The sequence below is a fragment of the Schistocerca nitens genome, chromosome 1 (assembly GCF_023898315.1).
Source record: "Schistocerca nitens isolate TAMUIC-IGC-003100 chromosome 1, iqSchNite1.1, whole genome shotgun sequence".
Lineage (NCBI taxonomy): Eukaryota > Metazoa > Arthropoda > Insecta > Orthoptera > Acrididae > Schistocerca > Schistocerca nitens.
Window position 1 is genome coordinate 1309091895 of NC_064614.1, and position 522930 is coordinate 1309614824.

The following is a 522930-nucleotide window of genomic DNA, read 5'->3' on the forward strand; positions in this document are numbered from 1 at the left end:
CAGTGATCACAGTTCCGCTAACGAACAAGAGTATCAATCCGAGGAAGAACTTCAGGAAAGTTGTGATGGGGATCTGTCTGTTTTTTCAATGAAATACTTAAAGTGTCTGTTAAAATCGAATGTGTTCTGCGTGGTGATACGAAAAATGTAGTTCCCAGCAATCCCTGTGAATCTGACAGAGTTTCTTTTTTGTAGCTATCGGGTGGAATCTTTATGCGCAAATTTAAACCTTGGAATTTAATTCTATATGGAAATTTATGTGCTACAGAGATTGTATAATTTTTCAGAATGTAAAATTCAGTACTATAACAGTCCACTTATATGTACTACTTAAAATAACCACACAAAATTATGAGCTTTTATGTGATAAATAGTAAAATGCTGCAGGCTTTGTTTAGTGCAATAAAATAAACAAATACATTTCATACGATTTCAGCCTTAAATATCGGTTTAAACATAGTGGTCCCAGAGACTCTGGCACTCTGGAATGTAGTCCGTGTCAGTGGCGCAAGTGCTGGCGATCGGGAAGGTTACGGCGCCGCCTCTCCTCTCCTTCCCGGCGAAATATTGGCAGTGAAGGTCTCATCCGCCACCGGTATTCGAACCCACTTATCTCAGAGTCGAGCGCAACCACACAGTGCTCGTTAGCGAACTGGCCCACGGTGGCGACTACACCGCTGTAATATGTCTGTAAACGGAGAAAAGGTCGAATTTAGAACAAAAAGACGTTGTACATCATTTATAGAGCAAACGTTTCTTCTTCTGTGGTTTCGTACGAGGACTGTTTGCACTCGCCTAACGGAAATCGTCTGCAACGCCAGTCGGTTAGACGATGCCGGACTGACACAGACTGGTATTGCTCACATTCAGAGGCAGTTTAAATGTTCAGCCACGCAGTGGAGATTTTCAAAGGGGCAATCAAAGGCTTCTGACGTTTCGTATTTCCGAAAATAGGTCTCTGTGAGCTATGATACGTGGAGAGACGGATAGGCGAAAAATTTTTAAATTTTATGGCTCTGAGGTCATCAGTCCCCTAGAACTTAGAACTACTTAAACCTAATTAACCTAAGGACATCACACACATCCATGCCCGAGGCAGGATTCGAACCTGCGACCGGAGCGGTCGCGCGGTTCCAGACTGTAGCGCCTAGAACCGCTCGGCCACAGCGGCCGGCTTTAAATTTTATACCATCAGAATTAACTTGAAATCAATCTACGTTATTTATACAAAGAGACGGAAACATTAAGTTCGATTCACACCAAACGTTTCTCTCAACTTTAAAGGAAATTAAGCAGAAAACTCTGTGGGCTGATTTTGTGATATCTGGCAGTAAACACTCGAAATAAGCGATATTCTGGTATGGGGATTGGACACACGTGGAGTCAGACGAGAAACTTTCCATTCTGCGTGTTTCAGGAGCAGTGACGGTCGCTTTTCGAGGCTGGAGGGGAGAAAAAAAAAAAAAGCTCATAAGTCACCTACAGTGGCAGGACGGAGCAGGGGGTAGCGAAGTGAAATCTGGCGGAATTTCTAAACTTGGATGTAAGAAAAAAAGCACTTCGAAGATAATAAACTCATTCTGAACGGGTTCACGAAAATCATTCGACTGAAACACCATTATCTTTTTACACACACACACACACACACACACACACACACACACACACACACACACACACACACACACACGCACGTGATATATGACAAGCAGTAGACACCGAAGAACAGATACGGCGGGAGTTCTGACATTACAACAGTACCCGCAGGTAACGTGATTATTTACCTGGGAACGATGTAGCGTACACTCTCAGACATGTGGAGAAATCGGGAAATTTTTGACTGCTGCAACCAAGTACGACATACTGGCCGCAGAATAATCAGCGTATTACAAAGTCGATCACCCGCTTCACAAGAGGTTACAATAGGACACAAATGTTTTCAGAGCAGGTAGGTGTTTCAGCAGAGAGCACCGGCTGCTTCCTCTAACGCAGCAGAGTGTCGCCGGTCTGCCGACGGCAGTCGCTGTCTGAAAGTACGTCAGAGCAATAATCACAGCCGTAAGAGTAGGCGGCTCCCGCTGCTACTCCTGCAGCTACATCTACTCTGCAAACCACACTTACTTGCCTGGCAGCGGGTTCATCGAACCACATTCACACTAATTCTGCTATTCCACTCTCGAACAGCGCGCGGGAAAAACAAACACTTAAATGTTTCCCAGCGAGTCTGGTTGCCTTTATTTTATTATGATGATCGTTTCTCCCTATGTAGGTCGTCTTCAACAAAATGTTTTCGCTTTAGGAGGAGAAAGCTGCTGATTGAAATTTCGTGAGAAGGTCACGCAGCAATGAGAAACGCTTTTGCTTTAATGATGGTCACCTCAAATCCTGTATCACGTCCGTGACACTCTCGCCCCTGTTTCGTGATAATACAAAATGTGCTGCGTTTCGTTGAACTTTCTCGATGTACTCCGTTACTTCTATCTGGTAAGGAACCCACACCGTGCTGCAGTACTCCAAAAGAGTCAATCTTGAATGCCACATATGAATGATGAAGGAATTAGCAATTCCCCTCGGTGCATTGCGACTGCTACTACAACTCTCCACAGTGAGGGTAGATGCTTGTTGGAAAACATGCTCCTCCTCTGCACTACCCCTCTCCTAAGACCACAATTCAAAGCAACCAAATTAAAATGTGTGCACTGTGCTTACTGTTGGTAAATCACTTGATTGTTCGACTTTTTACTTTGGCAATGGAACAAACCGAAAGACTGACGGTGTTAATGCTTTGTGTCTAGGGGCTACAATAATAATAATATTGTGTACAGCATTATAGTAACCCTTATGCAGTTACTGTTGTGTCATGCTGCCAGTTAATACTACCTGTTTTGAAGTGAGCAATGAAGCAATTTATGGTCTGTTGCGTGAAATATCTAGAACATGGAGAAGAATTTTCATCATATATCTACAGTCTGTTATGTATAGGCCTCTGTGTCTCGACGTATGGTAGAAAGCACAAAGTGTGTGTGTACTTGGTGGAGCCTAGGAACCTCCACCACGTAGTGCCGTGCATTATTGCTAGTGATTGAGAAAAAGTAATTATTGATAACTCACATAATTAATATTATCTTTTTAAAAAAATGTAATTCCACAAATGAAACACGATAAAACCCTTTCGTTTTCACCCCTCACAAAATTTGATTTTACCCTTCAAGGGGTAATTACCACCAGGTTGGAAACTGTTGATATAGAGAGAAGGGAAAGAAGGAAAACCAGTACAGAGCAGATAGACTTCACTGATCTGAGCAGAAAACGTGATCTCTGTAGCGATCCGTTACATCTGCAGTAACCGTGCTAAACACCAACCGTCCCATCACAAACATCAGAACCAACAGTCCCAGATGACCAAGCATGCACGATAATTGTCAAGGAAAACCGGATGGCAGTAGATGGCACACTTACTGAAAACACTATTTTATCTGAAGCCTTTACTAAAAAAAAATGAACAAGGCTACAAATGCGCTGGAAACGAGTAAGGCAGCTGGACTTGGTCACGCGTTTTCTGAATTTATAATAAATCTGGGAAACCCTGCTTGAGGCTGGCTTACGTGTTTCTATATTGACATTCTAAGACTGGGGCAGATGCAAGACAGTTTAAAACAGCTGAAACTATCGTCATAATAAAGACAGTGAAGACAGAGCAAGCAACTAACCAATAACAGTCTGAAGTGTCAGTTATAAACAGAATGTACAAAACGGCTGCCAGTGGTAGTCCTCCTTAACAAACTGGAATCGCTGTGCACAAGCCATAGCTTTGACATTTAACATTATATCGGGAATCCAGACAGGCCTAATAACAGTAGTTATATTAGTATACTTGACTGCCTCATACCTATGACATAGCACGTCTAGCTGAAAAACAATGGTTCTCTGCTCAACGCTTACCAAGTTCATGGAGAAAATTTAGAGTCATCGTATCATAAAAATATAGCAAATCATCCCGTATTTAAAATAAATGGACCAGCATTATTCCCAATTTTATTTAACTTTTGTACTTCTGAGAGGCCAGATGATATGCACAAAAATTAAAGAACAAGGATTAAAGGGAGTGTAGGTGAAGTGTCCCTGCCTGAAGCACTTTTACAGTAAGACAATGATTACACTCACAAATCAATTTATTGACACGATCAGTTTACTTTAACAAACACGAGTTCTGTGCTCTGTTAGCAGTTCAAAACAAAGAAGAAAAATTCTTCTTGAAAATAAAGGAATGACTTCTTTGACAACTAAAAGTTCTTGGAAGAGAACATAAATAAATCCTTGCATGAGGCTATCCTCTGAAAAGTTCTCTTGCAAATCAAACTGGCTACCTTCTTAGACATGCACAGTAGGCAGACAAAGCCCCATCTCACAGGCAATACAAGGATTTGCAGCCTCAGCTGCAGCAGGGGGTCGCGATGCGTGGCCAGGCGGTGGCGTCGCACTGCCTGCTGCTTGCCGTTATGCCCAAGTGGCAGAACGAGAAGTGTATCTCGGGACGAAATATATATACACGAACGTTGTGTGTTTCACCGACCGCGTAAAATTTTCATGTTTTATAGCAAATAGTAAATGTAATCTTAGTATTAGTAACTACTATGCAATTAATAAGGGATCAGAAGGCTCCTAGACTGGAGCTTCTTTCTAGTAATAGGAAGCACACATATTGTACTACGAAGATAAGAGGCAGTTAATATAGTACTTTAAAGTTTACATGTGAGGTATTTCGATGTACAGTGAGCCTTATGTCATGTTCTTTGCATTGAATTAATTTTTCTTAAGACGTTTACAGATCCACAATTTTAGCGACCGCTGCTACAACGGACGCCATTACGCGTCGACGTAAAAAGCGGAATCATAACGGGAACGCAGAGATCACCCGCTTTAAAATTTAACAAACATTTTTTCACAGCAATGGTCTACAACGTAGAGCAACATTAATTTTAAGATTTTACTTTTCAGCTTGAGCCGAGAGCCAGGATTGAAGTACCACAGCCTGAATATGATGGTAAGAGGAGTATTCTTCGAGTGTAGAGTGGGTTCACAATAATTTCAATATTTGAGTCCATACTCTTAAAGTACAAATAGGCTCAGGCTAATTATAATACTGCTATATTTTCATTTTCAAGTAATATCCTCGGAAGTAAATCAGTGCATTATGTTTGGTGATTTTACTGCTCAGTAGCGAATAACGTAAAAGTAAAACCAATTTTGAAACAATTTTCTAAAATAGTTAAATATCTCAAAAGTCAAAAATCAAAGTGTATATATGAATGATAGATTCCAAGTAAAAATCATTTAACAATTTTTGCATATTGGACCAGACAATTACACTCGCGCGTGTATTTAAAGACACAGAACATATAGGAAAAATATAAATAAATAAATATACTCCTCCGGAAAAGCCACTTCATTTGGCGCCCAACTTTGGCGCATGAAAATACATATCTGTGTGTGCGTGTGTGTGATTTATGTACTTACATCACCATTGTGCGACATTAATGCCTAAGTGAAACATTTTTTTGTGGACAACAAAAAACCCCCAGAGACGAAAGATAAAGGAACTGAAGCAGCAGAACCTGTATAATAAAAAGGTAAGGCTTAAAGTGGAAGAGTCCTGGAAGAACTTGTGCGAAATACCAAGGCCATACACACGTGAAGAATCCTTGATAAAAGCAGTAAGCAGCTCTAACAGTGTACTGAGTGCATTTGTGCGTTGTATTTTGGAAGGGATATATATATATATATATATATATATATATATATATATATATATATATATATATATATATATATATACATATGTGTTAATGTTTGAACTTCTAGTTGTCCCAAATTGAATCCATGATGGGTAAAGCAGGGGAGGCAAAGGTACCTGTATCTGACGAGCACCATTTGGCTCGATATGGAAGTAGAAAAAGATGTTCAGAATGGAAATGAATCACATGCCACCGCTTCGGAAAACATACCTTCTGAAACGGTTGGCGGGAGGGGGTGGGGGGGGGGGTGGGGGCGAGGCTCTCTCTGTGAATACTAAATAATGCACCACAGAGTAATGAACACGTGAGATCTATAGCTCCACTGTGTGTGCAGGGTGGGCTAGTCAGGTGGTAGGAACACCAGTGTGTTCACCTATTGCTGATCCCTTCGCAGAATTTTTGCTTTGACTTTCAGTAACTTGAACAAAATTTAGAGAAAAACTGAGTAGCACACATTTTGAACTTATGGAAATGCGTGGTGTATGCAAAGAAATACCGGATCTAGTCTAAAACTTAAGTAGTGAGATGCAAAATTTAGAAATAGCTCACGCTAGCCTTAAAGACGAGGTTCAAAACTTGACAAGTCGTGTGGAAAATGTAGAGCTTGAGGCACCTCAGAACACAGACACATATCTAGACGCCCAACCACTAAAGGTCAGAGTGGCTATCTGTAAAGGATCGCGAAATCTCATCAAAGATCGAAGTAAACATAAAATCAGCTGTTGAACAAGCGACAGCGGATCTGGGCGCCAAAACCGACGCCAGCGTTGCCGCAATTCAAACAGAATAGTCCAGCTAGATTCACGTGTACCACCGGTACCTGTTTGGCAAAGAGATGTCGTGCGGAGACTAAGTGAGCTGGAAAAGCAAGCTGAGAGTCGAGGACCAGTAGCCAATCAGGTCCCTCGGTTGACAACAGCAATTTTCAGTGCGGAATGCCTTATGGTGCACTGCCCGATGTGAGGATGGAAACGGACAGTGCTAATTCACTGTACCGTAAAGAGGATAATGTAATTAAACACAGGCAGTTTCAACTGTTCAACAGTGAAAAGCGTACCATACATCCCGTGGTGTTCATTAGAAGTTTCCGTAGTGTTTTTCCACGGGGATGGACGGAAAGGCAAAGAATTCAAAAATGGTTCAAATGGCTCTGAGCACTATGGGACTTAACATCTATGGTCATCAGTCCCCTAGAACTTAGAACTAATTAAACCTAAGTAACCTAAGGACATCACACAACACCCAGTCATCACGAGGCAGGGAAAATCCCTGACCCCGCCGGGAATCGAACCCGGGAACCCGGGCGTGGGAAGCAAGAACGGCAAAGAATTCATTTCATTGTATCACTAATACAAGGTGACGTGGCACTCAGGGAAACAGACGCGGCCGAGAGATGCCATACCTTGCAGCACTTTGAGTAGGCATTTTTAACAAAGTTCTGGTCAGTCCAGTTGTATACAGGAAAGACTAAGGAAGGAGTTGTACAGTTCTGAGATGTTCAATTCAACACTGGGAACTCTCCGCAAGTATTTTGAAAAGGCAATATACTGGGATGAACCACGGGACATAATAAGGCTAATTACAATGAAATTACCCAGTGACATAAAAAAAGTACAATGTATCGGAATATGACACTGAACAGTTTATGGAGGTTGACTCTGTAGATCTGCTTATCAAAGACATGAAACGTGAAGGTAAACTTATTCATGCAGGTTGTTCTCAGCAAAAAGTTGAAAACAGCTGCGACAGTATTAACCAAACACCTAACGGTAATGGTAACCATAATGAACTGAGGCAACCAAATCAGGGGTCAAATAATGGTAACTGGTATACGAATCAAAGTAGTAAAAGGCGTCATGACGAGTGCATGAACAACAGATACAATGGTCACGGTAACCTGCAGTGGCGGAGTAACCATAACAGAGGGCGCGAGTCCAATGAACAACCAGCGCCGTGCAACCAAATATGGCGCCACAACAGGTACAGAATTCCAAACAACCTCCGAATACGACAGCTGGTTATAGCAACCAGAAACAGTATCAAAATAATACGACTTATAAAACTACACCACAGGGAAGGCAAAACAGCAGACATGGCTCAGCACTTGCTAGCTACGCACATGTGTCTTGGAAGGATCTGCAGTTCTTGGCTACAGTTAACTATCCTCAATTCACCAAATCCGTTTTTAAATGAGACGACAGAGGCTGGGATGTCCAAGTTATTCTTCAGTGGTATGCTTCTTTTACATTCCACTGTGAGGCCAAGCGATTGATGCATGGTATAACACGCAACAGTTACCTTTCTAGTGCTCACTGCAGGAATGATCACTTTATTCAGCACACACAGTCTCCACACACTTCGATGTGCATCTTCCTGTCCACATAATCTTCGAGTGACCAAAATCTATAACTGCCTCAGAAGCTTTCAAAAAATCCCATCCGAGAATGATGTCATGACTACACCCTTGTAAGATGATGAATTCTAAGGGCTGTGTATGCCCAGTTATACCCACACGAATGGTACACCTTCCTGTAGGTTTTACATATTTCCCATTAGCCACCTTCAGCAGAGATGTTTTGTTGAAGACGAATACGGTTTTGTGCAACTGACGACAGTACTTCTCCGAAATGACTGAATATGATGCTCCAGAGTCCACAAGAGCTTGGGCTGGTCGGCCATCCATGAGGATATCGACATAGTTTCCTATCATTTTTGTAGTGATCGACAGCAGAGGATTGTGACCTACGTCATATTGCACCCACATCTTCTTGTTCATCTTCGTCGTCCCGGAGTTGGCGTTGGCTAAGTTCAGTCTGCTGTCTTCTGGCGTGGGCATCATCAATTATCCGCCACCTTTCTCGACAATAGCGCACCACACGTCCCGGTCTTCCACAGTGGAAACATACTGGTTGGTTATCCTGAGTCCTCCAGATGTCAGTCTTCCTTGGTGCCCAAACAGGTTCCTCAGGCAGCATTGTAGTAATGTAACTCCGCCTGGGTCTCGACTTTGTCACCGTTTTAAAGGGAAATGAAGGACGAGAGATTGGGTTCAATGTCTGTTCCACTTCCTCCCATATGACCTCTTGAAGCGTCTCGGTTTTTTGCTCGCCGTGCAATCCAAGTGCCTTCTGAACTTCCTCTCACACTATCTGACGAAGAACACTTGTGAAATGAGTTTTTTCCTCCATCACAGACATCGATACGACATTTGGAAGCCGATCAAACTTCTTGCGTGTAATTCTTTTTTGATGTATTGTCTCGATGTACTGGCATCATTTTATAAAGTCTGCTGTCGAAACCTCCTTCAAGAGTAGGGCTTGATACATGTCCTCAGCAACACCCTTCATGTGATGTGCAACCTTATCTTCCTCCTTCATTCTAGGAACCATTATTTTACACACCTCCAAGTCGTCTTGAATGTAGGATGCTGTAGTTTCACCTGGACGCTGTGCCCTGCACTTTAATTTATCTTCAGCCTTGCACTTCAGTCGTTGTGTGTCGCCGAAATACTCGCGCAGTTCCGCCTGGAATACTTCCCAGTATGTGAACTTCTCCTCGTTGCTCTCATACCGTTGCTTGGCAGTGCCCTCCAAGTAGAAAAATAAGTTAGCCAAACACACGGCGTCATCCCATTAGTTAAATTTGGCTATACGCTCGTGTACCTTCAGCCACTTGTTTGGATCTTGGTCATCGTCACCAGAGCACCCGGGAGGATGTCTCATGTGGTGGCACACAGTTGCCGTCATCGTAGCATCCTCTTCTTCTTCTTCTGTCTCCGATAGATTGCGATTTATTGAATATGGCTCGAACTCGGGTTTCTCGCCACGTAAAAAGCGGCTCTGTCGTGGCTTGATGGGAGCCACTGTGTCGTCGATAATGTGCACTATCACGAGTTCCAATACCCAGCGTCTCCACCAGAATGTCACGTAGAAGACGGTGTAATTAGATGAATGACGAACACTAACTTCACTTAACGAAGGTTTATTCAGCACTTGCACATACAAGAATGCGGAGCGAATTGCCTCCGGCCAGAACACACACAGTTTATACGAGGTGTGTCAATAAAGTAATGAAACTGATGTGAAAAAAAAGTTGCTTACCGTTTTAGTCAAGTTTATTGTTGTGTCCTTCAAAGTAGTTCCCTTCTGATTACACACACTTCTTCCAGTGCCTCTGCATTGATGGTAACATTTCTGGAACTCATCTTCTGGAATATCCTCCAAGACCCTCGTCACAGCTTTTTGGACATCTAGTGTTGTTTGAAAATGGTATCCCTTGACCGCCACTTTGACTCTTGGAAATAGAAAGAAGTTGCACGGAGCAGTATCTGGTGAATAAGGTGGTTGTGGTAGTACTGAAACTTGTTTTGAGATTACAAATTTCTGTACTGACAGAGGAGTATGGGAAGGCGCATTATCGTGATGCAGAATCCAGTTGTGATTCTTGAGTTTCTCCCGGCGTAAACAGCCGAACTTTGCCCGGCCTGCAGGAAGCAGACTAATCCCCTTGGTTACACACAACAGCCGTAAAGGCTGCCACATACACGGACCTTTTGCTGCATCTGCTGCACCACTTTCCTCGGCAAATACAAGCCCACATAGCTAGACCATGAAGTGGCTCTTCAGGATGAGTATATTTATTTATTTATATTTTTCTCATTTGTTTGGCGTCTTTAAAAATACGGGTGAGTGTAATTTTGTGGTCCAATATGCAAAAATTGTTAAATTAGTTTTACTTGAAATCTATCATTCAAAGAGATTTATATTCATACTTTGATTTTTACTTTTCAGTTATTTGACTAATTTAGAAAATTATTTCAAAATTGGTTTTACTTTTACGTAATTCACAACTGAGCAGTAAAATCAGCAAACATAATGGACTGATTTACTTCCAAGGTTATTACTTGAAAACGAAAATATAACAGTATTATAATAGTTGTTGTTGTTGTTGTCTTCAATCCTGAGACTGGTTTGATGCAGCTCTCCATGCTACTCTATCCTGTGAAAGCTTCTTCATCTCCCAGTACTTACTGCAACCTACATCCTTCTGAATCTGCTTAGTGTATTCATCTCTTGGTCTCCCTCTTCGATTTTTACCCTCCACGCTGCCCTCCAATACTAAATTAGTGATCCCTTGATGCCTCAGAACATGTCCCACCAACCGTTCCCTTCATCTTATCAAGTTAACCTCGACGTATTTGTACTTTTAAGAGCATGGACTCAAATATTGAAATTATTGTGGACCCACACCACTCAAAGAATACTCCTCTTCCCATAATATTCAAGCTGTGGTAGTCGAATCTTGGATCTCAGCGTAAGCTGAAAAGTAAAATCTTAAAACCAATGTTTCTCTCCGCTGTGGCTCATTGCTGTAAAAAAATGTTTGTTAAATGTTAAAGTGGACGATCTTTGCGCTTCCGCTATGATTCCGCTTTTTGGGCTGATGCGTAATGGCGTCTGTTGAAGCAGTGGCCGCTAAAATTGTGTAGTTGTAATCGTCTTAAGCAAAATTAATTCAATACAAGGAACATGAAAGAAGGCTCACTGTATATCCAAATAAGTCACAAGTAAACTTTAACATACTATATTGTCCCAGAAGAAGCTGAGTAGCTCTGTGGTGTAGTGGTTATGATACTAAACTGTTGCATGTAGGGCTTTGAGTTCAAAACTCACCTGGACTGTTCAATTTTAATTTCTATATTCGGTTCAAGTACATTCTAGAAATATCCACAAATGTCAAGAATCATTGTACTGGAATGTTCTGTAGCTGTATACGAGGTGCGACAATAAAGTACTGAGACTCATTTTCTTTGCGAGATATGGCAACCCTGCAGGCTTGCGTAGGCACAATATCTTTGACCTTGATCTATAAGTTGTTTCTAGTCCAAGTGGCACATCAATGCAACTGCTCCGTCGTGAGTTGTGCTGTAATAAGTTAAAATGTGTTTGTGTCTCTCATCATGGAAATGGAACCGCATAATGTTGCGCAACTGTATGTCATTTCTTTTTGCATTAAATTGGGTGAAAATGCGATGACAACTTATGGTAAGTTTCAGAAGGCTTTTGGAGAGTAAGTTATGTTAAGAGCTCAAGTTTTTCGTTGGCATAAAATGTTTGGTGAGGGCAGAACAAATGTTGAAGTGGACGACCATCAACCTCATGGACGGATGTCAACTTTGTAAGGGTGCGTGAACTCGTACGATCTGATCGAAGATTATCTGTGAAAATAATTGCATAAGAACTGAACATCAATCGAGCAACGGTTCGTCTAATAAATATTGTGCCCGTTGGACACTGTAGACCGGCAGTACACCCGTGGATATTTTGATTATCAGAATCCAGTTATCAGCAATGTTGGCACCGATACGAAGAACTCTTTTAGGAAGTCTTTCTAAAATTTCTTTGTATTAATATTGGTTAACTCTTTGTCCTGGAGGCACCCACTCTTTATGAACAATTCCCTTGGAATCAAAGAAGTACACAAGCATGTATTTCACTTTTGACATGCAAGCTTCTTTTGGTCTGGGTGAGCACCATTGCGAACTTTGGCGTTTTATCTCCGGATCCTACTGAAAAAAACAACTTTCATTACCATTGATAACAGGGCTCAACAATTCTGGATTGATTTCCGTTCGCTGTTCTTACAGATTGGCTGCCTCATTTTTATGTGTTTCTCTCTGTTGTGATGTGAAATTCTTGGGGACCATTTTTGCATAAATCTTTCTCACACCAAGATCTTCAGTTATTATTAGACGAACCGTTGCTCGATTGATGTTCAGTTCTTATGCAATTATTTTCACAGATAATCTTCGATCAGATCGTACGAGTTCACGCACCCTTACAAAGTTGACATCCGTCCATGAGGTTGATGGTCGTCCACTGCGGTCTTCATCTTCAACATTTGTTCTGCCCTCACCAAACATTTTATGCCAACGAAAAACTTGAGCTCTTAACATAACTTACTCTCCAAAAGCCTTCTGCAACTTACCATAAGTTGTCATCGCATTTTCACCCAATTTAATGCAAAAAGAAATGACATACAGTTGCGCAACATTATGCGGTTCCATTTCCATGATGAGAGACACAAACACATTTTAACTTATTACAGCACAACTCACGACGGAGCAGTTGCATTGATGTGCCACTTGGACTAGAAACAACTTATAGATCAAGGTCAAAGATATTGTGCCTACGCAAGCCTGCAGGGTTGCCATATCTCGCAAAGAAAATGAGTCTCAGTACTTTATTGTCGCACCTCGTATACAGCTACAGAACATTCCAGTACAATGATTCTTGACATTTGTGGATATTTCTAGAATGTACTTGAACCGAATATAGAAATTAAAATTGAACAGTCCAGGTGAGTTTTGAACTCAAAGCCCTACATGCAACAGTTTAGTATCATAACCACTACACCACAGAGCTACTCAGCTTCTTCTGGGACAATATAGTATGTTAAAGTTTACTTGTGACTTATTTGGATATACAGTGAGCCTTCTTTCATGTTCCTTGTATTGAATTAATTTTGCTTAAGACGATTACAACTACACAATTTTAGCGGCCACTGCTTCAACAGACGCCATTACGCATCAGCCCAAAAAGCGGAATCATAGCGGAAGCGCAAAGATCGTCCACTTTAACATTTAACAAACATTTTTTTACAGCAATGAGCCACAGCGGAGAGAAACATTGGTTTTAAGATTTTACTTTTCAGCTTACGCTGAGATCCAAGATTCGACTACCACAGCTTGAATATTATGGGAAGAGGAGTATTCTTTGAGTGGTGTGGGTCCACAATAATTTCAATATTTGAGTCCATGCTCTTAAAAGTACAAATACGTCGAGGTTAACTTGATAAGATGAAGGGAACGGTTGGTGGGACATGTTCTGAGGCATCAAGGGATCACTAATTTAGTATTGGAGGGCAGCGTGGAGGGTAAAAATCGAAGAGGGAGACCAAGAGATGAATACACTAAGCAGATTCAGAAGGATGTAGGTTGCAGTAAGTACTGGGAGATGAAGAAGCTTTCACAGGATAGAGTAGCATGGAGAGCTGCATCAAACCAGTCTCAGGATTGAAGACAACAACAACAACAACTATTATAATACTGTTATATTTTCGTTTTCAAGTAATAACCTTGGAAGTAAATCAGTCCATTATGTTTGCTGATTTTACTGCTCAGTTGTGAATTACGTAAAAGTAAAACCAATTTTGAAATAATTTTCTAAATTAGTCAAATAACTGAAAAGTAAAAATCAAAGTAGGAATATAAATCTCTTTGAATGATAGATTTCAAGTAAAACTAATTTAACAATTTTTGCATATTGGACCACAAAATTACACTCACCCGTATTTTTAAAGACGCCAAACAAATGATGGTGGTGGGTAGTGTTTAACGTCCCGTCGACAACGAGGTCATTAGAGACGGAGCGCAAGCTCGGGTTAGGGAAGGATTGGGAAGGAAATCGGCCGTGCCCTTTCAAAGGAACCATCCCGGCATTTGCCTGAAACGATTTAGGAAAATCACGGAAAACCTAAATCAGAATGGCCGGAGACGGGATTGAACCGTCGTCCTCCCGAATGCGAGTCCAGTGTGCTAACCACTGCGCCACATCGCTCGGTGCCAAACAAATGAGAAAAATATAAATAAATAAATATACTCATCCTGAAGAGCCACTTCATGGTCTAGCTATGTGGGCTTGTATTTGCCGAGGAAAGTGGTGCAGCAGATGCAGCAAAAGGTCCGTGTATGTGGCAGCCTTTACGGCTGTTGTGTGTAACCAAGGGGATTAGTCTGCTTCCTGCAGGCCGGGCAAAGTTCGGCTGTTTACAGTCGGTGCAGCTGCAGAGCTGGAACGATGACCCGTGTACTGGTGCAACGTTGTGGGTCGGTGCGTTGTAGGAGACCCCAGAAAACCACCAATAGGCACAACGGAATAAATCGACTTCTATCAGAAACCTGCACTCGGCACCTACATCTTTCATCTTGTTACGGACATCCTGTCAGAAGGTATTCTGAGATCAGGCCCTCCAGTGCACGCTATTTGCTGAGAATGTTGTTTGTATGTGACACAGTTTTGAGCACCACCACCAAATCTGTTGTTAAGGGCAAGACTGTAGGCTTAAAATCAGTAGAAGAACAATGGGGTATTTATGCCTGGGGAAAAAGAGGAAGATGAATGCAGTCATAATGAATTCAGAGAGCCAAAAGAGAGTAGATCACTTCAAATACCTCGGATCAACTACGGCAAGTACTGGAAATTCAGATTCTGAGAATGCGAGGTGAATGGAAGTAGGAACTGGAAAAGGATACCTGAAGTCCTTTGTGACAAAAATAAAAATGTCAAAGTCATGAGAGGTATACGGAAGTCTGTTGTGCAGTGGAGAGACAATGCTGAAGGAAGCGAATAAAACTTGTATACTTTACATTGCAATTATTTTACAATCACTTGATCAAAACACAGGTAACAGTCTGAAAATGAATAGAATCTTTCAAAATCTATGAGGGGATATGTATGAACCTGTGACAGATAACTAAATAATCAGCAAATCATAGTTCCTGGTCCTTCACGATGGGATTATGCAAATCGGCAATTACACGTTTATCGAATAATAAGTTCAAAGGTCGGATGTTCGACCCCTTGTGAGTCTTAAGATATTTTTCTCTGGCTCTTGTCATTTCTTTCATGTTTAGCAATGGGTGTTAACATTTGCACCATGCTTCAGAGCATAAGTCAGTACCACATAAAACTGCTCCCCCCCCCCCCCCCCCCCCCACCACCACCACCAAACAAAAAGTAAAGTTTTCAGTCTTGACTTAACAGCCCTACTATTCAGTGAGGTGTTATCTTTATTAACTTTTTTTTTCCATTTGCTTTTTACTCTATATGCAGCTGACTGTTTCAATGTCAGTAACGAGGAAAACAATGAGTTCACCAAATTTCCTGCAGAAGACCGAATTAGACCTTGGAATTAATAAAAACAATGTAAATAGAGATTTAGTTTGTACAAAAATACTGTGCAACAATTTAGAAAAAATAATGAGAGAACATGTAACACTAATCAAAAGGTACCAGCAGATACTGACTCCACTATGCACACTGCTCAGAGTTTAGGCTACCTTTACAACAAGAAAACTTCAATAACAAATACTGTGTGTCTCTAATGCATGCTTCATTTCTGAGATAAAAGTGTGGTAACTGTGTAGATGGGGGGGGGGGGGGGGGAGAGGGAGGGAGAGAAGGGGAAGGAGGGAGGGAGAGGGGAGGGAGGGAGAGGGAGAATCAATACACAGCTTCATGCTTTATCTAATTTAACTTGAAGACAGACAACCTTAGCTAATTGTAACTGCAATAAATTAGTTTAAAAGATGCTTCCTATTTTTGCTCACAGGTATTTGAACATTTACAGTAGTACCTCCTACTTTTCTTTTACTATTATATGGTTTTGTAAATCTGGATTCTTGCTTACTTTCAGACCATACGTAATTAAATACACTTCCAGTGTTGTTGTTACTGTTTATGATTGTCAGTGAACTTTATATTTTCTACCACATGACTGGCTACAGTACCTGGTGTTATGTATATTGCATATAACTTGGAAAGTGTGTTAAATAGCCTCCCTCCATCAATCACACACACACACACACACACACACACACACACACACACACACACACACACACAGGCCCACTACCTCTGAAGGAGTATGTTGATAAAAAAAAGCAGAAACAACATACATGCATCAATTGCATAATTATTCCAAAATACAATCAACATACAACCTACAAAAGTCTTTGGAACAATTATCCATTTGTAATTATATACAATCATTATGGTAATAACATATTTAGGAAAATAATTTTGAAAGTCTGCACAGACATTATTTTGCGCATTTAGGGTATTTCAAATTTTCCCTTGAACTTAAACTAGGCACATTGCATGATGGTGAAAAGGGCATTTTGTCCATTGTCTCAATTACTTCACACATTTTTGTGTACATTGCTGCCAAACCTTGGAACAGTTAGGACAACAAAACAACCTGATATATCTTTCAAACATTATATCAGCTGCATATTTTGTGGTATCAATGTAATAAATTCCATTCCACATTTTAAAATACCTGTCCCTGTCTATCAGAAATACATATAAAAACAAACTCAAAATTTACTGAAAAACATGTCAGTGAGACGTGTAAAATTCCAAAGCAGTCTTACATATCATGTACAAAGGTTTTTTTCTTACACATTGTCCTTTCTTGACAAAACTACATTTTATTTTAGAATCTAGTTTAAAATACCATATCACAGCTAGTTTCACATTTTATAGAGCATTTCAAAATATATCTTTTACATTGCAGAAAAAAAGATCATTGATAAAACATTTTTTATCACAATTCTAAGATAAGTTTACAGTAATATTTGATAGTTACAATACGCAGCAGTCATATCTAATAACCAAATTAATTTATAAAACTTAAATGATAAGACTGATAGTTACAAAATGCCTGTCTTATAAAATATGCTAAAAATGTGTGTTTTGAAAATATTGATTTGTAAGCAATAAAATTTATTTTTCCTCTGAACTGATAACAGTTCACAGCAAAGTAAATTATTTTGAAGATTTAACGTTTATATTTCCTAAAATTGATGTCTACACACAAGGTCCTCTGTGGCTTCTGCAAGCTAAATAACTGCTCATTTACAAAATTCTTCCATGTATAGTTTCAGGACTTCATTGCAAAACAACACAACAAGTAAAATGTATTACACACTAGAGAAACAGTGTTTTGGTCCACAAATGTTTCACGTCAAATACCTTTTAAAATCTAAAAATACGAGTAAAAAACCAAAGATAAAAATTAAAGCAACTTTTAATGTGGTTATTTGTTAAATGATTAACTTCTCTTATGCAAATACTGGTACAAATTATCAGTCATATAGCTGTGGATGTGACTAACTGCTTCAGGTAGGAAACAGTGAGACCTCTCAAAACTACAAAATATGAATATGTGACTAAAACTTTTAACCTGCAGTGCCTCTTTCCATCATCTTTCAAATCGTATTCTGCACTACATAATAGGCTTAAACAATGGAAAATCCAAGAAGGAATGTAACAGTATAATGAAAAGGACAGTTGCTACTCACCATAAAGCAGAGATGCTGAGTCACAGAAAGGCACAACAAAAAGACTGTCGGAAAGTTAGCTTTCAGCCACGAGGCCTTTGTCAAAAATAGACAGCTGGAGCCAGATGCCAGAGACTGTGGTCACATGTGTGTGAGTTGCATTTGCACAAGTGTGTGTCTGTTGTCTATTTCTGACAAAGGCCTCGTTAGCTGAAAGTTAACATTCCGACAGTCTTTTTGTTGTGCCTTTCTGCAATTCAGCATTTCCGCTTTATTGAGAATAGCAACTACCCTTTCCATTATATTGTTACATAATAGACTTACGATTTTGTAATTACTCTTCATGACTTGCAGAATAGAAGATTTTTCCCCTGTAGAGAATGAATAGTGGAAACAGAAAGTACAAATAGTAAGGGTAAAGACTTCTCTCAATTTTCACCCTGTTTCAAATAATTTCACAACACACAACAATTCTGCAGCTATTCATAAACACTGAATATGCACTGTGCATCACAATAAATGAGTAATAGACCTGTTGAAAATGATCTGGTGAGAAAGGTACAGGGGAGAAAAACTCCAAGACAAATTCTTAACAGACAAGGCTGCCAAATGCATCCAAGATCTATGAATTTCAGACCAAGAGGCTAACTAGAAGAAAGTGTATATATTTTTCTGGAGTTCTGAATGAATATAGTGTTATTGTTATTTTAAATCAAGAAACCAAGGTCCAACCTTTAGTTATATATCAGAGGTACAATTGTGTGATTCAAGTTAGTGGCCAGTAATTGCAGCAGTTGAGAACAGAACAGTAAGTTATATACTGAATGACATGACTACTCTTAAGCCTATTGTGAACATCAGAACATACTGTCTTCACAATCACAATCAATAAAATTTTCTGCACAAAAATCAGTCAAGGTGCACTAAACAATACATATTACCGGGTACTCTCCATGTCATTCCATTCTACCACACTATATGCCACCAGAAGATATTGCAGCAGTTGCCGCATACTCCGAAGATACAAATGAAAGGAAAAAAAAGGTTTTAATTCTGTCGATAAAAAAATTCTGTATTATGACTGGTTTCAACCCTCAGTTCATCATCAGGTATCACAAATGGATTTACAACAGCTTACAAGGGAATATTAAGCCTACAATATCAAACAGCATAAAGTGCATTGTAAGTCACAGCTGTCAAGTAGTAAAATACATTTTGTTGTCAATAATAAAGTTTTTTTTTTCAGGAAAAAAATATGTCATATAGCAAACAAATCCAGAATCTAAAAATTATTCTGCAAATGAGACAACTGAGAAACAAAGATACAACAGTTACATTTGGTAGATTTTAAGAAAGCATATAGTATCACTGACAGAAAATCACTCGACAATATTATGAAAGAATTTGGTTTAGATCTAAGAACGACAAAAATTATCTGAGGCATATTAACAAATACTTCATTGTAAGTGAGGTTCTGTGGAGAATTCTCCAAAAACTTTGAGATAAAAACAGTCAGACAGGGTAATGAACTGTCATTTTTGCTTTTCAACTGCACCCTTGAGAAGATATTTGAAGTGTGGAGAAAATCCAAATTGGGAAACTAAAGTCTTTTTACACTGCCTGGCATTCACAGATGATATTGCCTTGATAACAGACAGACCAAAAAATGCCAAAATCCAGGCAGAAAATCTAATTATGCAAGTAGAAAAAGCAGTTTACAAATTCCTCTCCCAAAGACAGAAAGGCAACACAAACACAAACGTTAAAAATTTTCCACAGAAATTACTCATAAATCAAAACAAAACCAACAAAATCAGCTCATACAAATGTTTAAGTGAGTAGCTAAGCATAAACAATGATTCGGACAGTCTAGAGATAAGAGCAAATACGATGAACACTACATTTCAGAACACAAGAAACATGTAAAAGAAGAAGAAAGCTTCATTATGGGACTCCAAAATTAAACATTACATTACAGTAGTGAGACCTGATGCTCCATGTTGTGGTAAAACACTAAAACTAGTGTGGGAAGGTGGCATAAACAAAATTACGAAGATAGAAAGAAGACTGGTCAGAAGCATACTTGGCCCAAGGACAACAAAAATAGAATACAAAAGGCCGCAACCGAACAAAAAATATATGAACAGGTAGAGAGAATAATACACATAATGCGCAAATCACGGATATTGTTCTTTGGAAATTTGGCTAGAATGGGCAATGATGGACTGATAAAGCAAATCTTTAGTAAAATAATGATCCTGCAAGGGCAACCATCATGGTTCACATAGACACTAAATGACCTCAAATGAGCAAACATCAACATACTGGACATATGTAATTTATTTAGGAACAAAATTCAAAGAGTGGTCTTCAGGGATGAACAACAAAGAAAATGAAGACAGCCTCATAACATACAACAGCTCTATAAACAGGGATAAGAACATATGAAACAAATGTGGGCAATGAGGTAGAAGAATGAATACAGCAAGAACTGAAATATTGATTAAAAGGTCTTAGTAAAAAATAATAGTGTTATTAGTTTACTAGTTGACAGCAGTAACTTATGAAGGATTTTATGTTTGTAGATAATAATTATCAAACTTAATAAGTCAACAGCGATCTCCTCTGAAAAAGTAATGCTTTCCAGCATCAAATCTGTGACAACTCAATGTGCCCCAAGGGGTCTAAAGAAAGAATACAGTTCGATCTGTGATGAAGCTAGTGAAAGAGACTTATGAAATTAGAAGCCTCTGCAGGAAACGAATACTACTCAACAATGTTCAATCTATAAATTTGGTCAGTATGGTCAGTGATTTGGTGATACAGCTGGGTTAAAACAGCTGTCTCCATCATAATACTGCACATAACAGTGACCTAGACTGTTGTTTTAATGCAAAGTTCAGTTTGGTGAGGAAGAATTAGGGACTAGCCAGAATACTGGAAATTAGGTGAAACACAATCAGATCCAAAATGAAAAAGCTACACGGATGAAACTGTGAAGAAAAATATAGAAAATAAAAATATATTATAACTACCACCGGGAAAAGTCATAATTTACAACTGTACAAGTAACCTTTAAATTATACAGTCCATTCCCACCAGAAAAGATTGCAGGCATAATCAATATATTACAGCTTGGCAATACAGCAGCATTGGCAGCATTCATCCAGATCAATTTGCACTGTCAGAATGCTCAATTATGTTCCTCTCAAAGATCTGAGAGAGAAAAAATCTACTGCACCAACACTGATGTGATAGCAGTACCTGTGCCAAACAGAGACACACAAGTGACACGTAAAAGGACTTCCCCTACTTTGGAAAAGCTATATTTACAACTGGAAGAAATTGCATTTGTAACTCAGGTCAAAATAGCTTTGTGAAGATGGGGATGAAATTGAACAATTCTCATACCTCAGGGCTGCCAATGATGCCGTCTGCCGAGGCTCGATAATGTTAGCCATAGTTGTTCCTATTTGAAAGTGACCGTCTTAATTAACATATCTGAGGAACAGACTCTTCCTAGGGTTTGCACAGACACCGACACTTGTCAGCTTAAAATCACATGACCGGGGAATTCATACATATTGATGAAATCACTCCAATTCGCTATGTCCACAGCTTCTTGGAAACTGGGGTATCAGTAACATAAGATGGGGGGGGGGGGGGAGGGAATGAATAAATATTGGACAAAAAATTCATTACAACCAAATCCTTAAAGACAAATTGTATGTACAGTCCAAAATATCTGGAAGTAAGAACAATCTTCAAAACAATACAGCCAAAAACAAAACCTGAGACAATGTACATCCAAAATTAAGAAGCAGCTTTTTAGCAGTAACGCCTAAACATTCATGCCTTATTAACGTATTGTAACACCAATAGTGACAGTGCTGAACTTCCTACCCACTCTACCCTCCATACATTCTGAAACTGATTAAAATTCAATAGGACGACAGTGTGTACAGCCATCACCTTCAGCATTCCAGAGGCACAGAAATGACAGTGATGAGACCAGCCTTTCATCACTCTTCACTTTAATATACTCAACTCTTTGAGATACCTGCTGGATTTGATCTGGCCAACAGGAGTGGAGGAATGTGCATTAGATTTGATTCAGTGTTGACAAATGCAGGAAAATGCTACAGGAATTAAGATGTAAGGCTACATCTCACATGATTGAGAAGAAGGGCAGCAACCAGTGGGCTGCTACCTATGAGCTTTTAAAGACACATATAAGATCCTCAAGTCATGTCCAACAAAGTTGTGAACTAAATCTTAAAATTGGACATAGCATTTTAATTGACTATAACTTGGAGCAAACTACATTTACATATCAGTTTTATTTACAATAAAAGTGTACCCAATAGGTTCTGCTTGCGTAATTCTTCCCATCCACTGCACACATTGTAACAAATAACAAGAACAAAATAGGTAACAAAATATGCAGCAGCAGTAGAGTGAAAACTATTGATGAAGAATTAGATTCACAATCTGTTGCAGCATTCTGTAATAACTTCCCCATCATTAATCTACTGCAGCTGTCCTCTCTTCTTAAGGACGAATACAAAAGAAGTACAGTGTTCCGAAATTCGCTGATTTATTAAAAGTGTGATAATTCATAATTTATGACAACATTTCCCTTGGAGAAATAGTAGTCTGGCTAAAAGTACTTTAAAAATGGAAAAAAACATTTGCGGAAGCATAACATCTGCTTCAATCACCACTACCACCTACCATTACAGTATGAGGGTCTGAAGATGGTCAGAGAGTGATTGAACCTGGTTACCATCAAAATAAATGTTTCTGTGGTTGAGACTGTTTGTTTTCCATTTTTAAAGATTGGTCACTGCAATGATGGTGCTTTTTAATGAAATCAAGTAGTATTTTCTGAATATAGACATTTTCATTAATTAACTGTTATCTGTACAGTTTAAATTTCATGTTTACTGATACACTGAACTGAGGAATGATAAATTCAAAAGGAAAACTTAATGAAAAATACATGGAAATGTTGAGAGGAAATTATGACTTACTGCCACAGAAAGAACTGTTTTTGGAATGTGCAAGTACTTAATCATTGCTGCTGCATGTATTCATTCCTAACATCTCATAATTATGTTGTTCCTCTTGAGAATCCTCTATTTAATGAAATTAAAATGTTTCCAGCAAACAATCACAACATCCCGGGGAAATCACAGATGCACTGATCTACTGCACGAACAAGTGAAATGTGTGTGACCTGTGAGGAATGTGATGAAATTTTGTAGTACTTAAGCCAAGTGAAATATGGAACACTCAGCATAACCTTTTACATTCCGTATTATTCTTCTTTCCAGTATTAAGTATAAGAGAATAAGGAAAAAGAGCATTTCCGCTACTCTGCCACTGAAGAGGTTACCAACTGCATCACTGTCATTTTGAGAAGCACAGTTTGCTTGATCTAATACAGCCTCGCATATATGTGCACACAAGCAGTGCATGTAATCTTGTTTTTTGTGTTAGTGATTTATCCTTGCAATCCTTAAGGTAGCAGGGATAAAATACATGGAACAAAATGTTATTTACAACTTGTACACAAACCAGACAGCAGTTATGAGAGTCAAGAGCCATAAAAGGGAAGCAGTGACTGAGAAGGAAGTGAAACAGGTTTGTAGCCTATCCCTGACACTCAATCTGTACACTGAGCAAGCAGTAAGGGGGAAACCAAAGAAACATTCGGAGAAGGCATTAAATTTCAGGGAGAAGAAATAACAACTTTGAGGTTTGCTGTTGACATTGTAATTCTGTCAGGGAAAACAAAGGACTAGGAAGTGCAGTTGAGTGGGATGGGCAGTGTTTTGAAAGATGATATAAGATGAACATCAACAAAAGCAAACAAAGGGTAATGGAATGCAGTCAAATTAAATCAGGTGATGCTGGGGAATCAGATTAGGAAATAGGACACTAAAAGTAGTAGATGAGTTTTTCTATTTGGGGACTTAAATAACTGATGTGGTCAAAGTGTAGAGCATACAACATGTAGACTGGAAAAGTGTTTCTGAAGAAGAGAAATTTGTTTACAGTGAATACAAATTTAAGTGTTGCAAAATCTTTTATGAAGATATTTGTCCGGAGTGTAGTCTTGTGTGAAAGTCAAATGTGGATGATAAGCAGCTCATACAAGAAGACAATACAAGCTTTAGAAATGGGATGCTACAGAAGAATGCTGACGATCTGATCGGTAGTACACGTAACTAATAAGGAGGTACTGAACTGGGAAGAAAAGAAATTTCTGGCACAACTTAACTAAAAAAAGGGATGGTTGATAAGACAAATTCTGAGATATTGAGGGATCTTGGATTTAGGATTGGAGGGAAGTATGAGGAGTAAGAATTTTAGAGAGAGACCAACAAATGAATACAGTGAGGAGGTTCAACAAGACGTACGTTGCAGCAGTTATTCAGAGAGATAAAGGCTTGCACAGGACAGAGTAGAATGGAGAGCTGCATCAAAGTAGTCTTTGGACTGAAGATCCAACAACAACAGTAACAACAATGACAACAACAATGTTATTTAATTAGTTCTACCTTGAGTTAGCATACTGAAACAATATGTAGTAATCCAGCAATTTACAAATGAGCAAATCTTTGGAAGAAAGAAGAGTAACAAATACAACAATAAAAATGCTTGCCACATAACACTGACTGGAAAACTAAAATTATCTTATGAAATGGTAATTCACATTTAAGCTAAATATAAACAAGATATCTACAAACATATTTACAGTGTTAAATTAATTATGTTTTCATCTATTTGATGTTTTCACAAATATTTACATTTTAAATTAAAATAGTAGCCTCTGGAGGAAGTCTCTGTAGTATCTCATGCCTGTAGTCTGATTCAGTCTAATTTAAGACAGTTCAAATCCTGTATTACTAGAAACTGCATATCTCAGTTTCTCTCGCAATGTACTTTTCTTCTGATAGTTTGGTAACTTCAAGAGATTGAAGCATGTAGATGAAGTCGGGAGGCGATTTTGTGGATCCTTCTTCCTTATGGTGAAAAAGCCCCGAATAACACTACCTGTAAAAATATACAAATAAATGTACATACTGTAAACAACATACCCAATTTTGTGGATCCTTTTTCCTTATGGTGTAAAAGCCCTTAATAATACTATCTGTAAAAATAAACAAATAAATGTATGTAATGCAAACAACAGAGCGAAACGTGCATGTCTGATATGTGTCTAATGGTAACATTACAGATATGCATTGAATTTGGTTAATACATGAGACAGATGGATCAGATGACACAGACACATTAAAAGTATAAGATGTTGAAAAACTAACGTTAAGTAAGAAAGTGGCATATCATCAGTGGTTTGTTACAGTGAGAGCAAAATCGTGAAGTGTCGCCGATAAGCAGAAAATTTTAGTCCAGTTAAATTCTAGTCTAGTTAAAATTAGCTCCTCACTATTAGACAGATGAGTTGCCAAAGCTACAGGGAGGGGTTTAATCTCCCCGAGCTTGTACCAATGGAGGGATGACAAGTGTTTGTGCCATAGTGATATATGTAGTAACGCTGATATCGTCTGTGTGCACAGAATATCTAAAGGGCTCAGGTAGTAGGGTGGCCGTCAGCAGCCTCATTCCCACACATGCCGCGATGTCCAGGAACCTGTACAAAAGACACAGAGGCACATGCATCGCAGAGCATACGAAGATATTCCTGGAGACGCTGTAGTGAAGGTGGTATGTGTAAATTGCACAGAGACTCTGGAGAGTCAATGCACGATAAAGGGCAAACAGCTCTGTGATAGAAATCGAGCATCGGTCTAACAGTCGACATCTAAAAACCTTTTTGCTGACAACGAGGGTGCACCCTGCACTGTGGTCATTCCTAGCGCCACTGGTGTAAATGTGTTCTTTCCCTAAACTGTGTATGCAGCTCCAGAAAAGTAAAGCTAGTTACTGAAACCAGAGCAATGTTCTTTGAAAGTAAAGTAAGTTCAAGAAGGGCACAGAACTCTGCCAGCGTGGAATGCTGCACTTAATGTAGGATGAAACAATATAAAAGTGAACTCTGGAAGTGGCAACTCAGCGACTCCCACTAAAGGCTTATAACTGGGCTGGTGGGGAATGCATCAGTAGTCAAAGAGAAATCAAGTGGTGCATCACATTAAGGCAATGTAAGATGGACAGCTGTACATCTGTAGCCCAAATTTGATGGGACTAAGGTACGATACAAACAAACAGTGATAGTACAGCCCACATCCCCTGAGGTGTCACAAAATTCAGATAATACTCGCACTAGTTGCTAAATATGATATTAGGCAGAACCAACATAATATTTGATCAATTAGTATGTAGGGATGGTAGGAGAAATTCCTCTCACTGTCAGAAACTCGTGTAAATGTTTTTTTTTTTTCCTTTCAGTGGAAAAGTGAAAGGCTTTATTTATGCTTCACAAGTAGAGATGCTTGAAATGCTGTCAGAGTTGCCGTACGAGTAAAGCGGCCTGCTGAGAGCTGCTACAGACCAATAAACTGTTGACAAAGAAAGAGCATGCGAGACTCAGTGGGAGGCAGCCAATAATGGGTGCGACCACTATAGCAAATGAGGTTTTGCTCAGCACTGAATCCGGAGATATAGTCAACTGCAGAGTGATGCCTACAAAAGCCACTATATCAGGAAAAGAAATAAAATTGATCGTATGACATTGTTGGCCGGGAGGTCCCGTCCGGGCTCGGCCGCCTTGTTGCAAGTCTTATTTCATGTGACGGCACTCTGGGTGACTTGTGTGTCTATGATGATGAGAGGATGATGGGGACAACTCAACACCCAGTCCACAGGTGGAGAAAATCTCCAACCCGGCTGGGAATCGAAACCGGGCCTGCTGCACGGGAGGCAAGCACATTACCACTCAGCTAAGCAGGTGGACACTCTATCAGGAATTTCCGTGGCTCGAGCCACCGTATCCTCTGCCCAATGATCACTTGTTTCATCACCTTGCACACACTACTGGTGACAGATATGGGGTGATATGGGGTGGTAGATGGAGGGAAGGTGTCTGCCTTTATAAGGCTTAGGTATATGTATCACAGTAGCTTTACACCAGCTGTAGAAAATGTGCCATCCTTCCAGATACAATTGTACATACAGAGAAGAAAGCACTCGCATTTGGGAGTTAGCTGTTGCGACTTCCGAAGGTGAATGTCGTCAGGTCTCTGAGTGGAGGAACGTGACGATATAAGAACGTGCTCTCATTCCTTTGTGGTAAAAACATTATTGTGGCATTTATGATTATGAGAAGTATCTGCCACTTGCTTCTGAAGTAGGAAGGGTGACAATAGTAGGGCAGAGCTCGAGGTCTCTGCAAAGTGCTGAGATGGGCTGAGGTGTGGGAGACATCACAGCATCCACTACAGTACTGTTTGCAAAGGTGAGATCGGGTAGTGGAAGAAGACCTTTTCCCCAGCACAGTGACAATGTTTATCCCAAGGAACAGTAGATGGAGTAAAATAGTCGGGAGAGCTCCATAAGTCTCTTTTGCTATCTATAACTATTCAACAACTCTTTGCACTCATCTGTTTAAACTAGACACAGTTCTCCAACACGGGGTGGTGCTCGAAGACACGGACAACACATCTCGTGAACCTAACTTTTCCCTGTACGACAGGGAACTGGGGTTCAGCGGCAAAGAGGGTGACGTACATAAGGTACTCTACCTGGTCATCACCGTTGTGAAACTGTTTGTGTAAGGGTGCCAGTGATTTTAGATGGGTGCCAAGCCATCTTAACACGGATCGTACACAGTTCAGCACGCAACTTACGCACAAGAAATGGTTGCTCGAGTGTGTGTATGAAATGTTGGGCCACTCTAGATGCTCAGTGAGCTTTGTGCTGTAGAAGGAGAGATCCAGGTGCAAAAATTAATGTCCAGAATTTGAAGGAAACACTGGTTCATCTGTGTTGAGGGAAAAAATATGAAGCTGGTCCAAACTGTTTGACAGGAATGTACCTTTTACACAGGCTCTGGGAGGGCCCAAATGGGATGGTGGCCACTGTACTCAACAAGTGGCAAGAAAGGTGCTGGGACTTGAGCAACCAGCTGTATTATTTCTGTCACAATAAGAGTGAGTGACGGAGGTACGAAGATACAGAAAAGAGAAAACGTAACTCCAGGAAGCGTAATACAGACAGCAACAGCTTACAACAGGGCGTTCAACAGAATGATCGAGCTACGGTCACCGACTCAGATGAGTGTTATTACACCCCCGTGAGCTGCTCTTCTTGCCTCAGGAGGAAGGCTGTAAACGTTCCTGGGTTAAATGTGAAAGGTCAAAGTGGTCTCGAGTCAGTATTTACATTTCTAACAGTTGTAAACTGTTTAGCAGCAGCTGCAATTCTGCCCTACATGATCTCATACCTCGTACATTCTATTGAAGAAGAGCCATTTCACAACAAGAGGTCCTCACCATGTGGTCTAGTGGTTAACGTTTCTGGCTCCTAGATTGTGGGTCCGGGGTTCAATTTCCAGCTGCGTCGAATTTTGGCCTCTCAGGGACTGGGTACTGTGTCATTCTCATCATCGTTTCACCGTCATCAGTGAGCAAGTTACCAAAGCGGTGTCAAATAAATAAAGACTCGGATCAGACAGCTGAGCTATACCAGACAGGTTCTCCCGGTCAATAATGCTACATAATTGTTTCACTTATTTATTTCAAGGGTAAGAGATGGCAACTGGGTAGGTTTCCATTTTACTCGAGATTTATTACTGCAATGGTGCATAAGGAGTACACAAAATGATTACATTTACAGATCAATAGTACAAGCGGTTCTGAGGTACCAGGTGCTGAAACACCCATATTAGTATGTGATGGAGCCTTCACGGGTGGCAATGCAGGCCCTGACTCCGGCATATAGTTGATCGTACAGATAGTGAATACTGTACTGAGATACGTTATACCCCGCCTGCTCGACCTGTTCAGTAAGAAGTAAGAGTTGTCGATTGACGAGTCACACCGATCACTCCCCATCCCGTCGTATCCCACAGGAGCTCGAGGGGAGAAAAGTCTGGAGCTCGTGCTGGCTAGGGAAGTTGCTGCACATCTTGTACTGCATGTTGAGTTTCAGGGTTAATGTGTGGGTGAGTATTACCCTGACGGAACAATATATCACCTTCCTGTTGCAATAATGGCAAAAACAATGGGTCTAACAACAATCTGCACATACCGAGCACGGTTTGCTGTTCCCTCCAGAAATGCCAAAGGTGAACGAGAGTTGTAGCTTACTGCAGTCTTATATTTGTCTCGGACGAATGCACTGTACGAGACGGCACTCAGCAGGTCTATACCGTACGCACAAACGAACGTCACTTGCCGCAGGCTGAATCTATTCTCACTGCCGAAGACCACAGTGCGTCATTCCGTCTCGCGAGTGATCTCCCGACGGCCCCAGTCGCTCTGTGCACACTGGTGTCGTGGCACGGGTGGAAGAAGCGCCAGAGGTGTGGACACCAATAGTCCCACTGCTAACAGCCAGTTCGCAACGGTTTGTATTGCCAAATCTGGGCTCACAAGTCCTATTATCTGTCCCGGGGTTGCCGTACGATCTTCTACCGTCGCCCTTACAATACGACAAACCTCGCAGGAGTCCGTACCGTGTGGACGCCAGAGCTGAGAATGCTCACGTGACCACAGATACCGGCACCGTTGCACACCTGACGCAGCGCAGCACGTACAACTTGTGTGGCAATGCTCCAAAAGGACCACCCCACCACTCAGACCCGTTTCAAACTCACCCAGTCGGCTGTAGGAAGCACGAGTGCATCACCGTGACACGGTCGCCTCACCACTCAGACCCGTTTCAAACTCACCCAGTCGGCTGTAGGAAGCACGAGTGCATCACCGTGACACGGTCGCCTGCTCGCTTCACATGTCTGCATCGTACTGAGCCTTCTGGCTGTGAGCATTCCCTATTAAAGGGTAGACACAGATAGTGCTCTGGTAGCTATGCCACTGAGCTATCTGTTGGTGGACAATACTGAAACCATTATCAGTACACCTACTATCTCCTAGGTGACACGTACTGTCATCGGGTCAAAACTGCAATCGTCTTTCCCGGTGTACTGTTTCTTTTCCTTTTTTCCAGCAGTGTGTGCTTTGCAGGTACAGCAGTGATACACGATGATGTTACTTTAGTACTTGTGGTTTTACAGTTAATGTGCTAAACTGAACGTTACAGGCACGGGTGGCCGTATTGATTTTTGGTGGTGGTGTAGCTACAATATTGCTGAAACAGTCAGATGTCGGTAAGAAGGGCTTGTGGATGGCAATTTTTTCTGAGTAGCTCCAAGTATTTTCCAATTTCCAGATCTGCCGTACAGCTCACTCATCGAGGTAAGCGGAGTACTTGCGGGACGAAGCCACGTGGTCTCCTGTGCAGTTAATGCAGTGGGGTGAAGGAGATATGCAGTCTCCTCGATGTGTACCTCTGCCACAACTTACACATTTGGCTGCATTTTTTAGAGGACACGCAAGTGTAACTGAATCGCCGACACCGGCAGCAGCACTTCAGTTTCAGCTTATAGGGTCTTATACTGTCGACCCGTTTCTCTGCCTCGAGCCTCGAAGGGAGCTCCACTCGATCAAATATACAGGAGATGGCACAGATAGGTATCAATTTGTTGTTTGTCCTGTTATACTGATGTACTGCAACTATTTCCTGATCAGAGAGGTAACCTCGAATTTCTGCCTCGGGCAGACCGTCAAGCAGATCAGTGGTAACAACACTGTGGGAGTAAGTCAGTGAGCTACGGGATTCCATATGTACGGGATATTAGTGAAAAAGTCAGCTTTCATCATATTTTCGGCCCCGTGTCGATTAGAAGGGCTACGTTACACAGGTGAGAACGTGGCTTCATTTGGCCTGCAATTGACTCCACAGTTCAATGATAAAGGGATTTATACTAACACTAAAAGGATCATAGTCGTCAATCTGACTGGTGAGCATTGTTTAATGTTTAATAAACAGTGTACGTTTTAATTTATGGGCTGCATTTTTCATGACTTTTTAATGTACTCTCGGTGTTTATAATTTCTGTAAAAGACAAACATCTGTCACAAAAACTGAACAAATTATAAACATTTTTATCTTAAAGGACCGCAGCTGGTCATTCTGACAGATGAGGAATTTTTTGCATTTCATGTGTCTAAAGGCTCAGCAATGGATTTTTTCTTCCAATGAGGTTATTTTATTTCATTGTTGTGACCTTGTCCCCCCCCCCCCTTTCTTTTTACATTTTACTTTATTTAGTAGAAGAATAGACATACTTTAGTTGCCGTTTTTCATCAATACACACTGTTGTGCTCTGCAGAAGTTTAGTGCTCCTCCTCATTATTGTGGCACACTGGTGTTTTCATAGGGATTAAGAATTACTCAATTACGTGAAGTGTTCACCAGAAGAAGATTCTGAAGGAGAAGATATTTTTAATGTGATGATTTGCACGATACAGATTATAAAGATAACACAAAATATCAGCCCCAAGAAACAGAACGAGGCCAATCGTCAGAGTCGGAAGATGAAAGTTCAGTTCCTGTACAACAACATACAAATAAGCCAGTGCTTACACATTTGATTCCAGTGGCACAAAAAATTCCTACTTGCAGCTGAGGAAGAAAACAGAAAAAATCATATCCATCTCAGCATCCGGAAGCCCGAAGTGCAGAGACTGCGCCAACAGAACAGTGTGAACTCAAATTGGGTGAAAGCACACACCTGGAAGATTAAAGCATTACAACATGTTGGTAGAAACTCCTGGGTAAGTGTGTAATGCTAAGAAACTTACAGTTGCAGGCAGTTATATGAGTGTATGGAGAGTGTTGACAGAAAATAATACTCCACACAACATAAAAAACTTTACAGATATTAGAGCCCGAGAACTTCCACCGGATATCACACGGGTACTCGATATTGCCCAATCAAAAACTGGTATAGCTAATGCATGCACTTTGAGTGTACAGAGGAAATAATTTCCCCCTGAAACTTCTCCGGTCTCAAGTGTGGGGGGCGGCATTTTTTGCTCATACTGTGGGAAGAAATAAGTTCATAGAAGTGTGATTTTGTAGTTCTATGACAAGCACACTTGTGCCAAGAGACCCAAGGCTAATGGCTTCACAGCAGCTACAACAGTCTGGAATTCATTCCAGCTCTATCCGTGGAAAGCTCTGTACACTACACGTGTAATAAATCAGACGATTTTGGTTTGAGGTTCTGACACGCATTAGACACCGGTAGTAAATATACGATGAATGAAGTTCCGTACTTGACCAACTAACATACCTGTTGCAGAGCATGTTCTCACGCATCTCGTGCAGCCTTACACTTCAAAAGGAAGATCTGTAACATGTGACTGTTTCTTCATAGCCAAACATCTTGCAGAGCAGCTAAAGGGGGAGAACATAACCACGGTGAGTGCACTGAAGAAAAATCGAAGAGAAGTTCCTCATCGGCGAAGTCTGCTGCCAGATCTTTGTACGAAACTATTTTATACAAATCCGGTGACAATTACTTCATACCAGGGGAAGACCGTGAAAAATGGTCTTCTATTGAGCACAACGCAACTGTCAGCTGCAGTGGACGAGCAAACACAGAAGAAACTCCCTAAAACTGTGAGCTTGTACAATTCCACTAAATTTGGAATTGATATTCGGGACAAGATGTCTCGTCTGTACATTCTCAAGTTTGGCTGCCACAGATGGCCTACGCACTCGTTTTCCGACATCCTAGACCTCGCTGGGATCGACACCTGTATCCTTTACAGAGAGACAACAGGAGAAAAAGTTAGCCAGCGGGTATTTCTTTTCAAATTAGCAGAACAACTTTCCTTTGTGTATGTACAATTAAGGAAATAACCTGTTCATTACATTCATTCGTGTTCAGAACATTCATTACGACCACTGAAATACGTAAGGTAGCAGTACACGAGACCTGCCAGATACAAGGATGCAAAAGTTCAAACAAAACTAAAAATGTATGTGAGCAGTGCAAGAAATTCATATGTGGTCCATGTGCTGGAAGTGTTCGCCATGTGTGTGCAAAGTGTTTTGACAAAGAAGGTGGCTCTGATTGAAAAGATGTCATAGAGAGAAAAAATGTTGCTTTCTCATTACTGCTACAGCAATGTGTGTCAATTTTTCTTTATTTTCCATAGTAAATATACATTTATGACCTGTTTGAGGGTTTGAATGAATACAAGTCATAAAGATAAAAAATGTTGTATAATTATATGTTTATTTGCATTTGTAAGTTTAGTATAAACTGATTTTGCATTTACAATTTATTCTTTGCTTCGATCTTTTTTATTTAATTAAATACAATTTCTATAGAAACTTTGAAGCGTAACACATTTTTACAATAAGCATAATGCACTATTGACCTGTAAAGACACCGTACTGAAGTCACTTAAGAAGTAAAACTGAAAACAGAGAAGGAAAACTTCACAGGTAAAAATGACCAGTAGTGGCCCTTCTATGTAGTTCGCTAATGCCGGTCCTCTTAGTGCTAAGAAAACTCTCACTTTTTTCCATATGTGACACTATTAAGTAGTGGGGTGCACATGGAATATTCATTATTTTCTCAGTTACTTTCCATTTCTGTTTGTTAGGCAAGGCTTTCGGTAGATTGGTCCTGTACTCAATGCGATTTGATTTCTCACAACTGCAAGAGTCTACGATGATTTACACTTTTGCTCTTGGGTTTCCCACACAGGGCTACTGACCCACCTCAGGTGATTGTTCATACCTCAGGACACACCTCCTGAACTCCAGACAGAGGGGTCAACTGGCCACTGGACCTGGCCTTTTAGCAGAGGGTACACACAACCCCTACCTGTCGAACTAGGGACAGGGAATTACGAATTACCCAGTCACCCTTTACCCTGTCACACATGTGAGCTGACTTTTGGTAGGGGAAGATAGGTGAAAAAAGAGAGGCTTCAAATGATACGGGGAGGTGAAATGCACAGAATAGTATAAGGAAAGACTTGCAGTACAGAAAGATAGTAGTACTACAGGTAGTGGGGCCCTGCGCTCACCAAAGACACACTTTATGACCCTGTGAGGGAAATATCATGGAATGAGAATACTGAAGTCTCCAGAGACAACGATCCTGCCACTATGGTTCAAATCCTAGTTTGGTACAAATTTTCAACTTTCCCCATTGATTTAAATCACAGCCAATCTCTGTAATTCCTTTGTGGTTTAAGTCACAGTGGCTACTCAATTAATGTCTGAAAGAATGCACCCCACATCTATAATTATGATGAGGACAACCAACCGACTACTTCAGTGCAGATGCACACCACGTTTGAACTCTTACAACAATCGGCAAAATGCCGCAAGTAATGAGGATAGTGGGCAACGGGCACTACGTCAGTACTGTGTGGACGAGCTGAGAATTTGGGTTTGACGGGAGGTGTGCTAGGGTAGTCCACAGAGTTGCGATGACTGCGCAGTGGTCAGCACATCTGCCTAGTACGCGGAAGACCCGGTTTCGAATCCCTGTCCTCGTGAATTTTTAATTTTTCCTACTGTTTTAAATCGATACCCTTTGGCAGCTAACATCATTAATTCCTTTGCGTCTTGATTCATAGTGGCTCAAGGATCAAAACTGTCTGAAAGAACATAAATCACATATAGAAAATATATCTCGAGGATATTACACCACGAACAGGAGGCTCAGTGTTCAAAATTGTATCAAAATAAATACTGTACACTCCAAGTTGTGGTAAAATGTGGTTATGCTGCAATGATACAGGAAACAAACATCTGGTTCTACCACGGTGATGTTGGTCCAGCAAAACTGAATATAACTCTATTGGAGAAAATAGCACATACACAATTCTCTCATCAACAGTCACTTAATAAATACTAATTGGACTTGCAACACCAGTCCACTCTACTGCCAGATCCCACAAGCAAAGTAAACAACGAATCTGACGTCAAATGCAGTCGTAGAGAGAAGCCGAGTCACCGTCCTTACCGTATTTACTCGAATCTAAGCCGCACCTGAAAAATGAGACTCGAAATCAAGGAAAAAAAAATTTCCCGAATCTAAGCCGCACCTGAAATTTGAGACTCGAAATTCAAGGGAGAGAAAAGTTTTAGGCCGTACCTCCAAATCGAAACTAAGTTGGTCCATTGTAATATGAGACACAATTTTGGTCGAATGAATGACGATACAGCTACAGTAGTTTGGTTCGAGTCGTAAGCTTAGCAGTTAAGCTTTACCAGGTAGCCATTGCTACGCATCACGCGCTCTGTCCGTATTTATACGGGTACCCTTCCTTTTTCACGTGCTTCGTCTGGTTTGAATCGATTGCTTATTTTTCTTTGATCTGATAAGTGCTGTTCACTTTGTTATAGGTGTTTACGACACTCTAAGCTGAAAATGTATTACTATACCGTGTCATGCATTGTTTCTCGCATTCTGATAGTGCGTGTTTACAGCCTGTCGCCGCTCGCGGCATGGCTTGCTTTTGTGCGCACTACCGGTGCTTACAATTAAAGAAAAAAAGAGAGCAATCGTCTCATTAGCGAAACAATGGCAAGAGACTGCTATTTGTTGTTACTTACACTGCTGCTTTCTTTGATAATGATCAACAAGAACCAAATAATAGACTGCGTGTGATAGAAGATGTTCTGAACGAGAGTTTAGCTAAAATTTTTCGCCGTTTGAAAATGTTTGCAGACACCTCTTTTGTACATTACATTCTGCACAGAAGTAAGAGTCATCTTAGATTTAAAAATCTGGTCAATTGCCGTGCTTCATTTCTGACAGTATCACTATTAGGCATAAGAATAATATGAATATAAACATGACATGATATGTATATTCTTCCGTGTTTGCTGTTCTCACACACTAGTTTCGTACTTTATTAGGCAGACAGGATTTAAATGAGATAGCAGCAAACACGAAAGAATACATGACAAAATGTTTATATTCGTATTATTCTCATGGTGAAGAGGATATACTGCATGTGATTCACAATTCATAAAAGTTCCTATTAGCAACCATCTCTTCTCACAGGTAGGCAAAAATTCAGAACGTAGAGTTGGCCATATTGACAAACATCCCTAACAGTCTTGCCAGTTGGATTTTCATAGTACATTGAAATGCTGCTACATTCGAAGATGAACAATATGGAATTTGTATTTACTTCGTTGGATAATGTATGAAAATGCAGTGGTCGAAACTCAGCGCGGAGAAAAAAAAAGCAGGTCTTCCATGTTGTCTTTTTTTTTTTTTTTATTTACTGACTCACAGGTTTTGGCGCCAGTATTTATCTTTGTGCCTGCAAAGCATGCCTGTGTAGCGCTACAAATATTCGACGGCAGAAGTTAGTTGTGGCGGCACCTACCAACATTTTTCAGAAATTCCGCTTACTTTGCACTCGATTCTAAGCCGCAGGCGGTTTTTTAGATTACAAAAAGAGGAAAAAAAGTGCGGCTTAGATTCGAGTAAATACGGTATTTGTCTGTGGGCACAGTCGTGTTCCACATCCGATAGCTGTCGGGCACTGCAACTGTGTGGAGATGTTTATCCTGATACCAGGTAACAACAGCCTGCTTCAACTCCAAGGCTCATACAAAGTTGCCAGAATGACGACGGTAAGGTGGAGACTCGTAGACAGTGCAGGCTCTGGGTATGAGCGAGCAGAATTGTGTAAGCCAACTACTGTCGATCACCACTGGTCCACAGATACCAAGGAACATTACAAGTGCTCCTTCTGCTGAGCACACAGAAACAGATATTTCCACGTGGTTCTCAAATGTGTGCACTATATGTTTGGCCTTCCCATTACTCTGAGGGTGGAATGAGATCAAAGTATAGGTCTTACACGTAAAGCTAATGTATCAGTGAAACTCTGGAACAGATTTCTGAAATAAACTGGAATTGCTTATGGAACACAATTATTTACTGCTGAGCACCAAAAATTGCTTCAGAGAACAAAAAGGAACATTTGATAATCATGCATTATTGACAGCTAACATCTTGTCTGTGTTTTTCTGGGACAGCTGTTTATTGCTGCACCTACATCTATACACCACAATCTACCTTTTTGTGTGTGGTGGAGGATACTTTGCATACCAGTGCCACTTCCCCCTTTTCCTGTTGCCGTTGTGGATGGTTTGTGGGAAGAACAATTAGTGGTAAGCCACCATTTGGGCCCAAATATCTATAATTTCATCTTTATGGTCTTTTTGTGAGATATACATACTGGTTGACTCTTCTAGGAAAGTATGCTTTCAGAACTTTAGCAGTAGACCCCACATGTTGTAGAACACCTCTCTTTCAATATCTGCCAGGGAGTCGGCTGACCATCTCCTCGATGCTATTGTGCTTGCTAAACAAATCTGTAATGAAAGATGCTGCTCGTCTTTGGATCTTCTCTATTTCCATTATCAGTCCTGTCCAGTTCGCATCTCAGAATAATGAGTGATATTTGAGTATTAGTAGAACAAATGTTTTATAAGTTACTTTATTTGTTGACGGACTACATGTCCGGAGCATTATTTCATTGAATCTCAGTCTTGCCTTATCTGCAATTAATTTTATGTGCTCATTACACTTCAAACCACTCCATACACATACTTCAGTGAGATAATTTATGGAAGTAACTGTTTCCAGTGATTGTTCTACCACCGTGTGATCATAAAGTAAAGGATCTTTCTGTCTAAGTACTCATAACACGTCTATTTGTTTGTGTCGAGGGTTAATTGCCACTCCCTGCACCGAGTGTCAATCGTCTGCAGGTCATCCTGCATTTAGTTACAATTTTACAACTTTGCTACTTCTCCATATACGATAGCCAGCGAAAAGCCTCGTGCAACTTTCGATGTTATCTGCTACGTCATTTATATTGTGAAAAGTAACAGTCCTGTAACACTCCCCTGGGGCACCTCCCATGTTACTTTCACTTCTGAAGACTTTCCTCCATTCAGAATGACATACAATACTAACATATAAGATTAGTATTTTAGAATTCCAGATAACTTCATCACAGGTATACTGTGGCATGTCATACCTGTGGTATTTTTATTAGGTTTGTAATTGGCTGTCGATGTGATGAACATGCCACAAATTACTACACTGGGAAATCCTATGCTATTGTACATCTGTTGGACTTATGTTCAGTTGAAGAATGAGATGTGGACCAAATGAATATCACAATGCTTCCCTTTGGGGACAGTCTTCAGCCCAATATTGTATACCTATAAACAGGGTGTTTATAAATGAATATCGGGGTTTTAATGCTTTATAATATTTATTATATTAAACTTACAGTTATAAATGATATGTCAAATGAAAGAACAACTCAAACAGTTTTACCAAGAACCTTATAAATGTCCAATTTGAGCACCATTTGTCACATGGCACACATCAAGTCTATAGCCAAGTTCTTCCCAAACGTTGATAAGAGTGTCTTCAGTGATTGTAACAACAGCTGCTTCAATCCGGTTTCTTAATTCAGGGAGATCTGCTGGTAGCGGAGGCACGTACACACGATCCTTGATGAAGCCCCAAAGGAAAAAATCGCATGGCGTTAGGTCGGGTGAATGTGGAGGCCATTCAAAGCAAGCCCTGTCATTAGGCTTGGGAAGAACTCAGCCATAGACTTTATGTGTGCTGTGTGACACATGGTGCTCACACTGAACATTTATAAGGTTCTTTGTAAAACTGTCTGAGTTGCTCTTTCATTTGACATATCATTTATAACTGTAAGTTTAATGTAATAAATATTATGGAGCGTTAAAACCCCAATACTCATTTATAAACATCCTGTATTGTCATACAGTGAGATGACATATGTTTCTACTCAATGCCCACATACTCTAGGATACTTGCAATATTGCTTGGGGGTCATCTAATACAAAATAGTCTAGCAGCATCACCTCGCAACTCCCAAGAAGTAGCGTTCACTTGCAAACGTACATATCTTCTTGCCCTATGGATGACTTTGTTAGACCATACAATGTCACCATGACCTTATATCAAATATATGACTAAAACCTGAAGTGGGACACTCATATTTGACAGCTTCTTCCAGAAAACATTCTCTGTGTGTAGGCTCATACTCAGTGGGGAACACACCCAGCTGCAATGCTCATCCTGTGCCGATCTCTGGTGCCGACTCAGAATTTTACCACTGTGACATCAAGTTTACACTCACCAGATTAGACAAAATACAGCAACATTCTGTTAGAATTTGTATCGAAAGCACTGCAAATGCCTTTCAATACTCAGCACCAGTTCCTAGCAGTCAAATTTTTCTCGAAGAGAATGCAAACCCCAGAGTCCTACATTGCTTAAAAATTAAATTGACAGCAAGCACTTCTTCAGACCGATCATAATCCTCTCTCAAAATAAAAATGTGTTGCTAAATATTAGCCACTCAGCAACAGGAATACTTCCTTGCAACTCAGTTCACCAGACAAACTGGTACTTCAAAATCCTTTCGTTCCCCACTATGTACTCTGTGCGACATCCACGTACTGAGTAAATGTGGAATGTCAAACACTAATGACACGTGCAAATGCAGGGGCCAGATCCAATTAAAATCTTCACTGAAGGCTTGAAAATAACTGATCACTTTTGTGCATAGTTTTTGTAGGCCTGACCTCCAAGCAGAATGGTTATACTCCCTCCCTACCACCCTCAGAAGACACTAGTGTTTACAGCAGAGGCAGAGACTTTCGTTTAAACTTACCCATTCCTCAGACTGCTTAGGCTAAACAACACTGTGACTGTATACTGTAGTATCACATATCGATACCACCCGACGGGAGAGATAGCAACGGAATTGCAAGTTTCCGTGAGATGTCGACAGGGATCACGTGGGATCCGGTGGACTCGACAGACCGCGCCTGCCGAGTCGTGCCTCTAGTGGCTCGGTACCGCGAGAGTAGCTCTCTGTTGCTGCAATACGGGAGGGTTGGCGGCAGCAACTCAGTTCAATCGTGTTCAGACCCACATCGCTACGTGAAGTTATGCCGACGCTACCTAGTCGCAGCTCCATCACCGTCATTGTTGCTGTCCTAATAGCTGGACTCTATTTTTTACTGTATTAGATGTATTTAGTTTCCATTCATTCGGAGAAATACAAGTTAAGTAAATCTTCTGTTTGTCGTGTTAACTTTTTCACTAGCCATTTCTGCTTCTGTCCATCTTTCCTAGAACAACAGTTGCAGCACTACTCTCTAGCCCACCTCTCCTTAATGTAGTATATGAAGCCGTACATGTCGTGTTGAGCTGTGGTACCCACGTGTAGCAGTCAAGGCTAGTTGGTTTCTCTGTGTTCTGTCATCTTTTTAGTTGCCTTCTTTCAATTAACTGTTTTCTGGGCACCTAGTGTTTGCCTCGTTTGTACTTTTTACGTTCTAGGTTCCAAGTTTGATGCTTTCGTACCTCTTTTCACTTTCTTCTTGCTTATTTGCGTCCTTTTTGATTTTCACTGTTTGTATTTGTTATTTTGTGCACTGCTCATTTACTACAGCTGCCACACTTCCTGTAGTCGATCTGACGCAGTTTTTTCAGTTTCAGAGTCAACACGAGGTGCAACTGCTTGACGTGACGAATCCTTTCGTGACAGTGCAGGTCACTTCACACAAGATGCCGCCTATATAAGTACTGCCATTTCAAGAGTTGGGTGAGGGGAAGGAAGACCAGACAGAGTACCTCGCACAATTCAACACACGTGCAGCAGCACATCGTACATAGAGTACTGACGGACATTCCTATTTCTTGGCCACGGTAGGAGTGACTCTGTACTGCTTGTGTACCAAACTTTTTACCACATCGCCACCTGAGTTGACAGACTACGAATATTTACTACTGTTGCTTACAAAGTGTTATGAGAGCAGGTTTCAAGTGGTTCAAGTGGTTGTGTTGTGTAAGTAACAAACACAGACATACCGTCAGTGGCGGCTGACTTGCAAGGCCTTTCTAAACAGTGTAGATTCAAATGTGATTGAGGCAAGTATTACAGTGATAAAATGATTCATGGTGCCATGAAACACAGTGTAGCTGACCCTACAATTTGGGAACAGATTCTAAAATACCCGGACCTTTCACTGCAACAGGTTCTGCAAGATTCTAGACTATTGGTGTTCCTGTGAAAGTGCAGCAAATAGTTTTGAGGTAGTGCCTGTTTGTTTTGTAGATAGCTGCTGCAAACAGGCCTCGCAGATAGCTCGTGATAAGTGGACTGGCCAGCCACAGTAACAGTGCGTGCGTAAACCAGTGTCGCGTCTTGACTAGTGTGAGGCTGTGCCCTCACTGTAATATAGCACACACACATTGATCTTGCCCCTCACGTGAAGCAATTTTTTGTGGCAAACGGGGATGTGTACAGTCTGTATGCTTACAGAAGCCTAAGGCACCTCTTTCTGCTACTCCTTCATACAAGTTTAAGTCACAAACAGTGTGCAGTGCGTTTCAAAGTCCTCAGTGTCATAAGTGCAAAACCACAGTGTAACAGTCATTCAGTAATGGCTCCCACCTCATTTGCAGAGGCACATGAAGACTAAAACCTTTTTGTGTCACTTACCACTGCTGGACAATCAGTCCATCTGCAACTTCACACTGGTGCTTCAGTAACTTTCTCAACAGTAGCACTTACAAATTGTTTGGCAAACTTAAGTTGTGCACATCGCACCATATGCTGACGGTGCGTACTGGCCGAGACAATTGTGTCTTAGGCACTTGTAGCCTTCTCGCATCTTTCCAGAATGTGGCGTGGACAGTGACATTCTCAGTGCTTTCCTCATAAAACAGTGCTAATATTTTTGGTCTAGACCATCTCGATTTTTTTGGGTTAAGCAATCAGGACAAACATACTTAAGGATACTTCCTTTGATCCTCGGGAGAGTGTTGTAAGTTACGTGCAGGACTTGTTTTCTATGGGTTTAAGCAAAGCTAATAATTTTGTTGCCCACGTCACAATGGTGGACAATGCACAGCCACTTTCACTGAGCTTGTCCCCTTGTTCAGGCTCTTCATGAACAAGTGGCTCATATCTTTTTGGCAGAAACCTTTGCTCGGTCACTGACCACAAAACCCTACAATCTTTGTACAGTCATTCTCAGTCAGCGCCAACTCGCACAGTGCAGAAAATGGAACGGAGGGGGGAGGGGCTCTTCTTTTGACAAATCACCAATACGAGACCGCGCATCGGCCCACTTCTAAGTATGCCAATGAAGATGCTCTTTCTTGCCTCCCTATTCGTCCAGATTCGGCATCTGATGTGCCCTCTGCTTCTTGTTGCTATACTGTTGCACAAGACACAGATGCTTATGGACTGGCCATTAGAAGAACTGCACCTCTGAATGATGTTAGAGCAATGAGAAAAGTTGTGTGGGCCACCTACTTTCATAAGTTGTCCACAGATGACCACCCCGTTCACGGACTTTGCCCTAAAGGAGCAGATTCTTGGTGAGGTTACCAAAAAGCAAAAGAAAGTGGTCAAATATACCATCATAAGCATTCTCTTCCTGAGCCTGTTATGAATGAAACAAAACCAACTTTTAGAAACCTGAGTGATCCTGTTTTGCTTAGTAAATTTCTTCATGGGCACACTCAGAATACAAATGCAAGTTTCAACCATTGCATATGGGAAAGATTACCCTAGAATGTTTTTGTAGGACTAAATACATTAAAAGTTGGTGTAATAGATGGAGTGACAGGAAGACTGGAAGTCCTGAGAAATTTAGGCATCAAATGTGGCTCTAATCTGGAAGATCAATTGCTTGCGTGTGACAGACAATGGGTGCATGAAGCTGAAAGATTCGCTCTTCAAGTTACGAAAGAAGCAAGAAGTGCTAAAACGAATGTCAAGAGTTAGCTTGAAGATAAAGAAATGCTGCTGGACGAAGACTATGCCTCAGGAATGTTCTGAGGCACAGTTAAATTGGATTCATATCTTTATTCGCATTTCCCGCAAGCTGAATTTTACAGTTTATAAAGCATTGCTCTATTTTTTTCTGTAACTTGAAATAGTTCATACTTATGTAGTAGACTAAAGTTTTATTGTAGAATCAACTAAATTATAGAAAAAATAACATTTTTATTAGGAAAAAAATTATAAAATTAAAATGTAAGAGGCAATTTTTTTTATCCTTGTAATATACATAATAGGTGGAATTAAATAGGTCTATTACCTCAACCATCATGTCATGCATATCTGGTAAAAATTTGGACTCCTTCAAATGTATAACATTGGATTAAATGGTACTTCAACTTGAGGAAGCATTTTGGAAAAAGAAAATTGCATCAATTTCTTTGTAATTTTTTTAATAACCCTAATCAGGTTCAAAAATATTCAAAATACCTCTTAACTGTTTAGAAAGTGTGCTGCATTACCCAATATCAACAAAAAATCTCTAAAACATATACATTATAAACAGTGCCTGAAAGAAACTTCCTGGCAAATTAAAACTGTGTGCCCGACCGAGACTCGAACTCGGGACCCGAGTTCGAGTCTCGGTCGGGCACACAGTTTTAATCTGTCAGGAAGTTTCATATCAGCGCACACTCTGCTGCAGAGTGGAAATCTCATTCTAGTGCCTGAAAGAAATAGGTGTTGATTTTTACATAATATTGAGCCAGAAAAGTACCCTGTATCAAGAGATGACCTGAAGTGATTGTAACTGACAACGGACATCAATTTATTGCCACCGAATTTGAATTGTTTTACATCACCTCTAGCGTCAAACACCTCACAATTGCACCGTTCCATTTGCAGTCCAATGGTGAAGCTGAACACTTTGTACAGACAAGCCTCGTGCATCCCACATGTGGGATAAAGCTCTGTTGCTCTTCTGTCTTCCTGCCACTCCAAGCCACGCAATGGACCATTGCCGGCAAAGATGTTACACACACGGAGTTGTTGCATCTCTGCTTCAGTTGCTGCACCACCATGGTATGCAGTACCCACTCTGCCCAGACAGCAAAGTATAAAATTAACAATTTGGTCTTTTACAGATTGTATGGCAGATAGAGACACTGAGAGCGAGGCACCATCATATGAAGTATTGGACATTCTATATTTCTTCTGCAGGGACCAAGAGGTCTGCTGAGATGCACCAGAATCAAATTTGTCCACGTGAATTGAATGATCCTGCCATAGGCTCTGTGCTTCCAGATTCCATGCCCGGATGGATGCAGCAGCCCTCACTGCACCTGTCCCGCGTGGATCCCGCACTGTCGGCACCAGTCCCACGGCCGACAGAAGTCGACACTCTTTCACGGTCGTCGCTGTCTCGACAGCCACTGTCGTCTACAGGCGAGCCACTCTTTCTGGCAGCTGTACCACGTGCTGCCTCACTTCCCCCTGCAGTCGTCAAGACGGCTCTGTCTCAGTTTGCTGCTCTTCCTCTGTACGGAGGTGCACACTATCTGTCCAGTTTTTTGTCCGATGTTCCCAGGCGGGCTCGAGGCACGTGCCAGGGTAGGGGCAGGAGCTCACCACCGGCCTCAGTTTCGGCCACCTGCACGGAGCCCTTCTCCCGTCGTCGTTTGCTCACCTGCACGACGTGATGAGAGGGAGGAGGATGTTCAGCTGGAGGGATGTGGTCTCACATATCAGTACCACCCCATGGGCAACAGTAGCAACAGAACTGTTAGTTTCTATGAGACAGCAATAATGGTTGTGGGGGATCCGGTGAACTCAGTGGATCGTGCCCGCTGAGGCACACCTTTAGTGGCTCGAGACCACGAGAACACTCTGTCACCGCAGCAGTGACTCAGCCCTCTCGTGCTCAGAGCCACATCGCTACACGAAGTTGTGCCGACGCTGCCAAGTCGTGGCTCCGTCACCACCACTGTTGCTGTTGTACAGAGCTGGGCTCTACTTCTTGCTGCCTATTTTGTTTGGAGAAATACAAGTTAGCAAATCTTCTGTTTGTTGCATTACTTTTTCTGTTCCTGTCCCGCTTTCCTATGAAGACAGTTGCTGCATTACTCTGTAGTCCACCTCCCCTTACCGTTGTGTATGAAGTCTTACACAAAATATCTAACTTATTAAGTATACTATTAACTCTCAGCATTTCACCAATATAAAGGGATAATAATAGTCACATTGCAAACATTATGTAGAAAGTGCTTGAGCCACAGCAGTATGGAATTCTGCTGAATTTTTTGTGGATAGCAGTGTGTCGAAGTTTCCCATAAAATGAAGCATTATAACATAAATGGACAGATAATAAAAATCTACTCACCAAGTGGCGGCAGGAGAACACACACACACACACACACACACACACACACACACACACACACACCAAAAGGTTTAACTTTTACAAGCTTTTGGAGTGGGTGACTCCTTTTTCTGGCAGATGATTTGAAGAGGCAGGAATAGAGGTGAAGGAAAAGGACTGGAGAGGTTTAGGAATAGGGGTACAATCATTCCTTCTCATCCTGTCCCGTAAGTCTCCCCTGGGTCAGGGTTCTGGATGACTTTTCTGAACTGTCCATTTTCCTGAACATCTCCAGTCCTCTTCCTTCACCCTTCTTCCTTCCCCTTCAATTATTCTGCCAGAAGGAGCCTCTGGCTCCGAGAGCTTGTAAAAGTCAAACCTTAAAGTTAGTTCAAAAACATGATGCAAGGAATGAAAACAGCGTAGACTAATTCTAGAGTTATACTGTCTTCTTGTTAAAAGACACCGAAATATTTTGTCAAGTCACTACATGCAGGTGATGCAAGCAAATGGATGATCCAGGTTTAAGAGTTACTCAGTCTGTCGACTGATATAATTTTTATTCCACGAAATAAATTAGGTTAAAAAAAACTACTGTTAGCTTACCAATAGTATCGCCAGTGTCCTCATCGTCACCAACCTCGACACAACGTATTGAGAATGGAGGTTCCAAATGAGCAAATCCAAGTAGAGGAGGCTTTGAGCAACTTGTTACAAACTGCAACACAACGAGGTCCTTCATATAGTATAGCTACAATACCAAGAAGTTCAGTGTAACTGTAGGTTATACCTTATGAAACAATGCTGTTGAAAATATGCCTAAAATCGAGGGACTGTTCTGTGAATCAGAGTCCATAATGGCCAAAGTTTGTATCGCATGTGACTTGGCAAAAATGAGGGAAAGGAGGTAAAGTTCAAATACAAAGCATTTATTTGGGAAAGCATATAAAATCTGTAGAACATTTTAAATTAGTTTCATTACAACTACTTTAGGTGTCTAGAATGCAAATCTCTCAAAAAAATCTGTGTTGCTGTCCTGCAGTCCCATTTTTTCCATATCAAAAAGATGTATAATTTTACTACAGGTATGTGTTAGTTAATGAAATATTTCAAATATAATATTTGAATTTTTAGAAAATTCTTACTAGGCTTTGGTAGAGCACACGGAGATAAGTATTTTCCCGAAAATCTGCTCATAAAAATAAGTTGTAGCACAAAAGCCACGGAGTATATTGTTATGGGTTAATCAAAACAACCCTGTGACCTAATACTCAGAAGAAATGTTTACAGCTCCTCTATTTTATGTTTCACTGAATGCGTAACAGCTCTGTATTTTATGAACCTGCCAATGTCAATCTCCCAATGGGTGCTGGGGACAATGCCACAGTCAGTCAACAGTGAGCTATAGCCATATGTAAGGAGCTAGTTGCTCATTAGAAATTGTCATTATTTAAACAATGGAAAATCACGGACGAGATAACAACAATATAAAACGGGTAGATCGTTACTCGTCAGAAAGAGGAGGCAATGAGTGGCAAAAAGGCATGTAGAAAAAAAGACTGCTAGATATTATTCAGTACAGGCGTAAGTCCTTCGTATGTTTTGTTTTGTCTATGCGTGACGAATGGCTTGGTCCGATGGCTAAAAGTATTTATGTGCTTGTTTGGCACTCAATGCCTCCTCTTTGTGTTAAGTGGCAATCTATCCTTTTCATACTGTTGTCATTTCACTCATTTATTTAAATTTGACTTGTTGAAGGTTTTGCATATTGCTGAACTACAGTATTTTATGCTGAAGGAGATCATCATAAAAGTGTTCAAATTCAATAAAACTGCATTACTGAAATTTAATTTCAACAGTGTCATTTTAATTATTTAAATTGTTAAAGGACCTATCAGTTCTACTGGACAAGGGTGAAAACAATGACTTGGGGAAATAAATTTAGTAATGATTCAGTGTACATTCTTTAAAAAAAAAATCTGTGAATAAAATATTTGTAAAATACATCAAGTGTAGGTCTAAAACAAGCAATGGAAAGTCCAGGATGGAATAACAACAATATTATGAAAAGGACTGGTTGCTGTGTGGCACAAAGAGGACAAAGAGGAGACTGTGTGTGTGTGTGTGTGTGTGTGTGTGAGAGAGAGAGAGAGAGAGAGAGAGAGAGAAAATATGTAGTGTATCTCTTTTCCACATTAGAATAAGGTCTTTTGGTCAAAAGTTTAACTGTATACCAGTGTATTTGTTATGCCTGCCCTCAATTCTATATCTCATTTGTACAGGGGAGTAGCAACCCATTCTTTTCATAATACAGTGGATCTCTGATGTTAAATTCTCTAATCTCATGTTTTTCACACTTCTACACCATAAAATTTCAGCCCCTGTGAAGAACCCATAAGATCAATGCTAAAAATTCCCCAATTCTACATTTCTTCCTACTAAGGTTTAGGTCGATTCTAAGTTCTTACTCGATGTTTCACTCGACTTCATCCTATTTTTTTCCTATTAACATTTTAAGTGACCGAATACGTTATGCAAGGCTCAAAAGACAGATTGTTCGCTTAGTGGAATTGAGGGAATATTTTAAGCTGTTGTGGAGATGTGAGAGAGGAAACACTGACATAATCCACGATCAGTTTTGCCAACCCAACTTGCAAATTTAGCTTCCCCACGCAATTACGATACAACTTCTGCTAGGTTGCAGCAGTAATGGAAAAACAAGACAGTTGACGTGAAGTGTTCCGGACCGAGAAAACAGGTAATGAAGGGGCCCAGACACTACCTTTTCTTGTGCCACTCATATTTTTGCGTGTACTTCTGATGTACTGTATACAGCAACTATATCAATCAGCAACCTTTTAAATTCAAACATCGAGTCTCGAAGAATAAGCTCGGTCATAATCGAGGAAACATCGCCGGTTTCTGACTGCTGAAATCTTGCTGGCTGGTGACTTGTTAAGTCACCCACCATACCACACTAGCTCACCTACTGGATGTGTGGAGAGGGGGAGTGGCCCTTCAATGACGGGAGTGCACGTAGGGGTGCAAGCATTTTGTGAAGTACCCGACAGCCTTAACTTCGGTGATCTGACAGGAACCGGTGTATCCACTGCGGCAAGGCCATTGCCCCAGAAACGTAACCGTAGCCGGCAGAATTAATAATTTTTAGTGACCACATAAACTCTGTAATCTCCATGACTGAAACTAATGTCTATTGGTGGTGCATGAAGTGTAAATATGCCTAATGTACCTGTATTGGCTTGTTAATTACTGGTGCAGTTATTGCCACAGTATGGAACTAATTATTGAATTCAACAATTTTAGGAGAAGGAAGTAGTCACTCACCATATAGTGAAGATGCCGAGCTGCAGATAGGCAGATTTTTGTCGTCTCTATCTGTGACTCAGCATCTCCGCTATATGGTGAGTGGCAACTTTCCTTCTCATAATACTGTTACATTCCATTCTGGATTTTCCATTGTTTAGTTATTGAATTTGGTGGACAATAATTTGAAAGCACCTGCTACAGTTACTTTCTGAAAAGCCGGTCAATGACTAAATAAACATCCATTTTAGTTGCAACTCTGGCTGTCTCTTTTCATCAAAACACAATTTCTGGTTGCTGTATGAGGCTTAAGACACTTCCACTAGTGCCCTGCAAGCTTTCAATACTCTTGAGTTTCCTGACTCATTATTATGCCAAATCATTCAAAAATTTCTTCAACACAATATTCACGAATCCCAGTATTCACGCAGTCGGATGTCGATATCAGAAACTGCCGAAACACCACATCCGAGCTGGCCGACAGATCTACCCTTCTCGTGAATTTGGCAGGTGGATTTGATCCGGGGCCAGTGCACCTAACTGAATACTGAAAGCAAAAGCTAATACACATCTCTATCTGGACGGGTCTGCAATTGGGGAATAAATATATGTTCCTGTCCTCAAGAAAGCAGTATCATGTCACCAAGCTCACACTCCCTTTGTTGACACATTCTTATGGCTAACTATACAGTTTTCTTTTGATTGTGTGATAATTCTGTTTAATTAGAATTCCATTTAAATCTAAATGTAGCTATTAACTGAAGATCAACATTCAGCTGCATTTTGTTTTGGCATAATCTATTCAACAAACTGTTTTCTTTCAGAGTGGTTCACACACACACACACACACACACACACACACACACACACACACAGCTTCCTGGTTTTGGCATAATGTAATCCATTCAGTTCCATAGTTTTAAATAGCAGCATCATTACTTATTTTTCCAATCATATGTATTAACCACTCTCTTGCACAACATGTCTCAGCTGCCGAGACATTTGCACATGTGGCCAACACAGGATGAAGATAAAGGAAAAGGAACTCCCCCTCTTATTCTACCGCAGTCCTATTGAGGGGGAACGTATTGTGAAGCGACACACACACACACACACACACACACACACACACACACACACACAGTGCTTCTCCATAATATACCTCAATTAATACACTTAACACAATACTGAATCAGCAGAAAAGTGTCAGGCATTGATATCTCACTATAATGGTAGTACAAGAAAGGCTTCTGGCAAGGCATTTATTGGGCAAATAACCACATTATCTGCAGATGAAATAATAGGTGCTGGAATCATTATGAATTGCTTAGGAAACACTAAGTGAGTTACTGCATGAAATTTTCAACAACATCAACTATTTTTCAACTTTAAATGTGCGCATAAAAATAAATGATGAAATCGACAAAAGATGTAAGCAAATTGAGACACTGATAAGATAAATAACAGGGAAAAGAAATATGATACCTGTTGGACATTAGAATGCCAAAGAATATTTTGGCAAATTATGGACCACAGAGAAAAAAATGCTAAAAGTGAGGTAAAAGCTACAGCCATTATTTGTTTTTATGAGGGCATGCAGCTCCACTGTACAGTTAAATAACTATAGCACCCTCCTAGGTAAAAAATTCCAGATGTAAAATAATTCTCCATTACTCCATTAGAATCTGTGGGGCAGGGGCTACCCACAAGGATGTAGTCATCAGGAAAAACAAAACTGGCATTCTATGGGTCAGAGAGTGGAATCTTATATCTCTTTATCACATAGGTAGATTAGAGAATCTGAAAGGGAAATGAATAAGATGAAGCTAGATACATTTGGAATTAGTGAAATGAGATGCTGGAAGGAGAGGGCTTTTACTCAGATCAGTAAAGGATTATTAAGACAAAATCAGTGGTAATGCAGGAGTAGGACTAATAATGAAACAGAAATTAAGATGTTGATAAACTACTGTGAACAGCTTTATGAACACATTGTAGTAACCATGACAGATACAATTCCAACACCCACAACAGCAGTAAACATTTGCTATCCTACTAGCTCTGCACATGATGTACAGATTGAAAGAATGTGTGATGAGATAAAGGAAATTAGCCAGATAGTTATGGGAGACGAAAATTTAATTGTTGTGGGTGACTGGAGTTCAGCAGCAGTAAAAAGAAGAGAAGGAAATATTGTAGTAACTAAATGCTACTATTAATTCAGCTGAAACAGCCACAGTAGGAGGAAAATGTTTCCCTGCAACAGCTCCTTAAAGGTAGCCGTAGCACGCTATGTTTGTTAAAAACTTGGCTGACAGGGTGCCCTACAACAGAATTGTGGCAACACAATAAGAAATAACAAATAACATTTATTTAGAATATATACATAGAATATATACATATATGGGTACAGTTTGATGCATGGCACTTAAAGTCCTAAACTTAATACAATGATATATAAATAACTTTGCTGTCTCTCTGCAGTCTATGGTATTGTATATATCACTGATAGTAATGTTTGGAGACACACTGTTACTGGTCCTAGTTTTTCAAAAAAAGTGACTACTAAATCTGAAGGCAGTTTCCAGAGCACTGTACTGAGCTGGCTGCAGGCTCTGAAGTGAACTCGTAGCCGAAGTATACGTGGTGTACCATATCTTGGTGCCCGTCAGCAGACAAATTCATAAGCCCACCAGTACACACTGTTGGTGGAAGCATATGACGTGCTGTAGGAAGTGGTGCAGTAGCAGTGAAAGGTTAGCGATTGTGAGTGTCACCTGACAGCTGCTGCCAAGAACTGAGAGACGGCAGGCAAGCAGTTGTGCTCTCACAGTATTTGTTGTGTTGTACCTCTTGTTTGATGCACCAAAAATAAAAGAAGAACACGGAACAGGGGAAGGGAATGAAAGAGTAGGCTGCCTCATAGAATTTTGCAAAGAGCTAACTTTAAACATCACTAATGCTCAGTTTGAGAATCTTGAATAAAGGTTGTATAAGTGGAAGAGACCAGGAGACACTGGAAGGTTTCAGACTAATTACATAGCAGTAAGACAGAGATTTCAACACCACATTTTAAACTATGATATTTCCAGTGCAGATGTTGACTGTGACCACAATTTATTCATTATGAACTGCACAGTAAACCTGAAGAAATCACAAACAAGTATGAAATTATAGGGATGGAATATGGATAAACTGAAAGAACCATGTGTTGCTGAGATTATCATTAGGATAATTGGGCAATGACAGACCAAAACAGGGCAAAGAATACAGTAGGGGATGAATGAGTTGCTTCGAGAGATGAAATAGTGAATGCAGCACAGGATCACATAGGTTGAAAGACGAGGCCTTGTAGAAATCCTTGGAAAACATAGGAGATACTGAATTTATGGGATGAAAGGACAAAATACAAAAATGATGTAAAAAGAATAGGCAAAATGAAATGAGACTGAAAAAATGAGTGTGATAGAAGATGCAAAATGACTAAGCAGGTATGGCTCTAGGACAAATGCAGGGCTGTAGAGGCATGGGGGTAGTGGAAAGATAGATGCTGCCTGTAGAAAAATTTAAGAGATCTTTGGAAATAAAGAGGAAGCAACTATATCAGTTTCAAGGGGTCAGATGACTAGCCACTACTAAGCAAAAGAGAGAAAACTAAGAGACACGATGAATAAATGGAGAGTCTATATTGGGGAAACACACTTGACAACAATATTATAGACACAGAATAGGAAGTAGGTGAAGATGAGATGGGAGATATGATACTGACAGAAGAATTTGATAGACCACTGAAAGACCTAAGTAGAAACAAGGCTCCTGGAGAAGATGACAAAACCCAGCTGTGACAAAACTATTCCACCTGGTTTGCAAGATATTTGATACAGGGGAAACACCTTCAGATTTCAAAAAGACTGTAATAATTCCAATTCAAAGGTGGCAGGTGCTGACAGGTGTGTATACTTCTGAACCATCAGCTTTAATAAGTCACAGTTGCAAAATTCTGACATGAATTATTTACACAAGAATGAAAAAACTAGTGGCTGGCTATCTTGGGGAAGATCTGTTCGGCTTCTGGAAAAATACAGGATAATTTGAGGCAACACTGACCCTACAAAATGGCTCTGAGCACTATGGGACTTAACATCTGAGGTCATCAGTCCCCTAGAACTACTTAAACCTGACTAACCTAAAGATTCGAACCTGCGACTGCAGCGGTCACGTCGTTCCACACTCAAGCGCCTACAACTGTTCGGCCACACTGGCCAGCGTGACCCTACACCTTACCTTAGAAAATGGGCTGAAAAAAAGCAAACCTACATCTTTAGCATTTGTAGACGTATAGAAAGCTTCTTACAATGTTGACTCTACTACTCTCCTTGAAACTTTGAAGGTATCACAGATAAAATACAGGAAGTGAAAAGTTATTTAAAACTTGGACAAAACTGGACTGCAGCTATAAGAGTTGAAGGCCAAGAAAGGGAGAAGTGAGTGAGACAGGGTTGTGTCCTATCCCTAATGTTACTCAAACTTTATGCTGAGCAAGCTACGAAGGAAACAAAGGAGAGAAATTTGGCAGGCAAAATAAAGTTCAGGGAGAAGAAATAATAAGGTCTGTCGATCACACGATATTCTGTCAGAACCAGCTGAGGACTCAGATGGGCAGTTGAACAGAACGGACAGTGTCTCGAAAAGGAATTATAAAGATACACAGCAACAAAAGTAAAATGAGGGTACTGGAAATAGTCAAATTAAATGAGTGATGCTGAAGGAATTAGATTAGGAAATGAGAAACTAAAAGTAGCAGATGAGTTTTGCTGTTTGGCAACAAAATAACTGATGACAGTTGAAATAGAGAGGGTATAAACTGTACACTCTCAATCATACAAAAGGCATTTATGAAAAAGAGAAACTTGTTAACATTTAATATAAACTTAAGCTAGGCCATTGCAGCTGAAGTGTCCCCCAGTGAGCAGCCGGGCACCTGCAAGCAGCATTAGGCAGGAGTGGGCAAACGACTGAGGTGGGGGCAGCAAGGCAGCTGAAATGTAGTGTGCGTGGCCATACTACTGTGGTCTCACACCCGCCAGTGGGGTCAGCCGAGTGGTTCGCTTGTGTGTAGAACGCACATAATAGGGACACCTGACAGGTAGCCTATCCTAGGTGCACCAGCCAGAGACTGAGTAGACAGGTGCTACCTGGCACCTGTGTTTTGAGGGTCAGTACTGGAATGGACTAATTTAAGGACCGAGAAGTCTTTTCCGAAGGTATTATTTGTCTGGAGTGCAACCATTTGTGGAAATGAAATGTGGAAGATGAGAAGTTCAGATAAGAAGAGAGTCGAACCTTTCGAAATCTACTTTTACAGAAGAATGCTAAAGATTAGATGGGTAGATTGAATAACTAGTGAGGAGGTACTCAACTGAATTGAGAATAAAAGAAATTTATGGCAAAACTTGACAAAGTTGGAGCATACGGCACATTCTGTGGCATCGAGGAATAGTCAACTGGACACTGGAGAGACTTGTTAGGAGTAAAAGTTGCAGAGCGAGACCTAGGCATGAATACTGTAAGCTGGTTCAAATATATGTAGTGTGCAGTGGCTATACAGAGATGAAGAAGTCTGCACAGGATAGACTAGCATGGAGAGATGTGGCTAACCACTCTTTGGATGAAGACCATCACCACTACTACCACAACAATAACAACAACAATAGTGAAGAAATAAGAGAGAGGAAAGGTTTCTCCAGTCTTATGATAAAATTCAACAACTTGCAAATAACTTGTTTATAAAAATATATTGGTGGGGAGGGGGTGGGGGAGGAGAGGTGTTCTTCAGAAAGAGGAATATACAATAAAATGCAGAATTGCATTGCTGGTCTTCATATTCTTGGTGATTTTAGTGGGACGTGTTTCTATGCCTAACAGTCCTCACAGATTATTAATACTCAGATTTTGGTTTCAAACTCAAACAAGCTCAGCAAGTGAAATCCTTTATACATTACTGCACAACAGTCGGACAGTCGTGGCACCAGGGGGTAAAGCCACGGTGCACTACGGAGTTTGTACCTCAGAAGTATTTGTGCTGTTTGCTTTGTTTAGTGCTACTGGTCATAAATTGTCTAATTTCAGTCTCTCTCGTTTTCAGTTGAATATGTTTTTGTGATTTAGAATTTCTATGGCTTCTCTGTAGAATGTGATGATCAGAACCCGGGAACAACGTAGCGACGGTTCCCTCCTCCCAGTGCACGATCTGGTACTGCCGACTTATTGGTCTCGGCCAGATGACAATTGTTTTTGTGTTCTTTAAGCTGGGTGTTAAAGTAGTTACTGTGCACACATGGCCAGACGTGAAGGAATTTTGCACACTCCTGCCGTGGCACACGGCAGTCGTAGATCCTCGGAAATTTTTCCAAATATTTGTGAATATTCTTGTCAGTTTAAATACTGTGTCATTTTTAGATGTATAGGTACTTAGAAAAACTGACAGAGTTACAGGGGACACAAGCTTCAGGCACAAAATCTAGACACACACACACACACACACACACACACACACACACACACACACACACACACAAAGAGAGAGCAACCACACCAAACAGAAAACAGGAATAATTATGACATTGGTGGTCTGGGCTAAAGGAATCTTTCAGCCACACTAGTTGGAGGAAGAGCTTATTTAAGAATTAGTACAGGAGGAACAGTTACACTGAGAGAGTGATAAATGGGGGTACTGTGTCTTAAAACATTTGAAGCTTCCGGCAAAAAAGAATCAGATTAATTGAAAGTTCTCCTCCCATTCATAAGAACAGTCAATCTATCACATCAGCAGAGTGCTACGAATATGTGCTACTGATAGAAAGTTTAAACCGCCAAGAAAAGTGCACAAATATTTGAAAACTGTCAAAGCTTTACAGTCATCGCTTGCCAGGGTAGGAGTAGACAAAAGTCCTTGCACATCTGATGAAGTTATTTTTCAACTAATAAAAGAAGCATCACCACCTTTGATTAAAGAACACTCGTCTGGGTAATGCAGATAAATCGGCACTGGGAACAGAGAACAATCAAGTTTGATTATCTTGTACAGTACTTTTACCGAGTTCCAGTCATTACTGTGCTAGGATGTACAGAGAAACCGTAGAAATTAAAAATCAAAAACAGAGTGAAGAGAAAAGGAGGAGGATTCAAATTAGGCAAGTTGTGTGCCTCAGTGCTAAATAAAGCAAACAGCACCAACTTTTCCCCACAAGTTACAGGTAGACCTCTTTATATGTGGATTCATTGTCCACATTTTCACAATTTTAACTTTAACTCCAGTGCTGCCATCTGTTAACAATATGCAGAAGCATTTATGCGTCAGCGCATCCTCTGTTGTGTTTGTCGAAACGTGATTTGTCAGTTCAGGTCAGCAGAGCTGTGAAGTAGCACTCGACAGAATCTGTATTTAAAATATAGCGTTAAAGAAAAGAAACTGCGGCTGCTGAGCAAAATCAGGGTGTACAAAAGTGGTATTCATTAGGAACAAAGAGAAAACTTTAGATCGCTATGAGAAAGGTGAGCAGATTGTTGACACAAAGTGTGACAACCCAGAATCATTTCGGAAAACTGCTTCCCGTTCAACTGACTTAAGTGCAATCAGAGGGACCAAATCTCACTTCGAGGTGATGGGGAAAGAATGGCAAAAATCCAAAGCCACTGGATTGAGCACAACAACCAACAGCACATGCCTCACTCTGGAGTTACTGTTCAAGCTACAGCCAATAACTGATATGCAGCATAATGAAAGAAAAGGACGATCCAGAACCTTTCTCGGCCAGCTCAGGTTGGTCTGATCACAACATTAAGATGACAGGAGAGGCAGCTGCAGCAGATGAAGTAGGAGCCAAGGAATTTGGAAAGAAGTTTAAAGAAACAGTGACAGAAAAATCTATATCGCAAAGCAGGCTTTCGACCTTGATGAAATGAGCTTGTTTTGGAAACAAATGACTTCTACCAAAGCACCTGGATTTAAGGCTGCAAAAGACTGACACAGCCTCCTTTTCAGAGGAAATGCTCCAGGGGATTGCAAAGTAAAACCCCTTATTATCATAATTTTCAAAATGCTAGTGTTTTAACAAGAGCTAGCTGGGGGTTCACTGGACACGGAATAATGATTTTAGTGTACCTTTGTGTTTCAGTGTTAAATTTTTAAGTGTTTACATTTCATATTAGAATGTGTTTCATTAAGATGATAATGGTTTCTCATTAAGATGATAATGACTTCTCTAGTAAAAATACTAAGAAACTCTTACTGTTTTGAGCTTAATTCATGAGTAAACATGCACCTAACCCCTTATTTTAGATATAAAATGACTCTCAATTTACGCAAATTCAATATGCACACTAGCTCAGAGGAACATAGCTATTGGGCCTAATGAGAACTCACTGACCTGACTCCACAATGTCAGACAGCAGTCTGATGATGCACAACCCAACTTTTGTGGGGATACACACGAACTATTTGGCACGCTCAGCCTGTTTAAGTTTGAGACTGCTATCTGAGCTTTATAGCCTCTCAGGATGTCTCCAGCATTAGCAGATGAAATGTTATGCACAGAAACATGCCTTAGGTCCACACAATACAATTGCAAAGGAATATATCAGATGTAGTTAGGTTAAACACCAATGTAGATGACATTTGTTTCTGTTTCTTGAGGTCCTGTTATCACTGCTTCCTGTCTCTATAGCAAGTGCTGCATCCCTTGTGTTGACAGGCTCTTCCCTTACTGCTCTTCAGTTATTGTTCTCAGCAAGCTTGGATGTCTCAGTAAAGATCCAGTGTTCTTATTTCGTCTTTTCTGCATGGTAGTCATAAATCTATAGTTGGTTCTAAACGAGTCTGTTGTTCCTCAATCACTGTGTTGTCTTCCAACTGTGACTTATGGAGTTTGCCCTATTTGGTACATGACTTTACAAACGCTCAGCTCACATTTGTTTCATTTGGATTTCCGTTAAGTAATCTCACTAAACTTCTGCAACTGATAATGACTATTACGTGTCTCAAAGCATCATCATCATCATCATCATCAGTAGCAGCAATACGACAACTGCTACATTCTTCCATACATTACATATGGTGTTCATCTACACACATCCACATTTTCCTGTATGTTTCCTAATGCCAATCATCAATCTTTCATTAGGTCATCCTCTTCATCTTTTCCTATCTCCAAAAGCACAACAATTAATTTTCTTTTTTAATTTAACATCCATTGCCGAGGCTATACGACCCACCTATCTCCAGTTTCAATTTTATGTTTATGCCAGTCTGTTTCCGTCTTTCAGTTCTCCTCATAATGCCCAACATGTATGTCTCCAGTTCTCGCTACTCTGCACTCAGGGTTTGAGTGAACTGCACATCTAAAGTCCACATTTCAATGCCAAGTCAAAACTGATAACAAACGCACTGACTGTAAACTTCACTCTTCAGACACACTATAAGCTTATTTTTGAAAATCCTAAATACTTTTACTCTTCTGTTCATCTCTTTTTCTGTGCATGCAGTCACTGTTTTCAACTGCACCAAATACAAAAAAATAAAAACCTTATCAACTGGTTCTTTAACTTAATTCTTAAACCGAGCAACTGTCATTTTGATGTTCTGATTACATACTATTTTAGTCCCATAATAATTTATTTTTAGCCGTACTTTCAGATTTGGAGCCAAAACATGAACACTTCCACCGCAAGATCAATTACTGGCTGGTGGTATTGTGGGGGGACATTACACAGTAAGGAAAGTATATATGCAGAGAAGAGAAATCTATACTTATCTCTACCACGTGTGTCCCATTGTACAAGTTATTACATTTTTTTCCCATTGCAGTCACGCACAAAGTGCAGGAAGAATGAGTGTTTAGCTGCATCTGTGCATGCTGTAATCAGTCAGATCTCATCTTCACTATCCTGTAGGAGCTATACAAAGGGAGTTGTCGTATATTCCTAGATTATTCGATTAAAGGTGGTTCTAGAAACTTCCTACGTAGGCATTTGTGGGAGACGTTGCAAATTTGGTTCTTTTGCATCTTCGTGTCAATCTCCCGGGCATCACAAAAACTTGTAACCATTCGTGCTGCTCTCATTTGTATCCATTTGATATCCCTCGTTAGTCATATCTGGTATAATGATACAGACTGCAAATGGAGAAATCTAGTAGCATAAGCAACTTTGACAATACGGCAGACTGCTTTGGCTTAATGCCTAGGAACGAGTATCTCAGAGTGGAACTGGCCAGTTGTTCTGTGATTACATTACAGGATAATATTGATGAAGCATCACAATAACTGGAAATTATTCTAGCAAAGGACACCTCAAATTTTTAATGGTCGTATATTATGAAGAAATCAATATGACTAACATTAAAGAAGCACTGGAATAATGTTTGCACAATTTTCTCTCTGTTATCAGTTACTGTGTCATCTTCCATCTTAACTGATGAAATTTTGTGGCTTCCCAACATAATTTCCCACTGTGTTTTATTCTCGCTCCAATTGTTTTCAGTTGTTTCTCGTATCATGTCTTAACTGTATCTTTTTACAGACTCTCCGAGAATTTTTCATATAGTGTAGTAATATTTTATATTTTCTTCCCCTTTGTTCCTTTTGGTCAAGCAATATCCTTTTGTGTTTGCATAAGTAACTATGTTTCACAACCGGTACTTTCATATATATGGGATGCTGGGCTTATTACGTAGTTTAATCTGGTATATCTCTACAGATCAGGAAATAACACAATAATAGTAGTGGATGAGTTTAGCTCATTTGGCAGGAACATAACTAATGGCTCTGAGCACTATGGGACTTAACTTCTGAGGTCATCAGTCCCCTAGAACTTAGAACTACTTAAACCTAACTAATCTAAGGACAACACACACATCCATGCCCGAGGCAGGATTCAAACCTGCGGCTGTAGTGGTCACGCGGTTCCAGACTGCAGTGCCTAGAACTGCTCGGCCACTCCGGCCGGTGGAACATAACTAATAATGGGTGATGTAAGGAGAGTAAAAAATGCAAACTGTCAATAACAAGAAAAGCATTTCTGAAAAAGATAAATTTTTCAAAACTGAATATAAATTTAATGTTGGCAATCCTTTTCAGATAGTATTTGTCTGGAGAGTGGCATTTTACAGATGTCTGTCTGTCATAGAATCCCAGAACATATTCTGAGCTCAAACGTGATGAAATATAAGTTCTGCTGCAGCTCTCATTAAATAATGAGCTATCTCTCTGGTACCAGGCATCGCAGAAGTTGAACAACCACCAGAGGACGTGGACCTCGATAGCCTACAAGGGGTACCGTGACCGCAGAGTAATCATACTGCGAGCATGCCACTACTTCACCACACGAGTGTGCCAGCCAATACCGTTGCACACAGCCGGTATCCAGGCAGCCGCGCAGCCAGTCAGTTCAGTGTTTGTGCTTGATACTTATGGACTGATCTTCACTGTATCAAAACTGTTGGATAACTACCTTGTGTGTTGCCTGGTTACTCTCTCTGGTTGTTCCTTGGATTTAACTCCCGCTACTTGTGATCTTGTCACTGTTGCGGCAACTGCTTTGCATTGCACCTCATTGTTCTAAGGTCGTTTGTCCTTGTCCCGGTTGGTTCTGTTGTCTTGTCCACTCTCTTCCTCGCATGAAGAACCTAATGAAACTGCAGGTGTGTTTGGGCAAAGTCAACTATTACTCCAATTCCCTCCCCCAGGAAAACCGTATTTCACAACTCTCAATCATTTTTCTCCTGGACGTTCATCGGTTGTGGCAGCCGACGCATCTGCCTATGGCATCGGGTGGTACTGGTACAAAGGAATGAGGATAGCTCCAAATAGTCGACTGCTTATGCATCCGAGACATTGACCCTGTCACAATGCAGTTACACACAGATAGAAAAGGAGGCATCAGACATAATGTATGCTGTTAAAAAATGCCATGTCTACCTTTTTTGGCAAAGTTCTCTCTCATTATGGATCACAGGCCCATTGTTACCTTGTTCAGCCCTCCTGGAGCAAACGGCTCAACGCTTACAGTGCTGGACACTGTTCCTGAGTGCTTACAATTATGTCATCTGGTTTAAGCCCACGGCACAACATTCTAATGCCAGTGCTTTTTAGCATATCACTGCTGGACTGGACCCCAATTTAAAAAAAAACAGGAGATACACTGACACTACACATAAATATATATTGGACAGTTTCCCCATTACGGAAGCACGTCGCCGCAGCCAGATGCTGCAATCCCATACTGTGGCAGGTCCTCCGATATGTGACCCACAGCTGGCTGACCGAACTCACTCACGGTTTGACGACCGAGCTCAAACCCTGGAAACTAATTGCTCACAGGCTCTCGGGGGTTGATGCCATTTGTCTCTCAGACACTGAGATTGCCACGAATTGGGTGGTCATTCCTGCTGAATTGCAGCAATGTCTTCTACGCTTGCTCCACCAGGATCATTGGGGGACGTCACGCACGAAGGCTTTGGCTTACTGACACATCTATTGGCTGGGTATCAACAGTGTGCCCAGGAACAAGAGAAACAACCACAGTCATCTGCACCCTGGACTACACCCCGCCATCGCTGGGACTGCAACCGCCTCGATTTTGTGGGGACATTTTTAGGGTGGATCAGGCTGCTCATTATGTGCGCCTATTCCAAATAACCAATGGTGGTACGAATGGCATCCACCACAAATGGTGCCAACCTCTCTGCCTTAGCCCAGATTTTGGCCACACCTCGGTTTCTGGTAAAGACTCCCAACTCACAGCATCTTCTTTCAAAGAGTTCTGCATGGGCAATAGCATAAAACACATTCTCAACCTTCCATTCCACCCACACTCAAATGGTGTGTCAGAACATCTAGTTTGTACCTTTAAGTAACAAATGAAGAACACTGTCAAATCCTCTGCCACCACCTCAGCCCTCACCTCGTTTTAGAGCACCTGTCACACAACGTCGATTGAAGGTCGTAGCTCAGCAGAGCCGCTCTGTGGACGCTGCTTCATCTTCTGATGCTGTCCCCTTCTGTACCCCACTCTCAGCCATCCCAGCATTACACACGAGGCGCGGCTGTGTGGGTCTGCTCTGTGGGTGTCCCAGAGCTCAGATGCCGGCAATGGCAGTAGAAGCCAATGGGCGTTAAGTTACATCTGTCCAAACACAGACGGGGCTCGAGTGCCGCCACCACCACCACCACCACCACCACCAGCTCTGGTCTCTAGCACAGATGGAATACCCGTCACTGTCCCTTCCCCCTCCGTCTACCACTTCCTCTACACCCCTCATATCGTGCAGCATGAGCCAGTGGGTCTTTTGCCATAAATACTGACAAGAAAAAGTCACATAGCAGCAGTATGTCAATCTCTGCTCCCCCTCTAAGCTAAGACAAACAGCAGACTCCAATTCTTAGTCAATTCACACCCAACACAGTTTACAAGTCCATTCATTATGTACTGTGTCCGCTTGCTTAGCTGAAAGGTAATGTGTTTTCCTACCACGCACCAGGCCCAGGTTTGATTCCTGGCGGGGTTGAAGATTTTCTCCACTCGTGGACTGGACGTTGTGTTGCCCTCTTCATCACTGATGAGCATTTTGCCCAATGTGGAGTCACCTGAAATAAGGTCTGCAACCCGGCGGCTGAACTTCCCTGCACGGAGCCTCCCAACCGACAACACCACACGATCATATAACGTCATTTATGTACTTCGTGGTTAATGACGTGACACTGAAAATCTGTTTGCGTTAGATGCCTTTACTACATTTGGTTTCTCTATTGTGGATGCTGTGCATCTGGTGTCAGTCCAAGTATGTTATCAAGAATTGGATTCCGTGTGGTCTGAGTTCTCAGATGTGCTTGCTCCAGGGTTAGGTTGTGTAAACAATTTCGTGGCACACATCACCCTCAAATCCTCCACCTGCCTTCACTTTTTTTGGTTGCAGCTGGTGCCAGTAGCTTTACCCGGCCAGGTTAGGACGGAGCTGGAATATTTAACATCACTGGCCGTTACACCGAAGGGAATTTGCTTACTGCAGCCTGCAGCAGTACACGGGTGGCATATATTGTCCCGAGAAGGCAATGTGAGGGCCTTCAGCCCCTCAGTTGTTAAATGTGTTTGGGACGTGTAAACTACTTTCATTGTTTTGTTGTTAATGTAACTCCATGACCTAGTGATTGTTTCTCTTTTAAAGGGGTGTGTTTCATTCTGTTCCTAGTTAGAACAGATATAACAATTAGTAAGGATAAGAAACAGAATGAACACACTGGCTAAGTAACAGGTAAAGCAGGTGACAGAATCCCAAGGAAATCTTACGTGTAACTTGTGTGACCCAATTAGAATAGTGATCAAGTCTTTGAAACCCATAAGAAATAAGATTAACTGGCTGTACTGTACGTACACAAATAAAGACAAGAAAAAAATGTTACAGGTTAGTTTGACTCATCGGAAATGCTGAGAAATCTAAATTAACAGATGACTGAAGAGAAATGCAAATTATCCCACAAAGGCCTACCAACAAAATTTCAGGAACCTGTGTTCAGTGAAGAATATAAATTTATTCTCAAGTCCTATGTGTATCACTCCCATGGCGAATGTGAAGACAAAATTAGACCAGTTATAGCGTGCAGATTTAAGCAGTCATTTTTTCTGTGCTCCATAAGCAACTGGAACTGAAAGGAATGCTAATGTGTGGTACGCTCTGTCACACATTTCACTGTGGTTTGCAGGTTACATATGTAGATGCACATGCCGGAGTGTCAGAGCAGAAGTAGCCGAGGGTGCCGCACGGCCACTGCCTGGTGCACAGTATCAGCATTCCGGGAACTCTCACGATACATTCCTATCTGTAATAGTAAACTGGCATGCCATTGCCCCAGGAGTTTGGAGATACATGTGAGTAGTGCTAAACCTACTCTTAGAGCAGTCTTACAGCACAGGATGAACACGACCAGTTATCGTGCCGTTTGTGTGCCGGCAGAGCCCTCACATTACCTATCAAAACCGTCACAAGGCATGCAGTCAGTATTTGTGTCACACATTGTACATTTATATATAAAAACAAAGATGATGTGACTTACCAAACGAAAGCGCTGGCAGGTCAATAGACAGACAAACAAACACAAACATACACACAAAATTCTAGCTTTCGCAACCAACGGTTGCCTCGTCAGGAAAGAGGGAAGGAGAGGGAAAGACGAAAGGATGTGGGTTTTAAGGGAGAGGGTAAGGAGTCATTCCAATCCCGGGAGCGGAAAGACTTACCTTAGGGGGAAAAAAGGACGGGTATACACTCGCACACACACATATCCATCCACATATATACAGACACAAGCAGACATATTCAAAGACAGAGACGTCAGTCGAGGCGGAAGTGCAGAGGCAAAGATGTTGTTGAATAACATGTGAGGTATGAGTGGCGGCAACTTGAAATTAGCGGAGATTGAGGCCTGGTGGGTAACGGGAAGAGAGGATATATTGAAGAGCAAGTTCCCATCTCCGGAGTTCGGATAGGTTGGTGTTAGTGGGAAGTATCCAGATAACCCGGACGGTGTAACACTGTGCCAAGATGTGCTGGCTGTGCACCAAGGCATGTTTAGCCACAGGGTGATCCTCATTAGCAACAAACACTGTCTGCCTGTGTCCATTCATGCGAATGGACAGTTTGTTGCTGGTCATTCCCACATAGAATGCGTCACAATGTAGGCAGGTAAGTTGATAATCACGTGGGTGCTTTCACACGTGGCTCTGCCTTTGATCGTGTACACCTTCCGGGTTACATGACTGGAGCAGGTGGTGGTGGGAGGGTGCATGGGACAGGTTTTACACCGGGGGCGGTTACAAGGGTAGGAGCCAGAGGGTAGGGAAGGTGGTTTGGGGATTTCATAGGGATGAACTAACAGGTTACAAAGATTAGGTGGACGGCGGAAAGACACTCTTGGTGGAGTGGGGAGGATTTCATGAAGGATGGATCTCATATATCATGTGGATCATATATGTGTGTGCGAGTGTATACCTGTCCTTTTTTGCCCCTAAGGTAAGTCTTTCCGCTCCCGGGATTGGAATGACTCCTTACCCTCTCCCTTAAAACCCACATCCTTTCGTCTTTCCCTCTCCTTCCCTCTTTCCTGACGAGGCAACCGTTGGTTGCGAAAGCTAGAATTTTGTGTGTATGTTTGTGTTTGTTTGTGTGTCTATCAACCTGCCAGCGCTTTCGTTTGGTAAGTCACATCATCTTTGTTTTTATATATATTTTTCCCACGTGGAATGTTTCCCTCTATTATATACATTGTACATTTAAATTGAGAGGGCAGCCAACTCCGATTCCCCACACAATCTGCAGAATAGTTCAGTGAGCAGCCCATCCCCACTTGCTCACTGTAACGTGATTCATAGAGACTGACACCTTATAAGAATGACAACTGCACGACACAAATGTCTAGATCTTCCTCGGCTGGTTCTCTTAACACTCACCAACTTGTTGCTCTTCCACATTTCTCAATAGAGTCACCTTTTGAAAAGTGTAATGCACATGTAGTAAATGCAGAGAATACGTTCTCCAGTGTAGCGAGAACTCATACCTGCTACCATTTTTTTTATTGAACTGTAGTTTTTTTAAATTATATAACAGTTTCTACTTGTCTCAGGTTGAACAACCAGCTCTTTTTGCAAGCAAAGCAGCTCTGTAAATTTGTTTTGTATCAAAGGTAAGAGACTCCAAAAATATGTGAAATTCTTGAGAATCTTAACTAACCAACAACAAAAAAAGCTACCAAACTGAATAAAAAGCTGTTGAAGAAGCTTTGTAAATTTGTATTGCACTGTGGCAGATGGACTGAAAAAATACACAATATTTTCAAGAAAGTCAACCAAGCTATTATTTTACTAGGAAAAGCTACCACATTTAGTTATATTGAAAGCAAAAATTGATAATTTATGTGGAATTCAAATTGCAGCTCCAGGAAATGTAGTTCCCTCTCTCTCTCTCTCTCTCTCTCTCTCTCTGTGTGTGTGTGTGTGTGTGTGTGTGTGTTTACGCGTGCGCGCGTGTCTGTTTTTTTAGTTAACTCTGAAGGACATAGTGCAAAACCTCATCAATGCTTTCGAGCCTTGTTTTTGTGGTGTTGACCACCTGTACAATTAGTGGTTACCTTTAGCCCTCACCTTGTCACTTTAATTATTTATTAGTGAATCACAATACTGCTAAATTATTTAGTCACCATGTGGGAGGTAATTAATGTGCAAATACAGGAATACTAATATGAGGTAATGGACACAGTGTCATGTCTTTTCAAGTGTGTATGTTTGTGTTTCAGTTTTTAATTAAGTAAAAAATCACTGCTTTTTCGCCTTTGTCACAGGAGTGAGTTTCTAAGACTCAAATTAATCTGCTTTCCCCTGTTAACCTGACAGGAGAACATTTCAAGCGAGCCTGATATCAGCTGTAATGTTATTTGTGACATTCTCCGCTGACAGAGACAACTACAGTCCAATTCGTACTTCTTACAATTTCTCTTCTGCCCATATTTCCACTGGATAATGGTATGCATGCACACTATTGTCTAGTACCTTACACTATTATCTAGTACCTCACTGAAGACATCTTCAGCAAGTTTTCCACTTTTGTTGTCATTTGGCGCTGTATTTTGTCTCGAATTTTGATTTCATCATTTCCTTCTTTTTTTTTCCAACAAATTTTTAACCTATTTCAGCAATGCAATGCCACATGAATAATATGTTCTCCCCGTAGTTGTTTATTTGTCCTGTCTCCCATAAGTACTCCCCATTTCACCCATTATCCTTTGAATATATATACTGAATCTCATGAGCATCACTTTTTTCTATACAGTTCCTCGTAAATTATCCTGTACTGTAGCTCTGAAAATTGTGAGCAAATGTTTCCATCTTAGAAACTCAAATGGCTTTCCAAACCAAGACATGATGAATATGAGACTGCAAAGTCTATTCAGAAGCAGCCATGAACTCAGATTACAACACTGTAAAACACAAAATTACAACATACCAGACTCTGCTACTGAATGTCAGATTTTTAATCTCTCAATCTTTTTCACTCATATGAAAAAGAAACATATAATTTAAAACTACTAACACATTTGAGCGCGCACATGCGCGCGTCAATGTTCCAGTTCTTAAAGAAATATTGAACTGTTTAAAAGTAAAGATTCCAGAGGCAAAAAATAAAGTTAAATATTACCTTCAAAAACAGCTTCCTTTCTTCATTTGTAAAGTCTTTTTCCAAAATATCCCACAACCAGCAGACAACTCTGTGGGAATCATGGAAGCCCCCATAATACTGTGTATGTTTCCGAAGATCTTTAAGATCTAATGGTACATTGTCACCTGAGATCAACCTTTGTAGCTGAAAGGAAATCAGAACACCTCATATTGTAATTAGTTGCAACTCAGATCAATATGCTACAATCTGCAAACCACCATTTTGCACCCATCAAATCATATATAGTAGATTGTTGAATATCCAGCTTGTAACTATCTGGTCTCCTTAATATCCTGCTTACTTACTCTGGTTTACATAATTAATGTCATAATAATTCCTACTCATAATAAAATGAGGATTAATTTATTGCACATACTGCACTTCTCCAAAACTTCAGCAAACAGATCTGGCTGCAAAGCTGTGTGGCCTTTAGAAATATTTAATGCATCTTTTGTGCTTCAATCACATCTGCAGACACAACTATAAGGCATATACTGTTTTTTTAATATTTTAATATTGAATAAATTATTGGAACCACTCTTCAACAAACAATACTTAGAAGCCCTCTCCTAGCACTCACAAAGAGTAACTGACACACACAGATGAGCTCTGTCGGCAATCGTGTTCATTTCTTCAGTTGCATATTACACATCCAAAGGGTGTGTGTCATGAAATTGTTCTTTATTTGGTACTTTATGTTTTAATTACAGAGTCCGAAATGGGTGATAAATAAAAGAAATAAATAAAAACTTTTCGTGGCTAGTGACTGGATTCTGGAATAGCAGCAAAAACTATTGCTTTGGATTTAAGGATAGGAAAAAATACTGTTGGGGACTGGAAAAAATACTATTGGGGACTGGAAGAAAAATCAAAGAGAAACTGGAAAGTGATGTGCTTCCTTCTGTACCTGCAGTAGCAGAGGCAAAACATAAAAGATATTCCTCAATCAATTTTTATTGGGAAAAACCAATAAAGAAGAATATTGCTGATGTTGACAAACAAATCAAAACAAAACACAAGTTAAGCAAGAAACAATGCATGGATCCCACTTCGGATCTTCTAACAGAAGAATAACAAAATAAAATGTTTTCCAAAGAAGTCCCTCACTCGAGAAAGTCCACCAAACAAAAGATAGAAACAAAACTACTTGAGAGTGGTCAGCACAGCATTGCCGCAAAGCTGTCCAGGGAGGCCAGACCACCATTACTTGACACTCTTTAGTTACAGTACAAAGCTACCACTCCTGACGATCTGGCACTACCGGCAGATGAGGCGTGCGGATTTTGCAGCCAGTGCAGCAGATCCCTACAAGTCCAGGTGGCACGTCAAACTGCCTTCTGGCCAGCAATGGCTGGCTTATAAGGCTGGTTGGCAGATGCATCTTTTAGGCTATTTTTAATCACACGAGTCACGTAGGAAAATAGACTGCTTGTCGATCCTGACCTCAGGCACTGCTATCGATCCCTGCAGCTCGGGTAGTGGACCCCGGAGGCCACTGACTGAGACACGAGGCTGTGTTTTCATCTCCGGCAGTGGTCTCGGTCGTACTCCAAACATCTGCTTCGGTTTCACTCACAGGATGAAGGCATCCCGCATCTCCGTTCTGTCAGGCGGGATGCCAATGCTGCAGGCGGATGGGATAGATGTTGCACTTCCCAAACTAGTGGAAGTTGAATAAAAGTAAGGAAGAAAATGTTGAAAGGTAAGTGAAAAGAAAGTGAGGAAGTATTATTCTTGTTGCATGAATATTTAAGAGGAAAAAATTTGCCCATTACTCTGCCTATATTTCAATTTCAACAGCAAATAGAAACAGAATAATCAGAGTTTACTGCCAAAGATGGTAGGTTGGATTGGTAATAAAAATGATTCATTGTTCACCAGATTCCCATTAGTAGAGAGGCTTTATTTGCTAACATAGAGACTGTGCCATTGTTCAAAGACTATCTTTCAAAGTTAATTGATGAGGAGGGAATTTCCGGTGTACAGTTGTGATGAGAGTGATTTACATTACAAGATGCTCCCTACAAATACACTCGCTTTGAAAAAGGAAGCTGCGGCACCTGTGTACGAGAAGAGTAAAGAATGAGTTACCGTGTCAGCTTGCAGAAATGCAACTGGCAGTGAGAAGCTCAGGCTTCCAATAGTGGAGAAATCGCGAAAACCTAGAGCTTGCGAAAACGTGACAAATTGGGAACCACTGCCCCTACATCACAACAACAAAAGAAAGCCTGGATGAATTCATAAATCTTTAAAACCTGGTTCCTAAACAAATCTGTACCAGTTGTAGACAAATACTTGAAAGAGGATAATTTACCAATGAAAGCTCAGCCGCTTCCTGATAAATTGTGCCTTCGCATCCTGTCAGTTACAAATTCACAGATGGAGATATCAAAGCATTGTTTTTACCGCCAAATGTAACCGATGGACCAGGACATCACTGAAATGTCTTTGTCGATATCAGCAACTGATAACAATGAAGACTGTGTAACCATTCTGAAGAGAACTGGCTGGCTTGTTACATGTCACAATGGGGTTGGCTGAAGTGTGGGAAGAGATTCTGAACATATCACTTGAAAGGTCTCGGAAAATGCGATGGATATTTTAACTTAGAATAAATGTGTGACAGTGAAGTTAAATATGGAAACAATGATATAGTTTCATTGCTCAAAAATGTGTCGGGCTGTGAAGATGTCAATGTAGAGAATGTCACAGAATGGATGCAAATGATGAAGTTGATGAACTAACTGACAACAATACTGTGGAAATGGTGATGCAGGAGAAGTAAAACGAGAGGAGAGGGAGAAATCCCATCCCTCATTCAGAAGGGTTCAAGACGATTAAGGCAGCACTGCAGTACACTGGTGAGCAGGAGAAAGCAACACTAGTTGATATCATGTATTTGTGTAAGTGGACAGATACTGCAGCACGGAAGAGGGCTAAAGGAGGGGAACAGTCATCTATAAAAGACCTCAGACCTAGAAGTTCCATCTTTTTGTTAGATCTGGCTTTTCACAAGTGTGTAATCATACAATCATACTTTACAATGCAGAACGTTTTCTGTGCCCTGTAATAACTTTTGAAGGGTGCAGTATGTACATAACAAACACTTATTACATAAATGTTATGAAATTGGATTTTGGTATAAAAAAGGGTTATTTAAATGGTATGGCTGAGGTCAGAAGAGAGAATTTTTTGAACTCTGGACTGTCTGGCTTTTTTGTTATCTGGCTTGACCTTATGCCACATTAGGCTGGATAGTCAAGAGTCTCCTGTACATTGCACTGTTCTACTTGTATACTGTTGTTGTGAATGACTGACTACTGAGCACTAGTACTTTCATACCACATCAGTTTATAATCCATGGTATTTACATTATTTAAAATGACAGTGTTACAGTAAAATCAAATAATGAAAAGTCTACAATGCAATAACAACAACATGCCAATGCCTCATTATCTTCAAACTCACAACTTCCTTCCTGGTTGATAAGGTTTTCCCTTACTAATGCTCTTTATTCCATACTCAGTGGATAGACAAATGGTGAACAAGAAGTCCAAGTATAGTACGGACATTACATTAAATGTGTATGTAGAGTGTACTAAGAAAACTAAATCCAGCCAGCACATGGATTTTGAGTGTCCATTGTGAAATAAAAGACAGTTAGTTTTAATTTTTTCAACCTCTAAAGGATAGAATCAATGTACGAACTGCAGTATTTGAAACTTTTGTGGGATTCAGTTGCATTGAAGAACATTATAAAGTCCACTGCCGAGACCTCATAGTTCACTTATTTTTATGCTCATCTTCATATCAGTAGATTCAAATTACAAATAATTTGACCCTATTTTTCTCACATCAACCACAATTATTACAGAAATTTATGTTATTCTGCATTGTTTTGTGATTTGACATTTGTAATGATCAACCAAACAGCCCCTCAGTTGCTAAGTGATTATTTTAACACAGTATTTAGACAGGTCAGCATGGCTGGTGGTCTTGAAGGTGAAATACATTTACAGCAACAGAGAGTGGCATCATCAATTGTTTGAAGATAGTATATGTCATGCGTGGCTCTCAGCACCAAGAAGAATGTAAAAACCCTGTCACAAATCAGAACACAGGTGACCCTTATCATGTTGTTGTGGCTGTTTCTTTATGGGGATGCTAAAAAAGATTACAGAAGTTTAAGGTACTTATTACCAACAGGGTAGTACACTTCTGCTACTAATGAACTGGAATGTAGTAGCTGGTGTTTGCTTGTTGAAACATTGCTTTCATTCAGTTCAGGGAGGGCTCACTGTATGGCTCGAAATTGTGGTTGAATACCTACAATGTCTGCTTAAATTGACTTATTTATTTACCCTCCGCCACGTACCATGCGGTGGCTTGCGGAGTATCTATGTAGATGCAGATGTAACCCTATAAATGGTGCATGCAGTTTTCCAAACATACTCACTAGTAGCTCAATATCAGAGCAATGCTAATTTATTAGAAGCGATTGTGAAACATTGGGGTCATAAGCTTTGAGTTGGTAGTTTTTTCTGTGAAAGTGGAGACTTAATGGGTCATCTTTCAAAAGAAGTCATGATGATGAACATCAATTTTGACCAGCCAATATTAAACGTATTGAGAAAATTTTGACAGAATTCTGTTTCTGAATTTTGCAGTGTCATATCCTTTGACTGCAAACATCCTTGAAAAGATTACTCTCTTGTATGGTATTGCTATTCAAAGACTCTGATAAATGCATTAGTGCAAGCAAGTCCTCTTCTATCAGTTTCTGAATGTGAAATGTATCTTCCTCTGGTAACAGCTACTGTTGGCTGCCATCTTAGTCCTTCTTCTTCAAAATAATTTCCTTTGTAACTAAATTTATAAAAGAAATGAAAAACTATGTGTATGGAATTACAAAATCCTCATAATACTTTTAAAAAGGGTCCAATATTATTATACAAAATACTCCTGTTTCAATGTCTGTGGCTGAAACAACTGAATACGGCACAGATCGCTTCCATCAACTCCAAAATCAGCATTTAATTCAGTGAGACTTGCTTATCCTTCAAAAATGTTAGGTGAGTTGTCTAATGATTAATGATGACAGTCATTCCTGAACAAGAAGTGAGCTTCTAGTAGGGCACTATCTTATCTTGCAAGTGGCTGAGGAATTTTATCAGTAAGGTATGTGTCCCAAATGTGACGGCCTCTCACAGTAATATGGAGCAATAATTGTACTGCCCTTTCACCAATCTTCGCTTTCTAAATCCATTGAAGATGTTGAGGCATAACACTTCTTTTGCTCCAGTCTCAGGACTGCAACCACAGTGTCAGCCAGCTGAAGGAGTGCTGTGGGCACTCCCTAAACAAAATCCAGCACGGGGTACAGATTTCCTTCAGCAAAGGTGTACACCCTGCAGTAAAACACAGCCTTCAAATGAACAAATCATCATTCATAATTTTTACCACAGTCACTGACATAAATTGAGTTATGTGATGACATATTACACAGCAATCTTTCCTTCCTTCTCGGGAGCTGTTCTCTCTGATGATAGGCTGTCAGCAATGGGGAATGGAAACCTCTTCATAAGCTAGTTACTTTGTGAATTGTCAAACTGCCAAATATCATTTCAGCCATTTCCATGAATGTTTTCCCACACCTTAATTTATGTGTTAGCTGCCAATCTTATTATAATAATTTACATTATATGACCTCCACCGGATCACTTTAGTCAATTTTATACAAAGTGTTTTTCAGTTACCTGTTGGCCCTGTAGCTCTTTATTCCCTCGTCGTCTGTCTCCCCACAACTTTTCTCCTTCTTTAAATACGTCAACTGGTTTCCTTCACCTCTTCTGTACGGAGTCTCTCAATGTGCCTGCCCATTTCTTTTCTGTGTCTTCCTTGTGGTCTCTTTCCAATTAGCCTTTGACAAAAACACTTTTTTTCCCCTTTTCCTTATATCTCCCATTCTCATCATACGTCTACATCAACTCAACTTTGTCGTTTACATCTTGTCCCAAAGTTGAGAGACTCTTGCCCCTTATGTGTTCTCTTCTTTTCTGATTCTATCCTTTCTTGTCTTGCCTTCAGTACATCTTAAAAATTTCATCTTTGCTCCCTTCATTCTGCTCTCTTTCCTTTTTGGTTGCATTACACGTACCAGGTTCATATGCTAGACATCACAGAATATCCCTTACACTCTGGTAAAAGCCGTCTGCTTGTTGTAATCATTTCCCAATTTCGGAGGGTATCATGCAATAATTTCTAACCATCTTTCATCAAAGTACTTGCTATTTTGACCACTTTCAAAAGTTCTCCATTCAATTTTATCTTTCTCTTGCATTTTTGCCCCTTGTCATCACTACTGTTTTGCTCTCCTTTGTCCTTACTATCTTCCCAATTCGTCTATCTCTTGGTTCCACAAATCTACTTGAATTTGCACCTGCATTTTCTCCTCACCCCATATTGTTGTGTATCTGCAAACAAGTTGGCTTCTGTACATCTCTTCCATTTTTTTTTAAATATTAATACACACTGTTTGTGATCTCAAAATTAGAGAAAGGAACACAAAAGAAGCTTACAAAAACAATACTAGGTGAGGTATATTATTTCTAACCATAATTACATGAATGGCTGTCAGGAAAGTAAGATATTCTGTTTGCCCAACTGCTTTGTTCATGTGCCATTGTTGTTTGCTGTGGGGTTATATTAATGAATGACTGTTAAGTGAGATTTGTTAACAATGTAAAATAAATTACCTATGTCCACAGTAATCAAACAATTGAAAATGGGGTGTAACAATATTATGAAAATGAAAGTTGCTACTCACCATACAGTGGAGATGCAGAGTTGCAAACAAATCTATCAGCCATTAAGGCCTTCGATCAACAATAGACCACACACACACACACACACACACACACACACACACACGACTGCAGCCTAAGGCAACTGAAACCACACTGTGAGCAGCAGCACCACTGCATGATGAGTGTGGCGACTGGGTGGGGCTAAGGAGGGGGCTGGGGCGGGAACAGGGAGGTATAGTACGGTGGGGTGGCGTACAGTGAAGCGCTGCAGAAGGAGGGGGGGGGGGGAATTAGTGGGAAAGGAGACAACTAGACAAATAAAAAGACTAGGTGTGATGGTGGAATGACGACTGTGAAGTGCTGACATTGGAACAGAGAAGCGGCTGGATGGGTGAGGATAGTGACTAATGACGGTTGAAGCAATGAGGATTATGGAAACGTAAGATGTACTGCAAGGAATGTTCTTACCTGCGCAATTCAGAAAAGCTGGTGTTGGTGGAAGGATCCATATGGCACAGGCTGCGAAGCAGTCATTGAAATGAAGGATGTAATGTTTGGCAGTGTGTTCAGCAACAGTGTGGTCCATTTGTTTCTTGGCCACAGTTTGTCGGTGGCCATTCATGCGGACAGACAGCTTGTTGGTTGTCTTGCCCACATAGAATGCAGCACAGTGGTTGCAGCTTCACTGGTAGATCACATGACTGGTTTCACAGGTAGCCCTGCCATTGATGGGATAGGTGATGGTTGTGACTGGACTGGAGTAGATGGTGGTGGGAGGATGTATGGGACAGTTCTTGCATCTAGGTCTATTACAGGGGTATGAGCTGTACCATTACATCAGTATGTCCAATATAGTTGGATTTGCTTTACGTCACGTGAGTGTAAGGGAGTCGAAACCAGTAGTGACCCATGACATCATATCAACTTGAGATTTGTTTTATACGTGTAATTCATTTCTAATTAATGATATGGTTATAATAGAGGGAAACATTCCACGTAGGAAAAATATATCTAAAAACAAAGATGATGTGACTTACCAAATGAAAGTGCTGGCAGGTCGACAGACACACAAACAAACAGAAACATACACACAAAATTCTAGCTTTCGCAACAAACTGTTGCCTCATCAGGAAAGAGGGAAGGAGAGGGAAAGACGAAAGGATGTGGGTTTTAAGGGGGAGGGTAAGGAGTCATTCCAATCCCGGGAGCGGAAAGACTTACCTTAGGGGGAAAAAAAGGACGGGTATACACTTGCGCACACACACACATATCCATCCACACATAAACAGACACAAGCAGACATCTGTGTCTGTATATGTGTGGATGGATATGTGTGTGTGTGCGTGAGTGTATACCCGTCCTTTTTTCCCCCTAAGGTAAGTCTTTCCGCTCCCGGGATTGGAATGACTCCTTACCCTCCCCCTTAAAACCCACATCCTTTCATCTTTCCCTCTCCTTCCCTCTTTCCTGATGAGGCAACAGTTTGTTGCGAAAGCTTGAATTTTGTGTGTATGTTTGTGTTTGTTTGTGTGTCTGTCGACCTGCCAGCACTTTCATTTGGTAAGTCACATCATCTTTGATTTTAGATATAATTCATTTCTAAATTTTTTTGTTTATTTACAGAGTAAAGAATTTAATTATGTATTACATTTAATAGATAATGAGTTTTAATGAGATAGATATACATATGTTTTGACATAGCAAATCACCTTGTTGCATCATGCATGATATGTTTTCTCTTTGTAAGAACAAAAAATTTCTGTGTTGTTTGAGTGCGCGATCAAGTAATCGTCACGGGTGGATCTGCTGTAACTTTCATGAATGAACATAGAATTGTTAATTTAAACCCGGAATTGATTTAAAAATTATTCTAGGGAACCACGGGTCAACTTCGGTGCAAACAAATCGCGCGTGAATTCTCAAATATCGGCGCGGAGTTTAAGATATGCGGCTGGATATCGGGTGATATCGTCGCGTGTTCTATTCAGTATTATTAACCATAATTTACAGACATTAGCTAACAAATAACTATCAAAGACTTATATGAGCAGCATAGTAATTGTCTTGATGCTTAAAGCAGATGAGAAGCAAGTTACTGCCAGGATACGACAAATATTAAACATTGCATAGTCAGCTTGTTGATATGTTGCTTAGCATCTCATAAACACACAGTGATAGAATTACTGAAACAATCTTTTAAGTATCAATGACCACTACACACACATCAGAAACTAATTACTCAAACTGTGACTGACTTCTGGATTGGATGAGTTTTATTTTTATTTCAGCTAATTGGTATTAATAAACTTCTTTCGAGGTTGAAACTTCATCAATGGTGTCACGCTCATTCAGTTTAGTAGAACGATAGATAGTACTACCTATGCTACTATTTATAGTTTTAAAAGAAAAGAGAGCACATACCTGTTTTTCTTTTGAGAAATGTTCGTACTTCAGTCATCAGTCTTCTCAAACCAGAGGCACGAGTGACTCTCCCTCACAGCACTACGATATCGTGAACCACCACACACGTGCGCCCCATTCTCTCTACATTTCTGCATTGAAAATCCTGAGATATAGCCACGGTACGAAGAAGAAAGAAAGAAGACGAAAGATCAGCGAAAGAAATGGAGCAGAGAGAGAAGGGGAGGTCACATTTGGCACCCAACATGGGGCCTGAGTACATTGCAGCACAGCAAACATCTAGCCACAACGTCGAACTTCGCATGGACCGACTGAATAAGTACTCGCTATTGAAATGCAAAACTTGCAGGTATGAATAGAGTAGTGAATTAAAATTTGTTAATGTATTCTTTAGTGGGTGTAGTAACGATGTTAGTAGCAGCAGTGTGTTGGGGGATTTAATTTGCAAAAATGCAATCTCAAAGAAAAAGAGATTTGAATAAGAGTACGAAAAATACGGATGCAGGGAGTAGTGATAAGGAAACAGAACCTGAGCTTCAGGGTGAGGCATTTCAGGAATTAAATGTGGGGCAGACATTTCATAGGCTAAGGGAGTAGAGTGATGGAATGTGAAAGAGACAGAATCACAAACACCAGGTTTGGGTGAAAGTGATGTGCATGATACTGAAACAGATAGGGAGACAGGTGCAACAGCCGGTGGCCCAAGTGAAGTAGAGATGTCCACTAGCGTGGTAACGGACAGGGATGCGAAGATATTGGATTTGTTGGTGGCATTAAACACAAACGTGCCTTCACTGAACACAGATATGAGTTCACTGAAAACCGACATGCATTCACTCAACACAGACATGGGTTCATTGAAAATGGAAATGGGTTCCCTAAATGAGAAATTTGAGGAATTACAACTTGGCTGGGAAGAACAATTAAATACTAAGTTCGAAGAATTTGAAACAAAAGTATCTAAGGATATTAACGATTTACATTCTGAACTTAAAGGAAAAATAAATGAAGTAGACAGTAAATGTGATATTATCTCACAATGGCATACCGATTTATCAAACAGAGTCAGTAGTTGCAAAAGTAGTTGTCTGAAAAACAGTGTGCAGATCGAGGATCTGTCCGAAAAATGACACATTTCAAAAAGGATATGTGTAAAGATATTGATAAGTATTTAAAGGAACAAACTTCAAAATTGGCGGAAGATCTTAATGAATGGATTGAGGTTAAGAATAAGGAGGTTGAGGAGAAATTTAATAATGCTCTCAAAGTGAAACGATCCGAACTTATAGAGAGGAAACAGTCGGAACACGAAAGAACTTGTTAATTTGTTTACTGATGAATTTCAGGCAATTAAGGAAAGGTTAATTGAAGAACTGCCGACAGGGCATCGGGACACAAATTTTAAAATGTCTATTTTATGTCGGAGGTCATTACAAAATGTTTTGACTGACAATAATCATTCAATGAACAAATCGAAAAACAGTTGACACCGTAGTGAGAGTACATGTAACTACAGTACCACGGTACCTGATAATCTTATGAACGTTATGAGAATGAACATGACCTGTTTGTACAGAGAGGGTATCTATCGTCTCTAAAAGTTGAAACTAGCATGTTTAAAAGCAGGCAATTTCTGACATTTTTGTCAGAGAAGGAGAACATCCATCCCAAAATTTTCATAATTTACTTCAAGCGTAGTTTTCCACGTAATTGGTCAGAACAAGATAAGCTTCAGTTCATCGTATCCAAAATTACAGGTGAAGCAGCTCTGAGGCCTGCAGAAGCAAGCGAGAACTGTAGTACTTGTGCAGAATCTGAGTAGCTTTTTCTGCCAAAATACTGGTCTAAGAGCAAACAGGTACGATTACGTAAGGAAGTGTACCAACTCGAATATTATAACAGTAAGCGAAGTTCACTGCCACATGTACCTGATTGTGATTTGGAACAGTTTTTGTCTGTAGTTGATTCTATTAATCTGATTGTGGAAGATGCCAGAATTTGGAATAATAATCAATGGTCTATTACACAGCGTAATGATGCTGGTATTAATAATCGTGGTGGTGGTCGTAATGATGACAACAGAGATAGGAACGCTCAACCTACACTAACAGAAGGAAAGCAAACGACGCACTATGACTATAATAAAACTAAAAATGAAAGAGATCAATATAAACGCGATGCTAATTATACTAAGAAAACCAATGGGAAAAATGGTAATTGCGTAATTTATGCCAACACGGGAAAGCCTAATTGTAAACACAGACATGATAGATATCCGGAAGAAGACCCTGATAGGATACGACTGTGGGTAGATTATTTGCAAGGTACTGCCCCAGCATCACAACTGCAAGGGCCAATATCACTGAGTGACAAACCAATACTGAATTCTGAACACAATATTCGTATAGTGGAAGTTCATGAATCACTGATGAAGACATCCACCGAAAGGTTAAACTAAAAATGGCCTCCAAAAGCCTTCCTAGGATGACCGGGGATGGAAAGGAGGGCAGGCATCATTTTTCAGTAGATGTATTGAGATATAATAATGATTTGGACTTAAGGGAAGAGTGCAGTGAAAAAGTGCCGAATATTTCGAATAAAGGTGGATAAATTTTACAAGCTGTCATGCAAGCAATAGTAAATGGTATCAATATTGAGATCTTGATTCACACAGATGCAAACATTAGTGTAATGACACAAGAGTGTTATAAACAGATCAGGAGAGGAGGGAGAGTATTTACGTTTCCTGTTACTGGATGCACTTTATCCAGTGCATTTGATGCGAAAGCACAGATAATCTCAAAATAGGCACGAATCGACATTATACGGGGATTGGAGGGGGGGGGGGCTACTATAGACAGTACCTTCCTGATTGTTTCGAAAATGGCCATACCCTGCTTTGGGGTCTTGATTTTTTTGTGTAGAGTCGGAGCAGTAATTAATTTGAAAGAAGAGACGTGTACTTTGAACTCTGGAAGCAAGCTTGTGACAATTTCTATGATGAAGGGCAAGTAGTCCCACAGTAAAGTTGTATAAAAATAATGGTTAGCTATATTGGTGTTAAATGCGATTCAGCAAATTGAATTTATTTTATCGAATCTTCTGAAGAAGAGATAGATCAAGACAAAATACGAGACAAAGTTTTTGAATCCGAATGTCTGACGTTACATCAGAGTGGAGAGTTACTATGTTTGTTAACTAATTATGCCTCAGTATTTAGTAAATGTCCAGCAATCACCAAAGAGTTCGAGTTTAATATTCAAACCTATCCTCATGAAGCCTTTTGTCACACTTCATACTCTATTCCGTGGTCTAAGAGAGAGGCAGTGAACAAAGAAATCACTAAGATGTTAGAGTGGGAAATAACAGAACCCTCTAATTCTCAATATTCAAGCCCTCTGTTGGCTGTCATAAAATCGAATGGTGATGTAAGACTAGTTCTTGACACTAGGGAAATAAACAAAATTATTATTCCAGTACAAACGAGACCCGAGAATTTAGAACTTATTCAGAAGTTAAATGGTGCCCGCTTTTTGACATCCCTGGATATGAGGAGTTCCTATTGGCAGACAAGAATATCGCCTGAATCACGGAAGTACACTGCTTTTATCTTTCTTGGGAGAAGCTATCAATTCATGGTTATGCCATTCGGTTTAAACATCAGTGGAGCAGTGTTTATTTCCGCATTAGATACCATACTTAAGTCAGATCTCCTTGACAAAGTTACTTTGTATGTAGATGACCTTTTGGTCACGACTACAACATGGGAGGAGCATCTCGATTTGTTAGAGAAAGTATGGTATTAATGAAATTCTCAGAGTACAGAGTGACAGTGAATCTGATGAAGTCAAAATTTGCCAAGAATCAAATAAAGTTTCTCGGGCACATAATTACGCCGAACAAAATTATTTCCGACCCCAAGAAGATGAATGTTATCAAAAAGTGCCCGTACCCTCGGAATAAAAAAGAATTAAAATTTTTTTTTGGCTTGGTTCATTCTTCTGTCGATTTCTACCTGACCAAATAATTAGCCAATCTGTTTACTACAACTATTGTGAAAGAACATTACTTGGAAATAGACCCAAGAATGGAGCTAAGCATTTGATAAAATCCAGCATGCTTTGATTAATGCACTACTTCTGCACCATCCGAATCTTGAACAAGACTTTTGTATTGTAACATATGCTTCAGAAACAGGTTTAGGTGTCACATTATTTCAAATAGATGATCTGTGTGACCTGAACACCATCAAAATTATAGGGTTTGCAAGCAGAACACTGTCTAAATGTGAGAGAGCATATTGTACCACTGAATTAGAGGTTTTAGCTGTCATTTGGGCACTCAAGAAGTTCAGGTATTTTGTTTATGGCAAGAGGACTACGATATACTGTGATCATAAGGCTTTATCATTTATCTTGACAGGTCGAATGTTTCATTCACGGTTAACCCGGTGGGCCCTGTTGTTACAAGAATACAACATTTTGGTGCAATACATAAGGGGAAAAGACAATGTAATTTCTGATGCTTTATCTCGACTACCAAAAGGGAGAACGAATGAAGAATGAACTATCTTTAAATTTTAAAGTAATGGACATATCACTAATTATTACAAAGAACAAGTTTCAGAGCTGTGTCAAAAGCTGCCACAGTTGCAAGAAGAAGACCTACATCGGAAGTCTATTAGGGACAAGATTAAGCACAAAAATCCTGCTGATACTAAAGATCAATATACTGTACAATCTGAGGCATTATTTAGGAAAGAATCTACCAAAACCAACTGGAAACTTTGTGTCCCACAGGGTTATATAGAGCCATTACTTTGATATACTCATTTGAAGTGGGGACATTTTTGGCCTTCTAAATGTAAAACCAAGTCGGGTGAATACTGCAATAATCCGAACCTAGAATTAGTAGTGAATAATATTCTGAAGAAATGCAAAATATCCCATCACACCAAATCCATAAATTATTGTCAAACAATCTAACTACATCCTATAATTCCTCACCAACCTTTAACACTAATAGCTTGCGATGTGAGTGGTCCATGTCCGACTGCACGAGGAAGATTTAAGTATATACTGGCTTGTTACGACATTTTTTTCAAAATATGTCAATTTATATCTGTTGTGGAGTCTACATGTCCGACCAATGTTAAGGAGATTAATCATCAGTTACATTACTGATTATGGGAAACCAAAAGTGATTCTGACTGACAATGCAGCATATTTTACTAGTGGATTGTGGAAAAGGACTATGAACAAAACATAATATCAAACATATATACATATCCTGGTTTTATCCTTGTGGGAATCCAATAGGGAGACTGTTTAGGGAATTAAACCGCTTTCTACGAGCAGATACACCACAGTGACAATACCAATGGATTGATTGGTTGCCAGAATTCGAGAGGATCTACAATGATCTACCACATGGTGCTACTGGACAGTCAACGAATCAGATAATGCACGGAAAAACGAATTTCAAAATTGGTTAGGGAATTGGCCCAGAATTCAAGAAGATGATCGAACACAAGGGGATATTCTGCAAAAAGTTTGACAAAAGTGTAAAGAAAGTAATCACATATGCAGTTGGTGAGAAAATACTATTAAGAAATCATTCAAAACTATCCAGCCAGAAGAAACTTAACAAAAGTGGCAGTATTTGTATATAGGGCCTTACAAAATAATTCAAATACCACATGAAGGAAGTTCCATATTAGCTGATTGTGACTCAGATACCATAAAGGGTCTGTTTCACCATAAAGAAATTAAGAAATACTTTCAGTAAGAAGAAAAGGGCAAGAGCATTGAAATAAACTGCAAGAAAGAAAAAGAAAGAAAGAATTTGATACTGAGTCACTACTAATGGAATGAAGCCTTATGAATAACACAAAGGCATATCATGAATGCTACTGTGTGTTGGGGGAATGAAGAATTGATTTAAGATTTGTAAATATTTTCCTTACATTTTTATATGTTATGAAGAATATGTTATTAATAATAGTATTAAGATGAAAAATAATTTCATGCGTGTGTGTGGTGGGTATGAGAGAGAAAAAGGACAGGACTTGATAAGAAGGAACATGTATATGGAAAAGGAAAAGGAGATCATCATCATCGAGAAGATGACCTGCAACAGATCGCTTCAGAGAATTCATTGTCAAATAGAGTAAATCTGAACACGAGATATATTAAAATAATTTTGTGACTATTATCACAAAAGGTACGAAATGGGAGAACAAACATTGTGTAAACACGAAAATGATGGAAACACTGGAATGGTTCACCGAAGTAATTTAGAAACAACAGCAGACATGAAAGGATTTTAGTATAAAATGGAAGAGAATTATGACGCAATATTAATGTGACTTGCAAGCAAAAACAAAATAAGTATATTCACTGTATCTATGAATGATAAACCAAATCAACATTCAAGAGAACTTAACAGATTCTTAGAATGTATCACATGATAGTGAAGTCTGTATTCAACAATGAACAAATTGAGTATAGTAAACGAACACCAGTGTTAAGATGTATTAATAATGATAATATCTCTTATTAAATTAAAGTTGTAAATCAGTTGCTGGAACAGATTATGTTACCACATGCAACAACATGTTGATAAACATGAAATGCCAAGGATACAATGCTGACACCAAAGAAAATCAAAAGACTCACTGTTAAGCAACAGAGATGACCCTATCAGCCAAACTATCAAATAACCTGGCAGTATGTGCAGCCTGTTTAAGATCTGGAATCGCCGATCGACAAGCAGCAGTACTGGGTTCATTGAACGACAGCAAGCCGAAGACTGCTTTGTGTAGTCAGTTAAAGAAGGGCTTCTCAACTAATAGTGTTGTGAAGTTAGTACAGTGAAGTGAAAGTGTAATATTTTTGTGAAAAAGTGCTTAAAAAGTTTGGCCAAATATTATACGTTTGTGGTTTACTTAATGGGCAAATCCTGTTAAGCTCCTCAGGACTTGATAAGAAGGAACATGTATATGGAAAAGGAAAAGGAGATCATCATCATCGAGAAGATGACCTGCAACAGATCGCTTCAGAGAATTCATTGTCAAATAGAGTAAATCTGAACACGAGATATATTAAAATAATTTTGTGACTATTATCACAAAAGGTACGAAATGGGAGAACAAACATTGTGTAAACACGAAAATGATGGAAACACTGGAATGGTTCACCGAAGTACTTTAGAAACAACAGCAGACATGAAAGGATTTTAGTATAAAATGGAAGAGAATTATGACACAATATTAATGTGACTTGCAAGCAAAAACAAAATAAGTATATTCACTGTATCTATGAATGATAAACCAAATCAACATTCAAGAGAACTTAACAGATTCTTAGAATGTATCACATGATAGTGAAGTCTGTATTCAACAATGAACAAATTGAGTATAGTAAACGAGCACCAGTGTTAAGATGTATTAATAATGATAATATCTCTTATTAAATTAAAGTTGTAAATCAGTTGCTGGAACAGATTATGTTACCACATGCAACAACATGTTGATAAACATGAAATGCCAAGGATACAATGCTGACACCAAAGAAAATCAAAAGACTCACTGGTAAGCAACAGAGATGACCCTATCAGCCAAACTATCAAATAACCTGGCAGTATGTGCAGCCTGTTTAAGATCTGGAATCGCCGATCGACAAGCAGCAGTACTGGGTTCGTTGAACGACAGCAAGCCGAAGACTGCTTTGTGTAGTCAGTTAAAGAAGGGCTTCTCAACTAATAGTGTTGTGAAGTTAGTACAGTGAAGTGAAAGTGTAATATTTTTGTGAAAAAGTGCTTAAAAAGTTTGGCCAAATATTATACGTTTGTGGTTTACTTAATGGGCAAATCCTGTTAAGCTCCTCATTTAATCAATGCTGTAAAGATCAATGTACGATGTTCATAACTTGTAGTACGAATCTGGAAATGACTGGTTCAAAAACAACAGTACACAACACCATATTATCATTGTTCGGAGAAACCTCCAATATCTGTGACCTTTCAAAGATGTTAAGGTTTGGGGGGGGGGGGGGGGGGGCGATGTAACATTACATGCGGATGTCCAATACAATAGGATCTACTTCGCGTCATGTGAGTGTAGGGGAGTCGAAACCCACAACTTCATATCAATTTGAGATTTTTTCTTTGTACATGTAATTCATTTCTAAATTTTACTAATTATTTACAGAGTAAGGAACTTAATTATGTTTAACATTTAATAGGTAATGAGTTTTAATGAGATAGATATAAATATGTTTTGACATACCAAATCACTTTGCTGCATTATGCATGATATGTTTTCTCTTTGTAAGAACAAAAAACTTCTGTTTTGCTTGAGTGCGCGATCAAGTAGTCGTCGAGTGCAGATCTGCTATAACATTCATGAATCAGCATAGAATTGTTAATTTACAACCTGGAGTTGATTTAAAAATTATTCTAGGGAGCCACAGCTCGACTTTGGTGCAAACAAATCGCGCATGAATTCTCAAATATCGGTGCGGAGTTTAAGATATGTGGCTGGATATCAGGCGATATTGTCACGTTTAGGATTCAGTAACATTAACCGCAATATACGGACATTCTTGATAATAACTATCAAAGACTTATATGAGCGTCACAGTAATTGTCTTGATGCTTAAAGCAAGCGAGAAGCGATTTACTGTCGGGATACGACAAATATTAATCATTGCATAGTCAGCTTGTTGATACGTTGCTTGGCATCTCATAAACACGCAGTGATAGAATTACTGAAAACAATCTTTTAAAATCAATGACCACTACACACACATCAGAAACTAATTCAGCTAATTGGTATTAATTAACTTCTTTCGAGGTTGAAACTTCATCAATGGTGTCGCGCTCATTCAGTTTAGTAGAACGATAGATAGTACTACCTATGCTACTATTTATAGTTTTAAAAGAAAAGAGAGCACATACCTGTTTTTCTTTTGAGAAATGTTCGTACTTCAGGCATCAGTCTTCTCAAACCAGAGGCACGAGTGACTCTCCCTCACAGCACTACGATATTGTGAACCACCACACACATGTGCCCCAGTCTCACTACATTTCTGCATTGAAAACCCTGAGATATAGCCGCGGTATGAAGAAGGAAGAAAGAAGAGGAGAGATCAGCAAAAGAAACAGAGCAGTGAGAGAAGGGGAGGTCACAGAGGCATGAGGTAATGGTTTGGGAGCAGAGGTTGTGTAAGGATAGTGGGCAAGTCATTTCTCATTTCAGGACACAATGAGAGGTAGGCAAAACCCTGTCGGAGAATGTAATTCAGTTGCTCCAGTCCTGGGTGGTACTGAGTTATAGGGGAATGCTCCTCTGTGGCCGAACCATAACTTCCCAAAGTCTCACCGTCTGGCCACAGAGGAGCATTCGCCTTGTAACTCAGTACCACCCAGGACTGGAGCAACTGAATTACATTCTCTGCCACGGTTTCAAATACTTCTCATCGTGCCCTGAAATGAGAAATGTCCTGCCCACTATCCTTCTCACGCCTCCCACAGTGGCACTCCTCTCTCCTCAGAACCTACACAATTTACTCGTCCATCCTTACACATCCCCTGCTCCCAAACCCATACCTCATGGCTCCTACTCCTGTAATAGACCTAGATGCAAGACTTGTCATATACATTCTACCACCACCACCTACTCCAGCCCGGTTGCAAACATCACCTATCCCATCAAAGGCAGGGCTACGTGTGAAACCAGTCATGTGATCTACAAGCTGAGCTGCAATCACTGTGCTGCATTCTATGTGGGCATGACAACCAACAAGCTGTCTGTTGGCATGAATGGCTACCAACAAACCGTGGCCAAGAAACAAGTGGACTACCCTGTTGCTGAACACACTGCCAAACATTACATCCTTCATTTCAATGACTGCTTCGCAGCCTGTGCCGTATGGATCCTTCCACTATCACCAGCTTTTCTGAATTGTGCAGATGGTAACTTTCCCTGCAATACATCCTACATCCCTGTAACCCTCCTGGCCTCAACTTTCGTTAGACACTGTCCTCACCCATCCAGCCCCTTCTACTCCCCCCCCCCTCCTGCCCTCCTCCTAACCTGCAGTGCTTCACTGTCTGCCACCCCCACCATACTATACCTCCTCCTCCTTACCCCCACCCAGTCACCAACCACATCATGCACTGGTGCTGCTGCTCGCAGTGTGGTTTCAGTTGCCTAAGGTTGCAGTCATGTGTGAGTTGTGTTTGCATGAGTGTGAGTGTGTGTGTGTGTGTGTGTGTGTGTGTGTGTGTGTAGTCTATTTTTGACAAAGTCTGTTATGGCCAAAACCTTTATTTTGTGACAGTCTTTTTGTTATGCTTATCTGTGACTCAGCATCTCCAATATATGGTGAGCAGCAACTTTCCTTTTCATAGTACTGTTACTATGTCCACAAAACCACCCCGTAAATTTGTAACAGTAATGGAACAGGGCATGGAGATCAAACACTTGTGTATGTTTGTAAACTGTACAATGTGGTTAAAAAGTACATTGAAGGTATTCTTCAAATATTTTTTTTTGAGTGATCTATTATTATCAATGCTTTAAAAATATTGCACAATCCTGCATACATAATCCTAAACAGTTTTATGAGAAGAAAAGTTGCTGCTCACCATATAGCGGAGATGCTGAGTCACAGATAGGCAGAACTAAAAGAGTTTCACACTTAAAGCTCTCTTTCTGTTGTGCCTATCTGTGACTCAGCATTTCCGCTATATGGTGAGTAGCAACTTTCCTTTTGATAATATTGTTACATGCCATCCTGGATTTTCCATTGTTTGATTTTAACCCTAAACAGTATTACTTTCAATTCAAAACTGCTAATGATTAATTTTTCCCTAGAAAACTGGTTATTATTGTTTACATCTTGACTATTCTGTGTATTTCTGCAATGTTAGTAGTTCTGAAAATGGTTTCACTTGTACATTTTGTTTTTGGTATGGTAATACCCACCACTCCAGAGGAATGAGGCATACCCCTTCATCTTCTTAACAACAAATGATACAGGCAACATATTAAGAAGATAGTAACTTAAAGTAATATAGCTAATATACAGGTATCCACATATTGAATGTTTTATTTTATTATGCACGTGGAGAGCCACGCTGATGGACAATGTTTGTTTTCAGCACAGGGTGGCTGTCACAGTGATTTAGTTGGATGCTGCAATAAGTATTCGACAGATTATCATCCTGATCTGGAGATGTGAAGACTTCTGAAGAAAATACATTGTAACAATACAGGTGTACTGTAAGCAGACAGAGTAATTTTTGCACGATAGAAATCTGTTGAAATTTGAAGCAACAGTATTTCAGATTTGTATAAGTTGTTAATATACTTGCAGTGAGGCTACAATTGGCATAAATTCATTAATTTTCAATTTTTTAGTCTAAATGAATAAAAACAGCAATGGTGACTGAGTCCAGAGGCTTGACATGGGAAGCACCCGGTTTAACTATTGTTATATAAAGGATGTGTCACGTAAGATGTAACACCCCTTTTATTTCATGAACAGTTCTAGATAACAAAACAAAGTTTTTGGCACATGATGGTATGCTGATGGGCAAATACTTATGGCATCTGATAAAGTGCCTTATCTATAGTATAGATCGAGGTATTGAAGCATGTATCTTTTTTTGACAAAATTATATACTACACTTTTTTAACAGGACCTGAAAGCACTTGAAAAGGTGATTACAGTGACATAATGCTTGCTAATATTGAGACTAAAACTCTTTGCAAATAAATCTGACAAATAAACTAAAACTGGATAGCGATGCAACCAGAATCAGCCACGGTGGTGCGAACACCGCAAATCAGAGGTCTCATGCGAGGCTCCATCGTTATAGGCACTGGGACAGGCTTATGCTACTCAGATGAAACCTCATTTCATATGCCACGTAGACAAGAAGTCAGCTATGATTCTTGTATAACGAACTATGGCATACGCTAGCTTCTCACTGAGCAGTGGCAGGAGAATACACACACCAGACAAGATTTCAAAACATGAGAGCTTAAAGGTGGAGGATGGGGTAATACACATGACAGATATTACTGCCAAACATTGTACACGGGTTAATAATAGCGGCCTGCATACTGTAACAGGACATTCTGGATCAAGTCCTGTTCCACTATATGAAGAATTGTTGCATTAGCTAAAGATGTTCGCAGTGATTAAGTAAGGTCAAATACCAATACACCTACCGTATCTGTACCTGCAAAGAGGGCACATGAGGAAGAGGTAGCCACAGTGCACAGAAGCCAAACGAATGCTGATTACTTCCTGGGCATCTGGTATGCAGTCCATTCACCAGAAGACATGCACATTATAAATGGGATTATGGAATCTCTTACGAGGAAAAAACAGGATGCTTTTTGACTGTAGTGTAAGAAAGATTTTGTATCACTGTTTGATCAGCAGCACTCTTGTTTGAGTTCTCATAGAGAAAGAATGTACTAGTGCCATGTTAGTGGATTTAATTATAAATGCAGTTATGGGATAAACATCTGGGAATGGATGGTTGAAAGTGAAAATGTGTGTTATTGTCATTTGATAAATTGGTATAATTCCTTGGTCAGAAAGCTTTAGCAATTTTCTACAGCATAGAAGATGCTTTGGAAAATTCGGTACAGGCGTGGTACACCCCTATGAGTGTTCATTTCCAATTTAAACACTAAATGCGAGACTTTGAGCACAAATTTTGAAACACTGTCTTTGAACTTACAGAGCTCAGAGGAAGATATTGTAGCTGGTAAGTTTAATGAAAAAAAGGATATCATACAAGCAATTATTACTAGTAAGGTAACTAAAGCAATAAAAGAGGACTTCACAGCTCAAATAACATAGCAGACAACAAAGTTAACAGATATTGACACAAAGGTTAACAGTCTCACAGAAAACTTACCTTATAAAGTACATCAAGTAGTAGGCAGTGAGTGTAAGCAGTATTTTCGTAACGTTAGACATAAGTTCGACAAAGTACAACTCAAAATTTTCAATAAGAATATATGGGGTGGCATCAATGGTGACAAGCAAGATGTGTCAGGGAGTGGGACGGGCACAAATTTCAGATGATCTAGGAAATGTTTGGCGTGTTTAATATAGAAAGGAGATAATGATCGACTAAAGGACTGCTGGCCAGTTTGATTCATAGGAATGGGATCTTGATGGCAGTTGTCGTATGCAGAGGTGTCAGACAGCTGATGTAGACTCACACTTACTTACTCCCAACGATCAAGTGCTACAATGGTCATTCTCTTATCCGCTGGGAGGATAATGATGGAGGCATAAGGTTTTAGAAAACAAAGAGCCTGGAGTTCTGCAGAGGACAGGTCAGGGGCATATTGTAGTGACCTGAGGAAAGTTTGTGAAGGAATGTTGGATGTGAGAAAGTCTTGTAAGGCTTGTAAGGGGTGATTCTGAGATAGTGGTGGTAGATCAAGTTGGGATCATGGTCAGAACTGTTCAACGCAAAATTCAATGTCAGGTTTACTGTTGGAAAGCTTTTGGGAATGGGTTGCAAAATGGTATTTCCAGTTGACATTATGTGTGAAGGAAAGTAGGTCCTTCACCAAAGCAGCATGATTAAATGCAGGCTTAGGGCTGAAAGAGAGACCCTTGGATAACACAGATAATTCAGGAAGGGAGAGTGCCTTGAGAGTTTGAGAACACAGTGCGTTGTGACTGGTCCTCGAGATCATGAATTATCATTGGCGTAGGAGGCCAACAGTGAAGGCTGGGGGGCTGCTAAGAAGGTTGGCCAAGATTAGTTTGTAGGAGAGGAGTGGTGGTTGATGGTGTAGCTGCTTAGGGAGTGCAGAGGGAGAGGAAGGGAAACACAACATTTGAGATAGCTAAGGAGAAGGTGGGATAGTGTTTTGACGTGAAGTCTAGCATCTTGTTGCAGGTTGAAGTTGGCTTGGTGGATGATACCAACCAAGGAAAGTTGAGGAGCAGATATGTGAAGGTACGACGAAAAACTATAATATATCCGTTTGGGTTCTGGTCGTCTTAGTTGATTCAGTTTAGTATGGTATCACCCGGTACTATTTCCCTTGCATTCTGTACCGTGCATCACAATGTTCTGTTGAAGGATTACCTCTCTTTTGATGAATTTGGTTTGTATGTAATTCCGGTTGCCGTGTAGAATTTTGTGAACCAGCTGTGCTGCGCCTCACCTGTGGGGACTTTTTCAAAATGCCTTTTCTGCTGCAGGAAATTGCTAAAGCTTTCTAACAACTTATATGAAATTATCAAATAATGAGTGAACACTTATTTTTACTTTCAATCATTCATTTTCAGATGTTTATTGCATAACTGCATTTACAAATTCAGTCCATTAACATGATGATAATACATTCCTTCTCTATGAGAACTCAAACAAGAGCACCATCGATCTAACAGTAATACAATATCTTTCTTACATTACAATCTAAAATGTCATTTTTTTTCCCCTAAGAGATTCCATTATCCTACTCATTCTGTGTGCGTCTTCTAGGTCCACACACTGCATCCCGTATGCCCAGCAAGTAGTCGGCATTCTCTTGGATTCCGCGGCACTGTGGCTCCATCTTCCCTTGTACGTCCCCTCTGCAGGAACTGTAGGTCTGTTGATATTTGACCCCCCCCCCTCCCCCCTGCCACAGTCTCCTGCTTTGGAAATGCATTTGTCCCAGCGTATGGGCAGCTATTTGACACCCTCATCATAAAAAGAACTGAGTCACGTCACCAGTAAGTAACGCACAAAGTCTTCCACACTCTCATCATCTTCAAATCATCACTCTCCTAGAGCTTCTTTAAGCGGTCCGAATAAATGGAAATTGCAGGGCGATAAGTCCAGGCTGTAAGGAGGATGATCAAGTTTAGTCCAGTGCATTTCCTGTAGCTTGGAGACAGAGCTACAGTATGGGGTTGGGCATTGTTGTGGAGGAGGATGACCTGTCGAATCAATTGGTCTTGTCTTTTCCGGTGATATGCAACTCTCACCTTGTTCAACAGTTCGCAGTAGTAAGCAGCATTGATTGTGCATCACTCATGCAAAAAATCAATCACCAAAATGCCTCGCTGATTGAAAAAAAAAAAAAAATGGTTGAAGGAACCTTGTCAGCAGACAGTCGAGTCTTGATTTTCACTGGTGCTGCCTCCCCTTTCCTCCACCACTCTGGCTTGTTTGGATTCTGGAGTGCAGTGGTGAACCCATGTTTCATTGCAGGTGATGATCTGACTCAAAAACGCATCACCTTCTTCCGCAAACCTAGCTGTAAGCCTCTGACAGACCTCCAAACATCTCAGCTTCAGATTTTCAGTCAAAAGTTTAGGGACTCATCTGAAACACACTTTATGGATTTGTAGGTCATTTGTGATGACTTTTTGTGCAATTTCTGATACTATCGCCTGTCGACTGCCGTCAGTAATGTCTTTAACTGCACGAATGTTTTTGTCTGTAATGCTTGTCCAAGGATGGCGATTGTGTTGCTGATTTTCCATACATTCTTGTCCTTCCTTGAACTTCTTATGCCAGGAAAATACATGCGTCCTTGATAATGTTTTATCACCGAACTGTGCAGTCAATCTCTGGCACATTTCCACTGCTGGAACTCCTTCATGAGCAAGAAATTTGATATTTATGCACTGTGCAATGGAGGGGTGCACCTGTTGCTCAGATATCATGAGCGTTACTGATGAAATAGTGGGAAATATCTAATAGCATGCTCTCTTCAGTTCTAACGGCCCCGTCTAAACCTCGCAGAAGCGTGGAGCCAGTCCTACCAACTGCTGATGTTCAGGAACAAAAATCCTGGTTCTATTTGATCCCCCCTCATATATATAAAAGACTTTACACATCTATTCTTTTAGAGCAAGCTACACATTTCCTTTTATCTGCATATAACACACAAAGGTTTTTAACAAGAAAATTAGTTAGTTCTATTTTTTGTTTCATTAACAACAGAGTACATCTCAAAATTTGAAGTTACATTTTAGGATATATAAATCTCCTTAATTATCTTTTCTAGTTATGTACAATGTCCTCTTATTTAGTGTGATCAAATGCTCTGCTAACTCCTACTTTTTTGTTGCATCATAGCTGAACCACCACATTTTTGGGTAAGTACCGCACAAGCTATTGTTATTCGTACATGAAAGTGACCCTCAACTATTTCGTAAAAGTGACAAAGAATGGACCAGACCTACGGTATACATCAGTCAGTCCAGGATCTGTCTACCCGCTTAATATCCAATCCCCCATGAGTCCACATTCTTTGTATGCCTAATTTTTGTCATAACTTTATTGACCAGCAATGAAGAGGTTCGTTAATACTTTTCCTCTAATTTTTTTCTATTATGATATCAACACCTTTTTTCCTCTCTGTATGTATTCTTTGTCTTGCTTGCTACTGTTGCCCTGTAGTGTCAATAACTATTTTCATCTGTATTTCTATCAAGCATTGATAATGTTTCCTATTGTGACCCACCATGTTCTTTTATTATAATTTATGTGGGTCACTTAGCGCATCATACATTATTTCACCGATGTATCCTTTATTTCCCTCAAAAACATTTTGAAGTCAGGTTACTAAAGAGTTTAGTGTGTCTTCATTATTTAAGAGCTTCTGAGTCTCTAAAGAGTCTACCCCAACTATGCCAACATCCCCCCACACATGGTCTGTCTGTGACCCTCTGATTCCAAACCTGTGACATACCTCCTGCTCACCTTACTCAGCTCTATACATACCAACAACTACTTTACCATCGTGGAGCAGACAGACGAACAGATCAAGGGTACAGCCATAGGCACCAGGATGGTTCCTCATTATGCTAGCCTTTTGGAGGGGGCTCTCCTGGGATCCGTAAGCCTTCAGCCACTTGTTTGGGTTACATACATTGATGACATCTTTGCCATATGGACGCATGGGGAGGCTGACTTGTTAGAATTCCTGGAATCTCTGAATAGCTTCTTCCATTTAAATTTCACATGGTTTTATTCTGAATCCCACGTCACTTTCCTTGCTGTTGACCTCACCATCCCCAAAGCTCAGCTGCACACGTCTGTTCACAATAAACCTGCTAAAAAGCAACTGTACTTACATTTTGACAGTTGCCATCCTTTCCATGTCAAATGTTCACTCCCATACAGTCTTGGCATTTGATGCACATGTGTTTGTTCAGATGCAGATGCCCTAAAGCAATACACCACCATTTTCACTTCAGTCTCCATTGGACATAATGACCCCACCAGCATAGTTCAAAAGCAGATTTCCCGCGCCATCACAACCAATCCTAGTACTGCTAATCCCAAAAAAAAACAACTTAGGAATACACCATTTATCACTAACAATTAGCCAGGTCTCGAACATATTACTTTGACAAGGCTAGGACTTCCTAAAATTGTGCCCTGAAATGAGGTCCATTCTATCCAACATTTTCCCCACCTCTCTATCTCTGCAATATCCTCGTAAAACCCTACACTCTTTCTGGACCCATTTATCTACCCTGTGGCTCCTACACCTGTGCCCATCCTTGCTGTAAGACATGACCTACCATCACCTATACCAGTCCCATAACTTGCAAACCATACGACTCATGTTATCTACCAGCAATTATGTAAGCACTATTTGGACTTCTACATTTGCATGACTACCATGAAGTTATCAATTAGGAAGAATGGGCATAGGCAGATGGTGTATACTGGCAACAAACAATAACTCACTGCAGAACATACTTCACAATGTGACAGTTGAGACCTCGGTGCCTGTTTCAGCACACATGCCACCTGGATTCTTCCCCCAGACTCCAGTTTCTCAGAAATCTGCATGTGGGAACTGGTATTACAACACATCCTCGATTCATTCTCACCACGTACCCCATCTTAATTTACATTAATTTCTTCGGCCTCCACATTTCTTCAAAGTAACTATTCCTTTCTTCACTCCCTTTTAGTTTACTATAGCTTTTGTTTCTTGACCTGTTTGTCACCAGCCCCCGCTCCCCCTCTCGCCCCTCCCACCTATATCACACACAGTGCACTTAGCTTTCCGCTCTTACTAAGTCATTCACGATGTTTTGGCAGTAATATCTGTCTTGTGTATTTCCCTATCTTCCACCTTCAAGCTCTCAGGTTATTCAAATGTCATCCAGTGCAGTCTCCAATAATCTTTCTTTCCTTCTCATCCCATCCAGTGCATCTCCCATAACCTGTGGTTCCAGGAAACTTTTCCGAACCCTCTCCTACTAAGTCTCAGCAGTCCTTTTCCCTTCACCCTTCTTTCTTCCCCTTCAGTACTTTTGCCAGAAGAAGGAGGTACTGGCTCTGAAAGCTTGCAAAGTTAAATACCTTTACATGTGCATAAGTTTATGCATGGTGAGGAGATTTTTTATCTATACAATCACATTAAATTTTCAAAAATTGAACATTTTTGTTGATATACATTAACTTCTAGCATGCCAGATGGAGCTCAAGAAAATTATTTCAAATGTGAGAATGTTTCCAGATTTCTATGAAAACACCCAAGTTTTCCCAGGCAGTTGTCCCTTTGAATCCTCCCTGTTGCTGCTTACTTATCAAAGCCAAAACAAAAACGTCCATCATTTATACTTCATAATGAGAAACAGCCCTATTCAAGGGAACAAAATTACTGTATTACCATATTTACTCGAATCTAAGCCGCACTTTTTTTCCGGTTTTTGTGATCCAAAAAACCGCCTGCAGCTTAGAATTGAGTGCAAAGCAAGCGGAAGTTCAGAAAAATGTTGGTGGGTGCCACCACAACTAACTTCTGCCGTTGAATATATGTAGCACTACACAGGCATGCTTTGTAGGCACAAAGGTAAATACTGGCGCCAAAACCTCTGCGTCAGTAAATAAATTAAAAAAAAAAAAGGTGGAAGACGAGCTTTTTTTCTCCGCCCCAAGTTTCGACCACTGCATTTTCATACATTATCCAACAAAGTAAGTACAAATTCCGTATTGTTAATCTTCGAATGTAGCAGCATTTCAATGTACTACGAAAATCCGACTGGCAAGATGTTTGGAATGTTTGTCAATATGCCCAACTCTGTAATACTGAATTTTTTCCTACCTGTGAGAAGAGATGGTTGCTAATAGGAACTTTTATGAATTGTGAATCACATGCAGTATTCTCTTCACCATAAGAATAACACGAATATAAACATTTTGCCATGTATTGTTTCGTGTTTGCTGCTATCTCATTTAAATCCTGTCTGCCTAATAAACTACAAAACTAGAGTGAGACAACAGCAAATGTGGAATAATATACATATCATGTCATGTTTATATTCGTATTATTCTTATGCCTAATAGTGATACAATCAGAAACGAAGCACAGCAATTGAATAGATTTTTAAATCTAAGATGACTAATTTCTGTGCAGAATGTAATGTACTAAAGAGGCGCCTGCAAAGATTTTCAAACGGAGAAAAATTTTCACTAAACTCTCGTTCAGAACATCTTCTATCATACGCAGTTTATTATTTGGTTCTTGTTGATCATTATCGAAGAAAGCAGCAGTGTACGTAATAACAAATAGCAGTCTCTTGCCATTGTTTCGCTAATGAGACGATTCCTCTTTTTTTTTTTAAATTGTAAGCGGCGGTAGCGGGCACAAAAGCAAGCCATGCCGCAAGCAGCGACAGGCCATAAACACGCACTATCAGAATGCTACAAACAATGCATGACACAGTACAGTAATGCATTTTCAGCTTAGAGTGACGTAAACACCTATAACAAAGAAAACGGCGCTTATCAGATCAAAGAAAAATAAGCAATCAATTCAAACCAGACGAAGCACATGAAAAAGGAAGGGTATCCGTATAAATATGGACGGCCTGACGCATAGCAATGGCTACCTGGTAAAGCTTTATTGCTTAGCTTACCACTCGAACCAAACTACTGTAGCTGTATCGTCATTCATTCGACCTAAATTGTGTCTCGTATTACAATGGACCAACTTTGTTTCGATTTGGAGATGTGGCCTAAAACTTTTCTCTCCCCTTGAATTTCGAGTCTCAAATTTCAGGTGCGGCTTAGATTCGGGAAAATTTTTCTTCCTTGATTTCGAGTCACATGTTTCAGGTGCGGCTTAGATTCGAGTAAATACGGTAACTTTATCAGATTTGAAAAAATAAATTTCGCCTGATCTATCTTTGCCTGGACATGCCTGAATGCTTCTTAAAGCAAAGCCACACAAATGTGGCTATAAATACTACTCAAAATTTTAATTAGATGAAATAAACTTTAATTAAACTAAAGAGTTTATTCGGACTGACTGACAACATGTCACCCACAAAATAAATACTTTTCTCAATGAAACATAGTTTCACAGTTTAGTTAAGTACACTATGTGATCAAAAGTATCTGGACACCTGGCTGAAAATGACTTACAATTTCGTGGCACCCTCCATTGGTAATGCTGGAATTCAGTATGGTGTTTTCCCACCCTTAGCCTTGATGACAGCTTCCACTCTTGCAAGCATACGTTCAATCAATAGCTGGAAGATTTTTTGGGGAATGGCAGCCCATTCTTCATGGAGTGCTGCACTGAGGAGAGGTATTGATGTTAGTCAGTGAGGCCTGGCATGAAGTCAGCAATCCAAAACATCCCAACGGTGTTCTATAGGATTCAGGTCAGGACACTGTGCAGGCTAGTCCATTACAGGAATGTTACTGTTGTGTAACCACTCCGCCATAGGTCGTGCATTATGAACAAGTGCTCGATCGTGTTGAAAGATGCAACCGTCATCCCTGAATTGCTCTTCAACAGTGGGAAGCAAGAAGGTGCTTAAAACATCAATGTAGGCCTGAGCTGTGATAGTGCCATGCAAAACAACAAGAGGTGCAAGCCCCCTCCATGAAAGACATGATCACGCCATAACACCGCTGCCTCTGAATTTTACTGTTGGCACTACACACACCGGCAGACAACATTCATCGGCCATTCGCAACACCCACACCCTGCCATCGGATCACCACATTGTGTATTGTGATTCATCCCTCCACACAACATTTTTACGCTGTTCAATCGTCCAATGTTTATGCTCCTTACAGCAAGCGAGGCATCGCTTGATATTTTCCGGCATGACGTGTGGCTTATGAGCAGCCGCTAGACCATGAAATACTTTTCTCACCTCCCGCCTACCTGTCATAGTACTTGTAGTGGATTCTGATGTAGTTTGGAATTCCAGTGTTATGGTCTGGATAGATGTCTGCCTATTACACATGACGACCCTCTTCCACTGTCGGCGGTCTCTGTCAGTCAACAGACGAGGTCAGATTGTACGCTTTGTGTTGTATGTCTCCCTTCACATTTACATTTCACTATCATGTCAGAAACAGCGTGCCTCAGCGATACAGATGGCCATACCGTAGGTGCAACCACAATGGAGGGGTATCTGTTGAGGGGCCAGACAAACATGTGGTTCCTGAAGAGGGGCAGAAGCCTTTTCAGTAGTTGCAGGGGCAATAGTCTGGATGATTGACTGATCTGGCCTTGTAACATTAACCAAAACGGCCTTGCTGTGCTGGTACTGTGAACGGCTGAAAGCAAGGGGAAACTACAGCCGTAATTTTTCCCGAGGACATGCAGCTTTACTGTATGATTAAATGATGATGGCGTCCTCTTGGGTAAAATATTCCGGAGGTAAAATAGTCCCCCATTCGGATCTCCGGGCAGGGACTACTCAAGAGGACGTCGTTATTAGGAGAAAGAAAACTGGCGTTCTACAGATCAGAGCGTGGAATGTCAGATCCCTTAATCGGGCAGGTAGGTTAGAAAATTTAAAAAGGGAAATGGATAGGTTAAAGTTAGATATAGTGGGAATTAGTGAAGTTCGGTGGCAGGAGGAACAAGACTTTTGGTCAGGTGATTACAGGGTTATAAATACAAAATCAAATAGGGGTAATGCAGGAGTAGGTTAAATAATGAATAAAAAAATAGGAGTGTGGGTTAGCTACTGCAAACAGCATAGTGAACGCATTATTGTGGCCAAGATAGACACAAAGCCCATGCCTACTACAGTAGTACAAGTTTATATGCCAACTAGCTCTGCAGATGATGAAGAAATTGATGAAATGTATGACGAGATAAAAGAAATTATTCAGGTAGTGAAGGGAGACGAAAATTTAATAGTCATGGGTGACTGGAATTCGTCAGTAGGAAAAGGGAGAGAAGGAAACATAGTAGGTGAATATGGATTGGGGGGAAGAAATGAAAGAGGAAGCCGCCTTGTAGAGCATAACGTAATCATAGCTAACACTTGGTTCAAGAATCATAAAAGAAGGTTGTATACCTGGAAGAATCCTGGAGATACTAAAGTAGTAGTAGTAGTAGTAGTAGTAGTAGTAGAGGGGTTTTGTGGGCACACAACAGCAAGGTCTTCAGCGCCCGTTCAGTATCATGGTAGAGGGAGCTAAAACAATGTAGCGGAGATACTAAAAGGTATCACATAGATTATATAATGGTAAGACAGAGATTTAGGAACCAGGTTTTAAATTGTAAGACATTTCCAGGGGCAGATGTGGATTCTGACCACAATCTATTGGTTATGATCTGCAGATTGAAACTGAAGAAACTGCAAAAAAGGTGGGAATTTAAGGACATGGGACCTGGATAAACTGAAAGAACGAGAGGTTGTAGAGAGTTTCAGGGAGAGAATAAGGGAACAATTGACAGGAATGGGGGAAAGAAATACTGCAGAAGAAGAATGGGTAGCTCTGAGGGATGAAGTAATGAAGGCAGCAGAGGATCAAGTAGGTAAAAAGACGAGGGCTAATAGAAATCCTTGGGTAACAGAATAAATATTGAATTTAATTGATGAAAGGAGAAAATATAAAAATGCAGTAAATGAAGCAGGCAAAAAGGAATACAAACGTCTCAAAAATGAAATCAACAGGAATTGCAAAAGGGCTAAGCAGGGATGGCTACAGGACAAATGTAAGGATGTAGAGGCTTGTCTCACTAGGGGTAAGATAGATACTGCCTACAGGAAAATTAAAGAGACCTTTGGACAGAAGAGAACCACTTGTATGAATATCAAGAGCTCAGATGGCAACCCAGTTCTAAGCAAAGAAGGGAAGGCAGAAAGGTGGAAGGAGTATATAGAGGGTTTATACAAGGGTGAAGTACTTGAGGACAATATTATGGAAATGGAAGAGGATGTAGATGAAGACGAAATGGGAGATAAGATACTGCATGAAGAGTTAGACAGAGCACTGAAAGACCTGAGTCGAAACAAGGACCCGGGAGTAGACACATTCCATTAGAACTACTGACAGCCTTGGGAGAGCCAGTCCTGACAAAACTCTACCATCTGGTGAGCAAGATGTATGAGACAGGTGAAATACCCTCAGACTTCAAGAAGAATATAATAATTCCAATCCCAAAGAAAGCAGGTCTTGACAGATGTGAAAATTACCGAACTATCAGTTTAATAAGTCACAGCTGCAAAATACTAACGCGAATTCTTTACAGACGAATGGAAAAACTGGTAGAAGCGGACCTCGGGGAATATCAGTTTGGATTCCGTAGAAATGTTGGATCACGTGAGGCAATGCTAACCTTACGACTTATCTTAGAAGAAAGATTAAGAAAAGGCAAACCTACATTTCTAGCATTTGTAGACTTAGAGAAAGCTTTTGACAATGTTAACTGGAATACTCTCTTTCAAATTCTGAAGGTGGCAGGGGTAAAATAGAGGGAGCGAAAGGCTATTTACAATTTGTACAGAAACCAGATGGCAGTTGTAAGAGTCGAGGGGGCATGAAATGGAAGCAGTGGTTGGGAAAGGTGTGAGACAGGGTTGTAGCTCTCCCCGATGTTATTCAATCTTGAGGTTCGCCGATGACGTTGTAATTCTGTCAGATACATCAAAGGACTTGGAAGAGCAGCTGAACGGAATGGATAGTGTCTTCAAAGTAGGATATAAGATGAATATCAACAAAAGCAAAACAAGGATAATGGAATGTAGTCAAATTAAATCGGGTGATGCTGAGGGAATTAGATTAGGAAATGAGACACTTAAAGTAGTAAAGGAGTTTTGCTATTTAGGGAGTAAAATAACTGATGATGGTCGAAGTAGAGAGGATATAAAATGTAGACTGGCAATGGCAAGGAAAGCGTTTCTGAAGAAGAGAAATTTGTTAACATCGAGTATAGATTTAAGTGTCGTTTCTGAAAGTATTTGTATAGGTGTAGCCATGTATGGAAGTGAAACATGGACGATAACTAGTGTGGACAAGAAGAGAATAGAAGCTTTCGAAATGTGGTGCTACAGAAGAATGCTGAAGATAAGGTGGGTAGATCATGTAACTAATGAGGAGGTATTGAATAGGATTGGGGAGAAGAGAAGTTTGTGGCACAACTTGACTAGAAGAAGGGATCGGTTGGTAGGATATGTTTTGAGGCATCAAGGGATCACAAATTTAGCATTGGAGGGCAGCGTGGAGGGTAAAAATCGTAGAGGGAGACCAAGAGATGAATACACTAAGCAGATTCAGAAGGATGTAGGTTGCAGTAGGTACTGGGAGATGAAGAAGCTTGCACAGGATAGAGTAGCATGGAGAACTGCATCAAACCAGTCTCAGGACTGAAGACCACAACAACAACAACAACAACAACAACAACAACAACATCAGAAACAGTGGACCTAGGGATGCTTGGAAGTGTGGAAATCTCGTGTATAGACACACCACACAGGTGACACTTGATCACCTGACCACGTCCGAAGTCTGTGAGTTCCGCGGAGCGCCCCATTCTGCTCTCTCACGATGTCTAATGACTACTGAGGTCGCTAATATGGAGTACCTGACAGTAGGCGGCAGCACAATGCACCTAATATGAAAAACATTATGTTTTTGGTGGTGTCCAGATACTTTTGATCACACAGTGTACATGTTCAAATTGTCTATCATCAACCGCAAGGCACATGTGGAATCACCACTTGAGAGATAGATGGACAGATGAATGTACATCGGACGATATGCCACTGCACACTGTGGTAATTCAATGGCGCATATTGTCTGGTGTAGATGGGGCTTCGGGACAGACTGCTCTCCTAAAACAGAAATGAAGAGGAGTCAAATAGAGAGATGTGGCTAGCCGCTCTACTGAAATACTTCATCCTATTTGACACTCAGGAAACTTTTGATTCAGTATTGGCATTGCAACACGGGAAGAGTGAGCTGGGAAGACATGTTGGAACCACACCCATTGTCGTGTATTCAGTGGTACCTCTTCGAGGGGGACAGACAAAGTTCATAAGAAAGCACGGATATGTATTTCCATTTAGCATCCGTGGGCTGAAGTAAGGTCAAATGTCTCAATAAAGTCAAGAGGAACATCCGCTGCTGCAAACAAAGCCATTGATGTTGCAAGAAATGGTATTGTGTTCGTGACAACGTGTGTACACATCTAAAAGTGGTACATATGGCAATTACATCTAAGTTACACCCCTGTGAGTTCGACATTTTTGATCAAGAAGTTCGTCAAAATGTAAGTGATCTTATTCACGATGTATTTTTGCAGCAGAACAAGAAATTATCTGTGAGTAGGAAGGTGAGTGTACCTCTAACCTCAAACTGTAAACAAAATTTGTCGCAATGCGTAATTAACTTATCGAATTTGGTTCTGTCTCCAAACGAACAAAAAGTGCTTGAGAAAGGTTTTAAATATGCTCCTCCCCACCCTCCATCAGAAAAACAACTGGATGATATTGAATATGCCCTAACGGAAGACACCACTGCAAAATATATAGTTGCCAATGCACTAAAGAACGAAACCAAATTCGTGTGTAACATCCCACGGTCTATTGACTTTCACACCCTCAAGTCCTTGAAACAGAAACTACAACACCAAGGTATCATTGCCACAAAATCTGATAAAGACAACAGTATTGTGCTTTTGAACAAATGTGATTATGAGCATAACGTTAATGATTTCCTGAATACCACAGGCTTCCAAGTCCTTCCTAAAGACCCTACTAAATTGTTCAAAGAGGATGTTAAATAGGCAATCAATTAATGCAAAAGCATATTCTCTGAATTTGAAGCAAAACTGGTAACCAATATGAACCCAGTGCCTTCTAGAATGTATGGTCTTCCTAAAGTGCATAAACAAGATGTTCCTATTCGTCCAGTTGTATCATCATTCACTGCTCCATCTTACAAACTAGCCAGTAAACTGGATGTCCTAATTAAGGGCAAGACTAAATTCAAACCAAAGCATGGTATTTCGAACTCTGTGGATCTAGTAAACAAGTTAAAGGGTATATCTGTCTCACACAGTGATAAATTAGTATCCTTTGATGTCAGCAGTTTGTTTTCTAATACACCAGTAGTAGAATGCATTGATATTCTGACAAAGCTGATACACAAGTCTAATGTCAATCCTGCAGAATTGAATGACTTGAGACTGTCCACACAGACATGCCTCGCACAGAACTATTTTCAGTTCCAAGGGACTCTTTATAAACAATTAGATGGCTTAGCTATGGGTTCCCCTCTTAGCCCACTGTTGGTTGAAATATTTATGGACCATTTTGAACATAATTTTCTAAAAAAAGAACCTTTGAGTGCAAAAATCCAATACTGGTTTAGATATGTAGATGATGTACTGTGTACGTGGACTGGTGCTACAAGACAACTCAACACATTCTTGAAAAACCTAAACAGTCAACATAAAAAAATCCAGTTCACTATGGAGATTGGCAACAAATCCATAAACTTCTTAGATCTCACCACTGACATCAGTACACACACCCTGTTGTTGTTGTGGTCTTCAGTCCTGAGACTGGTTTGATGCAGCTCTCCATGCTATTCTATCCTGTGCAAGCTTCTTCATCTCCCAGTACCTACTGCAACCTACATCCTTCTGAATCTGTTTAGTGTAATCATCTCTTGGTCTCCCTCTACGATTTTTACCCTCCACACTGCCCTCCAATACTAAACTGGTGATCGCTTGATACCTCAGAACATGTCCTACCAACCGATCCCTTCTTCTAGTTAAGTTGTGCCACAGACTTCTCTTCGCCCCAATCCTATTCAATATCTCCTCATTAGTTGTATGATCTACCATCTAATCTTCGGCATTCTTCTGTAGCACCACAACTGTTCAAACTAGTTATCTTCCCATGTTTCACTTCCATACAAGGCTACGCTCCATACAAATACTTTCAGAAACGACTTCCTGGCACTTAAATCTATACTCAATGTTAACAAATTTCTCTTCTTCAGAAACGCTTTCCTTGCCATTGCCAGTCTACATTTGATATCCTCTCTACTTCGGCCATCATCAGTTATTTTGCTCCCCAAATATAAAAACTTCTTTACTACTATAAGTATCTCATTTCCTAATCTAATTCCCTGAGCATCACCCGACTTAAATCGACTACATTCCATTATCCTCGTTTTGCTTTTGTTGATGTTCAACTTATACCCTTCTTTCATGACACTGTCCATTCCGTTCAACTGCTCTTCCAAGTCCTTTGCTGTCTCTGACAGAATTACAATGTCATCGGCGAACCTCAAAGTTTTTATTTCTTCTCCATGGATTTTAATACCTACTCCGAATTTTTCTTTTGTTTCCTTCACTACTTGCTCAATATACAGATTGAATAACATCGGGGATAGGCTACAACCCTGTCTCACTCCCTTCCCAATCACTGCTTCCGTTTCGTGTCCCTCGACTCTTATAACTGCCATCTGGTTTCTGTACAAATTGTAAATAGCTTTTCGCTCCCTGTATTTTACCCCTGCCCCCTTCAGAATTTGAAAGAGAGTATTCCAGTTAACATTGTCAAAAGCTTTCTCTATGTCTACAAATGCTAGGAACATAGGTTTGCCTATCCTTAATCTAGCTTCTAAGATAAGTCGTAGGGTCAGTATTGCCTCGCGTGTTCCAATATTTCTACGGAATCCAAACTGATCTTCCCCAAGGTCAGCTTCTACCAGTTTTTCCATTCGTCTGTAGAGAATATGGGTTAGTATTTTGCATCCGTGACTTACTAAACTGATTGTTCGGTAATTTTCACATCTGTCAGCACCTGCTTTCTTTGGGATTGGAATTATTAAATTCTTCTTGAAGTCTGAGGGTATTTCACCTGTCTCATACATCTTGCTCACCAGATGGTAGACTTTTGTCAGGACTGGCTCTCCCAAGGCCGTCAGTAGTTTTAATGGAATGTTGTCTACTCCCAGGGCCATGTTTCGACTCAAGTCTTTCAGTGCACTGTCAAACTCTTCACGCAGTATCGTATCTCCCATTTCATCTACATCCTCTTCCATTTCCATAATACTGTCCTCAAGTACATTGCCTTTGTATAGGCCCTCTATATACTCCCTCCACTTTTCTGCTTTCCCTTTTTTGCTTGGAACTGGGTTTCCATCTGAGCTCTTGATATTCATACAAGTGGCTCTCTTTTCTCCAAAGGTCTCTTTAATTTTCCTGTAGGCGGTATCTATCTTACCCCTAGTGAGATAACCCTCTACATCTTTACATCTGTCCTCTAGCCACCCCTGCTTAGCCATTTTGCACTTCCTGTCGATTTCATTTTGGAGGCGTTTGTTTTCCTTTTTGCCTGCTTCATTTACTGCATTTTTATATTTTCTCCTTTCATCAATTAAATTCAGTATTTCTTCTGTTACCCAAGGATTTCTACTAGCCCTCGTCTTTTTACCTACTAGGTCCTCTGCTGCCTTCACTATTTCATTCCTCAAAGCTACCCATACTTCTTCTACTGTATTTCTTTCCCCCATTCCTGTCAATTGATCCCTTAGGCTCTCCCTGAAATTCTGTACAACATCTGGTTCTTTCAGTTTATCCAGGTTCCATCTCCTTAAATTCCCACCTTTTTGCAGTTTCTTCAGTTTTAATCTAAAGTTCATAACCAATAGATTGTCATCAGAGTCCACATCTGCCCCTGGAAATGTCTTACAATTTAAAACCTAGTTCCTAAATCTCTGTCTTACCTTTATGTAATCTATCTGAAACCTGTCAGTATCTCCAGGCTTCTTCCATGTATACAACCTTCTTTTATGATTCATGAACCAAGTGTTAGCTATGATTAAGTTGTGCTCTGTGCAAAATTCTACCAGGCGGCTTCCTCTTTCATTTCTTAGCCCCAATCCATATTCACCTACTACGTTTCCATCTCTCCCTTTTCCTACTGTCGAATTCCAGTCACCCATGACTATTAAATTTTCGTCTCCCTTCACTATCTGAATAATTTCTTTTATTTCATCATACATTTCTTCAATTTCTTCATCATCTGCAGAGCTAGTTGGCATATAAACTTGTACTACTGTAGTAGGCGTAGGCTTCGTGTCTATCTTGGCCACAATAATGCGTTCACTATGCTGTTTGTAGTAGCTTACCCGCATTCCTATTTTTTTATTCATTATTAAACCGACGCCTGCCTTACCCCTATTTGATTTTGTATTTATAGCCCTGTATTCACCTGACCAGAAGTCTTGATCCTCCTGCCACCGAACTTCACTAATTCCCACTATATCTAACTTTAACCTATCCATTTCCCTTTTTAAATTTTCTAACCTACCTGCCCGATTAAGGGATCTGACATTCCACGCTCCGATCCGTAGAATGCCAGTTTTCTTTCTCCTGATAACGATGTCCTCCTGAGTAGTCCCCGACCGGAGATCCGAATGGGGGACTATTTTACCTCCGGAATATTTTACCCAAGAGGACGCCATCATCATTTAATCATACAGTAAAGCTGCATGTCCTCGGGAAAAATTACGGCCGTAGTTTCCCCTTGCTTTCAGCTGTTCGCAGTACCAGCACAGCAAGGCTGTTTTGGTTAGTGTTACAAGGCCAGATCAGTCAATCATCCAGACTGTTGCCCCTGCAACTACTGAAAAGGCTGCTGCCCCTCTTCAGGAACCACACATTTGTCTGGCCTCTCAACAGATACCCCTCCATTGTGGTTGCACCTATGGTACGGCTATCTGTATCGTTGAGGCACACAAGCCTCCCCACCAACGGCAAGGTCCATGGTTCTTGTTTCAAAATTTACAGAAAAACAACAACTACAGACACAGTTATACCTTCTTGCTCACAACACCCCATAGCTCACAAACATACAGCTTTCCACTTAGTGGTACACCGTCTCATATCTATCCCCATGTCCAGAGATGATTTCAAAGCAGAGTTAGATACAATGAAGATGAAATGGGAGGTATGATACTGCGTGAAGAGTTTGACAGAGCACTGAAAGACCTGAGTCGAAACAAGGCTCTGGGAGTAGACAACATTCCATTAGAACTACTGACGGCCTTGGGAGAGCCAGTCCTGACAAAACTCTACCATTTGGTGAGCAAGATGTATGAGACAGGCGAAGTACCCTCAGACATCAAGAAGAATATAATAATTCCATTCCCAAAGAAAGCAGGTCTTGACAGATGTGAGAATTACCGAACAATCAGTTTAATAAGCCACAGCTGCAAAATACTAACACGAATTCTTTACAGACGAATGGAAAAACTAGTAGAAGCCGACCTTGGGGAAGGTGTTTGGATTCCGTAGAAATATTGGAACACGTGAGGCAATACTGACCCTACGGCTTATCTTAGATGCTAGATTAAGGAACGGCAAACCTACGTTTCTAGCATTTGCAGACTTAGAGAAATCTTTTGACAATCTTGACTGGAATACTCTCTTTCAAATTCTGAAGGTGGCAGGGGTAAAATACAGGGAGCGAAAGGCTATTTACAATTTGTATAGAAACCAAATGGCAGTTATAAGAGTTGAGGTGCATGGTTGGGAAGGGAGTGAGACAGGGTTGTAGCCTATCCCCGATGTTATTCAATCTGTATATTGAGCAAGCTGTGAAGGAAACAAAAGAAAAATTTGGAGTAGGTATTAAAATCCATGGAGAAGAAATAAAAACTTTGAGGTTCGCCGATGACATTGTAATTCTGTCAGAGACAGCAAAGGACTTGGAAGAGCAGTTGAACGGAATGGACAGTGTCTTGAAAGGAGGATATAAGATGAACATCAACAAAAGCAAAATGATGATAATGGAATGTAGTCAAATTAAATCGGGTGATGTTGAAGGTATTAGATTAGGAAATGAGACACTTAAAGTAGTAAAGAAGTTTTGCTATTTGGGGAGCAAAATAACTGATGATGGTTAAACCGAGAGGATATAAAATGTAGACTGGCAATGGCAAGGAAAGCGTTTCTGAAGAAGAGAAATTTGTTAACATCGAGTATAAATTTAAGTGTCAGGAAGTCATTTCTGAAAGTATTTGTATGGAGTGTAGCCATGTATGGAAGAGAAACATGGATGATAAAGAGTTTGGACAAGAAGAGAATAGAAGTTTTCGAAATGTGGTGGTACAGAAGAATGCTGAAGATTAGATGGGTAGATCACATAACTAATGAGGAGGTGTTGAATAGGATTGGGGAGAAGACAAGTTTGTGGCACAACTTGACTAGAAGAAGGGATCGTTTGGTAGGACATGTTCTGAGGCATCAAGGGATCACTAATTTAGTATTGGAGGGCAGTGTGGAGGGTGAAAATCATAGCGGGAGACCAAGAGATGAGTACACCAAGCAGATTCAGAAGGATGTAGGTTGCAGTAGGTACTGGGAGATGAAGAAGCTTGCGCAGGATAGAGTAGCATGGAGAGCTGCATCAAACCAGTCTCAGGACTGAAGACCACAACAACAGCAACAGATACAATAAAATTTATTGCCACAGCCAATGGCTACAATCCAGTTCTTATGGAGCACACCTTCCACAGCAAACAAAAACGAAAAATTATACCCCTCCTCTATGCCCCATCTGCTTCCCCATCCACTCTCTGGAAGAAATGGTGTACACTACCATTTCTAGGTCAGGTATCACAGATTGTAGCCAAAGCACTGAAATCCTGCAAGTATAGGCTTTCCTACTATGTCAAGAACACGACAGTCCAGTGTGTTTTTAATAGCAAAGACAAGATCCAGTTATTAGCCAACAGTGGGGTATACAAAATCACCTGTTCTGATTGTGACAAATTTTACATTGGTCAGTCAGGCAGAGACATATCAACTAGGCTGGCTGAACATGAACGCAGCTGGCGGTTGCAGAATTCAGACTCTGCATTTGCTGAGCATGTACTGAGTGAGGATCACAACTACCAGCCATAGTCCCATGTACTTCACTTAGCAAACAAAGGCCATAAACTCAACCTGCTGGAAGCCCTGGAAATTAACGAACATCTTGCTCACAGTCCAGATCTCATCCTAAATTATCAGACACAGCTCAACACTTCCCCTCTCCTAAACTTCATATAATCATCTTTGTTGTTCATTACTTCCCACACTCTCTCTTCCTACATATTCCCATTTTCCTGTATTCATTAAGTTGTTTTGTTTTGTTGAAGTTGTCTTTGTATTCCACATAGACTGTAGTTCCAATAGTTAAGGCTTTCTTTTAACTGGTACTTGTATTACTGTCCATGTTTAACACCCCTTGTAGTTGTCTCATCAAATACTGTTGATATTTTACTTTGCTCATTTATTTAATGATTTGCTTTGATTATAATGTTAATATTAAAATGCAATACCACCACACTCTCAAACTGTAGGTTCCCTCAAACACCTCCATTTTCCTGCATTTATTTATTTCTGTTTATCTTATTGATATTGCTTAAGTTCCTTATGTTTTCTGTATTTACATTGATACCTGTCTCTTCTTTTAATTTGTTGCCTGTCACTCTCCATGTTTCGTACCTCCTGATGCAGCCTTGTCTAGTACTAATTTGATTTTATTTTATTAGTTTTGTTTATTAATAGAAACTGTTATTTAGGCAGGCTATTCCTATTTTGTGCTAAAGGTTTTCCTGTCTACTCCATTGTTATTTATGCAAAGTTCAGTTTTTACTTTTTCACTGCAAAGATGTTACTCACTGTATGTTTCTACTTCAGTCTAGATGTGTTACTTCTCTTCTAATGTTGTCTGCTAACATTTAACTTCTTTGGTGATAATACTCAGTAAATGTCTGAAGATGGCCTTGTAAGCCGAAAACCGGTTAACAATGAAAGTAATATTGTAGAACAAAAGCAAACTTGTGCTTTTCATTTATCAAACAAAGGAATTTCCTACAATGCTGCATCACAGGTTTATGCTTCACGATCATTGTTATTGCACATGACAAAGCCCGAGTGGATTCTCATCAGCTCATTAGTGCATGTTACATAAATTTACATTGCCACAGTTCATAAACATTGGTACGCCAGTAAACAGCAAACATTTGAAAAACGTAATGTCGTGTCCCAAGTGATGCAGAGCAAACCAACAAAATTCTATGACTTTCAAAATCACTTCCTCCAAGTGCCCGATGTAGTGACAAATTATAAGGGTGGAACTTATGTGGATGCGAGATGCGAATGGCACTTCTGTGGCTGATCCCGCATTCCCCGGCAATATATCTCGTGCCACCATTCACCTTATAAAAGCAGCACGTCTAAATTCTCCTCATAGGTGTACATGGCTGCGCGCGAGGAATCTCAAACCAGAAATGGCCTGTTGATAGACAACACAGTATTTAAGAGTTCTGGTGTGTACATAGCTGAAGGTCTAGAGACGACGATGTAGCCTGGTGTGAGCACATTTATAACACAACTGCCCTTTCTCAAACTGCCTTTCAAGTTTAGAATGTTCCTTGGATCCATTTGCAAAGAGTTTCAGTCTCAAAATTAGCAAGCATTACATCGCTGTACTCATCTTTTCATGTGCTTTTGGATTAAAAAGTATATCATTTCTTTTCAAAAATCATACTTCCTTTAATATCTCAATCTATATAAGAGTTAAGACTCTTTATCATATACAAAACTACACACCTATAATGTACTATCATTCGCCAAAAACCTCGTTTTGATATTTGGAACTTTTCTTACGAAATAAAAGGAGTTGTACATATTACTGGACTCAGGTTAGATGCAGCAGATGCACCAATTGGTTGTGTAATTGTTACAGTCTTGTAGCTATCGAGAGGCCTTTATGGTTCCACATATTCTTGATGAAATATGTGCACCACTGACAGCATCTCCACTGACCACACCCACCACGCCGCTCACAGCTATGGGAAAGATGGCACTTTTAAATCTCCCACTAACAAACCACTGGGCTAGGCCGTCCATCTACTGCTCACTGTCTCTGATGAGGGGCACTGTGCTTGCACACCACCAGAGGACGTAATATGAAATGGCGTCACTGCAAGCAACCCTGATTGACTATGCATCCTTTTAAGCAGCCACAATCCAAAGGTTGCCTCCAGATCCAGTGCATTTGACTCCACTAAGGAAAATTACATTGAAGTGCAGTGACACTACTAAGTGTTGTTAACATTCCACTAACTTATATAACTATATCAGCATTCAACATTATTTTGTTACTATCAAGAACATTACTCTGACAGCATGTAACACAGAACCACAGAAGAACCTACAGTTATGTATAACTTCAGTTATTAAGGGTAGATAGTGTAAAATAACTTATTGATGTGTATCTTTTTGTAGATGTCTTCTTGCATTTAATGGCCGCCTCACTACCAATACAACAATACACTTCTGTCAATTTGTTTATTTTGATGTTCTCTGGGTCAACCACCTTCTATCAATTTGATTAATTCTGGGTAGAGTTCAAAATTTCTCAATGTTTTCAATATTGAAACATGAACACAGTCATCTGCCTTCTTAGACCTACAGGTTAATGCCAGAGGCTCTTTTATTTCCTATAATATGCCACGAATAACATTAAGGTGTCAATTTGCTCTCTGCAGCTTCTCCAGTGTCTGAAATCTTCTCAGTTTTCACCTACTTCTTGCTCTCGTTGATGTTTAATACTATGACATAAAATTCTGGAGAAAACCCTGTCTGTGCAGTCCACAAGATATATATCATTGTAGCTTCTTGGACAGCTCTTACCACATTTTTGTGGAGTGGACAGACTATAGCCGCGGTACAATTTTCAGCGAATTTTTCTGTTGTTCATATAATTTGCAGAGCCATGGGTTGGAAGGTCTGAACCACATCACTGGCATATACCTACACCCTTCAAAACCCGGTCTTCTCTCAAATTATATGATGAGGCACCACCATCTCACTGAATGATGTAGTCAGTCTGAATATGACTGGTTTCACTAGCTTATAAGCACATCTTCAGCCTGACACAATAACTTCAAGTGTATTAGGAAAAATCTGAGATGATTTCCAAGAGCCATATGAGTTGCATGCTTATTCATATAGCAGTTACAGCCCCTCTGCAGAACAATAAATATTTTCTCACAATATAGATAACTGCTGAATTTATTATTATTAAAGACATCATTTTTCTTGAATGGACAATGTCATTATAACACATGTGTCAGTCATATATGCACCAAGGTGCAAAGATATTCTATTCTTGAGAGTTTTGTGTCTGTCTTTATATGGTCGACACCAACTATTGCTAGTGGATTAGAAACTTCTAAGATGAATTATGTGTATGTGATTACACTTAAAAATATTCCTGGGGCAGGAACATACAATATTTACAGACACTGGGTGTGTGGGGGAAGGAGGGGAGGTGGGGGGGGGGGGGCAGGGAGTATTTGCTTGTGCTCTATCATTGTGTACCGCACAGTACATGCACCACAGCTCTTCAGAGTGCTATATAAGCTAATATTGCAGCAGACAACAACAGACTCTCCATGTCTGAAGCAAGGTGTGTAGTCTGCTGCTAAAGAGATTGTGCCTCCTGAATACGTGCAAACTGATGAGCACTCTGAGAGACAGCAAAGTGGAGCGTCACTACCTGCCTGAGATCACCCATCACTCTATGTACACTGTTGTCCAAAATTAAAGCAACAAACTGCTGTTTCCCCGTCCTGTGTCTAAGTCACAATATAATCATACCAACTTTCCACAGATGTCCATATGATTGTGTTCTGCACAGATGATGACATTCCGGTCAATGGAAAACCGTGCCGGTGATGACATCAGGCCACTCATCAAATAGGGTAGTATTTGTCAGGTAGTCCCACATCCACAATCGCTGTATACACAGTCACAGACGGTGCAGTACAGCACAGAGAAGATACCTGCCAGACTCTTTCCAGTAGAGAGCCATAGGAAGATCGGAAGCAGGGCAGTAGCATATTGATGTGGCCCGATGGCTTAATGTGAATTGTTCTGTTGTTTCTTGGATGTGACGACACTTTATAGAGACCAAAGCTGTATCCCAAAGACCAGGTCAGTGCTGATCATGTGTGACATCAAAGTGGCTGTAAAGGTACAATGGTACTGCCTTAGTACTGCACACAGCCTCACAGCATCCAATGGACATGTTATATTGAGGCAAATGGTGTATAGAAGGCTTCAGCAGAGTGGCCTTTATTGTCAGAGACTTGCTGTAGGTGTACCTCTGACACATCTTCACAAAAGGGAACATCCGGAGTGGAGTCGTCAACATGCCACCTGGATGGTCGAACAAGGGGAGCTGATGTTCTTCTCACAGACGAATCCCGATTTGGCCTGGAGAGTGAGTCGCGACGGATTCTCCTTTGGAGGGAATGTGGAACACAATTTCAGGACCGGCAAGGATTATGTTGACCACTCGCACAGCTCTTCATGAAATTGTATGGATGAATAGGCAAGTTTTACCTGCCATCAGGTATCGTGACAAGATCTTGAGACCTCATTTGTGGTTCTTGCGATGTGCTGTAAGCCCAGACTTTGTGTTGATGGACAGTATTGCTCGAACTCGTAGAGCACGGGTGGTTGAAGTCTTCTTGGAAACAGAAGATACGGCACACATGACGTGGCCTGATCACTCTTCCGATTTGAATTCCATGGAGCATGTCTGGGATGCACAACAGAGGCAGGCTGCATCGCACCAGGATCCATCACCCACTCCTCAAAACTTGCGAGAAACTCTGCAGGAACAATGGCTGTTATTGCCTCAACATGAGATTGATGACATCATCACAGCATGCCCTGTCGTTGCCAGGCCTGTATTGCTGCCAGAGGTGGTCACACCGCATAATGAGCACAGTAATCAATTGTCGGAATGTGTGTGCAAATACGTTAAATCAGAAATAATGAAGAAAATTTCTCTCTCATCGTTATGCATGTTGCAGTTGTTTACATTCTGTATTATCTACATTGTATCTAATTTACTATCGCCTGTTTATATTGCTTTGTAGCTAAATAAACACAATCTTGCAAAATTTCCATTTGTTGCTTTAATTTAGGACACCAGTGTGTTTATCCTTTTTAGAATTTATTTTTGAAAATGATTTCATGACAAATATTAAAATTATATCACAAGGAGTGTTTTCCAAATTATTATTATTCAAACAGTAATTTATGTTTAGCTGATTACCATAATGCAATTACTCCTCCTGCAGAATTTGTATTTTACAGAAGAATATTATATTCAAAATTTGACAGTATCATGTGCTCTAAAAGTTATTGACCCTACTAACAATCATTAGCTGGAACAGTGACCTACATTGATTTAAAGTGTTACATTCCCTGTCATAAGAAACATGTTTCATTTTATTTAATATGAAATAACTTGGAAGCTTTGTTTGTATAAAAATGTTGTCATGAAGAGTGATTACATACTACTCAAAAAACTATGACCTGGTTAAGTTTTACAAAAAAAGATATGAATTTCCCAAGAGCTATGAAGAAATGAGTGTTAATTATGTTATGCTAATGAAAAATTAAGTCATGACAACATGTATGAAAGAAGTCTATTCACATTATTGGTGACATTATGGGATAGAAGTTGTGTCTGTCCTTTTGGGCAGTACCAAAAAACAGATAACATATATTATTTGTAAAGTATTGGCACAAATACTCTAAAACGTAAACCAATGTAAACACAGATGCACAAAACAAGATGGAGAAAAGGTTGTTAATGAATTGTTATGATTTAATTCAGGTTGTGAGTTGAAAGCTTGTGTTTTTTTAAGGCTTTTATTAAGCCTTTAAGTCTTCCTGATGTTTCTAATGAGAAATCAACATAAAATATGTAAGGGAGCAAGTTATAATTTTGTATGTATTATGGCAGTTTCAATATGTTTACTTTTCAGACAATCATTCAATAATGTTATTTACATTGAATAAATAGTAAAGTTTGTTGAACAATAACTTTGTTGTTGTCAGGCCACTCTCTGCATTAGTCTAATCTGTGCAGGTTATATCATCCCAGCATAACGGCAACCTACATCCCTCTGAAACTGTTTGCCATTGTCAAGCGTTGGTCTCCCTCTACACTTTGCTTCACTGCAGAAAAGATGACTTCTTGATGCCTCAGAATGTGTCCCACCAAGCAATCCCCCTTCTTTTATTTAAGTTGTGCCATCAATTCGTTTTCTCCCCATTTTAATTCAGTACCTCTCATTTACTACGTAATATTTAGCATGTTTAAGGAGCATCTATTATATTCTTATCTGAACTGTTTATTATTCACATTTCACTCCAGACAAATACATTCAGAAATCCGTGTCTGATGTTAGCAAATTTCTATTTTAGAAGCATTTTTCTTGTTATTCCCATTCTGTGTGTTATATCATCTCTACTTTGGCCACTGTCAGTTATTTTACTTCCCTCATAGCAAACTTCATCTGCTACTTGTGGCATCTCATTTCCTAATCTAATTCCCTCAGCATCAACTGATGCCTTTGGAATAATATCACAGGCTCCCATTTTGAACACAACACAAATTTCTTAACTGTAAGGACAGGGCCACTTATAAAAAGTGGCAACTTCATGAAAGTTGGACAAGTTCAAATAACAAAGATAAGAAACAGCAGAATTATTACAAGTAAGTGTATATAGCTTCCATGCAAATGGTGCCTACAGATGGTTCTTTCACTTCTGTGTGTCTTTATTAGCATTAATAATTGACAATTAATTTCACTACTCTGATCTGATAACTCTTTTTGAATCATGTAATTCTGTAACATGTGTCACAACATAAAAAAAATGTGGAGTTATTGTTACATCTTTATCTTCATGTTTGGGTCTATTGCTCATGTGACAGAAGTTCCAGAATTTGTAACTGTGAGCATATATAATCAAACCTGATTGATACATACCTCAGGAGTAGAAAACAGTGAGAGCCACTCTGGATTGATAATTGACCGAAATCCACGAATAAATGCAGCTGTCTGGTCCTTAATTTGTGTGTGCATACGAAAGTGTGCCATCAAGTGTATGTAATTTATTCTGCAAAACCATACATAGATACATACATACATACATACATATGCCGTAACAGAGAAAAACAATATATTATGCACAGGATGAAAAAATGAAAACATTCAAAATAAAACCAATGATCCTTCTAAGGAAAACAAATTATATACAGCAGTCGACTTTTGAAAACAAATATCCAATGCTACAAATGTTCAACACAACTCAGAAAAAGATCATTCTTTGGTGAAGTCAAATATGCAATAAGCCATACGGAACAAGTATTTAGGTATTTTTTAGCATATTACAATATGCATAAAATGTATTAACCCACTAAATTCTGTAACTGACTAAAAGGACAGAGTCAATAGTTTTATCAAGATGCACTTCCATCTGTGTCGTGAATGTCATATGATGATACACGATATTGGAGCAGGTACGCAACAATATCAGAAATGCTACTCCTTACTTATAATCAATTGTTAATATTGAAAATTTTATATTGTAGTCATTATCTGGGTACTATTTAACACAAAAATCAGGAAGATTTTTATGTAACTTTCAAAACTGATTAATATACAGGATTCCATTCTGGAACATCTAACTCCATTATTAGACAACTTGGTCATTGGATAAATAAGACTGCCCTGATGACACTTCAAGAAAGACAGCTAAAAAGCATAGTTCCAAGTAAAAAAATAGGATGCTGCTTCACTTTTTGGGACATTTGACTGACAGATAACCATCTCAATTGTGTACTCAAAGATAATTACACTCCTGGAAATGGAAAAAAGAACACATTGACACCGGTGTGTCAGACCCACCATACTTGCTCCGGACACTGCGAGAGGGCTGTACAAGCAATGATCACACGCACGGCACAGCGGACACACCAGGAACCGCGGTGTTGGCCATCGAATGGCGCTAGCTGCGCAGCATTTGTGCACCGCCGCCGTCAGTGTCAGCCAGTTTGCCGTGGCATACGGAGCTCCATCGCAGTCTTTAACACTGGTAGCATGCCGCGACAGCGTGGACGTGAACCGTATGTGCAGTTGACGGACTTTGAGCGAGGGCGTATAGTGGGCATGCGGGAGGCCGGGTGGACGTACCGCCGAATTGCTCAACACGTGGGGCGTGAGGTCTCCACAGTACATCGATGTTGTCGCCAGTGGTCGGCGGAAGGTGCACGTGCCCGTCGACCTGGGACCGGACCGCAGCGACGCACGGATGCACGCCAAGACCGTAGGATCCTACGCAGTGCCGTAGGGGACCGCACCGCCACTTCCCAGCAAATTAGGGACACTGTTGCTCCTGGGGTATCGGCGAGGACCATTCGCAACCGTCTCCATGAAGCTGGGCTACGGTCCCGCACACCGTTAGGCCGTCTTCCGCTCACGCCCCAACATCGTGCAGCCCGCCTCCAGTGGTGTCGCGACAGGCGTGAATGGAGGGACGAATGGAGACGTGTCGTCTTCAGCGATGAGAGTCGCTTCTGCCTTGGTGCCAATGATGGTCGTATGCGTGTTTGGCGCCGTGCAGGTGAGCGCCACAATCAGGACTGCATACGACCGAGGCACACAGGGCCAACACCCGGCATCATGGTGTGGGGAGCGATCTCCTACACTGGCCGTACACCACTGGTGATCGTCGAGGGGACACTGAATAGTGCACGGTACATCCAAACCGTCATCGAACCCATCGTTCTACCATTCCTAGACCGCAAGGGAACTTGCTGTTCCAACAGGACAATGCACGTCCGCATGTATCCCGTGGCACCCAACGTGCTCTAGAAGGTGTAAGTCAACTACCCTGGCCAGCAAGATCTCCGGATCTGTCCCCCATTGAGCATGTTTGGGACTGGATGAAGCGTCGTCTCACGCGGTCTGCACGTCCAGCACGAACGCTGGTCCAACTGAGGCGCCAGGTGGAAATGGTATGGCAAGCCGTTCCACAGGACTACATCCAGCATCTCTACGATCGTCTCCATGGGAGAATAGCAGCCTGCATTGCTGCGAAAGGTGGATATACACTGTACTAGTGCCGACATTGTGCATGCTCTGTTGCCTGTGTCTATGTGCCTGTGGTTCTGTCAGTGTGATCATGTGATGTATCTGACCCCAGGAATGTGTCAATAAAGTTTCCCCTTCCTGGGACAATGAATTCACGGTGTTCTTATTTCAATTTCCAGGAGTGTAGATAGCAGAGTTGGGGATTAAGATGACCTCATACACTTGATCAACAATATTTACACAAACTAGGACTTTCTACTTGTACACATCAGAAATCATTTTTGTGTGGTTGAAAGTAGGATTCTGTGCACATACATTATTGCAACCAATGCAACAGTAATGAGAAACCTGGACAAAATGGCAGATAGTAAGCACGACTGATGTTAGTCACGAAAATATTTTTAAGTCTTATGCATTACAAGAAAACAAAAATAAACTCAGCAGATGACATCGATAGTGAACATAAAAGTCCTGTGATCATCCAAATATTGATAAAAAATATGAATTTTTCCAGGACTGTGTCACGTCATTTCGATGTGCAGCAAATGTGAAGGTTAATTGAATGATAGTGGATGCCAAAAGGAAAAAAGATGATCTACACACCCTGCCCCACCACATACCGTTTAAGTCCCAACTCGAGGAAAGGACAGCAGCATCTAGGATGTTCGATAGTGTCCTTCTCACCGGTTCTTAAGCCGGTAGTTTGAAATCGAAACCTATATTGAGCTAAATGTGGAATCTACTGCACTAAACACTGTTAAATGATAAACAGCAAAGGTATATTTTCACACAGAAGAGCTGAAGCCCTAATTTTTGGGGCAATAATTGTGAATTGTCACGCAGTGCTCTGAACAAATGCACTGGTGCAACACTTGCCACCATTTCACAATTTTGTATACGAAAATTAATAAGCACCGGCAATAAACATATACGGCAAAGAAGGAAAATATTGCCGAACCTGAACAAATTCTAAAACAGCTCAAATTAGGAGTGACCACTACAGTTCTCCCCACGTGTATAATCACTCAGCTCTTTGAGGGCCTTTCCATTTTTCCAGAGGGCTCAGTTCGGGGCGAAGGAGACGAGTACACTTGTCGAGCAAGATTTTGGTTTACAGCTGTTAAGTTTTCACGGCCAGTGTATCCTCGTATTCTATACTAAATTAAGTATATTTTCGTTTTGCACAATGTCTGTGTGCAAATAATGTGTCTGAAAATGCAACAGATACATTCCACAATTACAAAAGTTTTAATCAGAAAAAACTTATGGTCATTAAGTGTCATGCCATAGTATGCTCTAAGAAATTAAATGTAATTTTTAAAAGGACTGGTGTGTGGCACACTGAAAAATGAAACAGAAAACAGTTAGGAGTAGCTTTCAAGGTCTCGGTCCTTTTTCTACGAAACAGCACACACGTTCACATACACGACCACACACGCACCCAAACGTGCACGCACACGATAGACGTGAGACCAATTATCAAATATCGATTATTGTAAGCACTTGCCCGGGGAGACGGACGTTGGAAGGGTGAAGGGAAAGACACACGGGCATCGAGGAGGTAGCAGGGTAATGTGAGGCAGGTCTCTCACCAGACGACTCGGCAGCCGTGCGACGAGACGATAGGAGTGCAGAGGTTAGAGGACATAAGGGATAGAGAGAGGGGGAGGGAGAATGAGGGGAGGAAAGGAGATGAAGATGGACCAAGGGAAGGCAGTTCCGCACTACTGCCTAACGAACAAAATACAGGTGTATGTAGTATCAGACCAACAGTATGACTGGAATGAAGAGTTTCAAGCAAACTGTGAGCCATTCTGAATGGAGAGACGTCTTTAGATTTAAAAGTAACTTCGGGAATGCCCCTGGGGAATAATACAAGACTATTACTTTTCACTTTTAAGTGACCTGGTAGACAATGCCGGAAATTTCCTGAGCCTTTTCGCAGATGACACTGTCGTACACATATGTTGAAATGAAATGCAGGCGTACAGGCAGAGGATTGATGCTTAGTGCAACAGGGTGTATATGCGGACAAGGAAAAAAGATTCCTGGATTTTTCCCGGATTTCCTGGTTAAAAATACACTTTCTCCCGGATGAGAACACACTTTTTCCATGTTATTAAGTGACCGTATATTTTCCCTCGGAACTGTAAAACTTATCAATCCTTTGAATGGTTATGTTTTATACACGAGTGTAGAATTTCCCAGTGCTTTAGAAAATGAAACTTAGGGAAGGAAACTCCTTTTGGAAAGGTTTTTGATGTGCAGCAACATGTGTGCTGCATATTTTCGTATTACGAAAGTATAAATTTGAATTCCACCAAACACCGCATGTTACTTTCCGAACCACTGTAATAGAGATTGTGATGTGCTTTTGTAATCCAGTTATAGCTCATGTCACATGATCCTGCCAGCTGGTGACAGCGTATAATCAGACCACGAGACATGTGATGTAGTCAACTAACAGCAACATCACTGTAAAGTAGGGCAGATACACAAACAGGAAAAGTTGATGTTTTAAATTAATATACATAGTGTTGCTACAAGAAAAAAAAAAGCTTTCACTTATAATATTGGTCTCTAAGGTTAATAAGCTGCAAGAGAAGCTAAGCTTTCACTTATAATGTTGATCTTTCTAGTACCTTCAGCCGCGGAAGTCGAACAAGCGCCAGAACAAATGGACGTGGTCAGCCCATAGAGGGCTCTGCCACTGCGGCGGCTATTCCGCACAGCGGCTCTCACGCAGCGAGGGCGCCACCACTACACCATGTGCAGACAGCGGCCAATAGCCGCAACCTCCGGTTTCGTATATAGAGACCCGCTCTGCCCTAGTCCAGTCAGTCTGGTACTCGCTCTGGATTTCGTTTCTATCTCGGTGGTACTGCGTTCGGGTCGTTGCTCGTTGTTGACATTTGCCTGGCTCTGGTTCCGAGTGGATTTATTGTTGGTGTTTGGTGTTGTGGTTTCCACAAGCCTCCGTTGTTTATCTCTTCCCTGTTGTGTCGGATCATAGTCGGTCGTGGTCGGTTGTTGTCAGTTGTTGTTGGTCTGCCGTCCGACTCGTCCTGTGTTTACCCAGTGGTGTGTGCTCCACCGCCGGCGGCTTCCCTGCCTGGCGTCTGCCCCACCAGGAAGCTCCGATCCGCAGCCCAAGGCGTTCCCGCAGTTGGTTTTGGTTACTACAATCTTTTTTGCGCGTGTTATACTTTATGATTATCACACAAATGTGGCAGTAAAATTTTTAGGCGAGTCCAGTGACTTGTCCTCAAAGTTTTCCACAAATAAATTAGCTACCACAGAGGAGACAGAGCTTGCCGTAGCACTACATCAATTTGCTCATAATAATGACATGAATGTATGATCTGGGCTCGAAATACTTCTAAATGGCTCGTCATCAAACACTCTGTGAGTTAAGAAATTCATTGTACATTCTCGCACATAGTTCAACTTGCATAAAAGGAAATTTATTTTGAAAGTAATGGTTTTCAAACTACCATTCACAATATTTTCCCGCGACCTGTTAGAAATAGGTTCGTTTCAGTAATCGTCAGATAACAAGTGCTCCCGCGCTTTGGCAACTGCTATGATGCAGGAAGTCGGTATGTCCGTATGTGTAAAACATTAAAAGATCTTACATTATCTCATAAAAGAAAAAAGGCATCAGAGGATACTCCAAGAGCATCAGAATTTCGTGAACCATACTAAAATGGCACATTTAAAGTGCATACTTAAAGAGCACATTTGTATGTCCAGGTTCCCAATGAAGTAGGTCTCGACCTGATATTAAGCTTTTCAGTGTGGGTTTTGGGATGTATATTTTCTTAGAGTACCAATACTGTATTAACTCATTTTTGGTTCTCTATTATGGAATAGTGCCATATGTGCTAGAAGATGAAAATGTGCAATTGAAATGCAGCGAGCAGTTGAAATTAGCCAATAGTGTGGAACCAAACACTTTGTTTCAAACACGATGCCTCAGCGTAAAAGATTAATAAAAGCCAAATTTCTTTAGCAAACCGACAAAAATAACTTCATTGTTCTACAAGGTGATTAATGCATAGCTGTCAGAAAAGTGGAAATCTCCCCCCCCCCCCCCTCCCAGCCACACCCCCGTCCCTCGAGTGTGTGAGATATGTCAAAAAGTTAAAAAATCGAATTTTCAAAAATATGTTAATTTTGTAGCACACATCTTTCTGAAGAGTCTGATACATCTACATCTACATGATTACTCTGCAATTCACATTTAAGTGCTTGGCAGAGGGTTCATCGAACCACAATCATACTAACTCCCTAGCATTCCACTCCCGAACAGTGCGCTGGAAAAACGAACACCTAAACCTTTCTGTTCGAGCTCTGATTTCTCTTATTTTATTTTGATGGTCATTCCTACCTATGTAGGTTGGGCTCAACAAAATATTTTCGCATATATAAAACATATATGTTTCGCATACATAAAACATATATGTTTGAGAAAATGTAAGACATGTTATTTGGTCTTAAGTGTGCCAGAGTGCAGTGCCACCCCTCTTCACACAGCATTCTTCTATCGCACGTCGCTGTATTTCGCTCCGTGGGATTGAAACGTGTGTATTTAGTACTGGATGCCATCAAACTATATTCAGGACAGTGGAAATTAAAATTACCTGTGGTGCCTCTCCTGCTCCCAGTCGCCCAGTTTGACATCCTGACCCCCTACTTTTTAAGACTCGCAATTAATACTGGATGGGATTATTTGTAATCGGGAGAACAAGAACTCTTCAGAAAATTTGCACTCTTTATTGCTTGTTAGCTAATAACTTTCTGTTTTGGGTGACATAAAATTAAATATAGGATACATACAACCAGTAAAGATAAGAGACAAGCAATATAGTACACATTTGTTGAATCCATAGTTGCTAGATTGTTCTCTCTGTAATCTTGCTACAGCTTTACATAGCATCATTTCCTTTCTGCAACAGAATCTATTGCCGCATCAAAGTTTGTCAAACATTTTGCTACATGAAAAATTGAAATATTGCTGTGTAATACTGTGTAAGCTGTTAACACAAATAGTACCCAAGACTGGCGTGGTTTCTCGATCTGATTATGTCTATTTTGTCACTGTCTGCTAAATAAAACAAAACAGGCCTTTCTAACACTGCAGAAATTGTAACACACACCAAATAAATGAGAATGTTTTGGCACAAATGGTCATTTTTATAACACGTCAGAATATAATTCATGAAGACCAACATAAATTGCCTATTAGGCCTACTACAAGCAAAAAGCTTTATGTTAGAAAATAATTTCACATTTCATTCATACATTCCAGTTTCTCGAGCATGAGATTGAAAAGTAGTAGTATGAGATTTTAATATACATTTGGAATCGTCATATACTTCCCTAATTTGTGTGATGTTCCTGTTTCCTCTCCTTCCTTGTTCTAACAAACAATCTTGTCATGACTAATTCTGGAACTATTTCTGCCTTTGTCAGAACTTATTTGCCGGTTAACTTCACTAACCCTGCCACAATCCCCGGTTTAGTTATCCCTGATTATTCTCCGGTTACGCATTGCTATGTTCCTACTAACCATTTTCCGTGCTACTTCCAGAATAGAACTTAAGCGGTTGCTAGACGGGGACTGTACAACTGGTTCTTACTAGTGTAGCGATTTGGCCAAAGATTTTCTGACAAAATTTTATTTTCCTGGATACACTGAGAAGATAATACATAATCTTTCTTACTTGTTATTCCTGTTAGTTGATTCTTTCCACTCTGGTAGTCTTAATCTATGTATTTCCCTAGTAATTATAACAACGCTGATCATTCGTAAACCCACTCAACCACATAATCAGACAGCGATTGGCGTTCACTCGTTCAGCTTTACTCCGCTCAGCTTGTATAGCCCCTGTCCCCTTTTGCTGCAGGGAAGTTTACTTCTAGATGCGACGAAGATTCCCCTGACAGAGACATCACGTACACTATGCATGCATTCAAAAATCAACTTATGATTTTTTTTTAGCATGGGACCAAACTGCTGATATCATCGGTCCCTAGGCTTACACACTACTTAATCTAACTTTAACTTCGGCTATGGACAACACATACACCCATGCCAGAGGGATGATTTGAACCTCCGACGGGGGGAGCCGTGCGAACCGTGACAAGTCGCCTCAGACCGCACGGCTACCCCGCACTGCTTATGATTCATTCAGAAGTCAACTTACACAGTGTGTTCAAAAACAAACAGGGATGCACATCAAAATCATATGAGGCCAACATGCGCTGGATGCTAGGCACTTTGTGAAACTACATTTTTACTCCTCAAGAATATTCTTGTCCATCCCTAGTCCTATTCTGCTCCCAGTCCAGTAGTCCATGATCATTCCCTTGTGATTGACCTGTCCCATACATCCACTCACCACCTCCCACCACAGTTCAGTCACAGGCATCTTCTACCCAATACAAGGCCACATGTGAGAGCAGCCATGTTATAAATCAGCTATACTGCAATTATTGTACAGCATTCTATGTAGGCATGACAAGTAACCAACTGACCACTCGCATGAATGGCCACTGGCAAACTGCAAACTTGACTGTGCAGTTGTCAAACATGCTTCACACCACAACACAATTTACAGCATGGGCCATTTGGATACTCCCTTCTGGCACAAGTTCTCTGAACTACACAGCACCTCTCTCTCCACCATACCCTGCACTCTCGCAAACCCCTGGCCTAAACCACCACCCACTTGTTTCTTACTGTCTGACCTTATCTTTCCCTTCTCTCTCATGTCCACACCACTCCTTCCCCATCCACATCATGTACTGCCCTCTCCCACCAGTCTTTTATTCACCCCCCTCCACCCCACCCCCCTTTTTTCCAACCATCTCTCTTATTGTCTTCTCTCTTTCTCTCCCTCTTCATCACTACCTTCCCCTTTCTCCTGCCAGTCTCCCCCCACCCTTCTCTGGCTCTCTATCCCTCACAAGTTCAGACTCCTCTTATTTTGTTGTTCAGTCACTGAGTCATATGGTATAAGATCTACCTTACACAAACCTGCTACCCCTTTGTTTCTTCGTGTGTCCTTCCCACCCTCTTCCCATCTCCATCTATCCTGACAACTGATTTCAATTATCAATTTTCAATAACCAATCTAGCCTCTACTGTGGGCATCTACATTTGGGTGCCTGTGTGGTTGGGTGTGTGAATGTGTGTACTCTTAAAAGAAAGAGAGCATGAACTCAAAAGCTAGAGTAACTGTTTTCTATTAGATGTTTTTGTGTGCTGTGCATCGGTCCCCTATATGTTAATGCTTCCCTTTCTCTCCTTTGATGAGATTTTCCACCCAGGAATTTCCATTGTTATATTTCTTGCACATTGTGTTGCTTTTACACACACACACACACACACACACACACACACACACACACACACACACACACACACAAACTTACTTGTTCTCATTAGTCACAGGTACAGCTTTTCCTCCAGGAATTAATTCATGGGTCACCAGCCTCCCAAGGCAGTCTTCATCTACTGAGAATGTTAAATCTAGCTCCTGGACATCACCCTGGTGATGTTTGATAAATGTCAAGCTTCTGTACAATTCACGATCAAGTGACGGCAACTCATCCATTGAGCTATAAAGAACTTGATTCTGCTGCCCCAGTAACTGGCTCAGGAAGAAAGATGCAAATGGGACATCTACAACAATTCCCTGAAAAATAAATAAATATATTGCTGTAAGTCCATATTCAATCAAACAAAAAGTTATATAAGTTAAAAATGTGTACACAAATACAAAGACATATGCTATGTACTAAAGAAGAAAAGCATCTTCTCACCAAATACTGAAAAGAGAGCAGTCAGGAGCCATACATCCCACCACATTTACCCACCCAAGCTTACTTGTGGCCGACTGCTCTGTTCTGTTCTGTTGCCCACACTGTGGGTAGTCAAGCTCATCCATTCTGGAAACAGAGTGCATGCCCCGTGATATGTGAGGCCTATAGCTCGTTCAGGTGCCCAGCCGACGTATCGAATTTTTATATATATATATATATATATATATATATATATATATATATATATATATATATAAAAAGAAAGATGATGAGACTTACCAAACAAAAGCGCTGGCAGGTCGATAGACACACAAACAAACACAAATATACACACAAAATTCAAGCTTTCGCAACAAACTGTTGCCTCATCAGGAAAGAGGGAAGGAGAGGGAAAGACGAAAGGATGTCAGAACTTATTTGCCGGTTAACTTCACTAACCCTGCCACAATCCCCGGTTTAGTTATCCCTGATTATTCTCCGGTTACGCGTTGCTATGTTCCTACTAACCATTTTCCGTGCTACTTCCACAATAGAACTTAAGCAGTTGCTAGACGGGGACTGTACAACTGGTTCTTACTAGTGTAGCGATTTGGCCAAAGATTTTCTGACAAAATTTTATTTTCCTGGATACACTGAGGTTGCCGCCACTCATACCTCACCTGTCTCTCAACAACTTCTTTGCCTCTACTCTTCCACCTCGACTGACATATCTGCCCAAACTCTTTGTCTTTAAATATGTCTGCTTGTGTCTGTATGTGTGGATGGATATGCGTGTGTGTGCGAGTGTATACCTGTCCTTTTTCCCCCTAAGGTAAGTCTTTCCGCTCCCGGGATTGGAATGACTCCTTACCCTCTCCCTTAAAACCCACATCCTTTCGTCTTTCCCTCTCCTTCCCTCTTTCCTGATGAGGCAACAGTTTGTTGCGAAAGCTTGAATTTTGTGTGTATATTTGTGTTTGTTTGTGTGTCTATCGACCTGCCAGCGCTTTTGTTTGGTAAGTCTCATCATCTTTCTTTTTAGATATATTTTTTCCACGTGGAATGTTTCCCTCTGTTATATTCATATCATTAATTTGAACCCAACAATGACGTTTGTTATTGTCACTGTTACATTTCGAAGTCTTTTCTGTCGTCTTATTTCCTCCTTCTGTTTTTGCCAGTAGTTTCCCTTTGTATTCACCTTCTCCTTTTTACCGTAATCCACTATACAATTTTACCCCGCCGATACATACTCAACAATACGTAATAATACGTAACCCACTTCCAAACCATAACAAAAAAATTTTTTCTTCCGCTACTGCTATAAAATCCACCGTTTCTAGTTCACAAACAGTTCCTTTCAGCTATTCAACAACCTTTTCGGCTAGTTTTAATAACTTTTGCTTTATTTCGATTTCCGTTTTTTCACATCACCGATCATTTTTAGCCGCTTCCCACAAGTTTTAACGTTATTATTTCTCCACCAGACAATTGTTAGCCTCATTTCCATAATCTGCCACCACCATACCACTACTTTTAATACATCCTCACGTAGTTTTTTCGAAATTTTCCCGAATTTCTCCACCCTTTAACGTGTTTTGGCGGCAACACAACCACCTAACCTTTATGCACATCGTTTTCTACCTACACTATTTCACCACAGGATCAACATAACCCAGCTCCAACCAACCCCTTTTCGCCTCTTTTCACACCAGATCTCCATTTGCTTTCTACTTCACCTTTATCTCTCCCCACATATTTTTATATTCATTTTCATTTCAGCCTCACGTTACACTTTCGACCTTCTAGTACCATGTCACCCGCACAACACCCCCACAACGACCCCATTAAGTTTTATTTACATTCCCTCCGCAGACATGCCTTCGCCCTAGCCAGATTACGCTCCCATATTCTATTTTCTCAGGCTTGTCTGACATTTGGCATTACCCCCAAAGGCCTCACACTTAAAGTTCCCATCTCTGGCTGCAACCCTTCCTTCCATCAGTCCCTATACCAGTTCCAAACTGAACAATCCATTGCCCTCACCCACCTAATCCTTCACCTACACATCAACTCAGCCAATAAACACACCCGTCAACTCCTATCCTTAATAAAAGTCCTTAATCTTTCCTCTCCCACATCCACACCGGCTGTTCAGAGCATCCTCCTACAGGCCAACCGTAAATTAGAACAGCATGCCACCCTCCACCTCAAAAAACTATCCAATCTCCTGGTTTCCCACCTCCGGAAAGGCAACTCACTCACCCTTCACAACCTTTCCAGCAAACCTCAACCACCTCTCATTGCACACAAACCCAGTCTCTCCCATCTACTCAATCTCCCACTTCCAGCTCCACTCCCTCCAAAACCTCAAAATTCCTTTCAACACAATCTGGAACCACAACACCCTAATTCAGTAGTTAACCTTTCCTCCAAACCTCTCTCCCAATCCGAAACCTCTGTCCTATCCAAAGGCCTCACCTTCAGCCCCACTCCCAGATTCAACCAAACAGCCCTCGTCAAAGATTTACTGTCCTACACCCGTACTCTCTGCTGGAAATATCACTTTGCCACGAAGAAAAATGATCCTAATCCTACTCCTAATGATCCAACTCCCCAAGACACCATCCAAATTGAACCCTGCCTGGAACAGTTCCGTCCTCCGTCACAGCGGGACCCACCTCCTCTTCCTCAAAATCACCCTCTCCAAACCTTCCAGGAATTTCTGACTTCCAGCCTTGCATCTCAATCCTTCTTAAAAAACCTTAATCCTACACCCAACATCACCACTGCTGAAGCCCAGGCTATCCGTGATCTGAAGGCTGACCGATCCATCGTCATTCTTCCGGCGGACAAGGGTTCCACGACCGTGGTACTTGATCGTCGGGAGTATGTGGCTGAGGGACTGCGTCAGCTTTCAGACAACACCACATACAAAGTTTGCCAAGGTAACCCCATTCCCGATGTCCAGGCGGAGCTTCAAGGAATCCTCAGAACCTTAGGCCCCCTGCAAAACCTTTCACCTGACTCCATCAACCTCCTGACCCCACCGACACCCCGCACCCCAACCTTCTACCTTCTTCCTAAAATCCACAAACCCAATCATCCCGGCCGCCCCATTGTAGCTGGTTACCAGGCCCCCACAGAACGTATCTCTGCCTACGTAGATCAACACCTTCAACCCATTACATGCAGTCTCCCATCCTTCATCAAAGACACCAACCACTTCCTTGAACGCCTGGAATCTTTACCCAATCTGTTACCCCCGGAAACCATCCTTGTAACCATTGATGCCACTTCCTTATACACAAATATTCCGCACGTCCAGGGCCTCGCTGCGATGGAGCATTTCCTTTCACGCCGATCACCTGCCACCCTACCTAAAACCTCTTTCCTCACTACCTTAGCCAGCTTCATCCTGACCCACAACTTCTTCACTTTTGAAGGCCAGACATACCAACAATTAAAGGGAACAGCCATGGGTACCAGGATGGCCCCCTCATACGCCAACCTATTCATGGGTCGCTTAGAGGAAGCCTTCTTGGTTACCCAGGTCTGCCAACCCAAAGTTTGGTACAGATTTATTGATGACATCTTCATGATCTGGACTCACAGTGAAGAAGAACTCCAGAATTTCCTCTCCAACCTCAACTCCTTTGGTTCCATCAGATTCACCTGGTCCTACTCCAAATCCCATGCCACTTTCCTTGACGTTGACCTCCACCTGTCCAATGGCCAACTTCACACGTCCGTCCACATCAAACCCACCATCAAGCAACAGTACCTCCATTATGACAGCTGCCACCCATTCCACATCAAATGGTCCCTTCCCTACAGCCTAGGACTTCGTGGCAAACGAATCTGCTCCAGTCCGGAATCCCTGAAACATTACACCAACAACCTGACAACAGCTTTCGCATCCCGCAACTACCCTCCCGGCCTGGTACAGAAGCAAATAACCAGAGCCACTTCCTCATCCCCTCAAACCCAGAATCCCCCACAGAAGAACCACAAAAGTGCCCCACTTGTGACAGGATACTTTCCGGGACTGGACCAGACTCTGAATGTGGCTCTCCAGCAGGGATACGACTTCCTCAAATCCTGCCCTGAAATGAGATCCATCCTTCATGAAATCCTCCCCACTCCGCCAAGAGTGTCTTTCCGCCGTCCACCTAACCTTCGTAACCTGTTAGTTCATCCCTATGAAATCCCCAAACCACCTTCCCTACCCTCTGGCTCCTATCCTTGTAACCGCCCCCGGTGCAAAACCTGTCCCATGCACCCTCCCACCACCACCTACTCCAGTCCTGTAACCCGGAAGGTGTACACGATCAAAGGCAGAGCCACGTGTGAAAGCACCCACGTGATTTACCAACTGACCTGCCTACACTGTGATGCATTCTATGTGGGAATGACCAGCAACAAACTGTCCATTCGCATGAATGGACACAGGCAGACAGTGTTTGTTGGTAATGAGGATCACCCTGTGGCTAAACATGCCTTGGTGCACAGCCAGCACATCTTGGCACAGTGTTACACCGTCCGAGTTATCTGGATACTTCCCACCAACACCAACCTATCCGAACTCCGGAGATGGGAACTTGCCCTTCAGTATATCCTCTCTTCTCGTTATCCGCCAGGCCTCAATCTCCGCTAATTTCAAGTTGCCGCCACTCATACCTCACCTGTCTCTCAACAACTTCTTTGCCTCTACTCTTCCACCTCGACTGACATATCTGCCCAAACTCTTTGTCTTTAAATATGTCTGCTTGTGTCTGTATGTGTGGATGGATATGCGTGTGTGTGCGAGTGTATACCTGTCCTTTTTTCCCCCTAAGGTAAGTCTTTCCGCTCCCGGGACTGGAATGACTCCTTACCCTCTCCCCTAAAACCCACATCCTTTCGTCTTTCCCTCTCCTTCCCTCTTTCCTGATGAGGCAACAGTTTGTTGCGAAAGCTTGAATTTTGTGTGTATATTTGTGTTTGTTTGTGTGTCTATCGACCTGCCAGCGCTTTTGTTTGGTAAGTCTCATCATCTTTCTTTTTAGATATATTTTTTCCACGTGGAATGTTTCCCTCTGTTATATTTATATATATATACATAAACAAAGATGATGTGACTTACCGAACGAAAGTGCTGGCAGGTCGATAGACACACAAACAAACACAAACACACACACAAAATTCAAGCTTTCGCAACAAACTGTTGCCTCATCAGGAAAGAGGGAAGGAGAGGGAAAGACGAAAGGATGTGGGTTTTAGGGGAGAGGGTAAGGAGTCATTCCAATCCCGGGAGCGGAAAGACTTACCTTAGGGGGAAAAAAGGACGGGTATACACTCGCGCACACACACACATATCCATCCACACATATACAGACACAAGCAGACATCTCACAAGCAGACATATTTAAAGACAAAGAGTTTGGGCAGAGATGTCAGTCGAGGCAGAAGTGAAGAGGCAAAGATGATGTTGAATGACAGGTGAGGTATGAGTGGCGGCAACTTGAAATTAGCGGAGATTGAGGCCTGGTGGGTAACGGGAAGAGAGGATATATTGAAGAGCAAGTTCCCATCTCCGGAGTTCGGATAGGTTGGGGTTGGTGGGAAGTATCCAGATAACCCGGACGGTGTAACACTGTGCCAAGATGTGCTGGCCGTGCACCAAGGCATGTTTAGCCACAGGGTGATCCTCATTACCAACAAACACTGTCTGCCTGTGTCCATTCATGCGGATGGACAGTTTGTTGCTGGTCATTCCCACATAGAATGCATCACAGTGTAGGCAGGTCAGTTGGTAAATCACGTGGGTGCTTTCACATGTGGCTCTGCCTTTGATCATGTACACCTTCCGGGTTACAGGACTGGAGTAGGTGGTGGTGGGAGGGTGCATGGGACAGGTTTTACACCGGGGGCGGTTACAAGGATAGGAGCCAGAGGGTAGGGAAGGTGGTTTGGGGATTTCATAGGGATGAACTAACAGGTTACGAAGGTTAGGTGGACGGCCACCAAGAGTGTCTTTCCGCCGTCCACCTAACCTTCATAACCTGTTAGTTCATCCCTATGAAATCCCCAAACCACCTTCCCTACCCTCTGGCTCCTATCCTTGTAACCGCCCCCGGTGTAAAACCTGTCCCATGCACCCTCCCACCACCACCTACTCCAGTCCTGTAACCCGGAAGGTGTACACGATCAAAGACAGAGCCACATGTGAAAGCACCCACTTGATTTACCAACTGACCTGCCTACACTGTGATGCATTCTATGTGGGAATACCAGCAACAAACTGTCCATTCGCATGAATGGACACAGGCAGACAGTGTTTGTTGGTAATGAGGATCACCCTGTGGCTAAACATGCCTTGGTGCACGGCCAGCACATCTTGGCACAGTGTTACACCGTCCGGGTTATCCGGATACTTCCCACCAACACCAACCTATCCGAACTCCGGAGATGGGAACCTGCTCTTCAATATATCCTCTCTTCCCGTTACCCACCAGGCCTCAATCTCCGCTAATTTCAAGTTGCCGCCACTCATACCTCACCTGTCATTCAACATCATCTTTGCCTCTTCACTTCTGCCTCGACTGACATCTCTGCCCAAACTCTTTGTCTTTAAATATGTCTGCTTGTGAGATGTCTGCTTGTGTCTGTATATGTGTGGATGGATATGTGTGTGTGTGCGCGAGTGTATACCCGTCCTTTTTTCCCCCTAAGGTAAGTCTTTCCGCTCCCGGGATTGGAATGACTCCTTACCCTCTCCCCTAAAACCCACATCCTTTCGTCTTTCCCTCTCCTTCCCTCTTTCCTGATGAGGCAACAGTTTGTTGTGAAAGCTTGAATTTTGTGTGTGTGTTTGTGTGTCTATCGACCTGCCAGCGCTTTCGTTCGGTAAGTCACATCATCTTTGTTTTTAGATATATTTTTCCCTTGTGGAATGTTTCCCTCTATATATATATATATATATATATATAGAGGGAATAATATATATATATATATATATATATATTCCACGTGGAATGTTTCCCTCTGTTATATATATATATATATATATATATATATATATATATATATATATGTGGGAAAAATATATCTAAAAACAAAGATGATGTGACTTACCAAACGAAAGCGTTGGCAGGTCGATAGACACACAAACACAGACATACACACAAAATTCAAGCTTTCGCAACAAACTGTTGCCTCATCAGGTAAGAGGGAAGGAGGGGGGAAGACGAAAGGATGTGGGTTTTAAGGGAGAGGGTAAGGAGTCATTCCAATCCCGGGAGCGGAAAGACTGACCAAAATTGGAGAATGTCGACCTTCACCTGTGAATGTCAACAGACGCCAAATACGTCGGTGAAAGATCGAATTTTTCATTACATTGTTGTACATTCAGACCCTCTCTGGTGTGTGTCGACAACCACAGATATGCTCTGTTGGAGGTCCAAAACAGAAGAGTCATAAAAAAAGCGACTGGCTCTCTCCTGCCAAACCCTTTGTTCTGCTCAGAGTCAATCAGATTTGTCAGTCTTATGCAAGATTTGATAACGCGAGCAATGTTTTCTTAATTTTTTATCTGATACCCTAATTTATACTAAATAGATACGGCAGTAAATCGTGATCTTTTTCATGAAAAGTTAAATGAATTAATTGCGGGTAAACGAGAAGACAATTGTTTTTATTTTTCTCAAGAAAAGTATTCTAAAATACTTTCTGTAGTGGTTTCTGCTAAAATTAAATGCAACACACCTTTGGATTACAGACAATTAAAATGTTTTGATGTTTTAAAAATTAATAATGACGAGAAGTTAATTGTTCCATTAAAACCAGGGGAAATGAACAGACAGTATTATGTTACCAATGAAGAATTGTAGAGTATACTATATGAAACTCATATCAGAATAGGCCACGGAGGAAGAACATGTATGCTTAAAGAGTTGCAAGTTAAATACAAAAATATTAAATATGAAGTTGTAATGTTGTATTTAAATTTATGCAAACAGTGTCAAATGAAACACAGTGCACTTAAGAAAGGTATTGTTGTGAAGCCAATGATTAGTTCTGAATTAAACTCAAGATGTCAAGTTGATATGATAGATCCGCAGTCAAACAGAGATGGTGAATATAAGTTCATAATGGTGTATCAAGATCATTTAACTAAGTTTGTCCAGCTACGACCTTTGAAAACTAAAAGAGCTGAAGAAGTAGCGCATCACGTTCTTTCAATATTTTTAACATTTGGTGGACTAGCAATATTGCAATCAGATAATGGTAGAGAATTTAGTAATAAAGTCACATCCGAACCATGTGCTATGTGGAAAGATGTTAAAATAGTTCATGAAAAGCCTCGTCACAGTCAAACACAAGGCTCAGTTGAAAGGGCCAATCAGGATATACAGAATATGCAAACTGCATGGACAAAAGATAACAATACAAATAAATGGTCAGATGGTTTACCCTTTGTTCAATTTGCCAAGAACCCTACATACCACGAAGGAATACGCCAAAGTCCTTACAAAGCCGTGTTTGGCGTTAAAGCAAAAAGAGTCATAGCATCGCCTTTTATGCCTGGCGAACAAATCACAAATATTTAAACTGAAGAACGACTCAAAGAAATTGCCAATACTTCTGAAACCGAAGAACACCTTGAAGAAACTGTGAATACTTATAAAAAAAAATTGAGCGGTGGTCATACCGAAAACCATATTCCAAAGAAAAATACTGAACAGGCCCTACAACCTACAACATCTTCACATCAAATTCTGTCTGAAAAACACGAGTTGATTTCTACAAAAAGAGCGGCTGTGAAAGAAAATCTTCTAGTGCAAGAAACAAAGATGTTATGAAACCCCACAAAAATAATTTCCTCCTGCTCAAATAGGTAATAATGTACAAATACAAGTCCCTGATGTCAAATGTGATCGTACAGATAGCTGAAATGTGTTAGCAGTTGTTGTTGGAATAGAAGACTCCGACTTCTATAAACTGGCAAATAAAAATCAAGCAGCTTTACACACGTAATCAGTTCGTAATTTGTATTAAAAGTTACTTTCCATAGATGAGATTTCTTTTCAAGAAATATCGCTGAGAGAAGCAGCTACAGCTAATTCGGAAAGTGGGGGACAAAGCTATACACACTGCCATTGCAAAAGTAAGTGTTCCACAAATAAATGAAGGTGTAAAAGCAAGGGCTCTTGTGCAATTCAAAGTGTCATAATAGTTTAAGTTGTTGCAATAAATAAGATTTGAATCACATAAGTAAGTAATTTGTTATAACTATTATTTTCTTTTCTCATGTAGAATGTACTGTGTATTTTAAATTCTTGGTCATTCCTTTCAGAAAGAGAGGCGAAAATGTTACGTCACACTTGTGACGTTTTATAGCGACTGAATTATGGAGAAGAAAACATAAATCTCCAACATGTTCAACATTCACCATTAGCGCATGGTGAATGTCAACATTTACCGCTGTAAGTCAGAAATAAGGGTATTTAGCAAATATTTTGGACGTACACTAAGCGACTATGTGAATGTCGACATTCACAGGTGAAAGTCGACATTCTCCAGATTTCGATGTTTCACTGTAACATATATAAGACTAGAATGGTAATACATCCCGCCAAAGATAAATTAAGCAGTTATTTTGTTGCAAGGATAATGTTTTGACACATCATTAAACATCTGTAGGAAAAAAAATAAGAAATACGCTATTCAATTTGTTAATTCCTGTATCTTCACGGTTTTGTTTCGATAAGTGGTAGTGTATGGACGTAAGCTCTGATCCGTCGTACCACCGTTGTTAAAAAAAAAAGTGTATTTTAACAGTACATTAAAAGTGTTATAAAAAGTTATTAGCAAAAGCAAAATTTATTCGCACATTTAAGACATCCACACATATCTGTTCATCATTTTGTTTGCTGCCGAGATCCTGCATCAAGAGGTTCAGAGCAGACAAGAAGAACTTGACGCAATATCCAGAGGAGCAATCCTGCATCAATATTGTCACAATTAAGACTAAGCACAATAGAATCAATGTGAAGCACTACATAACGCAAATTATAAATATTGACCTTGAATGTATTGATACTGATACTCAAGGTCTGTTGATACTGGTATCAGTTAAAGTTCACACAGGATTGTGTATAGATTCATAAATTACCTTCAAATTTCTTTCAACTAGTCTTTCCAATCAATTTTTCCAATTATTCATGCAATTATTAATCAATTTCCATCATCAAGCCACATCACTATTCATCGAGCCTGTGATAGAACGTACTTTGGTGTAACAGGGAAACAGACGGCACAGGGAATGGGGGAATGCAGCCCTATGCAGGAAGTTCAGTGCAAGACAATGTGTTAAAGCAATCCACAATTGCTTTGGATTTCTTGATAGTGAATTTGGGTTGTTGTACATTATTATGTACGAAATATGTATCGAACAGCAAAGGTCTTCCCAATGTCCGAAGATCAGATAATGTGATGAAGAAAAAAACAAGTTGCTTAGCTTGTATTTATCACAAATTTCTCACCCATCCAAATTTCCAAGCGACTGAAAAACAGCGCCGGTGACTCCTGCATATATGAAGGATAAGAGAACGGACCCACTGTATTACAGGGCAATACTCATAACATCAGTTTTTCTCGGTTCAAATACAATGTATTTCCTCGACGCCGAGATGTATATGTCCACAAATCAGCATCGCTCATGTGAATTTCAGTTTGCCCTTTTATATAATAGAGGGAAACATTCCACATAGCAAAAATATATCTAAACACAAAGAACCTGTAACTTACCAAACGAAAGTGTTGGTATGTTGATAGAGACAATATAAACAATGAAAAACACACAAACACACACACAAATTTCAAGCTTTCACAACCCAAGGTTGCTTCATCAGGAAAGAGGGGAAGGAGAGGGAAAGACGAAAGGATGTGGGTTTTAAGGGAGAGGGCAAGGAGTCATTCCAATCCCGGGAGCAGAAAGACTTACCTTAGGGGGAAAAAAAGGACAGGTATACACTCACGCGCACACACACACATACGCACACAGGCAGACATATGTAAATGCAAAGAGGTTGGGCAGAGATGTCAGTCGAGGCGGAAGTACAGAGGCAAAGATGATGTTGAATGACAGGTGAGGTACAAGCCTGGTGGGTAACGGGAAGAGAGAATATATTGAAGGGCAAGTTCCCATCTCCGGAGTTCTGATAGGTTGGTGTCAGTGGGAAGTATCCAGATAAGCCAGACGGTGTAACACTGTGCCAAGATGTGCTGGCCGTGCACCAAGGCATGTTTAGCAACAGGGTGATCCTCATTACCAACAAACACTGTCTGCCTGTGTCCGTTCATGCGAATGGACAGTTTGTTGCTGGTCATTCCCACATAGAATGCTTTAAGTAGCTCATCGGAATAAATCCGTTACCTTTCAGTCTCCTCCTCATGCACTGCCAGAAAGCATTTACAATGCGCGTGCACACACGTGCGTGCATCTGTTCACATTTGTGCATTGTATGAATAGATTTAAAAGACAAGCAACAATAGAAACTGCATTAAATATCACTGTGAAATATTTATATGTAATTGTAAGTAACAAAATCCATTTTCACTCAACCTGTGTCCTGCACGTTGGATTAACTAAATTCTTGGTGGATGAATTACTTCTAAAATACATTTGAACAATGGAAACCTGAGTTAGCAATATCAGCAAACAGAGTGCTACTTTCTGTACAGAAGACACATCAAGTTGCAGACAAGCACAAATAAAGCTTTCGGCCACAGCCTTCAGCAGTGGGGGGGGGGGGGGGGGGGGTGAAAAGAAAAAGACACACACACACACACAAAAGCAAGTGTACATCTCATGTACACTACTGCCAACTCCAGTATCTCAGAGCAAAACGCAACTATAACGTGGGATGCAACAGTCTGGAGGGGGTGGGGAAGGGATAGTAGCGCACGGGTGGGGAGAGAGATGAATGTTGTCTGGTGCAGAGACTAGACTGACAACAGGCGCAGCTTCAGGAGGTTGTGGGGGAGGGAGATATGGAAAAAAGGAGCAGAAAAGGGGAAACAGGAGAGGAGTGGGGAAGGATGAATTGAAGAGGGCTGTAAATAAACAGGGTGGGAGATGAGAAGGTGAGGAGATGATAGGACACAGGGGGTGGAACTGTGGGGTGGAGGGTGTTGGGAGAGTACGTTACCATAGGTTGAAGCTGGGACAAGTATGGGAACAGAGAATGTGTTCCAAGGATAACTCCCATCTGCACAGTTCAGAAAAGCTGGTGGTGAAGGGAAGGATCCAGATGGCTCAGGTAGTAAAGCACCCATTGGAATCAAATGTGTTATGTTCAGCTGCTGATTGTGCCACAGGGTGGTCTACGTTGCAGGTGGCCACAGTCTGGTGGTGGCCGTTCATCCTGGTGGACAGCTGATGGGTAGTCATACAAACTGTAGCACAGCTAGTAAACGACATGGCTACTTTCACAGGTGGCCCAGCTCTCGACGGTGTAGGATAAACCTGTGACAGGAGTGGAAGAGGAAGTGCAGGGTGGGTGGATTGGGCAGGTTTTGCACCTGAGTCTCCCACAGGGATATGATCCTTGTGGCAAGGTATTGGGATTGGCACAAGGATGGACTAGGATGTTAGGGAGATTGGGTGGGTGTCAGAACACCACTTTAGGAGGGGTGGGAAGTATCTCAGGTAGGGTGACCCTCATTTCAGGGCATGATGATTGGTACTCAAAGCTCTGGTGAAGGATGTGGTTCAGTTGTTCCAGTCCAGGGTGGTACTGGATGATGAAGGGGACACTCCTTTATGGCTGTTTCTTGGGGATGAAAGAGGGATTGGGGGTACGAGGGGAAACGACATGGAAGATCTGTTTGCGAGACAGGTCTGGGGGATACTGCCTTTCTGTGAAGGTATCCCTCATTCTGACATACTTTTGCATTTTGTTTTTCATATTTGCCCTTGTCACACAAACTTTTGATCTTCGACCTAACCCATCCCCTCCCCCCCACTCCCTCGCATATTTTTATGTATCTGTGCATATTTTTGCTTTTCTGTGTGTCTTTACCTATTTTCTTATGCCTCTTTACATGTCTTTTTGCTTATCCAGCTCCTCTCACAACTATCAACACCTATTTTGCTCATTTCTGCATCATTCTCGTTTCATTTGCACCATTCCTGCCACAATGGACCCTTGCTCCATCTTTCTGTGCCAGTTCAGAAAAGTACCCCTTTCCCTGGCTAAAACCCAGTCCACATCCTGTTTCTCAAATTTTGCCTAAACCACTCAATCCCCCCACCCCCCAAATAGCTTAACTAAAGATTCCTTTCTCTGTATCCCACACCTCTTTTTGCAATGACTACACCTTTTCAGATTCCACCAGTCTCTTGTCTCTCACAAAACTGGTACTGCAGAAACACACCTCCACGGCACAGGCATCTCGGAACCACCTCTGCTCCCTCCACAAGATACTACAACTTTGCAGTCATCACATCTCCGAAACTGAATCCCTTGGTCTCCAGCACCTGGAGGTGCATTCATTCCAGAAACCACCTCCATAAGCCATCCAACCTGCTAACTTCCTACTGCCACCCACGGGCACCACTACCTAACCACTGTCGTATCAACAGAGCTCCTCCTCGTCCACCACTCACTGTGCTAAACCCTCTCTGGCTGGCCTTTTCAATTTGCCACATCCACCAAAACTCCCTAGCAACCTCCACCAAATTCAGAGTCAAAACATTCCTTTAATGCTGTTGTTAACCTTTCCACCAAAACCCTCAGCTCTGCAGTTGTTTCAGTCCTACGCAACGGCTTCACTTTTAGCCCTATACCAAAATTCAGCTGTCAACCCTTTCACACCAAAAAATCCCTGCCATTTACCCTGACCAGCCACCAGGGATGGCATATCTGCAGTAACAAAAACTCCCTCATTCAGTATATTCTGTGTCTCATTGGGACATTCAGAGATAGGCTCTATCCTCCAAACCTAGTCTGCAAAGAGACCTCCTGTGCCATTTCCCCTCAAACCCCCAATCCTCCCCCCCCCCCCCCCCCAACAAACATCCTGGACCGGAACAACTGAACTACATCCTTCGCTAGGTCTTAGATTACCAATCATCATGCTCTGAAATGAAGGACACCCAACCCGAGATACTTCCCACCCCTCCTAAAGCAGTGTTCTGTCACCAACCCAACCTCCACGACTTCCTACTCCATCCCTATGCCACTCCCAATCCCAAACCCTTGCCACAGGGAGATGATCCTTGGCCCAGGCCCAGGTGCAAAACTTACCCAATCCACTAACTCAGCACTTGCTATTCCAATCCTGTCACAGATTTATCATACCCCTTCAGGAGCCAGGCCACTGTGAAAGTAGCCATGTCATTTACCAGCTCTGCTGCAATCACTGTACAGCTTTTTATATCAGTATGACTACCAAACAACTGACCACCAGAATGAACAGTCACCACCAAACTGTGGTCAAGAGAAAAGTAGACTACCCTGCGGCACAACACGCAGCTGAACATAACACACATGATTCCAATGGCTGCTTCACTTCCCGAGCCATCTGGATCCTCCCTCCACCACCAGCTTTTCTGAACTGCACAGATGGTAGCTATCCCTACAACACATTCTGCACTACTGTAATTATCCCAGCCTAACCTACTGTAACATAGTGTCCCCACACCCTCCACCCCACAGTTTCTATACCTTATGCCCTTTCATCTCCTCCCACTTTTGTCTCCCACCCTGTTTATTTGCAGCCCTCTGCCAATCCATCCTTCCTCGCTCATCTCCTTTTTTTTCCTTCTCTGCTTATTTTTTCCCCACCTCCCTGGCTCACAATCTCCTAACGCTGCACCTGCAGTCTAGTCCTTGCACACTCCACCTGATGGCATTCATCTCTCTCCCCACCCGTACACTACTGTCCCTTCCCCTTCCCTGCCCCTTCCAGATCACTGCTTGCATCCCAAGCGATAGTTGCATTCTGGCCCAAGATGCTGCCATTGGCAGTCGTGTGTGTCTGAGGTGTGCTTGCTCGTGTGTGTGTGTGTGTGTGTGTGTGTGTGTGTGTGTGTGTGTGTGTGTGTGTGTGTGTGTTTTACTGATGAAGGCTGTGGCCAAAAGCTTTATGTAAGTGTTTTTCAATTGTGCCTGTCTGCAGCTTTGTGTGTCTTCTTTACGGTAAGAAGCAATCTGTGGCGCCCTACAATGTTAAAATATATTTAACATAGAAAGTGCACTCTTCGAAGTCATGACTTGTGACAAGTGCAGCAATAAACAGTGCTGATTTGTTTATGGCAGTTGACTGACCAACACAGTAGCAGACGCTACGATATAAACAGAAAGACATCATCTCGATTCTGAATGCAATGTGTAGAGTTCACAATCTGCACATCTGTCAAGTGACCAACGTGGAACTCTGTTCACAGATTCAATGGAGCAAATGGAACAGATATCACATCATTAGTCATTAGAATATTAATCAATAATAGAATGTCCATTCACTTTCCATCACAAGAAAAAGTAACATGAGGTGATACCAATATTTACACTTCACACACACACACAAAAAACTGTTCTGACTTTGGTAGCACCACATAAGTAAATAATTTTTCTCAGAATCATATAATTATTTTCCTCCTATCATCCCATACAACTTGTTTTAGTATGACGTGAGAAAATAAAAATTTATGGGATCTGAAGCAATATATGATACAATATAATTGAATATAATAGAGGGAAACATTCCACATGGGAAAATTATATCTAAAAACAAAGATATTGTGACTTACCAAACAAAAGTGCTGGCAGGTCGATAGACACACAAACAAACTCAAACATACACACAAAATTCAAGCTTTTGCAACCAACGGTTGCTTCATCAGGAAAGAGGGAAGGAGAGGGAAAGACGAAAGGATGTGGGTTTTAAGGGCCCAAACTCTTTGCCTTTACAAAAGTCTGCTTGTGTCTGTGTATGTGCGGATGGATGTGTGTGTGCGCGCGAGTGTATACCTGTCCTTTTTTCTCCCTAAGGTAAGTCTTTCTGCTCCTGGGATTGGAATGACTCCTTACCCTCTCCCTTAAAACCCACATCCTTTCGTCTTTCCCTCTCCTTCCCTCTTTCCTGATGAAGCAACCGTTGGTTGTGAAAGCTTGAATTTTGTGTGTATGTTTGTGTGTCTATCGACCTGCCAGCGCTTTTGTTTGGTAAGTCACATCATCTTTGTTTTTAGATACAATATAATTGGATAGATAAAAAATCTACTCACCAGCCAGTGGCAGAAGAACACACATATAAAAAAGGTTTTACTTATGCAAGCTTTGAGAGCCAGTGGCTCCTTCTTCCGGCAGAAGGGTTGAAGGGAAGGAAGAAAGGTGAAGTATAAGAAACTGGAGAGGTGTAGGAAAAGGGGTACTGTTTGAAAAAGTCACCCAGAACCCCATGTCAGGGGAGACTTACCTGATGGGTAAGTCCAGTAAGTCTCCCCTGACTTAGAGTTTTGGGTGACTTTTCCAAACTCTGCCCCATTTCCTATCCAGTTTCTTTCCCCTCGTCCCTCTTTCTTCTCCTTCAACCTATCTGCCAGAAGAATGAGCCATTGGCTCCAAAAGCTTGCAAAGTAAAACCTTTTTCATATGTGTGTTCTCCTGCTGCCAATTGGTGCATAGATTTTTTATCTATCCAATTTCACTTTATTGCCAAAAATTGGTTATTTTTGTTGTTATAACACAACATGAGATTCTTATCATAGTTGACTGCAAAAAGTTGCAAGAACCAGGGACTTCCCGATTCTTTCGTTCAACAGGCTTTTTCGTTTCAGCATTACTACTGCTTACAGACACTTATTTAACAACTGACCGTGTCCTTAGCTGAGTGGTCAATGTGTCTGACTAGTATGGAGAGGGCCCGGGTTCGGTTCCGAGCTGGGTCAGGTATGTTCTCCACACGGGGGCTGAGAGTTGGATTGTCATCATCATCGACATGCAAGTCACCCATTGTGGCGCCAACTGAAAAGATCTGCAACTCGGCAGCAAAACTGCCAGCCATCAATGCCGTACGAACGTTTAATTTAAGGACTTGTGCACATTGGGTATTTCAGCAGAATGAGCTTTACGTTATTTTACAATTATGGTATGGAAGCAGGCAGCAAAGGGGAGTATCCCTTATTACAGTAGATATATTTGTGCACATCTGCATTCAGTACTGACTGACAGGTGCCACAACTCCTTCCAGAGTCAGGCAACACAGCTGTCAAAACAGTTCAGACATCACTCTGTAACTCGTCAGAAAATGGACTGAAACTCAAATTAATCATATTCAACTCAAAACAGAATATTCCTTAACATAATCAAGTGTTAAAGCAATTAAACTACAATACCCATATGAATATTTCCATAACTGTAAGGATGTATTAATGCGCAACTGTCAGGAATTATTTGGGATCAAACTGCAAGAACTCGAGAAACTAAATTCAGGCCCTGCCCTTCACTATATTTTTTTAACACGTTATTGTTATTTTTTATCTCAGTCTGAGGCGTGCCACAAACAGAAATTCTCATTCATAAGGCTATTGCTTTTCTAGGCAAAGTGTCAGTAGCAATTATGTTGTAATTGTTGCGAGTAGATGATATTAACAATTTTCTGAACAGAATGTTATGGGTGCTCGGTGAATGTGGTGGTGTTACACTGTCCACTTGGTTTGAATGACATTAGTGGTGATGCACTTACTCTAGCACTGACTACCTACGCAAAAGATGGCCTGGGAGCATCGACACTTCTTATGGGCAACAACTTTGATGAAGGGGAGTTAGAACGGAAAAAAAAAATTTTTTTCCACATTTTTTGATATTTATCTCATTATAAAATTTATATCTAAAAACAAAGATGATGTGACTCACCAAATGAAAGTGCTGGCAGGTCGACAGACACACAAACAAACACAAACATACACACAAAATTCAAGCTTTCGCAACAAACTGTTGACTCATCAGGAAAGAGGGAAGGAGAGGGAAAGACGAAAGGATGTGGGTTTTAAGGGAGAGGGTAAGGAGTCATTCCAATCCCGGGAGCGGAAAGACTTACCTTAGGGGGAAAAAAGGACGGGTATACACTCGCACACACACACATATCCATCCACACATATCCTTAATTACTGAACAAGTGTCTGCATGGTCAGACCCAAAATCCCAATGAGTCGTTCAATAATATTCTAAGGATTCGCTTACCAAAAAATGTTTTTGTTGGAATGAAGACACTGAAGTTGGGGATTAGTGATGCTGTTATTGCTTTTAATTATGGCAACATTGGTAGGATGACAGTGCTACAGCATATGCGAATTGACCCTGGAGCAAAATGCATCAGAGAACTTTAACGGATGGACAAGGTTTGCATTGATAAAATAGAGTATGCAGCACAGTTAGCCACTAAGGAGTCCAGGAAGAAGAAAAAACTTGGAAAAAGATCAAGAGGATGATATATAGTATGGTGCAGGATGCCTCTGAGTGACTAAAAATAAAAAAAGTGAGTTACAGTCTTTTGAAATTTTTGAAGCTGTTCCTGAAAATTTACATTTTCTGTTGCATGTTTCCCTAAAGGTCAGAAACCACTTTGAGTAGAGTATTCAAATTTTCGGGGAGTAATTACATACATATCCTGAGTCTACTGAACTAAAAGAAGAACATAATGTTATATAATTAAAATTATTTAGGATAACGTACAAAAAAATTACACAAAATTTTAACCGTGCAATTAAAAAATTGTTTTTACGAATGTGGAGGCTGAAATGCAATTATTGTAGTTCAGTAGACTCAGAACATACAGTTTAATGTCCTGTAAAAGTTTCATGTCAGTGGCTACAGTGGTTCCTGAAGTACAGGGAAACCAAGTCACTAAATTTAACATTGTCAGGATAGGGTGCTCCAACTCCCCTTAAGCTCTACTTACTCCTCTCTGCTCCGTGAGAAAGCCCCTTGATTTGGGACTAGGAACACCTGCCCTGCTACGATGCCTCACATTTCCCTTGAGAACAAGCAGAGAGTGGAACCAAAGACTTCTAACATTTGGAAGGAAACACTTGTCAATTTCCTCGGTCTAATATAAGAAGCATATTCATAACATATTGCAGGTGGAACAGTGACCGATACAGTAGCTCCCTGAAAAGGTATATGTGTAGGTCTACAGTTGCAATTTAAATAAATTATCACTGTAGACACAAACAGATATTTTTTCAGTAATGTATGAACTACCCGTTCATTCTGTGGTAATTACATTACTTCTGCAGATAATTCCTTAACAAATATTAACATCTGCTATGCAACTGACATGTTTTATATGTTACATTTAGTCAAGTATTGTCTCAAAAAACAGCTATATCTTAAATACCACCCAGAAAATGTTTGGTGACTGAACGACGTTCGACAGACTTCCAGGCCCGGAGCTGAACTATCTTACTATATTCACTAGATAGTTACAGTAGTTACATTTAACTTGGATAAATGATTTGGACAATCCATGTGTAATGAGCAACAGAAAGTTGGAAAATTATATTTTCAAGACCAACAAGGTAATTTTACAAGTGAATTAAAAGTCCTACCTTTGCCTCTACTGCAGTAATGACAGAATATAGAAATTTGAGATCCCTCACAAACTGTGAATAATTTAATTTTAAGTGGCTTTTGAGTACACATTTTCTGCCACTGCATGTGGTTTCCACAGTAGCCTTTCTTGCTTGGGACTTTGTCATTTGTAACTTACGAAGACTCCCTGCGGATCCTCACATTTTGCAATCAATGCTGTAGTGTTGTCCATTCATTTGTCTGTTTTGCAGATAGTGACAATGACATCAATCTAAATCAAAATATTTTCTAAGTTTATAATTATAAAAAAGATATGTCGTCTACTTGTAATGTTGACAGTATAAACACTGGAGATGCTCCAGAAATGTGAATCATATCTTGTGACAAGCTTATCAGTTTGCAGTATGCTTCAGACAAAAAAAATGCAAATAACTGTGGCAATTCTTGATGTGTAACCTTTAATTTGCAGTCAGTGTGTCTGAATGTTATTAGTAACTATGCTTTAGCCCCTAAACCTAGGTACAGAAATGCGAATAAGACTCAGTGAGATATGCTTTCATTTTTCTGACCCTATGCAGCTGCATTGAGACAGAATGTGTAGTCACTTCGCAGATGGTTCAAGGAATACAATGGCTAGCATTCTTTCTGCTAGTAGTACAAAGGAATCTTGCAACAATGTGGTATATGAAACTTCCTGGCAGATTAAAACTGTGTGCCGGACCGAGACTAGAACTCGGGACCTTTGCCTTTCACGGGCAAGTGCTCTACCAACTGAGCTACCCAAGCAAGACTCACACCCCGTCCTCACAGCCTTACTTCTACCAGTACCTCGTATCCTACCTTCCAAACTTTACAGAAGCTCTCCTGCGAACCTTGCAGAACTAGCACTCCTGAAAGAAAGGATACTGCGGAGACATGGCTTAGCCACAGCCTGGGGGATGTTTCCAGAATGAGGTTTTCACTCTGCAGCGGAGTGTGCGCTGATATGAAACTTCGTGGCAGATTGAAACTGTGTGCCCGACCGAGACTCGAATGCGGTATATGTTTGGCAATGCTGCAAATGAACATTTACTTCCTGGATGGCACAGAATCATATTACTAAATTCACTTGATCTTCTTGTATCACCTTCATTGAATAACCTGAGTGATTTGCACATAATGTGTGAAACAATGTTATTAATTTACGGTTTTGAGTCCAGGAAAGTCATTCTATGTCAAACTTGCATCTAATCTCATATTCTACATTGAAATTTAGCTATCGTAGTCCCTACTGGTGCAATAAAGGAGAAACTAATACTATAGCTCTTCACCAGCTGCGAGATAATGTGATTGCCAATGAAGCACAGGCTGCGTAGGCTTGCGTTTCCAATCTCACCGACAGCAATATTTTTATGACATTTGTGACAGACCTACACGCAGCCAAATCCAAAATCAAGAAGGAAATCTTATTTATTTGCTTATGGACTGCCATGTTTCTATAGAACTTGACAGCAACATGGGATAGCAAGTAAACATAGACCGTTTCAAAGACCATGGTGAATATTATCTTCATAAGTCATGCCGATATAGGCTCATTCATGTTACAGATTCCTTGAGTTGTATTACAGTAGACTTTTGGTATATGGTTTTCATGATAAGAACCATTAGGTTTTTATTTGTACAGTGCATAATCTAATAGCATTTTCCAACAGACTGTTCTCCAACATTAACATTATCTAAAACATGCTGACAATGCTGAGGTAGTTTACTGATTCCAAACCTGTAGAATTGTGCAGGATTATCTCTAAAAATGTCATCAAACCAGGTTTGAAGTGCATTTTTGTCCAGAAAGGTATTTTCTAGGTGGTTTTTTGATAAGGAATGGGCCTTTTAAACATTTGAGAGTATAAGATCACGAGAAAAAGTGTGTGAAGGATGACTTTTCAAAAAATACCTGGACAGCTTTGTTTGTGATATCAGCAGAATACATTATCTTGTAGTAGCAACACATGATGCAGTTTTTATTTCACTGTAACAAAATGATGTGTTAGTTGTTGGCACCAAATACCAGCTACAATAGGCACAACCCTGAGGAGAGGTTCGAAAAGCACAACACTCTTTTTCAGCCAGTGGCTGCAAAAATTATGTTCAGACTGACATTTGCTTGAGTGTATGCCATTTGTTAGGGTTCGGCCATTGATTTAAGGGGTTCATAACACATCACCAGTACAAATATTGCATAGGAATTTTCACTGAGCGAACTGATGATGTTCAAGTAAAAATGCAGCAATTGTCATCATGTTGAATTTTGTTGCTTTGAGCTGGAGCATCCAGTACCCCTACTCCAGTCTTCTGAACCTTGGCTATTGAATGCAAGTATTGCACAATGTTTAAATTGGGACAGTTCACCACATATATCTGTCATCAAGACTTCCTGAATGTTGAAAGTCATTCACGTCAGAACGATATCTCTTGAAATAAGAAAACCCTTTTCTGAAGTTTATTTTCCAAAAGCACTCATCCCAAACACAATAGAAAGATTTCAAGCTGCCTCTGCTGCCTTCACCCATCTGTTAAACCCATAGCAAATAGTACGTCTCAAATGTTAGCTCTTTTCGCACTTGCAACTCTACTGTACAATTGTTGAACAACATTCATAGGTTTCAAGCATGCAAAAACCCATACTGAGTGTAAGCTAAATAATAGAACTGCAAATAAGAAAATGACAGTTGATAACACACTCAAAGCGCCACACCACGCTTGGCTAATCTGTTGGCGCCTCGTGTTAAGCAGTGTATGGTGTATGGCACAGAGCTGTTGGCTGCTGCAGGGTGAGGAAACTCTTGAGCAAGAACTGTTCTGATCTTGATGCAGCCACGAGCTTTTTGGTAGAATAGTTTCTTGAAATGTTTGCTATTGCTTATGTATTAGAGAGTGAAGTGAGTTATCTTTGAGGTTCCACCTGACAGAACTTTAGCGGACATCCAAAATAAGACTTAAAAAATTAGGCATTGAGGGAGTTCGAACTCACAACTTTGTATCCACATTGTAGGACATTTACCACTAGACCGTGAACAGATACAACTCTGCAGCGGCTCATGAATAATGACAGCATTTACTCCATACACTTCTGAATCCTGGAGTTTTGCCAGATTGTACATACGGCCAGACTCAGGATGCCGATTATATTGGCCACCTCATGTGAACGATACTGACCTAGTCTCTACAGCAGTGGCCGACGGCCAGGTTTTATGTCTAAGTCTGTACATTACAGCAAAGGGAGTCAGAAGAAGAAGCTGCTATCACACAAAAAAGTAAACCTTTGGCAAAATTAATTTATTTACTTCCTCTTTCCTTCAATATCCTTCTTGTTAAGCTTTATAATAAAATGCAGATATCAGTTGTGTTGATCATTTATGTCCAAAATGCAGTAAGTTAACATTACATAAAACGACCACTGAGCTGCTGAATCTAGATTTCTTTATGTGAGCTCAATGTGACATAACAGTGCTCACCGTAAACAGCTGCAGAGTGTGCACATCTGACGGTGAGAAAATGTTCCGTAACTGACACGAAATAATTGTTGGAGGTCAAAATCGAGAACAAAGAAAGAAAATGTATGCAAACCCACTTCAGTCATACGCTCTAGATCTCTACAAACACATTATATGATCATATTTTCAGAGGAAGTTTATTACTGGCCATGCTGTAAAAATATAATTTTAATTTTGACATCAAAACAACGTTTTTGTAATTTGAAATAATTGCAAACACAATAACATGAGGGTTTTCAATGTGCTATTGATATCCAATGATCTTACGATTAGAAAGGGCTCAAATTATGATAAATTTTTCTTTACGTTTGCATGTTATATTACAGTGAACTGGTCTGTAAAGTGGTTCTTACCTCATATACTGCCTTGCCAAGCATTCTTCCCACAAACTCAAACAGTTGCAGGTGATTATCCTGCATGTAAGACGTAGGAGATGGATAGAGCCGCTCCTCACTCGTAACACGAAAAAGGTTGAGAGAGGGATCAAAGACGCGTTTAATGGTTTCCTCAAGAAATTCTGAAACAGAAATAAAATAACTGCACCCAAATTATAATGTTATTGTAAATGTCAGGATGGAAACAAGTGGAGCTATTTTTCTCTGATGAGTGGCCTACATAACAAATAAGATATTAAAATGCCATATCATAGCTCTCCCTGTACCGGAATATTGTCGTAACTGTTCAGTAATGGCGCAGAAATCTACATCATTATTCCCACTTTTAAAAAATTGCTGTGACAGAGTATTGCATACAGCATGCAAACTGTACCGTGCTAAGTACCATCCGCTATGTGTTATATAGTAACTTGCATAGTCTGTACACAGATGTACCACACTGACCCGAAAATATGCCACACTTTTTATCCAAATTTCACCATCAAAAAATTAGGGTCTGGTTCACATCTGCTACAGTCTTTTTACAAACAATTGCACAACAAAAATTAAGCTCATGTGCAACAATACAACTAGTAACTGTAGCCAAAACTACCAGTACTGTTTCATTACCTTATAATTCAGTTTCAGTTGGATACTGATTTGTGATGATACAAACAACTATTTAGAGAGAATAGCATCATCAAACCAAGGAATTCAGAATAGTTGTGATGTATGCTTCGAATGTACACTTGTGCATTATACTAAAACCACAAACGACAGAGAGGCTAGAAGAGAATATAGACTGGGTGAATCTAATGTGTGATGGTTGCTTCGGAAGAAAAACATGCAGAGGCAATTTCAATAAGAAAATCCATCAGGGAACTGAAATATGGCAAGTACCTGGAACTTGAAGCTAAGGCTTGTTCCTATGTGCAAGATAAAAGGAAAGATGGGATGCCTATCTCACAAGAAATTCTTCAACGGAAAATCCCGGAAACTTCAAAAGATTTAAACGAACAACAACAAGAATTTCATGTGAGTATTGGTTGGTGTTGTGGATTTATGCAGAGAAACTGCCTTACTCTCTGATGAAGTACAATACTAGCACAGTGAATGTCAGCAGATTTCGAGGAGAAGCTGGTCAACTTCCAGCATTACATCATCCAGGTATGAAAGAATCACGCATACCCTTTTTATCAGATTGGCAACACTGACGAAATGGCAGTAAATTTTGACATGCCGAGCAATATGACAGTAGAGATGAAATCGGCAAAAAGTATCTCATTATGAGGAATCGGGAATGAAAAAAGTTGAGTAACTGTGGTATTAGCTGCTAAAGCTGATGGGAGAAGGATGCCCCATTAATCATTCTAAAAAGAAACACCATGCCCAAAGAAGACTTTCCTGCAGGTGTAGTGATTCGTTGCCAGGAAAAGGGCTGGTTGACAACACAGATATAGAGCACTGCCTGGTACGAGAGCCATGACATTTTTTGTTGCTTTTAAGTAAAAGATAAATTATCTGCACAAAATACAGATCTTGTCATAAAACCTGGAGGAATGACTTCAAAATTACAAGCACTAGATGTGGCCATAAACAAACTGTTCAAGGACAAGCTCTGAAAAATGTATTCAGATTGGCTCCTGGAAGAAGACCGTGTCCTTACACTGTCTGGTAAGATTAAGAAGCTACCATTCACCCTTTTGTGCACATGGATTCTTGTTTCATTGTCCTGAATATCATCAGGGTCCATCATCAAGGGGTTCAAGAAATGATATATATTGAACGTGCTGGATGCCAGTGAGGATGATGTACTGTGGGAAGAAAATGAAGAAAATGATAAGAGTGAGAATGATAAAGTGAATACCAGTACTTTTAGTGACGAGAGCAAATAAGACAAAATATGTTGCCAATGAGTTGTATCAGTTGTTAGAACAAATGTTTATGGTACATAACAATGTCTTACAAGTAAATATAAAATACATTTTTGGTAATTTTTCTCCTCTCAATCAGTGTGTGATATATTTTCATGCAAATTCTCTCTCTCTCTCCCCTTTTTTTCTGAAAAATCCCTGAAATTTAGGGGTAAGTCTCATATGCAGTGGTGGCTTATTTTTGGGCCAACATAGTGGATGTAAATTGGGGTCATGTCAAGATCTTATGGGAGGTGGGTCACCTCCGTATTCCTCCAATTTGAATGTTAAGCCTCCAACCTGCATGTTATGGGGCAGTCAAATGAAAATGACAAAGACAGGAAAAAATTAAAGTAAGCTTTTTATTACTTAAAAAATAATTGTCGTAATTGTTAATACATTTGTTCCAGTGTGATATAAGATTGTCAACGTCCTCATGGAAAAATATTTGCAGTTTTCTTTGGAACCAAGATTGTACCGAGGTGTGCTGCACCTCTTCCTAAACAGCAAATCAATGGCCAAGAATGTCTTTCTTCAGAGCTTCAAATTATAGAAATCACATAGGGAGAGATTGGGACTTAATAGAAGATGTGCAAGGGCTTTCCAGCAAAACTTATGCAGTTTACTCAAAACAACCTTGGTAACATGTGGGTGGGCACTTCACAGGCAAAAATGCATCCCATATCACTGTGATCCACAGAACCAACTGTGCAAATGAATCTGCTTTCCCCAAGCTACATGCGAAGCATAGGAAATGCCGAGTGAATGACCAAAGCCGGAGAACTGCTATTCAGAAGTGAAGTAAGTCCAAGATGGGCAACGAGAGATGAAGTTTTTGTAGTACGTAACAGGTAAGTCGAGATGATGCTTTCATAGTAGAATATGAAAGAAGATTCCCAGAGGCAATTAGAAAGCAGAGATAGGCTCATATTGGTAGTCAAGGAATTTATCAGAAAATGAAGCATAAAATAAATGCCTGGACAGAGAGATCAGTTGGCAAATGTATTTGCAGAGGAGAACTTCTTGCCAGAATGACAGTAGTATTTGGCAGCTTTCATGTAACGCCTCTTATCTGGATTTGTGGGAAACACACTAGAGGCCAAATGGATTCTGTGAGGTTGAACTGTGTGTGAAGGCTATGTAAGATAGACAGGTTACACATAGAAACAGCGAAAGCTGTAGGATTCAGTTTTTTTATTTAACCCAGCATGCTAGAAATCCACGAGATGGATGGCTATGCAGACAAATATACTATAACCCACAATCAAACTATGATCGGACAAAGGACTGATACAAATGAAAGGGGAGTGTTTCTCTAGTCCTCACAAGGTGCCACTTAGAGTGTTTACGTCATTCACAGATTTGACACAGTGGGCTGCCAGGTAAGATATATGGGAGGAGCAACTAAGTTTTCTATCAAGTGTTGACATTGAAGTTTTTCTGATTTATGCACACAGGAGAGCAGTGACCAAGATGCATGGATGGCGGATGGAATTATTTCCATGCCAGATAACCATACACGCCATCTTTTAGCTGAAATGTGGAAGCCAATGTTTATGCTCCGTGAGCAGATGTGATTGAGACAACACTGAAATTAACAGGTCCACCAAGAGCTGCAATAGGAAATCGTCAATGGAGAGAGATAGCACGAGATGCCTGTTGGGAGAGGGTCCATAATGGGGCTGGCCGATATAGCAAATAAGTTTATGCTCAGTATGGAGCCTTAAAGTATCCTGTGCTCCTGAATAAAAAAGCTTGATGAAGGTGAAGCCACAAGTATATTACAAACATGGCCTTTTAAAAATTCCCTTACAAAGTGTGGCAGGCAGGCTCTGAAACTCCACCTGTGCACTGTATGGAGAATTCTTGTCTCCAAGCAAGTGTCGTGGACCATTTCCAGGTGGGAAGTGGGAAGGGAAAAAGGGGGGGGGGGGGGGGGGGCAACAGTCTGGTGTTTCCATAGAAAGTTATCGACAATGTGGGTTAACAATTAACAAGGTAACAAAATGGGCAAATGTACGGCAATGCCTATGAAGGCCACGCTGGACATAGCAATTTCTGAGACAAGGGCTACCATAACAGCTGCCCAGTGATAATTTATTCCATCACCTCAGAGACACTACTGGCGGAAGAAGTGTAGTGGCAGCTGGAAGGAAGGTGTCTGCCTTTATCAGGCTGAGATACAGGCATTGCAGTGGCTTTGCGCCAATATGTGGCAAGTGAGCCATCCTTCCAGATACAATTGTACACATGGAGGGGAAAGAACTAAGCATTGGGAAATCGGGGCTGCAAAATAATGAATGTGAGTGTTGTCTCGGGTTTTGGGGGGGGGGGAGACCGGGGGGGGGGGGGGGGGGGTCGACAATAAAAGAGCATGCTCTACCTGCCTCTCTAAGTAAAAACAATGGCTGCTACTTCAGAGCTTGGGTATTTTATGATTGTGGTGGTAAACTGGAGGTTACAGGTCTGTGTGGTCACATATTTTGGCTGTGGTGTAGCAACAGTAACTGCCATGTAGTGGCATGGAAGGCTTCTGGATGGCAAATATTTTCCAAGCAACAGTAAGAGAAAACTTCTTCCTCAATCACGTCTCCAGTACAAGGTGTGTTCAAACAAATAAAGGAAACTTTGTAATTCTAGTGTGTTTTATCAGTCTGATGAGTATTATTTTTTCATAGTGATGTTGGTAAACATGACTGAAAAGTCCATTAAATTTCGGACATGCAGCTGTGCAAATAAAATTTCTTCCACTGATATTTCGGCCATGTATTGTCCGGCCATCTTCAGAGTAAGTTGCAAGACTGATGACATGGTGCCAAGTGTGGCCTTATATGCTCCACAACGGCTGTAGAGCTGCATCTTTATTGACTTCATCTAGTGACTACCAAGAAACTTTTATTTGTGCATGTTTTTGTTATAAATACAACAATTTTAGAACACATTTTATACCCAAAACATGTGAAAAAATTTCTTAGCATCTGTTCTGATTGTGATATTATGAACATTCTAAATAATTTCTTTCACTCTTACCAAAATTTAATTTGTTGATAATCTGCTGGGTCCTCCAGGGCATACACCATCTTCAGCATCTTAACAGCCTTCCTTGAAATGATCATACCATTTGTAAATCCTTGTTTTACTCATAGAAGAATCACCAAAAGCAATACTTGATGTTTGTAAAAGTTCACTATGCTTTATTCCGTTCTTATAGTAAAATACAATACAAATTCTCTTACCCTTTTCTATACAAAATACTGCTAACAAAAGACTAAATAGCGAGTATGGCTAATAATGTACAAATACTTTTTAGTCGTGTGCATTTTCAACTGTTTGTGGTGTAATGAATACTGTATTTACTCAAATCTAAGCCGCACTCGAATCTAAGCCTCACCTGAAAAATGAGACTCGAAATCAAGGAAGAAAAATTTTTCCTGAATCTAAGCCGCATCTGAAATTTGAGACTCGAAATTCATGGGGAGAGAATAGTTTTAGGTCGCACCACCAAATCGAAACAAAGTTGGTCCATTGTAATATGAGACACAATTTAGGTCGAATGAATGACGATACAGCTACAGTAGTTAGGTTCGAGTCGTAAGCTTAGCAGTGAAGCTTTACCAGGTAGCTATTGCTATGCGTCAGGCGCTCTGTCCGTATTTATATGGGTACCCTTCCTTTTTCACGTGCTTCGTCTGGTTTGAATTGATTGCTTATTTTTCGTAGATCTGATAACTGCCGTTCTCTTTGTTATAGGTGTTTACATCACTCTAAGCTGAAAATGCATTACTGTACTGTGTCCTGCATTGTTTGTCGCATTCTGATAATGTGTGTTTATGACCTGTCGCCGCTTGCGGAATGGCTTGCTTTTGTGCTCGCTACCGCCGCTTACAATTAAAAAAAAAGAGAGGAATCGTCTCATTAGCGAAACAATGGCAAGAGACTGCTATTTGTTGTTACTTACACTGCTGCTTTCTTTGATAATGATCAACAAGAACCAAATAATAGACTGTGTGTGATAGAAGATGTTCTGAACGAGAGTTTAGCGAAAAATTTTCTCCGTTTGAAAATCTTTGCAGACGCCGCTTTTGTACATTACATTCTGCACAGAAATTAGAGTCATCTTAGATTTAAAAATCTGGTCAATTGCCGTGCTTCATTTCTGACTGTATCACTATTAGGCATAAGAATAATATGAATATAAACATGACATGATATGTATATTCTTCCGCGTTTGCTGTTGTCTCACACTAGTTTCGTACTTTATTAGGCAGACAGGATTTAAATGAGATAGCAGCAAACACAAAAGAATACATGACAAAATGTTTATATTCGTATTATTCTTATGGTGAAGAGGATATACTGCATGTGATTCACAATACATAAAAGTTCCTATTAGCAACCATCTCTTCTCACAGGTAGGAAAAAATTCAGAACGTAGAGTTGACCATATTGACAAACATCCCAAACAGTCTTGCCAGTCGGATTTTCGTAGTACATTGAAATGCTGCTACATTCGAAATGAACAATACGGAATTTGTATTTACTTCGTTGGATAATGTATGAAAATGTAGTGGTCGAAACTCAGGGCGGAGAAAAAAAGCTCATCTTCCACATTTCTTTTTAATTTATTTACTGATGCAGAGGTTTTGGCGCCAGTATTTATCTTTGTGCCTGCAAAGCATGCCTGTGTAGCGCTACATATATTCGATGGCAGAACTTTGTTGTGTCGGCACCTATCAACATTTTTCAGAACTTCCGCCTTCTTTGCACTCGATTCTAAGCCGCAGGTGCTTTTTGGATTACAAAATCCAGAAAAAAAGTGCAGCTTAGATTCGAGTAAATACAGTAGTCCATTAAATTTTAGGCATGCAGCTGTGCAAATAAAATTTCTTGAGTGATATTTCAGCCGCGTATCATCTGGCCATCTTCAGAGTAAGTTGTAAGACTGACGACACGGTGCCAAGTGCGGCCTTATATGCTCCACTGTGGCAGTACAAACCTGTGAGTTACAGATGCTGGTCAGAAGCAAAGAGATACATATCCTTACACATGCGCTGCCTATGGCGAAGGCATATAGGTGCACCTGCCTTATGAAGCAATAAATAGTCCTTTACAGAGCCAAGTAAAGCTGCAATCTTCGTCGGAGACTGGATGCTCACCCTAACAGTGTTTCTCAAGAATGTGGCCTATCTTCGAGGAGAGACCACCCACGTAAGGCAAAAATGCACTTTATATGAAGGAATTACTACCTTCTTCCCTATCACATACCTGCATACCTGTAACTATGTTATCTGTCCTAAGTAAAGGGCTAAATTTTGCTCCTACTCCAAAGACTTTGCTGATATCATCTTTCATCGGTGCTATCGAAGAAGCTGTCCGACCCCTATCAAAGAATTCAACTGAAGAAATCAGATGTGAAAGATGCTGAGCAATTACGAAACATCATCCACAAAGAAGTAATGTCCCCAAGGAAGAAAGATTTGCGATACAAAAGCTGCTTGAGGATACTGACACAGTCGCCCTGGGTGTTGACAAAGGTAATGCTACCATCCTTTTGCCTTAGGAAGTCTACAAGGAAAAGATATTTGGTTTACCTAGTTTTGGTGCATACCAGAAGACCAACAAAGATCCTACCAACAAGGTGACAACAAGTACTGCTGCTTTGCTGAACGCTTCATCACTACCAAAGGAAGTCACAAGAAGTTTAAAAGTGCAAGGTGCAGTGCCAGAGAGATTTTATGTGCTTCCTAAAGTTCACAAGATGGATAAGGGTGAGTGCCTAGAGGATCTGTCTATGAGCCCTATAACGAGCACTATTGGTTCACCAATGTATCTTTCTGCCAAATATTTATCTTCCTTATTAAAGCCATTAGTAGGAAAATGTAAACACCACATTCGTAATTCTATGGATCATATACTCAGTTTAATGGTGAATGTTATGAGCAGATTGATGGAGTTGCTACGGAAAGACCCCTCTCCCCTCTGGTAGCTAATTTACTCATGGAAGACTTCGAGGAAAAGGCACTGGATTCAGCAAGTTTTAAACCAAAAGTCTTCTGGAGGTATGTAGATGATACATTTGTAGTATGGCCCCACAGGATGGATGAATTACATCAGATCAAGTCTGGTTTTGCCCCATGTGGTGACCCATATTTGCAGTAGGATTTTGGAGCATATACTGTACTCTAACATTATGAATCATCTTGAAGAAAATGACTTATTGATACATAACCAACACAGATTCAGAAAATATCGCTTTTGTGCAACACAGTTCTTGTGCAACACTCTTTTATTCCCATGAAGTAATGAGTGCTGTCAACAAGGGATCTCAGATCGATTCCATATTCCTAGATTTCCAGATACCGTTCCTCACTAGCGACTATTAATCAAATTGCGTGCATATGGAGTATCATCTCAGTTGTGAGACTGGATTCATAATTTCCTCTCAGAGAGGTCACAGTTTGTAGTGACAGACGGTAAATCATTGAGCAGAACGGAAGGGACATCTGGCGTTCCGCGGGGTAGTGTCGTAGGCCCTCTGCTATTCCTGATTTACATAAATGATCTAGGTGTTAATCTGAGCAGCCCCCTTAGATTGTTAGCAGATGATGTTGTAATTTACCGCCCAGTAAAATCATCAGACGATCAATTCTAATTACAAAATGGTCTAAAGAGAATTTCTGTATGGTGCGAAAAGTGGCAATTGGCACTAAACAAAGAAAAGTGCAAGGTCAACCACATGGGTAATGAAAGAAATCCGATAAATTTTGTTTATACGATAAATTGCACAAGTCTAAGGGCTCTCAATGCGACTAAATACCTAGGAATTACAATTATGAGCAACTTAACTTGGAAAGACCACATAGATAATATTGTGGGGAAGGCGAAACTAAGACTGCACTTTGTTGGCAGAACACTTGGAAGATGCGACAAACCCACTAAAGAGACAGCCTACATTACACTTGTCCGCCCTGATGGAATATTGCTGCGCGGGTGTGGATCCTTACCAGGTAGGATTGATGGAGGACATTGAAAGAGTGCAAAGAACGGCAGCTCGTTTTGTGTAATTGCGCAACAGAGGTGAGAGAGTCACTGATATGATATGCGGGTTGGGGTGGCAGTCACTAAAACAAAGGCAGTTTTCTTTGCGATGAGATCTGTTTACAAAATTTCAATCGCCATCTTGCTTTTCTGAATATGAAAATATTTTGCTGACACCCACCTATGTAGGGAGAAATGATCATCATAATAAAATAAGAGAAATCAGAGCTCGAAAGGAAAGATTTACGTGTTCCTTTTTCCCACGCACAATTTGAGAGTGGAATGGTAGAGAAGTAGTATGAAAATGGTTCAAGGAACCTTCTGCCAGGCACTTAAGTGTGAATTGCAGAGTAAATATATGGATGCAGATGTAGATGTAGATGTAGATGGGTGCTCTTTCCTCTAAGATAGGCCATATTCTCAAGAACCACTGTGTTGACGTGATCTTCCGGCCTCCCATGAAGATTTCAGCTTTACTCTGCTCTGTAAAGAATGATTTATTGCTTTGTAAGGTGGACGTGTATCAGATTCCTTGCAGAAATTGTGAAAAATCATACATAGGCCAACCAACACGCACAGTTTATGAGAGGTGTGTGGAACAATGAAGATACACACGCTTATCACAGCCAGGCAAGTCAGCTTTGGCTGAATATTCTATTGATACAGAGCATTCCATGAGCTACAGTGATGTGAAGATTCTAATGCTGTAACCGCAACAGGAACTGTCGCGGGGTTGCCGCTAACGGAAACGTGGCAGGACTGACATGAACGGCCCGCAAACAAACAACATGGATAAACGGGGATGGTAGGGCAAGCACGATGACAGACAACCGAGCAAGACACCAAGATAAACAACAATGTATTAAGCAAAGGGGTCACAAGAGACAACCTCACGAAATCAAAACAACACCCACTCGTAAACGGGAAGTAAGCACACGCTATGTAAACATGATGTCTAAGCGAGATGTCAACTGAATCAACACGAATACCAGACTGCCTTGCTGAATGAGATGCTGCCGACTAAATACATGACAGGGTATGTCGCTATTGGCCACCAGGACCATGTGCTCCACAGTGGCGCCCTCACGTTAAGAGTCAAGCCCAGCAGCACGCACAGGTACGGCTTACGGCGTGACTGCTGCAGCGACCTCTAGTGATCATCGAGTTCCGTGCCATCTGGCGCGAATTGGAAACCTGCAGCACTCCACCTTTTCTTTTTGTGATTCTGTCTTCACGAAACCTATACAGATTAGATTAGATAATAATTTAATAAATAGAGATAATGGTTTTAATTCAGACAAAGCATGGAATCTGGCTCTTGGGATAATTAAACAGCAGAGAAGTCGTCATGGTGCCATCGCCGCCACACATACATTGATAAGCGAATCGAATGTCTGTATACCTTCGCCACAGGTGGCACATTTGTATCTCTTTGCTGCTGACTAATGTCTGTAACTCACAGGCACATACCACCGCAGATGAGCATATAAGGCTGAGCTTGGCACCATGTCGTCAGTCTTACAACTTACTCTGAAGATGGTCGGATGATATGCAGACGAAATATCTGTGCAAGAAATTTTATTTGCACGCCTGCATGCCCAAAATTCAAAGGACTATTCATTACGCCACAAAAAGTTAAAAATGCACATGACTGAAAAGTACCTGTACAGTATTAGACATATTGGGTATTAAGTCTTTTGTCAGCAGAATTTTGGATAGAAATGGATAAGAGAATTTGTACTGTATTTTACTATAAGAACGGAATAAAGTATAGTGAACTTTTACAAACACCAAGTATTGCTCTTGGTGATTCTTCTATGAGTGAAAAAGGATTTACAAATGCTATTATCATTTCAAAGAAGGCTGTTAAGATGTTGAAGATGGTGTATGCCCTGGAGGACCCAGCACATCATCGACAAATGAAATTGTGGAAAGAATGAAAGAAATTATTAGGAATGGTCACTATATCACAATCAGAACAGATGCTACGAACTTTTTGGGTAAAATGTGTTCCAAAATTGTTGAATTTCTAACAAAAACATAGACAAATGAAAGTTCCTTGGGAGTTACTAGACGAAGTCAATAAAGATGCAGAGCTAATGAAATAATAATATCAGAGAAGGAAATTTGCTACTCACCATATAGCAGAGATGCTGAGTCGCGATAGGCACAATAAAAAGATTTAGGTTAGGTTAGGTTAGGTTAGGTTAGGTTAGGTTAGGTTAGGTTAGGTGAAATGTGTCATAACAATTAGTAAAACATGAGTGTACAGATGTCATTCAAACTAAGGCTCAACTGTCCTAGTGGAAACATTCTTGATTGCAAAGACCAAAAAGTGTAGTCAAATGACTGACTGACTGTATTTTTTTTCAATTTTAATGGCATAAAGTACCACAAATCCTTGCCACAAAGTTGAATGCTATCCATCATAGAACCACAGCATTAGAAGGAACAACATGGCTTCAGAAGTAACAGATAAAAATTAGACCTAATTTTTAGCACCTGCATGTTGATAGAAAAGTATTGGGAGAAAGGCAAGAACCTGGTCATTGTATTCCTGGATATAGAAAGAGCCTATGATAGTGTTATAAGAGATAAGATCTAGGAATGCCTGAGGAAAAAGAACGTGCCTGAAGGACTAATAAGAAAAATTCAGATGTTGTAAAAAGACTGTACTAACTGTGTACAAATTGTTAGTCACTGTCCTCACCCACCCAGTCCCCTCCATGTTCCCATTCCAGCACTACACAGCCGTCATTTCACCACCACACCCAGTCTTTTAATTTCTTTTTATTTCTCTGCTTCCTGCTCTACTTACCCCCTCCCCCTTCTGTACCTTCTCTCCTGCCCTCTGTATAAACTGCAACACTTCACTGTCCGCCACTCCCACCATACTATCCCTCCCCCTTCCTGCCCCAGCCTCCTCCTTACCCCCACCCAGTTGCCACTCCCATCATTCACTGGTGCTGTTGCTCGCAGTGTGTTTTCAGTTCTCTGAGACTGCAGACGTGTGTGCATGTTGCTTGCGTGACTGTGTGTGTGCGTGTGTTTATGTGTGTCTACTGCTGACAAAGGCCTTAATGGCCGAAAGCTATGACTGTGTGCATCTTTTTATTGTGCCTATCACGACTCAGCATCTCCGCTATATGGTGAGTAACAACTTTCCTTCTCTGGTATTGTTACATTCCATCCTCGATTTTCCATTGTTTGATTTTTGCCTGAGCGCTAATGAAATGTGTCATAACAATTAGTAAAACATGAGTGTACAGATGTCATTCAAACTAAGGCTCAACTGTCCTAGTGGAAACATTCTTGATTGCAAAGACCAAAAAGTGTAGTCAAATGACTGACTGACTGTATTTTTTTTCAATTTTAATGGCATAAAGTACCACAAATCCTTGCCACAAAGTTGAATGCTATCCATCATAGAACCACAGCATTAGAAGGAACAACATGGCTTCAGAAGTAACAGATAAAAATTAGACCTAATTTTTAGCACCTGCATGTTGATAGAAAAGTATTGGGAGAAAGGCAAGAACCTGGTCATTGTATTCCTGGATATAGAAAGAGCCTATGATAGTGTTATAAGAGATAAGATCTAGGAATGCCTGAGGAAAAAGAACGTGCCTGAAGGACTAATAAGAAAAATTCAGATGTTGTAAAAAGACTGTACTAACTGTGTACAAATTGGGGAAGGACGATGATCATGGTTTGAGACCAAGAGTGGAGTTAAGCAAGGAAGTGCACTGTCTCCACTACTATTCATCGCTGTTATGGATACTATAATAAAGAACGTCAAGGAGAAGTCAGATGATTTGGGTATAAAATGTGTTCCAAAATTGTTGAATTTCTAACAAAAACACAGACAAATAAAAGTTCCTTGGAAGTCACTAGATGAAGTCAATAAAGATGCATTTGCCTTTGCTGATGACATCATGATGTGGGGTGAAACTGAAGAAGTACAGATCAGACTTGATGAATGTAAATCTCAGAAATATAACCTCAACATCAGCAAGACCAAGACAGTGGTGATGGCAGTCAACGGAGATGGAGAACCAGCAAGTGTAAAACTAGGAGACCACCAGCTAGAGTGTGTGGACAGTTTTCCTTACCTTGTAAGTGTAATCTCCAGTGATAATTTGGTCAGAAATTAAATCACCAACGGAGTGCAAAAAGAATCTGAATTCTACCAACAAGTAAGATCACTCCTATGGGATGACTTGATTCCAAAACTAGCCAAACTGATGATGTTTAGTAGCTATTTCATACCAATATGGACCTATGGTATTAAAACATGTACCCTCAGAAAAAGAGAATCAACAAGGCTGCAAGCATCAGAGATTAAATTTCTTAGATCCACCATCCAGAAGACCAAGATGGATAAGTTAAGGAATGAGGAGATGAGGAAAGAAGCCAGAATAAAGACAACCCTATTAGATCAATTGGGCGTCTAGACTTCTACGGTATGGGCATGTGATGAGAATGGAGCCAACTAGAACAGTCAAAATAAATTTTGAATGACAGGTGAATGGGAAAAGACCTCAAGGAAGACCTTGAACCTGACGGATGGACTTGATTAAGACTGATCTAGTGACCAGAGGATGGACCGTGGATGATGTTCTCCATGAACAGGTGTATTTGGACAGGATAAAGTGAAAGAGACTCATTACCAGTACCCGGGAAACTGGAACTGTCAAATGATGGTGGTGATGATGATGATGATGATGATGAAAGTTGAATGATCAATACGCAGTATATTTACAAATTCAGTGCATATGTAGTCCAGGTGGGAATGTGAGTGAGTGCGCAGGGTGAGGAGGGGGGGGGGGGGGGGAGGACAGAAGAGAGAGGGAATAAAACCTGATTTCTGACAGAACCATTTATTGGTTTTGCAACATGACAATGTACCTGCTCATACTTCACTATGTCTGCTCATGAATATTTGGCCAAAAACAATACTGTAATAATGCTCTAGCCTTCATACTTGCCCCACGTGTATCTCCAAAATAATGAAAACCTTAAAGGACCATCACAATAAATGCCCAGATTTGCTTACAGATGCATCACTGCAGGGGCTAAAGTTATTCCAAAGTTCAAGTTACACAAATGTTTCAGGGATTAGAAAAATCACTGGCGTAAGTGTACAACTTCTTGTTGGGACTATTTTAAAGGGGATAACACTGATGTAGACAAATAAGCAGATTTCACTCCAAAAACTTTCCATTAGTTTTTCAACAAACCTCGTATAGCTTGCTGCTCAAGTTAGACAAAGGACTTGCCGGATAAAGTACCATCGTCCACAGTACAATTAATGCAGTGTACGCGTGTGTGTGGTGGCGCAGGGTGCTGCAACTTCCCCCAGTGTACCTCTGCCACACATTACACATTTGGCAGTATTTTTACAGGATGTGCGAGTGTACTCCTAGTGCTGCATTTCATTCAATATACAGGGCCTTACACTGACAATCTCACAGCTCATCCGGATCTCTGATAAGCACTCCACATGATCAAATGTAAGGAGAACTGAACTGGTAAGCACTAACATGTTATCCATCTTCTCCATGCCCTCTTCACTAATGCTGTCAAGCAGCTGGATGGTAATACCTCCACACTAGTGATGCAGTGTTTGTTGGACCTCCACGTAAATGGGTACCTGTGGCAATTAGCGAGAACACAAGTCCATTGGACATGCAGTTGTTTTCAGTCCTGGTTGAATAACAAACAGATTTAATTTAACAAAAATCTGCCATTTTCCTGTGCATGACACTACTGTGCAATGAGTTGTAACTGGAAGATTTGTCAATTCCTTGGCTTCAGCCAATTTCTATTTGATTGGGTGATCGTTTTGGCGTACACGATGCAATTTTATCCACCCCACAATTCCCAGCATCTCCGATGCCAAACTCTTTTCTTCTAGAGATCCCCCACATGAGGATACTGAGCCACTTTAGATGATTTTTCATAGCTCTGGCCACACCTCCTGGATACCAGGTAGAGGGACCAATTGCTAATTTTGAAAGTGAAAGCTCAGGCAATCATCCCTCCACAGTCCCAACCTTTACTAATGGGTATGCAAGCCCTACCTGTCAACCTAGGTGCTGGGAATTATGCTTTACACTGTCACCCTCAATGCGCCCGATGCAGGGGGAGGAAGAGAGGTGGAAAGCAGAACCTCACACTCTGACACAGAGTGAGAAAATAAAAAGACAGTGAACGAGAAAAGAACAGATAGACATCCTGCACATAAAAATAGTTTGTTGTAGAGTCAGAATTGAGCAAGAAGGACCTAGAGTCAAAGATGAAGATAGAAGATGGGACCTGGCACGCGAAAGAGGCAGTGACACCAGTACAAGCTGGGGACGCAGTGGGCACCGACTACTTGCTCGCCAGAATGGCCCTCCTTATGGAAACGAAAGCAAGTGGCAACAAAGATCATTTTATGCACTCGAGGACTCACCTGAAAGTCTCATTCGGGACAGTGAAGAGAATGTTATGACATTTACCGAGGGATCAGCTACAACCAAAACATAACAACCAATGTTCTACTAGTGAGTAAGACATTTCATTAAACAATAAATTTAGTTCACAATTTTCTATCTTTTTAATAAATTAATTACTTTGTACAAGAGATTAGTTATTTCAATGGGTGCAGAACAGAAAGGATGACATGCCAGTCGATTTTAGGACTAATGACATTGCTGACTGCTCATTTGTTTTTTTCATTACTTTAAACTTTATTTTTAAGGTGCTATGAGGTATTTTTAAAAGTAAGCTCCTTTTTTACATTATAAAAACCACACATATTTGTTGAAACAATTTTATTATTACACAAAAGCGTGAAGCTTAATCTAATTTTGAACATAATTTGTACCATCATTATGGCACTTACAATAATCAGCAAGTAATTTACAAACTCCATTCCAATAAAAATCTGCCATTCAATTTGTCACTGACTGCTAAATGATTGTTTTGATATCACCACAGGTGCTGGGACACTGGCCATCTAAGTACTTGATTACAGTAACCACTCCAGAGTTTTTTGAAGTGTATACAGATAGCCGCTCTCACTTTGCCTGCAACATGTAACTAGTGGATTGAGTAGCTCGTTAACTGTTGTTGCCAGTTCCAAGCCTGGGTAAAGGAGGAGGGTGGCGTCAGGAAGGGCATGCGGCCAAAAAAAAAAAAAAAAAAAAAAAAACCAAAACAATGGTGTATACTTCTCAAAGTAAATGTTCCGGAGCAATAGTATTCCAATCAGATCTTGGGGGAAGACATTTTGTGAAGAATCCAACAAAAGAAGAGGGCACAAAAGAAGCAATGAAGTGTAAAATCAGAGTCAGAACTTTAAACATTGGGAAATTGAAGGGAAAGAGTCGAGAGGTTGTAGAGATGGTGCAAAGAAGGAAGGTAAATATGCTGTGCTTACAAGAGACTAGGTGGAAGGGTGAGAAAGCCGAACTATTGGCAGAAGGATACAAGTTGTTCTATAGCAGTGCAGACAAAGAGTCCAGAAATGGAGTAGGGATTATTGTGGATAACAATCTAAAAGAGGAAGTCTGTACAGTGGACAGAATCAATGACAGAATCATGAGCGTAAAATCATATAAAATATTAGAGGAGATGTCATCACAGTTCTAAGTGTGTATGCACCCCAGACAGGGTGTTCAGAGGAAATGAAGGATGAAGTCTGGAAAATCCTAGATGGAGTAACAATGGAAATACCAGACAATGAAAGGGTGATAATTGCGGGAGATTTAAATGGACACGTTGGTAAGAGGAGGAGTGGGGAAGATAGAATTCACGGTGGATGGAGCTACGGAGAAAGAAATGCAGCACGGCACAAGATTGCAGAATACACTGTATCTTTTGACCTAATGATCGCCAATACCTACCTTCAATCGTACAGGAGCGGAGACCGTAAAAGTCAGACAGACTACTTGTTGTCCAGAAGGAAACACACAAAGGAAATAAAGAATACCAAGGTTATTTACAGCGAACATGTGGCTGCGTAACACAAACTTGTAGTGGCCAATTGTGAAATGGTAGTGGAGAAAAGACATAAATGTATCACGCAAGGAGAACAAAGGAGAAAGTGGTGGAAACAGAAAGAAGAGGTGTTGCGAGAAAAATTCAAGGAAACAGTATTAAGAGAAGGAGTGGTGGAGTTATAATAGCAATCTAATTACAAAAGCTGGAAAAGAAGTGCTGGGTGTAACAACAGAAAAGGGACCACCAAAAGATAAGGAGGCACGGTGGTGGAACGAGGGGGTTCAGAAAGCGATACAAGCAAGAAAGATGCATAAAAAACAATGGGACTTAACAGGAAGACAGGAGGATAGGGAAGCCTACAAGACCGCAAAAAAGATGGCAGAAAGAGCAGTGGCAAAAGCAAAGGCTGAGGCAACGGAAGAGGCATACGAAGGGCCGGAAAGAAGACAGGACGGCAGGCAACTCCTGTGGATCGCTAAAGCAAGAGATACGTTGACTGAGGACATAACATCAATGAGGCAGATAAAGAATCGGGTGTAGTAGTATACGACCTTGAGAAAATCCCGAATAGGTGGTGGGAGTACTTTGAAAGGCAATTGAATGAGGAAAATGTACGATAGAAGTATGAGGATGGAGATATAAATGACAGAATGACCCAAAGTATCTGTAGGGAAGAAGTCGAGCACGCGATGAAGTAAATGAAAAATGGGAAGGCCCTAGGGGCAGACCAAATCCCAATAGAAGTATGGAGAAGTCTGGGAGAACATGGAACTGATATTCTCTGGGATCTAATGCAGAAGATCTGGAAAGGAGAAAGAATGCTGCATCCGTGGAGAAGAAAAATACTGGTTCCCATATATAAGGGGAAAGGGGATATCCCAAACAGTGACTATTATTGAGGGATAAAACTGATGTCCCAAACAATGAAGACCTGGGAAAGGATAACTGAGAAGTTGCAGCTAGAAACTGAAGTATGCGAAGAACAGTTTGGAGTTATGCAGGGAAGAGGAACAACCGATGCAATATTTGCACTAAGGCACAGAGAAGTACAAGCTGAACTGCATATAGCCTTTATCGATCTTGAGAAGGCATACGATAGAGTGCTGAGGCGAGAAGTAAGGAGATGTCTTAGAAGTAAATGCCTGCCAGAAAAATATATCAGGGTGGTAGAAGACATGTTTGAAGGTGCAATGACACAAGTCAGGAGCAGTGCAGGTGCAACAAAGGCATTTCCAGTGAGAGCAGGACTACATCAGGGATCGGCTCTCAGCCCATATCTCTTTGACCTTGTCACGGATGTACTAGTCAAAGATGTGAGAAAAGAGGCACCTTTGAGCATGATGTTTGCCGATGATGTTGTAATCTGTGAATCCACCCAGTAGGCACTTCAAGACAAGCTTGACCAGTGGAGAAAAGCTCTAGAGGAAAGGGGAATGAGAATCAGCAGGATGAAAACAGAGTATATTTGTACAAAGGATGCCAAAGATCTATGTACGAGGTGCATTCAAGTTCTAAGGCCTCCGATTTTTTTTCTCCGGACTGGAAAGAGATAGAAACATGTGCACTGTTTTAAAATGAGGCCGCTTTCATTGTCAATACGTCCCAGAGATGGCAGCACCGTACGGCAGATGGAATATTACCGCCAGCGGCGAGAATGAGAGCTGTTTTAAATACTTAAAATGGCGACGTTTTCCTTACTTGAACAGCGTGCAATCATTCGTTTTCTGAATTTGCGTGGTGTGAAACCAATTGAAATTCATCGACAGTTGAAGGAGACATGTGGTGATGGAGTTATGGATGTGTCAAAAGTGTGTTCGTGGGTGCGACAGTTTAATGAAGGCAGAACATCGTGTGACAACAAACCGAAACAACCTCGGGCTCGCACAAGCGGGTCTGACGACATGATCGAGAAAGTGGAGAGAATTGTTTTGGGGGATCGCCCAATGACTGTTGAACAGATCGCCTCCAGAGTTGGCATTTCTGTGGGTTCTGTGCACACAAATCCTGCATGACGACCTGAAAATGCGAAAAGTGTCATCCAGGTGGGTGCCACGAATGCTGACGGACAACCACATGGCTGCCCGTGTGGCATGTTGCCAAGCAATGTTGACACGCAACGATAGCATGAATGGGACTTTCTTTTCATGGTTGTGACAATGGATGAGACATGGATGCCATTTTTCAATCCAGAAACAAAGCGCCAGTCAGCTCAATGGAAGCACACAGATTCATCGCCACCAAAAAAATTTCAGGTAGCCGCCAGTGCTGAAAAAATGATGGTGTCCATGTTCTGGGACAGCGAGGGCGTAATCCTTACCCATTGCGTTCCAAATGGCACTACGGTAACAGGCGCATCCTACGAAAATGTTTTGAAGAACAAATTCCTTCCTGCACTGCAACAAAAACGTCCGGGAAGGGCTGCGCGTGTGCTGTTTCATGAAGACAACGCACCCGCACATCGAGTTAACGTTATGCAACAGTTTCTTCGTGATAACAGCTTTGAAGTGATTCCTCATGCTCCCTACTCACCTGACCTGGCTCCTAGTGACTTTTGGCTTTTTCCAACAATGAAAGACACTCTCCGTGGCCACACATTTACCAGCCGTGCTGCTATTGCCTCAGCGATTTTCCAGTGGTCAAAACAGACTCCTAAAGAAGCCTTCGCCGCTGCCATGGAATCATGGCGTCAGCGTTGTGAAAAATGTGTACGTCTGCAGGGCGATTACGTCGAGAAGTAACGCCAGTTTCATCGATTTCGGGTGAGTAGTTAATTAGAAAAAAAATCGGAGGCCTTAGAACTTGAATGCACCTTGTATTAACCTGCAAGGAGAACAACTGATGCTGGTCAATAAATTTAAATACCTGGGCTCTTACATGCAAAGTGATGGAGGACTGGAGGATACAGCACAGGATAAACAGTGGATGGATGAACTGGAGGAAACTGAACTGAGTACTGTGTGATAAGAAGGTTAGCTGCAGAATGAAAGGAGAGCTTTACAAGTCTGTGGTGAGGCTACGATGCTGTGTAGCGCAGAAACTTGGCCCATTACAAAAACCCAACAGAAAAAGATGGAAGTAGCAGAAATGAGAATGTTAAGGTGGATGAGTGGAGTGACAAGAAAGGATAGACTAAGGAATGAGTACATCATGGGAACAGTGAAAGTGGGGCCCATAGCGAAGAAGATCCAAGAAAGTGGGCTAAGATGGTCTGGACATGTGTTGTGCAGAGAAGAGGGGAGTACTGCATGGGAAGAAGAGTTGAAGACCTAGAAATCAAAGGATCAAGGAGAAGAGGAAAACGGAAACTGAGATGGAAAGACACGGTAGCAGGGGACCTAGGGGAGGATGGGTGGCTCAGAGGAGAAGCACTGGATAGGCATCTATTGAAGAGAAGGATCCAGCAAAGCAACGCCAACCCCACATGATGTGGGAAAAGGATGAGATGATGATGATGATGATGATGATGATAGTCACTCTCATGAAACAAAGAAATCCCTTGACTAATCTATCTCTGCCTTTAGCTTTGGATTGATCAACATAGTTTCTTCAGGTTTCACAATACATCTCAGAACTGATTTTGTCACACTGAATCAGAAGTTACTTAAGCAAGCAACATCTCCTGCCTATCCCAGAACACAGAGCATATGATTTTTTGGGCTGAAATTGTTTATGTGAACTTCATTTTCTTTTGTGATGTTGAATACCAGCATTCTGTGCATTTATAATTTATTAATTAAGGTTTCCATCAGAGATGAATGTAATGTTTTTATTAGTGACTCATTTTGAACATTTTCATTCACTCTCACCCCATTACCTACATTAGAAGGCACCATGTTATTAACAAAATGTGAAATCCAAAATTTCAAACATTCTGTGTGCACTGATTAATGATGTGTAATCACTCTTTTATGGTGTACCTGCATTTGTAATAGTCCACTGTACATAATACACTTGTTTTTACATCATATCAAAATAACAAATGTTTTCTAACTGCGTTACAAGTGTCTTGGTACATTTAAAATTCAATTTGCATCTTTAGTTGTTCAGGCAAAAAAAATTTACATGTGTCTTCAGTTATTTATTATGTGTTCAAATGCTCTGTCTCTCCAGAGATCATAGTGTGATAACTAAATACATAGATACCACTTTGATAAATGTCTCAGACATTATTGCACTATTTCGTAATTTACTGATATGTCGTCAGGTAACTTCTTTACTCAAAGTTGATCAAATATTATTCACGCTGTGAGACAAATTAGGTACAAGACATAGTAATAAAATTAGTGGGCTAATTAGTAATCTACATTTATAACTATATCTACATGGCTACTCTGAAGTTCACATTAGTGCCTGGCAGACGGTTCATCAAACCACCTTCACATTATTTATCTATTATTCCACTCTCAAACAGCGTGTGGAAAAAACGAACAGCTGTATCTGTCTGCCTGGACTCTGATTTCCCTTATTTTATTACAATGATCATTTCTCCCTAGTTAGAATGGTGTTAACAAAATATTTTCTAAATCGAGGAGGAAGTTAGTGACTGAAATTTCCTGAGGAGATCCCACCGCAATAAAAATGTCTTTGTTTTAATGATTTCCATCCCAAATCCTAAAGTGTGTCCATGACACTCCCTCCCCTATTTCTCGATAATATAAAATGTGCTGCCCTTCTTTGAACTTTCTGATGTACTCAGCTAATCCTATCTGGTAAGGATCCCACAATGTGCAGCAGCACTCCAAAAGACGGACAAGTGTAGACTAGGCAGACTCTTTAGTAGATCTTTTACTATTTCTATGTACTACCAACAACACACAGTCTTTGATTCGCCTTGTCTACAACATTTTCTATTTGTTCTTTCCAATTTAAGTTGCTCGTAATTGTAATTCCTATGGATTTAGCTGAATTTACGACCTTTAGATATGATTGATTTATCACATAACTGAAGTTTAATGGAAACCTATTACCGCTCATTTGGATGACCTCACACTTATCATTATTTAGGGTCAGTTGCCAATTTTCACACCATACAGATATCTTAATTAAATTGTTTCGCAATTCATTTCTATTTTTTGATGACTCTACTAGACAATAAACGACAGCATCATCTGCAAACAACCTAGTTCAGAGTGGTTGCTAAATCATTTAGATACATACAGAGCAGCAGAAGGCCTATTACACTACCCTGGAGAATTCCATAAATCAATTCTGATTTCCTTGACGACTTTCCGTCAGTTACTATGAACTGTGACCTCTTTGACAGGAAACCATTAATCCAGTCGCACAACTGAGATAATATTCCATAAGCAGGCAATTTATCAGATAGTGTCAAAAGCCTTCTGGAAATCTAGAAGTAGGAATAAATTTGAAATCCCTTGTCAATAGCACTCAACACTTTGTGTGAGTAAAGAGTTAGTTGTGTTTCACAAGAATGTTTTTTCCTTTTTTAAGTGCATGTTGACTATGTGTCAATAGACCATTCTCCATTCTCTTCGAGGCAAATCATAATGATAATGATTTTAGATGAGGGGCACTCAACATCGTGGTCATCAGTGCCATGACAAAAAGTTGGCATGCCAATCTCATAAAAGGAGGGGGGGAATCGATGCTCTCCCCACGAGCGGATCAGTTTATAATGCATTAAAGTCTGTCTCCCTTCCCCACCAATTTAAGAGTGAGGCCTGACAGTTCACAAAATTTCATCACTCTTGCAATGACGGAATCAGTATCGGCCAGGACGGTGGGCAGATCTCCGTCGAGATTGAGGACTGCTCAGATATTGGCCATGTTGGCAAAATATGCTGAACTAAAAGTGGCACAGTAGAATCCTCACAGAGCGGTGGATCCTCTCGCCAGAGGAGGAAGCTGTGTGTTAAAGGGCCATGTCTGATGCACAGCTCGGTAAGCAGAACCTTCCGACGGTGAGGCTGACACGAAATCCACCATACCTTTGTGGTCTATATGAGCAACCACTGTTTATTTTATGTCACATTCAACCATTTAATCTCATACTGACACAAGATGCGTCTGTCAGAAAATGATATGATATGGCATGCAACAAGATGGGAAACTGATGGACACCACCATCCTCACATGCTTCCTAGGCAGCTTTGTTGGCCGTGTCATTTTCCTGTATCCCAATGTGGCCAGGTACACAGCAAAAGCTCACGTCCTTACAACGGTGTTGGAGCTGCTGTACGGATACGTGGATGAGCTGAATCAAGTGGTCTACTGGATACATTTGGTGAAGTGCTTGTATTGCATTAAGCAACTCGGAACAGACAAGAAACCTCGTACAGTGACGTCTGTGAATCTCTCCAGTGCAACCATAATGCCATACAACTCAGCATCATAATTTGTAAATGGTTCCAGAATATGCACTTTGAATGCCCTATCAGGGAAAACAGAGGAACAACTAAGGACATTCTCTTTCTGGGATCTATCTGTATAAACTATGATAAAACTGTGGTATCCATTTAAAATGGAAGAAAACAAAGTTGAGAAATGCAATCTGGAATATAAGTTTTCATCCATCATGCCAAGCTTAAAATCGCTTTGAGCCTCTGAAGACACCAAGGCAGCAACACGCTGCATCTCTGGCTGTATATTCAGAGGCCTGATAGATCCAGATCCTTGAGACAGTCAGTAGTATGTAACCCCAACGGCACGGTCACATAGGGCCGATTACTGTTCAAAGTTAGGTTAGCTCACTGCACTAAATGCCAATGACTGAGATTACGCAGTGACTTTGAGTGCCTGTCGAGCTAGAAAAATACATTGCCGATGCACCCGCCCATCTTTCCCCACTACTCTCTTTTTTCGCTCCTTTTTCCCCCCACCTCTCTGCCCCATAAAGCTCCTGACGCTGTGCCTGTTGGCATTCTAGTCCTTGTACACTCTGCCACACAGCATTCATCTCTCTCTACCCATACCCTACTATCCCTTCCCCTCCCCTGGCTCTCCAGATTCCTGCTTGCATCCCATTTTATAGTTGCATTCTGAACTGAGATATGCTAAGAGGTGGCAGTAATGTGTGCACAAGGTGTGATAGCGTGCGTGTATGAACGGTGTGTGTTTTTCTTTTGCTGATGACAGCTGTGGCCAAAACCTCTATGCAAGTGTCTTAACTGTGCCTGACTGCAGCTTAACATGTCTTCTTTAAGTAGCAATCTATCTTTTCCTACATTGTTGATATTCCTACCTGCAGTTTCCATTTGAAATTAGACTCAAGTGTTCTTTGAACCTTTCAGCAATTGTATCATTCCAGTTGGGAGGTCAGTAAAAGGATCAAATTATTACTTTATTTACAAATGTTATAGCGATATTCCTAGATCTATGTTCTTCCTGTGTTCAACCTGCAACCTTTGAGACTGAAGACAATGACACGCTAGACACAGAACAAACTCAAACTCACTGTTTTACTAATAGGATAGTAAACCTAGTCAATATAGAATTTTCTAAAGAGGAAGAGCCGTATGCAATTTCTGTTAATTCCACATGAGAAAGACTAATTAACATGAATCCCACACTCCCTCCAGCCAATGCCTTCATAAAATTCTACAAAGAGAGCAAAAGTATGTACATGATTATTGATGGAAGAGAGGCTCCAATGACAGAACTGAAAAGGTTGTTGTGTAAAAAACTAGTGAGTTCACACAGATTTCCAATGGACTATAGTGTATCTAGTAGTGTAGTGACCTGCAAATCACTGACAGCATGCTACTAGCATCATTTGACACAGTAGACCTATATCCTAAAGCACAAATAGATGAAACTTTAAAAACAATAAGAAGAAATTTAACACACTATGGCACTGTGGGAAAGGACAAAATAATACAATTCCTCGAACTACTGGAATTTAGCTTGAGTTTTAATTCCTTTGAATTCAGTGAGAAAGTGTACCGACAGAAGCATGATTTGGTGATGGGCAGCTGCCCCCCTGGGACATATTTATCAATAATATAGAGACAGCAGTGTTTCAGAATAGCTCACTCCTGACAAAGAAGATAGTTACTGTGTGCACAAACTTTATACAGATGATACATTCGTTGTAATAAAGGGAATGGGAAAGGGATCTTAATGACTTTTAACCAGCAGTATTGCAGTATTACACACACAATGTAAAATCCAAGATGGAATGTAACAACATTATGAAAAGGATAGTTGCTACTCACCATGTAGCGGAGATGCTGAGTTGCAAATAGTCACAACAAAAAGACTGTCACAAAACGAGCTTTTGTCAAACAAGGTCTTTGTCAAAAACAGACAACACACACACACACACACACACACACACACACAGTGACCACAATCTTTGGCAGCTGAAGCCACATATAGAAGAAAAAATTATTACACTGAAATATTATGGCTGTACTATGGAAAAGTTAGTGCACACTTTCCTTAAGCAGTACAAAACAGCATTTGAACAGCAGGTCAATTAAGGTTTAAAGTAAAACATGAAAATGTAAAGAATGAAAAAAGTATTTAGCATCTGGTGTATTTGATGTGTACAGAATACAATGTGGAACATGCGATCGTTTCTATACAAGCCAAACTGGTCAGAATTTTATAAGTAGATACAAGAAAGACATCAGCCAAACAACAAGACTGCTTTCGGGCCATCATTTCTGAAGCACAAAACATACTGCATGTGATACTGAAAATACTATGAAAAATTTACACACAGCACCCACAGGAATGAATTTAGAGATATCCAAAGTGTGGGAAATATATAATGTGGAAGATAAAGGAGGCAGACAAACTGGTGAACAAACAGTCTGAATTTCGAATTTAAATATTAATGATTCACGATTCAGTAAATCAGTTAACTGGTGACATATCAGCAAATTGTGAAATAGTGGAACAATGTCTGAGACCTTTATTGATGCTGTATTTAGTTATAACATTATGATCTCTGGAGAGACAGAGTATATGAAAACACAATAAACAACTGAAGATGACTGTCAAAATTTTATGCATAAACAACTAAAGATGCAAATTGAATTTTAAATGTACCAAGACAATTGTAGTACAATCAATCATCATTTGTTATTTCGATCTAATGTAAAAACAAATGTATTATGTACAGTGAAACATTACAAATGCAGGTACACCATAAATGAAAGATTACACTACTGTAATCAGTGCCAACAAAATGTTTGAAAATTTTGAATTTCACATCTTGTTAATAGCCTTGTGCCTTCTAATGTATGTAATGGTTTGAGATTGAATGAAAATGTTTGAAGCTAGTCACTAATAAAAATATTACATGCAACTCTGACAGAAACCTTACTTAATAAATTACGAATATACTGAGTTGTTGATCCTTATACCAATGCAATATACGAATTACTTAAATTCCATGGGTTGTCGTTTCAATTCTGTTCACCGTATTTTGTGTTCAACAACAATTTAGCTTAGAAATTCATTACCTCTAGTACAGTATCACTCAAGGAAATTCAAAGCACTGGCCACTAGACTGCTTTTGAGGTAGTTTCAGTATTCTGTAAATATTTCACAAACACCACTTCCCGGTACTTGAGGAATAGTAACATCTGTTTTTGTGTACCTTTGGGTCAAATAACTACACCGAGTAGTTAGTGATGATAGAGGGTTGCCCTTTTGCGCTCCATCTTTAAGATTAGCACAGTCATCTTCAAGTCATTTAACCCATTTCTTTACCATTCCCTTGCTCAGAGAAAACTCCATAAGTTCACAAACTTGCTGGTGAATTTTGCTGGCTTTCATGTCTTCTACACACAGAAAATGCATCACTGTATATTTCATAATCAATAGGACTTTCAATTAATGAGGGCAATTTAAATAAGCACAAACAAATGTAAATACAAAGAAAAGATTCTCTTATGACGTTTGTGGGTAACCAACAGATGCAGGTACATAGCACCAGCAGCAATATCTAGAGATGGTACTCACTTGAAAAAAGATGCCTACTACCTTATTTACCATTCTCAGAGTTGCAAAACAACAAAATCAAATTAGATACATGAGTATTTACACAAGATTTTCACCTTTGAACACTCCGTCTTGGTCAATTCCAGCCTCATCTAAACCCTGTGCATTGATAAAACGTACTCTTATAACTCCTTTCAGTGCTTGTGATGGAAGCATAGCTAGCTGCCTGTATCCATCCTCAACAATTCGAGATCTGTGAAAAGTAAAATGATTCCCATATTAGTTAAATAAATTATCACATTTAGAAAATAAAGTACATCAAAACAAAATATTCATAAAATTATTGGAACACACCGAATTATGCCATCTTTTTGACCAACAACTGAACTGTCATCCATACGATCTTCTTCTTATTTTCTTATTTTGTGGCTCTATAGGTTCATTCTATATCACTCATCTGTGCCAAATGGCTCATCCATCTAGACTTGGTCGATTTCTCACGACTGTACTTCCTCCACGTTCCTCTTTCACAGGTCGGTCCAGTGATTCTTCGAACCATCTTTCCCTCAAAGACATCTAACATACTATCTTTTGAGTTTAATGACCAAGTTTCCGAGGCATATGTAAGCACTGGTCTCATAAGTGTTTTGTAAACAGTTAATTTGGTAATACAAGTTCCCTGACGTAAACAGTTTTTAATGCAAAATAGGCTTGCTACCGTTATTAATGTCTATTTAATTTTGTAAGAGGTGTCATTCGAGTAGGTGGTGGTCGATTACGGATATTTAAACTCCTTCACTCTCTCAAAGTGTAGCTGCCCAAAGTATTCAGGGTAACATGTTGTCCTTACATGCTTTCCCAGGAGGCATACACTGAGGTGACAGTGTCTACAGTGTGCTGAGGATACCAAATTTCAGGCATTATCTCTTACCGCAAACAACAGATTGCGAGACGGCCTTCACTTAACGACCACGAATAGGGGCATTTGCGAAGACTTGTCAGCATTTTCAGACGAGCAATACGGCAGGAAGTAACTGCAGAAATCGACACGGGACATATCTGTTAGGACAGCGGAGCAAAATTTGCCATTAATGGGCTGTGGCAGCAGATGACCAACACGAGTGCCTTTACTAACAGCACGACACTGCTCGCAGTGCCTCTCCTGGGCTCACGACTGTGTGGGTCGGACCCTAGATTATTGGAAAACTGTGGCTCGGTCACATAAGTCCTGATTTCAGTCGGTAAGAGATGACGGTAGGGTTCAAGTGTGGTGCAGACCCGTCTAAGCTGTGGACCCGAGTTGTTAACAAAGCACTGTGAAAGCTGGTGGTGGCTCCATTATGGTGTGGCCGTCTTCACATTCTCTGGTCCAACTGAACCAATCGTTGACTGGAAATGGTTATGTTTGGCTACTAGGAGACTTCATGTTCCCGAACAACAATGTGATTTTTATAGATGACAATGCCCCATGTCATTGAGCCACAACTGTTCGTGATCGGTTTCAAGAACATTCTGGACACTTCGAGGAAACAGTTTGGCCACCCGGACCACCCATCGTCAGTCCCACTGAACATTTATGGGACAATGTCGAGAGATTGTTTGTGCACAAAATCCGGCACCGGCAACACTTTTGCAATTATGGATGGCTGTACAGGCAGCACGCCTCAATATTTCTGCAGGGGACTTCCGACAGCTTGTCAAGTCCCTGCCACATCGAGCTGCTGCCGCACTGTGTTGGGCAAAAGGAGTTCTGCCGCAGAATTAGGAGGTATCCGTCACTTTTTACACCTCACTGTATATATTTTGTTTCGTGCTGGACGATATTCAATAATGTACTCGTACTGGCATCTTCGAGTACGATGAGTGTCTCCTACACTGCACCTAAAACAAAATTCACATACAAATCCAACCATCGTTCCATAAAATTCTGAGAGAACTTTTGGATGTTTGTAACTTCTTGTCACTATATTTTGCCCCAGAGTCTTCTGGCCATCTCATTTGAAAAGCATCGTTCAATATGCCTTAGACAAACGTGTTTTGAGTAAGGTCTTAAGGGATATGAAAGATCCACTGTGGTTTAATAGTCACGTTAGGAACCTGCTACGTAAACAAAGAGAGCTTCATCTCAGATTCCAGAGAAATTCACATCCCTTAAGACCTTACTCGAAACATGTTCATCTGAGGCATATTGAACAATGCTTTTCAAGTGAGATGGCCAGAAGACTCTGTGCCGAAATATTGTGGCAGGAAGCTACAAACATCTGGCAGTTCTCCCGAAATTTTATGGAACAGTATGTACACCGCGAAAGTTTTAAATCTCACAAACCCAACCATTGTTTTTAGCATATGATGGTAAGTAACCTGCCTCTTTGGTCAGCAGTCATCTTGCACTAAGGGAATACTTAAAAGTTGATTAAATAACAGTTGACAGTATTCATTTACACGCTTTCACTATTAAGAATGATCTTTGTTGTTACTGTGTTAATTAAGTTTAATTTAATGATGTATTATATTGCTTTAACACATCAACATTATAGAACCCTTTACTTAACCGATTTCTGCACTGACCGAGAAAACTGCTTTGAGATGTGATACATTTAAAACTTTGTTAGGACTGCTATATCGAGGGAAAAACTTGTGTGTTTCTTTCATCATATTTGAGCTACGGTGTACTTCCTTAATTAGTATCAAGTCATCCACATCAAAGTTAAGTGTCATAGCTTTTTCATTACATTTATGTAGCTGTTTATCTGCTGTTCACTGTAAATTTTTATTTTACAACATTGTCTACGTTGTCTCGTTATCATTATTGTGTGGCCATTTAAAGAATTTCAACAGGGGGTCGCCTATGAATTTACCCTGCAGTATTTCAATGGGAGATAAACCTGTAGACACGTGTGGAAGTTAACTAAGTACTACCTTGAACTCTGGTATTTTCTGTCCCCAACTGTACGTTTGTTTGAACAATATGTCAATGTGTCCTACATAACCTACTGATTTCTTTCATGATACATTCAGAAGGGTTGCTTTGTGAGTGGTATTCTGAGATAGCAATGCGTCTAACACTTTTCCATGCTAAAAGCTCTTCAAAGGCTTTACTCACAAACTGTGGGCCATTGTCTGTCAACAATCTCTGTGGCTTTCCTATATCTGAGAAATATTCCCACAGACATCTAATCACTCTCTCTCTGTGTTGGCATGGTTGATAGGATAGAGTTTAACATAATTGTACCAACACTCAACTAGTACAACTGGCAGTTGGCAAGAAGGCAGCTAGGAAGAGGAGGTATTCATACAGTTTTACTTTGCGTATATGCAACAGATTTGACCAACTGTCAGAGTTGAGTGGAGAGGAGCCTCACGTAGCAGTAGATGTAAGGAACATGCAGCAGTCCTCAGCAATTAGGAGGCCTAGGTTAGCTGCAAAGTCTAGCAGAAAGAAGAAGGTTCTACTACTAGGTAGTTCTCACGATAGGGGTGTGGGCCAGCAGTTGCAGAAAGTGTTGGGGAGTGAGTACCAGGTCACCAGCATTGTGAAGCCTAGTGCAGGGTTGGCTCAAGTGACTGACAGCATAAGGGAGTTATGCAGGAATTTTACTAAGAAGGGTCAGGTAGTGATAGTGGGCGGAGCAGGGAACAGTCTCGATAGGGACGGGGAATATGATGTGAGTGGTGACTTAGTTAAGACAGCTACTCAAACTGGTGGCAGTAATGTGCATTTCATGCAAGTGTTTCAGTGTCATGATCGGCCTCACCTTGATGTGGCTGTTGGGTGCGTTAATGTTGGGCTGGGGAGGGCACTGATGGCGGAGGGCATGGATCACATCTCAGTGGTGCCAGTTGGGTCTATCAGTAGATCAGGTTTCACTAGGCATGGCCTGCACCTCAATAGGTATGGGAGGGGAGGCTGGCTAAGCTTAAATGTGACAGTGTAGTGGGTGGTGGTGGTGGTGGTGGTGGTGGTGGTGGTAGTGGGGTCACTCACGGAAAAATTCCTGTAGTAGTTGGTGTTAGAGCTGCAACTTTTTTAGACTGAAGTCAGCTGATAGGTATACATAGTTAAAGGAAGTCCCTGTAACTAAGGGCTCACCTTCCGAGGATGCAATGTTTCCAAGTAGAGAAGGATTTAGCATATTTCATCAAAATATAAGAGGTATTAAAGATAAAGTTAGTGAACTGCTTATAGATTTTGTCTCTGAAATTATTGGTATATCAGAGCACAACTTAAATTTAATCTGCCAGGAAGTTTCATATCAGCGCACACTCCACTGCAGAGTGAAAATCTCATTCTGGAAACATCCCCCAGGCTGTGGCTAAACCATGTCTCCGCAATAGCCTTTCTTCCAGGAGTGCTACTTCTGCAAGGTTCACAAAAGAGCTTTTGCAAAGTTTGGAAGATAGGATATGAGGTACTGGCAGAACTGAAGCTGTGTGGACAGGTCGTGAGTCGTGCTTGGATAGCTCAGTTGGTACAGCAATTGCCCGCGAAAGGCAAAGGTCCCGAGTTTGAGTCTCAGTCCGGCACACAGTTTTAATGTGCCAGGAAGTTTCATATCACCACTTAAATAATTTGACAACGCAGAGGCTTCTTTTACCAGGATACAGATTAACTGGCTGTTTCTCAAGGAGTTCCTTCTGGGGTGGGGGAGTGGCTATGTACGTATAAAACAGTATTCCATTTGAGCCCATGTGTACCACGACACTGCACTGAGCAGACATCTGAATGTTGTGCAGGGGCAGTTGAATTTAGTGAAACTAAACTTCTAATTGTTGTTGTTTATAGGTCTCCTAACTCCGGCTTCATAGCATTTCTACCCAAGCTAGAGAGGGTTCTTGAGTCCCCTTCCAGGAAGTACCAGAAATTAGTCATATGTGGCGACTTCAATATTAATTTTGTATATGATGGTACAAGTAAAAGGATGTTGGTAGATCTCCTAAATTCATATGATCTGATGCAGACTGTGCTCTTTCCAACTAGGGTGCAGGGGAACAGCAGCACAGCCATACACAATATTTTTATTCATTCTTCATTACTAGATGGGCATTCTGTTAGTAAAAGCAAGAATGGCCTTTCAGTAAAAGCAAGAATGGCCTTTCAGACTATGATGCACAAATTTTAACACTAAAAGGCTTTTGCACTCAAACCGTTGTCATATTTAAGTACAAACTATGTAGGAAAGTTAATTCAACATCAATAGAGTTTTTTAAACCTTGTCAAGGAACAAGAGTGGCAGGATGTTTATAGTTCCGATAAAATAGATGATAAATACAATGCTTTCCTTAACACGTTTCTCATGCTCTTTGAGAGTTGCTTTCCATTAGAACATTCTAAACGGAATACTAGCCGTAATAGGCAGCCCAGGTGGTTGACTAGTGGGATAAGGATATCTTGTAGAACAAAGCGGGAATTATATCAAAATATTAGAAGTAGTCACAACCAAGCTACAGTAGCCCATTATAAACAGTATTGTAAGGTGCTTAAAATGCCATTAGGAAGGCAAAGAGTATGTGGTATGCAAATAGAATAGCTAATTCACAGGATAAAATTAAAACCATATGGTCAGTTTTGAAGGAAGTGTCTGGTCAGCAACACAAGGTCAACGATATAAAGTCAGTTCGTAGTAAAAATATTTCTGTTACTGATAAAATCACATATTTGTACAGTATTTAACAATCATTTCCTGAGCACTGTTGGTGAATTAAATAAACAGGGAATTATATAACTCTCTTGGAAAATGCATTTCTGAGACTGATGTCAGAAATACTTCTCTGTGATACAGACAAGAGGGATATTGAGTCATTAATTAAATCACTGAAGACTAAGGATTCTCATGGTTATGATGGAGTGTCTAGCAGAATATTAAAGTACTGTGCTGTATATGTTAGCCCTGTATTTAGTGATATTTGTAATTTTTCCTATAGGCATGGTCAGTTTCCTGAGCGATTAAGGTACTCAGTAGTAAAGCCGCTTTATAAAAATGGAGAAAGCGATAATGTAGATACTTTTAGAACTATTTCTATGCCATCAGTGTTTGAAAAAGTTATTGAAAAGGCTGTGTATGTAAGGATAATTGATCATTTCATATCACGATTTGCTATCAAATGTACTGTTTAACAACTGAAAACGTTATATTCTCTTTTCTCTGTGAGGTACTGGATGGGCTAAACAAAAGGTTTCAAACGCTTGGCATACTTTTTGATTTAACTAAGGCATTTGATTGTGTTGATCACAAAATACTGCTTCAGAAGTTGGATCATTACGGAATACGGGGAGTAGCTCACTTCAGCAACAGACAGCAAAAGGCCAATATTCACAATGTTGATAATGACTGTGATGTGGGGTCTGAGTGAGGTACTGTCAAGTGGGGGGTGCCCCAGGGATCAGTGTTGGGGTCACTCCTGTTCCTTATTTATATAAATGAGATGCCCTCTAGTATTATGGGTAACTCTAAAATATTTCTGTTTGCTGATGGTAGTAAAGGATGTTGTGTGCAACATTGGCTCAGTTTCAAATAGTGCAGTACCTGAACTAAGTTCATGGTTTGTAGAAAATAAACTAACACTAAATCACAGTAAGACTCAGTTATTTCAGTTTCTAACCCACATTTCAACAAAACCTGACGTTTTAATTTCACATTATGGGCATATGATTAGTGAAACTGAACAGTTCAAATTTCTAGGTGTTCAGATAGATGGTAAGCTGTCGTGGAAAGCCCACGTTCAGGATCTTGTTCAAAGACTTAATGCTGCCATTTTTAGTATTCGAACGGTATCACTTATGTCATTTGGTATTATATTTGGGGGTAACTCTTCCCATTCTAAAAGGATATTTTTGGCTCAGAAACGGTCAGTTCGGGCAATAAGTGGTGTAAGTTCACCAACCTCTTGTCGACCCCTGTTCACGAGTCTGGGTATTTTGACATTGGCCTCTCAATATATATATTCCTTACTGTCACTTCTTGTTAACAATATTAGCTTATTCCCAAGAATAAGCAGCTTTCACACAGTTAATACTTGACAGAAATCAAACCTGCATTTGGATCGGACTTCCTTAACTCTTGTGCAAAAAGGAGTGTAGTATACTGCTGCATCCATTTTCAATAAGCTACCACTCGAATTCAAAAATCTTAGCAGTAATCCATGCGCTTTCAAATCGAAACTGAAGAGTTTCCTCATGGGTCACTCCTTCTATTCTGTCAAGGAGGTCCTTGAAAAATTAAGCTGATTCTTATTGTATTGCTGATTGTGTTTACTTAAACTTATGGATTGACTTTTTTTTGGTTCATAAACATTTATTTTTATCTGTTATTTCTTTTATGTTGTAATTTCATGTACTGAAACGTTGCATGACCTTGGGGATTTGCTCCTCAATTTGGTCCTATGCAACTTGATGTGTAAATAAATAAATAAATATATGTTACCACCCTCTACTCAGTAATTGGGCAAGAAACCAGCAATCTTTAGTTATTATTGAGTATGACTTAAACATTATCGCTTGATTGTTGTCTTTCATCTTTTGGCAAGTTTCACTTGTATGTAGTACAGACAGTCCTTTTTTAATTAAGTTCTTAAAGTAGTAAAATTTTACCATATGCTGAGCATTTTCATACCCCGAAGTATCCATGCCCTTGATGGATAAATGTAATAAATCAAATTCTACAGATTTCGGTATACGCAGTCTCCATTTAAGTCCAATTTTCTTTATTCTTCAAAACTAAACGTGATTTACCATAATCCATTCTACCATACTGTTATGAATTGTCCGTCCTTGGTCTATGGTTTTCCACTTATCCCCAAAATACAGATCATCAGTAACGTCCTTCTTTATTCTTAAGGCTAGATTTCTTACTTCATTATTGGTATCACTCAATGATAAAAAATTAATGTTGAAGGTAAATGGCCGGCCGATGTGGCCGCGCGGTTCTGCCGCTGCAGTCTGGAACCGCGAGACTGCTACGGTCGCAGGTTCGAATCCTGCCTCGGGCATGGATGTGTGTGATGTCCTTAGGTTAGTTAGGTTTAACTAGTTCTAAGTTCTAGGGGACTAATGACCTCAGAAGTTGAGTCCCATAGTGCTCAGAGCCATTTGAACCATTTGAAGGTAACTCCAGAACCTTCCGTTCTTACCAAACCATTCATGCCCAATGGTAAGAGTGATAATACGCCAGGAACTACATCTTGCAAACCCTTTATATAGTTAATATCAATTTCACATAACTGTAAAAATACTACCTAATGTATTCCACTATGTAATAGTCAACTTTCTATAAGGAATGCTAGTGCCTGGTGATCTGTATACACTATTATTTTAGATCCCCACATTAGATTTTGTATATTTTTTCATACTCCACACTAGAGCAAGTAATTCTTTTTCTGTTGCTGTGTAGTTCAACTAATGTTTAGTTAGAGCTCAGCTCACAAAAGCTAGTGTATTATGTTATGTTCTCCCATGCTAATTAATATCTGACTCTCCCTGAAACAATTCACACACTATTCCATACTCTGAGGCGCCAGTACTTAATAGGTTAGTGTCCATCTACGGATGTTTTAAAATGGGTGACTCTGCTAGAGCTACTTTAATCTCGTTTAAGACATTAGACCCTTCATCACCCCCAACCCATTTAGTTTCTTTCTTCAGTAAGTTTAATAACTTAGGATTATTCATAGATTGACATCGAATATATTTAATAGAATCCTGTTAGTCCCAGAAGTGCTTTCAATTGTTTCGCACTTTCAGTTTCTGCACATTATTTTATAACTCTTATCTTGTCTGTATCTGCTTTTATTCCACTTACGCCTACCAAGTGACCAAGAAACTTAAGTTATTTTCTCCCAAAAACTGACTTTGACAGTCTTACAGTGATTTCTTTAATGCAAAACCTTTCTAATATTCTAACTGGTAAATCACAATGTTCTCCCAACGTCTTGGACACTACAAGTATGTCACCTACACAGATTATTAGTTCTGTCAATAAATCCTTACCATCCAAGGCTCCTGTGAATACCACGACTGAGGAACTTAATACAAAGTGTAATACTTTAATTGGTATGACTTACCCTCATACAAAAAAGCAATAAATTTCTCTAAAGTCTCATCAAGTCTAATGTGCCAGTACCCAGTCACAACATACATCAAGCTAAAATACTTTGCTTCCTCAAACTTCATCAATATTTCATCTATACTGACCAGTTGATCTCTTTCAGGTTCTAAATAATTATTTACAGTATGTGCGTCCAACAATAGATGTACTGCCCCCATTGCTTCATGGACTACTAATAACGGGTTATTGAATACAGTAGAACTCCTTTCTATTATTTCTCCTCCTAACATTTTATTGACCTCATCTTGTAGAGCTGGTCTTATACTCAATGATCCCGGACAGGGTTTAGAGAAGGTGATTCATCTTTTATCTTAAAACTACATATGTAGTTACCAAGTACTCCAGGTTTATCCAAGAAAACTGTACTATACTTCAACAATATATGGCACAGATAATTTTTCTGCCTCAGTTGACCGATAAGATTCATAAGCTTTCGTCCTAATTAGTTCTTGCAGTGAACGTTGTGTACACACAAAATCCATCACGGTGCTCGCTGTTACATGGTGGATGTTTTATGTTTTCATATTACCAGTAATCTTCCCACTAAATGGTACTACAAATACCTGGTCTTGATAAGTACATGTTAATATCTATACCCAGAAATCCAGCACTAGTTTAAATCTTATCAGCCAATCAATACCTAGGACAAACTGCAAATTTACACTCGGCTCTACCAAGAATGTCTGCATAAATGTAAAATTGTTTAATGCTGTTGGTAACTGCACTTCATGCTTAATTTGCCTTGCTTTGCTTCCAGTTATTCCTACTACATATACTGCAACATACGGATGTACTGGATAACATTCTTATATTTTAATACTTCAAACAAGAACTCTGACACAACAGAAATTTCACTCCCCAAATCTATCTACACACTCACTTCCTGATCGTCAATCATTCCCGAAACCATTAGTTTGCTAAATTCGATAGCTGTTACATTGTCTTCTTCAGCGAGTAAGCAATTTTTTAGTGGTGTTACCCCACTAAAGGCAACAAGCTTTATTTTATATGGGCCTACACTTATCTGGACACATCCTGGATCATGATCCCTTAAACCAGGACGTCAATCATTTTCTGTTACTATTGTTGACTGGTTTGCCAAAACTGGCTGCGCTATTCTAGCACCTTCCTTTAAGCCATTATTTGTCAACATTTTTTTATTAATGCTTCGTACTCCCCATTTTCGTGGTTTAGATTTACTATTCCAACTTTTAATTACCTGATAATAATTAATCTTCCATTTTTTCTTGCACTTAAGTGTTACATTTACCTCCTTCCTAGCATGCATCTGCATGACTGGGATTATTGCATTCATTATTCATAGTATCTAGATTTTCAACAAATGACAAAATTCATTCACAGTAGATCAACCTCTATATAAAATTTCCTTTCTACATAGTACAGTAAATGCCTTATCAATACCTTTATTGACAGTATAATATAAATGGATAGATAAAAAATCTACTCACCAAGTTGTGACAGGGAACACACACACACACACACACAGAAGGGTTTAACTTTTAGAAGCCTTCAGAGCTGGTGGATCCTTCTTCTGGCAGAAGAGTTGAAGGGCAGAGAAGGGGGTGAAGGAAAAGGACTGGAGAGGTTTAGGGAAAGGGGTACAGTTCAGAAAAGTCACCCAGGGTAGGGTTAGGGGAGACTTACCGGACAGGATGAGAAGGAAAGACTGATCCTTTCCTTCTCATCCCATCCGGTAAGTCTCCTCTTAGCCCCTTCTGTCAGAAGAAGGAGCCACTCGCTCTGAAGGCCTAGTAAAAGTTAAACCCTTTTGTGTTTGTGTTCCCTGTACTTTGTCTATTGGGTTATCTAAATATATCTAAAAACAAAGATGATGTGACTTACCAAACGAAAGTGCTGGCACGTCGATAGACACACAAACAAACACAAACATACACACAAAATTCTATTTTATTATCTAAATACTTAGATATTGTTATATGCCATTCTATATGCTTTTTGAAAAAAAAAGCCATGAACTGTTAAAATGTTTTGGGTCTAATAATTGTAGTGCCAATTTCTTTTGTGTCGTTTTATACCAAGATATTTACACTTTAATTTCTCCTGAAAATAATCCCATGAGGTAAACTCTTCCGAGTGGGCGTTTCCTAATTCAGCAGCATCCTCCAGCAAAAAACTCAAAATGAAATCTATCTTTCTAGAGTCTTCCAACTTCTGAGGTAATGACCTGGAAAACACTCACATCTGGTCTAAACTCTGGGAAATGCTTATGAAAATTCATTCCACTTCTCAACTGTAATTCCTTTAATAGTGTTGTCACACTGAAAGATTTATCTTTAACTTGACTTTCTGTTAATTCCCTTCTAGTTTTTGCCATTTCATCCCATAGTCTTTTAAACTCATTAGTGTTGTTAGTGACTTCCTTCCTAGAAAGCTGCCCATTTCCTAAAGTGCATGAAGTCTTCTGAAATTTCTGATCCAACAGTGCTTGCACTTTTTCCTCCAAAGCTGAATGTATCTCATGCAAATAGTCAGAATCTAGGTAGTCACTTCTTGTTCTAAAATTTCTATGTGCGTTTGACCATCTGACATCTGATATTTTACCAACTTACATTCTGTTTCTGCAAGGTTACATACACTATCTACATCCATATGCAAATCTTTAATATGTTCATGCATCTCTTCCCGAACTAAGTCACATTGTTTCACGATTTCAGAGCGTATTTCTTCTTTTAAGACGTTCAGTCTTTGATCTAGCTTATGTCCTAAATGAGCCTCTAAAGTTTCACGAGAGTCTCGAGTTTGCAGTTCTTGTCGCAGTCTGTTTTGGTTTTCCATTACTTGCTCATGAGTGTCTTTAATCTGATTTTTGAAGTCCTGATGTAGCTGCATGGACTTATCATCAATATGCTCTTGAAATTTACCATGACTGTCTATTACTTTAACAAAATCTTCCAAAATTTTTCCTTTGTTTGTTCTTTTACTTGTGCAAGTCTCTTATCATTCTTCAAAAAGTTTTCATTACATTGTTCTATTACTTACGAAAACTTTTCATTTGACTGCCTCTGTATGTCTTCCAGTTTTTGTAAAAACATTTCCATATTAACCTCAGTCGACATTTTCTTTGTTACGACGAGCATAAAGGAGCTCACAAGTATTACCAAATCACTGCAGTACACCCACAAAAACAATTGCGAAGTGAAATACTGGTGTAGTTCACTGTAGTTGTAGTGCACACTGGCAATGGTCTTGTTGTCAACAATTGTGTGATGACAACGCAGTGGTTTAGACTGCGTACTGGCATCACGGTTGTGTAGACAGTGTGCTGGCGATGGACCAGTCGTCAATGGCCGCATGCCAGCCGGACATCAACGGCTGCACGCTCTTTCTCGGCAGGTCATCTACAGCTGCATATTTCATTGGTTCAGAAGGATGTTCTTAGCCCAGGAGCATCAACGTCATTGTTTATTATCCCTGTAGTCCTTGACAACACATCTATTTGCTCACTTATTATGAAATTTCTTCCTTTCAATTTTTTTTTAAATTTGCCACTTTCCACTTACAATCATAAAGTCTCCACACGGAGTGTTTCTAACAGCTGATGACTGTCGTATTCAGCTTGTGTGGCAATGTTTTGACTTCTTGAGCAACATCTGTTCTAGATCTATTACTCCATGCAGCTACACCTTACACTGCTGCTTTAACACTCCCTTATTAGATTGGTGTAGAGATTCAGCCTTGCAACTCTTGTGATTTATCTCAGGGTCCACCTATGCTGTGCTCTCTTCTTCTTCAGCATCAAACTTCTTTCTTTGGTTAAGATTTCTATAAATGAAATGGCTATAAACAAAACACTGCTTCTCTATTTAAATAAAGTGTACATTAGTGCCAGTTACCTATGCGTACTGTCACAAACTTTTATACACGGTTACACATTACATGGGAAGTTACTACTCCCAGGACTAACTAATGTTACTGTCTCAAAGTCCTCTCATTAACGTGTCTGTGACTAGTATACAACAACAATCGCTTATATACATCATATTTGTCTTCCTCGGTGCTGGAGACCTTCCGTGGTACCAGAACTACTTCATAATCCACAGAGATTAGAAATGCTCTCCAGCAGCAAGACGACTCCACACCTGTCGAGTAATACCTTCCCACAGAATGTCGCCCGATGTTTACAAACTAATTGTGATCCTGCACATTTATGCTCTGAGCTCTGTATTTGATTTATGTGATGTGTGTCCATCCACAAATGGAACTGATAACTACACGTTCACTAAGACAGGCTAAAGAGCAGTTTGGCTAATACCGACCATTGAGGTAAGCCATTCTTGAGGAATTTCTGGATATTAGTTTTGTTTCCCAGGATACAATGAATTCTGTTAACAATCATGCTGTCAATAATCTTTACAACTTTTTGGCATTGGACTGTCTTAATCAGTTTGTACAGATAGCCTCGTCTGCACACGGCCCCATATGCTGCTGATGGATAGATGAAAGCCACAGATGTTTTCAACTTCTTTTGAAAGCCTGCTTACGTACGTGATGTGAAGACCAGGACTTGGTCTGCACAGCTTCCATTGGAGCAAAAGCCAACTTGTTCTACAGGGATAGCTGTGAGTATTGTTTGACCAATCCCATTAAACAGTACTCTTTCCAAAAGTTTATATACCATGCTAAACAGTGCAATGGGATGACAGCTATATGGAAGATCTCCAGGTTTATCCAGCTTTAGAAGAGTAATTATTTTGTCATGTTTATTTTCTTGGGAAAGGTTTCCCATATTTAATAGTGAGGGGAAGAATTTTGCTAATGATATCTTCATACATTTACAACATTTGATGAAAAACTCTGGGAGGATATCAACAGAGCTATGGGGTTTACCTGGTTTTTGTATCCCTCAATATAGGCTTTCAGTCTGCTACCCTCAGTTCCATCACTAAACAGATCCACATGGGATCAAATGGAAGGTTCGGAATTCCCATCAACTTTTTGTATGACTAGAATGTTCTATGTTTTTCTAATAGATCTTTCACCGGGATCTGACTGTGAAAATTATTATGTTTCACACATGGCACTTCTTCCAGATGCCTAAGTTACTATTCAATTTCCTCTATCAGTATGCCTGCACTGTGTTTTGTAGTTAGAGTGTAGTAGTCTCTGTTTCTGCAACATTCAACAAATTGAGCCATTAAACTAGGTTGGGTCTTTGTTGTTTTTATTACCTTACTGAAAACATATTCTTCCAGACCACAGTCTGTAATGTCTTTCAGCTTTTGTCACAGTTGTTCTCCATTTTCAAGAACTGAACTAAATGTGCTCATGTGCCCTTCAAATAAGCTGATAGTGACACTCTATCAGTTTGACCTTACATAAATACTCCCTTAGCTGTCTCGATGAACTTTTTTTTGCATTTGGTGATTACTGTTCCTGTGACAGCATCAGAGTCGCTACTCCTTCTCTGATCAGTGACCTTCTCGAGGAGATTTATCCCTTTTAAGGCACTTTATAATATTGAAGCAGTAATTAAGAAAAATCGTTCCCTTACAGCATGGTTTGTGCTGTGTTAAACTATTATCCTGTCACCCCTATCTCGTCCCCCCTCCCCCTTCTCAATCCAAGAAGTCCTCAGTCTGATGGCCCTAGACACTTTATGAACCAATATTTTAATGCTGAGGCAGAGGTCTATGGTGATTAATGTGGTACATTTCACCATCAGCAACCAGACTAGATAGGTACCTGAACTCTTCCTGTACTTTTTTTTCAGTTTCTTTTCCATTTTGGAATATGCCCACTAGTGGATAAAACCAGTAATGATCACCTGAATTGTTTCACAATGGCGAATGAAATAAATGAACAATATATTTCACTAAGTAATGACCGTTAAAGCACAGGTAATGTAAACAACTATTTTTCACAACTGGTTTAAGTGACAGAAAATATTTTGATTGTGTATTAATGATGAGCTTAATTTGGGAATCTAGCAATGATGTTATCATTGTCGTTCTTAAAAGAGAGGTAAATAGATCCAGGCTCTAAAATTCGCACACTGACGGTACAGAAACATAGTTACAGTCATTGCCTGTATCCAACTCACATACTTAAACCAAAACTTATAAATATATTTAATATGGTAATAGTATTGCCACTGTTTGCGGATTGTCCAAATTTGTGTCAATGTTAGAGCTGCTAGTTGATGCTCATTTCAAATGTCTTGACAATGATGTACTTCTTTTCTTTTTTTCTAGTTATGGAAAATTCTAAGACTGTCTTCTTAACAAAGTACAGATACATCCCAGACACTTATATTTCCTTCAGAAACGTGGGGACTTGTGATTCAGAAAAACATCACTGAAACAACTGTAAATCGGGCATCCATCTGTGCTTTCAGGTACTGCCCAGGATGTGACTAAACAATGTTGATGTATCTGGCAAGCAAGTACGGGTGTGCCACATATTAAATGAAGGACTTTTGTATTCCGCCTGGTACAAGCCCTCCTGGTACACACGTTAAGTGCTTCTGGTGCTTTAACTGTGACTGCATACTGTAGGTGGCCATGTGGAGAAACTCTATGGACAGTCTCAGGTTTGTGTAGTTGTGCATGGCCAAATTATTTTGAACCACCACCAGCAGCAGCAGCAGCAGCAGCAGCAGCAGCTGTCGAAGTGGTGGTATTGCTGGTGGTTAGTAGGTTTGAAAGGGAAGGAGGTACTGATGTAGCCATCTCTGAGGTGGAGGCCAACATCTAGGAAGGTGGCTTGTTGAGCTGAGTAGGACCAGGTGAAGCAAATGGGGGAGAAGTTGAGGTTCTGGAGGAATGTGAATAAGGTGTCCTCACCTTCAATCCAGATAGCAAAGATGTCATCAATGAATCTGAACGAGGTGAGGGGTTTAGGATTCTGGGTTTTTAGGAAGGGTTCCTCTAGATGGCCCATGAATAGATTAGCATTGGATGATGCCATGCAGGTGCCCGCAGCCGTACTGCAGATTTGTTTGTAGGTAATGATTGGGGAGAAGAGAAGTTTGTAGCATAACTTGACCAGAAGAAGGGATCGGTTGGTAGAACATGTTCTGAGGCATCAAGGGATCACCAATTTAGTATTGGAGGGCAGCGTGGAGGGTAAAAATCGTAGAGGGAGACCGAGAGATGAATACACTAAGCAGATTCAGAAGGATGTAGGTTGCAGTAGGTACTGGGAGATGAAGAAGCTTGCACAGGATAGAGTAGCATGGAGAGCTGCATCAAACCAGTCTCAGGACTGAAGACCACAACAACAACAATGTCTTCAATGGAGAAGTAATTGTGGGTGAAGATATAGTTGGTCATGGAGACTAGGAAGGAAGTTGTTGGTTTGGAATCCATAGGGCATCTGGAAAGGTAGTGTTCGATAGCAGTAAGGCCATGGGCATTAGGAATGTTAGTGTACAGGGAGGTCGCATCAATAGTGATGGGCAGGGCACCGTGTGGTAAAGGGACAGGAAGTGTGGAGAGTCGGTCGAGGAAATGGTTGGTATCTTTTATATAGGAGGATAGGTTCCAGGTAATAGGTTAAAGATGTTGGTCAACATGACTGAAAAATGAAGGGTTATGGTTACTGGACTTTTAGTACGTAGATGATGGTAAGCAGAGAAAAGGGTAAGCACAGAAAAGGTCAAGCACATTCACGCCACCTACAGGCTGTGTCCATTGCCACAGACAGTCTTATAAACAAAACTCTTATTTATTTTTCAGTCTCAGGCCACACAAATGGTACCACCACACAATTCTAGAAACTTCTCATACAACATCCACCTACAGAGCCAATCTGCAATTGGTAAACCAACTAAGTGTAATCGCAATGTTCGATTACCCTCTTGTAGATGATGTCTATAGGTGGCTGTTATTTAACAATTTTCTTGTATCACCTGCTGTTGATTTGTTACCAAGTTTCAACTGGTTATGATATCATAAGTGTAACATCACATGACTGACATATATAATAAAGAATTCCATCTATAACCTGAGTTTCACTTATAGCTATCACAATTCATAGTCTCTTTTTTTTTTTTTTTTTGGTTACATACCGATGAATTGTAATTAATGTAGCCTGTGGTGATGCACAAGCAGATTCTGTAAGGCCTAACACAGCCTTTTCATTTGCCACATATTTGCGGAACAATTGTACTCTCTCATCATGTGGGATAATGTGTGGCATCTTCTGGAGAAGGACCTGAAATAACCAAACATAAAAACTGCACAGATTCGACTTAGTACAATGCAAACAATTACGTCTGTGGCAGTAAAATCAGTACCTGAGTAGTTTTCTTTCCTTTTTCCAAATCATTCACAAATGAACCGACCCGCAGTTCTTTAATCAGCCAGTGATTGTCAGGAGTATAGTTCCGTCTGCAGTCTCTCCGGTACAGCACCGTTAACAAGGTATGAGCCATTTGGAAAAGCTGGTTGCCATTTAGATTTTTGACATCTATAACACATAATTGTAAGTTGCTCCTTATACTATAAAGAGCATTACAATAAATAACCTAAGATCTACATTTACTTGACAAATGGTTCAAATGGCTCTGAGCACTATGGGACTTAACATCTATGGTCATCAGTCCCCTAGAACTTAGAACTACTTAAACCTAACTAACCTAAGGACATCACACAACACCCAGTCATCACGAGGCAGAGAAAATCCCTGACCCTGCCGGGAATCGAACCCGGGAAACCGGGCGCCGGAAGCGAGAACGCTACCGCACGACCACGAGCTGTGGACATTTACTTGACAAATATGTTTGTCTCCATCTTATAAAATTACAGTTCAGCTCTGCAGTACAACCAAAATAATTAATCAGGAAAAATAATGAAAAATGACTCTCTCTTCAGCACTTCTTGTGAAACTAATAATATTAAGATAACCACTTTGTGACAGTATAATGTAACTGGGTATTTATAATATGAAGACTAATTTGAAACCAACCTCCAGTAAAAATATAGGTTCTGGATGAAATATTAGTGTTCTGGTAGCAGCCTGGAGGTAAATGGTTGCATTCCTGCTCCTCTTACTTCTCACAGTCAGAGTTTCAGGTCAATATGTCATATACAGAAAGAGTAGAAAGACAGCTGACATTGTCAATTTGCCCACAGAATGTGCTGTACACTGGTTAATAAATACACATTTAGCACTATTTAGTGCAAACAAGAGTCATATAGACGAAAAAGTTAATGTGCACTAGGGAAATAATTAAAACAATATGACTGAAATTAATCCTTCTGTATTAAGTGAATGTATAATTAAAACATACCACAATATGTTGCAATAAAATTACACTAGTAAACAAAACTATGCATCACGTTACCTGTCCTAATTAAAAAATTAAAATTAAAGTGTTATGAGCTCTCTATAACATAGTGCTGTTGACTTTTAGTTATCACAGAATCTTTGTTTAAACACTTCACAGAGAGTAATAAAATGCAGTGAGTGAGAGAGGCACTGTTATTTTTACCAGGCTTATATAAAGAAGGGGATTACCCCACTTCAGGACACCATCATCACACCTGATGGCAAATGGCTTCACTTTCAGAATCTGATCAGAAAAAAACAGAGGATGAGAACAAATTCACCTAGCATAGCCATAAGGATGAAACTGATTCTAACTTCAGGTGACACTGATGAGTCATATGCGCAATTGCAACTCAAAACACATGACTACAGTCTCAGGCAACAGAAACCACACGTGGTTTCAGTTTCCTGACACTACAGTCATGTGTGTTCATTGCATGTCAGTGAGTGTGTGTGAGTTGTGTTTGAGTGAGTGTGTGTGTGTGTGTGTGAGAGAGAGAGAGAGAGAGAGAGAGAGAGAGAGAGAGAGAGAGTCGTCTATTGTTGATGAAGGCCTTAATGGATGAAAGCTTTAACTGTAAGAGTCTTCCTGCTGTCCTATCTGAGACTCAGCATCTCCGCTATATGGCGAGTAGCAGCTTTCCTTTGCATAATATTGTTAGTACGGGTACAAGTTACACTCAACAAACAGAATCTGTATCTTTACATGAGTAATCCAGTGACCAGTACCACTTGCAGATTACCTACATAACAGCTTCCAGAGGCACAAAAATTTGATTTTTGGTATTTCGAGTCATTATTCACTGAATTTCAAAATTTTAAATGCTATTATAAACTAATCATTAAAAGGCATAATATTGAGTGAAAAGTTTAACACAATTCCACAAGTATTACAGACAGAATACTGTGTGTTTGTCTAAAGACAGCATAACTGACGGCGTGCTAATATCCGGACTTTATTCATCCAATACTTGAGAACAAGAGCACTTACCAACTAACATCAAACTTTGTGCATCATTTCAAATCTTTCCTAAACTTTTTCTGGTTTTCAAGCCTCAAGTCAAATATTTGAAACATTATCTCATTTATAAAAATAATCAAATGTTGGAAGCTGTTTTATACACTGGAATTTGATTCTTTAAAGAATCAAGTGTTTACTGGTAAACTAATAACCGATTCCTTTTACTGAATGCTGACTCAGATGATATAGTTGCTGAAACGTTGAAGCAAAACTTAGGTATTACTCTGAATAAATACCCAACTCATGAAATTGTAGCTGGTGCTGACTCTGATTCACTATAGATATTTCGGCAATAATACACTCTAAGGGGGGAAAAAATACAATGCACCACAAATGAATATATGAGGTGCACATGTACAGACAAACATATAATTACAGTTTCAGAAAAATTGGATGATTCATTCAAGAAAAAGAGCTTCACAAATTGAATTCAATAATGTATTGGTTCACCTCTGGCTCTTGTGCAAGCAAAGCAGCTATTCGAATTGACACTGATTGATAGAGTTTTGGATGTTCTTCTGAGAGATACTGCACCAAATTCTGTCCTATTTGCTCATTAGATCATCAAAACCCTTTAATTACTGGATGATCCTGCCCATAATGCTACAAACACGGAGAGAGATTCAGTGACCTTGCTGGCCAAAGTAGAGTTTGGCAAGCTTTGTACAGGTGGGCATTACCTCGCTGCAATTAAGCGTGGACGGCCTGCCCTGAAGAGCAACAAAACGGAGCATAAAATATCATCGGCATACCGCTGTGCTGTAAGGGTGCCACGGATGACAATCAAAGGAGCCTGCTATGGAAAGAAACACATCCCAGATCATCACTCACGGTTATCGGGCTGTACGGCGGGTGACAGTCACGTCGGTACCCCACTGCTGTCTGCGGTGTCTCACGATGTGTCTTCATCCTGGAATCTCACTGGCTAAGGTAGAATTGTCTTCAGTAACGAGTCCAGCTTTAAACTGAGCCCGATGACTGGCAAAGACGTCTCTGGAGATGTTCTAAACAATGGTGGGATACCAACTGGATTGTCACCACGTACAGCCTGACATCCAGGAGTTGATCGTATGGGGTGCCATTTTTTTCATAGCGTGACCCCTACGGTTGTCATCTGAGGTGTCCTTACAGCACAGTGGTACATCAGCGATATTTTATGCCCCATTTTATTGCCCTTCACAGCGAGACACCCCGGGCTTACCTTTCGGCAAGATAATGCCCGCCTGCATACGTGAAGATTTTTGCTGCTCGTTTTCGTGCTCGCCACACCTTATCTCGACCAGCTAGGTCGACAGATCTCTCCCCAACTGAGAACATTTGGAGCATTACAGGCAGGGGCCTCAACCGTCTCAGGATGTCGACGACTTTACACACCGATAGTATAGAATTTAGCACGACATTTCTCGCGAGGACAACTCTACCGACCCTGAGCCCTATAACTGCTTTGCTTGCATAAGGGCCACAGGTTGACCAATGTGTTATTGACTAGCTCAATTTGTGTAGCTTTTCCTCTTGAATAAATCATCCAGTTTTTTCCTGAAATTGCAACTGTATGTTTGTCTGCACATGTACATCACATCTAGGTGTTCCCAGGGGTTGTACGCATAACAAATAATACAAATTGTATTAAGCGCTTTCTTCGAAAATTATTTTTGAGCAATTTGTTCAGAAGCACACTCAGAGTAGAAATGGTTGCAATAACCTACTAGACCTCTTCGCAGCATATAATCCTAAAAAAATAGATACCGCTATGACATATACAGGGATTAGTGACCACAATGCCACTGCAGTGAGACTGAACACATCCAGTTCAACCAATAGCAAATGTTACATGTGTCAACTTTTTTTTTAAAAAAAAAAAAAAAAGCTAAAAATTTGCATGATGATATCCTAAGGGACAGTCCCAATCTTTCAAACAGACTATTAACCACAGACAAGATGAGGCTTAAGTTTCAAGAAATAGAACTAACAGTAAATAAAGAGTTTTATACCAAGTAAATTAATAAGAAATGGGACAGATACCCCATGGTACAAAAACAGATAAGGACACTGGAAGAAGCAATAAAGAAAGCATGCCATATTTAAAAGAATGCCAAATCTCAATGTGAGGTATTTATACAGGGTTTCCACAGCAAAAGTCTATCACGAAATCTGCCATAAAAGAGAGAGAGAGAGAGAGAGAGAGAGAATCAGGTTGCATCTACAGTACTCAGGAGACACAATCAATATGTACACTATGCAAAAGCAATGGTAGTGCTACTGTTGACAGCACCACTAAAGTGGAGTTACTAAACACGGTTTTTTGAATTTCCTTCACCGCAGAAGATGCAGTAACGAACACGAGATGCAGTAACCGACATGAGATGCATAAGCAACATGAGATAACCTCAACGTGATAAAACAATTATCTGAATAAAGGAAAGTTTTCTGGTCCAGACTATATACCAATTAGATTCCCTTTGTAGGATGCTGATGTAATGGCTCCACATTTAGCAATCGTCAACAGCCGTGCAATCAACAAAAGATCTGTACCTAAAGACTGATAAGTTGCTTATATTACAGTAATACTCAAAATAGGAAACAGAAGTAATGCACCGATTTATAGATCCATATCAAAGACATCAATCTGCCACAGGATTATGGAACGTACACTGCGTTCAAACATAATGAAATACCTTGAGGGAAGTGGTCTGTTGACCCACAGTGAAAGCAATTTAAGAAAATATTGTTTTTGAGAAACACAACGGCCTCTTTATTCACACAAAGCACTGAGTGCTACAAACAGAGGATCTGATTCCATATTGTAACTCTTCAGGCTTTCCCGGCGATCTAATGACATCTTGGGTTGTCGGGTGTTCTGCCGGATATCCGGCAGAACACCCGACAACCCAAGATGTGATTCCATATTTCTAGTTTTTCAGAAGGTGGCGCAGTGGTCAGCACACTGGACTTGAATTCGGCAGGACGACGGTTCAAACCCACATCTGGCCATCCTGATTTAGGATCTCTATGATTTCCCTAAATTGTTTCCAGCAAATGCTGGGACGGTTCCTTTGAAAGGGCATGGCCGACTTCCTTCCCCATCCTTCCCTAATCCAATGACCTCGCTCTTTCGTCCCCTCCCCCAAATAAATCAACCAACCACTCAACCAGGAGGATTTTGATATAGCGTTCCTCACAAGAAGGTTCTAATCAAACAACATGCCTATGGAGTATCAGCTCAGCTGTGGGACTGGATTTGCTATTTTCTGACAGAAAGCTCAGAGTTCTTAGTACTTGATGGACTGACATTGAGTAAAACATAACTGGTATCTTGCATTATCCAAGGAAGTGTTATAGGCCCTTGCTGTTCCTAATCTATGTAAACGATTTAGCAGCCAATGTAAGTATCCCTCTTAGATTGTTTGCAGATGATGATGATGTTTGCCATCTCATAAAGCCATCAGAAGATCTAAAAAAATTGCAAAATGATTTATATAAGATATCTTTATGGTGCAAAAAGTGGCAACTGACTGTAAACAACAAAAATTGTGGAGCCCTCCTCACAAGTTCCAAAACAAATACATTAAAAATTTTGGTTACACAATAAATCACTCAAATTTAAAAACTGATTCAACTAAATACTTAGGGATTGCAATTACAAGTAAATTGCTATTATAACATAGAAAGTATTGTGGGGAAGGCGAACCAAAAATTTCATTTTACTGGTGGAACACTTAGAAGATGCACCAAATCTACTAAAGAGGCTACCTACCCTGGATGCTCATTTGTCCTCTTCTGGAGCACTGCTGCAAGGTAAGGGATTCTTACCTGATATGACTGGCAGAAGAGCAATTCCGACAGAAGGAGAGTTCAAAGAATGCAGTTGACTTCTGTATTATCACGAAGTAGAGGACACAGTGTCACATATAAGGTACACTGTTTTGTACAGCTATCATTAAAACAAATGCGCTTTTTCACAAAATTACAATCACCAAATTTCTCTTCTGACTACAAAAATGTTTTGATGACTCAGACCTACACAGGCAGAAATCAGCATTGCAATAAAACAAGAGAAATCAGATCTCTTATGGGAAGATTTATGCCTTCATTTTTTCCATGTGTTTTTTCAAGAAACAGCCCGAGAGTGGTTCATTGAATCCTCCACCGAGTACTTGAGTTTCAATTGCAGAGTAGTGATGTTGATGCAAACAGGTAGGTGTAGGCATAGCAATACATGGCAAAGGAATAGAAATGCAGATGCTAACTGTGAAGGCGACCTTAAAACCATATTAAATACAGTGGATATTAACTGAATTTTCCATCAGTGGTTGGCAGAACATGATAATAATATATAATAGAAAAATGTTTTGTAATGATCTGCAAAATTATGTTTATTTGATCACGAACCAGCTTTCGGATTCCTAGGCTATCTTTCAGTGACAAGTGAACATAGAAAACAGATATAAAAATAATCGACGACTTATACAGGTGTTACTTGTACAGGAGTAAAGGGAAATAAAAATAAAAAAAGAAAAGAAAAGGAAAAAGAAGAGACATATTGTTTATAAAAGAACACATTGCATTTTTTCACTGATGGTTATGATTTCTGTGTTTATACAGTGTCTGTATTTTCACAATACAATGTCCTTCAGACGTGCATACATGCCTGAATGAAAAGACATTGCCACTGATGTTTACAGCTGCAGTAAACATTACAAAATGGATTCATACCCTGCAACTATACATTCTGACGTCAGCTGTTTGCGACACATGGACATTTGTGCTTGACTGAGACAAAAACCTGGGTTTCCCACTTATTGCGAGTGCTTGCCTTAACCACTTCAGCTATCGGAAGAAGATACAGACACCATAAAAACACAAACATTGTAACCATCAATGATATAGCCGTGCCTCGGCAGGCTAAAATGGTGATATAACGTCCCCCTATGTGGGAATTGCTAACTATATGAGTGTAAGGATTGTGACTATGTGACATATGGAAGTCTGGAACGGTTAAGGAGGCATGTTCCGACAGCTGAAGTGGTTAGCGTGATCACTTGCGATAAGCTGAAAATCCAGGTTTCAGTCATGGTCTGGCAAAAATTTTAAGTATCACAAACAGCTGACATCAACACATAGTCACATAATGGGAATCTATTTCGTAATTACATTTTTTTGTCACATAGAAATAATTACATTAACTAAAACCGGTGGAGGGACAAATCTCTTATGTGGAGGTATATTAAACAACTTATGAGAAATAAGATGAATTTAATATTATGCTGGTATTCTGTGTCACATATGCCAAGAAGCCAAAAGCCTGTTTATAACGAAGTAAATATAATTTTGCAGAACATTAGGAAGTGTTTTCCTATTTAACATTAGAATGGCTATAGTTATGGCAAGAGAATAACACATGAAAATTAATGTGTCTAAAACAATGGTGATAAAATTTAACTCAACTAGTTATTTAGTAAGCAAATTCACTAGACATGGAAGAAGCAGGATGCCACAGTAAAATGTGCCTTCAATAAAGAAAAGGAGATATCAACCTCAAAAAGCAACAGCCTACAAGTCAGAAAAAGATGTTTGAAAGTGTGTGTTTGGAGTGTGGCACTGTATGGCTGTTAGGCACTGGCTCTGACTACAGAGTGAACTGATTAGCTTACAAATGATAAAGTCTGTACACTGTGGGAGACGGGACGATACTATTAAATGGTTCAAATGGCTCTGAGCACGATGGGACTTAACATCTGAGGTCATCAGTCCCCTAGAACTTAGAACTACTTAAACCTAACTAACCTAAGGACATCACACACATCCATGCCTGAGGTAGGATTCAAACCTGCAACCGTAGCGGTCATGCTGTTCCAGATTGAAGCACCTAGAACCGCTCGGCCACTGCGGCCAGTGATACTATTCAAAAAAAGAAGTGTTCAAGTTATTGGCCATCTACTGAGAGACAACGTGCTCCTAAAACCAATACCATGAGGGTATGCCAATAGAAAAGGAACTAAAGGAAGGCTGTGACCGAGGTACACAGAAATAAAACAATGGAAACTACAGGTAGGAACGTCAACAATGTAGGAGAAACAGATTGCTACTTACCATAAAGAAGACATGTCAAGTTGCAGACAAGCACAGTTAAAAGACAAAAGTCTTCTTTACGGTAAGTAACAATCTGTCTCTCCCTACATTGTACATAGAAATAATGAAGAAGAAGAAGAAGAAGAAGAAGAAGACAGAAGAATGTGAAGACTGTCAATCAATTGCTATTGATGCTGTTAACTACACTCCTGCCAACAAATTCTGACACTGAACACTAATGGGGAAGATTTCCTTGTATCTCTTGTTGCAGAATGTTGGAAATGTTTCCTCCGTAAAATTTTAATGGCACTAAATTATTAATTTCTTTTGACTTCTGCAGAAATAAATTATTTTTCTGTCATTTAAACTGTACAAACTTTACTGCCTTTCTGATTATACTTCCATAATAATTTTTTTTTAAGAAAATAGGTGTAATGGTATTACCAAACTGTAAGTCACAAAGTATGAAACAGTATTACATTCTACGAAGATATTTTCAGAACTCTTCATTCATTATTTACTTCTTCTTTATGTCTATTCAATAAAAGTACACATGTTTGAGACACACATGCGTGCACGCATGCATGCATGCACTCACTCACTCTCTCTCTCTCTCTCTCTCTCTCTCTCTCTCTCTCTCTCTCTCTCACACACACACACACACACACACACACACACACACGGGGGGGGGGGAGGGGGGGGAGGGGGTGGTATTGCTACAAGCTATTTAATACTACACTAACATTTACTAAAGCACACAATGGACTAAGACAACTTACCAAATAGATTTCCAAGAATAGCTTTGTACAAAAAGTTGTTGAGAAAGCTACACATAACAACAAAATCTGTCAGCCGAAAAGGTTTCTGTTGCTCATACATTTCCAGGTCATCAAGAATTCTGCAATCCAAGAGAAAAAGCTGATAACAATTACTAGATAAAGAGAGTTAAATTATTTGCGTTCATATTAAATGAGTAAAGGAAACAACTCAGCAAGTAGTAGACACACTTGGACATTGAAAGGCACATATACAATGTTGTTGACTTTGCTAGTTTTTGACAAATCCACTGCCACTCTGGAGGCAGACTTGGGTGAGGGATTCTCTTGAACAGAGTGGGTGAGAGGAGAGAGATGTACGGAATGGTGAGTATGGCTGACAGCGGGAAGGGAGAGGCAGTAAAGATGTGGTGCCAGCACCAGTCAAGCTCATTCTCGCTGTAGGCAGGGAGAATTGCAGGAAGCACACAATGACACGGAGGATTTGATTGGGAATGGGAAATAGAATCAAAGAAGGGAAGACAGAAGAAAACTGGGTGTGGTTGATGGATGGGAAAAGTTGAAATCCTGGGTTACATACAGGTGGAGGTGTGTGAGGAGCAGGTGCATAGCAGGGATCGAGATCAGGATGATTATGGAATCGAAGCCTTGCTGCAAACACAACTCCCATCCGTGTAAATCAGAAAAGCTAATGTCACATGGTGGTGGTGGTGGTGGTGGTGGTGGTGGTGGGGGGGGGGGGGGGGGGAGTAGCCAAGGATCCAGTTGGCAGGGGTTATGAAGCAGTGACCAAAAATGAGCACACTGTGCTCAGCAGCATGTCCTGTCATTAGGCAGTCAACTTTGCTCTTGGCAACACTTTTGTGGTGGCCATTTGTTCAAGTGAACAGCCAGTTGGTGGTGGTGCCCACATAAAAACTGTGAAGAAATTGCAGGTTTCACAAGTGGCCCAGGATAAGCCTGAGAGGGACTGGAGCCTGATGTGCCAGGTAGGTGCCTTGGACTAGTCTTGCTCCTGTTTGTTCCACAGTGATATAGTCCACATGGCAAGGGCATGTGAATGGACCAGGAAGTTGTGCAGGTAGGGTGAGTGGCAAAATACCAGTATGGGTTAGAGCGGTGGGAAGGATTGGGTGTAGGATCTTCTTCATTTCTGAGCATGACGATAATTAGTCAACGTACATGATGAAAAGAAAAAAAATTCTGGTATCGGCCACAACTGGGCATTGAGATGAATTCAGTGGCATCGAGTGAACATTTGTGTCAGTCTGGGACCCTAACCCAGATCTCCCGCTTCACTTAAGTGGTCACCTTTCCCGCTCTGGCTATCTGAGTATGCTTATTGTGTGACCAAAACGTGTCCAAAACAACAGACACCACACGTACATATATAAATAATATATGGCTTGAGGCCATTAAGATCATTTCACTACAGATGCAGTCTCTCTCTTGAACTCTTGCAGGAATCGAGTGAGGCTCGGTGAGCGATGGTGGGTGTGGGGCGCTACACAAGTAGTGTGAAATAAGATGGAATTTTGGTTGGACAGAAAGGGTGCTCAGACAGCCAAAGCAATTGAGACAACTGCTCACTTAAAGCAGGAAATCCAGGTTTGAGTTCCAGTCTACCATAAATTTTCATTTAAATGCCCAACTGAGGAAGATGTCAGAATTTATTTCCTTTCATCATATATATATGCATGGCTACATGACCAAGAGACATGTCAGAAAGAACAGACACCACACATATATAAGTACAAGGTGGGATCAAATATAAATGGAATGTTCCTGAACATCAACAGTTGGTAGGACTGGCCCCACATTTTTGCTATGCTTAGGCTTAGGCTTAGAAGTGAGGAGAGCGTGCTGTTAGATATTTCCTTCCGTTTCCTCAGTAACACTTACGATGTCTGAGCAACATGTGCACCCCTCCATTGCACAACAGATGATTATCAAATTTCTTGCTCGTGAAGGAGTTACAGCAGCGAAAATTTGCCAAAGACTGACTGCACAGTTCGGTGATAAAACATTGTCAAGGATGCACATGTTTGTCTGGCACAAAAAGTTCGAGGAGAGACAAGAACATGTGGAAAATCAGCAACACAATCACCATCCTCGGACCAGCATTAGAGACAAAAACATTTGTGCGGTTAAAGACAATATTGACGACTGATGGGTGATAGTATCAGAAATTGCACAAAAATTCAGAATCAGTTATGGGGTCTGTCAAGCAATCATCACAAAAGACCTACAGTTCTGAAAATTGTGTTCCAGATGGGTTCCTAAACTTTTGACCAAAAATCTGAAGTTGAGACATTTGGAGATCTGTCAGGGGCTTACACCAAGGTCTGCGAAAGAAGGTGAAGCATTTTCGAGTCCAATCGTCACCTGCGACGATACACGGGTTCACCACTACACTCCAGAATCCAAACAAGCCAGTAATCAGTGGCTGAGGAAAGGGGAGGCAGCACCAGTGAAAGCCAAGACTCAACTGTCAACTGGTGAGGTTCTTTCAACCACTTTTCTCAATCAGCGAGGCATTTTGCCAATCATTTTTTGCGCGAGCAACGCACAATCAATGCCGCTTACTACTGCGAAGTATCGAACAAGGCGAGAGCTGCATATCGCCGCAAAACACCAGACCAATCGGTTCGACAGGTCATCCTCCTCCACGACAAAGCGCGACCCCATACTGCAGCTCTAACTGTCTCCGAGCTACAGGTTATGCACTGGACTACAATTTATCATCCTCCTTACACCCCGGACTTATCACACTGCGATTTCCATTTATTTGGACAGGTTAAAGAAGCTCTAGGAGGGCGACGACTTGAAGATGACGAGAATGTGGAAGACTTCATGCGTAACTGGCTGGCGACACGACCCAGTTCTTTTTATGAGGGCATCAAAAAGCTGCCCATACGCTGGGACAAATGCATTTCCAAAGCAGGAGACTATATGGAAAAATAAATTATAATTGCCTTGAGTTTTTCAATAAATGAATTTAAATAAAAAATATAATCTCGTTTATATTTGATCCACCCTCGTAATCAATGCCCTGGGATTGGATACAGGTCACTTGCTTCAGTCCAGGGTAATACTGGGTAATGAGGGTGGCTCTCATTTTCAGCTGAGTTTTGGGCACGGAAAGAGGATTCAAAGAGTGTGAGGATATGGCACGAGAAATCTGTTCGCAGTCTATGTTTGGGGAGATAGTGCCTGTCTGTGAAGGCCTTGAAGACCTTCACCACACTGGACAAGTAAATTCTCATCACTATGAATCCATGGGTGGCCAGACTATAAGGAGATGACTTTCTGGTGTGGAAGGTATTGCAGATGGTTAATGATCTTGATATGGACAAAAGTACAGATGGAGGAGGAGGAGGAGATTAGTGTTTAATGTCCAGTTGACAATGAGGTCATTAGAGACAGAGCACAAGCTTGGATTAGGGAATGGGCTGCACCCTTCCAAAGGATCCATCCCGGCATTTGCCTGGTATGATTTAGGGAAAGCAAAGAAAACTTAAATAAAGATGGATGAACACAGGTTTGAACTGTCATCCTCCTAAACACGGGTCATCCAGTGTTCTAGGCACTGTCCCACCTTGCTCAGTAAAGTACGGATGGAGACATCAGAGAGAGAGAGAAGTCAACGTCCAGAAAGGTGGCATGTTGGACTGATAAGGACCAGGTGAAGCCAGTGGGACAGAAGGCATCATGGCTACGGAGGCGCCTCTCCGAGCTTTCAGCCATCCTTTGTTATCTTTGCTCTTTAAATTATACAGAAGGCAGGTTTTTACAATCAATGAAAATTCGTACTTAATTTGTTAGCTACATGTGGAAATAGAGAAAAAGAGAGAGAGAGAGAGATAGAGAGAGATAGAGAGAAATATTTCCGCAATATTCTAATATCACAAGTCTCGTAATCCCACCAGACGCATTGATGGAAGCTGCTGTACTATTGACATGCTTCATTTCACTTACGTCTGGTGGAATCACAGGTTGCAGTACGACATCTACAGATGGAAGATTTAAGGCCGACTGGCTGTCGGCCCACTCTGACTTTTGTTTGATAGCTGGACGTTCTGTGGAGTGATCGAGTTATTTGTTCGTGAGGCTTACTCGGGCTCCGGGAAGAGTAACATTCTGCCTACAGCTATCGAGTTCTCCTTTGGCAGACTGTGATAGCATTCAGCCAAGTAATATATTCCCATCTCACCTACGAGTCTAAACTACCACCGTTAATTGAGTTATTTTAATTCTGATTGTATTCACTGTAGTCATGGGGATTTTACAACATCTGCTGCTCTTGAAAGCTACGCATCACTTATTTTGTGTTTCAGTGTGTGTAATGAAGTATTAATAAATGACTACAAAATTGGTGATGGAGGAGGTTCCAGTCTAATTAGAAAGCACAGCTACCATGCATGTGAATTTTTTTGACTCGTGGCAACAACAACATAGTTAACATTATGAGTTGGTGAAACACTTGGCCACTGCAGCTCACCAGCAGCTGCAATCCCCTTCAACATCTCACAAGCCATTTAACAACACACAAAAGGACTGGGACGTTTACCAAAAGTAGCTAGCACTACATATCCAGGCAAGTGACATTCAGCAACCACAGTGGCAGCGATCTTTCTCTTATTCACTGACACCACCTGCATTACTTCATGCATGAACTGGTCAGAATCCTCACTGCTAGCTTATCTGGACATTTATACTTTGCTGACAGGAAGTTTTTCTACTTAAATGCATATGGTCGCAGCTCATTTAGAATATTTGCAATGCCATAAATCAGATTCAGAAAGTTACAAATTGCTGATTGCAGACCTTCAATGATTGACCATGAATTTACATGTACTTGTGGCCTATCATACACAGCAAGTTTAATTAGGGAGATTGTAATTTATCCCACCCTAGTACAACTATACACACGTATGTCCTGCATTTGTCAGATCTGTCATTAGCAGACGTGTTGCTTATATCTCATATTTTCGAAATTTCTCGAGCCACACAGTGAACATTTTTCACTGATTTTATAGTGTGTACAAAGGGCACAGCAAAAATAAACAAAGTGTGAAGGGTACTAATTCAGTACACGTCTCACCCAGTGGAGGCCCACCAGCCCTAATTCAGACCTCACATGATCCAGAGGTATGGGACCTGACATATTCAGTTAATGCATAGTTGTCCAGACTCTTTCACTTTACCTCCACTTCAGGAATGCCCTTATTTGATATGGAGTGCGGACAGTATTTTCGTAAGGGAAACGTAGCAGAAGCACCTCAGATCTAAAAAGTACCTGGCCACAAATTTTGCAACTCAGATTGACAACATTACAGGAAGTGATTGTGTAATGGTTCCACAAAAAAATATTGTTATACATGGAAATCGGAAAAGTACCTGTTAAATTCTTATGTGATACATGTGTGTGTGTTTCTATGATCATTTGACATATTGGGAGAGTATGCAATTCAAACTGTAGTTGCACGGGCATCACGAAATTCCTTTAATAGATCACATGAAGCTCTCTGAGAAGTATAAACATGTAAAAATGATAATGCATTCTCTTGTGGTCATTGATCCTTCTGCACAAATTATTTTTTGACTTCGAGCGTATTTGTTTTTTTTTGTTTTTCTATTTAGATACTGTTAATACCATCCAGCCTCGAGTGCTGTGTGAAGAAACTTTCCCAATTTGCATTTTTGTCTTGTCTAGGAACAGCCTAAAATTTTCAGGAACATATTTTTTTAAAAACCTACAACAGCCCTCTAGAGTCTGCTGGCCCTCAGAGATGAAATGAAATTGGAATTAGACAGGTCATAACAATAGCAAGTGTTTTTGTACATTCACTTTGGTCAGGTTGCCTCCCCCTTACTAGTCACAAGTATACCAAGTGGCACGATACACCCATGTGCCGACTTTAAATTAATCGTCTGTGCCTCACCACAGTCCGATGAACTCTCTTCCAAATTATTTGGTGGCCAATTCTTTTCAAAAACTGGCCCGGCAGACACTTATTTCCAGTTTGCTTTTCATTCATTATAATGTTGTTCTACCAATAATCGACGGAAGATTCTGTTAATTTATTTCCAGCTTTCGTTGGTCCGTGAATTCAAGACAATATTGGCATTAAATACTTACTTTGGCCTTTGCCAGTATAATAGGTTGCCTTTTGGTTAGTCAGTGCACTCTCTATTTTTGGAAGTTTTGGTCGACAGTTCATTTTGTCACTCTTCTGTCACTTGCCTATAACCACATCCAAGTCAGCAAAATTACATATTATGCTCAGCTTAACACTCAGGCAACTTCCATACCCCACTTTTTAACCGTATACATCACAAAGGTATTCCTTTAAAACAGTGAACAACTTGATAACAGGCATGTCAAACTGGCAAAACTGCCTGGAGACAGCCCACCTCAGCCTCGGTTGCCATTGGTTTTGGCAGCAGATGCATCTCTTTGCAGCATCGGAGCTGTCATTTTCCATAAGTTCCCGGACAGTTCCAAGAAACCTACAGTGTTCATTTGCGGAGTTGTAAATTGGGCTCGAGAGCATTATTCACAAAATGAGAAAAAAAGCACTGGCTACCATTTTATCATTTTTGAAGCACATCCAATTTGTATTTTGGTTTATGGAAATGAATTTCATTTTGCTACAGACCACAAGCCTTTGCTGTTTTTGTCTGGACCAGAGGCTAAAATGTTGGAAAGATTGGCTTACCATCTTTGTTGTTGGGCTTTTTCTTATCCAATTACTGTTACATCATACATTATTTCCTGTCCTGTCGACATTCTAATTCAGACACCACTTATGGACTTCAATTGAGTCCACAGTTGTAATTTGACAGGCAGGAAACTGTTTTCATATTGACTCTCAGGTCGAAAAACTTTACGTGGATTTCTCAATAAGTTCCAGGAAATTCTTAGTGGCGTCCCAGTGGTATTCCACATTACATCCAAGTGGTACGGTCTGCCAAATTGCAGGCCTCTGCACTGCCGTACCTTCACCGTATTTTCATACTATGACGCAAATTCCAAATCTGCCAAGTCAACCTCATACCGATGACAAATGTCAGGGGGTGCTGCCTGTGATTGCGCAGTTACACTACCTACACCTCCTTTGTCAGTCCCACAGGAGGATCTTCTGATTTAACATCTCGCTCACTGTTACATGTACTGACCGCAAACGGATGGTGGCACACGGCTGTTTGGCCAGTCGGGTGTATCGGCCAGCACCTCCACAGTCATCTTCCCCCTGGCTGGAATCTACTCAGCTGTGTGACAACCTGCAGGCAGATTTTTGGTAGGAGTCACGTGGCTCATCCTCGTTTATTTCTTTTTCCCATTTTTCCTATGTCATTAGGTCGCAGCAGACAACAATGACGGCAACAACTACTACTACAACCACGTCTCCCTAGAAAATGTTTTTCTATTAAAGGTGCTCCCCACACTTTAGTCACAGATAATGAGCTGCAGTTTACACAGGTTGCCTTCTGACAAATCTGCACCTGTAATGGCACCGAATACCTCACAACTTCTCTGCATCATCCGATCTCTTAACTGCCTGAAGTTTTGTCTCTACCATCAACAAACAAATGGCAATGGGTATGAGGACAGCCATGTTCAAACCAGCTCTCAAAACACTTTCCTAGCTTCTTACAGAGCAATATCCTTTCACAGCCACAGGCAGAGTTGCGGCACGGGTGCCCCATTGTATGTGGCTCCGACATTTTCTGCCGCCACTTCCTTCAAGTCGAAGAAGCTATGTCTTTTTGTGGAAGTGCTCCAACCTGGTCACATACCTTGGGGTGAAATCTAGGTCAGATACAGGGGTCAGCTGCAGAACACCAAGATCATCAACTGGTTCCAGTGGCAACTGCACAAGGGTTGCCCCGCAGCCATCAGATCAACTTCGGTTGTGACATCCTGGACAGACATCTACACTATCCGAGCGACTACTGCAGCAGCAGCTGTCACTTCTGCACTGTGTTTTCAAGCATCTCACAAGGGACGTCGGGACATGTTGTCCTCCCATCTCCTTCTTACCAACTACTGGAGGCCCCCACGGACTTCACTCTCATTTCCCCATCATTAGTGTCACCAGTCCTTCCAGTGTGGGAGCATTCAATAAGTAATGCAACATATTTATTTTCTGGAAGCAGGTGGGTTTTAAGGTTCCAATACATCATTTTATTTCCAACTATTTTGGCTACAAAACCCTTCTTTTTCAACATATTTTGGCTACAAAACCCTTCTTTTTCAACACAATCTCCGTTCAGTGCGACCGCCTTATACCTCCAAACTGGGAAGACTTATGTCCACACAGTACCACTTTCCTGGTCAACATCGGATTCAACATCTTGCCGCAGCAATAATCTCCCCATAATATACGAATTGCTTCCCACGAAGTGCATCCTTCATTGAGCCAAACAAATTGATGCCAGAAGGTGTGAGATCCAGGTTGCAGGGTGGATGAGGAAGAACAATCCAATGAAGTTTCGTGAGCTCCTCTCAGGAGTGCAGACTTGTGCGAGGCCTTGCTCCGTCACAGATAATGAAAGGGTCATTAACATTTTTGTGGTGATGAACACGCTTAAGTCGTTCAGTCAGCTTCCTGACAGTAGCACAATACACTTCAGAGTTGATCGTTGCACAATTAAGGAGGACATCAGAAAGAACAATCTCTTCGGAGTCCCAGAAGACTGTAACCACGATTTCACCGCTGAGGGTGACGATTCCAACATTTATTTGGAGGAGAGGTGGTGTGGCGCCAGTCTACGGATTGCCGCTTTGTTTCCAGTTCAAAGTAATTAACTCACGTCTTGTCGCATGTGAAGGTGTGTGACAAAAAAAATCAGCATCATAACACACAAGAAGCTCTCCACAGGTGGTCCTTTGTTGTAGTTTACGGTCTTATATTAAGTGACGAGGAACCCAACGGGCACACATTTTCGAGTACCCCAACTGGTGGACGAGTGTGCAGGCACTACCAACACAGGTGTACAGTTGTGAAGTGAGGTGTTTGACTGTGACCCACTGATCATCTCGAGTGGGAGTGTCTGCACATTACAATACCGCACGAGTCACAGCTGTGTGTGGCCGGCTGGCACGTGAGAGATAGTATAGTATAGGTTTGCAGGACCTCGGTGTGACAGTGACAGACGCCTCGGTCAACGACTCACTGTGCTTTTGGTCACTGCCAGGTCTCTGTTAACGAGGAGGAGGAGAAGGAGGAGGAGGAGGAGGAGGAGATTAGTGTTTAACGACCGATCGACAATGAGGTCATTAGAGATGGGGTGGAAGTTCGAACTACGGAAGTATGGGGAAGGAAATTGGCTGTGCCCTTTCAAAGGAAATATTTGCTGAAGTGATTTAGGGAAATGATGGAAAACCTAAATCAGGATGGTCAGACACATGTTTGAACCATCATCCACCTGAATGTGAGTCCAGTGTGCAAACCACTGCGCCACCTCACTCGGTGTCTCTGCAGATGGACCTAAGAACATCTGCAATACTCTGCTATTCCATCAAAAGAAACTCAGTGACGGCTCTCTGCTTGGAACTCACCAGATGCCATTTTGAAGGCTATCATAGCACTGCCACCCACTGAAACTTCATGAAACTATAGGGGCTGAAGCAGGAATATTCTATAATGTCTTACAACAAATTCTGCATTTTTTCAACCAAAATTACTTTTTGAATGTCCCTCGGGGTATTTATTTGCTCGTTACCACTGTAAAACAGCATGTATTGTCCATAAATGTCAGAACTTCAAATAGTAATCACTGCAGAAACACTGATCCAAGAAGGGATACAAATGCTGACTAAACTGAAATAGACATGAAGAGTTTCTAAAGAACAACTCAACAAAACATGATAGGGCTCAAAGCTGGTAGCTGTACTAACACTTCTGAAGATGCATTATAAAAAAGGCTTCAATCAACACGTTAGTGTTGGCTGACTAAGTGTTGGAATCAATTCCATCAGATCATGTTCACGCGTGATTTCCTTGGAAGGTGTAGCATGTTCATTAGATATAAATGTGGTGTCACCGCCAGACACCACACTTGCTAGGTGGTAGCCTTTAAATCGGCCGCGGTCCGTTAGTATACGTCGGACCCGCGTGTCACCACTATCAGTGATTGCAGACCGAGCGCCGCCACACGGCAGGTCTAGAGAGACTTCCTAGCACTCGCCCAGTTGTACAGCCGACTTTGCTAGCGATGGTTCACTGACAAAATACGCTCTCATTTGCCGAGACGATAGTTAGCATAGCCTTCAGCTACGTCATTTGCTACGACCTAGCAAGGCGCCATTATCAGTTGCTATTGATATTGTAAAGAATGTACAGAAAAGAACTATGTTCAACATAAATGGATTAAAGTTAAGTATTCCACCAGTTACATCCTTTTTTTCTAGTCTAACTTCCTTGTCCTGTTCCAGACCTCACGCCAGCCTGCGTGAGCTAAAACGCGCGCCTTTCGGCTTCCTCTCACATTAGTGGGTTGGCCCTCTTGCCAATCCACAACAATAATATCATAAGCCACATGTAGATTAGCTCCCCCAACCTCAGACTGTTTGAATGTGAAGCCAGTTATCTTTATCATTTTTCATTTGTGGAAGTGCAGCTAAATAGTTTCTAGTAATTACACACAGTGCACTGCCAAATACTGTAGCAGCATCTCGCTGACTCCCACTTACATCATTTAGTTGGTTTTTTATGTCACAAACAGTACTGACTGCCTCCATTGCCAAACTGTTAGTGAGACTGCCATTGCTGTGGAATAGAGGCAGGTCATTCACAGATGAATGGATTCAAAAGAATGGTTAACTAAAGAGAATGGAAGGATTGAGGAATGATTTCGAAGGAATGGCCATACACTGCTAGGCCTCATTCCTTGAATGACTGTGGCTGGTCCTCACTCCAGGACGAGTCGCAGCCTGCCTCGTTCCCACCTCTTGTCTCATTCTTTTTGAGACAGTCACTCATTCCACATTCCATATAATTATATAACTTATATAAAGATTAAGTTGTATGACACACATACTTTTTTCAGGTTTCATCTTCTTAATTTAATATCTTGTTTTTAAGATAACTTTAGATTATTATTATTTTTTTTTTTTTAATTTTACTGTAAGAAATTTCATATACAATTTGCAATTTTTGCATTCTTCCAAAAATAAAACCTGATGCTTAGGGGGCCTCTCATTTTTCAAGTTAGGTGTTTCCTTTGTGCTGCCACCTACTTTAGTTTCTTTGCACAAAAAATTGACATGTTTGTGATTTATGCTCTACAAGAAAAGGGGAAGGGGTGCCTCTCCATTTGAAAAATAGTAGAACAGCATAAAATCGTACTTTCTTTTCATCTCAAAAAATGTTCACAAGCACCATTTTAGCAAAAAAATTTATTACTTTCATCTTTATTATCAATACTGTATTGCTGCATTGAATTTAATGATATAACCTGTAAACTTACTAGTTACTAAGTCTGTGAGGCAAATATAATGAGAAAATCACATTTTCTTCTAAACATACATATTCTTTAATGAAGTCTTTTTGTGCTTTGAAACCTTAAGGAGATACTCAGACACAAACTGAAGTACGTATAGCTTCTATTCCCTCTTCTTCTTCTTCTTCTTCTTCTTCTTGTTCTAAGTGTTGCATGAACTTGACGCCTGTCTTTATCAGGTACAGGTAATTTATAACGTTTAGTTTGGTGACCAGGAGTAGCGTGATGACATCTTCGTTTACATATCACGAGAATCTGCCTTAAGGAACTTGTCACACGAATCTCACTGTTTAAATATGCTCTTATTTTATTAAAACCAAGCAATTTAATCCCGTTAGTCATAATTTTTGGGATCTCATTGATTCCTACTTGAATCCGTATGTATCTTCACCTGTTGGTTCTGCTTCATGATTCACTGCTGTTACTGTTTTTACTTTTTATTCAGAGGATTAAGGTGACAGAACAAGGGACAGGAACAATTAATGATATTTCATGTTTAGTAAAGCCACTTGCAGAATATCACTATCGACAATCTGATAAATACATGTGAAGTTTTGAAATAATTCTTAAGTTCAAATACAGTTTTGACTTCTGAAGTAGCAAAGGATCATACTTTGATACACATAGTGATAAGGAAAATACAAACAAAGCAAACTGCAGTCTATTGTTGTGCTCATAATCCAGTTCATCATGGAACAGAAAGTTTTTCAGTACATAAACTGCTTACATCGTCCACCTTGCATGGTGGGCTCCTTTCGAGCACAAAAAGATACTCCATGAGCTGGTCTTTCAAGAACAGAATTCACAGTTAATTCAAAAAGTATCAATACAAGGTGTTTCACAATGATCATTCGAACCAAAAAAGTCAAGTAAACACAGTCTCTACAACACATAGTTTAAGAGCTATGAGCAATTCTTGAAACAAATCTTTTCTAGTCCAAGCTCTTTGCTTTCCATATTTTGGGAACTGATAGTATGGACCAAAACAAGAAAAGAAAGTCCAGTAAACACGTGCTGTAAAATGCATACCTTAACAGCTATGAGCACTTGTTCATTCATCATCACTACTTTGAAACACAACTCTTTTACCAAAATGTTTTCAATCCAAACACATGTACCTCTAAAAGTAGTCATATTTTATGTCACTGTGACAGAGTCAAATGATTTCACAGGAAAGTCATTCAGTGCGAGTTTCATGGACCACTTTTTCCTGTCCTTTTCCAAAATAAGTTAAACAACCGAAATATGCATAAAATCAGCAGCACTAAACGGGTTTTGGATTATTCTTTTCTTTTCTTTTCTTTTCTTTTCAAATACATTTGTACATAAAATGTATCTTCTAAGTACATAAATACATAATTTACTGATTTGTTGCTTTTCATATCTGTTTGACTCTCATCCGTTAATGGCTGCCAGTGCTTGCTCAGAAGTTCTCTTTCTTAAATAAGTGATAGGTCATACCATACATATGTTTTGGGGCACTTTTCAACTGCCAACTGGTTATCTTTTTTGATTGTTAAGATCTCCAAAGCAATGATGTGTGCTAATTCGTCAAAGATTTAAAAAATTCTTGTCTCTTTTCACTTATTAAGTTTTGACGATCTGCTGGCACATTTACGTAGTTGCTGCCATTGCCGATACAAACTTCCTCATTTTGCAGTTTCTCAGCTCCTGTGTCGGAAGGTGTTAATTTTCCATATAAATCTTCATTTCTCACACAGTATGACACTTTGATGGGTAGGAAGCCAGTAATTTCGAGGCATGGTGATAGATAATCAAAGCCCTGACAAAGGATGTGATTCAGCTGTTCCAGTCTGGGGTGGTTGGTATTGGGCGACAGAGGGGGTACTCCTATTTAGCTGGATCTTGGGGGGGGGGGGGGGGGTTGGCGTGCGAAATCTGTTTGCTGACTAGTTCAGGGAGATAAGTCTGTCTGTGAGAGGAATTTTTGTTGTGGAAGAGATGGCAGCTTTCGAAATGAAGGTACTGTTGGTGGTTGGTGGATTTAAAGTGGGCAGAGGTGGAACCATCAGAGAGGATGTGGTCAATGTCCCAGAAGGTGGCATGCTGGCCTGAGGAGGACCAGCTGAAGTTGTAATGGAACTGACAAATAGAGGCCATTTTGTTATATTATACATTAATTAAAGTTGTTTTGAAAAGCATTTACATAGTATGATATTAGGGCAGGAGTTGCGATCAATGCAAATTTAAAAATGAGTATCAATATTTGACACAGAAATTGTAAGTTCTTTGTCAATATGACTGTGATATTTGGTCAGCAACATAATTTCGGCCACTTACGTTTAGGCCACGGTCGAGAGTAGTCTTTCTAAGTTCTGGCAATAAATGTGTGTTTTCTCTAAACAAAAAAACTGTGGAATCCTGCTTCATGATTCTGGTAGTCTGGTGTTAGTCAAAACGCACACCTTTTTCATTCGGAGCAGCAAAGGAATCAATCATCGCCTAGACAACAAAGCCACATGGACAACAGATACTAAGCAGCATCAAGATAAGTGACATCATGATCATCTCTACAAAGAACTTTATATCCATTAGCCACACCTAACAGTGTCTTTATGGAAATAACTTTGCAGTGTAGTGGGGAGGGTCAATGATAAAATGGGTGGAAGAGAAGGTGTTGGGGTTGTGAAGGACTAAGGACAGGGTGTCCTGGGCCCACATCCAGATCATAAAAATGAACTTGAACCAGACTAGGGGTTTGATGTTTTGAGAGGCTACAAAGGTCTCCCATACACAGTCCATAAACAGGTTGGTATCGGAGGGTGCTATACGAGTGCCCATGGCTGTGCCGTGGATTTCTTTGTGTACCTTCCCTTCACTGGAGAAGTAATTTAGAGTTAGGAAGAAGTTAGTAAGGTGTACAAGGAATGAGGTAGTGGGTTTGAAGTCTGAAGGACATTGGAAAATGTAGGGTTCAATAGCGGTAAGACAATGGGCATGAAGGGTGTTGTTGTACAGGGTAGTGGCATCAACTGTAACTAATAGGCATCTAGTGCATAAAGGGGTGGAGATGGTGGAGGATTAGTGAAAGAAGGGGTTGCTATCTTTTTAAGGATTGTGGTTGGATTGTGGTGTGAACTGGGTGAGGCATAGTTGGAAAAATTGGTGGCATAGAAGTGTTTGTACTGCAGGGATCAGGAGAAGAAGAGTAGGTATTTCACAAGTCCAGTACAGTACAAGTTTCAGTGTGCGACTGAAGGTGAGGCCTTTGGGTAGGACTGAAACTTCTGTGTGGCTGAGGATTTTGATGGACAAGTATAAAACAGTGTTCTGGGACTGTTTCAGCACTGGATTTAGTCGAGTTGGAAAGGTCAGCTAAGCAGGGTCTGGGTTCACGAGGAGGAACTCTGTGGATGGGATACGGATTGGACAGTGGTGCCTCAAGGTGGTGATAGGATGTCGGCAGGCTGGATAACTTACGGAAGTGGTGCCTACTATTCTCATATTCTGTTATTCCCTTCAGGACTCTTATGTTCCATCTCCTCACTGCAAATATACCATATTTACTCGAATCGAAGCCTCACTTTTTTTCCGGTTTTTGGGATCCAAAAAACCACCTGCGGCTTAGAATCGAGTGCAAAGTAAGCGGAAGTTCTGAAAAATGTTGGCAGGTGCCACCACAACTAACTTCTGCCGTCAAATATATGTAGCGCTACACAGGCATGCTTTGCAGGCACAAAGATAAATACTGGCGCAAGAAGCTCTGTGTCAGTAAATAAATTTTAAAAAAAGGTGGAAGACGAGCTTTTTTCTCTGCCCCGAGTTTTGACCACTGCATTTTTATACATTATCCAACGAAGTAAACACAAATTCTGCATTGTTCATCTTCGAATGTAGCAGCATTTCAATGTACTACGAAAATACGACTGGCAAGACTGTTTGGGATGTTTGTCAATATGGCCAAATCTACGTTCTGAATTCTTTCCTACCTGTGAGAAGAGATGGTGGCTAATAGGAACTTTTATAAATTGTGAATCACATGCAGTATTCGCTTCACCATAAGAATAATATGAATATAAACATTTTACCATGTATTCTTTCGTGTTTGCTGCTATCTCATTTAAATCCTGTTTGCCTAATAAACTACGAAGCTAGAGTGAGACAACAGCAAACACGGAAGAATATACATACCATTTCATATTAATATTTGAATTATTCTTATGCTTAATAGTGATACAGTCAGAAATGAAGCACACCAGTTGACTAGATTTTTAAATCTAAGATTACTCTAATTTCTGTGTAGAATGTAATGTACTAAAGAGGCATCTGCAAAGATTTTCAAACGGAGAAAAATTTTCGCTAAACTCTCGTTCAGAACATCTTCTATCATACGCAGTCTATTATTTGGTTCTTGTTGATCATTATCAAAGAAAGCAGCAGTGTAAGTAACAACAAATAGCAGCCTTTTGCCATTGTTTCGCTAATGAGACGATTCCTCTCTCTCTCTCTTTTTTTTCCTTTAATTGTAAACGGCAGTAGCATGCACAAAAGAAAGCCATGCCGCGAGCGGTGAAAGACCATAAACACTCATTATCAGAATGCAACAAACAATGCATGACACAGTACAGTAATGCATTTTCAGCTTAGAGTGACGTAAACACCTATAACAAAGAGAACGGTACTTACCAGGTCAAAGAAAAATAAGAAATGTATTCAAACCAGATGAAGCACGTGAAAAACGATGGGTACCCATATAAATACGGATGGAGTGCCTGACACATAGCAATGGCTACCTGGTAAAGCTTAACTGCTAGGCTTACAATTCAAACCAAACTACTGTAACAGTATCATCATTTATTCGACCTAATTTTGTCTCATATTACAATGGACCGACTTTGTTTCGATTTGAAGGTGCGGCCTAAAACTTGACTCTCCCCTTGAATTTCGAGTCTCAGATTTCAGATGCGGCTTAGATTCGGGAAATTTTTTTTCCCTTGATTTCGAGTCTCATTTTTCAGATGCGGCTTAGATTCGAGTGCGGCTAAGATTTGAGTAAATACGGTAACATTTACCTCATGATAATTCTTGCAGCCTATATGGTTTCGCACTTGGCTCATTTTTACATCTTTTAAATTTTATTAGTCTGGTACACTATCCACTCCCACGCACTTTGGTGAGGATCTCAAATACTGATTTCATTAATTCAGCGTTAAGTTTGCTATTCAGGAAGATTTCCAACATTTCATTAACAACAGTGCTGCTTTAACTTTTTTTTTGTTTTGTCACTGTAACTTAGGCTTCAATACTGCTTTCTGGGGTAACTGGTTAGATGGATTTTTCTCTTTTGTCCGTAGGCAATACCCAGTAATAAGTTTTCCACTCACAAACGGATGTTATTTCAAAGCTGAAATGTAGATTAATTCCACCTTCATACCATTATTCTGAAGATTTTAAACCTTCTCAAGCTTTGCTGACTATTTCTTCAGACAATTTTTGTCAAAGTGTGTTCTCTGCTTTAATAACAAGTTTTGGGCTTGCCTTCTCATCAGAGTCATCTGGTCATTCTGTTGTTAACCACTTAGCATATACATACTTCTCTTCTCTGTGGAATCTTCAGTCTCCTCATTCCATTACTGTGCCTATCATAATTTCACAATTAGCTTTTTATCTAGGTCTTCACAAGCAGTCCATGATGTTGTTGTTGTTGTTGTGGTCTAAAGTCCTGAGACTGGTTTGATGCAGCTCTCCATGCTACCCTATCCTGTGCAAGCTTCTTCATCTCCCAGTACCTACTGCAGCCTACATCCTTCTGAATCTGCTTAGTGTATTAATCTCTTGGTCTCCCTCTACGATTTTTACCGTCCACGCTGCCCTCCAATGCTAAATTTGTGATCCCTTGATGCCCCAGAACATGTCCTATCAACCGATCCATTCTTCTTGTCAAGTTGTGCTACAAACTCCTCTTCTCCCCAATTCTATTCAATACCTCTTCATTAGTTATGTGATCTACCCATCTAATCTTCGTCATTCTTCTGCAGCACCACATTTCGAAAGCTTCTATTTTCTTCTTGTCTAAACTATTTATCGTCCACATTTCACTTCCATACATGGCTACACTCCATACAAATAGTTTCAGAAATGACTTCCTGACATTTAAATCTATACTCGAAGTTAACAAATTTTTCTTCTTCAGAAACGCTTTCCTTGCCATTGCCAGTCTACATTTTATATCCTCTCTACTTCACCCATCATCAGTTATTTTGCTCCCCAAATAGCAAAACTCCTTTACTACTTTAAGTGTCTCATTTCCTAATCTAATTCCCTATGCATCACCCGACTTATTTAGACTACATTCCATTATCCTTATTTTTCTTTAGTTGATGTTCATCTTATACCCTCCTCTCAAGACACTGTCCATTCCGTTCAACTGCTCTTCCAAGTCCTTTGCTGTTTCTGACAGAATTACAATGTCATCGGCGAACTTCAAAGTTTTTATTTCTTCTCTATGGACTTCAATACATACTCCGAACTTTTCTTTTGTTTCCTTTATTTCTTGCTCAATATACAGATTGAATAACATCGGGGAAAGGCTACAACCCTGTCTCACTCCCTTCCCAACCACTGCTTCCCTTTCATGTCCCTCGACTCTTATAACTGCTATCTGGTTTCTGTACTAATTGTAAATAGCCTTTCGCTCCCTGTATTTTACTCCTGCCACCTTCAGAATTTGAAAGAGAGTATTCCAATCAACATTGTCAAAAGCTTTCTCTAAGTCTACAAATGCTAGAAACGTACGTTTGCCTTTCCTTAATCTTTCTTCTAAGATAAGTCGTAGGGTCAGTATTGCCTCATGTGTTCCAACATTTCTACGGAATCCAAACTGATCTTCCCCGAGGTCGGCTTCTATCAGATTTTCCATTCGTGTGTACAGAATTCACGTTAGTATTTTGCAGCTGTGACTTATTAAACTGATAGTTCGGTAATTTTCACATCTGTCAACACCTGCTTTCTTTGGGATTGGAATTATTATATTCTTCTTGAAGTCTGAGGGGTATTTCACCTGTATCATACATCTTGCTCACCAGATGGTAGAGTTTTGTCAGGACTGGCTCTCCCAAGGCTGTCAGTAGTTCTAATGGAATGTTGTCTACTCTGGGGGCCTTGTTTCGACTCAGGTCTTTCAGTGCTCTGTCAAACTCTTCACGCAGTATCATATCTCCCATCTCATCTTCATCTACATCCTCTTCCATTTCCATAAAATTGTCCTCAAGTACATCGCCCTTGTATAAACACTCTATATACTCCTTCCACCTTTCTGCTTTCCCTTCTTTGCTTAGAACTGGGTTTCCATCAAAGCTCTTGATATTCATGCAAGTGGTTCTCCTTTCTCCAAAGGTCTCTTTAATTTTCCTGTAGGCAGTATCTATCTTACCCCTAGTGAGATAAGCCTCTACATCGTTACATTTGTCCTCTAGTCATCCCTGCTTAGCCATTTTGTACTGCCTGTCGATATCATTTTTGAGAAGTTTGTATTCCTTTTTGCCTGCTTCACTTGCTGCATTTTTGTACTTTCTCCTTTCATCAATTAAATTCAGTATCTCTTCTGTTACCCAAGGGTTTCTACTAGCCCTCGTCTTTTTACCTCTTTGATCCTCTGCTGCCTTCACTATTTCATTCCTCAAAGCTACCCATTCTTCTTCTACTGTATTTCTTTCCCCCATTCTGGTATTGTGAGGCCAAAAGTGCAGGAGGTCAGGTCCATGTGTAGGAGGATAAGAGTGGAGAAACTTCAGGATAAGGAAATCAGACACAAGTACATAACAGTGATCACAGAAAGGTACCAGTTAGTTGAATGTAGTCAATTGCAGTCACTGGAAAAGGAATGGACAAGGTACAGGGACACAGTACTAGAAGTGGCCAAAGAATGTCTTGGAACAGTAATGTGTAAAGGTAGGATGAAGCAAACAGCTTGGTGGAAAGTGTAATTAGCAGTCTTCGAAAGGGAGGTAAGAAGGAAATGACAAGTATTTTGGACAGGTCAGGTAAACTGCTGGTGAATCCTGTTGATGCCTTAGGCAGATGGAGGGAATATTTTGAAGAGTTGCTCAATGTAGGTGAAAATACGATCAGTAATGTTTCAGATTTCGATGTACAATGGGACAGGAATGATGATGGAAATAGGATCACATTTGAGGAAGTGGAGAAAATTGTCAATAGATTGCAGTGCAATAAAGCGGCTGGGGTGGATGAAATTAAGTCAGAACTCATCAAATACAGTGGAATGTCAGGTCTTAAAGGGCTACACAGGATAATTGAAATGGTGTGGGAGTCGGGACAGGTTCCATCAGACTGGACGAGAGCAGTAATCACACCAATCTTTAAACATGGAAACAGAAAAGATTGTAACAACTACAGAGGTATCTCTTTGATCAGCGTTGTGGGTAAAATCTTCTCAGGTATTGTTGAAAGGAAAGTGCAAGTATTAGTTGAGGACAAATTGGATGAAAATCAGTGTGGGTTGAGGCCTCTAAGAGGTTGTCAGGACCAGATCTTTAGCTTACGGCAAATAATGGAGACGCGTTACGAGTGGAATAGGGAATTGTATCTATGTTTTATAGATCTAGAAAAGGCATATGACCGGGTTCCTAGGAGGAAGTTATTGTCTGTTCTACGTGATTATGGAATAGGAGGCAAACTTCTGCAAGCAATTAAAGGTCTTTACATAGATAGTCAGGCAGCAGTTAGAGTTGACTGTAAATTGAGTCCACGGTTCAGAGTAGTTTCAGGAGTAAGACAAGGCCGCAACCTGTCTCCACTGTTGTTCATATTATTTATGGATCATATGTTGAAAACAATAGACTGGCTGGGTGAGATTAAGATAGGTGAACACAAAATAAGCAGTCTCGCATATGCGGATGACTTAGTTGTGATGGCAGATTCTAATGAAAGTTTGCAAAGTAATATTTCAGAGCTAGATCAGAAATGTAAGGACTATGGTATGAAGATTAGCATCTCCAAAACAAAAGTAATGTCAGTGGGAAAGAGATATAAACGGATTGAGTGCCAAATAGGAGGAACAAAGTTAGAACAGGTGGACGGTTTCAAGTACTTAGGATGTGTATTCTCACAGGATGGCAACATAGTGAAAGAACTGGAAGCGAGGTGTAGCAAAGCTAATGCAGTGAGCGCTCAGCTACGATCTACTCTCTTCTGCAAGAAGGAAGTCAGTACCAAGACTAAGTTATCTGTGCATTGTTCAATCTTTCGACCAACTTTGTTGTATGGGAGCGAAAGCTGGGTGGATTCAGGTTACCTTATCAATGAGGTTGAGGTTACGGATATGAAAGTAGCTAGGATGATTGCAGGTACTAGTAGATGGGAACAATGGCAGGAGGGTGTGCACAATGAGGAAATCAAAGAAAAACTGGGAATGAACTCTATAGATGTAGCAGTAAGGGCGAACAGGCTTAGATGGTGGGGTCATGTTACACGCATGGGAGAAACAAGGTTACCCAAGAAACTCATGGGTTTAGCAGTAGAGGGTAGGAGGAGTCGGGGTAGACCAAGGAGATGATGATTCCTGTCAATTGTTCCCTTATGCTCTCCCTGAAACTCTGTACAACCTCTGGTTCTTTCAGTTTATCCAGGTCCCATCTCCTTAAATTCCCACCTTTTTGCAGTTTCTTCAGTTTTAATCTACAGGTCATAACCAATAGATTGTGGTCAGAGTCCACATCTGCCCTGGAAATGTCTTACAATTTAAAACCTGGTTCCTAAATCTCTGTCTTACCATTATATAATCTATCTGATACCTTTTAGTATCTCCAGGGTTCTTCCATGTATACAACCTTCTTTCATGATTCTTAAACCAAGTGTTAGCTATGACTAAGTTATGCTCTGCGCAAAATTCTACCAGGCGGCTTCCTCTTTCGTTTCTTAGCCCCAATCCATATTCACCTACTATGTTTCCTTCTCTCCCTTTTCCTACTCTTGAATTCCAGTCACCCATTACTATTAAATTTTCGTCTCCCTTCACTACCTGAATAGTCCATAGACATATCATATCCAAGGCTGAGGCTTTTTCCTGCACTTGCTAATTTCAGTGAAACCTCATCTGAAAAAGAAATTGTTCTGAGTCATGTCCAGAGCTCTTCAGATTGTATGGGAATGTTCTAAATTTTTGACTGGTGGTTTCTCTCTGAGACAGAGGAGTGTCTGTATTTTGAAGGACAATGAATAAGGACAAAAAGAACAATGAGCCCTTTGTACATTCTCACAATACAGATACAAAGGTTTGTAATTTGTCTAATTATCACATGGTCTATTACTGATTTTGGATGACCAGGAGATTGTACTCATGTGTATTTGTGGATTGATTTATGTTCCTTCTATCCATTTTTGTTACTTCAAAAGGTTTTGTTGCCAGAGCTTGTGTTTTGGGCTATCCTCCATATAAAACATAACAAGTTCAATATTTATTCTTTGCACAGGCAATATTACAAACAGGATAAATTGCTACTCACCATATAGAGGAGATATTGAGACTCGTACAGGAACAATAAAAATAATGCTATACGTTTGAACATTCGGCCAAAAGGTCTCCTTCTAAAGCAAAAAAAACAAAAACAAAAAAAAAAAAAAAACCACACACACACACACACACACACACACACACACACACACACACACACACACACACATGTGACCAATGTCTCTGGCCACAGAGGCCTGACTGCGAGGAATTGTGCCTGATGGGAGAAGCAATCTGTGCATTGTAGGAATAAGGAGTAAGCTGGGGTGGGGTGGAAGAGAGATAACAGGGTAGAGGTGGGGAAGCATGCTGGGATGCGGTGAGGACAGGATAGGGCTGCTACACGTAGATGGGAGCTATGGGGAGGGGGCACAGGAGGGGGCGGGGGGAGAGAAGTAGAGGAAGGGAGAAGAGACTGGTGGGTGAGTTGGTGGAACAGAAGCCTGTGAAGTGCTGAAGTGGGAGCGAAGACCTACCTATCGAGGTAGGTGAAGGGCAGGGACTAATAAAGGCTGAGGCCAGAGGGGGAGGGGTTATGGGAACCCGAGATGTATTGCAGGGAGAGTTCTCATCTGCACAGTTTAGAAAAGCCCGTGTTGGTAGGAAGGATCCAGATGGTGCAAGCTGTGAAGCTGTTACTGAACTGAAGTACACTGTGTTGGGAATCCTGTTTAGCAACTAGGTGGACCAGCCGTCTTTCGGCCACCGTTTGTCAGTGGCCATTTGTGCGGACAGACATCTTGTTCGTTGTCATGCCCACAGAGAAAGCAGAATTGTTGCAAGTTAGTTTGTAGAGCACATGACTGCTTTCACAGGTAGCACTGCCTTTGATGGGATAGGTGATGCTTGTGGCTGGACTGGGAAAGATGGTGGTGGGAGATGTATGGGACAGGTTTTGCATCTAGGCCTATTGCAGGAACATGAGCCACGAGGTAAGGGGTTCGTGGCAGGAGTGGACAAGGATACTGTGTAGGTTTGGCGGGTGGGAGGGTAACACTGTGGGAGATATGGAAATGATAGTGGGTAGGATATTTCTCATTTCAGGGCACAATGAGAGGTAGTCAACACCCTGATGGAAAAGTGACTCATTTGCTTCATTCCTGGGTGGTACTGAGTCTCAAGTGGAGTGCTCCTTTGTGGCCAGACATTGGAAATGTTGGAGACGGTAAGTGACATGCGAGAATTCACACCACATCTGTCTCTGTACAAGGTTGAGAGGGAAATTTCAGTCTGTGAAGGCCTCAGAGAGACCCTCAATATATTTTGAGATGGACTGCTCATCACTACAGATGTGATGGCCACAGCTGTCTACACTGTATGGAAAGGACTTCTGGATATGGAATTGATGGCAGCTGTTGAAGTGGAGGTATTGCTGGTGGTTAGTAGGTTGATATGAATGGAGATACTGAAGTAGCCATATCTGGGGTGGAGGTCAACATCAAAGAAGGTGGTGTGTCGAGTTGACGAGGACCAGGTTTTCGTTGTGCCTGTCTGCAGCTCAACATTTCATCTACATGGTGAGTAGCAATCTATCCTTTTCATAATACTGTCACTAGTCCATCCTGGATTTTCCACTGTTTTATTCTTTGTACAGTACATTCATTAGGTCTTTCAGTAATCTTTGTTCTGTCAATTTTTTTTCCCTTAACACTGTCATACTTATTCTTTTTCTTTAGCCTTCTGGCATCGTCATTTGCAGCACCCCACCATGAAAATTATAGCATGGCAGCTTTCAACTATCTTTGTACCTCTTCTGTAGTCATTTCTAATCAAACGAAACTTCACTTTGGGCCGTGTGCTTCCTGTTTACACCAGAGTACATATGCACATACCAGTGCTTGTCTTCTGTTTGTTTACTCACTGACAAAGTCACACTATAACGTATTACGGTATTAGTGCTTGTTGCTTCAAAGCCTTCACATGCTGGAATAATATAATTTTCAGTTATATTCGACAGCATCCTTGGGTGACACACTACTGAAAATGACATTTTTCCAAACTACAATAATCACACATGATTACCAGTTTGAGTTGTCAATAGCAATCACATTCAGATCATATTACTGACATCACAATACATTAACAGATTACTATAAAGACGTGCAGATCAAAAGTGAACTGACACTGTGAACCAAAACTGGTAACTAAGTGTAAACAGAATTTTTTTTAAGACATTACAGTGATTCATCTTCATAATTACATAAATTATTGTTCTATACCAATGATACTTGTAATAAGCCAAATCACACAAAAATTATCATCCAGATACAGACATTTTCACAGAGCGCAAATCCTACTCCCGTTTTCACATTGTCTCAGTTCATTATAGGCCAATGTGCTTAGATATCAGTCACACTTTTTATATGGAGGTCTGATTTTAGCACATGAAAAGAACACTCAAACCGAAGTTAAAAATTCTTGTCAAATCTCTGTTTATTACGAAAAGAGCACTGACAAATGTGTACTGCGAGTTTTACCCAGTAGTTCACTCTTTATGTGTAGATTACAATTAACTAGTCACTTGCATTCCACTTATTCCAATAAGTTTTCAACAGAAACTAGAACTATTTTCTTTTATGGTGGAACAATTCCCACTTTTGCATCACCACTCCTTTCAACAAGAAGTCAATAAACTACGGCAAATGCAGAACGTAATCTTATGAAGAAAAATACTTACGTCACATAATGTGTCATGCAATCGCAGAAGAGAATCAACATCTGAAACTCTGGAGCATTACACTTTGTATTAACTGTGAGGAGGTCCAGGAAAGACTTCAAGCCACAGTTAGGACCTAAACTGCAAATGAACTGCCAAAGGCTGAATAAAATCTTATCCTGATAGCACAAACCTGAAATAATAAGAAAATTTATTAAGTTACATTAGTTAAATACAACTCAATATGAAGAACTATGGAAACTATAGGGTAAGGTGGCCAAACCTTTATGGCTGATGGGGGTATGAGAAGGAATGGATAAAAAAAATTATGACAAAAATAAGCCAAATAAATGAGACAGTAATAATTGCTTATATTTAATGGCAAATCCCTTAACCATAAAGTAAAGTTAGTGTAACTCACTCAGCACAATTAGTCATACCACCCTGCGTCTTTCTGAACAAGCTTGAAAGTGTCCCATTTGTCTACAAATCCAAAGGCAGAGAGATCATATTGTGTTGTGATTTTAACAAATTTTGCCAATATTTCACACACAGTGAGTGATTTGATAAGACTCTTGGCAACTTTCACCATTCTTAACATAGTAAAGGATCCAACTAGAACAAACTGCAACTGAAGCAGTTCTACTCTTTGACCCAGCGTATCACCCACTTATTAATGTGCTGAACTGATTCAGAGGACATACTGACTATCAGAATATCCTATCATGGCTTAGTAAAGGGCAAACAAAGGGCAAGTCATTGTTTGCTTCCATCAACAGAAAGTGAATCAAAGACCCTAGTAGTAGCAACATGTATAAAAATATACTGCTTGCAATGAGGATGGTGTTATTAATAAAACTTAACTATTCATAAACACATTGTATGCCAATATTGCCTTCCCAGCAAAGTTAGTCAAAATACAGGCTGTACATAAAGTCCAAGAACACTTTCAATTGTTTATTGCACAACAGCCAAACATTGTACAGATATTATGCAGATGTCATTTTGAAGAGAAACCCTGAAAGTTTTTTCTTGTATACTAGGAAAGCATAGTTTGGCAATTTGCTGATAGCGTTAGTCGCAACCGTGGCGAGTTCAGGTGCGGAGCGAGCTTTCTGTGTTTTGGAGTTCAACAAAAACAAGTGTGCTACAGCTGTTCAATGGACGTTTAGAACAAAGTATGGTAAGAAGCCATCAACAAGGAACACTGTTTACCACTGGCACAACAAATTCGTTACGACGGGTTGCTTGTGCCCAGCAAAGGTCTCAGATTTAGTGAAGTGAATGTGGAGCACATACAAGAGACATTCATAAGGAGACCAAAGAAATCGATGCGGCTTGCATCCCATGAACTCAAAAATGCTCCAATGACAGTGTGGAAAGTCCTGCAACAGAAGCTGTCTATTATACCACGACGTCATTGAGTTGATTTGTAAGGTGCCACATATACCGTCTGTATATGTATATGTGTATGTCATCACTGTCGTCTCTTCTTTACCTCGTCGATATCAGAGCATGAGAAATCTTTATGTTTGTGTTCACTTATTTGTTGTTGACAACACACAACTACACAGCCATGGTACCACCTGATTTCAGGATATTTAGCTTAATATAGTATAAAGATAGTGGGTTTCAATGCAACGTTATTTAAGTGTGATTTTATTCTTCACTTAATCTTTGAGACTATAAGAACCAGCTACTCTTAATCACGCCCAAAACTCGGCTTGTAATGAGAGCACTTACGACCAGTCTGTCACAATATTAATAATACGTAAGGCTCTACACCACTATAAGAAAATATCACTGTTCATGAAATAACAAAATATACAAATAAACTTCTTTATGTCCTTCCTTTATTCAATCAAATGCTTTCAAAAGTTTACTTCGCATCCACAAATCATTCACACCTCGATGTACAGTGTAAATGTGTGCATGAAAAATAGTACACTGTTTCTGCTGATAACCACATATCAGCTTTTGGGTTGCTAGGCTACTTCGATCAACAGGATTTATATTGGATTTTGAAATTGATCTTTCTATCCAAACTTACGTCCTCCACAATGGCCAATCAACCGTGGGATAACCATCAAATATTCTACCCTTTCGTAATGATTAAGAATTCGCATAAATTGTATTCTCGCAAGTTTGAAGCAAACCATCAGTGGCACGAAAGCAGTCTCGATATCGCGACACACTCGTGACGCTTACTAGCCTGTCACGAAATTGACCTGCACGAAATTGACCTGCATACATCTGCAATAAATTCCAAGGTCATAATTTGCTCCACGCGATTGTATGCAATTGAACTAAGTCACATCAATTATTTCTCGAATCGTAATCACTGATCCTGACACTGACCATTCATACATGCACAATTAACACACTTTTTTTTCTAAGAATCACATCACGTCATCTACATAGTTATTAAAATATTATTCCAAATGACCTCAAACATTTATCGTCATTGTATTTTAATGGTATAATCACAAAAAATATGATTTATTATCGGAAAATAAAACATAACAGATGGCAAACTGCACGTAACTAAATGACAGCTTTGCACAGCATCGGGACTTAATCACGCAAAACCATATAAAGAAATGCCCGAAATCTCAATTTCTCCCTACCAACTGACAGATTCAAATAAGATATTCAAGACTTCATAGATAAATCCCGACCTGTAACGTTTTACTATGAAACCACTCACATTGGAGCTAGTGCAGCTCATTGACGACGATAAAGACTAGCGTTTTGAGTTTTGTTCACAGTTGCAACAACCTGAATGAGGATGGGGATGGCATTGTTGATTGCTTAATTTTTAGTGATGAAGCCACTTTTCACACTAATGCGAAAGTGAACAGGCATAACTGTCGAATCTGGAATACAAAGCACCCACACGAATACATTGAACTTAAGCGTGGTTCCACAAAGGTAAATGTTTTTTGTGCCTTGTCATGTCGAAAACTGTACGGGCCAATCTTCTTTGCCGAGAGCGCTGTCACTGGATATTCCTACTTGGACATGTTGCAGCAATGGCTGATGTCTCCATTGAACTTTCCATTCACCTTTCAGCAGGATGGGGCTCGACCCCATTTTCATCGTGAAGTTTGTGGGTAGTTGACCACAGAACTGCCGCATCGATGAATTGGTCATGCTACATAAGGGGACAGCTGTTTCATGAAATTGCCTCCTGATCATCAGATCTCACTCCGTGTGACTTTTGTTTGTGGTTACACATTAAAGATCTTGTGTATGTACCACCTCTACCACGTGATGTAGCAGAGCTCTGGGAAGAGAACACAGGAAGCAACTGCCACAGTCGATGATGCCATGCTGGGACAGGTATGGCAGGAATTCAATTACCGTACTGACATCTGCCAGGTAACTCACGGTTCGCATATCGAAAGTTTGTAAAAAAACTTTCAGAGTTTCTCTTCAAAATGCAATATGTATGACATCTGTACAATGTTTAGTTCTTGTGAAATAAATAGCTGAAAGTGTTCCCAGACTTTACGTACACACTGTATTACAGTCGGTCAGGAGATCTCATACTGGTTGCATCACAAGGAGTGTAAGAACATCATGTAAAACTAAGCGGTCACTATATAGTAATGTGTAACTACAAATGATCGCCATTTCCAGTCATTTTAAAATGTACAAGAAGATCTTTTGTATGATAGTAAACAACTAGTAAATAGATTCTAAATAAATGAATCCAGTAACAAACGTACATCTGTGTGGGATCTTGTAAGAAACACTTTATAAACTGATATCATGCATAAAACATCCTCTTGAATATAAAGGTTAATAAATAACAAACATCAAACACATTTGCGACACATTTAATACACATCTTTCAGGTATATCTATCAGCCTTTCAGTAGTTGTTCCCCTTCAACAAAATATTTCCCTCCACAACACGTTGTGGAGGGAATTTAAAAAAATCCCTCTCATGCGGCCTGAACAGTTTAACTGAGTACAAATAATAAAATGTGTTGTAAAATCACTAAGCAATATAATCAACTGCTTCATCGGTACTGGGGTTTTTCCACATCTGCCAAAATCTCCACCGCAGTTCTACTAAACGAGTGGACTAACATGAAATCAATAACTAATGAGCTACTTCCCTCCTCCCAACAGTGTCCACAGTAACAGAGAAAAACTGTGTATACTCGACTAATGTCCCTTCTTGAAAGTTGGTTAGTTGGTTTAAAAGAGGGTGGAAAGGGACCAAACTATGAGGACATCGGCCCCTCGTTCCTAATAAAACAATGCCACAAGTGTGAGAATAAATTAGACAAGACACATAACACAAAACAGGAAGAAAGGAAAGACCACAAGAGCGAAGGAAAGGCAACGAACACTAAAAGGGTCAAAAGAGGACAAGAAAACAACAGAGAGAGGCAAGAAACAGAAGAGAGTAAAACAAGGAAGCAGATTACAGTGGCTGGCCGACCACGAAGATAAAAAGGAAAAGCCAGCCACCCTGCAACACATTAAAACTGCGATCCTAAAAACACTAGGGTGGAGGACACAGGCGCTAAAACTCAGATCGAATGATAAAACCCACCCCCACAAATGAAATGTAAAACCAAATCAGCCGATGAGGCGTCGTCTGCTAAAATCAATGATAACGAGTCCGGCAATCGAAGATGAAGTCGCAGGGCAGCCGAAAAAGGATAGAGCAGAAGAATACGGGCCTCTGTCAACCGGGTGCCGCACCGACACTGAGGTGGGTCTTCACGGCGCAGGAGGCAGCCGTGGGACACCCAGGCACGGGTAATGCAGAGCCTGCAGAGAACCACAGAGTCCCTGCAAGAGGTGCTCGTCGAGGACTTCCACACATTCGTGGTCCCCTTAATGGCTCGCAGTTTGTTGTGCGTACTGAGATTTTGCCATTCCGTCTCCCAAAGATGAAAAACCTTGCGGTGTAATAACGAATGCAGGTCAGTTGCGGGGATGCCCATCTGCAGAAGTGGTTTCCGTGTAGCCTGTTTGGCCAGCTCGTCAGCAAGTTCACTGCCGGGGAATCCGACGTGACCGGGGATCCGGACCGACACGACCGAATGACTGGACCGTTCTGGGGCACAGACGCGATTCCCGGACGGACGCTACCGAAGGATGACGAAGGTAGCACTCGTCAATAGTTTTCAGGCTGCTCGAGGAGTCAGTACGTAGAAGAAAAGACTCCCCAGGGAATGAAACGAGATACTGAAGTGCACAATAAATGGGGACCAGCTCTGCATTGCACACACTGCTGCCATCGGGTAAGGAATGTTGTTCAATATGGCTGCCATAAACGTAGGCAAAACCGACGCCACCATCAGCCATTGAGCCGCCAGTGTAAACCACTTCGGAGCCCCAGAACACATCAAGAAACGAGAGGAAGTGACAGCAGAGAGCCACAGGGTTAATGGAGTCCTTAGGGCAACGTGAAAGGTCCAGACAATGCCGCAGCCAGGCCTATACCGTGGAGACATACGTGAACTGCAAATAGAGATGGTAAGGGGAAGGAATCCAGTTCGGAGAGAAGGAACCGCACGCGAACCGCAATCGTTAGCCCCAAACTGGGCCGCCGATGTGTGAGATGGACTGCCGCGGGCGGGAAAAGGGGACTGTAATTCGGATGCTCGGGGGAACTATGAATGTTTGCTGTGTAACTGGCGAGCAGTTGCACACGTCTGATCTGCAATGGAGGGACACCAGCCCCCACCAGTATGCTGGTCACTGGACTCGTCCTAAAAGCTCCTGTCGCTAGTCGAACCCCGCAGTGGTGCACAGGGTCGAGTAAATGCAACACTGAATGTGCTGCTGAACTATAAACCACACTCCCATAGTCAATTCGGGATTGGACAAGGGCTCTGTAGAGCCGCAGCCCAATTGGCATTGCTCAGGCAACGGAGGGCATTGAGGTGCTCCCAGCACCTCTGCTTAAGCTGACTAAGATGAGAGAGCCGAGTCAATCGAGCGTCGAAAACCAGTCTCCACTACAGTGAGTGAATCATCATTAAGGTAAAGTGCAGGTTCCGGCTGAACGGTATGACGCCGACAGAAGTGCGTGACACACGACTTTGCGACTGAAAACTGGAAGCCGTGGGCTAGAGCCCATGACTGCGCCTGGTCCATGGCTCCCCGTAAGCGACGCTCATCACGACCAGTACAGGAGTGGCTGTACGAAATGCAGAAGTCGTCTGTATACAGAGACGGTGAGACGGAGGGCCCTACAGCTGCTGCTAGACAGTTAATGGCCACTAAAAATAGAGAGACACTTAATACAGAGCCCTGTGCGACTCTATTTTCCTGGATATGGACGGATCTATGGGAGGCACAAACTTGAACGTGGAAAGTACAGAGCGACAGGAAGTTTTGGATAAAAATAGGGAGCGGCCCCAGAGACTCCACTCATACAATGTGGAAAGAATATGATGTCACCAGGTCGTGTCGTACGCTTTACGTAAGTCGAAAAAGACGGCAACAAGGTGCTGCCATCTGGAAAAGTCTGTTTGGGTTGCAGACTCAATGGATACAAGATTATCAGTGCCAGAGCGATACTGGCGGAAGCCACCCTGACATCGAGCCAGCAAGCCACGTGACTCCATGACCCAACCCAACCGCCGACATATCATACATTCCAGCCACTTACAAAGAATGTTGGTGAGGTAGATGGGCCGATAGCTATCCACACCAAGCGGGTTTTTCCCAGGTTTGAGCATCGGAATGATGCTGCTCTCCTGCCATTGCGATGGAAAGATGCCATCGCACCAGATCCGAGATGTCGCTTGTAGTCAGATGAGAGATGTTTAATCATCTGGCTGTGGATCAGATCAGGCCCAGTAGCTGCGTTGGGGCAATGTGCAAGGGCACTGAGGAGCTCCCACTCTGTTAACGGGCCATTATAGGATTCACTGCAGCATGTAGTGAATGAGAGGACATTCCCTTACAGCCACTGTTTGAGTGTGCGAAAGGCTGGGAGGTAATTCTCTGATACAGAGGCTCGAGCAAAGTGCTCGGCAATTGGGTTTGCGTCGGTAGATAACATGCCATTTATGGTAACACCAGGGACACCTGTTGGGGCCTGGTACCCGAAAAGATATTTGATCTTTGCCCAGACTTGTAAAGGTGGTGTATGGCACCCAATGGTCGAGATGTATCTCTCCCAACACTCCTGCTTCCGTCATCTGATAAGGCAGCAAACATGGGCACGGAGCCATTTAAAGGCTTTGAGGTGCTCCAGGGAAGGGTGCCGCTTATGCCACTATAGAGATCGCCGATGCTACTTAATTGCTTCAGCAACCTCTGGCAACCACCAAGGGACTGTCTTACGCCTTGGGCACCCTACAGAGTGAGGGATCGCATTTCCTGCCTCAGAAACAATTATTGTAGTCACCTGCTCAACCATCACATTGATGTTACCGTCTCGGGGACATTCAACCGTGACAGCAGAGGTGAAAGTTTCCCAGTCCGCCTTGTTTAAAGCTCATCTGGGTAGCCGTCTGTGGGTCTGACACTGGGGCAGTGACAGGAAGATGGGGAAGTGGTCACTACCATACAGGTGGCCATGTGCTCTCCAGTGGATAGATGGGAGAAGTCCTAGGCTGAAAATTGATATATCAATGGCCGAGCCACATTGAAATGTGTGGTGGACCCAGTATTTAAGAAACAGAGGTCGGACAAAGACAGTAAAGTTTCGACATCTCTGCCTTGGTCAGTAAACATGGTGCCACCCCACAAGGGGTTGTTGTTGTTGTTGTGGTCTTCAGTCCTGAGACTGGTTTGATGCAGCTCTCCATGCTACTCTATCCTGTGCAAGCTTCTTCATCTCCCAGTACCTACTGCAACCTACATCCTTCTGAATCTGCTTAGTGTATTGATCTCTTGGTCTCCCTCTACAATTTTTACCCTCCACGCTGCCCTCCAATGCTAAATTTGTGATCCCTTGATGCCTCAAAACATGTCCTACCAACCGATCCCTTCTTCTAGTCAAGTTGTGCCACAAACTTCTCTTCTCCCCAATCCTATTCAATACCTCCTCATTAGTTACGTGATCTACCCACCTTATCTTCAGCATTCTTCTGTAGCACCACATTTCGAAAGCTTCTATTCTCTTCTTGTCCAAACTGGTTATCGTCCATGTTTCACTTCCATACATGGCTACACTCCATACAAATACTTTCAGAAACGACTTCCTGACACTTAAATCTATACTCGATGTTAACAAATTTCTCTTCTTCAGAAACGCTTTCCTTGCCATTGCCAGTCTACATTTTATATCCTCTCTACTTCGACCATCATCAGTTATTTTACTCCCTAAATAGCAAAACTCCTTTACTACTTTAAGTGTCTCATTTCCTAATCTAATCCCCTCAGCATCACCCGATTTAATTTGACTACATTCCATTATCCTCGTTTTGTTTTTGTTGATGTTCATCTTATATCCTCCTTTCAAGACACTGTCCATTCCGTTCAACTGCTCTTCCAAGTCCTTTGCTGTCTCTGACAGAATTACAATGTCATCGGCGAACCTCAAAGTTTTTACTTCTTCTCCATGAATTTTAATACCTACTCCGAATTTTTCTTTTGTTTCCTTTACTGCTTGCTCAATATACAGATTGAATAACATCGGGGAGAGGCTACAACCCTGTCTCACTCCTTTCCCAACCACTGCTTCCCTTTCATGCCCCTCGACTCTTATAACTGCCGTCTGGTTTCTGTACAAATTGTAAATAGCCTTTCGCTCCCTGTATTTTACCCCTGCCACCTTCAGAATTTGAAAGAGAGTATTCCAGTTAACGTTGTCAAAAGCTTTCTCTAAGTCTACAAATGCTAGAAACGTAGGTTTGCCTTTTCTTAATCTTTCTTCTAAGATAAGTCGTACGGTTAGTATTGCCTCACGTGTTCCAACATTTCTACGGAATCCAAACTGATCTTCCCCGAGGTCCGCTTCTACCAGTTTTTCCATTCGTCTGTAAAGAATTCGCGTTAGTATTTTGCAGCTGTGACTTATTAAACTGATAGTTCGGTAATTTTCACATCTGTCAACACCTGCTTTCTTTGGTATTGGAATTATTATATTCTTCTTGAAGTCTGTGGGTATTTCGCCTGTCTCATACATCTTGCTCACCAGATGGTAGAGTTTTGTCATGACTGGCTCTCCCAAGGCCATCAGTAGTTCTAATGGAATGTTGTCTACTCCCGGGGCCTTGTTTCGACTCAGGTCTTTCAGTGCTCTGTCAAACTCTTCACGCAGTATCTTATCTCCTATTTCATCTTCATCTACATCCTCTTCCATTTCCATAATACTGTCCTCAAGTACATCGCCCTTGTATAAACCCTCCATATACTCCTTCCACCTTTCTGCATTCCCTTCTTTGCTTAAAACTGGGTTGCCATCTGAGCTCTTGATATTCATACAAGTGGTTCTCTTCTCTCCAAAGGTCTCTTTAATTTTCCTGTAGGCAGTATCTATCTTACCCCTAGTGAGACAAGCCTCTACATCCTTACATTTGTCCTCTAGCCATCCCTGCTTAGCCATTTTCCACTTCCTGTCGATATCATTTTTGAGACGTTTGTATTCCCTTTTGCCTGCTTCATTTACTGCATTTTTATATTTTCTCCTTTCATCAATTAAATTCAATATTTCTTCTGTTACCCAAGGATTTCTATTAGCCCTCGTCTTTTTACCTACTTGATCCTCTGCTGCCTTCACTACTTCATCCCTCAGAGCTACCCATTCTTCTTCTACTGTATTTCTTTCCCCCATTCCTGTCAATTGTTCCCTTATGCTCTCCCTGAAACTCTCTACAACCTCTGGTTCTTTCAGTTTATCCAGGTCCCATCTCCTTAAATTCCCACCTTTTTGCAGTTTCTTCAGTTTCAATCTGCAGTTCATAACCAATAGATTGTGGTCAGAATCCACATCTGCCCCTGGAAATGTCTTACAATTTAAAACCTGGTTCCTAAATCTCTGTCTTACCATTATATAATCTATCTGATACCTATTAGTATCTCCAGGATTCTTCCAGGTATACAACCTTCTTTTATGATTCTTGAACCAAGTGTTAGCTATGATTAAGTTATGCTCTGTGCAAAATTCTACAAGGCGGCTTCCTCTTTCATTTCTTCCCCCCAATCCATATTCACCTACTATGTTTCCTTCTCTCCCTTTTCCTACAGACGAATTCCAGTCACCCATGACTATTAAATTTTCGTCTCCCTTCACTACCTGAATAATTTCTTTTATCTCGTCATACATTTCATCAATTTCTTCATCATCTGCAGAGCTAGTTGGCATATAAACTTGTAGTACTGTAGTAGGCATGGGCTTTGTGTCTATCTTGGCCACAATAATGCGTTCACTATGCTGTTTGTAGTAGCTAACCCACACTCCTATTTTTTTTATTCATTATTAAACCTACTCCTGCATTACCCCTATTTGATTTTGTATTTATAACCCTGTAATCACCTGACCAAAAGTCTTGTTCCTCCTGCCACCGAACTTCACTAATTCCCACTATATCTAACTTTAACCTATCCATTTCCCTTTTTAAATTTTCTAACCTACCTGCCCGATTAAGGGATCTGACATTCCACGCTCCGATCCGTAGAATGCCAGTTTTCTTTCTCCTGATAACGACGTCCTCTTGAGTAGTCCCCGCCCGGAGATCCGAATGGGGGACTATTTTACCTCCGGAATATTTTACCCAAGAGGACGCCATCATCATTTAATCATACAGTAAAGCTGCATGTCCTCGGGAAAAATTACGGCTGTAGTTTCCCCTTGCTTTCAGCCGTCCACAAGGGGTTATCGGCATTAAAATCTCCCAAAAGTAGGAAAGGTTTAGGGAGTTGATCAGTCAGTGCAACTAATACATTCAGGGGTACTGCACCATTTGGAGGAAGATATACATTGCAAACCATTATTTCCCGTGTTGTTCTTATTCTGAGAGCAACAGCTTCAAGAGGGGTTTGAAGGTGCACAGGTTCACTACAGACTGAGTTTAGGACATAAACGCAAACTCCACCTGACACTTGATTATAGTCGCAACAGTTCCTGTAATATCCCTTATAGCCACGAAGGGCAGGCGTCCACATTGCCAGGAGCCAGGTTTCCTGGAGGGCAATGCAGATAGCAGGTGTGAAGCTTAACAGTTGCTGTAGCTCAGCCAGGTGGTGGAAAAAACCGCCGCACTTCCACTGGAGGATGACATCGTGAGAATGGGAAGGCATGGAACATTCAATGAGGCAGTTTACGCCTAAAAGTCATCTGCTGTCACCGAATTATTGCCCGAGCAGTCTATATCCATTGTGTCTGAGTGTCTGGTGTGATCTAGGTCCTCAGCGGATGCCAAAATCTCCACTCCATTCTCATCCTCAGACGCAGAGCTTGTAGGTAGCCCTGGTGTGGGTGCCGCAACTATTTCCTTGGTCTTAGGGGTTTTCTTTTTGGATTTCTCTCGCTGCTCTTTGGGTTTCCCTGGCTGGGAGGTCTTCACTGTCTGTCTCTGGGACTGAGGATGAGTGTGAAGACCTGCGACCAGCTGCTTTTGGGCTCTTCGGGTGTTGTCTTTCCAACTAGCAGAAACGTGGAAAGGGAGTGACCCAAGGCACCCCTTCCTAGCGAGAGAAGCTGAAGAAGACTTATGCTTCCCTGGCTTAGAAGTGGGGATGGACGTCCCCAATGGTTGGTGGGATGTTGTTCCCAAAGTAGGTCATGCAGGAGCAACAGAGAGGGAAATGCCCCACACCATCAAGGGGGCAGGTGTAGTCTTCCGGCTCTGAGGGGTGACTCGGGTTGGCGGAGCTGACGGTGCCAGAACTGTTGTAGCGGCAGCGTAAGACTATGTCATACGCACAGGATGCAGGTGTTCAAATTTTCTCTTAGCCTCAGTGTAGGTCAGTCGGTCCAGGGTCTTGTACTCTCATGATTTTCCTTTCTTTCTGGAGAATCCCGCAGTCTGGCGAGCAAGGTGAATGGTGCTCTCTGCAGTTGACACAGATGGGAGGCGGGGCACATGGAGTATTGGGATGTGGTGGGCGTCCACAATCTCGGCATGTGACGCTGGAAGGACAGCGGGAAGACATATGACCGAACTTCCAGCACTTAAAGCACAGTGTCGGAGTAGGGATATAGGGCTTTACATCACAGTGGTAGACCATCACCTTGATCTTCTCGGGCAACGTATCACCCCTGAAGGCCAAGATGAAGGCATCAGTGGCAACCTGATTATCCCTCGGACCCTGGTGAACACACGGGGACAACAAAATGTACACCTCACCACTCTAATTTGGCGTGTAGCTCATTGTCGGACTGCAAAAGAAGGTCCCTGTGAAATATGATACCCTGGACCATATTGGGGCATGATGGTTACAAAAACAGCTTGTCACAAGTGAGTAATTCCTGTGACTGAGCAGAGGATGCTGTTTTGATCAAGACTGACCCAGATCTCATTTTGGAAAAGCCCTACACCTCTCCAAACTTGTCCTCTAAATACTCAACAAAAAACTGAGGCTTCATTTTCATGAAAGATTCCCCATCAGCTCTCGAACATACAGGGTACTGAAGCAAATAAGATCCGCTGCCATCCTTAGCCTGACGTTCTTCCCATGGTGTGGTCAGGGAGGAGAACGATTTGGGGTCGTGCTGTGCAATGAATTGAGCTCGTGATCGCTTAGAGACTGCTGGTGTTTCACCACCAGCAAGAAATGATGGACTATGCTTCATCGAGTGTCATCCGCACTGATGCCACCCACTCTGACCAGGGGCCCTCCCCACAGGTGCCACCCAGCCGCAGCAAAGGTCACCTGGTAGGATGGCCATTGCCAGGAGTCCCGATGCCCCAGGGGGGATGGGCACTACCCCTTGGCATACGTGGGGAGTTAATAGTGCAGGCATCAGCTGAGTGATCCCTTTGTGGTCAGGGGGCTGCAACCAACAGGGTACATGGCGGCCCCACCACAACAGACTGGCTACAGTGCTGGATATCAGGTGCAAAGAAGTCCACGGCAATCGTCAAGGCAGAAAGCGACACTGTATAGTGTGTGGTGGAAAACGCACCCAGGAAAGTATCCTCGCCCAAGAGATGGAGAATGGGCAGGACTGCAATGCAACGAAGAGAAATTGGGCCGAAGATCTCAACGCAGAATGGACACGATGCACCTTGTAAGGCGCCCTTTCCCAATTGGCTCAATCTTTGGGAAAATTTTGAAGAATAGAGGTCAAACCCTACAGGGGACCATCACCTAAAGGCCGAAACATGTGAAACTCCTTTTAGTCACCTCTTACGACAGGGAGGAATACCTCGGGCCTATTCTAACCCCCAGACCTGCAGGGGGAATTTCTTGAAAGTTAATACTGGCTAACAGCACAAGAGTTCAGCTTTCAGAGAAATAAATCTATGATTGAACATGTCTTTTCTTTTACTGAGTAATTGGTACATGCATTTAATGAAAAATACTAGGCTTTTGGACTTTCTATTGACCTCACAAAAGCATCTGAGCTAGTCAATTACACTATGCTCCTACTCAAACTGGATGCTTATGATACAAGAGGAATCTATAATGAGTACTTTAAGTCATACCTATCAGAGGGCAGCTGGAAGGAATAACGGTGCATGATGCAAAAACAACTTATTCAGGTATAATATCAATCATCTCAAAAGTCCTACATGGTTCAACCTTGCCCTTTCTCTTCTTTCTTTTTACTAAAACTCTCCCAGAAAACGTACCAATAACAGTGTATTTGCTGATGATATAGACCATCTCTTTTGTAAAATTTCTCCACAGCAGGTGGTAACCAACTTAGCTGGCAGCAAGGAAAGGTTCCTGTACTGGCTCTACAACAATCTCTTACTTAATAACATGGATAAAACTGCTCATATCACCTTTTTCTCCACAAAGAACCATTAGTCACAGGCAATAAAGTAACCAAACAGGTCAGCAGGACTAATTCTTTGGGCAGTGGGTAAATAACATAATGCATTGGAATATCCATAGAAATAAACTAGTGCATAGAATGAGTAGCCTCTGGTAGGCCTTTCAGGTGATCAGTGAAAGCCGTGGATCGGCTGCCATTAGAAGTGTTCTGGCGTAACCACAATCACCGGAATGAAGAGATGGAACGCAAGAGTAGAGAAGGCTGTGAGGAAATGGTGGCCAACGGTACACAGAAATGGTCCACGCCGTGCCAGGTGCGCCCTCTGTAGGGCAGGAATGAAAGCGATGCTCCTGCCAGCCTCAGCCGCTCAGATCGGGCCGAGTCTGCGACGTGATCAGTGCTGTACTGTCAGACTGCCGTGATTCGTATCACTGAGCATTTGCTGTAGTAAAGTTAAGTAGTGTGAATTTGCTTTCTAGAAATAAAACTACTAATGTTACTTGTTTCAGTTGTTGCGTAGCATTCTGAGAGCACAAAATCCTCTACGCACCCAGTAAGTAACGAGTGGGCAAGACCCCACAACTGGCGACGAGTCTTGTAACCAAACTGTGTGCCTGTCGACTCGTTTCTTATGTTCTGGTGCCTTAATTCTCTCTTGTCTTTATTTTGCAGGGGCACTTGCTTTGCTTTACCAGTTCCCTGTCATTTTTGCTAATCAGTGTTTTCAGGTGGGCGTTGCAGAACATTTCTTTGCTTTTGTCATAATTTTTGCCATGTATATTTTTTGCATTTGAGTCTTCCGACATGCCCACCAACCCTGTCTCACCCCCTGATCAGGTAGCACAGCTACAAGTGTTAGATTCCACACAGCTAATGCAGTTGCATCAGTTTCAGACGGCCCATATATCTACTCTTCTCAACACGGTGCAGCAACTACTTGCAAATACTGCGTGTTCGACAGAACAAGCACTGCCAACTACAGTGGCTATACCATCTTTTTGAAAGTTTAGTGAACAAGAAGAGGAACGGCTCGAGTGGTTGGCCCAGTTTGAGATGCACATCATCGCCCACAACGTACCAGGTACTTTGAAACTTCCCTATCTATTATCAATGGTAGGAAGTGCAGTATTCCGCCTCATTCGTGCCACTCCGAGTGAATTGTTGTACGACACAATGACAGACTCACTAACAAACTATTATGACCAACAAGTGAATGTGGTAGCAGTTAGGTATCAATTCTTTAATTGCAAATAATGGTCAAAACAAACATATTGCGAGTGGGTAACAGATTTGCAGGGTACGACAAGGAAATGCAAATTTAAATGTGCTTGCAGTGCTCAATATCCAGATGTAATGTTGCGTGATGTGATTCTGTACAATGTGCCTGATGTCAAAATCAGAGAACAAATTCTGAAACAGTCCGATCCATCATTTCAGCAGGTAGTGCAAATATTAGATAAGTATTATTCCGGTGCCTGGTCGGTTCACACATTTGAGCAGCCAGCTGTTTGTCAGGTTGAGTCCCTTAATTGTAATCGTCCCATTCCGCACCAGTGGCGTAAGCTAGCCATGCCAAGTAAACAACATTCCATGCTGCATACACAGTTTATTAAACAGGCGGCTACACAGGTGAAGACAATTAAGTCTTGCCCACGCTGTTATACACGGGACAAATGCCAAGACTGCCCCTCTCGACAAGCTCAATGTTACACTTGTGAACGGAAAAAACACGTGCAGTCCATGCATTTGCAACGTGTGTTTCATCACAAGGCCCATGTCATTAATGCAGTATATTTCAAGTTTACAATTAGCAAGCATGCTGTCTAGTTAGTGATACGTTAGCCAAACAAACTTTTTGTTCATTTACTTATTTGTGGGGAATGTGCAAAATTTCAGTTGGACGCGGCTGCCTCTGTCACATTGCTCAATCGTCACACATATGAACTATTAGGCTCCCCACACCTGTCTCAAACTGGCACACAACTGATGAATTATAATGGACAAAACATTCCCGTTCTTGGAACATGTACTTTGCCTGCCTTGTATCGCTTGCATATGCAAACGGTGAACTTTACAGTGCTATAGTCACACTAGTGCGAGAATATATTTGGACTTGACTCTTTTGACTTGTTTGGCTTCAACATTCAGGACAATGTGTTGTCAGTGTCTGCATTCAATGCAAAAGACAGTGTAGCTAGCTTGCTAAAAGAATTCTCGGAACTGTTTTCTGAAGGTTCAGGCAAAGCTAAAAATTTTGTTGCACATATTATGCTGAAAGACAATGCTCCCCCTTGCATTACGGGACAAAGTCGCGGCTGAACTTAAAAAATTGCAATATAGCGGAGTTATTGTGCCCATATCAGCTAGACAATGGGCACGTCCATTAGTTTTGCTCCCCAAATCTTCAGGTCACATTCACCTCTGTGTTGACTTTAAGTTTCCAGTCAACCCACAAACTGACATTGATACTTATCCATTGCCATGCCCAGAAGATCTTATGGTCAAATTAGGTGCTTGATGCTACTTTTCTAAAATTGATTTGCGTGACAAATATCTTCAGATACCACTCGATGAAGAATCTCAGAAAGTGTGTGTTGTGAATACTCACTTGGGCTTGTTCAAATATTTGCATTTGCCTTTTGGCAGTGATTCCGCACCTGCCATTTTCCAATAGTATTTGGAACAGCTGACTGCAAAAGTGAAAACTGTTCAAACTATTTGGACGATATTGTAGTAGTAGGTCATACACTTGAAGAACATACTGCAAATTTATGTGCTTTGTTTCGTGTGTTATTTGATGCAGGACTAAAGCACAGACTGGACAAATGTGATTTTTTTAAACCCGAGTTGCAGTATCTTGGTCATGTCATAAACAATCAAGGGGTACATCCACTTCAGTGGCATTTGCTAGCCATACGAGACTTGCCAGTTCCTCAAAATATCACAGAGCTGCAGTCAGTGTTAGGGAAAATTGACTATTATATTCAGTTCATATCGAATGCAGCACCATTGCATCGCTTGCGTCACAAGAATGTCCCCTTTGTTTGGACAGGTGAGTGCCAAGTAGCTTTTCAAAAACTTGAAGATGCATTGCTCAGTGATCGACGCTCGTTTCACTTTGATCCTGAAAAACCAGTAGTATTGCAAGTTGATGCTTCCTCTTATGGAATAGGTGCAGTACTTTCGCACAGAATTGGTGATAAAAACAGAACTGTTGCTTTTGCATCAAAATTGTTATACAAAGCTTAGTGTAACTATTCACAAATTGAAAAAGAGGCATTGGCTATTGTGTATCGTGTCACCAAATACCACCACTATTTGTTTGGCAGAACATTCTACTTAGTTACGGATCACAAGCCTTTGCAGCCTTTGTTTCATCCGACAAAAACAGTTCCTGTATGAACTGCCCAAAAATTGCAAAGATGGGCTTTGTTATTGTCTCAATACCTGTATGAGATTGTGTATCATCTGACGGCTCAACATGGTAATGCAGATGCACTTTCACACGTTCCGATTGGCCCCAACACAGACTTTGATGCTTCTGCTGCATCTTCTTGTCATATTGATGCACAGGATTCTGAATTTCTTCAGTTTTTCCACTGAACTATAAGAAAATTGCACAGGCCACGGACACTGATCCAGATTTGAACGTTTTGCTCAAATACATTCGCACATCGTGACCTCCTCACTGAATAGTGTAAAGAATTTCTGTAGCGTGCCAATACTTTGCATGTTGGCATAGCCTCACAGTGCAAAAAGGTGTGATTATTGTTCAAAATGACAATGGTCAGTCACATGTATTGATCCCTAAAGTTTTGCAAAAAGAAGTGTTGCAGTTACTTCACCAAGGGCACTGGGGGATTGTTCGTACAAAACAGTTAGCTCATTGACACTCTACTTGGCAGGGTATGGACGCCCAAATAGAACAGATGACGTTACAGTGTCACGCATGTGCAGATAATCAGTCCACTCTGCCACAAAAGTTCTTTGCTTGGCCTAAGTTGCAATTGCCATGGCAACTTGTGCACACAGATTGTGCGGGACCTTTTTTGGAACACTCGCTGGTTAATTGTAGTTGACTCATATAGCAATTTTCCTTTTGCTGTGCCAATGAACTCGACAATGTCACGTAGCACAATTCAGGTGTTGTCTTTGATATTTTGCCTAGAAGGTGTACCTAAAGTTTTCACGGTAAATGATGACAGCCAAAACAGTTTAAAATCCTGAAAACAGGTCTGACTATTGACTTCACTAAACAGTGTGATAGACGCCATTTGACATCGAATTATGAAGGTGTCTTCCTGTTCAGGTGTATTTTACTTCTGATGAAGGTATATTTATATATACCGAAACCGTGGTCAAGAATTTTAATAAATCTTTATCCTGCAACTGTTTTGGCTGTCATCATTTACCGTGAAGAATTTCACAGTTTCTGTTTCAGCCATGTTTAAAATCTTGATGTACGGTGTCACACAATGGACCTCAGTTCACGTCAAACGAATATCACACATTCTGTGAATGCAATGGCATACTGCATCTAACTAATGCGCCATTCCATCCACAGTCAAATGGGGAAGCGGACTGTTTTGTCAGAACACTCAAGCAGCAGATGGCGAAACTTCGCTCTACTCACACCAGGGATCAAGCATTGCAACTGTTTCTCGCCTCATATCGTTCGCATCCACGAGATGGACCACCGCCAGCAGAATTGCTTCACAGCCACCGCCATTGGACCTCCACCCTCCTCAGCATCCGGCAGCGCAGGAAGCTGCAAGTATCTCTTCGTGCCCCACGATATCGACTTTTATAGGGTTTTTAGCAGCAGCAGAGGGTGGGCACAAGGTGAGATCGTCCATCGACTAGGCACCTGCACGTATCTCGAAGGTGCGGGTGGTTTGCAACACCGCCATCAAAATCAACTTCGCCTCTGTCAGGTACACGACGATCTTTCAGACTCTCTTTCCCCCAGATTCACGGGTCAACAGGACAGCGCGGCCACAGCAGCTGCCGGTAGGTGTCATCACGACACCACAGGACGACCTCCTCCGCCTCCTCTCGTCCTATCCGTGGAAGTGGACCCACCCGCACCGCAGCTGTCGCCGCTTTATTCGTCTAGTTCGTGGCAGCAGGAGGTGGACGCGTACACTTCCGGTTGATTTCCAGGGGACATTTCCGCCAGAGCGCAGGCCGGACGGCGGGGTACGGCCGGAAGCCGGTCATCTGCTGCAGCCACAGATTCCGGCCTATTCTGAGAACGCTGCATTCCTTAGGCACCTTATTAGCGACGAGTGGGCAAGACCTCACAAGAACTGAGTATTTTGAACTGATTCACTGTAATTTTATAAGGCACCGCTTTCTGGGTGGCAGTACACAAGAAAATAATTGTCATGTAAAAGTGAATTACAATGATCATTATATAATTTCCACACATGCACCGACTGAGCCATTTTACAATGAACTGGAAATCTTATTTGTCTCATACACATACATTTCAGACACTGTTTCGTTTGATAATAATAATGTTCACCAAATAATGATGTACACTATCATCACACCTGTGCTAGTGGTAACAATTGTCTGACAAGCCCGAGGCTGAGCAAACACCACAAAAGTGGGAGGTACACTGGCAGCATGCTCCATAATATCAAACTCAAACTTCTCCCAGTGAATAAATTTTCAAACAAGTTGTGGGAATGTAGACAGGTAATGTCTTCCACAAACACCAATATCTAACAGGTGCTCAGCCTACCATTTTTTGGGCGTGCGCGGTTTTTGGGGTGTGCACACACGCGCGCGCGCGCGCACACACACACACACACACACACACACACACACACACACACACTCTCTGCGAACACTCGCAACACCACATGACTGGAGATGACCCACATCAGCAGCTATCAGCAGCTATCAGTAGTGAATATTTATTACCCACAGATGAGCAAGTAACATTAACTCTGAGCAAGTAACATTAACTCTGCTAGAATGAAATTTTTACTCTACAGCAGAGTGTGCGCCAATATGAAACTTCCTGGCAGATTAAAACTGTGTGCCGGACCGAGACTCGAACTCGGGACTTTTGCCTTTCGCGGGCAAGTGCTCTACCGACTGAGCTACCCGAGCACGACTCACGCCCCGTCCTCACAGCCAGCGCACACTCCGCTGTAGAGTCAAAACTTCATTCTATAAACATCCCCCAGGCTGTGGCTAACCCGTGTCTCCGCAATATCCTTTCTTCCGGGAGTGCTAGTTCTGCAAGGTTCGCACGAGAGCTTCTGTGAAGTTTGGAAGGTAGGAGACGAGGTACTGGCGGAATTAAGGCTGTGAGGACGGGGCGCAAGTCGTGCTCGGATAGCTCAGTCGATAGAGCACTTGCCCGCGAAAGGCAAAGGTCCCGAGTTCGAGTCTCGGTCCGGCACACAGTTTTAATCTGCCAGGAAGTTTTTATTAACTCTGCTGTTTTGACTAGGCAGAGAGCAGGATTTCAAGCAGAACTACAGGAAAATCCTCCGTCTCTATTTTAAGATCACTTGCTAATTTAATATCAATTGCCCAATTGCTGGAAGTGCATGCGAAAACCTCCACATTCTTATATCCGAGGATGACCAGTGCTGAGGCAAGATTCTGCAATGGCTGATCTGTTCAGATGTTGTAGGCATATTTGACACTTATGCCCTACAAACAGTTCCTACATCATCCTGACGGTCTGACAGATGTATCACATAAGGCCTTAGAAGGGCCCTAATCTTAGATGGTGGTCAAAAATCACATTCAACATAAACTTCCTAAGGAATATCACCAATCCTGTCAGGAATGGCACCTGTGTAAAGCTAAAGGCCACAGAATTTTGAGCCAGCTGGTCATTTTCATCACTCACCCAATTGACGATAAGTTGATAGCGAGGTGTGTGACTGATCAGTCCTTAACTACAACAATTCTGGCAAAAAGGTGACTTTGAGGCATACTAGCTCAGCTGACAAAGTGGGTCAAAACAGGGTCTGAAATGATGCTTCACTCGGAGCCATATGGTGACAACTATTAGCCTGAACATGCATATCAGTGTGAACTGGCTACCTAAAGACAGTATGTCCCGATGTACCACCAACCGCCCTCCTGACTGACATGTCAACAAAGTCTAGACAGTCCTCCTTCATTATTTAAAAGTGAAGTGAATATTTTTGGATGGATTAAATTAAGATGTTCTAAAAAGCTGTTTAAAATCTCACTTCCATGGGGCTAAAGAATAAAAGAATTGTCCACATATCTGAAATAACATGCAGGTTTCAATGCTGCTGACTCTGCTGCAATTCCTCAACAGATGAGAAATAATAGAGATTGAGGGCATCCAATAACAACTCCACCTGTCTGTTCATGGAACCGGTCTTCAATAAAAATAAGTGGAAGTCAAGATATGTTGAAATAAGTCAGTCAAATCAACACCAAATCTAACCTGAATTAACCGCAATGAATCAAACAGAGGAACGTAAGTGAGAAGAGGGACCACATAAAAACTTATTAAAATGTCAGCCATTCAAACACAATCATTCTAATTGACGTAAGAAATCAGCAGAGTTCTCAGTGTGATGTATTCACAGATCTAGTAGAGGGCTCAACAGAGTAGCAAGGTGATTTGCTATATGGTATGTTACTGACACCCCTTTCTTGTGGATCTTTCGAAGACCATATAATCCAGGAATGACAGAACAATAAGAATTAACATTCTCGATAGTCTCTCATGACAAGGAATTATTGCTCAATAGTTTGTCAGTCTTACTCTCAATCATTTTTGTCAAGCTAACACTGATTCTGCAATTAGCTGGATCAGATAGTAAAACACTGCATCTTTTGAATGTAAACCTACTCATCCAACACAGGCGCAGCATTGACCTGAGCTGCTGATTATAACAATATTGGAATCCACCCTGAGTGAACTCAAGGCAGCCCTCTCAAATGTCATGTTATTACTATCGGGCAAATGTGCCCCAGTCGACATACAACATGCTTCTTTCCTAAATTTCTCAGCAGCCTCAGGAGGCAGTTTAAAAACAGCCTGTTTGGCATAGCTTATAAAATTGGCAACTGCCAAATGCACAGGTGTCACGTAAAGTTTAAAGCTTTCCCGAGCACAATAAAGCTGACATCTGAAGCTTCCTCAGTGAGATTGATCGTAGAGTGTCAAAATGTAGTATTAGACTCTGAGCCACGGAAAACGTAGCCAAATATCTGGCAGTTACTGTTCTAACTCCCTCCCATACACATGCACAGACATATACCTGGAAAATCAGCATCACAATAAAATAAGAGAATTCGAAGCCACACGGAAACATTCAAGTGTTCATTTTTCCCACGTGCTATGCGAGAGGGTGCAGTTGAGAAAGAATCATGAAGTGGTGCTGTGAACCTTCTGCCAAACACTTACATGTGAACTATAGTATAGTCATGTATATGTAGACGTACATGAAGACATTGACAGCTGCCACCTCTTTCACATCACACCATCCTTTCAAACACATATACAAGGCAGTAGCTTTCTCTCACCCTCTGACTAACATAGCTTCCAATTCCAAAAAACATAAAAACCATCTCCCTTGTCACTCATCCCCAATTTCTCAAGTTGAGCACTGAAATAGGACCCCACACCAGCCACTCAAGCCTTCTGTCTCCCTCCAAATGCCAATAACACTCTTGTCAAATCACATGACATTTCAACATCCTATTCCCGTCGTAAGATTCCTACACTATAAATGCCCCCACTGTGAAACTTGCTCTGTTGTGCCATCCACCACCACTTCCTGTAGCCCTATTACTAGTACATACTATAACATAGAAATATAATTGATGAAAGGAGAAAATATCAAAATGCAATGAATGAGGCAGTCAAAAAGGAATACGAACGTCTCAAAAATGAGATCGACAGGAAGTGCAAAATGGATAAGCAGGGATGGCTAGAGGACAAATGTAAGGATGTAGAGGCTTATCTAACTAGGGGTAAGATAGATACAGCCCACAGGAAAATTAAGGAGACCTTTGGAGAAAAGAGAACCGCTTGTATGAATATCAAGAGGTCAGATGGAAACCCAGTTCTAAGCAAAGAAGGGAAAGCAGAAAGGTGGAAGGAGTATATGGAGGGTCTATACAAGGACGATGTTCTCGAGGACAATATTATGGAAATGGAAGAGAATGTACATGAAGATGAAATGGGAGATATGATACTGCGTGAAGAGTTTGACAGAGCACTGAAAAACCTTAGTCGAAAAAAGACCCCGGGAGTGGACAACATTCCATTAGAACTACTGATGGCCTTGGGAGAGCCAGGCCTGACAAAACTCTACCATCTGGTGAGCAAGACGTATGAGACACGCGAAATACCCTCCGACTTCAAGAAGAATGTAATAATTCCAATTCCATAGAAAGCAAGTGTTGACAGGTGTGAAAATTACCAAACTATTAATTTAATAAGCCACTGCTGCAAAATACTAACACAAATTCTTTACAGACGAATGGAAAAACTGGTAGAAGCCAACCTCGGGAAAGATCAGTTTGGATTTCGTAGAAATGTTGGAACAAGTGAGGCAATACTGATCCTATGACTTATCTTAGAAAATAGATTAAGGAAAGGCAAACCAACATTTCTAGCATTTGTAGACTTAGAGAAAGCTTTTGACAATGTTGACTGGAATACTCTCTTTCAAATTCTGGAGGTGACAGGTGTAAAATACAGGGAGCGAAAGGCTATTTACAATTTGTACAGAAACCAGATGGCAGTTATAAGAGTCAAGGGACATGAAAGGGAAGCAGTGGTTGGGAAGGGAGTGAGACAGGGTTGTAGCCTCTCCCCAATGTTATTCAATCTGTATATTGAGCAAACAGAAAAGGAAACAAAAGAAAAATTTGGAGTAGGAATTAAAATTCATGGAGAAGAAATAAAAACTTTGAGGTTTGCCGGTGACATTGTAATTCTGTCAGAGACAGCAAAGGACCTGGAAGAGCAGCTGAACGGAATGGACAGTGTCTTGAAAGGAGGATATAAGATGAACACCAACAAAAGCAAAACAAGGATAATGGAATGTAGTTGAATTAAGTCAGGTGATGCTGAGGGTAGTAGTAAAGGAATTTTGCTATTTGGGGAGCAAAATAACTGTCGATGGTCGAAGTAGAGGGGACATAAAATGTAGACTGGCAATGGCAAGGAAAGTGTTTCTGAAGAAGAGAAATTTGTTAACATCAAGTATATCTTTAAGTGTCAGGAAGTCATTTCTGAAAGTATTTGTATGGAGTGTAGCCAAGTATGGAAGAGAAACTTGGATCATAAATAGTTTAGACAAAAAGAGAATAGAAACTTTCTAAATGTGGTGCTACAGAAGAATGCTGAAGGTTAGATGGGTAGATCACATAACTAATGAGGAGGTATTGAACAGAATTAGAGAGAAGAGAAATTTGTGACACAACTTAACTAGAAGAAGGGATCGGTTGGCATCAAGGGATCACCGATTTAGTATTGGAGGGCAGCATGGAGGGTAAAAATCGCAGAGGGAGACCAAGAGATGAATACACTAAACAGATTCAGAAGGATGTAGGTTGCAGTAGGTACTGGGAGATGAAGAAGCTTGCACAGGATAGAGTAGCATGGAGAGCTGCATCAAACCAGTCACTGGACTGAAGATCACAACAACAACAACAACAACAACAGAAATATAATAGAGGGAAACATTCCACGTGGGAAAAATATATATAAAAAACAATGATGCTGTAACTTACCAAACGAGAAAGCGTTGGTATGTTGATAGACACAATAAAAAAAAACACAAACACACACACAAAGGGAAGGAGAGGGAAAGATGAAAGGATGTGGTTTTTAAGGGAGAGGGTAAGGAGTCATTCCAATCCCAGGAGCGGAAAGACTTGCCTTAGGGGGAAAAAAGGACAGGTATACACTTGCGCGCGCGTGCACACACACACACACACACACACACACACACATATCCATCCGCACATATACAGACACAGTCAGAGATGTGTAATTGCAAAGGGGTTGGGCAGAGAGATCAGTTGAGGCGGAAGTACAGAGGCAAAGATGTTGTTGAATGACAAGTGAGGTATGAGAGGTGGCATCTTGCTATTAGCAGAGGTTGAGGCCTGGTGGGTAACAGGAAGAGAGAATATATTGAAGGGCAAGTTCCCATCTCTGGAGTTCTGATAGGTTGGTGTTAGTGGGAAGTATCCAGATAACCCGGACGGTGTAACACTGTGCCAAGATGTGCTGGCCGTGCACCAAGGCATGTTTAGCCACAGGGTGATCCTCATTACCAACAAACACTGTCTGCCTGTGTCCATTCATGCGAATGGACAGTTTGTTGCTGGTCATTCCCACATAGAATGCGTCACAGTGTAGGCAGGTCAGTTGGTAGGTCATGTGGGTGCTTTCACACGTGGCTCTGCCTTTGATCGTGTACACCTTCCGGGTTACAGGACTGGAGTAGGTGGTGGTGGGAGGGTGCATGGGACAGGTTTTACACCGGTGGCGGTTACAAGGGTAGGAGCCAGAGGGTAGGGAAGGTGGTTTGGGGATTTCATAGGGATGAACTAAGAGGTTACGAAGGTTAGGTGGACAGCGGAAAGACACTGTTGGTGGAGTGGGGAGGATTTCATGAAGGATAGATCTCATTTCAGGGCAGGATTTGAGGAAGTCGTATCCCTGCTGGAGAGCCATATTCAGAGTCTGGTCCAGTCCCGGAAAGTATCCTGTCACAAGTGGAGCACTTTTGGGGTTCTTCTGTGGGAGGTTCTGGGTTTGAGGGGACGAGGAAGTGGCTCTAGCTATTTGTTTCTGTACCAGGTTGAGAGGCTAGTTGCGGGATGTGAAAGCTGTTTTCAGGTTATTGGTGTAATGGTTCAGGGATTCCGGACTGGAGCAGATTCGTTTGCCACGAAGACCTAAGCTGTAGGGAAGGGTCCGTTTGATATGGAATGGGTGGCAGCTGTCATAATGGAGGTACTGTTGCTTGTTAGTGGGTTTGATGTGGACGGATGTGTGAAGCTGGCCATTGGACAGATGGAGGTCAACGTCGAGGAAAGTATCATGGGATTTGGAGTAGTGAATCTGATGGAACCAAAGGAGTTGAGGTTGGAGAGGAAATTCTGGAGTTCTTCTTCGCTGTGAGTGCAGATCATGAAGATGTCATCATTAAATCTGTACCAAACTTTGGGTTGGCAGGCTTGGGTAACCATGAAGACTTCCTCTAAGCGACCCATAAATAGGTCGGCGTACGAGGGGGCCATCCTGGTACCCACGGCTGTTCCCTTTAATTGTTGGTATGTCTGGCCTTCAAAAGTGAAGAAGTTGTGGGTTAGGATACAGCTGGCTAAGGTAATGAGGAAAGAGGTTTTAGGTAGGGTAGCAGGTGATCGGCGTGAAAGGGAGTGCTCCATCTCAGCGAGGCCCTGGATGTGCGGGATATTTTATGGCATGAGCATCATGTTTTTCTATTACAGAGATTTTCATCACTGACGAGTGGTTTTGGAAATCCAGTTTGGCCTGCAATTCCCTGTTTCTGGAGCTCCCTTTGAGTTATTTTTGTGCTTACAGGACTCGCGGGTGTGATATTCAGTTCTGTAGTGAGTTTTGCAGCTGTTGATCTCTCATTTTTCATCACAATCCTCTTCAATGACCATTTGTCATGACCAGTCATCAATGCACACTTTTGTCCGCATTGTGACTTAGCAGCTGACATTTTTCCACCTTCCCTGTACTTGGTATAAATCTTCGATATGGTGCCTCTTCAAACACCAAACACTTCAGCTACCTCGGTTACAGAAGCATCCATCATACAAGCACGAGCGATTGGCTCACGTTCAAATTCACCTAGCTCTGACATGATTCACTCACAACTACACAGGACACTGTTGTGACCACGACTGACACTCACCATGTGGTCAAATACAACAGCGCAACGTGCAGGCTCAGCTACGATTTGCATTTATGTTGAAGGGAGGGTTTCTTAAAGTGTTTCCATATTTTTTTCCAACCCCTGTACTGCTGCGCATACAAAACATCTCAAAACTTTTTGTGTTACAGACAGATAAAAATATAAGCGACTGAACACTGAAACAATATTTGTTTTCCGCATCTCTTTGCCCGTATCACAAGAGCATCGACTGCAACATCAAGTGTGGACTGCAGTGAAAGTAATTCTGTACGTTTATGTATTTCGTAGGTGGAAATGCATCTATCGACAGACGTAAGTGTAAAGTGCAGAAACATTGTAGGCAAAAAGAAAATGTGATCAATTCGCCAAGTAATGATCGTATATGGAACTTGTAATATACTAACTTTACTGCAACGAGGAAAGTTACAGAATACGAAACAGGAGATGATACAAACAACCTGGATGTACTTGGCAAGTGGAATGTGAGATGGGTAGGAAATGGTGAGATACGAAGTGGTGAATTTAGGCATATTCAGGCGAAGAAAGAAATGGAACACATGAAGTGGAACCTTAAAAAAAGTAAAAAAGACTAATGATGATATGATTACAGGGAAAACAAAAGGACGTGGCATTAATACAAGTATACACGCCAATTAGTCAACAAAAAGAAAATGAGGAGATACAAGAATATTACAAAAAGACAGAAGATCTTATTGTTGTGGGGGACTGAACCCTTGTGGTGCAAGAAATAAATGAAGGAGTTAATTATGGTGAGTGTCAGTCATGGTCACAACAGTGTCCTGTGTAGTTGTGAGTGAATCATGTCAGAGCTAGGTGAATTTGAACGTGAACAAATTGTTGGTGCATGTACATTGGATGCTTCTGTAACCAAGGTAGCTGAAGTGTTTGGTGTTTGAAGAGGCACCATATCAAAGATTTATACAAAGTACAGAGAAGGTGGAAAAATGTCAGCTGCTAAGTCACAATGCAGACAAAAGTGTGCATTGGACTAGACACAAGGATTGACAAAGATGAAAGATCAATTAGTTTTTCTAAAGAAAACTTAATATTTTTGGGGGGCACATTGTTTTATAACCACAAAGCGAGCTGATATACATGGATTTCTAATCCTAATAGAGACATATACCAAATGGATTACATACTACTACTACTACTACTACTACTTCTTCTTCTTCTTCCATTGGCACTACATCCCAAGATGGGACTTGGTCTCTTTGAAATGGATTACATACTTATAAATAAAATGTAAAGGAACTGCCTAAATACGCTTAAGCATACCGAGGAGATGACGTAAATTTGGACCACAACCTGGAATCAGGGGAAAAACAACTCAGTCAAAGACAGTATGGAGAGGAAAAGCTAAAAAGAAATTAAATGTTGAGACTCTATAGGAGGCCGGTAAAGGACTGAAATTGAAAAAAAAGTTTTCCAGAAGAACTAGGAAAAAGTACTGAGGAAGGGGACATAAATCAGAAATAGATACAAATGGGAACAATCTCACAACAGCTGCCGAAGAATTGTAAGAAACAAAGTCTACAATAATTACGAAAGTAGGAGTAATAAACTGAGGTGACAACAGTCCAGGGAGATCTACTAATAACGTGTCAGACATCTTTTAGTCTGGCACAGCACGGCAGTTCGAGGTGGCGCGGACTCGACAAGTCACTGGAAGCCCTCCGCATAAATGCTAAGCCGTGCTGCCTCTACAGCCGTCCATAATTGTGAAAGTGTTGCCAGTACAGGATTTTGTGCAAGAATTGAACTCTCAATTATGTCCCGTACACGTTCGACGGGATTCGTGTCGGGCCGTCTGTGCGGCCAAACCGTCCTCTCGAAATGTCCAGAATGTTCTTCAAACCGATTGCGAACATTTGTGGCCTGGTGACACGGTGCATTGCCATCCATAATAATTCTACCATTGTTTGGGAACATGAAGTCCACGAGCAGCTGCAAATGGTCTCCAAGTAGGTCTCCAGCTGACAGTCAGTTCAGTTGGAGCAGACGACCCAGTCCATTCCACGTAAATACAGCTCACACCATTACGGAGTCACCACCAGCTCGCACAGTGCCTCGTCGACAACTCGGGTCCACGTCTCCGTGGGGTCCACTCCACACGTAAGCCCTATCGGTAGCTCTTACTAACTGAAATCGGGCCTCACATCGGATTCAACCGATACTATCACGAGCCGGGAGAGGCACTGCAGGTGACTTCGTGCTGTTAGAAAAGGCACTCTCGTCAGTCTTCTGCTGCCACATCCCAGTAACATCAAATTTTGCCGCACTGTCCTAACGGATACATCTGTCGTACATCCCGGATCGATTTCTTCAGTTATTCCACACGGTGCTGCTCGTCTGTTAATACTGTCAATTCTACGAAAATGCCGCTCCTCTCGGTCAATAATGAAAGCCGTCAGCCACTGTGTTGTCCGCAGTGATTGGTAATGGCCGAAATTTTGTACTCTTAGTACACTCTCGACACTGCAGGTCTCAGAATATTGAATTCCCTAACGATTTCCAAAATGGAATGTCCGTACTTATGGCTCCAGCTACTATTTCGCATTCAGAGTCTGTTAATTCCTGGCAATTGGCCATAATCCTGTTGGAAAAATTTTCGTGTGAATCGACTGAGTAGAAATGATAGCTCTACCAATGCACTGCTCTTTTATACTTTGCATATGCGATACTACTGGCATCTGTATATGTGCGTATCACTATCCCGTGACTTTTACCATCTCAGTGTATGTTGAAAATGACGGAAGAGTGGAGAATGCAGAGAACAGAAAAGGAGAAACGATGTATAAGAAATAGAATAATACCTCAAGAAAAGAAACACAACATGTAAGAAAAGATTGGTGGAAGGGAAACAGAGAAAATATAGAAATGGGGACAGCATGAAATGATGTACAGATTAACCTGGGAGATAGTTTTTGAAAGTAAGAACAGAAAGATTAGCATGGAAATCGAAAGAATGGATGGCACGATAAGGGATATTAAATAGATTTAGGAACATACAGTATCTGTATAAGAAGGATCAACCATCAAGTAAAATAAAGAATGAAGAAGAGGTGAATGTACCAGATGATGAAACAGGATGGTATTTTGGGTGAGGAAGTGCAACGAGATGGAAAATAATGATGTATGTGGAACTGACGATTTGCCAGCAGAAGCGGTGGTTAATTTCTCAGGCAGCTGAAACATTATTGAGAGTGTCAAACTGAAGATTATGTGGTAAGCTAGATTGGCACATTGCAAAGTGTCAGGTGGGATGTTTCCTGCTGTATTTGACGGATGTTCACACGGGGAGGGACTACATGTAATAATTATGATTCTGTGGTGGAACAGATTTGCAAATTACTAACTTGATTATTTGGAATACAATTCGGCTTCGTGGATCTTCTTTGTTTTTTCCTTGGACCTCACCTCCTACACAGTATGGCATGTACTGGAGATATAAACCATGCTTATCTAGATTCAACAAGCTACCGAATAACTGAGGCCTCTGTTTGAAGACACACATTTCTTCTTCCAACTTATACAGCTTTGGGAACTTTCATATACAACTGTCTCCAATTTAGCTTTAACAATTACATCAAAAGTTAACAAAATCATCAACAGTTCAATGTCTGCTCTTTAACAGGCTTTACTGCAGATTGTCCAGTGGAACTCATTGTAGGCCACTGTCAAGGCCCACACTAGTCTACGGAGTGCAGTATGCTCAGAGGAAGGGGCACAGCTGCACAGAATAAACACCAAAACACCAAATCAGCAGGTGCTGGAAAGCTTGATCAAACTGCAGAACTGCCTCATTCTGGCAGAAACACACTTCATGGGAGTGATATGTTATATCACATGGTTTTGATTTAAAAAAGGAAAAGAAATAAAGAGATGCGATTGGATGACAGAAATAAAGGAGAGAGATATCTTGAGAGGGAGAGGGAGAGAGGGGGAGGGGGAGGGGGAGGGGAGGGGGAGGGGGAGGGAGGGGGGGGGAGAGAGAGAGAGAGAGAGAGAGAGAGAGAGAGTTATATTGTATTTGTTGACTTCAAAAACAATTTTGAAAAGTACAATGGAGCAAGTTTTTGAGTATTTTGAAGAAGAATGGAATTGATTGGGAGGAAGGAAATTGGTACAAAATTTATATTTATAAGAGTAGAAGTCAGAAATGAAATGACTGAGGGAAAGAATGATTAGAAGTAGAGTGAGACGACTAATGAAGAGGCGCTGGAAAGAATAGAGGAGAGACAAAGACTGCTGGAAGCCATAAGAAAAAGAAAGAAGAACTGACAGGACTGTTTGATGGTAAATGCATTGGAAGGGTTGGTGTATGGGAGAAGAATGAAAGAAAGGAGAATATGTAAGATGGTGGGTGACATTAAAGGAAATGGAAGATCTTTGAAAATGAAGAGAGCAGCAGAGGACAGGAGAATATCAAAATCAACCACATAAACACCTGCCTTGGGCAGAACACATAATAGTAATAATAGTCAAGTCAAATAAACTGTTAAGTGGTAAAAAAATAAAGTGATGAAATCTATCTGATCTGTTCCTGTATATTGAGTATTGCAAGTGGATCTTCCACAAGGATGTTAACCATGTGAGGGTTTGTGGGCAGATGTTCATTTCCGGGCACGGTGATAATTCAGTACAAAGTAAGATGCAACATTTGTCCAAATGTGTAACTTATTTAAACACACCATGTTTTGAGATGACAAAATCCCAGTATCAGGTTCCTAAAATTAATATGCCATTACGCACAGTCAAAAATAATAAGCAAGCAGTAAACATGTATTGTCACACATACAAGATTCTCCATTATACATATAACGGTATAACATTTGTATGCCCCTAGGGCCTGCTTGCTACATATTCTGTGAGTCTTAACAACAGAATGAACCGTATTAAAATTCTTTATTTGCCAATGAGTAACACTGAGGTTTGAATTTACTTAGGATAATTCTTCAGTATTTATTTCGATACTTAAGTAGGACAGTACTAGCACAAACCTTTGCTACTATTTTCCACGCTGGCATTACCTACTTACCTAACACAGTTAACATGCTTGCATTTATTGACATGCCTATCTCTGTATTTGTACTATTCACACAAATAGAAAAGAATAAATTCACCGTGACAGTTGAGTATTATTAACTGACACGACACATAGCATAATCAGACATTACCTGCTAGAGCAAGGCCGCTAATGGCTCACCTGTAAGAACTTCCAGTCTCAGCTGGGTAAGGGTCGCGAGAGCAGTCTGGTAGAGGGAGCAGACGAGTGCAACTTTGGAGCATTCTGCACTGCCGAGGCGGTTTCGGCCGGCAGAGTGGCAGGCCCCACGGTGCTCGAGCAGTGCCCGCCTCAGCAGCCCAGTCCCACCGGCTGCCTGTGGTACACCGTCAGAGCTTTCCGGTGGCTCTGCTTCTTCTAGAACGTGCCCCAGCAGTGCAGATACCGTCGGACTCGACCACAACAGTTGCAACTGTGACCTCACGTGAGGTATTGACTCCATTAGTGCACTGTCCGTCTCCTGTGCGAACCAGCCTAGTACTGGATGCCAGTGAGTTAAATTTGACTGCTTGCTCGTGACATAATGTTGGCAACTCTCTAAAAGTCGAGTCACCACAAACTGAAAATTAATAGAGAAACAAGGAAATAAGTGCAAATCGCTATACCTTACAAAAACTGCTTATGTAATGTGACATTTTCTATTCTCCTTGCATTATATTTACATTAAGGTTAAACGGAATTTTCCTCTAGATCACATATTGATGATCAATTGCTCTACAATTGAAACAAAAAAGAAAAAAGAAAGAATTGCTTTGACACTAGAGTTCATTTGAGGCTGGACGCAATTTCAGCTGGAAAAAGGGTAGGTAAGGAAAGTTGCTACTTCATTTTTTCAGTAAGAATTCTCATATTTACATAGAGCGATAGGGGAGCTAGCGTCGGGATGGTTGGGTAGGGATCAGGGCACTGCTCATTATAAGTACAATTCGATGGTTTTAACAACTGTGCATTTTCACACATTATCAGTCAGCAGATTTACTTATTTTCATTATTTATTGCTACAGTTGTAATAAGAATAGTTTTCAAATTGGAAACTTAGATTTAAGTTATTAAATTGTTAAACTTAAAAAACAGAAAAACCATAACATAAGACTAAATTTAAAACTACGCATTCTTGTACAGAATGCAAGCAATCTGTTCCAACTCACCAATAACCCTACTCATAAATAAAAAATTGCCTATATCAGTTCTTTAAGGCTTAGTTCTAATTTTCTACTTGTGCTGTGATACACCAGTGTAAATAGATAGTTCAGTTTCCTTTAACTTTTTACCCTTGTACACAGCAGAACATGTATTCGATATTTTTCTCCTTTTGTGCTGTAACATTTTTTGACAAAATTCACTGACCATTTTAAGAGGAATCACTGAAGTTACAAGAGAAGGAGCACTGACGAACCACTTCAGATTTGTTCCAATCGTAAATCTGATGTCGATCTCGACAGAAAGTTTTATATTAACCTGTCATCAGACGAGAAGTATATACTTTAAAGATTCACCAATGACACTGTAATTATGTCAGAGTGAGCAGAGGACTTGGAATATCAGCTGAACAGCACATATAATGCCTCGAAAAGAAGATTATACGATGAACATCAACAAGGACAAAACAAGGGTGGGCCATAAGAGAATGCAGTTGAGTTAAATCTGGTGATGCTGAGAGAATTACATTGAGAAATAAGACACTAAAAGTAGGGGATCAGTTTTTTCTATTTTGTTAATAAAATAACTGGCAATGGCTGAAGTGAAAGAGGGTATACAATACACAAAGGAAAAATCAAGAAAATCTAAAAGCATTTGAAGTAGATTGTAGAGAATAAACAGTACAGAAAAGAGAAGATTAGAAACTTCTAAATGTGGTGCTACAGGAGAGTGCTCAGTAACTGACTGCTAGATCAAGTGCTAATGCACCGAGGACAGATTTGTTAGCTAATACGCTCAGGTATTAATGAATAACGGAAGGCAGTGTGGTGGGTAAAAATTGTGAGGAAGGCCAAAGCTTGTCTACGGTATTCAGACTCAAGTGGATGTAGATTGCAGGATATTCAAACCTGGAGAGCTACATCAAACCAATGGAGGTAACAAAAAACTACTGAGCCAGCAGTGGTAAGACTAGCGTTACATGTGCTAATTCTTTTGCTGTTTGATATATTAAATCAGTGCTAATGCTAATGCTTCTGCAAAATACTCACAAGCTGTTAACAAGTAACTGGCAAATCAGTATACTACATCAAAATTGTGTTCCTTGTCATAAATGTAAGATTTACTATGAAGGCTTTCAGTAGCTTGCAAACAATGAACGTATGACTAATTAGACTATAATTATTTACTTTGCTCTTTTGAAAATCTTTAAAAATTTATAGAAATTCCTGTGCACCATGAGGGTACAATTAATAATGAGGATACATTTGACACCCAAGTGTGTCACAGACAGACATCCACACCAGCACCCTATTGGATCAGTGTCTATCCTAAGTTCCACATATTTCCAGAAATTTCACACTTATCTGATCATTTTTTAAAGTGTCTTCAAATCATAGTGATCTTTCCGTAATGGTTATCTGTGTTAATGTTCTCTTAAATGTCTTCCATCAACAAATGCTGCACATCAGGAATAACTTATTACTGAACAGCTGACAGCTGTCCTGATTACGTAAATCAATAGTTTACATGCTGCTTTTTGCAACTTCATAGTTACAAAATTTTAATTTTAGTGCTTTTTTGCTATTTAGGGAGTAAAATAACTGATGATGGTCGAAGTAGAGAGGATATAAAATGTAGACTGGCAATGGCAAGGAAATCGTTTCTGAAGAAGAGAAATTTGTTAACGTCGAGTATAGATTTAAGTGTCAGGAAGTCGTTTCTGAAAGTATTTGTATGGAGTGTAGCCATGTATGGAAGTGAAACATGGACGATAACTAGTTTGGACAAGAAGAGAATAGAAGCTTTCAAAATGTGGTGCTACAGAAGAATGCTGAAGATAAGGTGGGTAGGTCACGTAACTAATGAGGAGGTTTTGAATAGGATTGGGGAGAAGAGAAGTTTGTGACACAACTTGACTAGAAGAAGGGATCGGTTGGTAGGACATGTTTTGAGGCATCAAGGGATCACAAATTTAGCATTGGAGGGCAGCATGGAGGGTAAAAATCGTAGAGGGAGACCAAGAGATGAATACACTAAGCAGATTCAGAAGGATGTAGGTTGCAGTAGGTACTGGGAGATGAAGAAGCTTGCACAGGATAGAGTAGCATGGAGAGCTGCATCAAACCAGTCTCAGGACTGAAGACCACAACAACAACAACAACAACAACAACAACAATTTTAGTGCATTTACAGCTACAGAAATATCAACATATCTGTACCTAGAAGATATCACATGTTACAGTACGGAAGTACGTCAAAATAGTTGAGCAAACTGAAGATTCACTTATTAGTTTTTTATAATTATGCAACTACTAGTTTTGTGAGTCTCCAAGGTTCACAAAACTAATAGTGGAACACAATCTGATGAGTTTTATTACGCTAAATGTCAACTTCATAAAGGGTTTAAACTACACTAACCTCAGATTTGTGTCAGTAAACATTTTCTTCTTTCATATAATTGTTGTTAAACAATACTTTACAGAAAATAAACTGCTGTTACAGATTGTACAAACATAATGTTTTGTAAACAATTTTTACTTATTTTTAAAAATAAAGTTAGCTTTTGTGAATAATTTTCATTTCCTCTTGTAAATAAATTTCATTATGCAAATGGTTCAAATGGCTCTAAACACTATGGGACTTAACATCTGAGGTCATCAGTCGCCTAGGCTTGGAGCTACTTAAACCTAACTAACCTAAGGACATCACACATATCCATGCCCGAGGCAGGATTCGAACCTGCGACCGCAGCAGCAGTGCGGTTCCGGGCTGAAGCGCCTAGAACCACTCGGCCACAGCGGCCGGCAAATTTTATTATGCCACATGTTTAGCTTAAAATCTACATTTAAATTATGTAACACAATTTTACTAAATAATACTGACTTAAAAACAATTTTATCAAGAAATCAGATTTTCGCTGATGAGCCAAAACATTAAAACCACTGACCACTGTGAAGTCGAATGTCACTTGCTGGAGTTAGGGGCACACGACACAGTGAGAGAAGTACACAAGTAGAGCAGGCAATGATATGAGCCACAAATGAGGGATTTCACCGACATAATCAACTTTGGCAAAGGGCACATCATTATGGACTGGCACCTGGGGAAGAGTATTTCAGAAATGGCGAAACAGGTCAGCTGTTTGCACACTACTGTGATGAGCATCTAAGGAAAGTGGTCGCAGGACTGTGAAATCAAGTGTAGGTGGCCATGGTTCAGGTGTCCACACCTCGTCACAGAAGCCGCAGATCGCAGGCTCATCCATTCTGATAAAGCGCAACAGACAGTGATCTGTGATACATCTGATGACAGAGAACAATGCTGATGTAGGCACAATGTTTTGGTGCACATTATTAAACACGGATATCCACAACAGGTCACCCCTACCCTCTCACAGCCTCGACCCGACAACATTGTCAACAGTGAGAGCTGCAGGCATGGAACTGATGAAACTGGACCGTAAATTGATAGAAACATTACTTTCGGTCGGACGAATCACATTTCTCGCTACAACTAGTTGACAGTCACATGCAAATATCCTGTAATCTGGGCAACCGGCTACTCCGTGCACCATGCCACGGATGTGGGCTGGTGGGGAATGTATTATCCTACAGGGAGGAGGGGGGTATTCATCTGGGCTCTGGGCTTCCACAGGACCCGAGATTGTAGTCAAAGGCAGCACGACAGCTGTAGACCACCCACATTCCTTCTTGCTCAATATTTTCCCTGACAGCAGCAATGGGATAACTGTCTGTGCCACTAGGCCACAAGTGTGACACAGTGGTTTCAAGAGTACAATAATCAACCCAGTTTGACGTTCCGATCTGAACCCGATGGAACAGAACCGGAACTCTTACTACGTGGGGCCATACACACACCCACAAATCACTGGCCCGTAATTTACAGGACTCACACAACCTGAGCGTACACACTCGGTGCCACATACCTCCAGGAACCTACCGAGAACTTGACAAACCTGTGCCACACACAATCTCTGTAGTACTGCGTTCCGTAGGTGGGACAACGCACTGTCAAGTAGCTGGTCATAATGTTTTAGCTCATTAGTGTGGAAATCCGTTTGGTGTTATCCTTCACTAAACAAAGAATTCCAACCAAATACCTTAAGCAAAACTTGACTGTCAAAAAGGTCAAGTGTACAAAGTGCCTCAAAATCATCAAGAATGATAATCAACATGAGGAATATCTGTACTATTTTCGTGTCGGATGTCGCGGTACGATCTGCACAACGAGTGAGCCAACACTGGAAGTAAAGTGAAACTTCAACTCAATTTGACATTGGCATCAGAAAAGTTAGCACGGCTGTCATCTGTAGTTTGCAGCAGTAATATTAGGGCTACACTAGAAGACTGGATTACAGTCAATCTCCATATCAAACAAAACATCCATGAAACATTGCGAGCCTATTATCTCTGTTATAGCTTTTTTCAGAAGCTTCAAAACTTTAGAAATTGTGGAGTAAAGCCTTTAAACAACCCAAACAGTTCACAAACAGAATGAGTTTATAAGGCATAAGGTGGAAGCCAAGTCTAGAAAAGAAGGTTTTATGAACACTGAGAGTGTTTTACTGCTGTCTTGGGAAAGGAATGTCAGAACTGGCACAGAACTGTTTGATAAATGATTACTAGGTACTATTCTTTTGTAGGCAACTGAAAACAGATGCTATATATTTAGAAAGTGAATGGCACATGCCTATCTATATTTATTTTATTATTACGACAGGTTTCATTTCACAATCTAAATGACTGTATATTAGTCACATTTTGTGTCAGACTTCAAGACGGTGACTGAGAGAAAGTACAGTGGTAGCGCATTTGGCCTGCAGTAACATGACACAAACTTTTATCTGTCTCAGTGCATCTGTTCAATTTTCAAGAAATTCAAATGACATTTGTTACACGCAGCACATCAGGAGATATACCTTTAAATTTTTCAATTTCTGTTTATAACATGAGGTATTTATCTAACTTACTTATCATTCTTATGTTTTGATGGAAATGTCTAAACATATAACGCATATTACGATTATTACCCTCCGCGTGCTGTGGTCAATGTATTTCACAATTAAACCCAACATTTTGACCCCATCTGTCGAGGACAATTTCAAGGGGAACCATAGCTTCTTTGAGTGTCCAGTTGACACCCTGGCCCACTACGTTCACGCATGCTTCCACACAATGTCACAATGCCACATCTCTGAATACCCGATTGCAATTGGTCATTTTCGATTACAGCCATCCACTCTTCCAATCATCCGACTGTGGAACACTGGTAGGCATCTTCTTTAGCACCAGGATGCAAATGATGTTCATTTTTACACTCTCCTCTTCCCTATTGAAATTCCTGGGTTGTTTTACAATCTCTATGGCCTCTCTGTATAACCTTTCATGCTGCCCAATTGTTGCTGCCAGTGCTTGAACCCTATCAAAATGAATGTAGTAGTGTACTGGCTGCAAAGCATTTTCCACAACACATGATCTGTCAATCACCCCCTCCCCCCTTCTGCAATTGACCTTGCGTTCTTCTAGTTACTTTTTGACCATTGTTTTTGTAGTACCAACATACACCTTCCCAAACAAAACTGCACAGAATCCTACAAATTCCTGCTTCTTCCAGGGGCTTGAGAACATCCTTGGCAAATTTTAGGTGATCTTGTGTCTTCTGGGTGAGATCATAGATTACCACGTAGTTCCTTTTTTCAAGATGATTTCATATGCCCTCAGCAATGTTCTTAATGAAAGGCAGGAAATCACAGGTGCTTGAGCATTGCTATGAATTTGCATGGTGTTCTTAATGCTCTTTTTACCTCAGCATATAAATAACCATTCTCGAGCAACACACTGTGAGATATTTTAATTACGTGTCGAGCAGTTCTGTTTCTTAGATGTTCCTTGCTCTATCCACCAACATTTTTATGCTGCCTCTCTTTTGATGTGATAGGTAGTTCAAATTCTGGTGTAAGTAACAGTCTGCATCATAACAGTGTGCATGACTTTACAGTAAACTGTGTGGCCTAAGCTACCATCTTCTTTCTTGAAAACTAGCACATCACAAAAATTTAATCTTCTGCCTCTGTCCTCCTTCACGATAGACCATATCTCGAGATTAATCCTGTTGAGATGCTGCTGAAAACAACCTAGTTCCTCTCTACCGTGCCTCCACAAAACAAACATATCATCCACACAGTGGTCCCAAATATTCAGTTTTTTGTTAGCAGTTTCCAATGCCTGCTCCTTGAATTTTTCCCTAAAAACATTCACTATAACTGGGCTTGAGGGGCTCCTCATAGCCAAGCCTTCTGTCTATTCATAGAACTCATTGTCCCACATTTAAAATACACAGTTGTGAGGTAATATTTAAAAAATTCTACAATTTGGGAAGGAAAAATCCAATTCAGCCATTGCAACACATTTAGCGAAGCCATAGATGCCATATCAAAAGTAACTAATAGAGCCTCTGGATGGACCACTATGCTCTTTAATTTACTGATAAAATGTGCCAAGGGGGAGGGGGAGGGGTGAGATTAGCAGATCATCAGCTACGGAACATGTTTTGCAGCTAGGAGACCACTACACTGATTTTGATATGACTCAAATACTGGCACAGGAGAAGGGTGTGAAATTGAATGAAATTTGGATCCCAGTGCTGAAGAAGATGTGTACCACTCTTCCACCACGGGGTGATAGCAACACCAGAGTACAACGATCAACAATGGCCAATTGCGGTCACGTATTTGAAGTATGGTCCACCTCCATAACTGAGTGGTCAGTGTAGACAGTTGCCACATGGAGGATCTGGGTTCGATTCCCAGTACAACCGAGGAATTTTCCTTGGTGGGAGGAGTAGCTACTTGACAAAGCAGCAGGGGATCCATAGACTGGGAACTCTACAAAATGGCTAGGAGAGCACTGTGTTCACCACATCCCCCTCCATACTGCTTTTGTACAATGCTGCTAGGTAGAGGATGACACGGCAGCCGGTAGACATCCTTCGGGGCTTCACAGACCGGCACGGAGCTCGTTATTCAAAGTATGCGATGTCACGCCACTGCGCAGAAGCACGTGTACACGGAATTTTGCTGCAGTCCGTAGCGATCCAGGGTGTGAATCAGACATTCAAAGAAACTTTGATCGAGCATGAGAATATCTTCCACACGTGGAAACAAAAGACTGGGTTTAAATGTGAAATCCTTTCAGCCACAACGTAGTAGACCAGAAGAATTTATTAACTGTGACATGTCTAGCAGTGAAAGTTTACAATCTCCACCAACTGACAGAACTGTGCCTGCAGTTAATTGACAGCTCTGTCATTTGGAAACACTTACGCTAAAAAAATATACTAAAAATTTTGGAAATTGGAGGGATCACACAGACAATGCTCCAGTTATACAAATGCTTCTGGAAATTAGTAACGAAAGTAAACTCTTACCAGAAATATTCTGACACACACCACAACGTGTGCGGTGGCACCTCTCGATGAAGGACACGTCAGTACCACCCACACGTCTCTCGAAGATCCTCACCTGCACATACGACACTGTTCCTTACGGAGCAGATCATTCCGATGCCGTCTGACGATACACGGGTACTACCGGGTGTACCTCTGCCCACCCTCAGGTGAGCACAGGTAGTGAGATACAGCAGGCTACCTGCCCGGCAGACACGCTCCCACACACACTAGCTGCCACTGGCTGCACGCACTCTACCACACGGCCCACGGCCCACAGCCCAGACATCTGACCACCCCCACGTCGCTCGTCTGCCTGCCCCCTCCTACTCACATCCGACCGCTCACCGGCCCAGACATCTGACCGCCCCCACGTCGCTCGTCTGCCTGCCCCCTCCTACTCACATCCGACCGCTCACCGGCCCAGACATCTGACCGCCCCCACGTCGCTCGTCTGCCTGCCCCCTCCTACTCACATCCGACCACTCACCGGCCCAGACATCTGACCGCCCCCACGTCGCTCGTCTGCCTGCTCCCCTCCCACTCACATCCGACCGCTCACCGGCCCAGACATCTGACCGCCCCCACGTCGCTCGTCTGCCTGCCCCCTCCTACTCACATCCGACCACTCACCGGTGGGATTGCGAGCTAGAACGATCCGCACCGGGGCTCACGGCATCAATCGGAGAGTATCACGGCCTTCACATTTGTGGAATGTAGCTCACATCACCCACAGTTGCCTAGTGCAGCTGGCGTTACGGCACAAACTACGTCCGGCATCCTAAATAATAGCAACACAGTCTGCATTACCGAGATATTTTGCCAGACAGTATTAATCACAGATCATTGCCGAGTTCTGAATTCGGCTTAAAAATACTAGTCGGTCACTATTCGATAGCACGGGAGTTGTGTGCTAGTTCGGACATCACCCTCCTACTCGGTCCTTCTAGCCCTCCAACTACGTCTAGCCTTAACACGCATTTCATTCGCTGTCTGTTCATAGTCTTCCTTCAGTCGGGTGCACACATTTACCTAGAATCAGCACAGCAGTGGAGCTGCCGGAGGGCTCTACCTGCTGACCTACGTCTCTCCAGTGCCTTGACTGATTTGACAGATTCCACCACAATCCGATCACCTGCCATACTGGTAACTCTAATAAAGCCAACTATAGCTCTCAACTGTTCTATTTCTGCTCGTGTTACTGGTAGATCAGCCTTTTAATTTTATGTCAGCTGGTCTTTCTCCACAATCGTGGAGCAACAGGCACATCTACTACAGAGCCAAATGCTAGCCACTGTTTCACAGCATATGACATGAAAAAAATTGTAAGCAGCCCTAACACTGTCTGTCATTTCTCTCTACTCTGCGGCTATTTTCCCACGTGTCCATAGTAATGATTCTTTAAGTCTAGACACATTATTTAGTAATTAGGTGAATTTTTACTGTTTGATTTCAAACCAAAAATGGCTGACTTATGATACATATTTTACAACAAGAAACTCTTGCAATATTAACAATATTTAATTTGCTAAATGACAAGAGTCAGTGAAAGGTGATGTTTCCTGTAGTATGTGATGCAGTTACCAGTTAAAAGGTAATGGGAAAATCTGCCTGACTTGACCTCATTGACATAGCTACGGTTTCCCTCTACTACTACTACTATTATTATTATTATTATTATTATTATTATTATTATCACTAGCATTGCTATTTACAGTTACAAAGTGTTCCTTACACTTACTATTCACTGCTTTGAAATAATACTCACAGTAAAACTTGGGAAATAAAGTTCTCGTAGGGCATCTTCGCGCTGAATGTAGGCAAGGTGAATCAGATTTGCTAGAAGACAAAGGGCATAGTTGCCTTCGAGAACATTAAATACTATCCTAGTATTCTGTTCCAAATTCAGAAGGTCCAAACTTCTCCCAAATATTTCATGGCTGATGATGGCAGAAACACACTAAAATAACAACAAAGTAATAGAGACAGATGTAAAATGAGATATAACAGCTAACGAAGAGTACTACAGCTGACATTAAGTTAAACGACTCACCTTCAAGCCTTTACTACTTACAATATTCACAAAGTGCCAACTGGTGGCACATGAAATTTGTTATAAGACAGTAATTTCTTTTTTATTTAATATTATAAATAGTTGACCTGTCAGCTCTAAAAAGCGCCTGTTAAGAAGTCAATCAATTTCTGCTAAATAATGAATGTAGTAAAGATCTGGAGATGAATCCTCATTTAACAGAAATACATTACAATACTGCAGTATGTTGATAATTTTTATTTTGGGACAATCTAATTACAACTGAACGAAACACAATTTTTTGTGTTTCCTCTCAGTAAGTCATCTTCAGTGGCCTGGAATATGTACATATATTTGTTTGTATATTTAGTTTACATTCAGAAAATTGAATATTATAAACATACCGTAATATTACAAGCAAAACAGGATGACATGACTACAAGAGCTGAAAACATTATAATAATAACGTTACATAGCACAGCTCAACTTGACTAGAAGAAAGGATCAGTTGGTAGGACATGTTCTAAGGCATCAAGGGATCACCAATTTAGTATTGGAGGGCAGCGTGGGGGGAAAAAATCGTAGAGGGAGACCAAGAGATGAATACACTAAGCAGATTCAGAAGGATGTAGGTTGCAGCAGGTACTGGGAGATGAAGAAGCTTGCACAGGATAGAGTAGCATGCAGAGCTGCATCAAATCAGTCTCAGGAACGAAGATCACAACAACAACACAGCTAACCAAAAATTATATAATGCATGTGTCAGGCTGCTGCTCACAACATAGTGGAGATGCTGAGTCGCAAACAGGGACAAAAAAAGACTGTCACAAATAAAGTTTTCAGCCATTAAGGCCTTTGTTGACAATACACACACACACACACACACACACACACACACACACACACAAACAACTGCAGGCTCAAACAACTGGAACCACACGGCCATGAAGTGTGGTTTCAGTTGCCTGAGCCTGCAGTCGTGAGTGTGAGTTGAATTTGTGTGTGTGTGTGTGTGTGTGTGTGTGTGTGTGTCATTTATTGTCAACAAAGGCCTTAATGGCCAGAAGCTTTATTTGTGAAAGTGTTTTTGTTGTGCCTATCTGCGACTCAGCATCTCCAATATGTGTTGAATAGCAACTTTCCTTTTCATAATACTGTTGCAATCCATCCTGGATTTTCCATTGTTTGATTTTTTTAGGTATCAGGCTCATATACCACAATTTAGTTACACTGCATCTTTTAAAGTCATAAGAATTATAAGGCGAACAGTAAGTATAATAAAGGTTTTAGTAGAGATAAACACAAATATTCTTCAGCTAATTAAGATGAGTATAAGTAAACTGTTCTCAGCTTCATTCCTACGTATACTGCTGTTTTTACGAATTGATAAGGCTGATTTACTGTAGAGCAAACTGCTCATATTTCTTACCCCATGTTCGTCTCATAAGATGAACATCTGCACTTGACTGTGTATTATAATAATGACCCAACCTCTTAGTTATTGTTAATTCAGGTTCCTATCAGTTGCGTACAGTTTCTTGATGGTGACTAATTCTAAATGTTAACATTTGCTCTCAAAACCATTACCTGCATTTTGAATGTTTGTTTGAGCATAATTCCACTCATACACTTGCATGGTATCAACATAATACAGAACCACATGACAAATGTGGTATGATTACACTTACAGTAAGCCAGACCAGTATGTCAAATTTACCATTTGTGAATTATAGTGATACTATACTTGTCGTACGGATCTATATTACGTAGATGTTATTCATCTGTCTCAGTGGAATTATGCTCTAATGAACACTCGAAATGCACGCAATTGTTTGAGAATGATGTTAACATAAACTGTATGTACATATGACAGAAACTCGAACAAATAATAATCGGATTTAAGTTTCTGGTACTTTCACCAACAAAATATTGGAATTAAATACACTTACTCATCTCAAACAAGTGTAGCCCCTCGTTTAGAAGAATCCCATTTTTATATATAAATCTAGCGAACAGACAATATTTTTAATTCCCTAGAAACTGGCTTAATGGGTGTTTGATGAGACACCTGTTGCATCATCTTTAAGAGCCTCTTTCGCATCACAAACATTTTCCTATGTGTTGAGCCCCATAACTGGGTTGCCATAAGAGATAGTTGAAAGCACTAATGCGAAATAAACTGTCTTTAGGGCTGTGATATCACAGAAATGTCAAAGGATTTGAAAAGCCTAGCACAAACTACTCGATCTTTTGAACAGCTTTCCTCTATGTATAACAAATTATAAGTTATGTTCTATCCAGAGCATAAGAAATTTTATATCCTTTAGTTGTTCTATTGTTGCATCACTTGTTACTATGGGATCTGTACAGGTAGGGTGCTTTTTGGAGCACTGAGTAGCATATGTGCAGGTTTGCTTTCATTTAACAGTAGGCTATTATTGTACACCTAGGAAATTAGTTTGTTAATGGAGTCAGTTAACTCACTGCTCATTCTTTGAATCTACAGAATTTGGAAAAGGAGATTTGTTTCATCTGCAAAAAAGTTAAGTAATGCTTTAGATACATTCAGAGGCAGATCATTGATCAGTTGGGCCTCACACACACTATAAGAGCGTGGCAACTTCAATTTCAATAAGCTCTCGGTGGTCTGGCAACCCATTTGATATATTTTGAACATTCAGTAGTGTAGTGAAAGAATTATAAACCAGTGTATCAATAGAGCTGTTGTAGGTGGTAGCTATTCTAGTGGGCTCTCTGCCAATATTTTACATGTTATGTGTAGCAGTAAGGTTGCTTGTGTTGTAAAGCCATCAGCAGAGCCATTAGGAAGGAAGATTAAGGTTATCATCCTGCAACTGAGGAGGTCATTAGAGAAAGAGCACCTCAGATGGGAAAAGAGACAAAAGAAATTAGCTGTGTCCTATACAAAGATACCACCCTGGCATTTGCCTTAAATAATTTTGGGAAACCTCAGAAAACCTGACTGGATGACAATTTGAATCTCAGACTTTGCAAATGTCAGCTCATTTTATGAGCAGCTGTACCACCCTGCACATTCTTCTCATCCATAAGATGTACAGATAGTGTAGCATGGTCTGACAGCTGTGAATCTCTTCTCTATCTTTAAACATTGTTTTATGTTGCATACTTAGTTTTACTTGAACATGATGGCCTAGTTTCAAACTACTTTCTCTTTGCCTGTACACTCTGATCAAGTAGCCATTAACATAACCTGTCCCTCTACGGGCACCGGAGACACCGGAAAACAACATCACGGACCTCGTACCGGACTGGTCTTGTAACGACACTAACTGATGCAGCAGTCATTCCAGCATCACATGCCTCTATTTTTATCACGGTGATAACATTCTTTATGAGTTTTCTGGCAGTCACAAAATAAGTTGAAAAGTAATGTTGCAGTAACATTTTAAGTATTTTGCATTTCTGAATATAGAATACATATCGGCACCTACAGTGAGTGGCTAACAGATGTGGGGACCGAATGTCGCCCAGGATAAGCAGACACCTTGCACTGAGTGCTGACGGCATCCGTGTATCTGGGTAGGTGGTGGTGGCGGTGGTAAGGGTGGTGGGGCAGAAGAGTGGGTATACAGCAGGACATGCTCTTACCCCTAGCTATGTAGCTGAATAATCTGGAGATAAAACAGAACCCAATTCTGAACCGGCTGCTGTAAGGAACAAAGTGTGGAAGAAGTGAAAGAAGTAACAGGCATTATTTCGAATGCAACAAAAGATCCCCCAACATTTGTGGAAAGATAGACAACGTAAAACAGGAGAGGGGTAAACATGACATACACATACTAGGAGTAATTGAAATAAAATGGCCTGAGAAAGGGGATTTATTGAGCAATAACTTTAGACTTTTACACCTGGAAGAAGAAGGAAGTTATCCAGGTGTAGAGATAGTACAAAGTAAAAGCGTAGCCATATGAGTTTAGAACTATGTGTAATAACATGACAGAATAGTTACACTGAGAACACAGAATGAGTTAGTTGACGTGGTACTGACACAAGTGTACACTCCCAACTGTGGTGTCGCTCACCACAGACACCACATGTCACTTTGTAAGTCATAGGTTAGTACCAGGCATTCCTAGTACTGCCACGAGAGGCAGGTACACAGCAATCACGGCTGCCGACTGACAGCCACCCTATAGACACACCCACTTCAGTCACAACAGGCAGTGCCGCCACTATCTAAGTAGATAAGAGGCTACCACAAGCCAGCATCGCCCCTCTTCAGTAGTGTGATCTATGTCTGCGAGCATTCTGCCTTTCTCTCAATGACTACAGTGTATTAATACTTGGCTACAGACTAGGACACACTAGATTTTGTGACTGGATCCACCAGGACTTGTGTTCTTGCACCTCTTTGAGTTAAGTAAACAATTTTTACCTAACAGTTGTTGTGTCTCTCATTCTCTGCCTTCAGCCTTTAACCCAAACATCACTAGACAATACAAAACACTGGTGCTGACGAGATGTTTGCAAGTTGTTGGATTTGTGCCTTGCTGACAAAGTAACACAATAATAACAACAAAGATAGCGTGTGTTTCTTGTCTGTTGCATTGCTTGTCTACTGACCTTCTTGTGTTTCACAACATCCTGACCTGCAACTTGCTATTTTCATTGTTTTCTTTTACAGATGCAGATTTATTGTTATTATTATTATTTCTTTCTTGTCTCAGACGTTATGTCTGGTTAAAAATGGAAGGTGACGCGGACCTTGATCAAGCGTGACTTCCTTTTAACTGTACAGTATATGTTACATTGCATTTAGGAACTTTCGGGTAATTGAACAAGTGTCAATAATTACAGATTTCTGTAGTTGTATATATAAGTTTGGATGTAGCTGTATTGCATTGATGTACTGGTGGATATTGTGTGGTATGACTCCTGTAGTTGATAGTATAATTGGTATAATGTCAACTTTATCCTGATGCCACATGTCTTTGACTTCCTCAGCCAGTTGGATGTATTTTTCAATTTTTTCTCCTGTTTTCTTCTGTATATTTGTTGTATTGGGCATGGATATTTCGATTAGTTGTGTTAATTTCTTCTTTTTATTGGTGAGTATGATGTCAGGTTTGTTATGTGGTGTTGTTTTATCTGTTATAATGGTTCTGTTCCAGTATAATTTGTATTCATCATTCTCCAGTACATTTTGTGGTGCATACTTGTATGTGGGAACATGTTGTTTTATAAGTTTATGTTGTAAGGCAAGCTGTTGATGTATTATTTTTGCTACATTGTCATGTCTTCTGGGGTATTCTGTATTTGCTAGTATTGTACATCCACTTGTGATGTGATCTACTGTTTCTATTTGTTGTTTGCAAAGTCTGCATTTATCTGTTGTGGTATTGGGATCTTTAATAATATGCTTGCTGTAATATCTGGTGTTTATTGTTTGATCCTGTATTGCAATCATGAATCCTTCCGTCTCACTGTATATATTGCCTTTTCTTAGCCATGTGTTGGATGCGTCTTGATCGATGTGTGGCTGTGTTAGATGATACGGGTGCTTGCCATGTAGTGTTTTCTTTTTCCAATTTACTTTCTTCGTATCTGTTGATGTTATGTGATCTAAAGGGTTGTAGAAGTGGTTATGAAATTGCAGTGGTGTAGCCGATGTATTTATATGAGTGATTGCCTTGTGTATTTTGCTAGTTTCTGCTCGTTCTAGAAAGAATTTTCTTAAATTGTCTACCTGTCCATAATGTAGGTTTTTTATGTCGATAAATCCCCTTCCTCCTTCCTTTCTGCTTAACGTGAATCTTTCTGTTGCTGAATGTATGTGATGTATTCTATATTTGTGGCATTGTGATCGTGTAAGTGTATTGAGTGCTTCTAGGTCTGTGTTACTCAATTTCACTACTCCAAATGAGTAGGTCAATATTGGTATGGCATAAGTATTTATAGCTTTTGTCTTGTTTCTTGCTGTCAATTCTGTTTTCAGTATTTTTGTTAGTCTTTGTCTATATTTTTCTTTTAGTTCTTCTTTAATATTTGTATTATCTATTCCTATTTTTTGCCTGTATCCTAGATATTTATAGGCATCTGTTTTTTCCATCGCTTCTATGCAGTCGCTGTTATCCAATATGTAATCTTCTTGTTTAGTGTGTTTTCCCTTGACTATGCTATTTTTCTTACATTTGTCTGTTCCAAAAGCCATACTTATATCATTGCTGAATCCTTCTGTTATCTTTAGTAATTGGTTGAGTTGTTGATTGGTTGCTGCCAGTAGTTTTAGATCATCCATGTATAGCAAATGTGTGATTTTGTGTGGGTATGTTCCAGTAATATTGTATCCATAATTTGTATTGTTTAGCATGTTGGATAGTGGGTTCAGAGCAAGGCAGAACCAGAAAGGACTTAATGAGTCTCCTTGGTATATTCCACGCTTAATCTGTATTGGCTGTGATGTGATATTATTAGAGTTTGTTTGGATATTAAGTGTGGTTTTCCAGTTTTTCATAACTATGTTTAGGAACTGTATCAATTTAGGATCTACTTTGTATATTTCCAATATCTGTAGTAACCATGAGTGGGGTACACTATCAAAAGCTTTTTGGTAATCAATGTATGCGTAGTGTAGTGACCTTTGTTTAGTTTTAGCTTGATATGTCACCTCTGCATCTATTATCAGTTGCTCTTTACATCCTCGTGCTCCTTTGCAACAGCCTTTTTGTTCTTCATTTATAATTTTGTTCTGTGTTGTATGTGTCATTAATTTCTGTGTAATGACTGAAGTTAATATTTTGTAGATTGTTGGTAGGCATGTTATGGGGCGATATTTAGCTGGGTTTGCTGTGTCTGCTTGATCTTTAGGTTTCAGATAGGTTATTCCATGTGTAAGTGTATCAGGGAATGTGTATGGGTCTGCAATGTAACTGTTAAATAATTTAGTTAGATGTGAATGTGTTGAGGTGAACTTCTTTAGCCAGAAATTTGCTATTTTATCATTTCCAGGGGCTTTCCAATTGTGCGTAGAATTAATTGCTCGGGTGACTTCATGTTGCAAAATTATCACTTCAGGCATTTGTGGTATCATCTTGTATGAGTCTGTTTCTGCTTGTATCCACCGTGCATGCCTGTTATGTTGTACCGGGTTTGACCATATGTTGCTCAAGAAGTGTTCCATGTCTGTTATGTTTGGTGGATTGCCTATTTTAATGTGTGTGTTATCTATTGTCTGGTAAAATTTCTTTTGGTTTGTGTTGAATGTTTGGTTTTGTTTCCTTCTATTTTCACTTTTTTTGTATCTTCTAAGTCGTTTATTATTATTATTATTATTATTATTACTATTATTAGCCTTTTCTGTGATTTCTAATTGAGGCATTCTTTACAGCTCCAGTGTTTACATTTTATTTTTATTCAGTTGCTATTGTATACTACACCATTGCCAATGTACTGCAGGAAATGTCTCTAAGTCAAGATCTTCAGTTGCAGGTCTTGCAAATTCAACAACTTGTTGCACGAATAACGCAAGTGGTGCAATTCCAAAAAAATCTGCATCACTTGCTGCATCTCAAGTGGCACCACAACAGGCACCAAAGTTTCAGACATCTGAGATACAGCAGGAAGACTGGCTGGAATTCCATGCTCAGTTCAACACTCATATCACTGCACATCATATCCAATTATGGACAGAAAACCTCATTTTTTTGGCAACACTAGGCATCAAAATATACAGATTGGTGTGTAAAATATTTCCCACCATCCAACCTGAAAGTGTTCTCATATTTGGCAACCAAAAAACTTAAGTTTTTGACATTTTGTAGATTGCTAATTGCAACATGCACACATGCAATTAAACATGGAAGCTTAAGTGACAATTTTGAACAGATGCATGTGTGAACTGTTAGGAAAGCATTAATTGAACAAGTCACAGACAAACCTCTCAGTTTACAATGATCACAAAATCCCAATTCTTATGAACTTCCAGTATGCTGGAGTAATTGCAGGGTAGCAAATTGTGTTAATCACTACAATGGAAAAATGACCAAAGTTGCAAATTTAACTTTCATTTACTCGATGACTACTTTTGGGTCATGGCCCATTTTTAAATCGTCCAGATATATGAGTACGATATTGACTATATGGATGATTCCAAAATGGGCCCCGATCCAAAATTAGTCAAGTAAATAAAAGTGAAATTTGCAACTTTGGCTGCTTTTCTCTTGTAGTGATTTGCCATTTTTCACAATGTTACATAGATAGTTTCATTCAAAGTATTGCATTCAAAGGACAGTCAAAACATTTGTGATACTGACTTGTTCAATCTTTTTGGGTTGCAATACAGGACAACATACTTTCTGCAAATTTTTCTGTACTTCAGGACAGTGTTTCAAAACTCTGTGCAGAATTCAGTGAACTTTTCCAGAACAGCCTAGGTAAAGCAACCAATTTTGAAGTGTAAATTATACTGAAGGCAACTACCCAACTTAAGACTGTGTGCTGATTTCAAATCAATAGTGAATCCTCAAAGAGTGAATTACTGATTTCCATTACCATGGCCTGATGAACTGATGGAAAAGCTAAGAGCAGTTCACTTGTTCTCTAAAAAGAGACTTTCAGTATGACTATTTGCAGATTTAATTACACAAGTAGTCTTAGAAATATTTTGTGATCAACACCCACATGGAGTTAGTTTGGTTTTTACGTCTGTCTTTTGGAAGTGCTTCATTGCCTGCAATTTTTCAATGCTGTCTTTAACAGCTGACTGCTACAGTGCCTTTGTGCACAAACTATGTAGACGATATTGTGGTTTGGGTCATACTCCCAAGGAACACCTTTCTAATCTTAGGTGTCCATTTCAAGTTTATTTAATTGAAATTGAGTTTGGCCTTATGCCCAGGGCATCCACCCTTTTAAGTCTCACTTGACTGCATTCGTGATCTGATATGCAAGGTGTGAGACAGGAGAAATACCCTCAGACTTCATGAAGAATGCAAGAATTTCAATTCAAAAAGAAGGAAAGTGCTGGCTGGTGGGAACAATGCTGTACCTTCAGTTTAACGTGTTGTGGTTGCAAAATACTGACATAATGTATAATAGAAAAACTGACTGAAGCCAACCGTGCCAAAGATCTGTTTGCATTCCAGAGAACTGTAGGAAAACGTGAGGCATTATTGACCGTACATCTTTCCTTAGAAAATAGGCTGAAAAAGGCAAGTATATATTTATAGCATTTGTAAATTTAGAGAAAGTTTTTGACAATGTCAGCTGGGTGGCACTCTTTGAAATTTTGAAGGTAACAGGGTATAATATATGCATAGAAATATTATTTACAACTTGTACAGAAACCAGATTGCAGTTACACGAACTGAAGGACATGAAATGGAACCAGTAATTAAGAAGGATGTGACACCAGGTAGTAGCATAAGTTATTCAACCTGTACACTGAACAAGCAGTAAAAGAAACCAGTGAGAAAGTCCAGGGAGAAGAAATAAAAACTTAGAGGTCTGCCAATGATGATGTAATTCTGTCAGCAATGGCAAAGGACTTGGAAGAATAGCTCAATGCAATGGATACTGTCACGAAAAGAGATTATAGGATGAACATCGCCATCTCCAAAAGTAAAAAAAAGGTAATGGAATGTAGTCTTGTTAACTCAGGCAATGGTCGGGAACTAGATTAGCAAATAAGATACTAAAAGTAATAGAAGAATGTTGCTACTTGGACAGAAAAATAACTGAAGATGCCTGTAGAGTGAACATAAAATGCAGTCTGGCAACAGTAGGACAAGTATTTCTGAAACAGTAGAATATGCTAATGTCTAACATAAATTTAAACGTTAGGAAGTCTTTTCCGAAGGTATTTGTCTAGAGTGTAACTGTGTACAAAAGAGAAATGAGGACAATAATCAGTTGACACAGGTAGAAAATAGAAGCTTTTGAAATGTGGTGCTATAGAGGAATGCTGGAGATAATATGGGGGTAGACTGAATAACTAATGAGGAAAATGAAATTTATGCTAGAATTGGACTAAAGGGGATCAGTTTTCATAGGATATATCCTGAGGCATAAAGGAACAGTCAGTATGGTAATGGACGAAAATGTGGGGAGTAAAACTGGTAGAGGAGGACATAGGCTTGTGCACAGTAAGCTTGTTGAAATGGATGTAGGTAGCAGTAAATATGCTGAGATAAAGAAGATTGTACGGGATCAACTAGTGTGGTGAGATGCGTCAAACCGATCTTTGGATTGATGCCCATCCCACAGCCCTCCCACCCACCACCACGAACAGCAGCAGTAACCACTGTAACTGTACCTGATGATATCACTGGATCAGCACATTCAACACTGAGCACTGAACGGTGTGTTCCGAAACACTTGTACCTACAGCATCACTGCCTATCCCGCTTTACCGAATAGGTAGGCCTCCGACCTCTACGAGCAGTGACAAGGCACAAAATTTCCAACATCTTGACACCTACTCCCAGTTTCACTGCCTTTCAATCACTTTCCACAGATGTCCATATCAGCAGCACATGAACTGCTGTCCAGCTTCACCATTTCTGAGATGCTCATTCACAGATGCCAGACTGTAACAACCCTCCCTTTGTCAAAATCGAATATGTTAGTGAATTTCCCTGTTTGTGGCCCATATTGTCACTACAATTCATCTCTGCTCAACTGCCTCTCCTTGCTATGCCATGTGCCTGCAATGCCACTAAGCAGCATTCGACAATGGGCAGTGCTTATAATACCTGGCTCATCAGTGTATATTAAACTAGGGAAATGAATCTGAAACTCTAAAATGTGAAAAAGATTGTACCACAAGTCTCTTGTCACACATGTGGCAAATATTGATACGACTAATATATAATCAAATAGGCAATAAAACTGAACCACAATCAGCTTAAGATGAGTTTGGATTAAGACAGAACAGAGACACGAGGAAAGCTATCACAGTGTTACGACAGATTACGGACAAACTGCTAGACGTATGAAAACCATTATTTATTGCATTTGTAGATCTGTAAAAACCCTTTGACAATGGTTTAGTGAAGATTATGTCTAGCACTGATCTACAGTTTGGAGACAGGTGAATTGTATACAAATTGTATAAAAAGCAGAGAGGCATCATACAGTCAAAAGGCAAGGAGAAAAGAGTACTTCTAACACACAAATTGTCATTAGTTTGTTCAACACATATACTGACAGAGATGCTGAGGAAAATGTAAAGATATGGAAGGGATTGAAAACTAAAGGAATGGAAATCATCATAAGATTTGCTGATGACATAGCCATTATTAAGTATAACGATGGGCAACTGAAAGAAAAGGAAATTTGAAGAATGAACATTATCTTGCAGGAGAAATATGACAAGAAAATTAATACAAAGAAATCCAAAATAATGATATGTAACTAACAACATATTGCAGCAGGCATTATAATTAATGATATACCACTCAGACAAGTACCTTTAACTACTTTGCTAGTTCAGCTTACATAAATAGCTCAATTACACAGGCAAAAACAGCCTATTATATGAAAAAGGTACCACTTACAGCAAAGAACCTAGTTGTACAGATCAAAAACTGATTTACTAATGGTTCTGTCTCGAGTGTGGCCTTGCACAACTCCTAAATGTGGGCTATTGGTGCAAGCGACAAGGAATATCTGGAGGTATTTGAAAGGCGGTGCTGGAGAAGAATTTGAAAGATCTGCTCACTACAGAAATTAAGATATTGAGTAATTGGCCACCTCCACTGTCAACAGTTTTCTTGTTAACATAGTGGATGGAACGACCTGAGGAAAGAAAGGAAGAAAAAGACCTACAGTCCAAAACTGCTGATGGATTGGATGTGATAAGAGCATGCTCAAGTGAAGAAGTGAAGAGAGTAGCAGGGAACAGAGAGGACTGGAGAAGAAAAATCTTCAGACTGAAACCTAAGAAGACTCCAGAATCAGTAACACAGGGTTCTCGGGATGAACACTATGTTCTCATGCTGCTTTATCCATAAATGCCAGTGTAGTATGACTACAATGCCACCATCCTACATACATGAGTGGATTCAACAGCTAAGAATATACCTTGTAGTGCAATGAATTATGGAAGCAACAATTTGTTAAATGTCAAAATAAATGGCACTGCTTTAAAATGTTTCCAGTGGTTTCCTTATGGTACTTTGGGCAGACTAAGCAGCTGGGCTTGTTTGCTGGGCCATGCGTTCATACTTTTTAGAAGAATTAGTAGCAGAGATTTCTGTCATCCTCAGAATCTTGACAACCGAGACAAGAGTACTGAGACCCGAGACGCGCGAAGGTCCACTGCCAGACACAGTAAAGGTCACTACACAGTGACAAGTCTCACAGCAGCAGGCACCAATGCACACTACTGGGTTTCCCAAATATGATGCAAGCTATTGATGAGTGAGTCATTCACTCACTCTACTGCACTGCCTGTAATTTACATAATGTGGCACATTCATTACACAAACACCAAAGGATTATGGGTGGCAAAACCCCTTTTTTCCTCTTAAACCTGACCAACAACAGGTCAGATGTACATCCATTAATTTAATAATGACTACACAAGAATTGTGAAAAAAGACAGGTTTTAGTTGTAAGATCCCAACATGTCTACAAGAATAATATTACTTAACTGTAAAATATGTATTCACTCCATCCCCCTTCAAAAAAGAACATATTCACCACACATATTACAAAAAAAAAAAAAAAAAAAAAAAAAAAAAAAGTAATGGAGATGCTGAGTCATGATAGGCACAACAAGAAGACTTTCACAATTAAAGCTTTCGACCATTGGCCTTCATCAACAACAACAACAACAACAACACACACACACACACACACACACACACACACACACACACACAGCACATGCAAACGCAACTCACACACGACTGCAGTCTCAGGCAGCTGAAACCACACTTTGAGCAGCAGCAGCAGCACCAGTGCATGATGGGAGTGACGACTGGGTGGGGGTAAGGAGGAGGCTGGGGTGGGAAGGGGGAAGGATAGCATGGTGGGAGTGTGTGGAATGATGGTTGACGGCTGTGTAGTGCTGGAATGGGAACAGAGAAGGGGCTGGATGGGTGAGGTCAGTGACTAACGAAGGTTGAGGTGAGGAGGGTTAGGGAACGTAGGTTGTACTGCAGGTAATCTTCCCATCTGCACAGTTCAGAAAAACTGGTGCTGGTGGGAAAGATTCATATGGCATTCCATCCTGAATTTTCCATTGTTTTGTTAAAAATTAAACAATGGAAGATCCATGGCTCAGCAAGAGTAATTGTATGAGGAAATATCACTACTCACTGAAAGCAAGAGGCACTTAGAAAAGGACAATAACTATGAGATATGTTGACTGGGGTGGGTGTTGGGGATATGGAAGACAAGTGGGAAGAGGAAGAAGCAACAGGAGGCTCAAATGGCTCTGAGCACTATGCGACTTAACTTCTGAGGTCATAAGTCGCCTAGAACTTAGAACTAATTAAACCTAACTAACCTAAGGACAGCATACACATCCATGCCCGAGGCAGGATTCGAACCTGCGACCGTAGCGGTCGCTCGGTTCCAGACTGTAGCGCCTAGGACCGCATGGCCACTCCAGCCGGCAAGCAACAGGAGGAAAGCTATGAAGTTCATATTGCAGGAGATTTTTTTTTTTTTTTTCATATCAAAATTATGTTACTCTTAATTTTTAAGTGCTACCTGCTGTCTGCTAGCAGGTACTGGTAACAGTACAAAACATACTACTACAAACAGTTAGTTTCGAGCCAGGTTTAAATTAGAGTATAGGTGCTTAAGTTACCGTATTTACTCGAATCTAAGCCGCACCTGAAAAATGAGACTCGAAATCAAGGAAAAAAAATTTTCCTGAATCTAAGCCGCACCTGAAATTTGCGACTCGAAATTCAAGGGGAGAGAAAAGTTTTAGGCCGCACCTCCAAATCGAAACGAAGTTGGTCCATTGTAATATAAGACACAATTTAGGTCGAATGAATGACGATACAGCTACAGTAGTTTGGTTCGAGTCATAAGCTTAGCAGTTAAGCTTTACCAGGTAGCCATTACTATGCATCAGGCGCTCCATCCGTATTTATACGGGTACCCTTCCTTTTTCACGTGCTTCGTCTGGTTTGAATTGATTGCTTATTTTTCTTTGATCTGATAAGTGCCATTCTGTTTGTTATAGGTGTTTACGTCACTCTAAGCTGAAAATGCATTATTGTGACCTGTTGCCGCTCACGGCATGGCTTGCTTTTGTGCACGCTACCACCGCTTCCAATTTTTAAAAAAAGAGAGGAATCGTCTCATTAGCGAAACAATGGCAAGAGACTGCTATTTGTTGTTACTTACACTGCTGCTTTCTTTGATAATAATCAACAAGAACCAAATAAAAGGCTGCGTGTGATAGAAGATGTTGTGAAGGAGAGTTTAGCGAAAAATTTTCTCCGTTTGAAAATCTTTGCAGACGCCTCTTTAGTACATTACATTCTGCACAGAAATTAGAGTCATCTTAGATTTAAAAATCTAGTCAGTTGTCGTGCTTCATTTCTGACTGTATCACTATTTGGCGTAAGAATAATACGAATATAAACATGGCATGATATGTATATTCTTCCGCATTTGCTGTTGTCTCACTCTAGTTTCGTAGTTTATTAGGCAGACAGGATTTAAATGAGATAGCAGCAAACACGAAAGAATACATGAAAAATGTTTATATTCGTATTACTCTTATGGTGAAGAGAATACTGCATGTGATTCACAATTCATAAAAGTTCCTATTAGCAACCATTTCTTGTCACAGGTAGGAAAAAATTCAGAACGTAGAGTTGGTCTTATTGACAAACATCCCAAACAGTCTTGCAAGTCAGATTTTCATAGTACATTGAAAGGCTGCTACATTCCAAGATGAACAATACGGAATTTGTATTTACTTCGTTGGATAATGTATGAAAATGCAGTGGTCGAAACTCGGGGCGGAGGAAAAAAATCTCATCTTCCATGTTTTTTTTTAAATTTATTTAGTGACACAGAGGTTTCGGCCCCAGTATTTATCTTTGTGCCTGCAAAGTATGTCTCTATAGCACTACATATATTCGACGTCAGAAGTTAGTTGTGGCGGCACCTACCAACATTTTACAGAACTTCCACTTACTTTGCACTCGATTCTAAGCTGCAGGCAGTTTTTTGGATTACAAAAGCCGGAAAAAAAGTGGGGCTTAGATTCGAGTAAATACGGTACACATTCACTGCCCCACAAAATCAAGAGGTCATGATCCCAAGCACTGTCTTCTGCACACTAAGTCAATGACAAGAGCCCCGTACATTAGATAAATGTGAAAATAAGTACATAGCAAAATTAGTTATTACCTCAGGAGCTAGGTTCTGCAAATGTAGAATTAGACCTGGCACACACAAAATATGTATTAAAAACATTGTCATCAGTTTCTCCGAAAAATTCGCAGAGACTAGTGGCCGCAGTGCTAATGTTATAATTGCTGATAGTGACACATGTTTCAATGTCACTTTTGAACGTCCAAGACCTCGTATCAACAGTGTCTGGAAAAAAAAAGAGGAGTCAATAACTGCAAAACAAGAACAAGAACATAAACAACGAAAATCTACTTTCGTCAAAAGTCACATAAACAGGAATGACAACTCTGCTAGTCCTTTTTTGTACTAAAGTGCTCACACTCATGCTTGTACACGCACACACGGTTCTGCAGCTTGTCTAGAGGGGTTACGACGTGTGGATTAAATATCTCTTTGTGTTATACAGGGTCTTGCACACGGTCTTTCCCTCTTTACTTATGTGATCCTCTGCTGTCATCCCTATTTCATCTCTGAAATCTGAAACTCTCAACAGCCTCCAGTGCCTTCAATTTATGTAGCTCTTATCTCGTTAATTTCCCACTTTTCTGCAATTTCCTTGCCTTTAATCTGCAGTTTGATAACTAGTAAATCATTGTAAGAGACCACTTCTGTCCATGGAAATGTCTCTATGTTTAAAATTTGGTTTTGTAATCTCTGTCTTACCATTATATTGTCACATAAATTTCATTCTAGAATGAAATTTTCACTCTCAGCGGAGTGTGCGCTGATATGAAACTTCCTGGCAGATTAAAACTGTGTTCCGGACCAAGGCTCGAACTCGGGACCCTTATCTTTCGTGGGCAAGTGCTCTACCTACTGAGCTACCCAAGCTGGACTCACGCCCCATCCTCACAGCTTTAATTTCACCAGTACCTCGTCTGTGAGGATGGGGCGTGAGTCCACCTTGGGTAGCTCAGTTGGTAGAGTACTTGCCCGCGAAAGATAAGGGTCCCAAGTTCGAGTCTCGGTCCGGAACACAGTTTTAATCTGCCAGGAAGTTTCATATTAGCGCACACTCCGCTGTAGAGTGAAAATTTCATTCTAAGTGTCGTAATCCTCGACTACGTATGTGACGTGCAATGAGAGAACATCTTGAAGTATTCTGAGAGGCCATTTCTCTGTGTGTGGTAGGCAGTGATGTTGAAATGTGGAAATACTAGGCTCACCTGCAAAACTTTTTCATGATCAGAGTTCACACACCGAGTCACGATTCAAAACGATTTCTTCCTCGAGTAACCTCGCAGTTTCAGGAGTTTTGGTGGTCGACAAAGTTTTGGTGACAGCACAGTGGGTGAGGTATGCAGTGCAGTCTATTATCCACCAATTTCTGTTTGTCGGCTTCTGGAGTCTCCCCGAGAGGACAATTCTAATTTGATGGGATGGTGCTGCTAAAGGTGGAATTTGTGCTACGTGCCTCAGAGGTAACTGTAACATGTGCTTCTGTTGCTAGCATTCCTTACAGTGGTATCCATAGTGTTTAACAGGTCGATAGCAGCGCGACCGGTGATACATGGATTTAATGCCGTTTAATGTCGGAGTGTTGGGGAAAGGGGGGGGGGGGTGTTCACGGGGTAGGCAGGGGTGTTCGAGGGGGCCAGGGGTCTTTAGGATAGCTGGCCAAAGATGAGATGGGATGATGAGCAACCATTTTTGCCCCATCAGATCGTACATCCTCTAACACGATGTTCTGTTTTTGTACACGAAATGTATTCGTAACAGCAAATATGGACAACCGTCAACTGTATAATGAAATGACGACAAAGAAAATTTGTGCCCGACTGGAGCTCGAACTCAGATTTCCTGCTTATCACAAGCAGTTGCCTTACCACTTGGCTATCTGTGCACAACTAACAGCCAGACCCAAACTTTCACATGTTGTCAATCACATGTCCACAACCTGTACTTGTACATCCATTACATATATTCCCATACAGGGGAAACATTTCACTTGAAAGTTGCTTGCCCAATGTCGGAGGATAAATCTGGTACTGCAGTTCCTGTGTTATTCCAAATTACACTGTAAAATTCATTTGGACATGCATCCGCATCCAAAGGAACTTTGCATCGTAATCTGGAATAACACAGGCACTGCAATATCCCTTTCTTTCTTTTAAATACCAGCAACCAGTTGCAATAAAGAAATTTTGTTTCCTTACCCATTTCAGCCACCTAGCACCCTTCTTCAGAAGATTAGAATTATCACATTACTAGAGAGAATCAAAAATATGCAGCATAGTTCTGTTGTCAAATGGAATGCAGTACACGTACAAATATGGTATACGGAGACCAAACAACAAGTGCAGAAATCATGCAAGAACTCTTCTTACATGATTTCTGCACTTGTTGTTTGGTCTTCTAATACCACATTTGTAAACATATATGATCCATATGACTACAATACTGTGCAGCACACACCTCCATATTTTTGGCACTCGCTAATAATGCAATAACTACAATCTTCTAAAGAAGGGCATCACGTGGCTAAAACTGGCACAGAAATAAAATTTCTTTTGTGCCTCCGGTAGCTGATTTTTTAACAAATATACTTACAGTTGATAAATGGAAATGCCACGTGGCTAGGGCCTCCCGTCGGGTAGACCGTTCGCGCGGTGCAAGTCTTTCGAGTTGACGTCACTTCGGCAACTTGCGTGTCGATGGGGATGAAATGATGACGATAGGGACACCACAACACCCAGAACGTGAGCGGAGAAAATCTCCGACCCAGCTGGGAATCGAACCGAGGCCGTTAGGCACGACATTGTGTCGCGCTGACCACTCAGCTACCAGGGGCGGACACTTACAGTTGACGGAGATGCGTGGAATATTAAATGTTCTGTTCATTAACTGGAATTCTTCTTTCGTCATGTTCTCATTCTTCAATGCTTCTATGGTTTTCAGCAATGCTGTATCTTCCCCCTGCTCAGCAGTAATACCATTTAATGCAGCAATGACTAAGATTTCGTCTGCCCTGGAGTGTTCTGCTAAAGGATTACTTGTTAGACAGCCATCATCCTTGTGTTTGCACCTGTTTTTGCATACCACTGACACATATTCCCAAAGCTTCAGTGTCCATCCCCTCAGTCACACCAACAGATCCTTCCCTTCAGACTAGTCAACCAGCACAGAGAGTAATACTCCGTCACTACGGTGAGGTTTTTTTTTAAATGAATCCAGATGGAGCTTTCTCTATTATGGAGTGCCCCTCTAGGATTTTGAAAGTACTAGGGAAGCATAAGCTACTCCCTTTTCAGCACCTTCTGTGGTTTGTACTAGAACTACAGCTATTCCATAACCCCTTGCTTCAGTGGGAAATCCTGTCTCAGCACTCTCGGCATACTATCTGAGGACAGTAGATGACGTCAGTGCCACCTTAAGGACAAGGAAAGATCTTTCTCGCATCTCATACCAGGAAAATCTGACATCTCCGTGCACTAGTTCTTGCAAGGGATGTGCTCGGTACAAAAGTCTTTTATGAATCGATGGCAGTACAAGAATATTTCGAGATAACTTCTCACATCACATTTGTGCCAAGGAGTGTTAAAGTTTGCAACTGCTCTTATTTTCTACCAATCAGAACAGATGCCACTGCCATTCTCTTGGTGCCTCGATATTTTTATTTCTTGGGTGGCAAAGATGCACTTTTTCCAGATTTCGGCAGAGGTCTACAGTCTAAGCACACTTCAATATGGTTCTCAGGTGGTTTAAATGTTCTTCAAATGTCTTTGAAAACATTACAATGCCATCCAGACACCAAACATATGCATCCATTTAAGGTGACAAAGCAGGCTATCCATCATATGTTCAAAGAAGGCTACAGCAATACATAGTCCATACAGTATAACTGTGAACTCTCAGAGGCTGTCAGGAGTTATGTTCACAGTCTTTTCCATTCGGCTTCATCATCCTTCGATTTGCCAGTAGCCTTGCTGCATGTCCACTGTAGAGAAATACTTTGCTTCTCTCAAGCAGTCCAGGATACCGTCAATGTGCAGCAATGGGTAGATATATATTTTTCGTAATTTTTTACAGTCATCAGTACTCAACACAGAAGTGCCATGTGTCCTCCTCCTCCTCCTCCTCCTTTTTCTTCTTCACAGTTACGACAGGAGAGGTCCAAGGACTCTCTGAAGGTTCAGTGATGATATCTTGGTGTTATCTTCTCCACTTCCTCTCCCATTAATCTGTTATTCAGATGGTGACAACCTACATGAACACTAGCTAATTGGTGGATAATTCCCAGCATTGATACGGAGTTTTACCAAAGGTCATTTGGTCTGTCTCTTCATTGCTCCAGATTTGAAAGTATTCAAAAATTTGCACAGAATTACTATCACTCACCTACATTGTTCCTCGGTCAGGCCAGATCCTACTGGCAGTTTGATAGTAGCTTTCACCCCTATGTTGTATGAAATGGTAGTGGAGCATGACTCTTCGTTGACAACAGTAAGCTGCCATTCCTCAACTGGTTCAGCTGTCCCTATGCACATAGCTTCAAGGATAAGTAGTTGCTGCTGATGAAAATTAGTGTTTAAAGTTCTCGCTGGGTGTCTACAATGCTTACGATTGTCACTGGCATATATTTTTCTTCCGGGAAAACGAGTGGCATTTTGCAGTCAACAAAAGCTTCACAGTTTAACAGATTGTCCAGACCGACGACTGGAACTCGTCTTGTTGTCAATGGTGGGATATCAATGTCTTCAACAGCAAACCACTGCCCACAGAAATCTTTGTTATGTGTGCTTTTTGAAAGAGCTCAGTCAAGATGAAGCTCTAATCTTCCAGTTTATGACCATTTGTAATGCCTGTAAGAAATCCAATCTGAACAGAACATTATGACTATGCTCTAACAAAATGATGAAGTGAAAGATCTGTGTTCTGTCACTGATAGTCATTTTTGAAATACATGTTACTGTCAGTCAGTTATATTTACATTTTTGACTTTCAACATAATCGCTTTAATAACACAAAACATAAGTCTTCTTTAGTTGCAAGTGATAGCATCCCACATCACAGAAACAGAAGTCCCTGAGTTGACTGAGGCTGAAGAGGCTGTTCACCGTTGATTACACCAAAGAGACTTCCTGACATCGAGATAACTGTCATCCGTGCAAGATTTTCCACCTGTGGCAGCCTCAACTCCACAGACAATCAACTTGCTTAATCTTCCTGAACTCAGCAGCTAGAAAAGTGGCTAGAGGTTCTTTACAATGACACTGAAAAGCTAAAGTGTGCTTGAACATGGGGGGGGGGCTCATCCAGGGTATGGCAATGAGCTTTCTCCCTCAGATCTATTACAATCATATGCAGTTGACTAGTGTGAATGGAGCCACTGTGATGGTTAACATCACTGAAAAATTGTCTTCTTTTTCTGCTTTAGCATAAAATGTGTCAAGAGCTTCCACAGTGGAAACATAACAATGTGTTGTTCTCTGTCCTCCAAAGGTCTGTTCCTCTGTTAGGCATTATATTTAGCAGAAGAGTTGGTTGTACCTGCACTGTTTAGGTGCTTGTTTGTCATTTAACAGTTGCAGCATAAATCTGAGTTGGCTGTGTCCATTCTTTTTGGCACAGCTGACTGGTGGCAGAGATAAATACATAAGTTCGATACATTACTTTGTCAACATTCTCTATTCCTACTGTTATATGGGCTGGATAGTTAAGGCTGCTCTCTCTTGCTTACTCAGTCTGACAGTTATGGCTACCATAAAATGCTGTCTCTCTTCTCTTACAACCTGGTATACAAGAGAGGTGAGCTCATGGGGGTCATCCACAACTGCCATAGAGACCACATTCAGGGGTCGGCCATATGGTTTTTCATCCAACTCTTTTCTGTTGCATTTCCTCAATGCACAGGCACCAGTTGATGAATTCTTCTGTTGCTATGACATCCTTTACCAGAAGAACTTGGTACCCATCCCACACAAGCCAGTGACACTAACGACTGCACCACAATGCATCCACCAACGCTCTTGGAGATATACCGGTACCCACAATCAACCCGAAACATTCCGGTGTTTACTGACCTCATCTATTTATACAACTTTCTTACACAATTCTTAACTCAAATCTTAGCCATGATTAAATTATGCTCTGTGCAAAATTTTGCCAGGCAGCTTCCTCTTTCATTTCATTGCCCCAGTCCATGTTCTACTTTTTTTCCGCTTCCTTTTCCTACTACTGAACTCCAGTTACTCATCACAATTAAATGTTTGTCTTATGTAACTATCTGAATTTTGCTTTATGTCATCATACATTCTTCCTGACTCTTCACTTGTGGAGCTTGTTGGCATATAAACGTGTAGTACTGTGTTGGGTGTTGGCTTCATGTCTTGTCTTGGCTACAATAATGTGTTCACTACGCTGTTCGTAGTAGCTTACACACATTCCTATTTTCTTATTCATTATTAGCCTGTTTCTCTATTATCCTGATTTAATTCTGTGTTTATAACTCTATTTTTCCTGGTGATGATATTCTCCCGAGCACTCCTTGCTCAGAGATCAGAATGGCGGATTATTTTACCTCTGGAATATTTTACTGAAAAGAATGCCATCATCAGTAAGCTGTATAGTAAAGCTACAAGCAGTCAAAAAAAAGTAGTGGCTGCAGTTTTCCCTTTCTTTCAGCCTTTCACAGTACCAGCACGGAAATGCCATATTGGCTAATGACCTAGTAGATAGTGTCGGAAGTTCCATGTGGCTTTTCGCAGATGATGCTGTAGTATACAAAGAAGTTGCAGCATTAGAAAATTGCAGCGAAATGCAGGAAGATCTGCAGTGGATAGGCACTTGGTGCAGGGAGTGGCAACTGACCCTTAACATAGACAAATGTAATGTGTTGCGAATACATAGAAAGATGGATCCTTTATTGTATGATCATATGATAGCGGAACAAACATTGGTAGCAGTTACTTCTGTAAAATATCTGGGAGTATGCGTACGGAATGATTTGAAGTGGAATGATCATATAAAATTAATTGTTGGTAAGGCGGGTGGCAGGTTGAGATTCATTGGGAGAGTCCTTAGAAAATGAAGTCCATCAACAAAGGAGGTGGCTTACAAAACACTCGTTCGACCTATACTTGAGTATTGCTCATCAGTGTGGGATCCATACCGGGTCGGGTTGACAGAGAAGAGTGGCGCATTTCGTCACAGGGTTATTTGGTAAGCATGATAGCGTTACGGAGATGTTTAGCAAACTCAAGTGGCTGACTCAGCAAGAAAGGCAGTCCGCATCGTGGTGTAGCTTGCTGTCCAGGTTTCGAGAGGGTGTGGTTCTGGATGAGGTATCGAATATATTGCTTCCCCCTACTTATAACTCCCGACGAGATCACGAATGTAAAATTAGAGAGATTCGAGCACGCATGGAGGCTTTCCAGCAGTCGTTCTTCCCGCAAACCATACGTGGCTGGAACAGGAAAGGGAGGTAATGACAGTGGCACGTAAAGTGCCCTGCACCACACACCATTGGGCAGCTTGCGGAGTATGAATGTAGATGTAGTTGTTGGCTAACATTACAAGGCCATAACAGTCAACCGTCCTGACCGTTGCCTCTGCAACTACTGAAAAGGCTGTTGCCCTTCTTCAGAAACATGTCTGTCTGGCCTCTCCAGAGAGACCACTCTAGAATGGTTGCATCTATGGAACAACACTCTGTATCTGAAAAAGAATATTTCTTTCACCAACTTAGCATTGACTGATGCTGTGCTATTATCAGAGGACACTGAAACACACAAGTTAAAATCTTGGAGGAGAGATTGCCATCTGAGAAGTTAACATACATCACCAGAAACAACAAAAGTCCAAAATACATCTTCACACAGAATAGAAGAACAGTAAAGGTTCATAATATCAAGTATGTCTGTGAAATAAATCAGACAACCAAATGGACAAGACTGAATTGTGAACTGTAATAGTGTCAGGAAAGTGCAGCAGGCATTCCATGTAACGAAAAATATTCATAAAAAGAAGGTACGCTCAATTGAGATTGAGCTAAGAAATTAACTGCCAGTGACACAGCTTTACAAAAACCTAGCATTACCATCAAGAAAAGGAACTGAAGAAATGGAGAAAAAGTTACAGTCCCACGGAAAACCTTAAGCCAAGAAAAACCTACTATGCAGACCACAAAAACATACAAAACGTGGAAGAATGTCAGAGTTGTATGAAGGTGAAGGGTCAAAATTCTTAGAGCACAACTTAAGCTGTCAACACAGCATTCACAAAGAGAACATTTACTCACTTTAAAATCTCAGTAGAAAAGGTAACTTACGCAGAAAATAGTTTACTAAGATCACTAAGCTACAGGCGATTATTACACTGGTCAACAACAACAACAACAACAACAACAACAATCCTTCTTTCAGTTACAATAATAATACACACTGTTCCTGGAAGGTAATTTGCCCTTAAATCCAAATCTGATTTCAAAATTTCTATGCCAGCCTCAGTTTTCATGTAATAAATGGTTCGGTAAATGCTTCCAGCTGTCTACGTATTATAAGTATCTGACAAAATGATCAGTTCTCACAATAAGACTTCCAGGAAAGAAACTACCTGCAGCATGCAAAAGAATCACAGAAATGAGTAACATAAAGAGTAAAGAAAGGAGTGGAATCATTTCTAAAAACATTTCCTTCTGGTTTCTGCAATACTTTGGGTATTCTACCTCAGGAACATTGTTTCATAAGGACCAGCAGTTGTCAGACAATGTGGTGGTACTCAATTTGTCTTGCTAACATTTGAGAAATGTCCTGCTGAAATCATTCTCCATATTCATCACTAAAGGTGCCAAGGTTATCTGGGAACAAGTCCAAATGATCATTAAAGAAATGTAGATTATGTGACTCATTACATCCAGTAAGGTGGTATGATATTAATAGTTCTTGAACAACATTGTGACATTTCCCTGCCTCATGGTTGCCTAAAAAGTTCTTGCAGATACTTGTGAAAGACAGCTATGCCACTCTTTCGACATGACTCAACAAATCACGGAAACAATCATCAGACATTAATTCCATAATTTGCATTCTTGTAAATACTCTTCCTTGTATTTTTGCTTCATCGATCCTTGGAAACTTTTCTCACAGGTACATGAATCCATTTGAAGTTTTGTCTCAAGCTTTAGAGAAGTTTTTAATGAGACCCACCTTAAAGTGCAGTAAAAGTAATGTCATATTTTTGGGATCAACAAGAGCAGTGTTCACCTCATTCTTGTGTCCAGCCAGTAGTTCATTCCAAGCAGGCCATTCTTCCTTCAATAATGCCTATTTCTTTTCTCTCTCTCTCTCTCTCTCTCTCTCTCTCTCTCTCTTTCACTCCCTGTCTCTGCTGACACCCACTTTCATAGGAAGCAGTGCTTTGTTTTGTTAACCCAAGCTCCATGCCAAGAAGGAATGCAGTTAACTTCAGACTGCCACATGTGTGCCACTTGTATTTCTCAAACTGGGTAAGTGTGAGTAGCAGGTTAAAGTTCCCACATATCTCCTTCAGATTAACAGTATGATCAAACAGAACAGAAGGAAATTTATTCCTACTGCAGATAGGCACTGTTTTTCAGATTGACTTTCCTGAAATCTTTGGATGAGTGCCACTCATTTACACTGAAATTTTGGCCAACAGTCTCCATAAGGAACTCAATATTCACAAAAACAAATGGTGGTCACAAAAAGCCTCTTTCACAGTGTAAAGAATAAGATTACATCCTTTTAATGTCGAAGCTAAATCTTAGCCTATTGCTTCGACAAATTTAAATCATCAACAAGATCACCAAAGTAAAAATTGCAGCATATTTGATTCACAGAGATCTTAAAATGCTGGGTCAGCATACATATCTCCTTGACTGTCTTCTGGATGTTGACCATTGTATTTGTTGCACTCATAGTTGTATTGTCAGGAGGCACAGGTATCAGAAATTCTCTCATTGTGACATACAGGTCTTTTAGCAGATGGTAAATTAGAATATAGCGACATTATTCTTGATTTCAAGCGGATTCCAACTATTGCCACCCCCCCCCCCCAAAAAAAAAAAAAAAAAAAAAAAAAAAAAATCATAGGAACAGCAAGGGACATGTGATGTGAACCTTCTAACCAGCCTGTAAGGGGTTTAGTGCATGACAAACAGATTATGTGGAGGAGCCCAATTCTACTTCTGTTCACTAACTTAAATAATGTTTGTAGCTCTTCTTTACAAGATGATCAAGTTTCCATTTTTGCAATTTTGGAGTTCATTCTCCACAGATATAACAAAAAGAATTTGTGCTGTTTACATAAGTACAATGCGTTTCTTCATCTGAATTACTACAAAACACAATGCACAGGCTTTCACAAACTTTGAAAGACAAGAAGTCACTTCCAACAACTATCAAAACTCCTCAATGCAGAAATACAAGTGCCAAAAAACAGAATGTGATTCTGTGTGTTCAAGCACAACTCATAACTTTGAATGCAGCCAAACTCCTTTCATTTCCCAGATGTAGATTTCTGAAATGAACTGTGGCCACTTGTAATAACGCTTCGTACATTTTCAATTATTTTTCAAAAATTAAATCTGCAGAATATTTATGTTAACCCACAAAAGGCTAAGCAATAATGGGATTTTCAAGGATTTTGACAGATAGAAGGCAGTGTGTCACAGGAAAACTGAGGCTGATGGCCTAAAGCTGAGTTCATTTTTTAATTAGGAAAGAAAATATTTATTCATATTCTTTGTAATAAAAATGTTGCTGACCAGTGTTATTAGATAGGAAGACAAAAAAGACAGAAACACTGTAAAAATCAAGATGTGCAAGTCTCAGGGGCAGCAGCGGTCTTGTGAAGAAAAATTTTGGATAGAACAGAAGAAAGAAGCAGCAGGAATCAAAGAACATCACCAGTGGACCAAAACAGTTCAAAGTTGGCTCCAGGAGAAGTGCATCCAATCAGTGTTTTTTTTTGCCACTGTGAATTTATGTTAATCTTGCAGATAATTCCTAATTTGCTCAACTTTTTTGACTTGATATTAATTTTATTTTGGCTCAATTTCTCTTCAATTTGTATCAGTTGACACTGCGTTCACAGCAACTTTTGATCACTCCATCACTTTTCAACACATTTTACTTATCTCCCTAGCGAATACATGACTGTATTCACATTTACCAAATTATGTTAAGTTACACTTAGATCATTTTTTGAGGCTATTCTGTTTCTATAATTACACCATCCTATTTTCTAACCATACACTTGTTGTTTGTGTAAACCATGTTATACATTTACCACTTTCCCCTTACAATGCCCTCCAAACAGATCTAACTTCGTGGTAAATATGTGCCAACAAGTTACACAGTTAATGAGAACTACATATTTACATTACGTATTTTAATTAACAAGCAATACAATTAGGTTCACACACCCCACAAAAACAAAAATGTTTACACAGTGTCAATTGTGTATATGCAAACCAATGGTGCAACAGCACAATAAAAATGTGAGTAGCATATACCTATCTGTTGCCAGTTACTGTACGTTCTTAAATTGTTCTTAAAAATCTAGTACATTACCTTATCAATAATAACTAAGTTATATAATTTGACATAAAATATTTCCAAAATGTACCTTTAATGTTAAATAAAAGCCCTTGTTGAACAAATGTCCCATAATATTGGCACAAAGTTGATTCATTCCAGATTTCAGCACTTCCATATGCTTTGCTTTTAGTATGAACCATGTATTAGTTGATGTAAAGGCCACTAATGTATGCAGATACAACAACATTGTGCACATATCTGCTGGGTATTCTGGATGCAGATCATCCAGGTAAATGCAGCATTTCCACAAGATGGTCTTCATATGAGAGATCCAGGCCAACGCATATTCTTTATTTAAGGCTACACCGACATAGCTCAGCTTCACCGAGTCACTTTCAAGACTAGAAACTAAATATCTGAAATAAATGATGTAAAAAAAAGTTATTCATTTCAAACACAAACAACAGATATAGTAAATGAGACTTCTGTCTGTAGGTGTATAAGAACTTACTACTCAACATTTAGTGTTTCAGAATAGAAACAGATACAACAGAAATACAGGTGCACAAACTGAAGGTTCCAAACGTGGAACTCACATAACTGCACGCCATAAAAAACAAAATTACGGAAACCGTGATGATGTATATGGTATCAATGTTTTTACTTAAAATGGATTGTATGTGAGATACCGAAAATTTAAATGTGTGCAATGTCTCCAAGTCTAAGCTGAAAGTGTAAATATAGGGGTCAGTCAAATGACGACAATATAGGTGGAGAAAAAGTAAGTAAACTGTTTATTATTTCAAAAGGAATTGTCATAACTGTTAATACATTTATTCCTCTCTGATACAAGACAGTCAGTGCATTCATGGCAAAATGTTTGTGGTCGCCTATGAAACCATGATTATACCCAGGTGTGCACCCCTTCATCCAAAGCAAATCAACAGCCATAAGTGCCTTTTTTCAAAACTCCAAAAATATGGAAATGACATGGGGAGGGATTGGGGCAGTATGCAGGATGTGTAAGGGCTTCACAGCAAAACTTTTGCAGCATAGTCTAAACAACCTCAGTTATATGTGGGCCTTCCCAGAAGGAGGATACGTCTGTTTAAAACTTATGGTGATTGCTTAAAATAATAAACAGTTTATTTACTTTTTCTTCCAACTATTTCTTTTTCATTTGACTGCCCCCTATAGCCAACAACTAAGAACACTATCCCAGAAGGGCAAAGACAAGAATATGCCAGGTTGCCATGTTACAACAACAGTACACTGAGTCTTGGAAAACCTTGCTGCTAACTGAGGCCGAAAATGACATATACAAGACACACACATATACATCTGTCGTATTAAGCAATGATAAGACTACGTTCCTTACGAGGAATATGGCTGTACCACACAAATCACGAAGTTATAGCCAAGTGGTCATTGTAACTGATATTATAAGAAGATGGAAAGTAAGCAACAAAAATCATTAAAAAACTATGAAAATGAGAAAAGCTAAGTTCTTGAGGTTGGACCTTCACCTAATACTACAGTTCCATTTATACAAAGGATATGTTTTGAAAAAAGTAATATTGCTTATTGATGGTGCAATTTTAAGACATGAAAATTTTACAACATTTATCTTTAGCCATAAAAAAAGGCAAATAAGAGACGTGTTGTTAAGAGACGTGTTGTCACAATAAAATAGGTAGACTACATCAGACTTGCCTCTTGGTTTCCTGTTCTTTATTTTAAAAAATTATTTTCTGAAAGAAGCACAGAAGACTGGTATGGCCAGTTTAAGGGATAAAGCAATAGAATATTGTGGAACCTGACAATAACAACTTTCAAAGGATCTTAAAAGTTACGTTGTTACAAATGAGTGTTTTTGTAACCGAGATTCATATTTTCAGCATATTGTGGTGACAAATGGAAATAAACACATTTATCTAGCCTTCTTTTATTTTACATTCAGTATTCACTCTTAAGCTTACTTGAAAATAGAATGTACAGCAATATGTAGAGTACTAGCCAAACATCTTTACTTAGGAGTGAAGTCCACTACACGCTTTCTAAATTATGTCCTATGTTCATTATTTCATTTGCAATTTTTCTGCTCCACTCCCTAGCTTCATAGAACATGTTCACAATTCTAATGGCTTCTAAACTGTCACTCACAGTAGGGCTAGGCACTTTATTTCTTTCTTCCTCTTCTTCTTTTTCACCTCGCTAGCTCACTTCATGGTCCCTGTGGCCCTAATTCTTCACTTCATTTACGATTTCCTCTTCAATTGTACTTTGGATGTAACAACAACATCATCTATTGTTGCATACATTTCAGTTCCACTGACTGAGAATATCACAGTTGATTTCAGGCAACAATTCAGATAGTGGCAGGTCATCAATGTCATCGAATCTGTTTTTAGTTTCGGCAGCATTTATTCCTTCAGTTGTGATTCCCGCATGAAGGAAATAGTTCTCGATGGTTTGGACTGACCTAGCTCCGAGCTTTGGTACTCCATCTGATGGCACCCATCAGTGTAATACATGAATTCTGCTTTTTCTCATTGTATTGTATCATTTTCAGTAATATGAGCTTACAATAGTCGCTTTTCAGACTCTTAATTACTCCCTGGCCCATGGGCTTCAATAAGCCTGTTGTATTTGCAGGAAGAAAAATGAATTTAATATTCTCCAGACCAGAGAGTACAAGATGTGCTGGACAGTTGTAAACAAGAACCAGTATCTTCCTTTTCTGATTTCTTAACTCCCAATCCCAATGCCTTCTCTTTCAGCTTACATGCTTAAAACACCTAGGATTTTTTGATTTACCTATTTTTTTATTTACCTATGATGAGTATTTTTTTTCTTCTCAATTCCATCTGTGTTAGCAGAAACCAGAACTGCTATTCGTTCTTTAGATAAGTTGCCACCAACACTTTTTTCGCCCTTAAATTTCAGTGTTTTGTCATGTGTCAGTTTAAAGAAACGCCTCTCTCGTCTGCATGTCCTTCATGAATTGTACACCACATGATAGTGAACCATTGTTGAATTGTTTCAGTATTCACACTGTTGGCTTCACCACTCACTTTGCCAAAAGAAATGTTGTGCTGTTGCTTGAACCAAACCTGTCAGTCCAGCCACTGCTGCACACAAATTCCTCATCTTTTAATTTCTTGGGAAATTCTTCTGCTTTCACCATAAGGAGAAGTCCACTAATGGGTACATTGATGCCTCTCTGTTGCTTAAACCACTTAAGCAGCACTTCATCCATGTTGCTTCTTTCAGCTTTCTGTAATTGTTTAATTTTATGTCCATTTTGTTCAAACAAAGTAGCAATTTTATCCTTGTTCTTTCAAATCGTTTAGACTATGAAATTTATGAGGCCAAACTGATATACACATCAACTTTTTCGCTGCATTCTCGACTTAACGAATCACTTTCTCTTTTTCTTCCACCATTAAAACTTTTCTATCACTGGCCATGCTGTTCTAAAATGCATGCACTGCATAATGAATTGTTATGGAAACTGACATCACATAGTGTTGACCACTACTGTAGTATGAATGGGCTAGGATAACAGTGAGGTGAGGAACCTATACCACATGTATTGTTGACAGAAGGGCAGAGAGAATAATATGTCAGGTTGCCATGTTGCAACAACAGTACACTAAGTCTTGGAAAATATTGCTGCTAACTGAGGCTGAAAATGACATATACGAGGTACACGCGTATATATTTGTCATATTAATCAAGGATGAGACGTATGTTCCTTATGAGGAATATGGCCATACCACAGAAATCACCAAATTATAGGCAAGTTGTCACTGAACCGATGTCATTATAAGAAAGCTCAACTGTATATGCAAGAAGCAATGACTCATATTTACAGCCAAATAAAAATTATTCCAAGCTCTCCCAAAAAAATTAAGAATGTAATTAATTCCCTCTAAACCAAAAACTCTTAGTTAGTTGACAATATCTCAAGCAGAGTTCTGCACATATACATAATGTATTCAGCCACATACACAACACATCACTATCAAACAGGATATTTCTACATGGCCTGAAATACACTACTGTCAGCCAGACCCCTTTACAAGACACATTAATACGTCAGATATGAATACTTAACAAAAAGATCCATTACTTACTTCCTCCTGACAGCACTGACAAAAATTATGTACGCAAGAACCGTCATGCCCCTCTCTCAAAATAAGATACTTAGACTCAATTGGGATAATAAGACTAGCTCTCCGTGAAACAGATTATTTTTCAATTTACACATCAGATTATAGAAACCTTAAATCACAAAACACAGCCAACTAGCATTTTATTGTAAAAAGCATTCACTCTACAGTTCACAATTTTCTCCTACAGAAGTTGCAATATTATGACAGTCCATCACAGATCCTGCAGGTAACTGGCCTTCATCCAATCTAATTTTAAAAATGCAGAGGGTTGCATTAAAAAAATAAGACAGTGTGCACAATGGAACAGCTTCTTCAGAATATGGAATAATCACTGCAGGTGTGCCACGGAGATCAATATTGGGTCCTCTCTTGTTCTTGTTCGTTTTGTTTTTAGGGTGAAAAAAAAAACTAGGGTCATAACCGTGCCCATGTCAGACCTGTAGAACACTAAGAAAAAAAAATGAGGTAAAAACAACTACACATTAAGCCCAATTGATAGAAGGAAAGACAGCTAAAATCAAGGAGTTGGAGAAAGGTTCGTAAAATATGACATAGAGAAATGGAGGTCCTGAATTCATGGTGTATACGACCCGGGACAACCGGGAGATCCGGGAAAAACCCGGGAATTTTTTCATCCGGGAGGAAAACCGGGATATTTTTAGAATTCCGGGAATTTTTCATCGTTTTAGTTTTCAGTTAAATTTTTGTAATTTTGACTGGTAAGAACCGATACGCTAACAAATGATATTATTGTATCCCGCTACTGCAGAATAATACTTCAACAATAAAACACAGCAGGCTGGGGTGGCCAAGCGGTTCTGGGCGCTACAGTCTGGAACCGCCCGACCGCTACGGTCGCAGGTTCGAATCCTGCCCCGGGCATGATGTGTGTGGTGTTAGGTTTAAGTAGTTCTAAGTTCTAGGAGACTGATGACCTAAGAAGTTAAGTTCCATAGTGCTCAGAGCCATTTGAACTAATAAAACATAAACGAGAGAAAAAACGAAAATAACTTAAACTGCAAAGGGAATGCGCCATGTACAACAGCGACACACAGTGCTCATGCAAGAGCCTGCCAATTGAAAATGTGTCAAAGGCTTTAGGAAAACTATGCAGTGCTTCATAACAACAGATTGCCTTCAATGAGCGTGAAGTCGCAACTGTTTACATTAGATTTGTTTTAGCAGTTACGCGCGGGCTCATGCGCATGCGCAGTTGAGTCACGTTTGAGTAGTAGATTCTCCCGCTTCTGGCTACAGGAATGATGTTAAATTCCACAGTACTGGCTAGTTTCAACTGTTCTCTGCATTTCAAGTGCACGTTTTCATTTCCTAGCACGTCTAGCAATATGCCATAATAAAGAACCAAACATGATGTAATACAGTACTGGTACTCCAAGAAAATTTACATCCCGTAAACCACACTGAAGAGCTTAATATCAGGTCGAATTCTGCTTCATTGGGAATCCGGACATACGAATGTGCACTTTAAGTATGCACTTTAAATATGGTTCACAAAACTCCGATGCTCTTGCAGTATCCTCTGATCTCTTGTTTCTTTTATGACATAATGTATGATCTTGCAATTTTTTACACGTACGTACACACGGGCTTCCTACGTCATGGCCGGCCGCGGTGGTCTCGCGGTTCTAGGCGCGCAGTCCGGAACCGCGCAACTGCTACGGTCGCAGGTTCGAATCCTGCCTCGGGCATGGATGTGTGTGCTGTCCTTAGGTTAGTTAGGTTTAAGTAGTTCTAAGTTCTAGGGGACTGATGACCACAGATGTTAAGTCCCATAGCGCTCAGAGCCATTTTGAACCTACGTCATGATAGCTACCCAAGCGCGGTGTCGCCTGTTATCTACGCTCTCTGGCAACTGCTGAAACGAACCTATTTCTAACAGGTCGCGGGAAAATATTGCGAATAGTGGTTTGAAAAGCGTTACTTTCAAAGTAAATATCCTTTTACGTAAGTTGATCTATGAGCAAGAATGTACCATGAATTTATTAAATCACAGAGCGTTTAACTCTCATTTAAAAATCAACCCTTTGATGACGAGCCATTTAGAAGAATTTCGAACCCTGAAGATCAGACATTTACGTCATTATTAAAAATTTTACTGGCACATTTGTGTGATATATCTTAAAAGTGTAACACGCGCAAAAAAGATCAACAGCATATGCGAAAGCTTAGCTTCTCTTGCAGCTTGGAAACAATATTATATGTGAAAGCTTTGCTTTTCTAGTAGCAACACTATGTATATTAAACTATTAACTTTCCCTGTTTGTGTGTTCGTGCTACAGTGATGTTGCTGTTGGGTGACTACATCACGTGTCCTATGCTCTGAATATCCGCTGTCATCGGCCGGCGAGATCCCGTGACATGCACTACCAACGGCTTACAAAAGCACATCGAAATCTCGATTTCAATGATTCGGAAAGTAACATGCGGTGTTTGGTGGAATTCCAATGTATACTTTCGAAATAGGAAAATAACCAGCGTACATGTTGCTGCACATCAAATATATTTCCAAAACGTGTCTTTTTCCCTGAGTTTCGTTTTCTAAAGTGCCGGGAAATTGCACGCCCGTGTATAAAACCATAACCATTCAAATGATTGATAAGGGAAAATATACTGTCACCCAGGAAAAAGTGTATTTTTAACCGGGAAATCCGGGATTTTTTTTTTTTCCCCTTGTCCACGTATACACCCTGAGAATTAAAGGTTAAATGTCCTTACCCATATTGCTACGATGGATAAAAAAGTAAGACGTGGTCATCAGCCCACGCGTTGTTCGCTAAAACAGCCAATAACACAGGCAGCAAACATAAACGAGAACATAAGAGGTTAAAAAAAGGGCACAGGCTGTCGCACAAAGCCAAGTTGGTGATAGGTTCACACCCATCGGGAAAGTGGGAGGTAGCACGAAGTTAAGCTTGCGGAGCAAGAGAGAAAAGCGAACTCCAGGAGATAACACAGAAGAAAGACGCACCCCGTACTGGTGATCAACAAAGTCATCAAAGAAGGAGGCGTAGGATGGGTGGCCAGGCATGGAAGACAAATGACATGTGTATCTGCTGAGGAGAAAGTCATGGCAGTATGACACCAGTAGTTCAGCTGCATCGGCATACAGACACTCAACCGGGCTAGTGTAAAAGGCACTATCCACGATGGTGGATAGTAGGGAGATGTCGTGAGAAGGACGGATGTGCAAATAAACAAAACACCTCGTCTAGTTTCAAACGGACAAGGGACCGATACAAACGGAGGAGGGAGGTCTGATCCGCTCCCCAGGAAGTACCACTGAGGACACATAGGACATTGAGAGACTGCATACATCAGGCTGCCAGATAACACAGGTGGGAGGACTAAGAAAGTTTCCTATAGAGCATGAGCCCCAGGAATTTCGTAGTTTCAACTAACAGCAGAACAACATGCCCAAGATGTAAAGATCATGGGAAAAACCAATTGTGCAACCATAAATTCATACAAATGGTTTTGTCAGTACCGGAGATGCTCTGTTGGAGACAGGCCATAATAGGAGTCATGGCGACAGCAAAGAGGACAACGTTCAGGACGGAACCCTGAGGCACACTGTTCTCCTAGATAAAGGTGTCCGACAAGGCAGGACCCACACATTTACCTTGAAAATTCTTGTCTTTTAAAAATTCCTGAAGGAAACAGAGCACGCGGCCACCAAGCCCCACGTGTAGGGAGTACGGAGGATACCAGTCCTCCGGCAGGTATCGTACGCTTTCTATAAATCGAAAAACAGGGCCACAGTCTGGTATTTCCGCAGAAAACCATTCATGATTTGGGTTAACAAAGTGAGGAGATAGTCAACCACAAAATGGCGCACTCGAAATCCGCACTGTGCTGGGGTTTAGTAAATTGTGAGACTCGAGCCACTATACCACCCGGGCATGAATCATACATTCCATCACCTAGCAAACACAGCTGGTGAGAGAAATGGGGTGATAACTAGTAGGAATATGTTTGTCCTTTCCGGGCTTAGGTATGGGTATGACAATGAGTTCGAGCCAGTGTCTGGGTAACATGACCTCTGCCCAGGTGAGATTGTACATATGAAAGAGAAAGTGCTTGCCTGCAAGGGAAATGTTCTGCAACATCTGAATGTGAACATTGTCTGGTCCTAGGGTGAGGTTAGGGATGAAGGAACACAGTCTAGCTCCGTCACAGTAGAGGCAGTATTGCAGCACTCACGAGAGAAGGGTATCGCCTGAGCCTCCTCCACTCGTTTCTGCTGGAGAAAGGCATGGTGATAGTGGGTGGGGCTCGAGATCTCCGTAATATGGCGGCCCAAGGTGTTTGAGATAGCAGTAGGGTCAACTATGAAAACATCATCTACTACAGTCAGGATGGTAATTGGGGAATGGCCCTCGGTCCCAGACAGCCATCGGAGGTTGACCCACATGATGGAAGATGGTGTGGAACTGTTAAAAGAACTAGTAAAGAAAATCCAGCTAGCTTTTCTGCTATCCCAAAGAATGCGACAATACTGTGCACACAATTGTTTGTAACAAACACAGCTGGCCCTTGTAGGATTATGGTTTAAAGTGCAGAGAGCATGTAACCACATGCGAATTGCATCGCAGCACATCTCAGTCCAGCAAGGGACCAGGACATGGTGCGGTAAGGAGGAAGTCCGAGGAATGGATTGTTCTGAGGTGGCAAGGATAACGTTTGTAAGATATTTTACCTGGTCATCACAACTGGGGAAATGCTGTTCATCGAAGGTCGCCACGCAGGAGTAAGGTATCCAGTTAGCCTTAAAAAGCTGCCATTTGGGTGTGCACAAAGGTGGGGTAGGAGCCAGCAATCACACAGCACATGGGAAATGGCTGCTCGAGTATGTGTCAGAGAGAGCGGACCACTCAAGATGATGGGCAAGCTGGGCAGTACCGAAGGATAGGTCCAAATGGGAATAGGTATGAGTGGAATCTGGAAGGAACATGGGCACTCCCGTGTTAAGGCAGATGAGGTTAAAGTGACTGAAAAGGCCAGCCACAAGGCTATCTCTCTGACAGGTTCTAGGCAAGCCCCAAAGGGGATGGTGCATATTAAAGGGGCGAGGGAGTTACCCAATAAGCTGGAGGAAGTCTGCCCTGATGACATCAAATGACAAAGGGATGTAAACAGTACAAAGGGAAAAGGTCAAGAGAGGAAGGAAAATACAGACTGCAACAGGTTGAAGCCAGGTAGTCAGGGAGATGGGTTGACAATGAACCTCATCCCAGATGAGCAGATTGACTCTCCCATGAGATGGAATGCCACCCTTGGGGGGAAGGTCAAAGTGGACCAGGAAGAAATGAGAGAGCAGAAAGCAGTCACAAGAACGCAATTTTGTTTCCTGGAGGCAGAGAACAAGTGTACGCTGCGATTCTAAGAGCATCCGTAAATCCTTTTTTCTGGATCGAAGGCTGTGAACATTCCACCGAAGGAGAGTCATGATGAGGAAAGAGAAGAAGGGAAAAAGATGAAGGGGTGTCACCTGGTGGCTGCCTGGTACCAGCCTTCGAAGTCTCACTGCTACAGGGTGCAGGGGCTGGAAGATCTTGGTCCATGAGATGTACAGAGGCATCAGCATTCTTCCTTTGTTGATCTGCAGAGCCCATGGCAGAAAAATGGTTGATGATGCACATCGGCTACATGGAGGTCGTCCGGATAAGGGTATCATGTGGTGACACCTTCGAAGAAGATCTCCGAGTTGGCAAAAGAGAAGTCCTTTTGCTTTTTTTTTTACTTCTTGGAGCCTTTCTGGTTTTCAGAGGAAGACTCAAATGTTTGTTGGCTGGAGGTCTCTGTGGGAGTATTCTGTATGTCCTTTCCAGCCTGCTGGTTGTGTAGCAGGTGACTCTGTCCCATGCGGTGAAAGTTTGGTGGCTTGTTGCACAGCTGGAAGAGGAGACAGCGATGCTATCATGACATTGGGTGATTTCACAACTGCAGTGCAGAATTCGAGGTACCATGTCTACGTGGACATGTCCTTCGTGGAGCGAGATGCAGTAAGAACAGTACTGTAAATGTCAGATGGTAGAACGCACAGTTTCCGTAGTCGGGTAAGGCACTTTCTCTTTCACCTGATCTCCTGAACAGCCTGCTCATCAAGATATACAGGACAATCTTGGGAGGAGGTGGCATGGTCGCGATACAGCGGGGAAAAGGAGGTGGGCAATCGCCCTCATGAGCATTTCTACCACAGGTTACACATTTTACCAGGTGTCGACAGGACATTCTAGTGTGCTTGTAACAATGACACTGGTAGCGGCGCATTGGGTTCAGAATGTTCGGTTGGACTGTCATAACTTCATAGCCTGCTTTGATCTTGGATGGAAGCACAATTCTATCAAAAGTGAGAAAATGAGTGTGGGTAGGGCACTACGGAAGGATCTACCTTTTTATCGCCTGATGGACTGCAATGACATCCTGTGATGAGGGGTGGTTTGGATTTCTGCTTCAGTCAGCCCATCGAGCAGCATAGTGTAAATAACACCGCAGGAAGAATTCAGCATTCAATGGGTCTCAACACAAACGGGATTGCTGTGGTGGAGTGAAGCTGAAAGCAGTCATTTTGCCTAAGAATCTGAAGTAGTCTCCAAAAGCAAAGTGTCATTTCATAAACAAGAGCAGGATTTCACGGAGCCAGCAACTGTGTCAACACCTTTCTGAATAATAAATGAATTTACCATAGCAAAGGACTGACCCTCCTCAGTACGTAAAACACGAGGAACCGTGGTGTAGCTGGGAGGGTCTTTGAATCGTTAGCCTCATTCCGTTTAAATTTCGAAGACAATTTGTGTGAAGATGATGATTGGCTCATTGTGAGAAAAGAAAATCCCCACAATTGCCAGAATCTACAATGGTGCACTTCCAACTGTCCCCCCCCCCCCACCCCCACCCCCCTCCCACCCACCCCCTCAGATGGAGTCGCATCCACCTTAGGTGACTGTTCACGCCTCAGAACACCTGATGAAGAGACCAATCGCCAATTTGGGAAGGTAGCAGCTAAGGCAATCACCCTTCCCTGGGCTTGGCCTGTACCAGGGGGTACGAGTGAACCCTACCTGTCAATCTGGGGCTGGGAATTACGCATTACCCAGTCACCTGTTATGCCTCAGATACATCATTTGGCCTTCAGGAGTGAACAGGGAGAAAGAAGAAAAAGAAGAACCTCAAATGCTGAAGCAGAGGAAGGATAGGAGAAGAGGAACAAAGAAAGAAAAAAGGAACAAAAAACAGTGGAGAGACTGTTCTGATATCGGTTACGGAATATGGTTGATTGGTTGGTTCGTTGGTTTAAAAGAAGGGGAAAGGGACCAAACTACGAGGTCATCGGTCCTTTGTTCAAAATAAAACAAGTGTGAGAATAAAACAGACAAGACATATAACACAAAACGTAAAGAAAGGAAAGACCACAAGAATGAAGGAAAGGAAACGAACACTAAAAGGAACAAAGGAGGACAATAAAACAACAGAGATGCAAGAAACAGTTAGATGAGAGTAAAACAAGGAAGCAGATTACAGTGGCTGGCTGACCATGAAAATAAAAAGGAAAAGCCAGCTATCCTGCAACACATTAAAACCTCCACCCTAAAAGCACTAGGGTGGAGGACACAGAGGAACAAAGAACATGTGCTACAACTCAAATGATAAAAACCACCCTCACAGACTAAAAGTAAAACAAAATCAGCCGATGAGGCGTTGTCTGCTGAAATCAATGATAACAAGTCCGGCAACCGAAGATGAAGCTGCAGGGCAGCCAAAGAAGGATAGAGCAGAAGAATATGGGCCACTTTCAACTGGACAATGCACCAACACTGAGGTGGGTCTTCACAGTGCAGGAGGTAGCCGTGGGGACCCAGGCACAGCCAATGCGACGCAGGTCAGTTGCAGGGATGCCCATCTCCAGAAGTGGTTTCTGCGTAAACCTGTTTGGCCAGCCTGTCAGCAAGTTCATTTCCTGGGATTCTGACATGATCTGGGGTCCAGACGAATACCACTGAATGACTGGACCGTTCCAGGGCATAGATGGACTCCTGGATGAACACTACCAAAGGATGACGGGGTAGCACTCATCGATAGTTTTCAGGCTGCTCAAGGAGTCAGTACATAAAAGAAAAAGACTCCCCCAGGAATGAACGGAGATAGTGAAGTGCACGAGAAATGGCCACCAGCTCTGCAGTGAATACACTCCAGCCATCGTGTAAGGGATGCTGTTCGATATGGCCACTCTGAACGTAGGCGAAGCCAACGCGATCATCACCCGTCACGCCGTCGGTGTAAATTACTTCAGAGCCCGGGAACACGTCAAGAATGGAGAGGAAGTGACAACGAAGAGCTGCACGGTTAACGGAGTCCTTAGGGCCACACGAAAGGTCCAGACAAAGCTGTGGCCGAGGTGTACACCGTGGAGGCATACCTGAACGGACATCAAGTAGGGGCGGTAAAGGGAAGGACTCCAGTTCGGAGAGAAGGCACCGTAAACAAACCACAATCGTTAGCCCCGACCTGGGCCGCCAATGCGGGAGATGGACTGCCGCGGGCAGGAAAAGGAGACAGTAATTCAGATGTTCAGTAGAACTACGAATGTGTGCAATGTAACTGGTGAGCAGTTGCGCACGTCTTATCTGCAATGGAGGGACCCCAGCCTCCACCAGTATGCTGGTCACCGCACTCGTCCTAAAAGCTCCTGTCGCTAGTCGAACCCCACTGTGGTGCACAGGGTCGAGTAAATGCAATGCTGAGGGCACTGCCGAACCATAAACAACACTCCAGTAGTCAATTCTGGATTGGACAAGGGCTCTGTAGAGCCACAGCAGCGTAGAGCATTCTGCACCCCAAATGGTGTTGATCAGGCAATGGAGGGCACTGAGGTGCTGCCAGCAATTCTGCTTAAGCCGACAAAGATGAGGAAGCCAAGTCAATCGAGCATCAAAAACCAGTACTAAGAATCGATGTGTGTCCACTACAGTGAGTGGACCATCACGAAGGTAAAGTTCTTTGTCCGGATGAATAGTGCGAAACAGACAGAAGTGCACGACACACAACTTTGCGGCTGAAAACTGGAAGCTGTGGGCTTGTGCCCACGACTGGGCCTTGCGGATGGTTCCCTGTAGGTAACGCTCGGCAACACCAGTACTAGAGCAGCAGTACGAAATGCAGAAGTCGTCTGCATACAGAGAAGGTGAGACGGAGGGCCCGACAGCTGCTGCTAGGCCATTAATGGCCACTAAAAAGAGAGAGACACTCGTTACAGAGCCCTGCAGGACTCCATTCTCCTGGATATGGATGGAACTATGGGAGGCACCAACTTCGACACGGAAAGTACGGAGCGACAGGAAGTTTTGGATAAAAATCGGGAATGGGCCCTGGAGACCCCACTCGTACGACTGGCAAGGATATGATGTCAACAGCTCATGTCGTATGCTTTACACAAGTCAAAAAATATGGCAACCAGGTATCACCCTCTGGAAAAGGCTGTTCGGGTAGGAGACTCGAGGTACACAAGATTATCAGTGGTAGCGCGACCCTGGTGGGAGCCACCCTGACACGGAGCCAGTGGGCCACGTGACTCCAGGACCCGACCCAACCGCTGACATACCATACATTCCAGCAGCTTACAAAGAACGTCGGTGAGGCTGATGGGCCAATAGCTATCCACATCAAGCGTGTTTTTACAGGGTTTGAGCACCAGAATGATGTCGCACTCCCGCCATTGCGATGGAAAGACGCCATCGCACCACATCTCGTCGAAGACAGTGAGGAGATGTCGCTTGTAGTCAGATGACAGATGTGTAATCATCTGGCTGTGGATCCATTCAGGCCCAGCAGCTGTGTCGGGACAATGTGCAAGGGCACTGAGGATCTCACACTCTGTCAATGGGCCGTTACAGGATTCACTGTGGCATGTAGTGAAAGAGGGGACTTTCCCTTCCAGCTGCTGTTTGAGTGTGAGAAAGTCTGGGGAGTAATTCTCCGACGCAGAGGCTCGAGCAAAGTGCTCGGCAATCGCGTTTGCATCAGTAGATAACACGTCACTTATAGTAACACTGGGAACACCTGTTAGGGTCTGGTACCCAAAAAAAGGTCTGATCTTTGCCAGACCTGGGAATGTGGCGTATGGCACCCAATGGTCGAGATGTATCTCTCCCAACACTCCTGCTTCCATCATTTGATTAGTTGGTGAACGCGGGCACGGAGCCATTTAAAGGCTACGAGGTGCTCCGGGGAAGGTGCCACGATATGCCGCTGCAGACCTCGTCGACTCTCCTTAAATGCTTCAGAGACTTCTGGCGACCACCAAGGAACTGCCTTACGCCTCAGGCACTCTAAAGAGCAAGGCATCACATTTTCTACCTCAGAAACAATTGTTGTTGTCACCTACTCAACCATCACATCGATGTTACCGTGTCGGGGACATTAAACCGTGACAACAGAGGTAAAAGTTTCCTCGTCCGCTTTGTTTAAAGCCCATCTGGGTAGCCGTCCGTGGGCCTGATGCTGGGGCAGAGACAGGAAGATGGGGAAGTGGTCACTACCACACAGGTCATTATGTGCTCTCCAGTGGATAGATGGGAGAGGTCCTGGACTGCAAATTGATAAATCAATGTCCGAGTAGCTATCATGAACCACACTGAAATGTGTGGCTGCCCCAGTATTTAAGAGGCACAGGTTGAACTGAGACAGTAAAGTTTTGACATCTCTGCCTCGGCCTGTAAGCGCGGTGCCACCCCACAAGGGGTTATGGGCGTTAAAATCTCCCAAAAGTAGGAAAGGATTAGGGAGTTGATCAATCAGTGCAGCTAATGCATTCAGGGGTACTGCACCATCTGGAGGAAGATATATATTGCAAACCATTATTTCCTGTGTCATCGTTATTCTGACAGCCACAGCTTCAAGAGGGGTTTGAAGGGGCACAGGTTTACTACAGACCGAGTTCAAGACAAAAACAAACTCCACCTGACACTCGATTATAGTCACTATGGTTTCTGTAATATCCCGTATAGACGCGGAGGGCAGGGGTCCGCATTGCCGGGAACCAGGTTTCTTGGATGGCAATCCAGATACCAGGTGTAAAGCTTAACAGCTGGTGTAGCTCAGCTAGGAGGTGGAAAAAACCACCACAATTCCACTGGAGGATGACATCATCGTGAGACTGGGAGGGCATGGAACATTCAATGAGGTAGCTTACACCTCAGAGTCCCCTGCTGCCACCAACTTATTGCCCGAGCAGTCTATATCCATTGTGTCTGAGGGTTTGGCGAGATCTAGGTCCTCAGCAGATGCCAAAATCTCCACCCCTTCCTCAGACGCAGAGCTTGTAGGTAGCGGTGGTGTGGGTGCCAACGCAATTTTCTTGGTTTTAGCGGTTTTCTTTTTGGATTTATCTCACTCCTCCTTGGGTTTCCCTGGCTGGGAGGACTTCACTAGCTCAGTCCCTGGCACCAGCTGCTTTGGGGCTCTTCAGCCACTGGCGGGTGTCATCTTTCCCACTATCAGGGAAGGGAGTGACACAAGGGACCCCTTTCTAGCGAGAGAAGCTGAAGAAGACTTACGCTTCTCCGTCTTAGAAGTGGGGACGGACGTCAGTGGTTGAGGGGTGTTGGTCCCGAAGTAGGTGGTGCAGGAGCAACAGGGAGGGAAATGGCCCCCACCATGAAGGAGGCAGGTGTAGTCTTCCGGCTCTGAGAGGTGACCTGGTTTGGCGGAGCTGATGGTGCCAGAACTGTTGTAGCAGCAGCGTAAGACGATGTCATACGCGCAGGATGCAGGCGTTCAAATTTTCTCTTAGCCTCAAGGTAGATCAGTCGGTCCAGGGTCTTGTACTCCATGATTTTCCTTTCTTTCTGGAGAATCCTGCAGTCTGGCGAGCAAGGTGAATGGTGCTCTCTGCAGTTGACATAGATGGGACGCAGGACACATGGAGTATTGGGATGTGATTGGCATCTGCAATCTCGACATGTGACGCTGAAAGTACAGACGGAAGACATATGGCCGAACTTCCAGCACTTAAAGCACAGTGTCGGAGTAGGGATATAGGGCTTTACATCACAGTGGTAGACCATCACCTTGATCTTCTCGGGCAATGTATCACCCTCGAAGGCCAAGATGAAGACTCCAGTGGCAACCTCATTATCCCTCGGACGCCGGTGGCCTTGCCAGCTGCAATGTACACCTCATCGCTCCAAATTGGCGTGCAGCTCATCATCACACTGCAAAAGAAGGTCCTTGTGAAATATGATACCATGGACCATATTTAAGCTCTTATGGGGGGATGATGGTTACAGAAACATCCCCCAGCTTGTCACAAGCGAGTAACTCCTGTGACTGGGCAGAGCATGCTTGTTTTGATCCATACTAACCCAGATCTCATTTTGGACAAGCCCTCCACCTCCCCAAACTTGTCCTCTAAATGCTCAACAAAAAACTGAGGCCTCGTTGTGATGAAAGATTCCCCATCAGCTCCCGAACATACAAGGTACCGGGGTGAATAAGATCCTCAGCCATCCTTAGCCTGACGTTCCTCCCGTGGTGTGGCCAGGGAGGGGAATGATTTGAAGTCATACTTCAGTGCGTTGAACTGAGCTCGTGTATGCTTAGAGACTGCTGGTGTTTCACCACCAGCAAGAGATGATGGACTACGTTTCATCCCGTGTCATCCATCCTGATGCCACCCACTCCGACCTGGGGCTCTCCCCACGGGCACCACCCAGCCGAAGCAAAGGCCATCTGGCAGGGTGACTTGCCGGGAGTCCTGATGCCCCAGGGAGGTGGCCATCTACCCCTTGGTGTTAAGTTAATGGCGCAGGCATCAGCAGAGCAATCCCTGTGTGGTCAGGGGGCTACAACCAACAGTGTACATGGTGGCCCCACCACAATGGACTGGCTACCTTGTTGGATATCAGGTGCAAAGAAGTCCATGATCATTATCAATGCAGAAAGTGACACTGCATAGTGCATGGTGGGAAACGCACCCAGGAAGGTGTCCTCGCCCAAGAGATGGAGAATGCGGGACTGCAATGTGACGACGAGAAAGTGGGCTAAAGATCTCAATGCACGATGGACATAATGCACCATGTAAGGCGCCCTTCGGGAAAATTTTGAAGAATGGAGGTCAAACCTTACAGGGTACCATCACATAAAGGCCGAAATGTGTGAAACTCCTTTTAGTCACCTCTTACGATAGGCAGGAATACCTCGTGCCTATTCTAACCCTCGAACCCGCAGGGGGGGGGGGGGGGGGGGGGGGGGGGAAATACTACTGAATATGCAGAACATTTTTCCAAAAACATCCCAGACATGTTGCCCAAGGGAGGGGAAATAGAATAGCAAGGTACAGACATGCAGCATGGAAGGGAAAAGGTGTTGCAAAGGCTGAGGACCCATGATAGCCAAAGAGCGACGAGACCCCTGGAGGGACTCGTTATGCATAAATGACTGCAGATAATATACTCAAGAAATAGAAAAAAATTTGCTTTGATAACATTGAAAGAATTATAACTGAACTTACAGGAGAACATCAACACTTGAAAATGTGAATAAAATTTTCATGAAACTGCTTCTCTGCAAATGGACTGTCATTGAATTAAGATAAAATACTACAGGTGCAATTCACTGCTGCACAGGGCTTGACTAAACAATTACAAATAACGCTAGAGGAAAAAACAACAAAGACAGAGGAATATTCTAAATTCTTAGGTATTTATATTGATTAAGGGTCTGAAATGGTAGTCATTATGCTACAGATTGTGCCCAATGTGTAAGCTCTGCAACTTCTGCATTACAGATAGTATCAGATTTTAGAGAAGAAAGTGTCAAAATGTTGATTTACTTTGCGTAGTTTCACTCAACGGCATCATATTCTGTAGTAAATCATCACTGAGGAAAAAAGTTTTTGTGATAGAGAAGCGTGTAATAAGGATAGTATATGGTGTCCACTCTAGAACCTCATGTAGATAGCTCATTAAGGAGATGGGCATACTGACAATGGCACACTTACTCACTTGTGTAGTTTGTTGTCAACAAACAGCCACAGTTGGGAAACAACAGTAAAATCCATACATGTAACACAAGAAGGGGAAATGATTTATGCTGTCCATCACTCAGCACTAGTGTGGCACAGGAAGAAGTGAGGTATTCAGCCACAAAAATCTTCAGGCATCTATCCACTGATGTGAAAAATTTTATGGGTTATAAAATTAACTTCGGGCACCTACCCGCTGACATGAAGAAATTAATGGATTATAAAATTAACTTCAAGCACAAACTGAAATCTTACCACAGCTCAATCTACTTCACAGAGTAATTTCTGTATGTTTAGTGGTTTTAGAACATAGGTAAGTATAAAACACTGTATGCACGATGTTAACTAAAAAAAGTAAATGGTTGGCACACTGCTATAATTTCTGTCGAGAACGTGTACAGTACAATCTACAGTATCTATAAAATATGTGTATTCCATATTTGTGAGCGGTTGCAGTTACGGTCCATGAAACATAACTGTCAATCAACTGCACATACGACGACTTTTCGGGATGAGATAGAAACTTATAAATCATGACGTAAGGTATCTTTTAAAAAAATCTAATGTATACACGAAAATGTCATTATAGTATTCCAACATAAAGAATTAGTCTCAGTATTAGAAACACGACTCAACTTGAGATGCAGAACAATCGCTTACCATCTCAGGAACAAATGCCCAGAGAAAGATACTTAATACGAACCTTATAAAAGTAAGTAAAAAATCAGACCAGAGCAAGAACTGTAAAGACATGAAAAAGTCAAATTCAGTATATTCTGTGTTTTGTACTATCTCATACAAGTCAAACATATAATTACGTATCACGCTTTATTATATGAACAAGAAAAATTCTGATTTAGGGTGCAAAAACAACTGTGGTCATATACACCCAAGACAAAACTACAGAACACGAAGACAGATAGGGGATAAAAAAAGACTATACATCAGTCTCAATTGACATCAGAAAAGACATCTAAAAACAGGGATGTGGAGAAAAGACTACACAAGACACCATACAGAAACAGAGGTCCAAAACTAAAAATTAAATGGCCTTCGCCATATTGCTTTGATGGATAAAAAGTAAAATGTGGTCAACAGCCCACATGTCATTTGCTAAAATGGCCGATAACTCAGACGGCAAACCCAAGCGAGAACGTAAACAGTTAAAAAATGGGCTTTCCATCAGGAAGTGGCAGACAGCTAAAACTTGGGTGCAATGTGTACAAAGTGGTGGAGTAGCAACACTTATCAAATGACGATGGCTAAAAAGGCAGTGCCCAATATGCAGCCTAGTTAAAATTACCTCCTCCCGGCGGGAGGGCTGAGAGGAGGTCGTCCAAGCCACTGGGAGAGGCTTAAGAAGCTGGTGCTTATTCCCATGAAGGGAGGACCAATGGCAGTGCCAAAGGGACACCACCCTCTGACAGATGGCAACACAGAGATCATAGGAGGGAATATAAGAACTAGTGGGCTGAGATATGAGGACTGCACCCTTGGCAGCAGCATCAGCAACCTTTTTTCCTGGTGGATAACATGACCGGAAATCCACATAAACATCACAGTGGCTCCACCAACAGTGAGAAAGTGACAGTTTTCCTGGATCCGTTGCACTACAGGATGAGTGATGTACAGCGCACATAGAGTTCTAAGGGTGCTGAGAGTGTCTGAGCAGATGAAACAATTGAGAAGTCTGTCTCTCTAGATTTACTCTGTGGCCTAATACAGGACGAAGAGCTCGGCTGTAAATACTGAGCAGTGTGCCGGAAGCCAATAACGAAAGACGTGGGCGCCAATGATGGAGGTACACCCAACACCACAGTCAGTCCGAGAGCCGTCAGTGTACACAGAGGTATTACTGTAAAATTCCATGCGAAGGTTGTGAAACTGAAGACGATACAGAGAGGCTGGAGTACATCCTTAGAAAGTAAACGAAGGCTAAGGTTAACACGGGCCACTTCATGAAGCCAAGGTGGTGAAGGGTTCACACCAACCGGGAAAGTTGCACGTACTGTGAAGTTAAGCTGCCGTAGCAAGTGCTGAAAGCGGACTCCAGGAGGTAACAGAGAAGAAGGATGCACCCTGGCGATCAAAGGAATCATCGAAGAAGGACGCTTAGGATGGATGGCCGTGCATAGTAGACAAACGGCATGCATACCTGCTGAGGAGAAAGTCACAGTGGTAGGACAGTGGTAGTTCAGCAGCTTCAGCATACAGACTCTCACCTAGGCTAGTGTAAAAGGCACCAGTGGCCAAACGGATGCCATGATGGTGGATAGTGTTGAGACGGTGCAAAAGGGACGGATGGGCAGACAAATAAACAAAGCACCCGTAGTCGAGTTTCGAACGGACAAGGGACGGGTACAAACAGAGGAGGGAGGTTTGATTTGCACCCCAGGAAGTACCACTGAGGACCTGTAGGATACTGAGGGACCGCGTACAATGGGCTCCCAGGTAAGACACACGGGAGGACCAAGAGAGTTTCCTATCGAGTATGAGCCCCAGGAATTTTGTAGTTTCATTGAATGGGAGAGCAACAGGCCCAAGATGTTAAGATGGTGGGAGAAACCAATTGTGATGCCACAAATTCATACAGATGGTTTTGTCGATGGAAAAACTAAAGCCATTGTCAATGCTCCAGGATTAAAGACGGTCAAGACATCACTGAAGATGCCACTTAGTGAGACAGGTCCATGGGGAACTGCAGTAGACGGCAAAATTGTCAACAAAAAGGGAGCCGGAGATGCCTGGCGGGCGACAGGCCTTTGCAGGGTTAATGGCGAAAGCAAAGAGGATGACACTCAGGACGGAACGCTGAGGCACGCCGGGTTCCTGGATAAAGGTGTCCGACAAGGCAGAGCCCACACACACCACGAAAACTCAGTCTTAAATATAAAAATTCCTGAAGGAAACAGAACAGGTGGCCACGGAAGCCCCACACGTAAGGAGTACGGAGGATACCGGTTCTCCAGCAGGTGTCGTAGGCCTTCTCCAAATCAAAAAACATGACCACAGTCTGGGACATCCACAGAAAACCATTCACGACACGAATGAAAAAAGTAATGAGATGGTCAACTGCAGAACGCCATGCTCGAAATCCACACTGCACAGTTGACAGTAAATTGCGAGACTCGAACCACCGTACCAGCCGGGCATGAATCATACGTTCCACCACCTTGCAAACACAGCTGATGAGAGAGCCAGGGTGGTAGCTAGAAGAAAGGTTTTGGTCTTTACCGGGCTTAGGTATGGGTACGACAGTGGCTTCATGCCAACATACGGGATGTGTGCCCTCCGCCCAGAGGTGGCTGTATGTATTAACCGCAAAGTGCTCGCCCACAAAGTAATGGTGCTGCAACATCTATTGCCAGACAGTGTCTGGCCCTGGGGCAAAGGATCAGGATAAACTGAGAGCACGATCTAGCTCCCTCGTAGTAAAGGCAGCACAGTAGCAACCACAGTTCTGAGAAGAGAAGGGTATCGCTCGAGCCTCCTCCATTAGTTTCCGACGGAGAAAGGCAGCCCGAGATGTTGGAGATAGCAGTAGGGTCCACGATGACATCATCTGCTACTGTCGGGCAGGAAATTGGCTTTAGGATCTCGGTCCCAGAGAGCCATTGGAGGTCAGCCCGCACGACAGTGGAACAGGTGGAACTGTTAAAAGAACTAGTGAATGCAATCCGGCAAGCTTTTTTGCTATCCTACAGAATGCGATGACACATTGCATGTATCTGTTTACATTGAATGCAGTTTGCCATCGTAAGACGACGGTTAAAACACGGAGAGCACATCTCCGCACGTGAACTGCGTCGCTATGTGCCCCAGCCCACCGAGAGAGTGGGACATGACGTGGTAAAGAGGAAATGTGAAGAGTGAAATGTTCTGCAGCAGTGAGGATAACGTTTGTGAGATATTCCACCTGGTCATCACAACTGGGGAAATCTTGTTCTTGGAAGGTCGCCAGAGAGGATTAGAGCCACCAGTCAGCCTTAGTATCCTGCCATTTGGGTGTGCATGCACGTGGGGTAGGGGTCAGCAACCGGAAAGCACATGGGAAATGGTTACTCGAGTAGGTGTCTGAATAAATGAACCACTCAAGACGAGGGGCAAGCTGGGCAGTGCAGAAGGATAGGTCCAAATGGAAATAGGTGTGCGAGGAGTTGGGAAGGAATGTGGGTGCTCCAGTGTTAGGGCAGGAGAGGTGGAGTTGATTAAGGTCAGCCAAGAAGGCACCTCTCTGACAGGCTCTGGTACAACCCCAAAGGGGATGATGCACATTAAAGTCAGTGAGTAGCAGAAATGGGTGAGGTAGCTGCCCAATAAGCTGAAGGAAGTCTACCCTGGTGACATCAAATGATGGAGGGATATAAATTATACAAAAGGAAAATGTCAGGTGAGGAAGGAAAAGGCGAACTGCAACAGCTTGAAGATGGGTAGTCAAGGAGATGGGTTGACTATGAACATCATCCCATATAAGCGGCATTATATCCCCATGAGATGGAATGCCAACCTCAGGGGGAAAGTCAAAATGAACTGGGAAGAAATGTGAAAGCTCAAAGCGGTTGTGAAGATGTAATTTTGTTTCTTGAGGGCAGAGTAGAAGGGGACACTGTGATGCTAAAATCAACTATAAATCCTCTTTGTGGGACCAAGGGCCACAAACATTCCATTGGAGGCGAATCACGATGAGGAAGAAATGAAGTAGAGTAACCTCTGTGGCTGCCGAGGGACAGTCTGAAGACTGGCTGCTACAGGGTACAGAAGCATTGGGTTAGTTGTGCTGTCGGTCTGTGGAGTCCAATGCAAAAAAACAGTTGGCAACACGGAAGACGGCCGGGCTAAGGTATCACTTGGCAACACCGTCGAGGATTCTTGGACTTCTTCGAGTCTTTCCAGATAGCAGAGGAAGACTCGTGTGTCGTTTGGCTAGAGGGACAAAGGAAGTCTTCACAGGAGTACTCCTTCTGTCCTTTCGGGACTACTGGTTGTGGAGCTGGTGGCTTCACCACTTGAGGCAAGAGTTTGATGGCTCGTAGTACAGCTGGACGAGGGGATGGCGACACTATCTTGACACGGGGTGATTTCACAACCACAGAGATGAATTTGAGGTTGCACGTGTGTGTGGCCATGTCCTTCACAGTGCGAGAGGTAGCAAGAACAGAACTATAACTGCCAGACGGGAGTACGCAGGGTTTGCCACTAGCCAATAACCAGTGGGTGACTGGGTAAGGCACTATTTCCTTTACTCGGATCTCCTGGACAGCCCGCTCACCAAGATACACGAGACAATCCCGAGAGGCGGTGACGTGGCCGCCATTGCAGTTGATACGATGGGGAGGAGGAGGCGGACAATTGCCCTCGTGCGCATCCCTATGCAGGTTACTCGTTTGGCTGGGTGTCAACAGAACATTCTACTGTGGTTGAAACGATGACACTGGTAGCAGTGCACTGGGTTCGAGATGTACATTCGGACTGTAATAATTTCACTGCCTGCTTTGATCTTGGACAGTAGCACCACTCTATCAAAGGTCAGAAAAAGAGTGCAGGTGGGCGCTATGGAGGAATCCACCTTTTTCATCACCCAATGGATGGCAATGGCACCCTGATCAGAGACGTACGATTGGATTTTGGCCTCAGTCAGACTGTTGAGCGGCCTATGGTAAATAACACCATGGGAAGAATTCAGAGTTCTAACACAAAGAGGACAGCCGTGGAGAAGCGAGGCAAACCGTTGTTGCACTTGAGAATCAGAAGTAGTGTTCAAAAGCAAAGTGCCATTCTGTAAATGAGAGCAGGATTTCACAAGGCCAGCAATGGCATCAACACCTTTCTAAAAAATAAACGGACTTACCGTCGTGAAGAACTGACCGTCTTCAGTATGTGAAACCACGAGGAACCTTGGTGCAACTGGAAGGGTCTTTCAATCACTAGCCTCATTCCGTTTACTTTCTGTAGACATAGATTGTGAAGATGATTGGCTCATTGTGAGAAAATCCCCCACGATTGCCAGTGTCTCCGATGGCCAGCTCCTTCCAACTGGGGGCCCCCTTCGCAAGGGGGTGCACCCACCTTTGGTGACTGTTCACACCTCAGGTCACACCTTCCGAACACCTGACAGAGGGACCAATTGGCAATTTGGCAAGTTAGCAGTTCAGGCAATCACCCCTCCCTAGGCCTGGTGAACCCCTCCTGTCAACCTGGGGCTGGGAATTATGAATTACCCAGTCACCTGTTTTGCATCAGACATGTCATCCGACCCTAGAGAGCGTACAGTGAGGAAGAAGAAAAAGAGGAGCCTCAAACACCAAAGTGGAGAAATGAGAGGAGAAGGGAAACAAAGAAAGGAAAAGGGACGAAAGATAGTGGTGAGACTGTTCTTATATCAGCAAGAGACAACGTGGAACATTCCAATAACACCCCAGACACGTTCTCCAAGTGAGGGGAAAAAGAATATGAAGAGGATAGACATGCAGTACGAAAGGGAAACAATGCTGCAAAGGCTGGGACCCCACAGTAGCCGAGCACGAACCTGCCAAAGAGCGGCGAGCCCCCTGGGGGTTTTGTGTAATTAATATGAATAGGCAAAACATGTTTGGTACACCTGAATAACAACAAAGCAGAAATTTTCTTATCATTATGATAAAGCATAACTTAAGTATCCACTGAGGAAACATGGCTGAAAATAAAAATAACGTAATTATCTACATCGCTGCCACATGCCATAATAGTGTCACTAAGAGCAATTAATTACTAACTTCTGATGGGCAATGAATATTTTATGTGAAAAAACTTAAGTTCTTTGTCAGTGACTGCTGCAGTCAAAACAAATAAACTGCAAGTAGGCACAAATACAATATGCAGAAAGGGGAGGGGGGGGGGGGGGGGAGACCAATATAACATGCAGCTTTTGCCAGGAAACAGGAGAAGTAACCCTAAAGTGAATGCAGAGAAACAGCAAACAACATTCACTGCAATGCATCTATAATGCAATAAGGCAGTGATTTTGCATAGGATGCATTCGATAAGCTCTCAAAGGTCTCGGAGGTATGTGGCATCCAATGTCTACACACAGTGCACACAATTCCTGTAATATATGGGCCAGTAGTCTGCGAGTACAGAGCTGTCACCCCAGAACTGTCCCATTGGGGTCAGAGTGGGCAAATTTGGTGGCCAAAACATCAATGTGAGTTCACTATTGTCCTCCTCAAACTACAGTAGAAGCACACCGTCCACAGCTGTCAGGGTTGCTGCAATTACCACCACAGGTCCCACGGAATCCCAAGCGAATGTCCCACACGGCACAACGCTGACCCCACCAGGCTGTGACCGTGACACTGGGCAAGTTTCCAGCAGCCATTTGCTCAGACGACAGCTTATCCGACACGGCCTCTGACCCGTCAGAACAAGAAACTGATTCGTCTGACCACATTACACATTCCCACCGATCTAGAGCCCAATCTTGATGATCGTGTGTCCATTGCCATTGTACGTGACAATGTCATTGGGTAAATGTGGCAAAATGTAGGGGTAACCTGCTCTGGAGCACCACGTTCAATAACATTCATCGAACAGCACGCTCCGAGACTCTGGTGCCTGCCCACAGTCGTCAGATCGGCCACAAATCACCACCTGTCCTGCTTCACTGAGCAGGCAGGCCTCTGACCTATACATTTTGTGATGAGGCACAGACAGCTCACAAATTATAACTTACTTGCGGTTACACTGTGCTTCGATCACTTTCCACAGATGCTCGTGACATAAGCACGCCGGATCGTAACGATCTGTTCTTTGTCGGTGTCGCTTCAGTCAGTGAAGTTCTTCAATTGTAGCATGTACTGTCACAACAACGTTTCAATTCTGCTCGCTTACTTCCCTTACTGCAACCAGTGCCTCCGACATCACCAGGAGGCATCCGGCCAAACAGTCGTGATGACTTGGTTTATCACACAAATCAAATTAAATTATAGTTTCATCTCAGGCTACAAAAGAAGTTTTTTTTGGTGTTGCATTTTTCCCTTCCACCATCTTGTTAATATATGCCTATCCACTGTGTAAACTCTCAATGGGTGCTACCCGTTTTTAGTCATACTGTATACATCTCTTCCATTTTCTTGTGTGGCTGAGAATTGGTTTCAGCCCTCACTGCTTTAGATCCATGTAATTTTGAATAATGCTACTTCACAGAGAAAAACAAACAAGATCATCTCATGTCGACTGACTGAATGTGCATGTGTGTCTTCCATATCGGCACCAACATAAAAAATCTAATGTACGTGTTCAGCCAAAAAAAGGTTATGGAGCACAAGATCAAATCGTCATTCGAGAAAATGTACAGCACATCCAATCGATCGACAAAAAAAGGATTGGCATATGTGGCATATTTAATTCGGTGTAGCAACAGTGGGTAACATTGGATGAAATACAAAAGGCTGTGAAACAATCTTTTGGCTGCCTACAAAAATTAAAGAGGAGTTTATTTACAACCTGTGAAGGTTAATCATGTTCTCACAGACTCATGTATTTATAACATCTTGTGTGAAACTGACAGGGGCTGCTTGAGATAATCTAATCAAATCATTTCCCAAATCTGCACCCAACACCAGTGACACATCAAGTCTAGAAAGCAAGAAAAACCTACAGTCGCTGAACACAACCTCGTGCACAAGCCCCAGATCTTGTTTGAACAAACACACGTTTCTGCTCACTCGGTGAACTGCTGGGAGACAACCACAAAAGAAGTCACGGAAATTAGAACACACATTAAAAACTTTAACAGGAACTCGACAATGCTCGGATATCGAGAGATTGTAGTGGACTACATACCGTTCATTACGTGTTACGATTACATACTGTTTGTTAAATTGTTAGGAGAACACTGATGCTATGCACCATATCAGATGGAAATCTGTGTTTTTCTATCACCTCTTTCAGAGTCTGCTGTTTACCTAGTGAGGTACAGGATGATGTTATTTTAAACTTTAAATTTTACACAAGTTTGTTGCAACAAATTCAGTGAGAACATTATATACAACATATCTCTACAAAGAGAATTCTTGATTGAAATATGAAATTTCAATATTTTTGGATTCAGAATCTTCCTGCTGCTTATATAATATACTGTCTTGGTTCTGTCGAAGTGTTGGAGAATGTAACAAACAAAAATAATCACAGTGTAGAATCAATTTCTTTCTATGTATAAAGCAGCTTGTGACAGAGGCTAGACAAATGCAAGAAATACTTTATGATGACACACACACACACACACACACACACACACACACACACACACACCACAGAGGCTGACTGACTTTCTCACAAAAGTTAATGAAGTATTGATCCCCAATCAATCTGTATTACCAGATTTGTCTCATGCAAGCAATATGTGATCTTATAACATAAAAGCCATTCAAAACCTTAGAGCTGCTCAATAAGCAATAGACAGGTGCATCTTGGAAATAGCTGGGAGAGACAGGCGAAAAAATGAATGCATCAGAGAACAAGATGGAGTGGAAGTGTGGTGGGGCGTGTAACCAGTCAGATTCAAAGACATAGAAAGAGACTGGAAGGGGGGGGGGGGGGGGGGATTGGCTATGAGCAGTATGGATGCACAATGATAAAGATCGTAATGCATAAAAAAGTCTAGAAAAGATCTTTATTCAGCAGAGTTAATTTCCAACGAGCTGTAATATATGGAATTGAACACCTAGAGGCTGGGGAGGTACTGCCTATCAGTTACTCCCAGTGGACAGTTAGGCCAAGTTAACTACCATATATTGTGCACACTGCCTGAGGTGTACAGAGCGGAGTGTTTTATTGAATATTTCAGTCTAAGGTCAGGCAAACAGGTATTATTTTAATATGTTATGTACTAAATTGCCAACTGAAGAGACTCAGAGAGGCTTCTCAGGTTGAAGAATAACTGTGTAAGGTATTCAATTAACTTGATGATGACAATGATTATAACTGGTAGTAAGTCAGAACCAGTTTGTGCTACCTGAGGCTGAAAGATATAACAACAATAAATTAAATTATATCCACAGAAAAACACTTCAGCACAATCTTTATTTTAAGGCAATGGGGAAAAGCATGCAGCTGTCACTTGCAGGTTTCAGATGAAGTGAAACCAGTCTGAAAACCGGCTCTGCGCCATAGTCTATCCTGTGATTTTTCTTTGACTCTGCGTAGCTACTGCGACCGGCATCCATTTACCGTTTGATCCTGCTTACCGCAGTCGAGCACTGGTTTCCCTCTCGCACTCCCTCTTGTGTTTCACATATACACAATGCTACTTTCAGAAAAGACTTCCCAACTCTTAAATTTATAAGCAGCATGCTCCTAATAATCCACATTAAAACAGGTCCAAGAAGCATCAATAACTGAGAAACACACTTAATCCAAAATTAGCACGTATTTCAGTCTGGGAAGCTAAAGTTCGAGTGGGTGAGCCCTTCTGGCACAGTATAGTTCCATCAGTGTTGTAAACCTGCTCACGGAGAAAACTGTTCTGTTCAATGTAAGGAGAAGTTGAAGAAGAAAAGAGTAGTTTTTAAGGCGCTTATAAATATAAGGAGTTGCTGCTTACATGAATACACAATGTACTTAAACAATGTACTGGGTGAGCCCTTCTGGCACATTATAGTTCCATCAGTGTTGTAAACCTGCTCACGGAGAAAACTGTTCTGTTCAATGTAAGGAGAAGTCGAAGAAGAAAAGAGTAGTTTTTAAGGCGCTTATAAATATAACGAGTTGCTGCTTACATGAATACACAATGTACTTAAACATCTTAAACAAGTAAGACAACAGCTATTTCATAAACAGTATGCGTCATCAAATTATTTTTCACATAAAGGACATAAAATTAAAAATACAAGAATACCTTACTCCACTATAAAAATCTTTCTTCAACAAATCTGTAGTTTCTAGCATAAACATCCCCATGATATTGATTTTTAGAAGAATAGTATGAAAACATACCATTCACTCTGGGCACAAATTACATTTAACACTATACAACATTATTGAGAAAAATATACGGAAGTTTAATTGTGTAGTCATATAATACTTTACACTGCTTCAAAAAACTAGCAGCACTTTAAATTTTGTGACTTTTTACTTGTTCCTTACAACATTCAGTTTAACATGGGATAGCAGCATACAATTATTTTCACTTAGTTCTTTAGACTCTGCGTTATTTATTCAATTTCTTTCTCAATTTCACTTTTTTTTCCTTAGCTGTTCTTCAGAAAGCATTTGACTGATGTGTCGTTGTTGTGGTCTTCAGTCCTGAGACTGGTTTGATGCAGCTCTCCATGCTACTCTATCCTGTGCAAGCTTCATCTCCCAGTACCTACTGCAACCTACACCCTTTTGCATCTATTTAGTGTCTTCATCTCTTGGTCTCCCTCTACGATTTTTACCCTCCATGCTGACCTCCAATACTAAATTGGTGATCCCTTGATGCCTCACAACAAGTCCTACCAACCAATCCATTCTTCTAGTCAAGTTGTGCCACAAACTCCTCTTCTCCCCAACTCTATTCAATACCTCCTCATTAGTTATGTGATCTACCCATCTAATTTTCAGCATTCTTCTGTAGCACCACATTTCGAAAGCTTCTATTCTCTTCTTGTCCAAACTATTTATCGTCCATGTTTCACTTCCACACGTGGCTACACTCCATACAAATACTTTCAGAAACAACTTCCTGACATTTAAATCTATACTCGATGTTAACCAATTTTCCTTCTTCAGAAACACTTTCCTTGCCATTGCCAGTCTACATTTTATATCCTCTCTACCTCGACCATCATCAGTTATTTTGCTTCCCAAATAGCAAAATTCCTTTACTACTTTAAGTTTCTCATTTCCTAATATTAATTCCCTCAGCATCGCCCGACTTAATTCGACTATATTCCATTATCCTCGTTTTGCTTTTGTTGATATTCATCTTATATCCTTCTTTCAAGACACTGTCCATTCCATTCAACTGCTCTTCCAAATCCTTTGCTGTCTCTGACAGAATTACAATATCATTGGCGAACCTCAAATTTTTTATTTCTTCTCCATGGATTTTAATACCTACTCCGAATTTTTTTTTTCTTTTGTTTCCCTTCCTGCTTGCTCAATATACAGATTGAATAACATCGGAGATGGCTCCAACCCTGTCTCACTCCCTTCCCAACCACTGCTTCCCTTTCATGTCCCTCTACTCTTATAAGTACCTTCTGGTTTCTGTACAAATTGTAAATACCCTTTCGCTACCTGTATTTTACCCCTGCCACCTTCAGAATTTGAAAGAGAGTATTCCAGTCAACATTGTCAAAAGCTTTCTCTAAGTCTACAAATGCTAGAAACGTACGTTTGCCTTTCCTTAATCTATCTACTAAGATAAGTCGTAGGGTCTGTATTGCCTTGGATGTTCCACTATTTCTACAGAATCCAAACTGATCTTCCCTGAGGTCAGCTTCTACCAGTTTTTCCATTTGCCTGTAAAGAATTCGCGTTAGTATTTTGCAGCTGTGACTTATTTAACTGATAGTTCGGTAATTTCCACATCAGTCAACACCTGCTTTCTCTGGGATTGGAATTATTATATTCTTCTTGAAGTCTGAGGGTATTTTGCCTGTCTCATACAACTTGCTTACCAGATGGTAGAGTTTTGTCAGAACTGTCTCTCCCAAGGCTGTCAGTAGTTCTAATGGAATGTTGTCTACTCCTGGGGCATTGTTTCAACTTGGGTCTTTCAGCGCTCTGTCAAACTCTTCACGCAGTATCATACCCCTAGTGAGATAAACCTCTACATCCTTACATTTGTCCTCTAGCCATCTCTGCGTAGCGATTTTGCACTTCCTGTCGATCTCATTTTTGAGATGTTTGTTATTCCTTTTTGCTTGCTTCATTTACTGCATTTTTATATTTTCTCCTTTCATCAGTTAAATTCAATATCTCTTTTGTTACCCAAGGATTTCTACTAGCCCTCGTCTTTTTACCTACTAGGTCCACTGCTGCCTTCACTAATTGATCTCTCAAAGCTACCCATTCTTCTTCTACTGTATTTCTTTCCCCCATTCCTGTCAATTGTTCCCTTATGCTCTCCCTGAAACTCTGTACAATCTCTGCTTCTTTCAGTTTATCAAGGTCCCATCTTCTCAAAGTGCCACCTTTTTGCAGTTTCTTCAGTTTTAATCTACAGTTCATAACCAATAGAGTGTGGTCAGAGTCCACATCTGCTCCTGGAAATGTCTTACAATTTAAAACCTGGTTCCTAAAACTCTGTCTTACCATTATGTAATCGATCTGAAACCTGTCAGTATCTCCAGGGTTCTTCCATGTATACAACCTTCTTTTATGATTCTTGAACCAAGTGTTAGCTATGATTATTTATGCTCTGTGCAAAATGCTCTGTGCAAAATTCTACCAGACGGCTTCCTCTGTCATTTCTTACCCCCAATCCATGTTCACCCACTACGTTTCCTTCTCTTCCTTTTCCTACAGTCAAATTCCAGTCACCCATGACTTTTAAATTTTCGTCTCCCTTCACTATCTGAATAATTTCTTTTATCTCATCATACATTTCTTCAATTTCTTCGTCATCTGCAGAGCTAGTTGGCATGTAAACTTGTACAACTGTAGTAGACGTGGGCTTTGTGTCTATCTTGGCCACAATAATGCGTTCACTATGCTATTTGTAGTAGCTCACTCGCACTCCTATTTTTTTATTCATTATTAAACCTACTCCTGCATTACCCCTATTTGATTTTGTAGTTATAACCCTATATTCACCTGATGAAAAGTCTTGTTCCTCTTGCCACCGAACTTCGCTAATCCCCACTATATCTAACTTTAACCTATCCATTTCCCTTTTTAAATTTTCTAACCTACCTGCCCGATTAAGGGATCTGACATTCCACGCTCTGATCCGTAGAACGCCACTTTTCTTTCTCCTGATAACAATGTCCTCTTGAGTAGTCGCCGTCCGGAGATCTGAATGGGGGACTATTTTACCTCTGGAATATTTTACCCAAGAGGACGCCATCATCATTTAACCATACAGTAAAGGTGCATGCCCTCGGGAAAAATTATGGCCATAGTTTCCCCTTGCTTTCAGCCGTTCGCAGTATACCAGCACAGCAAGGCCGTTTTGATTAGTGTTACAAGGCCAGATCAGTCAATCTTCCAGATTGTTGCCCCTGCAACTACTGAAAAGGCTGCTGCCCCTCTTCAGGAACCACACGTTTGTCTGGCCTCTCAACAGATACCCCTCCGTTAGGTTGCACCTACGGTACAGCTATCTGTATCGCTGAGGCCCGCAAGCCTCCCCACCAATGGCAAGGTCTATGGTTCATGGGGGGATTTGACTGACAACAAAGCTTCTCAACCAGAATAACAATTTCCCCCGAGTCTTGCAGCACGAGTCAGCCATCCCTATCACATGTTAAATTTTCCTTCACTCTTCCGAGTTTCGTGGAAGTCTCCAGCTTCCTCTATTAGTGTCTGACATGATTTAGAAACTACTCCTGCTCTCTTCTGTTGGAACCACAACTGCAGTGCTTCTTCTAGTTTTGTACAATTTGAAATTTTCAGGTGCTTACACTGGTACAGTCTAACTCGGTCGTAAACTTTGGTTGCAAAATTTAACAGCTTTTCTTTATTTTTATTTTGGTCTCTCACTGTTTGTATGCATATTGTATAATCCTGAGGAAGTTTTGCTGCAGGTTAGCACTTTTCTAACTTATCTACAATTTTTAATTTCTTTTACACCATTAGAGTAACATGTTGCTATTTGTTTCCCATCCCCAGAGCACATACAAACCATCTACAACTTCAGCAACAACAAGAGATGTGATACAGGTTAACAGCCATTGTCAATCGTATGTTATCACCTACACAGTACTTATATTGATATTTAACAGCAAACTTTATTTTTTGACACAGGTCAAGGATTCTGAAGGGTACTGCTCCAGAGAAAAACCTAAATCATTTTCTTTTAGTATCAGTTTTAAGTGAGTTGGAAATTACTGACCTTTAGCTCATGGGGAAATGGCTAAGCAAGCACACAGACAGGAAACTGCCATGTACAAGGGTAGCATGCTCACATTTACCAGAAGGTGAAATGGAAAACAATGGAAAAATATTTCCTGGGAGGTTAAAATTGTGTGATAGACTGGGAATCGAACCTGGTAGCTTTGCCTTTCGTGTGTAAGTGCTCTACCGGCTGAGATTTCCGGGCACAACTCACAACCTGCCCTCACAGCTTTACTTTTGCCAGTAACTCATCTTCTACCTTCCTATTTCAGAGATGTCCAGTGGCTGGATTGGGGCCTACATCGTCTTCCAACAATAAGACAAATCATACAACCAACAATGCATTCTAAACGAAAATATTGTTTCTTATTATAACAGAATATTTCAAGCTCAATTTTTGATTTCTTCAAATATTGCCAAACTATACATAGATAATTGGGAGTCCGTTGTACTTGTGCTGCACACAGAAAACATACTGACATCAGGGTACCACCATGAATCTAGTCCATCCAAGAAGATGCCACAGATAGGGAGGACCTCTAGAACATACTGCAGTAAAAATATTACACAGTGGTTACTAAGTTACAGTAATGAATTGCCACATAGGGGAAACAGGGAAGGAAGAATGATCACATAATGTTAGAATTGGATATATGTAATATGTTAAATAAGGAAGCTGAAAACCATGGGAAAAAGACACAAATAACAAAATCCTATGGTGTATTGTGTCAAGGATATGGTTTTGGCTAAAAGTTAAAGGTCACATGTTACGAGTGACGAGCTGATCAAGAAGTTCCTCTGTACGACTGACCCTACGTAATGGCCAGCCTGCTGCATCCAAAAGCAGCAGTGCTGGAAATAAAATTTCGAGGATCTGAATATTTTTGTGGTGGTAAAGGATTTGAGGGTTAAAATGTCAAAGTTTTGGTTGTCACGGAGTCTTTGAATATTGAAGATCCAACTAATGTTTGTTTAGCTAATCATTTGCACGTCAAATTGTCAAGAGCCCATAAGAAAATCAGCGAAGGGAATGTGAGAGTGACAGGTGGAATTAGTCGGGGCAACTTTTTTAGCCCAGGAAACCACAGATGGGATCCTGGAGTGACCTCAGCCACCTGCCTTTCACTCTTTGTTATCATCTCCCTCAGTTCTTTGTTCTCATTTCTTCTTATTCTCATGACACGGAAAGAATACCAATCTCTCATTCTTCTTTCCACTTGTACGTGTCCACTCGTATGACCCTCTCTAATTCTGCATTACTCAGAAGCCCTGAATCTCAGCAAATCACAACAGCTTGTGACATATAGAACCTTCTTAACGAGACGACCTGGGCCATGTGTGTCCAATTAATTGCTGAAGTTTTTTGGGGAAGACATAATCTTACAAGACGTTCCTAGATATTGGTATTCTACCTTTACAATGAATTATTAACACACTAAAAACATTTACAAGTAACAGAAACGAAACATATACAGTACTAATCTTGGCATGAGTGGACAATGAGGCTGAAGAATCGGGAGGCTGTACTGCACTGAAAAAAGGGAAGAGGAGAGAACCAGTGAAGGGGAAAGAGCTATGCAAGTGGGCTTGGGGCGGGGGGGAGGGGGGGGGGGCAGTAGGTGTGAGTGAGGTTGTATTGGGAGCAGGGAAAGGGAAGATGCATGTGGAGGACAGGGACTAGTGACGGTCAAGGCCAGGGCATTGTGATTATGAAGCATGTGTAACAGGGAGAGTTCTCCTCACTTGCATAATTCAAAAAAGCTGGTTCTCAGATACAGTTTGGCACGGGCCATTTATTTGGATGGACAACTTGTCAGCAGTCGTGGTTGCAGCAAAATTGTTAAACAATGTGGCTGCTTTTAACGGTGGTCCTGCCTTTGATGCCAGCAACAGGTCTGGAGTACACGGTAGTGGTACGACTTAAGGGTCGGTTGGTAAGCCGGACAGTGCTTTAGGATGCAAAACTGCTAACTTCATAAGTGCATGTATCGTAATATACGAAAAAATGAGTACTAAATAAAAATCTGAAGCAGAAAAGGCAAAAACCCAATCGAGCAACTTTAAAAGAGGAGCAGCATAGGACAAGGATGCCCCTAATGAAAATTTATCAAAACACCGTCAAGATGGTGAAGGTCCCTGCAGGGGGGGGGGGGGGGGATCAAATTTGCTTTGCCGTGTCACTGCGGCAAATAAAAAGTACGATGTGATTGACACGACATGTGTTGTACGCTAAAACATCTGACAAAGTAGATGGCAAATGTAAACAGTTAAAAAATGGGAACTGGATCAGATACTGGTGCCTGTCAATGGTCGAGAGCAGTAGGCACAGAACGGGGCAACGTCACCACTTAATAAATTGCAGTGACTAAAAGGACAGTGCCCTACAGCAGCTGGACCTCCTTACCTCCTCACAACACGAGGGCCGATGAAAGTCGACTGAGCTGTTGGGAGAGGTTTCATGTCCCAGAGTTTGTTTCCCTGGAGAGAAAACCATTGTGTACTCCAAAGTGATAGTACTTGTCAACAAAGGGCAATACAAAGATTGTCCAAGGAAACAGAATGACTAGAGGGCCGAGGGAGGAGAGCTGCAGTCTTTGCAGCAGCAGCATCAGCAGCCTCATTACCTGGCACAGCAACATGAACACCACGCTGGCTCCCCCCACAGTAACCGAGTGGAGGCATTCTTGGACCAGTTGTACTAAAGCATGGACCTCAGTCCATAGGTCACGAAAGTCCTGAGGTGATACAATTTGGAAGCCCATGTTGCTGGATGTACTGGGTGGCCTGACAAAGGGCACACCACTCTGAGGTAAACACTGTGCATTGGCCGAGAAGTCGATATTGAAAAGGATCAGCCCCAAGTACAAAGGCACACATGACACTGCGGTCAGTCTCGGAACCGTTGGTGTAGATGAAGACAGTCCCCGAACCACATGGGAAGTGCGAGAAACTTGCTGCAATACACTGGGCCACGAGTAGTGCTCTTAGGAAGTGAAAGGAATCCGAAAAGAACACCTACCTCGGCACAAAGCCAGAGCAGTAAAGAGCTTGTACCCACGGGGAATGTGGCAAGGAGCATAAAGCATAGCTGTCGAAGAAGCAAACAAAAGCGAACTCCGAGAGGCAATGGAGAAGAAGCCCGCAGCCCATACTGGGGGTGAAGGAAATTGTCAAAAACGACAGCATATGATGGGTCACCAGTCATAGAAGACAGACAACTCGTGTAACGACTGAGGATAACATCCTGCTGGTAGGACAACAGTAATTCAGCAGCCTTAGCATAAAGACTCTTAACAAAACTAACATAGAAGGCACCAGTGGCTACACGTATCCCAAATTTATGGATGCTGTTAAGATGATTAAAGATAGACAGAAGTGCAGATAAATATATGACATATCCATAAGTCAGTTTTGAATGGACAAGGGACCAATATAAATGGAGGAGGATGGTCCAGTCCCCTCCCCACGAGATACCGCATAAGACACGCAGAACTTTGAGGGAGCGAGTACGACGAACTGCCAGGTAATAGACATGGGAAGACCACCACAGTTTCCTATCAAACACGATTCCCAAGAATTTCAATGGGTCAACGAATGGAAAAAGCAATGGGTCGAGACGTAGGGATGGGGGAAGAAACTCCCAGTGCCACCAGAAGTTCATGCACACAGTCTTGTCAGGGGAAAAGCAGAAGCCACTATTGGTGCTCCACAAGTAAAGATGATCACAACATTGCTGAAGACACCACTAAAGTACACAGGTTTGTTGAGAGCTGCAATAGATCACAGTCATCAACAAAAAGAGAGCTTGAGATACCTGGTGAGAGACATTCCATAATAGGGTTAATGGCTACAGCAAATAAGACAACACTGAGCACAAGACTCTGAAGCTCCCCATCTTTGGAATAAATGTGTCCAACACAGCTGAGCCCACATTTACCTTAAAAACACAGTCTTTTAAAAATTTATGGATAAAAACGGGGCAGGCGAACCCGGAAGTGCCACACACACACGATACGAAGGATAGCCGTCCTCCAGTAAGTGTCATACGCCTTCTCCAAATCCAAAAACATGGCCATAGTTTGGCAGTCCCACAAAAAGTTGATCATTATAAGAGTCGACAAGGTGGTGAGATGACCAGCTGTATGATTGGTGCCCGTGGAATCCACATTGGGCATTAGTAAGGAGATTCCAAGATTTGAGCCACCACACCAGCCGACCATTAATCGTACATACTGTCACCTTGCAGATGCTACCGGTGAGGGAGATTTGGTGCTAGCTGGAAGGAAGGTGTTTATCCTTATGAGGCTTAGATATGGGAATGACAATAGCTTCATGCAAGTAACTGAGAAATGTGCCATCTGTCCAAATGCTGTTATATGTAAGGAAGAGAAAGTGTAGGCCTCCAGGAGATTAGTGTTGCAACATAAGAATACGAATGCCGTCCAGTCCTAGAGTGGATGACCAGTACTAAGAGTGTGCACGTTAAAGCAGTATTGTAGCATTCACGATTCTGGGAGGAGAAAGATATTGTCCTTGCCTTTGCGACACATTTCAGAGGGAGGAAGGCAGGATCTGGCATTACACAGAGTGTTACAGATGTCACAAAATATGTTAATATGAGGGCTATTCACAAATCAAACCCAACTGGCTACTAAGAATAAACAAGTGCTTGTAGCTTCATGGCACTTGTGCAGTTGTTAAAGGAGACTTTGAAAGTCATGATGCACCAGCCAGCTCTCTTTCCATTTGTCAACAAGTAGTCAGAGCAGCAACTGATTGAAATGGATGGTACTGCTGCATCTCCTCAGGTGTGTGGTACATCTCGTCACTCGCTTCCTGCGCGCACTGAGATTCAATATCGATTGTGTCCTTTATGTGGGGGGGGGGGGGGGGGGGATGCAGTTACGTGTGATGGTGCTGTGAAGGAGTGGTGCAGAAAATTTGAGGCAGGTAACATTTATGTACACAATGAAAGTGACTGAGAAAGATTTTCAGATATGGCTGATAAACTTGTGCAAGATGTTGATGAAACTGCCTATCTGAGACACAAGTTCGCAATTTCCGAACTTTCTGGACATGTTCTCAGATTTCAAGGACAATCCTCTTCAGCACTGTCATGTGGAAGTTAGGTTATCATAAATTTTGTGCATAGTAGCCCCCAAACTGTCTAATCAATTTTCACAAAACTGAAAGAATGGGTTTGGCCTTGACACACTTCAGCACTGCCATCAAGAGGGAAAGCAATTTCTGAACAGAATCGTGACAGAATATGGCAAGGGTGTACTATATGACCTATGAAACTAAGGAACAGTCCAAATAGTGGATGAACACTCACTCTCCCAATAAACTGAAAAAATATTCGTACAGACACCATCAAACTGCAAAATTATGGTTAACTTTTTAGGGGCCGTAAAGGATTTTTATCAACATATTTCATGAGGGTGATGTGTAAGAATACTGTGATATCGTACTTTTTTTGGAGACACTTACGAAACTTCAAAGGGGAATCCAAAACAAATGGTGCACAATGATTACTGAAGAAGTCATTCTCCTTTATGACAACAGGTGACTCAATTCTGTGACTTGAATGAACGAAAAACTAAGATTCTTTGGTTCGCAATTAATCATAACCAGCATGGCAGTATTCTAGGTATTCTTTTATAAAGTAAAAACAGTGATGCAGCAAATAAGATTTCATGGTTTTCCAAAATTTGTGTTGTCCTCAATATGCTCTATATTCTGACACAATGTTTGTGAATTTCAATGTTTTTCTTTATTCTGTATTCAACTGTCACTCTGTGCTTTTTAAGGACTTTTAAATCTTCAAGAAGGCAGTGTTGGGATCTTCAGCTTCCAAAAACAGGTTTCCAAACGTTGCTAGTTTTGCTTCAATCAGTGACTCTCATAATTCTATTCCGAATCCTAAAAGTTCAAAAGGCAGCTGGAAGATTACCTCAGAATATAACACTAATCATAGGTGAGGATATCTATAAATATAATACATACCTATTACTGTTTTCTGACCAGAATGTGCTTGCAACATTCTCAAGATAAAAGTGTCTGTATTCATTTCAGAATTTACCTAATCAACATATCTGATCCATTTGAGATTATCATGTTACCACAGGCCCAGGTATTTAAATTTAATGCTAGTTTCTATTGGTTCTTTGTTTAGTGTGGTGTGGAAGTTCACGGAAACAGTCTTTCAATATAGCGCTAATAGTTAGCCTAGTGTTTATAGCACAGTGTCAAGTTGTTCAAATTAACCAAATTCACAGCTTTCTGCGCTTCTGCTGTACTGTCCCCTTTGAGGATTACAGTTGTGTCACTTGCTAATATAACGGTTCTGCAAGCATCTGCATTCAGGCTGAAGTAGTCAGTGTGCAGGAGGAACAACAGAGATCCCATAGTTAGCCCTGAAGCACAGCTTGTTTGACAGTTTCACTTCCAAGTAGAATTTCTTCTGAACTGATCTGCTTCTCTGCATACATCATACCAACTTTCTGTACGAGACTGGCTAGGAATAATGCAATCCACTTGTTTACAAGTCCTCTGATACAAATTTCTTCAGTTTCTATAAGTAATATTTTATGATTCACTGTGTCAGAAATGTGTTAGAAATATGTAGGCCTATCTTGTATGTTACCTTGTACACAGAAGATCTAATATCATATTAATGCAGTCATACTTAAAATGTTTCTGTGGATTTGTGTGTAAAACCCCATTCTGATATATATACTCAGTTAGTCTTCCTTTGTCAATGGACTGGATTTTAACTTCTAATCCAGATCAAATCTAAGGACTGTCACACCCAATGTTATGATAGATTTATTGTTTTAATTCCCTAATCAGACTCCAAACTGTTTTCCCTGTTTTCCCCAAGGGTTTTATTATTTTAATTACACACTGGACGATCTACCATAGCCTACTTATGATATAGAATTTTAGCTCTTGATGACTTACAGTTTGTGCTATAAGTTACATACAGGTTTCTCTTGCTGACAAAATATATTTTACTTCAACATGCTCTCACTCCATAGTCCCTATTGCTGTATTCGGTACCACCTTCTTTTATTTATGGGTAAGCCAGGGTTCAAAGTGTACAAGCAATACAGTTAAAGAAGATTTAAACCGTTCATCAACAATTTCATAAACCTCTACACAATGCTTTACCCACAAGATATCCTGATCAAGTCACTGTCTACACTTCTGAATCACTAGGCCCTATGCTTCTTTTGTGGTCTGATTCTGACAGCTCGCCGTGTTGCATTGTGACATTTAAAAAAGTCTGAATGACATGGTCCATTGATTATTACTCTTTAATTGTTAAAGATATAAGGCTTTAAAAACAAGATACCAGTAATTGTAATGCTACCTCATTCAGTCCCGACTGAGGAATTTGCAAACCGATTAGTACTACCGGAAGGAAAATGTAATATTAGAGGCAACATGATTCTCTTCATAACTTTATTTCCAGTGGGCATATTTCCTTTTCGATTTTTGTTGATAATCCTTACCTACATAACATTTCAAAGCGTTCTTTATCTCGTTCTTTTTTCCATACAAACAAAAACCTGGATGCATTCTGATACACTTGTACTGCTGGCCGCAGTTCTGCGCATCCCTCTGGAGGCAACAGCACGTCAAAGTCATCCCTAGAGCAAAATGCACATCAGTTTTCATCTATAGGCAGCATGTATATCGGATAAAAGACACCTAAAGTCATATTACGGCTAAAACTATTGGAACGATTATAGCAACGTAACATTTCTACTCTAACTCCGGATATCTAATTATATGAATACTATCGCAACATAGTTATCATGTCACTTACAGTATTTTTTTGGTAAATCGTATTCTTGTAAGCCATCCTCTCACGTGCGACTGCAATAGAATAGCAGCAGCTTCCCTTTTCTTTTCTTGTGCTCGTTCTTCACGAGCCGCTTTCGTTTGTTCCAAAAAACTACATTTAGAAGATTCGCTTTTATTAAACATTGTCAGTGATCCTGATTATCAGGTTTAGGTTCGCGCTCAAATTAGTTCTTGTCATAAGCCACGGCAAAATCTCTTTCAAAATTCTTCTCAAACTCACGTATCACTAAAAGACATCCCAAGAAATTATGATCGACATTTCGTGAGCCTTCGAATTCCGCATCTACTAGTGACAATCATCATACTAATACGAAATTAGCAAACATTCACAAATTTAATTGCAAAACATTTGACACAATACACTAGCCCTACGAGACAAAACAAACATTGCTTTACAACAACACACTACTTAGTGAAACATCTTTGAATGAAACTCCTTGTGACAAAAGAATGTTGGAAGAGCCATCCATAAACAAAATGATACACCAAAATTTCTTTGTGGGCTATCCACAGACTTTTTATACATATTTACATAAAATAAGGCTATTACAACACTCAGTAAATTTATCTCATTGAAAAACAGGGATTCAACCGCGGAAATTGTTAATAGCTACAATCAGCATTTTTTTATTAATAAAATTTCTGAATCAGAGTATGAGCTGGAATCTGCAGTGTGGATCACCACTTTGACACATGAAAATTACAGTAGCGTAGTTTACATTTTTTTCATCACGCTCTGTTGATATCTGTTTAGTGGTCATACAAAGATCGTCAATAGTTGGTAGTACTTTGGAGATGTAGTATATCGATTCAATGATTGTAATTGTAAAGTCTGAAGTGTAAACATTAGCGGCGCTAATGTTTACACTTTTAGCGCTAAACTCGTAGGCATAAGAGGCCGTGGCTAATTTTGACGTGTTCTGCGTGTGATCAATGGGTGGCAGTTCGCTGCTCTGAGTTAACATACCTTCCTTCCAACTACTCTGTGTAATAAACTCGAACAGGAGAGGGAATATGAACATTTATTTCCTTCAACAGTAGTAGAAGAACTAGTTACTAGTCAACAACAGAATAATTAATTTCTATATCACATATAGTAGAGCGTCGATTATCCGAACGACCGCTGAACCGAACTGTGTACTCTCTCTCATCTGTTACTCTCCCACCCTACCGTCCATCATCCCCGTCACTCCCAAACCAAGTTTCCCACAGTAGTCGCCGCACTGGACCACGGCTGGCGGGACATTGCTTCTAATGGGGCCTTCACAAGGCGCTGCTGACCGGCCAAGCCGCCAGTCGCTGTGTTTCAACAATAAGCACACTTCTGTCGGCTTGGCACTGGCAGTATCAAAGCTGTTCACAGCAACAGCTTCGCCAGATTACAGTTGAGGCGTGCCGCTCCACGCAGTTTGAAGGATTGCTCGCCTCCAAGAAGAGCTTCTCACGGTGCAAACAGTCACCTTCTGTTCTCTGTTACGACCACTTGTGTGCTGCTGCGTGAAGAAGTGAACTTGGCGATACAAAATGCTTAAACGTAAACGTGTCGTCCTTTCTATGAGGGACAAGTACGAGATTATTTAAAGGTTAGAAGAAGGTGAATCTGCAACCACTTTATCCAATTTTAATTTTGTGTACTGTGTGTATTGTTCATGCAAAATGCGTACTGTGCCACATACTATATATTCCTACTGAAGTTGCCTTTGTATGTTACTTCGTAATACTAAAACAGATGCCTGTTTTTATGAATAAATTTACTGTACAGTACTTCCTTTTGGCAAATAAACATGTACAGTTCGATTATCCGAACAAACCAGTTTTCCGAACACCCATGTCCCCCAATTACTTCGGATAATCGACGCTCTACTGTAATTTACGGAGCATCCGCACCGCGGCAAGGATTACGCTCGAGGGAGCGTTCCATGCAAAAGTTCTGTGTAGCAGCTTTACTCCAAGCGGCTGGCCGTAATATTGACATTCGGTGGCGATCAGCTGACGCCCTTGCTAAGCGCGCGATCTCACGTAGTTGCCAGTTTTACTTATTTATTTTCGTTTCCTGTAGATACTTCATGCGAGTGTATCGCTACGATGTAGAACGTGTCAGATTATTACAGTAATAACCATATCTAAATGGTCATCAGGCTTACAAACTGTTTCATATATAAACAGATACATTTGGTTCAAGTGTTTAAACAACAATACAGATTATAGTAGTAGTACTATTAATGATTACACTAACAAATTATAATTCTAATACATATAAAAAGCATTCTGTCATCAACTGATATGCCTGTGCTACTTAGCCAGTTTCTATAGGAATGTTCAAAAATAAACACATTGTATTAATTGTTACTCACTGTCAAAAAATTCTTGTAAAGAACAATTCAAGAGGTAAGATTTCAGCTGTCTTTTGAATTTACTCATATACCCAATGACTGATTTAACATGAAATGGAAGTTTATTTTATACTTTTATGCTTGAATAATGTACACTTTTCTGTAACATGCTGAGATTTTTTATATCTTTGTGAAGATCATATTTACTTCTTGTATCATGATCATGATATTCACTGTTTGTTTTATAAATTGTATGATTATTGTTCACAAAGCACATCAGTGAAGAAATGTACTGAGATGGCATGGTGAGGATCCCGGGCTGTTTGAATAAGTTTCTGCAAGAGCATATTTGATGCACTGTAGCGATAATTAGGATGACTCTTAGTTGTCCAATAAAGACTTTGTTTGCTCATGACTGCTTACCCCAAAATATGATGCTGCATGTCATAAGTGAATGGAAATATCCTAGGTATGAAGCTTTGTTTCCAAGTCACAAACAGATGAAACTGAGCAAATGGCAAATGCTGCTGAATGCAGTCTTTTTACATAGGTCGTTGAGTTTTCCACATGGGCCTCCAACTGTTCGACAATCTTCCCACTAATATTAAGTCCATTGAAGATAACATAGAATTTAGCAAAGCCGTGAAGTCATATTTGTTGTGTCACTGTTTTTACTCTGTAAATGAATACTTAGACAAGTAATCTTGCTGTTTGTGCTAAATTGAAAACATTGAGCAATATAATACATTAGAATACTATAGGCTTACATTAATACATGTTAACAATGTTAAATGACATTTTTCCGACATCTGCAACACACTGTGTACCAACAGATCACATGGAATAAATAAATCAATGTGAAATGACCAGTTTAGATTGATGTCTATATGTAATCCCAGGGATTTGGAAGACTCAACCCTCAATATTTCTTTGTCACCACATTTTATGTCAATATTTTCCTGTTTTGTTATTTGCTGTTTGAAGCTGAATGAAGTCAAGTTAACATTGAGTGACAGACTATTTGAAGTGAACCAATCTAGAGTTTCTCTGAATACAATGGTAACTGTGTTGTCTAGACTGCCCTGAGTTTTCTTGAGGCGAAAAACTGTGTTTTCCCCTAGCTAAACTATTGCAGTGTCCACCCGCTCCGGATTAGTGACATGTACACCTCTGTCTCTGTAATTGTTCCACAGAAAAACTAACTTGGGTTGAAATCCATAACCTCCACTCTGGAGATGTTACGAGATTTTTGAACCCTGTGAACGCAAGGGTTCACTAAAAAGCTCTTCTAGGCTGACAGAACAGTAATTGTTCCATCTACACATGGCTCTGGTCTGGAGATTTCTCTCCTCTCTTCCTATGGCCCTGGTCTGTATATCTTTCTTGTCCTCCCCCCCCCCCCCCCCCCCACCCGTACCTGGTTTTCATCCCCTACCACAAGTCGTAGTGGCCAGTGCTGATTGTGGTATGACTTTGCGTCGTTTCTTCAGTGGAGTTTGAGAAGCGTATTGGGGGTGGAGACTATTTTCCTTATGGCCTCTTTTCTGTTTTGTAAAAAAGAAACATGGTGAGAACGTTTTTTGTGCTTTTCAAAGACTTCCCATTGTGATTCTGATAGCATTCCTTTCCTAGAAGCTTTCCCAGACACCGTGTGTGGTCTTTCCATGCGTGTTCTGTCCAGTCGTCTCTGCTCCATTGTTAACTTTATTTTGTGCGACTCAACATTTTTCGTAAATGCGAATCCGTGTACATCTAAGGCAAGATGGACATACCGTATAAAACCAGTGTCTGCAATCCACAGCATGTCACTTCGCTACTGAACTGCAAAGTGATAACATATGCGAACTATGAATTTCTTATATCAGTTGGCTTGAAACCTTGAATGTCGTCCTCACTCAATATAACCAGTCCAGTACAGTATGATGAGAGAATTATATGTCAGGAATACTTATCGCATAGACATTACGCTTCAACCACATTTAACAAGAACGATGAAATTATGATTGTCATCCAGCAACAAGACGCACTGACGCTTCCATGCAAGAGTTTCATATATCTATAGGGGTTATTCAAGAAAACTGACAGCAGCGATACAGTGGGATCCAAACTTACATGTAACACTTTAGCATTCCTATTCCAAGAGATATTCTATGAATGCAATGGGTCTGAGATTGACCGTACACACAATGTCGGCATAACATCAACCCTTAAAACATATGTCTCTGCATCACCCGTAGATTTGCATAGTTTAGAAAATGTGGGATGGTTCATAGATGATCCGGAGGATAGAACAGTTGCAGAGTACAACCAATTTACTGGATGCATACCTCTAAAAATGCTTATGGGGTACTTCGAGGACATGAGACATATTATTATGAACGCCAAACAGTAACTCATTCTGGTGCGGAGTGCAATGGATAATAACTCACATTCAAGGAGCTCAAGAGGAGAATATGATCACAATCAGAAAGATAATATGGAAAATACCTCACATCAATGTATCTGTTTGAAGCTTTTAAAAGTCCTGGATTTCGATACATTTCTGTCACTGATATTTCGCTCATGGGAGGTTTTCAAGTACCCAGTGTTTACTGACTGCGAGCAGACAAACATGGACTATTGAAACCTCTTTGCAGCTAGGAACACCTAGATTCATCATACTTGCATTTGAGACTGATAGATGAGAGAATATAGCAAATGATTCCACTATGTCCAACAACTGCAAGTTATTTGACCACATAGATACCATAGTCTACGTGAAAGGGAAGGAGTATATCTCGTGGATGCATCGAGTCTTTATGTTTGCCGATATTCAAGATCTGGAATTCTACGGTGTCCTTCTCTCCATCAACTCGAGAAGAAGAAGATGTGTGGAAATAGTGTTGCTGTGACCACTTATGAAAATGTAAAATTACTTTTAAGTTGGATGAGAAATAAATGAATTTTTGAAACTTTCCTGGCAGATTAAAACTGTGTGCCCAACCGAGACTCGAACTCGGGACCTTTGCCTTTCGCGGGCAAGTGCTCTACCAACTGAGCTACCGAAGCACGACTCGCGCCCGGTACTCACAGCTTTACTTCTGCCAGTACCTCGTCTCCTACCTTCCAAACTTTACAGAAGCTCTCCTGCAAACCTTGCAGAACAAGCACTCCTGAAAGAAAGGATATTGCGGAGACACGGCTTAGCCACAGCCTGGGGGATGTTTCCAGAATGAGATTTTCACTCTGCAGCGGAGTGTGCGCCGATACGAAACTTTCCTGGCAGATTAAAACTGTGTGCCCGCGAAAGGCAAAGGTCCCGAGTTCGAGTCTCGGTCGGGCACACAGTTTTAATCTGCCAGGAAAGTTTCACGTCAGCGCACACTCCGCTGCAGAGTGAAAATCTCATTCTGGAAATGAATTTTTACTTCACAACCTCTGGGTTCTTGTTTTCAACCCTGTTCCCACTTTCACAGTGTACAGTTTTAACCACAAGCTATGTCTGTGGTTTTCTTCAAGCACTGGAGATATAATTTTAGACACGTCTGCTATATATCTTTGGAAGCGGACACGGTCACATGCCTCGTGCTCCTACAATCCAATCTGTGCTGCACGATAGGCATAATTCCATTCAGGTCCTCCTAGGGTGGGCTCTTGTTCACAGCCAGCTGGCCCCTCTCTGGCTGGCTGCGCTTCTGTGGCTGTGGTCACGGGCCACGTTTACGGCGGCAATTTCCTCCGATGGCGCTGCACTGTGGTATGGTGAGTATGTGGGAGGGATGTACTAGACAGCTTTTGCGGGATTTAACTGTCAGTGCAATACGGCAATCTGTACAAAATAGTTTTGCCGCTGAAAATGTCGCCTGCAGAAAACAGTGGCAGAGGGTTCTCCCACCCCGGCAGCGGCAGCAGTTTGAGGGTTAAATTCGGTGACGGAGGGGTGGTCCAGTCAGGGTCGTGAGGAAGAATGCGATTGGTGTTATTCTGGGCAATTTTCGTGAACAGGTCCTAGTAGGAACAGAATTTCCGTGCAGACAAGCTGAGACATCACGAAAGGTCCTACAAAAGGACCATTAATTATTTCAGCAGCACTTTACTATTTCCGAGAGGTAGAACTTGGCTCTTATGTACATAGACATGTGATGGCAGTATAACATTGCGTAGCTGCATCTGTGAGGGTGAGCCATTATGCAGACACTGGGCACACAGATACGAAAGCTATGCGTCATTGCGCCAGCAGTGGTGCCTTGGTGAACACGTATTTCAACAGGTATATCTCAGGTGCCAAGTATGAAAAGGATGCCACCACCTCATGCTTGCAGGACCCGAACTGATACCTGCATGTGGCTCGGCAGCTGACACCCACGTCATCACTTTGCAGGGGCCACCAGTGCATCCCGACTCCTGGGAGTGTGTGCGGTGGCATTCTGTGCAGTCCAGTGGGCAGGGGGGCAGAAGGTGGTGCGTGCTTACCAAACGAAAGATTTGCCTGTGTAATTAAGTGTGATAGGTGTTGCATATGGTATACCTTGAACAATCAGAATAAAAAAAGGAAAGCAATCAATGTCATTACTGAAACTTCCTGGCAGATTAAAACTGTGTGCCGGACCGAGACTCAAACTCGGGACCTTTGCCTTTCGCGGGCAAGTGCTCTATCAACTGAGCTACCCAAGCACGACTCACGCCCTGTCCTCACAGCTTTACTTCTGCCAGTAATTACTCCTTACAAGATGTACATCTCTACTACAAACAGTAGAGAATGCTGAGCAACAGAAATCCCCCCTCCCCAAAACTGAGTTTTAAAAATAAACAATATGCCCTTGAAGTTCCTGTCATGAGATCCTTCCTCTCCATCACAAAGTGGCCAATTTTTGGGAGGGAGGGCGGGGGGGTTGCCTGAGGAGGAGAGGGTAATTAATTGATCAATTTTATTAAGTAGTCAATCTAATTGATAAGAGTGACAGGGGCTATTCCAATAACAGACCTGAAAGTGTACCTGTAGCAGCGAGCGGAGAGGTTTCCTGAGGGGTGGGAGGGGGCGGGGGAATGATAGGTTAAGGACCTGTCAATCAAAAGAAAGATCTTTTTAGCAGAACAATAGGTTAAGTAACTGTCAGTCAACAAGAACAAGGAGAACAATAGGTTTGCTCCTGAGTGCACACCTGCCCCTGATGTAGGCAACCCGCACTAACAAAATGCAACAGCTCACTATTTGCCCTACTACATTGTCTCTCCTGACTGTATTGAAAATATTGGTTACTTAGGCAAAATTTTTTGCCCCCTTGAACCATGGACCTTGCCGTTGGTGGGGAGGCTTGCGTGCCGCAGCGATACAGATGGCCGTACCGTAGGTGCAACCACAACGGAGGGGTATCTGTTGAGAGGCCAGACAAACATGTGGTTCCTGAAGAGGGGCAGCAGCCTTTAAAGTAGTTGCAGGGGCAACAGTCTGGATGATTGACTGATCTGGCCTTGTAACATTAACCAAAACGGCCTTGCTGTGCTGGTACTGCGAACGGCTGAAAGCAAGGGGAAACTACAGCCGTAATTTTTCCCGAGGAAATGCAGCTTTACTGTATGATTAAATGATAATGGCGTCCTCTTGGATAAAATATTCCGGAGGTAAAATAGTCCCCCATTCGGATCTCCGGGTGGGGACTACTCAAGAGGACGTCGTTCTCAGGAGAAAGAAAACTGGTGTTCTACGGATCGGAGCATGGAATGTCAGATCCCTTAATCGGGCAGGTAGGTTAGAAAATTTAAAAAGGGAAATGGATAGGTTAAAGTTAGATATAGTGGGAATTAGTGAAGTTCGGTGGCAAGAGGAACAAGACTTTTCATCAGGTGATTACAGTGTTATAAATACAAAATCAAATAGGGGTAATGCAGGAGTAGGTTTAATAATGAATAAGAAAATAGGAGTGCGCGTTAGCTACTACAAACAGCATAGTGAACGCATTATTGTGGCCAAGATAGACACAAAGCCCATGCCTACTACAGTAGTAAACGTTTATATGCCAACTAGCTCTGCAGATGATGAAGAAATAGATGAAATGTATGACGAGATAAAAGAAATTATTCAGGTAGTGAAGGGAGACGAAAATTTAATAGTCATGGGTGACTGGAATTCGTCAGTAGGAAAAGGGAGAGAAGGAAACATAGTAGGTGAATATGGATTGGGGGGAAGAAATGAAAGAGGAAGCCGCCTTGTAGAATTTTGCACAGAGCATGACTTAATCATAGCTAACACTTGGTTCAAGAATCATAAAAGAAGGTTGTATACCTGGAAGAATCCTGGAGATACTAAGAGGTATCAGATAGATTATATAATGGTAAGACAGAGATTTAGGAACCAGGTTTTAAATTGTAAGACATTTCCAGGGGCAGATGTGGATTCTGACCACAATCTATTGGTTATGAACTGCAGACTGAAACTGAAGAAACTGCAAAAAGGTGGGAATTTAAGGAGATGGGACCTGGATAAACTGAAAGAACCAGAGGTTGTAGAGAGTTTCAGGGAGAGCATAAGGGAACAATTGACAGGAATGGGGGAAAGAAATACAGTAGAAGAAGAATGGGTAGCTTTGAGAGATGAAGTAGTGAAGGCAGCAGAGGACCTAGTAGGTAAAAAGACGAGGGCTAGTAGAAATCCTTGGGTAACAGAAGAAATATTGAATTTAATTTATGAAAGGAGAAAATATAAAAATGCAGTAAATGAAGCAGGCAAAAAGGAATACAAACGTCTCAAAAATGAGATCGACAGGAAGTGCAAAATGGCTAAGCAGGCATGGCTAGAGGACAAATGTAAGGATGTAGAGGCTTGTCTCACTAGGGGTAAGATAGATACTGCCTACAGGAAAATTAAAGAGACCTTTGGAGAGAAGAGAACCACTTGTATGAATATCAAAAACTCAGATGACAACCCAGTTCTAAGCAAAGAAGGGAAGGCAGAAAGGTGGAAGGAGTATATAGAGGGTTTATACAAGGGCGATGTGCTTGAGGACAATATTATGGAAATGGAAGAGGATGTAGATGAAGATGAAATGGGAGATAAGATACTGCGTGAAGAGTTTGACAGAGCACTGAAAGACCTGAGTCGAAACAAGGCCCCGGGAGTAGACAACATTCCATTACATCTACTGATGGCCTTGGGAGAGCCAGTCCTGACAAAACTCTACCATCTGGTGAGCAAGATGTATGAGACAGGCGAAATACCCTCAGACTTCAAGAAGAATATAATAATTCCAATCCCAAAGAAAGCAGGTGTTGACAGATGTGAAAATTACCGAACTATCAGTTTAATAAGTCACAGCTGCAAAATACTAACGCGAATTCTTTACAGACGAATGGAAAAACTGGTAGAAGCGGACCTCGGGGAAGATCAGTTTGGATTCCGTAGAAATGTTGGAACACGTGAGGCAATACTAACCTTACGACTTATCTTAGAAGAAAGATTAAGAAAAGGCAAACCTACGTTTCTAGCATTTGTAGACTTAGAGAAAGCTTTTAACAATGTTAACTGGAATACTCTCTTTCAAATTCTGAAGGTGACAGGGGTAAAATACAGGGAGCGAAAGGCTATTTACAATTTGTACAGAAACCAGATGGCAGTTATAAGAGTCGAGGGGCATGAAAGGGAAGCAGTGGTTGGGAAAGGAGTGAGACAGGTTTGTCGCATCTCCCCGATGTTATTCAATCTGGATATTGAGCAAGCAGTAAAGGAAACAAAAGAAAAATTCGGAGTAGGTATTAAAATTCATGGAGAAGAAGTAAAAACTTTGAGGTTCGCCGATGACACTGTAATTCTGTCAGAGACAGCAAAGGACTTGGAAGAGCAGTTGAACGGAATGGACAGTGTCTTGAAAGAAGGATATAAGATGAACATCAACAAAAGCAAAACGAGGATCATGGAATGTAGTCAAATTAAATCGGGTGATGCTGAGGGAATTAGATTAGGAAATGAGACACTTAAAGTAGTAAAGGAGTTTCGCTATTTGGGAAGCAAAATAACTGATGATGGTCGAGGTAGAGAGGATATAAAATGTAGACTGGCAATGGCAAGGAAATCATTTCTGAAGAAGAGAAATTTGTTAACGTCGAGTATAGATTTAAGTGTCAGGAAGTCGTTTCTGAAAGTATTTGTATGGAGTGTAGCCATGTATGGAAGTGGAACATGGACGATAACTAGTTTGGACAAGAAGAGAATAGAAGCTTTCGAAATGTGGTGCTACAGAAGAATGCTGAAGATAAGGTGGGTAGATCACGTAACTAATGAGGAGGTATTGAATAGGATTGGGGAGAAGAGAAGTTTGTGGCACAACTTGACTAGAAGAAGGGATCGGTTGGTAGGACATGTTTTGAGGCATCAAGGGATCACAAATTTAGCATTGGAGGGCAGCGTGGAGGGTAAAAATCGTAGAGGGAGACCAAGAGATGAATACACTAAGCAGATTCAGAAGGATGTAGGTTGCAGTAGGTACTGGGAGATGAAGAAGCTTGCACAGGATAGAGTAGCATGGAGAGCTGCATCAAACCAGTCTCAGGACTGAAGACCACAACAACAACAGCAGGTAAAATTTTCCCAATGCAGTGATTATCTCTGTTGACACTGCTTGTCCGTCACACAGTTTATGTATTTTTGACAGTTTTATGTCTTTCTCTGGTACCACAACTGCCGCCATTGGCTGTTGACCTGATGTTATGATCTGTGCTGTGACTGGCATGTGGGATAGGCCTAATATCCAGTTTCTGGAATACGGCTCCTGTGTACATAGTACATGCAGGTCCAATTCCTTTAACACTTTCATGAGTTCTTGCATCATCATGGCTTTGTGTATCGTATTTATCTGCTCAATTTTAATCATTTGACTGTAAGTGAATGCTATGGGAACCTAGTGAGCACATACCTATGGGGCCAGTCTAACCTGTAATCATATCCAATTTGGCCATATATTATCACTAATTGCTCCTACAGATGCTCAGTATCAAGTGTCTTCTGCCACCTCTTAAAGACAGTGTCAAGGAGAGTCCACAATCCCTTTGTGTTTGTAGGTGAGTTGTTGACAATGAGCTGAATATGATCAACTTCCACCATGACACGAAAAATTTGTGCTACAGACTTTTGGATGAATGTGTCTTATCAGGTGTATTAGTGCTATGGTTAATACATGCAAATCCTCCAATTTAGCCAGTGTCATTATGTTTTCACACACTTCGTAAACAGGCCACATGTCCGGCCATAAACTCATATCGCTTTTTACTTCATGTCTGTCACTGTTTGTATCCTTTTCGTAATACCTGTTGTCATCTGTAGGTTCTATGGTATGTGTATTTTTCTAATCTTGATCTATTAGCTGTTGCGTGATATCACACTCTCCTGCTGTAATGTGTTGTATTCTGTCCTACCTTGTATTCATTGCACTTTCAACTTGTTCTGAATTTGAGAGTATGTTCTCTTTTAAGTCTTCCTCGTCTAGAGGTAGGCACGCTGTCCAGTCCTTGTTTTTCTTTCTTCCTAGCCGCTTCCAGAAACTCCTCTCCTTCGCTCCATTATTCTTATTGTTGGGCTTGTTATGTCCGTCTTGTTATCACCCTTGTCACGTTTTCTGTTTGTTTGTGTCATTATGTCTTTTCTCATTCTATAAAATATTTTGTCATTTTCTGCAACTCACTTTCTTTTTGATGGAGGTGTAGGCAATAAATTAAACCCACATAGCTTCACACAAAATACTTTATTTTGTCAACTCAGAAAAGGAAAATCAATTAACTAACAGTCAAAGATTAAACTTATATCCAACGTCCTCTGCAGTTGCATGGAGTAAACGAAGCACGCATCACTGGCTAATCCCACGTTTCCACACAACCCCCCACCCCCCCCCCCCACCCCCCATTTAAAGTGCAGATGATAAATGGGTATTTGAAATTCACTTGTGTCCCTGCTATCAAATGAACGACTTGTTGCTGCAAGGATGAGGGAGCCGGTGTGGGCTGTTGCATTGTGGTTCGATGTTCCTTGGCATGGGTTCTTCTGCCATATCATGCGTAGTGAGTTCCAAACTTTGGTCCTTCTCATTCTATTGAGTGTCATAATACTCTTGTTCTGATAAGACCCATGCTAGTTTTACCCTCTCTATGGACACTCTAATAGTTTTGGCATTTTGTGAGATGTCCATAGTATGGGCGTTGCGTTATACTATTCGATAAGGTCCAGTATTTGAAGGTTGTAGTGGCGCTCTGAGTGAATCTGTGTGGAGCGCGACATGTGTACAGTCTGCCAACCCTTATGCATGAAAACTGGTCGCTCACCATGTCTAGATACCGTAGGCCTTATCATTGTTTCCACATGCTCACAGATTTCACGTATCAGTGTTGAGAGGTTTGTTGGCATTGGTGACTGGGAGTGGACCCACTAAATCCAGATGGACTTGGGTAAATCTTGCTGATCATCCTGTGAAATTCCCAATTTCCGCATGAATGTGTCATCCTACTGTGCAGCGCTGATGTTGTAGGCATGCGCGAGTCCATTTCTGGTGTCCTTTTTAATTGATGGCCAGACGAAACATGCTGTCAGTAACTTGATCGTGGCATTTGCCCATGGATGTGCCCAGCCATGAACACTGTCAAATGCTGCCTTACAGAATTGCTGTGGAATGTATGGGCGTGGCTTCTGCCATTATATATCACACCATGACTTAAGCCTTCTTCCTGGCATGAATATTGGCTGTAAATTTATCCCTGTTGTGTACTCCGTCAATAACTTCTGTAGATCTGGACCCGCTTCCTCCAATGCCACGAGTTCTCTGTAGTTTATTGTGCTGGTCACATTGCAAACATGAGAAAAGTAATCTGCAGCCCGATTCTCCACACCTCTGATGTGCCTTATATCTGTGGTGAACTGCCTGGCTGGCATCTACTACAATACTCAACGGTGCTGCAGGTACGGGGTGCACGAGTAACGCTGCCTCCTCTAAGCTTCTTTGTAAGTCGCCAAAATATTTGGTCATTTCTAGTATTCATTGCAGCTTTTGCTTTCCTGTGGTATTCTTGCCAGCCAGTGCATTCGTAAGTGGTGCCTATGTTTTGGTGGTAATTGGTAAATGACACCGGTAAAAATTTACCATACCGAGGTAACGCCTACATTGTTTGTAGTCTGTAGGTTTGGGTAGGTTGCACATGTCGATCTTCTCTGGTAATGGCTGTATACCGTCGGCTGAGACTATATAGCTGAGAAAAGTTACTTTACTCTTGTCCATGGCGCATTTGCATTCATGTAACACTACTCCATATGTATTGAGCCTCTGTCATACCTCCTGAATATGAGTATCATGTGATTGCATATCCTCTGAAGATACCAAAATATCATCCAGATATGCATAACAGAAAGGTAATCCCTGCAGCACTTCGTCGATGAACCTTTGCCAGGATTGGGCCACATTTTTGAGTCCGAATGGCATAAACAGAAATCTGAATAGCCCAAAGGGCCAGTGTCAAGCTGGAGCCACAGGAATCTGGTTGTATGCCTTACGAGAATCCAGTACTGAGAATACTTTCGCACCCATAGAGCGTAAGTAAACTCTTGAATGTTTGGTATGGCGTACTTGTCTGGGATTGTTCTCATGTTCAACCGGCAGTAGTCATAACAGGGATGCCATGTGCCATCTTTCTTGCATACTAGGTGGAGAGGGGATGCCCAAGAGCTGTCAGACCTTCTAATTACTCCAGCCTGGAGCATCTCCTCAAATATCACTTTTGTCTCCACTAATCGCTCTGGGGCTATTCTCCAGATGTGCCCTGATACTGGTGGACCTGGGATGGTGTGTATGTAATGCACTGTATTATATTTAACTACTGGAGTCTATATGGCTTCTGTTTTGGGAGACTATAGCTGAGTACTCCTAAAACAGCCTCTGCCGCGCTGCACTGCAAACCTTTTATCATGCCCCTATTTGATCCAGTAGTAAGAGAGTTATTTGCCAAGTCCACAGTGAGTGCAAACTGAGTCAAGAAATCTGCACCTAAGATCGGCTGTAAAATACCTGCCACTACAAAATACCACTTGTAATGGGTAGATAAACTAATATCTATCGTGAGCTCTTTGTAACCGTATGTGTTTATACTTGAATTGTTCACTGCTATCAATTTCAAAGGCTCCCACATGTTCTTCTTCATGAAGCTTGGGGCCAGCAAGGTACTCACTTCCTAGCCAGTGTCTATCAGGAAGTTGAGGCCTGAGTGTCTATCAACCACTTGTAATCTGTGCGGTGTTGGCTTATACTCCCAGGGTGACACAGAGTGGCATAAAGGTATAGCATTCCAGAAGCCTTCAAGTGCCTTACTTTGACTGTACGTGTTGTTGCCTGCAACTGTCACCTTGTTCCTCGTTTGTATACGGCACCAGCACCATTCGTGAGTGCTGCAGCCTGTGGCAACTAAAGAGGGCTGCCCCTCACCGTTTGGGTATCCACAAGGTTTTGTGCATCTTGTAGCTTGTCGCCTGAATCAACTGTGATAGCAGCAAAAATTGTGGGTGTGAGCTTGATCCTGTTTGGAGTCTGACACCTTGTTATTGGTAGACCTAGTGAACATCTGCAGCTCCAAGTTATGTAGCTGAGTAACCATAGCTTCCATCGCATCTTGCAGTTTCCTGATTCCCTCATTGATACCTGGATTTTGTCTGTAACCTGTGCCTGCATGGCTTAACTTCGATTCTTCTAACCATTCTCATGAGTCATCATTGGCTTTCATTGCAGAGGTGGCAGATGACATTGCTACGGATGCTATGAGTTTTGACTGTAGAGTAGCGAAAGCTCTATCAGCTATTTGCAATTGGTTGTCGAGAGACTGTCCTTCATACACAATCAATGTCAGTTGAACTTGACAAGGAAGTTGTTGTTGCTGGACGTGCAGTAACAATTTATTGGATATCATGCTTGCGTCGACTATAGTGCGTAAATGTCTCAAAAATTCAGATGGGCTTCTGTCCCTGTGTTTCTCCTGATACACCACCTGGGAAAATTGCTGTTCAGGTAATTTCATTCAGTGAGTGATCAACGTCGTTTTAAGTGTGGTGTATGATTGATTGTTGGAGCGGCAGATGTATGATCGTATCAGAGACTATCGCTGTTGCCCTCTGATCCAGGTTGCTAATTGCAAGAGTGAAGTTTTCGCGATCTTTGGTTATGCATTGTTGCTCAAAGATATTCTCTATAATTGTAAACCATATGTCTGGTTGTGTAGGTGTGAATGTAGGGACTCTTAACTGCAACCATGACGCAGTTCGTAACAGCGCGTTTGTGCATGAAAAATCTTCAGCATGTGAGTATGCTCATGGTGTGGCTGCTACTACCAGAGTTTGCAAATTCATGAATTCCGTTCTGCTATCATTCTTCAGTGTTGCAAGCTCCAGAATTCCAATCTCTTGTTTCAAGCGCTGCGCATCTCATCATTTGTTGCTTGCAGAATTTTGTTAGTTTGTCCCATCATTGGCGTAACTACCGCACAATATTATGTTGCAAGAGCTTTGCTTATTTTTCCCCAGGGTCACCAATTATGTAGGCAACAGATTAAATTCACATACAGCTTTGCACAAAAGACTTTATTTTGTCAACCCAGAATAGCAAACTCTATGAACTAACAGTCAAAGGATAAACTTATATGTAACGTCCGCTGCACTTGAATGGAGTGAACAAAGCGCACATCGCTGGCTACTCCCACATTCCCACAGAGGTTTCTGTTTCTTACAAAAGTGACATGTAATTTTATAATCTGTTTAATTAGTAGGCTCAGGTTTAATAGTTTACTTCCTGAACAATGTTTCATCTTCTTCGACTATACACCAGATATTTGCTGCATTTGTATTTACTGTGTGGTTTCCTGCTATGCTTGCCAGCAGGATACACAATTGTTCACAATCCATTTTTGGGTCTCTAAATTTCCCACTGCCAGAACATTTGGTACAGTGCACAGTCTTTACCTTGTTGGTTGCATGTTTTCTTCCTTTTTGGATGTGGAGTGCACACTGCAGCTCGGTTAGTATTTTTAGTTCTTTTTCAGATGGTCACATACTGCACAGTGAAGCATGTTGGCTTGTTTTTATTACAGTACTTTGCAATGTGCCCATAGTCACGACATTTACAGCATTTGGTGATTGCAACATAGTCCTTCACAGGGCTTGATGGAAATCCAATGTATATTCTCTTCTGTGTAACCAACACTTGTGCACTGAGTTTTGAATTTACCTCCAGCACATAATTTATTGTCAGCTTCTGCTATGAGTGTTTATTAAACATGACTTTTGTTTCTTCCAAGAACTGCTTTCTGTCATTTCTTCCAGGTTCTGTTCATATAGCGATTCAATTAATTCACTTTCTGGGATGCTAACTGGGACATCATACACCATCACCATTGGCCTATGCTTCATAGGTGGTTCATATCATTTGTTTATTTAGTTTCAGCTTCCTCATTTCCTCTTCTTTTCCTGTTTTCGTTATGATTACATTGTTTGCTGTGTTCATTTTCTTTATTCTTATCTTATCTTTCTTCAGATCAATTAGCTCTGTCAGACGTACCTGTATTTCCTTCATGTCTTTCCTGTCTTGGATTTGATGAATAGTGTGCCATCTTGCTTGGTTTGTGTCATCTCAGTCTGTGATTTTGTGGCGACCATCTGAACGAGTGAAGCAGTGGCTGCTACACTACTGAATGAATTTTGTTGTCTTCCTTATGTCAGACATTTCATTTTCTAACTGTTCTATATACCCAGTAAGTTTTGCGTGTGATATTGTCAATTAAGTGAGTTCGTATTTCAGCTCTAGCAGTTTTGCGGCAGTAACCTTTATTGTTAAACAGAATTCCTCATCAATGTATTGTGTTACATCCTCAAGCTGGTCTGACTCTACTTGTTTTTGAGTGCACAGAAGTTTTGTGCAGGGCTTTGTACCAATTTCCGTGTCACTTCTTGCCTCATCCATGTTTGATAATGTGTGGATGGGATACCTAGACGTTCCTGTGCTGGTACTCATGTATATGTACAGACGCCATTATTACTGACACATTTGTTGCCTCTGCAGCCGCTGGCGTCACACACCTCCACTGCCCCAGGCTGTGGTGACAGCTGGTGCCGATGTAAACTGTACTCCACTTGGTGTGAACGCTGTGTCCACAATTCCAATACGGCACAATGTGGCTCGAGCTGGGAAGAATGACTATTACAAACAGGCAAATACGCGAAGAGTATTTATATGCCTCTTATTATCACAATAACATCGGCATGGACAACAGTCACTTACAGCGGAATTATACCATTACACGTACTCACTAACCGTAACCGAACGTTAGTGGATTCCGTTTTCCACTGCAGCTACTTAATAGGAATAAACAGACATTAATCCAGTACTGACACAGTGGCCATATTGCTTTGCACAGTCATTTCTCGCTAGTGACAGAAGTTATGCTTTTCGCCCCAAGTGTACAATTAAATGAGAAACATCTGATGACATCGAGCACTATAATTTTATACCTAGCTCATTCCCATAAAACTCCTTGACATGCCAAAATTTGAGAGGCAGAACCCTGATCATTCAATTAATTTATATAATCTGGCTGTTGATAAGCCAGAAGAAGAACATGAGCACACAACTCACAATGAAGAAGTTAAGCATGTAGTAGTGGGATCCATCTACTTTTCAAAATTAGGCTGTCAGTGCCCCAAAAAATAATGATTTATTGCTATTTGCTGAGGGCATGAATCAACACTAAGTGTGAATCAAAAGTTTGTCTCACTTACTTTCCACCCAAATATTAAAAAATAAAGGGACTAGGTGCTTTTGCTATAGATAACTCAACTCGTTTATCAAGAGTAATTGTCTTAATAGCCACCTCATTGACTGCTTGAGCCAGGAGCCAGTATGTTTGGAAATTCCTACCAAGAATAAAAAGTTCTTACAGTTTAAGGACGCCCAGTGGCAGGAGTGATGCCCCTTTTGTCATGAACTATGCCTTCAAGTGTCTCCTAGCTCCTCCGGCACATTGTGGAGATGATCCCATTGCCTTCCATGTTACCTTCACAGAACAGCACATGTCAGTACGCAGCATTGTATCAACGCATTTTCTCGTGTGACTCCAGTCACAAAAAAATTCTAATCACACACTATGTGATCAAAAGTATCCGGACACCTGACTAAACATGACTTACAATTTCGTGGTGCCCTCCATGGGTAATTCTGGTATACAATATGGTGTTGGCTCACCCTTAACCTTGATGATAGCTTCCACTCTAGCAGGCATACATACAATCAGGTTTCTTGGGGAATGGCGGCCCATTCTTCATGGAGTGCTGCACTGAGGAGAGGTATTGATGTCAGTCAGTGAGGTCTGGCACGAAGTTGATGTTCCAAAATATACAAAAGGTGTTGTATAGGATTCAGGTCAGGACTCTGTGAAGGTCAGTCAATTACAGGGACGTTATTGTCATGTAACCACTCCACCACAGGCTGTGCATTATGAACAGGTGCTCGATCATGTTGAAAGGTGCAATCGCCATCCCTGAATTGCTCTTCAACTGAGGGAAGCAAGAAGGTGCTTAAAATGTCAATGTAGGCCTGTGCTGTGATAGTGCCATGCAAAACAACAAGGGGTGCATGCCCCCTCCATGAAAAACACGACCACACCATAACACCCCCACCTCCAAATTTTACTGTTGACACTACATACACAGGCAGATGACGTTCACCGGGCATTCACCATACCCACACCCTGCCATCAGATCACCACATTGTGTACCGTGACCTGTCAATCCACACAATGTTTTTCCACTGTTCAATTGTCCCACATTTGCGCTCCTTACACCAAGTGAGGTGTTATTTTGCATTTACCAGTGTGATGTGTGGCTTCACAGAACGGCACATGTCAGTATGCAGCATTGTATCGACGTGTATGCTCATGTGATTCCAGTTACAAAAAAATTCGAATCGCACTCTATGTGATCAAAACACAATATGGTGCCCCACAGGTCACAGCTTTCATGGGATGCAATGTAAAGGAAGACTCATGTTGCCATCCAACTATTAGCTGATATTGAAACAGTGCTCTTCTTTGAATGTGGAATTTGCATGGGACTTGACTGAGTGTGAGGCTGTGCATTTGTTTGTAAATAGATGATGTGTATGTGCAAGTGTGTGTAGAATAGCTGGATGAATTGCTTGTCATAGTTTGTGCATGTGTAAAATGTTTAAAAGTTAAAATGTAAATAAATAAAAGTTTAACATGTAAATAAATAGATATGAATATAATTGAGGGAAATGTGAAATATAGTATTTAAGTGGTCGTTCTTGTACCAGATATTCATATGTCTTCAAAATTACTTTGTAAATAAGCCCTGAGTGTGTGTGTGTGTGTAAACACACTGAAAAAACTATTGTACATAAGAAAATATCATACACATAGCAAATGATTACAAATAAAAACTGTTAATAAACAACAAATTATTGTAAAAAAGAAGTATGCTGTTTATAACAAATAGCATTGTAAAAAGAAATTCTAAATACATTGCAAAAAAAAAAAATTGTTCATAATAAACTGTTAGTAAGTTCATTATATCATTGTTATTATTTCCTAATTCTGCCTTGATAGATTTTTTGTTAACTTGTTTATTACAAATCTGATACTCTCCCCCATGATGCTCAGACCTTGAGTGGAAAGGCCTACACAGTTGAGCTCATTGTAAAGGGTGGTAAGAGAGAGGAGTGGGAACTCGAATCTTACTGGTCCATTTGGTTTCCCACCATTTTATTGTGCTCACGTTGGTCCAGAGGTTTCTCACCAACTTTATATCATGTGACCAGTATAAAGTTAATTAAATATAAGTAGTCCACTTGCCTAAGGTGTGCTGGACGTCCCTCTGGATGACCTTGAACGCAACACATACGTGCCACTGATTTGCCAGGGGAGGGGGGGAGGTCAATTCTTACGAAGTGTAACACTTTGTAAGGGTATGAAATGGAATGTTCACATAGGCACAGTCATGGCTGAAGCTGGTGTTAGACTTCGATTTATTGGTAAAATGCTGGGGAAATGTAATCAATCCACAAATGAGATTGATTACAAATCATTCATGCAATCCGTCTTAGAATACTGCTCATGTCTGTGGGACTTGCACCAAGTAGGAATAACAGGCAGTATGCAGAGAAGAGTGGTCACAGGTTTATTTGATCCATGGGAGAGTGTTGCAGATATCCTAAACAAACTAACCTGTCAGACTATTGAAAATAGACACTATCTATTCCGAGAAAATGTACCAAGTTTCAAGAACCAGTTTTAACTGATGACTCTATGAATATACTACAATCCCCTATGCATCACTCTCATAAGGATATTGAGGACAATGTTAGAATAATTAATGCATATACACAGACATTCAGAAAATCATTCTACCTGCATTTCATACATGAATGGAACGAAAGAAAAGCCTATTAACTGTTCCAGTGTAACTTGCCCTCTGCCATGTACTTCACCGCATTTTTCAGGTCATTGATGTAGTCTTTGATGTAGAAAAGATTGATATTATTTGAGACAGGTGACAGGAACATGGTTTATTTCCTTTTTATATTAAATTGGAGTTTAACTTTTTAATATATTTTCTGTGTATCTTAAAAGCAGCTGGCCATTTTAATGAATATGGTTTATAATAAATTCTCTCTCTCTCTTTGATGCTGTAAGCCTGTGGATGATGAGGGAGCAAGAGAGAACCTATCACAGTGGTCTATCACAGTGGTTCAGCACTATGCAGAAGTCATTGCCTAAACAATATACAAACTCTTTAATAAATGGCTATTTTCCAAATGTTTCACTTTATTAACCTTAAAGGAGAAATATGACAGCATACAACAGGAAGGTGCTTGTTACCATCTGAAAACATCCATTCTTTATAAGAAATTACTCAGTATTTCATTATGTGCAAAAAACTTACAAGGTTTAATCCATTACAACTGTTACAAAGAGAAAACTTTTATTTTAAGTATTTGTAGGCAAACCAATGCAGAATAGAGAAGACAATTAATGTCACTGAGTTTTTCAACTGCACTGATGGGCTTCTTGAACTGGCTACATGTTATTTTCTCAAAGTCGCAAAACCTACACAAACTGACTACATTTAGTCTAAAATAAAGTGTAAATTTTTTGTTGTGATTTAGAAAGTGCCTGTTGATCAAAATATTTTAACAGTCTTCCCCATCAGGTTTAATAAAAATACTGACAAGCCACAAATACAATACCATGTCATCCTTCTGTTCCGGCTATAGTAAAATACTCAAGTAGTTCCAAGTTAAATCCAATTTGGCCAAGCTTCTCTCCATCCTGTTGCCAACAGCCCTTTTGTTTTGTTTTAGATTCAATCTTATATCATCAAGAAGTAGCAGAACTTAAAAGCAACTATACATTTAGCCTAACTGGCAGAAGGAAAGAGAACTACGAAGAAGCACTTCTTCTTGGAGGAAGGTCCACATAATACGCTGTGGGAACAGTGGAGGTCCTGACCCAAAGATTAAATATCCTTTGTCATATTGCTACAATGGATAAAATGTAAAATGTCAACAGGCCATGCGTCGTTCGATGAAATGGCCAATAACTCAGACCGCAAACATACACTAGAACAGAAGTGGTTTAAAAGGAGCATTCAGTCAGAAAATGATGGCAATGATCACAAAGTGGTCAGGGATCACCACTTAAGAAATTGTGATGGCTAAAACGACAGTGCCCAATACGCAACCTAGCTAAAATGACCTCCTCACCGTGAGAAGGCACAGAGGAGGTCAGCCAAGTTGCTTTGAGAGGATTAAATCCCTGGGGTTTGTTCCCTTGAAAAGAATACCAATGGTGATGCAAAAAACCTGCCGATGGAGCTACTTGGAGATAATCCGATGGGGTGGAAGAGCTAGTGGACTGAGGTAGGGCAACTGCAACTGCAACTTTGGCAGTAACGTCAGGAGCTTCTTTTCCCATCATACCAACGTGATCAGGAACCCACATGAACATCACAGTGTCTCTCTCAAAAGCGACCACATGGTAGCTTTCTTGGACCTGTTGTACTGGGGGAGGGAGGTTGTACAGCACGCAGAGGTTCTGAAGGCACTGAGAGAATCTGAGCACATGAAACAAGTAAAGAGCCTGTGTCGCCAGATGTACTGGGTGGCCAGATAGAGGGTGAAGAGCTCTGCTGCAAATATTGAGCAGAGTTCTGGAAGCCAATAACAAAAATGGTCGTGCCAGTGGTGAAGGCACACCCGACATCACAGTCTGTCTTAGAGCCATCGGTGTACACGAAGGTGCTATCGCTAAGTTGTGTCAGAAGATTAAGAAACTTATACTGTGATGCACCGAATCTGGAGTAGTGTAGTAGTGGCCATAGAAAGTGAATGAATTCCAAGATGAGCACAGGCCACTGCACATAACCAATGTGGGTAATGGTTCACATGTACTGGGAACATAGCAGGTATCATGAATTTAAACAGCCAGTGTAGGAGCCAAAAGTAAACTCCAGGAGGTAACAGAGAAGAGGAACATGCACCACGCTGGTGGTCAAGGGAGTCATAAAAAAAGGAGGTGCAGGATGGGTGGCCAGGCATGTTAGTCAAACAGCATATGTGTCTGCTAATGAGAAAGTTATGTTGGTATGATAGCAATAGTTTGGCTGCTTCTGCATTGAGACTCTCAAGGGGCTAGTATAAAAGGTGCCAGTGGCCAAACCAATTCTACATGGTGATTTGTATTAAGACAGTGTAAGATGGATGGATGTGCAGAGGTATAAACGAAACTCCCATAGACTGGTTTTGAATGGACAAGGTCTCAGTACAAATGGAGTAGGGTAGTCTGATCTGCTCCCTAGGAAGTACCGCTTAGAGCACATGGGATCTTGAGAGACCAGGTACAGTGTGCTGCCATGGAAGACACATGGGAGGACCAAGAAAATTTTCTATCAAGCACGGGCCCCAGGAAGTTCATAGTTTCAGTGAATTGAAGAGCAACAGGCCCGAGATGTAACGACAGTGGAAAAATCCCATTGCTCTGTCAGAAATTCATACGATCGGTTTTCAGTGGAAAAGTGAAAGCCATTGCCAAAGCTCCACAAGCAAAGACAATTGAGACATCGCTGAAGATGCCACTTGAGGACACGAGTCCATAGATAACTGCAATAGATTGTGAAGTGGTTGACGAAATGGGAGCCAGTGATGTCTTGCGGGAGACAGGTTAATTTCTATAGCGAAGAGCACGACGCTCAGGACAGAGCCTCGAGGCACCGCATTCTCCTGGATACAGGTGTCTAATAACGTACACTCCACATATACCTCGAAAACTCCGTCTTTTAAAAATTTCTGAAGGGAACAGGCCTTGCGGCCTCAGAAGCCCTGCGTGTATAGAATGTGGAGGATACTAGTTCTCCAGCAGATGTCATACGCCTTCTCCAAATTATAAAACATGACCACAGTCTACTATTTTCTCAGAAAACTGTTCATGACACGAGTTGAAAAAGTAACGAGACGGTCAATTGAAGAACGGCGTGCTCAAAATCCACATTGTGCAGTGGTTAGTAGACTGCAAGACTCGAGCCACCGTACCTGCTGGCCATGAGTCATATGTTCCATCATCTTGCAAACACAGATGGTGAGGCAAATGAGATGTTACCTAGAAGGAAGGTGTTTTGTCCTTAGTGGGCTTAGGTATTGGTATGACAGTCACCTCATGCTGGAAAATGTGCAATCTGCCCAAATGTGATTGTACATATGCCTGCAAGAGAAAGGTTCTGCAACATCTGAACATAATCATTGTCCAGCTCTGGGATGGAAGTTTAGAATGACCTCACTCCCTCATAGTAAATGCAGAACTGTAGCATTCACAATTCTGAGGCAAGAGGGGTACCACCCGAGCCTCTTCCACTTGTTTCTGAGGGAGGAAGGCCCTATGTGTAGTGCTCAAAATCTCAACAAATAGCAGCCTAATATGTTAGAGACAGCAGTAGGGTCCACAATCACATCATCTGTTATGGTCAGACCACAAACTGGGAAATGGACCGTGTTCCCAAGAGCCATCAGAGGTTGCCCATATGATGGAAGAGGGAATGGAACTGATAAAAGAACTAGTAAATGAAACCCAGCTAAATTTTTTGCTATCCCGAAGAATGTGATGACACTGCACACACGAGTGTTTATAATGAATCCTGTTTGCCATCTTAGGGTGACGGTTTAACATGCAGATAGCAAGTTTCCACATGCGAATTGCATCGTAGCACGCCTCAGTCCACCGGGGACTGAGTCGCATTGGGTTAAAGGTTATGTGTGAAATGTTCTGCAGTGGTAAGGATAATGTTTGTAAGATACTGTACCTGGTCATCAAAAATGGGGAAATTATGTTCAACTAAGGTCATTAGGGTGGGGTAAACCATTCAGTCAACCTTAGAAAGCTGCCAGTTCGGTTTACACGTAGGTGGGGTAGGAGACAGGATAGCACACGGGAAATGGTTGCTCGAGTATGTGTTACAGAAAATGGGCCAATTGAGATGATGGGCAAGCTGGGCAGTGCAGAACAAGAGGTCCAAATGGGAATGGGTGTGCGTGGCATCTGAAAGGAATGTGGCTGCTCCAGTGTTAAGGCAGATGAAGTTGAACTGAATGAGGTCAGCCAAGATTGCACCGCTCTGATATGTTCTGGAAGAGCAAAAAAGGGGAATGGTGTGCATTAAAGTCACTGAGCAGCAAAAAGGAGTGATGGAGTTGACCAATAAGCTGGAGGAAGTCTGTCCTCGTGACACAAAATGACAGAAGGATGTAGACATTGCAAAGAGAACGGGTGGAGTGAGGAAGGATAATGCGGACTGCTACAGCTTGCTGCCAAGTGTTCAGTAAAATGATTTGGCTATGAATGTCATCCCAGATGGCAGTATGACTCCCCCATGAGATGGGATGCTGTCCTCGGAGGGGAAGGCAGGGAGGAGGGGATGCGGGGGGGGGGGGGGGGGGGAGGTCAAAGTAGTCTGGAAGGAAAGCTGAGAGGTCAAAGTAGTCTGGAAGGAAATGTGAGAGGTCAAAACATTTGTGAGGATGCAGTTTTGTTTCTTGGAGGTAGAAAACAAGTGGACACTGCAATTCCAAGAGTACCCATAATTCCTCCTTGTTGGCTCTATTGCCATGAATGTTCCACTGGAGAAGAGTCATAATGGGGAATGGGGAGGATGGAACAAACAAAGGGTAGTCACCTTGGTGACTGCCAAGTAGCAGCTGTTGAAGACTCATTGTACAGGGGACAGAGACTGGAAGATGCCATTTCATGGGATCTACAGATGCGTTGGCATTCTCGCTGAGCCAGCCTGCTGATTCCAGGGCAGAAAAATAGTAGGCAGTGCACACCACTGAAATGGATATCAGCCAAGTGAGGGTATCGTAAGGCGACAATGTTGAAGAGGATTTCCAAGTCGGGGAAGGAGAAGACCATTTGTTTGATTTCTTAAACCATTTGCGGTTGGCAGATGAAGGTTGGTTGATATGGGGGAGGGAACCAAACAGCGAGGTTATCAGACCCATCGCATTAGGGAAGGACGGGGAAGGAAATTGGCCACGCCCTTTCAAGGGAACCATCCCGGCACTTGCCTGAAGCGATTTAGGAAAATCACTGAAAACATAAACCAGGATGGCCAAATGTAGGTTTGAACCATCTTCCTCCCGAATGAGAGACCAGTGTGCTAACCAATGTGCCACCTTGCTCGGTTGGCAGATAGAGAATCAGATGTTTGTTGGCTGGAGGGACATAAAAGTCTTTGTGGGAGCATTCCTTTTGTCCTTTCCAGCCTGTTGGTTGTGTAGCGGGTGATTCCACCACTGGAAGCTAAGATTTAGTGCCTTGTTGCATGGCTGGAGGAAGAGGGGATGGAGACACTACTGTGATAGTGGGCGATTTTGCAACTGCAGTGCTGAATTGGTGGTTGAAAGACTGTGTGGCCATGTCCTTCATGGAGTAGGCATATCAGGATCAGTACTGTAAGTGCTGGATGGTAAAATGCAGGGCTTTTGACTAGCCAGCAACTTGTGAGCAACAGGGTAAGGCACTTTTTCCTTCACCTGGATCTCCCGGATGGTGTACTCATGGAGGTACGTGGAGCGAGGCAGCATGGTCGCCTCGATACAGTGGGGAGAAAAGCTGGGCAGTCACCCTTGTGAGCATCCCTACCGCATGTTTTTACAGGGCATGTGAGTGTGGCTCCATAAACTTTCCCAGTGTAGTAATTAATGACATTCGTATCAGATCTCCAGCCAGAACATAACATCATCTTGACACAATATTTCAGTGGTCCACCTTGCCGCCATCTTCAGGTGAGGGAGTTCATTATCAGATGATGTTCTAAAAAAACTTTGATCTGGTGCTGCAGTTCCACCAAGATTCTATGGTTTGCCCAAGGTACACAGGCCAGGAGTTCCTCTTTTGCCTATCATTAGCAATTTGGGTGCTCCTACTTTCAACTTGCCCAAGTATTTAGCATCTATTCTCAGTCTCCATGCCAGAAAGTGTTAACATCACATATCCAATTCTCTCATTTTTATTCAGTGTTTGAAGGCTTTGTGTCTCAGTCCCATGGATTTGCTCATTAGTTTTGATGTTGTTTCACTTTTTATCAGAGTTCCTCTTGAAGATTCTTTGCAGTTAATCAGTGAAAAATTGGATGAAGAAACAACTAAGCTTTTTAGCCATGTTTTGATGTCATCATATTTTTTTGTTTAATGACATATACTTTGAACAAACTGATGGAGTGGGTTTGGAGAGCCTATTATCCCCCATAGTCCCCAGTTTGTTCATGGAAGATTTTGAGGTCACAGCAATGAAGATGGCATTCTTGAAACGAACTTCTTTTTTGAGATTTGTCGATGATATGTTTATGGTATAGCTAAGTGGGAGGGATGCTGTCGATCATTTCCTACATCATTCTAATTGTCTGCATCCCAATATTAAGTTCACAATGGAAGCTGAAAAGGATGGAAAACTTCTGTTTGTAGATGTCTTACAAGGGGAACGCCTCAGACACAGCCAACCGATTTGGCTCAGATTTGGCAGATCTCTTGTGTACAACCTAAAATGAAGGAATCTGAGATATTTTTGGTCAACACCCCCGCTTTTTTGAGAAAATCACCCCTAAAGGTTATGACGAGCAACCGACTCAAAAATGGTGGGATCGATAGATAATTGTAAATAGAGCATGTTTCATCATCAGGTATGGGGTCCGAAAATGCATACTTTTCCAGAAATCGAGGTAAGAAACCTTTAAAACTGCCACTTCTGTACCCATATGGTACATGCTATTTTTCCGGCAGCACCGATAGTGCAACAGCCAAAGTAACTGGCTGGGAATCGGAGAACCCCATGGGGTGTTTTTCTTATCGTTTGTATTTTTCCATATCTCAATTGATAGGGATAGGAAGGTTAATAAGGTAAGTAAATCAATAAGGAATGATAATAATAAGGTAGGCAAATAAATTTCTCAAACCTCTTGGTATAGTAAACAACTAAAATGATACTCCAGGTCACTTTACAATGGCTCTTCCAGTCACCGTTACATGTCCTCAATTTTCTTCAAACAACTAGATGGGTGGTACTTGTCATATAAACATTCGAAACAAATATACTCATGGCACCAAGAACATCTAATGAATGCAGTCTTTCGACAACTACACTGTTCCTTCCGAAGAGTCGGCAGAAAACAAACTTGGTTTACATTTAAAAATACGTCTTTTTTGATAATTAATTTTGATGCGTACCATGCATTGCCTGAAAAATCAGCGCTGAAAGTTGGTTATGAATTATGCTGTGAATAGTTATTGCATCCGTGCGGTTGTGCAATTCCCCCTGGGTTTCCAGAAGCACACTGCAATTCTGAAGCCTGGAAATAAAGTTTTTAAGCTGACAATAGAAATAAACATCACATGGTTGGTATACAGGTGTGCAGTTTGGCGGTATTACTTTTAGTGTGCACGTCGGCTGACTCTCGCCATCTATATACATTGTGTCATCTATTGTAGTATTAATTTGTCCACTCCAGGAATCCAATTTAGACAAAGCTTGGTATCAGAAATGTATGGTTTTAAAACATTCTCAAGAAATGTTCTGTAAATCGCATTCATCAGTTTCCCGGATTTGGAACAGGTAATATAAACATTTTTCAACGGGTCGGTTAAACGATTGACCTCTTCTATAACCCCATGACCAAATGTAACATTCGTTTCTTGTAAAAACAGGAAATCTTAGGCAACACTTCTCCAGAGGCTGTGATGAGATATTGCGCCATGTACGAATGTGTTAGTTTGTTTTTACTGCCAACTGCGACAAGGGTTCGTTTTTCTCCCTTATTCGATAACGTGCATTGAATATTCACCCGATACTCGCATCCTGTTTGATCGGTGTTGATCACGTAATCACGATTAAAACTGGTCATTAGTGACGCCATTTGCGTGCTGAAAAGAGCCGCCACTTTCTGTATATCTACTATATTTTGTACCTCCTTATGAGAGACGTATTTAGTGCCCGCAAAAGGCAAAGGTCCCGAGTCCAAGTCTCGGTTCGACACACAGTTTTAATCTACCAGGAAGTTTCATATCACCACACACTCCGCTGCAGAGTGAAAATCTCATTCTGGAAACATCCCTCAAGATGTCTGATCTTTGCCCAAACCTGTGAAGGACAGGTATGGGGTCTGATGGTTGAAACATACTGTTCCCAGCATTCTCGCTTATGTCATTTTATTAGGTGGTGTATCCAGGCATGGAGCTGCTTAAAGTCTATGAGGTGCTCCATCAATGGGTGATGCTTATGGTGCTGGAGATCCCATCTACGATATCTAATGGCCTCTGCAATTTCTGACGACCGTCGACGTACTGTCTTCCATTGGGGTGGTCCCAAGAGAGAGGGAATCACGAAAACAGCTGCTGAAAGAATGGCTGCAGTTGTATTCTGGACTGCCTCATTGATATCTCCATGCAGCAGGACACCATGGGTGATAGCAGAGGTGAAAGCATCACAGTCAACACTATTGAGAGCCCATCTGGGTAGGTGATACTGAGGAAGGGACAGGAAAATCGGGACGTGGTTGCTACCACACAGGTCATTGTGGACTCTCCAGTGGGTGAGTGGGAGAAGACAAGGGCTGCAGCTGGATAGGTCAGTGCACAGAAACTTCCGTGTGCCACACTGAAGTGTGTTGAGGCACCAGCATTCAGGAGGCAAAGGTCACATTGTGTCAGCAAGTTTTTGAAGTCTTTACCATGTCCAGTGATCATTGTTCCACCCCACAAACAATTATAGGCACTGAAGTCACTCAAGATTTGGAAAGGTGGAGGGAACTGAGAAACTAATGCAAAACAATGTTCTGAGACACTTCACCACCAGGAGGGAGGTAAACATTGCAGACAGCAACATCCTGAAATGCCCGTACCCAAACAGTCACAGCCTCCAAATGTGTATTAAAAGGTATGAGTTCCATATATAGAGTGTGAACAACATATTTGAAAACTCTGGCCAACACCGTCATAGTTAGCACAATTCTTATAACATCTCCAGTACTCGTGAAGGGCGGGGGTCCATTTTGCTGAAACCAAAGCCTTCTGAAGGGTAATGCAGAAGGCAGGGGAAGTGCTTAAAGGATGTTGTAAGCTCAGTCAGGTGGTAGAAAAAACCGCGCCACAATTCCACTGGTGATTTATGTTGTCAATGTACTCTGAGGCCGTGAAGGAACCGAGGAGGCAGGTTATGCCTTAGAGTCATCTGCTGCCACTGGCTGAGAAGTTATTGTGTCAGTGCACATAGGTTCTGAGTTCCATTGTGGCGCAACCTGGGGCCTTAGAGGTTGCCTGAATTCTGTCTTGGCCACACGAGTGGAACAAGTGGGATCTGGTGGTGTTGGAGCCCCAGAATCTCCGTCTTCTCGGATGACTACTTCTTATCTTTCCTCTCCTTACAGGATCTGAATAATTGCAAGTACTCCTCAAAATAAGTTTCTGGTAAAGATGATGATCGCAAAGCCCTGCAACTAGCAGCCTATTGCTCCTTCAGCCACTGGCTGGTGTCTGGTTGTAAACCAGCAGAAACCTTGGAAGGAAGTGTCTCGCAGGAGCCCCTTCCTGGTGAGAGAAGCCAGAGGAAGGTGATTTGTCTCCAGCTGAGAGATGAGGATAAATGTGTGTGGAAAGCAACAAGAGGTGAGCCTCCAGCCATAAGGTAACCGGGCATGATCGAGCAGCCATGTGGGCCCAACTCTTGGAGGTGTTACGGACAGGAGTACCATTGACAAAGGGGACGATGTCATTGTATTGTAGGATATGGCATTGTTATACATGCTGGGTGCAACTGCTTGTATTACTTCTTGGCCTCTTGATAAGTTAGTTTGCCCAGAGTCCCACATTCTTGTATTTTCTTCTCTCTCCATAAAACAGTGCAATCTGGAGAGCTGGGAGAATGGTGCTTTCCACAGTTGACACAGATTGGGGGATGTGGACAATGAGCATTTGCATGCAGCAGTCATCCACAATCTCTACAGATGGGGCTAGCACTGCAACGCAAATATATGTGCCCAAATTTCAAACACTTGAAGCAACACATGGTGGAAGAGGGGCATACAGATCACATTGCATTGGTATACTCTCACTTTCATCTCTTCAGGCAATGAATCACTCTCAAAGCCCATGATGAAGGCACCTGTAGCAATCCTATTGTCCTTTTGCCCCCTAGGGTCATGATGGACAAATTGTACATCCCGTCACTCTGAGTTGGTGTGCAGCTCATCATCATATTGTAAGAGCAGATCTTGGTGGAAAATGAAGCCTTGAACCATATTCAGATTATTATGGAGAGTGACAGTCACCGGTATGTCTCCCAGCTCATTACAAGCGAGCAGTGCCTGTGACTGGGCAGTGAATGTCGTTCTGATCAGAATTAATCCACTTTTCATTTTAGAGTTGGCTGCTACTTCCCCAAACTTGTCTTCTGATTCTCAATGAAGAACAAGGGCTTTGTGGCCAAGAGGAAATTACCATCAGTCCTTGTACAAACCAAGTATTGTGGGGAGTATTACTCTGCTTGCCACTTAGGCTTATATTCCTTCCACAGAGTAGACACGGACGGAAACATTTTATGGTCATATTTTTCTGCATTAAATGAGAACTTTCCTTCCATAGAGACTGCTGGAGCTGTATGGCCACCAGTGGGAGATAACTTCACGTACTTCATTTGCCATGGTGCCACCCACTCCACACAGGGGCTCTCTTGATGGGAGCCACCCAGACTCAGCAATGGCTGACTGCCCAGTAATCCACTGCTCAGAGACCCTTGCCCTAGTCATGACAGGCACATACTCCTTGGCATAAATGGGGAGTTTTCAGCTCAGGCGTCAACAGTGCGATTCCAGAGTGGTCAAGGGGGTACCTCCATGCAGTTACTTCACGACACCCCCTCACCCCCCCCCCTCACCCACCCCTTCCCACAACAGGATGGCTATCATGCTGGGTTTTGGGAGTACTACCTTATGAGAGGAAAGGGTGCAAAGATGAAATATGGAAATGCACAAAAGTGGAGCATACACTACATTGGGTGACCCCTGCACGATCCGCACTTTTGGAGAATTTTGAAAATTGGTGACAGGTCAAACCCTATGATGGGGACCATATATTTGACGAAAAGTTGTGGAAAATGCTGTAAGTGGTAACTTGAGTCCCAAATCATAAACCAGATCCAAGCAAGGTCTGCACCAAGAAAACCATCCAATTGAGAGGCAGAGGGGGAAGAGTATAAGCTTGCAGCATGGAAAGGAAGTAACACTACAAAGGGTGGGGCCCCCCATTGTAGTCAAGCACAGACTCACAAAAGAATTGTGAGCCCCTGGGGGCGGGGGAAACAAATTGTTGCTTAATAACAAAATTCAGAAAATGCTTAGGAAGCAGAGGCTGTTGCACTCTCAGTTCAAAGGAGAATGCAAAAATGATGACAAGCAAAGGTTAGTCGACATTCGTGCATCTGTGAAAAGATCTGTGCATGAAGCACACAGCTACTACCATTGTTGTACCTTAGCAAAAGATATAGCCAAGAACCTGAGAAAATTTTAGTCCTATGTAATATCACTAAACAGTTCTAAGGCTTCCATCCAGTCACTTGTTGACCAGTATGGTGTGGCAGTTGAAGGTAGCAAAATAAAAGCCAAGTTTTAAATTCCGCATCAAAGAAATTATTCACGCAGGAGAATTATACAAACATACCGTCATTTGATCATCACACAGAGTCCCTTATGGACGACATCATAATAAGCATCCGTGACATAGAGAAAGAACTGAAAGAGTTGCAAACAAATAGTTCACCAGGTCTGAGTGGAATCTCAGCTCGCTTTTACGAAGAATACTCTACAGCACTGGTCCCTTACTTAGATTGCATTTACCACAAATCTCTCACCCAGTGCAAAGTCCCAAGCAACTGGAAAAAAGTGCAGGTGATTGTTGTACAGAAGAAAAGTAAAAGAACGGAGCCGCAAAATTACAGACCGATAACCTTAACATTGGTTCGCTGGAGAATTCTAGAATGAATTGTTGTACATCAGAAAAGTAAAAGAACGGAGCCACAAAATTACAGACCAATAACCTTAACATCGGTTCGCTGGAGAATTCTAGAACGTGTTCTGAGTTCAAATATAATAAATTTCCTAGAGATAAAAAATCTGATGTCCAAGAATCGACAGGTTTTAGAAACAATCACTCGTGCGAAACTCACTTTGCCCTTTTCTCATATAGGATACTGTGAACAAGGGATGAAGAGCAACAAGCACATTCCATATTCCCAGATTTCCAAAAAGCATTTGACATGGTACATCCCTGCAGACTGTTAAGGAAGGTACAAGCATACAGGATATGTTCCCAGATGTCTAAGTGGCTCAAAGTCTTATGAAGTAACAGAACCCAATACGTTGTCCTCAGCAACAAGTGTTCATCAGTGCTAAGGTTATAGCCATGATTGCCTCACCAAAGTGTAAAAGGACCGCTATCATTTTCTGAATACACAGATGATCTGGTGGACAGGGTAGGCTGCTGTCTGCAGCTGTTTGCTTATGATGCTGTTTTACAGGAAGGGATTGAAGTTGAGAGACTAGGATGATACAGGATGACTTGGACAAAATTGAGATGGATGGCAGCTAAATGTAAAAATAGTTTAGTTAACACAGACGAGTAGGAAAACCAAACCCATAATGTTCGGATACAGCATTGATAATGTCCTGCTGGATGCAGTCAAGTCGTTTAATTATCTGGGATCAACGATGCAAAGCGATATGAGATGGAATGAGTGTCTGAGAACTGTAGTAGATAAGGTGAATAGCTTCAGTTTATTGGGAGAATTTTAGAAAAGAGTGGTCTACCTGTAAAAGCGACCACAAATGGGATACTAGGGTGACCAATTATTGAGCACTGCACAAGTGTTTGAAAATTGCACCAGTTCAGATTAAAGGAAGACAATGAAGCAATTCAGAGCCAGGTTGGCAGATTTGTTACCAGTAGGCTCGCACAACATGCAAGTTTTACGGATATGTTTTGGAACTCAAATTGGAATCCCTGGAGGGAAGGCGGCGTTCTTTTCGAGGAACACTACTGATGAAAATTCAGAGAACTAGAATTTGAAGATGACTGCAGATCAATCCTATTGCTGCCAATGTACATTCTATATAAGGACCACAAAGATAAGATACAGGAATTTGGGCACATTTGGAGACACACACATGTGTGTGCGAGTGTATACCCGTCCTTTTTTCCCCCTAAGGTAAGTCTTTCCGCTCCCGGGATTGGGATGACTCCTTACCCTCTCCCCTAAAACCCACATCCTTTCGTCTTTCCCTCTCCTTCCCTCTTTCTTGATGAGGCAACAGTTTGTTGTGAAAGCTGGAATTTTGTGTGTATGCTTCTGTTTGTTTGTTTGTGTGTGTGTGTGTCTCTCTCTCTCTCTCTCTCTCTCTCTCTCTCTCTCTCTCTCTCTCTCTCTATATATATATATATATATATATATATATATATATATATATATATATATATATATATATATATATAACAGAGGGAAACATTCCACGTGGAAAAAATATATCTAAAAAGAAAGATGATGAGACTTACCAAACAAAAGCGCTGGCAGGTCGATAGACACACAAACAAACACAAATATACACACAAAATTCAAGCTTTCGCAACAAACTGTTGCCTCATCAGGAAAGAGGGAAGGAGAGGGAAAGACGAAAGGATGTGGGTTTTAAGGGAGAGGGTAAGGAGTCATTCCAATCCCGGGAGCGGAAAGACTTACCTTAGGGGGAAAGACGGACAGGTATACACTCGCACACACTCACATATCCATCCACACATACAGACACAAGCAGACATATTTGGTAAGTCTCATCATCTTTCTTTATATATATATATATATATATATATATATATATATATATATATATATATATATATATATATATACACACACACACTCCTGGAAATGGAAAAAAGAACACATTGACACCGGTGTGTCAGACCCACCATACTTGCTCCGGACACTGCGAGAGGGCTGTACAAGCAATGATCACACGCACGGCACAGCGGACACACCAGGAACCGCGGTGTTGGCCGTCGAATGGCGCTAGCTGCGCAGCATTTGTGCACCGCCGCCGTCAGTGTCAGCCAGTTTGCCGTGGCATACGGAGCTCCATCGCAGTCTTTAACACTGGTAGCATGCCGCGACAGCGTGGACGTGAACCATATGTGCAGTTGATGGACTTTGAGCGAGGGCGTATAGTGGGCATGCAGGAGGCCGGGTGGACGTACCGCCCAATTGCTCAACACGTGGGGTGTGAGGTCTCCACAGTACATCGATGTTGTCGCCAGTGGTCGGCAGAAGGTGCACGTGCCCTTCGACCTGGGACCGGACCGCAGCGACGCACGGATGCATGCCAAGACCGTAGGATCCTACGCAGTGCCGTAGGGGACCGCACCGCCACTTCCCAGCAAATTAGGGACACTGTTGTTCCTGGGGTATCGGCGAGGACCATTCGCAACCATCTCCATGAAGCTGGGCTACGGTCACGCACACCGTTAGGCCGTCTTCCGCTCACGCCCCAACACCGTGCAGCCCGCCTCCAGTGGTGTCGCGACAGGCGTGAATGGAGGGACGAATGGAGATGTGTCGTCTTCAGCGATGAGAGTCGCTTCTGCCTTGGTACCAATGATGGTCGTATGCGTGTTTGGCACCGTGCAGGTGAGCGCCACAATCAGGACTGCATACGACCGAGGCACACAGGGCCAACACCCGGCATCATGGTGTGGGGAGCGATCTCTTACACTGGCCGTACACCACTGGTGATCGTTGAGGGGACACTGAATAGTGCACGGTACATCCAAACCGTCATCGAACCCATCGTTCTACCATTCCTAGACCGGCAAGGGAACTTGCTGTTCCAACAGGACAATGCACGTCCGCATGTATCCCGTGCCACCCAACGTGCTCTAGAAGGTGTAAGTCAACTACCCTGGCCAGCAAGATGTCCGGATCTGTCCCCCATTGAGCATGTTTGGGACTGGATGAAGCGTCGTCTCACGCCGTCTGCACGTCCAGCACGAACGCTGGTCCAACTGAGGCGCCAGGTGGAAATGGCATGGCAAGCCGTTCCACAGGACTACATCCACCATCTCTACGATCATCTCCATGGGAGAATAGCAGCCTGCATTGCTGCGAAAGGTGGATATACACTGTACTAGTGCCGACATTGTGCATGCTCTGTTGCCTGTGTCTATGTGCCTGTGGTTCTGTCAGTGTGATCATGTGATGTATCTGAACCCAGGAATGTGTCAATAAAGTTTCCCCATCCAGGGACAATAAATTCACGGTGTTCTTATTTACAAAGATGATGTGACTTACCAAACGAAAGCGCTGGCACGTCGATAGACACACAAACAAACACAAACATACACACAATTTATATATATATATAGGGAAATAAATTTATATGAAACAAAGATGATGTGACTTACCAATCGAAAGTGCTGGCAGGTCGATAGACACACAAACAAACACAAACATACACACAAAATTCAAGCTTTCGCAAGAAACTGTTGCCTCATCAGGAAAGAGGGAAGGAGAGGGAAAGACGAAAGGGTGTGGGTTTTAAGGGAGAGGGTAAGGAGTCAGTCCAATCCCGGGAGCGGAAAGGCTTACCTTAGGGGGAAAAAAGGACGGGTATACACTCGCACACACACACACACATATCCATCCACACATATACAGACACAAGCAGACATATTTAAAGACAAACCTCGTGGAATGTTTCCGTCTCTCTCTCTCTCTCTCTCTCTCTCTCTCTCTCTCTCTATATATATATATATATATATATATATATATATATAGGGAAACATTCCACGTGGGAAAAATATATGTAAATATATGTAAAAACAAAGATGATGTGACTTACCAAACGAAAGTGCTGGCAGGTCGATAGACACACAAACAAACACAAACATACACACACAAAACTCTAGCTTTCGCAACCAACGGTTGCCTCGTCAGGAAAGAGGGAAGGAGAGTGAAAGATGAAAGGATGCGGGTTTTAGGGGAGAGGGTAAGGAGTCATCCCAATCCCGGGAGCGGAAAGACTTACCTTAGGGGGAAAAAAGGACGGGTATACACTCGCACACACATGTGTGTGTCTCCAAATGTGCCCAAATTCCTGTATCTTATCTTTGGAGTCATTCCAATCCCAGGAGCGGAAAGACTTACCTTAGGGGGAAAAAAGGACAGGTATACACTCGCACACACACACATATCCATCCGCACATACACAGACACAAGCAGACATTTGTAAAGACAAAGAGTTTGGGCAGAGATGTCAGTCGATGCGGAAGTACAGAGGCAAAGATGTTGTTGAATGACAGGTGAGGTATGAGCGGCAGCAACTTGAAATTAGCGGCGGTTGAGGCCTGGCAGGTGACAAGAAGAGAGGATATACTGAAGGGCAAGTTCCCATCTCTGGAGTTCTGACAGGTTGGTGTTAGTGCGAAGTATCCAGACAACCCGGACGGTGTAACACTGTGCCAAGATGTGCTGGCCGTGCACCAAGGCATGTCTAGCCACAGGGTGATCCTCATTACTTTCACGTAACTCGTGAATTGTAAATTGTTGCTCTTATGTTTATTTAATTGTGATTATTGGCGTAACAACGCATATATGAAAAGAGTTACGTGAAATACTTTTAGCAATGCTGTGCTTTGAATTTCTTTATCATCATTACCTTTTAGCGAAATAAAATATATATATATTGAAGTCTTATTGTTCTGTATCTGGCCTACAATTTAAGGAACGATTTTTCGTAACTGTAACTCATGCTAAGAATCAATATATCTTCCCTACTTCATAATTATCGATAATTTAAATTACTTTGTTATGAACACTGATGTTACAGTTCGTATGATCGTTCAAAAACACAAGGTTGCAGTGGATTTTATTTCTCGGTAAGATACTATTTCATACCACGACTAGCCCAAGAACATGAGACTCTCATAAAAAATTATGTTGTCACTATAAAGTTTGCCAGATCAGAACGGAGCACAGCAAGATTCCTATCAGATTTTGAAGGTACATTAACTTATTTGTACTGTGAATTATATCCTATTAGCAGCCCGCGTCAACCTGCAACACATCATAAAATCTGCTGATCTTCACTGCCAGCCTGGGAGCTAAAAGAAATAATATTATTTTACTATTATTTTACCGCTTCCTTGCGGTATGCTCGACTATATTGTAAGTCGTTTAAATACGCCGCGGCAGCGGCTCTTCGTTCTCCACGCAGCTCAGCACCACAGATAATATTTATATAACTGAAAAATGTCTCAACAGGATGGGATAATAGGCAAGCAAGCTTTAACAATTAATAATACAAGTTTTCATTTAAACAACTCTATTAAAACATTTAAATATCTCAGTGATTACAGACCTTTGTGAATTCACACGTAATGGCGTACATTTCTCAGTCTCGACAAAAGAATGCTACATTAGCGTTCTCTACGACAACACAGGAGATCTTACTCACACAACTTCCAAGTTAAGAAGACAAAGACATTCATATTCAACACGTATTATATACTAGTTCCTTTTTTAATCTCTGTTTAACATTTATCTTCTGTGTCGGTTTTATTACTCGCCGACGCAGACGTTCTCAAAAATAAATAATTAAAAAGTAAAATACATAATTTTATACAATGACACAATATGATACATCTAATTTTCTAATTACTACATAATATGTTGTTTTTGTTTCTTACTAGACGTTACAATGCCCCCTGGCAGCAATTGACTAACGTTGAAAATGTTCGGCAATATGCTGCCACTAACGTCTGTTTGGTTATTGTCTGTTACCTTGGTTGGAACATTCACTTTACACTTCTTAGTTCTTTTACACTGTAGGTTTAATTACACTTTTTATACTGTTCTTACACTTTGCGAGGTGACCGTCAACCTAGTTCCAGGGTCATTACATTTATTTGGCTCCCCCATTCGGGCTACGTGCAATCAGAAAACCTGGGAAAACTGCGCCGGAGCCATGGTCATCTCGCCTGGTTTGCTTTAATACCCAGTTTGATCACAAAAAGTTCAGACTCTATCCAATGTTCACATATATAACAAAGGCTATTTGTGAGAGTATGTTAAACCTTTAGTCTCTTTGTTACCAATATAATATTTGTGTTCTGGATTGTAATGAAAGTCACTTATTACACATTTTTATAGTAGTATAATGAATCGTCTCTGCACTTACTCACGACAATTGGTTTGAAATGTCTAGCATTCGTGCGAGTATACTTCATTAACATGACGAAAACATATTATATCTATACATCACTGAACCAATGAATACTTTGAGTCTGTATTGAGTAACTCAAGAAAAAAGATAAATGTTTGTCACGTCATTTCGTGTCCAATAAACCCTATTCATTAGTACATTTAACATATATTTGATAGTTCATTTGAGTGACAACAATGTTGTACGGAGCTGGAGGCGCGAAGCAATTGTTGAGTAGCGTGGTCTGGAACGCCGCGTGCCGACGGCCGCTGGGTTCGACGACCGGCTCTCAGTAACAGCGACGTCATGCTGACGTGGCGCCCAAGCAGTCGCGAACCGCGCTGAACCATTCGCCGATGTCGGCGAGTTGCAGTGGTTTACCGCGACCGGCTGGCTGGCGGCACGGCACTCGTCTCTGCTTCTCCGCATGGCTCCCCGTCGTAGTGCATGAAACAAACATTCCACAACAGTGTACTGTCTTTAAGAACACAGATTACTAGCTGTGGAGGAAAATGCAACTTGTTAAAAGCGTTTATTGTTCAGTAAGCCGTCGCTTCACTGGTATGCACAGGATGTTTTGGCGTGATAACAGGTTTCTTGTGGCGTTGTGACACTGATATTCAGGGTTGTCACACGCACATTGTACTACACATTTTCACTCACTCTCACGGTTGATACACTGTCAGAGCGTCCTTCAACACGCGAAAATGTTTCGTTACACACATACTAAATGTCTCCGTCGAGCGATGTTTGTTTGAATCGACTCCGAACGGATCAATAACTACTGTTTTTATACACTGTCTATTTTTCGTTGAGCACTGCACTAGGACAGTCTATCACTCAACACTAGACTTATCGACGTATATATTGGTGCAGATACAACAGTCATTTTCTGTCCCTACTACACACAATATTCCGTCCTTTCCTCAATTGTTTATGCACATAGTTTATTTTTTTTTAGTACCTTTTAACTGTTCTTTGCATAATCACTCTCATCTACATGGCGTCTATTTGTTTTTACTTTATCACAACACACTTTCCATATTGTTACTAGGCGTATATGGCCCTTTTGTAAATTTTTTAAAGGTGTGTGAATTTTTTTTGTACATAGTTTTCCTTTCCTCCTTTCAGTGTAGCTTGCCTGGTTATCACCCATCTATCAAACAGATTTTACCATGTGCATGACAGCTTGACTTGGGCATATTGCTCAATAAATACTTCATTTAGCACTAGCATTATTTTTAATGATTTTTCCTACATGACTACAGTGTAGGTTCTGCATTGGTTGACTTAATTCGCGTATCGCGTAATGAATATTCAAGGGCGTGTACCAAGTACACAGGCTTCAATTGAAGCATTGCTACATACAAAGCGGAGTTTCCACGGAACGGGCTTGTTTTTAATTAGCTTCTGCTCCAGTGTCGTTCTCAAATCACTACTGGCAGCAAACATCACATCACATAATTGTTGCCCATTACAAAGTCAATGTTTGGCTAGTAGAGACTCTCTCTCTCTCAGGGTTCATTATTCTAATACAATTACAACAGTTACCTTACTATATAAGATTGCATCATTAATTGCACTTACATACTACACATAGAAAATGATTCAAGAAATTAATCCTTTGTAAAATGATTCAAGAAATTAATCCTCACTTCATCAACAAGAAGATTGTTCATTGCTTAATGAGCATATAGTATTTTAATGGCTTTAATTGTCTGTAAACAAAATCTTTCCTGTGTAAGCTATTGCTCACTTTCTGATTCCACTTCCTCCAAGTTTAATTACACACAAATTTCTTTCTTAATACTAACATACTTATATTCTAAAACACAATTAAAATCTTCTTACAACTATTACTCTTTATATGTGAGATGTCACTGAATAAATAACTTCACATCTTTACGTGGATACAATCCTTTGATCTTCCCCGTATGGGGATGTGCTAACAAATAGCTACATTCGTGTGGCACGCTTATTACTTCAAAGGGCCCTGAATATAGCAATTGCCACTTACTATTCTGTTTTAAGGTGGCTGAAGATTTAGGGTGGTTACGAATAAGTACTAGGTCTCCTACATTATATTTCTGTTCGTTAGTTACACCTCGATCGTACCTCTTTTTTTCTCTGGCCACTACTTCTCTCCTCGACCAAGGGATGGAGTAAGTTGCGCGACAGTATGTTTTGTGGGGCATCACCTCTATGTGATAGTGGTACCCTTTTACTATTCCTGGTCGGTCGGTAAATACCATAGTATATTCCGATAGCAGCTGCGTCAACTGTTGCTTTTGTGTGTCGCTTAAACCTTCTGATTCCTGCACTTTGGTTTGAAATGCCTCAACATTTGTTTCAATATTTCGATCCTCTAAATTCGGGTAATAGAGGTCTGCTGCATGTGAAAAATCATCGAGGTGTAGTACCCAAGGGTTCCTACCTTTGATATTGATTCGATTACAACACGGCACAAGTACCTCCTTCGATTTCGTCATAGATAACTCAATCCTCCTACCCCTATTAACTATGCTTAATTTCCCCAAGGAGAGGTCGATCAATGCGTCCCTCTCACGGAGAAAATCTACTCCCAGAATGCAGGCCACCTTTAATCCTTTGACAACGAGGAACGAGCTCACTATGGCTTCGCCCTCCTTACAAATCTCCACCTGCACCTGGTACCTAACTAATTGGCTCTGTGCACTAATGGCTCCAGACACCTTACAATTATTAACCGGGAAAGTCGGAATGCTATGTCCTTTTCCCAGTGCTTTACATAACTCCATACTCATTACACTTACTGAGGCACCTGTGTCGATGATTATATTCACTGCAACATCATTGATTTTCGCTTCGACAATAGCTTGCACATTTTCGTTATTATCTTTCTTACATTCGTGCGGTTCGTTCAGCAGATCTTTATCCATACTGACACCGTCGTTGTATCGCAGCATACGTATCCCAGGTATATTATTATGACTCGTGTTGCTCTCACTCCATCCCTCGGCCAGCGATGGAGAGCATATCGAGGCCGATTCTAGTTTGTTGGATTGCTTACATGTGAGGTACTTGGACGGCTATTGTCCGCGACCTCCACTATATGTACACTCTGATTAGTAGGCCGCCACGGCTGCGCAATAGGCGCGTTTTGCGGTGGTGGTCTATTGTTGTCATACCGGTCATTATCCTGTCGCTCTGGGCTTGTTCGCTGATTCTGCTGCCAATTTCGATTACTATCATTATAATTGCTCTGCCACTGACCTCGCGCATTTTTCCAGCGGTTGGTCCCTGACATTCCGGATTCGTACCGGTCATCAAATCGACGCTTTTTGTTATAAGTTGGTTGTCCATACCCGTTCTGGCCTCTACCATTACTACCATTTTGCGAATGTTCTTGCCGCTTGTTAACACCCCCACCATTTCCATGGTTGTGGTTTTGTACACTACTATTTCTGTCATGTTTACATCCTGACCCATTATTCCGCGAGTGATCACACGCTGATTTTACGTCTTCCTGTATCAAGTCTATAGAATCTAGAACAGACAGGAAGTTTTCCATGTCGCTTTCTGGTACATGTATTAATTTCTCTTTGATATGAATGGGTAAATGTGATTTTAGTAGTCTTATTATGTCTCTTGGTGATATAGGCTCGTCCCAGTAGCGTGTTTTGTTTATATACTTTTCAAAATACCGCCTCAAATTCCCAAGACGGGGTGAGTACGGTTCGGGATTATATACTTCTTTTCTTAGACGCTCTTGTATACAAGGCGACCAATATTTCGACAGAAATGCCCTTTCGAACTGTTCGTATGTCCTGCAGCTGTCGGCTACTTCTGTAGCCCACAACGCTGCGTCACCTTGTATGTATGACATTACGTATTGAATTTTCTGTGTTTCATTCCAGACACTGGGCAAAATATTTTTAAAGCTTTTTATGAATACTACTGGGTGTACTGATTTCCGTTCAGTAGTAAACGTTTGAAACTGCCTATTTTTGATTAAACTTTCTTCAACTAATATTTTTGAACTACATGGGTTTGCTCCGGGGACATATGCTGTGTGCTCCGAACTGAAGCTACAGCTCTTCACATTATCGACTACCGATTCCCCATTGTTGTATCGCGTATAAGTTTGTGCGTTGCCAAAACCATGGGCTGTTGGCGATATAGGTTCCTGTTCCAGATGTTTTCTGCTTTGTGCTAAACCCTTCTCCAGGTCGGATATCCGTTTGTTCATATTCACTTGCCACTGCGGAATATCCTCACTGAGTATTTGTTTGATGGTTTGCACGTCGTTCTGTACCTGACTATTTACTGCGGCACTGAACGATTCGGAATCTCTATTTGCTATGGCTGCTTGTACTTTAGAATTAATATTTTTGTCAATCTCACTCTCCTTCACTTCTAGCCATGAGTTGAATTCTGTTTCAATTTTAGTTGCTTGTTCATTCCACTTCTGCTCTACAAGCTGTGTGGAATCTATTTCTAGCTTTTCTACTCGGTTGGCTAAGACACCTATTTCATCTACCATGTTAGTGTTTGCTACTTGCAGGTTGTTGACCTGTTCAGTCAGCTCCTGCACGGCCTTAGGTATCGACTCATAATTCTGTTTCATACAGGCAATCTCCTTTTTCATACTTTCTAACGATTGCACTAGTTGCTGGTCCCGCTCAGCTTGCCGGCGATCTCGTTCAGCTTGCTGTGCGAGAAAAATCTCAATTTTCTCGTCCTTTTCAGCTTGTTGTTGCGCAAATTTTGCCTGGTAATCTAACACACGCTCTAAGATAGCCTGAAGTGAATACCCACCAGGCAGATTACCACTCTCTGGTTCCTGCTTTTCTGGTGGTGGTACAATTTCTTTATCGACATCTCCTTGAGCACTAGTGGGCGGTGGCACCACTTCCTGTGCCCCTGCCCCCACATTTTCGCCTGTTATATCCTCAAAGAGAGTACTTGAACTGCTTAAAGTACCCGGTTCTACATTTCCTGCACTAACTAATTGTTGTTCCTCAGTATCCATATTGCTCGGACGTTGACTACGCAACTTAACCATATTCCTAAATTGCTTACTAAAACACAAAATCTGACAGTTTTGCCCCTTGCACACAAAACACGTTAATTTAGCTACACTACACTGCACACTAAAAATTACTATCTACCATCAACTTTGTCCTGTCACAAACACTAACATCAAACTACGCACAATATGCACACCACTAGCGAAATGAGATCACTTCACTGGAGCTCAACTTCTACAAACAGGACAACTACACTGTAGTCTTACCTTTAGTTTATCTGATCTCGGGGTTCAGCTGCCCCCGGATTACGTAGTCGTTACAGTTTCTCAGTACTATCTGGATCGTCTTCTCAGACTCGCTTGCAGTAGTACGTTTTGTCATGAAAGAGTGTTTGCACATTCATTAATACATGGCATTGATCATGATATACATACATACATTTATCACTATATATATATATATATATATATATATATATATATATATATATATATATATATATAACAATAGACACTGAAAGAAAAATACATAAAATTTTTTGTTTGTGGCCACTGCAAATTCGGGCCCCGCGTTTTTGGGCGACAGTTTCACGTAAACTCGCGAATTGTAAATTGTTGCTCTTATGTTTATTTAATTGTGATTATTGGCATAACAACGCATATATGAAAAGAGTTACGTGAAATACTTTTAGCAATGCTGTGCTTTGAATTTCTTTATCATCATTACCTTTTAGCGAAATAAAATATATATATATTGAAGTCTTATTGTTCTGTATCTGGCCTACAATTTAAGGAACGATTTTTTGTAACTGTAACTCATGCTAAGAATCAATATATCTTCCCTACTTCATAATTATTGATAATTTAAATTACTTTGTTATGAACACTGATGTTACAGTTCGTATGATCGTTCAAAAACACAAGGTTGCAGTGGATTTTATTTCTCGGTAAGATACTATTTCATACCACGACTAGCCCAAGAACATGAGACTCTCATAAAAAATTATGTTGTCACTATAAAGTTTGCCAGATCAGAACGGAGCACAGCAAGATTCCTATCAGATTTTGAAGGTACATTAACTTATTTGTACTGTGAATTATATCCTATTAGCAGCCCGCGTCAACCTGCAACACATCATAAAATCTGCTGATCTTCACTGCCAGCCTGGGAGCTAAAAGAAATAATATTATTTTACTATTATTTTACCGCTTCCTTGCGGTATGCTCGACTATATTGTAAGTCGTTTAAATACGCCGCGGCAGCGGCTCTTCGTTCTCCACGCAGCTCAGCACCACAGATAATATTTATATAACTGAAAAATGTCTCAACAGGATGGGATAATAGGCAAGCAAGCTTTAACAATTAATAATACAAGTTTTCATTTAAACAACTCTATTAAAACATTTAAATATCTCAGTGATTACAGACCTTTGTGAATTCACACGTAATGGCGTACATTTCTCAGTCTCGACAAAAGAATGCTACATTAGCGTTCTCTACGACAACACAGGAGATCTTACTCACACAACTTCCAAGTTAAGAAGACAAAGACATTCATATTCAACACGTATTATATACTAGTTCCTTTTTTAATCTCTGTTTAACATTTATCTTCTGTGTCGGTTTTATTACTCGCCGACGCAGACGTTCTCAAAAATAAATAATTAAAAAATAAAATACATAATTTTATACAATGACACAATATGATACATCTAATTTTCTAATTACTACATAATATGTTGTTTTTGTTTCTTACTAGACGTTACATTACCAACAAACACTGTCTGCCTGTGTCCATTCATGCAAATGGACAGTTTGTTGCTGGTCATTCCCACATAGAAAGCTTCACAGTGTAGGCAGGTCAGTTGGTAAATCACGTGGGTGCTTTCACACGTGGCTCTGCCTTTGATCGTGTACACCTTCTGAGTTACAGGACTGGAGTAAGTGGTGGTGGGAGGGTGCATGGGACAGGTTTTACACCGGGGGGCGGTTACAAGGGTAGGAGCCAGAAGGTAAGGAAGGTGGTTTGGGGATTTCATAGAGATGAACTAAGAGGTTACGAAGGTTAGGTGGACGGTGGAAAGACACTCTTGGTGAAGTGAGGAGGATTTTATGAAGGGTGGATCTCATTTCAGGGCAGGATTTGAGGAAGTCGTATCCCTGCTGGAGAGCCACATTCAGAGTCTGATCCAGTCCCGGGAAGTATCCTGTCACAAGTGGGGCACTTTTGGGGTTCTTCTGTGGGAGGTTCTGGGTTTGAGGGGATGAGGAAGTGGCTCTGGTTATTTGCTTCTGTACTAGGTCGGGAGGGTAGTTGCGGGATGCGAAAGCTGTTTTCAGGTTGTTGGTGTAATAGTTCAGGGATTCCGGACTGGAGCAGATTCGTTTGCCATGAAGACCTAGGCTGTAGGGAAGGGACTGTTTGATGTGGAATGGGTGGCAGCTGTCATAACAGAGGTACTGTTGCTTGTTGGTGGGTTTGATGTGGATGGACGTGTGAAGCTGGCCATTGGATAGATGGAGGTCAACGTCAAGGAAAGTGGCATGGGATTTGGAGTAGGACAAGGTGAATCTGATGGAACCAAAGGAGTTGAGGTTGGAGAGGAAATTCTGGAGTTCTCCTTCACTGTGAGTCCAGATCATGAAGATGTCATCAATAAATCTGTACCAAACTTTGGGTTGGCAGGCCTGGGTAACCAAGAAGGCTTCCTCTAAGCGACCCATATATAGGTTGGCGTACAAGGGGGCCATCCTGGTACCCATGGCTGTTCCCTTTAATTGTTGGTATGTCTGGCCTTTGAAAGTGAAGAAGTTGTGGGTCAGGATGAAGCTGGCTAAGATAATGAGGAAAGAGGTTTTAGGTAAGGTGGCAGGTGATCGGCGTGAAAGGAAGTGCTCCATCGCAGTGAGGCCCTGGATGTGCAGATTATTTGTGTCTAAGGAAGTGGCATCAATGGTTACAAGGATGGTTTCCAGTGGTAACAGATTGGGTAAGGATTCCAGGCGTTCGAGAAAGTGGTTGGTGTCTTTGATGGAGGATGGGAGACTGCATGTAATGGGTTGAAGGTGTCAATCTACATAGGCAGAGATACGTTCTGTGGGGGCTTGGTAACCAGCTACAATGGGGCGGCCGGGATGAGTGGGTTTGTGAATTTTAGGAAGAAGGTAGGGGTGCGGGGTGTCGGTGGGGTCAGGAGGTTGATGGAGTCAGGTGAAAGGTTTTGCAGGGGGCCTAAGGTTCTGAGGATTCCTTGAAGCTCCGCCTGGACATCAGGAATGTGATTACCTTTGCAAACTTTGTATGTAGTGTTGTCTGAAAGCTGATGCAGTCCCTCAGCCACACACTCCCGACGATCAAGTACCACGGTCGTAGAACCCTCGTCCGCCGGAAGAATGACGATGGATCGGTCAGCCTTCAGATCACGGATAGCCTGGGCTTCAGCAGTGGTGATGTTGGGAGTAGCATTAAGGTTTCTTAAGAAGGATTGAGAGGCAAGGCTGGAAGTCAGAAAATCCTGGAAGGTTTGGAGAGGGTGATTTTGAGGAAGAAGAGGTGGGTCCCGTTGTGACGGAGGATGGAACTGTTCCAGGCAGGGTTCAATTTGGATAGTGTCTTGGAGAGTTGGATCATTAGGAGTAGGATTACGATCATTTTTCTTCGTGGCAAAATCCTACTCCTACACACAGTCCAGAAAATCAAAACAGTTTTCTTTTCTTAGCTGTTGCTGCAGTCACTGGTTCACATTACACATTTTAAGGAATTGGCAGCTCACAATCATCAGTCCTTTTGCACTTTCCTTCATGTGTCTGCAACCCCTCTTTTTCTGGCAGTCTCATCGCTGGAATACCACAGTCCACTATTTGGCAGCTCACAATCATCAGTCCTTTTGCACTCTCCTTCATGTGTCTGCAACCCCTCTTTTTCTGGCAGTCTCTACGCTGGAATACCACAGTCCACTATTATTTTCACAGTTTTTTTTCTCACTTCCAGGTCAGGTAAGGACCTTGGATACAGTTGTCTAGGGGGGAACAGGGATGAATCCATTTCTAAAGGTACTCATGTTGGTTACAATTAAGGTTACATCAGGTATGAATATATCAAAAGCATTCACATATAACCCTTACTATTAGCATATTTACAAACAAAATCACACAAAATTAAGCATTTCTAAATTGTACAGATTTAGCTATATACAGATTAAAGGCTATGAACCAAAAATGAATTATATATGTATCCTTTCTTTTTGATTAATATTTCAGTATATTCCAGTATACAGTATATTTGACTCCCCAGATCTCATTTAACTCTTTATCATATCAAACAAACTCACAGACTGCTCATCACCACATCATCTTGTAATAACAAATTTTTCACAAAAGTCTTTTGTCACAGTGCAACTTGTCCATTTTGTAACACATGTACATCTTTACCGTTGTTCATTTGTTCATCTCATTAGCAAATCATGACCATGCCTGTAATTCTCAAAGAAGCACCCACGTCAAATTTAGTACACAGTTTACATTTTCAAATTATTCCTCAAATAGTGTCACTTAATAGTCATATTACATACAGAAAACTTATACTAGTGTATGGATAGTATTTTCAGTATGAGAGAACTTCATTATAGGTTTATAGATGAGTAAAAGATGTAGCATCCAAAAACGAAAAGAAGAAAATAGAATGCTACATAGCTCGGAGACCTAGTGCTCGCCACGCACTTGACACAAAGATGTGTCCTCCTGAGGACTTTTACATCATCTTAACTTTTCTTGATGTTTGACACGTATGCTGAATGGTTTGATAAAAAATGGTATGTGATGTTTTAGATTAAGTCTACATTAACAGTTTTTTACTTTTTCAGGTTTCTCACTAAACGCATCTTTGTATTCCCACAACAAACTACCTAATTGCTCTGTCTGTTCTTCATCTAGACTTCCAGCTTCTTTTAGTTTGGTGGACACTAATTCTGCATACTTGTCTTCAATGCATTCTTCTTCAATGTCTTCCTCGTTAACATCAATCTTTTCATTTGCACAAATCACTTTTCTAATTTGAAAATTGTTCTCTCGGCAGTTTTGGATCATTAGTTGTCACATGTGTTACATCTGAATTGGGTTGGTAAGCCTTAACCTTTTGTTATCCGCATTTACTCCTTGTATCTAATTCATTCCGAACAAAATATTTTCATTGAGGTCAGATACTACAAAACATCCTTGGTTATAATGTACATCATTAATGGTGAAAGATAGTAAGGCTTGCCTGTTTACAACTTTTCTGTGCCTACCAGTTGCTCCCTTAATTTTGATTCCAATAATAGGATATTTTTCAAAGTCAGCACTATGCCTTATCTGGTCTCTAAATTTTTCAGAAATGGCACAGACAGGCCAACTCTTTCATAATTTGCAACTTTTATATGTATATACGGTCAACTCAAAACTTTTTCCTTCCTGCTTTCCTCATCTTCATGCAACAAATCATCCTCAACCTCTCTAAAGTCCAAGTTGTTTATACCATTTTTTTCTGCGCAATTTTTTCTTACTTGTCTGAATTTCACTTAGAGCTACATCAGATAATTGCTTGATGTCATGTTCCTCTTTTACACACTGTCTACTTTTCCTGGAACTGATCTCACTGTAAGCCTGCTGATTGGTTCTGCCTTCCCAGTTGAAATGCAATTCTTCACAAATAATCTTGATGTCCCTTTTTACTCTGTCACTGCACTACAACCCTTGTAAGTATCCCATAAAGTTTCTAGCATCACATCTAAATCATAATGTCTGTCCAAATGTTCCTTATCTGATGATACCCTCCCAGTTTCCATATTTTTCACAAATACTACTAACATCATCTTCTTCACCATTAATTAAATCTTCTTTAACCTCCATATACACCATGCCATCTAATTCTTCTTCCCATTCATCATTACTACTGTCACATTCATTATCAACATGTCACATACGATATCATCTCCAATACTAAGCACTTCTACAACATCTTTACAACTATCATCAGAAGTGATGACAAGTACACCAGTACAAGTATCATCACTTAAGTGCTTGACCATGATAGATTCTTTCTCCATTAATTTACTTAATCCAAACTCAACAAGGTTACCATCAGAACCAACATTTTCTTCGCAGTCTTCTTTGCCACACTGATTATATAGACTTGAAATAGTTTCCTCCTCTAATGGCACTTCTTCAACATTCTTACAGATGCTAATACTTCTATCTTCCACACTTTCATTCATACTTTTCCAGAATTTACTGTAAAACTGTAATTTGCTAATTTAATGTACTCTTCTTACATTAGTTCTTTCATTTCCACTCCAATATCTTCGATTACTCTGTCTTCTGTAATTATTTTCGATGTCTCTTGGCCGGTGATGTTTGGCCTGATTTCTTTACTTATTTCTCGCCCCAAACTGACAGGCTCCCAATGAGTCATCCGTCAGTTTAAATTGCTTGGTCTTGATTGGTGATTACGCAATTGTCTCTCCCTGCTGTCATATTCTCTGTATCCATTCCCATTTCTATGGCTGATCCATCTATTATCACTTCTATTGTAACCACTATTATTATTCTGATTTTCATTGTCACTCCTACCTTGATTCCTGCTCTGATTCCACCCGCCAGATGGTTGATTGCCAAATCTGCCATTACTTACCTCTCATTTCTCTCAAAGGCTCTTTCCAACTTATCTACACACCTCAAGAACTAACTGATCTACAAAGTCGTCTCGTCCATAAATCAACTCCCACTGTACTCTTTTCGGTAATCTCCTTTTAGCTCATAAAAAGGTTTGTCTAACTGTACTAATTTCCACAACTTGTTTTCACAAAAACACCTCAAGCTACCATCACCTTCGCTATACATTTGCCCATTCAAAAACTCACTCTTAATCCTAGCTTGCGCAGATTCTGACCAAAACTTATTTAAGAACTCTCTTTCAAATTCATCATATGACATGCTACAATTAACATTCTGATTGGCCCATGAGATTGCTTCTCCATCCAAAAATCTCTTAACAAATTTAATTGTAACATTGTCTGTCATGTCATTACTAAAATTATCTTGACAATGCTGTAAAAAATCAACAGTATGTAATTTACCATCTCCTGTAAAGCATTTTAAAGGTATGCCACCCCATACACAATTAATACTGCTAACAAAATTTTTTTGAGCCACACCCTCTTGTAGTTCTACAACTTTCCTACTTGTATCTGCAATATTCTTCTTCTTCTTTCGATTTCGGCCATCTTTGGACCACGTTCAACAATTCACTTGCCCGGCTTTTTGATCTTTTTTCTCTCTTCCCAATATTTCCTCATCATTTTCGAATGGTTCCTCCTCCGCTCTTCCGACCATTTCCTGTTATTATTCTTTAGTTTCGTTTCTTCTGCAAAACACTTAATTTCGTTCACTATTTGTCTAAACTTTTTCCTGTCCCTGATTGACACACGGGTGACATTAAAATAGGCCAAATCCTTTTTCACCATCTGTATCCATTTATTGTTGGTTTTTTCGTTCCTGTTACTATGTTCAAACACTTTTCTTGTTAGTCTGTTTCCATCCATCCTCGACAGGTGACCATAAAACGTTAGTCTGCGTTTACGCATTGCATCACTCACTTTCTCAATAGTTTTGTATATTTCCTTATTACCCTTTAGCTTGTACTCTTCTCCAATCTTTCTTGGTCCTAATATTTTTCTCAAAATTTTCCTTTCTTTCCTTTCCATGTTTTCTATTTCCCCCTTTTTGTTAAGAGTTAGGCACTCCGATGCATACAGGCATTCTGGTCTAATGACAGTTTTATAATGTCTTAATTTAGCTTGAATCGAAATGTTTTTTTTTGTTATATATGTCTTTGGTTTTTTGAAAAGCAAATTCCATTTTCCTTGCTCTCGCCTGGTTTGCACTCTTGTCTAAACCATTCACTTGAATTATTTCACCTAAATACTTAAATTTTTCTACTCTCTTAATATTGCCGTATTTAGTAATAAGATTTTTCTTGTTGTTTCTATGATTAGACATATACACGGTTTTTTCAAATGAAATCTGCAGTCCAGCTCTGGCCGAAACTTCTTGTAGTTTCTCCAAGTAATTCTGAGCTATTTCTTCGTTTTCTGTAATTATTGCCAGATCGTCTGCAAAAGCTAAACAGTCCACTTCTATTTTTTCTTTTTTTGTTCCAATTCTGATGTCATTCTTAGTGCCTTTGAGTTCTTCTTTCCATATTCTCAATATCTTTTCCAGTACGCAGTTGAAGAGGATTGGGGATAAACCATCACCTTGTCTAACACCTGTTTTAATTTCGAACTTCCTTGAAATTTCACCCATAAATTTAACTTTGGCCTTACTGTTTGTTAGCGTCTGTTTGATAATTTGAATTGTTTTCTTATCGACCCCAAATTCTTTCAATACTTTCAGTAATGTTTCTCTATCTACCGAGTCGTATGCTTTTTTGAAATCTACAAATACTATTGCAAATCTCTGGCCTCTTGAGATTCTGTAACGAATTAGTGTTTTCAGGTTAAATATTTGTTCAACACAGGATCTACCTTGTCTAAAACCTGCTTGATATTCACCTATTTTTTTATCCAGAACTGGCTCCACGATTTGAAGTAATTTCCTTGACAAAATTTTGTATCCTACTGGTAGTAGCGAGATCCCTCTATAATTATTAACATTCATCTTATCCCACTTTTTGTGTAGTGGGTGTATCAGGGCACACTGCCAGTCTTCAGGAATTCTTTCTTCGTCCCAGATCTTCTTAAACGTATGTTCCAAAACTTGTGGGAGGTTGGTATCCATTATTTTTAGGATTTCTGGTACTATGGAGTCTTCACCTGGGGCTTTATTGTTTTTTAGACTGTGTATTATGTGTTTTATTTCTTCAGCGTCTGGAGGTTTTGACTCGGTATTAGTATTTCGGTGGTTTTCAAAACTCATTTTATCTTTGGGGTGTTCACAATTTAGTAGATTCTCGAAATATTTTGCTAATATTTCACAATTAGTCTTGTTTGTCAAACCTAGCTTGTTCTCTTCATCTTTAAAACATAAATTTGGGGATTGGTATTTGGTTAGCTGTTTTCTAAAAGTTTTGTAGAAATCTCTAGAATTATTTCTTTTAAAGTCTTCCTCAATCTGTTCTAGGTTATCCTGAAATTGTCTTCTTTTTTTATTACGGAAAAGCTTAGCTGTTTCTCTTCTCTGGATTTTAAAATTGTCAGGATCTTGAGGATCTTTTGTGGAGTTCCATTTCTGCCACAATTTCTGTCTCTTCTCCAGGTTCTCATCACATTCATTGTCCCACCATGGATGTCTTCTTACTCTTTTCACGAGACAATTTTCTTTTGCTATTTCAACTATTTCGTTTTTGATCTCCTCCCATCCCGCTTCCTTATTTATTGTGGATATGCCATCGCTATCTTTGTGCAATGCTCTTTGAAACCGTTGTTTAATTTCTTCATTTTTTAAAGTTTCTGTGTTATATTTTGGAATTTTGTAAAAGGTTTTCTTCTCTTTTCGAAATGGGAGTGGTCTGAATTTAATCGTAGTCAAATAGTGGTCTGAATCAACATCAAGGCTTTTCAGCACTTTAGTGTTTTGAATTTCTTCTTGACAATGAAGTGAGATAGCCACATGGTCAATTTGGAATTCTCCGAGAAGTGGATTTGGTGATCTCCATGTTTTAGTTTTTCGGCTCAGCTTTTTGAAATGTGTTGTCATTATTTTCAAGTTGAAATGCCTACATACCTCTATAAGCCTTTCTCCATTTTTTGAAGTTCTTTTGTGACCTGGGAAGAGGCCTACTGTTCCATGGTATTTTTTCTCCCTTCCTATTTGTGCGTTAAAATCGCCTGCAATATTATTTTTACACAAATCAATTTTTTCAGCACATTTCAGTTCTACACTACTTATTTGATTAGTAATGTCTGTAAGTTTTGACTCAAAGTTTATTTTGTAAGATTCTACTTTTTCTTCTAAAATTCTCCTAGTCTGCACAACCTCTACTTTAAGTTTAGAATTTTCTACTTCTACATGTTTATCTAATTTTTCAAATCTCTCCTCGTTTTTGGATAACTCTTGTGTGAAGTTAGTTTCTAATATCTATAACCTTCCTTCTACTGTTCCTACACAAGTATTGAGTTCACCATACCCTGTCTCAACAGTAATTTTTGGTGCTGCCAAACCCACCTGGATTTCCCTTTTCTGATTAGTATTTTCACTTAATTGCTGACCAATATCCTGCCTAATCTGTCCCTTCACTTCTTTCATATGCTGCATTAATAACATTAACAAATCATCTCTGCCTACTCTCCTCTGTGCAATTGGAGTACTCGTGGCGATGTTTTCACTGGAATCCTCTCCACCAAAGCTTCGATCTACAGTTTGATTACTACTGGGCAACAGTTCACTGATACTTGCTCCTAGGTCCAAAGTGTTTTCCATTGGCTCATCACTCATTTTTACCTTGTTGTTATCAGCCATGGTAAATTACAAAATATAAAAAGTTGCCACACAAATGTTTGTCACAGTCACAAAATTATTTAATTAAAAGGATAAACTGTTACTCATCTGATGCCTGACAGTGCTGTCCGAGAATTTGGTCCTTTTTATCCACACTAACTCTTTCCATGTGGCAACATCCATTTGGTCTGTGAGTCAATACACAAAATTTTTCAAGACAATTTATGCTTGACATTAATCTTACATTCACCCGAAACAGTCACCTGTGAAACAGATTTCCACATTTCAAACATCAATCCCAGCTCAACTGCACCAAATGTAATGATTCATTGCGAATGTTATGTAACTTAAATTTCTTCTGCCTGGTTCATTGATGAACAAATGGGAAATTTTCATGCTTCACAAAGTTTATTCACATTAATTGACATCTGAACAGCACACTCGTCATGTAAACAAAACACGGACAGACTTCACTGAGCTCTTTAAGCTCCAAAAGTAACTTTAAAACTGACTCTCAAAACAACAACTCAACAACTAACCCACAGCCTTGCTGCATCGCTTTATATAGAATTTTAACAATAACTTCCAAAATAAAGCATTATTAATTTTGTACAATTTTGATGTTACAATTAAGAGTTACAGAATTAAAGAAACTGATGTTACAGCCGAATAAGGTATAAAATACAATACTGAATGACAAATCTTTTATAGTAATACATTTAGTTTTCCATAAGAAAATCATCCTAAACTTATATACACTAATGTCTCTCATATTATTTTAGTTACATAATTGACTACAGTTTGGATTTGTTTACTAATATTTAACGGTAGTACAGATCTCGTGCTTTATCCGATTACGTGCATAGAATGTACAAATAAGGCATCGAATTCTGGAAATTGGAAAACTGTGAGATGTAAACAATTGGAGAGTTAATTAGAAATGTAATTACAAAGAATATTAATTAGAGAGGAAGACATAAAAATAAACAACAAGTGAAAATACATCACTTGGTAATAACTTTTAAGCTTTATCTCAAGACAGTGAGGCCTAAGGCTACTGGATTTTTAGATTACCATTTTATTAATTAGAAGCACTGGTTTTTCATGCTAAAATCTCTGCAGTCTCTAGTTATTTATTGCTAAGGAATTATTACTTCAATTTCTTGATTAGTTACTTAATTTAGTATATGTACATAATTTTATCAATGACAACAATCCACCAATAATTACAACACTGAATTGTCTGATAACTATCCAGATGGAAAAAAAAGGTGGTATCGGACATTTTATATGAGTCCTAAGGGAGGCTGTACCATTATAAGTGCATACTGTCAATGCATTTGGCCACAGACAGCCCCTTTCAAGCACGGGTGCACTCCCCTGCGATGCAGCGAGCACAGTCTGGCAAACACCGCCGACTGCACCGTGCCTTTGTAGCCGCCAGGTCTGTACTGCCTCACCACTGCACGTAGATGCTGTTGCTGTCACCACCACCCTCATCATGTTGATGCCCAGTACCACCATGCTGCAGGTCAATCGACACAGCTGCCTTAGCCTCTGCCTCCATCAATGTGGGATGTTAATGTACATGTCACAGCTATGAATCCTTACTTCTTTCCACTGGCTCCATGCAAGGTCCTGCTGCAGGAGATTTTCACTGCTTAATGTAGTCTATGTTACTGTCGAGACCCTTCTTTTGTAATGTTGGCGATCTACTGCAACATGCCTGATACGAGTTCATGTACTTTGGTAGAGTGGCCAGAAATGGCTTCTGCAGCTGCTGCTGCTTTGAATGATGAGGTATATTGTCTTACACTCATACAAGCTGCTTAATCAAATGGCTCTTGACAAATTATAGTTGCAGAGACAGCTTGATGAAGCTTTGTGTGAGTCCCACCTTGAAACTCTGTAGGCATCAATAGGGATTGCTGCAAGCTCTTGCATACCCCTGCAGTGAATCCCAGTGAATATGTGCCGAATGTTGGCAGTACTCTTTTTCCAGTTACTTTAGTGCCTTCATTTACTAGAAAACCAAGTGGAAATGTGACCACATAACTTCAAAATGTCCATGATGTAGGGTGAACATTTTCTCAGACTGACAGCTTTCTTATGAACGTAACAAAATTAAAACTTTCTGCCAGTGTGTACACGTATATGGAGTCAGTCGATGTGTCGAATGATGCAATCACTTTCAATGTTAGAGGTTATCAGAGCACTGCTCCAACAAATGCACTGTCAGTAATTACTGAGATTGGTTATCAACACTCTGACAGAAGGATGAAGAGGATTTTGAAGCGTTCACTGATTGTGTCAGAACTTATCTCTTAGGTTAGGATCAAACCTGTAATGATGTGCAAGTGAAGGAGGCTGAAGCCTCAGTGATTGATGTATTTATATGGAGAATTAATCTGTAGATTTGTATGCTGGATTAATCACTCAGAAGCCATATAGACTACCATATCATTTACGATCTGTTGTCGAAGCCAGCTTGCAGCCAGCTGCAGGGATAATTCAACCCTTTGCAAGGCCAAGTTCATCTTCCATTGTCATGTTCCCAAAGAAATCATTAAATGCAAAAACATCCTATCGTCTATGTGGCGATATGAGAGCAGCAAACAGAGTCACTACCCCTGACATTTACACTTTGTGTACCCCACATAGATGAAATGATGGACAGACTAGAAAAATGTAAGCATTTTACCACCCTTGACATGCTTTGCTCTGGGTACCACCAAATTCTGATTCCATTGCAAAATCAACCCAAAATGGCTTTTGTGGTTCCTACTGGATTACATGATTTTCTCAGTATGCCTTTTGGTCTAAGGAATGCTCCTGCCTCTTTTCAGGGGTTTGCTGACTTCTTATTGAGTGGTTTGAAGCCAACTATGTGTCTTGGGTATCTGAATGATATAATCAAACAATGGAAAATCCAGGATGGAATGTAACAATACGAGAGAAGGCAAGTTGCTACTCACCATATAGCGGAGATGCTGAGCCGCGATAGGCACAATAAAAAGATTCACAAAATCATAGCTTTCGGCCATTAAGGCCTTTGTCAGCAGTAGACACACATACACATACGCACACACACACTCAAGTGTGCTTCCATGAGTGCGTGTGTGTATGTGTATGTGTGTCTACTGCTGACAAAGGCCTTAATGGCCGAAAGCTATGATTGTATGAATCTTTTTATTGTGCCTATCGTGGCTCAGCATTTCCGTTATATGAATGATATAATGATTGCCACCAGCAAACAGAAGCCACACACCAGAAAGATACCGAAAATTTTTTAGGTTAAGTGCTGTATTAGATATGCCATTAGATAAAGAATCAGAAACTATTTCAGCTAAAGTTACTAAATACCCAGATTTTGATATACTACACCATAATGTTCAGTCAGTCACAAATAAAATTTCCATGTTGGAAGCACTACTCCAGTATGCACTAAATGTAGATATAATTTGCATTACTGAACAGTGGCTATGAAATGACAAAGTAAAATTAACCTCAATCTCAGGATATAAATTAGCAAGTCATTTTAGCCAAGAGTTTTCCAAACATGGTGGCACTGCTATCTTTGTGAAAGAACAAATAAAGTTCTGTGATGTCAGGAAAAGTTATATTGACCCAACTGAAAAAGACTTTGAACTTTCCATTACTAAATTGCCAGAGCTTAATTTCATAGTTATTAACACATATTGAGCACCAAGTGGAAACCTGCCAATCTTCATGAATAAACTAGAGGTTCTGCTGAACAGGATCAGTACACTAAATATGAAGATAGTGCTTTGTGGGGATTTCAATGTTGATTTTTCAAAAGACAGCAGCACCAGAGATCCTTTGATAAATATGACCAACACATTCAATATGATCTCCAAAATACACTGCCCAACAAGATTAATAGAATGCACAAATTCCATTATTGACCAAATATTCATATCAGAAACAAATTAGTTTCACAAGCAGAGTACTGAGCATGGGTTATAGTGATCATGAGGCACAGCTGCTGTGTATAGAAATGCCAACAAGTAGTAGTAGTTCCGAAAAAATAATTGAAAAAAGAACCTTTTCTGAAGATAACATTAGAATTTTTAATCTCTTACTGGCGAAGGAAAGCTGGGAAAGCATCACCACTCAGAACAATGTTTATAGCATGTACATGGGTTTTCAGAGCATCTTTCTTCACTATTTTAATGCAGCATTTCCAAAAGTAGTAAAAACAATAAAACCTAACAATTATAAGTAATGGGTAACTAAAGGCATAAAAATTTCCAATGAGAGAAACAGATTTCTGCAGTACTGTTGCAAGAAATGTAGAGTAACCCAAGAATTCACAGATTATTCAAAAGCCTACAAAAGAATCTATGGTAGAGTAGTCAAAGTGGCAAAAATTATGTGGAATGACAATTTGGCAAGAAACTCATCTAACAAAATGAGATCCACTTGGAGAGTTATAAAGAAAGAAACTTGTAGTTCAGCTCCAAAGAAAAAGAATGTGTCATTAACACTAGAAGGCTCAAAAGTCACAGACCCAAATTCAGTTATGGAAAAATTCAATGAATACTTCACTTCACTAGCTGAAGACCTCATTCAAGTACACTGTCAAGGATCAGTCCCAGGTTTCTCCAGCAAATCAGTGATCTCTATGTATGTTTATGAAACAAACCCCAATGAAATTATAAGTAAAATTAAATCATTAAGCAATAAAATGTCAAGTGGTCTTGATGAAGTACCTGATTTCATATTAAAAGCCTGTGCTCACTACATAGCAAACCCCTTGGCAAAAATTTTCAACTTCTCTTTAAAAACTTGTGTATTTCCAGATATTTTTAAAATAGCAAAAGTTCCAGCACCGCTAAAAAAGGTTCTTCTGAAAAAATATCAAACTACCGACCCATGTCACAGTTAAGTTCCTTCTCAAAAATTCTAGAAAAACCCTTCTATGACAGGCTTTTAAGTTTCATAAATAAATTTGCACCTCTTACAGTAAAACAACATGGTTTTAGAAAGTCTAAATCTACACACACAGCAATTTTCGAATTCTTGGACTGCATTTTAAAATCCCTTGATCAACATAAATTAGCTGCAGGTATTTTTCTATATCTATCAAACGCTTTTGATGTCCTGGACCATAACATTCTGCTTGAAAAATTAGAAAGACGAGGAGTAAGAGGTGTGGCACATAGCTGGTTGTGTTAATACCTAAAAAACTGCAGGCAGAAAGTATCACTTCAGTATGAATTCAACAAAATGAATAAAACAAGAAACAACTCCTTTCTTTCTAGCGAATTACCAATAAAATAAAGTGTACAGCAGGGCTCAATCTTAGGTCGACTACTCTTCTTGATTTATGTGGACGACTTGGTTGAATATATGAGTCCCACAAAAACTATCCTGTTTGCCAATGACAACAGCATATTGCCCACTGGATCCAGTCCAGAAACTTTGCAGTCCACAGCAGAAAGTTCTATGAAAAGACTTTCTGAGTGGTTCACAAAAAACAAACTCATTATAAATACTGAAAAAACTGTGTGTGTCGATTTCCATTTAATTCCTCCAACTAATCAAATGTCTATTCCAGCCCAATTAAAAAATGATCCCCTAGAAAATGTAAGTGTCACAAAATTTTTGGGTCTATGGGTTAGCAAGACTTAAAGTGGGACACACATATAAATAACTTTTATGTTTGGAATGAATTATTTGAAATGCTACCTATGTGGACACAAGTTTATTGTGGTCACTGACCATACCACACTTGCACGGGTGGTAAGTTTAAAGACTCCAGTAGTTACTTAAGTCTGTGGGCACTGAAGTTAGCAGAATATGGTTACACAAGTCAGATGTCTCCATCAAAATGCAGACACATTGAGTCACAAAGTCAGAATTGAGCAAACAGGTGACATTTCAATAGAGGAGCTAAAGAAAGCACAAGAGAGATATAGAATGTCACCAGTATGCATCACACCCAGAGTTTGTCACTGAAGACGGTATTCTATATCATATGACCCTCTTGGGTAACAGAGTGTCAATATCTAAAGAATTACATTAGCTTGTTATAGCACTAGCTAGTCGGTGTGGCCGAGTGGCTCTAGGCGCTTCAGTCTGGAACCACGCGACCGCTACGGTCGCAGGTTCAAATCCTGCCCCAGGCACGGATGTGTGTGATGTTCTTAGGTTAGTTGGGGTTAAGTAGTTCTAAGTTCTGGGGGACAGATGACCTCAGATGTTAAGTACCATAGTGCTCAGAGCCATTTGAACCATTTGTTATAGCACTATGTCATAACAGTTCACAGGCCTGCTATAATGGGTGACATTGCACAAATGCTAGAATAGCCTCCTGCTAATGGTGGAATTGCTGAGAAACAGACATATAGAAATATATCCAAAATTGTTTATCTTGTGCACAGAGACCACCCCTCCAAGGAGCAAAATCCCTTTGCAGACAATAGTGTTCGACATTGTCGGCCCTTTTTCACAAAGTACCCAAAACAATAAGTACACCCTGTCTGTTCTTGATCAATTTTCTTGGTATCTAACTCTACTACCACTCACGTACATGACTGCTGAAATGGTCACTTGCAGCTTTGTCAATCACTTGTTTCTCTCATTTGAAAGTCCCAACACTATATCAACTGACCAATATTCCAACTTCACACCTTCCCTATTTGTACAAATATGTAAACTGTTAAGAATCAATAAATGGCATTCAACATCCTTTCATCTGCAGACTAATGGCCACCTTGAAGTCATTCATAAGACAATCACTTCAATGCTGTCTTCTTATATGGAGAAAACTCACACAGACTGGGATAGATATATCGCTTATGTCACTGCGGCATATAATAGTCAAATGCACAAATTAACTGGGTATACTCTCTACAAGGCAGTCTATGGGAGGCCCATAAACTTCCCATTTGGACCCCATAAATTCACACCTGGAGTAAATATGAGTGAAGTAAAAGAGCTGGCCTGCTGTCTTAACTCAGTGTGGAAGCAGGTTACTCTGAGACAGTTGCAGTGTAGCAACAAAGAGGCTACAATTCCACAGTATAACCCCAGAGATCTTGTGCTGCTCTGAAATCCACAAGGAAAACGAGAAGAACCAGTTCACTCTTTAGAATGAGGGCTCTTACCTCATTTTATGGGAACCTCCCCTGTAAAACACGGAGAATCAGTTGTTTGCTCTTACCACGATAGTGTATTTTGACTGCTTAAGCTGCACCACAGCCGAGGGTCCAGCTGTGCCGCTGTCAGCTGTACTGCCCAGCCCTGCTCCAAGCAAAAGTGTTGCTGCAAAGAACGTAGGGAAAAAGAATGACAAAGTCACTGCCTGCACAGCCTCACCACACCTTAGAGAATATGCACCCGTGTGTTCTAAGATCTGTAAATATAAAAGAAAGTACAATGTCAGACTCATAGTGCAGTATAAAGATATGAGGAATAATTTATGCATAGGTATGAGGCAGTCTAAAATACTGATCTGCTTTGTTATTTGTATTTTGTACATAAACATGTACCAGATGGACAGATTAAATTGCATTAGAGGTGCATGCTGCCCCTAAAAAGATAGAAGAAGACACTTGAGCCACTTTATCACATGTACTATGTTGTAGAATAAGTTGTAGCATTAAGGATTAGTAACTAGAGAAGTTGAAAATAAACTGTGTTGTTTTAAGGGAGAAAGCGAGATAAGTGGTGATCTACTGAGCGGTAGAAGCTGTTACTATTTTGGCAATTTGTACCAGGTAGTCAAGAAAAAATTGTGAAGGTACTATTAAGCTAGGAGAACATTCACTGATGAGTCAAACAAATATCAAATGCCACATTACAAATGATCTAGCTTGCATTTAGCAAAGCTCCATACTACGGAAAATAAATTTTTACAAGTTTTACAGCATTTATACTGTTTGATTTACAAAACTTTGAATCTATCAGTTAAACAGTTCATGTGGAGACAGAATACAATACTGTGAGCAAATTGACTTTGCTGCAAATAAGTAAAACAGATTAGTTGTTCAAATACTATGGAGTGCCTCTCATATACTTACCAGTAATTAATTCCACAAGAACACTTATGTGCTGTACAACCACCACTCAACTGTCTGTGTATGCACAAATGATGCACTTCTGGTAGGAAGTCTACTAGTTTTATCTTTTCACTCAACTCTCAGTGACACTCAATGAATTTTATAATAAAACTGCTTGAACACTTGGTTTGTTGGCTGAGTTGGGGGAGGGAACCAAATCTGGTTGAACGCGACACATTCAGAAAGATGCAGCGCTGAGCTTCCACACTGGCACCACTGACATACAGCAAGTTTGGCAGTACACCACTGCACAGTTAATTATTAATTTTCAGACAATCTAGTCCACTGCTAAGCAATGAATTATTGGACACACTAAAACTTCAGAAAAGTAAAACTACATTGTGGAATTAGTACATTCCATTAGTTGAATAAGTAGACAGCCACACACAAATAACGATGTTAGTTAGGAAGACTTACAGTTAATTGAAGTGCAACCACTAAAATAACTAACATTATGCAAACTAATTGCATTTGTTCAAACTACTTAGGATATTGATTCTGAGGTAGCTGACATAACTGTCAATCATTTTACATTATGTAGTAACCAATAACATACAAAACTGATCCAACTAACACAAATATGGCTTCATTCATAAACCTCTGGACACCAAGAGAGGTAAGCCTCTCATGATCCACACATAGCAAGACAAAAGAATCATACAGAAGGTGCAACATAAGCTATACACAGAGCAACTGATGTGAGCAGTACAGACGAAAAGAATGTAGTGAGAGTGATTGATTGATTGATTGATTGATTGATTGATTGATTGATTGATTGTCTGATTGATTGTTTGATTGATTTTAACAAGGAAGCTAAAACAGCTTAGGTCTGACCCGCCACTGCCTGCACCGCAATTAGGTTTATTGTGCAGTATCACTCCCTGTATATCTAGTAAAGCCAACCAGTGCCCTTAAATAGTGCAAGGAGTCCCTCTACCAGTTTTTTGTTAGACGCAATTTCTTCAGGTCTAGCTGTCCAAATAATGCCATGCATTCGAAGATTAGGTGTGATGCAGTTTCTTCACCCTCATCACAGATCCTACATTTAGGGCTGGTTCAAATGGTTCAAATGGCTCTGAGCACTACGGGACTTAACATCTGTGGTCATCAGTCCCCTAGAAGTTTAGAACTACTTAAACCTAACTAACCTAAGGACATCACACACATCCATGTCCGAGGCAGGATTCGAACCTGCGACCGTAGCAGTCGCGCAGTTCTGGACTGAGCGCCTAGAACCGCTATACCACCGCGGCCGGCTACATTTAGGGTCCTCGTCAGTTATACCCATTGTGTGTAGGTGTTGTTTGAAATTCCCATGGCCGGTCATCAGTCCAGTCATGAGTTTGATCTCTTTCCTGTTCAATCCCAGGATTACAGAGCTTCTTTTAAAACATGGCTTGGGCATCATTACCGTACCATGTTTTTGTTTATGGACTTTGGTCCAATATCCTACTTGCTGTTTCCTAAGCCAGTTCTGTAGTTCTACTTGTAATTTGATCATAGCCTTGGTGATTGTCAGGACAGGTTCCGGTCCAATAAGTGGAGTTGTTGCCCCCATCCTAGCAAATCCATCAGCTTGTTCATTGCCACAGATCCCTGAGTGGCCAAGGACCCACACTAGGTTTACCCTATTTTTCCCCCTAGCTCCACCAGAGCCCTGTGGCAATTTGTAACAATCTTAGATCTTGTTGCTGGAGCTGCCAATGATTTCAGGGCTGCCTGGCTGTCTGAATAGATGTGGATGCTACAGTCATTGTAGCACCTACGCATATTCTCCTCCACACATGCCCTGATTGCAGTAATTTCAGCTTGGAATACAAAAGCCAGTTTCCCTAGAGATATGACGCTCTCCAGTCTTGGCTGGACCCTGTAAACCCCGGCCCCAATGCCTGTTTTCGACCCAGCGGTGAACCAAATGATGTCCCCCACACGGTGTCGAACTGTTTTTCCCACTGCTCCCTACTTCCAATTATTATGTTGTAAGGCTTGTCAAAGCAGTTGGGAGTTATTATATAGTGAACAAGCATTTCCCCAGCGATTCCTACATTTACCTCACTCACTACGTTAGTGTGTGGTTATGGATATCCGAATGAGCCCCAGTTTTTGCCACTTGTAACTCTGTGTGCCCCAGCTGCTGCCTCCATCTTGACCCAAAGGTGAAGTGGAGGCATATCCAGCACGGCTTCCAATCCAGCGCTTGTTGTGCTGCCAATTCCACCTGTAATGCCTAAGCAGGCCAATCTCTGCACTTTAGCAAGCTCCTTAGCAGCAACCCGCTGTTCTACCTTCTTCAACCACGTTACTGTTCCGTAGGAAATCCTAGGTCTAACTACTGTGGTGCATATCCAGTTCGTACCCTTGGGGCTTTGGCCCCAGTTTTTGCCACAAGCCCTCCTAGTACTCACTAGAGTACTTTTTGCCTTGGAGCAGATGCTCTTAATGTGAGGGGTCCAAGTTAGCATCTCATCTGAGGTTACCCCTAGATATTTCACTATCCCCTTCACAGGTAGAGTTTCATCAAAGAGCTTTAGATTCCAATTTGAGTGTTGAATATGTCTGTTCGTGAATGGCACCACAACAGCGTTCTTAGGATTAACTCTCAGATCCTGTTTAATGCACCATTTCTGCACAATGTCCAATCCCCCTTGTGCCATGTTCCTAACTGTGTCAGTGAATTTGCCAAGTATTACTATGAAAAGGTCATCTGCGTATCCTTGGCAGAAGCATTGTCTAGAATTTAGTTTCTCAATGAGTTCATTCACCACTGGATTCCACAATAGAGGAGACAAAACTCCTCCTTGTGGGCAGCCTCTAATGGTGTTAGTTACCATCTTTTTGTTCACCATGGTCGCCTCTACCTTCCTTCCACTAAGCATGGCTCTGGTCCACCAATATATAGTGGTCCCCAGGTCATGAACCTCTGCTGCCCTTACCATGGAATCGAAGGTCGTGTTACTGAAGGCCCCTGGATATCCGGGAAGATGTAGAGGGCTATTTCTTAGAAGTGAAGTGCTTTTTGCACCTTCCCAATGAGTTGGTGGAGAGTTGTCTCACACGATTTACCTGGTTGGTATGCATGTTGGTTCGAGTGTAGAGGGACCCTACTTAGCCTCCTCTCCCTAACATATACATTAACCAGTTTTTCCAATGTTTTGAGAATGAAGGAGGACAGACTGATTGGTCTCATATCCTTAGCCTTGGTATGATCAGTTCTCCCTGGCTTTGGAATGAAGACAGCCTTCACAGCCCTCCAAGCATTGGGAGTGATTCCTACTGCTAGGCTAACCCTGAATAGTCTGAATAGGACTCTTATGAGCTTTCCTCCTGCTTGTTGCAGGAGAGCTGGAAAAATTTCATCTGGACCAGGTGACTTGAACAGTTGGAATGTTCCCACCATCCACTGGATTTTAATGAAGTTCACAAAGTCCTTGGCCGATTTCCAGTCCTCTCTTCGAGTGCCTGAGAACCGTTGTCTCTCTGGGGTCACATACTGGTCTGTGTTGTCTAGCAGAGCATATTGAGGAAAGTGAGTTTTTAGGAGCAATTCCAGCATCTCATATGCTGTCTCTGTATATTGCCCATGTTTGTTCCTCAGCATACCTCCTGGATTGCTGGTTCTCTAGTGAGAATCTTGTGAAGTCTGGCTTGTGCAGCCGTGCCCTCCACTTCCTCACAGAATGCCTTCCAGGATGCCCCCTTTGCTTGCCTGATTCCAAGATTGTAATTGGCAAGGGCCTCACGATATTTAGCCCACTGTCCTTACATCTCGCGAAATTAAACGGTCTCTGTACCTGTTTTCTTTGCCTTTCTAGTTCCACCAAGGAACACTCCTATTTGTACACTTCCTGATGATTGTGCAGTTGTCCTGATATGAGGCCACTATGGCAGTCTGCTACTTCCTCAAATTCTACTGGATTCCTTACCGAGGTTTTAATTTCCGATAAGCATAAGTCAAGGTCCCTCCTATATGAGTACGTCTCCCAGTCTGTTCTCCTGGGATTCCTATAGGTCATGGTCTGTCTGATTCCCATTTAAACCTTGAATTTGATGTACATGTGGTCTGATGAGGATGGCTTCAACACCACATGCCATTGTTTGACATACCTACCCATCGTCATGAAACCAAAGATTATGTCAATTACTTCTTCCCTTCTGCTATTACTGAATGTAGGTTCATTGCGCCTATTCAGGGCCTCTAAGTTATTAGCTAAAAGAAATTCAAGAAGGTATTCACTTCTACTGTTGGTGTCCCTGCTGCCCAACACTGGGTTGTGCGCCGTGGCGTTGCATCCCACCAGCAGTTGATCCCCTTGCCAATGGCAAGTCTCTACGTCTCCTCTCCTCCAAAGGAGGAGGAGAGCTGTCTTCATAAGGAAGGTATGCTGAGTCGAAAATAGTTTCCCTTGTGTTACCTTCCTCACATTGCTGCATTTTAATGGTCACCAAGTCCCTAGAGCAGAAATCCATCGTTGGCATGAAGGAAATGCCATTTCTTATGTAGATGCATGTTCTGGAGTTTCTTAGATTCCTAGCATAGATCAGCTTACCTCCAATGCCACTGAGGCCTGATATACTCCCTTTGTATAAATAGGGTTCTTGTATCAGGGCCATGTCCACTTCCTGCCTCCCCAGGCAGCGACTCAGGGCAGCAGAGGCCCCTTTACTGTGCTGCAGGTTAATCTGCAGCATCTCCAGGATCCGTCTTGCTGCCATCTTTGAAGTCTTTGAGAAACCTGGTGGTGACCTGCGAGAACCTTAAAAACAGTTTCAGGTCCTGCTCCCGCATCATCTTCAGGGACTTCTCTCCAACCTCCACCACCAGGGTTCATCCTTCCGGAGCAACCTTCTGGTTAATCACTCTCCAGTCATCTGTCGAGACTTTTGGGTTCTGGGCCCCTATTTTCCCAAACAGAGTCTTGGGAGAGACTTCCTTAGGTACCCATAATGATATATTTGCGGTCTTAAGAAGCTCCACTGCTGTCTTAACCGGCAGCTTCACATCTTCCCACGGGATATCATGGGCACCTTGTCCTTGAGCCATTCCTCCGTGTGCACCCCCTCACAGACAAAAATGAGTGCACCACGATCTAGAGAGACCCTCCTGAAGTTGGGTCCTGGGCCAGCCGCCCTCCAATCTTTTCAAAGAGGGCCATCTGTACCAGTTCCTCCTATTGCAGGTTTATGGCCACACTATAGGTCTGTTTCCCTATTTCTTGCCTCAGTTTTTTCTGGACTCGCTTGTCCAGGGAGGAGGGAGTCTTTGATTCCTCTCTTATCTGCTTACTACCTGTCTTTGACATTGTGCAGGTCTGCGTATCCCCTTCAACCTGAGTAAGTTTCTTCCTGGGGGTCTTAGGTTCTAGTCCCTGTAATTCCCTCCACTTATCTTTAGGAAGCCATTCTTTCCCTTCCTGTTTCCTCTGTTCCCTGAGTAGCTTCCTCCTCTGGGCCCCAGACAAGGCTTTGATCTTAATCTGGTCTAGCTTCTCGCTTAGTTCCCATTTCTGGCTCAGATCTAGACACTGATTCAGTAGTGGGAATGCCTTCCATCAGTGCTTACCCCAATGTTTGGGTATCTGAGGTCTCAATTTGCCACTTAGTTTGTTTTTCTTTATTTTCTTTAGTCATGTCCATATTGGTCCCATGAGATGTGGGGATCTAGAAGGTCCACACCAAGAACTATTTAGGACATCAACTCTGAAGTAGCTGACATAACTATCAATCATTTCAAATTCTGTAGTAACCAACTAATATACAAAACTGATCCAGCTAACACAAATATGGCTTTATTCATAAACCTCTGGACACCAACAGAGGTATGCCTCTCATGATCCACACGTAGCAAGACAAAAGAATAATACAGAAGGTGCAACATAAGCAATATATGGAGCAACTGATGTGAGCAGTACAGATGAGAAGAATGTAGTGAGAGTGAGTCAGCACTGCTCCGCATGTATATCAATGTGAGTCACCGGTAGGTGGCGCGGCAGAGACTGTGCTGTGTGCACGCTTGCTACAGGCAGCCTCCAGTGGCCAGTCTGTGCCAATACGGTCGGTGGTCGGGTCGATTTATGTACACATGCGCAGTGACACTACACTCGGTGCACTCTGTAACGGTTCCTTATTTACGTGACCATCACGGCACTCCAACCCCAGTTCTCGATACCGGCAATATCGTACTACTTTTCTGCGAAGTAACAGACATATTTTTGTGACAATATTCACATTTGGTTTTATTAATGTATAGGTACTCCGATGTATCAATATATTACAGTGATGTGGTTCTTGTGTGTATTCATTTCTGTGAGACTGTCATAATCTCTGACTTACTTGTAACTGTTTTGGCGCGTATGTGCACGGGGCAGTCTTTGTTCCACTTTGCAGAAGTTAAGTTGTTATTTTGCTTCGTAAAAGAACAGCCAAGTCTTGTGTTTGGCTAAAAGTGGAAATTAAATATATGAAGATTGATACAAAACTGTTTTCTTGATGATGTGACAATTAAGAAGAAGTATATGTGAATTTACAAGAAGTTTAATAAAATGTGGATAGTGAACACCAAGTCAAAAATTATTTCTACCATACCATTGTTCTGATCTGGGATTGTTTGATCATTAAGAATTTCCTGAAAAATGCATTTGTTAGATCTTCAAATATTGCTAAACTACAGATCTGGACCTTTTAGCAGTCAAAGTGGAATCACCCTAGAATCAACAAGATGAGCCATAACAACTTCAACGAAATCTACATGGGAATCTATTCAAGATAAGTGCCAAAATTAATGACTTTTTTACAGTGACTTCATTATTTCCATTCTGACGATACCATCCACAGTCAATAACATTGTTGTTGCCCAATAAAGCAAACATATGCTGCGTGAGCAACATTATTAATCTGATTTCTAACCTACTTTGTAAGTGGTGGTATTGTTAGAAGTCACACTCACATGCACTACTAGCAGGATATTGCACACATCCCCCTTGTGTGAAGACGGTGCCCAGGTGACGGAGGAGATGTCGGCGGCCTGACAAGAGACACATCCGTCGCGTGTGGAGTTGGGGGGCAGGTTGATGTGCATGGCATAGGGCCACACAGTTCCCTCTCTTTCCCTGATCTAAAAATTATGGCTTATGAATACCTGCATTCTAAAGAGAAAACTTAAAAAAAGAAGTCGCAAATTTAAGATAAAATGAAGTATTTACTTGTTCTACAAAATTTTTCTTTATTTAGTAAAACCAATTAAAAGAAATCACAAGCCATTTTAAAATAAGGGTTACAATTATTGAATTACATGAAATAAAATCATCATAACTTCTGAAAACAGTTCGCGTTGGGACATTCAAACTACATGGTTGGCCATGAGGCGTGATGAGAATTAGTATGCACATGCACACGCACCTTACCATTTTCAGCCATTTGCACACAAAAATGTCAAGGTGCAGTGCACCTGAGTGTACAGCGCTTGTGAAGGTCTTCTGCGCGAGCAATAACAACCCAACTGCAGCTTGAAGTAAGTTTGTGACGGAGTTAAAGCTGAAGATAGCTGGTTTAAGTGTGCTAACAATCAAAAATTTGATTCGCAAGTTTGAGAGAATGAGTAGTGTTTGTGATGACAGTGTTGGCAATGTCTGTCATCCAAAAAGGGTGAAAAAACTTGAAAACATTGAGAAGGCACGTGCTGTGTTTCAAACCAGCCCCAGGAAATAGATCAGTTGAACTGCACAACAGGGGTTGATCAACTGGCAGACTGTGACAAATTGTTGTCAAAGACCTGCATCTCCTCCCATACAAAATTCAAACATGTCAGCCATTAAGCCATAGGGCCATGAAAAGTGGTTGTGTTTTGCCAAAACTATTGTCCACAGAATTGACAAATAGGACTTTGATGTGAATACGTTTGGTTTAGCGACGAAGATCACTTTCATTTGGACAGGTTTGTCAATAAGCAAAAGTGGCGCATTTGGGGGACTGAGAATCCTCATTTCATGATCAAGAAGTCTCTTCACCATCAATGCTCAATGGGTGACTGTGTAGCATGCAATGTCCAGTAACATAATAATCAGTGCGACTTTCTTTGATGTCTCGGTGACTACCAAATGGTACGTGAAGGATTTGGAAGATGATTTCATCCCCATTATCCAAAGTGAACACAATTTTGACAAGATGTGGTTAACGCAAGAAGGAGATCGACCCCAAGGAAGCAGGAGAGTGTCTGATGTCCTGGAGGAGCACTTTAGGGACCACAGTCTGGCTCTGGCGTACCCAAAGGCCATTGGCATGGGCCTTGATTGGCCACCATATTCTCCAGATCTGAACACATGCGACACCTTTTTTGTGGGGCTATAGTAAGAAAGGCATACAGCAATAACCACAATACCATTGCTGAGCTGAAAGCAGCCATTCAGGAGATCATGATGGCATCAACATTCTAACACTTCAGCGGGTCATAGAGAATCTTGCTATCTGATCAGAGGCATTCTCGGCGTATGTGTTGTTTCCAGGGCTCTCAGGTGTCCAGCCGGATGCAATCGTTGAAGTCCCATGATATTTCAGCAAATAACCTTTCCACCATCATCAGGTGGTTCTGATGTTGGGTATTTTAAGGACTTGAAGATTTTGGGATTTTTCTCTTCAACTTAGTCGTCGAAGAAAGTCATAGGGCACTTGTGCTAATAGCAGGACATGTCATACTGACCTAGGGAGTGGATGAGGTTATTTCCAGATTCAGAAGAGCTCTTATAGAAAGCCCTTGCCAGATCTTGGAATCTTTCTTTGAGCAGGGGGATTTCAGCAGTGGCATGCAAGTCATCTGTTGGAAACCCATGGGGTAGATGCAGATTCCTCCTGAGGGCATAGTTCTACAGCCTCTGGAGCTTGTCCAGGTGCTGCTTTTGCCACATAAATGCATATTCCATTACCGCCATTACAAAAGAAAAAGAAACTGAAGAACCAAACAAATATAAGTGGACCAGCATAACGTACAAAAGAGACAGAAAGAAGCATTATAATAAGACAGAAAGTGAGTTCTTTATAATAGGCGACTCATTATTGAAAAACATAGTCGTACCAAACTCTGAAATCAACGTTCGACCTGGAATCAGGACGCATCAATTGCATACACACCTAAACATCTTAAACCCAAGAGAGAACGCAGCAGATAAGCATAGCAGAAATCCAAAAGGTGTTTTTATCCGTGTGGGAACAAATTCGCTTCGAAACAACAGCAAGGAAGAAATTGTAAACCACACAAGAAATCTCATCCGACTGGCCAGAAGACTCTACCCAAATTCCAGAATAATAATAAATGGCATTGTGTACAGAAGATCAGTGAGTGACAGCTATTTGCAGAGAATAAACGTTAATATTAAAGAACAGTGCAATAAACCAGGAGTGGAGTCGTTTTCATTGATCCCAACAAATTGCTAAGCGCAAAGTGTCTTGGCAAAGACAGTCTACATCTGAATAGGTTGGGCTCAAAAATATTCAGTAAGATGTTCGTAGATACTTGCCAGATCATAAAAAATAAGGGAAACTGATAAGTAGTGATGGGGGTAAAAAAACTTGTGTAGCATTAAGAAAGACAGAACCAAACCATTATCTGGCAGGAAATGTGCTAAAGCCTGTAAGTGATAGTCAAAATAGGTATATTATCCACTGGAATATAAATGGCTTAAACATTGATGCTTCTAACAATAAAAGCTCCAAAATAGATGAATTGGAAATCATTCTGTCAGAATGTGTAAATATTAAAGTTGTTTGTTTAAATGAGCACTGGTTTACTGAAGACACAATTAAAATTCTAAACAAAATAAGGAACATCAGATTAGCAAGTAGATTTTGCAGAAGAAACAAGTCACGTGGAGGCTCATGTATACTTCTACATAGTGATATAAATTATGAGACCAGAAACTATTTTAATTACTTAAATGAAGAATGTGTGTTCGAGAGCTGTTGTGTAGAAATAGTGGAATCACTAGCAAATGTTATAATAATCTCAATATACAGAATTCCAGGGACATCAACAACAGAACTATTCTTATCTAAGATTCAAATTATGCTAGAAGCCCTCTGCAGAGAAAAAAAAGAAAAAAGTTGTAATAGCTGCTGATTTTAATATTGATGTCACATGTGATAGTAGCCACGCATCAAGTTTCACTGACTTAGTAAAGAAATATGGTTTCAAATTGAATTTCTTTGAATCTACCAGAGACAATGGGCAATCAGCAACATGCATTGATAATGTTCTACTAATTATGTATATGAAGATGTGTATAAATTTTGTCTAGATCTAGGTATTTCAGATCATTGTGCATTGTTCATTGAGCTGCCACAGACAGACAGGAACATTTCACATATGAGAACCAATATGAGCAGGAACTTTAGCAAAGGAAACTTGCTAACATTTAGTGAGAAGCTAAGAGATAAAAAATGGCCTTTTGATTATTGTAACTCAAGTGACAAAAACTTTGAGAAATTCCTAAGCAGTTTTCTTGGAGACTTTAATGGAACATTTCCACCTAGACTCTGCAGTAGTAATATAACAAATACAGTAAAGTGGATTACCTAGGGCATAAAAATTTCCAATGTAAGGAAAAGGCAACTGCACAGAGAACTAAAATATAATAAAGATATTGATTTCATTAAATATGTTAGACTCTATAAAACCATATATAAAAGAGTTGTCAAGGCAGCAAAACAACTGGAAAATAACAGGATAATTTTAAATTATAAAAATAAGACAAAGGCTGTGTGGTCTGTCATTAAATCTGAGTTAGGTGTTAAAGCCTGTAACCAAGAAATTTCAAAAGTTGACATTGAAGGAAATACTATTGTAAATCCAACTCAGATACCAGAGTACTTTAATGAATTCTTTATAAATGTAACAAAGTCTGATGCAGATGTAACAGATTATCACAACAAAGAAAATCCCTTTGGCCTAGGCAAAAACTCTGAAAACTTTACAAAATTCTCAAAAGTTTCTGTGAAGGATGTAGAAAATGCTATTCTAACATTAAGAAACAAAAAATCTGCAGGTTGGGATGGAATACCCACCAAAGTTATTAAAGTGCTACACAATAGAATTGCAAACCCACTAGCTCAGATAATAAATCAATGTTTTTAAGAGGGCTGTTTCCCAGAGGTACTGAAATATGCTGAAGTCAAACCATGCTTCAACAAGGGATCAAGAGAGATCATGGGAAATTATCGTCCTATCTCGATTCTCCCAGTCCTATCTAAAATTTTTGAAAAACTTGCTGTTGCACAAATCCAAAACTTCATTGTAAAATATTCTGTTATTCTAAACAATCAATTTGGTTTTCAACAGGGTAAACACACCATTGATGCAGTAAACAGTTTCATTGAGAAAATAAGCACATCATTAGACAAGAGAAATAAGGTGGCAGGAATTTTCTGCGACCTCACAAAGACGTTTGATTCCGTAAACCATGCATTGCTTGTTTACAAACTTGAAAAGTATGGCATTAGCGGCAGTGCCCTAAAATGGCTGAAATCCTACTTACCCAACAGAAAGCAAAGGGTTAGCATTTCTTCAAATGGCACACATTATTTTTCTGACTGGAAAAAAAAATCTCAGGTTGTTCCACAAGGCTACATATAAGGCTCAGTCCTATTTCTCTTTTATGTTAATGACTTACCATTAGATATCAGCTCCCCATCAGTTCTGTTCGCAGATGATACTTCTGTCTTAGTTGAAGATCAGGACTCGGAAAAAATTCCCAAATCTGTGATCAGTACTCTCAGTGCCACAGAAACTAGGTTTCAGCTAATATGTGATGCAGTTCAGAACCAAACAGTCAAAATGTGAGCAGATTAAGACTGTACACAACAACCAAGGTATAGAAGAAGTTGACTCAGTCAAATTCTTAGGTTTAAATGTTGATAAAAATTTGAGCTGGCAGGCAAACATTGAATACATGGCAGACAAACTGAGCAGCTTTGCATTTGCAATGCAAACATTGTCAACTGCAACTGACATGGACACACAAATAGTAGCATACACAAGCTACTTCGAATCCATTATTAGGTATGAAATTGTTTTTTGGGGTAACTCGACAAACATAGTGCAGATACTAAAAATACAGAAAAAAAATCATACGAAATATGTGCACTGCAAATCACAAAGAACCATGCCGACCATTATTTAGAAAACTTAAAATATTAACTCTGCCATCCTTATACATATACGAGATTATTATATTTTTGTACACCAGACATGAATTATTTGAGGGAAACCATTTTGTCCATTCAAATGATACCAGAAACAAAGAAAATTTTATGCTCCCCACCCACAGACTGTATGCTCAGGGACCTCAGTATATGGGAAGGAAAATTTGTAATAAATTAAAAAGGAACAAGGTGATGCACATGAATTTAGGTTCACTTAAAAGAAAGCTATATCAGGTACTGACACTGAAGTGTTAATACTCAGTGAACGAATTCATGCGGGACAAACCGGAAATTTGAGCTGGGTACAATGTGTTATCCTTATAGTGTTGTTATTTATTATAGTGCTATTATTTGTTAATGTAAAAAACATTATAATTGTTCTATAAATTTTTGAAATGTCTCCTGTATGCAAACCAAATCGATTGCAAATGTACGTCACGAGATGAATAAAACACAATTCACAACACAAATTCACGATTCTATGTGGTGCTTCCACGTTAGTCTCGAGGGCAAGGTTACACTGAGATACTTGGTGGATCTCTGTGCCAGGAAGTTGGGTGCCATGTAGGTGCAGATGAAGGGGGGGGGGGGCGGAGGGGGGGGGTTGTGGAAGGGGTTCACGTCTCCCAAGCATCTCGGGGAACAGCATAGCCGGTGTCTTATCAGAGTTGATGGTGATGCGCCAGCGATGGTCCCATCTTTTTGTGTCATCTAAAACCCTTTGTAGTCTACGAATGACCGGGTCCTTATTCGCATTAGAAGTGTCATCAGTGTACTGTGCGGTATGCACCAGGGGGGCTGTGGGGATGTCCGCAGTGTACAGACTGTACAAGACGGGCCCCAGACCGATCCCTGTGGCACTCCAGCATGAATACACCTTTTGGTGGCTGTTTCTACCTTGAAAGAGAAAGTTCTGTTCGTGAGGGAACTTTGGATTAACATGACTATGCTCCCAGGTAACCCTTGTGTGTGTAACTTGTATAATAGCCCTTTATGCCATACTGATTCAAAGGCTTTGGCTACATCAAGTAGCACTATCCCAGAGTAGCCTCTGTGGTTGAAGCCCTCTGTGGCTGCTACCACCAGTCTCATGATCTGTTGTGGGGCGGAGTGCTTCTGTCAGAGTCTAATCTGGAAATCCGGCAGATGTTGCCCATTAGTGATGTGATCTCGTATGGGTATTAGCAGGAGGCACTCGTAGATCTTGCTGAGTGTTGGCAAGAGGCTAATCAGCCTGTAGTACCAGAAGAATAAAGGGTCTTTCCCTGGTTTGTTGTACATGACCACTCCTGCATGTTTTCAGTAAGCTGGGAATTCACGGGTATGAGTAATCACGTTGAAGAATTTCATGAGGTGTTCGATAGCCAAGGGTGGAAGGTTTTTAACTAGCTGGTTGGTGACACCGCCGTATCTTGGCACCTTTTTTGTAGGGAGGGACATAATTACTTTTGCCATGTCTTCGAGTGTCTCTGGGTTCTCCTCAGCATTGAGGACGACAGACAGTTGACGACAGACTACCTCTTCATGTTAATCATCCTGGGGTTCTGCACCTTGAGACTGCTTCTGCTTCTCAAAGGTGTCAGCAATGATGTTTGCTTTTCAGCACGGCTGTCGGCCATACCCCGCTCGCTGTGCAGTAGCGGCATCCTAACCCTAATGCGTCTTTTGGTGAATTGCTTGGTTCCCAGCCACAGTGTGTCATCATCTACTTGGAGAGCTGTGAGGTGGTTTTGCCATTGCTGACTTCTGCACCCATTGAGCGCTTCGTTCAGCTCTCCATGTAGACAATTGAGCAGCCTCCTGGTGGCCTGATTTCTGGTGATCTTCCACTCTTTTGCCACTCAGTTCTTGTGTCGGATTTGGGTTAGAAAATGTTCCGGGAGTTGTACTTGCGGGGGAAGGCTGTCCCTTTGGGGCAGAGTGGCATCTTCCGCTGCCTGTGAGATGGTACCTGTCAGGTCTTGTAGCGCTTTTTCTATTGTATCAGTAGTAGGTGGCAGTACACAAGCCATATCAGAGGTGACAGTTTCTTTGTATCGCTCCCAGTCTCTAGGTTTGTAAGACGTCTGGTATCGTGGGAGTGCTACCCATTCTCCCACATCGACATCTACAATCATGGGGTTGTGGTCGCAGGACATTTCATTGGTTGTCCTTGCAGCCAAAAACCCTGTGATCCACCTAGTGAGGGCTCTGTCTAACACAATGGGACTACCTCCATTTTTTGGAAAATGTGGGGGCTCGACCGGCCCTCATGTTTCAAAGTGGTGGTTGCATGCTAGTTGTTGCTGTTTGGCACCTGCTCTGGAGGTTACTCTAGAGTTCCATTCAGGGTGTTTGGCACTGAAGTCGCCTCCTATTAAGAGTTTGCCTTCCATTTGCCATAGAGCAGCTATATCTCCCTCGTCTATCTCATCTTGTGGGGGGTCGGTAGATTTCAACAGCTAATGGGGGTCCAGTGCCAGTGACTACTTCCACTGCCACTGCTTCGATTTTATTTGTAGCTGATAAGTATACCTGGTGGTGGGGGATACCTCTTTTTACGCTCACGGCTACTCCTCCACCTCGGGTTGGCCTGTTTTTATGGTAGCGAATGTAGTTGGGAACAGTCGCTTTTATTCCCAGTTATAGATAGGTTTCCCCCACGATGCATATGTCGTTGGAGAACTCAACCTCTTCATTAACTATCCCATCTGTGTTAAAGCTGCAAATTGTCAGGCCTTGGATATTTTGTCATCTATTCATGGTGGGGTTTTGGAACTACTGAGGAAGTCACAGAAGGGAGCGACTGCTGGACTGCTGCCTGAAGGGTAATGAGGATCTGAGTGTTCTGCCTCTGGGCCTCCCTGAATTCATTCATCATTTCCATAATGAGGTTCACGGTCTGGATCATAATGCGTAACAACTGATCCAAGGGATGGACTGAGTGTGGGGTTCCCTAGAACATCCTCTGTCTCAGTGGACCATGTCGTCGTGGTGTTTTTCCTAGTGTTGTTCCTGTGTGTGTGTCTGGAGTTGTGGTGACTGGGCTTGCATCGGTTTCTTGACGTTTCTGTGAATTTTTGGTGGAGAAACCATCTGTTTTGTCTCTCTGTGTGTTTTGATGGGGTGGTGGTGTCTTGTTTTCGTGTGTGGGGGATGGCCTTCCCACTGGAATGGTCTGTCAGCTCTCTCTCTCTCTCTCTCTCTCTCTCTCTCTCTCTCTCTCTCTCTCTCTCTCTCTCTCTCTCACACACACACACACACACACACATGCCTTTTACTTTCACCTCCTTAGGGAAGAGTATGGGTGTTGTGTGTGTGTGTGAATGTCTTGGATAGTTTTGGCTGTCTGTGTATTGTGGTGGTGTTCTGGTGGTGTCTTGTACTTGCCTGAGGTACGCAAGATGTTGAGTATTTTAAGGATTTGGACTTGGAGATTTTGGGACTTTCCTCTTCAACTTAGTTGTCAAAGATCATCATAGGGCGTTTGTGCTTATCATGGGACATGTCATACCGACCTAGGGACTGGATGAAGTTATTTCCTGACCTGGAGGAGCTCTCATAGAAAGCCCTTGCCAGATCTTGGACTCTTTCTATGAGGAGGGGGATTTCGGCAGCAGTGTGCAGATCGTCAGTGGGGAATCTCGTGGGTAGATGCAGTGCCCTCCTGAGGCCGGGGTTCTCCAGCCTCTGGTGTTTGTCCAGGTTCTGCTTTGCCGTGTATCCACAAACAGGGCAATCGTACTCCATTACTGGCCATATAAGGGACTGATACACATTTACTCCTACAGACCCGGGAAGGTAGCTGACTGTGTTGAGGACTGGGTTTAGGATGGACACACTGGCACAGACCTTCCTGTGGACCTCGTTTATGTGGGGTTTCCATATTAGCCTCAAGTCCGAGGCTACGCCAAGATACTTGACGGATCTGCGACAGGGGAATCGGGATCCATGTAGGTGCAGGTGAGGGGGGAAGGGGGGGGGGGGGAGAGGGCAGCGAGTGGAGGGGGTCCATGTCTCCCGAGCCTCCAGGTGATCAGCATAGCCTGTGCCTTTTCAGGGTTGATGGTGATGTGCCAGTGATGGGCCCACGTTTCTGTGTCATCTAAACCCCTTTGTAGACTACAAATGACCAGGTCCTTATTCGCATTACGAGTGTAAAAGGCTGTGTCGTCAATGTACTGTGCGATGTACACCAGGGAGGTTCTGGGAGTGTTTGCAGTGTACAGACTTAACAAGACGGGCCCCAGGACCGATCCCTGTGGCACTCCAGCATGAATATACCTTTTGGTGGAAGTGGCTATTTCTACCTTGACAGAGAAATTTCTGCTCGTGAGATAGCTTTGGATTAGCATGACTAAGTTCCCAGGGAACCCCCTGTGTGTATAACTATGATAATAGCGCTTTATGCCATACTGATTCGAAGGCTTCGGCTACATCAAGTAGCACTACCCCACAGTAGCCTCTGTGGTTGAAGCCCTGTGTGGCTGCTTCCACCAGTCTCATGATCTGTTGTGGGGCGGAGTGCTTCTGTTGGAATCTAATTTGGAAATCCGGCAGAAGTTGCTTGTTGGTGATGTGATCTTGTATGGGTATTAGCAGGAGGCGCTCATAGATCTTGTTCGAAGTTGGCAAGAGGCTAACAACCCTGTAGCGCTGCGAGAATAAAGGGTCTTTCCCTGGTTTGTATATCGCAACCAATTCTGCATGTTTCCAGTAAGCTGGGAACTCACGGATACGAGTAATCTCGTTGAAAGACATTTGCGAGGTGTTCGGTAGCCGAGGGCAGATGGTTTTTAACTAGCTGGTTGGTAACACTGCCGTATCTTGGCCCCCTTTTTTGTAGGGAGGGACATAATTACTTTTGCCACGTCTTCGGGTGTGAAAAGTGGGTGTTTGTCCTCTGGGTCCTCCTCAGCATTGAGGAAGACAGCCAGTTGATGGTGGACTACCTCTTCATGTTCGTCATCCTGGGGTTCTGTACTTTGAAAGTGCTTCTCAAAGGTGTCAGCAAAGGCGTTGGCGTTTTCAGCATCGTTGTTGGCCAGATCGCACTCGCCATGCAGTGGCGGCATCCTAATGTTTCTTTTGGTGAATTTCTTGGTTCCTTGCCATAGTGTGTGATCATCTACTTGGAGAGCTGTGAGGTAGTTTTGCCATTGCTGAATTCTGCACTCATTGAGTGCTACTTTCAGCTCTCCATGCAGAAGATTGAGCAGCCTCCTGGTGGCCTGATTTCTGGTGATCTTCCAATCTTTTGCCACTCAGTTCTTGTGTCGGATTTGGGTTAGCAAATGTTCCAGGAGTTGTACTTGCGGGGGCAGGCTGTCCCTTTTCGGGGGAGTGGCATGTTCTACTGCCTACAAGATGGTACCTGTCAGGTCTTGTAGTGCTTGTTCTATTGTATAGGTAGTAGGTGGCACAGCACGAGCGATATCAGAGGTGACAGTTCCTTGGTATCACTCCCAGTCTGCAGGTTTGTAAGACGTCTGGTATCGTGGGAGTGCTACACATTCTCCCACATCGACCTCTAGAATCACTGGGTTGTGGTCGCAGGACATTCTGTTGATTGTCCTTGTGGCCACCAACCCTGTGATCCTTCTAGTGAGAGCTATGTCTAACACGTTGGGCCTACCTCCATTTTTTGGAAAATGTAGGGGCTCGACTGGCCCCCATGTTTTGAAGTGGTGGTTACACAGTGGTTGTTGTAGTTTGGCACCTGCTCTGGAGGTTACTCTAGAATTCGAATCGGGGTGTTTGGTATTGAAGTCGCCTCCTATTATGAGTTTGCCTTCAATTTTCCATAGAGCAGCTATGTCTCCTTCGTCTATCTCGTCTTGTGGAGGTCTGTAGAGAGCAACAATTGTTTGAGTTCCAGTGGACACAACTTCGATTTTATTTGTACCTGGTAAGAGTACCTGGTCATGGGTGATTCCTCTCTTAATTTATATGACCACTCCTCCACCTAGGGTTGGCTGGTCTTTACGGTAGCAAACGTATTTGGGAACTGTCGCTTTTATTCCCGGTTATAGGTGAGTTTCCCCCCATCATGCATATGTCGATGTAGAACTCCCTCATGAGTTCTCTGAATGCGACCTCTTGATTAACAGTACAGTTTGTGTTAAAGATGCACATCGTCAGGCCTTGGATATTTGGTCATCATGGGGTTTTGAAACTACTGAGGAAGTTGCAGAGAGGAGCGACTGCTGGACTGCTGCCTGAAGGGCAACGAGGATCTGAGTATTCTGCTCTGGGCCTTCCTGAATTCCTTCATCATTTCCATGACAAGGTTCATGGTCTGGATCATAATGCCTAACATATGATCCGAGGGATGGATTGAGTGTGAGGTTTCCTAGAACTTCTTCCATCCTGGTGTACCTGGTCGTTGTTGTGTTTTCCCTGGTGTTGTTCTTGCGTGTGTGTCTGGAGTTCTGGTGATAGGGCTTGTATCGATTTCTCAACGTTTCAGTGGTGTTTTGGTGGAGAGATCACTTCTGGGTATTTTTCCCTTGGTGAGTCAGACCTCAGTGGTAGCCATGTTTTGTTTGTGTGTGTTTTCTGTTTCATCTCTCTGTGTGGTTTGACGGGGTGGTGGTGTCTTGTTTTCGGGTGTGGGAGGTGGCCTTTGCACCCTTTACCCTCTGTGTGTCTTTTCTGTGGACCTCACAGCCTTGGTACCCTGCCATGTGGTTTTTCCCACACAGCCCACACCTTATGTGCAGCTCCATGTGTTTCATGTTGCTAGTCCTGGTGTCGTGGGGTTCGGCGCATTTTGTCCAGCGCACAGCCATTTATCAATGGGCAGTTATGTGGTCCAGTCCCTGACACCTGAAGCATTACACCACCTTGTTCTTGCGGCGGAGCGGCTCCTTGGTCACAGGGACTGCCAGTACAACCTCGATCTCACACCTGTTCTGGGGTATGTCCAGCAGAGTAACTTAGAATAATGGCCACTTAATCTCTGCCCCATTTTTCCCATCTTCTAAACAATTTCTATGACAAGGCCGTGGGCAGCCAGGTCTGTTTTGACTGCCTGGGGGGAGAGCGGTCTGCGGAGGTCCCTAATGATGATGTTTTTGTTTCTTGTCTTGGTCATGGGGAACGTGTAGGGTGATATATTTTTGTCAGTGAGGGCATTTTTTATCGTATTGTAGTCTTCTATGTTGTGTAGTGTGATTTTTATTTTGTTCCCCCCCTCCCCTTGAAAGTGTTTTGCTGTGAAGTTGTCCCTTTTGATTTGAGTTTTGATCATGTCGTGGAGTTCTTCGTAGTTGCGGGTGACGATCAATGGGCAGCGGTGTGATGTGTGAATCTTTATTGTTGTCTCGTGTCGGTCCTCTGGCGGTTCAGCCACCACCTGAAACCTGTTTGGGGTGGGTTCCACTCCCCAAGCAGGTGGAAGCCTCAGCTGGTTCAAAAATGGTTCAAATGGCTCTGAGCACTATGGGACTCAACTGCTGTGGTCATTAGTCCCCTAGAACTTAGAACTACTTAAACCTAACTAACCTAGGGACATCACACACATCCATGCCCGAGGCAGGATTTGAACCTGCGACCGTAGCAGTCGCACGGTTCCGGACTGCGCGCCTAGAACCGCGAGACCACCGCAGCCGGCCCTCAGCTGGTGAAATGTTTTTCTCACCAGCACGAATCCCTCCAAATCCTCCCCAGTTTAATGGTTCCCTTCCTGGGCAGTGGTTTGCTGGTTCCCTTCCAGGGTGATTACAGGTGCTGTTGGTGGCTCAGGAACCGCAGGGTCCTATTGAGGGGGGGGGGGGGGGGGGAGGGAGCGATTCGTGTTGGGGGACTTGGATTCCTGCTGTTCTTGTGTCTGTCCTATCTGTCCTCCATTGCACGCCGTTGCTTCGTGGAGATGTACTCGGGTGGTGGAGGGGGGAGGGGGGCCGCAGGGGATTTGGGGAATTGGGGTAAGATGGGGGATCGGGTAGTTGTTGTTGGTTATGGGAGGATTTTAGTCGGTTGACAGGACCTCTGCTTGTCATCATATAGGTCGAGGATGTGTTGGGTGAGTCGGTTTTGTGCAATGGCAAGGAAGAGTGGACTCAGAAGGTTGGTTGGTTGGTTGGTTTGAGGGATTAAAGGGACCAGACTGCAATGGTCATCGGTCCCTTGTTCCAAAACTTAAAAACACCCACACAGAGTAAAAAACGGATAAGGGACACAACAGACGACACAGGACATGAGAAACTCAGACAAAGAACAGACAAAACTAATTAAATCACACAGAGTGTGACGGTGGTTGGCCGACCATAGAGAAAAAAAGGAAAAGCCAACCACCGAGATAAATATTAAAACTCAGGCTAAAACTGTAGGCCAGAAGCCAGACTCAATACTAAATAAAAATAGAAACTTAGAGCAAATGATAAAAGGCCCCTGCCCAAATAAAATGCAAAACTAAGCCTGTCATGGCAGTGTCATCTTGTAAAAGGGTAGAGAGCGTATCAGGCAGTGCAAATGTCTGCCTGACCACAGCTGAAAGGGGGCAGGCCAACAAAATGTGGGTCACTGTCAAAGCTGCCCTGCAGCGACATAGAGGAGGGTCCTCCCGGTGCAGTAAATAACTGTGCATCAGCCGGGAGTGGCCAATGCGGAGACGACAAAGGACAACTGAGTCTCTGTGATTGGCTCACATGGATGACCGCCACAAAGTCGTCATCTCCTTGATGGTACGGAGTTTATTGGGTGCAGTCAGATTGCGCCATTCAGCGTCACATAGCGCAAAAATTTTGCGGCATAAGAAGGCTCGCAAATCAGTCTCTGGGAGCCCAACGTCCAGAGATGGTTTACTGGTGGCCTCTTTCGCCAGGCGGTCAACATTTTCATTGCCTGGTATCCCGACATGGCTGGGGGTCCACACGAAGACCACAGAGCAGCCGCAACGGGCAAGAGTATGCAGGGACTCCTGGATAGCCATCACCAGACGAGAATGAGGGAAACACTGGTCGAGAGCTCATAAACCGCTCAGGGAATCGCTACAGATAACGAAGGACTCACCTGAGCAGGAGCGGGTATACTCTAGGGCACGAAAGACGGCTACCAGCTCAGCAGTGTAAACACTGCAGTCAGCCGGCAATGAACATTGTTCGAAATGGTCCCCTAGAGTTACATCATAACCGACATGACCTGCAACCATCGAACCATCAGTGTAAAACACGCCAGAGCCCTGATACGTGGGTAGGACGGAATAAAAGCAGTGGCGGAAGGCCTCCGTAGGGACTGAGTCCTTCGGGCCCTGTGCCAATTTGAGCCGAAGGCAAGGGCGAAGCACACACCACAGTTGTGTATGCAGAGAGACCTGGAAAGGAGGTGGAACAGGGAAAACCCCAAGCCCAGAGAGAAGCTCTTTGACGCAGACCGCAATCGTACAACCTGACCGGGGCCGACGTTCTGACAGATGGACGACCGATTGCGGGAACAGAAAACGATAATTGGGATGCCCGGGCAAGCTAAAAACATGGGCAGCATAAGCAGCCAGTAAATGTTGGCGCCATAACCGCAGTGGAGGGGCACCTGCCTCCACAAGTATGCTGTCTACAGTGCTGGTCCGGAAGGCACCAGTGGCAAGGCGTATCCCGCTGTGTAGTATTGGGTCCAGCACCCGCAACGCAGATGGGGATGCCGAAACATAAGCCACGCTCCCATAATCCAGACAGGACTGGATTAATGCCTGGTAGAGCCGTAAGAGGGTAGATCGGTCGGCGCCCCAGCTGGTGTGGCTCAAGCATCGCATAGCATTTAGATGCCGCCAACACGTCTGTTTAAGCTGCCGAATATGAGGCAGCCAAGTCAACTGGGCATCAAAAACAACTCCCAAAAACCTATGTGTCTCCACCACAGCAAGACGTTCGCCGGCAAGATAAAGCCGCGGCTCAGGGTGGACTGTTCGTCGCCGGCAGAAACGCATAACGGAGGTCTTGCCAGCCGAAAACTGAAAGCCATGCGGTACAGCCCAAGACTGCGCCTTGTGGATAGCACCCTGCAGCTGACATTCGGCAGCTGCAATGCTAATGGTGCTATAGTAGAGGCAGAAGTCGTCAGCATACAGCGAAGCTGAGACAGAAGTTCCCACCGCTGCAGCGAGCCCGTTTATTGCAATTAAAAACAGGCAGACACTGAGGACAGATCCCTGTGGTACCCCATTCTCCTGGACTCGGGAAGAACTATGGGAGGCCGCTACTTGCATGTGGAAAGTACAATACGACAAAAAATTTCGGATGGAGATCGGCAGAGGGCCCCGAAGACCCCAATCATGAAGTGTAGAAAGGATGTGATGACACCATGTCGTGTTGTACGCCTTCCGCATGACAAAAAAGACAGCAATCAGGTGCTGACGGCGGGCAACGGCCGTACGTATGGCTGACTCCAGGCTCACCAGATTGTCGGCGGCAGAGCAGCTTTTACGGAACCCACCCTGAGATGGAGGCAGGAGACCCCGAGACTCCAGTACCCAACTCAATCGCCGGCTCACCATCCGCTCGAGCAACTTGCAAAGAACGTTGGTGAGGCTAATGGGGCGGTAGCTGTCCACCTCCAAAGGGTTATGGCCGGGTTTCAAAACGGGGATGACAATGCTTTCCCGCCATTGCGACGGAAACTCACCCTCGACCCAGAGACGGTTGTAAAGGTCGAGGAGGCATCGCTTGCAGTCCACTGAAAGGTATTTCAGCATCTGACAGTGGATGCGATCTGGCCCAGGAGCGGTATCAGGGCAAGCGGCAAGGGCACTGTGAAATTCCCACTCACTGAATGGAACATTGTAGGTTTCATGATGGTGGGTGTGAAATGAAAGGCCCCGACGTTCTATCCGCTCTTTATTGGAGCGGAAGGCCAGTGGGTAATTCGCAGAAGTGGAATTCAGAGCAAAATGCTCTGCCAAGCGGCTGGCAATTACGTTAGAGTCAGTACTAACTGCTCCATTCAGTGAGAGCGCAGGGACGCTGACAGGGGTCTGATAGCCATAGAGGCGTCTAATCTTGGCCCAGACGTGCGATGGAGAGACATGGAGGCCAATAGTAGACACATACGGCTCCCAGCACTCCTGCTTGCATTGGCGGATAAGGCGGCGGTCCCGCGCACGCAGCCGTTTGAAGGTGATGAGGTGTTCAATGGCGGGATGTTGCATGTGACGCTGTAGCGCTCGCTGGTGATCTTTAATCGCCTCAGCGATCTCAGGCGCCCACCAAGGCACAGTCCTCCGCCGAGGGGCCCAGAAGAACGGGGAATGGCAGACTCGGCGGCAGTAACGATGCCGGTGGTGGCCGATTGAACCACCGCATCAATGGCGGCATTAGAGAGAGGCTCAATAGCAGCAATGGAGGAGAACAAGTCCCAGTCAGCCTTATTCGTAGCCCATCTGCTAGGGCGCCCAGAAGAGTGACGCTGTGGCAGTGACAGAAAGATCGGAAAGTGGTCACTACCACACAGGTCGTTATGCACACTCCATTGGATATAAGGTAAGAGGCTAGGGCTGCAGATTGAAAGGTCGATGGCAGAGTACGTGCCATGCGCCACGCTAAAGTGTGTGGAGGAACCATAATTTAAAAGTGAAAGATCGAGCTGTGCGAATAAATGCTCAATGGTGGTGCCTCGACCTGTTGCCACTGACCCACCCCACAGAGGGTTATGGGCGTTGAAGTCGCCCAATAGCAAGAAAGGTGGCGGCAATTGGGCTATCAGCGCAGCCAGGACATGCTGCGAGACATCACCATCCGGTGGAAGGTAAAGACTGCAGACGGTAACAGACTGTGGCGTCCACACCCGAACAGCGACAGCCTCTAAAGGTGTTTGGAGAGGGACAGACTCGCTGTGCAGAGTGTGAAGGACATAGAGGCAGACGCCACCAGACACCCTTTCATATGCTGCCCGGTTCTTATAACAACCCCGATAGCCACGGAGGGCGGGGGTTCACATTGCTGGAAACCAAGTTTCCTGAAGAGCAATGCAGAAGAAAGGGTGAAGGCTGATAAGTTGTCGGAGCTCAGCTAGATGGTGGAAGAAACCGCTGCAGTTCCACTGGAGTATGATATTGTCCATGGCTGAGAAAGGCGTGAGGGGACTGGGAAGGCAATTTATGCCGCTTGTTCACTCGCTGCCACCGATTCAGTACCCGCACGAGTGACATCCATGACGTCTGAGGGACCGGCGAGATCCAGGTCTTCAGCAGATGCTTGAATCTCGACCTCATCCTCAGACGCGGAGCTTATAGTAAGCGGTGGGACGGGTTCCACCGCACTGTCATGATTTTTAAGAACCTTTTTCTTATTCTGTGTCTGTCTCTGTGCCTTCGATGGTGTAGGCTGGGAGGGCTTCCCTGGTTCAGTCTCAGGGATGGATGACAACCGTGAGGCCCTACGACCAGGGACCGGTGGTTGTTTGAGCCACTTGCGGCTGACTGCATTTGTACCGGTCGGAACTGGCGAAGGGAGGTCCCCAAGGGACCCTTTCCTGGCGAGAGGAGCCGAAGAAGTCTTACACTTCTCCGGCTGGGAAGGGGGAACTGATGTCCCCGATGGTTGGGGGGGCGTTGCTCCTGAAGTAGATGGAGCAGGAGCAACAGGGAGTGGAGTGCCCCCCACCGTCAAGGGGGCAGGTGTGGTTCTCTGGTTCTGAGAGCTAACGGTGTGTGGTGCAGCTATAGGAACTGTAACAGGAGAGACAGTGGCGGCATAAGTGGACGTTATTCGTACTGGTTGCAGTCGTTCAAACTTACGCTTAGCCTCAGTGTAGGTCAGCCTATGCAGGGTCTTGTATTCCATTATTTTCCGCTCCTTCTGGAGAATCTTACAGTCCGGCGAGCAAGGGGGGTGGTGCTCCCCGCAGTTGACACAGATGGTAGGCGGGGCACATGGAGTATCAGGATGGGACGGTCGACCACAATCGCGACATATGAGTCTGGAAGCACAGCGAGAAGACATATGGCCGAACTTCCAACACTTGAAGCACCGCATCGGGGGAGGGATATATGGCTTTACATCACAACGGTAGACCATCACCTTCACCTTCTCAGGTAACGTGTCACCCTCAAAGGCCAAGATGAAGGCACTGGTGGCAACTTGATGATCCCTCGGACCCCGGTGGACGCGCCTGATGAAATGGACGCCTCGCCGCTCTAAGCTGGCGCGCAGCTCATCATTGGACTGTAAAAGGAGATCCCTGTGGAAAATAATGCCCTGGACCATATTCAAACTTTTATGGGGTGTGACGGTAACGGAAACATCCCCCAACTTATTACAAGCAAGCAAGGCCCGTGACTGGGCGGAGGATGTGGTTTTTATCAATACCGAACTGGACCGCATTTTGGACAAGCCCTCCATCTCCCCGAACTTGTCCTCTAAATGCTCTACAAAGAACTGAGGCTTCACAGATAGAAAGGATTCCCCATCAGCTCTGGTACAGACGAGATAGCTCGGCGAATACATCTCACTTTCATTCATTGCCTTTCGTTCCTCCCATGGTGTGGCCAGGGAGGGGAACGATTTGGGGTCATAAACGTTACCTTTAAAATGAGCCCTCGAATGCTTAGAGACTGCTGGTGGCTGGCCACCAGCAAGAGATGATGTTCCACACTTCATTGCGTGTCATCCACCCTGATGCCACCTACTCCGACCAAGGGGCCTCCCCATAGGCGCCACCCAGCCACAGCAAGGGCCACCTGGCAGGATGGCCATTGCCGTGAGTCCCGATGCCCCAGGGAGATGGGCATCTACTCCTTGGCATACGTGGGGAGTAAACGGTGCAGGCATCAGCAGAGCGATCCCTGTGTTGTCAGGGGGCTACAACCAACAGGGTACACGGCGGCCCCACCACAACGGACTGGCTACCGTGCTGGATTTTAGGTGAATAAAGTCCACGGTCGCCATTAGTGCAGAAAGTGGCACTGCACATTGCACGGTGGAAACTGCACGCAGGAACGTATCCGTGCCCAAGAGATGGAGAGCGGGCAGGACTGCAATGCAACAACGAATAAGCAGGCGAAAGATCTCAACGCAAGATGGACACAATGCACCGAGTAAGGCGCCCTTCCAAAATCGACTCGCTCTTCGGAAAAATTTTGAGAGATGGAGGTCAAACCCGACAGGGGACCATCACATAAGGCCAAAAAGTTTGAGACTCCTTTTAGTCGCCTCTTACGACAGGCAGGAATACCGTGGGCCTATTCTTACCCCCGAACCCGCAGGGGGGGGGGGGGGGGTAGGTGGTGGACTCAGAAGAGGGGACGGATGGAGGGGATCACAAATACTGCCAATTTATTTATTTGTCTGTGCTCTTTGTATATTCACATTTTGTGTTGACGTCGCAATGTCCGGTGTGGTAAGGGGGGCTGCTGCAGGGGGATTTCCAGTTACAACCTTTGTTGGCACTGCCGTGTTTACCGGTTGCATTGCTGGCCCTAATAAGACGATGGCAGGCTCAGAGTTCTGGACTGAGATTGCGGAAAACCTCTCTTTGGTTCCGCGGCCTGCTTCCAGGTGCTGGCCTACTTTTCCCCTGTTCTTGGTGGGAGGAGAGCAGAGCCTGGCTCTGCGGCAGCCAAGACGCTCGGAAAGGCAGGTGGCGCGGCCTGCGGCAACAAGAGAGTGCGTCTCGCGGCACTGGCGGAATGAGACCACTGCGACCCCGAGGCACCATCTAAGAGCGACATTCCGTTTCGAAGACAAGACACGACAATTCTGCTGTCAGGCGACGCCACGCAAAACTTTCCAAGTGCCGTTTTGCTATGCCTCGAGACCTCGTTGCTGGTGCCTGTCAATACTTTGATAAAAACAAAGCCGCTCAACACTCCTCGTTTTACTCCCGTGCAAGCAGGGGCCTATGGCTGAATGTGTGCGAGTAAGCGGAGCTGATGCTCCGTGCTCGACTGCCACTCAGCGAGTGCCGTTCTGCTCACTGTCGATGTTACTTATGTCCGTCAGTCGGGCTTCAATTCCCTGCGCCGATGGTCCGATTGCGGCCGCCGACCCAGGTCTGCACCGTCCCCTGCGTCGCGCCACGTGGTGGAAGATGCACAATCGCGTGGAGTGTCCCCAGTGGCCGTTGTGGAAGGATCTCGTGTCTGCCTGAGGTGTCACTCCTTGACGGAACTAAGTAATGGTTTCCGTGCCTTGCTGAGTTGAAAACCTCTGTCTCAGTTTACGAGATTGTCCATTACGCGAATTTCAATGGCCTTATTGAAGGTGCTGTCCCAGTAGAAGCTGGTAGCGGCCAGAATCTTGGTCTTGTCATTTTTCGTGTTGTGTCCAGTTTCCAAGCAGTGTGCTGCCAGTGCCGATTTGTTCGGCTGGCCTAGGCACGTGGGGCATTGGTGTTTTTTGCAGCGGTCTTCTGCTGTTCGATTTGTTTGACTGATGTAGGATTTGCCGCAACCACGTGGTGTATTATGTACACCTGATTTCTTGAGGCTAAATCCATCCTTCACTGTCTCCCTTAAGGTGCGTATCTTGGACAGTGGTCGGCAGACTATGTCAATTTTGTGTTGTTTTAGCAGTCTCCCAATTTTTGACGTCACATTGCCTGTATACAGTAGAAAAGCAAGGCCTGGTTCCTCATATTTAGACTGTTCTTCATCTGGGTTTCTGCTATGTTTTCATCGTCTGAGGGCTGTCTGGATCTGTTGATTGCTGTACCCATTTTTGCGGAACACATTTTCTAGGTGTTTGAGTTCTTTGTGCAGATGTTCTAAAAACTTCTGTAGATGATCAGGCCCATTGGGCCAGATGACAAAAGTGTCGTCCACATATCAGAAAAAAGACACAGGTTTTCTTTTGGTTGCTTGTAGTGCCTCCTCTTCAAAACTCTCCATAAATAAATTGGCTTCCACTGGTGAGAGAGGGCTCCCCATAGCCACACCGTCGGTCTGCTCATAGTATTGGCCATTGAAGACGAAGTAGGTGGCTATAAGTACATGCCTGAAAAGTTGCATCAACTTGGGACCAAAATTTCTTTCTGGAAAGGTGAATCGAATCTTCTAACAGAACCCGTGTGAAAAGTGACACGACATCAAAGATGACTGTGATGTTGGGGTTAACACCTTAAGACGGCGAATGAAGTCTGTTGAATTCCGAATACGGTGTTCACACTTTCCCCACATACGGTCTGAGCAGGACTGCTAGGTGTTGTGCGAGAGGCTCCCAGATACGCACCTCAAGGGGGACAGTGAAAGACGGATTTGGCCTCAAGAAAGCGGGTTGCGGCAAATCCTTCATCGCTCAAACAATCCAAACAGTCAAAGCCCACTGCAAAGAACACCAACACCACACACGCCTAAGCCAGCCCAACAAATCGGCGCTGGCTGAACACTGCTCGGAAACTGGACACAGTCCGCAGCTCGTGGTCGTGCGGTAGCGTTCTCGCTTCCCACGCCAGGTTCCCGGGTTTGATTCGCAGCGGGCTCAGGGATTTTCTCTGCCTCGTGATGACTGGGTGTTGTGTGATGTCCTTAGGTTAGTTAGGTTTAAGTAGTTCTAAGCTCTAGGGGACTGATGACCATAGATGTCAAGTCCCATAGTGCTCAGAGCCATTTGAACCATTTTTTTTTTAAACTGGTCACAACGCGAAATATAAAGAGACCAAGACTTTGGCCCCAACCAGCTTCTGCTGGGACAGCATCTTTAATGAGGCCATTGAAATTCACATAACGGACAATCTCATAAACCGAGACAGAGGTTTTCAACTCAGCAAGGCATGGAAACCATTACTTGGCTCCATCAAGGAATGGTGCCTCAAGTGGACACAAGATCCTTTCACAATGGCTGCCGGGGACAGCGCGGACCTGGATCGGCACTCGCAAACTGATTGTCGGCAGCCACAATCAAAGCATCAGGGCTCGCTATCAGAATGTCAGCTGTCGCAATAGCAGCATCGGTGCAGGGAACAATGCCCGACTGACGGACATAAATAACACCGACAATGAGCAGGCAGACCAGTTGCTGAGTGGCTCACTCGTTGAGTGGCAGTCAAGCATGGAGCAAAGGTTCCTCTTACTCGTGCACATTCAGTCATAAGCCCCGCTTGCAAGGGAGTAAAACCACGAGTACTTACTGGCTTTGTTTTTATCAAAACATTGACGGGCAGTAGCCACAAGGTCTCGCAGTGTAGCAAAATGGCACTTGGAAAGTTTTGCGTGGCGTCACCTGACAGCAGAATTGTCGTGTCTTGTCTTAAAAATGGAATGTCTACTTAGACTGTGCCATGGGGTCGCAGTGGTCTCATTCCACTGACGATATGAGACGCGTTCTCTTGTTGCCGCAGGCTAGGCCGCCTTCCTTTTCAAGCATCTCGGCTGCTGCAGAGCCAGGCTCGGCTCCTCCCCAAAATAGGCAAAAGTAGGTCAGGACCTGGAAGCAGACTGCGGAACCAAAGAGAGGTTTTCCACCGTCTCAGTCCAGAACTGCAAGCCTGCCATCTTCTTATTAGAGCCAGCAATACAACCGGGAAACCCACCGGTGCCAACTAAGACTGTAACTGATTATCCCGGAGCAGCAGCCCCCCTTTCCCCTCCAGACATTGCGATGTCGACACAAAATGCGAATATACAAAGAGCACACATAAATAAATACATTGTCAGTATCTGCGATTCCCTCCCTCCCGCCACTCTCCTAGCCCACTCCTGCTTGCCAACACTAAAAGCCGACTCGCCCAACACATCCTCGACCTAAACGATGGCAAGCAGAAGACCCGTGAACCGATTAAAATCCTCCCCAAATCCACAACTGCGACCCAACCCACCACCTGATCCCCGTTCCACAAATCCCCACCACTCAAGTACACATTCATGAAGTAGTGGCGTGGAAAGAAGAATAGGAAGGGCAGACACAAGAAGAGCTGGAATCCAACTCCCCCAAACCAAATCGTGCTCCCTAACCCTGAGGAGCCCACGGTTCCTGAGCCACCAGCAGTCGAAAACCTTTCGCCAACCGAGACTTCCACCTACTTGCAAAGTGGAACCCACACCTAACAGGTTTCAGGCGTGGCCGATGAGTCAGAGGAACCACATGCAACAACAACACAGAATCACACATCACACCGCCTCCCACCGATCGTCGCGGAGTTCACCCGCAACTATGAAGAACTCTACGACATGATCAAAATACAAATCAAGGGGGACAACTTCAAAGTAAAACCAAAAGGGGGAGGGGCAACAAAATAAAGATCACACTACACAACATAGAAGACTACAACATCATAAAAAGGGCCCTCACTGACAAAAATATACTACGCTACACATTCCGTACGACCAAGACAAGAAACAAATACATCGTTATTAGGGACCTCCCCAGACGGATTTCTGCTAAGGCAGTCTAAACAGACCTGACTGCCCACGGACTTGTTGTAAAAATTGTTGAGCAGATGGGCAAAAATTGGGCAGAGAATGAGTGGCCATTATTTGAAGTCACCCCGCCAGACATAACCCAGAACAGGCGTGAGATCATGTCTGTTCTGGCAGTCCCTGTCACCACGGAGCTGCTCCGCCGCAAGAACAAGGTGGTGCAATGCTTCAGGTGTCAGGGACTGGACCACACAGCCGCCCACTGCCAGATGCCCATGCGCTGAAGAAAATGCGCCGAACCCCACAACACCACGATTTGCACAATGAAACTCATCGAACTGTACATAAGGTGCGCGCTGTGTGGGAAAAACCATACGGCAAGGTACAAAGGCTGCGACGTCCACGAAAAAGACCCACAGAAGGTAAAGGGTGCGAGGGCCACCTCCCACACATGAAAACAAGACACCACCACCCCATCGAACCACACAGAGAAACAAAACAGGACACACACACACACACACACACACACACACACACACACACACACACACACACAGACAAAACATGGGTAAAACCCAGGGGGGGCCCATAGTGCGTGCGCAGAACAGAGATTTTTCGTCGTACTGCGCATGACGTCAGCGTCGAGAAACTCCGCTCAGTTCGCGCGCTTTCTTACGTGTTGAAGCAAGTAAGTTTTGTGTTGTTGCTGTTTGTTATCGTGTTGAATCGTGTTTATTCTTTCTGCGACACTTTAACAATGCCGAATTGTGCCGTGGCTATGTGTGAAAACTATAATCAGAAGACTAAAGGGAGTAGTATTTCCTATCATAAGTTTCCGAAAGATCCTGAAACCTGTGCTCGGTGGGTTCAGCTCTGTAGAAGAAGTGATAGTATAAACATTAAAAATGCTACTATCTGTAGCGTACATTTTAAAGAAGACGATTATTTACGGGATATCCAAGCTGAATTAATGAAACTTCCGCCAAAGAAGATCTTAAAGCCGACTGCAGTTCCTTCTTTGCACCTCATTAAAGCCACATCTGCAGCTGCTGCTGCTGCTTCGTCTTCTGTCCAAGAAAGAAATGACAGAAGGAAAGATCGTGAAACACGTAAACGTGCACTTAACAGACTAGCTTCACTGTCACCGAAGAAAAAAAAAGTGGATCAAAACACAGAAACTGAAAAAGGCCGCATCGAGGATGAAATGAAGAGGCTTCATAAGGAATTAGCGCTACAGACAGAAGAAAATAAGCGTTTGATAGCTGAAAACAACACGCTGAGAACGAGAAACAAATTACTAGCTCATGCATTAAGCAGACAGAGAAAGCTATGCCAAAGCCTTCAGTATCAACGAAGTACTAAAGTGACAACTAAAGTACACCAAGTTTTAAAAAAAGTGTTTACGAACGCACAAATTGAATGTCTTCTTAAATCAAAGAAGAGCACCCATTGGACCCAGGAAGATATAAGCAAAGCCTTGCTTCTGCGCTCTCTGTCCAGAAAAACTTATATTTATTTAAGAAGTATAATGGGAATACCATTACCTGGACTTTCTACGTTAAAACGATGGATATCCAATTCTTTTCGTTGTGTTCCCGGAATTTTGACTGATGTATTGTACTTAATGAATAAGCAAGCAACAAACTTAAGTCAAGCAGAGAAGCTGTGTGTGTTAAGCTTTGACGAAATGAATGTGGACACTCGCATATGCTACGATCAAGAAACTGACACCATATACGGACCACATAGCCAGGTACAGGTTGTTATGGCACGTGGTTTGTGTGGAACCTGGAAGCAGCCCGTATATTATAACTTTGACACTACGATGAATCGGGATTTAATGATCAGTATCGTCAGAGAGACGCAGAAAGTGGGATTTGTCGTAGTTGGTATAGTGTCTGATTTGGGGGGTAAAAATGGGAAAGTGTGGAAGGAATTCCACATCGACTACACAAACACGTGCTTCACCAACCCAGATGATGAAACGAAACGTGTTTGGGTATTTGCTGATGTACCACATATGGTGAAACTTCTCAGAAACCACTTTTTAGATGATGGTTTCTCATTAAGTGACGGAAGAACTATAACAAAGGGCGTAATCGAGCAGCTATTGTCGAAAGATAATGGAGAACTGAAACTGTGCCCTAAGCTTACTGCTCATCATTTGACTGTTTGTGGAAGAGATCGACAGCGCGTTCATCTTGCTTGCCAACTCTTTTCTAACACTGTATCAGAAGCAATTTCTTTTGTATTGCCTGAAGAAAAAGACACGGCAGAATTCTTCAAATTGGTGAACGACACTTTTGATGTTATGAATTCGAGGGTACCTGTCGGCAAACGACCAATTTCAAGTGCGTTTGGATTGTGTAAGGAGACGCAGGAGGAAGTTCTTCGCAGATTCTACTCCGTCTGTGAAAAAATGAGAGTGGGAAATCGTAAAACTTTACTTCCTTTCCAAAAGGGATTACTCACCTCGATTCGGTCACTGCTGGGTTGTTTTTCGGATTTAAAACATGGCTACGGTTTGAAGTATGTATTGACCTCAAGGTTCAACCAAGACTGCCTTGAAAACTTATTTTCCCAGATTAGAGCAATTGGCAGAGCCTAAGATCATCCCTTACCAGTGGAATTTAAAAGCCGTTTGCGTATTTTAGTTATGAACAAAAGTATCGCTGACATTCAGTTACGCAGTTCTTGTCCAGTCTCAGTGGAAACTGATACAAATTATTTGACTTCCAACCTGTTTGCAGGACTTGTGCCGGGCATTGAAGAAGCGTTGTCAATGGTAGAAGGTGACCAACAAATGAGGGACATTACACTACATGACTTAATTGTTCCACCTTTGATAGAAGATTCAGAGTGTTCTCTAGAAGGTCTCCGCTACATCGCTGGATATATTGCCTGCAGGTGTGTCTCCATTGACAAATCACTTGGTCATCCTAGTGGTAAGACACTCGAAGTGTCGAAAGACCGTGCAAGTTCTGGATGGATTGAGAAACTGTCTCGTGGTGGCTTAATCATCCCTTCAGATGAGTGGTTTGATGTTGTTAAGCAGTTAGAGGTGCTTTTTTTAAATTTTCATGGCAGCAGTCTGTGTAAAGACGGCAATGTGATCAGAAACCTGACGAGACTTTTAATTGGGAAGTTTCCAACTATTCCTCAAGAGGTCATCACAGTGTACGCTAAAACCAGAACCTTCATCCAGTTAAGGCACTTCAACACATCGGCAAAGGCACAGAGGGCCAAACAGCAGCAGCAGAAAGCAGCACACAGGTGGAGAGCTTCTGCAGTCCCCTCCAGATCTGATTAAGGTATTTAAGTTCTTCTTAAAATTTTTGAATGTGAGTTCATTAAACCAGGCTTCTGTATCATTATGTGTAGTAATGTCTCATCTAACTAGACGTACGGTTGCTGCTTAATACCTGCATGAAAAAGATGGTACAAACTATTGCCGACTGTGATGCACAAAATGTGTTTAGTAAACTGAAAGCTCTTGTTGTAATTGTTGCGTTTACAGTACTGTTAAAAATTGTAAGATATATAAAAAGGGACTGAAGCATACCAGATCGTTGTTATCTAACAAAAAATATTGAGTAATAGAATATAAATTGAGGGGGAGCCACAAATCTGTAGTTTTACTTTTGTCATTACCAGAGAGACAATATAAGAGTTTCACAGTCGTAGCAGGTATTAACATTCAGTCCCTGTATTGATAAGCTTCGATCGAATCCATAATTCATTATATTGCCCTTCACTTTTCGTAAATTAATGTTAGTTTAAGCGCAATAGTGCCGTATGCGAACGTCTCGCGCTGCTGACGCTTCTCGACAGTGACGTCACACGGAAGCGCCCGATCGCTGCCGAACACATTGGCCCAACCTTCTATATAGCAACCTTGGGTAAAACCAAGGTCTGACACACCAAGGTAATCATATGCGGAAATGGTTTTTCCACCAAAAAACCATGGAATTCTCGACAAATCAGTGCAAGCCCAGTCACCACATCACCAGACACATATTCAAGAACACCACCGGGTAAAACACAACAACGACAAGGTACATGAAGACAGAGGAAGTTCTGGGGAACCCCACACTCAGTCCAGCCCCTAGGATCAGTTGTTCGGCATTATGGTCCAGACCATGAACCTCGTCATGGAAATGATGAAGGAATTCAGGGAGGCCCAGAGGCACAACACTCAGATCCTCGTTGTCCTTCAGGCAGTAGTCCAGCAGTAGCTCACCTCTGCGACTTCCTCAGTAGTTGCAAAACCCCATCATGGATAGATGACCAAATATCCAAGGCCTGACAATGTGCGTCTTTAATGCAAACAGCATTGTTAATCAAGAGGTCGCGTTCAGAGAACTCATGAAGGAGTTGTTCATTGACATATGCATGATGGGAGAAACCCAACTAAAACCGGAAATAAGTGAGACACTTCCAAATTACGTCAGCTACCGTAAAGACAGGCCAACCCAAGGTGGAGGAGTGGCCATATACATCAAAAGAGAGATCCCGCACCACCAAGTATTCTTAATAACTAACAATAAAATCGAATCAGTGGCCTTGGAAGTAACCACTGTCACCGGACCCCAAACAATTGTTGCTATCTACCGACCCCCACAAGACGAGATAGACGAGAGAGATATAGCTGCTATAGGCCAAATGGAAGGCAAACTCATAATAGGAGGCGACTTCAATGACAACACCCCAATTCAAACTTTAGAGTATCCTCCAGAGCAGGTGCCAAACTACAACAACCACTGTGTAACCACCACTTCAAAACATGGGGGCCAGTCGAGCCCCCACATTTTCCAAAAAATGGAGGTAGGCCCAACGTGTTAGACATAGCCCTCACTAGAAGGATCACAGGGTTGGTGGCCACAAGGACAATCAACAGAATGTCCTGCGACCACAACCCAGTGATTCTAGAGGTCGATGTGGGAGAATGTGTAGCACTCCCACGATACCAGACGTCTTACAAACCTGCAGACTGGGAGTGATACCAAGGAACTGTCACCTCTGATATCGCTCGTGCTGTGCCACCTACTACCTATACAATAGAACAAGCGCTACAAGACCTGACAGGTACCATCTTGTAGGCAGTAGAACATGCCACTCCCCCGAAAAGGGACAGCCTGCCCCCGCAAGTACAACTCCTGGAACATTTGCTAACCCAAATCCGACACAAGAACTGAGTGGCAAAAGAGTGGAAGATCACCAGAAATGAGGCCACCAGGAGGCTGCTCAATCTTCTGCATGGAGAGCTGAAAGCAGCGCTCAATGAGTGCAGAATTCAGTAATGGCAAAACTACCTCACAGCTCTCCAAGTAGATGATCACACACTATGGCAAGAAACCAAGAAATTCACCAAAAGAAGCATTAGGATGCCGCCATTGCATGGCGAGTGATATCTGGCCAACAACGATGCTGAAAACGCCAACGCCTTTGCTGACACCTTTGAGAAGCACTTTCAAAGTACAGAACCCCAGGATGACGAACATGAAGAGGTAGTCCACCATCAACTGGCTGTCTTCCTCAATGCTGAGGAGGACCCAGAGGACAAACACCCACTTTTCACACCCGAAGACGTGGCAAAAGTAATTATGTCCCTCCCTACAAAAAATGGGGCCAAGATACGGCAGTGTTACCAACCAGCTAGTTAAAAACCATCTGCCCTCGGCTACCGAACACCTCGCAAATGTCTTTCAACGAGATTACTCGTATCCGTGAGTTCCCAGCTTACTGGAAACATGCAGAATTGGTTGCGATATACAAACCAGGGAAAGACCCTTTATTCTCGCAGCGCTACAGGGTTGTTAGCCTCTTGCCAACTTCGAACAAGATCTATGAGCGCCTCCTGCTAATACCCATACAAGATCACATCACCAACAAGCAACTTCTGCCGGATTTCCAAATTAGATTCCAACAGAAGCACTCCGCCCCACAACAGATCATGAGACTGGTGGAAGCAGCCACACAGGGCTTCAACCACAGAGGCTACTGTGGGGTAGTGCTACTTGATGTAGCCGAAGCCTTCGAATCAGTATGGCATAAAGCGCTATTATCATAGTTATACACACAGGGGGTTCCCCGGGAACTTAGTCGTGCTAATCCAAAGCTATCTCACGAGCAGAAATTTCTCTGTCAAGGTAGAAATAGCCACTTCCACCAAAAGGTATATTCATGCTGGAGTGCCACAGGGATCGGTCCTGGGGCCCGTCTTGTTAAGTCTGTACACTGCAAACACTCCCAGAACCTCCCTGGTGTACATCGCACAGTACATTGACGACACAGCATTTTACACTCGTAATGCGAATAAGGACCCGGTCATTTGTAGTCTACAAAGGGGTTTAGATGATACAGAAACGTGGGCCCATCACTGGCACATCACCATCAACCCTGAAAAGGCACAGGCTATGCTGATCACCTGGAGGCTCGGGAGACATGGACCCCCTCCACTCGCTGCCCTCTCCCCCCCCCTTCCCCCCTCACCTGCACCTACATGGATCCCGATTCCCCTGTCGCAGATCCGTCAAGTATCTTGGCGTAGCCTCGGACTTGAGGCTAATATGGAAACCCCACATAAACGAGGTCCACAGGAAGGTCTGTGCCAGTGTGTCCATCCTAAACCCAGTCCTCAACACAGTCAGCTACCTTCCCGGGTCTGTAGGAGTAAATGTGTATCAGTCCCTTATATGGCCAGTAATGGAGTACGATTGCCCTGTTTGTGGATACACGGCAAAGCAGAACCTGGACAAACGCCAGAGGCTGGAGAACCCCGGCCTCAGGAGGGCACTGCATCTACCCACGAGATTCCCCACTGACGATCTGCACACTGCTGCCGAAATCCCCCTCCTCATAGAAAGAGTCCAAGATCTGCCAAGGGCTTTCTATGAGAGCTCCTCCAGGTCAGGAAATAACTTCATCCAGTCCCTAGGTCGGTATGACATGTCCCATGATAAGCACAAACGCCCTATGATGATCTTTGACAACTAAGTTGAAGAGGAAAGTCCCAAAATCTCCAAGTCCTAATACCAATCGTTAATCCTTAAAATACCCAACATCTTGCAAACCTCAGGCAAGAACAAGACACCACTAGAACACCACCACAATACACACACAGCCAAAACTATCCAAGGCAACCTCCCCCCCCCCCCCCCCCCCCCCCGCCACACACAATATACATTGTGGAGCAAAAGCCAACAGGCTATAAACTCCTCCACACACACTTCCCCAATGAGGGGAATGTAAAAAGGGTGTGTGTGTGTGTGTGTGTGTGTGTGTGTGTGTGTGTGTGTGTGTGTGTGTGTGTGTGAGAGAGAGAGAGAGAGAGAGAGAGAGAGAGAGAGAGAGAGAGAGAGAGAGAGAGAGAGAGAGCAGGCAGACCAATCCATCAGAACCACCCGATGATGGCGGAAAGGTTATTTGCCGAAATATCGTGGGACTTCAGCGATCACATTATGCTGAACACCTGAGAGATCTGTTTACACCACATCATCGCCAATGATGGCAGGCATATTGAACATGTTGTAACCTAAATCTAAACATCTGTAGTGACGTTTACATGTTGAATAAAATTGTGCATGCCACAGTTTGCAACTAATTTTTTTTTTTTTTTTCATAGAGTTTAATAATTATTACCCTGAGTTTATTTTATAATTACAATTTATTTTATATATACTATTCCACTACTTATATTAATTGTAATTATATGTTCTAATTTATATCTATAAACAAAGATGATGTGACTTACCGAACGAAAGCACTGGCAGGTCAATAGACACACAATTAATTTAATTACCCTATCAGTCATAAAATTTGTGAAGCTTGTGTGAAATGCACTGTCAATATATCACGCAATAGATCTATTAGTATCACATCATTAACTCCTCGGAAAGTATTTCGTACGCCATTTTACGTCTGAAGTATGTTCTAATTTACTTTCATATCTTTCAGCATGTGTTCAATTTTAGCATTTATTCCTGTCAATTCTTCTTTGGCTGATCTGAAACTATGACTGGAATATATATTACATTTCTCCCTTATTTTCAGCTTTTTTTGCTAAATCATCAGCACATTTCTGTAGTTCACTAATAGCATCTCCAAATTTCATCTTTTTGGTTTTCAATCCTATTTCACCTTCCATTGTTTTTCTTTTGAAAAGGATAGTTGCTACTCACCATGTAGTGGAGATCCTGGGTCACAGAAAGGCACAACAAAAATACTGTTGGAGAGAGAGCTTTTGGCTAACAAGGCCTATGTCAAAAGTAGACAACATAGACAAATGCACACACTCACAGAAACACAGCCCACATATACACACACAACCACTGTCTCTGGCAGCTACAGCCAGACTACGAGCAGCAGCAGCGCATTGTGGGAGAGGGAAAGAGGCAACTGGGTGGGAGTAAGGAGAAGGCTGTGGTGCGGAAGGGATATAAGGGTAGGTGTCGGGAATGGTAATGTGCTGCTGGGAATGTGCAGGGCCGGTGGAAACTGGAGGAGCTAGGTGCAGTCAGTCGGTTAGACAGAAGGCAATGGTGAGGGAGTAGGGGGGAGGGGTGTTTGTGGAAAAGGAGAGAAGTATTGGTGGAATGAAGGGCTGTGTAGTGATGGGATGGGAACAGGGAAGGATGTAGATGGCTAAGGGCAATGATTAATGTTCCCATAACCCTCCTGGCCTCAATCTTCATTATATATAGTGTTTCTACTTTATTGTTTACATGACCCCAGTAACAGACATGTTAATCCGTTTGTTTGGCCTGTAAAGATTTATGTAAAGCTTCATCAAAGTATAGTGTGAAACTATCCACAGTATTTTATCATGCTGTACATTCATGAAATATGGTGCTACCCCAAAGCTGAACAAGTATGCACACTTAGTTTGTCCACATGAAAACTGTTTTGCAATGTCACTGTCTGGAAACATTTGCTGAAAGACATTACTGATATCCTTACAAGACTAGTAAGAAAAATTATTAGCCACACATTTTATTGCCCATATTATTTTGACATCTGACACTGAATTTCTAGAGGTGTATTTTGACAGAGTAGCCACTTGTTCTACTGCTTTGTTAATTTTTTTTCCATTTTTGTTTGGAAATTACAGAATTGAGTGTTTTAGTTCCTTCTTTATTTTTGGTTAAAAATTATTTTAAGTTCACAGCAGCTGCTTCTTTGACCATCATTAACATCATATGTTTTCTATCCAAAAAAGAAAATGAAAATGTAATTTTCATTATCTACCGTATGTACAATGGTGCCCAAAATTAAAGCAACAAACAGATATTTCCCTGTCCTATGTGTAACGCATGATATAGTAATACAAACTGTCAAGGGATGTCTGTAGGATTGTGTTCTGCACAGAAGATGGCTTTCCGGTCAGCGGAAAACCACGCCAATGACAACATGAGGACACCTATCAAACGAGGTAGCGTTTGCCATGTAGTCCCGCAACCACAACTGCTATGTGCAATGTCATAGGCAGTGCAGTATGCCACAGTCACTCTGCAGTGGAATGACGTAGGAAGAATGAAAGCAGGACAGTCACACACTGGCCCGATGGCTTAACGTAAATCGTTCTGTATCCAGAAGACCGGTGCAGGGCTGACCACGTGTGACATCAGAAAGAGAGGGCTGTTATTTGGCTGTAAGGGCACAATGTACCGCCTTAGTACTGCACTGCAGCTGGCATCTGACCCTGCAGCACCCACTGGACATGTTGTTCTGAGGCAAATGATGTACAGAAGGCTTTGGGAGAGTGCCCTTTACTGTCAGAGACTTGCTGTATGTTTACCTCTGATAAATCTTCAAAGAAGGGAACATCTAGAGTGGAGTCGTCAATGTGCCATCTGAACGGTCGAACAGAGGGCCGATGTGATTCTCTATGGAGGGCGCACAGTACACGATTTCAGGATCGAAACATTATGGAAAGAGACTGATATAGAGGAGGATCCCTAATGGTGTGGGAAGGGATTACGTTGACCACTCTAACACCTCTTTATGAAACTGAAAGGGGGAATCGGTAAGGTTTAATTGCTGTCAGGCATAGTGATGAGATCCTGGGACCTCATGTATGGTTGTTGCAAGGTGCTGTGAGCCCAGACTTCATATTTGAGGAATATAATGCTTGACTTCATAGAGCATGGGTAGTTGATATTTCTTTGGAAATGGAAGACATTCCACACGTGAAGTGGCCTGCTCACTCTCCTGATTTTAATCTCATAGATCACATCTGGGATGCACTAGAGAGACAGGTCACATCACGTCAGCATCCGCTGACCAGTCTCCGAGACTTGCGAGCAGCTCTGCAAGAAGAATGGGCCTTATTGCCTCAATATGTGATTGATGACATCATTCACAGCACGCCCCATCATTGTCAGGCCTGTACTCCTGTCAGAGGGGCCAAATCCATTAACCAGTTGTCGGAATGTGCGCACAAACCCGTTGAATTGGAAAAAATGAAGAAGATTTTTCTCTACCATTATGCTTGTTCCAGTTGTTTACGTTCTGTATTCTATGCATCGTTCCTACTTCACTATCACTTGTTTATAGTGCTTTGTGGCAAAATAAATGCAATCTTGCAATATTTATGTTGTTGTTGTTGTTGTTGTTGTTGTGGTCTTCAGTCCTGAGACTGGTTTGATGCAGCTCTCCATGCTACTCTATCCTGTGCAGGCTTCTTCATCTCCCAGTACCTACTGCAGCCTACATCCTTCTGAATCTGCTTGGTGTATTCATCTCTTGGTCTCCCCCTACGAATTTTACCCTCCACGATGCCCTCCAATGCTAAATTGGTGATCCCTTGATGCCTCAGAACATGTCCTACCAACCGATCCCTTCTTCTGGTCAAGTTGTGCCACAAACTCCTCTTCTCCCCAATCCTATTCAATACCTCCTCATTAGTTATGTGATCTACCCATCTAATCTTCAGCATTCTTCTGTAGCACCACATTTCGAAAGCTTCTATTCTCTTCTTGTCCAAACTATTTACCGTCCATGTTTCACTTCCATACATGGCTACACTCCATACAAATACTTTCAGAAACGACTTCCTGACACTTAAATCTATACTCGATGTTAACAAATTTCTCTTCTTCAGAAACGCTTTCCTTGCCATTGCCAGTCTAAATTTTATATCCTCTCTACTCCAACCATCATCAGTTATTTTGCTCCCCAAATAGCAAAACTCCTTTACTACTTTAAGTGTCTCATTTCATCACCCGACTTAATTCGACTACATTCCATTATCCTCGTTTTGCTTTTGTTGATGTTCATCTTATATCCTTCCTTCAAGACATCATCCATTCCGTTCAACTGCTCTTCCAAGTCCTTTGCCGTCTCTGACAGAATTACAATGTCATCGGTGAACCTCAAAGTTTTTATTTCTTCTCCATGGATTTTAATACCTACTCCGAATTTTTCTTTTGTTTCCTTTACTGCTTGCTCAATATACAGATTGAATAACATCGGGGAGAGGCTACAACCCTGTCTTACTCCCTTCCCAACCGCTGCTTCCCTTTCATGTCCCTTGACTCTTATAACTGCCATCTGGTTTCTGTACAAATTGTAAATAGCCTTTCGCTCTCTGTATTTTACCCCTGCCACCTTTAGAATTTGAAATAGAGTATTCCAGTCAACATTGTCAAAAGCTTTCTCTAAGTCTACAAATGCTAGAAACTTAGGTTTGCCTTTCCTTAATCTTTCTTCTAAGGTAAGTCGTAAGGTCAGTATTGCCTCACGTGTTCCAGTATTTCTACGGAATCCAAACTGATCTTCCCCGAGGCCGGCTTCTACTAGTTTTTCCATTCGTCTGTAAAGAATTCGTGTTAGTATTTTGCAGCTGTGGCTTATTAAACTGATTGTCCGGTAATTTTCACATCTGTCAACACCTGCTTTCTTTGGGATTCGAATTATTATATTCTTCTTGAAGTCTGAGGGTATTTCACCTGTTTCATACATCTTGCTCACCAGATGGTAGAGTTTTGTCAGGACTGGCTCTCCCAAGGCCGTCAGCTTCACGCAGTATCGTATCTCCCATTTCATCTTCATCTACATCCTCTTCCATTTCCATAATATTGTCCTCAGGTACATCGCCCTTGTATAGACCCTCTATATACTCCTTCCACCTTTCTGCTTTCCCTTCTTTGCTTAGAACTGGGTTTCCATCTGAGCTCTTGATATTCATACAAGTGGTTATCTTATCTCCAAAGGTCTCTTTAATTTTCCTGTAGGCAGTGTCTATCTTACCCCTAGTGAGAAAAGCCTCTACATCCTTACATTTGTCCTCTAGCCATCCCTGCTTAGCCATTTTGCACTTCCTGTCGATCTCATTTTTGAGACGTTTGTATTCCTTTTTGCCTGCTTCATTTACTGCATTTTTATATTTTCTCCTTTCATCAATTAAATTCAATATTTCTTCTGTTACCCAAGGATTTCTACTAGCCCTCGTCTTTTTACCTATTTGATCCTCTGCTGCCTTCACTACTTCATCCATCAAAGCTACCCATTCCTCTTCTACTGTATTTCTTTCCCCCATTCCTGTCAATTGTTCCCTTATGCTCTCCCTGAAACTCTCTACAACCTCTGGTTCTTTCAGTTTATCCAGGTCCCATCTTCTTAAATTCCCACCTTTTTGCAGTTTCTTCAGTTTTAATCTACAGGTCATAACCAATACATTGCGGTCAGAGTCCACATCTGCCCTGGAAATGTCTTACAATTTAAAACCTGGTTCCTAAATCTCTGTCTTACCATTATATAATCTATCTGATACCTTTTAGTATCTCCAGGGTTCTTCCATGTATACAACCTTCTATCATGATTCTGAAACCAAGTGTTAGCTATGATTAAGTTGTGCTCTGTGCAAAATTCTACCAGACGGCTTCCTCTTTCATTTGATAGCCCCAATCCATATTCACCTACTACGTTTCCTTCTCTCCCTTTTCCTACACTCGAATTCCAGTCACCCATGACTATTAAATTTTCGTCTCCCTTCACTATCTGAATAATTTATTTTATTTCATCATACATTTCTTCAATTTCTTCGTCATCTGCAGAGCTAGTTGGCATACAAACTTGTACTACTGTAGTAGGTGTGGGCTTCGTATCTATCTTGGCCACAATAATGCGTTCACTATGCTGTTTGTAGTAGCTTACCCGCATTCCTACTTTCCTATTCATTATTAAACCTACTCCTGCATTACCCCTATTTGACTTTGTGTTTATAACCCTGTAGTCACCTGACCAGAAGTCTTGTTCCTCCTGCCACCGAACTTCACTAATTCCCACTATATCTAACTTTAACCTATCCATTTCCCTTTTTAAATTTTCTAACCTACCTGCCCGATTAAGGGATCTGACATTCCACGCTCCGATCCGTAGAATGCCAGTTTTCTTTCTCCTGATAACGACATCCTCTTGAGTAGTCCCCGCCCGGAGATCCGAATGGGGGACTATTTTACCTCCAGAATATTTTACCCAAGAGGACGCCATAATCATTTAATCATACAGTAAAGCTGCATGCCCTCGGGAAAAATTACGGCCGTAGTTTCCCCTTGCTTTCAGCCGTTTGCAGTACCAGCACAGCAAGGCCGTTTTGGTTATTGTTACAAGGCCAGATCAGTCAATCATCCAGACTGTTGCCCTTGCAACTACTGAAAAGGCTGCTGCCCCTCTTCAGGAACCACACATTTGTCTGGCCTCTCAACAGATACCACTCCGTTGTGGTTGTACCTATGGTACGGCTATCTGTATCGCTGAGGCACGCAAGCCTCCCCACCAACGGCAAAGGTCCATGGTTCATGGGGGGGATATTTATGTTTGTTGCTTTAATTTTGGACACCAGAGAATGAACAGTTTCAAGAAAGGAATGTTAAATTTGGGTACAAATTTACTATTAAGGCCCTTTCTGATTTGGGTGCAGATTTAGTATTAATGTTCCTTCTGAAAGATCATTCAATCAAATTTCTGTTGTACAGTACAACTTCTCAAATCTGGACTGAAGCCGACAATCATGTAGTGCAATTACTACAACGTCCGGTGTACAGTAATGCTGAATTAACGAATTAGATTTTATACTGTCCATAAATGACTGCAATGAGATTTACGGTCCCCCACTGGAAACAAATTTTTACGTCGCAGTTTCCAGTTTCATCTATGAGGGTTGCCGAGAAAGTAATGCACCGCATTGTTTTCTTCAACAGTTCTTTATTGAACATAATGAGACATACACACATGAAAGAATGGTGTTTTATCCATACACCCTGTTTTTCGATATAACCTCCATCCCATTCTATGGTCTTCCTCCAGCCCAAAACATGGGCCTGTATGCCCTGTTGGTACCAAACCTTGTCCTGGTGGTGGAGCCAGTGCTTCACTGTGGGAATCACCTCCTCATCGTCCTCCAAATACCTTCAACAAATGGCATTCATTAATGGTCCAAACAAGTGGAAGAGCAAGGGGGCTAGGTCAGATGTAACAGGCGTGACGGCCACGGACGGTCTCCCCGACCGCTGCAAATTGTGGAGTTCCGTCGAACAGCCTTCTGATGACCTCATACTCTGTGCCCAGTGACTAACTGTACTTCTATTGACAGAAAATGCTCCATAGACTTTGCACAAGCGTTTGTGAATATTTCCCATAGTTTCTTTCTCTGCAGTGAGAAATTCAGTAACAGTACTTTGCTTGTAACGTACATCACCTACAGACGCCATTTTGAAATGTCCTGCAGCTACGCTGTCAGAAGCGACAAAAACTTGGTGTGCTCAGTCAGGAGACTTCAAATAATACATACATAACATTTCACATTCGTAAAATTGTTTCGGCTGAGAAACAAACAGTGCGGTGCATTAGTTTCTGGGCAACCCTCGTACTAAGGGTGCAGTTCTCATTTCATATGAGCCATCTGTATTCTTCTTGTCTCTTGTCTGCTGCTGATCAATCACACTGTGTGCGCCACTTCAGAGTCAAACTATTCATGTCCTGTTTCACAGTTTTCTGCCTCAATAACTTGGTATAAAATTTTTCCATTCAAATGCACGCAATGAATCAAACATACTCACAAACCTATCTGTTCTGAGCCATAATTTTAGGTGTAGCAAGTTATTAAGTGTGGCATCAGAACTCTTACTGCAAACCCACTGGACAAAGCAATTCTCATGCTGGGGCTGCACCCACATCTACCATGACATAGCAATGTGTGCTGAAGCTTCGAATATTTTGCTCGCTAAAAAGTGCACTGATGCATTGGTCGCATTATTAGATCCATAATTGTATCCTGCAACTATCCACGATAGCTGCAATGCCACTTCCAGACTTTTGTCAAGTTACTTTACTTCTACAAGTCTGCTAACAATTATTTCATGTGTGTATGAGTGTAGTACAATAACTCCTTTTTATTTAGTCAAAACATGTAGTCAGTCCAAGAACAGCAGTCAAAACCAGCTACTCTAATCTATCCATGCAGCAGAATATTTATCATGCTAATCAAATGGTTCAAATGGCTCTGAGCACTATGGGACTCAACTGCTGTGGTTATCAGTCCCCTAGAACTTAGAACTACTCAAACCTAACTAACCTAAGGACATCACACACATCTATGCCCGAGGCAGGATTCGAACCTGCGACCGTAGCAGTCCCACGGTTCCGGACTGCGCGCCTAGAACCGCGAGACCACCGCGGCCGGCTATCGTGCTAATCCACTAAGTTATTCCCAGCAGGGCAATAACTGATATACAGCCTGAATATTCATGCTGACAGCCAATGGCGGCGGGTTATATTTGCGTGTATTGTATGACTGTGTGAAACTTCTCGATGATAGATGCAGGTGTCGTTCCAGCATTATAAAGGTTTAGAGCAAATGAACCTACATCTAGCCACAAAGTCATGGCAGTTTATAGAATCTGAGAAAAAAATTGCTTGTAGACTAAAATTAAAACAGTTTGTATGGTATCTCGTTATGTGAATGTTCAAGATATTTCACTTGCAGTGGCAAACATCTATTGTTTGCTAGTTCGTTTATATTCTTGCTTTAACAAGAAAAATGACAAATAAAGGAAAATATATTTATATTTAGTCTTTCTGTCAGAAAACCGTCGAAAAGAAAGTAGCATTTTCCAGAAGGAATACAAATGGCCTCTTTCAATATTCACATTTTTTATGCTAGGGTGACTGGTATGAGGAAAGAGCGCCAGAACAGGAACAGCTTATGAGAACCACATAACACATTTACCCATTATGGGCACTTAAGGGTGGTAACATTCAACAAACGACTAAACAGAAGGCATAAACAGCATGCTGTGGCAACGCATCTGAGGCTGGAGACAGGCCACCAGGAAGCTGGAACCCCAGGATGCCACACGTGGAGGTGGCAGCCAATAGGACAGGGGTGCCTCCGCAGCAGGCAATGTGACAGGCTCGAGGCAGAGGGCGCAGGGCAGGCTCGTGGTGACGGGGGCTGCACTGGCGAACCGCTAGCTTCTGGCAGCAAACGGTTGCACGACAGATGAAACTGCCATGCCACCTGGCTGTTGGCCGTACACCACAAAGACTGTGTCCCTGGCAGTGGACAACAGTGGTCAGTATCCAGTTGGGCCAGCGACCAAACACTTGCACCCACACTAGCGATCCTGGCAGGAAGCACCGGGCAAACGTGACTTTAGTAGGTACGGCACACACCGCATAAGGTGGAAGGGCGTGCACGGTCCGGCTCTGCTCCCCCACAGGCATGAAGCAATAGGTGCTCATAAAATGGAGAAGGCTATCGTTCAGTGAAGAATCCACAACAAACTTTTTCATCTGGGACTCGAACATATGCAATACTCGTTCCAGCCTCACCGTCTCATCGAGGGTGGAATGGCAGAGGCAGAACAGGACAAATGCCGTGATGGGAACAAAATAATTGAAAGATGTGAGGAACAAACTGGGCCCCATTATTGGAAACTAAGGTACGAGACAACCCCTCAATAGAAAAAGCCCTCAAATGCGTACAAATTGTGATCTCGGCAGATGTTGACGCACACCCTACAATTTGAGGAAATCGGGAAAATGCATCAATAACTGAGAGCCAATAGGAATAGGAAGGGTCCCGCAAATTCTACACGAATGCATCTGCAAGGCTGGCACAGAGTTGGCCGGGTACAGAGAAGCTTTGGGAGTGTCTGTTGTCACTGCTCACAAGCTGCAACAAAACGGGCAATTTTACCATCAGTCCTTGGCCGAGAAACACATCTCCTAGCTAACAGTTTTAGTGCACAAAACTCCACACGGTCCAGGTGGAGAAGCCATAGAACCTCGTGCTGTACCACGATGGGAATAGTTACTGTTGGAGAAAGGTCTTTTGTGCACAACAGCGAAACACCACCAAAAACTGAGAGATTATACTGTAAGGAAAAATAGTTGGATGAGGGGTCCAAAGCCAAGCCTGATGGCTTATCTGGCCAGCTCTGTTGAACAAACTCAGCCATCCAGAAGAGAACAAAGTTGGCAGCAATGGCAGCTGCTATGCGCGAGTTCCTAATTGGCAAACCCTCAATTGCAGTAGAGCAAGGCAATTTGTCACGATCAAAATTGGGACCAAAATGGTTCAAATGGCTCTGAGAACTATGGGACTTAACTTCTGAGGTCATCAGTCTCCTAGAACTTAGAACTACTTAAACCTAACTAACCTAAGGACATCACACATATCCACATCCGAGGCAGGATTCGAACCTGCGACCATAGGAGTCGTGCAGTTCCAGACTGTAGCACCTAGAATGGCTCGGCCGCCCTGGCCGGCAAATATATCTAAAAACAAAGATGATGTGACTTACCAAATGAAAGTGCTGGCAGGTCGACAGACACACAAACAAACACAAACATACACACAAAATTCAAGCTTTCACAACAAACTGTTGCCTCGTCAGGAAAGAGGGAAGGAGAGGCAAAGACGAAAGGATGTGGGTTTTAAGGGAGAGGGTAAGGAGTCATTCCAATCCCGGGAGCGGAAAGACTTACCTTAGGGGGAAAAAAGGACGGGTATACACTCGCACACACACACACACATATCCATCCACACATATACAGACACAAGCAGACATATTTAAAGACAAAGAGTTTGGGCAGAGATGTCAGTCGAGGCAGAAGTGCAGAGGCAAAGATGTTGTTGAATGACAGGTGAGGTGAGTGGCGGCAACTTGAAATTAGCGGAGATTGAGGCCTGGTGGATAACGGGAAGAGAGAATATATTGAAGAGCAAGTTCCCATCTCCGGAGTTCAGATAGGTTGGTGTTAGTGGGAAGTATCCAGATAACCCGGACGGTGTAACACTGCGCCAAGATGTGCTGGCCGTGCACCAAGGCATGTTTAGCCACAGGGTGATCCTCATTACCAACAAACACTGTCTGCCTGTGGCCATCCATGCGAATGGACAGTTTGTTGCTGGTCATTCCCACATAGAATGCATCACAGTGTAGGCAGGTCAGTTGGTAGATCACGTGGGTGCTTTCACATGTGGCTCTGCCTTTGATCGTGTACACCTTCCGGGTTACAGGACTGGAGTAGGTGGTGGTGGGAGGGTGCATGGGACAGGTTTTACACCGGGGGCAGTTACAAGGGTAGGAGCCAGAGGATAGGGAAGGTGATTTGGGGATTTCATAGGGATGAACTAAGAGGTTACGAAGGTTAGGTGGACGGCGGAAAGACACTCTTGGTGGAGTGGGGAGGATTTCATGAAGGATGGATCTCATTTCAGGGCAGGATTTGAGGAAGTCGTATCCCTGCTGGAGAGCCACATTCAAAATCTGATCCAGTCCCGGAAAGTATCCTGTCACAAGTGGGGCACTTTTGTGGTTCTTCTGTGGGAGGTTCTGGGTTTGAGAGGATGAGGAAGTGGCTCTGGTTATTTGCTTCTGTACCAGGTCAGGAGGGTAGTTGCGGGATGCGAAAGCTGTTGTAAGGTTGAGTGTCTTTCCGCCGTCCACCTAACCTTCGTAACCTCTTAGTTCATCCCTATGAAATCCCCAAACCACCTTCCCTACCCTCTGGCTCCTACCCTTGTAACCGCCCCCGGTGTAAAACCTGTCCCATGCACCCTCCCACCACCACCTACTCCAGTCCTGTAACCCAGAAGGTGTACACGATCAAAGGCAGAGCCACGTGTGAAAGCACCCACGTGATCTACCAACTGACCTGCCTACACTGTGACGCATTCTATGTGGAAATGACCAGCAACAAACTGTCCATTCGCATGAATGGACACAGGCAGACAGTGTTTGTTGGTAATGAGGATCACCCTGTGGCTAAACATGCCTTGGTGCATGGCGAGCACATCTTGGCACAGTGTTACAACGTCCGGGTTATCTGGATACTTCCCACTAACACCAACCTATCCGAACTCCGGAGATGGGAACTTGCTCTTCAATATATCCTCTCTTCCCGTTATCCACCAGGCCTCAATCTCCGCTAATTTCAAGTTGCCGCCACTCATACTTCACCTGTCATTCAACAACATATTTGCCTCTGCACTTCTGCCTCGACTGACATCTCTGCCCAAACTCTTTGTCTTTAAATATGCCTGCTTGTGTCTGTATATGTATGGATGGATATGTGTGTGTGTGCGAGTGTATACCCGTCCTTTTTTCCCCCTAAGGTAAGTCTTTCCGCTCCCGGGATTGGAATGACTCCTTACCCTCTCCCTTAAAACCCACATCCTTTCGTCCTTCCCTCTCCTTTCCTCTTTCCTGATGAGGCAACAGTTTGTTGCAAAAGCTTGAATTTTGTGTGTGTGTTTGTGTTTGTTTGTGTGTCTATCGACCTGCCAGCGCTTTCGTTCGGTAAGTCACATCATCTTTGTTTTTAGATATATTTTTCCCACGTGGAATGTTTCCTCCTATATATATACATACACTCCTGGAAATTGAAATAAGAACACCGTGAATTCATTGTCCCAGGAAGGGGAAACTTTATTGACACATTCCTGGGGTCAGATACATCACATGATCACACTGACAGAACTACAGGCACATAGACACAGGCAACAGAGCATGCACAATGTCGGCACTAGTACAGTGTATATCCACCTTTCGCAGCAATGCAGGCTGCTATTCTCCCATGGAGACGATCGTAGAGATGCTGGATGTAGTCCTGTGGAACGGCTTGCCATGCCATTTCCACCTGGCGCCTCAGTTGGACCAGCGTTCGTGCTGGACGTGCAGACCGCGTGAGACGACGCTTCATCCAGTCCCAAACATGCTCAATGGGGGACAGATCCGGAGATCTTGCTGGCCAGGGTAGTTGACTTACACCTTCTAGAGCACGTTGGGTGGCACGGGATACATGCGGACGTGCATTGTCCTGTTGGAACAGCAAGTTCCCTTGCCGGTCTAGGAATGGTAGAACGATGGGTTCGATGACGGTTTGGATGTACCGTGCACTATTCAGTGTCCCCTCGACGATCACCAGTGGTGTACGGCCAGTGTAGGAGATCGCTCCCCACACCATGATGCCAGGTGTTGGCCCTGTGTACCTCGGTCGTATGCATTCCTGATTGTGGCGCTCACCTGCACGGTGCCAAACACGCATACGACCATCATTGGCACCAAGGCAGAAGCGACTCTCATCGCTGAAGACGACACGTCTCCATTCGTCCCTCCATTCACGCCTGTCGCGACACCACTGGAGGCGGGCTGCACGATGTTGGGGCGTGAGCGGAAGACGGCCCAAAGGTGTGCGGGACTGTAGCCCAGCTTCATGGAGACGGTTGCGAATGGTCCTCGCCGATACCCCAGGAGCAACAGTGTCCCTAATTTGCTGGGAAGTGGCGGTGCGGTCCCCTACGGCACTGCGTAGGATCCTACGGTCTTGGCGTGCATCCGTGCGTCGCTGCGGTCCGGTCCCAGGTCGACGGGCACGTGCACCTTCCGCCGACCACTGGCGACAACATCGATGTACTGTGGAGACCTCACGCCCCACGTGTTGAGCAATTGGGCGGTACGTCCACCCGGCCTCCCGCATGCCCACTATACGCGCTCGCTCATAGTCCGTCAACTGCACATACGGTTCACGTCCACGCTGTCGCGGCATGCTACCAGTGTTAAAGACTGCGATGGAGCTCCGTATGCCACGGCAAACTAGCTGACACTGACGGCGGCGGTGCACAAATGCTGCGCAGCTAGCGCCATTCGACGGCCAACACCGCGGTTCCTGGTGTGTCCGCTGTGCCGTGCGTGTGATCATTGCTTGTACAGCCCTCTCGCAGTGTCCAGAGCAAGTATGGTGGGTCTGACACACCGGTGTCAATGTGTTCTTTTTTCCATTTCCAGGAGTGTGTATGTGTCTATATATATATATATATATATATATATATATATATATATATATATATATATATATATATATATATATATAATTGCAGAGCATACACCATGGCAAGAGCCTCTTTTTCGACCAGCGACAATCGCTGCTGGGCCAGAGTGAGAAATTTAGAGGTGAAAGCAACAGCTCATTCTGAGCTGTCGGCCTATCGGTACACTAGGTTTGTGCTGAGGCCATAGTGTGTGGCATCAATCACCAAAACTATGTGCTGGTCTGGAGAGAACATAGCTAAAAAAAAGGACCAAGAGTTGTTTGGATTTCAACATTTAAAAAGAACATTGACAATCTGGGTTCCAGCAAATAGGTACATTCTTATGTAGCACGGGATGCAACGGGTAAGCTAATCTGGTCAACCAGGCAGGAATTTATGGTAGTGAGGGCAAACACCATCCTGTGTGACCTCAAACCCCAAATAAAGAATAGAAGGCTGAGAAAACAGATTCCACAAGGCTATACCATAAACCTGTTGACAGTAAGACCGAAAACAAAGTGCACAAATTTTTCAAGTGATCAGCCACAGAGGAGTCTGTGACAACAATATCATCCAGATAATTAATGCAGCACAGGACAGGCATAGTCAATTTCTCTCACAATCATTGAAAACAGCATGGGTGCAAGACAAAACAAAAAGAAGGTGCAAATACTGACAGAGGCCAAAAGGGGTATTCAAAACAAGAACTCACTGAGACTCTTCATCCACAGGGACCTGCAGATATGCTTAAGATAAATCAGTTTTAGGAAAGTACTGGCCACCAGATATTTTCGCCAACACTGCCTTCTGATGTGGGAGCGGATACATATCCGTGATCGACTGCACATTGACAGCAGTACCAAAGACACCACAGAGGCAAAGATTACCTGACGGATTCCAATTTACAAGCAGCAGAGATAGCTATTCACTAGCCATAACAGGTTGCAGGAATACAAATGTCTCAAAAATGAGATCAACAGGAAGTGCAAAATGGCTAAGCAGGCATGGCTAGAGGACAATTGTAAGGATGTAGAGGCTTATCTCACTAGGGGTAAGATAGATACTGCCTGCAGGAAAATTAAAGAGACCTTTGGAGAAAAGAGAGCCACTTGTATGAATATCAAGAGCTCAGATGGAAACCCAGTTCTAAGCAAAGAAGGGAAAGCAGAAAGGTGGAAGGAGTATATAGAGGGTCTATACAAGGGTGATGTACTTGAGGACAATACTATGGAAATGGAAGAGGATGTAGATGTAGATGAAATGGGAGATATAATACTGCGTGAAAAGTTTGACAGAGCACTGAAAGACCTAAGTCGAAACAAGGCCCCGGGAGTAGACAACATTCCATTAGAACTAGTGACAGCCTTGGGAGAGCCAGTCCTGACAAAACTCTACCATCTGGTGCGCAAGATGTATGAAACAGGCGAAATACCCTCAGACTTCAAGAAGAATATAATAATTCCAATCCCAAAGAAAGCAGGTGTTGACAAATGTGAAAATTACCAAACTATCAGTTTAATAAGTCACGGCTGCAAAATACTAACACGGATTCTTTACAGACGAATGGAAAAACTAGCAGAAGCCGACCTCGGGGAAGATCAGTTTGGATTCTGTAGAAATGTTGGGACACGTGAGGCAATACTGAATCTATGACTTATCTTAAAAGCTAGAGTAAGGAAAGGCAAACCTACGTTTCTAGCATTTGTAGACTTAGAGAAAGCTTTTGACAATGTTGACTGGAATATGCTCTTTCAAATTCTGAAGGTGGCAGGAGTAAAATACAGGGAGCGAAAGGCTATTTACAATTTGTACAGAAACCAGATGGCAGTTATAAGAGTAGAGGGGCATGAAAGGGAAGCAGTGGTTGGGAAGGAAGTGAGACAAGGTTGTAGTCTCTCCCCGATGTTATTCAATCTGTATATTGAGCAAGCAGTAAAGGAAACTGTGGTGTCACCGCCAGACACCACACTTGCTAGGTGCTAGCCTTTAAATCGGCCGCAGTCCGTTAGTATACGTCGGACCCGCGTGTCGCCACTGTCAGTGATTGCAGACCGAGCGCCGCCACACGGCAGGTCTAGAGAGACTTCCTAACACTCGCCCCAGTTGTACAGCCGACTTTGCTAGGAAGGGTTCACTGACAAATATGCTCTCATTTGCCGAGACGATAGTTAGCATAGCCTTCAGCTACGTCATTTGCTACAACCTAGCAAGGTGCCATTACCAGTTTATATTGAGATTGTAATTAATGTATCATGAAGAGCGATGTTCTCCAATTATGGATTAAAGTTAAGTATTCCAAGAGTTCCGTACTTTATTTATTAGACTCAACTGCTTTAATTGTTCCAGACCTCACGCCAGCCTGCGTGAGCTTAAACGCGTGCATTTCGGCCTCCTCTAGCAACACGGTGTTGGCTCTTCTGCCAACACATCAGAAAGAAAAGAAAAATTCGGAGTAGGTATTAAAATCCATGGAGAAGAAATAATAACTTGGAGGTTCGCCGATGACATTGTAATTCTGTCAGAGACAGCTAAGGACTTGGAAAAGCAATTGAATGGAATGGATAGTGTCTTGAAAGGAGGGTATAAGATGAACATCAACAAAAGAAAACAAGGATAATGGAATATAGTCGAATCAAGTCGGGTGATGCTGAGGGAATTAGATTATGAAATGAGACACTTAAAGTAGTAAAGGAATTTTGCTATTTGGGGAGCAAAATAACTGATGATGGTCGAAGTAGAGAGGATATAAAATGTAGACGGGCAATGGCAAGGAAAACGTTTCTGAAGAAGAGAAATTTGTTAACATCGGGTATAGATTTAAGTGTCAGGAAGTCGTTTCTGAAAGTATTTGTATGGAGTGTGGCTGTGCATGGAAGTGAAACATGGACGATAAATAGTTTGGACAAGAAGAGAATAGAAGATTCGAAATGTGGTGCTACAGAAGAATGCTGAAGATTAGATGGGTAGATCACATAACTAAATACGAAGTATTGAATAGGATTGGGGAGAAGAGAAGTTTGTGGCACAACTTGACTAGAAGAAGGGATCGGTTGGTAGGACATGTTCTGAGGCATCAAGGGATCACCAATTTAGTATTGGAGAGCAGCGTGGAGGGTAAAAATCGTAGAGGGAGACCAAGAGATGAATACAGTAAGCAGTTTCAGAAGGATGTAGGTTGCAGTAGGTACTGGGAGATGAAGAAGCTTGCACAGGATAGAGTAGCATGGAGAGCTGCATCAAACCAGTCTCTGGACTGAAGACCACAACAACAACAACAACAACAACAGGTTGCACTGTCCCTAGAAATCGATGTCTGTCCAATTCTGCTTTCATCTGATCTTTCAGGGCAACAGGAATAAGACGCACATGACAAAACGAGGCTGAGAAGGAGATTTGAAACAAATATGACCAGAAAAATTGAAGCACACCCTGTACCTTCCTAAAACAAGTCTAAAAACTCCTCACACAGTTTCCAATTAAGAATAAGTACCTGATCGGATAAGAGGTGAATTAAGTCGGTGATAGAAAATCCAAATGCCTGAAATGTGTCCGTCCTGTACAAATTCTCAACACTGGTATCAGCAACCATCAAACATGTAATGGAACAAACCACTGACTTGCAAGAGGCAGATGTTGTAAATTATCCCAGCAACACAATGTTTTGTTTGTCACAAACGATTAGCTTCCGTGTGACCAGTGTCAACGGCAGCGAACCTAAACTCACGTAGGTTTGAGAATTCACTAAAGTCACTGCAGCACCTGTGCCAACTTGTAGCCAGAGCACTTGGCGAAAAATGGTTAACTCGATAAACAGCTCGGGAGAAGTCACGAGCACTGGAGTCAGACAGTTTACATCCGTGTCCGTGTCCTGAGCAGCCTTCGGTGAATGACACACGGAGCTGGTGTGGCCTTTCTTCTGGCAAGCATTACAAGTACCCCAGTGCTTAGGACTTGCCAAATGATTGTGCTGGACAAAACAGAAAGGGCAAAATGAAAACGGGGAATGCCGACCCAAGTACTGTAAACAATCGTGGCTGCTCAAGCCAGCCTCGGCCTGGGCCCGCGTGTTTGCCGTTCCCACTGCCACTTCCTCGTGTGAGCTATCTGTCACCCTAGTGGTCACATCTTGGGACACTATTGCCACATCAACCCACACTTTAATTCGATCACCCGGTGCCCGAGTAACTTCAAAAGACTGTGCTGTTTGGGAAACTTCTGCCAACGAGGGGGAGGGAGGGGGGGTTGTTTCACAGAGTAAAGCCTTCTGACACTGTCTTGTCTGGAGCTAAACAGATAATTGCTTCATTCACCATAGAGTCTGCATAATACTCATTAGAGGTATAATGATGAATTGACACTTATCACTAAGGCTGTGAAGTTTGGCTATCAAACCAAAAAACGCTGTCTGGGTCTTTTTTCATAAGGTTTCTAATCCTTGGCTAAATCGTTGTATGAAGGGTAAGGGGTGGATTGACTGGTGTAATGATATGGTATGGTAATGGAAGCCGACAACAGGGACACTGCCAAAGTAAGCTGTTCAGTCAGGGCTGGTAGCACAGTGTCCATAATGACTACACCTGATGAAACTGCAGTTAAGGACTGCACACATGGAAACCATTCCAAACTCATCACCAATAGTGTAATAACCAAGTAAGACATGAAATCGATTCAAGTAAGACAAATATGGCTTTATTCATAAACCTCTGAACAATAATGGAAATAAACCTCTTATGACTCTACACATAACAAGACAAAAGAATCATACAGAAGGTACAACATAAGCAATGTACAGAATAACTGATGTGAGTAGTACAAACTAAAAGAACATAGTGGAACAGAGTCTGGATCTGCACATATATAGATACTAGTCACTGGCAGATGGCACGGTGGAGACTGTCCCATGTGGTGCACACTTCTTACAGAGGGCCGCTATTGGTCAGCCCATGCTGACACAGTTGGAAGCTGATTTTAACCCCTTCAGCCCAGAGTTATTTAAAAAATAGAAAAAAGAAAAAATGGGAAAAAATAGATAAAATAGAAAAAAGTAAAGCAATTTTTCATGTCTATGTGGAACTATTTGTAATATATTTGGACAAAACTGAAATTTTTCATACTTGGTTTTACAAATAATAGTGTTCTATAAATTGGGCATCACATCTTGTAGGTAGTTAAGTCATAAGTTTACAATATTATTTATTGCAAAAACAAAATGTTTCCAAATGTGGAATTTTTACAAAATACAGGAATGTATACATAATATTAATAATTATAACTTCTGGTATTATGATTTACAGAACAATTAATAAGTTGAACAGTTACAGAAAACAATATTTTAGCATTCATTTTGTATGAAAAGCCATGAATCATTTTGCACCTTTTTTTAGGCAAAGGTAAACATCACATTTTGAACAAATTATTTTTGATTTCCATTGATGTAGGGTGTTTTTCCATCTGCCTCAATCATTGCATTGATCTACCATTGACAGATGGTTAATACCACCATATTGTACATTTGATGAAGGTCAGCTCTCTGCTCTGGATCTCTTCTGTTTTTCACCTTCTTCACTGCTAGACATACATCTTTTTCTCTTTGTGTTTGTCCCTGCCCTCACAAGACTTTCAGCTACACCCATTCAAAAATGCTGTAAGTCAAGGAATTTGTTATAGTTTTTTCTTTCTTTGATTGAACAGTGTTTTTGATATTCTAACTAGCTGCTGACTAAAGCAAAATCAATAACATGCATCAGCATCCTTAGAGTCCATTCTTTAGATCTAACCGAGATTCTGTACAGTTCAGTCTGCTGATCAAACAAGTCTACTCCACCCATTGCTTGGTTGTACAGCTTAACAATTTTGGGGCGCCTGATTTTTACGTATGATCTCGCTTTATCCCATCACTCAACAGTGTCTTCTTTATCTATCCCGAAAAAATCTGAACTCAACAAAATAGTTCTATTACCAAGCCACTTTGTCAGACTACATTATTGGCTCTGCTGACAAACTGGTCAGAAAATCTTCTCCCCTTCTTTCTGACATCACTGTCATTTATTAAGAAGATAATAAGGACCATGGAAAACAAAAACTCAACTGGTATTGATGGTATTTTCATCAAAGTGTTGAAACACACACACATTTTCATTTGTGAAATCCTGTGCCACATCTTTAATGAATCACTGAGACTAGGAATTGTCCCTGATAAACTTAAAATATGCAGTTGTGAAACCATTGTACAAGATGGGTGACAGAACCAAAGTAACCAATTATCATCCTATTTCACTCTTAACTTGTTTCTCCAAGATTCTCGAGAAACTTGTACACAGAAGGATTCTTGAACATCTTAGTAAATACAATATTCTCAATAAAAGTCTTTCGGTTTCCAGAAAAACATCTCAACAGAAGATGCAATATATTCTTTCACCAATGCAATTCTTGAACCAATCAATAATAAAATGTCTCCAACTAGAACTTTTTGTGACCTTTCTAAGGTGTTCAATTGTGTGAACCATGAGATTTTTCTGAGAAAGGCAGAATTTTATGGGTTAACTGGAGAAGCAGGGATGTGGCTTGCCTCCTATTTAAAGGACCAGAAACAGAATGTCATGGTAAATGCCACTAATGGGGAACCAGTGTCCTCTTCTTGGGGCACAATAAACTGTGGAGTTCCACAGGGCTCTATTCTGGGTCCTCTACTTTCCCTTACTTTCATAAATGACCTTCCAATGAGTACAAGGGCTAAGGTAAAATTTACTTTGTTTGCCGATGACATGACGATTATGGTAGACAACTCAACAAATACTAATCTTCAGATCACTGTAAATGCAATTTTTCAGGAGACCTTTAATTGGTTTACCTCTAATCCAAAAAAACTCAATTGATTCAATTCCATACGAGCCAAAATATCGAAGGTGAGATTAACGTTAAATACAATGATGGGAATTTAGCAAGAGTGGAGTCAACAAAGTTCCTGGGTCTAATTGTTAACAGCAATCTAAACTGATCCTTACACACTCCTTACCTATATATAAAAAAAAACTAAGATCAGCAATTTATGCTATTCATGTGATTGCTTCCTTCAGTGACTTAAATACTTTGAAAGCTGCCTATTTTGGTTATTTTCATGCCCTGATGGCCCATGGAATTATATTCTGGGGAAACCAGCCAAAGGCAAACAAAATCCTCATAGTCCAGAAAAAGAGTCATTAGAATTCTGTGTGGTGTCAATTACAGACATCCCTGCAGAAAACTCTTCCAAGAGCTGAGAATACTCACAACAGTATCTCAGTACATTTTCTCTCCCATGTGTTTCCTGTGTAAAAACGATTCCCTTTTTGAAATGAACAGCATGTATCATAACTATGACACTAGGGTAAAAAATTATCTACATCTTGAACAAAAGAATTAAGTATGGTACAAAAAGGAGTAAACTACTCTTGCATAAAAATATTTAATGCTCTCCCTCAGGCAATAAAAATGTGTTACTGACCCACCTACTTTTAAAGATCAACTTAAACAATATCTTCTAAGTAAAACCATTTACTCACTGGACACGTTTATGTATGAGAATATGTGAATTGACTTTGATCTATTGCAAGTCGGTTCAATGTAATTTGCAACTTTTTACAAAAAAAAAAAAAAAAAAAAAAAAAAATTCTTGTAAACATTTGTTTCTATGTAATATATTATTCATTGTACAATCTATTATTATAAACAAATGTCTCAAATCTATGTAAATGACACATTCTACACCCTTGCAATTTATCACTAATGGGTCTACACACCATGAATGAAATAAATAAATAAAATAAATAAATATCAAAGTAGGAGAAGAAAAACCTGTTTGCATGAACTGTTCCACCAGGAAAAAGTTTTCTTTGTTTTAATACTTGAAGATGCCGATAAGATGAGAAGTAATGGTCATAATGTAGCTTGTATCCCATCACTTTTTGTTGTCACACAAATGGAGAAAGACAAATACACCTAAACCAAATATTTTCTTGTTTTTTTCTTTCACCAAGCTCAGTAGTACTACCCTGATAAATTAGGAAATCATAAGCAACACCAGTTCTACCAGCCGAAACAAATATTTTAACTCCCAAGGACATGGTTTGCCTTTCACATACTGCTTGATTGAAAACTGACCTTCGAATGAAACCACCTGTTATTCAAGGGAAAATTCTAATCATCATCTTCCGATGGCATTGTACAAAAAACAAACTTCATACAATTTGTCAGTTGAGGCTGCAGGGCGTTCTAAATTTTTGACAATATGCAGAGCATTACACGACGGGAAAAACCTATCTCTAGTAACAGTATCTAAGAATAAATCTTTTGCAATTAACTTGTCCCAATACTTTCTCACTCAATGAAATTTTACGTTTCCTATCATTATATGTAGACCAATGAGTGCTTTTATTTCATCTGGGTTAGTTGTTTTGAAATTCGTATTACAAGGCTCTAACGCATATATATTTTTGTTTCTCGACAACATTTCCCATTCTTGTTCAGTTATGTATTTTGTAAAGTAACTGATGGGATCTAATTGAATTTCATGACCAATAAAGCACCGACTCTCAAAGTGAATAGAAGGAGATGGCCAAGGGTAATGTCTATACTTTATTTCTTCTTTCCTAGTGAGATAGTCATACTGTGGTTCACTATAACGTATAGGCTCTGTATGTACAGGTAGCTCATTTGGCTCTTCATCACCTTCAAGATCCTTATTTTGAAATGAAACTATCTGCAGGGTATCTTCCATGAATTCCATTTGTGTCATCAAGACATCATCTTTTGCTGATATTTCTCCATATCCTATCTTTGGCACTTGGCAAACAGCAGCTGGAATGTTTTCACAATTATCTTCATCATGTGACATATTGATACCAATATCAGAAACATCTCCTTCTGCTAAGAAGTCCAGGATCTCCTTGATGTGATCTGGATTTGTTGCATCATAGAGCTTTCTGTGATCTATAAACAAAGCCAAATTTTAGCGAACAACCGTGTGTGATACAGATGAAAATGTCATAAAATATAATTCTTATACTGGAAAGTGTCTCTAAAATAATTCATTAGCTAATATTTTATGCTATGAAGCAAAAGAGAAACAACACATTACTTGAAAGAACATTATAAGGGTGTCATTGGTTGAAAACAGCCATTACATCAAAGGTGGCAAATCATCCAGAGATTTTAGGAAATGACACCAATCGTCATGTAAATACTTGAAATTTTGGATAGTGAAGTTTACCTAGATATATTCACATTTCCAAAATGTAAATGGTGCAGGTCAGTTACATTTTCGCTTGTGATAAGTACTGATTCAGGAATTCAGGCTTTCATCGACGAGCTCCTTTATAATTTAAAAATGCATCAATTCCTACAGTTTTTGCAGTGGAAGTTTGAATTTTTTTAGTTAAAGAGGAAGGTTTATACTTTTATAGTCCTGCTTCTTGTAGTGAATATCCATCATCTACACCTCAGAAAAAAAAGTAAGTAATTTCTTTTAAACAAAATCCATGCACGGACTTTATCATTTTTTTAAGGTATTGCCCCCTCATAGATACTTTTGAAAATTTTACAATATTATTATAAACATTCCATTATGTCACACAAAAGAATCAGTTTGTAGAAATAATGGGAAGTGTGAAAAACAACTTCATTGTAAAAGAAATATTGAAGTTGCTAATTCATGACTACCACATCACCACTAAATTGCTGAAGATGGCTACACTGAATTTCCCTAGGAACAAATCATATCTGAGAAAACTGTTTGATGTATTGCATCATCCAGTTCCTTTGTTTTGAGTCTCGTGTTCACTGAGCATGCAGTTCTGAGCTCTTGTACAGAGTTTTACCCAGAGTCAATTATTGGTTAAAAATTCAATTGTTGCAGCTTTTAACTAGTCATTCCAAAACAAAAATAAGTTCCCTAATGTTACAATAATAATGTGAAATACTTTTGTAATGAAACAATGGGATAGAATGATTTTCCACTATCTAATTACTTGCTCTGCTCCGCCCCCCCTCCCCCCACATTAGTGCCAGTAATTCTTTCGCTGTTGTATTGTAGTTAATTTCTGCCTGGTTCAGTTGATGGGACGCGTAACCAATTGGTCTTTCCTTTGACTCAGATCAGCCCCTACGGCAAAGTCGGATGCATCACGAGAGAATGAACGGTTTTTCAAAATCAGGATAGATCGACAAGGGGAACTGGTTAGAACATCTCTGAAATGCTGCACAGCAGATTCGTGCTCAGTGGTCCATTGATAGGGTACATTTTTTTCAACAGGTGGGTAAGGGGTTTAGCTATTATGGCATAGTCCTTTAGAAAACACCTATAATAATTGCCGAGTAGAAGAAAGCTTTGCAATTCTTTTACATTCTTAGGGGAAGGGAAGATTCTAACTGCTTCAATTAGACGGGGGTCGGGTTTTACTCGATCGGCACTAATAATGTGCCCAAGGTACTGCACTTGACTCTCAGCAAAGAAACATTTTTCTATTTTTAAGCTTAAATTAGCACTTCTTAGTCTAGACAAAACATTTCTTAACTGGGTAACATGCTCATCTAAGGTCCTGGAAAAACAATGATATCATCTAGATAGACTAGGCACATTGTGGGTTTCAATCCTCTAAGTAATAGGTCGGCAAGCGGTTGGCACGGTGCGCAACCCGAATGGCATTCTCAGAAATTCATATAGACTGGAGGGAACTACAAATGCTGTTTTTGGCCTGTCCTGTGGTGCAATCGGTATCTGGTGGTACCCACTCTTCTTGTAAAGGGTAGTGAAATATTTACAATTTCCTAACCTGTCTAGTGTCTCACCAATACAGGGGAGAGGGTAAATATCTGGAATGGTTACCTTATTTACTGCCCTCATATCGACGCAAAGATGGTGGGTCTTCTCCCCACTGATTGACTTCTTGGGGACCACAACGATTGGGGATGACAGAGGATTTTATTATCCCTGCTTCTAGCTCTTGTCGGATAGTTTCTTCCACAATGGGCTGGAGGTGGTACGGAATTCTATACGGTTTCTGTGCAATGGGCCTTGCATCTCCGGTGGGAATTTCATAGTAAACAAGGTCAGTAGCCAGCAGATAACGCCTTTCTCGAATAACCGGGAATGTTCTTCAAAGACGGAGTACAACTTATTTTGGTCAGCCACAGGCAGATGAGCTAACTTATCCTTAAATTTATCTCTGAGCACGGGAGCGATATGACATATGTTACGTCCTGGGAGCCGGTGTTTTTGGTTAGATTTTGGCTTCTCTTGTACAGGGTAGACTTTTTCAGTCTCATGGCCACTAGCTACAGTGGTGCCACTAGGAATCTCTACCTCCTTCGTGCCAAAATTGTCCAGAAAGGAACGTAAAATTTCTGCCCCTGCATTTCTGCTGTTGTTAAACCGCGTTTAACGTGCACTTGTAACCTGTCGAGGACATCGTTTTGACGCAGAGGATCCACCAATACGGTTATTCTCAGCAGTTTGCAGGATTTGACCCCGAGCCGGAGAATGCACTCTGTGCCACCACTGATTCTAACAGAGGTAGTTGTATGTAAGTTGTATGTAACGCCCACGTTTGCACAGAAGGAACCTGTGGAAGCGGCCACATTTCACAAATTCCTTGCGACGGATTGACGTGGGAGCAGCCGAAGCACTGGGTTTCCTCACCGAGACGGACGGTTTACGTTCTGTAATCGACTACACTCTGGTAGCGGTTAAGGAAATCTCACCCCAGTATGACATCGAAATCTCACCTTCGTTTACGAATTACGTCCGTGTCAAAAGGGTAGCAGCTGGCTCCGATTGTCAACTTAACTTGACGATACCCAGCGGGTACGATTATGTCGTCACTCAGACCATTAATGTGGTGACGGGGTGGTCTTAACACATGTCTGTACCCGTGCCCTATGAGTAACTCACTCGTTTGTGCTGCTGTGTCAATAAGTACTCTTACCTTCTTTCCTCTAATTTTGCGCTGGAGGAGGATACTCGCCGCCTCATTTATCTAATTTATGACACCGTGGCAGACTGGATGTATAAATTTTAGAGGGGGCGCAGTCTGGTGGCGTGACTTGCCCCTCGACTGTTTCCCAGCTGTCTTTGGGGTCAGGTTTGATTGTTAGTGAATTGTTCCTTCTGCTGGTTATACGAGGGGCCCCCGTTCCTGAGTTCTGCAGGCAGTTTTTACTCGTGTGCCCTATGATTCCACACTGAGACCAATAAGTTGCATGGCACTGTCTGGCAACATGACCTGCCTTTCAGCAGCATTGGCATGTCTGCTCATATTTGAAAATTGGACGCGGCTGTTCATCTGGGTGGGCTGAACTAGTAACAAAATGCGCTACCTCCTCTCGCATCATTGCAAGTCGTGTGGCATCATACAATTAGGCGGGTGATGCTATTTTGATCTCCCCTCCCACATACGGGTTGATTCCATGTATAAATATGTCAATCAAGCAGGCTTCTGCTTGCTCGATTAACACTTTCTTATATGCAGGATCGGAACCCAGCGTGTAAGTACAGCAAGCCACAGCACAGATTCGGTCAGCAAATGCTTCTACGTCCTCTCCTTGCTTCTGGCGGAGGGTGGATAACTTATCCCTGTAATAGCGGGCGTCACGTCTGTCTGAATACCTTTCTTTCAACCCAGCTTCCAACGTGGCAAAAGAGGTAGTGTCCCTAAGAGTGTGCACTGATTCAATATAGGTACAGGCATCACCTGACAATTTAAGGTGAAGTACATTCACCAGGAAATTGTGTGGCCAAGTGCAAGCGCAGCCTACATCTCTGACAGTCTGCAAAAAGGAGTTTATCTGTTCATTGGGTTTCCTGGAAAATGTCTGGATAAAGTTAACTGCAGGGAAACTGTTAGCCAAGATGGCAATGTGCGGCTGGGGTATTATGCTACTGGAGGTGCTTGCAGCTGTCATTTGTGGCGTAGCAGGGTGTGTTTCTGGCACACTTAAACTGGCAGACTGGGTTTGAGCCAATTTTTGGCATTGTTCCTTTAATTCTATCTTCCGTAATAGTAATTTGTCAATTTCTGCTTGGAGGGCAGCTACTGGGTCTGCTTTTCCCGTAGGTTGGGAGTTATCTTCGCCAGTGGTGGTACTAGGGGTTTGAGGCACGGTTACAATGTTAGAGCACCTAGTGCTCGCTGAAGACTTTTACAATCGGAGCACGGAAAGAAAAGAAAGGGCCTATATTGGACAGGACGATGGCTTAGCTGACAGCACGGACGTGGCGGTGTAGGAAAATGAAGCGACGAACTTACAGAAGCTGCGGCAGTGGTGTGTCGGGCGAAGGCGGCTGGGGACGGCGGCAGTGTCAACAGCTGGGTGCCTCGTCTCAGCTAGCCGGCTGGAACATGTGTCCGTACCACGGTGTGGCACAGAAGGTGGCTGCCTGCAGCATAGTGGGGCGCCTGTGGAGGCACCAACACGGCGACTGATGGTGACGTGCGGCGAGGCGCCCGTCCACGCGGCCTGGCATTTCCTGCGGCAGCTGCTTGGAAAAAGGTGCCGCTATGGCAGAAAGTGGCATGGCAGTAACACGAGTGCGTGCGCTTATCATCGCGCGGTGCATCTGGCACGTCAAGCGTGAAGTATTGGTGGCAGCTTCATTAGCTATGGCTAGTTAACTTCAAATGAGACGGGCCTAATGGTGAGCCATCCCACTTCTGACACCAGTTGTTAAAGTGTCAGGATTGGCCAGGAGGGGAAAGCAGTAGGCACCTGTTGATGTGAAGAATGAAACACTGTTTAAACTGTATGAAGTTTTAATGCCGTAAAGAAAGGCAGACCTGGAGAAGCTGCCGAGACTGAACTGGCAGCTGCCGAGACTGAATTGGCAGCTGCCCAAAAGAGCAGGTGAGGAGGGCGTCTGATAAGTTTGGAAGCTGCCAGCAGAAGAGAGCGAACGGTGTGTCCATTCCTGGGAGCTGGCCGTGGTTCCTCCCCCACTTGACTACCTCCGAGCCTCCCTATTGGTCGGTCAGATCGTAAGACGCTTAGTTCCGTTGCGTTACCTCCTCAGCAACATGTGAGTTTAGCTGCTGATGGTTCAACACGTGAGTTTCAGGATGGTTCTATCCGTTCTGGGCAATGTAACTGAGACACTGCAACTTACCACCAGGCAGAAGGCACTGACCAACATCAAGTGAAAAAATAAAAATCGAAGTTTTTACTAACAAATCCATTCAGTATCAGCCCTAACTGTACAATTTGTAGACACTATATCAACATTAGTAACAAACATGAAACTTTAAATTCTAAATGAAAGGTTGGTTGGTTGGTTTAAAGGTTGGAGAAGGGACCAAACTACGAGGTCATCAGTTGCTTGTTCCTAATAAAACAATGCCACAAGTGTGAGAATAAAACAGACGAAACATATAAACAAAACGGGAAGAAAGGAAAAGCCACAAGAACGAAAGGAAGGCAACGAACACTAAAAGAAACAAAAGAGGACAAGAAAACAACAGAGACACTAGAAACAGAAGACATTAAAACATGAAAGTAGATTACAGTGGCTGGCCAACCACAAGAATAAAAAGGGAAAACCAGCCACTCTGCAACACATTAAAACCTCCACCCTAAAAGCTCTAGGGTGGAGGACACAGAGGAGCAAAGGACACACGCTGAAACCCACATAGAAATGAAGGGGTCGGAGAGATATAGTCATAAGCCACATTGAACTAGTTTTGAGATACAGCGAGTTTAAAGTTCCACGGAGGTCTCAAAATGTTTAATACAAAATAGAAACCTAATTTCTACTGCAAACACTTGCTTAATACTTGCGAAGCCTGTTGTTAAATAGTCAACTCTTTGCGTGCTATACAATATTATTTTTAGAATGATTCTAATTAAGATGTAGTCAGCGGTGGCTTATGACTATATCTCCCAAAAAATTGTTTAAAACATAAAGTATGAATTTTAAGGGTTTATTTTAACCACTCTTACACAGCAAACAGAATATATAATTTTTACACATTAATATATACATATCAGGTACCTGAGATTTATAAATTACTTTTTCATTGATACAGTTACATCAAGGAAGTTCCTCTATCTCATCATTGTACACGTTATTTCAAGCACATGACCGAAAGAAATATTGATTTGCTGCAGGTATGTATGGCATAAGAGACAGTACATCATAAATTTTTTTCTGGTTAATTGGTAGTGGCTTTCTGTACTTTATTGGCAGCTGATATGGATTTGGTTCAACTAGCCTTCCTTTCTTTTTGACACGAATATCCACTGACATGAAAGCTCCTATGTCTGAATAAGAGTGCTTTACACTTAGCTTGAAGGGATCTTCAGACTCAAACATAAATTGAGTGGCTCCACGGAAATGGTGGGGACCTCCAGACGTGGATTCTGTACGTTTTGAGATCAATGTCTTCAGGGTTTCCAAACTTCTGAAGTCTTCTCTTTCCATTTTAGTTACAATGAAATGTTTTGGACTCGCAGATTTTATTACTTCTACCCATTCATCTTGAGTGTACACTATTGGACGTCTGTTTCTTGTACACCGTTCAATGCGACCAAAATCACGATCGCAAGGTAGCATGGTGTGACCTACCACAGGGAAGTAATGCTGGACAGAATCAAATCTTTTGGTAGCAACAAGGGACCTTTGCAAAGCAATAATAGTCCAATTGTTCGCCTCACCCTTGCAGTTGTCTGTGATTATGTGGAGATGTTTTGTCTGAGGATTAGTTATCTCCAAGTACTTCAATAAGCAGCTCCCAACCTCATCTGAACCCCGTCCTCCTCCTTTCTCGCTCCACAGAAACATAACCTTTATTTGATCCACAGTCGTGGATACCATAGTTGTATGTCCATATTTTCCTCTTGTAAAATGCTGGATTAACTGTTAGTTCAGGCGTGGGGAACGTTTGCTGCATGTCCATTGCTATCACATGATGCTCTTTTGAATTTTCTTTAGCCAGAGCAGTTAAAGACGCAATCATATTTTGTCCTCTGTCAGCCTTTATGAGATGCAGTTCATATTGTTGTTTCTTTTCTGTGCCTTCTTCTGCGCATAATTCTGGGTTATTTATTACAATTAGAAATCCATCAGATTTTGAACAGGTGTCACTTTTTGGTAGTTTGAAGCCAATGTTAAATTCAGATACGAAAATTTCTCCGAATTTACTTTCAGACACTGCAGGAACCTGCTTTTCCTTGCAGTATTCTGAGTATTTATCTCGAAATAAGGAAGCAATTGTGAGATCACCATCCAAATACACTGTATTCGGGTTCTGTTGCCTACTGTAACGACCGTTATATTTCGGTATGGCGTTGAGAAATTCTGTAACACTTCGTACAGCTTTGTGTTGAAATTTATGTGGGTAGTTTCCACGTTTTCCTGAAAGAAAAAAAAAAAGATGAGCTTATATCCTCTTCCTAATAGAAATATTTGTATAGTACTCAGTTTGAGTACATCCCTAACTTATAGCACAGAGTAACATACAAACCTCTTCCATCTTCTTTTGGCACTTCAAATCCCTGCTTCATTTGAAGTTGCAAATTCCTCACTCTTCGTGCCATGAACCCTTAGGAAAGCTTCCCTGCAGATCATGACTTCTATTCCGCATATCATCACATTATAAGAAAATGTAATATCCCTGGATGATATTTTCTTGGAAGTCTTTTTTGGATAGCTTTGAAAGAAATTATGACAAATATAACAAAATGGAATAAATATACAAAATATTAAACCTTGTGTATTTAAATAGTGAACAAACCTCCGCTTTTTCGGTTCCATTTTCATACAACTCATCAGCTAAGTATTCTGGGCATTAAAGTTATATATGTCCGAAAATGAATGAAAAATGTTTTCTTCCTCTCCAAGCAGTTTTGTGAAGCATTTATTTAAACAAGTACAGGGACTTCCTATAGTAGCAGCCTGAACAGTCTTGTTGGTTTTTAAAGACTTGTACTGCTGATCAGCATTTTGTCTACGTTTTGCTTTATTTTTCTTCCACTGATCAATATTTCGTTTTATTTTCCGTGAAGGCTTTGGTTTTTCGGGTGATTCTTCATTTATTCTACTTATTTGAAGCTATAATATGAAGAGCAAAATAGTCTAAGAATTTGCGTGAGATACAGTCATAAGCCACACAAAACATTAAATTTCGCTAAAATCACATTAATGAGAAAATATTTTTTATACATCTTTTGCGTTTGAAACTACATTATTGCACCATTAAGCAGTAATATAAATGTGCCCATCAAGTTTCATCATTAACACACAGGATGGCTGTCAAATGCGTTGGCAATGTTGAGAGAAACAAAGTCACAAGCCACAGGAAATTAATCAGCAGAAATAAACCGTTATATATACTTACCGAAACATCATCTGAGCTGGAACTGCTGGTCGATGGATTACAAGATTCATCACTGTCAGGATCCAAAGGGTAAAGCTCTTCACTTCCACTACTGTCTGTGTCAAATATGCGTTGAAGACCCGAAGACGCTTCAGACGTTACTGACCGACCTGCCATTTTGCCGTGGCTTGTGACTATGTATCTTCTGAAACTACCACCAGATGGCACAGCATAGAACTGCACTTCGTCATAGCTTGCCATCTGTTGCAGTAACACGGAACTTTTTCAACACATTGTGAACAAGACATTTTTAAGAATGCCCCAACATGAAAAACTCAATTTCCTGAAAGTTGTGGCTTATGACTATATCTCTCCGAGCCCTTCAAATATAAAACCCACTCTCACAGATAGAACGTAAAACTAAAGCTGCTGTGGAGGCATTGTCACCCAACACTGAAGGCAGGGTGCTGGGAAAGTTAAAAGTCTGCCGCACAGCGGCTAAAAGTGGGCAGTGCAGAAGAGGTGGACGACAGTCATTTGGGAGCAAAGGCGACACTGAGGTGGGTCCTCACGATGGAGTAGGTAACCACGCACTAGCAACGTATGGCCAATACGGAGCAGGCAGAGGACAACTGATTCCCTGCAAGAGGCCTGCAAGGAAGACTTCCACACATTCATAGTCTCCTTAATGATACGCAGTTTGCTGTGCGTGCTGTTACGCCATTCCATCTACCAAAGCCGGAAAATCCTGCGGTGTAAGACAGAACGCAGGTCAGCTTTGGATATGCCTATCTCCAGAAGTGGTTCCAGCGTCACCTGTTTAGCCACCCTGTCTGCAAGTTTGTTGCCAGGGATTTTGACGTGTCCTGGGGTCTACACAAGCACCATGGAACAGCGGGACTGTTCCAGTGCATAGATGGACTCCTGAATGGACGCTACCAGAGGGTGGCAAGGGTAGCTTGTAGGCTGCTCAATGAGTCAGTACATAGGAGAAATGACTCGCCAGGGCAAGAGTGGATGTACTCAAGAGCATGAGATATGACCGCCTGCTCTGCAGTGAAAACACTGCAGCCAACTGGCAAGGAGTGCTGCTCAATATGTCCTCCATGAACATATGAGAATACTACGTGACCATCAGCTTCAGAGCCCTGGAACACATCAAGAATTGAGAGGCAGTGACAGCGGAGAGCGGCGGGGTTAATGGAATCCTTAGGGCCATGTAAAAGGTCCAGATGAAGTTGCAGGCTGGTGTACACCATGGAGGCGTACGTGAACAGACTGCAAGTAGAGGTGGTAAAGGGAAGGACTCCAGTTTGGAAAGAAGGGACCGCATGCAAACCGCAATCATTAGCCCCAATCTGGGTCGCCGATGCGGGAGATGGACTGTCGCGGGCAGGAAAAGGAGATGGTAATTCGGATGCTCAGGGGAACTACGAATGTGTGCTGGGTAACTGGCGAGCAGTTGTGCACATCTGATCTGCAGTGGAGGGACACCAGTCTCCACCAGTACACTGGTCACTAGACTCGTCCTAAAAGTTCCTGTCGCTAATTGAACCCCACAGTGGTGCATAGGGTCGAGTAAATGCAATGCTAAAGGCACTGTTGAAACATAAACCACACTCCCACTCCCATAGTCGATTCGGAATTGGATAAGGGCTCTGTATATCTGCAGCAGCGTACAGCGATCTGCACCACAACTGGTGTTGCTCAGGCAACGGAGGGCATTGAGGTGCTGCCAGCACTTTTGCTTAAGCTGACGAAGATGAGGGAGCCAAGACAATCGAGCGTCGAAAACCAGTCCTAGGAATCGATATGTCTCCATTACAGTGAGTGGATCATCATTAAGGTGAAGTGCGGGTTCTGGATGAACGGTACGACGCCGACAGAAGTGCATGACACATGACTCTGCGGCTGAAACAGGAAGCCGTATGCTAGAGCCCATGACTGCACCTTATGGATGGCTCCCTGGAGGTGCCACTCAGCAACAACAGTACTGGAGCAGCAGTACGAAATGCAGAAGTCGTCTGCATACAGAGAAGGTGAAACGGAGGGCCAACAGCTGCTGCTAGACCGTTAATGGCAACTAAAAATAGAGGGATACTCAATACAGAGCCCTGCGGGCCTCCATTCTCCTGGATATGGATGGAACTCTGGGAGTCATCAACTTGGGCACGGAAAGTACGGAGCGACAGGAAGTTTTGGATAAAAATTGGGAGTGGTCCCCAGAGACCCCACTCATACGATGTGGCAAGGATATGATGTAGCCAACTTGTGTCGTATGCTTTACGTAAGTAAAAAATGTCGGCAATCAGGCGTTGCCATCTGGAAAAGGCTGTTCATATGGCAGACTTGATGGACACAAGATTATCAGTGGTAGAGCGACTCTGGCAGAAGCAGCCCTGACATGGAGCCAGCAAGACACGTGATTCCAGGACCCAACCCAACCGCTGACATACCATACGTTCCAGCAGCTTACAAAGAACATTGGTGAGGCTGATGGGCTGATAGCTATCCACATCAAGCGAGTTTTTACTGGGTTTGAGCACGGGAATAATGGTGCTCTCCTGCTATTGCGATGGAAAGATGCCATCGCTCCAGAGCTGGTTGAAGATGACGGGAAGATGTCGCTCGTAGTCAGATGGCTCTGGATGCGATCAGGCACAGGAGTTGTGATGGGGCAATGTGCAAGGGCACTGAGGAGCTCCCACTCTGTAAATGGGGCGTTATAGGATTCACTGCAGCATGTAGTGAATGAGAGGACGTTCCCTTCCAGCCGCCGTTTGAGTGTGCGAAAGGCAGGGGGGTAATTCTCCGATGCAGAGGCTCGAGCAAAGTGCTCAGCAAAGTGCTTGGCCTTCGCATTTGCATTGGTACATAACTTGCCATTTATGGTAACACCGGGTACAGCTGTTGGGTCTGGTCCCTGAAAAGACGTTTGATCTATGCCCAGACTTGGAAGGTGACGTGTGGTACCCAAGGGTGGAGACGTATCTCTCCCAACACTCCTCCTCTGTTGTTTGATAAGGCAGTGAACACAGAGCCATTTAAAGGCTATGTGGCGCTCCAGGGAAGGGTGCAGCTGTAGAGCTCACCGACACCCCTTAATTGCTTCAGCAACTTCCGGCGACCACCTAGGGACTGCCTTACGCCTCTGTCACCCTGAAGAGCGAGGGATTGCGTTTTCTGTCTCAGAAACAATTGTGCTAGTCATCTGCTCAACCATCACATCGATGTTACCATGTGGGGGAGATTCAGTGGTCACATCAGAGGTGAAAGATCCCCAGTCTGCCTTGTTCAAAGCCCATCTGGGCAGGCGTCCATGTGCCTGACGCTGGGGCAGTGACAGGAAGTTTGGGAAGTGGTCACTACCACATAGGTCATCATGTGCTCTCCAGTGGATAGATGGGAGAAGTCCTGGGCTGCAAATTGATAAATCAGTAGCTGAGTAACTACCTTGAGACACACTGAAGTGTGTGTCGGCCCCAGTATTTAAGAGGCAGAGGTCGAATTGTGACAGTAAAGTTTCGACATCTCTGCCTTGGCCAGTAAGCATGGTACCACCCCACAAGGGGTTATGGGCATTAAAATCTCCCAGAAGTAGGAAAGGTTTAGGAAGTTGATCAGTCAGTGCAGCTAATACATTCAGGGGTACTGCACCATCTGGAGGAAGATATACATTGCAGACAGTTATTTCCTGCGTCGTCCTTATTCTGACAGCCACAGCTTCAAGAGGGATTTGAAGGGGGACATGTTCACTACTAACCAAGTTTAGGACATAAATGCAAACCCCACCTGACACTCGATTATAGTCAGTACAGTTCCTGTAATGTCCCTTATTGCCACAGATGGGGGCAGAGGGGGGGGGGGGGGGAGTGACTGCATTGCTGGGAACCAGGTCTCCTGGAGGGCAATGCAGATAGCAGGTGTAAAGCTTAACAGTTACCGTAGCTTAGCCAGGCTGTGGGAAAACCACTGAAATTCCACTGGAGGATGACATTGTGACACTGGGAAGGCGTGGAATGTTCAGTGAGGCAGTTTACGGCTCAGAGTCACCTGCTGCCACCGATTTATTGCCTAAGCAGTCTATATCAATTGTATCTGAAGGTCTGGCGAGATCTAGGTCCTCAGTGGACGCCAAAATCACTACCCCATCCTCAGACAGAGCTTGTAGGTAGCGGTGGTGTGAGTGCCACCAAAATTTCCTTGGTATTAGGGGTTTTCTTTTTGGATTTCTCTCGCTGCTCCTTGGGTTTCTCTGGCTGGGAGGACTTCACTGGCTCAGTCTCCGGCACTGAGTATGAAGGTGAAGCCCTACGACCAGCTGCTTTTGGGCTCTTCAGCCACTGGCGGGTTTTGTCTTTCCCACTAGAAGAAACCTGGGAAGGGAGTGACCCAGGCGACCCCTTCCTAGCGAGAGAAGGATGCAGGTGTCCAAATTTTCTCTTAGCCTCAGTGTAGGTCAGTCTGTCCAGGGTCTTGTACTCCGTTATTTTCCTTTCTTACTGGAGAATCCTGCAGTCAGGCCAGCAAGCCGAAAGGTGCTCTCCGCAGTTGACACAGATGGGAGGCGGGGCACACGGAGTATTGGGATGTGATGGGCGTCCGCAATCTCGGCATGTGATGCTGGAAGTGCAGCGGGAAGACATATGGCCGAACTTCCAGCACTTAAAGCACCGCATCAGGGGAGGGATATAGGGCTTTACATCACACTGGTAGACCATGACCTTGACCTTCTCGGGAAATGTATCACCCTCAAAGGCCAAGATGAAGACACCGCTGGCAAACTGATTATCCTTCGAACCCTGATGGACACGCCAGATGAAATGTACACCTCGCTGCTCTAAATTGACGCACAGTTCATCGTCGGACTGGAAAAGAAGGTCTCTGTGATATATGATAAACTGGACCATATTTAAGCTCTTATGGGGCATGATGGTTACAGAAACATCCCCCAGCTTGTCACAAGCGAGTAACTTCCGTGACTGGGCAGAGGATGATGTTTTGATCAGGACTGACCCAGACCTCATTTTGGACAAGCCCTCCACCTCCCCAAACTTGTCCTCTAAGTGCTCAACTAAAAACTGAGGCTTCATCGTCATGAAAGATTTCTCATCAGCTCTCAAACATACAAGGTACCGGAGCGAATAAGATCCACTGCCATCCTTAGCCTGACGTTCCTCCCATGGTGTGGCCAGGGAGGGGAACGATTTGGGGTCGTACTTCTGTGTGTTGAATTGAGCTTGTGATCGCTTAGAGACTGCTGGTGTTTCACCACCAGCAAGAGATGATGGACTATGCTTCATCGCGTGTCATCCAACCTGACGCCACCCACTCCAACCAGGGGCCCTCCCCACGCACACCACCCAGCCGCAGCAAAGGCCACCTTGCAGGATGGCCATTGCCGGGAGTCCCGATGCCCCAGGGAGATGGGCATTTACTCCTCGGCATACATGGAGAGTTAACAGTGCAGGCATCAGCAGAGTGATCCCTGTGTGGTCAGGGGGCTACAACCAACAGTGTACACGGCGGCCCCACCACAACAGACTGGCTACCGTGCTGGAAATCAAGTGCAAAGAAGTAGATGGTCATCGTCGATGTAGAAATTGACACTGCATAGTGCATGGTGGAAAACGCACTCAGGAAGGCGTCCTCGCCCAAGAGATGGAGAATGGGCAGGACTACAATGCAACAACAAGAAAGTGGACTAAAGATCTCAATGCAGAATGGACACGATGCACCTTGTAAGGCGCCCTTCCCCCCATTGGCTCGCTCTTTGGCAAAATTTTGAAGAATGGAGGTCAAACCCTACAGGGGACCATCACATAAAGAACAAAATGTGTGAAACTCCTTTTAGTCGCCTTGTACAACACGCAGGAATACCTCGAGCCGATTCTAACCCCTGGACCCACAGGGTGGGGGGGTGTCTAAATGGAAGTACATTATAGAGTTCCATTTTAAAAATAAGAAAAGAGTGACCCATTATTAAGCATGTGGTAGGAATTTGACCAAGTCACTACTGGATTGCGTCCTGGAGAACAGGTCTCCATGAAATTCTGAGACCACACTATACATTAGAAGACTTTGTAGTGAGCCACTTCGTTTCTTGTGTGTATGACCATTGGTGGTAGGTGCAACATATAATAAGTATCTCCCATCAGCTGCAAGATATAACAGTCTCCTTTGTGACACGTCATGGTCCTGCTGATGCTGCCACATATCCATCCTGTCCTGTCATCAGTGCGCAGTTCCCACTTCCCAAGTACTGCTTTTGTTGGTCATCCTTGTCCGTGTGCAAATCCAGCTCAGCTACCCAAGTCCAATGAGAAGCAGATTAAAAAAAAAAAAATCAACTCTTTTCAACAGTACAGTGTTGACTTATGTGGTAGGCAATTTTAATTAATGGAAAGTCATGAAGAAGTAATATCAGGACAGAAGACAATAATAATTTGTGAATAACATCATAAAAAGAAAACTGGGTATAAATATTCTATATCTCATTTTTGTTATAAAATGTTTTTGAACAAAATTATGAATTGTTTTTCCACTCACTAATAATATTGTAATTATTTTGATTAGAAATGACAGTTTTTGATGACATTTACTTAAAATCAGCGATCAATTTAAATATTTAACCCTAGGACTCACTCTGCTAAAATTTCCCTAGTACTCCATCTGGGGTCGTACATGACCCCAATCAATATATAATTGACTGTGTGTACTAATCATTCAGAGAACAACGTACTGTCGTTTAATACTGTTTGTTTACATTTTATTTATTATTTAGACACATTTCACAGCTTTTTTAACAGGTATGTACATAGTAGAATTAAATTACATATGGCAGAGTACTTACATATCAGAAGTTACAATAAGTCATAATTTGTTTCACTCATAAATGTTTCACAATGCCTTCAAATTTACAGAAAATGTGATGAACAACTCAACAGGAAACATAATTCTAACCGGAATCCGTACCATAGTCATCTGCATGTTGAACTGCCTTTTGTGTCCTTTGATCGGGGGCAAATGGAGCATCTGCCTCGCTTTATCTTCTGATTGTCGGGTATTACGTCTGGATGTCCATTGTCTAACAGATCATCAAATCCACACCGTTTGGTACTGCTAATAATATCCTTGTTCCTTGCTTGTGGTAAACTCAAACAACGTTCCACTTGGGGCTTTGCCATTTCTTTGGCCAACTTCATTAGAAAAAGTCGTCTCTCTGTTTTTTCAACAGCAACACAGAAGAGTCTGTAGGCATTGAGTGCAGCTAGATCAACAAGATCATAAAATACTGCTAATGGCCAACGTTTTGTACCCTTTTTCAGAGAATAGTAAGAGCTCATTTGATCTAGCGTATCAACACCTGATTTTGTTGAGTTGTAATACAACACTACTTCTGGTTTTCGTTTCAAGTTGTTTTCTTTGGGCACTTCAAATGATTGATGTTGTGTTGACAGGAGTAGCACAGCCTTATTTCTTTTTGGAACATACGAAACTAATAGGGTTTTACCACTGTATGCAAATCTGGTAGTGCATTCTTCCCTAGTTTTCGAAGGCAAAAACTCTTTTGGGACTTCTTTTCTTGTAGAACGTAGAGTACCTACAAGTGTCAACTTCATTTTCAACAATTCTTGGCCAAGGTCATAGCTCGTGAAAAAATTTTCAGTGGTAATATTCCTACCACTGCCAGCCAGATGACGCACTAAATCTAAGACCACTCTCTTGCCTTGATTCACTTCTCTCACATCACCACTCCTTCCAGTGTACATTTGAAGATTTGTCAGATAACCATGTTCACAGTCTACTGCGCACCATATCTTGATGCCATACTTTCCTGGCTTTGAAGGAATGTAGACCTTGAAACTGCACCGACCTCTGTATACGCAGAGATGTTCATCAACAGTAATGTTGCTGGAAGGTATAAATGATGTTTGACATAGCACGGCAAACAAATCAAATATTTCCTGTACAGCTTCAGCCTTATTTCCAGTCCTCTCTTTCCTTTCAAGTCTTGTGATGCGGTCGTCAAAACGAAGTGAACGCAGAATGTCCTGATATCGCCTCCTCGACATAGTAGCACGGAATAGAGGAGTGTCATATTCAGAGTCCCAAAATTCGTCAATAGGTTTCCCCCGGCTCTTCTGTACGCCATACAGAATCAGCAAGCCTAAAAATGAAAGAAGCTCGCATCTGTCTGTATCACGCCAGTCAGCTAATTTTCCAGACACTTTCAATTCATTTCCTCGTTGATTTGTGAATTGAACTATTATATCCAGCAATTCATTAGTAATAAACTGCCTGAAACAGTCAACAGCTGAGCTAACACTAACTGTACTAGGAATACCTGCTGAAAATCGTTGTATGTTGCGGATTGGAAATCTACGAATTGATGGTTCTTTTGTACTCCATGCAATATCCCGACCCCTGCTTACCAGTACTGCACTTTCATCTTCTCCACTGTCATCATTTTCAGCAAGAATATCATTTTCTTATAATTTATGTAAACAAATTTCATCACTTTGATCTACCTGCATCTCTGTTCCATCATCTTCGGCGTCACTACCTTCTGAATCACTACTGCTACGAAATAAGTCTTCCATAGCTTGTTCTACACTATAGCCAGGAGCAAAACGTATTCCATCCATGCTGAAATTACACTGCAACAACAAACGTACAAACGAACTTCCAGTTTGAGGTTAGTTCTGAGTAACACCTGAATAACACCTGAATTCAGTGTTACCAACTCAAAATACCTAAGAAAGAGATTGATAGTTGATAATCTGTACATTCTATGAATGTTACATATAATCTATCTGGGGTCATAATTGACCCCAACAGTAGTTTTTGTTAATTATTGATTTAAATGTTGCGTCAAGCGCTCTAAAAATTTTTGTGAGAGAACTACAATACTGTGTGATAAAAGTCATAAAATTCTGGATTTTTACAAGAAATAGAAATATTATTTTATCCATAGTAAAGATGATTGGGGTCACCTATGACCCCAGAGTGAGTCCTAGGGTTAAAGTGTCCATGATTTCTGACCTTGAGAGTAGAGGTAGGTCTACCTAAAAATTTTCTCACATTTTGTACAGACAAGTATTGCCCACTCTGATTGTACGTTCACCAAGTACAATGACCATCAAAAATAACGTGAAATTTTTAAACATTTAGTAGGGGTTTTGGAGAAAATTTCTAAATAACCACAAAATTTCAGATTCTTTCATGTTTATGTACAAATATTTTGACAGTTTAAAAATTTCACAAATTAATGCCATTGGTAACTGTTAGCAGTCCTTTCACTTCATCGTTCCACAGGACAGTTAACATCATACGACTATTCATATTTTCAAAACATAATTTGGAAATTCGTAAAAGTTACAAATTTTCATAGTTTATTTCAAAAAATGAAAATAAGCTCATAAGTATGTGTGTATTAATCACGGCTCATAGTACTGGGAACAAAGTATTTACTGAAAATAATTCCAGATCTCTATCACTTTCAGTTTCTTTATTAAAATTTTTTCAATTTTCCCTTTTGTTAAGACATTTTCACAAATACTCTCATTTAGAGAGGTCTGTAGTGTTTTAACAAACCATCAGAAAATCAAAATATTGTAGTTTTGGAAAGGAGGTACATGGAACTGCAACATATATCTTTTTCGTCAAACTTTGAAATGGTGATTTGACACATTCACTCTTGACCTGTATGCTTTGAGATGAAATCGCCCGGTAGTCTCTTTTGGGGTAGCCGTGCAAGAAATTATGGTAAAATAGAACAAAATAAAATAAATTTACAATATATTAGACTGAACAAACCTCTGCTTTTTCAGTACCATTTTTATGCAACTCGTCAGGTAACTATTGTGGACATTAAAATTCTCATGTTCCAAAATAAATGTAAAATGTTTTCTTCTTCCCCAAGTGGTTTTGTGTAGCACTTATTTGAACAAATACAGGGGCCTTGCTATAGAGCCTGCATGAAGTCTTATTGGTTTTTGAAGGCATATACTGCTGACCAACATTTCGTCGATGTATTGTTTTTACCACTGATTAATAAATTTAGAACACACAGTCTATGGAGAGAAGCGACCTGAAGCCATACTTAAGTTTAAATGAACAGTCAAGATCGCAATAATATTTATTTACCAGTTTCGGCTTATGCAAAAACCAGCTTCAGATTTTTTTTTTTCGTCCTTCAAGGTTAGGAACAGCGAAGGCCTTAAAATAAGATACAGAGAAACTGTAGTAAAAATTACAAACAGTACTATTGTACACGGCGTTAAAAAATAGAGAAATGTTATAGTGTTTCCCCCTATGGCTGAAGCTGGCAGCACCTCGGTTTTCTCGTGATACCACGATTGTACACTGATGGCTGCTGTTACTCCATGACAGAGACAGATGCGCCCTTTTGTCCAGTGGAGTTCAAGCTTTTGATTTGATTTGATTTAATTTAATTTTTTATTGGTCCAGTTTTATCATATAGCACAAATTGTACAATTGATATTGGACAGGTCAAAGATAAGTTACAATAATACATAGTATTAGCAATTAAAATTAAGTAACTACTACAATTAATTTTGTTACTTATTCAGAAATTCTCTGACAGAATAGAAACAGAGTTTTATTAGAAATGCCTTTAGTTCAGCTTTAAATATTGGATGAGCAGTATTTTTTAATTCCTCTGGTATCTTATTGTGTACTATTACACCAATGTTAATTATGCTCCTCTGACAGGTGGTTGTTCTGTGATATTTTTGATGTATATTTGATTCCCTTCTGGTACTATAGTTGTGTACACTTTTTTTCTGTAGCAGTTTGCCTGTTTTCAGGAGGTAGTCCTTAGTGAACAAGATAGTTTCAAAAATGAATAAACTGGGAACATTTAGAACACCAAGCTCAGTAAAATGGGATTTACAGGACTCCATATTTTCAAGGCCACAAATTATTCTTAAAGCTCTTTTTTGCATTCTAAAAACCTTTACACTGTGAGTTGAGTATCCCCAGAAAATGATCCCATATCGGATTAGTGAGTGGAACTGTGCATAGTATGTCTGCAGTACTGTTGTTTTACTTGTTGTAGCCTTTAAAATTCTTAGGCCATAGCACACAGGTGATAGTTTTCTACACAAGTTATTTATATGTGTGTCCCACTTTAAGTCTTGCTTAACCCAAAGACCCAAGAATTTTGTGACACATACATTTTCTAGGGGATCATTTTTTAATTGGGCTTGAATAGACATTCGTTTAGTTGGAGGAATTAAATGGAAATCGACACACACAGTTTTTTCAGTATTTATAATGAGTTTGTTTTTTGTGAACCACTCAGAAAGTCTTTTCATAGAACTTTCTGCTGTGGACCGCAAAGTTTCTGGACTGGATCCAGTGAGCAGTATGCTGGTGTAATCGGCAAACAGGATAGTTTTTGTAGGACTCATATATTCAACTAAGTCGTCCACATAAATCAAGAAGAGTACACCACATTTCATTGGTAATTCCCTAGAAAGAAAGGAGTTGTTTCTTGTTGAATACATTTTGTTGAATTCATACTGAAATGATACCTTCTGCCTGCAGTTTTTTTTAGATAGGAACACAACCAGCTATGTGCTACACCTCTTACTCCTCGTCTTTCTAATTTTTCGAGCAGAATGTTATGGTCCAGGACATCAAAAGCATTTGATAGATCTAGAAAAATACCTGCAGCTAATTTATGTTGATCAAGGGATTTTAAAATGCAGTCTAAGAATCCGATAATTGCTGTCTGTGTAGATTTAGACTTTCTAAAACCATGTTGTTGTACTGTAAGAGGTGCACATTTATTTATGAAACTTAAAAGCCTGTCATAGAAGGGTTTTTCTAGAATTTTTGAGAAGGAACTTAACTGTGGCATAGGTCGGTAGTTTGATATTTTTTCAGAAGAACCGTTTTTTAGCAGTGTTGAAACTTTTTCTATTTTAAAAATATCTGGAAATACACCAGTTTTTAAAGAGAGGTTGAAAATTTTTGCCAAGGGGTTTGCTATGTGGTGAGCACATGCTTTTAATATGAAATCAGGAACTTCATCAAGACCACTTGACATTTTATTGCTTAATGATTTAATTTTACTTATAATTTCATTGGGGTTTGTTTCATAAACATACATAGAGATCACTGATTTGCTGGAGAAACTTGGGACTGATCCTTGATAGTGTACTTGAATGAGGTCTTCAGCTAGTGAGGTAAAGTATTCATTGAATTTTTCCACAACTGAATTTGGGTCTGTGACTTTTGAGCCTTCTAGTGTTAATGATACAGTCTTTTTCTTTGGCACTGAACTACAAGTTTCTTTCTTTATAACTCTACACGTGGATCTCATTTTGTTAGATGAGTTTCTTATCAAATTGTCATTCCACAAAATTTTTGCCTCTTTGACTACTCTACCATATATTCTTTTGTAGGCTTTTGAATAATCTGCGAATTCTTGGGTTACTCTACATTTCTTACAAGAGTACTGCAGAAAGCTGTTTCTCTCACTGGAAATTTTTATGCCTTTAGTTACCCATTACTTATTATTGTTAGGTTTTACTGTTTTTACTACTTTTCGAAATGCTACATTAAAATAGTGAAGAAAGATGCTCTGAAAACTCATGTACATGCTAACAACATTGCTCCGAGTCACGATGCTTTCCCAGTTCTCCTTTGCCAGTAAGAGATTAAAAATTCTAATGTTATCTTCAGAAAAGGTTCATTTTTAAACTACTTTTCCGGAACTGCTACTACTTGTTGGCATTTCTATACACAGCAGCTGTGCCTCATGATCACTATAACCCATGCTCAGTACTCTGCTTGTGAAACTAATTTGTTTCTGAGATGAATATTTGGTCAATAATGGAATTTGAGCAATCTGTTAATCTTGTTGGACAGTTTATTGTGAGGATCATATTGAAAGTGTTGGTCATATTTATCAAAGCATCTCTGCTTCTGCTGTCTTTTGAAAAATCAACATTGAAATTCCCACAAAGCACTCTCTTCATATTTAGTGTACTGATCCTGTTCAGCAGAACCTCTAGTTTATTCATGAAGATTGGCAGGTTTCCACTTGGTGCTCTATATATGTTAATAACTATGAAATTAAGCTCTGGCAGTTTGGTAATGGAAAGTTCAAAGTCTTTTTCAATTGAATCAATATAACTTTTACTGACATCACAGAACTTTATTTGTTCTTTCACAAAGATAGCAGTGCCACCATGTTTGGAAAACTCTCGGCTAAAATGACTTGCTAATATATATCCTGAGAGTGAGGTTAATTTTACTTCGTCATTTCGTAGCCAATGTTCAGTAATGCAAATTATGTCTATGTTTAGTGCATACTGGAGTAGTGCTTCCAACATGTAAATTTTATTTGTGAGTGACTGGACGTTATGGTGTAGTATAGCAAAATCTGGGTACTTAGTAACTTTAGTTGAAACGGTTTCTTATTCTTTATCTAATGGCATTTCTAATACAGCACTTACCCTAAAAAAATTTCTGTATCTTTCGTGTGTGTGGCTTCTGTTCGCTGGTGGCAATTAGCAGGTGAGTTAACTTCTGGAGCTTGTATAAGTTTTGCTTCAGCCACATCTGTCCTCTTCACTTTAAACCATTTCGTAATTTTCATTTGGCTGATGACTTGATTGATTGTTTCTTGCCTAATCAGTTTAAACCACTTCGTAATTTGCGTTTGGCCGATGGCACAGCTTGGAACTCGTCTAAAGCACTTCTTAATCTCCGTTTGTTTGTCACTTATACGTTTTTCTTCACTCTTCATCGAAATGCGAGTACATATTTTTTGGGCTAGTAATTTCTTTCCTGGCGTATTTAAATGAAGTCAATGAACTGTATGGAACCTTCGCTCCAATCTGTTTATGTCTACAATATCGACATTCTTAAAGTTAGTGCATATTTCAGTGATACACTCGTTTGCAACATTAATTTCGCGGTTCACACACGACCAGGGTGGTAAATCATGACAATGTGTGATATTCACAATGAGTACATTTGTGTGGGTTAAATTATTTAAACATTTCCTCATTTCTGTAATCACCTTGTGTGTCTCGTTTCTATAGACGTCATTTGATCCTCCTATTAACACAGCGAAGTCGTGTTCATTCAAACTAGCTACGTCAGTTGATGTTGTTAGGCCCGTTATTTCACTCAATGCAGCCCCTGGCTTTATGAAACCAGATGCCTTGAAACTACATGTTCTCATCAACACTGCGGAAATTTCACGGCCGTGACTATCACCTAACACACATATTGTTTTGTGTTTCACACTTTTTGTAACCGGAGGATTTAAGACTCTTCTTTTCACATGACTAGTGTTAGTTTTTTTGCCGCACGTATTCTAAATGTTCTTCAGTTTGCAGTTTCGCTGGAGATACGTTTTTTAATGTAGTTTCCTTTGTTGCATTGAAGTCTGTAGGTGTGTGCACTTATTTTCGGAGCTTTTAGAATATCTCCTGACGCAGTATTTTCACTGTTTGACCTACTTACAACGAGCAACGGTTTGCCTACTTTCTTTTCCAACTTTTCAACCCTTTCCGACATGTTCACTGAATCCATGGCAGAAAGCACTTCAAAGGAGTTTTTTTGCACTAAATTTTCACTGTCTTTCACATCTTTTACCTTCTGAGTACAACTTCCTTCAGTCGTTCTCTTCCATTTTCCCGAGACCAAGTCTTCTTTCTTCATTACCGTCTCACGTTTTTTAGATTGTAGTTTACTTATTTCCACATTTTACAACTTACAACTTGCACACATTTTCCTTTTACTACCGAAATTTACGTTTTTTCATTGAGGCACATTATACACTTTCAACTTGGCCGCCATCTGGCTTCATCTTGCGACCTATGCCTCCAAAGTGACAATAGAGGCGGATGAGCCTGAAATTTTGATGGTTCTAATGGTCAGCATGAACGGTTTCGTCCAGGGGCACTTGTGGCTCTGTGGTCACGAAGCAGGCGAGTCCATCTGGTAGCGTTGAGATGCTGCGCCCTCTGGTCCAGAGTGCGGGTAAATCAATTTGTTGACTGGGCGGTCTTCTCGTAAATGAGCTGAGCAGCCTGCCAGAACCTACCTCTGATGGTAGGTACATCGGAGACCCAAATGAGGTTGGCTGATGGGTAGTCCCTGAGGCAGATGTAATGCCAGCCACAGAGCACAGTTCTGGAGCCGTTGCAGGTGACCAGCGTAAGTCACCGCTGCATTGCCCCAAACCACTGCAGTATAATCGAAGATCAGTTGGATGAGCATGATGTAAAGCACCACACGTAGTTCTGGAGGGAGTGCCGTCAATGGGTTGAGGAGAGGAAACATTTGGGTCAGTCAACCTTGGCCTTTCAGACATTATCATCATCAATGTGCTGTCTCCATGTTAGTATCCTGTCCAACATTACTCCCAGGTACTTCACTTTAGTGTCCCAAGGTACTGCGGTTACCCTGATGGTAATCTGTGGGAGGTTGACTGGAACTCGCTTCTTGGTGATGAGGAACATTTGTGTCTTAGGTCCATTGAAGCTAAGTCGTCGTCTCCTCACCCATTGACTGAGGGTGTCAGCTGCTTCTTGCATTCAACGATGTAGTAGAGCAGCATTCCTACTTCTCATAAAGTGTGCCGTGTCATCGGCATAGGGGGCAGGGTGTACTCTGCCCATCAGAGATGTATAGAACATACAGTATGGGGCCAAGTACAGAGCCTTGGTGCACTCCGGCACTGACACAGCGGAATGTCGACAGGTCTTTAGTCCTAACATGGAAGCTTCTGGCACAAGTTACGATTTCAGTAGATGGACATGAGGCAGAGGCACATCGAGATCCAGGAGCTTACAGAAGAGTCCCTCATGTCACACAGAGCCGAACCCCCGCAAAGCATCCAGGAACACCACCACAAAACACTCCCAACATTTAATGGCATCAAGGACTTCTTTGACGAGACAAAGGAGGTGGTGCATTGTTGTGTGACCTGGGTGAAAGCCACAATGCTCGTCTCGCAGGGGATCTTCTTCCCAGTTATGGCACAAGAGGCGTCAGAGATAAGAGTCATTCAAAAACTTTGCTGACCGCCGGCAGCAAACTGATCAGCCTGTAACTCTCAAGCAGACATGGGTCCTTCCCAGGTTTCTGTATAGGGACAACCTCAGCACGTTTCCAGTCCTGTGGACAGTGCCCAGTATGGAGGACTGCATCGAAGAGCTGAGCTAGTAGGGTGGTAGCTGTCTGTGGCATTCTTTGAAGCATTTCATTGGTAAGATGGTCTAGACCTCCAACCTCGCATTTTTGGAGCTGGCGAAGTTGTTCTGAGACTGGCAGTGTCCACCTCTTCAATTTGTTTGTCATCCACAGGGGCAATGAGAAACATTGGGAGACATTGTTCAACCAGGCAAACATGATCTGGATACATGATTGGTTGAAAATTGCACTCAAAGACGTCAACAATGGAATTTGCCTTGGCCACAGGGCTACTGGCGATTGACCTGCTGGGCTGGTATTTTCCAACGCTGATGTAGGAAGACCTGGATGGCTTTCCAGACAATAGCTTCATTGCCTCTAAGAGTGGATAGTCAGTTGGACCATTCTTTATGGTGTTGGTCAGCAACAGCTACTTTCATCTCTCTCCTCATCCTGTTCAAAGCCCTCTTCATTGCTGCATTTTGTATCAGCTGCCATTTGTGTAACATGCAGTTTTTGGCCGTTATCACTTCCAAAAGATATGGTGGTAACTGCCGGGATCTGTCAAGTGGAGCAGACCACGCCGCAGTGTGGTCCAGCATATCACCCGTAGAGCACAGTCCTGTAGGAACTGGGCACAGCCATCAATGCTGAGATCATCAGCCTCAGGCGCATTGCTCTCCTTGAACAGCTCCTGATAGAGGGGCCATTCGGTGTTTCAGGTTAGGATTCCTCAGCATCAACATCGATGTCAAAAATAACCGGGACGTGGTCCGACGATAACGCATTGCGAGTGCTGGCTCAGATAACATAGGGCACCCTCTTGATCAAAGCGATGTCAAGCGACCATTGACGGGAAAGTGGACGGGTTCGTGGGGACTGAGGCCAATTGCATTCCACCATTAAGCTGCTTATAACAGTTTTCTCCCACGTTGGTTTGTGAGATGGTATTGCTACTCGGCACGCTCGGTGTTGAAATCGCCTCCAGCAAAGATGTTCCCAGGTAACACTAACAGCACCTCAATCTCCTCCAGGAGCAACAGTTGGCTGGATTGGCAGGAGACTGTCACAAACATGATTCACCCATGCAATGTTTCAATGGCGATAGTTGTGGCCTCCAGTGCATCCAGTGGCAGGAGTTGAACTTCATAGTGGATCAGCGAAGTTCGGACATAGACAGACAGCTATACTGCCACTGTGTGTGGGTATGTCAGTCTGATAGCATACACAATTTGCAACACAAACATGAACTCCAGGCTCGGATACCAGGCAAGCATCAATGGCTTCATCCCTTAGCAGCTGCCAAAAATCACCATCTCGGGTGCAGGCACCCTTGGCATTCCACACATACAATAACACCTTGCTGACTACGGGCCATGCCGGGTGGTCAGAGGTCTGGTCAAGAATGCCTGAACAGCTGCAGCTGCAGTGGTGGCGGTGATGAGTTGCTGGGGGATGTCCTTAAGAAGCTACCAAAGTTCCTGGAGGAGGAGCTTCATTTCATCCAGACTTTTATCAGCCTCCTGTGAGGGTGTGGGTGTGTGTGCGGGTGCAGCTCACAGGTGATGAAGCAGGGTGGCCACAACGCTGGCCTGACATCCCTGTCGGATGTGGTCGTGGTGTCACCGGTCGTGACCCTGCCGATCTGTGGCACGTCATCCTGGCAGCGCTGCTCGGTTCAGTGGGTGGCGGTCCTTCTCAGTGCCTGCAGCTGCAACAGTGGTGACAGGTGCTGCTGCACGTGCGTGTGTCTGCAGAATGGAACCAGAGGTAGCAGCAACAGCAAAACTCACTCCAGGTCGGACTGGTGTAGGTTGCTTGACAGCAAAATGCTGTCAGCCACGGCTCCTTGCCGATGCCCGACGGAAGCTGGGATATCTGCAGTAAGAAGTGACATGTTCCTCACCACATCCAGCACAACTGGGTGGTCCGTCTGGCTTCTTCTGAGTGCAGTCACGACTGGAATGCTCCTCAGCGGACTTAACACAGCATGCGGGTAGTGTGCAGGCTTGCTACACGTCCAACAGCTCGGCAGCCGTAGCATTGGGGTTCACCTCTCTTGGATCTGACTTTTTCCGTGGTGACAGATGTCGCTGTGATCTCCATGTCTTGCCGGAGTCCACGATTGTGAGGAACCGACGTTGTCTCCTCAGTCTGATGAGAGTAAATGGGTTACCAGTGTGCGGCCAAATCAGTAACTCATCATCTAATTGCTACCTGATGTGTTCCAGAATGTAGTTCCGCAGGAGCCCTCGAAAAACGATCTTCAGGGTCTCATCTGTTGCAGATGGATATGTGTAGAAAGGCTTCTGTTGCTCCCCAAACTTTGCCGTGATCTTTTGGTAATCGTCCACTGTTTCCAGTCACCTTATACAGGTTTGCTCCTGCCGGATTGATGACAACGTTGTCGTGTCTTGGTTTTATGAAAATTTACTATACTCCTTTTTATTCACATCTCGCATGTATGTCAACGCCACTTTGTTATGAAAAAGCTTCTTATATCACATAGTATTCATTTTGTAGTATACTTTGGGACCATCTAAGTTAAAATGTATTGGCACATATCTACCTTTCTAATGTTTTAAATTTCCATTCCCATAAATTAATGTATCCTAATGCTATTAAGACCTGTATAGCCTTTTATCATCATATTACTAACGACATGATGTCGAATATGTATTCGAGTTTCTAGAGGCCCATGCCATAAAAACGTCCACACAGAGCTGCCACTCTATCACTATGGCACCTTGACAACAGCAGCTGCTCTCGTGGTTGATGTCGCCACATTTGGTCTCAATTACACTGGAGAATACTAACTAACTTTCCAACAGCGTTTATTTATAAGTCATCTGCACAAACATCTTTGATGATCTCGACCTGAATAAATACCTCGATTGTAGTTGGCATCCCCAGGCGTACTACTTCGGTTTCCCTCTCGATTACCACTTTGGCCATTACGTTACCACGTCAGCAGCATCCTTTTCAGTATATGCATCTATGACATCGTAGTGGCCATCTAAACTTTCATATTGTGTAGGTAATGGCATCATTTTGAATTGTTACCAGAGAGCACTGACTAGTAAATGTACACGGTGTGTATATATTTTATATGGTTGTATTTTTAAGGGTATACAGAATGAGTTTTTCGATGAAAAAATCGATTTTTGGGTAGATGCATTTTCGAAAAATTTAGACTCTCCCATTTAATACCATGTATAAAATGTTTGGATGACGTGAATAGAACTATTTTAAATAATTTTTTAAAATAATTTCGACACACGATGTTCCGCACCTTGTATATGAGACGCGAAATATACCTGATATAGACAGCCTTGCCAGAGATATAACTGAGCACAAGAGAGTTAGCTTTTCTGTTGGCTACACTGCTAGACAGTTGACAATAGATTCTGCACCATTTGTATTGTTTCCTTCGTGAGTACATCCATGTCATTGTTGTGAAAGTCGTATGTGGAGAAGTCACTGAGTTTTCTTTCCTTCAACAAAAAAGTGGTTCAAATGGCTCTGAGCACTATGGGACTTAACATCTGTGGTCATCAGTCCCCTAGAACTCAGAACTACTTAAACCTAACTAACCTAAGGACATCACACACATCCATGCCCGAGGCAGGATTCGAACCTGCGACCGTAGCAGTCCCGCGGTTCCGGACTGAGCGCCTGAACCGCTAGACCACAGCGGTCGGCTTTCCTTCAACATGCCAAGACCTAGTCTGAAGGTATTTAGAAAGCGTGTACATTGGTGCAAGAAAGTAAAGTGTACTAAAAGTTTGTCTGATTCATCTTCATCAGTATCTGATGTCCCAGTAGCAACTAACCTCAACACTGGTAGTGATACATTGAGTGATGCTGCTGCCACTACACCGGAAAGTGCTTCAAGAAGAAAACTAGCTGGAATTGAAGAAGAATACAAGAAACTAAATGCTGGGACTACAAAATATGAGGTAATTAACGTCTCTTTATTATCAGATGTTTTGGAGAACAATGTGTGCTGCAAACAATGTGGAAAATGTGGTGTTTCATTGAAAACAAACTTTCATGTAGGACTTGCTTGTGAATTAGAGTTGATGTGCAGTTATTGCAAACACAGTGTTACTTTCTTCAATTCCTCACATGTTACTGCAGATACAGGTAAACTATACGATATAAACATCAGACTGGTTTATGGATTACGGTGTATAGGAAAGGGCAGGGCTGCAGGTGCCATGTTGTGTGGTGTCATGAACCTCCCTCCTCCACCTTCAAAATTTAACAAACACATAATTGCAATAGGCTCTGCTGTAGAAGATGTGGCACAGGAAAACATGAAAGATGCTGTTGAGGAAGCAGTTGTTGAAAATAATAATAGCAGAGACTTGTCCATAGCTTTCGATGGAAGCTGGCAGAAGAGAGGCCACACATCTCTGAATGGTGTAGTAACAGCTACAAGTGTGGACACTGGTAAGGCAGTTGATGTGGCAATACTTTCCAAGCCTTGCAGATGCAAGGAGAAAATGAAAAATAAACATGAAGAGGAGTGCATGGCAAATTACTATGGGTCAAGTGGTGGTATGGAAGTTGCTGGTGTAAGAAGTATTTATCAATGCTCAGTAAAATGGTACAATGTTAGATACATAAATTATCGTGGAGATGGTGACTCAAAGGCTTTCAAAGAAATTGAGGAACTGAGACCCTATGGTAACGATGTGAAAATTTCCAAACTGGAGTGTGTTAGCCATGTTCAGAAAAGGATGGGATCAAGCCTTCGACGGCTCAAGGCTAGCATGAAAGGCAAGAAATTGAACGATGGAAAAATAGACTGACAGATACTACAATAGATCATATTCAGAAGTGCTATGGTCTAGTAATAAGACAGAATACAGCAGATGCAGAATTAATGAGAAGAGCAGTCTGGGCTCTGTTTTTTCATACAGCTTCAAACAATGAGAATCCCCAACATGGGCTATGTCCAAAAGGAGGCAATAGTTGGTGCAAGTACAACAGAGGCAAGGTAACTAAGAAACAATACAATCACCCTCATCACCTGCCACCTGTCATAATGGATGAAATAAAACCAATATTCTGAGACCTCGCAGATATTAGTCTACTAAAGAAATGTCTTCATGGCTGGACTCAAAATCCAAATGAGTGTGTGAACCATGGAACAGACTACCTAAAACTGTGTTTGTGGGTATGAACACACTTCACTTTGGCGTTTATGATGCAGTTTCATCATTCAATCAGGGCAATATAACAAAGTGCAAAGTTCTGCAGAAGTTGGCGCTCTGTGTAGGACTACGAACTGCCGCTGCTACGCTTTGTTTGGACAAGGAACGGCTCAGGTCTTCAGATAATGCCATAAAAGTATATTCAAAGATGACTAGACAGCATAGCAGAGCCATCAAGAGGAAGCTGTTGGACGATTTTGATGATACAAGCTATGGAGCAGGCTTGTACTGAAGTAAAAACTTTGAAGCTAATTTCCCGTAACTTTAGTTTTTTTTGTGTATAAGGTACATTTTCTCAGGGCCTATTCATAGTAGAAAGATGAAATTTTCTGTAGTTGTTCCTTAAGACCTTCTAATATATCTGAATTAAAATATATGTGGAATTATTTTGTATTAATGGATGTAAATTTTAAAATACTTGTAAAAATGTATAACTTTTTTTTAACATTTACAAAAATTAAAATATCTGAAAAACTATACATTATTTTTTCAAAATTAATAATTCAGCATAAAAGCAGAACATATCTCTGCGTTCTGTGAAAAAATCAAGAGTATCGTCCAAATAACAAATTAGAAAATGTTTCTAACTTTTAGCTCAATTTAACATTGCAAACATAGGGCGTTCTGTATACCCTTAATGTAATTTCACCTCTCATTATCTCTTTATGTAATATCTATGTGCATATAATTACCACTCTCTCGTCTATTTGCTTATTGACAAAACATTAGTAAGAACAGTGTGTTTGTCTTTCCCACCAATGTCAATAGATTACACTGCTTCTTCTGTTGTTTTGTAAGTTGGTTTATTTTATTTTAACATAATTGACAACTTCCCTTATGCTCGATAATGTATTAACATCTTATCTACTCGTATGTGGGATACAAGAACTTACTGTGTAAATTTCACACAGCGCTTGTGAAGCATTTGCATTGGCTGATGATGACTTAAGCCATAGTTGGCACACGGATTGCACACTATTTAACCCGTGGCTCCACAAACATCAGTCAGTCGCACGCATGCGCATTTCGAGTTGTGACGCCAGAGTGTAAGGATCTCAGTACCGTGAAGGGTGCGGCGGATCATCGCTCGGCAGAGCTCACTTTGCTGGTGGCCCCATTCGACCCCCATTCCCCCCCTCCCCTTCCCCACACCTAAGATGAAACAGGTGAAGATTATGGTCACAGAAATTGATTGCAAAACAGATTCATTACAAGTATTGCTGCCAGATTCAGATGACGAATTGGTGGCTCCGAATGAAGCTTCTACTGCATCCACGACAAACAAAAGGAGGGCGACCACCGCCACAGGAACTATGCACACCCCTCCTAAGGGGAAAAACAAGAAACACTGCCAGTGCCGGTCCCAAGCCCAGGAACTCACCTTGCAAGTGGTGAGGAAGGAGGAGGGGGAGGAGTAACAACCTCGTTAAGAAACCTGGGTCCATCTGGCCCCGGATGGCAGTACCCTGTAAGAACCCCTCGCCAGGGTAACAAGTGAAGACAGACAACAGTTGGAAAGTGGAAGAAGATTTTACAAGTCCCAGTGGTGGAAAAGCAAAAGAACTTTCTTCGTATCTTTATTCCCGTAGCGTCTGTATTCCAAAGGGGCGGCTACATACAGCGTCTGTTCTCCATGTAAGGAGCAGCCTAAACATAAGCTGGCAGCAGCTCTAAAATGCCTTTGGGAGTGGCGACCCCATCATAATAATAGTCTTTACATGAAGTGGTACTTCAAAACCAGCCTCGGAAAAGGTTAGGGCATTTCCCGCAGGCGACGCTCAGTTCTTGGGGTGCTGGTAGAACTGTGAGAAGTGGGCGACTAGGCACCAACACAATGAAGGTGGGTATGATTAATGTGACGACCCTTACTGGGAAGGCGGAAGAGTTGATGACTTCATGGAAAACGAGAACATAGAACTGATGGGACTTAGTGAAGTTAGATGGAAGGGAAGAGGAAGGAGGAAAATGGGGAAAGGCTACACACTCTACTGGAGTGGTGGACAAGAAGCCAAAAATGGAGTAGGTATCATAGTAAAACCAAACCTAGGGGAATATTTGGAAGCAGTAGAATACACAAGTGATAGGGTGATGAGGATTCAGCTGAGGACAAGGAGTGTAGTTAAGGACTTCATTCAAGTACACGCACAACAAACAGGAAATACAGAAGAGAACATAGAGGATTTTCTAAAGGTATTAGAGAGTACAATTACAGACGTGGAAGCAATAGTAATGGATGACCTAAATGCACAGGTAGGCAAAGAAAGGCTAGGGAAGGAGAAGATAATGGGCCCATATGGAAATGGGAGTAAAAATGAGGAAGGAGAGAAACTGGTTGATTTCTGTGACAGAAACGAGCTGATTGTGGGTAACACATGATTCCATAAAAAGAATAGCCAAAAGATAATTAGATACGGATGGGGTGGTAGACAGACGAAGACTGTCATTGATTACTTTCCAGTGGAAAACAAAAATTGGAGACAGTTGACAGATGTAACTGCACTCCTAGCAGAGGCTTTTGATCAAGACCAACGAGTGGCAGTGGCAAAGATGAGATTTGATGAATTGAAAGACATAAAGGAAGAAATGGAAAGGAAAATAAAAGTGTGGAAACTACAAGATGGCATGGTAAAGGAAAGTTTAAAGACTTACTTAAGCATAAAATCTCTAACACCGAGTATGGCAGTGTGGAAGAGGAATGGGGTAAGTTCAAAGAAGTGTTTGTAGGCTCTGCAGAGAAGACCTGTGGCACAGTGTCCGGAAGGGTAAAGGAAAAGAAGACACCATGGTGGAATGAGAGGGTGAAGGAGGCAGTACAAGAAAAGAAGAAAGCCTGGCATGAATGGAACAGAGACTGAACAGCTGAAAGTAAAAGGAAATACCAGGATAGTAAATATAAGTTTAAGAAAATGGTAGCAGAAGAAAAGAGGAAAAGCTGGGAGAAATTCACTCGAGAGTTGGAAAAAGATGGTACTAGTGGTAAGAGGATGAATATGGAATTACAAAGAGTATGAGGAAGGAGAAACATACACAAAGCTAGTGAAAAGGGAAAGTGGAGAGCTATTAATGCAACCAGAGGAGATAAGGAAAAGATGGAAAGGGTACTTTGATAAATTACTGAATGTGAAGAATGGATAGAGAAAGGGAATAGAAGTATGGGAGGGGGGCATGGGTCTGGAAGAAGAGGAGGATATAACGATGTTAGGAAAAAGAATAATAATCCCAGTTTTCAAGAAGGGTGACAGGAAAGTATGTGACAACTATTGAGGGATCACACTCATATCCCAAATTGGAAGGGCAGTTAGAAGAGGAGCAGTATGTCTTTTGTCATGGTAGATCTACAGTGGACCCAATCTTTAGTACAAGACAGTTGATCGAAAGACATTGGGAGTATGGGAAAGATCTGGTGGTGACACTTCTCGACCTAGTGAAACCATATGACAGTGTTCCCAGGGAAAAGATATGGGCAACCTTGAAGAGAAAGGGAATTGGAAAGCAAACACTTGAAGTCATCCAGGCAATTTAAAAAGCTCTAGTTGTATGCAGCCACCTGTTGGAAGAACTGAACGGTTTAAGAATGTTACAGGACTAATACAAGGAAGTGTAATATCACTACTACTATTTATATTGGCTATGGATGAAATAGTCAAAGAGACGAAAGAAGCATATATAGGAAGGGGGATGAAGGTGTTACTATTTGCTGCTGATATTGTGGTGTCGGGAACAAGCAGTAAGGAGGTACAAAATCAAATAGACATCCTAAATGATAAGGTTGAGAAATATGGAATGAAATTTAGTGTGGAGAAAAGCAAGACCATGGTGGTAACCAGAGGGGATAGAGGGGGCAAGGGACAAATTCATATTAATGGATGGGATATTGAAACAGTAGACAACTTTAAATATTTGGGAAGTGTATAAATCAGGAATGCTCGTTTGGAGACAGAAATTAGAAAAAGAATACAACAGAGTAGTACATTTTATCAGTGTGTGAGGGGCTTGGTGTGGGTAGGGAAGAAGAAGAAGAAGAAGAAGAAGAGGAGGGAGAGAGAGAGGGAGGGAGGGAGGGGGGGAGAGAGAGGGGGAGGGGGGGAGAGGGGGGGAGGGGGAGAGAGAGAGGGGGGAGGGGGAGAGAGAGAGGGGGGAGGGGGAGAGAGAGGGGGGAGGGGGAGAGAGAGGGGGGAGGGGGAGAGAGAGGGGGGGAGGGGGAGAGAGAGAGTGAAAAATGAAGATGTTAGGAAGGAAATTGGAGTGGAGAAGCTGACTGAAGAAATGGAAAAGAATAGATTAAAATGGTTTGGGCATGTGAAGAGGATGGGAGTGGGAAGAATACCAAGAAGAATGATCGAGTTTTAAGATTGACAGCAAGAGGAAGACAGAGAACAAGATGGATTGATACAATAAAGATGAGTTTAAGGAGGAGAAACCTGTTATGTAACCAAATTGTGGAAAGACCGAGTAAAGTGGCGAAGTACCATTGATACGCCGATGAAAACCAAGACAAGACAGAATATACAGCATGAGTCGCAAATTAAAAGAGGGAAAGCAGCATCCTTGGGTTCAAATGCTATTCTGAAAAAGTTCAAAACATGCTTCATCCTGAAATTCTGTATTCCTTAAGAAGAAGGGCTGGGTAGTTTCTTTGGTGGACAAAAATCTCAAGTTCTTCCAAAGTATCTAACAGGAAGCCTTTTTGGACAGTATGTAGGATTCACATATCATCTTCTATATCACATTCTGAATCGTTAATATTCATCAGACGTTGTCCAAACGCACATTTTCTGTGGGCTGTACCCTGGAAATGCTCTTTGAACCTTGTTTGAAAACTCCTACCAGTCTATCCAACATATGTATTATGGCAATCCTTGCATGTTAATTTACACACCCCAGACCTTGATAATTGATGTTTTGAATTTCCGATAGTGCGCTTTAGTTTATCTGCAAGTAAATTTGTGGTAGAGAAAGCTAGTGTTACGCCAGTATTTTTTAAAAAACAGTTCCCAAATAAACCATTTGCGAGAAATACTTTTTTGTAGGTGCCTGCCATTGTTGCAACTGTATCCGCTGAAAAAGAAAGTCAACCATTTTAATGTCATAATCATTAGCTGCTGCAATTTGTTTGAGAACAGATATTTCTCTTCATTTCTGATCTGGTGAGAAAGGTAGCTTATTCAGTCTATTAAACAATGAACAGAAAAAAGCCCTCTTATATTTGCCTTTACATGGCTTAGTATGTATAATTGCATCAGTCGTGGTAGGCTTTCGAATATGGCAAAAGTATGTTGCCCTTCATTACTGAAAATTGTTAAAACCGGAAAGTTATGGTTTTTTGTTGTTCATGTTCAATAGTAAAAACAAGGTTTGGATGCATATTATTCGACATATCAGTGAGATCATTAAGTTGTTCATCAAAGCCATTAAATAAGAGTATAATGCACATAATGTTTATAATAGATGAAAATCAAACAATGGAAAATCCAGGATGGAATGTAACAATATGAGAGAAGGAAAGTTGCTACTCACCATATAGTCGAGATGCTGGGTCGCGATAGGCACAATAAAAAGAGTCACACAATCATAGCTTTCGGCCATTAAGGCCTTTGTCAGCAGTACACACACACACACACACACACACACACACACACACACACACACACACACACGTCTGCAGTCTCAGAGAGCTGAAACTATACTGCGAGCAGCAGCACCAGTGCATGATGGGAGTGGCGACTGGGTGTGGGTAAGGAGGAGGCTGGGGCGAGGAGGGGGAGAAATAGTATGGTGGGAGTGGCGGACAGTGAAGTGTTGTAGTTTAGATGGAGGGTAGGAAGGTGCAGAGGGGGGAAGGGGCAAGTAGTGGAAAGGAGAGAAATAAAAATAAAAAGAAATTAAAGGACTGGGTGTGGCGGAGAAATGACGGCTGTGTAGTGCTGGAATGGGAACAGGGAGGGGGCTGGATGGGTGAGGTCAGTGACTAACGAAGGTTGAGGCCAGGAGAGTTACGGGAACGTAGGATGTACTGTAGGGAAAAGTTCCCACCTGCACAATTCAGAAAAGCTGGTGTTGGTGGGAAGGATCCTTATGGCACAGGCTGTGAAGCAGTCATTGAGATGAGAGGTATCATGTTTGGCAGCATGTTCAGCAAACAGGGTGGTCCACTTGTTTTTTGGCCACAGTTTGTCAGTGGCCGTTCATGGGGACAGACAGCTTGTTGGTTGTCATTCCTACATAGAATGCAACACAGTGGTTGCAGCTTAGCTTGTAAATCACATGACTGGTTTCACAGGTAGCCCTGTCTTTGATGGGATAGGTGATGTTAGTGACCGGACTGGAGTAGGTGGTGGTAGGAGGATGTATGGGACAGGTCTTGCATCTAGGTCTATTATAGGGTTATGAGCCATGAGGTAAGGGATTGGGAGCAGGGGTTGTATAAGGATGGACGAGTATATTGTGTAGGTTCAATGGACAGCGGAATATCAGGGTAGAAGGGGTGGGAAGGATAGTGGGTATGACATTTCTCATTTCAGGGCCTGACGAGAGGTAATCTAAGCCCTAGTGGAGAATGTAATTCAGTTGCTCCAGTCGAGGATGGTACTGAGTAACAAGGGGAACGTTCCTCTGTGGCCGGACTGTGGGACTTTTGGAGGTGGTGGGAGACTGGAAAGATAAAGCATGGGAGATTTGTTTTTGTACAGGATGGGACGATAATTACGGTCAGTGAAGGCTTCAGTGAGACCCTCGGTATATTTAGAGAGGGACTGCTTGTCGCTGAAGATGCGACGACCATGGGTGGCTAGGCTCTGAGGAAGGGACTTCTTGGTATGAAACAGGTGGCAGCTGTCAAAGTGGAGGTACTGCTGATCGTTAGTAGGTTTAATATGGACGGAGGTACTGATGTAGCCATCTCTGAGGTGGAGGTCAACATCTGGGAAGGTGGCTTGTTGGGTTGAGTAGGACCAGGAGAAGCAAATGGGGGAGAAGTCGTTGAGGTTCTGGCGGAATGTGAATAAGGTGTCCTCACCTTCAATCCAGATAGCAAAGATGTCATCAATGAATCTGAACCAGGTGAGGGGTTTAGGATTCTGGGTTATTAGGAAGGATTCTTCTAGATGGCCTGTGAATAGGGTAGCATAGGAGGGTGCCATGTGGGTGCCCATAGCCGTACCGTGGATTTGTTTGTAGGTAATGCCTTCAAAGAAGTAATTGTGGGTGAGGATATAGTTGGTCATGTAGACTAGGAAGGAGGCTGTCAGTTTGGATTCCATAGGACATCTGGAAAGGTAGTGTTCAATAGCAGTAAAGCCGTGGGTATTAGGAATGTTCATGTACAGGGAGGTGGCATCAATAGTGATGAGCAGGGCACCATGTGGTAAAGGGAAAGGAACTGTGGAGAGCTGGTCGAGGAAATGGTTGGTATCTTTTATATAGGAAGATAGGTTCTGTCCGGGTAGTAGGTTGAAGGTGTTGGTCTACAAGAGCAGAGATTCTCTCAGTGGGGGCACAGTAACTGGCCACAATGGGGCGTCCTGGGTGGTTGGGTTTATGGACTTTAGGAAGCATGTAGAAGGTGGGAGTGCAGGGAGTGGTAGGGGTAAGTAGAGAGATGGACCCTGGGGAGAGGTTCCAGGATGGGCCTAAGGATTTGAGAAGTGACTGGAGATCCTGCTGGATTGCTGGAATGGGATCACTGTGGCAAGCTGACGGAGTCCTTCTGCCACGTAATCCTTGCGGTTCAAAACTACAGTGGTGGAGCCTTTGTCTGCTGGTAGGATTATAAGATCGTGATCAGTTTCTAGATGGTGGACTGCGGTTCTTTCTGCGGATGTAAGGTTAGTATGCATGTTGAGGTATTTGGGGCACGATGGTGAGATAAGGTTCGAGGATAAGAAATTCTGGAAAGTTAACAGGAGGTGGTTTGGAGACAGTGGGGGTGGATCACGGTTGGATGACTTTTTTAAAAATATGCAGATTGTCCCTCAAAATAAAATTTCAATGTGATTGACATCTTTGTCAGCAATGGTACCAGCCACGGAGTTCCCCATAGCTAGGCCATCTTTCTGCAAAAATAATGTTATTAAAAGAAAAGTAATTAAAATCCAAGGATATCTCCAGAAGCTCAGAGATGTCTGAGATTTCATCAGAATCAAGCAGCTTATGATTTACAAAATTTTCTCTTATGATGATGATAGTTTCAGCTAACGGAATATTTGTATACAGATTTTTTATATCAAGCATAGCATGCATCTAGATCATTGGAACATTATATATACTTGCTGCCAGATCATAAGTGTTTTTAATGGGGAATGGAGAAATTCTGTTTGAAAATATATAACTTTTTAAAATGTCATCCAGTTTTCTACTGACATTGTATGAGGGACAACCAATATTATTTACTATTGGATGAATGGGCCAACCTTGTTTATGAAGCTTTATCTGCACCCTAAGTTTTGGCATCTGGATTATTATTTTTTGATGCTTTTCTTTTGGTGAAAGTGAGTTTTCATTTTCATCAATTAGTTTCTTAATCTTTGCTTGAAATTTTGGAAGTGGATCCTTACGTACATCATCAATACTAACTGTTGAGATGATGTAACTTTCGAGACAGTCACCTTCGGTGACTGCAACAAGAGTATTGCCTTTATCCACTTTTGTTATTATTGATTGATATGTGGTAAGATTGTCATTGATTGCTATCTCCTGCTTATTGAAAATTTTTCTAAAATTTACTTTGCTTTAAGAGCAATCCTGTTGTTGTGGTCTTCAGTCCAGAAACTGGTTTGATGCAGCTCTCCAAGCTACTCTATCCTGCGCAAGCTGCTTCATCTCCAAGTTAACTACTGCAACTCATATCCTTCTGAATCTGCTTATTGTATTCATCTCTCTGTCTCCCTCTATGGTTTTTACCCTCCAATACTAAACTGGTGATCCCTTGATGCCTCATAACATGTCCTTCCAACCAATCCCTGCTAGTCAAGTTGTGCCAAAAATTCCTCTCCTCCCCAATTCTATTCAGTAACTCATCATTAGTTCCACGATCTATCCATCTGATCTTCAGCATTCTTCTGTAGCTTACATTTCGAAAGCCTCTCTTCTCTTCTCGTCTAAACTATTTATTGTCCATGTTTCACTTCCATATATGGCTACACTCCAGATACTTTCAGAAAGGACTTCTTGACACTTAAATCTATATTCAATGTTAACAAATTTATTTTCTTCAGAAACGCTTTCCTTGCCATTGCCAGTCTACATTTTATATCCTCTCTACTTCAACCATCATCAGTTATTTTGCTCCCCAAAGAGCAAAACTCCTTTACTACTTTAAGTGTCTCATTTCCTAATCTCATTCCCTCAGCATCAACTGATTTAATTCAACTACATTTCATTATCCTCGTTTTGCTTTTGTTGATGTTCATCTCATATCTTCCATTCATAAAGGCATCATATTTTTTAAGTTTAGCTCTTTTTGCTGCATCTCTAAAATCAGCAACAATGTGTCTAGTATTTGTACTACTTAGTACAGGGGGAAGATTATACCTCATACCTTTGTTGAGAAGTGACATTTCAGAGACAGAATAAAATGTTGGTTAAATTAACACACCATGGAAAAAAGTTATGGTGCTGTCGATATGATTCAATGGGTGAATCTAACTCTTCTTCACTAATAAGAGCATTAATTTTCTTTTCATGAGTAGTAGCAATGCATTTACAAATGTAATCTTTTTTCTGGTCTATTAAGTTGAGGACAGTAGAAAATATAACAGGAGGCAAAAATTTACTTAATGAGAGGTGTAATCCTGAGATTCAAAAAATCCTCCTGTTTAAAGACATCCCTAATTTCATGTTTGATCCAAAGGATACTGCTATTCCTTTGCACAATTTTATTGACATTAGATCTCATGTTAATTATCCTTTATGCATAATTTGGAATGATTTTTAAATTTAAGTCCCGGTTGTTAAAATGAATGTTGGAGTTTGATTTCATGATTTTCCTTCTGATATTCCTGAACACCTTCAGGTCTCCAAATACCTGACTCAGTACATTGCTCATAAATTTAGACCACATAGTCCATAGATAGCAGCGACCTAATGCTACATTTAAGTTAAAATGAACAGTCGAGATCGCAGTATTATTTATTTATTTATTTACCGGTTTCGGCTTTTGCATAAGCCAAAACCAGTAAATAAATAAATATTATTGCGATCTCAACTATTCATTTTAACTTAGATTAATATTTCTTTTGCTTTTCTGTGAAGACTTTAGTTTTTCCGGTGATTCTTCATTTACTCTACTTATTTCAAGTTGTAATATCAAGAGCAAAATAGTCTCTCAATTTGTGTTAGATATAGTCATAAGCCAAAAAAAAAGTAATCTATCGCCAAAATGGCATTTACGAGACAAATATTTTTACACGCCTGTTGCCACTGAATCTACATTCTTGCAGCAGTAAGCAATCATAGGAATGTACCCATAAAGTTTCATCACTAACACAAAGGGCAGCGATTAAATGTATTAGAATCATTGAGAGAGTCAGAAGCCAAAGGATGTTGTTGTTGTGGTCTTCAGTCCTGAGACTGGTTTGATGCAGCTCCCCATGCTACTCTATCCTGTGCAAGCTTCATCTCCCAGTACCTACTGCAACCTACACCCTTTTGCATCTATTTAGTGTATTCATCTCTTGGTCTCCCTCTATGATTTTTACCCTCCATGCTGTCCTCCAATACTAAATTGGTGATCCCTTGATGCCTCACAACATATCCTACCAACCGATCCCTTCTTCTAGTCAAGTTGTGCCACAATCTTCTCTTCTCCCCAATCCTATTCAATACCTCCTCATTAGTTATATGATCTACCCATCTAATCTTCAGCATTCTTCTGTAGCACAACAGTTCGAAAGCTTCTATTCTCTTCTTGTCCAAACTAGTAATCGTCTATGTCTCACTTCCATACATGGCCACACTCCGTGCGAACACTTTCAGAAACGACCTCCTGACACTTAAATCTATACTCTATGTTAAGGATGTTAGTCACTAGAAATAAACCATTTTATATGCTTACCGAATAATCTCATCTGGAACTGCTGGTTGATGGATGGATGCCAAGATTCCTCACTGTCCATATCCAAATAATAAAGCTCTTCAGTTTCACTGCTGTCTGCCACATATATCTGATGAACATGTGAAGACACTTCACATGTTCTGAGCCATCTGCCATTTTGGTTTGGCTTGTGACTATATCTTCTAAAAAACGAGAATCACCAGATGGCAGAGCATAGAACTGCTTTCCGTCATAGCCTACCATCTGTTGCAGAAAGATGGAACTTTTTGAACAGAATATGAAGAAGGCACTGTTAAGAATGCTGCAGCATGAAAAAATTTTGAAAAAGTTGTGACTTACGACTTTATCTCACTGAGCCCTTCAATCATCATAAACTTTTTGCAAACTGTGGCCCTTTCTGAATAATTTGCTATATTTTGAACCTCCCCAATATTTCTAAGGTCCCTTAGTAACGTAAATGTCTGCAGAACTTCCCACAGGAGCCATTTAAATTTGCATTTTATTTTATAATATGTAAATTTTAGGATCCATAAAATGGCGCCCATGGAAGGAGGAGGAAATGCATATGGTGATCAGTTTTATTGAGAGGAAAAACAGTTTTTCAAAACTTCTCAAATTTTCCATTTTGATTGTCACTCGTATGACTGCCTCTTTGGTAAGGCAGTGGCTGAGCCTGGGCTCACACAATACCTGCTGTTTTGCATGACACTCCTATTCAGCCCATGTGAGCACCCTCCCACAATAGTACCTGATTAGGGATGCTACACTTGAGCACCACAGATGGAAGGATATCCACTTAAGCAACCTCCGCCCCCACCAAAGGGAAGACGGGGGAGTCGTCGTATGGGGCACGCAGCTGTTGAGTTGGTACTCAGGATGCTCTCTTGCCTGCCAGATCAGTCCACGACCAGACATGCCCATTAGTTCCTCCCTTTGGGGGCACAGTGCCTCTCAATTTAAATGCAGCAGCCTCTTGTTGGCATCGTGAGCGAATTTAGTATACCCCTTAGGTGCAGACTTTTGGACACATAAAACCTCCACTAGCGAATGCAATGTGTTTTCTCTTTAAGGCTCTCTCTTAAACTCAGCTGAAGCACCGCTCTCCACTTATCTTCCATGCTGACCGAGTCCAGCACATACAGGGTGCAGATACATCCAGGCACAATTTATTTTTAGATAAATGCGTTATGGAATACAGAAGAGGAGTGCCTTTTTCCAAAACACTGTAATACACAGTGAATTACATGAATGTAGGAATGGAAGTAGTAAATTAGAATTCACATATCTACTATAATTATAGAACCAACCATCTATTTATCTGGAGGCATGTTCGTCCACAATCTACTTCTAAAGTGATGGACATATTCTGAAAGGATAATTAACACAATTATTCTGTAAAATTTAAGGCTTATTCTAGTGTTGTGTTTCCACTCAGGGGTAGCATTTTTTAAGGTTAGCATTGAAACTGAACAAATCCTCCTACATGAGGAATGTTTAAAAAGTAATGGGGAATTTATAATATGCTGTTTATTAGTCCGATTCGCACGACTGTCATTTTGTTGGTTAACACATTGGAAATGTATTACTACAGTGTTAGCCATGTCGGATATTTAGTCCACTGAAAGATTACAGGTGTTTTGGTGATATCAGCAATGATTTATTTTGTCTAACAATGACTCAGAGAATTTGTATTTAATTTTATTGTAGAAACAGGATCATTTGCATCAAAAATTCAGAAATGTTAATTATTGCTTTTGATAAGTCTGCTATGAGTAAAACAAGGATTTACGAGTGGTGTAAGTGTTTGCAGAAGGCTGTAAAGACGTACAAGATGAACAACTTTTATGCTTCAGCAAATCGATTTATGAAATCGAAAAAAGTGAAAAATGACAAATTGCCCAATCACAATCAGATAGGTCATTTATGCTGTAGGCATATAAATTGGCTTATCCTATAAAACTGTTCCGAGTAAATTTGTTCCAAAGTTGTTGAATTAAATACTGCCCAGGCACATTAATGTGACCACCTGCCAAAATACTGAATAACCACATTTTGCAGGATGGACCACTACCAAATATGCAGGAAAAGTGTCAATGAGGTTACAGAAGATACTGATAGCGTTGTGGAATCGTTCTGACTCCAGTGCTACAGCTAGTTATGCTAGGTTTCTTTCTTTACTGTCTATGGCATGTACAGCCCAATTGAGGTGGTCCCATTAAATTCTTAATTGGTTTAAATCCGCAATGTTTGGTGGCTAGGGAAGTAGAGTAAACTCATCCTGGTGCTCTTCAAACATGCACACACACTGTGAGCTGTAACACAATACAGATTGAGTCACCTAACGTTACCGTTGGATGTATTTCGTAAACCACATCAAATACTGACGAACCGATTCCAAAGACCGAACGAGAGGAGAGGGGCTAGTGCAATTGTTTAATACAAACCACACAAAAATGCACGGAAGTATGTTTTTTAACACAAACCTACGTTTTTTTAAATGGAACCACGTTAGTTTTGTTAGCACATCTGAACATATAAACAAATACGTAATCAGTGCCACTTGTTGCATTGTAAAATGTTAATTACATCCGGAGATATTGTAACCTAAAGTTGACGCTTGAAACCTCCGACGTTCAGTTGCGTGTTGTAACAATCACGGGCCAGGGTCGGCGAGCAGCATCTGCAAGGACATGTCTACGATGACGACCGTGTTTACGAGTGTGGCTGTAGTGCACTGTTGTGGTTTGGTCTAGCTGTCGCAGTGTCTGCATGTAGCGCTTGCTGCTAATGTTATTCTGCATTCGTCTCCGCACGCAGACCAACTGTAGTACACCGTGTTACCAGACGTCTGTGATAGTGTAGTATTGTAGGAACTGTGACCATGGTGTATTCGAACTCTGAAAAGGCGGAGATGATACTCATCTATGGCGAGTGTCGACGAAATGCAGCTGAAGCCTGCAGGGTGTATGCAGAACGGTACCCGGGCAGAGAGCATCCAACGTGCCGCACATTGCAAAATATCTACCGCCAACTGTATGCAACAGGTATGATCGTTGCACGCAAACGGGTCCGTAACAGGCCCGTCACAGGAGAAGCGGGTGCAGTTGGTGTGTTAGCTGCTGTTGCCATGAACCCACACATGAGTACATGGGACACTGCGAGAGCCAGTGGACTGAGTCAAAGTAGTGTCATGCGCATACTGCATTGTCACCGCTTTCACCCGTTTCATGTGTCGCTACATCAGCAATTACATGGTGATGACTTTAATCATCGAGTGCACTTCTGTCAATGGGCATTAAAAGAGAATGCGTTGCAGTTCTACCTGTTTATCGATGAAGCGGGATTCACAAACCACGGGGCAGTGAATCTACGGAACATGCATTACTGGTCCGTGGACAATCCTCGCTGGCTCAGACAGGTAGAGCGACAGCGACCGTGGACTGTAAATGTATGGTGCGGAATCATTGGCGACCACCTCATTGGTCCTCACTTCATTGCAGGGGCCCAAAAAGCTGCAACATACATTGCGTTTCTACAGAATGATCTGCCAACGTTGCTCGAAAATGTCCCACTGGAAACACGTCGACGTATGTGGTATCAGCATGATGGTGCACCTGCACATCCCACGATTAACACTAGGTTGACCCTTGACAGGATTTTCGACGGGTGTTTCATAGGACGTGGAGGACGCATAAATTGGCCAACCCGTTCTCCTGATCTTACACCTCTGGACTTCTTTCTGTGGGGTACGTTAAAGGAGAATGTGTACCGTGATGTGCCTACAACCCCAGAGGATATGAAACAACGTATTGTGGCAGCCTGCGGCGACATTACACTAGATGTACTGCGGCGTGTATGACATTCATTACGCCAGAGATTGCAATTGTGTGCAGCAAATGATGGCCACCACATTGAACATCTATTGGCCTGACATGTCGGGACACACTCTATTCCACTCCGTAATTGAAAACGGAAACCACGCGTTTACGTGTACCTCACCCCTCATGGTAATGTACATGTGCGTCAGTGAAAAAGACCAATAAAAAGGTGTTAGCATGTGGACGTAATGTGCTGTTCCAGTCTCTTCTGTACCTAAGGTCCATCACCCTTCCCTTTGGATCCCTACGTAATTCGGTGCTCTCCCATACACACGATACGAACAGCGGAGTGGTACTCAAGCGTCAACTTTAGGTTACAATATCTCCGGATGTAATTAACATTTTACAATACAACAAATGGCACTGATTACGTATTTGTTTATATGTTCAGATGAGCTAACAAAACTAACGTGGTTCCATTTAAAAAAACGTAGGTTTGTGTTAAAAACATACTTCCGTGCATTTTTGTATGGTTACACTAGCCCCTCTCCTCTCGTTCGGTCTGTGGAATCGATTCGTCAGTATCTGATGTGGTTTACGAAATATATCCAGCGGTAATGTTAGGCGACTCACCCTGTATATTATCCTGCTGATGTTACCATGTAGGGGTGGATCTGGTAGAAGCATACTTGCATGCATATATGATAGATGCAAGCTTGTGTTGATCCCTTGTGCCTTCCAGAATGATGGAACCACCCAGGGAATGACACAAAAACATTTTCAGACCATATAGCTCCCTCCTCCAGCCTGGACCCTTCCAGTGATTGTTGCAAAGTGTTCGATTTCCAATTGACACCACTGTAGAATAATTCATCTGAGAAGGCCACCCATCGCCACTCATTAGACGACCACTTGTGCTCATTGGTAAGGAACAGCAGTCGGCACAAACGAGGTGCCTGCTGCAGAGTCTCAAACGCAGAAACATTCAGTCAATGGACGTTGAGGAGACACTATTGGTAGCCCCTAGGACAGTCTGGTCAGTCAGTTACTTAACAGCTGCACATCTATTCGCCCATACACATCCCTGCAGCCACTATGCACCCATGATTTATGGCCTACTATGATCCACAGTTGCCTCCTTGCTGGTTTTGGACAGAACCATTTTGCAATTCACAGTAAACTTTATCCGTGGCGGCACATATGCAGTTTACAAACTTAGCCATTTCAGAAATGCTTCCACTCTTGACCCAAAAGCCAATGATCATACCTTTTGAACGTCAGATGAATCATTCCCTTCCTGCATTGCAACACCTGCACTGTTTTCCACATCGCCCCCCCCCCCCCCCACACACAATTGATATACCCTTCACTGCTAGTGCTCCACCAGCCATCTGTGTGTGGTTAATATATGTTGATGCTGAACATAGATGGTGGTCACATTAATGTGACTGGACAATGTAGAATTACCGAAACAGGTCATAATGTAACGAAACATGAGTTGAGAGACATGACATTGAAAGTACGGTTCAGTCGTCGCTGTGGAATCATTCGCGACTGCCGTGACTGAAGTATGGGCATATGACTATAATTGGATGGATTGGTGGCAAAAAAGTGTTTACACTGAAACAACTGAACTCTGTCCTTTGTCAAGGTTTTGATTGTCTATTATTGTGCCCTGAAACGAGGGTAATCCCACACAAATCTTTCCCTCCCCTCCTAAAGTTCTGTTACTCAGCCAACCTATGCAACATCCTAGTCCATCCCTATGCCACTGCCACTCCAAACACCTTGCCACAGGGGTCATATCCCAGAGGAAGACCAAGCTGAAAGACCTGTCCAATTCAACATTTCTTACTCAAGCCCTGTCACAGGTTTATCCTACCCCACCAAAGACTTTATTCTACCCCACCAGACACTCCCCCTGTGGAAGCAGCCATGTCACATCTCGGCAGCAAACACTGCACAGTTTATGTCCACATGACTACCAACCAGCTGTGCATGACGACAAATGGTCTCTGGCAAACTATTGCCAAAAACAAAGTTGAGCACCCATGCAGCTAAGCATAAGTGCTCAATTTCAATAGTTGCTTTACAACCCAGGCCATCTGGCTCCTTTCCACCATCACCAGTTTCTCTCAACTAGCAGATGGATGTTAACTTTGCCATAAATCCTACACTTCTGTAATCACCTTGGCCTCAATCTCCAGTAACCCACTGTTCGAACACCCTCCACCCAACAGTTTCCCCTTCCTTCTTAATGTCACCTCTCCCCTCCCCCAATTAACTTCCCAACATTACCTTCAGTGTGCATTACTCCCCACCATCTCCAACAACCATCCATCATATGCCTAGCCTGTGCACCCGCCACACTTTCCTCCCGCATTCCTAGCTGGCAAACCAGCTTCCCCCCCTCTGAAATTGAAATGCTAGCCACCAATCAACCCCTCTTCCTCTACCCACCACATGTGACAACCCCCACTGCAGCCTAGTCCACCTGCAAAAATGCAGCACTTACATTGTATATCCAGCCAGCCGTGTGTGTGTGTGTGTGTGTGTGTGTGTGCGTGCGCGCGCACTCGAGAAGGATTACTCTGGAAGCTACGAAGTTTGCTTTCTTTTTTGTGTGCGCCGTTGATCACGGCTGTTGTGACTGCGTCGCACACTGTTCCATATAACATCTACCCACAGTTAAAAACACTTTCCAGCAAGTACCTACTGCATTTTGTCTCCGTACCCACCCACCTCTCCTCACACAATGCTCTCATTTCTACCTACGTCAATACTCCACAAGCCACCGTATGGTGAGTGGTAGAGGCTACCCAGAATTACTATTTGTCATTTCATTTCCTGCCCCACTCCCAAATATAGCAAGGGAAAAAAATGATTGTATGCCTCTGTGAGAGCCCTAATATCTTCATGGTTCTTACATACAATGTATGTTAGCAGAAGTTGAATAGTTCAGCAGCCAGTTCTCTAAAGTTTCTCAATAATGTTTCTCGAAAAGAATGTCGCCTTCCTTCCCGAGATTCCCATTTGAAATCCCGATGCATCTCTCTAACACTTAAATGCTGCTCGAACCGTATGGTAACAAATCTAGCAGCCCTCCTCTGAACTGTTTTGATGTCTTCCTTTAATTCGATCTACTATAGACCCCAAACACTCTTGCAGTAGTCAAGAATAGATTGCATTAGTATCCTATATCAAGACCTTTACAGGTGCACCATTATTTCCTAAAATTCTCACCACAAACCGAAGTCAACCATTTGCCTTCCCTACCACAGTTCTCACATGCTCGTTCCACCTCATATCGCTTTGCAACATTATGCCCAGATATTTAAACGACTTTGCTGTGTCAAGCAGGACAGTAATAATATGGTATCTAAACATTACAGGTTTGATCTTCCCTTTTTCTTTCCCGTTCTTGACATTAACTTACACGTCACCACATCACAAAACTATCCTATTGCTCCCAGCATCGTTTCCACTTCAAAAACTCGCACTGTTATCCAGTTTCTCTTATAACCACCAAATCCTTTCACTTGTTTATTTTCTGTTTTCCTAACAGCATCCCTACACCAACAGACTCCTGCTCCATCTATCTGCACCAATTCAGAAAAATATCCCTCTGCATGGCTGAAATCTAGTCGCACATCCTGTTCCTTAAATGCTGTCTAAGCCACAGAATCTCTCCCCTCTCCATCATGACCTAACCATGAAAATCCACTTCTCTGGAAGCCCACATCTCCCTTCACAATTCTGCCAGTCACTATACCTACACCTGGTACTGCAGAAATGCCTCTCCATGGCAAAGGCATCATATACTGTATCTCTGAATCTTAAACCCTTGCACTCCAACATATGGAAGAGCATTCCAGACACCACCTCCAGCAATTGTCCAACCTGTACAAACCCCGCTCACACCTTAGGGCACAACTCTCCATCAACACCTCCCATACCCACTGCAAACGACCCCTTTGCCAACACCTCGTAGAACCCAGACACTGCCAAGCTGACTTTTCAATTTACATCCTCCAAAACTCCCAATACTCCACATAATCTACAACCTAAGCAAACAAAAAAAACAGCAGTTGACTCTTCCACCAAAAACCTCCGTCCCACGGGAGTTTCAATCCTATTCAAACGCCTTGCCTTCAGCCCCACACTCTAGTTTAACCATACTGGACTTGTCAAAGACTACTCTCTTTCTCCCAATTCCTACAGTGGAAACACTTCTTTTTCACCAATCACTCCAAGTGAAGCCAACCTGAGCCCTACACAGAACCTTGCCTCTCCCAAGATCATAGCATCATCCACCTGCAACCCACCTAACCACTCACTGGTCACCTTTCATGAATTCCTTAACTCCTACTCCGCCTCATCATCCTCCCCATGTCCTTTCCTATGAACACTAACCTTTCAGCAAAAGAAATATTAATCACACAAAACCTAACAGATCCTGACCAAATCATGCTCCCTGTAGACAAAGGCTCTGCCACCACTGTGGTAATTCACAGTGACTATCTGGTAGAAAGCCTCCGCCAACTGCCTAACATAACCTACAATCTCTACCATAGTGATCCCATCCCTGAAGTCCAACATAATATACAATCCCCACCGAAATCCATAAGCCCTTCTGCACCCACAAGGCACTCTCCAACGCAGACCTGTTTACCAGCTATCTAGAGGAAACCTTCCTAGCCTCCTCAAACTTCCAACGCCTACTCTGGTTCACATTCATTGATGATATCTTCATGACCTGGACTCAGGGCCAAGATGCGCTATCATTATTCCTCCATAACCTCCCTAACGGCTTTTCTCCCATCTGCTTCACCTTGTCCTCCATCCAACATGCCACATTCCTGGCCATTTGAATACCTCTCCGACAGCTTTGTACACACATCTGTCCACATTAAACTCACTATGCATAAATAGTACCTGCATTTCAACACTACCACCCCTTCTACCTCTCATACCACCTGACCACCTATGGGAGACCATCTGCAGTGATAACAACTCCCTTGACCAGTACAGGTCTTCAAAGATATACTTTACCCTTTATCCCCCCTCCCCCCCCCAACCTAGTCCACAAACACATTTCCAATGTCATAGCCCCTCCCCTCAATCCTCCCACTACACTGAAGAATCAACTACAAAAAAGTGCTGCTCTCATCACCCATGACGAACAACAGAACCATATCGTCTGTCAGGGCTTTGATTATTTTTCTCATCATTCACGATGAACAACTTAACCATATCCATGAGGGTTTTGGTTATCTCTCATGTCCTGAAAAGGGTATCTTACCAAAGATGCTTCCCATCCCTCCTAAAGTAATCTGTCGCTAATTCAACCTACACATCTCTGTCCATGCCCCACTCAGTCCCAAACCCCTCTACATCTATATGACTACACTGCAATTCACATTTAAGTGCTTGGCAGAGGGTTCATCGAACCACAATCATACTATCTCTTTACCATTCCACTCCCGAACAGCGCGCGGGAAAAACAAACACTTAAACCTTTCTGTTTGAGCTCTGATTTCTCTTATTTTATTTTGACGATCATTCCTACCTATGTAGGTTGGGCTCAAAGTATTTTCGCATTCTGAAGAGAAAGTTGGTGGCTAAAATTTCGTAAATAGATCTCGCCGCAACGAAAAACGTCTTTGTTTTAATGACTTCCATCCCAACTCGCGTATCATATCTGCCACACTCTCTCCCCTATTATGTGATAATACAAAACGAGCTGCCATTTTTGCACCCTTTCAATGTCCTCCGTCAATCCCACCTGGTAAGAATCCCACACCGCGCAGCAATATTCTAACAGGACGAACGAGTGTAGTGTAAGCTGTGTCTTTAGTGGACTTGTTGCATCTTCTCAGTGTCCTGCCAATGAAACGCAACCTTTGGCTCCCCTTCCCCACAGTATTATCTATGTGGTCTTTCCAACTGAAGTTGTTCGTAATTTTAACACCCAGGTACTTAGTTGAATTGACAGCCTTGAGAATTGTACTATTTATCGAGTAATCGAATTCCAACGGATTTCTTTTGGAACTCATGTGGATCACCTCACACTTTTCGTTATTTAGCGTCGACTGCCAGCTGCCACACCATACAGCAATCTTTTCTAAATCACTTTGCAACTGATACTGGTCTTCGGATGACCTGACTAGACGGTAAATTACAGCATCATCTGCGAACGACCTAAGAGAACTGCTCAGATTGTCACCCAGGTCATTTATATAGATCAGGAACAGCAGAGGTCCCAGGACGCTTCCCTGGGGAACACCTGATATCACTTCAGTTTTACTTGATGATTTGCCGTCTATTACTACGAACTGCGACCTTCCTGACAGGAAATCACGAATCCAGTCGCACAACTGAGACGATACCCCATAGGCCCGCAGCTTGATTAGAAGTCGCTTGTGAGGAACGGTGTCAAAAGCTCTCCGGAAATCTAGAAATACGGAATCCACTTGAAATCCCCTGTCAATAGCAGCCATTACTTCGTGCGAATAAAGAGCTAGCTACGTTGCACAAGAACGATATTTTCTGAAACCATGCTGATTACGTATCAATAGATCATTCCCTTCGAGGTGATTCATAATGTTTGAATACAGTATATGCTCCAAAACCCTACTGCAAACCGAAGTCAATGATATAGGTTTGTAGTTCGATGGATTACTCCTACTACCCTTCTTACACACTGGTGCAACCTGCGCAATTTTCCTATCTGTAGGTACAGATCTATCGGCGAGTGAGCGGTTGTATATGATTGCTAAGTAGGGAGCTATTGTATCAGCGTAATCTGAAAGGAACCTAATCGGTATACAATCTGGACCTGAAGACTTGCCTGTATCAAGCGATTTGAGTTGCTTCGCAACCCCTAAGGTATCTACTTCTAAGAAAACTCATGCTAGCAGCTGTTCATGTTTCCAATTCTGGAATATTCATTCGTCTTCCCTGGTGAAGGAATTTCGGAAAACTGCACTCAATAACTCCGCTTTAGCGGCACAGTCGTCGGTAACAGTACCATCGGCACTGCGCAGCGAAGGTATTGACTGCGTCTTGCCGCTTGTGTACTTTACATACAACCAGAATTTCTTCGGATTTTCTACCAAATTTCGAGACAATGTTTCGTTGTGGAACCTATTGAAGGCATCTCGCATTGAAGTCCGTGCCAAATTTCGCGCGTCTGTAAATTTTAGCCAATCTTCGGGATTTCGCGTTCTGAACTTCGCATGCTTTTTCCATTGCCTCTGCAACAGCGTTCGGACCTGTTTTGTGTACCATGGGGGATCAGTTCCATCTCTTACCAATTTATGAGGTATGAATCTCTCAATTGCTGTTGCTACTATATCTTTGAATTTGAGCCACATCTCGTCTACATTTGCATAGTCAGTTCGGAAGGAATGGAGATTGTCTCTTAGGAAGGCTTCTACTGACACTTTATCCGCTTTTTTAAAGAAAATTATTTTGCGTTTGTTTCTGGTGGATTTGGAAGAAACGGTACTGAGCCTAGCTACAACGACCTTGTGATCACTAATCCCTGTATCAGTCATGATGCTCTCTATTAGCTCTGGATTGTTTGTGGCTAAGAGGTCAAATGTGTTTTCGCAACCATTTACAATTCGCATGGGTTCGTGGACTAACTGCTCGAAATAATTTTCGGAGAAAGCATTTAGGACAATCTCGAAAGATGTTTTCTGCCTACCACTGGTTTTGAACAAGTATTTTTACCAACATATCGATGGAAGGTTGTAGTCCCCACCAACTATAACCGTATGAGTGGGGTATTTATTTGTTACGAGACTCAAATTTTCTCTGAACTGTTCAACTATATCATCGGAGTATGGGGGTCGGTAGAAGGAGCCAATTATTAACTTAGTTCGGCTGTTAAGTATAACCTCCACCCATACCAATTCGCACGGAGTATCTACTTTGACTTCACTACGAGATAAACCACTACTGACAGACACAAACACTCCACCACCAATTCTGCCTAATCTATCTTTCCTGAACACCGTCTGAGACTTCGTAAAAATTTCTGCAGAACTTATTTCAGGCTTTAGCCAGCTTTCTGTACCTATAACGATTTCAGCTTCTGTGCTTTCTATTAGCGCTTGAAGCCCAGGGACTTTCCCAGCACAACTACAACAATTTACAACTACAATTCCGACTGTTCCTTGATCCAAGCACGTCCTGTATTTGCCATGCACCCTTTGAGATTGCAGCCCACACTGTACTTTCCCGAGGCCTTCTAAGCTAAAAAACCGCCCAGTCCGTGCCACACAGCCTGCGCTACCCATGTAGCTGCCAGCTGAGTGTGGTGAACTCCTGACCTATTAAGCGGAACCCGAAAACCCCACCACCCTATGGCGCAAGTCAAGGAATCTGCAGCCAACACGGTCGCAAAACCGTCTGAGCCTCTGATTCAGATTCTCCACCCGGCTCTGCACCAAAGGTCCGCAGTCGGTTCTGTCAACGATGCTGCAGATGGTGAGCTCTGCCTTCATCTCGTAAGCAAGACTGGCAGCCTTCACCAAATCAGATAGCCGCTGGAATCCAGAGAGAATTTCCTCAAATCCAAAGCGACAAACGTCATTAGTGCCGACATGTGCCACCACCTGCAGCTGGCTGCACCCTGTGCTCTTCATGGCATATGGAATGACCCTTTCCACATCAGGAATGACTCCACCCGGAATGCACACTGGATTTCTTCCCCTCCTTAGCCGCCATATCCCTAAGGGGCCCCATTACGCGCCTAACATTGGAGCTCCCAACTACCAATAAGCCCACCCTCTGTGATTGCCTGGACCTTGAAGACTGAGAATCATCCTCTGAAACAGGGCAGGCAGCTGCATCTGGCTCAGCCAGAGGCAGTGCCTGAAACCTGTTTGTCAGACGCACCGGGGAGGCTTTCTGATCAGCCTCCGGGGATGTCTTTCGCTGCCTGCCACGCCTTGGAACGACCTCCCAATCAACCACAGGCAAGGGCTCAGCCCCACTGCGGGCAGTAACCGGGGCAACCACAGAGGCAGACCGATCTGGGGACAGACGGGACGAGGTTGACATCCCCGTGATATGCAAGTCTGGCTCCCCACAGTGGTGCCCATTGGCAACAGCCTCAAGCTGCGCGACTGAAGTCAGCACCGCTTGCAGCTGTGAGTGAAGGGATGCCAACTCAGCCCTCATCCGAACACAGCTATCACAGTCCCTGTCCATTCTAATCGATGTTGAACAACAGTTACAGAAACACAAGTCCGTTCCTAGATAACGCAAGGGAAACACGCAAAGAATGTATGAACTAACCTGTACAAATGGCTAACGACTGCGCTACAATCTGCCTGAATTAACTATTACAGTAACTAAAACTCGAAATTACACATCCTATACGAAACTCACACGCAATTTAAGTAAGAATCTACGAAGTAAACACTAAAGCGCGATGCTACTATAATACGCCCGAAATTTATGAATTAAACAATGCAAGTACCAAAAAACAGGCAAAGAGCACACTCCCCCTTGCCAAAGGAATCATATCCCTGTGGAAGAGCAAGGCACAAAACCTACCTAATCCAAATACCCAGCTCTACCTACTGCAGCCCTCTCACAGGACCATCCCACCTCATCAGAGCACGGACACCCTTGAAAATCATCTTGTCACATAACCAACACTGCTGTACACTCCACAGCTTTTTTTATGTTGGTATGACTCAACCACCTGTCTGCTAGGATGAATGGCCACCAAACTATTTCAAAGGACAAAGTTGACCACCCACCAGCATGACATGCAGTTAATGAGTATAACAAGTTCAATTACAATGGCTGCTTCACAACCTAGGCCACCTGGATCCTTCCCTCAACCCACTAGCTTTTCTGAACAACACAGATGGGAGTTATCCTTTTAAAGCACCCTCCACTTCCATTACTGTCCTGGCCTCAATCTCTGGTAACCCACTGCCTCCACACCCTAAAGTGAATGTTAATGAATGTGACAGTGATACTACACAGTGCCAAGAGCAACAATAGCAGCAAACTCCGAGTAGACAGTAGAGTTACAAATTTTAAGGTTATTCAGATACAAGGGAACTTTAAAGAGTAAGTTACAAATTAAAGAATGGAAACTCCAGATTGGAATACTAACAAGGTAAGGAAAACAATACATTGCCATTCACCATAAAGATGGCACAGAGTTGCTTGTAGGCACAATGGAAAGACTGTTAGGTATAATCTGCCGGTCATGTGCAAGTAAAGTATTCTTGCTTGTCTGAATGAATGTGCATTTCATTTTCTGAAGAGAGATTTGACTAGAAGCTAAATGTGTAAAAGTCTTCATTGTGCCCATCAGCAACTCAACATGTCATCTTTATTATGAGTACCAATCTTTTTCCTTTTCTTGTTAAGTTACAAAATTACAGCAAATCAAGGAAGTTTTCCTGCATGCCGCACTATACTTGAAAGTGACAATATGTGGCACCATCTTTCAGCATAATCATTGAGACTGTCAACAATGGTCAGATCATTCTACCTATTATTTAATTCCTTGATGAGACATCTGCTCCTTGGCCACTGCGCTATTTGAGAATTGCTATGTGAATGTCCTCATCACTGGAAAATTCTTTTCCTTCAGATTTTCTTTCAGCTAGCTGAAGACAGAAATCATGTTGCGCAAGATCTGGAGTTTATCTCAGATGCTTTTAAGCCTCCAACTGAAAATGTGCAGAAAAGTTTACTTTATGCTCTGTGCCATATGGGGTGTTGCATTGCTGTGCAGAACAATGTCTTTGCTTCATCCTTACACTTCTTGTTCTTTATGGCATTGCACAGCAATGTTATTGTCGCACAGTACAAACTGGCATTAATGGTTGTATTCTGTGCAGACAACTCCTTCAGTTCAAGGAAATTGTGGCCGTTGCCTTCCCTGCAGATGTCACAACTTTGCATTTTTTCTTCGGTAGCGAGACAGTGTCTCTCCATTCCATGGACTCACTTTGTTGCAGGTGTGAAATGATGGACTTGCATTTCATTGCCTCTAATGACATGGCCTAGGAAACTTGCCTTTCAAGTTGAGATGCCACAACTCTTGTGCCCTTGTGTGCAGTAACAATGATTGCAGAACCTAGCCCGAGCACAATTTCCAACACCACAGACTATATTAACTGATGGAACATTTGTGATTGCTGCAAATCACCCCAGTTCCCCAGACAGTGGTGTGATTGATAGCTTTACTTTCCAATCACCATCATACACACCTGTGCAGCCTTGGTCAAAATGTTGGCGATTTCAACATGTAGTGCCCCCAGAATTTTACCAAAGTCTAGAGACACTTGTGTTCCTGCCGTTTCTAACGCGCGTTATTTTAAAGCAGGGTGTAAGGATGAGCATGGGATACTGCACCCATTTATTGTTTTCGCAGACGAAACTGGAAGGGGGAGAATTCGTCGGCGCTGGAAAGTGTTCAGCGCGACCTGCCAAGAATAAATAACTACGGCCCGGGAGCACCGTGGCCGGCTGCAAAGAGTAACGTAGCTTTGTATTGTTGAAAAACAAATGGAGTAACTCGAGATAGTGACTGTTTAGTAGACATTGAACTGCTGTTGAGAGTACGTGGACTGGATGTCGATAGCCACGATAATAGCTCATGTATTAATTGTGTTCAAAAATGTGTAATTAACTGATCTTGGGTGCCCGGTAATATGTGGACTTACGTCATGAAGTTTAGTTGTTTTTGTGTACAAAGTGGAAATAAATATGTTCAGGTGCTTTGAATGATATTTTTATTATTTTTTAAATAAGAAGATAGAGAGCGAGAGGGTGAAAATTTCCCCTTCCTAGCAGTGAAATCTTCGGAGAAGCGTCCGGTGCTAGCACAAGACATCGGCACTGCAAGAAAGCAGAACCAGCATTCTTCAACAAGTAAGTCCACGAAAACGCTTAACATTACACCGGGTCACCGCAAACATTGCAGGTAGCTTTGTATTTGGTCCAGATACCCCAGAGTTTTACGATTAAAGTGTGTGCAATTTAGATGTTTTGTCCAAAAGATTTTTACTGCCCTGCATACTTCAACTTGTGCATACATTTCCAGTTGTTCCATTGCACCCACACCCTGCTGCATGTGTTCTCCACATTGCAGCAGAACTCTGTCTGAAGCAAACCCAAGAAGTATACACTCTACTGACAATGTACCACTAGTTGGGTCGACATGTGTAACTTACTTTCTGAAGGCTCTTTTACACTTTGATCGTAGTGTACACTGCCTCCACCAGACATGGTACACAGCATTAGCCCCAGTGAGTGCCACACTCCAAGCAGTCTAAGTGTTGTGCCACACACATTGTCAGATACCTCCTAGAAGCTGCACATAGCAGGAACTACTTAATGCCTGTGTTATGCGGCATTCAACTAGTCCAAACTCAGAACTGTTTTTCAGTACAGCCCAAACAGTCTGGAATTGCACATTAATACACAGAGCACAAGATTTAAACGGCTGCCTGCTGAGACAGTGGCCTACAACAATCATCCAGCAGTTGCCAGCAAGTTACCTCAGTTGCTGCCCAGTTCCAGTCAACTGACAGTGCCGAGTGTCTAAGGTCAATCAAAGTGATCATCTATGGAGGGGGGGGGGGGGGGGGGGGAGGGAGAGAGAGAGAGAGAGAGAGAGAGAGAGAGAGAGAGAGAGAGAGAGAGAGAGAGTTGAGAAACAATAATAGCAGTCCAAACTTAACTTTAATTAGATTAGTTACTCTGTTAGACTGGATCAGATTAGCTTCAGATCATTTATATCTGTGCCACACAATTTCAACAGAGTGAAATATGAGTATATTTTTTTATATATATATATATATATATATATACATTATTTTAATAAATGATTGTTCTCATATCTCATTTGGTGCCCAAGTTACTCTGTTTCCGATACACTGCCTTGAGATGTGATACACCTCATTGAAATCAAATGCTGAAAGTAATATCGTTACAAGGTGCACATATTGTTGTACCAATTTTCACCAGATTGCAGTTCTGATAACATGGTGTATCTTTCACACAGAAGCAAGATGACATTACTCTAAGTGGATAAAGTCTAAGTCAACCACTAGCTTGAAACTTTCTCTTCCACCAACACCTTTAGAAATTAGACAGTTTTAACGCCGTTTTGTATTTAATGTCATCAATTTCTTGCAATTCTTCAGCCAGTCCCTATTTGTAACCCTAATTCGAAATAAGGTTTGCCACGAAATTTTGTAATCTTATAAAAGTATTTACTTACATATCAGCTCAATATGTACCATCATTAAGAGTATATTTTCTGTAAAGAAACATTTCATATTAGAATGTATGCACCCGGTAGCTGAGTGGTCAGTGCGACAGATGTCAATCATAAGGGCCTGGGTTCAATTCCCGGCTGGGGTGGAGATTTTCTCCACTCATGGACTGGGTGTTGTGTTGTCCTAATCATTATCATTTCTTCCCCATTGGTGCGCAAGTCGCCGCAGTGGCGTCAAATCGAAAGACTTGCACCCAGCGAACGGTCTACCTGATGGGAGGCCCTAGTCACATGACACTATTAGAATGGGAAGAACAAAAATGAACAAGCAGCACAAGTGTCAGAGGGAACAAATGAGTCCAGCAAATGTTTGCCGGCTACTTGTATCCTTTTCCTGTCATACTTTTAACACTGGTAATACAGTACGAGATAGAATTGTTGGCTAGCACCTATCTTTAGAAAGTGAAATCTGCAGTACTATCCACACACCCATAAAAGTAAAATTGACACACTCTAGTGTTTGGAACTAATAGTGGATTCCTTGAGGTGGAGAGGACAATATGTGAAGGGTGAAAGGAAGGACATATCACTCAAACCACAAGATGAGGGGTACTCACCTGAAGAGAAGACAAGGACAGGCCCTCAATTTGTGTACTTGTTGACTTCGCTACACACTGACCCAGTATGGCTTACAGAACCATAGGAAACAAATTGCCTCCAACTTATTAAAGTGGTCCATCCTCATCTAGTAGTTTTCTCCAGTAATTCACTCTTCAGGGACTGATAATTTTAGTCAATTTTAGCACGTGTCTTGTAAGATCAAATTAACCATCCAGGCCTTTCAAATATAATTCAATATTTTGAAATTTATGGTATCTCAGTATTAAATACAAGGAAAAGGAAGTGGATGACATGATGGGTGACAATACTGCAAGAAGAATTTGATGCTGCACTTACATACATGTCTTAAGTGTTTTTCCACAATTTCCCAGTTGGAACAGGGTATATACACCCTGTAACTTAAATACAGAGTTATTTGTGTGTCAGCTAAGTGTGACATAAAAGCATATTGCATGAACTTCATCGTTTAGTCAAAGACAGGGTGTACATAAAGTCCGGCAACACTTTCAATTATTTATTGCATAAGAACTAAACACTGTACAGATGTCATACATATTGCATTTTGAAGAGAAACCCTGAAAGGTTTTTTTTTTTACAAATATTTTATATGCAAACCATGAATGACCCGGGAGATGTCAATATGGTAATGTAATTCTTGCCACACCCATCCCAACATGGCATTGTCGACTGTGGCAGTCACTTCCCGTATTCTCTCCCGGAGTTCTGCTACATCATGTGGTAGAGGCAGTACATACACCAGATCTTTAATGTGTTCTCACAGACAAGTCACAAGGAGCGAGATCTGGTGATTGAGGAGGCTATTTCAGGAAACAGGTGTCCTCTTCCAGTGGAGCCCATCCTGCTGAAAGATGAATGAAGAGTCCGATTGCATTTGAGGCATCAGCCCTTACTGCAACATATCCAAGTAGGAATACCCATGAATGTCTCTCGTACGAACTCCACATTCACTTCACTCACACTGGGACGTCTGCTTCTCTTTGCCGGTCACAAGTAACCCGTCTTAACGAATTTGTTGTGCCAGTGATAAATGACCTTCCTTGGTGGTGGTGTCGTACACAGGGAGTTCGCTCCGCACCATGATTGTGACTAGCGCTGACTATCGGCAAATTACCGAACTACACTGTGGCAGTACACATGGGAGAAAAAAACTTTAAACGTTTGTCTTCAAAATGACATGTATGACAGCTGTACAATGTTTGGTTCTTGTGCAATAAATAATTGAAGGTGTTCCCGGACTTTATGTACACCCTGTATTGAATTTTCCCCTCTTGTTGTTCAGCACTCCACCGGCATTTGGCACTGATGTGTAAAAGGGCTTTGTACATTAGTTCCAATTTCGAGTCTCTGTCCGGCACACAGTTTTAATCTGCCAGGAAGTTTCAAGAACGACTTGTTTCTCACCTTTTTAATGGTGTTTCACTATAAGCAGGAAGCACAGTCAGTCTTTTAGCAGCATGTATTAACAACATGACAATCTGCGCACAACCAGCATTTACAGAAATTTTTAAATAAACTACACAGCTGAAGTACGATCAAGAAAAGTGTTGTTGGCTGTTAATACACTAGAATACCTTAAGGTTTCATGTACAGTAACATGGTACTGAAATATCTAATACATAAGTAGGACAAACTTCCTATGTGTAGTGCACATGTTGACCATCATTGTGTTTGTGTTTGTTTGCACTGGGTTTATTCTTATGATGAATGAAGTATAGATTTCATTCTTAAAAATTCTGAAGATAGGATGGATAAAATACAGGACGCGAAAGTGTATCTACAACTTTTACAACTGTAGTCCAGTTTTTTTTTTTTTTTTTTTTTTTTTTTTTTTTACAAGTCAAAGGGCATGAAATGGATCGTACTTGAGATGGGGAAGTGAGACACAGTTGCAGCATCTCCCCGTAGTTATTCAATCTGTACACTGAGCAAACAGTAAAATAAACCAAGAATGCAACTGGAAAGAGTACTTTAAGTTCAGGGAGATTTACAGATGGCATTTTAACTCCGCCAGATGCTACACAACTTTGCAACACAGTTTAGAGGAAATGATAGTGTCTTGAAAAGAAGCTATAAGAGGAACATTATAGGATGGAAAACAACAGTAATGGTATCAAATCAGGTTGTGGAAAGAAATTAGTAAGTTAGACATATTTTGTAAGAGAAATTTACAGGAGCACATGAAGTTCCACTGCTGTTCACATTCTCACGAGTATAAATATTCAGACAGGTTGTGACTGGAGTCTCAGGAGTACCAATGTACCTAACTGTTTTGGTAATGTGTGGCCCCAATCTAAATGTCAACAACAGTTCTTCAGCCTCTCTTTCTTCCACCCTGTACAATCATTTAACGGAAGTGTTTACAATTTGAACTGCCCCCTGAAAGTGTAGAAAGTATAAGCTTATGTAATTGTGGGTAAAAGATGGTATGCCCTTGAGAATTAAGATAGTAAGAAATCACAGACTCATTGAAAGCATTGATGATACTTTTATCGAGTGTATTACACTTGAGGTATGCAGAACTAATTTTGTACTCACTTCTCATTGTATACTTACACTCAGCACATGCCCAAGTCACAAAAAAATAATGAAATGGCCACACACTGCATCGTCTGCATTTATCAGACAGCAGCAGAAAAAAAATTTACACGACACTCTTGTGTCAGGAATTGTGCTTAATGAAATAGTGTACAAAACAGGATGGTTGATAAGATGAGCAGTACCTGACATATATTAATTGTACTCTTATTCATCTCTGAGCCTAAAATGTGAACTTCTGTGAAGACAATATTGATTAGGATGCATTGCTACTCACGACATCGAGGCGACGTGGAGCAGCAGACAGGCACATTTAATAGTCCAGATACTTCTAAATCAACTCTGATACCTTGTACTACTTTTAAACATGAATGGTGTGTGCCACTCCACATCATCATTAGTCATGAATCACAATCAAAATTGCTAAACATCAAACCTGCGGCATAGTTCCAGTAGCAGGTAGCCTTATAGGTTGGGGGGGGGGGGGGGGGGGGGTCAAAAATTTGATTTTCAATATTTCATACAGTGATTGAATATATTAAAATGTCTTAATTTTTTTCATTAAGGGGTACAATCTTACATTAAGGGGGTTAGGACGTCAAACGGGCCGACTATGAGCAGGAGAGGCACCACTGGACATTTTAATTTCCACTGTCTAGTCTTTTACAAAAAAATTCATAAAACTGTCAGCATGACCAGGAAGGATTCAGAATTCACACTCATAGCAGTGGAAGTTCAAAAGCATAAAGAAATAATTTTTTTACATGTGAAATTTCATCATTTTTTTCACTTACTGATGGCAGTATTTGTTGATATAGGTACACTTTTCTTCATGAGTAAGAGAGATTCTTCGATGAATTTTGCACAGCATACAAACCATACTTAAAGGTGTATGAAACTCTAGAATTTTCGAAATCTATTAAAAACTGTGGTAAAAACTGAGGTAATTAACTATAAAATTTGTGATTTTCCTAAACATGAAGTTTAAAATATAACAGTCCATTCGTTTTTTCATAAATTAAATAAATTCTAGAGTTTCATACACCTGTGAGTATGGTATGTATGATGTGCAAAATTCATCTAGGAATCTCTCTAACTTATGATGAAAAGTGTACCTATAGCAACAAATGCAGCCATTAGTAAGTGGGAAAATGATGAAATTTCACACGAAAAAAAAAAATTTATTTTGTTATGTTTTCGAACTTCCACTGCAATGACTGTGAATCCTGAATCCTTCCTGGTGATGCTGACCAAGTTTCACGAATTTATCTGTAAAAGTATAGACACTGGAAATTAAAATGTCCTGTGATGCCTCTCCTGCTCCAAGTCGGCCCGTGCAAATTATTCAGGCTATATTTGCCTATTATTTGAGAATGGATGCATTTAGTGACTTCCAGTAAACTTTACATGCCTTCTCTCACAGATATACCCACCAAATGATGAATGGTGAAGTATACAGCTTACTACCTTTTTACTTTTAACATGATAAAACTTCAGCATCAGGTGTGACATATTAATTAATCACCTATTTACTACTAACTAGTCACAGAA

The 522930-nt window shown here is 41.7% G+C and overlaps 1 protein-coding gene across 1 annotated transcript; it reads right to left on the reverse strand.

Moving 5' to 3' along the window:
* Positions 1-24366: 24366 nt before the first annotated feature.
* LOC126202743 (ubiquitin-protein ligase E3B) lies at positions 24367-337209 on the reverse strand. Its single transcript, XM_049936890.1, has 17 exons — positions 336777-337209; positions 336460-336597; positions 295791-296118; positions 284199-284387; positions 268569-268760; positions 258338-258755; positions 226330-226501; positions 201653-201771; positions 192750-192922; positions 192522-192667; positions 175487-175623; positions 148498-148661; positions 124660-124922; positions 115114-115243; positions 66725-66889; positions 45766-45877; positions 24367-24981 (listed from the first exon to the last, which is right to left on the reverse strand). The coding sequence occupies exons 1-17, from the start codon at positions 336935-336937 to the stop codon at positions 24809-24811; spliced, it is 3180 nt and encodes a 1059-aa protein (XP_049792847.1). The 5' UTR covers positions 336938-337209; the 3' UTR covers positions 24367-24808.
* Between the last annotated feature and the right edge of the window lie 185721 nt (positions 337210-522930).

Coding starts and splice junctions, on each gene's coding strand:
- LOC126202743 (XM_049936890.1), bottom strand. CDS start 336,937: ATGTTTAATAAAAGCGAATCTTCTAAATGTAGTTTTTTGGAACAAACG. Junction 268,761..284,198: donor TGCAGAACCTAGCTCCTGAG/GTAATAACTAAT, acceptor TTGTTATTTTAG/TGTGTTTCTGCCATCATCAG. Junction 192,668..192,749: donor AAGGAAAGAAAACTACTCAG/GTACTGATTTTA, acceptor TGGTTATTTCAG/GTCCTTCTCCAGAAGATGCC.